The sequence below is a fragment of the Psittacula echo genome, assembly GCF_963264785.1.
Source record: "Psittacula echo genome assembly, chromosome: Z".
NCBI classification, from domain to species: Eukaryota; Metazoa; Chordata; class Aves; order Psittaciformes; family Psittacidae; genus Psittacula; species Psittacula echo.
In genome coordinates this window covers 81,471,658-81,930,281 of record NC_137742.1, presented here as the reverse complement: position 1 = coordinate 81,930,281, position 458,624 = coordinate 81,471,658, and the positions used below count along the sequence as shown (strand labels likewise).

General features: G+C 39.6%; 4 protein-coding genes across 4 annotated transcripts in view; 2 read left to right on the top strand and 2 right to left on the bottom strand.

Moving 5' to 3' along the window:
• Positions 1 to 44,653, top strand: part of SKIC3 (SKI3 subunit of superkiller complex) — a 51,210-nt gene extending 6,557 nt beyond the window's left edge. The window contains 35 exon segments of the mRNA XM_080638558.1: positions 2,531 to 2,629; positions 2,721 to 2,829; positions 4,609 to 4,749; positions 6,262 to 6,363; positions 8,754 to 8,887; positions 9,548 to 9,634; positions 9,724 to 9,827; positions 9,936 to 10,062; positions 10,622 to 10,801; positions 11,793 to 11,917; positions 12,365 to 12,618; positions 15,669 to 15,771; positions 16,617 to 16,793; positions 17,756 to 17,900; positions 18,069 to 18,147; positions 18,270 to 18,331; positions 18,453 to 18,509; positions 19,602 to 19,670; positions 20,662 to 20,736; positions 21,343 to 21,484; positions 23,317 to 23,410; positions 23,969 to 24,046; positions 25,351 to 25,475; positions 26,282 to 26,405; positions 28,675 to 28,893; positions 29,718 to 29,790; positions 30,522 to 30,575; positions 30,682 to 30,793; positions 31,697 to 31,825; positions 32,444 to 32,565; positions 34,322 to 34,480; positions 38,191 to 38,343; positions 40,054 to 40,184; positions 41,578 to 41,701; positions 43,163 to 44,653. Coding sequence (XP_080494684.1) covers positions 2,531 to 2,629; positions 2,721 to 2,829; positions 4,609 to 4,749; positions 6,262 to 6,363; positions 8,754 to 8,887; positions 9,548 to 9,634; positions 9,724 to 9,827; positions 9,936 to 10,062; positions 10,622 to 10,801; positions 11,793 to 11,917; positions 12,365 to 12,618; positions 15,669 to 15,771; positions 16,617 to 16,793; positions 17,756 to 17,900; positions 18,069 to 18,147; positions 18,270 to 18,331; positions 18,453 to 18,509; positions 19,602 to 19,670; positions 20,662 to 20,736; positions 21,343 to 21,484; positions 23,317 to 23,410; positions 23,969 to 24,046; positions 25,351 to 25,475; positions 26,282 to 26,405; positions 28,675 to 28,893; positions 29,718 to 29,790; positions 30,522 to 30,575; positions 30,682 to 30,793; positions 31,697 to 31,825; positions 32,444 to 32,565; positions 34,322 to 34,480; positions 38,191 to 38,343; positions 40,054 to 40,184; positions 41,578 to 41,701; positions 43,163 to 43,240 — 4,146 coding nt within the window. The 3' untranslated portion in view covers positions 43,241 to 44,653.
• Positions 44,654 to 47,265: 2,612 nt separating this feature from the next.
• On the bottom strand, positions 47,266 to 106,286 carry FAM81B (family with sequence similarity 81 member B; the record flags this gene model as incomplete). The annotated part of the gene is made up of 8 exons (XM_080638349.1): positions 47,266 to 47,820; positions 50,012 to 50,228; positions 52,144 to 52,297; positions 56,325 to 56,431; positions 58,049 to 58,178; positions 63,176 to 63,294; positions 66,845 to 67,088; positions 106,003 to 106,286. 8 exons carry the CDS (start codon positions 106,284 to 106,286, stop codon positions 47,708 to 47,710), a joined length of 1,368 nt encoding a protein of 455 aa, XP_080494475.1. The 3' UTR covers positions 47,266 to 47,707.
• A 317-nt stretch (positions 106,287 to 106,603) lies between these two features.
• Positions 106,604 to 385,496, top strand: MCTP1 (multiple C2 and transmembrane domain containing 1; the record flags this gene model as incomplete). The annotated part of the gene is given in 22 exon segments (XM_080636973.1): positions 106,604 to 107,188; positions 211,523 to 211,637; positions 221,929 to 222,071; positions 224,021 to 224,100; positions 224,640 to 224,748; positions 231,406 to 231,458; positions 246,510 to 246,533; positions 246,535 to 246,721; positions 248,422 to 248,552; positions 260,660 to 260,846; positions 265,855 to 265,948; positions 278,976 to 279,078; positions 281,252 to 281,354; positions 281,733 to 281,834; positions 282,182 to 282,256; positions 284,094 to 284,213; positions 332,054 to 332,173; positions 348,623 to 348,676; positions 375,725 to 375,834; positions 379,327 to 379,436; positions 383,141 to 383,238; positions 385,425 to 385,496. Coding segments are annotated over 22 exon segments (2,754 nt in total). The 5' UTR covers positions 106,604 to 106,624.
• A 15,364-nt stretch (positions 385,497 to 400,860) lies between these two features.
• On the bottom strand, positions 400,861 to 439,470 carry SLF1 (SMC5-SMC6 complex localization factor 1; the record flags this gene model as incomplete). Its single annotated transcript, XM_080638348.1, has 17 exons — positions 400,861 to 401,345; positions 405,426 to 405,608; positions 405,992 to 406,084; positions 408,052 to 408,179; positions 408,660 to 408,820; positions 410,776 to 410,921; positions 413,156 to 413,303; positions 418,409 to 418,574; positions 419,274 to 419,411; positions 420,836 to 421,002; positions 421,573 to 421,731; positions 427,846 to 427,899; positions 429,281 to 429,412; positions 434,785 to 434,947; positions 437,031 to 437,274; positions 439,122 to 439,197; positions 439,357 to 439,470. 17 exons carry the CDS (start codon positions 439,468 to 439,470, stop codon positions 400,861 to 400,863), a joined length of 2,757 nt encoding a protein of 918 aa, XP_080494474.1.
• Positions 439,471 to 458,624: the final 19,154 nt, after the last annotated feature.

The window sequence follows — 458,624 nt, the reverse complement described above, 5'->3', positions numbered from 1 at the left end:
TCAAAATCAGAGTAGGCAAATGAGAAATAAACCCAAAATATAAAAAGCCTTCTCCCCACCCCTCCTTTCTGCTTCAAGGCCTCAACTTCATTCACGAATTCCCTACCTCCTCTCCTCCAGCGGCAAAGGGGGATCATGAATTGTGGTCAGTTCATCACTCTCAGTCTCTGCCACTCCTTTCTCCTCAAGGGAGGACTCCTCACACTCTTCCCCTGCTCCACTGTGGGGTCCCTCCCACAGGAGACTTCCACCAACTTCTCCAACATGGGTCCTTCCCACAGGCTGCAGCTCTTCACAAACTGTTCCAGTGAGGGTCCCCTCCAGGGTGTAGCCCTTCAGGAACAGATGGCTCTGGTGTGGGTCCCCCACCAGGTCACAGGTCCTGTGACCAAACCTGCTCCACTGTGGGCTCCTTTCCCCATGGGGCCACAGGTCCTGCCAGGAGCCTGCTCCAGCATGGGCTTTCCATGGGGTCACAACCTTCTCCAGGCCTTTCCCTACTCTGGCATGGGGTCTTCCCTAGGCTGCAGATAGATATCTGATCCACCCCAGTCTGCACCACGGGCTGCAGGGGAATGAATCTCTGCTGTGGCGCCTGGAACACGCCCTCCCTCCTTCTTCTCTGACCTTTGGGTCTGCAGGGCTGCTGCTCTCACACGTTCTCACTCCTCTCTCTGGCTGCAGTTGCACACACAGTTGTTCCATCTTTGCAAATATGTTATCTCAGAGGTGCTACCTCTGAGGTGACTAAAGTCACTTACAAGCTTGGGCTTGGCCAGCAGTGGGTGTGTCTTGGTGCTGGCTGCATTGGGGCCATCAGACATGGGGGAAGCTTCTGGCAGCTTCTCACAGAAGCTACCCATGTATTCCCCCTCTCACCTTCCTGCTACCAAAACCTTGCCATGTAAACCCAATACAGGCATTCTTCAAAGGAAGAAACTGCCTCCTACTTTACTCATTGATGAAAGAGGTAGCACTGGTTTTCAATTTCTTCATACCCTGTGCTTATCCTAAATAGCAATGCTTTAGTTCAAATTTTCTTCTTTCCTGTAGATTTTAAGCTAGCTTAGGAGAATGTCAAAGCTAATTGAAGCAAACAGAATGATCATCATGACTTATACTGATCGTGTGTTCTCTATGGCCGAAGTTAATTTAGTTTTATCTGATTTAACTGTTCTTGCAAGATGAACCTTCTTCAATAGATAGGGTAGAATTCCTGTTGCAAATCTGGTTGGTAGCAGTGCTCCAGAAAGGTTAAAGAATTAAACAGAATTAATTTAAAACACCAGAGAATTGAATCTGGATCTCTTCTTTTTGAGAAGGAAAACACTTTGACTTACTAGCCGTTATATATATATTTGACTTAGATAGCTGTGATATGAGCAGTGCAGGCAGCACTGCTTTCTTTTTGGGGACAAGAAATTGAGAAAAAGTTGCATAAATATGAGGATTGGCATTCCTGTGCAAATCCGCAGTTCATTTTACTGCGGTTTTGAGTAAAGCACCAGAATCCGGAAGGATGTGGCGTTGAAGGCAGTGTCCTGTTCAATATTTCACTTATGACAAGCTGTAGTCAACTTTTTGTTTAGCATGCTTGTTTGGCAGCCTGCACTCTACAGTGCCCGTGTTCTTTAGTACATAGGAGTCAAGAAATAAAAGACTACTTTCTAAACTAGAGCAGGAGGAAGGGATAACAGCTAACCATAGAGGATAGTAACCTACGTTTTGTGGTACCAAATTCTTTCTTTTTCTAGTGGAAGGTGTCCTTGCCTGTGGCAGGGAGGTTGGAACTAGATGAGCTTTAAGGTCCCTTCCAACCCAAACCATTCTATGGTTCTGTGATTTATTTATTTTTATTTATTTAGGATTAGGTATGAAGAAGAACCTATGTTCTTGCAAATTTTGACTTCCTTGTACCCATCTTATGAAACAGTATAGTACTGCTTCGTCTTGTACTAGACAATGTGCTTTGAATCATATTTGAGTACTACTTCAGAATAAAGATGTGTGACTTTCTCTGCTCACAGTACTAGTGTAGACATAATGAGTAAGATACAGATAATAACATGTAACTGTCCACCTAACTATGGGAGGGCTGGAAGGCCTGTCCTTTGAGGAGTGGCTTAGAACTCTGGGTTAATCTCCTTTGGACAAAATGAGGCTGAGGTGCGACCTCATTGCTCTCTCAGCTTCCTGAGCAGGGGATGTGGAGAGAGAGGTGCTGATCTCTTCTCCCTGGGATCCAGGGACAGGGGATGTGGGAATGGTTCAAAGCTGCACCAGGGGAGGCTCAGACTGGACATGAGAGCATTTTATTTACCAAGAAGGTGTTCAGACGCTGGAACAGGCTTGTCAGTGTTTTAAGAGGCATTTGAACAGTGTCTTTAATAACATGTTGAATTTTGATCAGCTCTGAAATGGTTAGTAGTTCATCTAGATAGAATGTATGATTGTTGCAGGACCATTCCAGCCGAAATATTCTGGTCTATGAGTCACTGTTTGTTGCACTCATAGTTATTTCTTATTTCAGCTTGTGACTGCATTTGAACATGCTCTGAAGTCTTTTGACACCATTCCTGGTGAAGACCACCAAAACCTTTACAAGGACTTCATTCAGTGCTTGTCAAAAGTAAGGGTATCTGTCTTCATCAGTGAGCAGATATAATATTTTTACTTCTGATAATTCACAGAAATAACTATGAATTTTGTTCCTTTTCAAGTTTCCTCATGAAGCAACTAAGTTGGAAAAAGCCTGTAATGATATGATGGCTTTGTATCCTTCTGTGAGTTATCCTTTAGAAGTACTTTGCTTGCATTTTGTTCAGTCAGGTGAGTAGGATGGGTTTATACAGTTTTGGGACTTAAAATTATTTTATAGTTTTGTGACAATCTTTTTACAAGTTTTTACCCTAGTTTTATGTTATATTTCTGCCTGTCTAGTAACTGAAAGGTGTTTGTTTCTATGATTTGGTATTTCCTAGCTCTGTAACTAAGTGCTGACTGTAAACGGGAAAAAAATGTATGTGAATTAAGTCCAATTCTGCAATATACAGTCGCAAAGAAAGAATGCCTTACAAAACCCTAAAGCAGTCTGTCTGAATAAATGGTTAGCATCTTAAGCTTAGAAGAGGCAATGGAGAATGTTAACTAGTGCTCTAAGACTGAGGATGGGCTATACTTAGGTTATTCTTGACACAGAAAATCTCTTTTGGCAAAAAAGTCAAACCTGTGTGAAACTTACTTCAAAAGAATGCCTGCTGACTAGGGAATAAACAGACCTGTGTAAATATTTTGTTTTACGCAGAAAAGGAGAATCTCTGAGAAAACAAAACACAACATGTTCAATAGTGCAGGGATCTGAAAGTATACAGTTGTTATTTTCAGTAGGTCACTAAACAACAGTGTGATAGTATTGGGCAGTTTCTCAGCATTTTCAAAGATAACTGCTGAATTTTTGTCTTTCATTTTATTGTTTAAGGCATCAGAATTTGATTTTACTTCTTTTTAAAGCAAGGAAAGAAAACAGGGGACAAGCACCCTCTGGTTTATGTAAAGAGAAGTACAGCTTTCACCTTAGGTAGAAAAATGCCTTTTCTAGTTTTGAAGGGAGGCTTCATGGAATAATACAGCTATATAAAACAAGAGGGATTTTTTCACCTTGATGGGAAAGGATGGAAACAAATGAGGACTGGCCCCTCATTTCCATGTAGGTATGCTTTACGTTTCGGAGAAGCATGAAGAAACTGATTTCCGAAAAATGAAGGATCTGGTTGGCACAGTTGTTATATACCAATGTTCTGACAACGTCTCACCATCCCACAGCCATCTTGGGGTGGGGAGGATAATGCTTAGGTTTTAGTAAAACTATTTATATCTGTGTCATTCCTAGCGTGTCATAGTTCTCCGTGTCTCAAACTTGTGGGCTTGTAACTCAGATGCATTATTAGTCACCTTTACCAAATATAAATCAAAGGCAAGTGAATCCATACTTTTAAGAAGAAAATAGTTCAAACACTGTTGCTGCAAGTCACAACGGTTGCTTTAAGCAAGGACAGCCAAGTCTACAATCACAACTAAACACAAGCAGAAGAAGTTAGTAGCATCATTTAAAATTAAGCAAATGCATTAAGTGATGTGGTTTCACAGCAAGACTGTTCCAGCAAGCTTATCACAGTGAATTTATATGCCTGCTCTGGAAGGAAATTAATATATGTGTGGCCAATTTTGACATGGGTGTTTAGCTGGGCTTATGTGAAAAGATTATGAAGGAATTAGTTTTTATTAATGAAGGAAGTATACCTGTAGTAATTTAACATGAGTGCTCAGAAATTCAGGTTTCAGACTCAAGGTGTATTTTGTTTGGTGCTACTGGCTGTTTAAATTACTGCATATTTTTGGGGTTTGTTTTGAGGTGGAGGGTGATAAGTATGTAGTACCTTTGGAAAAAATTCATTTAATAAATTTGTTACTTTAAGCTCAAAGGATAAGGGTGTTATTGATGTAGATAAAATATGCTGTGGTTTGTTGTTTTGTTGGGTGTTTCTGGTTTGGTTTTTGTTTTTTTTTTAATCTAAAACTCTTATGAGATACTTCTTTTTGTGAAACCAGGTACTTTGTCAGAAGAGGCCCTGTGCTGTTTTTCTAGGCTTTTGGAGATGGACCCAAGTAGTGGTCCAGGCATTATTGGTTTTGGTGTAAAAAGCCTCCAAGAAAAGAAATACAAGGAGGCTGTTAAGAGTCTTACTGAAGGTAAATGTTTAATAAAGCAGTATAAGTACTCTGTAACTTGAACACCAGCTAGTTTTATGCTTGATATTTTGTGAATCCTATGCTTGCATAGTACTTTGCCAGTTCCAAGATCAGGTGGGTTTTAAAAGAATACTCATCGCTTTCTGTGGGCATTGAATATTTTTTAAATACAGCTTTAAGTCTAACATCTCTGAAGTCTGTCATTGCTGTTGTAGTCAGCTTTGTAGTCTTTTCATGTGGTCAACTGTAAACTTTGTTTCTAATCTGACTGTTATTGGGGAAATACCTAGATGAAGCAGAAAATGCAGAAATAACAATTAATGAAGGAATGTGGAATTTCTGAAGTAAAATATAATGCAGTTTCTCTAATCTAGTTACTGCATTTCTGTATCTGAACAAAGATGACTTCTCTTTAAAGTTAGATCATTTTAAGAAGTAGTCTCCATTCTCAACTATGGTCGCCATGGAGTATTCAAAGCAGTTTACTGAAAAAACTGGATAAGTAAACATTTGGGACCTAAGTAGTTATGAGTCAGTCAGGCTATGCTGTGATATCCTGCATCCTTTCACCTAGGTTTAGAATAAGATTGTTTCTGAACTTTGATTTCAGAATATTCTACAGTGTTCTACGGTAACTTGCCCACAGTGGAATTATATGTCTTACCTAAAATCTAAAGTAAAAATTTCAGCTGCTCAAGAGAGAAAAAGTCTTCCATGGAAAGCAAATTCTCCTGGCTTAAATTGCCTTTGGATGTTTTGACAAAAATATACATCCTAGTTTTGGCAAAAGATTCATCTCCCAAATAATTTTATTTCTTTATGTTTACTTTTACATCTAATACTCTGCTCGTGAAGGTGAGAATGCAAAGGGCAAGGCTCTTGGTATAATATTGTAAATGTATAAAATTTGTAGACAATGTCATTCCCAGTAGGCCAAGTATTTGCATTTTAGGCATTGAATCTTCAAGGCATTATTTAGTGGTAATATATATGTGTCTCAGAATATATATGTGTCTCAAATTCAGTTATGTTACTGAATTTTCAATTAAGGCAGGTTTATTAGAAAGTTTCAGTCAAGTACTCTTGTTAACATTTTTTTTGCTGTCTTGAAGTTCTGTATGCCTTTTCTGGTTTCTAGTAAAACCCATATAATATATACAGGCTGCTGATGTTAATGTCTAATCAAAGTGGAGGATTTTTTTTATTTTTTAAACAAAAGTTATCTTAAGCCAGTGTTGTATATTTCCTTGCTTTTTGCCCTTTTTCTAAATATGTAAGGTTGTATGCAAAATGAAGTCTAACAGAAGCTAACATGCTTCTTAGTCATTGCCTTACCGCATGAAAACCTGTATGTCTAATGCAGTTTAAAATAAGACTCAAAAATTAACTGTAAATCTTCTTATCTGATTGATAATATGCTTTTGATGGCATTATATGGTAGTATAGCATCTTGAGTGTTTTTGCAGCCTTAAACAATTTTTTTTAGTGTCTTGTTATAACTTCTTTTATTAGGTTTGCAGAAGACAAGCCAGTGTCCAGCAGCATGGCATTATTTGGCAGATGCACAGATGAAACTTCACAAACACAGAGATGCTGTCCTGTCCTGCAATCAAGGTAACTGCTCACTAGTTGAAAGAGTAACTGCATGAGTACACCACTTTATATAGTGCAGCCAAGTGTGGCCTTTGCGTGGTAGGTTTGAGTTGACGGCGTAGTCCTCTGCTTTGTGCAGTCCTATGGCTTGTGCTGGTGTCCCCTGCTTCTCTTGGTTTATGACAGCTGAAAAGCATCTTGTGCTGCTTAGTCTCAGGAAAAGAGACAACATTTGGCTGATTAGGACCAGAGAGCTGTCTGATAGTTAATATTTAAAAGGTTTGCATATTCTGATGTGCATCTTCAGCTGGTGGTTGACCAACTCCACCAAACTGCAGATAATTGCCTGAAACGCTTGAAAACTGAAGCACTGGAACAAATTGCCAGGAGAAGCTGTGACTGCCCCATCCCTGGGAGTGTTTAAGGCTGGGTTGGACAAGCCTTGGAGCAATCTGGTCTAGTGGAAGGTGTCCCTGCCTGTCATAGAGGCTTGGAACTAGATGAGCTTCAAGGTCCCTTCCGACACAAACCATTCTGTGATTCTATGAATCCACAAGGCTAGGTGTCACAAAAATTTAGGCTGGTAGTCTTTATATTTAGACCTGAAATACAAGATTTTAATAAACTAACGTAAAATGCAGAAATGTTGTAGAATTGCACCTTAAGAAACCTTGTGGAATGTGAATCTTCATCTGTGCTAGCTGGGAATGAGGGCAGTTATTATGATCTAGTGATGTGTATCATGTCTGCATAGAGCCATTATTTTATGGTTATAAATAAAGGGCAGCTAAAGTGGACTTTTTTTCTGACAGAGAGAAATGCAATTAAAAACTTCTCATGAAAGATTTGAAGAGGTAAAAGTATGCAGACCTGATTAAACAGCCATGGGAAACGATTAAAAGCAAGGAAAAGTACTTGCCAGCAAGGGAGATTCAAAAAGCCTATAAACTTGGGCAAAGGAAATGTGAAAACAGAACAAAGTAGGTAAACAGACATTTATTGCAGAAAGAATGAAAATGAAGTTACTGTTTTCCCGTCTGTGTTCATCATGGAAGAGCTCAGGGTGAATTCTACACTGTGATCCTTCTTTTCAGAGGATTAATCAAACAACTTGCTGTGATTTTTAATTATTTAGTATTAATAAAAGTTGCTATAAAACAAGAGAGGAAAAATTAGCATTAAGGAACTAATTGCTCCAAGCCCCATCCATCCTGGCCTTGAGCACTGCAAGGGATGAGGCAGCCACAGCTTCTCTGGACAATCTGTGCCAGGGCCTCACCACTCTCACAGGGAAGAACTTCTGCCTAAGATCTCCTCTTAATCTCCGCTCTGTCAGGCTAAAGCCATTCCCCCTTGTCCTGTCCCTAAAGGCTGTTGTCCAAAATCCCTCTCCAGGTTTCATGTAGCCCCTTTAGGCACCGGAAGCTGCTGTAAGATCTGTCCAGAGCCTTCTGTTCTCCAGACTGAACAAGCCCAGATCTCTCAGCCTATCTCCAGAGCAGAACTGCTCCAGCCCTCGCAACATTTCTGTGTCATCCTATGGACTCGCTCCGACAGCTCCACGTCCCTCTTGTGTTGTTGCCTGAGAGCTGGGCGCAGGACAGCGTGGAGAATGCTCACACTGCTGGGGATGCAGCCTAACATACAGTTGGCACAACAAGCCAACAAATAAAAAGAACAAACAATATTGTTTCTCAGTGCAAGGTGTAAGTTTATCTGTTGCACCTTACTAAAAGATGCTGTTGATGCAGATAGTTTCCTTGAGTCCAAAGAATGTGTGGAAAGTCTGAGAGAATTCTGGGGAGGCATTGGTTTATGTTTGGCCTTTCTTACTGGCTGTATCAAGTCAGACAAAAATTCATCGTATGTGAAAATAAATACAGTTAGATATAGTTAGAATGTTGGTGCCTCTGGACTATGCCAAAGCACAACACAGATGCCCTGGTTCTCTGACATGAGATCATTTTGTGAGTTTGGGAAGTAGTCAGTACTGTGTAGAAAGGTACAAAATTCCCTTTGCACAAAGGTTAAATCCCTTGTTTCAGTAATGATTTTTCTTCAGACACTGAAGTGAAAACCAACTTGTTTATCGAAAGGTGATTGTTTCTTCAGAACATAGATCAGAAAAGAGTAGCATTCCACTTATATGGCCAGCAGCTAGAAAGCAGTCTCCCCAAGTTTCTGAAAGGACCTTTCTAAAATTGATTTAACTTTTAAACTTAAATGGATAGAAATTTTGCAGAATGATTTCTTCATCATGGGGGAGAGCAGTCAAAAATTGCTTCCATTTGGTGGTGGTCTATTTGAGTGAAATACCGCAATTAACAAGATTTAAAAGAAACTGGGAACAGTGGTACTCTTCATAGTTTCTTTTTCTGTTTTTACTTGGTGAAACTTTTCTCTTGATACAGCTCTCAAGGCTCTTGGAACTTCTGAAGGCCATAATCTTTGGTGGAAGAACCTTGTACTCCAGTTGAAAGCAGAGGCTTTGATTAAAATAGCTGATGCCAGTGCTGCAGAAGAAGCCATTAAAGCAATTGAGCAGGTATTTTCGTTTATTAAAATGTATATACATTTTTTTTTAAAAGTGATCTCATCTTTCTGTGCTAAAAACTCAGGCTGTGTATTTCTCCTGTTGCCTCCTTTTTACATTCTGTGTGGTTTAGACAGCTCCTAGCAATTATGGTGTAATCCAAACACTCCTTCCTTCTCTGTTGTTTTAGTCTTCTCTACATCTCCTTTTTGCTCACAATTCTAATTCTAGAAGCTGTCATTTTTGACCTTGTCTGGTCTTGCTCAGTGCTGCTGGGTTCTTGCTAGTTGTATGGCTGTTGCTCACTGTAATCTGAATTATTTTTATAATCCTGCTCCCTACATCCTTCATTCACTTGTCCTTAGTCATGAACAAGAGCATATTAGTTTAAGATCAAATGGCTAAGCTTTAAGCAGACTTTGCTTCCCCTCCTTTTTGTATCACAGTTTCATTATTTGCTGTTTAGGCTTGGGTACCTTTGTCCTTGCTCTCTACAGTCTTCTCTCTGTTCTTCATAAAAATTATTGAAAGGCTTCTCAAGGGTATTCTGTCTGAATTTTTTTTTTTTTTTTTTGTGTATTTATCTTCATGCAGTCTGGCTGCGTTTGACACGTTTGATTTCTTAATCTGTGGAGAGAATAATTTGTTTGTGTCTACTACTTGTTTTTCTAGATTGTGGATGCAAACAGTGATCCAGTGGTTTTAGCTATCAGTGGTCAGGCTTACCTGAAGAAAGGTTTAATGAATCAAGCTTCAAAGGTTAGTGCTGTGTTGTCATTCCTATAAGCTAAGTGGAATTCTTGTTTTCATAGAGGAAATAACTAGGGAAGAATGACATTCTTTTGCAGATTTCTCAAGAGCTTCTGTTGTCCCACCCTGACCTGGCTGAGTCACATGCTCTAGAGGGTTTCATCCATTATTCCCAAAAGAACTATGAACAAGCAGAAAGAAGGTAGATTTTTTTTCTTTCTTCTAGTAGGGAAATGTCAGAGGAGGACAGAAAATACTGTTGTGCACTTTCGAGAACTTGTCTGATCTGTCTTCTGCTCCTTTTGTTTAGTTTTCTAAATGCTATTGAAAGAAAGGCTGAAACTGCAGAGTATCATCAGTACCTGGGGCTCACGTACTGGTTCATGAGTGATGACACAAGAAAAGACAAAGGAAAAGCACTCACTCAGTTCTTGAAGGTAAAGGCTACTTTAACTATTCATATAGGATTAGTGTTTTCCTGTATGAGAAATCAAATATGGAAAATACACTGATTAGATTGACAGACTTGAATATTTTTGTCCCTGCTCACAGCAGGGAGTTTGGAACTTGATCTTTAAGGTCCCTTCCAACCCAAACCTTTTAGTGATTCTATGATTCTGCTTGTTACAATTTACAAGCCTCCAGAGCCTGTAAACCAAGTTCATGTGTGCCAAAAGGCATTTGAGGAAGCTGTGCAATTCCCTGGAATTGCCCTGCTTTTGTTTTCCTCTATTTGCCTGTTTCTTGAGGTCTTTGATTTAACCAGAAGTAGTGGTGATTCTCTGAGTCTTCTTTTCTTGAGGGAAATGGAGGCCTCTAGAGAACCAGTGTAGATCCTTGAAGATATTTGAAATGGGAAGGGCAAAATTCAGATTGGAAAAAAAATAAGGCAGGAAAAATTATGAGAATGGTGTTAGAGTTCCAATGTCTATCCACAGAAGTAATTCTGCAGAACATAGTTTATGAACTGTACACTGTGTTCATATTTCCTTACAGGCTGCAAAACTGGACAGCTACTTGGGAATTGTCTTTCGTTATTTAGGTAACTACTACAGAGACATTGCTGGAGACAAAAGTAGAGCTCGTGGTTGCTATAAAAAGGCTTTTGAACTGGATGGAACCGATGAGGAATCTGGAACAGGAGCTGTAGACTTAAGTGTGGAACTTGGAGACATGGTATTGTACATTCAGGGCCCTGGATTACTGCTGTTTCATTTTTCTGTTAATTCTGCTCTGTGAGAAATTACTTCATGTTTCACTCGTATTTGAGAATAAGTTCTGAAAACAGATGTTCTGTAATTGCTTAGCAGCTGTCATAGTTGGACCTGCTTAATTTTTATGCTTCAATTCCAAATTAAATCTATCTGGGGGTAGGGGTAGGGGAGCCAAGCATAACATGGTAGTCATCACTTATGTGATTCAGATGAAGGATTTTTTCAGCAGGGAGCATGAGGACTTAAGTTTTCTTTTCATATTCAACTTGCACCACTTCTTCTCTCCATCTTCCACCTTGCTGCTTTCAGGAAAAGCGTATAAAGACATCAGAACAATTGAAAAATGCTTTTTTATGTAGCATTATGTAAAAAATTCTTAGCCTGTGATGTAGAGGAAGAAAACAACCCATATGTTTTGTGGATGACGTTTGAACATCTGGAAGGTATCTAAGCATCTGACTTGCTGCAAATACTTGTATCCTTCTCTAGTTTAAAAATAAATTAAAATAATAGTTTCTGCCAAACTGCAGGAAGCTTCCGTCTATTTGCAAAGACAAGTATGTAAGAAATAATCACATCTTTAGATATGATAATATTCTCCTGTAATCTGCCATTCGGCCTTTAAGAAGCTTCTGTAACAGTTCTTCATTGCAGTAATCAACAGGTTGGACAGCTTAATGGTTTGCTGGATTAAGAGTATTCTTGTTTAAGAAGAATGGGTTGCCCAGGGAGGTTGTGAATGCTCCATCCTTGACGGTGTTCAAAGCCAGGTTGGATGAGGCCTTAGGAGGCATAGTTTAGTGTCAGATATCCCTGCCCACGACAGGGGTGTTGGAACTAGATGATCATAAGGTCCTTTCCAACCCTAACTATTCTATGATTCTATGATTCTAAGAAGAACTTTGTTCTTTACTGCTACATATGTTTACTGGCATATTTTGGTGCTTTGTTAGGACACTGCTCTGTCAATCCTGAATGAGGTAACTGAAAGAGCAAGTCCTGGTACAGCAAAATGGGCTTGGCTTCATCGTGGACTTTACTACCTGAGAACTGATCAGCTGTCACAAGCAGTGGCTGAGTAAGAGAACTTGTGGTTGGTTGATTTAAGTAATTTTCTATAAACCCCAATAAAACAGGCTTTGATCTAGCAAAGTTGAAAGTTAAGTTAGCTGGCTATAGGTTGGATTGTACTAAACAATGGGAAATGGGTCTGAGCACGCTGTGTCTATCTTCAGTTTCAGAATTGGCACAGTGTAGTGTTTTCACCATGTCAATGTTCTGTACTAACAAGCCTGGTGACAGGCATAGACAAGCATGGTGTAGCACTGAATAATGAGCCAAGAATAAGTACAGTGTTTAAGTTCATATAATGTGCTCCAAAGATGAAAACACTACTGTGCTGTGTTTAAAAGTGTTATATAATTGTGTGTTTGTGTCCTGAGAGTATATAATGCAAGGAAATTATTTGTTTATATTAACTTGTATTACCTTTTATTTAAGCAAATTAATATCTTGTTATCTTCAGTTTGCAGGCAGCTGTCAGGGCTGATCCGAAGGATTCCAACTGCTGGGAGTCTCTAGGGGAGGCTTATTTGAACAGAGGTAGCTACTCAACAGCTCTAAAATCCTTCAGGAAAGCAAGTGAGCTGAACCCAGGGCTCGTGTACAGCGTTTACAAAGCTGCAGCAGTTGAGCAGATTCTAGGCAAATATGAAAATGCTATAGCGACCTATCAGCGAATTTTAAAGGATACAGAAGATTATGTGCCTGCACTGAAAGGTAAGATGTCTGAATTTGAAAGTGTTAACTTTTTCTCTGTCTGCACACTGTAGTGCTTTGTCTTGTGGAGAGGTTCTTGGTGTATTGAGGTTTTCCTGCATGGAAGGTTTAGAGTTGGGATTTTGGGTAGGTAGAGCATTGTGATCCCCCACATGAAAGCTAGTGTGTAGTAGCCTGCAAGTGTCTGGAGAGCTCTCAAATCATGATGGATGAGTGTGATTTTTATTTTTTACTTTTTTTTTAAGCAGGTATGAAAAGTTATTATTCCTGTGTAGATACCAGGCCAGATGGGTAGAAGAATTGAAGATAGATAGATGAAGCCAGCTAATGGTGCTGTAGTTGTACCTAAGCAGTCAGATGCTGGCTCAACAGGCCACGGAATCAGGCTGCTGTTTCAAAGAGGTGTGTTTGTACTAATTTTCTGCTGCTCCTGACCATGTGTTCCTCACTTTTTTTGTTAGGCCTGGTGATTCAGATACCTCTCAGCTTCTTCAAGTGATGGAACAATATCAGTAAAATATACCGAGAGGTCTGTCAAGTATTAGAGGTGGCATTAGATAGAGGTCTTTGGTATATAGCTGGGAGCAGAGAAAAATAGGGGAACTGTAACTCCATTCTGGTGTTAGAACTGTGATTCTTAAGATAGATGATACTGGGAATGTATAATGTTTTGGTAGCCTCTGAATAACTGTTTGGTTCACATTCTCCCTGCCCCTACTATTCAGTCATTCTCACTCCATACATCTGTCTGAAATAGATGCTGTTGCTTGGTACCAGTATGAATTTTTATGGTAGAGAGTATTCTTTCCTTGTGCATAAGGCCTTTTGATTTTGGGGTGAATGTAGGCTGGTTCTTGTAAGACTAAGTCAGAATTGTTGGGTTACTATTCCAGCAGTAAGCATGTTACTGCAAAAGGGTACAAGGTGTATCCTTCCTGTATAAATTTGTCACTTGGAGTTTGCCAGACTAAAGTGACATGGCAAAAGCTCCATGTTGGAGTTCAAGAGTATTGTGGATAGAGAGTTTGTCTAGTTGTTCGGTAAGAAGGATGCAGCAGCAATTTGCAGAAAATGCTTAGACGGGATGTAAGCACATGATATCAATGTTTCCCCCCTATATTTGCCTCTATACTTACCTTGTTTTCTTAGATCTTCTAAGTTTTCTGTCATAATCCCTCTCATCCTAATCTCTGATTTACTAGCTCCAGATCCTCCTGTGAGCCTTCAGTCTTTGCCTTCTTAGGGCTGTTTAATGTTTAGTCGGGTGTGCTATCTTATGTGCGCCTTCTCAAAATTCTCTGAAACATACATCAGTGTTCTTTTGTTTCTTTTCTGATCCATTTAGATGGATGTAGTTTTGGAATAGAGTTGTTGAAAGCAGTTTAGAAGGTGAAAAAATAACTATACTGATGTTACTTGAATACGTCTTCTTGATGTATTTTATTTTTGTGTTACTAAATGGTATGTTTATTCTGCCTGTTCTCCAGCATGTCTTTTAGTGTATAACTCCGGGGAATGAGATCAATTTGGGTTTTAGAATACATTGCTTCTTGACATCTCAGAAGCTCATGATCTTGGGGTGTTTTGTGTGGTCAAAACAAATACCTTGTGGGGGGGGAAGATAAGATCTTGCAAAACATGACTGCATGATGAATAGCTTGGGTTTAGGTAGAGGGTATGGTGGCATGAGGTAGGTAGCTTCAGAACTGTGAAGATAATACTGAGAATGAATGGTAGTTGTACCGTGACTTACTGCCAGAGAGAATCACTGCTGTGCCAGCAACAGTATAAATCAAGCAGTTAACTAGTTACCTTGTCGGTTCCAAAATGCTAGAAATAGTGTCATTAAATGAAGTTCCTTTTTAACAATAGTCTTTATTTGCATACCTGATGGCCTTGCTGGACACTGAGTGCCTGCCAAGCTACTCTTTCTTCCCCAGCAGGACAGGGCAGGGGAGAAAGTAAGATGGAAAAAACTAATGGGTCAAGATAAAGGCTGTTTCATAAAGCAAAAGCAAAGGCCGCACGCAGAAACAAAGGGAAATGAAAGGTTTATTCTACTCATCAGTAAGTGATGTCCACTTCCAGGGAAGCAGAGCTTCAGTGCACATAGTGGTTTCTACCTAAGACAAATACTGTAATAATGAGTGTGTCGTCCCCCCCGCCACTCCCGTCCTTTCCCCTTAGCTTTTTTTGCTGAGCAGACATCATATGGCCTGGAAATATCCCTTTGGGCAGTTGGGGTCAGTTGTCCTGGCTGTGTCCCCTTGCAAGATCTTGCCCACCCCTACTGGGGAGGGGGGTGGGGGGTGGGATGTTGGAGAGACAGCCTTGGTGCTGTGCAGCACTGCTCAGCAAGCAGCAAACAGCACTGGTGTGTTACCAGCACCTTGCTAGCTATCAGTACTCGCACAGCACTATGAGGGCTGCTGTGAGGAAAATTAATTACATCCCAGCTAGACTCCATACACCATATGAAGTAAATTCTTACATAAATAGGATTAAATAATGTTGGTTTCCAGTCTTCTTCTAAGAAGACTTTCCCTTTAGCCTACTGTAACATTGTTTCTTCTGTTTGTGTTTTGGAAATGTTATTTGACTCATGTCAAATGAAAGCTGGTGTATTTGTCCAAGACTTCTCAGTGCAGAGCAGATTTCTCAGGAGGGGTTTTCTTAATGTTTGAGGACAAACCTGAAGTTTAAATGCTGTGGGGTTTATGCCTTATTTGGTTTATTTTATAATAATAATTTTAATATATTTTTATATAATAGTATTTTTTATAATAACAGTTTAATAAACCAAATACTTTATTTGATTTATTTTGATATCCACGTTATTCTGCAGTTCACACTTGGCAGGATAGATTAAAAGCAAGGTCTGTTTTGTGGGCGCTTTGGGTCTTTTGAATTTGGCATGACCTATTCAGGCCATAAATCTTTATACCAAGCCAGAACACTGACCAGGCTTCCACGCTCCCGCCCCATCTCCTTTATCAAAGCAGATCATAAAAGCATCACTTTTCATAGAGGATATTTTCTTTTATTTTCAGGACTTGGTGAATGCTATCTGAGCTTGGCAAGATCAGCCCTTGATAACTTTTTTGATAGAAAGGCTATGGATTGCATAGAGCAGGCTCTTGAATTTTTTACAAGGTTAGTACTAAATACTAAGTCATTTAATGTCCACTGGGATAATGGGTTGACAGGCAGAAGAATAAGAGTTATATATCTTAGGATTTTCAATAAACTAAAACAAATAGACCAGGCTTCTAATCTAAAAGCACGAATGTGGTTATTGGAAATGGTTTGAATAATACATTCTGGACTTAGACTGCTTTAATGAATAGTAATTATAGAGTTGGGTTTGTTTTTTTTTCTGATTAAAAATACTTAGCAATTTGATTATAACAAGTGTGAAATGACACACGGTTCTCTCCAGCAGTCCTCTTCTATACATGATGCTGGGAAGAGGGAATGTCTACCAAAAATGATGGATAAGAGGAAATTGTTCCTACCCTCCCTCAATTTTTTGTTTTGTGTTTCATACAAAATGCTTTAGTGTCCTTAAATTAAAGTTTGGGATAGCTGCTGTTGTAGGACAAGGTCCGTCAGGTTTCTGCAGATGAGTCATGCCTTGTGACATAGTATGGCAGTGCTATGAAATACTAAAGTGGGTATAGTCAGCTTACATGTTGACAGATAACGGATAATTTGCAGAACTGACACTTAGTCCCAACAAACTTGGGATCTATTGGCATTTTGTAGGGGCTTATTTGGTTATTTGTGAGCTTTTAGACCCATAAGTTGAATAGGGAGAAATCAATAATTAAAAAAAAAAAAAAAAAAAAAAAACAAACAAAAAAAACAAACAGCTCGTTGATTAGACAAACATTAGAGTTTGTGCTGAAGTGGTAAACTTTCTTTCCGCAAAGTATATTGAGGTGTTTGAATTGTATATTGAGGTGTGTTGTGGGGGTTTTCTCTATCATTAATTACAGGGCAACAAAGCAACGTCCTGATGTATCTTGCCTCTGGAAACTGCTTGGAGATACCTGTACTAGCGTGCATGTTGTTTCACCAGCTAAAGTAAATGTTCAAGTTCTAGGATCCCTTCTGGGTAAAAACACAGCCACACAGAGGCTGAAGAAAAGTGAGCTGCTTGTACTAGGAGGAAGGTAATATTTTTAAATTATATCAGGCTTCTGTGCATCTTGAGATTCTATAGAGTCTCAAGTGTTCTAGACCATTTCTAGAAAATGAAAGACATGCTGATCTGTCAACACCTGCATTGAGCAAAGATTAATGAAGTGGTAAATAGAGTCTCATGCTTCTTCCAAATTACCTTACTCATTTCAGGGTATATTTCCATGATTGCCACAGTGACTCTCAACAATTCATCTAGCATCTGCTATTCTCCTTGTTTCTGTCTCCAGAGCATGGCTACATGCTGCCTCTCATTCAGTAAATTACACCTCTTCAAATCGATTGGTTGCGGTAGTTGCTAACTAGTTCTCCCAGGACTACTAAAGTCCAAGATAATACTTTAAGCTTTCTGTCTGTATTTCTTTCTTCTAAAAGTGTCTTTGATTTTTCTTCCCTACCTATGGGGTCTAGAATACATTGGAAGCGGGAATTCCTTGTTTCTGGCTCAGGATGGTAGAACATATTTTCTGTAGCCTCTTCTGTGACTCACCCTCTGAGCTTTGTGCAGATTGGATGTGTAAGGCAGGAAATGCAGCTGCTTTGTAAATGCAGCTGCTTTGTAAATCTCAGCCATGATACATGAAGTCAGATGCTTCCTAGGGGAAGTCTGATTAACTGTAAAAATGACTAGTGCTTGTTTTAAGTAAAAGCATACATACTGCAACTGACATAGTTTTCATTTAGTGCACGTATGTGGCTTCATAAGTGGTGGGCACTGCAGACTGCCTTTAGACCAGAAAAGATTCTCTGAAGATATCTGGCTGACAGAAAATGGGTTAGTTGGTTGTTGCTTTCCCTTCTTACCTGGTTTTGTTTGTATTTATGCATGGTTGTTGGTTTAGGTTTTTAAGCACTTCTTTGAATGTTTTCTCAGCTTTCTACTCTTCATGCAAAAAGGCTTGGAATAATGCTTCTGTGATTCATATTTCTGTAGGTGTTATGGCAGAGCTTTAAAACTGATGCCTTTGCCTAGCATATGGTGTGATCTTGGAATAAATTATTATCGACAAGCAGAGCACCTCACAGCGGTGGGATCTGACATGAATGAGATCAGTGAACTGCTAGAGAAGTCTTTACAGGTATTGCCTATTTTTCCCATTACATTCTTTAAAATTTAAATTGGTGTTGGTGCTTGTCTGCATAATCTTTCTATCCTCAATAAAACTTACATCTCTTAATAAGAAAGTGCATAAAGTCTTAATTTTTGCTTTTCTAGTGATGATAATCCACATTTGATTTTCTTCCAGTGTCTCAAAAAAGCTGTGAGGCTTGACAGCAACAATCATCTTTATTGGAATGCACTTGGTGTGGTTGCTTCCTGTAGCGGTAAGTGTTCAGTGAAACCCCTAGCTCCATAATATCCTAAATTAGAAGGCAACTTGACTTACGGTGTTTATGAAATCAGCTAGACCTAGCTCTACTTTTTTCTTTTTTTTTTACCTCCCCAGCTATTGGGAATTATGCTCTTGCTCAACATTCGTTCATCAAATCTGTTCAAGCTGAGAAAATCGTAAGTGTTGTAGGCAGATCCCATCTGTTTCAAGTGGGCATTTAAAACTTTTCCTCTGATGCAGTGTTATGTTTGAATATAGTAATAATACACTGGTTTTAACTTCATTTGTTCTGTCTAGAATGTTGTTGCCTGGACCAACTTGGGGGTTTTGTATCTGACAACTGGAAATATTGAGGTAACTCTCTTCCCTATCCTCATATATAGTTTCCCTTTCCCTTTTTTTTTTTTTCACTAACATTTAATGGAGATTTATGGAGGTGGGAGTGTGGGCAAACAGTGAAGAATGTCTGTCTCAGATGCAAAAAATGGACTTTCTTTGAAAGAAATTGGCACCTGTACCTCACTTGAGGCATGCAAATAAATTAGATGTTTGCTCTGGAAGGAAACTTCTGCTGAATTGATAACGTTGCTTTTCAAGCAACTGGATGGAATGAAAAGTGTTTGGAAGAACTGAGAAGTGGTTAGTCAAAGCAGTGCATGCCAGGTTTGACCAAGAACTTTTAGCTGTAAGTCACTTTAATTTTTTGAGTTTCCCACAGGTATTTACTTCATGCTCATTGGCAGATTTATGATTTATTGTAATTCTGTGTAGCCTTCAGAGTTTCTTTGGAGAAAAATTATAGAACATCTTAAGTGAAGTTCAGATTTGTCATGCAGCTAAAACTATATCCTAACCTATTTGCTGGTCAGAATTACCCAAGTTTTATGTAATTGAAAATGTGAAGGTCAGAATTCCTTTTAATAAAAATAACTTGATACTACAAGGTACTTACTGCTAAGACTACTAATGCTTGTGCCACATTGAGGAAGGAACTCTGAGTATATGCAGTCCGTAGAGCAAAGATAACTTGTAAGTGGTAACCAGTTCTACCATTTTGAAAATACGGTTTTTTAAGTCTTTGCATGAAGGAAAAGTAAATTTCCAAAACTGGATCTTCCAGGAGTCAGATTTTAAAATATTAATTGATCCAAGGGTTACTTGTAGCTGCTGAACTATTTTTCTGTTATCAGAAGGAAGAATATTTGAAAGGGAGGGGAAATTTTAATCTTGTAGAGATTTTTTTTTTTTTTTTTTTTAAGTGAGGCTAAAGTGGTTTCTCTGCGTAATGTTTTGCTCTGTAAAGCACAATATAAGTTTTTAATAGTGACCTAATTGTGTGCATGAAATCTTTTCCTATATTACTGTATGTCAATACCTCTGTATATTCAGAAGTGCTGCGTTACCGTGACAGATAGGTCAATAGCTCTCTTGTCTTTGGTTCTGCAGCAAGCTCATGAAGCCTTCAAGATAGCACAGTCTCTGGAGCCTTCTTACCTACTGTGTTGGGTTGGGCAGGTAAGGTGATAAATACTCATAAAACTGTGCACCAAGCCTTTTTTTGGTCAAGGAGAAGACTTTGACTCCATCCTAATAATTGGCACTTAATTGTGTTCTTGAAAATAACACATTTTTAAGTGAATGTGTTTAAATGTTTACATTAAGGGAGCCTCTGCCTCCTCTGAGGGTGGATAGGACCCTTTGTTTCCATAGTGGTAATACAATGGGAGCTACATTCATCAGGTACTTTATATAAGGTTTTTCTGGCTGGTGGTGTGAGTTCAGTGAGAAACTAGCTATTAAAAAGACAATCACTGTTTGCTGTTTGTGCTCTGAGCCTTTTTATTGAGCATTGCCACCAAAGCACAATCTTCATAACGTGCTAGTTATTTCAGCTTCAGCTGTACCACTAGCTCATTATCTGGCACCCATTATTGCTCTTGTCAGCCCTGCTTTCTAACACCACTGTTAGAAAGAGTAAGTCTGTAACGTACCTGGGACAAAAGCAGTTCGTGTTTCATGGGGAGTTACCTTCTCCTTACCAGTGAGGGTTGGGTATGCTCCTGGCCATCCATGACTAGTTAGAAGAAGTACTTGTGACTCATATTTTTATAATCACTGTAGGTGTGCTTTGTAATCCCATGCTGCTGACCTGCTAATGATATCTAATTGAAACTGGATTCTGGGGGAGAACCTAGCACCATCACATGTCAAAATTCAGCTCCTGTCCAATGTTATAAGTTGTGCTAAGAAACACAAAGTCTGTGTCCTGAAGAATGAAGTAGCAGCAGAAGACTTGAGTTTCAAGTGCTGATACATTGGAAACTGCTTGTGCAGTTTAATTGTATTTGGTTTATTCATAAAACCAGTGTTTCTTGGAGAGTGTAAGGGAAAGAAAGTGTCTTCATGTTAAATGCTTCAGATATGCATGATGTAATGTGTGCTGAGATTTTTGTCAATGTCATAAATTTTGAAGTACCTGACTACAGCAACTCTTGCTTCTCTGTAGGCTCTTATTGCAGAGACAGTAGACAGCTATGATACTATGGATCTTTTCAGGCACACAACTGAACTCAGTATGCATGTAAGTATAACAGTTGTATTGTACTGAAGTTTCTGTATATGTAATATCTCTACTGTGGTGATGTAATTTTTAAAAAATAGGCATGTCTCAAATGGTGAAACAGTTATGGTGTACCACGTGAGAGAGTCTGACTTCCATGTTGTTGTTCCTGGCTTGTGCTGCCACTGACTAGCAGGCATTTACTTTATTAAATGCTTTATTCCAAATGGCCTTGAGAAATCAGTTTCATGAGTCATGAAAAAAACATTCTTGTCATCCCACAGAATTGGACAGAGGTCAAAGGCATAAATTATAACTGTTCCAGGAGAAAGCAAGGATATTGCCAGTGCCCTTAGTTGTAAGAAAGTGAAGGACTTCACATTCTCTTTGTAGCTTTTTGTCTGTCATCCCTCCAGTGATGCATGCAGCAAGTGACATGTTAATTGAAGAATTCTCTTTGCCCAAAGGACAAGTTAACACTTTTGTTTTCTTCTCCTGCTTAACACTGATGCAGATTTTTAGGCAAGACTGTGTCTTGAAACACAGAATTATTACTATAATCTTTAATTATTTTGCTGTTGCTTGAGCAGGTTTAATGAATCCCGCTTGTTTTTTTTGTTTCTTGAGACTGAGGGAGCAAAAGGCTATGCCCACTGGGTATGTTCAACGCTGCAGGATAAAAGCAACAGAAACACTGAACTATATCTGTACAACATTGTTCAGATGAATGCTATTCCAGCAGCCCAGGTGGTCTTGAGCAAATATACAGGTAGGTAATTTAAATACCTTACTAACCTGTGAAGACTAACAGATACATTCAGAATGAACAGATGCACCTGTACTAGTTTTGGCAAAGAGTGATCTTGCTGTGTTAGGGAGAGGCTTTTGAGCTGTAAAGGAACCAAAACAGGGTAAATGGGCCACTGATTTTTATTACCACAAAAAATTGAAGTAGGTATGTGTTCTGTTTGCTGGCTCATTCCAGCAGATTTTGTTTCAAAGACCAGCCAAAATAAGAACCAGAGCCTTATCATGCTTGTCATCAAGTGTTTGCTGTCAGACTTCCTTCAGTTGTCTCTATATGCATGCTACCTCCTCTACCCCATGCCATGATGTTTGACAGAAGCCTGCTCCCAGAAGCTCTATAACTCCATAACCTCAAGCATATGATTCTGTTAACCTTCAGTAGGAGATGAACTGTATTTTTGCGCATGGTTCCAAGCCAGTGTGGCCTCACTGATTGGGTCAGATTGTATATATCTAGCTTGGAAGGTAGATAGAGCAAATGTGGGTTTTCTTAAATCTTCATCCATTACTGCACATAAATCCTTTGATGAATAATTTGTTGCTCATTTTTGAGAGCTACAAAATAAGGTGCAAGCATTTAAAACGTGATAATGAGATAACTTCCTTAATGAAATTGCTTCTTTGACAAGAACTTCACAATGACCTGGCAGTCTGCATATGCAGCCCAGAACCGCCCGTCTGTGTGCTGGGCTGCATTCCCAGAGCGTGAGCAGCAGGTCAAGGGAGGGGATCCTGTTCCTCTACTTCGCTCAACACACACACTTCGCTCTACTTCGCACAACACAAGAGGGATGTGGAGCTGTTGGAGCGAGTCCAGAGGAGGCCACGAAGATGCTGTGAGGGCTGGAGCATCTCTGCTCTGGAGACAGGCTGAGAGAGCTGGGCTTGTTCAGCCTGGAGAAGAGAAGGCTGTGGGCAGACCTTAAAGCAGCTTCCAGTGCCTAAGGGGGCTACAAGAAAGCTGGAGAGGGGTTTTGGACAAGGGGCTTTAGGAACAAGACAAAAGGGAATGGCTTTAACCTGACAAAGGGGAGACTGAGATGAGATCTCAGGAAGAAGTTCTTCTCTGTGGGTGGTGAGGCCCTGGCACAGGGTGCCCAGAGAAACTGTGGCTGCCCCATCCCTGACAGTGTTCAAGGCCAGGTTGGACACGCTTGGAGCAACCTGGTCTAGTGGAAGGTGTCCCTGCCTGTGGCAGAGAGTTAGAACTGACCTCTGTTTAAGGTCCCTTCCAACCCAACCATTCTGTGATTCTATAAAATGCGAGAATGCATTTTTTTTGTCCAATCCCTGTTCTTAAATGAACTGCGGGAGGGTCCTAGATGATCATTCTTAATCTGGGAGAAAAGGCTAAAAGTCTGAGATGAAATAACAGCTGTAAAATATGTACCTTAGCTACTAATAAATATTTAAAGTTGCAATATTAAAAATAAATTGTAAGATTCTACTAGTGTTTTACTATAGTCAATGCGAGCTGAATAGTTTCCTATTTCATTAAAAGAACCCAAAACACTGCACGTTTTAAAACTTAAAATCCATTGAATACATTAATGCTGTGTCTTAAAATTTTAAACATTTTTTAGTTAACCTGATGGCATGTTTTGAGTCTTCATATCTGTTCTGTGTTTGCCTGCAGCCTGTGAAAGTGATTCCAGTGAGCAACTGACAGAAGCACTTGCCAGAATGTTTCCTGTATATGTGTACATTCTAGCGTCGGTGTAGCAATGTTTTTGTAATAATTTTGTAATGATCTTTCTGATCATGTTCTCTTTACTGTCAATTCTAATTTTCTAGAAAGAAATCCAGACGATGCATCTTCTTTCACAATGCTTGGTTATTTGAATGAGCATCTGAATCTAAAAAGGCAGGCAACAGATGCCTATGAGAGGTAAATGACACACTCTTGGAAAGTTTACTTATACAAGATCCTTGATCTCTTTTTCCATGCACCATCTGAAAAACTTAAGGGTTTTTCTTTTCCTTTAGTAAACCTTACTTTCTCAATTCAAGAGTACGTTTCAACTAAGTGCATTGTGAGGGAAGGTGTGGGGATGTTCTTACATCAAATTTAGAAGTGCAGAATGGAGAAGTAAAGGCATTCCAGATCTTCCATGTCTTACCAGGACATTTAGCTAATTCACTGTATGGGATTTAAGTGAAATTTTGGAGGCTAGTAAGCTTAGTTTTAGTTTTGGTCTTTACTCATTCTAATTGATGGAGGTGATTGGGCTCTGGCTTTGCTTTTTTTTCTTCTCCCTTATTTTCAAATGGTAGGTGGACATGATGAAGGGATGTGTTTGGTGAATATATTTGCTGATGCAGTAAAATGGGCTCTGTTTGTGCTTAATTAGCATAGAAAAGCTTCTGAGTAAAACATTTGTCCATTGTGAGAACTGTTGTCAGTGTGTGTTATAGTCAGATGGTAATCAATTGTCATTAATTTCAGGGCAGCTTCATTGATGAAGAACTCTGCTGATACTGAGAAATATAATATAGCAATGCAAAACTATGGGAGGTGTCTGTGGTAAGTGTTGGCTTATTTTCGCAGCCTCTAACTTCAGCTTTGGATGTAGTGAATACAGTCATGCAGAACATGAGGGAGGCCAAAAAATGGTTGCTAAAAATAATCTACTAAACATCATTTAACTGTAGACATGTTTAACTGAAGTTTTTCATGTGCTCCAGAAACGGGTAGTCTATCAAAAAAAAAAAAAAAAAAAATCAGATTGCAAAGAATTGCTCAGTATCTTCATAGTTTATAACACGTCAGTGATTCCCTTATCCGTAACTTGCTACTGAAGTGCCTTAATATAGTCTGCGCAATGTAGCTGGTTTATGGTCTCCAGAATAAATTGGTTTTTTACAGAGTCCACAGTTGAGATATGTAATGGGTTTAGTTAGAATAAAATAGCTGCTTCAGGGTTTATTCAAAATTGCTTCTACCTGCCCTTTGAATGTGTATTGACTTGTACAACCTGAAGCATATGGGGTTGGGGTATTGTGTACATGAATGTGACCTGCTTATGACCTTCTATTCTGCAGTTCTACTCAGAATTCTCAGTTCTACACTCTGAATTTACCGTTCCCTTCTGGTTCTGAGGGAATGCAGGACACAAGTCTTAACTGATGAAGATTTTCAAACTTCTCTTTGATATAACTCAATCAGCTAATCAGATGTCAGCTGTCTGGGAAAACTTCATATATTCTGAAGTTTTTGTACATGACACTAGAATTCCTAGGCTGTGGTAATTCATTCTTTAACTTCAGGGAAGATTTTAGAAGCAACTTTTCTGTTTCTTGTTGTCTCACGTCCATGCTGTATGTGTGGTAATTCCTGTATGCAATTTAAGCAAGAGCAAGGCTCCAGTAACTAATAACTAGTTCTGATAAACACAATCCTGTATAATTTCTTCCATACATAGTGATCTTAGAACAAGAATGCTGTATGTCTGTCTGTATGTACACTTGACTATTTTGTGCATGCATACTTTGATTAGCCTTTTTCATGTTACTCCTTTTCTATTTTCTCCCACTCTGTTGTGTTAACCATTAAGTGACATCCTTACATACAACTGTTATGCAGATGGGGAGAACTTTTTGGTATAAGTTATTCTTCATGTAAAAGAGAGTTGGAGAGAGTAACTGCTATAACAGAAGGAGGAATATTGCACATTCGTGTCCTAATCTTGCTCTTTCCAGAGCAAGTTGTAAGTTGTCTACTTACAACTGTTGTACAAAAGAAGATACTTGTCTACAAGGACAGCTACTCTGAATTACAGCAGCTGTTGGCAATATCCTTCATACCAGTGTCTGTTTTTGTTTTTACAGTGCCCTTGGTGAGTGTGATAAGGCCATTGAGGTTTATACATCAATACCCTTAACAAAGTTTGATGGCATTGTGGGGATAGCATTAGCCTACTTCAAGAAAGGACTCATACAAGAAAGTATCAAAGGTAAGCATCTGCCTAATTCAAAGCATTATGGGACAAATCTCATGAGAGTAACCTAAATTTTTTATTTTGTCTGACCAACCTAGCTGTAGTTCAGTTTATTTCACTCTTTCAGTTCTAATGCGTAAGTACAGATTTCATAACTATTTTAATCAATAGGCTGTTCAGTAGGATGCTACAAATACTAAAACGTACAAAATGCATTTTTTCAAGTGTTTTAATTCAGAGGGAAGCTTCCCTTGTTCTGAAATGAAATGGGTTTTCTGGAAAAATCAGTTCTGGGTAGGAGATTAATGTGTTGTTCAGAGCACTTTAGTGATAAATATAAGTGCCATATGGTCGTGTTCTGTACTGCTAGGATGTGAGACTTCACAAAAATGTGTACTGAATTGTCACTACAGAATTGTAAGCACTCACTAAGGAACAGCCAGCTCAGTATTTTAAGTATCTCTTACTTTTTAGATGAAGTGTGCCCATCTGAGGTACTATTTTGTAAATAAACTGTCACAGACGAGTACTTATACTGTGTTCTTCCAGGCTTTTGCTGGATATCTTAATACTGCTTTTCAGTTTTGTTTCCACTTGCTAAATATGAAACAATTCCCAGGCTCTTAACAGCCCTGGCATTTCTAACATACAGTTATTTCCAAAGTCTTTGTCAACCTTTTTTTTTGTCTTTTGTGTATTATTTGAAGTGTGAAAATACAGTGAACCTGAAACCAAAGTGCCCTATGTTCTATTATCATGCCTTTGTAGAGGCTTTATAAAAATGTAATTTTTCTCCTACTTTAATTCTGAATTTTTACCAGCCTATGAAAAGGCCTTTTGTGTTGCTGAGTCTGAAGAAGATAAAGCAAATATCTTCACTGCCTTGGCAATAATACATTACAAACGGAACGAAGTGAATGCTGCAAAGACACTGGTGTTTCAATGGTAAGTGCAAGGAATAATAGTCCATGTATGATGTTTACGGTACTGCTGAATCCTCAGATTTACTTTTGGGGAGATCTCGTGTGAATTTTGTTTTGTTTTGTTTTTGTTTTGCCGAGTAGAAGTGGGTGTGGATGCCATGTTCTTTTAAGCTTATTCTTGTGATTTATCTGTTTTATGGCCTATCTCCCATATTCTTAAAGCAGTATGGAGTGAAAGAGTTGGTGTGCTGGGCAGTTTGGATGTCTAGTGTCCTTGAATGGTAGTCTTAATAGGTTTATCTTTTAAGATAATACGTAGTTGATGTAGTTGTCCTAAGCACTAGGCAGTATTTTTGTTCTTTAGCTGTAGGAAATTTAGATGACAAATGAAAATAATTTCAATTTAAATAGTCAGAAATCTCCAGAACAATTGTGTTCCAAGCATTGTAGGCAAGGACAAGCTTGTAGCTTCCCCATGAAAAGAAGCAGACATATATCAGTTGTGCCACTTAAGTTATGAATGTCCTTTTTTTTTTTTTTTTTTTTTTTTTTTCCCTCTAGCTATGGGGGCTAAAAGCTCATGTGTCATTGTTAGTCTTCAGGTTGCTATGGATTGAGAGCTAACATCTTAGGCTCTCAGTCAGGATCAGTTCTGTCAGAAGAGAACTCTGGTAGTAGCTGTACAGTCTCAGTCTTGCCAGCAGACTCCTGAAACAGTTAAGATTCATGATCTAGTACACTCTAAATCTTGAGTAACTGATGATTACTAGCTAGGAACCTGGTATTTCCTACATCCTGTTAATCAGTGCAGATTTCTATTTTTGTCATGAAAATCGACAGAGTTTTGTTGTGTGGGGTTTTTTTTTGTTTGGTGTTGTGGGGTTTTTTGTCTTTAAACACAAAGTATTTAAGGAAAATAACACTGCAGTGAATGTATCTAGATGTGAATTGGATGCACAGTGCTACACAGATATACAGTGGATCTTACTAAAAGGGTCCATTCTTGTCCAATAGACAGATGTCTTTTTTGACTGGAATTCAAGCTAGATGACTTAAAGGGCCTGAGTTAGGACCTCACACAAGAAGCTGTCTGTCTTCTTTTTCATGACTAGCTTGTCACAGAAATTTTTAGCAGTGAGTATGTCTTTATAGCTAATATGGTAAAATTCCAGTTCTTACTTGTCAAAGTAAGTACCTTTGCACCAGATAACAGTGCTGGCTATTTATGTTTAACAGCATTTACAAATTTTTCTTGCAGGGACTGAAAACAAAGTATCAAATCACAAGTTTACATTCTTGTCTCTTCTGAAGGCAGAAATAATAATCAGTAAGGCTTGATTAGAAGCCTGTAGTCACTGGATAAGTGAAAGTAAGCAGCACTTCAGTCTGTGATTATGTTTAGGGCATTACAGTGAAGTAACTCCATATTACTGTTGCCACACACTGTTTTGTTATTTGCCTCCATTCAGTTTGTATTGCCTTTACTGTAAGAACACCTTCACCTTGTACATCAGTTAAGGTCGTTGATTTGGTTGTTTGTGCTGAGCTGCTTGTTTTCACCAGATGTGAAGATCAGGGGATTAACTTAAGAATTCTCTACCTATACTACAAAAATTATCTGAAAAAAATAATTGACTGTATCTAGTAGGTCTCCAGTAAAGCCTGGAATACTACTTGTATGAGGTTAAATTGCCTCTCATAATGAAATGAATAAGACAGTGCAACTCATGGGGGTACTGAAACTAGTAGATGGTGAAAAGTGTGGTCAAACTACCTTATGTCGGAGTAAATCTTGATGTAAACAAAACATAATGTCTGAGAAGATCCCTGTTCTCAGAGTATTTCCATGCAGCAGGCTCTTTTCTGGCTTTTCCCTTCCTGAAATTCAAAGCTGTAAATAAGTACACTACAGTGCAGGTTAGATACTAGTTAGAAGTAGAAATGTCCTTAAGAAAAGAAAATCATTGTCAGTGTTACACAGATTCTCTTACTATTCATTTTGTGGCTGCTGCTGAAGGACACTTAAAGTGTCAGGGTCTTGCCAAGTAGTTGCATGTGATAAGCTTGAGTGCTGAAATGGCATGCAACCACTGCTGTTTTCCATATCCTGAGACCTCAAGGATACTGATCTAGCTTGATCCATGATCCAGCGGTGACAGGCTGTTAATTCTGTACACCATACACCAGACATAGCAGCAGGAGGACCCAAAAGTAACAAGTACACTAATGTTAACAGTAAGTTTAATGTATGCTCCAAAATAGTGTCTCTTTCCCTCTCTACAACTCAACAGCTTGTTAAAGGAACCTAGTATGGAAAGTCTGATGGCTTTATGCACACTAGGACTTGTAAAGGAGGATGTTACACTTGCAACAGCAGCCCTGAAAGAATTACTGAAACATGAAAAAGGAAAAGATAAGATCTATGAGAGGTGCCTTATTGCATCTGCTGTTTATGCATTGCAAGGCAGAAATGTGGGGGTCCAGAGAGAAATCTCCAAAGTAATACACAGGTATGTCTTTTGTCTTTCTTTGGATTCCCATGTAAATACATTGATTTGATTATATTGAACAGTAAGCAAAGCTTTGTTCCATTACAGGATTCTTCTAAAAAATAAAAAAGAATTAAAATTAAAAAAAATAATTGATTTTCAAACACAGTGTTCTCACTGAAAGTGAGAACATCAGCATCAGCTGCCAGAAGCTTGCTTTCTGATTTATGGGATCAAATGGCAAAAGTTTCATGGCTTTCTTTCACAGGTTTTCTGGTTTTATATTGGTGGCTCCTTCAGCAGCTAGATCAGTTCACTGTTCTGTGCAAGCATTTTTTTATCATATGTAGCAGAAACTTCAGCCTAGAATAGTCTCAAGGGCTTTTATATAATAGTAAACAGCCTCTGAAGCTGTTGATTCTGTTCGCTAAATATCTGTGTTTAGATGCGTTCTGGAAAGGGGTAACTTTATTCAGTGCCTCAAAGTAAGACACATCTCAGTCTCTCCAGGTGTTTTCAGAAACTCTTCTTTATGCAAATTTTTTCTCAAACTGCAATTAAAATTCATTGCTCTTCATGCTATGAAACAATACCTTCAGCCCTGAAGTTTTTTTCTTCCCATGAATGTTGATACGCATATTGTACATTTCATTCCTTTAACCAGAAACGTACTTCAGTGTTGTGTGTTTGCTTTAAATTACTATCCATGTCTATTTTCAGCCACAGCAGATTGTTTTCTTAATAGAACAAGATCCATTTGGGAATTATAGCAACTGCATACTGAGTTATGGAAGGCCAGGTTCGTAGCTAAACCGTGAAGTCTAATGTCATTGTTCTTTTCCCAGTAACCCTGATAATCCTGCCCTCTGGTCTCTTCTGTCCCGGCTGGTTCCACTGTATGTGCCACAAAAGGCAAAAGTAAGTGCATTGCTGTAATACATGTGTGTTGTTCACCTCCTGAGGAGTCTTGTGTTATTTCTTAACTGGAAAAACCTCACCCTTCAGTACATGGACATCCACTAGTTAATATGAAAACTTAAAGCTTTCATACACAAGCATATATGAAGCAACGGGCATGTGCATACTGCAGCCACATACTCAGTTATTTGCATCTTTCATGAGGTAGTGATTCTTTTTCTTCTTGAAATAAAAAGAACAGCTAGAAATAGTCCAAGAAGAAAAGGCTCTGCTGTGTATATTTTTTTTGTTCTGTTTTATGCAGTATGTATGTTTCTATATAAACATATATTAGGATTTACCTGTGTTCAATTTGGCTAATCTAGTCAATTTCACTTCTCATGCTAGCCAGTATTTCCTTGCCACTTTTGTGCTTATTATTAGTTATTGTCCAAATAAGTACTCTTTGTCTTAATTTGTGTCCATTATGTAAATAGAAATAGCACCTGAAAACAACTCCCTATCTGTATGGGGCTAAAATTATAAGCTTAACATATGATTAAACTCTAATCTTGAACGTCTTTCCCTAATTCTTTATGGAGTGAGATCATGCTGTAGACAAGGAAGAGATCTCATTAGGCAGACTTTGTGTTTCTGATTAACAGAGATAAAAAGATCTTGGCATTACGTTTTGTATAAAATCTCTCAATCAGTCATATAACCAAGTCAATTATTTTTTTCTAATCTTGCAGGGGGGAGCTGTGGCAGGAAATGTTGCACATGCACTTGATGTAAACCATGCAAAGGTTTGGCTTTCTTAAAATGCAGGCTTCATAATTCCATAAACAATCCTAAATTTAAGTCCATTTGATCGCTTACAGTGTTAAGTAACATTTGTGTTCTGTTTTATAGGAAGTCCTGGTGAACATAGCAGTTAATCAGCTGGCAGCAGGACATCACATGTTAGAAGATGAGAAGAACAATCCTCTGAAAAATATTCAGAAGGCAGTCCACCTCTATCCAGGTTACTCTTGTTCTCAAACACAGTAGTGATTTTTATTTTTCTAGCCATCAGAAACAAAATTATTATGCTAACAAAAAAATCTACTTTATTTGGGTTGTTCTGATATGGGTTATCCATGAATGATTTGGGGAGAACACTTAGAGTTGAAATTTTAAATGTCATTCTCAGTTCAGACATGGGGAATTAAACCAGACAAGAGAAAAATTGCACAGTTCTAAAGCTTTTTCTGAAGACAAGGGCAATTTCTTAATCCCTCAGCAGGAGAACAGATAATTATTATTTTGTATATCATACAAAAAGAAAAATGCATGTTCCCTCAGTCTGTATGCTGCACCAAGCAGAAGAGATTTATTCATTTATCTTGAGAATTTGGATTGGAAATGTTCTCTTGCAGCATGCTGGTTATGAACTAGAGGCAACTGTTCTATTGTGAAATGGTGATCTTCATTAAATGTATGAAGTGTGACTGTAGCGGGGTTTTCAAGTGCTAATTTGTCTTGACAGTGAAATGCCAGAATACTATTTCTTCTACTGTAATTTTGATCTGATGCATCAGTGTGGCTGTGAGTTAAAAGTTTCAGTCATCTTCCTACAGGCTACAAGACTGACTGCGATTGAAAGCCAGTATACTTCACATTTTACTTTGTTAGATCTTCAAGCTTTGTTTTGTTTTGCTGGCAAAATTCATTATCTTTGGGATGACAGTTTATCATCCTTAGCTGAGCTCTGTCCAGTTCAGGACAGAGACTGCTCTCCCAGTCATAGTTGCTCTTCCTGGGGGTAGGTCAGGGTAAAGCAGACACTGGTGTTAGCTGGCATAAATGGAAATGGTAAAGACCTTTCTAACTGAACTAACAGCATATTTAGAATGGGCCTGAGTTGCCTTTAACTATTCTTTTCTAGATAATCCTGCTGCCTGGGCAGTGCTCATGGCAGCCTGTCATGCTGAAAACACCGTTGTCTGTCTAAACAACACTCAGCCAAAGCGAACGGATCTAGAGATGACACTTGTATCTAGAGTTTCAGCCAAAAGTAAGCTATACAAGTTTTCTAGTTTAAAAAATTAAAATACAACTGAAATGTTCTAAGCTTGCAGTATCCTTCTGAATTTTGGAAGCTTGCAAGCTCAGTAATAGTTTCAGCTATAACTATTTCATTATATAAAAATGGTGAATCCTAAGGCGCAGCTAGGGTTAAATTTCCTAATTGAGGCTTGCTTTCCCCTCCAAAGCCTCAAATGCTGTTTTAAAATATTAGTACTGAACTGTGATGGCTAAATGGATGAATGGGTGTGTTATAGCACAGGAATGCTCCTTACAAGTAAAGGCTAAAGTACTCCTGAGTTCTGTAACTTTTCCAATAGAGGGATAACCTCAGCCTCAGTTGTGCTCAACATCTGTAGTGTTTTCAAAACCAGAATTGGAATTCCGTATTTGGTTGGTTGGTCTCAAACCATTAGCTCGAATGGTATATTCTTTTTTCCCTTCTCTTGCTTTAAATTTTACCATTTCTTAATGTTGCTACTAATAAAGGAAGCCACATCAGATTAACACTTCTAAAGTTCTCCCTTACCACATCTAGAGCATGGTACATGGTGTAGAACTACAGCATATACAGTAATCTGGTTAAGCATTTTATCTGATTTTGCAGCTGGAGAAAATAACCTTCCACATCATTATGTCCAGACTCTTGAAGACTGGTGTCTGTGTCAAGCTATTACCAGTCTGGAGGAGACCGGTAAACTCTCAGAAGCTGAAGCCCTTTGTACAAAGGTATGATGGTATGCAACTGACAGATTGTGGTGCAATTGTATAGAAATCATGATTTGTGTTCATTTTACAGAAAGGTAATATTTGGATTAGCAACTATCTGTTCCATCAGATCCACAAGATGCAATAGTTGTTGACATTTTCTCCCCTTCCCCAAGATACTTAATCTGTTTGCACTAAAACTGTGTTGTTAGTTGAAATAAGCAGTGTATGACATGGCAAAACTATGTCTGCCCTTGCCACCTTTATTCATTAAGCTAGTATTAAGCAAAACATTACAGAAACTCAAGAAGTCCACGTGGGAGACTTGCAGGGGACTTTAATGTCTTGTGCTCTGTTGTGTTGGTACTCCATTTCAAAGCCACAAGTGGATGCTACAAGTTTAATTATTGAAAAGAAGAATCTTGAGGCAACACAGGGAAGGGAATTGGACGCTTAGTAAGCCTCAAATGTGTATTTCATATGTTTATGAACCAGAAGATAAGCAGAAACACTACTGGACTCAGCAGCACACATCCCTGACTTTCATGATGAAAAATGACTAATCTCTTGCAAATGTGCTTTTTGCTTATGGCATTTCTATATAAACAATAAAGGAAGTTAAAACACCAGCCCTTCCCCCACCCCCAGCAGATCCAGTGAACATGCTGATTCTCTAAGGGGAAGTTATTTCCTGTCTGTTTGCTTGGTGAGGTGATGTTTTCCTCTTCTAGCCAGCATCTCTGCTCACCAGATACAAGTTGTTATCTGAGTATTGGGGAAGGTTATGGTAGGTTTGGTTAGTTAAATAGCTTGGGAAGAGGACAGTCAGTGCCTGCATATTTTTGTGAAGAAACAAGAGTAACATTCTCCGGTACCACAAACTCTCATAGACATTTTTGACCCCAAGGATTCTCAGAAAGCAGTATAACTGGGGATGATGAGTCAGGCACTGGAGTCGTTCCCTGTGAGATAGGCAGCATGATTCCACACTTGTTTATGGGGGAAGTACAAATAGCAGCTTCTGTTGTGTTTCTGAAAGTGTTTGCATGTTTACACGTTCTTCACAAGTAGGAGCTTGCTAAGGACTCACAGACAGCGTATTTTGTTTAAAAAAATAGGTGAAAACTACAAATGTTGTTTCTTAGATCTGCTTTGCATTAAAATTCTTGGAACTACTGTGATTTAAACAGGTAAAATGACATGAATTGTGACTTGCAAAAACTTCACATGCTTCACCTGAAAAGCAAAGATGGCTAGTTTTCTGTCTTTGTCTTTTTTGTGCATGTATTCTAAAAAATACTCGATAGGTTTCTGCTGTTATTGAACAGGAAATGTTTAGTAAAGTGCTTCTGTTCCAGTAAGAATAAAGCACCTTAGCTGGGAGAATTAAAATTGCTTGGAACATATTCAAGGTCATTTTAGCCACAGGACAGGGTTTTGCCTCCATTAGCCAAAAACTTGTCATGATTATGAAACCAAAGGAGAAGTAGAGGTCTTGCCATTTACATTTGTTTCAGAAACCTCTAAGGATAGGACATGTACAAAATTTAGGATGTACTTCAGATGTATTTTGAGGAGAGAATAATGTTATCTATTTTCATGTGTCAATTCCTGGAACACTCCTTTGTGTAGAGTAGGAGGAAAATACTGTGTTGCAAGTATCCTGAACATGCTTTCAATGCTCTATGCTGTACAGACCAAAATGGAAAAATCAAAATATCTTCTGCTATTTGGAAATGATAATTCTATATTATGTTGAGCCTTGTTTTGGTTTTAGGGTTTAAAAAGCTGCCCTGAGCACCCAGCTTTGTTTTTGCTTTTGAGACAAATTCAGTGTAAGCAGCTGTTGCAGTCTCACAAAGAACTTCCAGACAACATCCTGGAGGAGCTTCACAAGACAGTCATGACCAATTCAACTTCAATTGCAGCCTGGCAAGTAAGTGTGGATCCTCTCCCTGACTTTGGTGTGCTGCTGTCAGCACAGTATGCACGACAGATGGGTGAGAGTTTGTTTCACTGTTTGCTTTTATTTGTCCACCAACAGCCAGTGACAGAAAAAGAACAGTTCATATTCAGTTAATTCTAAAGGTGTGACATTCTTTAATAGCTGAAGTGCTAACAACCATTTTTAAGAAGCAGCAGACTGGGAGGCAAGAGAATTAAAAACTTGAGATAAACCCCTGGTACCTGTGTCTTTAGGGACCTGTGACTTGGTATGTGAGCAAAAACCCATGAAATATTTCATAACCCATAAGAATAGGTGGAAGTAAATGGTTTCCTAATATAGTAATATACAGTTCCTTATTCAGCTTCTGAAAACCTAAGTAAGTCGAAAAGACTTACTTAATAATTACTCCGTAATCTCCTGACATCAGGTGTTACCTGTGTTCGTTTGAGTAGGTTGAGTCTGCAGGGAAGAGAAATCACTCCCAATAACAGTGTTCCCTTGCTCCCTTCCATGGCACTACAAGTGATCATTTTTAGCTAATATGAAGGTGCTGTAACTAACTTCACAGATTTCACAGAACATCAGGAATTGGAAGGGACCTCAAAAGATCATCTAGTCCAATCCCCCTGCTGTAGCAGGAACACCTAGATGATGTTACACAGGAATGTGTCCAGGCGAGTTTTGAATGTCTCCAGAGAAGGAGACTCCACAACCTCCCTGGGCAGCCTGTTCCAGTGTTCCGTCACCCTCACTGAGAAGAAGTTTCTTCTCAAGTTTAAGTGGAACCTCCTGTGTTCCAGTTTGAGCCCACTACCCCTTGTCCTATCATTGGTTGTCTCCTAGAAGGGCCTGGCTCCATCCTCGTGACACTCCCCCTTTATATATTTATATACACTAATAAGGTCACCCCTCAGTCTCCTCTTTTCCAAACTAAAGAGACCCAGCTCCCTCAGCCTTTCCTCATAAGGGAGATGCTCCACTCCCTTAATCATCTTTGTCGCCCTGCGTTGGACTCTCTCCAACAGTTCCCTGTCCTTCTTGAACTGAGGGGCCCAGAACTGGACACAGTATTCCAGATGTGGTCTCACCAGGGCAGAGTAGAGAGGAAGGAGGACCTCTCTTGACCTACTGACCACCCCCCTTCTAATACACCCCAGGATGCCATTGGCCTTCTTGGCCACAAGGGCACAGTGTTGGCTCATGGTCATCCTGCGGTCCACTAGGACCCCCAGGTCCCTCTCCCCTACACTGCTCTCTAACAGGTCGTTCCCCAACCTATACTGGAACCTGGGGTTGTTCCTGCCCAGATGCAGGACTCTACACTTTCCCTTGTTATATTTCATGAAGTTATTCCCTGCCCAACTCTCCAGCCTGTCCAGGTCTCGCTGGATGGCAGCACAGTCTTCTGGCGTGTCAACCACTCCTCCCAGCTTAGTGTCATCAGCAAACTTGCTGATACTCAATTCCCTCATCCAGGTTATTGATGAATATATTGAATAATACTGGCCCCAGTACTGACCCCTGAGGCACTCCACTAGATACAGGCCTCCAACTAAACTCCGCCCCACTGACCACAACTCTGGCTTCTGTCCTTCAGCCAGTTCGCAGTCCACCTCACCACCCAACCATCCAGTCCACACATCCTCAGTTTAGCTGTGAGGATGCTGTGGGAGACTGTGTCAAATGCGTTACTGAAGTCAAGGTAGACCACATCCACTGCTCTGCCATAATCCAACCACCTTATGCTTTTCTGTGAGACAATCTGAGAAGTCTGTCTCACACATGCCAAGAGATCTTTCTGGTGATGCAGCATATTTATTTATTTATTTCCTAGCCGTTGCTCTTAGTTACAGTTACTATCCTCCTTACTAATGTTCAGCAGCACATTGCTTAGAAAAATCCTGTCTACTCTTTAAGAGTCGTTTATGTAGTTGACAGGATTTATGGTGCTCCCCCTGTCTGTTGAACAAATAAACACCTGTTTGTGATAAGGTTCACTAAAGTTGATTTCAGTCTTAAAGGATCAGGGCAAGACTGCTGTAGAGATCTCCATTTCACCCGTTACAAGGCTGCAGATCCCTTCTGGATCACAGGAGAATCATTTGTGGTGCTTTTTGGACACATTTTTCTTTGGTTTGTGAGACTTCATCTTTCTGAACTGCAGAAGTCATTCAGAGTGGATTTACAAAGTATGGGAGCATGCAAGACATGATTGTATGCTCTATTTTAGTATTATATCTTGAAAATGGAATTAGGGTTTATATAAATTGTTCAAGCATCTCTTACATAGCCAAGTGTCATCTTGTTTGCAAGCAAGGGGAATTAGCAAACAGTGGAAGGGGTTTTATTTTGGTGTTTGGGTTTTTTTAATACGGGCCACACGTAAGACGTCTCTGAGAAAGATCTTTTCAGTCTTCAGTTAAAGAAGATATTTCTTAGGATTGGATAGCATTCTGGAAAAGCCTGGGTGCTCCATCTGTTCCTAACAGATAAATCTGTGCTTTTATGTTTTCTGGCTGTAGACTTCTTAAGAGTTTGATAAATGTTTTTTTTTTTACTTAAAGTATCCATTGCAGTGCTTTATAGCTTTACTAAGTTGGAGGGGCCTTTAACTTTTCTTTTTGCTCAACATTTGGCTTTTGTCTAAATAGTTGTTTTGCAGGATTTAGGAGTGCAGCTGAACTACTGTTCTGATGTCTGTTATACTTTTTGTACTGTGGCTTACCAGGAAGACAAAGAAAACTGATTTGGCAGAGCTGCCATTGTGCCTTTCACGAGAGTTCTTTTCTCCTTCGCATTTTGAGTGTTAGAAAACTTCAGCTGCAAAGAACAGACACCAAAGAAAGCTTTTTTTACTGCACGAGTGGATGTATTGCTTTACAAAGCAGTCCTGAAGCTTTCTAATTGCACTGGTGCTAATTAATGCTTTCAAGTGTGTCTCTTCTTAATGGTAAATCACTTTTATACATCAGAAAGGGTTACGAATTTTGCCCATTCTAACAGCAGACAGTCTTTAGCTAGCAAAATTCTAAGCACCTTTGCTTAGAAACAAGGGAATTGTATTTCTAATAAGAAATTGTTTTGTTTAGTGATCCAGCAAATAATATTTCTAAACATGGCTTGCACATCTTGATGCTTATCATGTACACATCAGGGATTCATGAACTTATGATGACATCTGCTTCAAAAAAATGTGACATGGCTACAGATTTAAAGAGGGAGGAGTTAGAATCCTTTCCTTCTCTTCATGAGGAAATCGGGACATCCTGTGCTGGCAGAGCAGGCAGCGGGGACATGAACTCCACAAAGATCCTGCTGTCTGCTTCCTTTGCCCCTCCAAAGCTGGGTTGGAAGCTTGTAGTCCCAAGTCTACACCCATTATCTGAGCTCAGGCTCACATCATAATGTCTTTCACATTCCTGGCATTACTCATATGGGCTGGGAAAACCTACCATGTCCATGGATGGTCTAGGGAACTCCAAAATAATTTACTGTAGTGAGGTGTGCTGCCAGCTCTGCAGCAGACTACATTTCATTGCAGGGCAGTGCGCAGCGTGTTGTTGAAATGAGGGCTGGGTGTGTGGTGGTGTTTTAGCTAATAACATGCTGTTGTACTCTCATAAATTTAACTAAATGATATTACCTAATGGATGTATGTTTTCGTGCCTCCAGAACTGATTCTGTTGGATTATTTTCAGTGGCTGGCAAATGTGTATCAGTCTCAGCGAATGATGGTTGGAGCAGAGATGTGTTACAGAAAGAGTCTGCAGTTGGCATCACAGCAGGGCAGCTGGAGTGGGAAGTTGTCCAGTCTGCTCAGGCTAGCTATGCTCGCACTGGAAGTCTGCATGGTAGGATAATCAAAATTATGTAACTGCATGATTTAACAGGAGTTTATGGGATGTAGGGCTTCTGCCTTCTTTAAATGAAGCCCCTGTTCAATTGACTTTGCATTTTATGAATAACAGGTGGAGGATAAAATAAGACTGCAAGGGGCAGTGGACTGTTCTAGAATGTCTCTTGCAAAGAGATGTTGCTGTGAAACAATCACATAGAAACACTGTGTACGTAAAAAGCTAACTTGCTCAATAAGGCTTATTTCTGTAATAACAGATTCAGCTTGACCATCCAAACTGATGTTCCCATTCAAGTCTCTATCCTCTTGTTAAAACAAGTGCCTTAGGAAACATTTTCACTCTACTGTTGCCTGGAGACTTCAGTCAAGTTTCAAATACCTTCATGCTGTATGGTCATTTCTACATATAGTGCCTTGCCTTTAAGTATAAACACAATCTTAAGGGAAGTGTACCTTGTGGTATAAAGAAAATTATTCTGCTCCTTGCACCAAGGGGCCAGGTGAACATAAGTTCTTGACAAGTGTCTAGTCTCTTTAAGCATAGTCACTCTAGAGACTTGAAGTGCAGTATCGGACTTCATTATTGCCGTGATCGTGGCTAATCCTTTTCTGTGTATTTTAACAGATGATCACGCTAACAGCCATAATCAAAATCAGGGAAAGAAACCCCATATATCTGAGTGCTTATAAAATAATAGACAGTCAGTTTTTCCAAGGATAAAGCTACAAAGATGATGATCGTGGTGAGAAGAGATGATCCCCCTCAGTGTAGGCAAGTCTCTTTCTCACAAGCCATATGCTTCTAAAGGCAGAATTTGTCAAGTGACAGGATTTTTCCTCCTATGATTCTTCTGCCTGTGTTTTAGTGATCTGGTCCCTGTTTCCTATAGCTCCTATATGTCTCCAAAGGTAACAAAGTACCTTCTAACTTAATGCTGCTTCTTTAAGTGCTGGCCTGAATTCAGCCTGAGAATGTATAAGATAAGAATCTGATTATCTCATCTCTGTTTTTCACGTGAGCAGAGTAGCTGATGAGTGGATTTCTTTTCAGCCTCTCTAATCTGGACTGGCTTAATGAAATGTGCAAAAGCCTGGTGAAAACCTTGCTCAGATCCAAGAAAATTTTGCGGTTGATAATTGCTTGTCTCCCAGTTATCTGTCCAAATGAAAATTCAAGCACCCCTTCAAGTACAGCAACTTGCATGCTATCCAGACACAATAGGGGATAATAAGGTTTTTCTGGAGGCAAAAATACAGGGATTTGCTCAATAGTTGCTCTATTAGATAATTGCCATCTTGGAGTTGGTTTTCACTTCTGATAAAATACGGTGTCACTTCAGGGGAAAAATTCTATGTTCTAGACTAGTTTTGTACATAGGATGAAGATTTACAAGATGAAGGGCAAACAAGGGTTTGTGATTACAACAAGCATTACTAAAACATGCATGAAAAAAAAAGCCAAGCAAGTGGAATGTTGGCAAGGCTGGACCTAGAATATTTAACATGACTTTTTCAGGCTCCTCTAAACACTTGTTGTCTTTTTGTTGTAAAGAAATACCTTTCTAATCTGCCAAATACTTTATATAACTCTGAACAGCTTGAATTAAACCTGCTCTTGAGAGAGCTGCAAACAAGAATGGATTTAGACTGCACACCACAATAAAACCTTTTTTTTTTTTTTTTTTTTTTCTTTCTTTTATCACAGGCTAATGTCTCAAATGAGCACTGGCCATCCTTGGTTCAGGAGGCAACAACTGAAGCTTTGAAACTTACTTCTTGTCCCCTGGCAGCTCTCCTACAAGCACTGCTACAATATAATCGCAAAATGGGAGCAAGGTATGCATGATCTGTTACGTTTAAATGAAGCACACTGTCTACGCAAAGCACAGTTGTCTGTAAGACAACTTTTATTTTAATAGCATGTTACCTAAATAAATTAATCAGGAGGTCTATACATTCTCAAAGGTCTTGTTAAATAGCACAGTGGAAACAGATATCACTACCGTATCTACTGCTGAGATGAATTTTGATTCTAAATTGGCCTTATAGTCCAAAGCTTGTGTTCATTCCTGAACAACCAGGTGCTCATTGTGGCATTTTGAGGAAGCGGAGGAAGATTCAGGGGAGGGCTTGGAAGCCTTATACTTTTGAGGAAAACTGGTTTATTTTCTATGGGGGCTTTTGAGGAGGGTAACAGGCAGACCAATGTAATTGTGATAGTTGATGATAATGACAAAATTGGGCTGAAAACTTATCAATTAAAATAAGTCTTACTACAATTTCTGGTATTAAATGACGTGAACAGTAAGGTATATCACAAGCTCTAGTTGATCTGCCTAGGTGTTCCAAAATCTTGAAACAGAAATTAACCTAAAGTACAAATAACAAAAAAACAGGTGCAGCCTCTCAACAACCTGTGTTAAATCACAGTGTACTGGGAAATAACATCGGTTATAAAGGACAGAATTCTTAAAATGAAAGCCAAAAATGATGGAGCACCAGTGAATGGGTATGATAATCCCTAAATTTAATTGCTAGTTTTTAGCTCATTTCTAATGACACAGTAAATTTCAAACTGTCTTGGTTAGGTATAAGCTGGCAGTGTTGGAAGGTAGTGTCAGCCAAATAGAATTTTAGCCTGTGAGTAGTAGTCTATTCCAGTTTCTTTCTCTGCAATTTCACATTTTGCCTCTGTGTTTGCAGGAACTGCAGTACTTTTTGTGAGTGCCTGGATTAAATATGTTTGTGTATAATATGAAATTATATTTGGATTATTAAGACCTGTTGTAGTACCTGCTTCTCTCAGGTGCACTGTGTTCCAACAGACTTGTTTCATAGCTGTTGAACAGAATACCTGCAATACTTGCTCAGCAGATGACATACTGAAATCAGAGATTGTGCTGAGTTAACTGATAGCAAGATGTTTATTGTGTTATTGTAGCAGTCATAAAATCTGCTGTGTCAACCTAATTTGCATTACATGCTAGTTAAAGCACTAACTTGAGTGTAATTTATTAAGCATAACAATGGTTGCAGTGTTCCTTAACATTCTAAATGCAACTACATAGGAAGCAAAGGAACGTACAGCTCTGCTCTCTCACTTTTTCATATGATAGAAGGACCTTCCTTTATATTACTCCTGGTCACTGTTGCTTGCTCTGTGATACTGATACGTTGCATGTAACCTAGTCAGTGGTGATTTTAGTTTGTGTTTTGGTTTTGCTTCTAGGGAGACTCGTCAAATGTTGGAGAGAGTAGTTTATCAGCCTGGGAATCCAGAAACCATGGTGTCAGTGGCACGCTGGTATCTCCTGCAACATCTTTATGCCAAAGATGATCAAGAATTAATAGATGTAAGTCTGTTGCAGTCCATTTTATACAGAAATTCAGTCTATTTACACTGAATATTGTGCTCACAACTTAGAAGTGTGTAGAGGAAAGCAGGGAGGTGCTGGCTCACCTGCTCTGGAGACTGCAATGTTTGAGGATTCTGTCCTGACAAAATGTACTTTAATTTTCAAACTGCAACCAGCTTGTTTGAAAGTCTTCCAATCCTCCATGCAATACTAACAGAAAACAAACAGTAAAATCTCTAATCCAGACTGGCAAAAATTCTACTAGTGGCTCGTTGGTAGACCCAAGGACCTTTTTATCAGAATTTTACCAGAACATATTAATGAACTAAAAATAGTAATTCCCTCAAGCCTGGCTTAAAAAAAACTGAACAGTGGCGTGCTGTACTTTCTGTACTTAAGATTTTTATTATATCTGTAATGGTGCATTATTTTCAGCACATAGTTAATGGTTCATTAGTTTCTGTTGACAGTACTTCACAAATGCACACAAGTCTTTCATGTGATGTAGTGGTTCATTTGGGCTTGTAATTAGAATCACTTTGCTAATCACACTCTGCAGTCATCCTGCTAATATCCTCACTGCTGCCACTGGCACAGTGAGCTTTTTTGCTCAGATTAACAACAGTTCCCTGGTGAAACTATGAATCTGTAACAAAATATGTTTGGAAGGAGTAGGCTCAGAGTTCACAAAAATCAGTGCATACACACAGGAATTCATAAAAAAGCTAGAATTAATGAGTGCGGATGATCCTGGTATGATCTCATTGCATTTGCTTCTGCAAAATCATCTGTACTCCCTACCAATTAGTACAATGACAGTAATGGCTAGAGTAAAGATTTGCTTGATTCTACTTAGTGATTTTCCTTTTTAATATGTATAATGTAATTGGATTACAAGAGAAGTGCCAGAACCTTATGAACATTAGGCTGTCATAGGAGCTTTTTTTAAGGAGTAGAAAAGCAGCAAATAGGGGGAGTGTAAAAATAAACCAAGGAATGTTAAATCTAAATGAAGGAGGCAAAAAGGTATTTTGGCAGTTTTAAGTAGCTGCAGAGAATGCTCCTGTTTGGCAAATTGAGATTTATACAGACAAAATCAAGAGCAAGTGTATAGCAAGAGGCAAGTATATGTCAGCAGGGAGACAGGTGTCACCTAACTCTGCTCTTTTCATTGCCAGCAGGTAACTTGTCAAACTTGGTCTCAGCCTCAAGTAACAGATGATGGGGTTGTTGTGCGTTGCAAGTGACAACTGGTTTAGCAAGTCAGTACAAAGTAGGTGCCTGATGTTTTAAGCAAGCTGATGTGTCATGTTGAGTATTTTCTATCTGTGCTTATGGGTTGCTTAGTCTTTTAGGGAAAGGGCATAGCAGAAATTAAAGTGCATTTGAGATTGACAGTAGAATACTAACAGCAAAATATTAAATTCTTCATTTTTCGCTGTTTGTTTTTCTCTGCAGGTGCTTATAGAAAATGCCAAAGCCAACGGAGATGTTAGAGTTCTGGAACTAAATGAGAAATTGTCAGCAAGTGCCTAGTATGGACTACATCAAGTGAAAAGTCTTCCATTCATGCAACTTAATTGTCAGTCTTCCAAGACCTTATGTTGTTTGAGGTTTTTTATTTGTGTCAGTTTTGTTGGTTGTTTTTTATTTTTCCCATTGCACCAACTACAACTTTGTCTAGTTTCACTATTTCTTGAAAAAAGTAGGTTATTTTCCTGTTGACATGGGGTGTGCCATCAGAAAAGTATACTTTATTTGAAAGAAAAACCCTGAATTTTGCTTTCGTTTTCTTCCTCACTAGAACTTAAGCACTATTCACAGTAGAGAGTACTTGTGTGTATTTCCCCCCTTTGCGACACACAGAAGTACAGTATTAAATGCAAGTTTTTCTTGGAACAGAATTTTACTAGCCAGGTAGCAGCAAACTTTTCTTACAGATATTGTAAAACATTGAAAGATTTAAAATTTCTGTATTTCTCTGTTATACTTTGTTCTGCAGTTGAGACCCAAATCCACTTGGAACTTCATTATACTTTTTAAATATATATTTAGTTAATTTTTAGTAGTGTATGCTCTTGACTTCAGACTTCAGTAAACATTCCCATCAAGAAAAACTTTTGATCATCACGGACAGAGTCATATTTACAAACATATATAACAGGCTCTGTTTATTTCTTGGTGATTCTGCTGCTGACTGCTTAGTTGGATGAATCATGCCAGTGGTTCTTCAGACATTATGCCTTTACGTACATGAAATAAAAGAAATAAAGCAATGACTCTAATCAGTTAATGTTACATTAGGCTTTTTAAGCTGTTGATCATGACAGCTGTCCATACAATCCCTTATCATATAGACAAGGGGCGCTTCCAAGGTGAGCAGTGGGATTGCGTTGAACATACACTCATTTGGTCTTCGAACCAGTTGCATAGGGCTTAAAGAGATGAAGCTGCCAAGCTGGGGTGTGTGGAGTGTGCATCTCTGTGACCATCCATGCACAGGGATCACTGTAAAGCGGGTGAGAGACACAAGTGTGATACTGCCACTTTGAAGAGGAACTGACTGGGGTTTCTCCTCTGTGGAGGTGAGTAGAAACCTCTCTGAATGGCAAGAATCCCTCCTCATCTTCCACACTCTCAGTTCTCCCACCTGTCGTAGTGCAAAGTACCTTCCTTAAAAAGATTTTTTTCTTGTTAAATTTAGGTCAATTTTGGTTCGCTTGGTGGGCTGCTATCACGTCTTGAACTATCAGTAACTGCAGACACCAAAAGGGAATGTTGTAAACGCCAGACTCGTGACTCTAGACTAGCTGTAACTTTTTTTAGCTTGCTGCTATTAAAAGCCTGGTAAAGTTCTTACAGCCTGTAGTTCGTGTCCTTGGCATATGGTCTAGAAGTTTGTGCCTCCTACTGCAGTGGTGGGAGAACCACCATCACCAGCCTGATGACAGCGTGGTAAGCAGCTGCCTGCCCTTGTTAGTGTGATAGGCAGAAGTGCTTCTGCATGGGTATGAGCCCGTGCTTTGTTCAACACAAAGCCTTAAATACTTTCTAACAGCTAGGAGAACAAGTAACAACAGGCCGAGAAACCAGCTAAGTAACTATCTACTGTGAATATTCTGTATTAGTAAATAGAATACTGCAGTGTTTTTCTTCTTCAGAAGACCGTAAGGTTATTTTTATTGTGATCAGTGATGAACTTGAACAACATAGTCCAAAGTTCTATTATGTGCCCTGCAGGGAAAAAAAAACCCCACGTACCCCTACTCAGTGAAAAGCATTCAGAGAACATGAGTTTAAATTTCAAGCTTCTGTAAAATCCAAAAATATGAGGTAAAAATCTTGCTCTCCTCATTTTTTAACCATGCATAGCCTCTACAAAATCTGCACTTTGTAGAAGGTCTGCTGTAACACTGAGACAACATGCAGATTCATGCAGATTGAAGCAGCCCTGTATTTTATATGATTGTAGAGCTCAGATTTAGAATGCAAAGCACTGTACAAAGGCACGTAAGCATCACTAAATTGGGGAGCTGGGAGTTTTTTATGGATTTCACTGTCTGGGAAGTTTATCTTCAGCTGTTATGACTGCAAAAGGGGGAAAAAATACATTCCCCAGCTGTAATTTGTTTTATGTTGGCTTATGCCGAAGGCAGAATGGAATTAGATCTAACGAATTTCAACGTAGAATTTTTGCTAATTCAGACATGAAGGTGATGCTACTTACATTTACTTTTAGACAAACATTAGACAACGGTTTACTTCTGAGAAATTTATTTTAGGGTCATGCATGTTCATGTTATTTTCTGTATTTCCTAAGAATTGCTGGATTTCTACCCAATTTTTGAGCTTCTCAAAGTGGTGTCGTGACGTACAGTGAGTAATTGCATTAATTCAGGTAATCTTCCTCAGAGTTTAACAGAAACACGGATGTATATTTCTGTCTCCCCAATACTTTTGTTTGACACCTTTTATATTTTTTGAAAATACATAAATTCACAGATATAATATCCTTGAGAACTGTTTTCATGCTGCACAAGCGCACTGTTGCAAGGGAAAGCACATCCCTAATCCAGCAGCCTGGATGTCTAGAATTTAACTTTCCTTCCTTCCCAATTAATTTGCTTTCTTCTGGTTTAACTGAACAGCTGACAGTTAAATGACTTTTGAATTTAATGTTCTCAAGGGTGTGAGGGATTGAGTTTGGCTGCAGTGTGGAGTGATTGATAAATACTAAGATAATGCCTTCATGCTGTGAAATCAGTCAAACAATAGCAACATTCCAAATATATATATATTCGTGTGTGATCTGAATTCATAATTAGACACTCCAACCTTTCTGCTATAATCATGCAAGCAGTATTCTTACCTAAAGCAACATCTGGTTGTGCCAGACTGCCAGATAGATAGAAAATGTGCAGCAATACTCTGAAGGTTGTCCTCTCTTGCTTTTAGAAGGACATTCATCAATAACCTTGTATTTCACTTTTTTGCTGTTCCTCAGCATACAGAGAACAGGAGCACCCAGCGTAGTTGGTGGGGAGGCAAATACACCACACCACTAACTGCTGCTTCACTGGCAGCCAAGTAAATGGGCAAAAAATGGTGAAAGTGCCTAAAAGGAGCTAGAGAATGGCAGTCTGGGAGGCTGCACTCAAGCCCAAATGACTTGCCATGGTGGCACAATGGACTTCAAGTCCACAGTGAAGGCAGAGCCCCTGTAATGGACAGAACATACAGGGAGACTGAAATACAGACTTGGCATAGCTCAGAAACTGCTGCTTGTTGTTGAGATTTCGGTGGTGCTGGTTTCTTTTAGCTGGTGGGAAGTGTGGCAGGCCTGGCTGGCAGCAGGCGCGAGGCTGAGGTTAAAACAAGAGAGCTATGCAGTTCAGCTCCAAAGAACCTGGCCACCAGCAGAATGCAGGAAGGTCAGCTGTGAAACCTGGTGGCTGCACTTTTGTCTTCTACAAAACATGACCAAGTTCTTGCACTTCTTACTTGCTGCAGAAAGCTGAAACATACCGAAGTTTCTGCCTGCAGGAGCAGCATGAGTCATTGCTGAAGTGGTATTCCCTACTGACTGCATCAGTTCAGTTTCAGCTGTTGTGCTCTGCAGGTCTGGCTCCTCACAAGCCGCCTTCAGTCCATGGCTGGAGAAACCTGCTTTGCTGTAGAGCAAGAAGCACAGGAGACTTGAGATACCGATTATTGGAGGAAGATTATCTGAGTTCTCTTGGATTTTCTTTGGGCAGTGGATAGTATTGGGCTTCTGGAAACAAATGTACAGTAGAAATTCAGGTTTCTAGAGCAATTGCACTGTGACCACCTTTTTGGCCTCCCTGCTAAAGAGCTCCTGTTAGCTTCTGTTGGGAAATGACAGTGGTATGTTTCTTTTTCACTACTCCCAGAGCTTTCCTCCTTATTTCCAGGTGGTTTTTCTTGTTATTTGAAGCTAAACAAAACCCACGGTGTCAGTTACATTTCTGAGTATTCTACTACAAACCATCACTAGCTTTTATTCAACAGAGAAGATAAGAAATAAACCTTTTTAATAATACATATGTTAGTAATTAACGTGCGTTTTGTCACCTATACACGATTTATTGGCTACTTCTAATGATTCAGTAAACTACTATAGTAGGTCCAAATCATGCATCAGTAAATAGTCTGATACCAGTTTTGATAATGCTGTGTGGAGCTCGACAAATTTACTAGGCCTGATTTAAATATTTACAGCAATCTAAAACTGGTGCAGCTTAAGTCAGGACTGGGGTGACTACGCTGAGTACTCGTTTCCTTAAAGTCCTTAAAATAATATGAATATTTTTTGTATGAATTGTTTGTAAAATTTTAAGTTAATCCTTAAAATTTAACCTCTCTTCTACAGCAAAGTATTCCCGTGTACAATTGGCATGAAAATGACTGTTGAGGAGCTACATATGTAAGTATATATATCAGAGCTGTTATTATAGACTTGCTCATGGTGTTCAGTCTTCCAGGTCACTTCTGTTGTACCTTTTTCATGTCTTTATGAATTTTCTTTTTTTCTAGGTTCAGCTTTGCATTGTGTATTTGTCTGAGCAGCTCCAGAGACTCATGAATAGATTGAAATCCTGGTAGAAGAATAGGAACAATTAATTTAATAGTGGTTGCTTTCACCATATTTGAAGATTCTTTCCTTTGCAAAGGTTTCCTACCCTTGTTTAACACAGAGCACATTAAATCCACTCTATTTTATCATTTTATTGAATACCATGGACACGCATTAGCAGCTTGGGTTGCAAGTTCCTTGCTCGTGGAGTGGTATCTTCCAATACATTGGATAATGCCAAGCAGGATTATAAATAGCAGTAAACAGCATTTGACATCAGGTTTGTGGTGTGGAGGAAAGAAAACACTGTCTTTAAAACCAATGGTATTGTCAGCTTTTGAAGTGGGTTTTTTTTGTTTGTTTGTTTTTCCATTAAGCATTTGTTTTTTGTTTGGTCTAAGTGTTTTTTTTTAATTGGTATATAGAAAGAGAGAGGAGGTGGTGTGCACACACACTTCTTTTGCAAAACAGAGCTACACAGCACCTGATGCACCTTTTTTTGGACCAGTGCTCCATCAAATATTGTCAATAAAGCGTGTAAAAGCAGAATGTAAGCTGCTGTTACCTAGCTGATTCCAGACTGAAGTAACTTTCAAATTGCAGCATAGTAGTTACTTACATTTATTTAGTGTGTCACATAAGTGTCAACTTATTAGCCAGCAAGCAGCCTAACAGTGGATTAAAATTAATTCTCTTCCTCTTTTTTTTTTTTTTTTTTAACTTATGGTGCTTATTGTAACATGGTAGCTGATTACATGTTTTTCTATATGGTTCTTTAATATGGATTAATTTTGTCTCAGTAGCATTCAACCAAATTGCTTCATAGTACTTAGAATTTTATGAATTTCAAACCTGTCTCTGATCTCCAAGAAGCCAATCTGTGCACTAACAGCTTTTGAGAGAGCCTAGACACTGCCTCTGTGCCCTTCATGCTGCTCCACAACCCTTCAGTGGCCTCTTTTCCCCCTTTCTAGGGGTCAGCCCCTGCTACAGAAAACTGCCATAGGAAACAGCAGTCCTTGTACCTGAGTTTAAAACACAATCATGGCCAAAGTATGATATAAACAGATCTCTCCTATCCTTAATTTCTGCAGGTAGCAATTCAAAGTTAAGCACTCTTTACTTTCAGCACCAGAATCCTTTATTCATAATTTTCTTAGCCACAGCTTTCTTTGAGGCATTGTCTGGTGCTCACTCACATGGTCTTGTAGCCAGCCAAGCCTCCTCTTTCTGTCAAGCTGCACAAAGACCTTAGCTAATTTAGAGCTTGGTTTGCTACAGCTTTCGAGCAGGGCTTGTAGGCGGGTTGAAGATGATGGAGGAGTTGGAGCTAAAGTAAAGAGTCCTTGATCACAGCCATCTTGGGAGATGAGAACCAGATGCTTGAGTTTCAAATAGGAACATGTAAGAGGAGAAACTCTTGTGTAATGAATTTCAGCCATCTGTTCCCTGGAGAGAAGGCTGAGCGATTTTTTTTTTTTCTGGATAAGCTGATGTTTTGATGATCAGCTGCAAAAGGGGGGTATTACAGTAGGTTAGGTTTGAGTGACAGAGGATGGATTATAATGAGCAAAAGTCCTCCTTGAGAAGACCATGTGCTTAGTGCCAGGTGAAAACCTTTCTCATTGCTGTTGAACATTGATCATCTGACTGATAAAGTAGTTCATGATTTGTGAGATAGATTCCTGTGACTGTTCCCATGAGAGGCAGCTGCTGTGTTTTCAGCAATGCTATTTGACTACTTCCCTATCTGCTTGCACAAGGTATGGTTTCTCTCAGGCAGCTGTAACTCATCCAGAATTCTCTTTTTTCCAGCTACTGTTGGTTGAGAGTGGGGGGTACAGGATGGACACGATCCAAAGCCATCACACAGGATATCAGCAGCACGATCTGTGCAAAAGGGAATGACTTGCGTCTTCCAACAGAGGTTAGGGACCTTGCTAACGGAGGAAATAGTTGCTGTAAAAAATCTGGAAAACAGGTTGTGAAACAGCCTTTTAAATGGTCTTACCTTGAGACTCTTAGGAAGAAAAGCAACCTGTATGCAGATGTCATGCTGGCTGTTTGCAAAGACAAGTGGGCTAACCCACACACCTCTATGTTTGGGGTTTGGGAGAGACAAATACTAATTTTAATGTCTTTACTATAAACTGGTGCAGCAAGTTACTGTGGGAATTTATTTTAAAAATAAGTTGCGTGAAACCCATCCTCACCTGATCTGTATTCATTTTGGATTTCCTCAATCTCCTTCCAGATCTGTCTTTCAAATCTGGTGAGTCTTTCATGAAGGTTTTTTTCATCACTTATCATCTGGTTCAACTGCTTTTCATACTTCTGTGGTTTATCCATTTGTTCTAACTTTAGTGACAGAAATAGGAGCTTTTCTTCTACTCTTTTTTCTGCTCTTTCCTTTAAATACATAACACAGGTTTATAGTAAGACACTTTACCTGCACCCACATTAACCTGCCTCCCGCCAACAATGCATTTAGTCAGTCTTGCTTCCTAAACCCATGCATGACAGCACTGAGTAAATGTGGGAGAGGCCTGGTATTCTGTAGGATGTCTCTCTTCCCAGCAAACCAAATAAACCGAGAAATTTGGGCTGGGCCAGGACAAAGGTGCTTTCTAATTATTACTTTATTCTTTTATTCATTTAAATCGAGTGATTTGTTGTCACATTTTGCAACATGTTTTAGATTGCTTTCATGCGCCCATCTCTAGCTCAAGCTTTTTGAGCTAAGGAGTGCAACACAGTGGTGTAAACCCAGCTCAGCTGCTGGCATGAATAAGGAGGCTGAGCTCTGTAAAATGCAGTGGCTCTGCCTCCCAAGGAGGGTGTCTGCAAACCTGGCACAGCTGTCTGAACCTAAACACAATTCAGTGTGGCAGTGGAACACACTCTGAGTTTATAGACATTGCTGTGCTGGTGGCTGATGGAGTGAGTCAGCTCCAGGAATGACCAAGATGCTGCTGTGCACTCCCAGAACAACTCCATCACCATCACATACCCCATCAGGTCCACCAGCTACATGAGGATTGTATGTTGTCCAGCATATGTGCTGAGGTTTCTTTTGACTCCCAGGGGACTGAGCTGTGCCTCCACTGAGAGGACACCCAGAGGCCCACCATGCATGCTCCTGCGTACGTGTATGTGTACATAGAAAAACAAATGCATTCCTTTGTCAACCTATTTAAGAGTGGGATTGAAGTTTTTAACTCCTGTTAACACTGTATTTTTTTGGCACGGTAGTCTCCCTTAGGAAAGAATAACCACATATACTGGAGTGTTTTTGAAAACTAATCACAAAAACTACTAGTGGAGGAATTCCCATTCAAACTTTGAAATTTTGAGATAGAGGCTGGCAAGACAGAAATATTTTTATTATCTTCATGGCTGCACTAAATCCTGGTTGCTTTGAGTACAAGAGATCACCATCAGGTAGAATAAATGGAGATTAAAGTTCAGGAGCGTTGTAGTTCCAAGCGACTTCTGAATATGGTCTTTGGTCAGCAGCCTTCATCCTGGTGCTAGGACATGGTGATTATGCTTAGGTCACTTTTGAACTCTGAAGCTGCACACAGCAAAGAAGTAAAAGCTTTAAAAACTGAAGGAATTAATTAAAAGGCATTGGTCCTGTGCCAAGTGCTAACTGCTGCTGTGGAACCAAAGTGAGCTGCATTTTAAAGTACTGACCAGAAGATGGTGAGAGTTTGTCTGTATTTAAAAGCAGGCAGAACTTGCACAGATGATATGAGCTTGTCAATGAATGGAGCTGGGACGCATTCAGTGGTGGCACCAATGCTCACCTTGGGGCTAGAAAAAGCCGTTGTTGGGTACAGCAGGGTTGCACAGATGTAAAGTGGTGCCATGATCATAGAATCACAGAATGGTTTGGGTTGGAAGGGACCTTAAAGATTATCAGGGACACCTTCCACTAGACCAGGTTGCTCCAAACCCTGTTCATTCTGGCCTTGAGCACTGCCAAGGATGGGGCAGCCACAGTCAGGGAAGACTTTATGCCTGGGATGCCCATAGCACTGTGGGATCTCCATCCTTGGAAACAAAAATCTCCTGGGTGAGGCTCAAGCCCTGATTTTGATGTTGGCTCTGTTTGACTGAGGAGTTGAACCTTATGACTTCCAGATATCCCTTCCAAACCAAATTAATCCATGATTACATGATTTTCATAACTCACCATTTTGCTGGCTGTGTCCTGAGGAACCTAGTTTTGTGTTAGATCTCGTATTTTGCATGCTTGATTTGGTACCTGCTGGGATCAAGGTGATGGGAGTGGTGTTCCTCACTCCCACTCCTGGCAGGGCTGCAAACCACCCTATGCCACCCTCTTGGAAACTCTTACCAGTCTTTCCTTCACCAGGTCATGCAGCTGATGCCTCTGCTGGGCTTGATCTTCTTCAGACCGTGTCAACTGCACTTCTGTCCACTTCCGATGAGTCTGTATCTGATCCCTGAAGTCACTTAGAACACTTGCCAACCTAAAATGATGATTATTTAGTTAGTAAAAATATTAAGGCTTACTCAGCATTATGGAGGAGTCTTGACTCAATTGTTTAAATTACTCCATAACTCATCAGTAACTTCCTGGCAAGACCTAAGCTCAATTATTTTCTTGATCCTTACTATGAAGGCTGTACCTATGTGCCAAAATGTGATTTCTGTGACGTGTTCTACTTTAGGAAGATATCTGAGGGCTGAAAAATATTAATTCCCATTTGAATTAACTCTAAAGTGGATGAAGCTACGTTATTCTATTGAATGTCGACTGTGTTGCTGGGCATTGTGGAGAGCAGCAAAATCACTTGTGGTCTGAAAATGAAGCTCATAGGATAAAAAAACCTTCTAACTAAACCAGGGTCTGTAGGCAATTGAATTAACTTCGTGCAGCTGAATGCAACTATTCCAGCCTAACTGACCCCAACAGATAAGCATCCACTTCCTGCTGAAGGGCCAAGTTTCTGAGCAAGGCACGATTCCCATGAGATCCTGAAATAAGTTTACAATTAATCTGTTTTTCAGCAACAATACCAGTTACTGAACATTTATAATAAAACTGCCGAACTGCAGTCAAAGGTGACCAGATCCCAGACAGCTGCATGTCAGCAGAAGAGGTAACTCTTGGCTTTAAAGCTGATCTAAACATGTCAAGTTTTACGCAGAAGTTGCAGTCTGTTCTGGAAGTTAGATTTTATTTAAGCTCTACAAAAAGAATATATAAATCTGGTAGACTTTCAGAGGAGCAATATAAAAGGAGACAGGCACTTCCCAAAGGGCATGCTATTTTAATCAAATTTTATATTAACTGGAATAAAATCTCAACATTTAGTAAATAAGTATTTTGGATTTTATGTTAAATACACAATGCCACCACATCTTATTGTCTGGAAAGCCTCCTCTTTTTAAGCTTCCTGTTTCTGATGACAATTTCAGTAAGGTCTCATTAGCTTTTGAGGAACTCAGCATTTACTTCAGTCGTACAATTTCTTTCTTTTCTGACATTGTTCCGTTTTTCCTTTTTCTTATTTTGTTTTCATAACTTGTCCCTTTCACAGCATCTTGATCTCCATCATTCACTGCTCTCTGTATCCCTGTTTGTCCATCCCTTTTCCTAATTTTGATTCATTGCCCACTTTACCAGTTATTTTCCTGTTCACCCCAATCCCTTTTTCTTTTTGCTTGATGAGAACTTTGTTGTGCTTAAGTTTCTAGCATACTGTCCTGGGTTCAGCAGTAGCAGTCATTTTTTCTCCTTCTTAGTAGCTGATGCAGCACTGTGTTTTTGACTTTCGATCTGGGAACAGCGCTGATAACACCGATGTTTTTAGCTACTGCTCAAATGTTTAGTCTGAGCAAGGACTTTGTGAGTCTCATGCTCTGCCAGGGAGGAGGGGAAGCTGGGAGGAAGCAGAGACAGGACACCTGACCCAAACTAGCCGAAGAGGTATTCCATACCACAGCACGTCATGCCCAGGAGTTAACTGGGAGTTACGCAGAAGGGCTGGCTCACTGCTCGGTCAGGCTGGTTTTCGACGGGTGGTATTGTATTCTCTTCCCTTGTTATTTCCCTTATCATTATTATTGGTGGTAGTAGTAGTGGTTTGTGTTATACCTTAGTTACTGGGCTGTTCTTATCTCAACCCATGGGGGTTACATTCTTTCCTTTCTTCCTCCCCTCCCCCGCTCCTGGAGGAAGGAGAATGGAAAGAATGTAAGCTGTCAGGATTTGGAGGTTTTTCTTTTAAATAGTTTAATTTGTGCCCAAGAAGAATGATAATACAGCCAGGGTAATGTGTGCAAAGCTTTGTCAGCTCCTTGTGAGGCTTCTCAAGGAAGAACAGCCTCCATAAAGCTGCATCATTACATTTTTCCCAAGAAATAAGCTGAATATATACATTGAACATATATATATGAATATACTTGTGTTTTGAATATATATAGTATTTTTGCTGCACTTCTTCCCTTTCTGGGAGTGTTTCTGCAAGAGCTGGGAACACCTCACATGAGTTTCTTTTTTAAAATCTGGGAAGTTCAATGAGATCTCTGATTATTTTAGGAGGAGAAACTCAGAGGTACTTGAACCCATCTCGTTTCTTGGGGTATCTCTGCACAAGGAAGTTTTTGTGCTGTACCCAAGGAAGCAAGTTCACTGTAGCTTTCCACCTGGGTGGTTGGAGGTCCTTCTCTAGGAAGGCTGTGGCTTGTCTGTACTTGGTTATTTTAAGGTTGTTTTCAGTGACAGGGAGCCACAAACCCTCTCTTATGCTTTGAGAAAGAGGTCTTCATTTTCTGGCAACAATTGATTTTGTAACTGTTAGCCTTGTCCCAGACTGGATCTGTTTCTCCAGATCTGTGGTGAACAAACATTTGCAAATTGCAAATTGGCAAATCCCAATTTCATCTCTGTCTATGGCCATGGAATTGCTTTCACCTATGCTTCATCTTGGTGCTACCTACTTTGAGTAAAGCAGCACATGAGGTTTGTGTCATCATGTTTGCTGATGGCCATTTAAGCAGCAGGTGATGAATTTCAACTGGTAGCTGAGACCAGGCATTCCTGGGGTGGGTTTTTTTCCCTAGAACAGGAAACAATGTGGGCATCTTCCCCACATCATCTCTTAAGGTTGACAGATCAGTGACAGGATGAACCTGAATGGGGAAAACAAAGATGCAGGAGTGGTTATAACAGCTGCTGTAACCTGAATCATGGTCACCACCGTCTTGTTGATGACTGGGTTGCAGCATATGCCTTTCACATCCCTTTCGCTGGGACCAGGAATTCCTGTCAATATTTCACTTGGTCTTTTGAATTTTCCCACTCAGAATCTCAACGTGCAGGAGGACTTTGCCCAAGTTGGAATGTGCCTGTTACCCAATCTCCAGTGAGTGTTTGCAGCCAGCAAAAGGGTCTGTCCTGGAAGATGTAGATGGGGTTTTTCATGCTCTTATTTCAGCATCATGTTTGTTCACGGACATTTTGTAATTGCCAATGCTGCAAGTTGTTCAAAGTCCTCAAGACTCAGATTTACCTGTTCTGCTTTGTGCATCCTCTTTGGGGAGTGAAATCATCCCCAGAGATGATGTCAGAGAGGCAGGAGGTGGAGGAGGACCATGCCTGGCTGCCTTGGCTCTGCCAGGCTGAGAACATGCCACAGTTGGGTGGTTAAAGAAAGAAGAAAGTGCAGGGGAGGGGAGCGGACTGCGTGGCTGACTTGACGACAAGGTTTAAACCACAACTCCTATTTAATATAATTCAGATAAAATCTTAATTAAAATACATTTTTATTCAAATACTTCACCATTTTAAGGAGTGGAACTATTGCGTTTGAAATATCATTAATGCAGGATAATTATAATTAGATTTGAAATTGTTTATGCTGTCTCTGCTCTTCAGTGCTGGGCTGTTTTGCATTGTTCTGAACACGGATACCAGATACTTCTGTTCATTGCATACTTCCCTGGAGTTTCATCCTCTCTAAAACTCATCAAGATTACAATGTCACCCTAAAAATACTCTGGAATAGGAAAAATATGCTAGGTAAATAAGAAATAAATCACAAATCTAGGGGCACATGAGCCTATATAACTGCTTTAGCCTTGTGCCCACCTTTCTTCATTAGCAGCACCCCTGCCCTGGGCAGTTGTCTCAGAGTGTAAGTGCATAAAGAAAACATTCTGCACATTAGGCAAGTCACAAATTAGACCCAATTATAATGGTAAACAGTGTCTTTGTATTTGCTACCTTTCTTTTATGTGTAGAAAGTTATTTTCATACCTTTCTTCTTACAGGATGTCATTTAGTGCCTCATTTCAAAAATCAGCTTGCGAGACGATATACTTTCATTATGTATTTTCGCTATTTTATGGCATAGATCATTAATATTCTTTTAGTGTTTCTAGGTTTTGAGTGGGTATTAATTAAAGTGTTCGTTTTACTGCTTCATGGCAACCTGTTCATCATGCATATTCAGGGTGAATTATCATAGTGAAAAACCCTCTGTCACCTACTTGAAATCCAGAAGTTGCAATTTGTGATGTTGATCTCCCTGGACTGTCTTTAAATTTGAGCTTTGATCAGAGTTGGAAGTCTCTATCTTCCCTAATAGCTGCATTACCTAATGAGAATTCAACAGAAAGCCTTTATGAGCCAGACTATGAGCACTGACATTTAAACATGCATTATGACTGCAAGCATGAAAAAAACAGATAACATCAAGACACAGCTACATAAGCCCCAAACTTTTCCCACCATTTCATTCAGTACAAACTGAAGACTTGAGTTCAGAGTCACCAAGGCTGTATGACCTGCTGAAGTCAAAGTCTGTGGATGCAGGCTTTGCAATTACATGCACAGGTAAGTAATGCTGTTTTAATTCGGAGAGAGGCACCACTCAAACCTCCCCAGTGGTGGAAAAAACACAGGGTAAATCCTTGGAATTGTGTGTGTGTTGCAAATATGTGTCTGTCCAACACCTAACAAGACCCCAAGAAGAGTGAAGAAAAGAGAGGCTCACCCACAATAACACATGCTTCGATAATAAGATGGTACCTGGTGGGCCGTGTTCAAAGCATCTCCCTATTTCAGGGGAGGACATCTCCATTGTCCAGGCTGGGGCATGCATCCCCAGCTTTGTGCATCCCTGTGCTCTCTAGGCTGTGGGATGTCCCAGGTATCTGATTCTCTCCCACATGATTTTGTGTACTGCTTAATGCGATCCTGACACACACACCAGCTCCTTTCCATGGTTCCAGGTGAAGAAGAATATTTTTTCAAAGGTATTCAACGAGACAGATGTCCAAACAGTGTCTTATGACAGAATTCCAGGCAAGATATCTTTGTTTAAATTCTGTCATGAGTAATTTTTCCTTGGAGAGGAGGACCTTGGGTAGGCAAGGTACACGGTGACTGGCACTGTGCCTTGTGCAGCAGAAGATGCAGACAAAATACAGTAATGAGATTATATTCAATACCAAAGCACATGAGAAATTGAATGTTCCATATCTGCTCAATCCTGGCATACGATTGAGTACTCTGGGGAAACCCCCCCTGTAGTCCTGCATCCAGCTCTGGGGAAACAACACACGAGGGACATGGAGCTGTTGGAGCAAGTCCAGAGGAGACCACGGAGATGCTGCAAGGGCTGGAGCAGCTCTGCTCTGGAGACAGGCTGAGAGAGCTGGGCTGGTTCAGCCTGGAGAAGAGAAGGCTCCTTAAGGGGAGACCTTAGAGCAGCTTCCAGTGCCTAAAGGGGCTACAAGAAACCTGGAGAGGGGCTTTAGACAAGGGCCTGCAGGGACAGGACAAGGGGGAATGGCTTTAACCTGACAGAGGGGAGATTGAGATGAGCTCTTAGGCAGAAGTTCTTCCCTGTGAGGGTGGTGAGGCCCTGGCACGGGTTGCCCAGAGAAGCTGTGGCTGCACCATCCCTGGCAGTGTTCAAGGCCAGGTTGGACAGGGCTTGGAGCAACCTGATCTCGTGGAAGGTGTCCTTGCCCGTGGCAGCGGGTTGGAACTGGATGGTCTTTAAGGTCCCTCCCAACCCAAAATATTCAATCATTCTATGATTCCACAGTATCATGGAATTTTTTTTTTTTTTTAATTAAAAATCCTGAAATGTTGTTTAAATCCCATATCAGTCTTTAATATTGGTCAGTAATTACAGAAAGAAACTCTATCTATATGTGCATAGTCACCACTTACCAGGTGTTTAACTGTAGGCTTCTCTACTCACCTTCTTTTCAATATCAGCAACACAATTTTTGACGGTAGAATGAAGGCCATAGATCTCTTTATCAGTCTTCTGGGCCTCATGCCTGATAAAACTGATGTCTCCTGACAGCTTTGCGATGCTTGCCTCGCATCTGCAGTCAAACCAGAGACAAGAGCCTTTGCCAGGGGATGCTAGAAGGTGGCTGGCAGCAGACGCTAGTTCCTGTGCACTGCTGCTGGACCAAATTCAGCCCCCTAGGACACTCTGGCAAGTAGCTAAATAGACTCCCCCTTGCAACAGTTCTGATCCCCAATCTGCTTCCAGACATTACTGTGCATTAAAACACTGCTGGAAGTGATGGCAAGGAAGCAAGAGCCAGCCACAGGCAATGTCCCTCTGCAGCAGCCATTTGCTATCTGAACTACTCTTACTGGCTGTATAAACAGTTGCACTCACCAAATTACCTAATCACATTTAAAATGGACGGATGAACTGTCTGAGAGTGGCAGCATTAACTGAATAGCCTAGGGATTGAGTAATGTTCAACCAGCTAACCTTCCTGGTAGAGTGAATGACTCTTTCAGCCTGTCTTTCATGTGTATACACACACACACACACACATTGTGTACGCATAGTATATACATATATATACACACATATATTAAAAAATGTGTACTTTTAAAATATAAGCAATAAGATTTTCTTCAGTGTTTGTAAATATACATATGACATTATTAATATAATTAACACAGAATCACAGAACTGTTAGGGTTGGAAAGGATCTTAAGATAATCTATTTCCAATCCCCTTGCTGTGGGCAGAACAGAATTCCCCTCCTGCTACCCTCTTTCATGCTGTTATCACAGAAGTAACTGACTGTTCCAGTGTCAGCAGTACAAGAGCGTGGAAAAAAAATACCTTTAGGCCACAAAGTAGTGCACGACTTAATATAAATAACTGAATAGAAGCTGAGTGAAGAAAACAGCTAATTTTTAAAATGCCAGAGGAATTATCATCCAAAGCACCACAACGGAATAAAGCTGGTGCTGTTGACAGATAAAGGATGTAAAGAGAAATTTTGACAGTTTAAATAGAGAGCTTTTAGTCATCTCCTGACGATGCTTAGATATTGTGATACACCTACAGAGCATGTAGATCAAAGAAATAAAAACAAGTTACTGCAAATAATAAAGGCTTTGTAGAAAGGCCAGAACTGTGATCAAAAGAAACCATAGATTTGGAAAAGCAAGTACAATATAGCTGTCAAGGTGAACATGGATGTGGAGGGGGAGCAGGCTGTCGTCACAGCTTCTCTGACTACAGACATAGGAATTAACACCAGAGCTGGTGAGGAGAGGCGGCAGGGGATCACAGTCCTGGGGAATGAAAGGTGCCTCTGGGGTAGGAGTGTTGTGGAACACAGGTGCAAAAGAAACGAGGCTACTGAGGCTGAATTCAAGGTTAGTGAGTGGCCAGGGGACTGGGGCTCATCACTCCCTTAGGAAAATCCCACCCCAGGACAGCACTGAAAAGGCTTTGCAAGAAGTGCACAGTGAGAAAGAAGAAGATTAATGGATCTGTAGCAGTAAAAATACATAACCTCAGTTAGAAGAGAAAGAAACCTGAATATTCTATACCAAGAATACTTAAAAATAAAGGATTTGAAGACAGGACCCAAAGAATTCAAGAATTAGATTTGCAGCATGGGATGACCTGAGGGATCAGAGCCCTGCCTGGGGATCTTGCAGATGTAGCAAGCTTCACAAAGACTCTCAGAACCATTGATGTGCCTTAAGTCTTTGGGCCTGCTCAGATCTCATTTTCCCTACGTATAATTTGTATCATTGTTATGGCAAAGTAGTTAAATGCATTATTGCTGTTTGGCAGATTGAGTGTGGAAGAGAATAGGGATACTTAGGAGTTGCTTAAATCTTACTCTAATTTAATATTTCACTTAGGAGACATTCACAGCTTGCAGTGAGATCATGGTTTTCTAGTCATACAAAACAGAGCCTGGAGAGCGTGCAAGAAGCAGTGCAGATGAACTGGGAACGATACAGAAAACATGCTCCTAGATTTGCTTTTAAATTAAAAAGTATAAAGAAATACAAGCCTCTGATGGTTATATCAAACCATTTAACTAAATATGTGAATAACGGTATATGTTCAAAGAGCTTTATCCTCCAAAGTCATGGAAGGAACAGTACATACCGGACTGCTGCACTTGTCAATTAGCATTTATGAAGGATCTAGTAACTTCATAGGTACACCTCGGGGCTTTTTATTGTCTAAATCGATGTTGGACTTTTTCTCTGAACAACAAAAATTCTAATGAAAAGAATAAGTACGGAAGTACAACGTAAGCAACTGCGTACAGTGCAGTGTCCATTCATTTGTGCATTCATTTGTTCTTTTGTTGGTGAAGCTGAAGAGAGTGAATTAATATTTATCAGAAGAGTGGCTTTTTTTACAATTGATTACCTAATTCTTATAATACATATTCTCATGCCCAAATGAAGTCTTATTGAGAGCTAGAATACAAATAAAATATATAGTAAATCCAATGGGAATACCACTATAGCTGAGATGCTGAAGCATGGGTTTTTTTCAAAGATCACTGCTACTTGGCACTTACATGTTTTACATGGTGTAGAAATGAAAGTCCCAGCATTAATGGACAACCACATCAGTGGCTGGCAAGAGATCTAAATCTATTTTTCAGGGAAACATAGAATAAGAGAATAGACGCAATTTGAATTTCAAGAGCTAATCCACTTTAATCCTTTACACATGGCAGAATACAGGAGGATGAATCATTTGCTTTGAGAAAGAGCAGTGGCTTCATTTCATCCCAGATAGCCTTGGATTAAGGTTAGCCTACAAATCAAGAAGAAAGCTGTCATTGCAAGTTTGCATTTGGAAGTTTTCTATTAATGCAATAAATGTAAGTTATATGAACGTGTGCATTTGTCTCTGGCCACTCTGAGCTCTACTTGATATACATAGCAATTTTAAATCCTGAACCTCAAGTGCAAAGAAACGTGAAAAATCAAAATATTAATCATCACTGTAATGTCAGTCCCCTGTCAGCTCTGGCTCACTCTGCTGTGATGCTAGGAGCAGGTATGCCATGGAGGCTTGGCATTTCCAGAGGGCAACTTCAGCAGCAAGATAAACAAGAGAGTGCTGATGATTCATGACTTCCATAAAACTATACTACACTTCAGCTTAATGGGAACCATTTGCATAAAACTGCATTACAATATAGCTAGAGCTGCTGCTAAAACATCACTCTTTAATATCAGTAGTTTCTGGTGAAGCTAGAAAACCTGTCATTTTCCTTTCCCTCACCTTAAACTAAATGGGGTCTAAGGACTCAGTTTCCAGCATCATAAGGTGATTACTTTGATGTCCTCATTACAGTTTTTACGTGTAATATGTATTTTGGGCTCTTCCCTTCTTCCTGTGGGAAAGACCAACCAACACACTGCAAAAATGGGCAAGGAAAGAAGGGGAAGAAGGACCTCATAAAAGTGTTGCCATGGACCTCCAGGAGTCCTCAACCTCTTGTTTCTTCTATTTATTTCATTTTTATTTTTGCAAGTAGAAGTGGATGGTAATTTTTTTCCCCAGAATTATCCTGTTTCCCTGTTTTCCCCAAATGCTTTTGCTTTCCTCTACTGCAGGCACATGCTCAAGCATAGATGATGAGAGCAAGCCCCAGCTGACAAAAGGAAACATTCACTCCTAGGAAAAGACTGGGGAAAGAGGAGTGAGATGGAATGTTATGGCTTTTAAAAGCATATTGTCTAGAGTGTCTGCTGACCTGAATGTGAAAACAGAAGCAGAAGAATCTTGCAGAATCACCTGCTACTTTGTTCCAATGCTAATCAGCCGCAAGGTTAAAAAGCACCATCTTTCCTGCCAACTTTGAATGTGTTGGCTTCGTCTTCTTGTTTTGCACTCTCGGGTCTCTCCGCAGTAGTCTGGAGTCTTTCAGTATCCTGTGGTTTTTTTCTTTCTTTCTTTTTTGGTAGTTATACATGGAAATGAAGACATCTCTGGATTTATTGGGGTTTTTTCTATAAACTGTACATAGAGGTATACTTCCCTCAGCCAGAAATTTTCCTCATCCCACCACCACATTCCTGTCTCCCTTTTATACCATATCAAATTCTTAATTTCCGTAAGAGACTCTAGGCTCAGTGCAGTATTCTGGTATCAATATGTGTGCCATACATAGAGCTTAAACAACCTCCCTGTTTACTGGTTCTCTGCTTCTCTCATCTGAGACCACATTCCTGGCATTTCTGATGCCACACTATTGTTAGAGCTCACATTAAGTTCTTTATCTGATCTATCCCCCAGACTTTTCAGGGGGCACTGTGTTGTGAAACAGTTTCTTGTTGGGTTTATAAAGATTTTTTCCTCAGTCAGGCCACATTACCAACATTTCTGGTTAGTCTCTGTTATCATCTTGTCCTAACTTGACCAGTTTTGTGTTATCCACAAATGTCAGTTGCAGTGTTTTATATAACGAGCATATGACTGGCCTCTGGAGGAAAGAAACGATTAGAAATACGCCAGTTCAGGGAGGTTTCTTCCTTAACGGTTACTTTTCCTTATATATTAGTTCAGACAGTTCTTAATTCATGTGTTCTCTTGATATTATACAGCAGAATTTCAGTTTGTCTTTCTTTTGATCATAATATTATGTATTACAGAATGCCACATGGAAGTTCACCTATGATACATACGTGCAACTACTTGTACCAACAGAAACTTAAAATCCCACCAAAAGGAGAAATAAGGTTTGCTCAACAAGGCCTACTTTCCAAGATAGGAAGTTCTATTGAAACAACAGGAGAGTTTAAGTAGGAGGTAATAACCACTTCAGCTGAAGTCTAGCCAGATTGAAGAAGAAAAAAATCCCCAAAATGTTAATCATGTGATGAAGAATGAGACAGGAAAATATAGTTGGTTTTCCCTGGCTTGGTAATGTTTCTAATACAGAGAGCATGAAGGCACAGATCTTGCACTAAAATGAGGATATAAAATGAGCATGAAGTACATTTATGCCCACTCTGAATCTGCTCTGCACAAGTCGACTAGTGGAGACGAAAATCAGGGCCATGATGCATTCCTTACCTTGCCACTCTTCCACGCAGGTCCCCAAGACACTGGCTGTATTCATGGTCCAGAGTTTGAACTGCAAAATTAGTTTCTGCTGCAGCACCATCCCTTGTTCTGATTTGCCACTCCAAAACCTGTAAATTCAATTCCATTAATGCACTTTTGGCTTCCTGCCTTGGTTGTTTTGTTGCTTTTGTTTGGGTTTTTTGATTCTTTTTTCATTTAAAAATAAGGTTCAGAGCACCATTTATATCAGCAGGTCCTGCTGTTAAAGCACATTATGGATATACTCACCCAACTCTAAATAAGGATGTGAGTCAGTATACACAGCTGTTTAATGTTTGCTTTTACCCTTATTGTTCAGTATGGGGCCTAATACCTGATATATTGCACAGTATTAAAAGTCTGATCTAAAGATCAGACTCTTCTGAAGTAGCTCATCCTGATGATATCTGAATGTGTCACAAGCATTAATATTAGGAAGCCCTTATGCCCTGTAACCTTTTACAGGTATGTGGATCAGGAGAATGATCTCCTGATTTTATTTTTCAGGTTGAAAGTAAAGCCCTTGGGGTGATATTTCACTGTAATTCAGCACTACAGAGCACTTCACGTGGTCAAAGCACAGCTTTTACCCCTTTTCATGCAAATATTCTATTTACACAAAAAAGGAGCTGCTTTTATTGGCTTTTTATTTAAAATGCTCCCCACTGAGTGAATTAAAAAAAAAAAAAATAGAAAAGGAAAAATATCAGGGGAAATTTCAACTGTATATGCTTAAATTTTGGGATAGTAGTTGCAGTTGGATTTGCCCAGCTCATCCCACTGCTGGAGCTGCCAGAGGACACAGGATAGTCCTGCTGGGTGTCAGCAGGGTTGTGACTTATGTATCTGAACATGCCCCTGCAAACAGAGGCAGGGCTAATGTTTCCTGGCTGGCTGCAAGCAGGGCAGGTGTGGTGGCACATGGACATATCTGTAGCACTGAGTCCCACACAGCACCACCCTTCCATTGGAAGTCTCTTTGCTGGAGACAGCAAAGGGAGATACAATGGAACTGATCAAAATTAGGCACGGGTGACTGGACAGAGGTGTAATAACTCTGGAGTAAAATGTAACTCAAATTTGTCATTTATTCAGTCATTCCTGAATAATCCTGGCCCCCTCTCTTTCCCCCCACATACAGATACGGATAACTGAAATACTGAGTATTTCAGGCATTCTTGTTTGTGTTCTGCATCAGAAAATAATGTTCTCAAGAAGCTGAATGTACTGCAGTACCCTCATGTCTTTTTCTCAGTGCATTTGGTAGTGCAAGTCTGATGCTGCAAGTCCATAAAGACAGAGGCACAAAATAGACCATCACTTCCTCGCTGGCAAAATCAGCACGAGACACTCACTCATGAGGACGGAAAGCAGCAGGCCCCTGTCTATCTTGGGAGATCAATATTCTCTTTCTCCAGTGAGGTCCCCAGGCTCCTGTCAGCACTCCCACTCCCCAAGTTCACCACCCCCAGGCAAAAGACAGCCATGTGCACTGCTTGGCACTTGTAACTGATGGTCACTCCTGAGTCCATGTGCTCAGATGTTGTTATCTTGTCATAGAATCCCAGACTGGTTTGAGTTGGAAGGGACCTTAAAGACCATGCAGTCCCAACCCACTGCCACGGGCAGAGACACCTTCCACTAGACCAGGTTGCTCCAAGCCCCTGTGTCCAACCTGGCCTTGAACACTGCCAGGGATGGTGCAGCCACAGCTTCTCTGGGCAACCCGTGCCAGGGCCTCACCACCCTCACAGGGAAGAACTTCTGCCTAGTATCAAATCTAAATCTCCCCTCTGTCAGGTTAAAGCCATTCCCCTTGTCCTGTCCTGCAGGCCCTTGTCTAAAGCCCCTCTCCAGGTTTCTTGTAGCCCTTTTAGGCACTGGAAGCTGCTCTAAGGTCTCTCTTTAAGGAGCCTTCTGTTCTCCAGCTGAACCAGCCCAGCTCTCTCAGCCTGTCTCCAGAGCAGAGCTGCTCCAGCCCTCACAGCATCTCCACATGGCCTCCGCCTGACTTGCTCAAATAGTTTTATGTCCCTCTTGTGTTGTTGCTGGATGCAGCCCAGCACATGGGGATTTCTGGGCTCAAGCGCACGCTGAAACTGGGTCATGGGGAACTTCTCACTTACCAGCACCCCCAAGACCTTTTCCTCAGGATTGGTCTCAACCTATTCTCTGCCCATCCTGTACGGTTTTTATCAGAGGTGATGCCAAGCACGCCTCCCTCTGCCTCTGGGGTTTTAGTATTGATGCTTTTCTCTTGCAATTTTGCAGCCTCTCCTGGGATAGTGAAGGATGTCTTTGTCAAGGGTCACATCATTTCCCACCTGGCACTAATTGCATTGACACCCCTGATGCAGCAGCAGGCAGGATAATTTTCTGGCTCTAGCAGAGGGCTGTGTTTAACTCGGACTCAGCTTCATTCTGGGTGGCAATGGCATGCCAGCATCTTCCCCAAGACTGGCTTTTTTGAGGGCTATTTCTGCTTTGGGGAAGATCTGGAGTACAAGTGAGTCACGTTTCCTGGTGGATCGTTTCTTTTTTAAGTGCTTGAGAAATCGACATTGCTGAGCCACTCCCATTTCCTGTGCGCCAAGAGTAATTCTTCAAACCCTCACTAATTCTGTAGCAGCTTTGATTGACATGTATCACTGTGCTGTTTTCTGTGCTGCCAGTGCTCTACCCTGACTGAATCTCCACAACTGAAATCTACAAAGCAAGCACAACCTGAGATTAGGGCCCAGAGAAAAGTAATTTGCAACTCAGGGAAAAGATTAGGTTTAGATAGCATATTAGGTATTTTTCTAGAAAAACAGTCCTGTACATACTTGATCTGGATACAGTTAGAGGAACGGGATGGTCTAAAACAAGTAAGCAGTTTTATAGCATTGCTTATCTCCATAGTATCAAGATATTGAAAATAAAATCAGTATGAAATGTACATAGACCCTTGTTTAAATTCAGATTAACTTTAAGTGAGCCATGATTGCATACTTCTGAAGATAGATGTACAGAAGGTCAAATATTTCTCCAAGCACATGAAAAACAAAATGTATTGTGATTTTTAGAGGTATTTTTAAGACATTTAACACTACAAAGGACAAAACAAATATCTGGAGAAGTCTATTTCATGACATTTTTGTATTTTACACCTTTGCCCTGAAAAGGTATTGGTAAATTTCACATACAAATTTAATAAGCAACAGCAAATAATCAGAGGTCTTCAACCAGAAAAGGAGCATCCCATGCACTTCCAGCACAGATCCATCAGTCAGTTTAAATATGATGTTAACCTGAACATTCATTCAAATCTGCACTGATCTTTGTGACAAGTTTCAGCAATATTTGATTATGTTTGATGCAGAAGTTTACATAAAGTAGTAGAACATCTTCAACAGGAAAAACTAAGAAGTAAACTCAAACTTGATTATTGATGTTACACGTTTTTACTTTACTTCCCCTTCTCACCTCTGTTTTCAGAGGTAACTGCAAGTCACCCTATACAATAAAACTCAGAATTTAACTAAAACACAGCAGTCACGTTCAGTACTTTTCTGTTCATGAAGCCAATATTAGTGCTGAATGGACCACAAGCTAGAGCTGCACCACTAAAGCAGGGAAATGCTCCTCGGCATGTGTTACCTCCATGTCCTGGCTGAGCTTTTTAACAATGCTTGTAATGGTCTGGATGTGGTTTTCCAGCAGCTGTAGGGCGGCTGTCTCCCCGTGCTGATAACCTTTGCTTCCCTGGAGGTAAGTGATGATGTCATCTTTGATCTGGAAAGCCTGATGGAGGAGGAAAGCCATGGTCCGTTCCTGGGTGGATAACAGCTGCTCCAGCAGGTGAGACCTGTCTCTGGAACGAGGAGGAGGGGAAGCGTCTCTCCTGTGAACATCAAAAACCCCAGTGTCACACCACTCATGGCAAGCAAAACCAAGGGGTGGAACTGTTGGCTATCTCCTGTCCACAGTAAGACCAGTGAACAGCCCTACCTGTCCAGATTGTCTCTTGTACCAGGGGTTTTGATGCTTCTGTGTATTGCTTATGCATCCCTGCAACGCCACAAGCAAAAACAACCTGTGCATGCAGGGCTAACATTTGGGCATTGCCTCCGTTAATGGCTTTGGAGATGAAATGACATTTTTGCAGCTATTGGGCAAAACCCATACAGCTTAAGGACCAGAGCTTGTTTTCCAAGGCTTTGAGGTGCTTCCATACAATGTCATCACTGCAATCCTCATTTTAGGCTCTTTCTATGTCATTTAAAAGAAAAAAAAATATACAAGCACACCGAGTGACCACCTTCCAAAACACTCCAGTGGATAAGGTGATGCTCACACAGACCATCTCCAGGAACACATCACAGCTGAGAGCAGGCAGAAGGAGAGCTCATGCTAAGTACAGCTACACTTGTGTTTAGTTTCCCTTTGTATTATTCATACCTACTCTCTGAAAAGAAGTCTGAAATCCTGTTTTCTTACAGCTGCCCCCTCTTCACCTGCCTGCTGAAACCCAGGGGCTGATCCAGGAGCTCAAATACACTCGCTGAAACTGCGTATAAGTACAGAAGAGAGGTAGGACATTGCAAGGATCTGAAACTGGCAGGTACAGAATAAAGCTCAATTTAGATAGGCACAATCTGGAGTTTGAGGGAAGCTAGAGTAACCATTTACTTTTTTGTAAAAAGACTGAGATTCAGTTACTGCAGAACTTTGGTTTTGTATGTTATCCAGAAAACAAAGCTTGTTTTATGTTTTAGTTTAGTCTGAATGGCCTATTTTTATGCTTTCAATCCTATATGGTGTACTCTTTCACCAGGCAGTTCAGCTAAACCCTGTAGCTTAATGAGGAAGAAAAATATTCAGTCATTTGGGAAAGAAGTAATGCACATTTTCTCTTGATTTCTGCTTTTAGACTGCTGAAAATAAGAGTCCTGATGTAAAAATAATTTTTAAGCAAGAAAAGCAAAGAGAATCCAGCTACCCTACTCGATCAATACACAAAACATAAAGATGACTGAATGACTGAAGTGTGCCTAAGGACACTGCAACAAATTTACAGCCGTATGGGCTGCAATGATGTTCTGCAGCTGGCTTATGTCTGTGTGTACCAGTAGCTACATTACCTTTGTCTGTGCAATTAAGGTTTGAAAATAAACATAACCTTTGGCAGCCATGAACTACTGACAGCATTTGAACACACAACTTCGATTTTTTTTTGTGGTTAAAAACTTTAAGTATCAAAATGACCAGCTGAGGCTGTGTGAGCTCTCTTCTGCTTGTGACACCACAAGTCACTGGCTGAAAATGGCGTGTGTCCACAATCTTTTCTTTTTCCCCTTCAGGGTTGTTTTGCCCCTTCAGTTTCCAAAACCATCTTGCCTCTTGCAAACCAACTTAAAAAAACATTAAACAAAACAAAACAACAAAAACCAACAGAAAAAAAAAAAATATTAGAGGAAATGGTTGTATGAGAATGTAACTCCAGTGGAGTCCACTTTTGTACAGCTTATACTCTATAGTCAATCTCAAGGCATAGGCTCGAGTTACGCAATCTTGCTTGGCTTGCCCATGACCATGACTGCAGATCACAGTACATGTGGAATAGGACACCTTAACTCAAGGTGATCTTAAGTAAGTCAGAGATGAGTCTTCCCTCATTGTATTTTCTATACACGTAGCCAGCCACATGCACCATGGCTCTACTGGAGTGCAGCAGTGCTAAAGTGATGGCTTCTTTGAGTCTGAGCCCTGCTAAAGAGTTGCAAAGAAGTTAAATGTCTGATCTCTGAAGAGTTACTCCCCTTAGACTCTCTGCATTTTCACCTGCTTTGCAGCCAGTTTCCTCCTGTGTTGTCTCAGGGAATTCCCCTCAGACCTTTCACTGGTAGCCAAGCTGATCCAGTGATTCCTGTGACCAGAAGAAATGAGTGTTATTCTCCCATTCCTCTCTCCTGCTCTTACCTCTGCTCCTTTTCTCCACCCCTAGCCACCCAGTCCCATTCTTGTATCCACACAGCACATGGAGGAGAGCTAAAGAGGCAATGAATTAAAAAAAAACCACAACAAAACAAAAAACCCTGGAAACCAGCAGTTACTCATCAGGCTAATGAGAAGTTCTGTTGTTACGATGACTGTCTCAAGCCCCCTGTGAAGGGCTGGAGCCTCCAGGATGCCTGTCACTGGCCTGGAAGCTCCCAGCAGCCAGCCAGACTCTGAGCAAGCTGTCGTCAGCTTGGGGTGCACCTCTAAATGTGAACTTCTGGGAGCACAGCAGATGGCTACCTCATGTCAGCTCCCATATGCATCTTCCTCTTCATTATGACACTGGGACTCTTCACCCTCTACCCACTGTCACCTTGTGTCAGTTTGAAGGCTCATGCGTATAATCCATGTGATAAAACACACTCGATGATTGTCAGTCTGCACTGGAAGATTTCCCAAAGATTTAGATCCATCATTTACAGAATTAACCTCTGCTATCTTCCTGGCCTTCTGATTTAATGAAAATTTAAGGTTTTATTTTGTTTGGCTTTAGTAGAGCTAACATAAATTTAGAAAGTCCAAGCCACTTTAATTTATTAATGACCTCCTTCAAAATGCTAAGTATGTGCAGAGGCTAACTGCTCTAAGCACATCAATTACTACTATCAGTCATAATTAACTACTGAGTGGAGAAGCCAAGAAGGTTTTCAGATTCCAAGGACTTCACTCACTGCAAAGCACTTTACACCAGTTGCTTCTTCCATGCCAGGATGCTTTCTACAGGCAGAGACATCTCCTCTGGTCAACATAGATGAGATGCTCTATTCTCCAGCTGAAGTGCTAAATGATACACATTAATGGCCTTAAAGTATCCAGGTATTACCAGAAAAGAGAGAGACTGCTAGAAAATTAGGGAAGCTGATTGAATAAGAGCTCCATGAATACGCTGCTCCCACAAGACTGAGGTTTAAAGGGTCAGGAGGAGCTAGCTGTATCAGAAGACATACTGCAGACTCTTCCTATTTATCTCTTCACCCTTGCTTGTAACAGGTATGGAGGCAAACACCACTTGCGCTCCAGACGCTCTAACCAGCCGTCCCAGGGCCCTGAAGTCTCTCTCATTGCCCTTGCCCTCCTCGTAATAATTTCATCACTGCCAACCTGAAAAACAAGCAGTGGACAGTAGTCAGAGGGCTGCACCAGATCAGAGAGTTTCCTTTTAACATCTTTAATCTGAGCCCCAGGTAGGCAGCAGACTTCCTTGTGGGATGGATCTGGTCGATAAATGGGCCCTTCTGTTCCCCTCAGAAGGGAGTCACCCACCACAATTACTCTTCTTTTCTTCTTGGTTGAGGAAGTTCTAAGGCATGGGGGTGAGTGACAAGCCCTAGGTGACTCACTAGATAGATCTACCCCTCCATCTCCATTTACCTGGCCCTGTAGTTCCAAGACCTCATACCTGTTATTCAAGGGCAACTGGGAGGGAGGAAGGGATTGCGAGGGTTTTTGCTTACCTTTCCGAGGAGAGACCTCCCTCTGTACCTCCTTGTCCCTTAAGTTCACTCCTTATATCTGATGGTTGGAGGGAAGGGGCTCCATCACTTGTTCAACTATTTCCCTCTGCCCTTGCCTTAGGGTGTGGCTCTACCGATCTATTTCACTTTAGCATTCTCTGATGGCTCTCAACCTTTCTACCTCCTCCCTCAGTTCAACCACCTGCCTGAGCAGATCATTTATTCACTCACACCGCACACAAGCGGTGTCACTGGCTCCCTCCAATACAAGTGAAGAGATAAATAGGAAGAGTCTGCAGATTAATGTATGGCTACCTGACTGGTGCCAAAGGCAGGGTTTTGGGTTTTCCAATCATAGGCTGCTATATGAGACACCTGGTTTGCTGGTGGCAGGTGGGATACACCAGTCCCAGAGGGGGAAAGGTTTTTGGGGCAGGAGTTAGCAGGGCTCATTGACAGGGCTTTAAACTAGATATGAAGGGGGAAGGGGAGATAACTGGGCCTGTTGGGGACAAGCCCAAAATAAACATGCTAGGGCTTGAAGGATGGTGGACTAGGGAGAACTCTCAATCTATTGTTTCATTTGAGGGATAGTTGTTTAGACCCTGTCCCACTGGGGAAAAAGGGTACTAGGGCAAGAGCTAGCAGAGCTCACTCACAGATCTTTAGGTTAGATTCAAAGTGCGAGGGGGTTGTAGCTGGGTTTGAACTAGTGGGGCATTGTTCTAGTATTAATGAAGACCAGAAGGCCTCCCGCCTCCCAAGGGTGCCATTAGCGTGCTCTGCTCGCTCCCTGAAATGCCTGTACACCAATGCATGCAGCATGGGGAATAAACAGGAGGAGTTAGAAGTCTGTGTGCGGTCTAAGGGTTATGATCTGGTGGCAATTACAGAGACATGGTGGGACAGCTCACATGACTGGAATGTGGTAATGGACGGCTATGTCCTTTTTAGGAAAGATAGGTCAGCAAAGCGAGGTGGTGGCGTTGCCCTTTATGTGAGAGAGCGACTAGAATGTATTGAGTTCTGTCCAGGGGCAGATGAGGGGGCAAGTGGAAAGTCTGTGGGTACGAATTAAGGGACAGGCTGGTACGGGTGATACAGTTGTGGGGGTCTATTATAGACCTCCTGATCAGGACGAAGGAGTTGATGAGGCTTTCTACAGGCAACTGAAAGCAGCCTCGCAACTACACGCCTTGGTCCTCATGGCGGATTTTAACTACACTGATATTTGCTGGAAGACTCACACAGCCAATCATTCACAGTCTAGGAGGTTCCTCCAGTGCATTGATGATAACTTCTTAATGCAAATGGTGGACAAACCAACTAGGAGAGGAGTGCTGCTGGATCTAGTACTCACCAACAAGGAGGGTCTGGTTGAAGTGGTGATGGTCAATGGCAGCCTTGGCTGCAGTGACCATGAGATGGTGGAATTTAGGATCCTGTGTGGGAGGAATAGAATACCTAGAAAGGCCACAATTCTGGATTTCCGAAGGGCCAACTTTTAACAACAATTAATCTTGCAAGTCGGGTTAAGGACAATAGAAAGGGCTTCTTCAAATACATAGCGGATAAAACTAACATGAGAGGCAATATAGGCCCACTGCTGAACGAGGTGGGTGCCCTGGAGACAGAGGATATAAAGAAGGCAGAGGTGCTGAATGCCTTCTTTGCCTCTGTCTTTACTCCTGCAGACTCTCTGCGGGGGCCCCAGATTCCTATAGCCCCAGAAGGAGTCAGGATAAAGGAGGAGTTTGCTGGTAGATGAGGATTGGGTTAGGGATCAGTTAAGCAATCTGGACATCTACAAATTGATGGGTCTGGATGGAATACACCCATGGGTGCTGAGGGAGCTGGCGGAGGTCATTGCTAGGCCACTCTCCATCATCTTTGGTAAGTCGTAGGAAACAGGAGAAGTGCCTGAGGATTGGAGGATGGCAAATGTCACGCCAGTCTGTAAGAAGGGCAAGAAGGAGGACCCAGGTAATTATAGACCGGTCTAGCCTTACCTCCACCCCTGGAAAGGTGATGGAACAACTTATTCTTGACACCATCTCTAGACATATCAAGGATGAGGGGGTCATTAAGAGTAGCCAACATGGTTTTACCAAGGGGAAGTCATGTTTGACCAACCTTATAGCCTTCTATGAGGAAGTAACTAGGTGGATGGATGATGGTAGAGCGGTAGATGTGGTTTTTCTTGATTTCAGTAAGGCATTTGATACTGTCTCCCACAGCATCCTCATAGATAAGCTAAGGAAGTGTGGGCTTGATGATCAGATGGTGAGGTGGATCAAGAACTGGTTGAAAGGAAGAAGGCAGAGAGTTGTGGTCAATGGGGCAGAATCTAGCTGGAGGTCTGTGACTAGCGGAGTCCCTCAGGGGTCGGTGCTGGGACCAGTGCTGTTTAATATTTCCGTGGACGACCTGGATGAGGGAATTGAATGTACCCTCAGCAAGTTCGCTGATGCCACTAAACTGGGAGGAGTGGCTGACACACCAGAAGACTGTGTTGCCATTCAGCGAGACCTGGACAGGCTGGAGAGTTGGTCGGGGAGAAACTTGATGAAATTCAACAAGGACAAGTGCAGAGTCTTGCATCTGGGGAGGAACAACCCCGTGTACCAGTACAGGTTGGGGGTTGACCTGCTGGAAAGTAATGAAGGGGAAAGGGACCTGGGGGTCCTGGTGGATAGGAGGATGACCATGAGCCAGCAATGTGCCCTTGTGGCCAAGAAGGCCAATGGCATCCTAGGGTGCATTAGAAAGGGTGTGGTTAGCAGGTCAAGAAGGGTTCTCCTCCCCCTCTACTCTGCCTTGGTGAGGCCGCATCTGGAATATTGTGTCCAGTTCTGGGCCCCTCAGTTCAAGAAGGACAGGGAATTGCTTGAAAGAGTCCAGCGCAGAGCCACAAAGATGATTAAGGGAGTGGAACATCTCCCTTATGAGGAGAGGCTGAGGGAGCTGGGTCTCTTTAGCTTGGAGAAGAGGAGACTGAGGGGTGACCTCGTCAATGTTTACAAATATGTAAAGGGTGAGCGTTAGGATGATGGAGCTAGGTTTTTCTCAGTGATGTCCAATCACTGGACAAGGGGTAATGGGTGTAAACAGGAGCATAAGAGGTTCCATGTGAACATCAGGAAAAACTTCTTTACTGTGAGAGTGACAGAGCACTGGAATAGGTTGCCCAGGGGGGCTGTGGAGTCTCCTACATTGGAGATATTCAAGGCCTGGCTGGACAAGTTCCTGTGTGATGTACTCTAGGTTACCCTGCTCTTGCAGGGGGGTTGGACTAGATGATATTTTGAGGTCCCTTTCAACCCTTGGGATTCTGTAATTCTATGATTCTGTGAAATCCTGAGCTCAGATGCTCATGGAACGTGCAACAGAAAGCATGTCAAGCAATTGAAAGAAGAAAATGAAGTGGGGAAGCAGGATTAGTTGTGTAAGATCTACAGTCTGGGTCTCAAGGCTGAGGGTAGCAGAGATGAGCTGAATGGGAGGTGAGAAGAGAAGAGTTTCTCTGTTTCCCATGACCTTCCCATTCCTCCAGCTGGAATGCCTTCAGCTCTCCCACACTGTCTGTGAACTTCCCTTCCTTTCTCCCCAGTAACACGGTCTGCAGATTCACTCTACCAGTCCAGAGTCAGCATGCCTGGGGTAGCTCCAAGCTGTGTTTGCATTTCTGTGTGCAACAAGACCAACCAAATAAGATGAAATAAAATTAAATGACTGTCACTTTGCATTGAAGATCAGCGGTGACAATTCTCTGCAGCTCTACTGGACCTCTGGCCTCTGACCACTCTAAACTTGCTAGAAATCCAAAACTTTGAGCACTAAAGTTTCCATCCAATCTGTTTGAAATGCCAAAGGTATTAAAAAGCCATTAAAAGAAGAGCAATTTCACTTTCATAGAAAAGCAGATGAGCAGCAATGAAGGAAGACTGCAGATAGGGAAAAAAAATAGATTCAAATGGGGCAAATGCTGTATTTCCTGGATTTTTGGTGTTTTTTTTGTCATTTCTGAGGGTGCTTAGTCACAAAAAAGAGGGGTATTTGGCTCCTAGCAAATAACTTCATTGTTCCAACACTTAGACTATGAGCATTTCCTAATAGACTTTTCTTGACTATTCTCTGTAGATGCAAATCCATCTTCATTTCTCTGCTTATTCAGCAGAGACCAGGCAAGGAAATGACTTATGGAGAGTCTGGACTTTTCCTGGTTGAGCTGCTGACAGGGGCATAAGAGAAAATACATCTAAGACCTCAACACAGGATATTTTTTTTTTGTGCATTGTTCGAGGATACTGCTGCCATTCCCAGCATAGGGACTTTCTTACCAGCATGTCCCTCCCTCCCTGACCAGTTACCTCCACCACCCCTGCACAGTGCTAATGCCAGAAATGAGTCCTGAACTGCACAATGCTCACTGATGGAAGGACAGGGCTGAGAAAATAGGGATGTTCCTCAGAGCTGAAATACAGCTCCTGCCCAACCCAAGCTGTTGCATGACTGAGTTAATTCATACATTGCATAAATAATTTATTTCTGTTTGGCATTTGGAAATCCATATCCAAGGAAGAATTTCTGTAGCCACTGACAGGCAGTTTGCCAGTGACTCTATGTCCTCAAAATTCCTTCCTGCTGGGGGTAGAGCAGTTTGTATTTTTGGTGTAGGTCACTCTGCCCTTCCTGCAGTGTCACAGTCATCTCTTTCTTCCTCATTATAACTCAGCTGCAGAATTCTTCCACTCTTCCTGAGAGCCAGGGACCGTATCTGCTGTGCAGAAACTGTTAAAAAATTCCATGACCAGTTTTAAGAAGTGTCTAAAACACACAGCAAATATGGCCACATAGAATGGTTACAAGAGAGGTATGTATACACAGATCTGGATAAAGCCTTCCAAGTTCTCTTGGGGAGCAGCATGAGAGGAAAATCATAGAATCATAGAATGGTTTAGGTTGGAAAGGACCTTGAGATCATCTAGGTCCCACCCCTGTGCCATGGGAAGCGGGGCCTCACACTAGGCCATGTTGCCCAAGGCTCTGTCCAGCCCAGCCCTGAACACTGCCAGGGACGGAGCATTTACCACTTCTCTGGGCAACCTGTTCCAGTGCCTCACCACCCTCACAGTAAAGAACTTCTTCCTTATATCTAACATGAACTTCCCCTGTTTAAGTTTGAACCCATTACCCCTTGCCTTATTGCTACATTCGCTGATGAAGAGTCAGTCCCTGATGAGAAGCCAGGAGCTTCACATGTTCCACAGCTCTCCCCACAGCATGGGAAGCCAATCTTGGGCCAGAGGCACAGCTCACAAAAGTTATGGAGATCTTATTCCAGAAAAATACCTCCAGCCTTTTCCAGCAGTGAGCAGAGCAGAGCCTGAGGCAGGCTGGGCCAGGACATTCTTCCGAATGCAACAGCAGTGCAGGCAGCACAGGGACCAAAACCAGTTCTATGGCGTGAAGGAACCCCGGCGGCACAGGATGGCTGTTGCTGTGTGAACCACCACATGGAGCTCAGGGGGAGGCTAAGAACACATTACCAAACTGTAAAGGCTTGTAATACTTCACTGTAAACCACCCAGCTCTTACTAACAGTCTTCTTCCCTGTTGAAGAACAGATGCCACAGAAATTGGCTCACTGACACAAACACTCTTCTATCTGGAGCATCACATTTCATAACCATGGTGTGATAACAGAGGTTACCCTGGGAATGACTGTAGCTTGGGAATCATTGCAAAAGTAATTGTAAAAAGGTAGTGATTACTCTACAGAAACTACTTGCTACCTATCACTTCCCCATCACAACCTCGTACTCAGTGCAATGAAAGCTACACTCCTGATAGAAGTCACTGTGACAGTATGATGTCTGATCACTGGCTAGGAAATAGAAGAAGTAATAATTTTGTACCTTTGTACCACTGTGAATTTTGATTCACAATGAATACTGTAAGATGATGAGTTGAATTTATTGATGTTGTTCTCAAAGCAACCAGCTGAATAAAATGATCAGTTATGTGACCCATCTTGGTATGTAGATAAATGTAAATGCAAATAGTGAGGTATGTCCAAGAATACTGAATGTAAGGCTCTTCTTTTAAAATTATCACCCCTCGTATCTACAAGCAAGCCAAGAGAATTAAAAAAAAAAAAAAAAAAGTAGTTTATTTTTAATTTAATATATTTAATGTTTTATATAGATTTAAAAAATCCATGAATTATTAGCCTATTTTTATTTTATGTATTACAGAGCACTTACCTCATTTCTATTGCTAGTCAAATAAATCATTATGAAGGCTCTTGCATGAAAAGAAATGAGACTATCAAATAGGCACAGAGTAGCTGTTCAATAGACACTCCCATAAATCACCAACACATAACAAAGATGCATACAATTCCTCCTAAAATAAAAAATACAGCAAAGTAACATGAAATGCTGTACTGTACGTGCAGCACAATGCAGCTGAAATTTTGGTGCTGCATTTGCATGTTACTTGTGTCTTTTTATCTCACAGAACTGTACTGCTGACAGATGTGTTGGACAAGCAGAAGAGTAAAGGTTTGAGCTCCTCCCTCCCACTCCCATACCACAATACTCCTGGGGGCTTCTGGTCAGCCTGGAGTAAGGAGAGTGGAGATTTTAGGGTCATTCGTCCGGTTTTCTATGTTGTTTCTCAAGAAGCAGATGAGCAAGAATTTGATGAGTTTAACTCCAGGCATGTTCCTTGCTAAAACCAGTAATAAATGTTTTGCAGTGTACCCACAATAATGATTTGTCTGTGTTGCCTAATTGCTTCTGTCATAAATTAAATAATCCTGGTGCCTTTGTTAACAATCCCTCGATAACATCTGTTGAGCAGGAGGTTTCTAAGCAATGACAATGGTCTAAGGAGCTCACCAAACTGCTTCTGTGCTCAGATCTTTCTCCTGAATTTTTATTTAAATCAGTTTATTTTGTACTGAAACATGAGCTGTCTCTTCCCGTACTGAATAAAATCCAGAAAAGCTGGGATGCCTTGCAGAGCTGGGTTTAGTTGTTGAAACTAGTGAGTGCAACCAAGTATCATTGAGCAGATCGTTTAACAACAGGAGAAACTAGCATCAGCAAGAACTTTCTGGGAAAACAGCTCACACTGGGAGAGCTACCAGCAATCTCTGACATTAAACTGAAAGCTGTGCTCCAGCAGCAGCTTGGGTGGCCAAAGTCCTTCCCATGGCTTGCTTACTGCAACTTCCTTATGTTTTAAAACCCTGAGGGCTGCTGCAATCATCTATCTGAACTTGCCATAGAGCACATTTCGTTAAATCATCTTGCAGTGCCTGAAGACGGGAGACAACCTTCAGCGATTGATCTCAACCTATGTTTTGACTTGGTATCAAACCTCCAGGACTGCAGCTGAAACCTGACATATTACTGCCTGGCCATCACACCTAAAATTTTAATATTAATGATATAATTTCCCTCACATTTTTATCACCACAGCAAATTGGTGGCACATATGCCGATCATCTAAAAGTAGAGCTACCAAATGCATGCAGAACATTTTAAAATAGAAAGTCTTTTGAGAGAAATCAGCCCACAGTGTTGTGCAGAACGTGGATTCAGCTAGTACAAAATTATGTAATTGTAGGTATTTTTCCCTTTTTCCTTGAACAGTTTCAGTCCCTATTTACAAATGCAAAAGTAGAAGAATAATTAATACTTGGAAGCACCCTAACTAGGTGGCTTTGGTAGTCTGAGGCTGCATATTACTTCCTCAGCTTAAAGAGGATGCTGTCTGCAAATGTTTTAACTCATCTGGTCTAAGAAAACCAGTTGCAGGCCTTATTTGCTATGCCACTTAATCACGTCTGCAATGAATCACCCCATCACCTGCCTATGACAGTTTCAGCACTGCATAAAAAACACTTGCAAAAGGTCTGTCTTCAGTCCTCTCCCCTGGCACCTTCCAGGGCCTTCCTCTTTTCTTGGGGAGCATCCCTTGAGATGCTCTGGAGGTAGACTCTTCCTTATTCTGACTGTGGGTACTCTCAGCAGACACAGATGTGCTCAGAGGAGTCATCAGACCTTTGAAAGCCTTTCAAAATAAGCCTGGAAATAAGGATTACCTAAAAGGCTCACCAAAGGAGAGATTCTGTGGTTTTAAGCATTTAGAGTCTATGAACATTTAGGGTCACATGCACAGAGCACAGGGAGATGTTTGTGCCACAGACACGAAGTACTAGCTACTCTGCACCTCTGCCCACCACTGTCTGGAGCACAAAGATCATCTTTAGCCCCATATTGCAGAAGGCTTTCCCATCCCTTCCCCCTGCAGTCCTGTGCCCAGCTCTGGGGCAACAACACACGAGGGTTGTGGAGCTGTTGGAGCGAGTCCGGAGGAGGTCATGGAGGTGCTGCAAGGTCTGGAGCAGCTCTGCTCTGGAGACAGGCTGAGAGAGCTGGGCTGGTTCAGCGTGGAGAAGAGAAGGCTCCTTAACGAGAGACCTTAGAGCAGCTCCAGTGCCTATAGGAGCTACATGAAAACTGGAGAGGGGCTTTGGACAAGGGCCTGTAGGGACAGGACAAGGGGAATGGCTTTAACCTGGCAGAGGGAAGACTGAGAAAAGATCTTAGGCAGAAGTTCTTCCCTGTGAGGGTGGTGAGGCCGTGGTACAGGGTGCCCAGAGAAGCTGTGGCTGCCCCATCCCTGGCAGTGTTCAAGGCCAGGTTGGACGGGGCTTGGAGCAACCTGGTCTCGTGGAAGGTGGCAGGGGGCTGGAACTGGATGGTGTTTAAGGTCTCTTCCAACCCAAACCAGTCTGGGATTCTATAATTCAAGTGATGGGTCCAACAGTTTCAGGTGGGCTTTTAGACATTTTTGAGGGCAGGACATTGTGTCAACCTGAACTTTCTCTCCTATGCCTCCATGAACATCACCAGACCCAGCAGGCTGGGGAACTGGGAATGATTTCCTAACATTGCTAGTGAGAAATCTGTGTAAATAACCATAACACATTTCTCTGTCTGCACAGCATTACTTGCATTCCATCATCAATTATGAATGCATAAATTCAGTTTGATAATACACGTGGTTATGATTCTGTAAGAAAAGCAATTATAAAGGGTTTCTGGAATTCAAATGTCTGAGCTGGTGCTAGCTGTGTAATACGTGTTTAAGCAATCTCAGTATTGTATATAAGCTTCTTCATAAAAAAAAAAGTGTTGTGGTTTTTGTGGAGTTTTTTTTGTTTTTTGGTTGGTTGGTTGGTTGGTTAGGTTTTTTTTTTCCTAAGTATAGCGAATAACAAAAGCAGCAGACTGGGGCTTCTTGTACAATTGTACAAATACCGCCCTACTACCACAATAGCACCAAATTTTCCCCTTTGACAACAGCAATTGAAAGCCTCAAGAAAGTCATAGACCATGTGCCTTACTTGAAACTGATATTTTCCTCTCCCTTTGTCTTTTCAAACCTCAGCTAATCCTAATGCTGGCCACCCAAATTCTGTCTCTTTGCAGCCAGTTCACAGGTTTGCTGGGCAGACCCGAAAACAGAAAGCAAACCACTGACATGTGTGCTGCTAACCTGCCCAGAATCCTGTCCCCTTTGAGTGGGCTAAAGGCTTTAAAGAAAGATCCAAAAGATACACAAAACTTGCCTCCTTAGCATGATGCAGCAGAAACAGCTGGACAGAGAGGCCACCGGACGTCTGGTCAGTGCGGACTGTTGCTGCCAAGAGGTTTGTGTTTGCTCATGTCTCCAGGAAACCCTAGTGCCTGCTCCAAGAAGGAAGTGTGCTGAGGGTTAGTATCTGTGTTCCTCTTTCTTATCCCATCTAAACTGCTGAGATCGATTCACTGGGGAAGGGACTGAGGAGCTGCATCTCTCCCAGCCCATCAGAGGAGGAGCCATGTGGGGATAATGGGGATGAAAACCCTCCCTAGCGGTACCTCAGTGACTGCTTCAAGGCAGCAACTTGGCTGCATCTGGAGTTGCATGGGACCCGCTGCCTTCAGTTCTCTCTGAGTCCAGCTCCCCCTGACTCCAGCTCCCCCGCCTTCAGCTCCGTGTTCAACATCTGCCCAAGAAAATTTGGGCACAGCGAGTTGCCCTTCAAGTGCAATATATGATAAATTACAAGTGGTTCAGGCAGTGTGTTGGCACGTTTGCAGACAATTTCCCCAAGATCTGTGGCACCAGACCTTGCAGGAACTTCTTCTGAAGACTGTTGTCATTATTCTTCACTGGGTAGTTGTGGTGTCAAAACAGTGTTCAAGAGCCTGAGAGCTGATGTGCCAGAAGCGTTCAGCATCATTCTTCGTTTCCAGGTGGGCTGGAGAAATGTAAAGCCATAGCCAGCATAAATGAGATGGGTGTCCAAGAAATGGTAAATAGTGCTGTTTCACATGAGGTCTTGCATGTCACGCAGGTGGCGGTATTATGTTAAGGTGCATGTCATCATCATTATCTGGGGGCACAGAGGGGGATCAGACACCCATGGGTCACAGCATAAATGATCACAGAATCACGTGTGACAGCCCTATCCATATCAGTGATATCTTCCAATGTTTTGCTTTTGTTATGCTGCGTGGATGTGCTGGGCACAACACAGAACTGACTATGTCAAGACAATATGTGACAAAACACAAAATGACAGTCCCTTCCTTTTTGTTGATGCTTCTGCAAATAGAAAATGACTGTGATTTTCTACAAACATATGTCAAAAGCAAGAGCTGAATGCGTAAGAAAGCTAAAAGGCCCTTAAGGAAATATCACTGAACATAGGCGATATTTTATCTTGAGAAAATGGTCTCAAATTAGTTTAAATCCTTCTGTAGCACTGTAGAGATAAAATGTCATATACTGACAGCTGGATGGCTCCACTGGAGAAACCAAAACATTCCACAATGGAACATTTGGGCACCCTTCTCACCTCTGCTTTGGTGAAAACGACTTGCAAAACCATCCTGAGGTAATATTTGGAAGTTAACAGTTCTGAAGTCTGGAAAAGGCGCTGTCTCATAGCACCCATTCTGGGAAAGATGGTGTGAAAATCAGCCTCCTAGCTGAAATAAATCTGCCTTGAAGCAACCCCATGACACAACTGTGGGCAATATTACAGCACTTGTCTCTTAGAGGACAGACAGCATTTTGCCTTTATGTTGAACAAAGGGGAACCAAGTCCAAAATTCATCACAACTGACTGCTTCAAATTTATCTCTGTGCCCTATCTGACCCCCAAGTATCTCCTTTCCTCCCTGCAAAATATAACCTTCTAGGATGACTGGAAGAGGAACTCCATATACACTTTATCAGTTGCTGATGTAAAGGAACACCCTAGAAGCAAGGATATTGCCTGATTTATCAAACAAACTGAAGGTTAGCTATTATTTAGAAGTTCAGATCTGTTAAGTACCAAAGTTTGCGAATAGAAAATAAGATAACAAACTGGATTAATCACCAATATGAAAAAGATATGTCATGTTTTAAATAAGAAGTTAAAGTTTTCTAAGACTTATTTCAATGCTCTCTGTACACCTTTGCAGCTAACAGGAGGTTTGACCTGCTTCTCACACAGAAGCAAGACATAGGTATTTATATATGCTCCTTATATACAAATATTCCTTCATGCTCCTTCTATATATATGCGTTTCTTTCACAATAACAATGCCCTGTACAGGCGTTACAAGTAATAGTCAGTATTGGGATGATAAGGTTGAGACAATGAAGGCCCAGAGAGAAAGCATCTTAAAAATGAAGAGTCAGAGCAGAATACTTTCATAGGCAGTCAGATGTTCAAACTTCATTTCTTTCTTTGCCTCTTCGGAAAGGAGAAGTAGTGCTTTCTTTGTTGTTTTTGTTCCTGTTTACTATAGAAATAGAGTAAAACTGAGCTGTGTTCCCAGCGTCAAAAGAACTATATTTTGCTGGCAAACAAAACCCAATAAAAGGTGCAGAACAGAGAACCTGAAATCTAGCCAAAAGACAATATTTTGCTTGTTGAGGATAATCCATAGAGAAGACAGAGTAATGGAAAATTGTTTTAAAATGTGGCAATAGCTACTGTATTCTGAATTTTTATCAGCGAATGTCCTTGAGAAGTACTAGGTGAACCACACACATTTGAGCATTCTGGAATATGTCCTCAGCTTGTTGCTGTCTTAATGGAACCCTTTGGTTTTGGATAACATTTGCAACAAAAGAGAGGTAAGTGATGGTTGGGAAATCCTGACTGCTGAGTATAAGAAAAGCTTGAAATAAATAATTATATTAATAAATTATTTACAGAGCTGGTCTCTCCTTCATGCCAAAAAAGTTTTATTGCTTGAAGGGAGTGGTGGAAATTCTTTTCCCAAACAGGAAAATTAAGAAAAAATTGCTCAGATATTAAATGGAAAAGCCTTAAATTACATTGGAAAATTTACATTTTCCAACATAAAGGATTATCTCTTTCAAATTACTTCCAAGCAGCTGTAGCAAGAGATTAAAGGTATCAGTTTTGTTACTTATTAAAACACATTGTTACTGAAATACTGCCTCTTAAAAAAGAGGAAATATTTGGACTTGTACAGTACTGAATAAGTGGAATATTTTTTACAGCACCTCCCAAGAGGAGAAGGAATTTACTCTTAATGAATACTGCTATGGACTTATATTAAACTCATTTTTTCAGGAAGGTATTTCAATGTGTAGTGTCTGTCAGCACTGTCAATGTCTGTCAACAGCTGGATGTTGATATAAATATTATTGCAATAAGGTAAACCAGCCTATCCTAAAGCAGGTAGGATAGAAGACAATGGGGCAGAGTCACTGTTTTCTCATGTCAGTTACTGAAATCCATGGTTTTTACACTTCTGTTTGGTGGAGTGGCACCCAAGCTGCTTGCCTGGGTGGGCAGGTCCCAGTGCTTGCTTGCACTGACTTTTAAAAGACCTAATGAGACGTCCTCCTTTGTCCAGCAAGCGCCAGTACCTCCAGGGCCAGTGCAGTAAAGCCGGTTGTGTTCCAGTCCTCCACCGGTGCCCTCAAAACCTTCTATGGATCTTGCCCCAACCCTTTGTTGCATCTCGAGCCATTTCTGCTTATGCCTTTTTGGTCAGTGGGAAGGAGCAGAAGGGCATGTAGAAATATGCTGCTACTACTTTCATCAGTGTTACACAACACTGAAGCCTGTAGATGGGTTTGTAAAGGTCTGGCATTTGTCTGGGTTTGTGGTTTCCCCAGGGAGAACACAAACTCTCCCTGTGCAGATGAAGCCCTTAGTGATATGGTTTAGTGGTGGTCTTGGACAGTCCTGAGGTAATGGTTACACTTGATGATCTTAAAAGTCTTTTCCAACCTGGTTGATTCTATGGTTCTACAATTCTAAGTGACAGGCTCCTGGCATCTGACGCTGGCCAGAAAGACCCTGTATGGCATTTTCCCCAAGTGACAGTAAGATGAAGAGTGGTGTTCATGGTGCCTGTGACAAATTGTATTTTCAGACAGATGGGCTCCCACATATCTTGTACCTCAGAAAATTCTCCAGGAACCTGGCAGTGCTGCCAGATAACCCTGTGTTTCTGAACTCAGCCCCTGCATGGCAGGGTCTGGCATGCTATGTTTAGCATGGGGATGAACAGATGGGCTGTTCACTCAGCGCATGTGCAGGCTGGGCTCCCTTGGTGCGAAATAATGCATATCTCATCTAGACGGGGATTAAATGGAGACAAGGCGTATTCTTATGAAAGAGCTGCTTGGTTTTTCCTATGCTGGATTTTCATTGATGGTGTACTCCTAACAGGAAGGCAGGCTGCTCCAAAATCAGGGTGCTTGGAAATTTTCCATTTCCATTTCTATTTACAAGACTATCAGAAGGCTGGAGCAGCTCTGCTTTGGAGACAGGCTGAGAAAGCTGGGCTTGTTCAGTCTGGAGAACAGAAGGCTCCAGGGAGACCTTAGAGCAGCTTCCAGTGCCTAAGGGTGCCAACAAGAAACCTGGAGAGGGACTTTTGACAAGAGCCTGTAAGGACAGGACAAGGGGAAAAGGCTTTACCCAGACAGAGGGGAGATTGAGATGAGATCTTAGGCAGGAGTTCTTCCCTGTGTGGGTGGTGAGGCCCTGGCACAGGGTGCCCAGAGAAGCTGTGGCTGCCCCATCCCTGGCAGTGTTCAAGGCCAGGTTGGATGGGGCTTGGAGCAACCTGGTCTAGTGGAAGATGTCCTTGCCTGTGGCAGGGGGTTGGAACTAGAAAAGGGACTGTTTGTGGGAACCACAGGGTGGCTGGGCACCAGTGTGGGGACCATGGGCTCCTCCAGCCCTAGCTCCCCAGAGGCAGCAGCAGTCCACCCTCCCCACTGGCTTAGGATAGGCACGCTGGAGAAGCTCTCAGGAGGAGCGATCAGAGGGAATCACTCATATGATAATCACTAACATGCAACCTGTAATCACTTGAGAAATTGAGGCAGGAGCTAAAACAGTTACAGATACTACTTTTTTTTTAACTCAGATGGACTACTTGCATCTGAATAGCACCAGGTTTTGAACTGCTTCAGAGGAAGACACTGTATTTGGCTTCAGCTGGGATCACCCCATAAGTGCAGACCTGTTATGTGAACTTGGACTTCATGGTTGGGTTTTTTTTTTTTCACATTCTAAATGCAATTAAAATAATTGCTGTTTCTATTTCAATGTAAAATCTGGAAATTCTTGCCTCGGTAAGCAAAAATCATGACATTCTCTTATAATTGAACATGCTGTGCTAAAAATACATATGTAGCAGAAGTACAAAAATAGAGGGTGTCAGTGAAAGCAAAGATCATATCCCAGCAGATTGTATATATGTATACACATTCAAACAGTGTAAGTCACAAAATTTTGGGTGTTAAGCACTTGAAAATCCAGGTCACTTTATGTTAAAACATCTAGAAGAAAAAGGTAGCATAATAGTACCACTATTCCTATGCATCAGACTACCATGTCTAGTGCAATGTGCTGTTTTACTCTTTTTTATTAACTGAATGACCGGACAGCTATTCCAATTAGATTTTGTGGCTTCCGATCAGCAAGGTTATTAGCTCCACATAAGTAGGATATAGTTCATTTAACTTAGCTGGACATATGGTCATAGTATTTTTCAATGATGAGCAAAACAGAAGTATTCATTAAATTCAGTGGATCAAATCAAATACACTAGTACACGTAACAGCACAAAACCTTGCAATAATATAACTCATTTATCCCATGATTAAATTAAGAAGACTTACACTTCACATGAAATGTAGCAAAGCCCAAGTATAGCTATGTACAGGATATCATAAGCACTTCAGATTCTGCTAATGCTTCTTTTATTTGGTAGGAATAAGGTGAAGCTTGTAAAAAAAATAAGGAATTTGACTTTATAGCTCTTTTTATTGACTCTTCTGAAGGGGATGTTTTGCCTGAAGTTAGTTACATGTGCAAGGAAGACGGTTATATATTTACAGTAACACAAAGATATGCCTGCACAGCAGAGAACTTCCCTAGGACTCTGTTCCTTTGCAGACATCACAGGTACAGCCCACTTTGGTTTTTTAAGTATATTTTCTCCTCCTCTTAACTTTCCATTGCTGTGAAGGTCTTGTAAATTATCCATAAAAGTGAGAAACACAAGCAAGAGTTATTTCTCAATAAAATGAGAGGAGCTGTAAATTTTTAATTTTTTGCAGACAAAAGACATTGCTAAGTAATGAAGCTACTATCTACTTCTAATATTTTTATCCTAGTGATGATAGACATGATATTAAGTAATGAAGAAAACAATTTTAGGGATTAATCTAGAAAAAAAGAATATATACTTAAGGGCGTCTGTCTCCCTCTTTGAGCACTCACAGTCTTTTATTACCTTCTGATCAATAGCATGGAGCAGTAGATGTGCAGGGAAATAATTTCTGCAGTATGTGCTCTCGGAAGTAAAATCTCCTGTGACCATCATCCAAGAAAAAGAGATTGAGAAAAAGTTTTATTTTGTACAAAGGAAAATGAATGTGCTCCCAATGATTATTTAATATTTCAATTCAGCTCAGATTCTTCCTAAGTATGCTCTTTCATCAGCATAGACTGCTGTTTCTAGGTTTATTAGAGAAAATAAGACATTTTCCTAGCTTTCTTTATCTCTACCAAAAAAAAGAAAAAGAAAAAGAAAAAAAATTATGAAAGCTGCTTAATATTAAGAGCTCTGATGCCAATGAAATAACAAAAACTGTGGCTGCTGACATCAGTTAATCCTAAATGGAGAATAATTATTGCAGCTGTTACTGGGAGCATATACATTCAGCAGACAGGGCATGTTTGGTACAATGCTTTAAAAAACCTCATGATAGACTAATCCCATTTTATCTGCAAAAATGTTCTGTCATGTGTATATGAACTCTGCATGTCAGATGTAATAACAGTGTAATTTCACATTGGTGACATAGTAATGTTGTTAAACAGACTGTTTCAAATAGAAGAAGTATTTGAATATGCTGCTTTGTAGTTGCCTGTTTTGTGCGATTGATCCCATGGTATCTTTCTATTAGTGATTTATCAATCTCTGTATGAGTATGATATGTACACTGAACGTATCAACGCAAAACTTTAAAGTCTGGCTGGATAACTACGACATGTAACAGGAGCAGATGAGCAACTCTAAAATAGGCCACCCTTCCCATAATCTCCACTCTCGCTCAAAATCATTTGTTGTCCTAGTTGATGCTTAGGAGTGGAAAATGCGTTATGTAATGAAGGTCAGCATAGTGAGCATCTTTTTGAAAGTCTCGTTCAAAAAAACCCTGTGTATTGTTCACCATTCCAACCCTTGCTGGTCCTGATGGCAGGCAGCTATAAAAAACAGCAGGATGGGACCAGATGGGTCATCACCAGCCACCATGATTAATCAGCGGCTCTCTTTGAGACTTGGTCACTTGTGCATGGGGACATCTCTCCATTGAAGATGCTGTCTATGATGTGCTTTAACTCAAATACTATGCTGCTTACTTAGGCAGCTGATTGCTTTTATCCTTAATATTTATTGTAAGAATGGTGTCACACTTGTTCTAGAAATTGTGATGCCTGCAGTGGTTGAGGCAGGATCAGTTTTAGTGTGATCTCCTCTGTTGGTCAACTCTTAGCTTGTATTTCAGTATTACTTCTTCGAGAAATCCAGTGAAAGCAAGAGACAGCCTCAATAAACTCTAATGCAGAATGACTCCCTTGATAGCCATGGAGAAGAACAATTAATGCAGTTTAAAACTTGGAGTAATACAAGTAAGAAATTATCTTCACAGAGAGAGTGGGCATGTAGTTATGTTTCTCTGAAGCATCTTGAGACCCACAAAACATGTCAACGTGAACAAGCCCTTTTTGGTTAGTGGAGAAAGCAGGAGTTGGCTAAGAGAAATATACCTTGAAATGTAATTGAAAGAGGCAATTTGGTTTAGAGTCCATGGTAGAAATTAAACATATTTGGTTTGAATATTTTTCAATAAAAAATACAGAATATTTTGCTGCCAATTAAGTAAATCAAACTTGATGGAAACTGGCACAGAGTCCATGATGAAAAAAGGTGCAAAAAAAGATAATCATAGGGGAGCCTGGCAGCATTGCCTAGACACTGCCAACATGAAAAGAGTAAAAGCTGCCAGAAAAAAGGCGAGCTTGTCCATTGCCATCTGACTGGATCAAAGAGAAGAAGGAAGACCTCTCAAATCCTGTCCGTCTTCCAGAAAAATAAAATACCAGAGGTAGATATGGGTATCAAAAATACCAACCTTAGTCACAAGTCCGAAAGTACTGTCTAAGTATCTTGCTGAAGTTGAGACACTTCTGAGGGTATTGATTTCACATTTTTCCTCCATTTATAGTTCAGGATTTTTTGGCTGAACATAGTGATGCATAACAAGATTGATGCAATATTACCCAGAGGAATAAGAAGCTGCTATGAAAATCATATAAAGTTTTGCTGCATTTATAAATACTGCTTCAGAAGATCCTGTCTTTTTAATGATTTTTGTGACATTGATGAAACATGCTGTAGATATAAATTGATATTTTTGTTGTACCAAATAGTACACTGAAGTGTATATAGTACACATCTGTGGGAAAATCACTGTTGGGGGGGAAATTAGAGAAAACTGGGGTCTAACAGAAGTTGAAGTATTATAGAAACCTCTTTATGATAAGATACAGTTGCCACTTTCAGAACTGTTGGTATGAAGAGTATCTACTCCACCATGATTCCCTGGGCAACACAACCTTCTATCCTAGAGGAGCAATGGAGGGTAGAGCAAAGTGGAAACACCGCAGCCAGGCTCTGTTGTACTTCCTGCAGGACTGGGGGCTTGATGGTACCATGCAGCTGACAAGCTGCATAGCAGCTGTCAAATGGGAAATATAAGGGAAAATGTCTGTTGCTGAGCCAACAACTGTGGCAAAATCACTTTCCTTAGGTCAACCTTGGTCATTATAATCTCATTATAATACTGAGGCACACCTCCATCCCAGAGTTAACCGCCTCCAAGGAATGATCGCCACTCACTGAATATGCACTCTATATTTCTTATTGGCTACATCTTTAACTGAGAAGTGAGAGAATTTTACACCAATCAATAGTACAAGAATGTATGACTGGAGTCACTCAAGCACCACCTGAGAGTAAAGAAAAGTATAAAAGTGAATGAGAGAGGTGAGGAGATAGGGAAGACTCCATTGCAACTTCTGGGATCAGTCAATGGGTTGAACTTGTCTTCTCCCCCATGGGGACACCTGTTGGGTAAGAACTTCGTCTTATGCATTCTAAATAACTAACTCAAGCCAGCTGTTACTGTATATCACTTCAAGCTTGGTTTTGCAGACAGTCCCTATCACCAACAATCCATGAATCTTCATCTGTCAGTTTTATATCAATAAAATGTGTTATTCTGTAAACTGTCAGTGTTAGTCCTTCATGGGCACCAGCAGTAACCAGCAGTGGGTAACATAAAGTGGGCAGACCTGCTGAGGGGTCCCCCTGAGGCTGTTGGTGCATTTCCCTGAACAAGTCAGTCGAATCACCCTCTGACACAGCAGGAATGGTCAGCGAAGGGTCCCTATAATAGGATGCTGACAAACTGGTCAGGCACAAGGGTCTTGGCTTTCCTGCGGTGCTGATAGACGTATCAAACACTAGGAGTCAAGAAACTCTCCCCCCACCCCCCCTTCATGTGACAACAATGTAATGAAGATAATATTATTTAGCTGTTCTAATCACATGACATTTCTATTACCTTGCTTTGAGTGTGTAAATCTCTGCCAAGGCATTGGCTGATGAAGATCAGAAGGATGTAGATATTATGCAGTTTATTCAGACAGAAGTTTATTACTAATCCTCTCTGATGTTATGCTAAGCATTACTAAGTAAACAACTCACCAACACATTTCCCCTTAATATCTAGGATATTTAATTCATTGGTTTTTGTTGTCAAACAACTTTTTAGAGAAATTATCATTTCAGAAACCATTGATGGCTGATTCCTCTGGACATGTAAAGGCCAATGACCTGACATGCCTTTCCATCCGTTTCTTTCAGAAGGTCACACAGGGCATAAGCAAAGGCAGTCATTAGCCTCCTCTATCATTCAGGAAGAGCCAGCACATTCCCATTCATATCCCTAAGCAGTGCTATCTCAGCTCTTGTAACCTGAATTCCCAGGACAAGGTACAACAGAGAAGGCTATGTTATTTTTTCCTACCTGGCAATGACTTTCCATAGTTACAATGGTAGTAAAAACTGAGAACAACCTTAAAAAAAAAAAAAAAAAGGAACACTGATATATTCCAGACACAAAATGACTCATAAAACTCTTCTATTGTTTTAAAACCTCATTATCATTTGATCAATATTCTATATAGAAAATTTGTAAAGAATTGGATTTGTCTTTTTTATGCCTTCTTTATGCTGTCCCGAACCACTTAGTATTAGGCATTTATGCAAATACTGGCTATGGTTCTCTTTCTATACCTAACAAGACAGCGAGCAGCATCCTACACATTCACTAAGGAAAATAGGTCCTGAATTAAAAGTAATTTATCATATTATTAATTCAGATGAATGCTTGAAGATGTGTAAGAAGGTTTTGTTAGCTGCAACAAGAAAGGAGGCACAGAAAAAATCAGTAGATAGTCCTCCAGGATATTTGCTACTTTTGTTGTCCTCCAGGTTGGCTTAACCCTGAAGTGCAGGTTGACCTGAATTCTGCTCAGAAAAATGTCATTTTGACTTAGTCTAAGCAGGCATCATCCTACCAGCTGCCCACATCCAGGCAGAATCTCTGCATATGGCAGAGCATGTAGGTCTCTGCAGGGAAGTGACACTTGTGATCAATCTCCTGTGAATTCTAATTACAGGGGCTGTAAAACAGTGGTAATGATGGATGCGGGCAGTGGGCTTTCTCAGCATGTGACAGCCAGCTTTTATTAAATAAGCAAAACCTGCAGCCTTGCCCACACATTACTGCTGGTCTCAGCTCAGTGTCACAAGGCTGCTTCAGGTGGAAAGCTATGGGTTCCTATTGCAGAATTACTTCTGCAGCAGTGAATTTACTTATATAAGAAATAGTTTTCACTTACAGTATCATGAACTCACATTGTATTTCTGGTAAAATGTAATCCTTTTCCCAGTACACACAGCCATCAAGTTTTGGACAAAATAATTGGCAGTATTTTGTGATTACTCGTTGTTTTCCACCTGACTGTGAAAGACTTGAATTAATTAAGCCTCTCATTATCCCTGTGATGTAAGTGTTACATTGACCAAACCATGCATAGCCCTGGAAAGCCTACTGCATGTGTAAATACTCATATTGTAACAGGACAAAATACCTGTCAGCTTTCTGTACGTTAAAGAAAACAAATGAGAATGGATCTGCACACCAGCTTATTAAAGTGCTCATAGAAGAAGAAATGCTTTTATGGGCTCTATTCCACACTGTCATTTTACATTGAAAATCCATATCAATAACAAGAAACTAGGAAGGGCAAGTTAGAAAGATCTGCTGTGAACCCCAGAATAAAAGGAAAGAATATGGACTTTTCTATCCATCTAAGTTGCTTTTTTTGAGAAACTAATGGAGGTGATGTTCTGCAGAACAGTGTGTCAGCAGGGCACCATACACAAGCCTGCACAAGTTCTTTGGAAGCAGGAATACATTGGTTTCATGAAGGTGTGTGGAAATGCAGGTGAGATTCAGCTGGGGAGCCATTGCTGGGACTCCCTGAGCTGCGGGCGACCCCAACATATCTGCAGCACATTTGCAGGGACTTGGGACCCCAGCATCTCCCAGCCCAGCATGGTCCACCCTGCTGGGAAGCTGCCTCTGAACTGGGATTTCGACAAATATTCAGGGCTTCCAGGATTCCAGACGTGCAGCTGGGGCTTCTAAACCCTGGAAGCTGTGGGTTACTGGGAGCTTAATAGCTTGGGCTCCCTGGTGTAATGCATCTCCAGGTTTGAATAAAATTCTGCTGGATGAGTTTTCAGTATATGCCAGTGTATAGTCAAATGCCTCAAGGTCAAATGATCAGACAATCACATGATGGTGGAGCTCTGCACATCATTATGTGAACAGTGCACACCAACTGTGCTTCATGAGTACAAAGTCAACAAAACAGAAAATTGCAGTATCTGCCTCTGACCCTGACTTGCAGTTATTTGTACATGTGTTTTAAGTAATACTGAATATTTTTTTAATCAATTTGTTTCATCTGCTGTAGTCTCTATGTCAGGAATGCATTATTCATCAAATGATTTCCAGCAACATTCAATCATACATTAGAGCTTTTGATTCCTTTGAAAATGTTCATATTAATTTCATTAGGCAAATATTATTTTTTCTATGCATAATTAACTCTTTGACCAGCTGTTGTCATTGGTTCTTTGAGAAAAAGACATAAAAAACTCATTGTGACAGAGAAATCATTAAACCTAATTCCTGATTTCCCACCAATCACTGTTTTTTCATGGATACTTTCAAGACTGAGGAAAAAATAACCAAGGAAAAAAGCATATCTGTCACAAGTAAGAAATAAGTGAAGTACCTTTTGAAAAAAGTCTTTAAATATCTATGTACTGTAAATAAGCAGGGAAATGTGCAAGCATTGCTTAGATTAATTTTACTTTTTTACTTTTCATCATAAATACTCCCTAAAGTGTTCTGACTTTAAACTTCTTAAATCTCCCACTTAGAGCTAAAATGTGGCACTGAATCTGACAGAATTTCTGATCTCACTAGAAATGGAAAAGCAAAGTCAATTCTGAAAAAGCAAACAAGTCAAGAGAAGAGTGAATGAGAGAGATGCATTAATACCCAGAAAGGAATAAGCAGAAAAAGGGAGAGAGTAATCACAATGCTTTAAAGGATTAGTGGGAGAGAAGTAATGGAAAAATATGTGGGCAGTGAGAGCATTTACAGTATGGATAAGAACATATTATCACAAGAGAAGTTTGGGTATCAGAGGCTGAAGACAGCTCTCTCAGCTTCCATATTTTGGGATGCTGTTGGAAGAGCACATTGTGCTGTAAGAAAGTTATTGCTCAATAGAAACATGTACCCTTTAATGCTTGCTACGCCCCACATCTGCCCATGATGGCCTGAAGAAAGGAAAACACACACTTACCACACTGCTTTACAGGGACTGGCAGAAGGAACAGATCCTTTCAGGGGAGTTTATCATCCTGCAACTACTTGATCTATAAAAGCAGACACTGCAGCACCCTGTTAACTTTGAAAGACCAAATTCTTCTTGTGTAAACCATAAGGTGTGAAACATTTCAAGCAAAACAGTTATTTCTTCTTTCATTAAAAAGTCAATGAAAGAATGGAAGCCTCTTGTAGTGCAACCAGCTTCAGCTGGTCCTGGAAGAGAGGACCCATGCTAGTTTTCTAAATGCCAGCTATTTTGACTTTTTGTAGTCTTACAAAATTTTGCCGTAAGTAGCCTGTACAATTAGGGTTGGCCCTTCCCAGGGGAAGGTGTGGAAGTGATTCCTCATGCAACACAGCCATCAGATAACAGTTCTGCTCCTTAGTTCTCTAAAACTGGTCCTTGTTCAGCAAAAAGCACATCACAAAGTGGGGAAAATGCAAGCAAACCTTTCTGAGCTCTGGGTTTCCTCTGTGTATATGTAAATATACACGTATTTAGGTATATTTCCATGCATTTAGTGGAAAAAATCTGCTTTTATATGGATAACTGACAAATAATATGCTATTCGTCATCCAAGAGGCAGTTCTTTGCTTCAAAATAATTTTTTTTTTTTTCACTTGAGAATATTCCCACTGGAGATTGTATCAATTCAGACTACTACACCAAGCAGATCTTGCACAGATGCATTTTTTCTCTTTGTCTGATATACTTTAAACTCCTTGTTTCCTTTATTCTACATTTCCTAAATTTCTTCTTTTCCAGCTGAAGTTCTCTGATAATAAATTTCTAGGCAAAGACTATTTCATAAATTATTTGATCAAATAAGAAAGAGGTTCTGCAAAGTAGCAGACAAGGGCTGGGAATACTAACCCTGCTGCTGAATAAGTGGTAAATTTTCTTTTAACAGCTTTGCAAGCAAAATCACTTCTATGTTCTGTAGAAAATTAGTTCAATTGAATTATGAGGCTGCTCCCAGGTTAGAAGAACAACTCCTTTCCTTTTCTTTGACTATCTCCCACTTCTTCAGCATTGCCTCCCCAGGATCAGATGAAATACTCTGTCACAAAATCATAGGATAATAGAATAGTTAGGGTTGGAAAGGACCTTAAGATCATCTAGTTTCAACCCCCCTGCCATGGGCAGGGACACCTCACACTAAACCATGCCAACCAAGGCTCTGTCCAACCTGGCCTTCAACACCGCCAGGGATGGAGCATTCACAGCTTCTTTGGGCAACCCATTCCAGTGCCTCACCACCCTTACAGTAATGAACATCTTGCTTATATCCAATCTAAACCACCCCTGTTTAAGTTTTAACCCATTACCTATTGTCCTATCACTACAGTTCCTAATGAAGAGTCCATCCCCAGCATCCTTGTAGGCCCCCTTCAGATACTGGAAGGCTGCTATGAGGTCTCCACGCAGCCTTCTCTTCTCCAGGCCGAACAACCCCAACTTTCTCAGCCTGTCTTCATACAGGAGGTGCTCCAGTCCCCTGATCATCCTCGTGGCCCTCCTCTGGACTTGTTCCAACAGTTCCATGTCCTTTTTATGTTGAGGACACCAGAACTGCACACAATACTCCAAGTGAGGCATGAGAGCAGAGTAGAGGGGCAGGATCACCTCCCTCTACCTGCTGGTCACACTCTTTTTGATGCAGCCCAGGATACTCTTGGCTTTCTCTCCTGCAAGCACACACTGAAGCTGGGTTATGTTCAGCTTCTCCTCACCAAAGACCCTCAAGTCCTTCTCTGCAGGGCTGCTTTGAATCTCTTCTTTGTCCAGTTTGTAGCTGTGGCTGGGATTGCTTCGGCCCAGGAGTAGGACTTTGCACTTGGCTTGGTTAAACTTCATTAAGGCTGGCATCAGCCCACCTCAGAAGCGTGTCAAGGTCCCTCTGGATAGAGGGTCATTTACTTATGACCTTCTAGTGAACACCCTATAAATCTGAAATTAAAATTATTGCTCATTTGCTGTACTGCCTGGCTGCATTTCATGCAGCAGAAACCACAGCAACATGACAGTCCTCTTTGCAACATCTACTCTACTTTTGTTGAAAACAGATTATGACAAAACACAGTGAAAAATCAGATTTTATTTTTTTTTTTTTAATTTGCAGTGCATAAGCTATGCAGGGATATGCAGAGGTAAAGAGAGACATACAGAGATACCATATTGGTTCCCTAAGAAAGGATAAATTCAGAAATGCTAAAATTCTGAAGTAGATAATAGTTTCATATTGGTGTGTGCTGCTCTTTAAATACTTAAAATTGATAAGGAACGTGTCAGAGCTACATCTATTAGTTCCATAACCTTACAAAAACATCAAATCACTTTCCACAAAGTAACCATGAGTTACTGCAACTGCAACATGCCCTAGTGATACACTCACAATTCACTAGCCCAGCTGCATGATGTTTTGCAATTCTGCAGATGTAAATGGGCTAGAAACTCTCAGCAGCGCTTGAGTACTGCTTTCTGAGGCTTTCTGTCGTTCCCTGGTGTATAAAATTGTTCACACAGAAGTTAAAAGATTCTTCAGCTTCACTCTCAGGCAGTTTGATTCATACCTATTCACAGATGCAAAAATCTAGCTCTCCTAATTGCATATGTGACAAACCTAGAGTTATTACAACAACTGCTCAAACAAAAAGGCAGTTGCTTTGGTTTTGTCTTTTATTGGTGCCTTCTGGTACAAGACAGTAAGTTAGCCTCGTCTAACAATGAGCCATGTGAGAACAGTATGTGTATGAAGAAGGGTAAGCTGAAATTCTAATAACATACCAAGGAAAACAGGTGCTGAATATTCATAAGTACACATATTCTTGATTGTGCAAGACAAAATTCTGCGTTAAAAACCACATGTTAGGAAGTATTACCTTGCAGTTGTCTGCAGGTTATGAAACAAGCACACAGGAGAATGTGCATATCCAGAATTCAATGTGCAAAGTGAAATGCACATTTTGCACATCAGACCATTTGGATTTCACAAAGGTGTGATCTTGATCACTTCTGGGACACTTACATGAAACTGATCAGCTCCCTGAATGCTTCTGCTTGGTGAGAAAATCCCAAGAATCTTGCCTAATCTCAGTGAGTGAGCAATAAGAGCTTGAGAATCATAAATTCAATCTCTTGTATGAGTGGTATGAGATTGCTGCAGATTGAAAGGACTAGTGTTAGTTTCATGCTGCTGAAAAAAACTATTTCGCTCTTCATAAGGACACTCGTACTTTCCAATGATACCATGTAGAAAAGATACTAAATACAAAAATCATTTTAACGTTCAGAGGTGTTAAATACTTACAAAATGGATTTCAGATGAACTGTATATATAATCAATCTCTAGCTGATAAAAAAATAGCTAATGAGGTCAGTAATAGGCTACAAAGTCTCAGAGTCCCCATGAGAAGTGCTGCACAAATGGATGGAAGCTCAGAAAAAGGTTCTATTCCCATTGCCCACATCATAGCAGTTCTGTTGCTCAAAGTGGCTTCATTTTTCAGAGCTCCCGGACTTGCAATTTTTTGGGTTCAGTTCTCAGTGTAGCTTGCAGTTTGGGTGTTTATGCATGCAAATAATTGCATGTGTAGTTACCACGTGTGCAAATATGAGTTGGTAGACATCCAGACTGAGATTTCCAACGCTCAATTCAAAATAAAAAGAATAATAAAACATGTGTGTTCCATATACTTTGTTAGAAGTTTGCATGTGCAAGCGGGTAATTGGGTAACAAGTTACTACTGCTTGCATCTGTCATTTAAAAAGTCTAAATGCGAGAGAGTATCCAGAAAGTACGACATTGCACTGACAGTTCTGAAAATCTGTTGGTGAACATGAAATTTGCCATCTGTCTTTTGTGCTATGGATGCCTTTGCAAACCCTCAAAAATCAGTTTTGTTTGGGCTTGTGCAGGATCCTGTGCACCAGATGGTACTTGTATTGAGCTTGGCTCTCAAGTAGCAGGCCACAAGTTAATACGCATTCTATCAATATTGTAAAAATGTTTATAATTTAATGTGACTCTAGCTTACCTTTGAAGTTAGTTACTCCCTCTTGATATGCAGAAGTTCCTCTCTGTCTGTCATACAACTAGAATAAATGTGTTTATGAGCTTTGAAAGAGTTGACATCAGAAAACATATGGTAAAAGCAACTAAACAAACCAAAACCATAAATGTTGTATTGTATTTGTTGTGATCTTCATACTGAAGTTATTTATGACAAAATGAAAACAAAGTCAAAATTGTGCTAGACAACGTTGTGTTCAAAAGAAATACCTGATATTTTTAAGTATCTTTGTCCATTTGAAGTATCCTGAAAGTATAGTGAATTGTTCTCATGAGACCTCACTTGGAGTATTGTGTGCAGTTCTGGTGTCCTCAACATAAAAAGGACATGGAACTGTTGGAACAAGTCCAGAGGAGGCCATGAGAATGATCAGGGGACTGGAGCACCTCTCCTATGAAGATAGGCTGGGAAAGTTGGGGCTGTTCAGCCTGAAGAAGAGAAGGCTTTGTGGAGACCTCATAGCAGCCTTCCAGTATCTGAAGGGGGCCTACAAGGATGCTGGGGATGGACTATTCATCAGGGACTGTAGTGATAGGACAAGGGGTAACGGGTTAAAACTTTAACAGGAGAAGTTTAGATTGGATATAAGGAAGAAATTCTTTACTGAGAGGGTGGTGAGGCACTGGAATGGGTTGCCCAGGGAGGTTGTGAATGCTCCATCCTTGGCGGTGTTCAAGGCCAGGTTGGATGAGGCCTTGGTTGGCATGGTTTAGTGTGAGGTGTCCCTGCCCATGGTGGGGAGTTGGAACTAGATGATCTTAAGGTCCTTTCCAACCCTAACTATTCTATGATTCTATGGTTCTAAAGCCTTTGGTCTAAAATTAGAGGTAGTGATCATAGATATCACCTGAAGGAATAATCTAGCAATGTAGTTGGAAAAGAGAGTTGTTTCAGCAGGACCATAAAGTCTTTGCTTTCTAGGAGTCTATATAATCACTGGCAATCATTTCCATGTTATTGCTGTCTCTTGAAGTTTCTCTTTATCAGAAACTACACTGGCATTCCACATTGCCTATTTTACACTGGCTACAGATGCAGGCACTAGTAGTGTCGTGGTTTAAGCCAGTCAGCAAGTCAGCCACACAGTTTCTACTCCGCCCCACCACCCCCCACCCCTGGAGGGATGGGGAGGAGAATCGAAAGAATGTAACTCCCATGGGTTGAGATAAAAACAGTCCAGTAACTAAGGTATAACACAAATCACTACTGCTACCAATAATAATAATAATGATAAGAGAAATAACAAGGGAAGAGAATACGATACCGCCCGCCGGAAATGATCCCAACAGAGAAGAAGATGTGCCCTTCCGGGTAACTCCCAGTTACATCCCCAGGCATGACGTGCTGTGGTATGGAATACCCCTTTGGCTAGTTTGGGTTGGGTGTCCTGTCCCTGCTTCCTCCCGGCTTCTCCTCCTCCCTGGCAGAGCATGAGACTCACAAAGACCCTGGTCAGGGTAAACATTCTGACCAGCAACTGAAAACATTGGCTTTATCAGTCTTATTCCCAGGCCGAAAGTCAAACCCACAGTGCTGCACCAGCTACTAAGAAGGAGAAAAACTGACTGCTGCTGCTGAACCCAGGACAAGTAGTTAAATATTTAACTATTTGCACATGTGCATTCTGTCAAGATATTATGGATCTTTACTCAGTCAAAGCAGAAAAAAATTAAGACTGTATTCTTAAGGCTGTTCCTACTGTATTTACATCTACATCAGAAGTTTTAATTTGGTCTGCTGCTGTATGTTTATGTCACCATGGCCTATGGAAGTATTTATTTGGGAAAAGACAGCTAGTACAATACACAGATGTAAGTCATAAGTTCAAAACCAGAACAGCCAAACTGAATAATAATTGAGTTCATATAGATTGTTTCCTTTATTATTAATATTTCCAGCATACAAAGCAACCAAAGAATATACTAGTATGAGAAATTATAGTTAAACGAGCTTGACATTTTGGTGATTGAAATAACAGAAAAAGCAGCATGATTCAGATTATATATATCTGTATATACATATAAGATCCAAATGATTCTCCAGTCAGCTTTTTCCTTTCTCAATCCTGCTAATGCCAGTGCTAGGATGGAGGAGAAAATGGAGGTGACCATATGACTCCTCCACAGTCTCTCATTTCAACTGGAATTGAAATTGCTCATTGTACTGCAGGACCCCAGAATCTGGGGTTGCAGAACCTGAAGTTCTAAATCTGAGCAGTGTTAATGTGAAAAAAAGATCATAATGCTTATATCCTTTGGGATATTGAGAGCTTACAAAACAAAAAGGCTGTTGGAAGGGGATATGATTTTAAGTAGAGATCACTCAAAATAGGTAAAATTTTAAGAGAGAAAAAAAATCATTAGTTTCTACATTTGTTCAATGGTAGTTGAAATAGGTGAAGTGTACTGACTGTAAAGGTCAGTAAATGTTATGTGTATTTCAGTATTTCGAGTTCTCAGTTATGATGCATGTAGTCAATTTTCATGCAGGGTCAACAGGACACATCCGAAAGAACAAGCAGGAATGGAATAAAGGGCTCACCACTGGTGATGCTTCCACAAAGACACAAAAGCTGTCAAGGACTACTGCTAGATTCATTCTGAACTGAAACAAAGAAATACAAAATGAAGTATAATCTTTTGTAAATAAGTAAAATCAATTCTGCTTTGTGGTTAAGTAATGTTGAGCTTGGTAGCTTTGCAACAATAGCAATGGGTAAGAGCTTTAAGGTAGATGACAGTGAAGAAGTATCTTAGATAAACGTTTTATTATAATAACCTGCTAGAACTGAACTAGTGTTTGCTGGCATGACAACAGGACTTTCCAAACTGAGTTCAGCCAAAGGACAAAGTGAGGAAGAAGATGATGAGGAAGAAATGACCACCATAGGTCCCAAAGACTCACTATCACATTATTGTGCACATGTGGGAGGAATTTTCTAGAAGAATGATGTCACGTATAAGTGCCTTTATGAACATGCATGTAATGTAATGAATATGTATGTCTGATGACTATATAATCATGGTTTGTTTGGTGCTTGAGCAAGATATGCTCGGAGGAGCTATCCCCCGTGTCTCCCAGGGCGCAAATAAAGAACATCTGCTTGTCAACTTAAACTTTGTTGGTGAATCCTTAGAATTTTTCTGTGAATCATAACATCTAAGATGCCTAACATCAGATGAATCTACAGAGATGCATTTTTTGACCAAAGAACAAAAAAAACCGAACAGTGACAAAGAGTAAAACTGTTATAAGAAGATTTAAAGGGCACTGTGCTAAGTTGGCTAAGGAACCAGGCAAGATCTGAAGGATGAGATGCTTAGCAACATAAGATGCTATAATAAGATGAATATGGAGAGTATCTGTAGTTTTGTTTCTTTTTGTTTCTAATTCTAAAGTAAATAATGTTGTGGTTCTAAGAGAACACTCAATTAAGTGGCTAATGTGCATGCGAAGGAAGGAAATAAAGAAAACTGAACTTAATACCTGAAGAGATAGAGGAGTTATGGAGAAACAGGTCCAAACCTTAAAAAGAATAATTAAATTTCTCAGAAAGCTAGGCAAAGGCCTGAAAGCAATCCCCCTTAGAAAGAGCTTTCAGAGGGACTGAAAAGGGAAGAAATTATAGCTGATCTAGTAACCCTGACAGATACTGAAGGAAACACCAGAACCTGTTCTGAAGTAAATGCTAAGGAGCAGTGGAAGCATTTCAAGGCTTGCTCATTGATCCAATTATGAACTTGGATTTTTGTAATGATATAAACCTACTTGGGTCAATTAGCACAGACAACTTTGAATGTCAATATGACCATTAGTAGTGAATCACAAGCACTGATTGGGTTTTGCAATACAGGAATAAAAAGCAAGGCTGAAAATGAGATGAATCACAAAACAGAAACGAAAAAATAATGTATGTATTTTGTTGCGCAAAAATATTTGTCATGCCAGCAAATAAAGATTAGACTAGTAGAAGAGGCCTAAATAGTTAATACTACCAATTCATGAAGACCCTACAAGCATTTAAAGATGCAACCTTTTTTTACAGACATTTGTTCATGTTATAAAACCAGCCCACATACAATAAGCAGAAGGTAGTTTGAAATGTTGAATCAAACATAGGCTTGCTCATTAATGTATGTATTAACCAGGGAGATGAAGATGTCAGACAAGTTTAGAATAAAATTGAAGCTTTATAAAGTTTCTAAATTAATATTGCAGTTTAGCACTAACATTAGTGCAATTTAGTACTAACGCCAAAAAGGTGAACCAGACCCCATGTGAAGAGCTGTGCATTCAGTGGTGCAGATCTAAAGGGAAAAACATCTGCAAACATCTGAGGAAGTGCCATTTCTCGATGCTCAGCCTTCTCGTAGGTGAAGCATGTTGCTTCTCCATTGTTAGAATGTCTGGTTGGATTTCCCACCATTGAGTGTAGACTGGTGTATGGTTTAACTACATGGTTTGGAGATCTGGACATGGCTTATGATACAAAGATGCTGTGACTTTGTACTGATCTGTGACTCTGCTTTTCCTTCCCTTTAGTCCCAGGAGCTGCATTAGACCTTCCTCACTTGTTAAGGGAACTGTGTCAGATATCAACAGCACCAAGTGCATAAATAGCTAAGAAACTTCCGCAGAAGGCTAGCAATACAGTTAAAATTATGTACAAAGATGTACACAAAATTAAGTGAAATCAATCTCAAGTGAATTGACTCAAGTTCTTGTAACAGTGCACCCTATAATCTTCATGGTACTTTGCTAATACATAAAGGGGGTTATCTCACTTCAGGAAATAATTTTGAAGCCTGCAGTACCCTCAGTTAATGGCTTTGTCTTTATTGTCATTGCTACACCCAAAAAACCTCAACAGCTGGTTAAAAATATTTGAAATGGCACCAAGACAATAAAACATTTTGCTGAGAAAAGTTGTGATCTACTCTGTGAGATGATATGTTTTGTCAAATTAGAAAAGCCATATGTGGTAGGGGGCATAATTATCTGTATAAAACCCAAGAAGAAATGTACTCATTACTGTGTACTTGTGGGTGAAGACACGACTTGTAATACTGCTTATAGCTAACACTGCCTGAAGCTCCACATCATACGACACAGTTTTAACACTTCAAACATTTCAAAGCTCTTCTCTGTTCTGACTACAGTGCTCTATACTGAATTTGTGCCTTATGCTGAATCCTGATTAGAAAGTTTCAGGTAAAAATGCTTTGGCCATGAACAAGAGGAGTTAAAGAACATGTTGTTGTCTGCACAATACAAAAATTTTTACAACAAGCTGGGGAGAAGTTGCTTGAGATTATCACTTATGATGCTAAGACTTGAAATTCATCCATGGGTTGCCTAACATCCCATTGTTACTGTTTGGGAAAAAACAAGAGAAAACCGGTAAGTAAAATGCTGTACTTAAAACATGTGTTACAGACAAGAACTTTGCCATTTAAAACATCACTCACATGAGAAAGAGACTCAAATTAATAACCAGTCAGACTGGAGAGACACTGAGACAGAAGACTAAATGACAGCAGCAAACATGTGCAAATGGTGTTAAAATGTGGTTCCAGGCTGAGAAGACCAAAATTGTGTTCATCCTTTGAGCCATCTTCAAACAAATATTACCTTCATAGCTATCTGATATGTATTTCAAAATATTGACATTTTTGCTGTATTTTAGATTCTGAATGATGAGAGAAGTGAGGGTATTTCAAAAGGAAGTGTTAGCAAAGAAAATTAACTGTATTTCCAAATATAAATATATGTAGATAATGACCTAAATATCAAAAGCTGTAAAGTAGCTTCCCCTCTCACACCCCCAGGAAATAACCAAAACCAAAACAAAAGATTTTTACTCTGGGAGGAATTTTGGGCTTTGCATCAGTCTGCAAGACTGCTAAAAATATATATATGTTTTAAAAAACACAGCGCTTAGCATTGAGTGGTACATTTGTTTTATCAGTTTAAATTAAACTAATTAAAATAATCACATATATAAATAGATCAAATACAGTTTTGAGGAGATTAATAGTTGCTTTCCTCAGAAAGAGTTCTTCTTTTTTGACATGTATAATTAATACATTAGAAAAAGAAAAAAAGCATTCTCTGCTATGAATCTCCTTGGTTTCATGTCTGAAATACCGTATAACTCTTTTTCTTGGTTTTATATTCTGTTTTGTTTCAGGTTACAAAATGCTGAAGCAGTAAGGCATAAAGAGATCTTTTCAGATACCTTTCTTTTATTTCTAAGGCTAATAAAGGCTTATTTTTACATTTTGAAAAGTGTCATTCCCATCTGTATAGGTGTTACATCCATATTTTTGTTAAATGTTGAGATCTCTGTCTGAATGTTACTTGAAGTCTTGACATGATCTTTATGCCAGGTTCAGCTTCAACTTTAGTAAATGAATGCAGCTGAGAGAATTCAACATGCAGAATGACTCATCTGATTATAGAACTGTTTATGGTGAATTGATTTGAATTCTAGAATAATCCTGCTCTGTCTATTACAGTGCAGCCACATACAGCCTTCTGGTCCCAGACCCACTCTGCCTCCAGGACAATACGTTTCTACAATTGAACAGCCTGAGCTACTCTGACTTTTTATTTTCTAGACAAATTTACTTTCTGATTGGATAAAAAGGACACAAATTAGACAGATTTGGAAATTATATGTAATGATACCATTTTAATGTAAGGATTGCTTAGGCTGGCTTTTGTGGAAAAAGAATCAGGAAGCCTGACAGGATGTTGTTTGGGACCACACAAGGCAGGGGTTGTGAGAATACAGCACAAGGCAGACTGAGAACACCAGTCTGCTATACGGCAGCATGCATCTGCCCGTGATACCATGAGCTTCCATATAGCACTGCACTGCATTTATGAGATTGGTTGCTGTAGTGAATACATCTATACAAGTAACAAATTCCTGGTCTCTAGTTTTTGTTTGTTGATTTTCTAATAGTAAAGGGTGATCACTGCTGAAAATAACTGTCATTTAAGGATGAGAGTAGTCCAGTATTCTGTCAAATAAACAGTTCTTCTGAACACAATGCCGTATTCTTGTCCCTGCCCATGGCAGGAGGGTTGGAACTAGATGATCTTAAGGTCCTTTCCAACCCTAACTATTCTATGATTCTTCCTGTATCTATTGGTGGTGTGAAAAACAGCATTCACTTTTCCATAACTTTAATACAAATTACTCTTTCTCTGAAAAGCTGCTTATTTTAGACCTGTTTCAACTGCAATATGAAAATAAAAAACCAGAAGGCAAATACATATATTGAAATACTCTAGATGGCCTTTGCCAATCTCCCCAGTATAGGCAAAGGACCAAATTAATTTTTTGTTTTACTTTTTTATTCCTGCTGAGTACATCCATTATTCACCAGCAAGCAAATCTTTTAAAGACTTTCAATCTCAGCACATTTCTTTGATTTAAAGATGTCATGTCAGATATTGAGACACATAAGCTTCCTCTAGGCCTTGATAAATTTGATCTTTGCTATCTGATGCTTTCGGTTTTAGGTGGTTAGAAGCTGATCATTTGTATTCACTGCCAGAGATCCAAGTAGGTTGACTTATCTCTGACTTTCTAATTTTTTTTTTTTTATTTTTTTTTTTTTGACTATGTTTGTCTTTTTCTGGTCCTGAAATGACACTTACCTGACAGGACTTCTCAAAAATAATCTTCAGCGGCTCAGAGATTATTTTGGCTATTTTGTCAAGTATCGTAAATTGAATTCTAAAGGCTCTGATGATTTGAAAGCACCCATTTTATCTCAGTACTTTTAATTTGTATTCTTCCTATTCTGTTCAGTATGAGTTGCATTGTCAAATGCCTGGTTGCCAACTTTTTGGGGAAAGCCAAATCAGAATATAGGTGGTCAAATCCTCTAGGGTGTAAAGAAGTGACTTTTGCAACAAAACCCAAAATTACACCTGGTAAAGGTATGGCTCATGGCATGCAAAAAAGATACAGACTCACTTTTCACAAGGAGTCCTGTGGAAAAAGAGGAGATATAATGGGCACAAGTTACACCAGGGGAGATTCAGGCTGGACACAAGTGGAAAATTCTACACGATGAGAATGAGCAAACACTGACATAATCTGCCCAGGGACACGGAGGACTCCCCAGCAGTTGACATGGTCAAGATGTGGCTGGACAGGGTGCTGGGACATCTAGCCAAGACCATGCTTTGCCTAGAAAGGTTGGGCCAGAGGATCCTTGAGGTCCTTTCCAACCTGGGATTCTAGGATTTCTGTCACTTCGGTTTGTTTCATGAGTGTATAAACCTGTTCTGAACCCATCTTGCTGCCGTTATTTTTATTTAAAAAGAAATTTCAGCTCAAAGCATATGAAAATGCAGAGATGTGGGCACTAGGATAGTGTGCTACGATGAGAAAACAATGTGATTATTTGCAAATATAATGATTATTTACAATTATTACCATTCTCTTTCGGTTTTTCGAAGAAACAAAACCGTGTCGCATGAGCTGAGGTTCTTTCCCGGCCGCATTCCTGACAAACCCGCTGGGCCGGGCACTGATACCACAACCACCAAAGGGCAAGTTCCCTCGCAAGCACCCTGGGGCCCGTGGCCGCTGCTTCCCTGCCGTGTGCCCATGCTCGCCCTGTGCCTATCGAGCCGCCTACACAGGAGTCGCAGGGGCCGGTGCCTGCAGCCCCTTCGCTCAAAGTCCGGGTGACCCCCAGCTCCGCCGGAACTGCAGCATCGCCGTTTGCCTTATGCCTCCCGCAAGATGCGGCTGTCACAGACACAAAGAATAGGTAGACAGGGGGCCGGGCAGGCCCGCTCTGGCTATGTCCTCGCATCGCCACACTTATATACATATATATATGTATAGGCGGGCCGCCAGCAGCCCGCTCCGCGCCAGCCGTTAACTTTTCGACCGGGCTACTCGCCGTCCTCCCTGGGGGTGCTCACGGAGGCAAACTTCTCGCCCGGCGGGCTCGGGGAGGGACTTTCGTCCTCCCATTCCCAACTCCGGGCAGCCCCGGCTGCGCCGGGGCGGGAGGCGCGGCGGAGCCCCGCGCTCGTCCCCGGCGGCGGGCGCAGCTCCGGCCCGCCCCGCATCGGAGTAAAGGCGCCGGGCTTCGGCGGGCTCGGCTGCTGCTGTTGCTGCCGTCGCCGCCGCAGCAGGAGGAGGAGGATGGAGCCAGGCAAGGAGCCTAGGGCCGCAGTGGGACAGCCAGAGCCGGCGGTGTCGTTCCAGGCCCGGCTGTGGAAGAACCTGCAGCTGGGGGGCAAGAGCCGGAGCGGTGGAGGGCGGGCGGCAGCAGATCGCCGCACTGCGGAGCCCCCCGCCCCGCCGCCGGCCAGCGGCAAGGGGGACCTACCCCCCGGCGCTAAGTGGGGCGCCTTCAAGCGGCGGAGGCAAGCGCTGGATCGCGTCTTCTCGTCCTCCCAGCCCAACCTCTGCTGCTCAGCCGCCGAGCCGCTGGAGCCGGGCGCCGAGTCCGGCTCCGCCTTTCGCCGGCTGCGGGAGCACCTGCTACACCAGGGGAAGGGGCCTCCGCCCGGCCGCCGAGACGACCCCGCCACGGGGGATGAGGGACCCGCGGGCGGAAAAGAGGGCCGCCGGCCCGGGGCGCATCTGTCCCACCAGAAGAGCTCCTCGCTGCCGAGCACCGCCTGCCTGGAGCAGCTGCTGCAGGGCTCACCCGCCGCCGGCAGGAGGAAGGAGCAGCGGGCGGAGAACGGCGACGGCAGCGAGGTGAGTGCCTAACCGTCGCCGCGCCCCGCGGGGCTGTGCTGCAAGCGGCCCTTGGCGGGTGGGAGCAGAGAGCGGGGCGGAAAGGTGGTCCCGGGGAGGGGAGGCGGGAAGAGAGACGAGGCAGAGGACGGCTGCCGGGAATGGACAGGGAAATGAGGTGAGAGAACGGGGGGCGAGGCCGGAGGGCGGCCCGGGCTGACTCTGTCCGCCGCCCGCTGGTGCGACGCGCCCCTTCGGCTTAGGCAGAGCCGCTGCAGGCCGCTGGCGCCCTGTTACAGCTTCCCCGCCGCGGGACTGGTCCCGGGTGCCGGCCGGGTGGTGTTTGTCGTGACAGGCGGTGTGGTGCTGCCATGTCGTGGGCGCGCTGCGGGGCGCGGGGTGCTCGTCCCGCAGAGCTGCCTACGGTAAACCATGCGGAGAACTGGCGTCCCGAAGGCCGAAGCGGGGGTCGAGCGCGCAGCGCCGGTCTTCTCGGTTCACACCTGTCCCCAGAGCCACTCTGCGTCCCTGAGGCCTTGCACTGCTGATTTTTGTCTTTGACGCACCTAGAGTGGCTTTTGTTCAAATAACCTCCACTCTTTTCTTGCCTGGTTATCCAAATTTGAATAATTATTTCTTTTACTCTCTGCAGGACACCTAAACGACTTCCACTAGTTAATAGAAAACTACTTTCCAGAATGTACCAGGGACTGTCACACACAGCCATCGGTTCAGGCTGATGAAGTAGTTGTTCCTCCCTCATCTCTCGGGAAAGGTGGCGTACAGAGCCATAGCTCTTCCGATTGTCAGTTTTGCAATAAAGTGGTGAAGCTAGAATTGGTGGGGGCTGCTGAAACTTGCAATAAATTGCCTAAGAGAAAAAGAGCAAACATGTGAGTCATTCTGGAGTTCTTGTAATTCTAAGCAGCCATCCACATTTTGCAGGAAAAGTTGACTAAAACACATTATTATATATTGTCTTCTGTCATAATTAGGGAGAAATGAGCAATGAAGCTGTATGAGTATACTTGGCGACAAAACCTGTGGTCATGGTCTAGTGAAGAGCAGTTGTGTTTCTGCAGTGACTTGGAGCATCCCTTGAGGGATTGTCATGCCCCTGTGCAGAGTCCAGCTCTCACCTCTATAGACATGGGACCCAGGCCTAACTTTATGTCCAAGTCCGTCAGAAGCTGCCTTGGTTATCCCATGAATAAATCATGCTTGTAAATGTTTTAAGTGATTGCATCTTCAGGTAGGATTATTTTAGTAAGTGTTGAAGTAAAGAGTGGTCAGTTGCTTTCTCCCCCCAACCCCTGGCTCACGAAAATGTATTTTACATTTTAAGTATTACTGTTTGGGACTACAGGAGGTTCTTCTCTGTTACACTGCTACATCTAGCAATTAATAAATAAGAAAATATGGGTCTCTCTTCAGTGCCGTTCTGCTCTTGTGTTCAGCAGGGCATCAGCACGTTTATTTACAAAACATGTAAATTTTTATTTAATTGTGAGGGTATTACTCCTGATTTGGACAAGATACAGTCATAACATTTGGAAAGAATACTCCTGATCAAAACAAAGTGGTACCCAAGCTTTCTAACATGTCTTAAATTAGCAAGATTATGGCCAGTTCCTCCAAGAAATTTCTAGTATTTCTAGCACTTGAGCTGTGCCTCCATATAGTGAGTTTGGAATAATTTACTTTTTTCAAATCCAAATTTTACTCACAGCAGCACAGACTTTCAAAGTTGTCCTGAAAGTTGGTTTTGGGTTTGGTTTTTTTTGTTTTAATTTTATTTCTTATTGCCCTGCAGCCTTACCTGTCCAAAGATCAAAAAAAATTCTAGTAAGTAACAGAATCACAAAAATGAGGTTAAATTATCTGTAAGTAAAACATCACTAGAATTTCAGCTTGCTTTAAAATATATTTAAAACTTGATTGAAGGCAAACAAATGCTACTGCCTCTTTCAGATCAAGACTTAAACTGATCTTTTTAGCAAATATGTACACAAAAAGACCTACTAAATATTTTAAGGGAGATAGTGGGGAAAAATAAAATTCCAGGAGAAGTCAAATTTCTTGTGCTTTTACGCTGAAATAGTACAGTTGTCATCAGCGAAAAGGAGCACAGGTTAGTGCGGTGGATTGGAAGACTTACCGTGTAAGTTGCTGTACTCTGTGTGGATGTAATCTTGCAGTGTACTCTTCGGCATAGTTGAGAAATAGTTTGAAATAATTAAAGTATGATGAAGCGATACTGCATTGGACTTGGGCAGTCTAGCAGAGGCCAGGTTTTTTTAGGTGTGAATAAAGCATTTGTTGCAGTGAATAGGATTAGTGTCTTGGTTTGGGTAAAGGTGCATGTTTATGGGTGGAGTCTTACACAAAGAATAAGCATTATATTTCAGCAGTAAATGCTGATCTACTTCTCCCCCAAAGACTGGATACTTCTCACAGGTGTCCTTGAATAGGGCATCTCTTCAAGTACTATATATAATTAAAGTAATAAATACAGTGAGTACTCTATTTGGGGAGAGAAGGGCATCGTAAGTACTGTATTTGTTGTCAGGAAAAACAAGGTTCCTTTTAAAGAGTAGCCAAATATGGCTTATTAGGACAAGGAAATAAACACAAGCAGAGTTAAATATCATCCTTCTTCCTCTTCCAAAGGCTGTATATCAGGCTTTCTTGGCCAAACCTTTCCTAACCCCCGACGTGGCATGCAGCCACCTTCATGCAGCCAAGAGCTGCAGGATGTGTTCTGCACCCTGGTGGAAGGGAGTGAAGGGTGATGGAAGCCTCAGGGACTGTTTCATGGGCAGGAGGTGACAGCAGCCCTCCAGCAGTTTTGTGGCTCATGGGACTTCCAGCTCTGGACGTGCTTCACATGTTTTTTTCCCATTTGACCTAATAATTTGCATTTCCTCACCAGTGGGAGCTTGGGTTTACCCAGCAGTGCCCATGCCATCATGGCCTTTCTCCTGAATGTGAGATGCTGCTTTGCATGGAAAGCTTTATGCTACTTGCAGTGTATCATAATTGTGTAGTGAAGACCAGGAGGGTGGAAATACTGCTGTTTCTTAAGATTTGCAGTAATAAGGAACCTACAAGTATTTAATCATCTCAATCTGAGATCACTGGTGTGAGCGTATGTCATCTTGAATCGACAGTGGACATGAAGAGCATTCAGGGAGAGGGTTCCTGGCTGAAGAGGTGTCCAAGCTGCAGTCTGGTGGCTGCACTGAGAACATATGTGGGCATGTTTCCCAAAGGGTTTCCTTGCAAGATAACGATTTGTCTTTTTTAGCTATGTCCTGGTTGATCTGTTAAGCTCAAGAGTGGACAGGTTCTGAACTACTTCCCTCTCTGTCTGTTTCCAGGTTTGTGATTATGTGAATATACTGGAGTTGTGGGAGGGCTTACTGCAAGGAGGAGGAGTGGAGGAAGGCTAGGGCTGCCACTAAACCATTAGATGCATAGCTGTAGGAAATGAAGCTTCGTTAGTTTTGCTGCACTGGAGAAACATGTCCAGATCTAGTGTTTCTCCCATTTTCTCAATAGTGTGTAAATATTGCTCAATAAAGTTGGTGTAAGAGGGTGTGGCACATGAGAGGGGTTTGCTGAAAAAGGGGAGTTTAGTGAGCTGGGTGCTGTGGAGAGAGATTGGACTTCCAGGGAAAGGAGCATGGTGTTGTACTGAGATGTCTGGGAAGAAGAAAAGGAGTGATGAAATACAAGCAGAGATGGAGTAGTGATGGAATAAGAGCAGAGCTAGATCTGTGAGGAAGCCTGCAAAGAGGAGAGCCTTGACTTTGGTGTGGAGGGGGATGCAGAGCCTGTGGTAGCCTGATTGGCGTACTGTGCACGTTTTTTGTGCCTATACCAGAACAAATCTATATCTGGCATAGAGCCACTGGAGTCAGTGAAGTTGCACAGGGGAAAAATTTGGCTTGTTTGTTCTAACTGGTGTATTTCACAGGTCATGTTTCAGTAATTGATCCAGCCAGTGAAAGCAAAATAACAGAATAAAGACAAAAGAAAAGGCAGAAAATGTCAGTGAAAAGCTACACAGATGATGCCTCCCAAGGGAATCTTAATTGCTACTTCAGATTTCTAAGATGCAGCAGTGGGAAAGGTGAAGGTGATGAGGAAATGCGAACACTTCTGACTGTCAAGATTACATTTTCCTGAGATAATGCCAATACAAAACAAGGAGAATTAGAGAGAGCTAATTTGCACAGGTTTTTGGAGCATGATTTGAGGCCAGCAGCATTCTGAGAATAAATGGGCAAAATTTCAGAAAAGAGGAGGAAGCTTGATTTTGGGGATCTGGCCACTGACACATGGGGAGTAAGTACATGACTGAATGTTTAGGCTGGATCAGAAGAACCTAGAGCTTGTTTATAGAAATTACATAGAAATCGGAAGCAGGAGTAAAAGCTGTTACTAATGCTCATTTCTTCTTAAGAAAGCTGTTGCGGTCTTTCAAGGCTGTTTGCTTTTTCAGGAGTTTAATTAGACATCAGATTTTATCAAGGGATGTTCTGCACTGCCCTGTTTTGTTCTTATGTGACTATCTGATAAAAGACTTATGTTTCAGCAGCTTGAGAAGCATTAATCTGTTTCTTGTGTTCTGTCAGCTTCTGACCAGTCTGTCAACTTACAGTATGTTAGTACAGTGTATGTGTATAACAGACAGGAAAATCAAGAGAGGGCACAACAGAATTCTTGAATAATCTCTGCTTAATTAACTAAAGAATCTCACCAGAGTTTTCAGTCAGCTGCATCATTTTTCAGAATTGGCCAGTTCGCATTTATCCTTATGTGAAACACTTTGCTATTTTAAAATGAACTAGGAGCAGCTGTTAATGTAATGTTTATCCATGACCTCATTTAGGCTTTACTTTATCTCCTCCTCCCACCCCACTTTTATTATTTATATGTAAAGGTGTTCATAGTAAGATAATGGTATTGAGACTAATAGATTGTTGATGGATAGGAATTGCAGCAGTCCCTGCACTGAAGGAATAAAACCCTGCTATTTTCTCCTGGGTGACTGTTGTGGAGTGATGGTATTTCAGTGTAAGGATTTTAGCTGGATTTCAAGTGACTGTGACAAAACTCTGTTACTTCAGTGTACTTCACGTGTGTATCTCAACCTACTAAATTGTGTTAAACTTTTTAAATGTAAAAAGATGAACATCTAAATATGGTTACAGTATTGTTTTTTTCCAAGAAATTCTGAAAAATGTTCTTTCCCTCTCGTTGGAAGTGTTGAATGCAGAAAATTATTAGTTATACCAATAAGACATATTAGTTACTATATTGTTGCAATAAGAAGTACTTTTTAGCATCTAGAAAAAATATGATTAAAAGAGTTTTAAGACTGCCAGTATGTCATTCAGCACCCAACTCTGTAGGTAGTTCTAATTTAACTATTTTGTCTTGTAATGTGGTACTAACATACTAATAGACTCAAGTGTCATAATTTCTTTCCTCTTGGAATTCCAGGTCTTTGGCAAGGTGGCTGAGGACTCTGCTTTGATCTGAAGACTGAATTTGGCTTTTTCTCACTAATCTTAGTATCGATCCTAGATCTTAGATATTGTAAGTGTTATCTGACAGGGAATGTAAGCCCTGAAGTTTAAGTTTAAAAAAGAATTGTTTTTCTCTTCCCTTGTCAAGAATGCAGAATTTCCACAAGATTTTTCTGTGGTAGATTTAATTTATTGATACTTCAAGTTAGAATCATATAATCACAGAATGGTTTGGGCTGGAAGGGAGCTTAAAGGTCGTCCAGTTCAAACCCCTGCCACAGGCAGGAACAACTCCCACTAGACCAGGTTGCTCCAAGCCCCATCCAACCTGGCCTTGAACATTACCAGAGATGAGACAGCCACAACTTCTCCAGGCAACCTGTGCCAAGGCCTCACCAACCTCACAAGGAACAACTTCCTGAGGTATCATCTGCATCTCCCCTCTCAGTTTAAAGGAATGCCCTCTGCATCCTGCTACTGCTGAAAGATAGATCGTCTCCAGGCCCAGAAATGTAACAGAGCAAAAATCTGGGTTGAATTGCAGACATGGTGTTCTGAAAATGTGTCTTTTCACAGGTGAAATGCATGCCATGGATGTCAGACAATACTGAGCCCAGGTAATGGCACAGCAGAAACACATTTAGAGCTTTTGCTGTCAGTAGGAAGGGAGCTTCAACCACTGGGACAGATTTTGTTGAGCTGTCAAAATGTTAAAGTAACTGCAACACTTTCTCTGAACTGTCCCTTCATTTTGATGTTGGGAAATGTGAACCTCTGTGAGCAGAATTTATTCCTCCCTTCAGCCTGTATTCTCTGTCGTTCTTGGCGGTTCATTCTTTTAGATTTTTGTTGTTGTTGTTATTATTATTTTTTAGATCAAACCCTATTTTCCCCACTTCTGCATTAGCTCCTTCATACTAAGATCAAAAGTTGAAAAAGTTGAAAAAAAGTTGAAAAGTTGAAAAAAAAATCCAGAGGCAACAACTGCATACTTTTGAATGAAACACTGTATTTCAAGCTTTGCTCAAATACGTATAATTCTTCATCACTTTGTAATTTTCCTCAGGCTTCCCTCTGCCCATTCGAAAGTGGAGGAAGTACATTTCTTTCCAGAAAAAAAAAAACCAAACCCACAATTTTGTCAGTTGTTTAATTACCCTTTTGACCACTGGCATTGTTATGATGCTCTGTAAAACTGAGTATCAAGTCTGTGAGATGCTGCAGTGTTCAAACTTGCTCTCTTCATTCATTATTCCAGGGAAGTTCTACAGGTGTTGAGAAAATCACATTCAAGAATGAGTCATGAAATGTGACCAGGCAGATTAGATTAATTTTTTTTTTTCTGGGAAAATCTGAGTGCAATTTACATACAAAGTTGTCTTTAGAATGCCATTTGGTTTTGATATATCTGATCTGGCAGCATTCATATTACTGTATCTGCTGTGCTTGTGATTGGGTGATCATGCTAGGCAAAGATGAATAATCCTTTGGAGGCCTGCAAGCATTTGATGAACAGGATACAATTAACTTGCCTTACAGATTCTTTGTGCAGAATAACCAAATAAGCTGTTCAGTACCTTGCAGTTAATAAGTATCCTTACTGATTTCTCACCTTGTGCGAGTTCTGTTTCATATCTCTCATGTAAGTGATACATGCACCAGTGAGACGCTTGCTGCTTCTGATGTGTGTTATTAAATCAGGGGCTAGACTGCCCTGAAGCTATTGATAAATATTTTATGGAGTTTTTAGACAAATATGAGAATAATCTGTGTGGTGCCAGAGGGATGAGAACCCAGACACTTTTCTGTTGCCTGTGTTTGGTTAGGGTTGCTTAAGCTGCAGTCATTGTAATTATAAGAGAAGGGGAACTACAACTAATGCATTTGTTGGTTCCTGTGAGCCAAGTTCTCTTTCCAGGCCTTTTCTACCCAGTTCTGGAGCCTAAAAGAGAGCACGCAGGAGAGGTCGCTGACTGAACTGTAGTTTCAGTCTGTGCTGGCTCTCTGTATGCTGTCAGACTCAATGCGTGGGAAACAAGTTGAGACATTTTCCAGAAACTAATTCTTGTCCAGTTTGGACAGGACTCAATTTTCAGGGGTGGTGAACCTCCTGTGCTCTGTCCAGAAAATGGAGCTACCTCCAGGGAATCCTTAATTTTTTATCTCCAGAAGAAGAAAATTCTACCCATGCATTTAGGCATTGGCTTTGGAAAAAAAAAAAAAAAAAATAAAAATAAAATTTGCAAAGTCCAGCTGATTCTGACTGGCAAATGGCTCTAAATTCTTGGGGAGAGGGGACAATTTCTTTCCAGCAGGAAAAAGAAAATGCTGACTTCCTACTGTTGTATTTCATAGGTGAGAAATGATTATCAAATGAAACTTCATGCACTGCAGAGAGTCTGAAGTTCTAGGAGGCTTGATGAAGAGTAAAAAGAATTACTGAGGTCAGTTAATTGAAGTGAAGCTAGGAAGTAGGGTTGAAGTGAATTGAAGTAGGAAGTGAAGCTTCCCCCTTTCGTTTTAAGGACACCCTTACTATTACAGTTAAAGGTTTATTCCCTTCTTCGGCACAGACTTCTTATATCCTGTTGCAGTTTCAGTAACTCAATTTTTAAATTTTGAACATTGTTGACATTAGTTGGGTGTTTCAGTGTTTTGCATTACTGTAGTCAGTACAGTATTAATATGAATAGTGTTCTATGACACAAGAACTGGCTTTTGCAGTTTGTTTTTCTATTACATTCTAATAGAAAAACAGAAATGCCATGTGGGAGTCAGCTGGAGTCCAGGAAATGTGAAGGAATAAGTGTATATTCATAATGTAATGCTTGTGGGATGCGTAAAATTTCCTCTCTGAGTTACAAGAATTGGGAGTTTCAATATTTATCATATTTATGAGATTTATTTCTAAGTTTCAGCCTATAAATGTAGCTCAGTATACAAGATAACAGTTAATCTTCTCACACAAAACAAATTTATGTTACATTGTTTCCTGTGAGTTAGTGTGGAATAACAATGGAAACAGTCTAAACATCTTGATGTGTTGCGAGACCTGCATTTCTGAAATGACCTATAGGATGAAGGGATTTTCCTTTGCAAGTTGTATCTACACAGTGGTGTTTTTTTTTTTTTTTTTGTTTGTTTGTTTGTTTTCCCTGTTACAGCAGTAAGATGTTTTGATTGCCTGGCTTTCAAATTAGAAACATATGGTGCATGGCTGTGTGGTTCTGTGTGGGGAAGACACTGGCTGTGAGGCATTAGCTGTGTTTTAGTATACAGTGTGTTGCATCTGGGATTGCAGATATGTTAGGTGTGATGTAAGTGACTTAGGTTTGTTTTGGTGTGCTGGAAATTGATTCCTCAGCTTTAGAAAGTTTTATCAGTCATCTAATCTGGAATTTCTGAATTCCATGGATCTTTGTATTTCATGACTTGGAATATTGTGTGCAGTTCTGGTGTCCTCAACATAAAAAGGACATGGAACTGTTGGAACAAGTCCAGAGGAGGGCCACGAGGATGATCAGGGGATTGGAGCACCTCCGGTACGAAGATAGGCTGATAAAGTTGGGGCTGTTCAGCCTGGAGAAGAGAAGGCTGCGTGGAGACCTCATAGCAGCCTTCCAGTATCTGAAGGGGGCCTACAAGGATGCTGGGGATGGACTATTCATCAGGGACTGTAGCGACAGGACAAGGGGTAACGGGTTAAAACTTAAAGAGGGGAAGTTTAGATTGGATATAAGGAAGAAATTCTTTACTGAGAGGGTGGTGAGGCACTGGAATGGGTTGCCCAGGAAGGTTGTGAATGCTCCATCCTTGGCAGTGTTCAAGGCCAGGTTGGATGAGGCCTTGGGTGACATGGTTTAGTGTGGGGTGTCCCTGCCCATGGCAGGGGGGTTGGAACTAGATGATCTTAAGGTCCTTTCCAACCCTAACTATTCTATGATTCTATGAGTTCTAATACTCTGTTGTTCAGTCTGAGTGATTCTCTTTCATTGCCCTTCTTCTCCAACCTACATATCTTAAGTTTTGTTTGCATTGTGTGGGATTTATCTTAATTTGCTTTACTTTCTGAGTTTTATTACTTCAAGTGTGGGTTATCCGAATGAAAATATGATGAGTGTTTTAAATGTACACTGTATATTTAAGGTGATACTTGCTTAATATACATGATTCATACTTTTACCATTCCCCTCACTTGTAATTTTTCCCCAGTATAAGTAAAAAGTTACACTGACAGTGGAATGCTCAGCCTCTGCTGGTCCTAGACTGAAACATGGAAATTATGGACTCTCTGTTTCAGAGTGGTCCTGTCCTGTGATGCTGGTGTGCATTTGGAGATGTACTGCAGGTTATCTCCTGGTGTGCAGCTGCAGGCAGACTTGGTTTACATCAAGTTCGGTCTGTACGCTTTTTTCTCTTTTTCGTTCCTCACATGGTTGATCTAGGTGGAAAATAAACACAGACAAAATAGAGCAATATGATTTTAGCAGGCAATTAAAGAAAAGCTAATTAGCATTTTCATTATTTTGAATTTAAGTGACTTCTGCTTATTCGTTGTGGGTTAAAGAACTCCCTTTTACGCCTGATCTGATTACGTTAATTACTATTCTTAGTAATTACATGGAATTATTTTTTGTGTAAGGTTAGATCCTCAGCTGGTGTTAATGGGTCTAATTCTGAGATATACAAGGCAGAAGATCAGTTCATATCTGCTCAGGATTTGGTCTGGGTTTAATTAAGTCATGCTCTAAGGATACAGGTATCATGAGTAAGTATAAGGCATTTAGTTCTGCTAGTCAGGAATTTCTATCCAAGGATTTCCCTTGTAGCAGGCATTCAAACCCATTAAATGTGGCTCTGACTTCAGAGTTCTCAAGGGCTAGTGAGTCTGCTTTGTGGTCATCTCAGTCTGAGCAGCCTCTGCAAGGTTTCTGTCTGATTTTCAGGGCTAAAAAAGATTGCATCTGTGTCCTTGTTTTGATAGACCGTTAGGCACTGCCCAGCAGTGAGACTGAGATCCCTACAAGAAACTTGGAAAAGTTGTCTTTTTCATCATGTGATGATCTGCCTCCCAGCCCGTTGTGTCATAAGACATAAAACTAGTGTCCTGGTTTAGCAGTAGCAGTCATTTTTTCTACTGGTGCAGTGCTGTGTTTTGACTTTCGACCTGGGAATAATACTGATAAAGCCGATGTTTTCAGTTGTGGGTCAGAATGTTTACCCTGACCAAGGACTTTGTGAGTCTCATGCTCTGCCAGGGAGGAGGAGAAGCCAGGAGGAAGCAGGGACAGGACACCTGACCCAAACTAGCCAAAGAGGTATTCCATACCACAGCATGTCATGCCCAGGAGGTAGAACGGAGAGTGGCCCGGAAGGGCTGGATCATGGCAGGGTGGGGGTGAGGTACCGGTTGGTGAGCGGTTGTATTCTCTTGCTTGTTATTTCCTTTATCATTATTACTATTAGTGGCAGCAGTAGTGATTTGTGTTATACCTTAGTTATTAAACTGTTCTTATCTCAACCCGTGGGAGTTGCATTCTTTTGATTCTCCTCCCCGTCCCTTCAGGAGCGGAGGGAAGAAAGGTGGTGGGGGGGGGGGAAGTGGACTTCGTGGTTCTAATTTACGGCCTGGGCTTAAACCACAACAACTAGCTATTGAGGAGTTGGGAGACTTTGATTCAGTACCTTTCTATACAGAAACTATTGAAATCCTCATCTCTTGCATCCTGCTAAGCTTGAGTCTTTTCTAGATAGTCATTTTCATGGAATCACAGACCGGTTTGGGTTAGACGGGAGCTTAAAGCTCATCCAGTTCCAACCACCTGCCACAGGCGGTGACACCTTCCACTAGATCAGGTTGCTCCAAGCCCTTCCCAACCTGGCCTTGAACACAGCGAGGGATGTGTGTTTGTTATTAAGGATATGCAACTCTAAAGGAAAAATTAAAGAGGCAGTGGTTGTAGAAGATTCATAAGTAAACATGGATCTGTCACCTAGGAATTAAGACTGTTGATACTGATATTTGGTTTTTAATTGTTTCTGGGTTTTGGGGCAGGGTGGTTGTTTTGGGCATTTTTGGTTTTTTTTTTTTCTTCCATAAAAAAAGCTAAATATGAAATGAAGCAAGAATTGGCTTAGGAAAGGGATCTTGGTTCAATTTTCTGTGCAAGATGATACTGAAAATTTTTATAGCTTGCAGGAAAGAAAATGGAGATTGTGCTGAAGGAAAAGCTTGTTTACAGGAAACAGCTACCTTACCATTTCAGTACCAGTTTACAAGACAGGAGAAGTAATCTCTTGCTTTTGTATAGTAGGTTCTATATGTTAAAAAAATGAAAATACATTTTTGTTTCATTTATGACATCACTGAAGTGCTCTGTTAGGAATTGATGAGAACAGGTGACATCAGGCATATGCGTAGCCAGTTGATAGTCAGAGCTAGTACCTGCTTTATAAAAGGCTTTTTTTCTGTGTTGATGCTAGAGACTTGCCCACTTCATTTACTCAAGATATCTTCATTCAGAAGAAACCAACTTTCAGTGTTGTCATTGTTAGTTTTATAACAAAGTAATGAAAAGTGATGACTAATTTACCTATTTGCTGTGAAAATGTAGGCAATTCTTGATAACTGTTCCTACATATTTGATTAGGTTGTGATACTTGTGATGGTTAAATACTTTTTCCTGTGTGTGCACATTATCTAAAAGTAAACAGTTTAAGTAACAAACCTTGTACAATTTGCCCTGTACAATTTAATGATTTTTTCCCTCAGATGGAGCTTGTCCTGTCATGGATGAGTACTTTTCTTTTCCAAAGCATTTTGCTGAAGGAAGCTTCTTTTAGTTGTCATTTTAACGTGTTTCAGCTTGGTGTTTGTCAAGGGTGGATGTCTACAACATTATTTGTTTTTCCCCTCCACTTCTATGTGGAGAACTACCTACTGGGACAAAGCCTTTCTTTTTTTTTTTTTTTAGTATCTAGCTTCTCAAATTTTGATGTTTTTTTAGTTGTGTTTTATTGGAGAGAACATATTGCTGCCTTCTTGTTTGGACTGTCAGACTGCCTCAATTACCTGTGTCATGACTAACAAACAGCCTTATGGCAATTTTGATTGCTTGCACATAAAAGACAGTATTTGTTTGTATTTCTCTCTGTTTTAATATCATTTAGCAGTGAAAATAAGATGAAAAAAAGGAAAAAATAGCCCAGCATATCACACCCCCTCAGCAATATGTGACAAGCCAATTGCAGACTGGTAAACTGTGAAAGACTTCTGAACTGCCGTTGATTTATTTTTGCAGTCCATCTCCTCCTTCTCTTGGAGAAACTTGGAGTCACCTTTCTTTTTGTCTGTGGGTTTATGTATTACTCCTGCCCTTTCATGACCCTTGTATATCTTGATAAAGTGTCTCCTAGGTGATCAAGGCAGCCCAGCTACATTTTTTTGTGGTGTTTGGACTGCTTTGCACTGTTCTGAAAACGCTCAAGCTGCACTGAGCAGCTTGATACACCTCTTCTCTGGGATGCTACCAGTTGTAGAAGTGCACGTACTTCAGCTCACACAAACATGCTTCTTTTCCTGTAACTGTTTTTATCAGTGTGAGTGCAAGAAGCCCTCTCCTATGCCTCCATCCTTGCATGTGAATTGATCCCTCTGGTGCTGAGGTCCTGTTTCAGGTGGTCTGCTTGTCTGGAAAGCCAAAGCTGGAGCAGAGAATTGGTTCAAAGAAATCTCCATCTGCCTGCAGATTTCTCTAGTGTCAGTTCTGCCTTCTTGGCAGCCAGAATTTGGCCTGAAGTACCCCTTACACCGGTTGTTAGTATTTAATTTAATAGGACAAAAAGAACATTCTATTATTGGTAACTATTTTTATTGTTGGTAATAATGCAGTAGACATAGCCAAACTTAATTTTGGTCTTAAATTTTTCACAGGAGGAGCTGCAAGCATTTGTTGTGGAAAATATTGAAGAACAGTAAACAGTTCCGTACTGCAATTTTTTTTTTTTTTGAAGTACAGAACTTTATTTTGAGGAGGTGTTTCACCAGGAAAAATGATGGCACATAGCTTTGGAAATTTGGAATAAAGCTAAGGTTTTTGGATTTGATTTGGAATAGGTTTAAGTGAAAATTAGAATATGGAATAGTGATAAATAGGGATAGGCCAAAGCTACTGTATGTTGAGAAACAGAAGGTACATAAATTAAGACTTTAGTGTTTGTTTTTTTTTTTTTTAATCCAATGGCCTATGAGGATTTGCTCTGAATGCTGTACATTTCATCTCAATAAATTCAAAATCATTGCATTTTTAGGTCAAAGCTGAATTGAAGAGTTAGATTAATCTTCCTAATTTATTCGTTTGTGAATGTTCATTACAGAGCTTTAGGAAAAAGGCTGTGGCTTGTAAGGAAGAGATGAACTAAAAATATCAGAAACAGTTCTATCTCTTGTAGACAACTTACACTAGAGAGCAGCTATCTGGTTTTTTTCCCAATTTCATAGTCCTTTAAGTATCATAAATTTCATGTATTTATTATACCACCAGTTAAAATGTCCCTTTGTTCTTGAAAATTTCAAAATCTTGGGTTTTCAAGGAACTCTATTGTGACTTGCAAGAACTTTTTACCAACCAAATGTGCATGGGTTCTTTACCTAATTTTCAAGGTGTCACTGCTGTTGCTGAAGTGATGTGCTGTGGTGAATTATTTCTTCTCTCTTCCCCATTTTATTTATGACTTAAACAGTCTATTAAAAAACCCCAACAAACCAAAACCAACAACAAACAACCAAAACCAACAACCTTTATTTATTTATTTATAATTAAAATGTCATCTGATAGGATGATGCAGAATTAAGTGGGGCTAAAAGCGTGCTAGGTTGTGTGGAGTTGCTGAGGTGCTGAAGCTCTTATCTACCTAAATATGTTCCCTGTTTATATCTAGTGGATATCTACCCAAGTAAGCATAATAACATTAACTTTAAGTAATATATATACTTAAAGTATATATACTTTTGATTTGTTTTCTTGTTTGCATTCTATGTTGTTATGATATTAATTAAGGAATATGGTAATAATATATCAGAATGTAGAGTGTGGACTCATAGGCTTTGTGATTTTTTGCTATCAGATACTTAAGAGTATCAGGTGAATATTATTTTTAGTAAATACTAAGTATCATGCAGTTTTTACATATTCTTTTAAGATAACGTTACATGCAAAATGCAGTAGTAATGGATTGCAGCAGACAAAATAAAAAATATTTTAAAATAGTTTTAAATAGTTTTATTTCTCCAGAGAAAGTATTTTCAAAACACCTATCCCATTCAGCCTTGCAGACAGTGGCTCTTTTTCAGTACTGACTGTGAAGCCAATCACTTTCTACCTCAGACCAAGGATATGTGTATACTAAAAAGCCATAAATGTGTTACCTCAAAAGTAAGGTGTTTTAAAATGTATTATTCCAAATACATGCATGTGATATTCATTAAACTTCAGTTTGTTTGATGCTGAATTTAAAAAAACATACCGTATAACAATTCTGCAGTATTATATCACAGAATCACAGAATCCCGAGGGTTGGAAGGGACCTCGAAAAATCATCTAGTCCAACCGCCCTGCAAGAGCAAGGTAACCTAGAGCACATCACACAGGAACTTGTCCAACCGGGCCTTGAATATCTCCAACGTAGGAGACTCCACAACCCCCCTGGGCAACCTATTCCAGTGCTCTGTCACTCTCACAGTAAAGAAGTTTTTCCTGATGTTCACATGGAACCTCTTATGCTCCTGTTTACACCCATTACCCCTTGTCCAGTGATTGGACATCACTGAGAAAAACCTAGCTCCATCATCCTGACACTCATGTGGTGCCTTTCTCTGCAAAGGCAAGGGGAGCACAAACGTACACTGAGGAACTGCCACAGCTGGGCAGCAGGTAACTCTCTCAGTAGGGTAACACAGAAAGGCAGCATCAGTCTAATATGCTTGTAACTTTTTTAATTGTTAATGCTTCTATTCACCAAAATTATTAAGTAAAGCAACTGCATTTTCTCATTCTTCTCCATGCACTCAGCACAAATATATTTTTCCCTTTTTAATAAAAAGGTTTTGTTAGTTTTTAACATTACACATTAACCACTCTGGAGTCATCCAGGGAGCTTTCCTGAACTGACATTCTGGTCAAACTGGTTGCCTTCTTCACAGTTTGAGGCAACAAATTGCTAAACCTTAGCTTAGTGAACACCTGCTACGACTATGAGTTATCCCCATCCAGCGGGGTTCATTAGCATCACTTTCAACTGCCATTCCAGCCTAGTTAAGCAAGTCTCCTCTGTGCAGTTGCTGTTGAAAGTTTGTTGTGAACAGTTACAGATGTAAGAACTTGCTGTAAGGCTGTGCTCTACAACAACAAAAATTCACAGGAAAGGAAACAGTATTATTTCATAATTGTGCTTAAACATTATGTGTACTCTCTTTATTCCCAGTGACACTATGAAACCTGTTCAGACATGCAACCCTTTGTAAATAGAGTTGGTTTATTTAAGTTCTGTCCATATTTTAATGTTTCAGTAGGAGACCTGATTTTGAGAAGTGTTCAGTGACTTGTAGTACAAATGGAATTGATGAGGGCTCTGAGTTTCAAAAATCAAGCTGCATATTTAAGCTGAGAAATATAGGCATGTCCAACTTAGGCATTCATTTGAGAAACAAGAGATCTTCCGTGTAATTTGTACTCATTGTTAGGCAGTACTTCTGTTTAAAATGAGAAGTATTAGAAAATTCTGTAGCTGAGCCAAAATATGTTTTTTCCTGCCTTGGAATTTTAACTCTGAACATAAATTGGCAGCCGTTGGTGGTAGCAAGGGTTGCACAGATTTTTAATTAATTATTAAAAAAAAAATAAAGAAAAAGCAGCTTAATGTTTAGTGAGATGGCAAAACAGTAATGGTTAGAAAAATGAGGAACTGTATCTGTGGTTTGGTTCATAAACTTCAAATTACCTTTGGAGCAGCTGCTCCAATTAATCTGTTAAAACTGTGGCATAGAATAAAGAGCAAAACTTGTGGCAAGAGAGTGACATGCAGAATATAATGGTTTCTAGCATCACATCCACATTCTTTTGCTTCTGCAGCTGCCTGTTAAGGATGGCTTTCTCTGAAGTATCACTTAAAATATCCGTTATTGGAATCAGCACTCTTAGGAAAAAGGCATAGGTAATTTTGTGTAGGTTGGGTAGCTTTGCATCCCTTCAGATGCTGGGAACCCTGAGTTGTGTTAACACTGGATGGGCCTGCTGTGTGGTGGTGAGTGTTTTCAGCTTCCCTTTTCACCACATAGATACACGTCAGTGGAGCAGTGTATCACTGCTGCAGTTTTACTTTCGCTTTCTCTTCATATACACGTTTTTTTTAAGTATCCTTCAACAGCTGAGAGAATCAGGGTTGTTGTTTGGTAGTGCAGCAGTGAGGGGAGGGCTGGATCTCTATTTCCCCACTTGGTGCATCCTAAGCTGTTTCCTCTTGTTGCAACTTCCGTTTAAATTCAGTCTGGGGGAGGTCTACGGGTTCCCATCTGAGAATGGCCACCAGGATCCACCCAGGGCTTAGGGGAGAGAGGTACTAAAAAAATCCATCTGGCCTTTCCTCTTTTCTCCTCTACTCTTGTGTATCTTCTGTGCTTTACTTTTGACAAGGGCCTGTAGAGACAGGACAAGTGGGAATGGCTTTAACCTGACAAAGGGGAGATTGGAGTGAGATCTTAGGCAGGAGTTCTTTGTGGGAGTGGTGAGGCCCTGTCTCAGGTTGCCCAGAGAAGCAGTGGCTGCCCTATCCCTGGCAGTGCTCAAGGCCAGGTTGGACAGGACTTGGAGCAACCTGGTCTAGTGGAAGGTGTCCCTGCCTGCAGCAGGGGGTTGGAACTGGATGGTCTTTAAGGTTCCTTCCAACCCAAACAGTTATCTGATCCTATGATTCGTTTTCTCCCCACATTCCTAAAACCTCTGTGAAGAGGTTTTTGTGTGGCTGTTTCAAGGCTTGACATGCTTTTTAAGCATTTTCCTTTGTTTACCACACGGGAGCCACAGGAAATCCTTCCTGCCTGCTGGTCAGCAACACCTTGAAGCACTGACAGCCCTGACATGGGACATGTTCATCTAATATTGCATGAGAAGTTTTGAAAAAGTCCTTATGGGGAAGTAGGAAGGTCTGAATGTGGACGAGGAAAGGGCAGAGGAAGAAAGAGTCAAAGGGATTACTTCTGTGTTTCTCTCATCTAGACTTTAAGGTATATCCTCAGCCATTTCTCCTCTTCTCTGGAAGAAGAGGAGGATCTCTTCTCTTCTTCCTCAGCCTACCTAGAACAGAGCTTCTCAATATGTGTCCAGAAATTGATTGTTAGAAGAAATCTGTTGGTAGAGGAATTCTTGTAGGAGAGCAAGATAGATTTTTAACATGGCCATAGTAGCATCCTCTAAATAATTAAGAACGGGAACAAGAGGTTACTGAATTCTACTTACTGCACTTCAAAACATTTATGCTGTCATTATCTCATTTTTGAGGAATACACATCCTGATTTTAAAAAAAAAAATGCCTCTATTAATCCAGACTTCCGGCTGTGACTCTCGGTTACTTAAAGTCTTAAAAATTGAAGTGCTGCTGTTTTACGTTACTGTAATGTGATTGGGCTGTGGGGATCATTTGTGTCAGTTCGTGGTGAACTCCTGGCACATGATGAATGCCTGCATGCTAAAGGCCCAAAGCACCATCAGCTGTTAAGTCTGTAATACAGAAGATGTTCTGCACGGGAAAGAAAGCTGCATAGGCAACTGTGTATCCTGGCAGCCCCTACTTTCCTGAATGCTCTTCTTGTCCCAGAAATGTTTCAACTTGGATCTTAAGACAGCTTGGAGCAGCAGTATGGCTAGTCCAGTTAGCCCTGAGACAGAGTAGTGTACTGATCTGCCTGTCCTTTCGCAGATCCTGTGTCACATTCAGCTCATCAGTCAGGAGAATCTAGTCTTAAAATTTGCTGTATATTTGAAAGCTGTTCTTGTACGCCCCCGAAAATATAAATTCATTCTGTTTACATTGAGGTTACTAGCCTGTGGAGTAGCCGCTTTGAATGTGTGTGCAATATGGTTGTTAAAGGTGTAATGTGGAGCACACTTTGCTGGGTCAGTGAAAGAAAGAAACCTGGCTGAGAATTGCCAGGTTTCTTACTGTTACAAAAATGCAGTATTCCTCTTAAACGTTTGTTACATGTTTATCCCTGAGAAGACCAAGCAAGTTGCTGGAAAAAGTCAGGTATCAACACAAGTTACTTAGAAACACATGGAGCAAAAGTGCTGTCCTGATATGGAATAAATTTAGATTTAGAGTAACAACTGCAAGTACCATGAATGTTCTAAGAAGGAATTTGGGGAGGAGGGGTGAGAAGGTAATAGTGCATTGATCTTGAAGCACAATGTGGTGCTGCTGTCCTTCAGCCTTCAGGATGACCCATGCTTCTTCGAATTACAAGCTTAGAGACTCTCAGAGTGAAACTAATGTTTTGATTTGGATGCATTCTGAGGCTTCCTTTTGACTTTTGGGGAACATTAATTTCTTCTGAATCTTCAGACTCAAAAGCACAATGGTTATTAAAAAAATAATTAAAAAGTAATGAAAAAGACTTTTTTTTTTTTTTTTTTTTTTTTTTTTTTTTTTTTTTTTTAAGTTTTAATATTTCACTATCGTGTATTGATTCCAGGAACTCTGAAGAAAACCTCAGAATATCATGAGAACTGTGATAAAAACTGGGGCATCTTTGACACTGAACAAATATGTGGTGCATATGGTCCCATGTGGTACAATAGAGGAAATCCCAACGTAAACTCTGTGAGTAAATCCAAGTAGACAGACTGAGGTATTTTAATATGTTCTCCAAAGATAACTCATGAAAATCTTACGAGTCAGGTGACGCTAGGGTGCAAGTAGAAATACTTAGTGGAATGAAAACCAAATGCAGATGCAGTTTCCAGTGTGTTTTTGCAGCTTTTCATGCTAGAACTCTTTTTTCTAATCTGGTATAGCCTTTAAATTGGAGCTGTCTCAGCTGTGTCCTTGTTTATAAAAACAAGAATAACATCCTAAGGACGTTGATACAAAGTCCTAATGCAAATGCTGAGGTTTTCAGTGCCACCAGCTACCATAAGCTGCTCATAGATGAGTTCTAGCTTCCCAGCTGTCCGTATGGCTCCTTCTGCACCACATCTGGGAGCTGGAGGGAGGTAGAGTGGTTCAGGTGAAAGGAATTCCAGTTTTCTGAAGGTAGGGGAAAAGCTTTAAAACACACATGGGGTAGAGGATTTCCTTAGCTAAGCAGGAGAGGAGAGAGAGGGTTAGGGATCTCTGTTAGAAACCCTGTTTGTAGGAAATCTCAGAAGTATTTGTAAGTAGTTTCCAAATTTGCCTTCTGCACAGAGTCCTCACATGCTTAAGTACACAAGTACTTTATTTAGAGTCCAGTTAAAGTGCTGGCTGAAGTTCATGTAAGTCCAGTTAGAGTGCTGGCTTGAAGTTGATATAATCCTTCAAACTGGTGGTGTCAGTGTGTCCAAGGTCAAAGGCTAACACCACTTTTTCTCCCTTAGGTGATTTCTGAACACAAAGCTACAGATGCTGCAGATAACTGCTTAAATTCAATATATCTCTAGTCATTAACCAAACTAACATTGAAGACTGATTAAATTGTACAGTATTACTAGATTATTGCATGTGATCATGTTAAAAGCATCTCGAGAAAAGCCAGTTAGGTTCCGAATTGTTTTAATTATTGAGGGTGTTGGTTTATTGTTTTGTTTTGTTTGTTTGTTTTAGTTAGTTTGTTTGTTTTTTCTTAACCAGGTATTAGGTATTGGTTTGGTTTATCTTGGTTGATTTATCTTAAAGCAGGAAATGACTTTGTTAAGACGGGGATGAGAAGGAAACTAAACCAGATCTATTCAGGCTGAAGTGATTTATCAGAAGGTTTATGGGGAAAATGAAAAATGCTTAATAAAACTTTTAAATAATGCAACGATCACAGTGCATCCATCCATAACAATAATGTGAGCTGCAAGGAGCCATGAAACTGTAGAAGGATAAATTTATATATGCAAGCATGGTACTTAAAAATTATACTGCTCTTTATCACATGGCCTGTACTTTATCTGTGTGCTTGCTGGGTTCCCTGCATACTTGCAGAGCTGTGCAAATAATTCAAGTGAATATGTAGGTATATATACAGATCATGTGTGATGCTTCATGTCATTGCACACTCTGTGTATGTTGTACACATAACTCTGTAAATGGAAAACATGTACATAGTAGGTGCTGGTAAGCCAGAACAGTGGGCATCACGGGATAACAGAGTCCAATTTTCTGGTCTAAGCTTGTTTTCTGCTTTAGAATTACTTACTTTCAGTTTAAAAAAATCCTTCTACAGTGCAAATTCTACCCTTCATTAGACCTGGCTGGCTATCTGTTGCTTGAAGCCTCTTGGGATGTTAGCAGGAAAACTCATGAGTCAATTATTTCTTGGTGAGATGCAGTTAATTTATACAGAATGTATAACAGTGCCTTCTGTGCCTCTTATTTTGCTGGATAAAGTAGCAGCAAAAGAAAAGGAAACAATCTCCTTACTTACAGGAGCAAGGAGACTTATGATCTGCTAGGCGTTACTCATTTCTGGCTGTCACCTTGGCTTTCTGTTTCTGTGATTCCTTCTGCCATGTGCACATACAGCTGCATCTAAATCAGTTCCTAGCTTCTGGTTTGTATTCAGCCTAGACATGAGGCATTTTTCAAGAGTCCCTTGACTTTCATTTAACTACACTGAATGTTGCTATTGCATTTCCAGCTTCAGCTGCTCAGACTAGCAGCTGATACAAACTCCATTTCAGGATCCCCTTAACCTGGTTCTTCTTTCTCACTCCTAATCATTCATAGAATCATAGAATAGTTAAGGTTTGAAAGGACCTTAAGATCATCTAGTTCCAACCCCCCTGCCATGGGAAGGGACACCTCACACTGAACCATGCCACCCAAGGCCTCATCCAACCTGGCCTTGAACACCGCCAAGGATGGAGCATTCACAGCCTCCCTGGGCAACCCATTCCAGTGCCTCACCACCCTCTCAGTAAAGAATCTCTTCCTTATATCCAATCTAAACTTCCCCTCTTTAAGTTTGAACCCATTACCCCTTGTCCTATCACTACAGTCCCTGATGAATAGTCCCTCCCCAGCATCCTTGTAGGCCCCCTTCAGATACTGGAAGGCTGCTGTGAGGTCTCCACGCAGCCTTCTCTTCTCCAGGCTGAACAGCCCCAACTTTCTCAGCCTATTTTCATACAGTGAAAGTAACTAAATATTTTAGGTTTTAAAAACTACAATTCACTCCAAAGATTATGGTGCATGTTCAGGCTTTGAGAATGGGATCAAAGAAATCTTCTTTGTTGTGTTGATTGGTTGTGGAGCTGAAGATCAAGGCTGTCTGAAGGCTTGGAAGGGTGGGAAGTTTGTTGTTAGGGTTTTGGTTTTTGTTGTTGTTGTTTTTTGTTGCTTTTTTATTTTTTTTTTTTTTTTTTTTTTTAGGTTAGCTGCAGCTACCATTTTATTTTCGGATTCTAGGAGCCTTCATTTAGTTTCTGATAGGTTTATCTTCTTGCTGAATATAAGAAAAGTTCCAAAAAGATACAAGTGCATTGCTTAGGCACTGAAATCGAAGCAGTACAAATATAAAACCCCCACATAGCTCTACCTGCTTCTTCTGGTTTCTTTTTTGCTAGCTTTTGAAGATTTATCTTTTGATGCTGTGTAGTTATTCATCTAGTGTGTTCCAGGGTGGTCTGAGAAAAGGATATATAGTTTAATCTTCTACCAGTCTCCTGTACCTGTGATACAAGGACATTTTCCAGTTCTCTGTGCAGGCTCATTTTGAATCAGAGGTTGCAGGCAAGGAATATTATTAAAAAAAAAAAAAAAAAAAAAAAAGGAAAGAAAATAAACCTTACACTTTTAATCATACATTACAATTTAAAATTGCTGTAACTGTCTCTAGCACCAGATACTGAGTTGCCTTCATCTACTAAGTCAAAATGTTTGTGTTATTTTGTTCCTTTCAAGGCTAAGACAGTTTGCGTGTCTCCAGACATTAACAGATTTTTCACATGGTGGATAAAGGAAAATAATGCCATGTTTCTCGTTTTAGTTGATACCAGCTGGCCATGAGCAATGTTTTTTTTTGCCTGTATTGTAATCAAAACTAGCAAAGTAGATATCCTAATGAGCCAGGTCAGCTGGAGGAGCTGATGAGGTCATGCTGCTGCTTCTGAATTTGAGCTGTTTGTTCTGCAAAATATGACCGTGTTTTTCCCACGGATTTTGAGCAACATTATCTGATTTGTAAATTCTGAGGTGTTTTTGCTTCATGATTATTATCAAGGGGATATTTTTTCCAGTTACTTTGTAGGATGCATATTCATTTTTTTATTTACACCTTGCTTATGTTTGCAGAGTAACACAGATTGCAGTAGGACCAGCTGTAGTTAGTTGCTCTCTATAAATGCTGCTGCACTATTTCTGGTGTTAAAAAATAGTTGTGATGCTTTACAAGGTGACAGTTGACTCTGGCTTCTGTATACTGTGGAGAGCATGGAAGACATCTGCATTGTGTCCATGAGTATGACTTACTTGCCTAACTATTCTTATGTTGTGGGTGGTATAAATTTAAGGTATTGCTTCATCCTGTCCATCTAGGAAAAGGAGCAGTGAGACAAATTGTTTTGTCTTGCACTAACTCTTTTAACTATAGACACAATAAGGTAGTAATTGGTCAAAATTTGTTTTTCTGTTTAAAACCAAAGCCTGAATATTTGAGGCAACAAAGCACGAAATGGTGAGATTGGCTTCTATTGAAAATTACTGACACAGATACTTATAATGCAGCTTTTGCAGATAAAGCCAGAGGCTGTTGTGGCATGGGAAGATAAATAGAGATGTAATGTTTTCTGTACAGTGAGGCACAGGACAGAGACCTCCCAATGCTGTTATAAAGTGAAAGCATCCATTTACTGCAATATGTGCTTATGTTTGGGGAAAAAGAAGTCCAGCATTGAAAAGGACTAATGCATTTAATAGACTTGTTCATGACAATCTTTAACATAGCTATACTGTCTACTGTTGTGGAGCTATTGCAGTACCCAAAGTAGCTCAGGGTATGGACATGTCCTAGAGAAGCAGAAACTGGAAGATAGCTTAAGTCATGATCTCAGATCTTCTTCATTACTTTAATCAGAATCTCTAAGTAAGTTCTGTGTTTCTTTGGGTAAAACAAGAAATAAAAAGGTCAGGGTTTTTCTGTGCAAGTGGGTCGGTTGAGTAGTAAGGCAGTATGGATCCTTCTGAAGTAGTCAGGTCAGTGAGAAGGAGGGATGGGATTTGGAGAACTCCATGAGTGAGTAGACATGGGACTGTTGGTGAGGCCCCTGAGGACTTCCCTTCAGCGGCAAACAGATGGAAGAAACAGGGAGCGTGCTGCAGTCTGACAATGACAGATTTTTGATTTTCTGTTGAAGTAGAAAAATCAGCTTTCAAACTACCTTCACAGAATAGCATCTGACATTTTTAACTTTTGAAAAAGGCTTATTTGTTTGTTTCTGATACTATATTTGTAATGCCTCAATGTCGTTCTGTGCTTTCCAAATATGGTGTGTTTCTGGGTGGCAGCTGAGAATGGTGAAGCATAGGCTTTGCCCTTACCTTCTGAGTTCAGGCTACTTGCTTAAGAGGAAGGTTTTAAGCTAATGGAGCTCTTCGTGCTGTGCTATGGATTGGGACTCTGGGGAGAGGTGTACAGGTCTGCCAGAGCAGCCCTCCTGACCTAGACTCCCATATCCATTATCTATATGCTACTTTGCAGGTCTGCCCAGCAGAGAGGGGCTCAAATGTGGCGTGTAGGAAACATGATCAGAATTTATTGTACAAGCGAGCACAGTTAGTAAACGATAGAAGTGGTTTGTCACAGGTCAGCACATTCTTCTATTAAGGTATGTTTGATAGGTTAGCTGATGGCTGATCATCAAGCAGGATGTGTTGGCATTTGCTCTTGTAAGTTGGTGTACTTTTGTAATGCATTATGAATAAGCATTGCATTACAAATAACTCTTGAAATTAAAAAGCTTAACTTCAATGGCAGGCAGGCGTTAGTTATGTTAGCTTTGTTTACCTTTGTTTACAGAACGCTTGACTTCCTGCTGTTACTGTGTCAGACTTACTGAACTTGGGTTTGCTGTTTATGTGAGGCAAGGTATGTGCATTAAGTGCTCAAGTTCAGGTGTTATGTTAGGTTTCCCTTGGAGATAATTGTAAAGTGTAAGATAAAGATCAACAGACTTTATCAAGGCATTACTAAAAGCCAGGCAGCTTAATTAATGTTGTAAAGAAGTTGTCAGTGGAAGGATTATACGAAAATAATGTGAAAGAAGGAAAGAAGCCGCTGTACCAGCTTCTGTTGATTGAATTTTCACATAAAGCTTTTGAGGAACTGAGATTTTTAACAGTTGCAAACTTTATCTTATAACTGATATTTTAGTGGACCACATTTGAATGTTTAGTGAATTCCTTGAATAGCTATCCTAGATACAAATTTCTTTAAAAACTTTTTTTGTAAGTTCACTTTCACCTGCACTTTATTTGAGCAAGAAGTAGAAATTCACAGGATTTACTTCACCAGTGTATGAGAGTGGTAATGTGGCACTGCAGGGATTTTTGCTGTGTAGGATACCTGTGTAAAGAAAGGAGATTGCCTTTCCATGTACTTATTCAAAGTCTAGGTGCAAAAAGTAAATGAAGGAACTTACGGAAAAGTGAAAGAATGGTTGCTTTTTATGGAAGGGACAACAGAAAGAATCTCTCTTTTAATAGGAAGTATTGTCCTCTAGTAGCGGAAAATTTATAAAATTGAAGATCAGAAAACTGTTGTACTGTCCTATCTACTATGCATTATCAAATTTCTGGAAGAAACAGAAGAAATAAGGACTCACATACTGAAGAGAAATGCCAAAAAATAAGTTTGTGGTGTGCTAATCCCTTGTGAGCATAGAAGAAAAAGTATTTTAAAAAGCATACAGAGTGAGTTTGTTCTTCTTTTTTTTTCCCTCAAGCATTGCCTTACACATTAGGAATTAAAGTTTTTACCACTTAATCTTCCTTAATTATTTTGATTTGAAAACACAAGCAGTCACATTTATTCTTAGAGTATAAGTTGTTTGGATATTATGAAATAGAAAATAAGAGCTGCAATTAAAAAAATAAATAGCTTGGAACACAAGAAGCCAGATATGATAGACACAAGAAAGAAAGTGTGTGCATTAAATTTCCATGAGCTGTTTTAAAAAAGTAACATTTCTGAATTTGTCCGCTCGCAACTTCAGTTCATAAAATCCTGATACTGACAAAATATAAAACGTGTTAGAACAAGTGAGAGATATTTTGCACATTTTTGTGCAGATACACAAGGGCAAAGGATTCCAAATATGATTATGCTTTTGTTGTTAAAAAAAAAAAAAAAAAATTCAAAATCTTTTAGAAGTTTGATTTGCAAAATAATGTTTTCATACTACTAATTTACCACTAACACATGACCCTTCACTGGAAGGGTGAACTCAAAACACCTTTCAGGTGCTTTGCCTTTTGTTTGTTTGGTTTGGTTTTTTTAGGTCAACATGTAGACAAGAAACAGAAGGGAAAATATCCAAACTTTAAAATAATGAAAGGGGATTTTCTGTGAATTTTCCATTAAGGCTTTTAAAAGAAAACCCCCAAAAAACAAACAACAAAAGAAGGGGTTCAGATGGTACCCTGGCACTTAGACTTATATAAGGTATTTGAGATCCTGAGGACTTGGACATCAACCTGAGTAAAACAAACATTCTTCAATTTGGGAGTTCTTGTAGGATTCCCAGTACTTTTTAACAGCCTAAATTCCTGTTTGTGTCAGATCAGATCTGTGTGAGCTGAGTCCTTGCTTGTTAACATTTTTCACATACCAGTGTGGGTTAAGTACTGAAAAACATCTGTGATCCCTGTTTCTGGAGCCCCAGTATATATTATTTTTACAACGCCCCTGAACAGCTCATTCAGAAGAGATGACAGAAAATCGCAGTTCAACAGACTATTTGATGTCAAAGCATAACTAAAAGTCCTTTAGTGTAGTGTGTAGAGCTCAGCATCCTCTCTGTGAAAGATGTGACAGCCTGGAACTCGTCACCTGCTAGTGGCCATGTATGCACCTTTGCTGTTAAAGCACATGGCAAGGTGAATTATGTGTCAGAAAATCAGATTCATATTTGGCAGAGTTTATTATTGTCTGCACCTTTGCATTTGAGTGTACTGTTCTAGAAATAAAAAAATTTGCATCAACCTAGCACTGCAGTCATGATTTTGCTTTTTTGCCAGCTGGAAGAAGTAGAAATACACCTGGTGGCTATGTGTCTGCTTGTTTATGAAGAACTTTTTCAGGGACCTAGTTTCTGTGTCAGTAATTTTTTAAAAAACATTAACAAACTATTTTCCAGAAAATAGTACTTGCAGGACAGAGATGTGAGGATTTTTTCATTCATTGTGTGACTGGGCTGTGGTGCGTCCAAACTCCATCTCCTGTGTGGGCTCTTTTGCCAAGTTTAGCTTGTTTGAAGGTCACAGTTGCTGTTGAGCAGCCAGAGCGTAATGAGAAGTGATTGCTGCATGGAGCACGAATGACAGAGCTTGTACCTGCTTTGCTCTCAAGGCAAACACCAGTCAGGCAGTGCTGGAAGTATATTTGTAAATTTTAATTCCACAGGCTCAAGCCAATCTTAGTTTTTCTTGCCTACAAGATAAGCGAAAGTATTTACCACAGCTAGAGAGCTGAATGAAGAAGGAAGCAGCGTGCCAAAGAAGCAGCTCATGTACATGAATGTGTATGAATACATGTGGACTTCCAGAAGCGTTCATACAGGCACATATAAAGAAAGGAGGCTGGCTGAAAAGAGTAAGTGTTTTTTACAGGTAAACTGGAATAGTTGCATGGTCTTCTGATAAGAGCCTGTGTGAACTTTTCTATCAGAATATTCCTGTTCATAGGAACTGATTTAATAATTTAATAATCTGGTGTTAGGGATTTTTATCTTTTAAAAATCTTTTTCTCCTACACTTTTCCTGTTCTGCGATAAAGTTGTTTTGCTTGTGCAGATTCCAGTAGAGTTAACGCTCTTCTGTTAACGGTAAAGGGTTTCTGTGGGAAGGATGCTAATCTGTGTGGTGGGAAATCTGGATACTGCCACTCACTCCCTGAAATCGTTTCACTAAGTCCTGTCTTTCTGCTTCTGTTTCTATGATAATAGTATGCCTTACTCATCAATGTCATAGAGGTAAAGATGAGTTAATTATTAACCAGCTTCTCTATCAAGTATAGTAGCTTCAACAGTAAGGGTCTTGGCCTGGGTTAACCAGCACAAGATTGCTGCAGATTCTCTTGGCAGTTTATTCAGGCTGGGGCTAAATTTGGCTCCACAGTTATCTATCTAGCTTGTGTTAAATCTCAGCCAGCTGCAGCCACAGCAAGGTGCATCACTCTTAAAACTGGCAGCATTTTGGCCAAGAGTAGGAGATTTGATTCTGCTTTTGGAAAACTGTGTAGCTTATTCTAAAGAATGACAAAAAATACTGAACTTTGCATCATCCAAAATGAAGTTCAGCACAAATTTATTTCATTAGGTGGAATAGAGTCTCAGAATAATTGTCTGTACCTACATTAGGCAAATCTTCCACTGCAGAAGTTTAATTTATGACTTAGATGAGTCTAGTAAAATCTTTTAATTTGCACATGATTTCAAAGATATAAGGGAAGAGTTGCATGGATTTGTATTACTGCAGGCCCTTGTTTCTTCTCTCCACGAAGTACTTTTGATCCTGCTGATGTTTTACTCAAACCCAGTAAGTGTATTCTGAATCTCTGTTGTTATATGATAATGAATAATGAAATAAATGAAAATAGTGATTTTTACTGAATTACAGTAATTCTGTTGTTTTCTGAAAGCAAACATTTTTCTGCCTATGCTGCTTCAGAGAAACTTAAATTCCGATTTTTTTATAGTAAATTTAAAAGTTTATATTAAACATAATGTCTAGTTAGTAACCTTCAACAAATGCACGTTGTTTCTCAAAAAGTGTCTATGTTCTAATGTGTAGTTTGTATTTTCAGATTTATGTACAACAGTGACATTTCCGGCTTTATATATAACAGCTAGGACTTTTTTGTTTCTTTTAATAATAATGCAGTGGGGGAATGAAAGCCTTTAAATTAATTCTTCTACAAAAATTATTTATGAAAGCAATTCCCAAAAAAGAAGCCTAATACTCTATTCTGGGAAGGAGGATTTATATAATCTTATACAATATAAGAATATAAAAAAATATATATGCTCTATATAATGTTGTATGTTCTATAATGTTATATGCTCTATAAATGTATATATGTTTTGTATAAGTTCTATATAATGTGACATATCACACAGTCAGTTCTGAAAGAAGGTATATTCCAGATCCTGGTTGTTAATTTTTGGTTATATTGTTGTTCTTGTAGTGTGCAAAATGTATAGTCAAGATGTATTTCACCTTTCCAATATATTCTTTATCTGAGATGACAAATTGAGTATATGCTATATCGATTATTTCATCTGACCATATTTATGCTACCTTTTAAAATTTTGAGAATCCTGTAAAATAGTTGGGAACAAGTAAAGCATTCATTTATCTCAGTTCTCAGAATAAGGCAGAAAAGTCTGTTTATTAGAAGAGGGATGTTCTTTGCTTACAGTGATCCTACAATTTCCTTATCTCTCAGAGTTAAACCCTGGAGACTGTTTGCACAAGTTACAGGTTACTGATATTGCTGAATGAGGCACCTCTGTTTTCTGTCCCAGGTATTTTGGTGACTGGTGGCAATGTGGTGATTGCAATACCCTAACTTCTTGTTGGAAGGTGCTGCAGTTCCATTAGCTTTTGCTTGGGTGAGCTTATTAAGAAGTGCTCTTTATTGCGGTGAAGGAGGCGTTAATGCATTAATGCATTCAACCCATGGGTTGGTACTGGAGGTGTCTCTCCTGTGATATAATTCTTCGAGAGAGATCACTATGCAAAGGGAATGCAGGTTTTTTCTTTAACTGTTGAGTTGTCAGAGGGCAATAGAACGAAATTCTATTGTCTGTGAATGGAGTCCTTTCTCAGGCAATTTGAGTACTTTTGTACCTTATGAGCTTGGCAGCTAGGTAACTTCATGTGCTTTTAAGTTTAGATTTATTCCACTGAGACATTTCTGACCCTCCCACACGTCTTTCTTTTGGCAGTAATTTAACAAGTATGAATGTGCATTCATATGTTTACATGCAGGGGTATGCATCTTCACCTGTGTACACCAGTGCTACAACAGAATAAACTTGAGGTTTCACTGTGCTTCAGAAACATGGCGTTGGAAAGAACCTACTCTAAATCTTTGTCTCTTCCCAGTTATGATTGCATGTTTTTATTAGTTATTTTCTGTGCCACTGCCAGTGGCAAGTGGTTAGAAGTAGATGATTTTTAAGGTCCCTTTCAGCCCTAACCATTCTGTGATTCTATCAATAGTTGTAGTGATGGAGAGTTTTTTCAGCTACTGCTTTACTTTGCTGTCTTATAGGGCATAAAGCGTGTTCAAGGGAGATGGAGATCTGTTGAGCAGTGATATGCATGTGTAAACTCTGTCATGGTTTCAGTTGTATTTAACTGTATCTTATGTAATTATTCTGAAAGAAGCTGTAATGTGTTATGTAAGTTAAGGTGAAGTGCAACCTCCTGCCGCTGCGCTGGGGCAATCCCAGGCACAGATATAGGTTGGGTGAAGAGGTGAATCAAAGCAGCCCTGAGGAGGACTTGGGGGTGTTGTTTGATGAGAAGCTCAATATGACCTGGTCGTGTGCGCTTGAGCCCGGAAACCTCGTGCTGGCCTGCATCCCCAGCAGAGTAACCAGCAGGTTGAGGGAGGTGATCCTGCCCCTCTGATCTGCTCTTGTGAGACTTCACTTGGAGTATTGTGAGCAGTTTGGTGTCCTCAGCATAAGAAAGACATGGAGCTGTTGGAGCAAGTCCAGAGGAGGCCATGGGTACGATCAGGAGGCTTGGGCCCCTCCTATTTGAAGACAGGCTGAGAGAATTCGGGCTATTCAACCTGGAGAAGAGAAGGCCGCTTGGAGACCTCAAGAGCAGCCTTTCAGTATCTGAAGGGGCCTACAGGGATGTCGGAGAGGGGCTTTTCATCAGGAACTGTAGTTATAGGACAAGGGGGGTAACAGGTTTAAACTTAAACAGGGGAAGTTCAGGTTAGATCTTAGGAAGAAGTTCTTCCCTGTGAGGGCGATGAGGCCCTGACACATGTTGCCCAGAGAAGCTGTGGCTGCCCTATCCTTGGCAGTGTTCAAGGCCAGGCTGGACAGGGCTTAGAGCAATCTGGTCTAGTGAAAGGTGTTTCTGCCTGTGGCATTGGGGCTGGAACTGGGTGGTCTTAAGGTCTTTTCTTACTGAAACCATTCTGTGATTCTATGATTCTAAGTTATGCTCCTTCATCCTAATTACATGTTTAATTAAATTTACTAGATGTCTTCTAGAGAAAATAGTTCTTCAAGAATGATTACAAATAGCTGTTTTGCATTTCCTGTCACTTGAAGATTAACATTAGTAAAATGAAGTACTACCTACTTTTCAAAGGAGAAAAACTATTACAGCAGTATTTCTAGAAAATATTCTGAACATGCTTCTCAGGTAACCATAAAGGCATAAGCCAGCAGTCTATTCCTTGTGACTAAAGAAAAACACAATACTAACATTACTCACTAATCAGAAGTTCACTATAATAATTCACTTCAGAAGAGTATGCTGCTGATACTGGAATTTTAATCTGACCTGTCATCTGTTATTTCCATCCTCTGTTTCTAGCAAATGAATAAATGGGATTTTTTTGTTGGTGGTGGTGGTGGTGTTTTTTGTTGTTGGTTTTGTTTTGTTTTATTGGGTTTTTGTTGTTGCTGTTTTGTTTTAAAAATTATTTTTATGGTCGTTTTAGTGGCAATTTATAAGTGAATCACAATACTTGTAATGTGCACAGTTTCAGAATTGTCATTCTGTAGCATTACTGAAATAAGTGTCAGTAATTAATTCTTGCTGCTGTAAACATCTGTGTCTCAGTGCCAGCAGTGAGCAGACAACTGATACAGCTCTCAAAGTGCCCACTGCAATCTTAAGTGACTGCAAGACAGTGTGTGCCTTACAGGCAGTGCTAGCTAGCCAAATACCTTGTTTCCTCTACGAAGACTAGTTGTTTGATGCCCTGTGAAGTTAAAGGCAGAAGTATAGTCATGGGATTTGAAGTTCGACTGCTATAATTGCTGTCTGTTTCTTCTTTGTTCCTTATTTCTTTTTGAAAATTGAAATGGCTATGAGATTATCTGAAACAGGATAGAAACCTGTATGAAGTGATTCTGGAAGTATTAGGTCTGATCAGAGACTAGATAAATTCATATTTTTCTTGAAGATGTAGGAAAAGATCTTGTGAGCCCTTTAAAAGCACCTGAGGGATTAATATATGAAAATAACTTTGTCTTTAAAATTTATTTGCAGGGTTTTTTTGTTTACTTTATGCTTATTTATCATTTATTTGCATGGATTCTAAGAGGAAAAGCAGAATGCTTTCTTCCATTGTGTATTTTGTTGACAACTGCAATTAAGCAGCTTTTTGAAGCTCTAGTTGACATTTTAGATTTGTATAGATGCTGCGCTTTGCCTTACATTTGTACAGGAAATTAATCATAACCAGAATTACTAGGCAGTGAATGGGAACTTGTCTAAACACTTCCTGCATGTTCAACTGGTGCAGACTCTCTCTGGTGGTTTTGGTCAGCTGTTTTATTCTTTGAATTCCTTTTCTGCTTGGGTTATGTTCAGTGTTCTGCAGTGTTAGTGGTCTCACGTGGATGGCCCTGTGACTGGATATCATATTTTCTAAGCAAGATTTATAGTGGTAGCATCCAGTCACAGCTTCTTGTTGTTAGTTGAAAGGACATTCTCTCAATCTTGTATTCTCTTTCATATTCATTCATGACTGGTTATTTTCTTTGGGCCATAGGATTTTGCCATGCTGCCATATACCCTGGTACCAATTTTCCAGCATGTGGTCCTCCATTTATTCTGCGATTATCAGGGTTTATTGAATGTCTTAGAAGATAGTGTGGCTGAATTCAAGGTGAAATGTGATTAATCCCAGAAACAACTGCAGACTTTTACAAGATGTCCTGGAGGTGCATGTTCATTTAAGTTTGACCTCATCTTTGCTTGTAGGAGACTGAGATTTATCAGTATTTCATGCAGAGCACATGCTACCCCTTTGGGTATTTGTAGGCTGCTGAACTGGTCCTGCTCACCTTTGCCTCTGTAGAAGGAGCTATTAACTGAATCATTCAGTCAAAACTTCATTGTGAGGTCTTGATAAGTCTTTGTTCTAGTCACTGATGAATGATAAAATAGAAAGAAAACCCTTTGACAGGGCAATTGTCTATAAAGAACAGATTTGTCTTCAAATGTGCCAAAATGTGCTCAGCATGTTACGTGTATGTGGTGACCATAATTTTATATTGATGACCTGTAACATTGTCTGCTGTGAATACAAGAATTTATTCATATTAGAGAACATAACTAATGTAAGGTCTGTAAGGTATTACAATTCTAATTACAATTCTAATTACAATTAATTCTAATTACAATTCTAGTTTATTACAATTCTGTTTTTGTTCAGGAGCAGAAACTGGTCTTAATGACATATATGCAGGTGACTTCTAAACCACTTAAAAGTATCATAAAAATCTATATGCAAAATAATGTTGATGAAGGCAAAATTTCTTGATGAATGTTGATGAAGGCAAAAGAACTTGCAGTTCTCTCAGCTTGTATTATTCAGATAAGAATGAAAGAAACTTAGTGGCTTTGTGTAATAAATCTGGTGCAGTATATGGTTGCAGACTGAACAGAAGTCCGTAACTGATGATCCTGTTGGCATATATCTAGTGGTATTGTTGAAGTGTTATCAGGAAAGGGCTCCCTAATGCTTATGCCAGGAAAAATGCCTTTGAAATGTGTAATTTTAAAATGCAAGATGCAGTCTTCTCCTTGTACGTCTGAGATGTCAAGATGTGCGTGGTTATTTTTAACATGAGTTTTAATGATAATAATGCAACAAAAATTTTTAGGTGTAACTGTGCAGTCTTAGCACTGATGTCAATGTGGCATGTTTGACAGATCTGTACCTTACCTAAATGAGCAGATAGCATTTAATCCTGCAATTTATATACTCAAGTCAGAAGAGTTTTAAAGTGCAAGGACATTTTCTGCACTGTAAACAGAGTAGTTGTTTACAGCAATGGTAAGTCATTCTGTATTCATGTTTTTAACAGTTTGGATTATGAAATGCATTCCTATTCTGCTGACAGACAGGGTACGCAACAAAATGACCATACACTAGCTGTGTAACATGCACAGTTTATTAAATGAGCACATTAAAGTGAATAAGCACACTAAAGCAAACAAGCACATTTATCCAAATCGGGTATATATGTCCATATAGTAAGTGCAATAAAGCAAATCATATATATGTAAGTAAAGTACAGGGAAAATTTAGCAATGCATCAAATCATTATTGCATAGAGAGAACAGAGATAGAGAAGAAATGCATCGCCAGTTACCTACAAGTCATCATCCAGGCTCACACTTCAAGCTGGGAAGCCTCACTGCAGCCGAGTCTTAGGTAATTGGAAAAATTACTATACAGTGCATCCACCCATAGTTGAGGCTTTAGATTTGGCCACAAGAGGGTCCTGCTTTTATACCCTTAGAAAAACAAGCAGCTTTACGCCAGCTGTCATTGCTTACTTGTGTTGCCGTGCAGTTTCTCATCTCACTGGCCAAGTGTGAAGGTCATAGAGCAGCTGCACCTTCATATTTTCCTGCTTCTTTCAGACAATCATAATGAACATACACATATATACTCTACTGAATACACTTTGACAAAAACATACTATGTTATGTCTCTGTCATGAGACAGAATCAACTCTCAGCTACGTTCCCATCCAATTTCTTTGTTTTATTTGGTTTGGTTTAGTTCTCTTTTTTGTTTGTTTGTTTTCCTGTGTCTCAAGCTATGAGTTGCTGAGTCACTGAGCTCCCACAGGGACTGACACTACTGGGGTGTTACAGGTTTCTGCCTGCATTTGAAACCTCTCAGAGCTGGACTGTAAAGTGATGGATTCCCAGATACATAAATGGGTTTGTTAACAATTTGTGTTCATAAATTCCTGTTACAAAGGCATGCTGAACTGAAGGGAAAACATGCCCTCAGTCAGGACTTAATTACAAATGAGACTGGGGTTAAAGCATTATCTCTGCAAAACAAAGGAATGAGGGAAAGATAGTGTATGGAATTGGGCTGAGATTGCTGGGCTTGTTCAGCATATACAACAGAAGGCTCTGGGGAGACCTTAGAGCAGCTTCCAGTGCCTAAAGGGGCTACAAGAAAGCAGGAGAGGGGCTTTGGACAAGGGCCTGTAGGGACAGGACAAGGGGGAATGGCTTTAACCTGATAGAGGGCAGACTGAGATGAGATCTTAGGCAGAAGTTTTTCCCTGTGAGGGTGGTGAGGCCGTGGCACAGGGTGCCCAGAGAAGCTGTGGCTGCCCCATTCCTGGCAGTGTTCAAGGCCAGGTTGGAAAGGGCTCAGAGCAATCTCTTCTAGTGGAAGGTGTCCCTGCCTGTGGCAGGGAGTTGGAACTGGATTAGCTTTAAGGCCTTTCCAACCTAAACCATTCTGTGATTTTATGATTTGAAACTGTATCTGCAATGCTGAAGAGAAGCTAATGCACACACTTTGTAGAAAGTATAACTAATTGACATATAGTACACCTGAGATTATTAGAGGAAGTAAGGCAGAAATACCGAAATGCAGACCTGGGAAGTACCGTCTGGATGCAGTCATTCAAATATGGGTTATAACTCTGTCATCTGGGAAAAAAGGTACATTTCCTCTCTCCTGTTTCTACTCATGTCCTAGACCCATACTCTTTGGGTAACAGGACACTTTCTTCAATTTTCCAGATTAGATTTGTTCATGCTTATCAGCATTTTTATACCTTACTTAAATAGCTAGTCTTTGCTTGCATGAATTGTAAACAGACAACCGTGTATAGGGCTGGGTTTTAATTGTTTTTTGTTTCATTGTCTTTTTTTATTTAAGAACAACTTTTGCCCCCCTACCCCCCCCCCAAAAAAAAGAGATGAATATTTTAATATTCTATAACTTATTACAGGTTGTTTTTCTACTTCTTTCCTTTTATTGGCATAATGCTTAATAGCAACAGTTGCATATAGCTGGGCTCTGCACAAGCAGTAATACCGTGGTTCTCTCTGCATATGTAACAACATTTTTTGTTTGTTTTTTAATCTGTTAGTTTTACTGAAGTTTTCTAAGGTTTTGTTTAATGAATTAAAGCAAAAAACCTGGCAACCATACCTCAGGAGCCTTACCAGCAGCTCGTAGCTTGAGAAAGTCTGAGTGCCAGTCAGTATCGCCATGGTGTTTGGATGATGACTGGAGCCTGAAAGCACCACGAATGCCCAGTTCGCATATGGTGCTCCTTCAGGCACAGGGCATTGTGCAATTCAAAGTAACTCTAGCTGTTGTAACTCCAGCTGTTGATACCACTTTGCATTTTATTTCCCTATGCAATCCCATGGGTTGAAATGAACCAACAAAGTAGACCTGATAAGCATATTGAGTCTGGAGGAATAATCCTTTTAAATAGTAAACAGCTATTTGCTAAACAGTAAGCCTCAACTAGAGCAGAGCTACTCTCTACTATTATTACTTACTGTAACCATCACCCAAAAAACCATAATGGCCATTATTTAGGAAAAGCCATTATTTAAGTAAAGATCTTATTTGCTAAAATATTTACTTCAGGGATGGGTGATGCAGTGATTTTTAATGAATATCTTGCATCCCACATCTCTTAGGTCATACAATGAGTTTTAATGCATGTATTATACCTTATGCAGATTACTTGAGTTGAATTCATAGACTTGCGCTCTGCTTATGGGTAGTAGCTAGATAGAAGGATATGTAGTCAACAGTTGATTGGCCAGAAAAACATTCAAGTAAGATTAGGTACTTGTTGGAAGTGAAACAGTTAATAACAGGAGCATGTAAAAGCAAAATAAAGATATGCCAGAAAGCTCAATCTTCAGTCTTGAAAGATGTGGTCTGTTGTTTTTGACTTCTGGCGTCCCATCTTGGGGTGGCATTTTTGTAAGTGCTGGAATTTCTTCTGGCTTGCGGAAGTAATGTTTTGGCAGATGATTGGGAGTGCATTAGCAGCAATGAGTTTATAATGGATAATGTAATTTTTCTAAAGTTATGTCTTATAAGAGGCGCTCCCTTCTATGTGCCCTCACCCATGAATAGAAACTAAAGGACTTTGGGTTGTTCAGCTTTGCTCAGGAGCAGCTTCATTCAGCACCAGATCTATTTGTAGGGACTGTAGCAGAATCCTGTTTAAAATTGTTCCTGGGCTGGCCATTGTCGGATCTCTTCCAGTGTCTGCCATGTCTAAACTTTGATCTACTTTTTCATACAGTTGCTTGATACCCCAAATATTGGAGGATCTCACTGTCATGGCCATGATTTCTTCTGCGTGGGTGAGGCAGTGTGAACAGTTTTCCACTGATATGTTCCAGACAGGTTCTGCAATATCTTAACACAGAAAGCTGTCTGTCCTCCATTTTCTTTCTGCTTTGTAAGAGAGTAGTAATATACCACATTTCAACTCGCAGTGTGTGCCATCACAGTTTCATACAAACTTGAAAACTGTAATTGTCTAAAGTTTTTTGAAAGCACTCTGATTTCTTTCTAGGGAAGTGGCGGATTCCCCAACACGGGACACTTTCTAAGATTTGGCTGGACAGGGTGCTGGGACATCTAGTCTAGGTCATGGCTGTCTAGCAAGGTTGGACCAGAGGATCCTTGAGGCCCCTTCCAACCTGGGATTCTAGGATTCTATCATTCTGTGATTCTAATTCCAAACCTGATGTTATTTCTTTTGTGTCCTTCCTGATGAAATAGAAGCAAATCTTACAGCTTTTCTGTTGTTTGGTCCCTCATTAATACTGTGAATTAAATTATATTATGGCTTCTGAGCATCAGAGATGCACTTGTTATTTAAATGCCCAGTCACAGTTCTCTGTGTGGTCTGCATCTTGTTAATGGTAAGGATTTTTGCATTTACTGGGCAGTAGTTATTTATAATTAAGTTTATAACTCTGGAGCAAATGAGTTGAAAATAGCAAACTCAACCGGTTCTCTCTCCAGACCTACTGATTAAACAGATATAATAACTAATTTTTAATTGCTTTTAGTATGTTTGTCAAGCTCATGTTAAATCATCTTTAAAATGTGTATATATGTAATGCATTTTGAAATTGTCTATTCATAAACAATGCATCATTGTATATATATACATTCATGTATATATACATTCAAAATGAGTGATTCATAAAAAATTTAGTGGGAAGGTAATGCACTCCTGTACATGTAAAATTATATTTAAAAATTCACATTCTCTCAGGAATCAGGTTAACTGAATACTTTATAAGGACTCCCCAAACTCATATGGCAGATTCTTGTTCCTCTCCAGCTCCTCTCAGAGACAATGCAGACTGGAAGTCTAGCTTCTAAGAGCAAGTGAATTAATTTTTAATACATTACAGTTTTACATACATGAAAGTAGAGACTTGGAAGGGTTGTAAATGGATACCCTGAAATGCCTGAATTATATATTCAATGCTTGAGAAGGAAAAGAATCCTGAAGGAGATGGGACTGGGAACAGTTTTTCTCCCTCCTTATAAAAATGAGTATAAGTAATCTTGAATGGATTCAAAGTTCAGCTCTGTTGAGTACTGTCTGACACATCTCACTTACTGTATCTTGTTATTTTGCCTCTGGAATAATCAGTTGCCAGGTTTAATGTTTTGTTATTTTTATATCTTTCATATGAAAAGTTCTTAGGTATTCTGTGGATTATTGCATTCCTGGAAATGTTTTAAAAATTAGCAGATCTACTGTATGCTTCCTGCCCTTTTTTTACATCACAGATGTTATGTATGGCTTTCATCAACAGAAAGGTATGAATGTAACAGTAAACGCAGATGTTTTGGACAGTATGTTAAAGAACTTGTCTGGACTATGTATATTGTGATATAAGTGTGAGAATGTATCTGGCTGTCTTGCCTTTCTAGTCTTTTCTAGACATTACATTTTGGCTTGGTTAGGTGTCAGTATCACTTGTGCTTTAATGTTAGTGATTGCAATCTAATTAGCAACTTATGTTGCATCATCCCAAGCAGAGTCTACCTACCCAGAATAACAGTCCATGCTTATGCCTTTCCTAGTTCCTTGGGGCACCTTGAAGCTGAAGTTGAGTGTTAGTAACAGTGCTCTGATGTGCTGTGGGAAGGAGCATGTGTGTGATAAGATAAAGGTGAAGAATGACCTTAACCATGACAGAACATCAGTTACTGGAGTTCTTGAGTCATTGTGTTCAACCTTGAAAGCGCTTTATCAGAACACTTCAATTTGAGAATGCTGTAAAAGTAACGATTCCTTGCATCACTTCCCGGTAAATCATTGGGAATATAGTATGAATGTAGTTCTATTAGTATGGTGGTCAAAAAAGTGTGTAATTTCTATTAGAATATTGTGCATTAACATTCAAGTGTTCTCATTTTAAAAAGGTGAGGGTGATTAAAACAAGGAGCTATACTTATAACGTTACAAAAGAATTGTGTTGCTTTTCATGACTGTGATCTCACTGTTACAAATGCTTGTAGAGTGGAACGTAATGCTTGACAAAACACAAAAAACCATATAGGCTTGTATTTCTACAGGTCTTGTATCTCTAGACACAGTTGTGTTTTGTCTGTATGTCTTGCACATGTTCAATTCTATGTACCTTTTGACTGAAGTGACCCTGTTGCTAGCTCTGTACGTTTTGCACAGCTGACACAAGCAGCTTTAGATGTTGAGTCTGGTTTGGATCTCATAGTTGATGGGTCCAAATGCAAACACCTCTCAACAATCTCCTTTCACTCCCATGTCTCTTTTGCTCTTTGATGCATTTTCCTGGCTTGAATAAAAACTTTCCATGATAGCTTATCTGTATCTGTCCTTAAAATACGTGAATGAATGGTTGATTCTCATATTGCGTTGTGAAATTCATGGAATTGTACCACAGAATCCCAGACCGGTTTGGGTTGGAAGGGACCTTAAAGCCTGTCCAATTCCAATCACCTGCCGTAGGCAGGGACACTTTCCACTAGACCAGGTTGCTCCAAGCCCTGTCCGACCTGGGCTTGAACCCTGCCAGGGATGGGGCAGCCACAACTTTGGATAGTCATACGAATATTAGAGTGTGTAATTAAAACAACAACAACAAAAACAACAAAATCATCTGGCAGAGGCAGGCAGGAGTAAGTTCCTAAATCCGTTACTCCCACAAAGTATGATTTTTTTAAATTTAAGGTTTTTGTTCAGAATTTCCCAGTGCTATTTTAGGCTTGTTACCTGATGAGAAGTTTACAGAAAGCAAAGTTAATACACCATTTAACAGGTGCAGAGAGAAGGGGATACAAAGAAGTAACCTTTCTGAAGTGTAGATATCAACCTGACTGAAGGGGTTGTTTCATCACCCAGCACGAAAAAACTCTTTCAAAGGTGTTCTATTCAGCAACAAACTTGTGTTTTTCTGTTCAGCAACAAACTTGTGTTTTTCTGTTCAGCAACAAACTTGTGTTTCAAGAAATGGCACCTTTCCAAATGACGCTTGGGGGTAAGAATGTAATTAGCTGAGAAGTAGGAGAGCAGCACTTACTGACAGCAACAGCAGTCCTGGGAATATAAGAACCAGCAGCGCACATTATGGATTTTAAAAATATACATGAGCTTCTGAGGACCAATAAATAAGATGTTTCAGTGTTTAATATGTTAGTTTTAGAATTACTAGAAATTTGCAGCTATGAGATGGGTAATTCCTCAGTGTATCTGTGTGTATCCTCATCACCACAAGAGACAGTCAAGAATGTGTTCTTGAGCTCTGGTTTTATTTCATTATGCAAAATGTCGCACTAATTTCTGATGTTATTTAGTTAGAGTGTATGATTTTTACGCCAGGATGAATTATTAAAATGATAAATTATCTCAATTGTTTTAGTGTAAGGTGCTAAGTATTTGTGGGAGTATGTTCTTAAGTCACAATTATTGCAAAATAAATGTATTATTTTTGTTAAAGGTAACTTGATACTTTCAGCTGCCATTGTTCCCTCACATACAGTATTACTTTTTGTTATCTCAAAAGTTTTGTAAAGTTATAATAGAGCGAAGTGATCATTAATTTGCTATCCATATTAAATATTTCATATGGCTAGGTAGGACTGAGCTTTTTCTAGCAGTTCTGGTTCTTAAAGGAAGTAATTTCTCTTTCCATTTCTGTTGGTTGCTGTTTGCTGTAATTGATGAAATAAAATTCAGCATCTGAGATTTCTCATTCATGAGTTAAAAAAGAGAAAGCTATACTTGCATTGTCAGTTGCTGGTTACCAGTTACTTAGAAAGGCAAAGTTTTGTCAAATGAAGAAACTAATGAGGGAAAGAGAAACAAAAGTTATACAGGTGCCTCATTTGTTTCTACAAATTCAATTTGTGTGGGAGTGCTGATCTACTTGAAGATAGGAAGCTCTGCAGAGGGACTTGGACAGGCTGAATCTATGTGCTGTGGCAAATGAGATGAGGTTCAAGAAGGCAAAGAGGCAAAGTGCTGCGTCCTACACTTAGGCCACAGCAACTTGCAATGCTCCAGGCTTGGGGAAGAGTGGCTGGAAAGCTGCTCATGGAAAAGGAGCTGGGGGTGCTGATTGACAGAGCTGAACATGAGCTATCTTGTGCCCAGGCAGCCAAGAAGGCCAATGGCATCCTGGCCTGTGTCAGCACCCAGTGTGGCAGCAGAACCATGTCAGTGATGATCCCCCTGTACTGGGCACTGGTGAAGCCACAACTTGAATCCTGTGTTCGGTTCTGGGTTCGTCTCTACAAAAGGGACATTGAGGTGCTGGAGTAGGTCCAGAGAAGGACAGTGGAGCTAGTGAAGGGCCTGAAGCACAGGTGTGATGGGGAACGGCTGAGAGAACTGGGTAGGGGGGTTTAGTCTGGAGATGAGCAGCCCTGCAGAGAAGGACTTGGGGGTGTTGGTTGATGAGAAAATGAACATGAGCCAGCAGTGTGCGCTCACAGCCCAGAAAGCCAACCGTATCCTGGGCTGCATCAAGAGGAGCGTGACCAGCAGGTCGAAGGAGGTGATCCTGCCCCTCTACTCTGCTCTTGTGAGACCTCACTTGGAGTATTGGGTGCAGTTCTGGTGTCCTCAACATAAAAAGGACATGGAACTGTTGGAACAAGTCCAGAGGAGGGCCACGAGTATGATCAGGGGACTGGAGCACCTCCTGTATGAAGACAGGCTGAGAAAGTTGGGGCTGTTCAGCCTGAAGAGCAGAAGGCTGCGTGGAGACCTCATAGCAGCCTTCCAGTATCTGAAGGGGGGCTACAAGAATGCTGGGGATGGACTCTTCATTAGGGACTGTAGTGACAGGACAAGGGGTAACGGGTTCAAACTTAAACAGGAGAAGTTTAGATTGGATATAAGGAAGAAATTTTTTTCTTTACTGTGAGGGTGGTGAGACACTGGAATGGGTTGCCCAGGGAGGTTGTGAATTCTCCATCCCTGGTGGTGTTCAAGGCCAGGTTGGATGAGGCCTTGGGTGGCATGGTTTAGTGTGAGGTGTCCCTGCCCATGGCAGGGGGGTTGGAACTGGATGATCTTAAGGTCCTTTCTAACCCTAACTATTCTATGATTCTGTGACTCTGTGAGAAGGCTCAGGAGGCACCCTGTCACTCTCTACAACTACCTAGAAGGAGAATGGAGCCAGGAGGTGGGGTTGGTCTCTTCTTGAAGTAACAAGCTACAGGACAAGAAGAAAAGGCCTCAAGTTGCACCAGGAGAGGTGTAGATGTGATATTAGGAAAAGCTTCTTCACCAGAAGGGTTGTCAGCTACTGGAACAGGCTGGCCAGGGCAGTGGTGAAGTCGCCATTCCTGGAGGTATTTAAAAGATGTGTAGATGTGGCACTTTGGCGCATGGTTTACTGGTGGCCTTGGCAGTGGTGGGTTAACAGTTGAACTTAATGAACTGAAAGGTCTTCTCCAACTGAAGTGATTCTATGATTCTATATTTTGTCTGCTTAGTCCAAGCACATAAATCTGGTGTTTCTATTTAATTTGCTTATAAATCAATGGTTTGAAGTTCCTTTTGAAATGAGAATTACAAATTCAAATTCCATAAACATAGAAATCATTTAAGTCAGAATCTGGTTGCTCAGGTGAGTAACTTTACCTGAGAAGATGGTGGAGGGGGAAAGGCAGGCCCCTACTCCTCCAACTGCAGGGAGCCAAGCGCATCAACTTGTAGAGATTTCTGGAGCCTTAGGTTGCAGATCATGAGAGGTGCTTTTATGCACCACAGAATGAAGTGCTTAAATTTGTAGAAAGGGGTAAGCAATTGCTGTGCCTTACTAGCACCAACTAGGAGACAGAGTCCCACTTAGCCTTCATTTTATGTGAAATCTCAGTCAAAGGTTTCTCCTTATGTGTGGAAGTGAGATATTAAGTAATTTGCGTTGTGTGTTCCACAGACTGCTACTGAAAAATAGATATTGCTGTACTGATTCAAATTTTTTTTTTTTTTTTTTTTTATGATTACCTTCATGCAGATTTGCTTGCCTATTCATTCAAGTACTTCTTTACAATAGTCCTTTGTATCTTATCAGTGATTGTGGCTTCTATTTATGTTCACATCTTCGCTTGTGAGAGTGTTTTTGAGTGACAGAAAATACGTGCTGGAAGGTATGCAGTTAGTGAGTCTAGGGTCCTAAAATCAGTAGAAGCTGCTCACACGCAGTCTGTTTCCAGTTGGCCTTTGGGAATGAATAATTACAGCAAGAGAAATCTGTGAGCCTTTTTGAAGCACAGACTTGCTGTATTGTGAGCTGCGGGATGGAGGTGACTCTCCACCTGTTCTTTCTGTACACTGGAGGCTCCAATCCAGTCACTGTTCATGGCCCTGGTGTGCCTAAACCTGGCTGTAATCATTTTAGCTGCAGAGTGATTTTGCATGCTTCTTGCCTTACTGCATCTCTACCTCAAAACAACCCATATACTGGAGCAGGGCTGACTGTTGTGTGCACCACTTGAAGCACAGCAGTTTGCGTGAAGTATTGGAGACAGTTTAGATAGTACTGCTAGCCTCTGTGCACTGTTCCACAATTGAGAGGTAGGAAACATACTTTAGTTTAAATATCACTTGTAGTTCATTGTTTCAGAATCACAGGATCATTAGGGTTGGAAGGGACCTCTGGATCATCCAGTCCAACTCCCTGCCAAGGCAGGGCCACCCAGAGGAGGTTACACAGGAACATGTACAGGTGGGTTTTGAACGTCTCTGGAGAGGGAGACTCCACAACCCACCCTGGGCAGCCTGTTCCAGTGCTCTGCCACTCTCAATGTAGAGAAGTTCGTCCTCATGTTGAGGTGAAACTTCTTGTGTTTTAGTTTATGGCCATTGCTCTTCATCCTGTTGCTGGGCACCACAGAAAGAAGTCTGGCACCATCCTCCTGGCACCCACCTCTGAGAAATTTATCTGCATTAATGTGATTCCCCTCTCAATGTGCTCTTCTTTAGACAAAACAGGCCCATCACTGGCCATGGTACTCCAGATGTGGCCTCAGCAGGGTAGAGTAGAAGGGGATGATCACCTCCCTCTACGTGCTGTCACAGTCCTCCCTATGCACCCTGAGTACTCTTGTCCCTCCTGGCCACAAGGGCACACTTGCTGGCTCATGGTCATCTTATCCACCAACAGTCCCAGGTCCTTCTCAGCTGAACTGCTCTCTAGTAGGTGAGGCACCAACTTGTGCTGATACTTGGGGTTCTTCCTCCCCAGGTGCAGGACCCTGTACTTGTCCTTGTTGAACCTCATTAGGTTTCCACTCAGTTCTCCAGCTTATCAAGGTCCCAGTCAATGGCAGCACAGCTTCAGGTGCATCAGTCACTGCCCCCAGCTCCATGTCATCACAAAACTTGCTGAGGGTGTACTCCAGCCCTTCATCCAGGTCATTGATAAACAAGTTGAATAAGACTGGACCCAGTATTGATCCTTGGTGAACACCACTGACTACAGGCCTCCAACTGTATTCTACTCCACTGATTCTGATACTGGATTCTACTCTGTTAGATAATGAACTTCCAGAACAGCTAATATGTTATGCTGCAGAAGCTGTGTTTTAATTACCGTAATGTTGCTTTTAGTGTAATAGAAAGCATTTACAAGATTTTTAGTTTTATGCTACCGTTATTCACAGAATATTAGCACTAGTTTTGCTAATGATTTTACTGATGCCATAGGAATTAAGACATTTTTTAGATGAGCTAGAGTGTGTAAATGTATCAAAAGTTCTTATTTTCAGACACTGTAGTCTTTCATTTAGGGTAAACCCCATTGCTCAAAAGGAAATCAATATGGAGTGAATGTTACTGCTTTTCTGAATATTTGTGTAATAATGTAAGGGGAAGTATTCGGAGAAGATTTGAAGGTGTATTAACTGCAAGTTCTTCTGTAGGCATACAGGCACTTATATTGCAAGAAAACTTCCATTCGTTATGGAGGTGCATTCTGCTGCATCACTTGGAAGAGATTTTTACTTTTGCTAAATTATTGCTAACACCATGTAGGGAGGGCATCCAGTGTAATGCATCACTGATATGCATTTGTCCCCATACCGCTGATGTGTGTGTCTTCCTGATGGCAGGAGCAGTGGTTGCACGGTGCACGCGCTCAGCCACAAAAGCACTGCGTACGTGAGGAGCAACCTGTTTTTCTAGTGGACCAATGAGGCAGCAGTTTTGCCTGAGATTGGTTAAAGAGTTCGTTTAAGTAAAGTTAACAGGTTGTGATTAGACATACAGAACCAGATTCTGAGGAGTCCATTTTAAGGGAGGTCAAGAACTCGGTTAATATAAATATTAGGTGCAGCCAAGAATCCATTCTATATCTTGAAAACTGCAGGAGATGTTCCTGCAGTGCTTGGTTCTCTCACTCTATAGTCAGTGTAAGAACCTAATAACTACTGAATGAAAGTCTTGGTCTAGTCTAGGATGTAGGGGAAAAAGAAAGAATTATCACAATCTCCTTTTCAGGGGCTGGTTGACATTTTACTTAACACAGAAGTTACAGACTTTTCACATTCCATAAAAGAAACTTTTCGATGAGAAGTAATAAGGAGCTGAGGTTTGCTAAGAAAATAAAAGTTTGCTCAGAATATGAAAAATGCAACAATCTGTATTTCTCATGAAAGCGGGTTTCTTTTGCTGACTTTAGTAATTTAAAGTAACTTTTAAAAAATAATTTAATTTTTACTGTCTGAAATCTAGTAAATTTTGTACTACCAAGTTTTATTATTCATCTCACCTTCAGGAGAGATCAAATTGTTATCAAAAAACCTCAGCTGTAATTAAAAATCCCAACCCAACCAACCAAAAAGCAAAGTGAAAAGAGAGGGCAATGACCATATTGCTAAATAAAGCTTACATTATATGAGGTTTGCGTCAGCCTACTTGGTTGTTTTGTGGACATGCCTGTTGGGTTTTTTGTTGGGTTTTTTTTTCAATATTACCAGTCACTATAGCTGTTTCTGGTAGCAGTGTTTAGAGACAACGATATGGCGTGGGACAGTGTTGAATGCTTTGCACAAATCCAGATAGACAACATCAACTGCTTTGCTGCTCTCCATCAGTTCTGTAGCCCTGTCATAGAAGGCCACCAAATTGGTCAGACAGGATTTGGCCTATGTGAAGCCGTGTTGGCTGTCACCAGCCACCTCATTGTTTTTCATGTGCACTAGCATGGTTTCCAGGAGGATTTGCTCCATGATTTTGCCAGGTACAGAGGTGAGACTGATTGGTCTGTAGTTTCATGGGCCTTCTGTTTTCCCATTCTTGAAAATGGGGGTTATATTTCCATTTTTACAGTCATTGGGAACTTCACCTGACTGCCATGATTTTTCAAATATGAGGGACAGTGGCTTAGCAACTTCATTTGCCAGCTCCTTCAGGACCCGCGGATGGATTTCACAGTATCACAGTATCACAGTATGTTAGAGATTGGAAGGGACCTCAAAAGATCATCTAGTCCAATCCCCCTGCCGGAGCAGGAACACCTAGATAAGGTTACACAGGAATGTGTCCAGGCGGGTTTTGAATGTCTCCAGAGAAGGAGACTCCACAACCTCCCTGGGCAGCCTGTTCCAGTGTTCCGTCACCCTCACTGAGAAGAAGTTTCTTCTCAAGTTTAAGTGGAACCTCTTGTGTTCCAGTTTATACCCATTACCCCTTGTCTTATCATTGTTAGCCATTGAGAAGAGCCTGGCTCCATCCTCATGACACTCCCCCTTTATATATTTATATACACTAATAAGGTCACCCCGCAGTCTCCTCTTCTCCAAACTATAGAGACGCAGCTCCCTCAGCCTTTCCTCATAAGGTAGATGCTCCACTCCCTTAATCATCTTAGTTGCCCTGCGCTGGACTCTCTCCAGCAGGTCCCTGTCCTTCTTGAACTGAGGGGCCCAGAACTGGACACAATATTCCAGATGCGGTCTCACCAGGGCAGAGTAGAGGGGAAGGAGGACCTCTCTCGACCTACTGACCACCCCCCTTCTAATACACCCCAGGATGCCATTGGCCTTCTTGGCCACAAGGGCACAGTGTTGGCTCATGGTCATCCTGCCATCCACTAGGACCCCCACGTCCCTCTCCCCTACACTACTCTCTAACAGGTCGTTCCCCAACCTATATTGGAACCTGGGGTTGTTCCTGCCCAGATGCAGGACTCTACACTTTCCCTTGTTATATTTCATCAAGTTTCTCCCTGCCCAACTCTCCAGCCTGTCCAGGTCTCGCTGGATGGCAGCACAGCCTTCTGGCGTGTCAGCCACTCCTCCCAGCTTAGTGTCACCAGCAAACTTGCTGATAGTACACTCAATTCCCTCATCTAAATCATTGATGAATATATTAAATAATACTGGTCCCAATACTGACCCTTGAGGCACTCCACTAGATACAGGCTTCCAACCGGACTCCGCCCCATAGACTACAACTCTCTGGCTTCTGTCCTTCAGCCAGTTCGCAGTCCATCTCACTACCTGATCATCCAGGCCACACTTCCTCAATTTAGCTATGAGGATGCTGTGGGAGACTGTGTCAAATGCTTTGCTGAAGTCAAGGTAGACCACATCCACCGCTCTGCCATCATCCATCCACAATGTTATTTCCTCATAAAAGGCTATGAGGTTGGTCAAGCATGACTTCCCTTTGGTAAAGCCATGTTGACTGCCCCTCATAACCCTCTTATCCTTGACATGCCTAAAGATGGCATTTCATCAGGATTTCATCAGGTCCCATGGCGTTGTGCACATTCAGGTTCTTAGGATGATCTTGAACCTGATTCTCTCCTACAGTGAGCCTGAGGTCCTAATTTTCACAATCCCTGCATCTGCCTTCCAAGACTTGGGTGGTGTGGTCAGAGCACTTGGCAGTGAAGACTGAGACAAAGAAGTCATTAAGAACCTCAGCCTTCTCCAAATCCAGGGTAGCCAGTTCTTCCATTTCCTTCCAGAGAGGACCCACATTATCCTTAATCCATCTTTTGTTAGTGACATACCTATAGAAGCCCTTCCTGTTATCTTTCACATCCCTTGCCAGACTCAATTCTAACTGGGCCTCAGCTTTCCTGACCTGGTCCCTAGCTTCACAGACAATATGCCTGCATTCTTCCCAGGCTGCTTGTCCTCACTACCACCTTCTGTACGCTTCTTTATTCCTGCTAAGTTTTCTCAGCAGCTCCTTATCCATCCACGGAGGCCTTCTGGCTTTCTTGCTCCATTTTCTTCTTGTTGGGACACAACACTCCTGAGCTTGTAGCAGGTGATTCCTGAATATTAACCAGCACTCTTGGCCGCCCCTGCCCCCTGGGGCTTTGTCCCATGGAACCTTACTAAGCAGGTTCCTGAAGAGGCCAAATTCTGCTCTCTTGAAGTCCAGGGCAGTGAGCTTGCTGCACACTGTTCTCACTGTCCTGAGGACCTCGAACTCAACCATCCCATGATCGCTACAGCCAAGGTTGCCCTGGAGCGCTGCATTCCGAACCAGCCCTTCCTTGTTGGTGATCATGAGGTCAGGCATGCCACCTTTCCTTGTCAGCTCCTCTGTTACTTGCAGAAGGAAGTTGTTTTCCACACAATCAAGGAACCTCTTGGATTGCTTGTGCCCTGCCGTACAATCCCTCCAACAGATGTAGCAGTCGTTGAAGTCCCCATAACGACAAGAGCCTGTGAGCATGAGGCTGCTCCTATCTGTCTATAGAGAGCCTCAGTCACAGAGTCCTCCTGATCAGGCAGGCTGTAGCAGACCCCCCCAGTAATGTCTCCCATTGAGGTTCTCTCTTTGACCCTAAACCACAAGCCCTCAGTTGGCCCATCACCCATCCCCAGGCAGAGTTCCATATGCTCCAGCCTATCATTGACAAAAATAGCTACATGGCATATTATGCAACTTCCAGTTAGTTTTTATAATATTTAAAAATTAAAGCATATTAATTTCAGTGAAGCATTCAAAAATGAGTTATCCTATCTTTAGATAAAAGATCTGCTTTTTATTTTTTGCTTCTCGTGATACCATGCTGCACTTATTGAAGAAACATTGAGTACTTTGAAATGAGCTGGAGGTGCTGTGATTGATGCTTTTCTGTAAATCCTTTCCTTTATCTGTTGAAAAAATGAAGATGGGGAAGCACATAAGAAAAGGAGGATAGGAAGAGAGTGACGTACCAAGATTAAAGTAGCTAAATGTTGATATGGAAAATATATTACTTTTTTACTTTGTTGCAGAGTTTCTAGAAGGTGTTTTGCTTTTTTCCCATGTGTTGAACTTAGAGCTCCTGGATTTTGATTTTCACCGGTGCCAAAAGGTTCATTGTTCCAGAAAAAAATCCATCCATAAAACATGGATATATTAATGCCTCTCAGGTTTTCTGTGACAATAAAATAATGTGGTGAAAAAATAGGCACGGATTGTTTATTAGATAGTACTCATAAGGTCCTTAAAGCTCATCCAGTTCTGAACCCCCTGCCGTGGGCAGGGATACCTTCCCACTAGACCAGGCTGCTCCAAGCCCTGTCCAACCTGCCGTGAACTCTGCCAGGGAAGGGGCAGCCACAGCATCTCTGGTCAACCTCTGCCAAGGCCTCACCACACTCACAAGCAAGAATGTCTTCCTTCTAGTTAATCTAAATGTACCCTTTAAATAAATCAAATAATATAAATATATATCATTATATCTAATTATATTTTAATATCTAATAACATAAATTATAATGATAAATTTTAGATTCACGCATTTTGACAAATGCTCAATCTCACCCTCTGGAAGGCTGCCTCTGAACATCCATCCCTCAGTCACATCAGAAGTGCTTCTGGCTTCTCTGTACAGATACAGGAGAAAGAAGGCAGCCCTCCAGGGCTGAGAACACCCCCAAAATACATACAGTGCATGTACCTTCATCTCACTTTATGTTTTCATATATTATGATTATTTTTTTTGCCAAAATAAATGAATCTTTGCTCCCCTGCCCCTTTAAAATTTCTAGCAAAGTACTAGGCATTTTATTCGATCTCACAGTAACAAGCTTCTGGTTTTTATGTTGAATTCTTTCATTTCTTTTTGAAAACATTAAAAGCATTAATTCTGTATTAAAGTTTCAAAGGTTCCATATGCTTGCATGTACAACCCTGTAATCCCTCTGCAGCTATTTAAGCACCAAATTTGTCACTGACTACATACTCAAACCAGTTTACATCATTCACAACACTCTTGTTTATAGAATATGTTCAGTTACCACCCAAACCAGTTTAGGGCCCACATTTATGTTACACATTAGTTTTATTCACTTGAATATTCTCCTTGATCTTAGACATAGAAAATAGCAACAGACATTTCACACCCTTCCCCCCCCCACCTTTTTTTTTTTTTTAATTCTAGAGGACATTTTGTCTACAATTGGTAAATTTCCCATTAAACTTCTATGTTTAACATATACATATACACTGTGGTTTGATACTGCAGACATCACCTCAGACGAATGAATAATTTTACTTAAGTACTCTTTGTGGCACTAGAAGATGTAACATTGTGCTTTAAACCACCGTAAAACAGAAATGCTAGCAGAACTGCAACACAGCCCTCCTTCTTAGCAGTTTTGGAGACCATTGAAATCTTTTGGAAGATTAGAAAAAAAAACAACCCAGAACTACGAAAGACAAGTAACTAATGCACTGTCTGAAATGCTACAGATTTGACTAGATGATGGGTGTAACAACTGAATGTATTTATGCTACAAGTAGCGAGCTGTGAGATATTACATTTACAACCATACTTCGAATTTCTAATAGCTAAAGTATTAATTTAAACCATAATTTATTACTCACAATCAAAATCATGCGGAGGAAAGCAGAACACAGAAATACTAAAAAAAAACCCCAGTCTACTTCTGAGGAACCTGGAAGTTTAATATTACCGAACAGGAGAATACCGCAGGAAAGGCTTTGTCAATTAAAATAATTCAGAGTTATAAGTGGACATTTAGTATTTTGCCTAGAAAAACAGAAATAAAGGGTTGAATGAAGAGCATTCTGTAGGCAACCAACTTTGGAGAATATTGGGTCCTTTTAATAAAGTAGACTGCACAGCCCAAACCTACTGGAATCATACCATAAACAACTAACATAGATCCATGTGATGGTATGGAATATGATTATCTAAACCATACAGATTTGTACACTTGCCTTTATGAGTTTTCTGCACCTCTTCATTGGCTTGCAACATTCCCTACCCGTGGCAAAGCATCTTCTAGTAGCTTGGTGGTTTATGAGATAAAATGGAACACAACTGAAATGCAAACATTTTCCTCAAGTTTCAAACAACACAAGATCTTCTATTTTAAAAAAGTAAGCCTTTGAATTAGTAGTAAGAACTTTTATAATTCATGCCAATGCGGGTGCTAGTAAGAGAATGACATTTAATCGTCTATATTTGCAATAATACTTAATAGTTTAGCATAGCCAAGAACATTAAAAAGTTACTTATTGTATAATAGAAATATATGTTTTAAAAAATGCATCAGGAAAGTTAGCTGAAGGCATTATGTTAGACAATATAAGTAGCAGGTAAATGGGTGTAGGGATTGGTGCATGGACGGGAGGTTGTCAGGAGGGACAGGAACCAGCTGACCCTGGGGAGGTGCTTAGGCAGCAGATATAAGGAATTCTAACTGCGCAATAAATCGTTGATGACCCGCATTCCGTGAATGCTCTATGTCTCAGCCCTAGTTCGGAGGGAACTAGTGCTTCCGTCCCTCACCACACGAGTAGCGAGAAACTACAAGTGGTGACCCCGACGTGATAGCGATGGATGTGAGCCACGTGGTACAGGTACTGGAGGCCCTCGTGCAGCAAGCTGGGTTGCCGAAGGCGATAAACTCGGAGCCAGCGGGCCACTGCATCCAATGGTTGCGAGGCCGGGGGGCGGTGGAGGCCCCCGTGGATGTATTAGATACCTCCCGATGGGGATGGATCTGCCAAGAGCTTTTGGAAGCGGTCTTGGCTGGGGAAAAGAAAGCAGGAGACCTAGGGGAGACGTGGGGTGCCATCTAGAAAAGTTGTCTCCAGGACAGGAGCTGCTGGAGCGGCCGCGGGACACGGAGGCGCTGCGGGTGGAGGAGCCACGGGTGCAAGCGCGGGAGCTGTGGAGGAAGGTGCCCCGGGAGGCGCGGCCGGAGCCCCCGAGCCGCGCGGCCGAGCGGGCAGCGCCGGGGCTGCAGCGCGACTGCCAGAAACCGCGGTGGCGGCAGCAGCAAAAAACCGGGAAGCGGAGTCTTGTGAGCCCTGGCAACACTCCCCTTTGTGCGACAGGGCAGGGGACAGAGGAGTTCCCCACAACGAGCGACAACAACCCTCAAAGCCTACCCTGGGGGAATCCTCCCTACTAACGACATTGTCTTTATCCTTGGCTACCAGGCTGGAGTGTTCAGTTTGGTTTTGATTTTCTAGGAAAAAAAAAAAAAAAAAAAAGAAAAAAAAAAAAAAAGGTACCCTTATAGCCTTTTGAACACGGTGTGTGAGTGCCGTGGCGGGCTGTGGACTTGAAACCCCATATACAACTCATTTGATAGTCTCTTTGTTATCCACATGTACTAGAAGTTGGGAAATATATATCCATGTATATCTATGTTTCTATTAGCCCTTGGAGACTTTTTAAGGATATTGCTGACCACTTCTTCCAATGTAGGCTGGCCACCTGCATCGGAATGAGTGTGCATTTTGGTCAGTGTAAAAGCCCAAGGCTCGTGCAATGTGGGGGGGGCAGAGCCTCTGCGGGGACGCCTGCTGAAGTTGAGCCTGCTGCCTCACACTGTGATGGTGCTTCTTGGAGCTGATTTTTAATTGTCTTCACAGGGTCCTTACTCCACGTTCTGTATGAGGGACCGTATAGTGGGAATAATGATTGTCTAGGTTTTGTGTTTCAAATATTGTAATTGTATGGAGTGTGCTTGTGGGATCCCATGCATGCGTGTGTGTGTGTGTGTTGAGGGCTGACAGTGTTCTGTATATTTTTTGTTGTTGGGTTTGTGTAAAAGTTTTAATGGGTAGCAGATTAACATTTTGGACAAGAAAGGGTTAATGCAAACTGCCGTTGCTGGCAGGTATTTACTGCTGCTGATAAGCAGGCAGGCAGCTGTAGCTTCACATTTCTTTCCCATCAGAATGCCTTTGAATCACTTTAACGGGCCTCCTTCTCAGGAGCTGATAGCGTGGGAGAGGGGGTATGTTTGTGTTCTCCTACCTACAGGTCCATGGCAGCTGCCTGCAAAGTTTGCAAAGCCTTGCCATGAGCTGGACAGACAAGTGGAGGAACCCAGTGCCTCAGTTATAGGAGCTGACAGTGAATACCCCGAGCAGAATGAGATAGAGGAAGAAAAAAAATGAATGATTGCAGGACATCACTTGGGGGCAACTGAAAAGTAACAACTTGAATATGTGTGCTTGTAACGTAACTATTATTAGAGGCTGTGATTTGGTGTATAAAACCACCTGTATTTACTAGCCAGTTGCTAATGAGAAACTGTACCCTGTGTTGTGTGGATTTGTTACTTGTAAAAGGTGTTAGACTATGCAAATTTGCAGCAGCTGCTAGAAAATGCTAAGACAAAAGCTAGAAAGATTCTAATACGATGGTAGTGTTATAAAGCAGGTAATGGAACAAATTAAGAGGGTGGCAGAACTCCATTGGTAAGAAAATTCTTTGCCTAGTTTCTTGCTGCCATCAGCATTTTCAACATGCTGTTGTAACCTGTAATAGTTACTCTGGTGATGTAAATCTGTGTGTGCTTTGCCACAGTAGCAACTTGTTACTGGATGAAGCAGGTGAAACTCTGCATTGACAACGAGGTACAAGAACTGAGGTTGACCAAATGCCTGCTGCCACTGTCAAGGGCAAGACTGGGTTGGCCTCTGTCTTTGCCACCAAGAAGAACCTTTAGCTCTGCTGTTGGCTGCAACCCAGCAGGCGTGGAGCGGTGGGGACACATGCCATGCCAGACCTTGATGTGAGGGGATGGCCTCCCCTGTTATCAGAGAGCCATCCAGGAGAAAAAGGGCAGACCCAGCAGCCTGTGATTGACCTATGTTGAAGTAATATGGAAACATGCTAAGATCTTACACATAGTGTATGAGGATGGGCAAGCCTTTTGGCTGGACAATTTGTTAGGTGAATGGGGACTGACAGGTTGGCTGGTTGCTCTAGTAAAAGGTGGACTAATGGTGTTTATTGTCATTTTAACGATTTTGATTTTGTTGCTGTGTATTTTTAATGTATCCAACGAATGATTATGAGTGCTACAAAGCGTGTTTGGCTTGTATAGAAAGAAAAAGGCGGAGATGTGGATGACTTTCTGGCAAAGAACAGCCATGTACCCAGATCAGCAAGTGCCTACGTGGAGTCAGACATGAACCAAGGGTCAACAAAAGCTGAAGGAATCACAGCAAGATAAGAAGGAACTGACAAATGCTACTATGCTTGCACTAAGTGGGCTCTTGACTGATGTTGATAGTGTTCGTCATGCCACCTTACAAATAGGGCAGCAATCGACTTTTTATTATTGGCACAGGGGCATGGTTGTGCTGAATTTGAGGGAATGTGCTGCATGAATTTGTCAGATCATTTGGAATCAATTTATAAGAGTATGCAACAATTGAAAGAGGGGGTTAAATGGCTAACGAAAGATGATGGATGGAGTAACTATATTATGTGTGTTAGTTTTATTTGTATTAGTAGCAAGTTATATGTTGCGTTGTGTGATATCTATGGTTAAGAAAAATGTAACATCCGTCTGGTTTGCTCAAAAACAAAAAGAGGGAATTGTGGAGTGGCTGAGGGACGGTGGACGTTTCGTGACCAACCCAGAGGTCAGCCTTAGGAGATGGTGGTTATGAAGAATACAGCTGAACAATGGACATGTGAGCAATCCCAGCTGTTTGGTCTTAGCCAAACTGAATTAAGTTGCAAGGCCTGAATTCAAGTTACTCAGGCTGTGAGGCCTAGCCTTAGGTTACTAAAGGACAGTTACGTGCAGTAGAATAAGGAACTTGGCATTTGCTCAAGGCTAACAAGATGTGGGAGCGGGATGGTGAAACTGCAAGTTATGTGAGAAAGGTAGTGAATGGATAATTTTAGCTAGCTTGTTTTCTGCTTCAAAATGCATGGACTGCACTTCTGAGCCAATCACAATCTATATTGGTTACGTCTAGCCAATAGCAGTTCAATTTCTGGAAGCATATACTGTAGCTACTGTGCTACGACAGTGGTCTGCGGACCCCATTGGCCATTGAGGCTACGATGGAGTGTGCGCAAGTCCTTTTTCAGGCTTTGTCTGAGCGAGCTGCTGAAATTTGTCCAAAGCACTGTAATAGTCATTCGCACATCCCTGGACTCCTAACTGAAGGTAACAATAGGGCAGACCGTGTTGCACAAGGTCTGCCAGTCCCTGACTGTTGTGCTCCAGTTTTTATGCGCTATTTACATGTCACGGTTGATACCTGTAGCAGTGTCATCTTGGCTATGGCACAACGCAAGCAAGACACTAAGGCGGCCATTTTGCATTGGCGCGACGTCATGGCGATTTTGGGAGTCCCTAGCCAGATCACGACCCACAACGGCCCAGCATATTCAAGTCAACTGGTGGCTTTGGTTTTACAACAGTGGGGCATTGAGCATAAGACCGGTTGTCCTTATAACAGCACTGGCCAAGCTATCGTCGAACGCGCGCACCAGACTCTGGAAGCTCGCCTCGTGTGTCTTGAGGCGGGGGAGACCGTACCCGGAAGAGCTCCCGCAGTCCATGTGCGCCGACTTTTACTTTCTGCTCTGACTCGTTTAAATCAATTCTCGCATGGATCAAGTGAACAATCCCCGATGAGCTTGCACTTTGCTCCACCTCTAGACAAACCCCTGTATCCACAGGTACGGGTGAAAGATCTGGAAAAGGGCAAGATAGGTCCATTTGCCCTACGTGCTCATGGGCGAGGCTATGCCTGTGTGGAGGGGGAGACTGGGCTAAGCTGGGCACCGGCAAAACGGTTATTACTGTATTCGTAGCTGAGTCCGTAAGTTTGTATTTGAGCTATGTTTCACAGATGGTGATTGGCGCTCGTCTATATCTGGGAAAGAGTGATGGAAAGAGGTGTGAAATGACATCCCTGGCCCTTATATGTCCAGATGACTTCACTCACGGATCCAGTCACGACGTGCCTTACGAACTTTGTAGCCGGCCGTTGAATACGACATCACTCAGGCCGGAAACACCTGCGCCTAGGTCCCTTTAGGCTGACGCTCTGTGTTTATTAGTATTAGGATGTTTGTTTCCTTCTTGTTTGATTATGTAATACGCACTGTGTGTGAATACTTAGTGGCACAAACCTTTCTTACTTAGTTAATTAGAGTTATAAGTTGTTATTTGGAATAGCTGTTAAAACCCTGAGTTTTCTAGTCTTGAGGCGGGGGAGATGTAGGGATTGGTGCATGGACGGGAGGTTGCCAGGAGGGACAGGAACCAGCTGACCCTGGGGAGGTGCTTAGGCAGCAGATATAAGGAATTCTAACTGCGCAATAAATCGTTGATGACCCGCATTCCGTGAATGCTCTATGTCTCAGCCCTAGTCCAGAGGGAACTAGTGCTTCCGTCCCTCACCACACGAGTAGCGAGAAACTACAAATGGGTACTGCTACATAGTCCTGTTGAATTTATAGGTTACCTACGAACACTTTCATGATATCTTAAAGTTAGTCTCTCAAGGGCCAAAATAAATTGCTTGTTCAAGTTGATCCCTGGCAGTGTCCAAGGCCAAGTTGGACATGGCTTGGAGCAACCTAGTCTAGTGGAAGGTGACCCTGCCCGTGACAGGGGGTTGGAACTGAATGAGCTTTATGGTCCTTTCCAACCCAAACCAGTCTGGGATTCTGTGATGATTCTATGATTATGATTTGTTTTTTCCTAATAACATTGTTGTTCACATCAGCTATGAAGCAAATTGAATTTAGAGTAGAATAAAACACAAACAAGTAGAACAAGTGAGATGCACAAGTCAGATGTGCTTATCAGGAAGTACTGGAGAGAGCATCGCTATGTAGGATTTATTCATAGCTCCCTGGCAAATAATACTTAACAGTAATCCCTTTTCTAGAAGAGAGCATATATCCAGAATCGATAGTACTCTACTTTTAAAAGAATTAAATGGTTAAACAATGAGAAGGAGCAATGAGAAAGCATCTGTCTATAGTTGTTCCATAACCTGTTCCTCTCTTTTGCTCAGACATTGTGCTGATACATTGAGGCCAGCCACCCTTTCTCTTCCTCCCGGTTACAGCTCTTCCATCATTTTCCAGATTACACTAGGAGATGGAACAATGTTAATCCACATACTTATGAAAAAGCTATTTTTCTATTATGACTATGTTAGTTTTAAATACTATATAATTTAGGGAATGTTACATTTCTGTGCCACGTTAATGGCAGAAGTGATGCAGAGCAGCACTGCAAAGCAGCTGCTTCATGAATTTGTCCACTCTGCCCATGAAGACTAGACTTTTGTCTCATCTCTTTTGTGCCTTATAAATGATTAACAAAATTTGCAGGTATTTTCATGTCTATGAATTTTGTGAAAAACCTCAGAGTACAAGCATACTGCTGAGACAGATATTTTTGATTGATCTGGTAGTGAAGCATGTGTTGTGCTGCTTCACCAGGTCTACTGTGCCACTTCACCTGGTTTTTTTTTCCTCACTCCTGCCAGTTCAGGACCAGGGAAGAGCAAAGTGGGTTCATGTTTTCCATATCGAAGGATATACATGAAGTACATTGTTGAGTTGAGGATTCACAGTATCACAGTATCACAGTATGCTAGAGATTGGAAGGGACCTCAAAAGATCATCTAGTCCAATCCCCCTGCCGGAGCAGGAACACCTAGATGAGGTTACACAGGAATGTGTCCAGGCGGGTTTTGAATGTCTCCAGAGAAGGAGACTCCACAACCCCCCTGGGCAGCCTGTTCCAGTGTTCCGTCACCCTCACTGAGAAGAAGTTTCTTCTCAAGTTTAACTGGAACCTCTTGTGTTCCAGTTTATACCCATTACCCCTTGTCTTATCATTGTTAGCCATTGAGAAGACCCTGGCTCCATCCTCGTGACACTCCCCCTTTATATATTTATATACACTAATAAGGTCACCCCTCAGTCTCCTCTTCTCCAAACTATAGAGACGCAGCTCCCTCAGCCTTTCCTCATAAGGTAGATGCTCCACTCCCTTAATCATCTTAGTTGCCCTGCGCTGGACTCTCTCCAGCAGGTCCCTGTCCTTCTTGAACTGAGGGGCCCAGAACTGGACACAATATTCCAGATGCGGTCTCACCAGGGCAGAGTAGAGGGGAAGGAGGACCTCTCTCGACCTACTGACCACCCCCCTTCTAATACACCCCAGGATGCCATTGGCCTTCCTGGCCACAAGGGCACAGTGTTGGCTCATGGTCATCCTGCCGTCCACTAGGACCCCCAGGTCCCTCTCCCCTACACTACTCTCTAACAGGTCGTTTCCCAACCTATACTGGAACCTGGGGTTGTTCCTGCCCAGATGCAGGACTCTACACTTTCCCTTGTTATATTTCATCAAGTTTCTCCCTGCCCAACTCTCCAGCCTGTCCAGGTCCCGCTGGATGGCAGCACAGCCTTCTGGCGTGTCAGCCACTCCTCCCAGCTTAGTGTCACCAGCAAACTTGCTGATAGTACACTCAATTCCCTCATCTAAATCATTGATGAATATATTAAATAATACTGGTCCCAATACTGACCCTTGAGGCACTCCACTAGATACAGGCCTCCAACTAGACTCTGCCCCATAGACTACAACTCTCTGGCTTCTCTCCTTCGGCCAGTTCACAGTCCACCTCACTACCTGATCATCCAGGCCACACTTCCTCAGTTTAGCTATGAGGATGCTGTGGGAGACTGTGTCAAATGCTTTGCTGAAGTCAAGGTAGACCACAGCCACTGCTCTGCCATCATCCATCCACAATGTTATTTCCTCATAAAAGGCTATGAGGTTGGTCAAGCATGACTTCCCCTTCGTAAAGCCATGTTGACTGCCCCTCATAACCCTCTTATGCTTGACATGCCTTAAGATGGCATCAAGGATAAGGTGTTCCATCACTTTCCCAGGGATGGAGGTGGGGCTGACTGGTCTATAGTTACCCGGGTCCTCCTTCTTGCCCTTTTTGAAGACTGGAGTGACATTTGCTTTCCTCCAGTCCTCAGGCACCTCTCCCGTTTCCCAAGACTTGGTAAAGATGATGGAGAGTGGTCTAGCAATGGCTTCCGCCAGTTCCCTCAGCACCCGCGGGTGCATCCCATCTGGACCCATGGATTTATGGATGTCCAGATTGCTCAACTGGTCCCTAACCCATTCCTTGTCGACTAAGGCAAACTGCTCCATTGACCTGACTTCATCTGAGGTCTCAGGAGTACAGGGCTCTTCAGGACTGCCTCCGGCAGAGTAGACAGAGACAAAGAAGGCATTCAATAACTCTGCCATATCTGTATCTTCTGTCACCAGGGCCCCCATCCCATTCACCAGTGGGCCTACATTGCCTCTGGTGTTAGTTTTATCTGCCATGTATTTGAAAAAGCTCTTTCTGCTGTCCTTGACCCCTCTTGCGAGATTTAATTCTAAGGAGGCCTTAGCCATCCTAGCTGCCTTCCTACATCCTCTAGCAGCAGCCTTATATTCCTCCCGAGTGGCCAGCCCCTCCTTCCATGACCTGTAAACCCTCCTCTTCCACTTGAGCATACCCAGCAGTTCCTTATTTAGCCACGCAGGTCTCCTGGCCCTCTTCCTTGACTTCCTACGTGTTGGGATGCTCTGATCTTGAGCTTGGAATAAGCAATCCTTGAATGCCAACCAACTATCTTGGGCCCCTTTACCTTCAAGCAGCCTTGCCCATGGGATTTCCCCTAGCAATTGCTTGAAAAGGCCAAAGTTTGCCCTGCTAAAGTCCAGGGTTGCAATTCTACTTGCTATTGTACTGGTCCTACCACACAAGATCCTGAATTTCACCATCTCGTGGTCGCTGCAACCAAGGCAGCCCTCAACCTTTACTGCTTCGACCAGACCCTCCTTGTTAGTGAGGATGAGATCCAGCAGGGCTCCTCTCCTGGTTGGCTCATCCACCATTTGCATGAGGAAGTTATCATCCATACACTGGAGGAACCTCCTGGACTGTGGCTGGGTTGCTGAGTATTCTTTCCAGCAAACATCAGGGAAGTTAAAATCCCCCACGATGACCACGTCCTGTGACTGTGAGGCCGCTCTCAGCTGCCTGTAGAAGGCCTCGTCAACTTCCTCCCCCTGATCTGGTGGCCTGTAACAGGCACCCACAACAGTATCGCCCCTGCCAGCCTGCCCCTTAATTCTCACCCACAGACTCTCAACTCGCTCGTCCCCTGTTCCTGGACAGAGCTCAGTACATTGCAGCTGCTCTCGCACATAAAGAGCAACCCCACCACCCCGCCTGGCTGGCCTGTCTTTCCTGAAAAGGACATAGCCCTCCATGACTATATTCCAGTCATGTGAGCTGTCCCACCATGTCTCTGTAATTGCCACCAGATCATAATCTCCTGACTTAACACAGGCCTCTAACTCCTCCTGCTTATTTCCCATGCTGCGCGCATTGGTGTACAGGCATTTCAAGGAGGGAGCTGAGCTCACCGATTTCACCCTAGGATTATAGGAGACCTCCCAGTCTTCATCAATCCTAGAGTGCTGCCCCCCTGGGGCAAGCCCAGTTACAACCCCATCCCCCTTCGAATCTAGTTTAAAGCTCTCCAAATGAGCCCTGCTAATTCATGCCGCAGCATCCTTTTGCCTCTGTGAGATAAACCTTTCCCACGTGCCATCATCCGGACTGGAGCCTTATAAAACCAGCCGTTACCAAAGAATCCAAAGCCCTGCCTGAAGCACCAGTCTTGTAGCCAGTTGTTTACGGCCTGAATTTTCCCATTCAGTCCCACATCATCACTGGAAGATGGAAGAAGTAAGGAGAAGATCACTTGAGCCCCAGACTCTTTCACCATTCTTTCACCATTTCACCACCAAAGATTCCTGCCACACTACATTTTACTCCTTAGATCATCTTCCATAATGTTTTTCTAAACCACTCAATCACTCTTTCAGAGAATGTATTTTTTTTTTCTGTATCATGCGCATCATCTGCTTGATGGCATACTCTCTGAATCCAAGGCTGAAGCTATTTTCTAGGTCAGCCACCTTCACCTGTGAAATAAATGGGAAAAACACAGGACCTCCATATGGGGAGTTTAAGAATTTAGATAGTCCTGTGTTAGTTGTCTTCATGGTAGGTGTATTTCTGTGCATGTTTTGTACAGCAGTGTTCAAGGTTAAGTGTCTTGTGATAGAGCAAAGTTGACACTTATGAATAATGCCAGACAGAGCATCTGTGCTGAAACAGTGGCTTTTCTGAGCTTTTTCACTTGACATTAATGAAAGAAGTGGATCTAACACAATAAAGGATATTGTTTCGTTTCCTTTTTTTCTATTTTAATAACAAAGTTTATTAGACAATAGATTGTGTTGTATGGCTTCTGTTGACACCAGTCTACTAGATGCTTTTAAGGAAGAACATATTGAAGGCATCTATGGAAATACAGTAGAAAAGAAAGATTTAAAAACAAGAGCAGACTTGACTGAGGTCAGTGAATAAGAATGACTCCTTTTTATTTTCTCCTGTCCTTAATGGGTCAGTCTTGAAAATCTTAGTGAGGCTTTTAGTTTAATCAGAACCGGATGACACAAAGAGCATATTGTTAAGATGAGGGAATTGAAGGAGTTCATAAGGAAAGTTTATAAGGAAGCTGAGGTAAATGGCAATTGCGTACTTCTATTTAAAAGAAGGAGAACCAGCTGAGGAGGTAGCACTAAAGTTCTTATAGGTGAGATGCTGTTTTGTATAGTTACATGTGTCTGTTTTCTTGTGGGAAATTAAGCCAGCAAAATTCAGCAGGAAAACTTCTGGAACTCTTGGACAGCAGGGACGTGCAAAAAGGTCATGAGGAGTTTGTATAATGTGCCAGGAGATAATTGGTGAAAAGCTTGACTAGGAGAGGAGTAAAAGTGATTGTGGCCACTGCAAGGGTTAATGTATTTTATGTCCCTTTGAGACTTTGGTAAATAAGCCATCTGGGGGAGCTTAGCTTTTCTTAGGAGCAGCTCAAAACCCTCTTCTGTGGGCACTTCCTGAACTACCAGCTGAGGAATTGAGAAACTGATGTTTGCTCTGGGGAATGGAAACAGTTACAAATGTCCTCTAAATGAGCGCTTCTTGTTATGCTTTCTGCCTGTGTTTGAGAGAAGTTTTTATTCATTGTTTGTTTAGATTTCCTCGCCTGGTGATCCTCTGAAGGAAGCTTTAGTAGACCTTTCAGTTGGGTGAATGTTCCTGAATGTGCCTCCTGTATAGTGTGGTTCATCGCATTTTTTCTGTTTTGCATCACATTGGTGGAAGAATGAGTATGTTCAAACAGCAAATTACGGTTTTGAGTTACTAGGAGAAAGCTGATGATTAGAAGAGGGACTTTTCTAAACAAGTATGTTGTCCTAAGGCACGTGAGATTACTTATTTATAGAATACTGAGGATGCATATAATTAATTAGTGATGATTATTTCACAAATTGATAGCGTTGTGGTTCTCCCTCGTCCACAGTATTGCACTTGCTGGTTTTATATTCTCTTACTAGGTAGTGAATATGTATTAAGCTTGAATAAATATTCAACATAATAAGTTTTGGAGAGAGTGAGAGAATGAGGGGGAAATTAGGTTTCCTTACACATTGCTTTCTATTTGAAAGGTAACTTATACTTCCTGAAGACAGCCTTCTTAATTAAAAAAAAAAAAAAAAAAAAAAAGAGGAAGGTAAACCAACTATCAAACATACATAAGATGAAAGGTGTAGCTGAATCCATATAGGTAATGCAGGAACTTCCAATGTGATCTTTTCTGAACAGGCATGTAACATTCTACTCTCAAAAATTAGTTCAAGACAAAATAAAATATTGAAAATTTATCCTAAGAAGAACAGCACATGAAATCCATCTTCACGGGCTCCTCTCTTCTGGCTGGGGGAGGGTAAAATTTCCTGTCTATTTGAAACTGCAACTAATCTATTATCTCTGTGTATCTGGAGGTGTTCAGTTAAAAAATAAGTTCAGTTCTGGGCTGTCAGTTACATTTCCAAATGCATTCATGTATCTATCTTTGCAGCATTGCTTCCATTTTCTGCTCTCCTCTTTGCCTTCAAGGAACAACTTTTCTTTTGGCCACCTTTTTGCAGTTCGTTGTACCCTGGTGAGTCTTGAAGCAAGCATTTCATTCCCAAAGACTCTGTATACGTGTGCTGAAGTTTGAATTTGGATCCAAGCACTCCAGAATTGTCACCATCACCATTTAAATATTTATGAAAGAAAGAAACATTTTAAGTTTCATTTTTGTGTATAATCCTGAAGATAGCAATGCTGAAAAAAGATGCATTTAGTGAAGTTATAAGCCAGAAAATGAAAAATTGAGTGTCCTTTTATTGCTGTGCCGTTAGTATTCACCAACTTGAACTTCTTTCTATACAATTCAGTTTTTATTCAAACTTGTCCTGTTATTCTGAGTACAAACTGTGCCAGATTGTCAGTTTTATAAGTGAATCCCCAATGAATATAAAGCTGCACCTACTCTACCCTGTGAATCTGATGGATTAGCAGTAGAATTTACAAGGTAAATTTGTTTTTCAAGAAATGATACAGGTTTCTATACAGAAGAGACTTCATGTTTTCGTTACAAGTGTAATTCAGTTTGTGCTTTTGGAATAAGCGAGTATTAGAGATTTTTCTAACAATCTTGCTTTAAAGAGTGCTTTCTGCCTTTTATACTTAACTAATTCCCTTTTACAGTCTAACAGAATTCTTAATAGAAAAATAAAGCAGGAAAACACCTCTTCAGAAGCTTACTAAAAATTGTTTTAAGTCTCATAACATACTAATGTGATTTTATATGTTTAAGTGCTGATTTGGTAATTGCTGAAGTTGGCTGGAAGAGTATGGGCAATGAAGTGAGGAAAGAAAGAAGTGTTGTAGAAAATTACTCACTGTAATTTTCCATTAGTACTTCAAATAAAGGCTAAAATGAAATTGCCCGGTTTTGAAGTTTCTCTAGCTACCTTCACCTTTCCAAAGGCAGAGAGCTGTCTGTCCTGCAGTGTTGTCTCAATCAAAAGTTGCACCAGGGTGAAACTATTATTTTAAGAACCATACACTTCAAATGTTTCTTTCTTGTTTTAAATGGAGCTGTAGTCTCAGAACAGTTAAATTGAGCTGTGAAGTTAGTCTACATAAAAATACAAAAACAATATCACATACTGAAATTAGTGATGACATTATTTTAATTTTTGAATTATGAATATTCTGTGTGTTGGTTCATGTTCGTGACTGATTCAGACTCCCACAATGGTTTTTAATCTCACCAATTAATTTTTTGTAAAATGAACTCATTGTGCCTAATTCAAATTTTAGGGTCACTGTTACTTGTAGTTCCAAGATTAAGAGCTAGAGAATGTATGCTGCCATTGCAAACAGCAGTGCTTTTGGTTCAGAGATCTGATTTATTGGTTTTTTTGAGTTGTGCCTCCTATAATATCTTGAATTGAGGGCTATTGAATGTCATTCTCACAAGGAATTTATATTTTTAGTGGCAGCTAATTAAGAGACATGAAGAGCTGAGCCTTGATGCTTCAGTGAGTAATTACCTCCCCTTGATACTTACCTTATTTTAAATTTGACTTATGAAAAGAGTAATTTGTGGCTTTCAGCAGAAGTGTGGCTCTCCCTGGAGATGAGAGCTGCTCAGCCATGGGGAGCTGCGTGCCACTGCATTATCTGCTGCTAGTGGTGGCACTGTGGGCACCAGGGAACTTGCATGTGTTACTGGAATGGCTTTTGTGAGAGCATTGCTGATCTCCAGCTCTTTGTTGGGGCTTGGGTCCCCATTGCTGCCTTCCCCAGGGTGTCAAAGCCAATCTGGTTGGCGTTCTGCCACCCAAGAATTCATGCCTGCAGGGGATTCCTCCCCTGGCAGGGTGGAAGGGTTTCCAGTTGCTTTGCACTGCTAAAGCATTGCAGAACTAATAGGTCTGAGCCAGAAAACAAAGACAAAAGGATTTACTAGTGTGTGATGTGAAGACTTTACTGGAAAGTTACTGTGGGACTGTGACCTTGCTGTTCACTGTATGCAGCAAGAAGCAGAGATAAAGAAGCTGTTTCTGCTTTCCACAAAGTTCCTGTTTTGGCCACTTGTTGAAGCACTCTGCATCGTTTGTCCTGTTTGTAAAGTTTGGACAAATTCTGAGATAATTTACAGTTTAATATAATTTTAATAATAGTACGTTTAAAGGTGTTTCTGAAATTTAGTAAGTATACGCATGAAAGAAAGTAATTCAGAAGAAATTCATTACTGTATAGCTTTTGTGTAGCACTTCCATAGAATCATAAAACGATGTCCCCATCGTTCTGCCAGGGATGAGACAGCCACAGCTTCTCTGGGCAAACTTTGCCAGCACCTCACAACCCTCACAGAGAAGTTGAAAACTAGTGCACGTCAGAGAAAATTGTTAGATGGATTTTGATTTGGTGAGGGATGTTCAAATGTTGAAATTTTTCACTATTTGCTGTTCCTGACACCTCTCAATGTCCACCTTCTAATCACCCTTTTTCAGCTTGAAGCCATTACCTCTTGTAGTCATTCTCCCCTCTGTCAGGTTAAAGCCATTCCACCTTGTCCTGTCCCTACACGCCCTTGTCCAAAGCCCCTCTCCAGCTTTCTTGTAGCTCCTTTAGGCACTGGAGCTGCTCTAAGGTCTCCCCTTAAGGAGCCTTCTCTTCTCCAGGCTGAACAAGCCCAGCTCTCTCAGCCTGTCTCCAGAGCAGAGCTGCTCCAGCACTCTCAGCATCTCTGTGGCCTCCTCTGGCCTCGCTCCACCAGCTCCACATCCCTCTTGTGTTGTTGCCCCAGAGCTGGCTGCAGGGCTGCAAGAGGGGTCTCCCCAGAGTGCAGCAGAGGGGGAGAATCCCCTCCCTTGATCTGCTACTCACGCTCTGGGGATGCAGCTCAGCACTTGGGGGCATTCTAGGCTCAAGCTCACACTGAAGTTGGGTTGTGGGGAGCATCTCATCAACCAATACCTCCAAATCCTTCTCCTCAAGGCTCCTTCAAGTCCAGTCTCCTCCAGCCTGTGTTTGTGCTTGGGATTGCCCCAACTCAGGTTCAGGACCTTGCACTTGGCCTTGTTGAACTTCATGAGTTTTGCATGGATGGACCTCTCAAGCATGTCAAGGTCCCTCTGGATAATACTGCCATTTAGTAATTTGTGGTGTGCTTTTGCTTTACATTTAGTAGGAGGCCACGGGCACTAAAGCAGTGATTGAGGTTTTTGCTGTGACAAGGGAAAATTCTCCCCTTTTGCCTCTCAAAACCAAAACTTCCTGTGTAGAGGGTGATGGACTGTGTGAAGTAGCCGGTGCCTCTTGCCAGAGGTCTGCGTCAAAGTGTGTGCAGCTGGCCATTTTGGCAGCAGAGCTGAATAAGCAGTAGTTTGGAAGTTGTTACAGACTTAAATGTTGATGTTTGTATTTCAGTGAATGCATTTGCTTTGGCTTGGGTAGATTAATTTTCTCCATAGTACCTGGTATGGGGCTTTGTTTATTGGATTTGTGCTGGAGACGGTGTTGGTAACACAGAGATGGTTTAGCTGCTGCTGAGCAGTGCTCACACAGAATCAAGGCTTTTTCTGCTTCTCAGACCCTGTTGTATTCTTGATGTGTAGGCAGTTTTCCTTGTAGAAAACCACAGTAACTGAAATAATATGATATATTAGGCCATCTGTGTTACATGTTTTGACATTATTTGTTAAGCTTGCAATATACTTAAGCTGCAAATAATTTGAGCACTCATGGTGTCTTGGCCAATAGCTCAATGCTTAGTCTTTGCTGGAACACCTTAGATCAGGACCTTGACTCTGAAGTTGGTTCTCAAATAAGTGGAGGAAGTACAGCGTAGGTACAATGTGTGGGTGAAGCAATGCAGTGATTGTGAATTCTGATGATCTCTCCTCATGGTTTTTCATAGACACTTAAAATAGATGCATTAAATGCAGTGTGGGTAGAAAGAGAAGCATAGTAATGATTTTTTAATAGTTTCTTCACAAGAAGATTTTCTCCTGTTTAGAAAATTTGAAGAGTATTCTCTCTAGCAGGTACTGACAGGCATGTATGAGTTAGCATTTGCTATCTGGAACAAGAAACCTTCATAGTTTATTTCACTGAGATTTTAATTGTTATTTCATATATGTATATATGAAAGCAAATGGAGAATATTAATGGAATTTATGGAAAACTACTGGAAACAGAACCGTTTTTGTTCCTGGATCATTTTGAATGCAAGATCCTGCTTGGTTTTTTAAGCACACTGTTTACTCCTCTAAAATAATGGTCTGATTAAAAACAAGCTCAGATTAACTTACTTTTTATGATTTAAGATTATTTACAGACTTTTATATCATAGAGGAAAAAGATTATTTAAATCAATTATGAAAATTGGTGTCATATAATATATTTCTTCTTTTTTACTTGCTGGTTGGATTCTAGAATGACCTGAAAAAGAATACTCTTTCTTCAGTCTCATTTTTCCAAACTTAAAGAGGGTTTTTGTCAATAGATACAAAGCAGGCAAAGAGCATGAAAGAATGGAGGAGCTGCAGATTAGCAATATTGAGACTGCTACTGTTCATCTTCATTCAGTTCGCATGGGCAGGGGAGCGGGATGGTGAGCACTCGCCGTATGACCAGGGTCCGGTCTGGGAGCTCTGCTCTGGCTGCCCCGGCGGTGGCCAGCGTAGGCACCCAGACAGAGCTGATGAGAGGAGAGGCTGCAGTGCAATGCTCAGAGTGTAGAGAGTGCCTGCGCTGGTCTCCTGAGGGAATGGTGCCCAATGGGCAGGGCTGCACTCGGTGCTCCCTGGTGAAGGTTCTCCTGCAGCAGGGGCTGAGCTGCGGGACGCTGTCAATAGGCTGCAAGATGTCAGGAAACCTGAGAGGAAGCAGCACTGCTTGCTCCAGGCCCAAACTGTGCAGGGGCCTCAAGCGTCCCCTGCAGCTCATGGAGGAGAGAAGGAGGCCATTAACCCAGGAAGCTGGGAAACAGTAACAAAGAAAACCAACAAAAAAAGGAGGAAGAGGACAATTAAAAGCAAGGGGCTTCCTCCTAAAGCTGTTGTCCCCACCCAGAACCGCTTTGCTGTCCTGCAGGGGGATAAGGAGGAAACACACTTGTGCCAGAAACAACCAGCTGATGCACTGGTAAAGAAGATCTCTACTGGTGCTGCCAGGAAAAAGCAGTGGGTCATAGTGGTAGGGGACTCTACTTCAAAAGGGACAGAGGCACTCATCTGTTGGCCTGACCTAGTCTCGAGGGAGGTGTGTTGCCTACCTGGGGCACGGATCAGGGATGTTGCAGAGAGGCTGCTTGCTCTAGTGAGTCCCACGGACTATTACCCACTTCTAGTGATCCGTGTGGGTGCTAGTGATACAGATAGCAGTAGCCTGGAGAACATAAAGAAGGACTACAGAGCCCTGGGAGAGGTGGTTAGGGGCTCTGGAGCTCAGATTGTCTTTTCGTCAATTCTCCAGGATACAGTGGAGGACCTTAAAAAAGCTAGGAGGATTGGCCAGGTTCATAAATGGTTAAAAGGGTGGTGCCATAGTCAGGGGTTTGGGTGTCTTGAACACAGGACCCAAGTCTGTAGGCCAGGTCTCCTGGGGGCTGGTGGAGCTGCTCTGATAAAGAAGGGGAAGAGCAGTTTCAGTAGGAGGCTTGCCAGACTGGTCAAGGTTGCTTTAAACTAGACGTGTTCTGAGAGAGGGGCATCATTGCATCCCAATACACCCAGTCAGTTGCCAGCACCTATAATAAATGCTCAGAGCAATGTAGAGATATTCCAGCCACTCCAGCCAATGAGCCAGCTTCATTTGGAGCTCACCTCAGATGCCTCTATACAAACGCCTGTAGCATGGGGAACAAACAAGAGGAATTAGAGATGTGTGCACGTCTACGGGGGTATGATATAATAGGCATCACAGTATCATGGTAGGATGGCTCCTACAACTGGAGTGTTGGAATGGAAGGTTACAGGCTCTTTAGAAAAGACAGGCCTGGCAGGCGGGGAGGGGGAGTTGCTATTTATGTTAGGGATAGGCTGGAGAGTATGGAACTCTGTCTGGGGATGGGTGAGCAGTTGACAGAGAGTTTGTGGGTCAAGGTTAAAGGGAGAAAACCTATGGGGGACATTACTGTGGGGATCTGTTACAGACTGCCTGATCAAGAGGAATCTGTGGATGAAGCGCTCTATAGGCAGATAGGAACAGCCTCACGCTCACAGGCCCTTGTTCTCATGGGGGACTTCAACCACCCTGACATCTGTTGGAGCAATGGTACAGCCTGTCACAAGCAATCCAGGAGATTCCTCGATTGTGTGGAAGACAACTTCCTTCTGCAAGTAATAGAGGAGCCGACAAGGACAGGTGCCGTGCTTGACCTCGTGCTCACCAACAGGGAAGGGCTGGTTGGAAATGTGATGCTCCAGGGCAGCCTTGGATGCAGCGATCATGAGATGGTGGAATTTGAGATCCTCGGGACAGTGAGAAGAGCATGCAGCAAGCTCACTGCCCTGGACTTCAACAGAGCAGAGTTTGGCCTCTTCAGGAACCTGCTTAATAAGGTTCCATGAGATATAGCCCTAGAGGGCAGGGGGGCCCAAGACTGTTGGTTGTTATTCAAGGATCACCTGCTCCAAGCTCATGAGTGTTGCATCCCAACTGGAAGGAAGTGCAGCAGGAGGGCCAGGAGACCTCCTTGGATGGATAAGGAGCTGCTCAGCAAAATTCAAAGGAGAAAAGAGGCTTATAGAAGGTGGAAGCAAGGAGAGGCAGCCTGGGAAGAATACAGGGGTGCTGTCCGGGAAGCTAGGGACCAGGTGAGGAAGGCTAAGGCCCAGTTAGAATTGAACTTGGCTAGGGATGTAAAGGATAACAGGAAGGAATTCTATAGGTACATAGTGAATAAAAGACAAACTAGGGACAATGTAGGCCCCCTCTGGAAACTATCGGGAGAACTGGCTACCCTGGATTTGGAGAAGGCTGAGGTTCTTAATGACTTCTTTGCCTCGGTCTTCACTGGCAAAGGCTCTGACTGCACCACCCAAGTCTTGGAAGGCGAACGCAGGGACTGTGAGAATGAAGACCCTAGGCCAACTGTAGGAGAGGATCTGGTTCGAGACCATCTTAGAAACCTAAACGTACACAAGTCCATGGGACCTGACAAAATCCATTTGCGGGTCCTGAAGGAGCTGGCAAATGAAGTTGCTAAGCCACTGGCCATCATATGAAAATCATGGCAGCCAGGTGAAGTTCCCGACCACTGGAAAACGGGAAATATAACCCCCATTTTCAAGAAGGGGAAAATGGATGACCCGGGGAATTACAGACCAGTCAGTCTCACCTCTGTGCCTGGCAAAATCTTGGAGCAGATTCTCCTGGAAGGCATGCTAAGGCACATGAAAAACAAGGAGGTGGTTGGTGACAGCCAGCATGGCTTCACTGAGGGGAAATCTTGCCTGACCAGTCCGGTGGCCTTCTATGATGGGGCTACGGAACTAATGGACAAGGAGTAGAGCAGTTGATGTCATCTACCTGGATGTAGATGTGCAAAGCATTTGTCCAGCATGACATCCTTGTCTCTAAATTAGAGAGACAACAATTTGATGGGTGGACCACTCGGTGGATAAAGAACTGGCTGGATGGCCGCACGCGAAGAGTTGTGGTCAATGGCTCGATGTCCGGCTGGAGACCGGTAACAAGTGGTGTCCCTGAGGGATCGGTGTTGGGACCGGTCTTGTTCAACATCTTTGTCGGTGACATGGACAGTGGGATTGAGTGCGCCCTCAGCAAGTTTGCCGATGACACCAAGCTGTGTGGTTCGGTTGATACGCTGGAGGGAAGGGATGCCATCCAGAGGGACCTTGACACGCTTGTGAGGTGGGCTGATGCCAACCTGATGAAGTTTAACCACGCCAAGTGCAGGGTTCTACACCTGGGTCAGAGCAATCCCAGGCATGGCTACAGGTTGGGCAGAGAAGAGATTCAGAGCAGCCCTGCAGAGAAGGACTTGGGGGTGTTGGTCGATGAGAAAATGAACATGAGCCGGCTTCAGTGTGCGCTCACAGCCCAGAAAGCCAACCGTATCCTGGGCTGCATCAAAGGGAGTGTGACCAGCAGGTCGAAGGAGGTGATCCTGCCCCTCTACTCTGCTCTCGTGTGACCTCACTTGGAGTATTGTGTGCAGTTCTGGTGTCCTCAGCATAAAAGGGACATGGAACTGTAGGAAGAAGTCCAGAGGAGGGCCACAAGGATGATCAGGGGACTGGAGCACCTCCTGTATGAAATTAGGCTGAGAAAGTTGGGGCTGTTCAGCCTGGAGAAGAGAAGGCTGCGTGGAGACCTCATAGCAGCCTTCCAGTATCTGAAGGGGGCCTACAAGGATGCTGGGAATGGACTGTAGTGATGGGGATGGAGGGGCTGTAGTGACAGAACAAGGGGTAATGGGTTTAAACTTAAAGAGGGGAAGTTTAGATTGGATATAAGGAAGAAATTTTTTTCTTTACTGTGAGGGTGGTGAGGCACTGGAATGGGTTGCCCACGGAAGCTGTGAATGTTCCATCCCTGGCGGTGCTCAAGGCTAGGTTGGACGAAGCCTTGGGTGGCATGGTTTAGTGTGGGGTGTCCCTGCTCATGGCAGGGGGGTTGGAACTAGATGATCTTAAGGTGCCTTCCAACCCTAACTATTCTATGATTTTATTCTATGATTCTATGATTTTTACTTACAGCTAAAAAATTGACTGGAACACTGTCGGCCAAGATCTGAGATGCTTAACTGTGGTCTGAACTAAGCACAGTGAAGCTGAGTCTCCAAAAGCTTTCAGAGGCTTAAGAGGTGATATTACAGAGCTGAGAGTGTGAAAGAGATATAAGTGGTTTAACATGAATGACTTATGAGATAAAAGGGAATTAACATTGACAGGGAAAAGAAGTTAACAAAGCACAGAAATTCATTATGTTTGATTCTAGCACTTGGAGATAGAATTAGAATATATTGAACTTCCTGAAAAGAATCTTGTTTCAGGCAGCATTTAGTGGAAGAGATGAACATACCCCTTCAATAATAAAGCAGTTGATTTGTTGGTGTCCAAGGTCAAGCGATGTGTAGTACCACTTAATGATTAAGTACAGTGTCAGGTGAATTATGTGGATATGTATAGACACAGTTATGAATATATGCACATATGGATATATGTGTAAGTTAAATTCACATTTTGGTTTGTATCAGAAGAGATTTTTAAGACTGCTGTCATAAATTTTGTTGTGTAAGTTGATGGTTTTATTTGCACGGTCTTACTTGTTTTAATACAATGATCTTGTGAAATCTTTAGGTGCACTTATATACTTTTGGCATTTAGCTTTTTCTCTGAGAAAGCTGCACATGAAAAAAGGACCCCTAAATAACAACTTAGAAAGTTACTGGTTGTTGTGCAACCTTTTTTATGCTCCAGACTTCAAAATATGTATGACCATTGTTTGAATGAGGAAACATCCTGGTGATTTAAAAGTTATATGGCAATAGCATTTTAGTGATTCACTTTTACTTTAGGAATGAGATTTAGAGGCCTAGTAGAAGGCAGGCCTCCTCTGATACATCTGGTTTCTTTCTTCTTTTCACTTCAGATGTCTGTTTTCAGGAAATTACTCTGCATTTCCTAATACAAAGGGCTAGATTTTCCAAACTGTTTAACACATCTTGTCGTTTATGGTGTCATGAAAGATAATTGTAGAATAATGTATATTCTTGTCAGACTTCTGAGACTCTTGGATAGCACTCCAAAATAGTCATCTTAGTGATAGCTTGGTAATGACTTTTATTCCCCAAGAGGAAATCAGTGCCGTATAAGAAATTAAGATTTCACTAATGCATAATAACGGTGAGGGATCTTCACTTCTAATTGCTGAGATGCCTATTGCTTCTTAGCACTGTGTAGAACAAAACCAGTGAAGAGTGTTTCTAGGCTATGATCTCTCATTTCCTGAGATTTAGTCAGGTAGACCCTTCTCTCCATACACAGGCTTCAGCATCTGTTTATGTGTAACTTTTTTCAGAACTGGGTGTTTGCTTAAAGGGGGTGGCGAGTATCTGCAGTGGACTGAGATGATTGTATCCGCATAAACTCAACATTTGATGAGATGCATTAATCTCTATTCATGCGTTAGCTGCTTTCAACCATACAAAATGGAGCTGTTGAGTGATTCAGTGTGCTTTATTTCTCTACTGTGTGTACTCTTTCCATTTGTGAGGCAAACTGTTGAATCCATGTTAAGCTTCTGTTACTGTAAATCTAAGGGACAGTGATTAATTATCCAAATAATCTTTTTCTCTGCTTAGAAATCTCAGATTTTTAATCCAAGTGAAATAAGAATATACAGGTAGTACTGAGACAAGTGCTAAATTTAGGCCCAAAGTTTGTATTGTTCAGAATGTATGTAATGATAGAAAGACAGGAAAAATATATCAGCTTTGTTGAAAATGTGTCACAATACATGTAAATATGTATGTGCACATAAATTTGTTTGAAATGAGAAAACTTGAGAAAGTATTACTGTTAAAAGTGCATGGTACCAGTAATTTTACAAAGAAATGCTTGGTGGTTTTGTTTTTCTGTGCATGATGCTATTGTAGTATTTAAATTTGAAGATGAGTTCCAAATTCAATCCTTGGCTGATAGACTAAATAAAAATTTAGGTTAGTATCAGTGTTAAGTGAGTCTGCGTATTAGCAGCATGGTACAAGATAGAGATAAAATGTTTAACTTTAAAACCTTCCAGTACCTGCAGTACTCTGTTCAGTTCTGGGCCGCCAGCACAAGAGGGACATGGAGCTGTTGGAGCGAGTCCAGAGGAGGCCACAGAGATGCTGCGAGGGCTGGAGCAGCTCTGCTCTAGAGGCAGGCTGAGAGAGCTGGGCTTGTTCAGCCTGGAGAAGAGAAGGCTCCTTAAGGGGAGACCTTAGAGCAGCTCCAGTGCCTAAAGGAGCTACAAGAAAGCTGGAGAGGGGCTTTGGACAAGGGCCTGTAGGGACAGGACAAGACAGACGGCTTTAATCTGACAGAAGGAAGATGGATATGAGCTCTTAGGGAGAAGTTTTTCCCTGTGAGGGTGGTGAGGGCCTGTCAAAGGTTGCCCAAAGAAGCTATGGCAGCCCCATCCCTTGCAGTGTTCGAGGCCAGGTTGGACGGGGCTTGGAGCAACCTGGTCTAGTGGAAGGTGTCCTTGCCTGTGGCAGGGGGTTGGAACTAGATGAGCTTTAAGGTCCTTCCAACCCAAACCAGTCTGTGGTTCTGTGATTCTAGGAAAAGAAGAAATGTAGCATTTGGGAAACCAATATGTGTTTTGTCTATTACAGCTGTAATCAAGGCTGATGTTTAGTATAACACACTCCTGTGAATCTTGCAGATTTCGGCAGTACCTTTCTTGCCTTGTCTTTGCTGTACATATGTGGCATTATTACAGACTACTCAGATTGCTTCTGGGATGCTTGTTTGCCTTTAAGAACTGTTTAAGTCAGGGAGTGATGCAAACCAAGTGAGTGATATAGTCACTGGGAATTAATATGTCACTTAAACTGTGCCTATTACTTACATGAGTATTATATATGCTGTCTTTGCTGAGTCACATAGGATGTAAACGTCTTATCACTTCCATGAAAAGTATAGCAGTTCATAAACTTTTAGAACACATATTACAAGTTTTAATGTGTGGTACAAAGTTTCAGTTTGCTAGCATGAAATAGCACTCATTTCTAGATGTTCAGATTAGAAAGTAGGATAAAGTTTATAACCATTCTGCATTTATGCTGTAATTTTGAATACATGCATAGATATTTTACAAATATGCAAAATATGTGAACGTTTTTGCCAAACAGGCTTGTAATGGATGTTCTGGATTACATTAATTTTTTTTTTGTTCCTTTAACCCAGTATTATGCTATAAAATGTAAGACTGATGGATGATGGCCTGAAAGGGTAGAAGTAGAGCAGTAATTAGTGAAAGAGGGTAGAAGGTATGACAGAAGGAAATTAGAAGAGCTGAGGCTGAGGACTCAGGCACAAGGTAGGACATCTAAGTGTCTTTGAAAGCTTTCCTTGGTAAAGGTTGATTACTCTGAAAGTTACTCACCCCAGAAGAAGTAAGGAATGATGGATTTTCAGTGTAACAACTTATTTCCTTCAGATAGAGGACTTACTGAAAGAGAATATGTCATTGGTAAATGACAACAGATCTTTGCAGCATGCAGGGGTTTTTTTTTTTTATCTATATCACTTCATTTGCTAGAAGACATGTACTTGCTTGCAGAGCCAGGTTTTTGGGTGTTGGTTTGGTCTCTCTACTGTGTCTTGGCTATCACCAACTATCTGTTAGTTCTTGAACTGCCAGAAAATGAAGAATTGTGTTAGACATTTCATAAAGGAACAGTGCCCACCTTCTTATTTGTGTTCTGTGAAAACTTTGAAATTAAACACGGTGGCTTTGGCCTTATGGGTTTAAACCCAGGACACAGGCTTATGGATGTTCCATTCAGTCTCTGGTGAAGTGATTGATGGTGCCCTTTTGCTGTTTACTCCTTCTGGAAACTTACTAGATAGAGCTGTCAGTTCTGTGTTTCTGATGAGACCTTGGGAAAAGTTAAGACTTGGAGCAGTTCTCATTCCCTTGCCTTGGAGAGGGAGAAAGCAGTACCTCCAGCAAGATTGTAATCTGGCTTCCCTCTTCTTTCTGAGACAGTAAGTATGAGTCAGCACAGTTTGATTTTCATGGCATGGTTACCAAAAATACAGGCTAAAACTGGTTTTGCATTTGACTACAGCAAAAACACTGATTTGGTATAATAGTTTTAAAATTTAAAAGTGCAGAGTCATTGAGGCTTGACAAAGCAATGGGCAGGGAGAGTAAAGAGATGTCCTTTTTTTCCTTTTTTTTTTTTTTTTTTAATTCTTTTTTTCCACCCCCATCTTACTGATGTGTTGCAGCTCCTGATAAGGTTTGTCTGCAGAACTTCAGCCATGGTAGAGGCTGCTATGTGTCACTGAAATCAATATAATTCACTTGGTCTGTCCTGCTCTGTAACACGGAGAGGAAGCCCTAGAACAGAAAACTTCATGTTTCGTTCACAAGGCTGCTGTCGTGACTGCTGCTATAATTAGTTCCGTGCAGCTTATTGTTTTATTCTGTACTGTAAGAACTGGATAGTCCATTGCTATATTTGTGATTAATTCGTAACTGGTGGTGAAGATAGTGGCAAAACACCTCCTGTGAGGTCAGACACTTCTCAATTAGGTAATACTTTACTGGGAAAATTAATTGGTTACATAAGCAGATCAAAAGGTTTCCCAGTAAAGCATTGCCTAATTGAACAGTGTCTGACTTTACAGGAGTTCACATAAACATATCAAAAAAGACTGGGCCAAAGAGTGTTTGAAAACAGTTGTTTGCTCTTGTACTGTTACAAACAAATGCCCTGTCATAGAAGTTTGCCATCATAATGCTCATGGACAAGCTCTGAATTACTCAGGCTTGATTATTGTGGGGTCATTTTGGTCTCCCTTCCTACATGCTACAGGTTAAAATCATATATTTCCCTTTTCTCTTCTTTGGCATTTTCAGTGATTTCATCTTATGTTCTCAAATGTCTTTGAGACAGTCACAAAATATATTCAACATAAATACAAATCCTTTTCTTGGACAGATGCTAGACACAGAACTGTTTTATTCCGCAGAATATGACCCAATACATGAAGCTGGGCTTCTTTTATAAAGAGTTTGCGTCTTGTAGGCAGTGGCATTGTAGGAAGGGTTTTTCTTAGACAGGAAGCTATCCCTCAGTGTCAGCCGTAAGGTCTATGACAAACTGCCCTGTGAAGTGTAGAAAAGCAGAACTATCAGGTTGTTAGATTTTTTGGATTTAGTGCTCAACCTCTTAATCACTTCAATTTACCCTATTGAAAGGTTAGAACAAGTCATTAAGATTAACTATTGTCATTGTCATCAATCCATCAAGACATTGTCTTCTCTTTTCTGCCTATCACCACAACTTTGGAATAAGCTCAGCTTTCTCATCTACGAAAATATTATTATTATTTGGAATTTGGAATATAGACAAATGGTTATTTGGAATAGGGACAAAATATCTCCTCCTCAGTTGCTCTTTTCACTCTCAGTAATGGCCATATTGAGATTCTTATAGCTGTGTATGGTTTGGGGAGCATTTAGATAGCTGTTGAATCTGTTTTGTGAAGTGCTGCTTATATTGTCCGCAAGGTACATACATATTGGATTTTAATCCGTTGCTTGTGGTTGAAAGCTATAAAGCAGGTTGTAGACAACTCATTTTGTTTTTCTTAATTGATGGTCTTTGTAAGTGACTTTTCTTAGATAAGTTGTTCTCTGACATGAGGCTTACATGACAACATACTGAGAGATGTGACAGCTTGTGCATTGAGCAGGGAGTGTTCAAACTATGCCTTTCAGTAGTGATTTACTGTTGTGCAACCACACTTCTGTTGTGATTTTTTTTTTTTTTATCCCAAGCAAATTTGTACTGGAAGAATAATGTGCAGAGGTGGCAAATCCTTTGACTCTATTTTGTCAGGTTTTTTTAATGGAATACTTCACAATTACTGTCACTTTGGTTTTTACCTAAATATAATCAGTAGAAGGTCGAGACCTCTGATGTGCTTCTTTCTGTGTACCTCAGCAGTTACTGGCCACACTACGCCAGGTGATTTTTGCATGACTGGATGAGCTCTAGTTAAAACAACAATTTGAGTATGACCTGTCAGCATCCTGCCTGTGGTTGCCTTGCATTACTTCTCTGTCACCTTGTCTCCTGAAAATATTTCACATTTTCATATGAAAATACTCACATTTCACATAATATCAAATATCTGGAGAAGTACATTCATGTTTTGTGTTCGGATATTTGAACTATTTACAGAAGTGGCTTTTTGTGTGAATAAAAAGAGAACAGGGAAAATTAATTTGATTTTTAAAAGATAGAAAAATGCTAGGAAATCAAATGTCCCCCTTCTATGCCCTGAGGAATGGTAGTAGTTCTCTGGGTTTGGTCTAATTAACATTAGTGGAGCATTAATAACTGACTGTTACTGTGAGTTACAGTTTGTACAAAATATTGGTAGTTGCAGTATGTGTTTAAGATTTATTTACTGAAGAAATCTAGTAAAGCCAATCCTTTAGGAAACTAATTTCAATCTTTATTGAATTTTGTTTTTTAATGAAAGATACAGTGTGCATTAGTGGCTTTGGCTGAGGAGGTTGTACTTCTTTAAAATGCTTCTAGCACTCCATGGTTTCTTACACAATTCTAGTTCTATTTTCTTGGTTAAAAATTGCTATTCTTTGTCATCTTTCAACAGTGTCAGGTTTCGTGTGTGGGCAAGTGATTTCTGTGAGAATACCAAATGCAGTTATGAAATACCCAGTTCAGTCTCATTCTTGAATTACCTACTCTTGGTCACAACCGTGTTATTAATAATTCTCAGTCTTTTCCATTGTCCCAAGTTAAATGGACTTAATCTCATTTTGTACAGATCAGGCTTAAAGTCAAGGGAAGAAAACAGTGCAAGACAGGAAGTATGATCCTGTTACTCTTTGACAGTGGCATGCCTTCCAGAAGGCAATCCTGTCTTCCAGTTTCCTCTCCCAGTATGAAAATCTAAGCTGGAGGTGACAGCTAAAAACAGGGAGGAAGGGGTGGGTTGTAGGTAGCACTGAGAGCAGGTACCCTCCAGAATAGATAGCATATAAGAAGGATTTTAGAGGGCGCAAGGTTGCATTTTAGTCTGTGAAGTCTGAATGCAGCCAACATGCTGAAGGAAATTCTTACATGCAGTAGAAAACTTAAGTCTGATTTTGATCTAGTACTAACTGCTGATCTTATCTGTTTGGTCTGTTCTTAAGCAAAAATATTATTTGCAAGTGTTAATATAAGTTCACCATGTGGCCACTGTGCTGGCCTTTTGATATGTTCCAGGTCTTGCTTGATAAATTAATTGGCTAATTAGAGCATGAGGGCACATAGAAGCTGGGCTTGAGGCAGGAATGTTTTCTTCCTAAATAAAATCTAAGTTCTGTTGAAGAGAAGGTGCAAATATATGCACTTACAAGTTCAGAAGACTTTTTGTAAATCATTAGTAATGTGATAAGCTTTGAACTTATTTAAGAAAAAAGCCATCTGTATGTTTCTACATTTGTTTGTACAAAATGTGTGTCTTTCTGCTTATGAAGAACAAAAGAAAATGCAGTCATACAATACAGCCTGTCAAAATGATGCTTTTCCAAGTTGTCTGACTTCACTAGAGGAGATGAAGAGGGTTTGAGTGCTCTGTTCTCTTCCAGCAAAGTCTGCAGTGTTCCAGTGAATAAAATGTTCTGTGGCGTGCTGTGCAGTGACTGTGCTTTGAAAAATACTGAAGCAATTATTTGATGTAATGGTATCTCTAACAGTGCATCTTCAATATTTGTATTTACAAAGATGCTGTGAATCCAGCACAGGTTTGGGAAGAAACCTGGGGAGGTGTCAGAAATGCATTTTTATGTGAGTAGAAGAAGGAACTACTCTTCAGGTTTTCAGACTAGGAAATGGCTATTGTAGGAAATCAAAGCTTTGCTCAGTCTATCAACTGTTGAAGCCTCTTGGCTCCAGCCTCCCCCCAGAGCTCATGATAAATTCTGCTCTCTGATTGTTTGGAAGAAATTACTATGGAAATGAAAAAAAAAGCCATACAGACAATCACAGAGAAATTCTTCAAAAATTAAAAGTACGCAAGCTGCTAAAATGAGAAAGTGCTAATTCTCTTCTTTCAGAATGATTTAGCACAGAAAATATATTTTTATGCTGGATTAGGTTTATAGTTTTGCATTTACACTGCTAGCTTAGTTAACTCCAAGAGGAGTTAACTAAAACTTGAAAGGTTATGGAAAGAAGATTAAACATTCTGATGCTGCAGCTTTGTAACAACGATTAAACAGTATATACAGATATCAGAAGTCACTGATGCATTTAAAGGTTCCTGAGAATAATTAAACCAAATTCCAAAAGTGCCTGTCCTGATACCAGAAAGCACAGTCCTGAGTTGCTCATTAAGGCTCCCTGTGTGCCTATAGTGAGGCACCTGATGCTAACCTATTAGTTAGTACTAATATCTCATTATTAATATTTTCTTGACGAGAAACTTAACATCTGGCACCTCCTGCAGCTGAGTGTCAGAGATGTGCCCTTGGAATTCACAGAGCAGCACTGCTTCTGGAAGTAGGCATCTCTGCTCTCTCTTTGAAAAAAAAACAAAATACCACATCTAGAGGAAATGTCTCAGCTGCCTCCTTCCTTACTCCTACACAAAACAGTGCTGTTTGTTACGGCCTTCCTGGGTCAGAGTTGCAACAGAACTACAGGCAAAATTTCACTTTAATACAAACGTTGAAATCTGGTAGCAGATTGATTTGAAGGAAATACGTGTATAATTTTTTTATTACTTCTAGTGGGTCTTGTGTCCCTTTCTGTTTAGTGGCTGTGTCCCAGCTTTCATCCTCTTCATTGTGGATGTTATAAAAGGAAAGTCCTGAAGGTTACCTGGAACACTTTCATGGGGGTTATGTCTTTGATGTATTGAAGAAGACTGCTTTATAGGAAAAGGCAACTCTTTGTAAAGTCAAGGTGATGCAAAGAGGCATCTTAGGTGAATGAGATATTTGTGCTGTCTCAGGTGTTTAGTTAATCTGTTCTGGAAACATAGTTGTCTTAAGTTTTTAAGCAGTGTAATTGATGGACATGGTGTATTCTAAAAGGTTATTTTATTCAGCTCATACTTTTTTTTTTTCTTCTTTTTTTTTTCTTTTTTCTTGTATGTCTTTTTTTTGTAGCAGAACTGTCCCCTGTTGTGTCACTCTCTGAGTCTTCTTCCTTCTCTCTTAAGTTTCTGTTATAACCAGACATCTGTCATGACAAACTGACATTTGTTCAATGTCACCTGTATTCAGTTAACATCTGAACTGTACCATTAGGACAGAATATTTGTTAAAAATAGGTATTTTTAACCAGTACAAAAGAAAAAACTGTACAGACACAGAAACTGCCCATGGTGGCTATGGAAGTAGACTGTACATTTTCAGTGGCTGAAATAAGAACCAGTCTCAGTTCTTAAGAGTCTGCTAATACCAAGTTCATGTCATAACCAGTTACATTGCACCAGGGCTACAAATCCAAACTGAGATAGTTTATACAGCTTTTTCTTAAATTCTATTGGCATTTAGTAAGACGGTATCTCCCTTAATACTTAAATGCTAAATACTCTTAGGATGTAGAGTACCTAACTGTAAGTGGATAGTCTCTCATTTACAGGAATAACTACTTATTTCAAAATCCTTAATGTTTTTTTCCAAGTACGTAAGATGAAATACGTGGTACAAGATTCTTTTCCATGACATCTTTAGTGGGTACTTTGTTAACCAAGTATTTGGCTATTAGAAAGAATCAGCAGAACTGCAAATTTGTACATGTATGTTTTAAGCATTTCTCCATATCATGGTTCTCTACACAGACATGAACCCTATCTTCATGCATCATACCTCTGTGCCTGGCAAAATCTTGGAGCAGATTCTCCTAGAAGGCATGCTAAGGCACATGAAAAACAAGGAGGTGGTTGGTGACAGCCAGCATGGCTTCACTAAGGGGAAATCCTGCCTGACCAATTTGGTGGCCTTCTATGATGGGACTATGGAACTGATGGACAACAGGTAGAGCAGTTGAAGTCATCTACCTGCACTTGTGCAAAGCCTTCAACACTGTCCCACATGTCATCCTTGTCTCTAAATTGGAGAGACATCAATTTGATGGGTGGACCACTCGGTGGATAAAGAACTGGCTGGATGGCTGCACGCAAAGAGTTGTGGTCAATGGCTCGATGTCCGGCCGGAGACCGGTAACAAGTGGTGTCCCTGAGGGATCGGTGTTGGGACCGGTCTTGTTCAACATCTTTGTCGGTGACATGGACAGTGGGATTGAGTGCGCCCTCAGCAAGTTTGCCGATGACACCAAGCTGTGTGGTTCGGTTGATGCGCTGGAGGGAAGGGATGCCATCCAGAGGGACCTTGACACGCTTGTGAGGTGGGCTGATGCCAACCTGATGAAGTCTAACCATGCCAAGTGCAAGGTCCTACACCTGGGTCGGAGCAATCCCGGGCACAGCTACAGGTTGGGCAGAGAAGAGATTCAGAGCAGCCCTGCAGAGAAGGACTTGGGGGTGTTGGCTGATGAGAAAATGAACATGAGCCGGCTTCAGTGTGCGCTCACAGCCCAGAAAGCCAACCGTATCCTGGGCTGCATCAAAGGGAGTGTGACCAGCAGGTCGAAGGAGGTGATCCTGCCCCTCTCCTCTGCTCTCGTGTGACCTCACTTGGAGTATTGGGTGCAGTTCTGGTGTCCTCAGCATAAAAGGGACATGGAACTGTTGGAAGAAGGCCAGAGGAGGGCCACAAGGATGATCAGGGGACTGGAGCACCTCCTGTATGAAATTAGGCTGAGAAAGTTGGGGCTGTTCAGCCTGGAGAAGAGAAGGCTGCGTGGAGACCTCATAGCAGCCTTCCAGTATCTGAAGGGGGCCTACAAGGATGCTGGGAATGGACTGTAGTGATGGGGATGGAGGGGCTGTAGTGACAGAACAAGGGGTAATGGGTTTAAACTTAAAGAGGGGAAGTTTAGATTGGATATAAGGAAGAAATTTTTTTCTTTACTGTGAGGGTGGTGAGGCACTGGAATGGGTTGCCCAGGGAGGTTGTGAATGCTCCATCCCTGGCGGTGTTCAAGGCCAGGTTGGATGAGGCTTTGGGTGGCATGGTTTAGTGTGAGGTGTCCCTGCCCATGGCAGGGGGGTTGGAACTAGATGATCTTAAGGTCCTTTCCAACCCTAACTATTCTATGATTCTATGGTTCTATATACTGGAAGTTCCGCTTGGGTTAAAAATGCATTCCAAAATGCATTTCAGAATTGTGATTTTGAAAATGGTGAATCAATGCGATGCAAGATTCTGTTTATAGACCTAGAAGTTTGACTACAATGTTCATCTTTCATTTGGGGAAATGTAGTAACATCAACAAATTCTGAAGGAGCATTGGGGTTTATTCTTTACAAGGAGTTACTTTTCCGTAAGTATTTTAACAGCTTTTTATTGTGTGATCTCTGAGTAGTTTGTTACTCAGCTGAGCTGAGAGATGTATTTGACAGGTGATAGGAACACACTAGAAATTTAAAAAATGAAGTAGTCTGTAATATGGAAAAAGAATGGATTTAATCTGAATTCGTGCTGTTGTGTCTTGGCTGTTGTCTCCACTTAGTTTACTACGAACGACCTGACTTTTTCAGATCTTCAGGGTAAAATCCTGTGACTTGTGGTATCAAGTGAAAGCCTCTGGGTCTGACTGTCAAATCCCCTACAAATCACCTGTGTTAGGCAGCTCTTGAATGAGGGAAAGAAATCTGTAATTTCTATTCAATAGGTGAAATAAGTAATAAGATCTGTGGTAGCCTGTCAAATAAGATCTGTGGTAGCTTTGCCTGTCATGCTGCTATCTTTTTCTCCCCAAGAGTTCTCATGATTTGAAAGATGTTAAGGTTGGCAAAAGAAATACACAGAAGAGATTTACCCAAAGGAATTTACAAGAAATATATCCAGTGTATTGTGTTAGAAGTATTCTAAGCCAGAGGGCAGGAAAAAAAAAAAAAGGATGTGAATTCTGCCAGAAATGCTGCCAGATCTTTCAGCTGATAAGAACTGCCTTATTCCATTTGTGTGAAATGTAAAAAGAGCTATTAACCCTGTTTGCATGGAACTGAGAGTGTGTTTGTGGGAGAATATAAAAAATGTGAATATTGTCCTCAATTAGCTCCCACCACTTAAATGTCACTGTAGAGCTTCACAGATCATCAAAAGGTAGCGTAATAAAATAACATTTTAAAGGTCCCCAAGGCATTTATATGTTTGTTAGCATGGAGTTGCTCATCTGTCTCTGGATTTTGGAACCAGGTTGCATATACATCGTATTGCATTGTGTGTGGGCACCCCCAAGCAGGTTGCCTGGTTTATACAACAAAGCAGTAGTCTAACCAAAGTCACCTAAAGTTGTATTCAATTGTCTCACAGACATGAATGAAAACTGATTCTGTAATGAAGCTCTAAAAGGAGTTTTGATATATGTAATCCAAAAAGGCCTGGAGGAATATTCCCAGGAATTGATATAAATATTATAGCCATCTTCCATTACGCATGAGCCATGAAACTATAATTACTAATTGAGAATAAGTAAATATATTCTTAAAAAGAGATATAAGTAAGTAGAACTCCATTAGCTCTTATCATTCCAGGCCAGGCTGGATATGGTTCTGGGCAACCTGGTCTAGTTGAAGATGGCCCTGTTCATTGCAAGGAAATTGGACTAGATGACCTTTGAAGGTCCCTTCTAACCCAAACTATTATGTGATTCTATGATTGCCTTATTTGGACCTAACTTTTAAATGCTTCTGAATTTATTTTGCATTTGCATGATTCAGCAATGCTTTAAAGGAAGATGTGCGATTTTTTTTTTTTTTTTTTTTCAATGAAAAAGATGATGTTTCAGTTTGCTTTTGTTTCGGGTAACTTGGGACATCATGACTCTTTCTAGAGTGCATCTGTCTGTAATGTGTTTATGTTGGCATAATTTACGTATTTTCTAGTAGAAGCAAAACTTCATTTTGCTCTTCAGGAGGAACGTGCTGCTGCTTTACCTGCTTCTGTCTTCTGTAAACTTCATGACCTTGAAATTAACAGAAGCTGTGAAAAGAGTAGGTCTAGTGGGAAGGAGAGAAATTACATTTCTATCTGATTCCAAGAACAAATCTCCTGAGGAGACAGCTTTATGTATGGGCTATACTTACTTGCTTCCCTTTCTATAAGAAGTGGAAGCATACAATTGCTTTTAGTTTGACTTTCACATAGTATAGCAAAAGTCAAATGTCATTGCAAGATCTTCAGAAGTTAGTATACTAATCAGATAGGGGGAATTTTGAAATTTAGAATAATTGCTGAGGACTAAGACAAGGACATGCTGATTTCAACTTAAGTTATTTTTGACATGTAAGTGTTCCACCAGTATTTAAATGTCATAGACGCTATCCTTTTGCTAAACAAAAAAACCAAAATAATTTGACATGGAAGTTGGTGTTTCAAGTTGACAAAACTTTCTAATTTATGAATTTACTTATTAGTTCCCTGCAAAAGTTTGAAACACATACTAAAAATTAATAGTGAAGTCTAAACCAGTCTAAGTCAAATAGCAGATAAACCAAGAATAAAAATTATCACCTTTATTGAACAGCTAAGGTCAGCTTTTGCATTGAAGCTATTTATAACAGAATGTGATGGACTAACCTTACACTTGCAGCAGGTTTAATTTTATCAGATTATCAAATCCAGATTCTGCCCTTGTCCTTAAACTTACCTACCCTTTGATCATTTATACCTTTAGAGTTACCAAGCTGCTTCAGAAACATAAGTAAAACAAAGCAAATATGTAAGCCATTGTACATATTCACAACAGAGACTAATGTCTTCTATAGCACATGGTTTATGAACAAGTCTTTGAGTGGTGGAACCATGTGTATGTTAGCAGTACTGGTGGGCATTCTTGTGCACAGCAGCCTGTTCAGCTGAAATGAGAAATTTCAGAATACTTTATGGAGCAAAAAGATGCATTATTCTCTCTTTTTTATCAAAGCAGTCAGTTAAAAGATTAAATTTTCTAGATTATTTTATTTAAATAATCTAGTTGAATAAATTGTATTAAATAATCTAGTTTGTTACATTTTTTGTACATACTGTTCATATTATTGTGCACATCTATTTGCAAAACAATCTGTATAGAGCTTAGAGAATGTGAAAACAAATATTTGAGTAGCTAAAATAATAATTGACATTTCTTATTTTGTTTCTTAATATGGGTTTTCACTGGACCTCCTGTTGGGTTCATTTTGTTTGTTTGGGGGTTTCATTATTTGTTTGTCTGTTTGGTTGTTTTTTTTTTTAATTGAACTTTATTATATGGTTCTTTAAGTTAATCTAGTATTGGTAATTATTTAATTGGCAAATGTAGGAAGACTTTTAGCATAAAGTGTCTTGAAAAATGAGATTCTAATCAGCAGTTCCCCAAACAGTTGTTTTCTTTTTACATTGTCAGATAAAAAGTAAAGGTTTTCACAGAAGCACCAAGTGGCTGGGGTTGGCAGGGACCTCTTGAGATCATTTTGCCCAGCCTGCTCATAGTAGGGTCACCTAGCATGAACTGCCTGTAACTGTGTCCAGCTGGGTTTTGAGTGTCTCCAAGAATGGATACTTCTGGACAACCTCATCCAGTGTTTGACCAGCCTCACAGTAAAAACTTTTTTGCTCATGTTCAAATAGAGTTTTCTGTATTCCAGTTTGTGCACATTGCCCCTTGTCCTGACTCTGGGCTCTGCAGAGAAGAGCATGACTCCATCTTCCATACTCACCCTGTCTGATATTTATACCCTCAGCTAAGATTCCCCAAGCTTCTCTTCTCCAGTTCTTTCAGCCTCCCTTGTATGACCTTCCTTGTAATCCTTTTATCACAGAATCACAGACTGTTTTGTGTTGGAAGGACATCCAGCTCATCCAGTTCCAGCCCCCTGCCGCATGCAGAGACACCTTCCACTAGACCAGGTTGCTCCAAGCCCCGTCCAACCTGGCCTTGAACACTGCAAGGGATGGGGCAGCCACAGCTTCTCTGGGAAACCTGTGCCAGATCCTCACCACCCTCACAGGGAAAAGCTTCTGCCTAAGATCTCATCTCAATCTCCCCTCTGTCAGGTTAAAGCCATTCCCCTTGTCCTGTCCCTACAGGCCCTTGTCCAAAGCCCCTCTCCAGGTTTCCTGGAGCCCCTTTAGGCACTGGAAGCTGCTCTAAGGTCTCCCCTTAAGGAGCCTTCTGTTCTCCAGGCTGAACCAGCCCAGCTCTCTCAGCCTGCCTCCAGAGCAGAGCTGCTTCAGCTCTTGCTGCAGCTCCAGGGATGCAGCCCAGCACACGGGGGGTTCTGAGCTCAAGCTTGCACTGAAGTCTGTTTATGGGGAGCTTCTTGTCACCCAACACACCCAAGTCCTTCTCCTCAGGGCTGCTCCCAAACCAGTCTCTGCCCTGCCTGTGTTTGTGCTCAGGATTGCTCTGTTGCAGATGCAGGACCCCTCAAGACCTTCCTGATAATTGTTTAAACAGCAAAGTCATCTAACTGAAATACACACATAAATGCTGTAGAAAATGTTTGTACTGTGTGTGCTTATTGGCATGTGAGCTTCAGCAGAAAATGCACATTTTAAGCACTCTACAGTGTTACAAGTCCATTCTGTTTAATTCTCATAGCAGAGAGCTGTGAGACCTTTTGTGCCTTCCAAATAACTGATTTCTCACATATTGTAATAGGATTTCAAAAACCAAGTTTGCAAAACATTTGTTAGCGCAACACTATATAATCATGACCCTTCAGAAACTAAGAGGGCCACATTGCATTTTCAGAAAAACAACAGAAGTCCAAAAATAGACTTTCTGCGTGGGAGTTGCACACCGTTGCATGTATGTGTTTGTGGGATGCTCAGGATCATGCCTTTTTTCATTCAGGCATCCACGTGAGCGCTCTGGATGGTATTTCTCAGTCCGTCCCTCACTTCCTTTGCCCATTTGCTGGCATCCAAGAGAAGTTATCAGTGGCTTTGGAGGAAGCCCTCAGCATGAGGACCCAGGAGAGTGGCTGTTCAGACTGGCAGATGGTGGAGAGTTTGGGGGGCATCAGTCAAGAAGGGGATACCTTACCAACAGTGCACCTGATGGGAAATTCAGTGATCTCCATCTCCCTGTTCTGTCCACAAGTCTAAGGGGCTCATTGGGCTGAGTACTCATCAGCAGCATCCCTATTCCAGTGTTTTTTTGTGGTCTTGAGTAGCAAAGTGATTTCTTTCATCATTATGAAAAGCAATGGTTTCTTTACCATCTTTTAAGCCACTTCTGCAGACAGCTCTTCCCAGAGGGATTTTGGCCATATGTAAGTACCTGTCTTTCAGCATTTATTAGTTTGGAGCAAATCGGATTTACTGCTTTGAAGGCAGACAGCAGTGATAGATTTAAAAAATCTATCTGCTTTAAGAAACATATGCTTTAAAAAACATAAACACTTTCTTCTTTCCATAGTGTTTTGGCCTCCATTGCTTTCTTTTCCTGTATGGAAAACACATGAGGTCTTTGGAAATTGCCATAAACAAGAACAAAAACATACATGCGTATTGTTCTCTAGAACTGTGGTCAAGGATGCAAGGAATGTTACTATTCCTTTTGTGGACCCTCTCCCAGGCACATCTGAGTGCTCTGCTGTTCATCTGCAAAAGAAGGGAGAATTATTACGCTGCATCCAGTGGTCAAAAATGAGGCATAGAGGGATTAAATGATATGGGCAAGGGCAGATGCATGTATCTGAAGCCACAAAAGCTACACAAATCCTTATCTTAATAACAAAGCCACCGCTCCCTATTGTTTTTTTAAATAAAACTTCATTGAGTTAGTGAAAATGTATCTTGTAGCAGAAAAAGGGGATGCTTTAGTCCTTGTTAATCTGTTTTCTTAAGTTACTTCTGGGTGCTGGTAGAGAGGTCTGCGAAACGTAAGTTATCTTCACCTGTTGGCATGGGGATTTTGATGGCGTCATATATATGGTCATATTCATGTCATATATATGTCACATGTATGATCTTTCTTCATGCAATGGGAGTGGTAACTTTTTTATTTTTTTTACTGCACCCATTTCTGATGTTTTCTACTATTTCAGTGTGTTGCCTCACATCCAGGTCTGTCAGACCCTGTAGTCACGGTCTCCTTTCTTACGCAAGTGATTCTGATATATGCTCTGTTTTCTTTAGGAGTGACTTTTACATTTTATCTTCAAATGAATGCCAAAAGCATATTTAACTCCATCATTTTGAAGTGATAAACTGAACTAAAATTGAGAAAAAGGTGGAACATTCTAACCAAGTCTAGTGTGCGAGTCGGCCACTGTGTGATATAACTAACTCCACCAACTCTTCTGCTTTGTAGCAAGGTGCTGTTGAGGGAAAAATCTGGAATTCCTAATGGTGTTTCATTACAGCCATTAATGATATGTATTAAATCAGTTATTTCAATGTTTACAATACAACTTCCTGAGAAAAGTGGTTTTCATGCTTGGCAGCAGTCTGCTGTGTGTTTATTGATTATCGATAAAGATTATTATCAATAAACTTCAGAATCACACCACTGGATTTAAATCTAGACTTACATATTCCTCGGGAGATTGCAGCAACATGAGAAGGGTCCAAGCATCCAGGGCGTTCTTGTGGAATTGAGAGGCCTAGGAAGAGAAAACCCTCATTTCCAAATGCTTCTTGTTTCTTGCTGACTGTGGAATATTATGTGTACTGCAGAGAAAGTGAATTCCAGAAAACTGAAACCCCATAGATCAGAAGCAGTCAGATGCACAGGGGTATTAAAGGAACAGAAATAAAAAAGTAAAAGTCAAAGGGATATACAGATTTTGAGGAAAACCATTTTTTTTCCCATATTCAAAAATCAAGCTAAATTAAAGGGGTTTTTCAGTGAATAGAGATGGAAGAAATAAATTGTCATACTAAAGGTACGTAAGACTGGACAGGTTTATATGCCAAACAAATAACAATGTGTACACAGTTGTGGAATACTTTTTCATTTATAACTGAATGCATATTGAAACTTAGTTGGATTAAATCTCCATTTTTACCACTTCCTTATTATCTCAACTTCTATTTAATATCTTTCTGTAATAGCCAAGAAGCATGTTTTCTAAAATTTTGTGAAATGAATATCAGGTGGTATCGAATACTGCTTTTAAATGTCAAAATATTTTCATAATTAATATATTAGGATAGAAAGTATGTGTTCTTTTTGATTTTAATGAAATTCTTATATATGCATTTATTGCAACAAATACATAAGTTTAATGCTGCTTTGCTCAAGGTGCTATTTGAAAAAAGTCAGCGTAGGGATAATCTATAATTTAATGTGCAACAGGTAAACTTTAAAATTTCTTTCACACCAATATTTAATAAATAAACTTTAGAACTATTCAGCTTACAGCATCTTCTGCAGTGGTGGTGGGGGAAGGAAGCAGCTTTCAATGTTTAAAGAAGTGGAGATAGTTGAGTCATTTCCCCTGAATATGTGTTGAAACATATTCATGTATCAAGACTTCTCTTACTTTCATTCTGAGTAGCTGCAGTTCACAGCAGCAGTCAAATGATGCTTGCACAGAGCTCCTTCTACCAGCTGGAGGTGAACAGTACTGGGGAGCTGCCAGCTCAGGAGGCTAATCCAGATTTGCAGGTATCTTTGTGAAGCTAAAGTTGTTTAAACTCACTCAGGTAATACTGGTTTAGACAGGTGAAAGCTGGAGGAACTTCTCAATTTGGATCTGTTAAGGTAGGAAATCAGATTTTTTTAATAAGTCTAACGTGCTCTGGTATGGTATTATATGCATCCTGCTTTAAAATGTGGGTAATTTAGAACTCTGTTTAGAAAATAATTAAATACTTGGTTTTGATGGAAACTGCATGCCCTAAGTGGATAATAAAGAATGAGGAAAACTGTTTCTTCAGTTTAGAATATACAAAATCACACGGACAGAAGTATCGGGCACTGGCAGACTTATGTCTGCAGTAGCTGACAATACAGAAGATTTTCTGAAATCCCACTGTTGTAATTTTTTTTTTTTTTCTAAATTCTCCATATTAACAGAAGAATCTTAGTAATTTAGTTACTTACAGTTTTGGTGGTTTGAAAACTGCCACTCTTCATTTTAATTTGCTCTTGGATACCTGCCTTCTGCTGAGTAGTTTGTGGAATTCTGTGGATTTTATGACTGTAACACACTGTCATTCCTTAATAGCAATTAAACATATTAAAATATTTAGGCAGCACGTGGCCAAATAAATCTGCCCTTGTCTGAAAAATTTGAGTCTTATTTTTAAAATGTTTTTGCCATTTCTGTTTAACGAACCAGTGTTATTGGTCTTTTGACATGTGAGTATCACCAGCAGTAAGGAAGTTCCTCTTTGAAGCAGTTTAGTATTGTTTTACAGGTAGCGACACTATTGCTGTATTTGCTTTAAAATTAATTCAAAATAATTCAAATGCCATGTTTTGATAGTTATATTTAGTGGAGTTTAAAATATAACTTTGTCATATAACTTAAATACTCCTGAATAACCTAGATTACATAAAGTACATGTATATTTATATATATAATTGATTATAATTAATAATATGGAAAACTAAGCTAGGAATATTTTAGTATGGTCTTCTATTGTGAAGATATGGACAGTGTATTTTTCAATACAATGACTACAGATGACTTTTTTCTGAGGGAATGATGCATATTGCATGTATGTTGGCTTCAGGTATTTGTCTCGTTTTGAAATGGAGATAGCTAATTGTTCACATATCATTTTGATATGGATGTGACACCTGTCTTTAGCTCCCACTTGAGCTATGCTTCATGTGCCATGTTTGACACAACTTGCAGGGCAATTCTGCACTCTTCAGGCAAGAGAGAGGATTTTTGTGTGTGCCATTGCAAGTTTCTCTATAGATGACAGGAACACCTAACTGTTAGAAACTAGGGTAGTGCTGCATCTACTTGAGACTTAGTCTTTGGAAAAAATAGAAGAAGGAAAAGCAGACATGATGTTAATGGTTCACAGTTTGATTGTTTTAGGAATTTAAGGTTTGATTTGGATAGAAAAAAAAGTGTGTTATTTTGTATTTTCAGTGTGATTTCATCTCCTTGCAGACTGCTTTTATTTCCTTCTTTACTTAGTGCTTGTATCATGAGTGCAAGTGTGTACGTACCTGCAAAAATGTGCTGAGACAGCCATGTAACTCCCAATAATCGTATTAAAATGAAAATGGCTCATTCTTTTTGCATGTGTTGGAAGCTGAATAATTATGCACAGATGAAAGTCAGATCTAATTCATTCCATGAGTGTTTTCATTTATTCTGCTTAAAAAAGCAATTTTTTTTTCAAATATTATACTCCTGGGGTTTTTGAGAGTACAGATAAAGTATACTCTGAAGTGCACGAGGGAAGCAACTTCATCTTTATACAGTCATGCACAATATATCTTGCTGTATCTTTGAAAATAATGCATTTCTTTCACAGCAGAATACTGGAATGTGAGGGGAAGGGTTAAAGTTACAACGTATGTGAGCACTGCAGCATAAATGCCAGGATTGTTTTTGAAGTGTTCAGGTTTTATGCATATTTTGGTATCTTGGACGTACTCTCCTCTTAAGGGGTGAAGAGGGTTTTAGTTCTGAATGCCAATAACAGCACTGTCATCTCAGTCCAACCAGAGGTGGAAGGCAAAATGGCACTTTGAGGAAAGGTAGCTGAGGTCAGCCTATGCTTTATTTATTACGATATTTCAAAGTGATAGAGAATCACAGAATGGCCGAGGTTTGCAGGGACCTCTAGAGACATCCCAGTTGAACCTCTTGCCCAGAGCAGAGTCGTCTAAATGTGTGCTGTGTCTGTATCTCTCTCGTATCAGGTGGCCTTGGCAATGCTTGATGTGGCCTTGCCGGTGCTGAGTAGAATGGGAAGAAGTGTAGAGTGACCCCTAAAACTGAAAATAAGCTGTTGAAAAAGGAGAAGAGGTCATGAAAAACTCCTTAATTCACTTTTTTTCTAGGGCTTTATTTTACACTCTAAATGTATTTTAAAGTCTTACTCTGTAATTTATCGAGGCTCTTTATACTTCTGGTAACTAAAGACTGAGGCCAGTAATAAGCTTTACTGCTTAATGGGATAAGATAGCTTGTAAATAATTTTTTTCACAAGTAAGATGAATAATCTGGTAATAAAATTTGCTCTAGGAATATTTTGCGTACTATTTGTTATTTACTAATAAATGAAGAATGATATTCTCCTGTCTAATGTTAACTCCAGAACTAAGAATAGACCTTTCTCTTTTGTGACTCTAGGTTTTCCTTATGAGCAATTTTTGCTCAGTTTGCCTCTAAAATAAAAATGCATGAAGGGAACAGGGTGGGGAATGAAATTAGGGAGAAGGATACTGCAACAAATTTCAGCATATTTGGCATTTGACCAAATTGCCTTGAGTTTCAAAGTAATTCCTCTCCTGTTTAACAACCCTCCTTGAAGGAATTAACCCAGGAGGCTATGTATGCCACCAGGTTGCACATATTGCTAGGGCAAATGAAGTATATCAGTAATGGTGCAAAGACAGTATCTTTTCTGGAGCTCGCTTACATTTGAGACAGCTCTAATTATCTGGGAATATCCATGGAATTTCTAGCAAGCCATCTGCTTGTGGAAGAAAGTAAATTCTTCTGCTTACTCTACTGTGTTTGGGCACGTGCCAGTCCACTTGGATGATAAAACTTCCTGGTCAGCAGCAGTGAATGAGGCAAACCTGGAGGTACCACATCCAAGACTGATGCTTTAGGAGAATGACTCCTGGGATAAACTGGTTCCTTCTCCAGATGCTGCTTGAGCCAGAGCACTTTATTTCTCCAAGTCCCTGGCCTCACTTGTCCTTGAAAATTGGTAGGTAGCAGCCAGTTGATTTGCTTCTTTCTTTATTTTCTATTCTATCTTGTGGAACTGGCGTTGCATCTCCTGTCATGGGATTCAACGTGAGGCTAAGTGACAGAAATGTCAAATGTCCATTTCCTCTCTATATAGTGTATTGCCAGTGCACCTGTGCTGGAACAGCAGGTCCTCTGCCTGCAGCTCAGGCCTGGGATGAAAGACTTCAGCAGATGCTACTGGTCAAGAGCCCAGATTTATGGCAGGCTGTCCATTCAGTTTCTCCTGGACCCGTTACCAGATGTTGAGACAGCTGTAAGATGGAGTCCTGTAATGTCCGTAGGTTCTTCAAGGTAGGGTAAATTATTTCACAATATTTATGTGCTTCACAAAGATGTGGAAAGTGTAGGTGATGTGAGCAACCGGTGCTGAAAGGAAAGCCATGTTAAGCTATCACAAGTGCTGTCACTTCAGCAGAACTGGCCCATTGGTGCTAGGTTAAGGCTTTGTCACAAGACTTGAATTAGTAGGAATGTTCGTTCCAATGGTGCTGACTGTGCATGAATCTTCAGCTTAATTTTCTGGTATTGCCCACCCACATTTAGCTTCTCCAGTTGTAATGACGCTGGCTTTGTGGGCACACACAGATTATTTAGCTTCCAAAAAATATAGCAATTGCTGTGCTGTTTCTCATAGTTTACTCAAAGATGCTAAAACAAATCAATCTTTTGAGAGTTGTGCATGATGATTTTTATGGTAATGGCACTATTTCTATTAAGAAAGAGACGGAATTTTTTTTCATAGTATAAATTCATGAGAGAAGGTGATCAGTTGCCTCCTGAAAGATGACAGCTAGTTTTGTTATCTCCATTCTAAGCAGAGTTTCTTCAAATGAGAGTTCATAAATATGATAATGGTTCATATATGCCTTATTATTACTGGTGTAATTACTCTGGCTCTTGATTAATTATGCTGGTAGGGGTTTATTCTAGAATTGGATAGGTGACTGCAGGAAATGGGCCTGTGGTCATTACTTTGCATTTAATTCTTGTATCAAAGATTATGCAATAGATGCCTCTATTGAATTAACGAGCTCGCATGAACAATATAATACCTGTAAGGCTGTGGGGCATTTTTAGGGGAAAAAAAGTGCATAAACATATCAGAACTAATACCCATCACTTATATGTTTATATGCTTTTCCTGTCAACTCCAGAAATTGCATGGTTAGCACTTGACTGTCCTTCTCACTGCAAGTTGGGTTTTCTTTCTATCAGATTCTTTTTTGCCATCATTCGTTCCATTAGATATACTGGATTTTGGTTTAAACATTTCTGAACATACCAGTTTAACTGTTGTCAGTAGGAAGGTTTTCAGTGACCAGCTGCTATAAAGACTGGTAAAAATCATGCAAGAAATTGCCTTTAAAGCCACAAGAGCAGTTGACACTCTTGGTCTTGTTTAGAAGCTATGAAACCTTCACCTCTGGAGAATCTTGCTCTGTGCTTTTGAATGTAAACTTCAGCTGAATATAGGTTAAGATGAATTCAGATTCCACTTTTTGGAATAATTTTCTTCAAACCAAAATGATCTTAATGGTAACTGCTGCCTTCAAATGCCTTTGCCCTGTTCAGCTGTAGTCACTGGTGAGTAATTATGCTAATGATACTATATTGAAACCTCATGTGGCTGTCTTTGGTACTGTTACGAGTTTCCATGAAGGAAGGAAAGATACTTCTGGAAAGTATTTCTAGTACATTTGGTAGTACTAGTTTAACTGGAGAAGTTTTGTGCTGGGAACATGTCAAAATCAGTTCTTCCTGGTTTATATCTTGCTTCTGAAAAGCAAGTTATTTCTGGATTTCTGAATACCAGAAAATAAAGTTTTGTATTTTAGAATCATAGAATAGAATCATAGAATAGTTAGGGTTGGAAAGGACCTTAAGATCATCTAGTTCCAACCCCCCTGCCATGGCCAGGGACACCTCCCACTAAACCATGTCACCCAAGGCTCTGTCCAACCTGACCTTGAACACTGCCAGAAATGGCGCATTCACAACTTCCCTGGGCAACCAATTCCAGTGCCTCACCACCCTTATGCTTCAATAGAGATAACCCAGGTAAATATACACTAATAAATTTTTTTCTGTTAACACAACTTTCAGGCTTGCATAAATAAGGATCTAGTTTTTATAGGCTGTAAACGCAAGGCAATTTAGATCGTGTATTTAGACAATGTTTTCCTCTAATAGACGAGAATCTTCCTTTTATACTGGATGTTGCAACCATGTTGTGCTTGAATGTTTTCACGTTGTTTGCTTTCTGAAATGGTAGTTCACAATATCAATTTTTGCACAAATAAAAGCATAAGAAGAGCTCAGTGCTGTGGAGTGATACAGGGTTAGTAGTCCCTTTTGTTTGGTTGTATTCAGATATGTGTGCATCTGTTTAGATGTCTGCAGGGTTATGGCTACTTTTGTTGGTTGATTTGTGTAGTTTGCTGCTTATCAACCGGAAGCATGGGTTAGAAATCATAGAATCATAGAATAGTTTGTGTTGGAAGGGACCTTTACAGATTATCTAGTCCAACGCTTGCAATGAGCAGGGACATATTCAACTACATCAGGTTGCCCAGAACTACATCCAGCCTGGCCTTGAGTGTCTCCAAGGATGGTGCATCCAGCATCTCCCTAGGCAACCTGTTCCAGAAATGTGGGTGTCCTGGGTTCAGCAGCAGCAGTCAGTTTTTCTCCTTCTTAGTAGCTGGTGCAGCGCTGTGGTTTTGACTTTCGGCCTGGGAATAATACTGATAAAGCCGATGTTTTCAGTTGCTGGTCAGAATGTTTACCCTGACCAAGGACTTTGTGAGTCTCATGCTCTGCCAGGGAGAAGGAGAAGCCGGGAGGAAGCAGGGACAGGACACAGCTACAGCAAGCACAGCTACAGGTTGGGCAGAGAAGAGATTCAGAACAGTCCTGCAGAGAAGGACTTGGGGGTGTTGGTCGATTTAAAAATGAACATGAGCCAGCAGTGCGCGCTCGCAACCCAGAAAGCCAACCGTATCCTGGGCTGCATCAAAAGAACCGTGACCAGCAGGTCGAAGGAGGTGATCCTGACCCTCTCCTCTGCTCTCGTGTGACCTCACTTGGAGTATTGTGTGCAGTTCTGGTGTCCTCAACATAAAAAGGACATGGAACTGTTGGAACAAGTCCAGAGGAGGCCATGAGAATGATCAGGGGACTGGAGCATCTCCCGTATGGGGACAGGCTGAGAAAGTTGGGGCTGTTCAGCCTGGAGAAGAGAAGGCTACGTGGAGACCTCATAGCAGCCTTCCAGTATCTGAAGGGGGCCTACAAGGATGCTGGGGAGAGACTATTCATCAGCGGCTGTAGTGATAGGACAAGGGGTAATGGGTTCAAACTTAAAGAAGGGAAGTTTAGATTGGATATAAGGAAGAAATTCTTTACTGAGAGGGTGGTGAGGCACTGGAATGGGTTGCCCAGGGAGGTTGTGAATGCTCCATCCTTGGCAGTGTTCAAGGCCAGGTTGGATGAGGCCTTGGGTGTCATGGTTTAGTGTGGAGTGTCCCTGCCCATGGCAGGGGGGTTGGAACTAGATGATCTTGAGGTCCTTTCCAACCCTAACTATTCTATGATTCTATGACACCTGACCCAAACTAGCCAAAGAGATATTCCATACCACAGCACGTCATGCCCAGTATATAAACTGGGGGCAGTTACACGGAAGGCCCAGATCGCTGCTCAGGTTGTATTCTCTTCCCTTGTTATTTCTCTTATCTTTGTTATTATTGGTGGTAGCAGTAGTGGTTTTGTGTTACACCTTAGTTATTGGACTGTTCTTACCTCAACCTGTGGGAGTTACATTCTTTCGATTCTACTTCCCATCCCTTTGCAGGGGGCGGGGGAGTAGAAACTGCGGGGCTGACTTGCCGACTGGCTTAAACCACGACAGTGGGTATCTTTTGTAGAAAATAGGTTTGTTTTCTTTTTTTTTTTTAACTAGGTAGAACATTTCTTTATTCTGTGTTGCAAAGGATATTTTTGAAGGTAAGGAGTAAGATTATCCTAATCGTTGTGCACATTTTCAGTTTTAATTAGATATGTCAAATCAGAAGTGCTTTGATTTGTCTAGCATGCCTACTTGATTTATTCCTGATCTCCTCTGTGATGTTATTGAGAAGGAAGTTATACACAACCCATCCCTCCATTCATCATCATCAACCAGCTCCTCCTGAAAAGGCACCTGCGGTGGTTGGGGAAGTTTTTGTCTTCCTGCGGAGGACTGTGCAGCAACTGGTGAGGACACAGGGGTCTATCAACAGTAGGCTTCACCATGAAAGCTGTTGGAGAAGGACCTCCTCTAGACATGCTGTGTCTTGGGTTAATGAAGAAGTGTTGTCAGAAAAAAAGGTGCAAAAAAGGCTGTTCCAGAGCAAACCATGAAGCTGTGACAAATCACTTTGTTCAGAGAGTAAAATGTACGCGTGAAACATGATGAATTCTTGGCAAAAATGTGTTTAGCTAAAAGCAGAATCTATAATGGAGTGCTGGGCAACAATATGTAATTTCTAATAAAATGGACTCATATTTTGGTACTTACGATCTTCAACAAACTCTAGTTACAACTCAAGACTCACAAAACCAAATATAGTAGTTTTCAACTTATGTCTTCTAAAAAAAATGCTTATCAATAGTAGATTAAAAAGCTTTTAATTCATCAAAGCAGTGGAATACAAGGGTGAACAAAGTGGTAAAAAATATTTTGGCTTTCAAAAAACCAGTAACACCACCCATCAAAGAAGATGGAGGCAATGTACCTTAAAGGAGAAATAAGATGGAAAATGCAGCAAAGAATTAGCAGGCCTTACTTGTATATGAAAACAAAGACTTTCATCAGTCCTTGAAAAGCTTACAGTCTAAATTGCTGTGCTTACAATGTAGGCGAGCTATTCTATCTGTAAGAAACACTGATAATGCTGGAAGGATGTGGCATGATTACAGCAGTAGCTTTTCACTGATGAGAGCTTTTAGTTTGTGATACAAAAGATTAGGATAAGAACATGGGGGGAGGGTGAGAAGGCCAAGATGGGGTGTGGCAAAACTGGGAAGGAAGTTGTGGTTGCTTTTTTCAAGAATAAATTTATAATCATGGCGGAGAAGGGATTATTTGCTTCTATTTTCTGTTTGCTTTACTATCATAGTCTGTAAGTGGTGCTGCAGAAGTAAAATTTTATAGTAGATTTGAATGAGTAAGTGGCTGCAAACTGAGTGCTGTCGCCATCGTGTGATAAGGAGCACATATGTAAAATACAAATTAGTACATGTTCATAATTCATAATGAAGTACAATACTTCATTAGTACATGTTATCCTCTTCAAAAGCTTCACAACAACAGTTGTGGCTTTTCACGTTATTATAAATTATCATGTCTCGTCTATGGGAAATATCTGTTGTATGATGAGCTTTAACAAGTTAGCCAATCCCATCCAAAGCACATACGTGTTTAATCGAAAAGCATATTATTAGTTCATATAATGCTGATAATTTCTGCACATTCCCATAATATTTAAAATCCCAGAATGTTCTTTTATATTGCTGTTGAAATGGATTCACATTATATACCTGCTTTTTTATTCAGGGAATAAGAAAAATAGAATAGAATGAGACCAAGTGAGCTGTATAACTGTACTCAAAAGTTCCTCAATTCTTCCTGATTTACATGTTCAATCAGAACACTAGCATACAAAGTGTTGTGTAGGATATGATCAGCATAACTCTTAAGTTAGCTAAGCAAATACTTCCAGCAAAATTGAAACTTGTTTGTAACTTGACTGTATTGTTGTAACTTTGAAGCACAGTCAGTTCCCATTGGTTGCACTAACAAGGAATTGACAGCCACCTAGATGTTCAGATTTTCTGAATTTCTTGCAGGCAGGTGTTATCAAAGCATGAAGCTTTGACCAGTGTAAATGAACTGAAGAAATCAGTTTGAGCCAGGCAATAACTGGTGTGGAAAATTCTGCTTATGCAATATTGAAGACACACATGAAAAAATCTAGATTACTTCAAAAAAATTCAGTTACTTCAAAAATTTAGATTTTTTTTAATTTTTTTTTTTTTAAAACATGCTGTGAACTGTTGATGTTCTGCTGCTTCCTTCTTGCAGGACACTTTGATTTGATTTTGTCTGTTTTATGTGAGTACAAAAAGAATGCTGGTTATTTCACCATCCCATTTCTTTACAGTGACCCCAGCACACAGACAGTCGGTCTGGTCACATCTCTAGCTTTCCTTGTCACTCATTTTATATGACTTTTGTCACATTTCTGTTTTCCTTTATCTACCAAAGGAAGTGTGATGCTGATGCCTTTGTTTTTTGCTGAAAAAAAAAAAATATGCTTTTTTCTTATCTTAATCTGTATCTTCTGGCATAATATTGAAATGGAAATCAACAGAGCCATAACCTGTTGCTTAAATGATTCATATGAGAGTATTACTGCAATCTACTTCATAGATATTTTTAAGCACAGGAAAATGTTAGGTTTGTAGCATTTTTTTAGCTGTACCACAAAACATAGATTTCTTTTTTTCCTTTTTGGAACACAGAGTGTTACAGGTCTAGATTTTTTTCTTAAAATGCTGACTATATTTTGGCATCAAACAAACTGTATTAAATTTTAAGCTCTCTTCCCCTGAAGTGGTGTTAGTTGTCTGCAGCAGAGATTTCCTTAAATCTCTTAGATCCCTTGAATTGCTGGCACAAAGTCATGCTAGTGTGTGATATATAAGCTGTAGGAGGGCAGCAAAGCCATTGATTTTTTGGATTGGTTTAGCTGATTAATTGTTAGGAATATTAAGAGCTTTGAGGGAGAATGCCGGTATTCATGGTAGTGTAAAAGATAGATAGTTACTGGTCGTAATCTTCAGGGTCTCATTCTGGGAGAAGTTAATGAGTTAGACTGAAACTTTGTAATGTGTTTAGTAAGAAGATAGCACAAATGATGTTACTGATTCTCATCTTCCAGCTGTAAATTGCTAGCATGACTTAAACAGATTTAGCCCTGACTTTGGTAATGCCTAGCTACCAGGATCAGGTTCACTGTCTCTTTGTTTTGTACTATATTTTAGCAAACTGTGTAAAATGATATGATGAAGAAATAGCAGTGATTTTAGGCACTCTGTAAGCTTCAAAGTGCTGTCATTTTGTTTGCATGCTGAGGTGAAACTAGGTTCTGGCCCTTCATATGATGTAAGTGTTGGATGTACAAAAGCTGGGATAGCTTTTTCCTTTATTACTGGTGTGCAGCTACTCACTGTGGTGGGTTGACCCTGCCTGGATGCCTGGTGCCCACCAAAGCTGCGCTGTCTCTGCTCTCCTTAGCTGGACAGGGGAGAGAAGACAGAATGAAAGTCTTGGGCATTGAGATAAGAACAGGGAGAGATTATGCACCAATTACCATCATGGGCGAAACAGGCTTGACTTGGGAAAATTAGTTTTAATTTGTTACTGATTAATCAGAGTAGGATACTGAGAAATAAACACAAAATATAGAATCATGGAATCACAGACTGGTTTGGGTTAGAAGGGACCTTAAAGCTCATCCAGTACCAATCCCCTGCCATGGGCAGGGACACTTTCCACTAGAGCAGGTTGCTCCAAGCCCTTTCCAACCTGGACTTGAACACAGCTAGGGATGGGGCAGCCACAGCTTCTTTGGGCAACCTGTGCCAGGGCCTCACCACCCTCACAGGGAAGTTCAAAACTGGTGCACTTCAGAGAAAATGTTTAGATGAGCTTTAATTTGGTGTTGTTCTTGAAATCTCCTAATATTCACTTTCTAATTTTGTCATTGTGGCATGCCTGAAACTATCAAGACTCCTTGGAAAAGTCTTGCAGAAGGCACCCATCACCTTCTTTTAGATGACTAATGCCTCACTCACCACATATTTTATTTCCGTTTTCTTTTTTTAATGCACCGACTGCAGAAGGATGCAAGATTGACAATAGTGAATTTCCACCCCACCTCTGCAATGCTTAGTATCTAGTCCAGCCAGAAACAAGGAAGATGATGCATACTGGCTGGAGCCTCAGCCTTATCCTCAGCCCCAGCATTCATCAGGGTATTGTGAAAGAAGAAACTTGTGTTTCAAAGTAAATAATAAACACCAAAATTTCCTTTGCCTTTCTTACCCTTGCCTTTCTTACAAGAGCTTGCAGACACAAAAGAAACATGATGTCTCCCAAAATTTATAACCTCCTCCCTGATACTTCCTCATGGCATCCTCTCTCCCTTCCCTCCTGACGTACAACACAAGCTCCACATTAAAGTTCTTTGGTTTTACTGGTGGTTGTTGCTGCCCATTGGCAGGGAGGTTGGAACTAGATGAGCTTTAAGATCTCTTCCAACCCCAAACAGCCTATGATTCTATTAATTTTATTGCTGTAGAAGGGGGGAGCATGTCACTATATAGTTTGGCCAGCATAGTATGTGTTGCATAGTATGCGTTGCAGCAAAGATTAATGTGCTGAGGCTCAGAGTGGTAACTCTGGAATAATGAGAATCAACCAGATGTTAAAATGCCCTTATTTTGTGCTTCCTTCATATGTTAGATTTATTACTACCTTAAAAAGCAAAGAAGCATAGTAGGAAGAGAAACAAGAGTTTCTTCTTAAATTGATATAGCTGTTAGTACACACATGGTCTCTGAAATGTTTCTGTCATGCTTCTTTTCTTGTGGAGGACCCATAATCAGATAATAAAATATTAATAACACTGGTCATAAAAAATTTAACTTAATGTGTATAATACATTAATGTATTATATACATAATACAGGAGCATAATAGCTCCTGTATGCACTGTGAATGTATAATAGATATAGTTGTTCTAGTCTTAAATTTAAACGTGATGTTCCAAACATAATTAGTGGCTACTTACAGAGAAATGTGTTAAAAAATATTTTGCAAAAGTTTATACATACCAAGAAATGTGATTTCTCTCTTTTGTCATTTGGGATAGAAATGTGGTTACTATTTATGCAGGCCAAAGAGTTCCTTGCATTCTGGGACACAGTCATGCTTCCTTTAAAAAAAAAAATAAATTGTGATACAGTTTATATAAATAACTACTCTAAGAATCTTATCTTTGCCCTGGCACACAGGCAAATTAAAAATGAAGACCTACAGCTTCATTTAATATCTTTAATGATTCTCCCCACCCTCCCTGGTTTCCCCCATAACTGGAAAAATCCCTCATATCTTGCAAAGTACTACATTAGCTGACAAAATTCTTAACTCTTGTATCTTTATTCAATGCTGAGATTAAGACTGTTGAATAAATACAGAGTTTGAGGGTACTGGTAGTGACCAGTCCAGTTAGTACTGCAAGGTCCAGCTCTGTTTTATCTTACTTATCCTACTCTAGTGGGCCTGGAGAGTATGTGAATGTAATTAAAGTGGAGGTTGCCATAATAAATACAGGTATCAAAGAATTATTTTTCAACCACCTTTTTCAAATAATAAATTTAACCCTTGAAATGTCAACCAGTTTGTTTGTTGTTTTGGGATATTTTTTTTAAGAAAAAAGAATCCTGAGGAGTTGTGATACTGATGACAGGAGCAGGTTCCTTGGTGTAGTCTGAGGTGGGGGAATCATAGAATCATAGAATAGTTAGGGTTGGAAAGGACCTTGAGATCATCTAGTTCCAATCCCCCTGCCATGGGCAGGGACACCCCACACTAAAGTGGGGGAATGGGATACCATTCACCATCCTCAGTTCAACAGGATGGTGATACCAATGAAAAATACACCTTGCATGAAACTTTTAGTAACATTAGCTATTGCATTTTTATTTTTTCTCCTCCAGAGAACAAGTTTGGTTGGAACGAGTAATGCAGATTTTCCCTCAGGGGATCCCGGAATGTACCAGTTGGACGTTACCCTAAGAAGAGGACAGAATCTAGCAGCACGGGATCGTGGAGGTAAGTGTGCTGGTAAACGCTTCCTTAATGTTTGGGAAGTCACCTGTCCATTGGGCAAATTTATATGAGGGTATTAAAGTTACAATTAAGGTTGTAAGTATTTTCATTAAGCTCTGCTTAAAGCTATGTAATTTGAATTAAAATGGGCAAGAATGTTAGCTTATATGAAGGTGTTTCAGAAGGATTATAATAAGTTTTATCTGAGTCAAAAATACACTTAATGATTTTTAAGAACAACTAGGGATGTGCAGGTCTGGAAGAACTAGTTTTTAAATGCTCAGCTTCCTTATCACAGAGATAGTGAGGATAAGATGCTGAAAATATATATAGGAGCTTGGCATGCTTGTTACTCTGGGGTTCATGTAAAATTAAGTAGATAAGTGGACTAGCAGTCACAGTGTGTAAAAAACATTTACAGGATGTTTGTTTTAAAGGTATTTTAAGGGTATTTATTATTTTTATTTAAAGGTACATGCTCATTAGGTAGGCAGCACTTTTTGTGTGTATCTGAGTAAATATGCCTAAGATTGAAAAGAGACTACTGGAGTTTTAGTTTTATTTTCTGCAGAGAGAGGTTAGCTTTCGTTAAAATGGAAACTGGATTTCATTCTAATTGTCAGCAGCTACAGATCAGAGTTGCTCCATGTAAAATGTAGACTGGGGAAAATACTTCTAGTTTTCCTTTCTATGCTTTAGTCTTGCTGCCACTATTTTGCTCTCTGCAGCAGTGCAGTGGTTTCTCTTCCTGTTGCATATTATCTGCTCACCAAAAGGTAGCCAGATCTTATTCAGGGTCCTGGCTGCTTTGACTCATCCTTGATGGTGATGCGGAATAGCTTCCTTTTGCCATGTAGAAAAGCATGGAGGAAGGAGGAGAAAGGAGTAGTGGGAAACGGGGTTGCACATTTAGCCTAAAGTGCATCTAATGATTTAGCATCTAATGTGCTACAACAGCTTTGTTCATCCAAGCAAGTCCCTGTGTGCCCAAGTCCGCTGCGCAATGGGCTCAATCTGTTGGTTTGGTTCCTTCTGCTCTCTGCTTGACCCGGTGCAGTGCCCTGCGGGGTCCTTATAAGCCTGAGCTGCGTTGTCCAACAAAACAGCTTATATCAGGTCTACACGGAGCATTTTTCTTCTCATGTGGCTTTCTGTCGTGCCGGGCATTCTTACAGTCCTCACATGGTGGTGGTACCCGACTGTCCCCTTGAGAACTTGAGAGGGAAAAGCTTCTCGCATTTGCATAGGAAGCTGAAGGAAAGTCAGTTCATCATTTGCATCCTGCTGATCATAGAATCATAGAATGGTGTGGGTTGGAAAGGACCTTAAAGCTCATCCAGTTCCAATCCCCTGCCATGGGCAGGGACACCTTCCTCTAGACCAGATTGTTCCAAGCCCTTTCCAACCTGGCCTTGAACACTGCCAGGGATGAGGCAGCCTCAGCTTCTCTGGGTAACTTGTGCCAGGGCCTCACTACCCTCACAGGGAAGAACTTCTTCCTAAGACCTCATCTGAATCTCCCCTCTGTCAGCTTAAAGCCATTTCGCCTTGTCCTGTCCTTACAGGCCGTGCGGTGTTTAGGTAATCAAACAGGGCAAAATGATGGGCAGTCTAGTTATTTTTTATAGTTATGAAAATCAGTTTGACTGGGAATATTAACTTATCTTCCTGTCAGGGATAAGAAATGGGGTGTTTTTCAGTCAGAATACTGTATCTTGACTTCTAATGATGGTTGCCTTCTGTATTGGTTTGTAGCTGGCTTACTATAGTCATATTCTTGGTAGCTCTCACTATAATAAGAAATTAGAGTCTTGCCAAAAGGGAGGTTATTGGTTGTATTGTATATAGAATCATAGAATCACAGAATGGTTTGGGTTGGAAAGGACCTTAAGATCATCTAGTTCCAACCTCCTGCCACGGGCAGGGACACCTCACACTGAACCATGTCGCCCATGTCTCTGTCCAGCCTGGCCTTGAATACTTCCAGGGATGGAGCATTTATCACTTCTTTGGGCAACCTGTTCCAGTGCCTCACCACCCTCACAGGGAAGAACTTCTTCTTTATGTCTAACCTGAACTTTCCCTGTTGAAGTTTAAATCCTTTAGTTACCCCTTGTCCTATCACTACAGTCACTAATGAAGAGATGCTGTCCAGCATCCTTGTAGGCCCCTTCAGATACTGAAAGGCTGCTCTGAGGTCTCCACACAGCTTCTCTTCTCCAGGCTGGACAGCCTCAACTTTCTCAGACTGTCTTCATACGGGAGGTGCTCCAGTCTCCTGATCATCCTCATGGCCTCCTTTGGACTTGCTCCAACAGCTCCATGTCCTTCTTATGTTGAGGACACCAGAACTGCACATAGTACTGCAAGTGGGGTCTCACGAGAGCAGAGGGTCAGGATCACCTTCCTCGATGTGCTGGTCACTTTGCTGGGGATGCAGCCCAGCACATGAGGGGTTTCTGTGCTGCGAGTGCACACTGAAGCTGGGTCATGTTCAGTTTATTGCCCAACACCCCAAGTCCTCTGCACGGCTGCTCTGAATCACTTATCTGCTCAGAAATATTCCTTTTCTGATTGCTGTCTGTTGTTGATACTCTTAGCATACAGAGCTTGATGAAGAAATATTGCTGTGTAAGTTAAGCTATAAAGCAAAAAAAAAAGCAAAATGATGGAAAATGAACCTCCTGGCTAAGAGCAGTACAAGTCTGTCATTAGGAGTGGTGTGTCATTTTTGGTGAAGTCTGGTGGCTAAAAATTCAGAGCAGATTATCTTCTATCTAAAAAAGATTTCAGCACCGACTGTGTTCAGAATTTGACTTCAACACAGGAAAAACAAACCCTTGTATTTCTATATAATGGCCCTTACTGGACTGTACAGAAGGTCAGATTTATGCAAAGGACTTGCTGTGTTTTTCCTGAAATGATACAAACTTCTGGTATGCTTATATTTTTATTTATTTGTTGCCATGTCCCAAACAGGAAATTGAATCATGGGCACAATCAGCCAACCCAGTGATCTTGATCTAAACATGCAGACATGTGCAAAAGACAGATATTGGCTGATGAGGAAGTGTGAGGAGCTTCATTTCATCTGCAGAAGAGCCCCACTTTTCATAAGAGTAGGACAGTGTGAAGGCTTTGGTGTGAGTTACGTGGCATGAAGTTGAGAAGCAAGGAAGAGGTGGGTTTACATGAGGGCAATCCTTTGTAGATGAGAACAAATTCCTGTTGGAGGTCAAAATTTTCCTACTAGTCCAGTAGGAATGGCAGGAGATGCTTCCAGGGTGCAAGGTGGAGTTTCTCGTTGTGTTATTATTCCAGTCCCTTAGGGCTTTTCAAAGTGGGAATAACACCAATTGCCTACTGATTAACCCATACACTTCATCCAAAGCACACATGGTTTGGCTTTGTAACTTGCTCAAGTTCTTTCTTGTAAATTGTCATAGTCTAGAGATATAATTTGGAACTTTTTTCTCCCAAACTATAAAACTGTAGTTGTGATTCCGTTTTTATTAGTTCCAAAAAGGATAAAAATAATCAAAATTTGTTTGAAGACTCTAGAAATAACATTAGGGATGAGGATTTTTTTTTTTTTTTTCCTGTTCCTTTTAATCTTCGGGGTTTTATTTTTACTATCACTTACAGGTGGCTATTTCTGCTGTAAGAACAATAAAGAAAATAAAGCATGTTTCTTCTTTTTCTCTTCTGTGTATAAATGCACCAGGGTATTGGTTATTCAGTGCATATGTTTATGTAATAATGAATCTGAAATGATTTGCCTTTCTTTTAGTTTAATTTGTGTGATACTTATTCTTTAAGCATCATAAGAATGTGTTTATCATTCACTTTAATTTCAGAGGACAATGTATTGCGTAGGTACATGGATTTTTCCTTTGCTAGACATGTGGAAGAAATTGCTAACATTGCAGATTACAGAATGTGCTTGTTTACCACTGTTATTTGTAGGGACTAAGCTTTCATTCGTTTTTAATAGCTTTTGTTCTCAAAGATGATATGAATATTCATAAAAGGGAAAAAAGACTGTATGTTCCTGGATGCATCTCTGGACTGTTGTATGAATGTAGGTAATCACTGGTATCACAAGGTAAACTTCCCAAGTTGTAGACATCTTACTGAATCTTCGGATCGCCCTCTTCCTCTAGCTATGAAGTGATGGAGATAAAGCAAGAGGACCCTGACAGTGTTATATTAAGGTAGAAAAAGAAAGTTTAGAAGGCTGTCAAGTCACCTATAGAGCCTCTCACAGCTATTGACAAATGCAGATACCTGTGTCAACAGCTAAGTGATGTTGCTGAGCTGACCATTGCAGTGGGAATTTATGCCAAGAGTAAAAACCTTTTGGTGTTGTGAATGGACACCAATTTCACTCTTAAGAGAGAAGTAGCAGTTTATTTGTTTATGTAAAATAGCAATTTGATATGAGGAGAGGCTGAGAGAGCTGGGTCTCTTTAGCTTGGAGGAGACTGAGGGGTGACCTCATCAATGTTTACAAATATGTAAAGGGTGAGTGTCAGGATGATGGAGCTAGGTTTTTCTCAGTAATGTCCAGTGATAGGACAAAGGGTAATGGGTGTAAACTGGAGCATAAGAGGTTCCATGTGAACATCAGGGAAAACTTCTTTACTGTGAGAGTGACAGAGCACTGGAATAGGTTGCCCAGGGGGGCTGTGGAGTCTCCTACGTTGGAGATATTCAAGGCCTGGCTGGACAAGTTCCTGTGTGATGTACTCTAGGTTACCCTGCTCTTGCAGGGGGGTTGGACTAGATGATATTTTGAGGTCCCTTCCAACCTTTGGGATTCTGTGATTCTGTGATTCTGTGAAATGTGACAGTGGTGTAACAAGGTTCAATGGTGAGGTACACTTGAATATTTACTGCATTTACAAAACTGTCATAGACCCTCCTGTTGGGTCACAAGGTTCAGAAAGTACCCGCTTGTGTTCTAAATGTCTTCTCAGAGTAGAGTCTAGGTACAACTAGATCCACACTTAGTCCTAGACTTGATCCACGGTTTATATCTAAGGGTTATATGTGCATAGTCAATCCTTTCAATCACCTAGCTAAGACTTCAGAGTTTAGCATGCTGTTAATCACTTACTAGGGGTCTCTTGCAAGCAAGGAATCTCTCAGCTTCAAGGAGTAGCATTGAGAGGTGTCACTACTCAAGGGGAGACCCTGAACTGCAGCCTGCTGTCACTCAGGAGAGCACCATGGGCTCTGGGCTGTCTACCAGCTGTGGAGTGAGATAATTGGCTCATAGTCATGTTTGCATACGGACTGCAGAAACTTGGCTTGAGTTGAACCTTGACCAGCACTATGGTTGGGTTGTGCATGTTGGTCAGATTAGCTGTTGTTATCTGTCTCCCCTGAATCCACTTTGAGCTGTATATAGCCATCATGGCCAGACACATCCATTGCCACCACCACTGATGACTATCACTTCAGCAGAGTTATGGGAAATAAAGGCCAGGTTGGCAGGGGGAGCACACCACTACAGTTGGCCAGTGGTCTCTGCTACACTAGTATCCAAGATCTCTGTGAAGCTGTTTATTGTTAATGAAGGTAAATTGACAGAGCATTAGTAGCAGCAGCTTGGCTTGGGACTTCCAGACCATCATTCTGGAGAAACCTGTCTGTAAATTCAAATTAGAAGGCATCAAATACCTCTTACCTGATCACTAAAAGAGAATAGAAAGTCCAGCTTAAACAATTTCAGGAAGATTATCATTTAAGTCATGAGGTTTTAGGCACAAAACAAACAATGTTTCCTTTGATTAAGGGATGCAATTCTGTTTATATCAAAGTATATTAACTAGAATAATAAATTGAGCTACCAGGAAAATATTTCTATATCATGCTTAAGTCCTGTTTAAATGAACCTGACTTCACCCATGCCAAAAATGAAATATAAATGTTTTCTTGAAATTAGGCCGATCATTGCACATTTGCTTTTTGCTTATTCTGTCCTATGCCAGTATGTTTGGTTGGGTTTTTTTTCCTTTATTTTTATCTCACAAGCAAAATTAGTATTTGCTTAAATGAGTATTTAATAAACTAAGTAAAGATACTTCCAATGGGCTATGTTGGACTACAGTATGGCAGCCGTCTTTTTTGTGGCAGGAATTAGTCTTCAAAAGAAAGAAAAAGCTGTGATTGTTATAAACAATATTTCTTTACTAGGCACTGAATAATTAAAATTTGTATTCCCTGTTCAGTTTTGATTAGAAGAACCGTGTAGCCTACAACATCTGTGTGCTCACTGTGAATTTGTAATTGGCATGTTCATTCTTAGGATATTAGCTTTCCAGAAAAGCTTTGTGTAGTTTAAGCTAATTAGTGCATTGTTTTAAGTCAATTGGGTGGATAATTCTTTGCTAGGTGGACAGAAGGACAGAAAGTGTGATTATTTATGAAAAAGCCTTAGGGTTTAGTGGTGTAGTTGGGGTGTTTAGAGGGTTGATGAAGACCAATGAGAAGATAGGCTTGGCAGCTCTTCAACAAGAGCATTACTATTTCTATTTGTTAAATTACTATAAAATAATTCATGCTAAGTAATTCCTTGCTTTTCAGAATGGAAGACTATATAGAGCAGATATATTCTTCTATGTTCTTTATTATGAGATGTTTCATAATACAGTTTGAAAATGTAAAATATGTAAAATGCTAAGAACTGATACGTGTTATACTTGACATACTCTGCTAACGCAACTGAGAACTTTCCCCCCAGTTAATTAGTGTAAGATTCTAAAACTTGCCTTGAGAATTTCGGTGTCCAGTTACTGTATGCTCCTGGACTTGGGCGGTGTCTTTAGGTATCTTTTAGGATGATATATCCTAGGGAAACAGAGGCTTCCACCCTGTGCCAAGAATCCTTACGGCCTTTACACAAGTAATGGTGGTGCTTCAGCAAGAGAGCAGCCTCTCACAGAGGTTGTTTTTGAGAGAAGCTGTTAGGCTTGTGATGATGCAAGGTCCTGCACCTGGGTTGAGGCAATCCCAAGCACAAACACAGGCTGGGCAGAGACTGGATTGGGAGCAGCCCTGAGAAGGATTGGAGGTGTTGGGTGACGAGACCCCATGACCCAACTTCAGTGTGAGCTTGAGCCCCGAACCCCCCAGTGTGCTGGACTGCATCCCCAGAGCGTGAGCAGCAGGTGAAGGGAGGAGATTCTCCCCCTCTATTGCACTCTGGGAAGACTCTCCCTGCAGTCCTGCAGCCAGCTCTAGGGCAACAACACAAGAGGGAAGTGGAGCTGTTGGAGCAAGTCCAGAGGAGGCCACGGAGATGCTGCAAGGGCTGGAGCAGCTCTGCCCTGGAGAAAGGCTGAGAGAGCTGGGCTGGTTCAGCCTGGAGAACAGAAGGCTCTTTAAGGGGAGACCTTAGAGCAGCTTCAATGCCTATGGAAGCTACAAGGGGCTCCAGGAAACCTGGAGAGGGGCTTTGGACAGGGGCCTGTAGGGACAGGACAAGGGGAATGGCTTTAACCTGACAGAGGGGAGACTGAGATGAGCTCTTAGGCAGAAGTTCTTCCCTGTGTGGGTGGTGAGGCGCTGGCACAGGGTGCCCAGAGAAGCTGTGGCTGCCCCATCCCTTGCAGTGTTCAAGGCCAGGTTGGATGTGGCTTGGAGCAACCTGGTCTAGTGGAAGATGTCCCTGCCTGTGGCAGCGGGTTGGAACTGGGTGATCTTGCCCTTCTTTATACATATACTTTTAAAATTTGATGGTCTCTCTTCAAGGAATGTAAGAGGTCTGTGAAAGGAATGCAGCTTTTGACTCAGTGGGCCTAATGAATTCTGAGCTTTAAAATAGAGACATGTTGAAGCTAGCTTCTTAGTGGTTCTCAACATTTACAGCACAGAGATAAAAACCCTGAGGTTTTGCAATGTGGTAAGTAGAACCAGCAGTTGAGCCACCCTACTACTAAATTTACACCAGAAAAAAAAAGATATAATAGTAAATTATTTGCCATCTGGATGCAAAAGTATTCACGGGGCGTGTATTCACAGCATTATTTTACACTGATTTCAAATTTCACCAGGGTTTTTGAGATTTGTGAAGTCTGCACAATAAAAGATTATTCTTAACGTGCATCAAGGGAACCATGAGAGGCCATGAGAAAATCGCTGCTTGTAGGGAGTTATGGCTTGTATTAGTGTCATTGGTTTGTTAGTGTCCATGTTCAAAGTATTCTTCATATTTTATTGAATTAATTCAAATGTCTGGTCCTTGCCTTAAAAAGCGGTACTGGAATACCCATGAAGCAAATTAATTATGCCAGAATAAATATTTTTACACAGTTGAAATTCTGCCCCAGTCGTTTCCAGAGTGAATGACCGTAACCTTGTCACATGTGAGATCCTTGCTTTACACCACTACAGTTTTTTGAAAGGGATTTTAGGTAAAGAGTACTGGCATCTTGTGGCTCCATGAAATAGTGTAGAAGCTCTGCTCAGAGCATGTTCTATTTAGAAGACCATGTTGCGATTTCATCAAAAGCTAACGACTGCATTTCCCAGTGGATGTAAGCACACGCCGCTACAATAAGCTTGTCTTGTGAAAAACATTAAAAGCAAAAAAAAAAACCAAACAAAAAAAACCCCTGAAGTCTGTCTTACAGTTCTGCTACTGCTCTTGAAGATGGAGCTTTTCATGGTAGAATTGTTGTTTATTTTAAGATACTCTTGGATTGGTTAGACTCAAGTGGTGGTTTCATGAGGACTGTCTCAGGCACAACTACATGTCTTGCAGCTCTACTTGGGGCCCATCTAGCTGCAAAATGCTTGCCTTTCTCGGCTGGACCAGTTCCCAAATCCATTTGGTGGCCATTTCCTAAGCTGTTGGTGCCAGTGCAGCAGAGGGGCAGCAGCAAGCACCACGGTTGCTCCTTCCAGCAGCAGCAATGACTCCGGCTTCAATACTTGTTAAGGGCAGCCTTGTGCTGCTCACTGCTGGTCCCCATGGTGGGGCTGCTGGGCACAAGTAAAAGCAGCATTTGTCCAATTCAGCCCACATCCTTCCTGCAGGTTCACACTCTTTCCAAGCATCTGCTATAGTTAGTGCATCGGGAGTTGAGGTTAAATTGTGTGAAATAGAATCACAGCATGGTAAAAGCAACACAGCAAACCTCAGTGTGAAACCTTGTGGCAGGGGAAAGTGATTTTATTTTAAACCCAAACTGATTTTGGTAATTTGCTTTTACACTTTCACACCCGCATACTCGCATTCACAAGCACAGATGTGTTCTCTGGGTTGTGCATGATAGGGAGGGCAAGGATGCCAGCTGACAGGTCCTCTTTACCTCTCCGGGGCTTCTGCTAGTCACTTGACTATGTCCATGATGATTTTGGATGTGCTGTTTTGTACCTTCTTGGAGCTGCCTGTGATCTATCTCTCAGCCTTTTCACATCTCTGTGTGTGCCGTTGGGTTTTTGCTCACTGTCCTTTGCCCACATGGGTGCCTTGAGAAGAGGGCATGCATGTGCTCCTGTATGGCTGCTCTTCTCTATGCCCCCACCATGTGTCATCCCAAGAGCTCTCCTTCCACCAGTTGTTGCCTCTGACATTTCCACATCCATGTCCTCTCCATTCATGCCGTATTTGACATTTCTCTTTCAATTCCCTTCAGGGTTGTTTTTCTGGTCCTAATTGATTGTTATTCAGTGGCATCAGGGGGCTTGGACCTTGTGCTGTCATGTGGACAGGTGCTGCAGGAATCACATGAACTTTGTGGACTGACTTTATAGTTGATCTGCTCGTTGCGAGTGTGGTAGGAAGTGTGTTTTCGTGGAAAAGGAAAGCAGGGAAAGAGTAAAGTCAATGAAGAAGGTACATGAAGAAGGTACACTAGTGGTGCCAGTGGAGCCTGTGCCTTTTCAAAGGCAGAAGATAATTAGATTAATATTATTCAGAAATAATTTTAACTTTATAATCTAACTTTTGTGATTGCATTAAGATAAAAGCCTAGTCCTAATAAGGACATAATTCTGTTAACTAAAAACTACACTGCAACAGCCAGTATTCCATGTATGACTTTGAGTATGGATTGCAGACAACAAAGTGATGCAAATGCCCATTTGACATTAACACAGTGAATTACAGAGTAATGACATTGGAAAATAATAAATCGTGACAATAAAAAATTCTTTCCTCAACTGCTGTTTTCTGACTGACTGTTGGTAGAAATTGTATTTACTTCTGTTTAAGTTAATTTAATTTCGATTCCCTTAATGTATTAAAATGATATCATTAATAGTATATACATGTCTTTAACAGGAACCAGTGACCCATATGTCAAGTTCAAACTTGGAGGCAAAGAAGTATTTAGAAGTAAAACAGTACACAAGAACCTCAATCCTGTGTGGGATGAAAAAACATGCATTCTTATAGATAACCTAAGAGAACAGTTGTATATAAAGGTGAGACACTATCTTACTTATGTCTGTCAAATTATAACAGAAGAGTTATAGATAGGATTTAGATCTTATAATTTTTGTGTACTGAAAAATTTATTATGCAATAGTGGGTTACTGAAGACTTTAGAGGTGAAAATTACTTAAATTACATCTGTAAATAACAATGTCAAAATTTTCAAAAGTAAAAGGTAAATACAGGTATTTTTTTTTCTTTCAGGCCATATTTTTTTTCTTTTATACTTCTGTAGTGGCATCTTAGGAGAAGGACAGATAAAGCAAACTGTTTCGTGATGGTGGCATCCCTTTTATTACAGAAATATCATTGCATCTTTCTGATATGAAGCATAATCTGTCACATTAAAATAAATTCTTTGCTGAGATTAATTTGCTCAAATTGTCCTATGTTTTTATTTCTTTTTTTTTCTGTTTGTACTGAACACAGTGGGTTTGCTTATATGTTTCATAATGCTTTATGCTCTTTTCTATTTTCACGTTGTAACTCCTTTAATATAGGACAAGGGAAGATGATTTTTTCATAATAGAGGCATCACTTAATCCAAAAGAACAGATAGCTTGAGTTTAAATCAAAGAGAGGCCAGCAATACCGAGAGTAATAACAGCAGTGCCACTAACTAATCCATGTTTGAATGGACACCAGAAAAGCTGTAATCGTTTTATAGTCATAGAAACAAAAGGCACTTTTCTGGCCCAAATAATTCATGGTCATCTATATCCAAAAGTGATTCTTAATTGTGTAAATGAGTAGATAAATAATAAGTTAGAAAATTATATCAGAAAAGCTATAATCTTAGGCTTCTAATCAGGACATAGAATCATAGAATAGTTAGGGTTGGAAAGGACCTTAGGATCATCTAGTTCCAACCCCACTGCAATGGGCAGGGACACCACACACTGAACCATGTCACCCAAGACATGTCCAAAACCATGTCCAGCCTGGCCTTGAACACTGCCAGAAATGGAGCATTCACAACTTCCTTGGGAAACCTGTTCCAGTGTCTCACCCCCCTCACAGGGAAAAATTTCTTTCTTTTATCTAACCTTTTATCTAAACTTTCCCTGTTTAAGTTTAAATCCTTTAAGTTACCCCTTGTCTTATCACTACAGTCCCTAATGAAGAGTTGCTGTCCAGCATCTTTGTAGGCCCCCTTCAGATACTGGAAGGCTGCTCTGAGGTCTTAGAAAGTCAATTAGAAACCTAGAAAGTCAATTTTGATAAATGACATTTTCCCCTTTTTTGTTGTAATTTTGTGTCACTTTTCTTTGTTACCATCCACCTTTTTTGCTTATTTCCCTCCAAAAGCTGTCCCCAGTGTATTTGTTATGTGGGAAGGCACAGTGTATCTCAGATCATTGATACCATTCCACTACTGGCAACATAGTTCTCTCTGGGTGTCAGTAAATTTGTCCATATGCTTTCTCTTTTAGGTAGCCAGGTTTTTCCTTACAGAAATATATTAAGATTTCTTCTTAGATTTTAATATTCCTAAAACCTAGAAACTTACACAGCCTTCAAAATATACACTTTTATACCTAATACCAATGCAAGTGCAGTAAACCCCCACTTTTCACATTTTACTGCCCTCCTGCTTGTACTCTGCAAAACTGATAAAGGTATCAATGTATAGCATATCAGCGATTCTGCTTGACTTCAGTTGTGCTCTTCATCTTCCTTCTTTTAATGCCTAAGTTTATAAAAATGCTTCTGTTTTTATAAAATTGGTGTTTTTCACATATGCAGTCTGGTAGTAGTATAGCCCCATGTCTGTAAATGATGCATTTTGACTTCTATGTAAGCAGTTTCAAACTTGATTTTGTGCAGAAAGTTTCAGGTTACTTTCAGAGAGTCCTGGTTTAACAAGCGATACAAAATAGTAATATATAAAAAAAGATTTCTAATACTGGAAAATGCTTTTGTCTCCTGTGCATCTTAGGTCTTTGACTATGACTTTGGACTTCAAGATGACTTTATTGGTTCAGCGTTTTTGGATCTCACATCACTGGAATTAAACAGGTATAACACAAACAAGCCTACAGAGTAATTCTTCATGGTTGCCTCCTAATATTATATTTGTGGAATTGCAAATAGAACAGTGTGCTTGAAAATAATTATATAAACCTACATCATATAAAACCATCTGTGGAAAACCACTTATGTTTAGGGAATTACTGTAAAATGAAAGTTAATATATTAATTGATCAGGAACAATATTTTTTACAGTGTCTACAGAGACGCTAGCTTTATAACCACTTTAAGCTTGTATTTATGTTCCGTGAATTCACAGGATTACCACCTACTGCTGAACTTTTTTTTTTTCAATCTGTTAATGTCACAGTTCAGATTTAATTACTGCAGTACGTATAAGTCCTTAACACAGGGTAACAGTTGTTACTATTTATGAGTGGTCAGACTGCAATACTTAGAAATAGGGTAAATTTGTGACATTTTCAAGTGTTTCATATAAATATTGATGCCCTTAATTCCTATGATTCAGAAATTTCATTATCTGAAAGCTTGTAATCAAAAGAAATGCGTATATTTTTGTTTCCTAGGCAAACAGATGTTACCTTGAGTCTGAAGGATCCTCATTACCCTGACCATGATCTGGGAAGCATATTATTATCAGTTCTGTTGGCTCCTAGAGAAGAACAGCGGGAAGTGGTAATTTTAAATGTTTTAATATGTGTTACCTCTCTTGTTCTGTAACCACAGAACTTAAAGCACGATAATAAACCAGTTAAATGCAATAGTAAACCATTTAAATTCTGGGATTAAATTGATTTTTCCAATTCTTAAAATAACGTTGAAGAGTGTTTCTGGTTTAGATTGGATATAAGGAAGAAATTCTTTACTGAGAGGGTGGTGAGGCACTGGAATGGGTTGCCCAGGGAGGTTGTGAATGCTCCATCCTTGGCAGTGTTCAAGGCCAGGTTGGATGAGGCTTTGGGTGGCATGGTTTAGTGTGAGGTGTCCCTGCCCATGGCAGGGGGGTTGGAACTAGATGATCTTAAGGTCCTTTCCAACCCTAACTATTCTATGATTCTATGATACTTCATCTAATTTGAATCTTTCCTGAGATAGAGCTGCGGGATCCAGATTGAACGTAAATGTTCAGCAGTTTCAGTTAAAGTCAGTTGCAGGTGAATGGTGCTGATTAATATAGATAAATATCAGTAAACCACTGGTGAAGGATTTTGGACCTAGTGTTGCCACCTCTATATAAGAGCATTTGAATCCTATTCCACACTGTAAACAAAGAAACTTGAAAGAAACTTCTGCTTTTTGGCATCTAATGATGGAGTATTGTTTTATGTTTTTCAATTTCATTACTTGATTTCAATTATAAAATTATGTGGGTTTTTTAGGTTTATTGTAATTTCTTCATCAATCTTAGTTTTTGATCTGCTTAGCTATAAGTGAAAATTGTTTCCAGTTTTATAGATCCTGTTACTTCTGACAAATTCTGCCTCTAGTTGGATGTATTTTACTAATTTTTTTGTCAGTTGGCTTTTGACTTGAGCAGTACTGGTACAACTATGGCAGAAATACAAGAGATGACTTCTGTCTCAGAGCTTGTAAAATAATGTGGATTCCTTTGGCTTCAGGGAGGCCAAGAAAAAATACTAATATGATGAAATTTTCTGTGGATATGGTCCATTATATGGTTTTTGTAAGAGGATATATGTTTCTATATGCTGCAGTGTGACAAATCATCCTGTTGTATATCTGAGGAATATTGGCCGGTTCTAATATGCTTTGTTTGCTACTTTTCTCCTAACTGTTATTAAATAACCTAGTGAGTCAGTTATTGGAACTAGGTGTTTGGTATTTGGTGTAACAGAGATGTAGAGTTTTCAAAACTGGGTTTTCATCTCTTCACGACATTCGATTAGAACTTAACAAAAAGAGTAGAATGTGGAAGCAATGGCAGTTTAATTAGACAGTGCGTTTTTCTTTCTTTTAGCAACACATTTGCCCAGACAATTCAGAATACTATCTTGGCAAATTTGTACCACTAAAGTGTTTATCACCTAAATTGAAAATTGTATTTAATTTCAGGGTGGTTTGTTTGTTTATTTGGGTACAACCAGCATTTCTGAGTAAGCTGGTAATAACCCTGTTTTCCAAGTGGCTTTGGCACTGTCGTGCCATAATCCTAAATCAATACAGCATGGAAATACTGTATTTTTATGTGGAAATCAAATACGTGAACAGCATGTTAGTTTCCTTTCTTCATCATATAGCTAGAATAGCTATGATATCAAAAGCTATTATATTAAAAGCACTCAAGAAAGTCATAGGTGAAAAAGTGCAATTAAACCACTATAGTGAAACATGTCTTTCACATGTGTATTTACTTGGTGAATTTGCCACAGAACATCAGAAGTAATAGGAGCACCATAGACTTGCTGGGTAGCAACTTTTTTCATACCCAGCTGATTGGTTGTAATAGAAGGAAGAATTGGGTTTGTGCTATTATGCTTTTTTTTTTTTTAGCTCTCTTTAATGGTTGGATGCAATGATCTAATGGTTGGACTTAATGATCTTAAAGGTCTTTTCCAACCTAAATGATTCTGCGATTCTATTTAGTAAGCAAATACTCTTAGTTTAGGCCAGGTAACTAATTTTAATTCCCATTCAAACTGTTATTATGGGACTTCATTCTGGAAATGCCCAAAATTCAGAATAGGCTTCAGGTTCTTAATCTGAAGCTTTATATTTAGTATTAGAAGCCGGAGTCTCTAAGGTACAGATTTCAGAGCGGTTCTGACAAAGTTGAAATAAAATTAGAGAATTTGTGTCAGAGGGGAGATGACCTACAAAATCAATACTGAATTGCTGTATGTAAGTGTGTTAGGAGTTTAATAATTCAAGGCACTGTTATCTTTTATTCAGTTGCCACATGTACATATTATTTATTTATTAGATTTTATTTACTGTCTAGGAGTAGATATATTACAAAATGTGTTGCCCCAATTAAATTGTCATCCTTAGTCATTTTAAAAGGTCTTGTAATAATGAGGATAATTTTTATTGAATTTAATATGGCTGAGATCAATATTTTTTCAAATGTTATGTTAACGGTTTGAGGCTAGTTCTTGTCCGCTCTGGAAATGTGCAATGTACAAAGTACTGATTAAAGAAACTCCCAATCTGTGTAGCATGCTATTTGCATAATTGCTGCTTCCCTTCTACTTGGATATCTCTATGCAGGTAATAATTCAAACAGTATAGTTGAAATATATAGATAAAAACCTGTAAGCACCTCTAAATATGCTTTAATGACTGCTGCATAGAACGTGCAGAAAAGTTCACATCGTGCACTTTTTTTTCTTAAATCATTGCAAATTTATTTAAATCTTGTTGATTTGATATCTCTATGTAGCCTCCATTTAAAAAAATATATTTTATTCTGAATAAGTTTTAATTTGTTCAGGTGATAATTCTAAATTTTCTTGTAGATATTGTCACATATAAATGGTGTAAAATAGTTATATCTTCAAGCTGAAGAATTGAGAACTTAACCCCTACTGCTTAGATTTTAGGTACTTCGATTCCGTATATATTTTAAATGAGAGTGTTTATTAAGACCATTGGGAAAATGAAAACAGGAGTAACATTCTTGTGTAGCCATAGAAGGAGTGTTGTGTCTGATCCTGCATTTTGGGCAGCAAAGCGTTTTGTTGGAATATCAAGGTAACGCACAGGTGTATTATAGGAAGATGCATCCTGTCACACTACGTAACAAATACTGACACTGCTGGAGGATAAGATACTGCAGCTGGAAGTTTGAAGTTAAATAGTACAAAATATGGGGCCTTGTATATTGCCGTCTGTCTGTGAGAGACGTATTATTACAAATTATTTAAAACAAGCAGTCAGACAGAGGAATACTTTGTTTGATTTGGGTGAAACTATCTTTTGTGAAGCCATGAGGTGTGTGAAGAGATGAGAGAGAGATTAGGTATACATAAGAGCATTCTTTTCCTCATCTTTCTGAAAGAAATTTCTGTGTGTTGTCTGATGACATGTTCTTTAGAATTTGTAGCTAGAAGGTCAGTTTTGCTAGGATCAAACCTGATTACATCTTTGGATTCAGATATCAAGCAGGAATATTAACCATAATATGCATATGTTTGTGTAAATGGATGTGAAACTATATTATAGATTAGGAGAAGGGAAAGTTTTTCTTTGAGTCACGGAGGATTTACTTACTCTGGAGTGAAAAACAGTGCTCAAGTAGTTTACTATTTGTGTTTTTCCAATAGAAAAATGTTAGACATGGTTTCAGGTAAAGGAGATTCAGTGTACTAGTTCCATAAAGAAGAACACACTATTTGATTTTTGTGATATGTTTTATTGGAAGAAAATACAAAAATAGCCTGCAGTTATCACTGAATATTAATTTAAGAGTATGGACAGGTGGCCAAACTTTTTAGCAAATATTCTGTGCCATTATCTTTGCCTTTTGTGGCCTAATGCTTTTTGTAAAGGCATAAAAATGTGAACTTTTAAAGTAATAATCTTGTAATATCTCATACGAATAATATACATGAATTAAAGTCCTATTCTTTTGAATTTTGATGAATGAAGGCAATCTGATTTGTTCCTATTTTCAATCAGAACTTGTGAATCAAAATTGATGAATGTTCCTACAATTATTCTTAAAAATAAGAATGTCTTCACTATCCAGCCTAACACGATTAATTGCAGTAGCACTGGTTCCAGTAATTCATATGCATTTGCTCTGTGCTGTCAATAATTCTTGTCCTTTACATTAGTTATTAGCATTTTTAATTATTTTGCTCTGAGAGAAAAGATAGCTTAGATAACTAGTGTGAACTAAGAAGACATGAAATAAATAGGTATGGGGAAAAGTACGTGTTTAGAAAAACATTAAAACCTGTGAGGTCTACAAAAAAATGTATTAACTCTTCTTTTAAGAAATAATGTGTTTATGATGTACTTTCTGTATTTTTCATTAATTTCTCCTTTTGATGCCCAGTTTGAAAGAAGCCAAAGCTAGCAATGACGTAATTTTTTTTGCTTAGACCTGCTCCAATGAAGCTCGCTTTATATCTTTAATTCCAGCAGTATCCATTAATACTTCCATTTGGATGTGTGTAGTGCTGTGCATGCCGCTGTGCCATTTGTAGCTACGTGCATGCCAGTCACACCATGCATGTGAAGTCTGCAGGTGCTGTGTTGGCGTTGTTGTCACAGGTGCCACAGTACATGTCAGTTTCTTTCTCTGGCAAAGCTCAGCACGCAGATTTCATCACTGCAGCATGACCACATGCTCATCACTGTTGCATGTCTCCTGCGTCTTCTCTGTTGTTTCCAACCTTGGTCTTGCAGGCAACTCTTGGCTACAGGAAATAATAACTGTTGCCTTGGGGCTGGCAGAGGTTGGGGACTACCATGCCACCACTGCCAACGGCCTGAGAGTGTAGAAAGCAGGAAAAAGGAAACATGAGTGCTACTTGGATGTTGCTATTCAATGAAAATAAAGTTCACAGCATTTTTTTTTTCCTTAACTAATTTATCCCAAGTGATGCTTAGTATTTTTTTGCTTCAAATAAAGATATTAGAGGCATTAATATGCTGTCAATTTGCTTTCTGTCTCAAATCTTACAGTGTTTCTTTTTTCTGTTTTTGTTTTGTTTTGGTTTTTAATTTGCCAGAGGGATATTATCATCATATAAAAAAAAAAGAATAGAAGGAGATCGACTGAGGGCATGGAATATTTTCAGATTAAAAAGTTCTGTGTGGATTATCCATCCTAGTCTGCTGTATGATACGTACTTGTTTTACTGGCTTCTAAGGATGGTTATGATGGCTTCACCTTATCCTGCTGCAGCTGGTGATGATGCTGAGTCACTCAGCAAATCCGGTCATACATTTCATAGCTATGACTCAAACTGAAATCCTCAGAGTTGAAATAATATTTGATATGCAGTTAATTCATCCGTCAGGCCGTATTCTCCTCCTTGGTCAGAGCCTGGTCCAAAGCCTAGTTGAGTTTCTGCTCTGACTTACAGCTGTGAAGGATTCACAGGATCTAGAACTCAGAGGTTTTCTCTTACCGCCTGCTGTGGGCTTCAAGCTGCTTAAGTCTTACATGAATGGCTTTCTCCAGCCTTATAAAACATTTAGTATCTATGGATATTTTTCAAAGCCACAGTGCTACAATTATCATTAACTTATGTCAAAGTCTTTAGGCTTTAACTCTCTACAGCAACTTAAACTTTCCTCAACAGCTCTTTGATTTTCTTTTCCCCCGAAACTGTGCCAATTGGAAGAATTTCTGGATATTTCAAAACTAAGAAATACACTTATTTTCTCCCATTTTCAAATTTTACTGATGTAATACTTTCATTTCTTAGCAAGAAAAATGTCTGCATTTCAGGATTTGTTTCCATTATCTGAAAAAGAAGGTGGCTTTGCAGTAATTAATAAAAATAAAAATTACGTTTGTTTTTCATGGCAAACTTTCAATAGAAATAAGTGATTTTTGATGTGTCAACAACAGGCTGCTGAATATTATTTAATTTACTTGTGTTTTCACAGAACTGCTTTAACCAGCAGGTATGTTCACAGATAAATTGTCCACCTCCATCTTGACCAGTATTTCTCTTTTTTTTAAGAATGTGTGTCTGTGGACACTGCCTCCTGGCATGTCAGAACATTGTATCTAGCAGTCCCAAGTTTTCACAGAGTATCTGGGTAATGGTATAGGGCTACTGCATTTTGGGTTCTTTTGGAGTAAAAAGTATGAGGTTTTTTCTGTCCCATGTGCATAACTATCAAACCAAAGAGCTATTTTTACTGCTGTAAAACTAACTTGCAGTGGCAACCTGAAGGACTTTTTAATAGATACATGTTGTCCAAAGAGCCTTACTCAGGATTTCTCTTAGGTGGCTACACCTGTGAGCTAAAAAGTAGTGCTCAAAAATACTGAAGTACATTAATACTAAAAACCCCACCATTCAAGTATCAGTCAAAGCTGAAGTCACTGTCAGTAATGCACATTCATTTTTTTCATTTGCTAATCTAATTCTTTTTTTCTTTCTTCTTTTTTTTTTTTTTAATTTAAATGATTTCACCTAATGTGTTGTCTCCAGAAACAGTGCCGACTCTGAACTGTGCTGCTAGTTGCTCAGATTTATTTCGGTCTTGTGTAGTTGTTTCTGGAGTGTACATGTGGCTGCTTCAGTTGTAGTTGTGATTAAATGTGAATTGTCTCATAAGAGACGGTTGGCCTCCTTTTCTGTATTGCAGAGAAAAGGTAATTAAATTGCTCTATTTTGTTTTCAGACAATGCTAATGAGGAAGAGTTGGAAAAGATCAAGTAAGGTAACTTTTAGCATGTGGCTTTGTGTTTTTTAGAAGAACTATGCTGTTTCACCAAACATGCCATATAGGGCCTGAAACTTGTGGCACAGGGTTTATTCTCCTTCATATTGTGTTTTAATGACATTATTTTGTGTTTCATCAAACCAAAATTGTGAAACAGTTGAGCTTTTACTGTAATCATTAAACCTCTTAACTTTGTTACAGCATTTTAGCCTATTTTGAAGTCATCTAGTAACTTCATGTAAGTGGCAAACGTGTCCTGCTGCTTTGTCTAAAACCTTTAATTTCTCTTGTCTAATCAATTTTCTCAAAGCTTACTTCTTGATGCAGAAGGAATTCATGCCAAAGGGTAACATTTATTTCCCTATTACTTTCTCTTCCTACTGATCAGAGTTTTTGTGTGTGGAAGTTTTCAGTGATGCTTCTCAAAGACTTATTTCCCTGACTGACAGATGACAATCATAGCTGGGCTTTCCAAGAGTGGAAGGTTTAAAGAATCCATTTCAGCCTCCACTTTATACAGCTCTTTAGATGCCTCCTCAGGCAAATTCAGTATCTGGCTTTACTCCTATTAAGAGTCATGGAAGTGATGAAAAAGGAGCAGTGTATGCTCCTCGTCACTAGGGAAAGGCCAGGAGTTTGACTCCCAGTGGAATACAATCCATTCTTACCTTTTTCCAGTATTTGTATCCAAGAAGATTAAAAAAATGTGTATAGTTATAATGGTATTATATTAATACATAATAATAATGCTGAGATGCTGCTTTCAAGTTTTAAGCCTTCTTCTCACATAATTAAAAACAGAATTAAAAGTTTTCAGTCTTGAACTGGTGTGGCAGGTCTGGCATTTTTTGAGGTATTACCCTGTAAAAATTAAAAAGGTTAAGGGTTTCTCATGTTAAAACAGGAAAAATGAAATAGCTATGGTCGGTGATTTCACTTATTTTGCAAAGTGTTTTACTTCTCTAGCGTATTGATGCACATATTTAAATAGAAGGTTACTAAATAAGCAGTGTTGTGTTTAGTGCTCTGTGACAAATATTTTTACAGTATTTTTAACCTTTTTAAGAAAAAGAGAGCAGGGTTCATAATCCTTGGGTTATGAATGGGGTTTTCACACAGTCTGCTTCTGCAGTGCAGGGCAGTACTCAGCCTCTGTTTCCCTTTTGAAATCTGTGAAGAAAAGGTACTTGGTGAAGTGATGATGTGCAGTGTTTTGTTTCTCATATGGTTCATATAACTTTTCCTGAAATATCTGAGATGCTTGAAATTCTGAAGAGTTAATGAAGAGCTGTGAGGATGGTGGAGGACAGAGCTGTTTTGCATCACAAAAGTTAATGCATTTAACTCCTGATGTGCTGAATGTGCTGGTGGCAGTTTGTAAAACCAGTTTATTCAGAACTTTCCCATGCTTCAAATTACAAACTGAGAAAACTGTGAGCTTCAATAATCATGAATGGATGGCACAACATTCTTCAGAGCTGCTCAATTAAATTATTTATCCGTGTTCTCCTTTGTTACATTCATTTGATGACATTTCACTCACTAGTTGCCATTTTTGCAAAAGGAGGTATCAAAAGATCTGGCAAATAGCAAATGTATGAATTAAATATTTCATTCTTCTATATTTATCCCAGCTGAAGTAATAATTACAGATGTAATGCACGCACAACATCTTACATGCACTGCAAGTATCTTAAAGGTCTTTTGCAACCTAAATGTAGTATCTCAGTTAAAGCACAGGAGCTCATTTGCCTTGTGGGGCTGTTTCAGAGTCCCAAATCTTTGGTCTGCTCTCTAGAAAAGAAACTAAAAAAATATTTTCTTTACAAAGGATACCTTCAAAAAGCAAGAAACAGAAAAAGTTGCTGTTCTCTGTGGTGCAGGATGATCAATATTAAATAAAGCATCATTTGTGGATTAAAAAAAAAGTCTAGAAATATATCCTTGATGCTGTTAGATAATGGCAAAAGTGACCTGTTTGAGACTCATCTTCTTCAGGAAGAGTTTGTTTGCACTCGTGAGAGCTTAAAATAGGTATGATTATGAAATTTCCTAAACCTACTTTTTTAGCTCTCCATAGTCTTTACAATGGCACTTCTAATAATTTAATTAGATTTTACAGATTATGGCACTGTGTTTTAATTTTAAAGGTCTATATTCTTGAAGCTTCTTGTTCTGTAACAAGTGTAGACTGAAGTTAAGATGCAGCAGCACAGGTGACTGTGGCATTGTGTGTGTTCATGAACTGCGCTGCTTGCACATAGTTCCTTGGACGTGTAGTAAGATGCAAAAATAATGGTAACTGATCTTTTCTATTACAGTATTAAGGTGTGCATGTACTTGCAAACAATTACTTTGGCCAAAGTGAATCTCTACTTCATATATCACCCCTCCTATGCACTTTAAAATGGAGTTAAGATCTCATTAAATACCCAGGCCAATGCAGCTGTGTATTTTACCTGCTTTGAATGTAAACCAGTGTTTTCAAAAACACTAGTGCTGTTTACATTTGTTAGTGGCATTGCAAAAACGCAACACCACTTTTCCTTTTGTTGATAGGGTTTTTCTTCTGATGCTATTGTTTATTTTTTTGGGGGGAGGGAGGGAGGAGTCTTAGGTTTTTTGGGGGGTTTTTTGTTTCTTTTGTTTTTGGGGGCCTTGTAAGGACTGTTTGATTGGGGTTTGTTTTTGACTTTTTCCTTCATGTTTGCATTTTATCACACATACTCTCCATCCAAGTAAATGGGAGCCATATCACTCCCCATATTGTCTGGGACAGAGGGAATACTCACCTTTCACTGAATCTAGCAAATATTAAATTCAAACAATTTCGAAGTCAGAGCATTTATGTCCTCATTCTGTGAAAAGTCTTCCTGTCTTCAGCAACAGGAGACTCGCTGTGGACTATTGAAAAAAACACCAAACCAACAAAACAACCTAAGCTGTTTATATACAAACCCCCAAAACTTCATTTGGGAAGGTACAATTTGCATTCAGTTTCAAATTGATTGGTTTATTTCATCCACCACAAGCTTGGTGTTGCAGCGAAGCGAACTGATGGCTACTGGTTATGGCTTAGCGGACTGTTTGCTGCATGGTCTGGGAGAGACCACTATTTTTACCACTATGTCTGTACGATGATCCATTACACCTCAGGAAAAAGGGGAAGTGTGTTATTCAATGTTTTGTGCACTTTTGTATGACCCAGGTGTTTGCTGAATAACCTTAATGCACCCATGCCTCAGTTCCTGTGGTTTAGGGTCCATTTTGTTAGATATTATGAGGGTTAGCAGACAAGTACTACAGCAAAAAGACTGTAGGATCCAAATAGTCAGTCATTCATTTAAACTAAACAGGACTTTTTAACTTCATTTTTCTTTTTAAAAAGTTCTTGGAAAAATTTTGACCTGTGCAAAATGGCTTTTCTCTCTATGTATGGATCCGGCTTGTTCAGCCTCTGTGGTTTTCCACATACACCACCAGTTTCCCTTGGGTTGGATTTTCTTTTTTGTATTAGTTCCTATGCTGATGGTTCAGGCTTTCTTTGGTTCTTATTCTTTGGGTTGAGGGAAAATACCTTCCTGTTTCTCTCTTGCTTTCTAAATAGTCTGCATACCAGATGCAGTTTAGTAAACAGTTGCAGCAGTTTAGGTATAAAAGGGGCACAGAAGAGCCCAAGCTTCCAAGAGAGGTTATTTATTACTAATAGTCAACATCACCTTTCACAGTGAGATGAATAGTGCTAAGGGTCTGGTTCGAGACCATCTTAAAAACCTAAACGTACACAAGTCCGTGGGACCTGACAAAATCCACCCGTGGGTCCTGAAGGAGCTGGCAAATGAAGTTGCTAAGCCACTGGCCATCATATTTGAAAAATCATGGCAGTCAGGTGAAGTTCCCAATGACTGGAAAAAGGGAAATATAACCCCCATTTTCAAGAAGGGGAAAATGGATGACCTGGGGAATTACAGACCTGTCAGTCTCACCTCTGTGCCTGGCAAACTCTTGGAGCAGATTCTCCTGGAAGACATGCTAAGGCACATGAAGAACAAGGAGGTGGCTGGTGACAGCCAGCATGGCTTCACTAAGGGGAAATCCTGCCTGACCAGTTTGGTGGCCTTCTATGATGGGGCTACGAAACTGATGGACAGAGGTAGAGCAGTTGAAGTCATCTACCTGCACTTGTGCAAAGCCTTCAACACTGTCCCACATGTCATCCTTGTTTCTAAATTGGAGAGACATCAATTTGATGGGTGGACCACTCGGTGGATAAAGAACTGGCTGGATGGCTGCACGCAAAGAGTTGTGGTCAATGGTTCGATGTCCAGCTGGAGACCTGTAGCAAGTGGTGTTCCTGAGGGATCGGTGTTGGGACCGGTCTTGTTCAACATCTTTGTCGGTGACATGGACAGTGGGATTGAGGGCACCCTCAGCAAGTTTGCCGATGACACCAAGCTGTGTGGTTCAGTTGATACGCCGGAAGGAAGCAATGCCATCCAGAGGGGCCTTGACACGCTTGTGAGGTGGGCTGATGCCAACCTGATGAAATTTAACCATGCCAAGTACAAGGTTCTACCCCAGGTCGGAGCAATCCCAGGCATGGCTACAGGTTGGGCAGAGAAGAGATTCAGAGCAGCCCTGCAGAGAAGGACTTGGGGGTGTTGGTTGATGAGCAAATGTGCGCTCGCAGCACAGAAAGCCAACCGTATCCTGGGCTGCATCAAAAGAAGCGTGACCAGCAGGTTGAAGGAGGTGATTCTGCCCCGCTACTCTGCTCTCGTGAGACCTCACTTGGAGTATTGTGTGCAGTTCTGGTGTCCTCAACATAAAAAGGACATGGAACTGTTGGAACAAGTCCAGAGGAGGGCCACAAGGATGATCTGGAGCACCTCCCATATGAAGATAGGCTGAGGAAGTTGGGGCTGTTCAGCCTGGAGAAGAGAAGCTGCTTGGAGACCTCATAGCAGCCTTCCAGTATCTGAAGGGAGCTTACAAGGATGCTGGGGATGGACTCTTCATTAGGGACTGTAGTGGCAGGACAAGGGGTAAGGGTTTAAAACTTAAACAGGGGAAGTTTAGATTGGATATAAGGAAGATATTCTTTACTGTGAGGGTGGTGAGGCACTGGAATGGGTTGCCCAGGGAGGTTGTGAATGCTCCATCCCTGGCAGTGTTCAAGGCCAGGTTGGATGGGGCTTTGGGTGGCATGGTTTAGTGTGAGGTGTCCCTGCTCATGGCAGGGGGGTTGGAACTATATGATCTTAAGGTTCTTTCCAACCTTAACTATTCTATTTTATGATTCTTCAGCCTATCTAGTTGCTTATTGCAGCAGGGTTGGGCTAGATGACCTTTGAATGTCCCTTCCAACCCGAACTATTCTATGATTCTATGAATTGCTGAAGTGATTTCCATTACATGGTACTTGAGGTGCAAACTATCCTCTTGCACTTCAAAGTGATGAGAAATAAAAAATCACCATTTCCATCACGAGCCAGTGTGGGCTAATCAGGAAGAGTTGTTTTCATCTTTTTCTCTGGTTATGAAAACAAGAAAATAAATCAATTCTGACTTCTTATTTAGTAATTCTCGGCAGCACAGAGGCTTAATCAATAGCTGAGGAAATGATATGGGAACGGAACATATTAAAGTGTTGGCAGCATGCAACTGGGTTAGAAATGCACATATTGCTCTTTCTCCTTGTAATTATTGCAATGCTCAGTGTAATGCTGTCACAAATAATAGTAAAAAAAAAAAAGCCTAAATTTTTTTTTACTGTTTTTAAGCCTAGAGCTGGTAACAGAGGAAAAAAGAGACTGTTTAAAAGCCCTATTTTTCTCATGTAAAAATTATGTTCCCTTTAAGTACTTCTTCTTCATTCTTCTCTTAGCTTCTAATGGTGAAATTTCATTACTTTTCCCATGCCTTTATTGCCAACATTTTTAAAAGAGAAAAAACTCACTGCTTCTAGCACTTTTTAATGTGAAGTCCTGTTTAAAATCAAAAGCATAAATCCTAAATTTGGGCTCAGTGAAGCTGCAGTTATAATTCAGCACTGACAGATGTATTTTCCATCCCAAATCAAAATTTTCCCGTGATTATAGCTTGAAATTAGGAAGGTGAAAATCCTACATGGTTTTTAAAACAAACAAACAAACAAACATACAAACAAACCAAAACACAGCTGGTATTTTTTTTTAGAGTTGTCAGGCAATTTTACCTACATTTGACATTGTTTGCATTAACTTAAGCAGAAGCTTTCTTTGCATGCTCTCTCCCAAAGAACATTTCATTTTATATAGAGCAGGCAGACTCCTCTTTGAGCAACCTGAGAATACTAAATATTTTATGAAAAATAACCTATTCTCTCTGCTGTTGTACAATTTGCTGTATGATTGCAGGAGGTTAATTCAGAAAAAAGTAAAGAATAGTGGCTTCAGATGGTGCTATTTACTTACTGATAGGATAATGCATCCAAGAGCTTGCTTTGAAAGTTTTCTCTCCACTATGTCAAGTGGGAGGAGTGGAGGAAAAAAATGAGACAAAGATCTTTGGAAGGTAACAGGAATATCTCTGGAAGATGAGGCCAATGACAAGGCAGGTAGTGCTGCTAGACAGACCAACCCTCACTTGCCACAATTTTAAGTGTCTGGGATATTTAAAAATCTACCTGAATACCTGAATGCAGGGTAGGTATGAAAAAGAATGTAGGATTAACACCCTGAAAAGTTGTATTTCTACCCTAAAATGGGAACAATGGCAGCTAAACTCTGTTTGACAGGTGTTTAATCTGTCCTTAAAAATCTGCAGTGATGGATATTCTATAACTTCTGGCTGTGGCTGATTCCAGTGCTTAACTGTCATCTCCATTAAAGTCTGTTTTTTCTCTAGTGTCTGACAGTATTTTCCATGGTGCAAATTAAACTCACCTCTTCCCACAACAGAGATGGGTATGTTTTATCACAGTGATTTGGGCACAGTTTATATACTCATTTTAGATTGAGTGTTTAAAAAAATTATCCTTTGAAACATATATGTGTGTGTATACACATTTAATTCAGCTGAAAGTTTAGGATGCTCAAATAATGAGCATTCTGCATGTAAGCGAAAACGAAACAATGGTGTTTGGAATTAAATTTTACTGAAAGCAGAAAATGGGTCAGGATGAATAGCAAGAAGGTGGGAGAAGTTAAGTCTGGTGCTTTGAGCCCAGCCAGTGTGAAGCCTTGATGCTGTGTAAGTGCTGATCAGTAGCCAAAACATTGCTGTGTTATCCACACTGATTTATCCACAAATGCAAAGCACAGCACCCATCCCAGCCAGACTCAGAGCAAGGCAAGGTGGAGTGATGTGATCAGACTGGTTTGCTGACAACCATGTCTCATGCTTAGTCACTGGTCCTTGTAGAGTGTGGAGGAAGCCTCTTTTCAAGGAAAGGGGTTGCATGAGCAATTACAGACATTTATATGTGTCTCCTCACTTCTGCTGTAACAAGGGACTTGACACACTGTGGATTTACTGGCCATTCCCAGAGAAAAGAAATGTGACAAATAAATGTTTTGTTTTCATCTGAGAACCTTCATATGCTTCGTTGTGTTTGTAGGATAACAAAGTACACTGTCAAAGATGAAAGCACCAAGGTCTGATACCTGCTGAAAAGTTCTGGTTGTTTCTATAGGGCACATAGTGGGCTATTCAACTAAGCAAAATTCCGAGTGGGAAGCCCTTGGAAATTAAGTTTGGTTTGACTAGTTGTCAATGTGTCTTCCCTTCCTGATCATTTAATTTACAAGACAGGAGTATGAAAGTGATCAGGATCTGTCTCAACATTTAAGTTCGGTCTTCCAAACTGAAGATGAGAAGATGTCAGTGTAATTTTTACCAGATAAACAAGTTGTCCTCTCTGACTGTGAACTTAGACAGTAACCCTGGCAACAGGGTAGCTCCTGTGTTTTCTAGACAGCATACAGATGAGTTAGTGAACCTACAGATACTCATAGAGAAGATGGGTAACCAAAAGCTATAATACTGGCTGACCATTCTGTTTGTATTCCTTTTTTTATAGCAAGTTTTGATGAATTTGCTGTGTTCCCACATAGGGGTCTGATTCTCTCTGAACAGTGTATCTTGATGTTTATTGTGAGAATTTTTGTCAGCTTAGCTAGAGGGTGAGTGTTGTGCTATCCTATGTGAATATTTCATTTGGACAAATCCTACAATCCAAGAGAACGAATTAATACACTCCCTGCATCTTTTCACAAACTGTATACAAAGAAATAAGATTAGCTCATGCTTTCCTATGTACCTATAAGTATTTAAACAGCACTATTTCAATTAAGACAGTACCTTTTAGCCAAAGCATACTGGGAGACCTCTGTCAGAAATGTTGTTTATATCATTGAAAATTATTTTCATCAAAATAAGGGACTACTCTGCCCTTTTCACATCTCTGGGAGAATTACCATTAAATCAGGTCCAGACATGATCACACCTCATGTTAAACCTGCTACATTAATGATACATTAAGAAAACTTAAGGAAAATCTTTTGAGTGCCTTGAATTGAAAGACAATCAGAGGAATGACTGGTTTGGCATCTTTACCCAAACTTAGTAGGTTAAAATATATTTAATAATTACCTGCTGTGTCCTATTAAGTCATAGTATTTCAGTAAAATCTGGAGCAAAAGATGTCACCTCTTCTGAGAAAATACTGGCTTTTGTAAGCCATGAGGTTCTAAATGGCAGTTCATCAGCTGCAAGCAGTGCTTGATGGAAAGCTACTAAATAATGGAATAGAAGTAAAAAAATGTCAGAATAGATTCACCTGTCTGTTAGACATCTGGTTATAAATACTGTTCAAATATTTGGTGAGGCTTATATTTGCATTATTTGTATGTGAGCGATAACAGCTGATACAGTTAACAACCGAAACAGTGGAGTAAGCATTTCACTGTGGGGTTTTCTGAGTACCTGCTGCAAATGAGGAATGGCTTTAACCTGACAAAGGGGAGATTCAAATGAGATCATGGGAAGTTCTTCCCTGTGAAGGTGGTGAGGCCCTGGCACAGGTTGCCTAGAGAAGCTGTGGCTGCCCCATCCCTGGCAGTGTTCAAGGCCAGGTTGGACAGGGCTCGGAAGAACCTGGTCTAGCAGAAGGTGTCCCTCCCCACAGCAGGGGATAGGAACTGGATGAGCTTTGAGGTCCCTTCCAAGCCAAACCAATCAGTGATTCTATGATTCTATGAATTCTGAAAGCACAGTGAGTTTTCATCAAGTCTTGGTGACAATGGTCATCCTGGGCAGTGGCAGGGTCATCAGGACGCCCTTCTACTTTCACTTATTGCAACCACAGTTTCAAAGAGGAGTTGTTAGGAGAAAGGCAAGGGAGAATGATACTGACACAACCTTTCTGACAGCTCCTGCTGCACACCATTGTCTTGTGCATGTATTTCCACCCTTTTCTAGAAAATGGAAGTCATAGTGCGTGCTTAAGAGAGTCACAACCTTCATCATATTACACCTGAGCTGGCTTCAGCAGGTGTCCTTAAGCAGAATACACAAGCAAACAACAGAAATAAGTGAAATGCTCCAGAAGTATCACCTCTTATTACAAATTCTGTAGTACACCAATATTGCTACTAAACACAGTATCAAGTTATTAGAGCAAACATCCTAAACCAGATTCAACATGGCAGTCACATTCAAACACAGAGTATAGGGTGTATTTCTCAACTACAGAAATATAGACTAGCTTCACCTAGAATTAAAATATCCTGAAATGTAAATTATAGTTGATAGAAAGTAAAGGTAAATGTTCTTTCATATTGCATTAATTATCAGTAGTAGTTAATTTGCAAAACTTGCTTAGTCATAACAAGTGAACATTAAAAAGGAATCATTGTGATCCCATTGAGGGCTTTTTTGTAGCTCAGTGTCTACAGGTTGATGAATTCTGCAAGGTGTCATATTTCATGTAATTTCTGATACAGGAAAAGCATTGTGAATACATATGACTGTCCATTGATTTATTTGCATTATATGGACAAGCTAACAGCTGCATCTATTGGCATTCTCAATCTTTATTTTAAACATTTGTCCAAGGCATGCAAGCATCTCAGAAACTGGGTCTATTATTCAACTGTTCTAGAACAATAAATTTTGCATTCAAGCATGCAGAGGAGGAGTGTGTCCTAGTGGTGTGTGTAAAAAGGAGGAGATTTTGTAAAAGCAAGGCCTGTTCACATGGGCATAACCACTGAGAGAGGTGGTGCTTTGCAGGGCTTGAAGTCTGATCAGTGAAGAGGTGAGAAGTCCTGGGTTCAGCAGTAGCAGTCATTTTTCTCCTTTTTAGTAGCTGGTGCAGTGCTGTGTTTTTGACTTTCAGCCTGGGAACAGCGTTGATAACACCAATGTTTTTAGTTGTTGCTCAGTAATGTTTACTTTGACCAAGGACTTCCTGAGTCTCATGCTCTGCCAGGGAGGAGGGGAAGCCGGGAGGAAGCAGAGACAGGACACCTGACCCAAACTAGCCAAAGAGATATTCCATACCACAGCACGTCATGCTCAGTATATAAACTGGGGACAGTTATCCGAAAGGCCCAGATCGCTGCTCAGGTCGTATTCTCTTCCCTTGTTATTTCCCTTATCTTTGTTATTATTGGTGGTAGCAGCAGTGATTTGTGTTATACCTTAGTTACTGGACTGTTCTTACCTCAACCCGTGGGAGTTACATTCTTTCGATTCTCCTCCCCATCCCTGCGGGAGCAGGGGGACAAAGAAGGGGGGGAAGTGAGCGAGTGGCTGCGTGGTTCTGGGTTGCCGGCTGGGCTTAAACCACGACAGTTCTTTGTGGCACCCAAAGTCGGGCTCAAAGGGTTTAGATAAGGTTGAGGTCAGGCTGTGGGTTTCTCCAACTCATTAAGAGTGGGAGTTCCAAAGGTCAGTTAGATACAAATATAAATATGTGTGAGATTTTCTAAAGTACTTACTAAAGGCTCTCTTCTTTTGAAAAGAGCAACAGTTAAGTTGTGGCAATTAATACAGTCATCAAGAACATGGTCTTGATGAACCTGGGAACAATGTGCAGATTCTGGCTAAGCCTAGTTGGTTTCTACCCAGCAATGTTACCCAGCAATATGTGGCTGAATATAGAACATTAAGCCATGTTGTAAGATCGTCTTTCAGCTCTGACATTGTATTTGGCTCACTATATTAATCATGTCTAATAGAGGATACAGTTGTGTGTCAGAAGACTTTCTGCTGTTGTCATCCCTATCCCTCCCACTACCCCACATTTAGACAGAATGAGTGAAACACAAATAAAAGCTAATTTTATCATGTAAGAAGATGTTGATTTTGAATGTCGTTTATAGTAGAAGCATTAAAACAGTGTATGGATAAGAAAAGTTTTTCTTTCACAGGCAGGTTTGAATATCCTTTGACATGAAAGACTGCTTTTCAGAAGTATAATTTTAATTTACTTGTGAGAAAAGAGAAAGAGGAAGCTTCACAGTATGGAGGCTGCAACTCCCTTCCAGCCCTCTTTGTTTTTTTTTGTTTAGAACCTGTCAGGTGCTAATGTCCATGCCTGCATATAAATGCACAAGAATGGGAGTAATAATCCCGCATTAAGGACAGTTGTAGCCTGAGATCTTGACCTTACTTCTTTCCAAATTGTGGCATTTGTATAGACAGTATGGCCAGTTTCAGATGGAAATACTATGAAATATATTACTTCCCACCTATTCCCAGAGAAATGAAAAGCTGTATAGTGTCTTTGGGTTTTTATTTTGTGGCAGAAGAGTGAAGCCAAGATGCAGTACGCATGTCCTGCTTTCTGAGGGAAAAAGTTATCCAAGAATTAGTCGTTAGAAATGCTCCTTTATAGGAGAAATTTGGAAAGATCTGTGGTCATTTATTCATTTTACCTTCATGTATTCCCTTCTGACTCTCTAACTGATCACTGTGGGCTGGATTACAGAAGGTTGCTCAGATACCTAAAAAAGTACCTATAAGTGACACCTCTCTCACACTGTGGAATTAAGTTCATGAGGGAAGAACTCTAAAATGTGAAATCAGTCTTATTCTCCCATTTTTTAAATCTCTTTGCTTTTTTTCAAATTTGACTTGAAATCTAAACATTCATATTTATTTATTTTACTTCTTACAGAAAACTATATGAAATTAGAGATGATGTCAGTATCTGTAATTTCTGAGGATAAGGATGACTTCAACTGTAAGGAAAGCATGTTTCAGATGTGCTCAATCTCACTTAAAAACAACAAAAATGCCAGCTGGAAACTTTTCTTGCGAGAGGAGGCCACGTGTTCCATGTCTTTTATGTCCAGACAATCTCAATAGCTTTAGCTTCAGCCAGCTATACCTTTCAGTATGTTTCCCTGTTGCTATTCCATGGATCTGGGTGTTACCAATAAAGATGTGGAGAAAAGAGCATTGCTGTGGTCCAAATTCCTAACCTTGGGGAAGAAACCAGACCAAGCCACTTTACCTTTAGCATCCAGCTGCTGTTCTTCCAGCAGATTAAGATGTAGGCTCTTCACTTCACAGTCGGTCAATGTGCCACTGGGCTCTGTGAGGTGCACTGTGTGTCATTGATCTGGCTCTGACCCAGAAGGATTTTCTTCAGCAACACTTGAACCACTGCACTCAGGGTTTCTGCCTGACTCTTGTAAACTCTGGTCTGACTCAGCTGTCATATTACACTTTACGCATGGTTGTTCAGTTCTTGCCTTGCCACCTCGTTGGTGAAACTCCCTACTGGTCATAAAAAATCAGCACGTTTTATATGGTGGCAGCTGCTCTAATGCAGCAAATTATTTTAAGAGCCATTGAAAAAACAGAATATAGATCAAGTATCCGGTCTAGATGTTTCACTGTCTCCTTTGTGATTTGTGAAGTAGAGCACTAAGCAGTTGTGCTTTAGCTTTGCTTTACAAGAATTGTAAATGCAAACTCATACTCATTTCCATGATAGTATCCTGGAAATCATTTGGATCCCCACTCAACTGTAAAGAAAAACCAAACCAACAACTGTGCATTTTTCGCAAGAATCAGTCTCAACTAACCATTGCTTCTATCCACATGTGAAATGCCCGAAAGTACCTTGTCTCCTTTCTATATCATAAAATCCTAAAACGGTTTGGGTTGGAAGGGACCTTAAAGCTCATCCAGCTCTAACCCCCTGCCATGACACTTTCCACTAGACCAGGTTGCCTAAAGCCCCATCCAATCTGGCCTTAAACACTTCTGTATCATCATCTTATTTTCAGGGCAGAGTCAATTTTGGTCATTCATTTTTCTGTTATTCAGTGTTTCTTTTACTCAAACCTTCTGAAAAACTGGAACCAGAAAAACAAAAATAATCCACTGCTTCTTCACAAGTCTCTGGCAATGTCAACTGTGTATCCCTAATGACGGGGTATTCGTGCTGAGAAAAAAAAAAAAAAAAAGAGAAGTTTAATAAAGTTACTGTGTTGTAAATTAAATCTCTTCTGGCAGCTGAGTTTCTCAGTTGTGCCCTAATTTTTGTAGAGTTTATGCTTTCTGGTGTCCTGCTGCTTCTTCATGTCACAGGTTATGCTAAAGGTTATTCTGCAGTTCCTTGTTTGCCTTTGGAGAAACAGTAAGTTTGTGAGAAGTTTCTCTGCAGTGAAATCCTTCACTTCAGGAAGAGAAATTTTTAATAAATATAGTGAAGTATTTCAGGAGTAAACACATTGCGTGGAATGAATAGCCATTGAAAAGCACAAATACATGCTGACATAATACCTGGAATACTGCTAAAAACATGTTATTCAGATTTGCTCCAACCCCAATGGCCACAGTCCTTGTCTATAACACATCCCTCTGGAATCCGGTGCCTGCTAATTACAATTCAGTGATTTTACTCCGGTGTACTTCCTGTGATCTTCCCTAACATAAAATGCCGTGGGCTTGTGTATAGACATAACTATCCACCTGTGTTTAGCCTCAAACCAAATTTACACTGAAAACCTCTATCAGAGATACTGGAGGTATCCAAGCGATGAAATCAGCTGTACAATCCTTCATGTGGGGGGGGTTGCTGAGCCCATAAAGCCTTTGTTGCTCAAAGTACATTGCATAATAAAGAAAACGTATATATTTGTTGTATTTACAACTGAGTATACATGCAGGCTTGCCTTTTTTGATTCCTAGAAAGTATCATTTATGGGTTTAAGTATTGTTTCACTCCCTAGTGTTCTGATTATAGGTAAGGTAACCTTGAACAAATAAGATTTCAGGATACAAGGAGAGCCTTTAGCAGCCTTGCTCCTCAGGTGTACCTGAGATGCGTTTGCCTGCAAAGGGGGTTCCCCAGTTCTGGTACCTTGTTACCTTGGTAGCTCAGTGCTGGGTGGAGCTGATCTTAAGTTACTCAAATTTGTAATCTCAACTTCTGCCACAGTGGGGTTCACTGATGAATGCTTTGGGTCATTCCCTTTGAACCCCCAACCAAAGTCAACAATTCCAACTAACAGCTCCTCAACGTCTTGTTTTGAAGCTCTTGGGCCAACATGCTGCTATTTAATTCAGTTTTTCTTGTTCTTTTGTGGTAAAAATACCACAGCGTTTTAGAGGATGAGATAGTTGTCATGTGCACAGCAGTTTATTACTTTTCCTTCATCTGTGCTTCTCTTGATGGGTTTATACTATTTTTAATGGAAGTTTCATATTCTCGCTATTTTTTATGTTTATTTCAGTGTTTGTTCAAGTTCATTCAATCGTATGATACTAATAAAGGAGACTTTAAAACATTTATTTTTAATGTTGTTAGTTGTTTCAGCACAGGAAGAAGAGAAGCAGGAAAAACCACTATTTTCCCCAAACATTTCCTTAAGTAGCTTTTGTTCTGTTTCCTTCTGCAAAAGCAGCAATGACATTACCTGTGTATTTGTCACTGTTTTGTTTCTTTCAAAGTATTTATTTTTAATATAGTTTACATATGTACTGTCAAATAACTTCAAAATGGCTTAAGATTGTTGTTTTACATTCATAGTTACATGAAATTGCACACTAAAATGCAGAGAAAAATTTGGGGATGTTTTTAACTAAATCTCTGATTTTATTTCAGACACAGAGCTTACGTCTCTCAGACCTGCACAGAAAATCTCAGCTTTGGAGAGGGATAGTTAGTGTTACCTTAATAGAAGGTCGTGAACTAAAGGCAATGGATGCAAATGGACGAAGTGATCCTTACGTGAAGTTCCGGTTGGGGCATCAGAAGTACAAGAGCAAGGTAATTTTAGTTGTGACAAAAATTATGCCTTGGCTGTGTTTGACATGTTTTGTTTCTGTTTGCAGGGTTTTTTTGGCTGGCATGACTATTTAAATAGTAATGGAGAGTTACTTTTGTATTAATTAGCTGTCAGAACAGCTGGAGTTTTGTTTAGATGATTCTTTTTACTTTGCTATTTAAAAAAAAAAAAAAATAATAGTAGATGGGGAAAAATATAGTGCTGAAAAATGCAAGGTGGTGGGAAGGCACACCTGCTTTTCCATGCAGACTGTGTTGGTTTTATTTGCTGGTACAGGTCTTATCCTCAAACCACATCATGCTTATATTCTCACTTTCCTCATTGTGTTATTACAGCAAGTTTCATTAAAGTTTTGTGTATGTAGGAGTTTAACAAGCAGATAGGATTGCTCTGTGAGAAGACGATTGTGAAGCCTTGCTTGGCTTTATTGCCATTATTTTTTAATCCCCTGACCCCTATTGGTTTGAAAATGGCTGTTTATGAAAAATGCTGGGACTGCTGATGATGTAGTTGACCTTTCTCTCTCAATGGCCATGGCAGCCCATGTGGTTTTCACAGCCAGATGAAGGAAAATGCGAGGAAAAGGCCAGGAACATCTAGGTGCCATGTTTGCAGACCTCTGAGCCTGCCTTGTGGCCTCTTAATCTGAAATTAGAAGAAATCAAATTTCATGATTTTGTGACTTAAACATTTTCCTAGCATTTCTGCATTCAAATCCTCTCTGATTTTTCCATTTGTTTTTCAAACCAGCAGGACTGGTAGGTGTAGAAAGTAGTGATTGCTTTGTATGGAAGGTACTAGACAGTTCCATTCTTGCTCAGAACAGATGTGACTGCTGTGAATACTGCTTTTGCATTTTGGTAGAAAAATCTGCAAGCTTTCTGTTCTGCAGAGCATGGTCAGAATTACACAGACTGAAATCCATTGAAGGCACTTTTGTTAGAAGTAACTGCACTGAAAATGATAGGGAAAGCTACTTTCATCTGAAAGTAGATGAAATTGTATAAATATGAAAATATAAAAATAAAATAATATAAATAATATAAATAATATAAATAATATAATATAAAAATAAAATAAAATATAAAGATGAAAATTGTATAAATACTTTCATCTGAAAGTAGCTTTCTCTTTCTTTTTACTGCAAAGGAAAGGCAGTAAAATATAGTTTTGGGGAAAAAAAAAAAAAACAACCAAACAACAGAGAGTATTATTCCATAAAAAATAAACCATGAGATCATCTTTCTCACAGCTTACTGCAGCTGGGGAAGGAGGACAAAATCATTTCTTTTTAAATACGTAGAGTCACTATCTAGTTGTCATTGCCAGCACTTTGTTTTCCTTTAGGCTCAGACACACAACTTTACAGCTAACGGTCACTTAAGATTGGGCATAATTATTCTACAGAAAAATGGACCCATTGCCAGGGTAAATCCTTTGTTTGGAAGGCTCTTTGAAGGTGGCAGGTTTCAGGATTTTGGAGGTTGCTGTTGTGTCAGACAGGCATGAGAGAACTGGTCAGTGGACTTCTCTAATTACTATTTTTTATTTCTCACTGCTAAAGATAGTCACACTGCAGGTAGAAAAAACTCTCTGAACAGCCTCTAAACATCGAATTCACAATTTTAGAAAGTGCATGCCTGCACAATGCAATATGACTTTCATTTTGCTCTTCTTTCAGATTGTGCCAAAAACTTTGAATCCTCAGTGGAGAGAGCAGTTTGACTTCCATCTCTATGAAGAACGAGGTGGAATTATTGATATTACCGTGTGGGACAAGGATGCTGGCAAAAAGGATGATTTTATTGGCAGGTTTGTGCAGTTACAACCTTCTTGTTCCCTGGAGATGAGAGCAGATGATAAAAATGATCCTTGCTGTTGAAACTATTTCTTATGGCCATTTGTTCTTGGGTTTTGCTGGTTTTTTTTTTTCCAAGGTGGGGGAGGATTTTTTTCAGAGTATCAGTACCTTTTGCTGCGTTGATGTAATTCTTTACTTTGACGGTGTAAAATACTTTTTATTGACCAGTAGGTGGCAGCTTTTACCAATTGATAGGTTTCCCAAAGTAAAAATCCCACGGTTGGAGTAATACTCAAGATGCAGGAGATTCCATACGGCAACAGCCTGCTTGGAGGAGAAATAACTCTCCTGGCTTGTAATAGGCACATAAGACCAGAATTATGTACTTACTTTTTTAATCTGTTAAGTAAATGTAATGAGAGTCTTGAAAGGCTACACACAGCTTTTGGAGCAGAGAAATAAGATCATTCACCTGATCTGGGAAAAGCAAATGTTTGGGATCTGTCTTAGAGTTCAAGAAATTGTATAAATTTCCCTGGTCACACTTTATTGTACTGTGTAGGAAGAAGATACTAATGGGTTTTTTTAACAATGGTGTTAACTGTTATCTAATAGGGGGAAAAACTGTCTTGTGTTCATGTCAACCACAAAGTAGGTGCTGTTTGAAAAGCTCAGATATTTGTTTACATCACACTTTAAATGATAACCATACAATAATTATAATAGTAATAATTATTAATCCTGTATATTTTGATTGTGTGTTAGAATATTGGTTGCATTGATGCTGTTAACTAGTAGAATTACTTTTTTTTACTAGTTATAATTAGGAATGGAAATCCAAAAGACCAAGCATGTACTTTTCATTGTCAGCGTGGTTATGTTTCTACTGACTTTTTCCTTCCTCTTGTTCTGTTTAGGGTAATGGCATTCTTTGTCAAATGATATCAGTTGGATAATATTCTGTGTTTATTTGCCATCAAAAATTGTGGGAACTCAGGACACATACGGAGTCTGTGGCAAGCAAACAGCTTTAATATCAACAAAACCACTTCTCAAAAGTCTACACAGCAGGATTTTATTTTATATGATGAAACCCTATGGAAGGGATGATATGTTTATATTTGAAGTTCATGTTGCATTTGTTCCCTGTCTTGATTTCAGTTGGTGCATATGGTAACAATAACTGTTTTTCTGAAGTAACAAAATAATTTAGTCCTCTGTCAACATGTGATATACCTTGGGAAATTATTCCTATTTTCTGCTTAGCTTTAACCTTCCTTTCCAAATGATGTTGAGATTCAGAGTTTTCAACTGTGATTTTTCAGAAGACTGTTATCAAAGCAGTACTTACGTTGTTACTGTTACCAGATGTAAGAATGTAAGAGCATTGCATAAAATAAAAGACACCATTTTTTCTCAAAAACACTTGAAATCTAGATAACAATGTGATAGAGAAATTAGAAAAGGAAAATTTGTAACTTGAAACATGTGATCTGCTTGGGTAGTTTTTCAGATACCTAAAAAAGTTGAATGTCTTTAATTATGCATCTGCCTCTTTTTAGTAACTTACATGCTATTTTGCAAGTAACAAGTGAATTCTACGTTTTATTTTGGCTAAAAATACTTGATAGCATGAGAAGTCTCTCATAAAAGAATTCTTGAAGCCTTCATCATTTTTCAATGGGAGAACCTTGTTTTGTTTTATATAATTTTCCAATAGATGTAGTACTTATATTAAAAAAGGTGCTCATTAGGCAAAGCTAATCTGTAGTACTTCTGCAGCATATAACTAATTTTAACAAAATCAATGGTATTTTTCCCTGAAATCTTGCTGCTCCTGATTTTTGTGGCCTGTATGCTGACAGTGTATGTATAACTCCTCCTCAGTTTGTCCTTTCAGACACTCTCCCATTTCACCTTCTGTTGGAACCTTATCTCTGGATAATGCAACCTGCAAGCAAATTCCTCTCCATGAAGATTTCCATGAAAATCTGTCATTTGTCAAGCTCAATCTGAATACTAAAATAGGTCTTCATGTTCCCCCTTTCTGACACTCTTTTCCAGTCACTGTGGATAAAAATCACTGACACCTGACAGCTCCACTTTACATTGACCTCTCTTTTCCCCAGTTTCTCCTTTCGAGGCTGCCTCTAAAAGTTGGAAGTATTTTGGTAGAGACACTAAAGGCTTGCTAGTGTGTGTATGTTATGCAAAATGCATATTAATTTTGTAAATCATGACCAAGTCTTGCTCCACCATTAAGGCTCTGTGACTCTCAAGGCGTGTGAAGTATATCTAATATTTTGGTTCAGGTTCCAGGGAAAGTAATAATGAGGCTGTGGGAGGGAAACAACCAACTTGCTTGTGGTATTCTTGCATTGCTTAGTAATGAAGAGGAATCCCTTTCATCTGACATTGATCTGCCCCCTTTCTTTAACAATGTGCAAGTAGCAGCTGTTATAGGGAAATAATTTTATTAAATGCAAATGAAAATAATTATTGCTTGAAGATGTCCTGCATGGCCAAAGTATGGTTAGGAAGAAGACACATTGATTGAAGAGATCCTATTTATTGAGGGACACAGCAGACCAAATTGAGAAAACAAAAGAAAAGGTTGTTTAAGCAGTATTTCTCACCTCTCATCCATGGTATTGGGGTTTTGCATCCTCCATGTTCATCTGCTACAGAACATGTGTGAAGGCTAGCAGAAAAACAGGCATTACCAAGCAGCTTTGCCAGGGAATCTCTTTGAAGACAGCCATCCCTAAGACTGGTTCAGTGGTTCCAAATGGAGCTGGAGGTAGGAGATCAGGGTTGCCAGGTGAGAGGTTGAAAGGACAAACTCCGGGTTCCTCCTGGAAAATAGCATGGGAAATCCCCTTGAGCTGAAATGCTCTTACTATGATAAGCTCTGTAACTTGCAGATTTTATTCCAAAGCATAATGTCATAACTTCTGGCACGATACTCTGTCTCTGCCGGACTTCAGTGAAATAAAAGAAGTGGGAAGTCAGGAATGTAGATGCCTGTGGCCCCTGCTCATGCTCATTAGGCTGGAACATGTTCAGGGGCAGGTGAAGCTGGGAATGTGATGAGATAGCAGTGGCATGTGTGCTCAGACTGCGAGGGCTTAGACTATCTGTAATCTGTAGTTGAGAACAGGAAGACATAAGAAAGATGTTTGAGAAGGCTGAAGACATGAAAGGGAAATCCTGGCTCTGGGGTGGCATGGCAGGAGAAAGGTGGAAGTAGAAGGGGTGGCTTGTAAGAGAGAGGAAGGTGTTTAGAGAGTGTGAATTACAGCACAGCATCCTGATTCAGAGAAGAAGAAAGACATGTCTTTCACAGAACTATCATAAAGCTCTCTCTTCGTCTTGGTGCCCAGGCAAGTTCAGTATGGGAGTTCCTGAAAGGAGACACTGATGGCTTTCCATTCTTTGAGCACTATGTTTTCATAGAATTCATTTGAGTTTGTGTGCATTCTCCATGAAAATTTAAAGGATGTAGTACCCTGTGAACTTTCATCTTGGAATACTCTGAAAAAAATGAAATAGTAGAACCGTTTCAATGTTTCTTTTGGATTTCAAAAGCCTGGAAAAATATCTCAGATGAAAGCTTCAAGAAAGATCTATTTCTGAACAGATGTTGATTTGTATGGTGAATCACAGGGCTTAACCAGGACTGAGCTTCATCATGCAGGAGATTAAATTCTGGCATTCTTCTGAATATCTTATTTTTTAAAAAAACCCCACAACTCTTTCATCACCATGAGAGTTTAGTATTGGGTTGTTGGGTTTTTTTGGTTGGTTGATTGGGTTTTGTTTTAGGCTTGTTTGGGTTTTTTTGTTTCAAAAAAAACCCCCATTTTTGACTGTGAGGGTGATGATGCCCTGGCAGAGGTTGCCCAGAGAAGCTGTGGCTGCCCCATCCCTTCCAGTGTTCATGGCAGGGGCTTGGAGGAAGCTGGTCTAGTGGAAGGTGTCCCTGCCTGTGGCAGGGGCTTGGACCTGGATGATCTTAAGGTCCCTTCCAATCCAAAACAGCCTGATTCTATATGATTCTGTGATTCCAAGTCCAAAGACATGAGCTCTAGAAGTTTGGGGTTTTTTTGGAAAGCACCAGCAGCTAAAGCCATAGGGGCAGCATTCTTGAGTTCAAATAAGCATATGGACTTGAGAGAGCATTATTAGTCATTGTTTCATCTGATAAATAGAAATACATAAGTCTGTGTGTATATTGTTCAGTTTGAGTACATTTAACATTCACATTTTTTTGCTATAAGAGAACAATTTCTCATCCATATTGACTCAATATACTCCTGTTATTATCAGCATATATTGCAGTAGGTTTATGTAGCTAATACTAAGATCAAAATGAAGGTGGAATGGTTTTAGTCTTCATGTAATTATTTAACTTTCTTATCATTTCTGGTTTTGAGGGTGATCCTGGCTGTCACCTTTACAATAATCAGCTAATAAATCCTCATGATTGTTACAACTTTATGCATAGCAGTAATCTGAACAAATTGGCTGCTGACAGGTGGAATAAATTGCCAAGAATGAGTGCTGTCAGAGAATAAGTTGTTTCTGTGAACATACAGGATAAGTAAATCCCATGTCATACAGTTTTTTTCAGCTGAATTTATTTGCAGTCCAGTACAGCAGGATTTATAGCATTATTTATTGTTATGAAAAATGTGCATTTATTGTTAAAATGACACTGGATTTCACTCATATTTTTGCCAGGAAATTACTGTTCACATCATCTAGATCTATTTTCATTGGTATTTGTAGATGGTAGTATGTTTTTTTCCCATCTGGTGCAAATTAAGAACAAAAGACCTTGTGTATTTGTTAGGGCTATTTATTAATTTTATCTGTAGCACCCTGAAATCTCCCTGAATATTGCCATGAAGATTCAGATTTATTTTTGTGTGCAAGTGTGCATGGGTACACACCATAATTATGAAATACAAAGGTAAAATATTAAAAACTAAGTATTGAAAATTTCAACACCTAACCTGCTATACCTTAACTGCTTATTTTTTTCACAGTAATGAAGCTACAGAGATTTTTGGGGATGCGTACAATATAATAATGTGTAATAGTTTGTTGATTAAACATGATGACTAAAGTTAAATTACTGCAGATCTGTTTCTCTATCTAAAATGAAGATTTTGCCCAAAGCATTAAAATCTTAAAGTGCTGCAGGCAGGCTGGCCCTTGACAAATCCTGAGGGGTGCTGAGCATCTCCATTTTTGACTTGTCAAAGGGAGCTGGATGTAAATACTGCATCTCAAAATTCAGCCTTTAGGTATTCCACACCTTATTTATTACTATCCCTCAAAATTTTAAGTTCTGTTAGTGCAGGGGCACTGCTGGTCTGGTAGAAAGCCAAAAAAGATTCAGTTTTGGCTCACGTATCTTCAGAAACTTTCTCTTGTCAGGTATTTCACTATTTACAATTCTTACTGATAGTTGTTATGTCCACACACTATTGCAAAATTGATAGTATTCTCCAAAGTATTCTGAAATGCAGAATGCTGCACACAAGCTGGATTATATTTATGGATTATGTTTATGGATCCTTCTTTTGACCCCCTGCCTCCCACCAAATGACAGAAAAATGGCAAAATAAGTGCAAGGGAGAAGGAAAAGTGGAGTAACTGCCCAAACATGAGGAGCATGACAATAAGCGTAAAAAGTGGTTAGGGGTTTAAAATAGGCATTTGTGAGGGTTTGTGGAAGGTTGGAGCTGTGGGAAAGCTCTTGCAAAACTGCTTGGACCAACTAGTGAGAGGAGAACCATGTAGGAAGACATGATATTTATCAAAGCAAAGCAAGGTCAGTTTTGCTGCAAAGAAATTGCACTTGTGACACACTAGCAGCACTTGTCTGTTGAGTGTATGGCTGTGCTACAAGTACAACAAAGGAAATACCACCACACAAAAGGTCTGCAACTGCTTTTTTTCTCCCTCTGCTGTCTCCAAAGTAAATCCGTGGTTTCTCTGTGAAGAGCTGTGCTTAGGAAGATGTTAATTGGTCATTTCAAAATCCTCCAGCAGGATTTTGTGGCACAGGCTTTCTTTCATCAAGCAATAAATGCGTGACTGTATTCAGGAATTGCTCATTGACCAGTGACATTGTCCTGTGTTTCATCTAGCTCTCATATTTCTATTTTCAAGACTGACTTAGCCCAAACTGCAGAGCTCTTTCCTGCTTTCCGTGTGTTGCTGCATGAAAGCACCGCTTCCCAGGTCCTTCTGAGTTCTCCCAGCTTTCCAAGGATCCTCTCCAGCTTCCTTGGAATCCTCTCCATTTTCCCAATGACCTTCTCAAGCTTCATGTGGACCCCTTTCAACTTCCTGGGAATCTTCTCCAATCTCCTGGTATCCTTTCCATCTTCTCAGGGATCCTTTCCAGCTTCCCAATCTCGCCACCACTCTCCCCCCGAGTCAGTGTCCTACTTAGCCAAGTTACAGTCTCCATCTCTGGGAGATCTCCTGTTTTCCAGTCTGTCTCCTCTATCGACCGCCAATCACAAGAATCATGTAGGATCTGTCTTTTTATTTTTTTGTCATTATCTTTACACTTAAAAATTCCGAGCTTTGGTTCTTCCAAGAACTTCACATTACTGCGGTCCTGTCTCCCCGAGCTCTGTTGTTTGCTGTCAGTGCTTTCTGTTGGAGAATTTCCCCTCTCTGTTTGTTTCTTGGTTTTACTGGAACATTGTACTCTGCTCATAAAGGATATGGAGTCTCACAGATTGTAGCAGCTTATGCCTCGTTGCTTCTGATGTGTGATCAGCTCAGTTCTAATTGCAGGATCACGCAGTTTCCTCTCCCTGGCATCCTTTGGAACAGCGTAGACCTGGATCACAGTGGAGTTAAAAGGCTGTCTTCCTGAACAAGTCCTGATGATAATTAAGTTGCCTGGGTTGTAGCCAAGTGGTGCTTTTCTGTCCCTATCACTTAGGATTGTACCAATTCCTCTTTTATGCTTTATTTTGTCATGTGAGAAAATGATCTTGCTGTCTGCTGTCTCTCCCTTGCCTGGCCACCTGGCTTTTAAGAGGCCTTCTGTGTCATGTTGCTACCTTTGTAATTCATTCATTAGCAAGGACATTTCACCAGGGTGCCAACGCAGTCTTACATTCCAGATTCTGTTAGAACTAGAGAGGGGAGGTGATTTTTACCTCTTAGACATGCTGATAATAAAATACTACATTTAGTTCTGGCTTCCACACTTTCAAAAGGATGCAGGGGAATTTCACTGGATCAGAAAAGTTACAAAAACTCATTTGAGGGCTGTAGGAAATGTGTTCCAGGGAAATGTATAGGAAGCTGAAGGTGTTTAGCATATCAAAAAGAAGATCAAGAAGAGATATGATTTTGGTATATAAGTACCTCCACTAGAAGAAAACACTGAGCACTAAAGGCTTTTTCAACAGAGTAAACAAAGGCATTAGAAGAACCAAAGGCCAGATTCATTTCAAATTAAAAATAAATCAGAAATGCATTTCTAACAGTTTGGATGATTAGCACACTGAACACAGTTTCAGAGAAGTGGTGAATTCCCCTTGAATCCTCAAATTTCCTTCCATGGGAGCTGTACCTTGTTTCCACAGCGACTTTCCTGCGATACTTTGGTATCTTGAGGCACTCGTGTTTTTATTCCCTCCTGATCTCCCAAGAGCCAAAAATCCAGATCCACCCGGTACTTGATAATGCTCATATGCAGAGCTGGTTTGAAATGTGCCTCCATAGCTCTCCTGGAATAGTCAGCCAGCCAGAGCCCCTGCCTACCACTTCCAGTGCTGACACAGGTCAGGCACTGCAGGGACCATACAGTGAGGGGCAGTGGAGAAATGCAAAATATTCAAAGTGCACTAAAAAAATTAAATTCCCTGAAATGCCATGTATAGCCATGCTTGAAAATGTGTCTGTGAAGGTAATGGCTATTTTTAATGGCTTGGGGATGTTAGTTGATGAGAAACTGAACATGACAGGCAGTGTGTGCATGAGCCCAGAACTGCCCTGTGTGCTGGACTGCATCCCCAGAGCATGAGCAGCAGGTCGAGGAGGGGGATTCTGTCCCTCTACTGTGCCCTGGGAAGACCCCTTCTGCAGTCCTGTGTCCAGCTCTAGGGCAACAACACAAGAGGGATGTGGAGCTGCTGAAGCGAGGCCAGAGGAAGCCACAGAACTGCTGCGAGGGCTGGAGCAGCTCTGCTCTGGAGACAGGCTAAGAAAGCTAGGCTGGTTCAGCCTGGAGAAGAGAAGGCTCCTTAAGGGGAGACCTTAGAGCAGCTTCCAGTGCCTAAAGGGGCTCCAGGAAACCTGGAGAGGGGCTTTGGACAAGGGCCTGCAGGGACAGGACAAGGGGGAATGGCTTTAACCTGACAGAGGCAAGATTGAGATGAGATCTTAGGCAGAAGTTCTTCCCTGTGAGGGTGGTGAGGCCCTGACACAGATTGCCCAGGGACACTGTGGCTGCCTCATCCCTGGCAGTGTTCAAGGCCAGGTTGGACGGGGCTTGGAGCAACCTGGTCTAGTGGAAGGTGTCCCTGCCCATGGCAGGAGGTTTGAACCAGATGGTCTTTAAAGTCTTTATGACCTTTTAGTCTTCCAACCCAAACCATTATATGATTCTATGAATTCTTCAGGCTGACTTCTGCAAAGCTGGAGAACTTTTTCTTTCAGCAGCACCATGTAACTAGGAATTCTATGAGAAACAGAATTGTCCATAATCACTATTATCTCCTGCCTTGTGACAGCTGCCAGTTTTATGCAACTTATGGTCTCCTCAAATGGCTGTAATTTTTCATGTTCCTCAATTTGAGAATGCAAGACAAAATTTTCTGCCACAACAGTATCATTCTGCATCACATTCTGATAACATTCTGATAACATTCTAATTCACCTTCATTCTCAAAGCATCTTTGTTCTCCATGGGAACAGTTGTTTGTGACAAATGTCTTTTAACAGAACATCTTAACTGATGTGAAAGTCAAAATTGCTAAAGCTTCAAAGCTTGGAATACTTGTATATACTCTCAGTAATATGTAAAGGGGCATTGTCACCTTGAACTTTCCAAAAGCTATTTATCTTTAGAATTTTTTTGTTAACTTCAGGGCTTGTAAGGAAGCTAATCCAAATAGAAGTTTGTGAGTTTCCTACTGATGTCTGTAAAGGTTATTCTAGCACAGGGTTCTAGGTATTCTAAAGGTATTCTAGGAGAGCGTTTAGGCAGTGCCTCAGCAAAACCAGGTTTCTTAGAAGCTGCATGTCCTACAAGGCAGAGGAGAGGACATGGCATAGAACAAGAAATGTGCTTTCGCCCAGCGGTGCACACACAGAAATGTGCTCAACCTGCATTTCCACAAAAAACATCAGCAACACTCCTGAACGGAATCACAGACTGGTTTGGGTTGGAAGCAACCTTAAAGCCCATCCCGTTCCAACCCCCTGCTGCAGGCCGGGACACCTTCCACTAGAGCAGGTTGCTCCAAGCCCCATCCAACCTGGCCTTGAACACTGCCAGGGATGAGGCAGCCACAGTGTCCCTGGGCAACCTGTGCCAGGGCCTCACCACCCTCACAGGGAAGAACTTCTGCCTAAGATCTCATTTCAATCTTGCCTCTGTCAGGTTAAAGCCATTCCCCTTGTCCTGTCCGTACAGGCCTTTGTCCATAGCCCCTTTCCAGCATTCTTGTTGGCCCAATTTAGTTACTGTTTTCATCAAGTTATCTATGGGCCCTCAGAGGATATTTTTCCTGTTAAAATGGTTAAGGCACGTGGTGGAAGAAGCTTCCAGATAACTTCCTACCTGTTGTATGATTTTAGGAAATACCAAGCTGGTGATCATGGAGATCTATCAAGCAGAGAGTGGTGACGTTTCTTAGGTCTTCGTTCTAGATGTTAGGATATTAGGAACATTTTATAGATGTAGTAAAGGTGCACAGGTAAAACCAATTGTTTCTTTTGACCTAAATAAAAAATAGCAAGGACTATTAGTTTTGCAAATGTCCTGTAACTTCAGGAATAGGAGAGCTTGGAACTCTGATCTAAACCATGTAATTTTAACAGTCATCACAGTTTTCTCATGCATGAAGGTTTTCTGTTCTGGTGGGGTAGCTTTTGTGCCTGGTTTTGGGTCAGAAGTGGATTATTTCTACATTACTTGTATCATAGTGACTTTCTTTAAGACAGTTTAGTCTGATTCTTTCAATGATTATTGTTTAAAGATGTAATGTTGTTGCAGAGACGTATTTTTGAGTGCTATCTGTTTTGATATTAACTATCAAAGAATATTTAAACCAGGCACATCTCCAGCTTTGGATGCATGATTCCAATATTTTTTATCTTAAGGAGGGCTTTACACACCTTACTGCAGCCTAAATAATAATTTGGTAGTCTTTGTACATGTGCGACACTTGTATTGACCGCCAGCCTGCACTAACAACAGCTTTAGTCTTTCCTTACAGTTAACGTAATCTCTCACTCCTTATCATTGAAAGGATTCAATATAAAAGGTAAATAATCAGCTCAGAATTCTACGTCAGTTGGAGGTTTTTTTCCATTGTAAAATAATTGAACCTTGTTACTCTATGAGCTTTGCTGTAGCTCAATTTTGACAGCTGCACTACAGAGAGTACATTTAAAAAAAAAAAAATTAAAAAAAAAATTTCCTGTAGCAAATTTAATCTCCCTGTGATAGCACAGGATCCGTTTTATGAGGCCGCATTTATTCTCATAATTGGCTATTTCCTGTCCTTAAATGCCTATTTATTCATGTCTGCCACTTTTTTCTCAGTTTATTGGCACTGAGGTCACACATTATCTTTCTCTTCAAAATCAATTGACATTTTATGAAAAGAGTTTGCTAGGTGTTTAGTTTAGTGAGAGTGGCATACAGAACATGTGGTTGTCACATTAAATAGTTGCTTTTGAAAGCAGAGTATTCAGTGACTTAACTGTATATAGAATATATTCATTTACTTTATTTCAATACTATTATTGTTTTTATTTAGAGTAATGAATTGGCAAAATATTACTGGGCGATGCTATCAGAAGTATTCAAATAGTGCTTTTTCACAGAAATTCCAGAGGAGTGCACAGTGGCGTTACATTTGACATAGGTGTTGAATTTCCCAGCATGCTCAGAGTTTCAATTTAGGAAAGTTGAAATTAGCGAATTATACAAATTAAAATATTAAAACTTATAAGCTTTGCACAGACTAATGACTCACCCTAAGGTATTCTTATTCTAATTAAAAGCTTGTGGACAGCTCTTTGTTAGCAGTGATACTCTTTTCCCTTCAATGCTCTACCTTTTATTTTTAAAGGTGTTCCAAAGCTATTTCTGCTGGCTGCCACATACAAAGCCATTCTTCATTAGCTCAGTGTACAGTACAACCAGGGTTTATTCAGAAGGGGATCAAGCAGCTTTCAGCCAGTCTGTGCAGTTATAAGTGGTCCCTGCTCATTACAATGAGGGTCATCTTATTATATAGGGGGTTGTGGCATGAGGTTTTATCTTAGATGCCTGCATGGAGCTTTGACTGCACATGCACAGCTTACTGCAGAACAGCTGAGCCTTTTGGGTGGTGCTCCAGTCCTGGTTTTCTATGCTCAATCATGCCAACTCCATCACAATTAAGTCCGCGCAGATTTTCAGTTTATTTATTAACTTATTTATTTATTTATTTTGGGGATTTTTACTGTTGTTAGATGAATGGCATAAAAAATATTCACATCAAAACTTCCATTTTGTGTTTATACAAGAGGTGTAATTAAAAAACAATTTGCATCCAAAACTGGATTTTTAAAATCCTCTTTGGTGGCATTCAAGTAAGACACATTAATTAACCTTGTTTCTAGTGTCTACATTCTTTTTAATATTTAATGTTCATAGGGATAACAGGTCGTAGGTTAAAAAAAAAAAAGAAAAAAAAGGTCAAGCAAACGGCATAGATTGAAGCTGAAGGGGAATCCTTCCACAAGCTGGGAAGGAATGGGATTTCTGCTTATTTTTTCTGTCCGGCTGAAGGCAAGTAAGGCAATGTGCTCTGTTTGATGTGAAGAAAACTGCATGCTGATGGAGAATGTTTGTTCATAGGTGCCAGGTTGACTTGTCGACCCTGAGTAAAGAACAAACCCACAAACTGGAGATGCCGCTGGAGGAGGGAGAGGGATACCTGGTGCTGCTGGTCACTCTCACAGCCTCAGCTGCAGTCACTATCTCTGACCTCTCCGCCAACTCCCTGGAGGACCAGAAGGAGCGAGAGGAGATACTGAAGAGATATGTATGAAGTGCTTCTTTTTTGCCCTTTGCTTGCAAAGTGTTTGCTTGTATAAGTAATAACTATTGGGGGAGGAAAAACATACATATATCTCTTATATTCTTATCACACTCAGTCAGTGACAATCATATAAGCTAGTTACTAGTGTTATCACAGCTAGTACAGTTAACATCAAGAAGAATACAAATACTCTTTATACAATAGGGCTTTTTAACATAGTGATTCAGCTATTTGATGGGGTTAAAGAAGTTAGTTTTACTGCCTTGCAGATAATTTTACCAAGTACAAAATAACTAAGGGGTCAGTCAGTGACTGTATACTTTCTAGAGTATTTACTCCAAATGGGTTGACGTGCCAGCAGTTTTCAGCTTTTTTTAAACATCTACAAAAAGGCAAGAAAACTTTTTTTTTTTTTACCTGCACATTAGAGGCTGGACTAATATTTTGTGTCATCAAAATAATTGTTTTAAGCAATATTTCTATTTAAAAATATTCCAAACCAAAATATTTTTATTTTCCACATTACTCAGAATCTGTGTAGTTTTATCAAAGCAACAGAGGGGGGAGCTCTTACTCCAGTGTTCGCTAATACCTAAATAAAAGTAACTACACATGGAGAAATAATAAAAAAAAAAAAAAAAAAAAAAAAGCATAGCTATTTCCACTTAAAATTACAAGGCTTTTATTGTACAATGCTGCCAGGTGTTTAGAAAGGCTTCTGTAGACACTCAGGCGTTAAACCAAGCTCTGGTTAACAAAGAGCCACTTAATTTTTTTTTTTTTTATTTTTATTTTAAAATATTCCTATTCCATGACTGACATCCTTTCAATAACTGAATTTAATAAAGATGTACCTTATCAGGCTGTGCAGATAACATGAAGTGCTAGTACTAATGCTGTACAATATTCTTCAAACAGATTAGCAGGATGTGCGCTTCAGCAAATTTATTCTGGCTATCTCCACTGAATCAGCTGTCTGCTAATGCTTGTACAACTCAGACACCAATAGCGTTATCATAAACACAGTTTAATAGAGGTGACTTAGTGAGGCTAAACATAGTATTCCTAAACCAACTGAGAGCTAATGTATTGTGCACCATCTTTGAAAAATAATTACAATTAAGAGAGTGCACCTTTTGGAATTCACATAGACAGTCTGTGGTTGTCAAAATAGACCTTAATAAATAAATAAATTTCTGGTGGATATGTTTTTGCAGTGACATACTTCCTGCCACCAAGTGCAACAGTACCATATTTCTGTGAATTGTTGTGTGTGGTGATATGGCACCCAAGTGATACTGATAGTTTTGATAATTTCAGTAGCAGTATAGAAACATGTGGCAACTGTGTATTATTAATTGTTTTTCCTAAAATTCTCAATTTTTTTCGTTCCCAGTGTAAAGCAAAATCATGTGGTATAAGACCAATCTATTTATTTCTGTTTCTTACATATTCAATAGATATGTATATTTTCTTGGGTTTACATTACTGTAAGCATTTAAAAACATTTATATTTTTTAGAAGATGTTCATATTGGAGAAGCATGAATTTCTCATTATGTGTTTTGGAAAATTATAGTATCGATGTACCTTTGTGACAAATTTTACTGTTTTTATTAAAATGACTGGTGGGTAGCAGAAGAAAGAAATTATAACTATTAATGAAATTCAAGTAGTTTATTTTTATTGATGTTTGAGTTATCTTTGGTATTCATCTTTCTCCTTCAGAACCAATACAAAGGAAGAGTATGCAATGAGCAAGATGTACTTTTCCCTATTGAGTAGCTGTATTTTGGGGTTTCTTTTTTGTCCTCTTAAAAAAAAATCTAGGTACGATTTGAGAAATGTATTTTGCACCCTTTCTGCAGCCAAAACCAGTTAATGAGCTGACCTTGCCATCAGATCAAATAGCCTTGGAAAATGACTCTATTACTGTCATTTAACCATTTGTAGCTGAACATCAGAGCCTTACAAATTAAACAGGCATTACTGTTTGAACCATTATTTTACCACAATTGTCTGAAAAGATTAATTCCTTTTGGGGTGAGGAGGGGGGCGCATTAATGGGTACAGACCAAGAGAGATTGTATGACCTTTTCAGAACGGGTGTGCTGAACCCATGGTCCCCCTTGTCACAGTTTAAAAACCAGAGGAGCTAGTTTAGAGAAGAAGTTGTTAGCATTCCATTTTTATTATGACATTTCACAGTCATCCGATTTAATGTCCCTTGACCAGATTGTCCACCGTGAGACGATGGGCTTGAAATGTTATTTAGAGCATTGATAAAAGGTGAGCAGTTCTAAGATGACAGCGAGTCATAAGGCTGGTGGTGTGACATTAATTTTCTCCATAACAGAGATGGAATAAGACGTCATGGTGACAAGCTGTCAATCAGCACTGGCCCCTCAGTGTATCTTGATGCCATAGGATGGGGTATTGCTTCTCCCATAATAGAGCTGAACTGAGATGCTCTCCCTGACAGCTGCTGCAGCCATACAGAAAATATATTATACAGCCTTTCATTAAAGAACTAAAGAGGACTCATCTCCAGAGCATTTCAATCTTTTCCCATCTATTGAGGGCTGAAAAGATTCACAGCAAATCACGGATTCCTCTGCTATGGAAATTTCAGGCTTCAGGAGCCATGCAGGTTTCCAGGCCTTCAACAATAGTCATAAATAAGAAGACAGAATATCATCTGATAAATCATTACTTAAGGTTATGTATTTAAAGTAACATATTAAAGTAATTTGCTTCTTCTGCAGTCTCTGCCACAGCATTGTACACATTTCCATCAGTCTCCGCAAGTCACGATGTGCAGTAAATGTATCTAAGACAGATGACTTGCTGGAACTGAAAGTTCAAAAATAATTATTCTGCGGGATGCTGACAAAGGTAGCAAAGTGAAATACAGTGTGGGTGCCTTTTGGCAGAATAAGCTGACCAGGATGAAATTTGGAGAAAAGGGGACTGTTCGGCACTGCAGGAAGGGGGGGAAGTCATTTGGCTTGCTTGCTCTGTGTTTGGCTTTTGCTTTGTTTTCTTTCTGCAGCTTGGTGTTTGTTTTGTTCATTGGGAAACTTGGGTGAAATGAAGAAGCGTTTTTGTAAATCCTTTCACCTTCATCATGGTATTAGAGCAGAATTATACCTGTTGTAGTCCCAGTTCTGATAGGAAGCATCCGAACCTTAATCATTACTATAATAAATGAGGGATGGTGCCAACATGCTTTTGAATTTTAACAGTGCTATCTGTAACACTGTCTCTGCCACCTTCAAGTGTGTAAGCACACAAGCAGAGGATTGAGTGCTGATTAAATTTGACTGACAGTATTTTTAAGCTGTATTTCTGGTGATTAATGTATTAAAAATTATAAAAATATTATTAATCATTAGCTCATGATAACATGCATGCATGTGTTCATATGTATGTAGCATGTGGAGTATTACTTAACTGGGTTCCACTGTTCTGTATACCAAGGTCAAACCTTCACTGTAAAGAGTAGATGGTCAGTTGGTGCTTGTGAAATTAGTATGAGGTGATTTGTTAGAATTGTCTTACTAATAAAGGAATGCATATTATGGCCATTTTAATATATAGGTTATCTATGCATAAACATACTGTACCTTTTGCAAGATGACATTTAATATTTCATTTAAACAGTGCCCTTGGTTTTCAGATCAGTTGTTTATTCTGCTTTTCCATAACAGTCGAGTTTGCCTTCATAATAAATTAAAGAACTGTTGACTTGGTGTTTTACCTGATGTTAGTGTTTTCTAGAAATCTGGACATTATCATAAGCAGAGGAAAAGGTTTCACCTGCACTACATTAAAATTTTAGAAAAGTCCACAGGCATTAAATGCGTTAGTCCAGATTTTAAAATACTTCAACATAAAGCTACATGCTAGCATTTATAAACAACACTTGCAAAAGCAACCAAAAATTAGACCACATAAAAGTACATGATTTGAAATTAACCTGAAAATCTAATTTTAGTCTTCTCTTTTGGAGTTCCTTCCCTAGGTTATCTAAAACTAAATGATAATAACAGGTTGGTTATTAATTAATTGCTGATTTAAAGTTGCACTCAATATTCTATCATTTGAAATTCTGCAACTATTAAAATATATTTAAAGCTAGATCATGGGGATTTTAACATTTCACACCTAACCAGTGCAATGCTCCCAGACTGTTACTTCTAGTTATTTGAAAAAAGAGCAGCAACAGAGCACATTTTCCAAACAGCTTTCTGAACTATGTTAGATGAATAAATGCAAGTGTTAGCCTACTCTTTAATTTTCAATTCCTCTTTTTAATATCTGCATATATTGCTAAAATGTATGTTAAAAGAAAAGTAAAAATTTATGGTAAGTGCTTTCTGCCATGGAATTAGAACCAGCTTTTAAGTCTTCTTTTTTTTATATATATAAATATATTTTTTGCACATGATTATTATGAAATTTAAGTTGTTAAGTTCTCTTTTGATTGTTTTTGCTCTTGTTATTTGCAAGCTAGGTGCAAGCTTGCATATAATAGTGAACTACAATAAGAAAAAAAATACTGACCCTAAGTCATTGTTCAAAATTTTGTTGGAGCCCTCAAAGTGAAAAACAGAAAAATTAGAAAAATAGAAAAAATAGAAAATGTGAACATATATCTTATAAAAGTATTCAGGAAGAGGAACTGTTTCATTGTATTAATTTCATTAATACACTGATGCAGTTTAAAATTTTGATGGACAGTTGGTCATTAGGATTAAGGCAGTAGAATTGGTGATGTATTTAATAATTCATATTCTCATTTTTCCTTTTCATTTCTTGATTGGGAAGCTAAAGTTACAAAACACTGAAAGAAACACTGACAACTGTACATTCTTCAGAAAATAGTGTTTAAAAGTGTGAGCATGTTAGACAAAATTACACTAACATCTGAGCTGGGGAGGAGACTATAATATTGTTTTGGTTTGTCTTTTTTGCAACCCAGAATTCTTTTTCTTTTTATTATTTTTTAGAGTCCAATGATGATGTTCCATAACATGAAGGATGTGGGATTTCTTCAGGTGAAGGTCATCAGGGCAGAAGCATTGATGGCAGCTGATGTCACAGGCAAGAATTCATTTTAGTTTCTGTGATAATAAATATCGTAGTAAGACTGGACCTTCTTAGAAGTGAAACATATTATGCTTAAAGCAGAAGTTTATCTAAAGATTATTGTCTTCACAGAGCTCAGCCTCACCTTCTGCTCATTAAGAAGAAAGCCTGCAAACAAGCAAAATTTTTGTAAGCAAGGCAGCAAGTCGTTCTAATGCTAGCAGAGCACTACATAGGTTACTTCTCAGGAGGGTGAAATATACATTTTTCTCCATCATAGGTCCTCAAAAAAAATACATAGAAAAGACTTCTTTTTCTAGTAGACAAAAAAATACAAAACTATCCAAATTAAAGATGAATTCCAGAGGACTAGGCAAATGAAAGGTTCTAGATTTAGATGCAACTTCAAATTTGTTGCCAAAAGAACAGCTTGATATCTGCCAAATATTTAGCAAAGCTGGTGTTGATTTCAGACATTTCAGTCATTTCAGAGATTTCAAATAAATGCAAAATAATTGCAGTTTCCTGTAACTACTGCTTGTCTGTTTAAGAAATAAAATAAGAAAGTCTTTTTTTATTTTCTGTTTTTGTAACATAAGCTGGACGGATAATTCAACCTTCTACTTTTCAAAATAAGAAAAAAGTTTTTCAGCCATAATGGCTAAATTTCACCAGAAATATCCAGGTTGTCTCCTGTAATCACCTTCACACTGCACAAGTTGAATGGAGCAAAATGAGCTGCTTCTGTGTCAGAAAACAGTCATCTCTGCTTTAAAAAAAAAAAAAAAAAGATTAAAAAAAAAATGATACTAATCTAGCTGGTTTAACTGCAAACTGGACATTGTTCTGTTACAGAGGCAGAACATACTCACTTTTAATAGTTTTTTGTGAATTAGCATGAGCACCAGTATTTTTTTTTTTTTCCTCAGCCAAGTTAGGAGCAAAGACTTTATTGCTATAACTGATTATCCAGTTTGTGGCACGCAAAATAACAGATTCTATTTTCGGGGAGGTTAGAGAAATGCTTCTAAAGATTCCTCTCTTTGCTTTGACCTTGTAATCTAATGTGGTCTGAACAGAGAGAGAGATTAAGTTATTCAGGGGCAAATGGAATAATTCAGTCCCTGACCTCGTTCAGTCTTCAACTTTTACAGATCAACATGTCATTTGTGCTGGTTGAAGAAATTTTTTGGAAATACATTTGATTCAATTAGAGATGTACAGAGCTGCCAAAAATTTTCAGACATTTCATTTACAATGGCGGTCACGAAGACAGGGAAGAACAGTGGATACCTTCCCGTGTCCTGCATATTCTGTTCATTGGCAAGAAAACAAAGTTTGCATGACAGATACGTTTTGTAAGATGGCTGTGCATTCCAGACACTGCAGAAACAATGTATTTTGACAAAAATACCTCATATTTTGAAAAGAGGCTTTATTAATTGCTGCAGTAATGTACATTTACTTTTAGTAACTTATGAGTACATACAGATCATTGATTTCAGATTAAACTTTGAATAGTAATTTTTAGAAGTGAAGTAGTCATTTGGTGATTCAAATTTGATTTGCAAAAATAGTTTGAAACTGGACCCTCCACCTTGGTTCAATGGGGCAATGTTATGTCAGTGTAGAAAGCGCTGTCATCAGTGGTGTAATTTACGCGACTAAGGATTGCTTCCTAAGGACTAGTTTGCTGTTCTTACTATGTTGTTTTTTCAGAGTTAATCTTTTGCTCTCCACTGAGTCTGAAAAGTAGCTGAAACACCTGTATAGTACCTGTGTGGTTTGCTTTGCTTCCTGTCTGCTGAATGCATCTGATTTCACTTCGAGGAATTTTTTCATGTGAAGCAATAAATCAAAATTTATTAGTTTGGGCTGAGTGGATTTTAAAAATCTTTAATATTCCATCATTAAGCATAAGCATAGACAGAAAAAGATTTCTGTAATCTTTTAAGTAATCATCAATCTTGCTACCGTTGCAAGGATTTCTTTTTCCTTTCAAATTGTGAAATTTTCCTTTTGTTACAATACATTCATTGAGCAGCATTGTAATACTGTATTAACTCTGCATGAATAAAGAGCAATTGAGACTCCCGTTGAATAAATGAGTAAAAAGCACATACTACTTTTAATGAAACCCTCAATTCTTCTGCTTTTCTTAGAAAGCCCATAGCCTTGTCCAACTGAATGCTACTACAGTAGGTCACTTCACCTAAGCCCCTAATAAGATATTGACAGTCAAGGGCAGTTTTTTCTCCAGTCTCAATAGCCCAGTGTTGGACAGTGCATTTCAAATTGTTCAGGTTAGTGTAGATACTTTTTTAAAAGAGAGAGATTAAGGGTGGTGGCTCATGCCTCAGTTTACAAACAGCCCTCTCCCCCCATCCAAACAGATTGAACAAGGTGGCAGGGTGGGCTAGAATTAGGGCGGAGTTGTGACAGGGGGCAAGTGGCACCACCTGTTTGAAAATGAAGCGTTGCTCAAATGTGCCAGAACTGAGTTTTAAATATACTACAGAAAAGAACAAAGTGAGATCTCTCCTCACTCAGCTTCCTTGCAGGGAAGTCTAAGAAAGGGAGGAGCACCAGAGGATTGGGAGATTCCCCGCCAGTGCTTGAAAGCTGACCTCGATTGTAGGGAGAGCTGGAAAATAGGGTGTCTTCCAGGACTGAGGCCTTTGAGAGAATTGCCAGGTCTATGAGGATGTTTCTTCTGCAAAAGCAGCATCTTTCCATGGTCAAAACACAATTCTAGGGCTTCCACTAATGCAAAATTATGTTTTGTTGGAAATTGTGGTCACGGCAAATATCCCTATCTGGAAAATATGGGGGTTATTTTTTTTTTTTCCTTAACAATAATCTATCAAATGGAGAGACATGGAGTTTACTTTTTTTTTTCTTCTTGAGAGGGAAAGGTTCTTTGACTCTTCCATTGTGTTTTAGCTGTTCACTGTAAGGCTGTTTTCTCCCTAAAATCTCAGCTAAAAAGTTTTATATCCCTCTTTCCCCACAGGAGTCTTTGCTCATTTGTGGTTACTCTGGAACACATACAGACCTTATTGAGGGTTCAGCTGCTTGCGGGGCCCTGGCATGGCAACATGTGTGTTTACAGAGGTGTCCTTTACACCAAGAAATATGTGATGATGCAGTAAGAATTAAAACATACTCAGCTTACCATGACAGCCTCTGAAACCATATGCAGTTCACCTAACCTGCATGAGTTTTGGAAAACAATAGACCTTTCATCAGATCTTAGGCAGAAGTTCTTCCCTGTGAGGGTGGTGAGGCCCTGGCACAGGGTGCCCAGAGAAGCTGTGGCCACCACATCCCTGGCAGTGTTCAAGGCCAGGTTGGATGGGGCTTGGAGCAACCTGGTCTTGTGGAAGGTGTCCCTGCCTGTGGCAAGGGGTTGGAACTGGATGAGCTTCAAACCAATCCATGGTTCTAGGATTCTGTGATCCTATGACATGGTGCAGTTGGGGTAATAGGTAGGCATATTGTGTTTGCAGCAAAGTGAGGTGTAGATGTGTTGCAGTGGGGGACTGCAGGCTTTGCAGGCAGCATTTGCGTCTCCTTTACTGGGGAGATGTGCTCTTCCTTTTCCTTGAATCATGAAATACAATTGAAAACCTCTGCCTTATTATTGGCAAGAAACAAGCAGGTTGGGAAAAGACGTGCTCTGATCACTTTCATCTGATCAGTTTGATCATGGTTTGATCAGTTTCAGCAGAAGCCCTATTATTTTAAGGAATAACAGTTAGCAACTCAGATTCATTAGCAGAGCAAAATCCAAGCTCTGTGTGACGGCCTGACTAGAAAACAGTTTGTTTTGCTGTCTTTGGGCTTTAATTAAGACATGTTCAATTCTCGCCCCCTGGCTCCCTGCTCCCCCTGCCCCCACCCTGCTTGGTGTGTCACAGACCGGCTATCAGACGCTTTCAGATGGTCCAGCCCATGACTTTGACCTTCTGCGTGGTCTGGCGTTCCCTGGGGAACCGTTCAGCTCATGAGGTCTGATTTCACACTTCCAGGATGCCTTGGCTCTCTTAACAATGACAGGGAGACAAAGCCCTTTAGAGCGGGCCGCATGGGGACTTGTTTAAATTGGAAACTAGAGAGGAGTCAAGGAACAAGGTTACAGGCTACAGAATAGTGCTTTTAATAAAGAGCTCACAGCTCTGGTTCAGCTCAAAGAGAGCTACCTCTGTACAATTAATTGAGACATTTATCTGGAGCATCTTAGGCCTCTACTTTCTCACAGAATTATGTGATAAATATCAGCTAAGAGGCAAATGAGATGTGCATGAAATGAATTTTTAACACTTTGATTGCTGTGTCTCCAGTCTTCATTAGAAGTAAATTTACTTGTATTTTTGACCTTATTATTAATCAATTGTCTGAGAGGCTTTTTTTTTTTTGGTTACCATGATTTCAGAACCTGATATATCAGAAAGATTTTACTGAAGAGTGATACTTGGTGATATTTCAGTTTACAGTGAAAAGCTTTTCAGGCGTCTCCTCCTCTGAAGAACAGAAACTAAGCATAAAAAATGAAGAATATTTTTTTTCCTTCTTTTTCAGTTTTATATATGAAAATCTGACCCTCTTCTAAGAAAATTCCATGTTAAAATTTTGATTAAACTACTTGAAATGAGGATGAAGATACCAAGGTGGCTAAATGCGCAGAATGTAAATGAGTTTTCTAAAATCTGTTTTACTAAAATGTCCTCATACCACATGTGCAAAAATAGCCTTTGAAATTGTTCTTCAAATGCTAGGAAATGTCAGAGTAATGTACACAAATGTTAAATTCACTAAGGTATGGAAGCCCATGCATGTAAAATTGAAGGAATAAATTCAGAGGCCCTTTGGAAATATGGTTCCAGAAGTAATTTGCTCTGTCAATTAGTGCAACTAGATTTCAATATACACTTGAATTATCTTCATGAAGTACTGAAATCTACTAGATGGGCAGTGTTCTCTGATAGATAAAATCTTACCTGCTGCTATTTCATAGGTCGTCTCAAGACATCAGTCCAATATCGTGTACTGTAAAGTGACTTGTTTTTTAAGAAAGTAGCAGGCTTAGGATACTAGTGGCAAAATTAGGACTTAAAAGAGATTCTTGGTTAATCACAGCATTTAGAATTAAATATGCAGTGAAATGATGACTCGTGGTTGTTAACATTTTTCATTTTTTTTCTCTAAATATTTTGTGGGAATGAGTTTGACACAACTGTGATGCTAACTGAACGACACATGGTGAGATATCTTACACACTCATGATATGGGTCCATTGCAACATGTTTGCAGCAGCCCCATTAAAGAGGAATTATCATTTCTATTTTAAAGATGGGAAAAAACAGGGAAGGTTAACTGGCTCAGCTAAGGCCAACAGAGTGAGTCCTTGTCAAAGCTGGTATTTGGCTGGGGTCCTGTACTTAATCCATTAGATAAGGCAGCTTCTCATGCTATTAGCCATTCCTCCTCCTGGCCAAAGGTCAGAGTGACTGCTCTGTTCCAAGCAGCTGGCTGGCAGGGAGCTTGGAACAACATTAGTGACATTAGCCTCTGCATGAGTGGCACTGCCCCCCAGAGTCATGAACTGACTGTCTTGTCTTCGCCCAAAATAAAGGCCCTTTTTTGGCTGTGGAGACTCAGATCCATAATGGACAGGCATCACCAGCGGTAGGGGAGAACCATGAGAGCCTATGAAATATTCAAACAATATTTCAGCTTTCATAACCACATTAAACTTGGTTGAACTTTATGAAGTCATGGTTTGTGAAGTTGACTTCTAAGAAATGGAGTTGACATCTCTTATTAAATTTTTAATCTATCAAAACCAATTTCAGTAATCTTTGGAATTCTAGTTCAGTTTTGATAATGTAATTTTAACAGTGCAAAAATTCATCTAATAGTGCAGAATAAATTTCAGTGACTTGTTTAAAATCATTTTGTGGTCTAGCTAGTGCTGGAGTTGACTTTCTATCAGTTTACGTAACTTTAAGGGCTGGTCAGTGGCAGGTAAATGCTAGATGCCTATCTATATTTAGTGTGCAACGTATTTCCTTTAGTTGAAAAAACTCTTAAAGAAACAAAACCAGCAAATTATTTGTGTCTTTGGACGTGTAATGACACAATGCATGTTTTCTATAGCCATGGTAGAAGTATCTCCATAGGGCTTACAGGGAGCTAACCCCGTGCTCTCTGCCATTTCTTGCAAGTTAATCTTTTGAAGTACAATAAGTTTTCCAGGGGACAGGTAGGTCTGCCATATGCTTCTTGGCTTGCATCTACTCTGAAAAGCAATTGCATCAATGGTAGTTTCTTTTAAGACTCCATGGCAGCACTGATTAAGAAAGAACGAGTTGTTCTGCAGTGACTGATGGTCTTTCTGATTTTTTTATTTTCTTTCCTGGGCTGGATTTTCAAAGACTGGAAACAGAAAAGCATGACTGTATGCAGGTGGGTTTTCTCTCTCTAAAACAGGGAATCATCAAACTGCATAAAATACAATGCTCCCATATGTTTGTTTACTAAACTCTCCTCTTTTTTTACGATATTAATCAAATAATACACAATGACACACAGTTTTCAGGAGAAAAATGTTTAATAGAATTTTATAATAGAAGGACACCACAGTTTAAATGGTACTAAACATTGCAAGCAAGAAATGTAACTTTAAGCTTTGATAGCTTTTCATCAAGGAAAACTCAGCTTTGTGTGCAAGTGGAGCTAGAAAAGGAGTCCAAAAGTGCAATTATGTTGAAGTCCCTGTTTGGAAGAATTGCTCTGCCCCAAAATGAATTTTTGCTGGGAAAATAGTCTGCCAAGAACCAAAATTTTTATTGGACAATTTCCCCCCCAGGGACCACTGGAGGACATATCTCTTTAACTTGCCCAGAGATATGAATTATATTGTATTGCAGTTTGACAGCTCTAATATTGACAAAAGATACTTTCATCTGAATTGTTCACATGCCACTCAATCTCTTGTGAAAAAGCAGTACTTTTGGACTTGAATTTGAGGTGACACCCAATGTTTTGTGCTTTAGCTCCCTGTTGGACTGGACAGATTACAGCTCACCTCCAGCCTGGAAGTGGGCTGCAGTGGCCTCTGTCTGATAACTGGTCCACCCACCCTCAAACATAGTTCACAAGGGCACACGAGCCACGTAGCCTCTTTGATACCTGCTGCTGAGTTCCAGCATAGTGAGCCAGCTCACTTACAAATGCGGAAGTCCTGTGGCCTTCAAACTGATGGAAACAGCCTTTCTTAAATGTTTTCAAAAGAAAAGCATGGCCAAAACATTAGACAATGTGATGCTGTAGCTACTTGAGAGGAAAATTCGAAATCCGAAATTGTGTGATGGTTAAGATTTTGCTGTTTTGATTTTCTAAATATTTTGAGAAGCAACTAAAAATTGTCACTATTCAGGTCTCTCTTCTATGATGAAAAAGTGTATTTTATATACCTGTAGAAGAAAAAAGTTCCTCCAGTGGCCAACCTTCTGAGATCCAGATAATGAATCTGAGCTCTGAACTGGCTTTGATTCTTTTGTGACAGAATTTCTGGCTGTGGGGGACTTTGAGTTTTGAAGCAAATAACAAATAAGACCTCTCTAGTTCCTGGTTAGCCTCACTTGCATCTCAACCGCTGTTGTTCAGCTGGTTTCACTTGATGGGTTTACAGTTCATCCAGAGGCATGCAGTAGTTAAGAGAAATAAGATGAAAAGTAAAAAAAGTATCATGTTAATTAATGTATGTATAGTGTGCAGTGTGAGGGACACAGTGCTGACGGAAGTGAAACTTTTTACTTAGATCTAAGTAAAGCAATCTCAGTTTGTGCTCTGGTTTTACCAACTGTCTAAAGATTAAATGCAGTACAGCATAGCATAAACCAGGGTATCTGTCAAACTAGCTGCAGCGTGTGGTGTGATGAAAAAAACAGGAAGCTTCTAAGGATAAGTAGTTCCTTGATCTTTTTCAGTAGTAGCTGAAATTACCACTTAATTTTTTTCTGTGGTAGTTTACATTACAAAGTAGAATTCCTCTAGGGTACATTCTTAAATAATCCAGCTCTGTAGCGGGTAAAGGGTTAAAAAAAAGTGTGAGGGAGGCCAGTCCAAAGAGAAGCTGCCCTCCATTCCATATTATTTTGTATACTATGTAAATTAGTCCTTTATTTCTGTCATTTCAGGAGCTCTTAGTCCTGTATAAGTAGAGTCCAAAAAGCATGAGACATTACAGCAACAGAACAGATTAATGAGATTTGTTTTAGTTCTTACTGAGGTTTACTGCAGGTCTGATTTCAGAAAATTGGAAGGTGAAGTTCACTGGGTTTTATTAACTGCTTGTATCACGAATTCCTTGAAACAGTGCTGGGCATAATAATGATTAATCCTAGAGAGGTCATGGGATTACTCAAAATTGTAAGTGCTCTTTTCAGTGCTGCTTTTAATGTGTGAGGTAGAGCAGGTGGTGGTAGTCTCTCCTTGCACAGCACTGAGCACATTTAGGGCCATATTCAGAAAAAAATTGTGAATGTCCTTCTAATCAATAGCGTTGAGTACCTCTGAAGTCACTGGAACAGTAGTTGCTGGAGAGCTAGGAAGGGCATGAAGCAGGGAGCTAGGCAGAAGACCCTCATTAGGCACAGCGATACAGGTAGAATTTGTTGACATAGGACAGGTGACATATGGTGATATGTGACAATTGTGATTTAGTCTGTAGTGAAAGGCATACTTGTGATGATGACATAATTTAGAATTATGTGATTGAGTTTAGGCAGCACAAGTCTAATCACAGGAGTTTTAACATACTTTTAGACTTGCTAGATGTGCTAAACAACACATAGTTTTCTGAATGCATGTGGTTCTTTTATATAAAAATAAGGAAAACTATTTATCTATTGATAATTTTTGAAACTGCTAGTTGCATTAACAAGACAAAAGTTATCTGTCTTGGTTAGAATATGTGTTGTACTTAAAGTCCTGATTTTGAATAGTACCGTGATGAGTATATGTTGTAAGTTCCCAGATTCTCCTTGGTCCTGCTAGAGACCAAAGAGACCTAAGGATGATGTCTTTTAATGTTTTAGTGCTCTCTTAAGTCTTTCATTGGGAATGATCCCATAATTTTGAAAACTCCTGCAATGCGGCAAGTTTCCATGGCTGTCAGTGAGAGTTAAGATTGCAGTTATCCTTTATAATAATGAGAACTTTAAAGATGACAGATGGATATGAGTTTCACCAAGTACTTGTACATTTCTCTGGCTTTGTCTTTCTGGATCATGTTCACTTATTTGGGTTGGTTTCCAAATAACGTTTGCGCATACCATATGTCAGTGAAGTGTGTTGCTTTTCAGATACCCAGCTTGGTTGTGATGAGTGTTTTAGCATACTGAAGAAGTGCCCATAGGCGATGGTGAAGGGCTTTGCAGATGAAAATTTCATAGCTTCCTTGTATGGCAAAAACAGTATTCTGTTTCAGAGATGCTCACAACCGGAAAACTTCTACTTGTCAACCATGATATTTGGGCGTTCCCTCTTTCACTTTCACAGTATTTCTTTCTGTCAAATTTGCTCTCAAACTGTTTTCAAGTTACAGGGGGGAGGTGACATTGAATGTTGCATGTGAGAGGGGGATTTTTTTTTCATTTCTGAAAATCATTTGTCTTTGTTTTGATTGGGGACCTCTGTGATTAATATCCATATAAATCTAAAAGGAGAATAATTGAAAAAGTGCATGTCAATGAATGCGGAAAATAAATGAATGTAGTAAATACTTTCTGTTTATTTAGAATCATAGAATAGTTAGGGTTGGAAAGGACCTTAAGATCATTCAGTTTCAACCCCCCACCAAGGGCAGGGGCATCTCACACTAAACCATGTCAGCGAAGGCTTCGTCCAACCTCGCCTTGAGCACCGCCAGGGATGGAGCATTCACAACTTCCCTGGGCAACCCATTCCAGTGCCTCACCACCCTAACAGCAAAGAATTTCTTCCTTATATCCGATCTAAACTTCCCCTCTTTAAGTTTGAACCCGTTACTCCTGTTCTATCACTACAGCCGCTGATGAATAGTCCATCCCCAGCATCCCTATCGCCCTCCTTCAGATACTGGAAGGCTGCTGTGAGGTCTCCAAGCAGCTTCTCTTCTCCAGGCTGAACAGCCCCAACTTTCTCAGCCTGTCTCCATACAGGAGGTGCTCCAGTCCCCTGATCATCCTCGTGGCCCTCCTCTGGACTTGTTCCAACAGTTCCATGTCCTTTTTATGTTGAGGACTGCCGAACTGCACACAATACTCCAAGTGAGGTCTCACAAGAGCAGAGTAGAAGGGCAGGATCACCTCCTTCGACCCGCTGGTCACTCTCCTTTTGATGCAGCCCAGGATACGGTTGGCTCTCTGGGCTGCAAGCACACACTGCAGCCTTCTCATGTTCATTTTCTCATCGATCAACACTCCCAAGTCGTTCTCTGCAGGGCTGCTCTGAATCTCTTCTTTGCCCAACCTGTAGCTGTGCCTGGGATTGCTCTGACCCAGGTGTAGAACCTTGCACTTGTCATGGTTAAACTAACTAATTTGTAGGTGTCCTTAAGACATTGCAGTTCATTTTCCTGTGTCTGCATACAATTAATAGGCAGATATAACATTGTAACATCATAAGCAAATATGATTGATGATACTTTAAAAAAGGACATAAAGTAGTATTACCTAGCTTGCCTGCTCTATCACTTCTGCCCAGTTATTTTAACTGAGTCTTTCTTTTTCAAATACTGAAACCTAAAGAACTTAAATAAATACAATTTTTTAAAGTTTCCTGCTACCTTTTAGGCCTATGAAGTAGGAGAACATTGAGATGTGTGATGCATCCATCTCTGCTGAGTAATAATTGATCACTTTTCAAGTTTAATGGGAAAGATTCAGCAGTTTATTGGTTTCTAGAGAAGGTAAACATCAACTCTAACCATAATATTCAATATTTTTAAAACAATTATTCTTTATCGTTAAAGTAAATAATATACAAATTAACCTCTGATGTAGTCTGAATCAACATTGCAGTTTGGGAGATGTGACCCCTGGACGGCTTTGTCTAAATATTGATTTCATTGTCATTTGTATAAGGTACGAAGCGAATTACATGCGTTCCTAATATCATTAATGTAGTCCCATTGAGCTATTCAATTTATGGCTTCTTACAATGCATGACAAAATATTACAGAGTTGTTGAAGGCAACAAATTGCACAACAAATTTTGAAATGCAATTGGTTAGTGTGCCAGATTTGATTGTGGAAGATCAGTGTCAACACTCAATAACTTTCAAACACTTTCCTGTCCAACGAAAGTCCAGAGACAAGAACGAGCCACTCTGGAGTATCTAACTCAGTTGTTAATTTCCATCTGACCAAGTTCCCATGGGTTCTGGGAGCAGCAATTTATCCTACAGCTTTCAACTTACGTGTTTGTAGCCTTACATGAAAATAATCATACACTTGTTTTCTGTGCAAAGGGAAAAGGTTGCTCTCTTCAATTACTGGAGAAAATCAAAATAGATAAGGGGGATAGCCCCTCTCTGTCTTGAGCAGCATTTACAGTGGTTGTCACTACTGTCATAATTTGAAATATGAGTTAAATAATTTACTCCACACTGTGATTTCTTCTCTTTATTGCCTCTCTATTGTAACGGTCATCTCACTCATGATTCTGTAACTGCTACTTCCCTCATAGCTGTTTCTCAGATCTTCTTCACAACACCTTCTTCCCCTTCCAGAAGACTTCAGGGTTGCCCTGAAACTCTGGAGATATTTATTTTCCCTTCTTTTGCTTCCTCCCTCTGCAGAGAGCTCCTTTTTTACACCAGCTATCTGTTTTCAAATATGAGATTCAGGCATCTACTTTCCTTCTTCTCCAAACCTTGGCCTCATGGATATCTAGGAAAAAGCTTAGCATAAGTTTCATGGCTTCCTCCAAAACTCTCAGTGGGGATGACTTTTCTTGCTCTTTGCTTGGTATCAGCACTACTCACCTGCAGTCATTGGCTATAAGCTGCTTATTTCACATTTGGGGCACACACAGACACATGCATGCTATCCCGTTCTTTTTTTTTATTACATTGAAAAAAATAAAAATCAATTTCCATATCCAATCTAGGATACCGCTTCCATTACCTATATATTATATTTTCAAAGCAGCATCTTCATACTTTCTCCTGTGGTGGCTTTCGTGCTGAGGGACCTTCTTGTAAATATATGCAAAGCTACCTTGTCGTGCTTTTAATGTATACAAAAATCTCAACCACTTTTGAGCTTCTACTGTGCTGAGACTACAACCTATCATTCCAGCTGGTATTGTCTCATTGTTTAATTGTACTTGCCCACTTTCTCTGGTGTTTGGCTTTTATCTGAGACTGTCTTTAAGGCTTTTTGATTTTGGTTAAAGGATTTGTTCAAATGGAACATGTAGGGCATAGTAATCATTGTATAAGTATTGTAGGTGCTATGTTATTACAAATAATGTGGAATAATACATTTCTACGTATCAAAATGCTCTAATTACGTTTTCATGACAGACAATGTAGAATTGGCACCATTAAAGTAAAGTTCTCTTAGCTGTCTCAGAAGGGTGCTTAGCACCTTTTAGGTACATACTGGGTTTTCATCAGAAAGTCTGTATGGGGATAATTTTCTGGTGGGTTTTTTTTTTTTTAGGACAAAAAGGATGTTCTTTCAGTGAGGAATGTTAATAGAATACAGAGGTGAACAGCCTGTTATAGTCATCTTGAGCATAATGCAGACCATGGCTTTTCCCTGAATTAATTCCTGTAAAAATTACAGTGCAGCTTAGGAAAAAAACTTAAAATGAAAAAATGAAATAAAATAAAAAAGACAACCAAACAAACAAACAAAACAAAATGAAACAAAACAAAAACCCTCAACAACAAAATCAACAAAACACCCCATAGCTTATGTTTTCTAAACCTTGCTCGTGGTGTTTTTCTTAGTTGATATATTTTGTTCCAAACTTTCTCTTACAGGTAAAAGTGACCCATTTTGTGTAGTTGAATTGAACAATGATAGACTGCTGACACATACCATCTACAAGAACCTCAATCCAGAATGGAACAAAATCTTCACATTGTAGGTGTTTGGATTTTGTGAGTGCTTTGTGGGGGGATGAGGTGTTTTCAATTGAATATATGTTTGAGTCAAAAACAACTACTGCTGATTCTAAAGAAAGCAAGCAGTGACATACTGGTATTTCCAAACTAACCAGCTGAATAATTTTTTTGAGGATTAAGAACATGAACAAAAATAAAGAAGAGCTACTATTTTAAAGGTAAAAAAAGCAAGGTCTGTTTCTTGGAAACCAGGTGTGAGTAATGCTGAGCACTCCAGATTCCTGTCAGGTTTGGTGAAGTTTTCAAGGCCAAATACATCACACTGAGTTTGGCCCTGAAGTTTTGGGTGGGAAAAAAGGTACTGTGATTATGACCTTCATTAAAATGTGGTGTTAACTTTAATAAACATTAGGTAACTTCATAAAGAAATATTTATAAATATGTTCATACTTTCCTGAATTATGACCAGAAACTTTCCTTTTTTTTTTTTATTTTTTTTTATTTTTTTAATTTACCAACTGCATTTCTCACAATACCATGTAGCATCAAACCAGCACAATGCAGCTATCGGGTAAAATGCAGTCTTAAGCATTTAGTTTACTGGGACATGATATGGTTGTTTGGGGGTTTCTTGTTTTTTTTTTTTTGTTTGGTTGGTTTGTTGGATTGGGGTTTTTTTTAATCCTGTTTTTTGAAGCAAAAGGCTCTGGCAAAATAGAAAAAAGTCTTCCACAAACAAATGTTCCTTGTATCTGTCTTGCTGAGTTGCCTTTTTTCCCTGCCTCCTTTTCTCTCTCTGGCTGCAATGTGACACCAGTGAGTAGAAAACTGGTCAGTTGTAGGTTTCTCTGCTACTGAAATCAGCTCAGAATCCACTGCAAAGCCAGTATAAGCTTTGTGTAGTTACTTCACTTTATCATAAATGAAAAGGCTGTATTTTGCCCGTGATCTGAAACCTTGTTCTGATTTTAATTTTCTATCTCTCTTTTTTTTTTTAAATTTTACTATATTTATCATTCTTATTTTTGGCATCTGTAGCTTTTTTTGCCCTGCAGTGAGTTCTCAGTAATGAACTGGGAACAAAAGAAAAAAATCTCACAACAGTTGTACTTTTCATTAGCTTATTAACGTTGTCCTCACTTACATATCCACAAAACCACATTAAACTCTTCATTAATTTATTTTTAATTACCTACTAATAGAGCAAATAACTAATAAACCTCTTCTGCACAGACAGTATTCTCTGCATAAGAAATTGGCTGGGTTTGTAGGGACAAGAGACTAATCAAGTAGGAAAACTCAAAAGGCCTTCAAGAAGAGTTTTTACCTCTCTTCTGTGTATATTTGCATTGATAATTTCATTTATCCTCAGATTTGTTAATTAATTTTGGGCTAGCAATCCAGTTGCATCTGGAGGTGTAGATCTTACTGAAGTTAAACTGCTTTGCTTGAATTTGTAATTCCTGGATCAGCCATTTGATCAAAGAAGAGTTCTTTCACACAATTCTATGTTGTTTTTTTTCTCTGAATAATGAATGTGAATTTTTCACTTGAGAGTTTACAATGTACAATGACAATTTTTGTGCATGGTGGTGGAGTGTTTAATAACTTGCAGGGAAAAAGAGCAGTAGTAGCTGAAAAACGCATTTCATATTGCTTGCTCCCAATTTGTTGTAATGATCATTGTATATCTACAATTAAGCAAGGATTTCAGAATTAAAGAGCTTGTTGTCAGGGCTAAGGTATGCTCGTGTGGCTCGTGGTTATTTCTGTTGACATACCCATGGATTTCACAGTATTTGCAGTGAGAACTGCTGCAAGGATAGCAGTGTTAAAGGTTTTTAAAGGCTCTTGGTACTGCTGCTCACTGCTGTAAATCCCCACTGCTGCGCAGCGCTGGGCTGGCTGTCCTTGCAGCTCACACAGCAAAAACCCCAGGTAGGGGATTTAAAGCAACATCCTTCAGAAAACTTCAGCCCAGAAAGCCTCACAGAGAGCAAGCACAACCACTGCAGCCCTCAGAAAGCATTTTGATTATATGGAGGGATGCTTCATGTACTTAAGTTCTGTTCTCTGCCACGGCTTGGAAAAATAGATGGGTACATGTCTTTTGCTAACCTTTCACGCTTTTGTCCTTGGTACTCGCTCGTGTAGATGACTTCACTCTTCTGTGTCTGCTTCTCCCTTTGTAGCAATATTAAAGACATCCACTCCGTGCTTGAAGTGACAGTTTACGATGAAGACCGCGATCGCAGTGCTGACTTTCTAGGCAAAGTTGCTATACCATTGCTGTCTGTAAGTTCCATTCACCTGACATACCACTCCGAATTTTTCCTGCTGAAGTGAGGGGGGAGGAATTAAAAAAAAAAAAAAAAAAGAAAAAAAAAAGAAAAAAGAAAGAAAAAAATGCAGCTTCATGTCTGTCATTTCTCAACCAAGGTCTGTAATAAGAACACTAAAATTTTAACATACTCAATTCACGGCCATGTTGAATCCCATGATAGTTAATTTTTCCTGACAGACTCGGTGCTGGTAATGAACAGGTACTTGTCAGACTTGCCACAGTTGTTTTGGGTTCTCTGTCAGTTTCAGCAGCTGAGGGTCAGGGGTCGCCGGGGGGGTGTATTCAGCAGAGACCGCGAGACAGACGGCTGTCATGTCCTTTTCCTGCAGATTCAAAATGGTGAACAGAAAGCCTACGTCTTGAAAAACAAGCAGCTGACAGGGCCAACAAAGGGGGTCATCTATCTTGAAATAGATGTGATTTTTAATGCTGTAAGTCTTAACTTTGGCTTTTTTGTACTGCTAAAGAGTTCAGTTTCATGAAAGCTTTTGTTCCTGATTTGTAGAGAATTTCTGTCATTCCTCATTTTCTCTAAACCTTGATGTATACTACAGAATACTCTTCCGCCACTGCCTGGCACACCCACTCTTTTTGTTGCTGCTGCTGCTGATGTTGCTGTGAGCTTATGGAGCGGCAGCCCATGCCTCTGTGCACTTACATGTCGCTTACAGGCTTGGCAGCCATGACTTTGAAACTTGGTGGGTTTTGCAAATTGAAGCATGTGTTACTAATAAGGAGCGGGTGAGCTTGAAAAACTGACACACATTTTAATGTGTAGGTGAAAGCCAGCATACGAACCTTAATGCCCAAAGAAGTGAAGTACATTGAAGAGGAAAACAGACTGTCTAAACAGGTAAAGAGCAAGAAAACACTAATCCTTTCTGAAAGCCTTAATATCAAGTGTGCACATCCAAATATCTGGTATCATACTGCTGAGGGTAAAGAATAACATTTTCATTACCTGTTTACAAAAGAATATGATAGGCTGGAAAAGGCAGAAACAAAATACATGGGTTTATTGTGTCTCCTCTATAAATTAAAGCTTAATTTCCATGAAATACCTGAATAAGAACACAGTTGAAACCATCAGGTTCCACACATATCAGATTATAGCACAGGTGCATGTAAACTAAGTCTTGCATAAATTTTTGCTGTTAACCTTGACCCAAAAGATCTTCATTTGTTGCAGGGTAGAGAGCCTTTCAGCATTCTTTTAGCCAATTTTTAAATAAGTTAGTTGAGTAAGGCTTGAATCAATGGTGAAAGCAGACTAAAAGTCTTTATTACTTTGAAGAGTCCTGTGGGTAGGAAATCACAGAATGGGCAGAAATCACGTCTGCACCTTTTTTTCTTTTTTTTTTCCCTGTGTATTTTTGCTACACACAGTTCTAATGTTTTGGTAACATATATTTAACACATCTTTTTCTCTACTTGAACTACTTTTGAATAAGGTTTATATGTTCCACAAATGATGCATTTTATATGAAGAGAACTGAGCTTTTCATTGGGCTTTGGGAGTGAGATTCTTGTTGTTTGCAGTGAAAAAGGCAAAGGTCTCAGAACTGTTTTTTATTTTGCTGAAACCTAGTAGACTTGAGCGCAATTTAAATTATCTGCTGGATTATTTTACGTGATTTATGTATTTTATTTATATTTATTATGCATTTCATTAAAGAAGATTTCAAGAGGAAAAATATTTCTTTCATTAGTGTTGTGAGTAATGCAGTTACTAAAGCTGCATTTTGTACTGTTTGTTCCGGCAAAGAAGCAGCAAGACCTCTTATTCAAGACTCATTCTTCTCCCCATTTTCATAACAGAAAATGGCATTGTGATTTTTGCAGATGGCAGGAAGAATAAGCTTTAGATACCTACTTCCAGTTGATTGGGATTTTTTGATTAACTTGAATGGGATACCCCACCACAATACCACTTCGGGTGAGGGTGAAAAAAAAAAAAAAAAAGAATCTTTATGTATAACTGATGTGGTTGTATTTTAAAGCATCCACATTTTCCAAGGGTGAGCATGTCTTACATAACTAGCATTTTCTGTGCTATTCACTACACAAATCATTCCCTGGTTTGTTCACTTTTTTTTTTTTTTTGTCAAGTGTAATGCAATTTTAGATGATTTAAGTGTATCTTCCTGAATTAAAACCTGCCATTGTTATGTCTCATCTTTATAGACTGAATGTATGTGAGTGAAGTTACTTTGATAGATACTTACAACCATGTGGCCAAAATTTTCATCACAGCAGACAAATTTGATAAAAATGAAGGAAAAATGAATGTAAAAGGTGCATGTGATCTTAATTAGATTAGAGCAGTAAGTCTACTCAGTTTCAAGTTAGTGTCCTGCAGCATCTTTTTATTCAAAAAGGCTAACATTTGCTGGAGTACCTGAGAATGGAGAAAGTCTTGCCTGCATAGTAAAATCTTAATATCAAAATAATTTATGAAGTTTTTAAAACTAAACAACAACTTGTCAGAATTTAATTCAACAAATATCAATTGACACAACTAACAAATTCTCCCTCTTACAAGACTCTCAGATTTTAAACTATCCTTCTCAGTTTGTGAGCTAGTGTTTTTTCTCATTCTTCACCCAAACTAAGAATGACAATATTATGTGTCAGCCTCTTTTGAAGCTTTTGGGTTTTGAAACATTTTCATTCCTTCATCTTTTCAATAGCTACTTTTAAGAAACTTTATCCGGATGAAGCGTTGCGTCATCGTGCTCATTAATGCCGCCTACTACATTAGCAGTTGCTTTGACTGGGATTCTCCCTCAAGAAGTCTCACTGCTTTTTTGGTATGATCTTCTTTACATTATTGTTAATGACCCTGGTGTATTTGTGTTCTAGACTGAGAAATAATACAGTGTTGACATGGTGGGGTGTTATTTATTTATTTGTTTTAAACTTTGCATGATGAAGATACCTCAAGTCATGTTTATTCACTTTTTTTTAAAATTTTTAAGTTTAAAATGTCACACAAACAAGATAGAAAGTTGGATTTTTTAAGATTTATAATTGTACTAATAGCAGATTGATAGAACTCAAAATACAGTCCATGAACTATGGATGACATTCTTGAGCTTCTCACACATTGCCTCCATTAAATTTTGTGTGGCCCCGTTGTATGTCACATATTTACTCTTAAGATTTGTTTTGTATATTTCATGGATTCTTTTACATATCAAGAATGTAAACTTAGTGTTATTTTACCCTCTGCATATCAATATATGTTATGCTTTTAACTTTTCTAGAAGTACAAAACTCTGGACCCAAACAGTCACTTCCTGTCTAAGATTAAGTGATCTTGGTTAAAAAATAACAGCAAACAAAAACCAAACAACAAAACAAAAATACCACCCCAAAATAGAACAAAACCAACTTTAAAATCATTAATGCAAACAAATTAGTATCTTGTAGTCATCAAGCTCTGATCATAGTAGTTTTCAGTGAATTCATTTTTAGTGATTTAAATGAAACTATTTCTCCATAACCATTAGCTTCACTAATATTAACCTTTATTTTTCTGTTAAATTTAAAAAATTCCAAGCCTCATTGCAGGTTAAAGTCTGTTTCCCAAATGAATATATTTTAACTTTCATAAATCATATGAACTACGAACAAGACCAAAGTCCCTGTTTTTTTATTTGGTTTTGCGTTTGTTTGTTTGTTTGTTTGTTTTTCTGTTTGTTTTTGCCAACAGTAAACATGTATGCATGGGCACAGTTTCTGGAATATCTAAATTTATTAAGTTGGCTTAATACTGACATTATGAGCCTCTTCACCATGAATATGAACATGGGTTTGGTGTTGCTTTGGATAATATAAAGGGAATCTGGTGACAGTGCTCCTAGGTTGGGTGCCTGAAGCTCAGATACCTCAAATCTGGAGAAAGCAAACCAGGCAGTGGAACTGGCTGTGCTGGAGCAGTAAAATGGCATACTTTGGTGTGTCACTAAATTTAGCTGATTTACAGGAAGTTTCTTTTAGGAGGACTCCGTTTGTACTGCAGGACTTGTTAAACTCCACTGTAGCCTGTCATCACCATAGAATGGTTTGGGCTGGAAGGAACTTTAAAGATCTTCTAGCTCCAACCCCCTGCTATGGTCAGGAACACCTTCCACTAGACCAGGTTGCTCAAAGCACCATCCAACCTGTGAAAGGATGGCAGCACACTGCCAGTCCTTGGTTGCAGTGTTCATCAGGAGTAGAAGAGATATGTCTGCTGTTGAAGCACTCAGGGGTTTTATACTTTTACTGATGTCTGTAGTAACTATAATACGTGCAAAATCCAAACAACTTGCTACTGTTTACTTTAGAAAAATTATAATTTCAGTTTAAAGTGATCAAAATTTCATAGGAAAATGCAGGTCTCTACTTAAAATTTAAATGTTCGTGTTGCTATTACTGTTCCTGTTAGTGAGTATGAATGTGTCTAAGTCGGATTTTAATATGGATATGGAAAACCCACTTCTTCTTTGTAGAAGAAAGAGAAGTAGAAAGACATCTTAGTCTTTGAGGCTAGTGAAATTCTTTCTTTCTCATGGTGCAGTCCTGTGGCCATAGAAAAAGTTGTGTTGCTGTCAAGTTATAATTGTTTCCAATCATAACAGAAATTTGGTGTCCTAATCACAGAATCACAGAATCATACAGAATATCAGGAATTGGAAGGGACCTCAAAAGATCATCTAGTCCAATCCCCCTGCCGGAGCAGGAACACCTAGATGAGGTTACACAGGAAGGTGTCCAGGCGAGTTTTGATTGTCTCCAGAGAAGGAGACTCCACAACCTCCCTGGGCAGCCTGTTCCAGTGTTCTGTTACCCTCACTGAGAAGAAGTTTCTTCTCAAATTTAAGTGGAACCTCTTGTATTCCAGTTTGAGCCCACTACCCCTTGTCTTACCATTGGTTGTCACCGAGAAGAGCCTGGCTCCATCGTCGTGACACTCCCCCTTTATATATTTATATACACTAATAAGGTCACCCCGCAGTCTCCTCTTCTCCAAACTATAGAGACCCAGCTCCCTCAGCCTTTCCTCATAAGGGAGATGCTCCACTCCCTTAATCATCTTAGTTGCCCTGCGCTGGACTCTCTCCAGCAGGTCCCTGTCCTTCTTGAACTGAGGGGCCCAGAACTGAACACAATATTCCAGATGCGGTCTCACCAGGGTAGAGTAGAGGGGAATAATAAGTAGTTGGAAATATGTAAACCACAAATTTGAGCAGGGAGAGCTGTAGTTAGCATATTGCGGTAGAAACTAGTTCCTGGTTTTATTTTTATATATATATTTATAATTTATAAATATATATATATTAAAAGCCTGCTCTTCTTATTTTCCTTTTAGGATTTGTTTTGCTATGTGGTGGTTGTGGTAGTTATGGATATATTACATCTACATCAGTGCTGAGACTTAACAGATGTGTTCCTGCTCTGCATCTAAAGTGCATCCTGTGCTTTTCAACCTCGTGTTATTCTCCCCAAAGATCAAAACATCCCTCTGTGGGGCAAAAATGGATAAGATTTTGCTAGGCAAGTCAAATCTGTGTGAACTTCTATCATGACCATAAGCTTTGGAATTTAGATAGTTTCTGAAGATTCAAAGCTACCGTAGGCCCTTAAAAAATCTTGAGAGTGGTCCACTTGCATGTGTGATGCTGAATTATGCTTGCATTAAGATTACACTTCAATTTAATAGAATCTGTTAAAAAAACCTGTACCTATACGTATCATTTTTATCTCTTCACTACTATACAAATTGTATCTCCTCTTGAAGTCATTTCCCAGAGGTTAGAGAATATCACAGTGAAATAACAGTGCCAGGAAGCAGATGAGAAATAGGCTGGTTTGGAGCATTCCAACTCTGTATTCAGACTAATAAATAATGTACGAGAAGTAAACTTTTAAACTAACCATTTTTTCTTTCCTGTTGGATTTGAAGATATACCTTGATCGATAACATTCCGATACAGATTTACAGCCATTTCACATAAGTTACATGTGTGAGGGTTGATTTTTCAGATCTCCCATTGTCCCAAGTTCCTGTCATTACAATTACAGGTACCCTTGTCTCATATCTCTCCCCAGGTCTTTGCTTTCTGATGGGGCTACTGATACAGTAGACCACAGGGGAGGAAATTCTGGCAGACTAGTTGAGCTTTTAGAAATATAGTTGTAAATAATAAGAGAGATCTGGAAAGGTGGACTTTTCTTCGAAACCCACATAAAGCCTCCATTAATATGGTGACTCTATAACATGCTGCAGTTATCTGCTTTATGCTCTTCGCACGCTGAGGTGTTCACTGCAGCTCTTTTTAATGTCATTCTCCTTGGAGAGTCACAGTGGTGGTCGTCAAGACTATATGTGTTCATTGAAGGGGCTTGCTGGTTATTTATACTCCAGAGCTCAGCTGTCTCAAACCATTATGTTATTTGGGACAACGGTTCTTTCTCGAATGTCTTCAAATGCACCAGCTCAATGACTAGTTTTTCACATGATGTACCTAGAAGTACAGAAACCTAGAAGTTACATTTTTAGTGCTCCAGATAATGCACTTCCTCAACTAAACAATGTTTTACCTGTTTCTGTTGAACTCCATAATTTTATCTTCATCACTGGGGATTTTGTCTGAATGACTTAAGGTTTTGACTCCACTTTTTTTTTCTGTGCTGCAGTAATTCAGAGCAAAACAATAATTCCTACCCAGAAATATTTTTTGTATTCTTATGCCAATCTAACTGTGACATATTATTTGTTATTTTTTGGATATTCAAAGATATTTGTAAATAGCTCATGAAACATAGAGTGCTCTGGCTAGAATATGGCTTTGGATTTGAACCATCAGAAGGTTATATATTTTCCACAGTTTATTCATATTTATTTCCTGTTAAATAAGTCTATAGCAACAATGTTAAATTAGTGTTTGAGTTCCAGAACAGCTTTATTATATTACTTATAGCCCTGTTATGTCTAGTGGCTGATAAGAATATGTTACATGCCTGTGTTAGTGCTTCTCAAGAAACTAAATGCAATGGAAAACAATGGTATAAGTAGAGAGAGCCTTCACTGTAAATTTGTATGATTGATTTTCTGTATTTAAACAGACCTTTGGATAATTTAGCAGTTGATTTTTATATATTTTTAATTCAGTAATTAATATGATATGTGTCAGGCTGAAGAACTTTATTAGAGTATGGAAAAGGGGATGTTTTTTCTTTAATCTACCGTGGGCTCTCAAATGTCTGCTAAATTGGGCCTAATTTCCATCAGCTTCTTGACCAGACATTTGTGTTCTTGCAGATGTCAGTGGGTGCAATGTAGGGGGAAAAAAAGTATGCACACTATTTTTCCAATACTGTCATTTCTCACTGTAATGAGCACAAAAATAATTGGACAACTGAGCTATCAGTAAAAGGACACACTTCAACTTGAGTCAATGAATTATTTTACGGGACAAACTTTAATCTTTAAATGTGATTGTAGATAATTTGTGCTACCATCTGTCCATTTGGAATTCTTTTAGCCTTTTCAGTCGTTATACAGTAAGTGCTGCTGTGTTTAACATTAACATTTGGTATTTTACACATTTAATTTCTGTACTGCTGCATGGTCCTTGGGGAGCTTTGCTGTAGTGCTACATGAAAGAGACAAAGTATTGATCAGTTAACATTTCAGCTACATTTATGTATGTCGCAAAATTAATGAAAATGCCAGACAAAAATGTCAGAGTGCACAAAAAGGTAGAATTTAAATTTGGTAGTTTAATGAAAAGTTTAATATGTGCATTATCAAAAATGTCCCCTTGCCTTTAAAGTACAATTCATAACTGATTAACTAAAGGGAACCACATATTTTACTTACAGGAACATTGAACATGAAATATGAGGGAATATATAATTTTCAAAGTATTTGGTATCCCAAAATGGTCTCACTAAAGCACTTTAATTACCTGCTTGAACATTTAACTGTTACTTATAAAATAAACTTGTTTCCTTTCTCATTTGGAAGCAGAGTACCCTGCCCTGATCACATGCATGCTTTTCAATGCATCCTCAAATTAGATCTTCTTATGAACATATTCTCCTGTTCCTCTTCATATTCCTTAGAATCTTTCTATATGTGTGTATGCACACAGAAAATACTCGCCTTTCTCAGACTGAAATATTGAGAAAATGACTTGCCCTGCATCCAGGTCATTTGTCAGGTCTAACTTAACTTGGCTTTATCTTCTAATATTACAGAATTGTGCATGAAAATGACATAATAGTGTACCTAGCAAGCGTCAGTTCTCTTGCACATACACCATTTCGTTGTGGTGGTGTGATGCTAATTAATTGAAACTGAGAAGGAAACAGGAGAAAAGCAGAGCTGGGCTGTAGCAGGAAATAAGACAGTAATTTGGTCAACTTACTTAGCTTTTCCCTAGTAAAAAAGGAAGGTGATCACTAATGTGCATTTCAGAAGCAACTTTCACTCAAAGCTGAAGGGCAGATTATGTTTTGGGAGTGTGGGTGCCATCAGGAGTGGGAATGCGCTTGTGTTACCTACTAGATATTTACCTTTATTTTCCACACTGTAGGAGAATCAGAATTTTGCGGATATATTTGAGAGTGCATATATTTTGCCACTGTTGATACCATTATTGAGGACACAAAGCAAACACCTTCAAATTGCTTTTTACTGAACCTGGTGTTAAGTGGACCATCAGGTTGTCTTTGCCACCTCTTGTCTAGAATTTGAAATTGGAAGAAATGCTGGTGAGGTAGTTGCAAAAAACGCAATGCATTCTGAAAAAGCCTTTCCAAAAATTCCTGTTGCTGTCAAAACTGCCTGTTCTCCAAGGGGAGATTTTTAGAGGTAAAGTGACATGGCAGTGGCAAGGCCAGATACAAGATTCATTTCTGATGAGGGCTGCACACATGTGTAAGAGTCTTTGAGCTTTTATCATCTGTATCTTCACCAGCAAGAAGGAAAATGAAGTAGACCAGACTGCTGTGCTTTTGCTTGTTTGGTTGTTTTTTTTCCTGCAGAAGTAAAGCAGACAAAAAGAAAAGTGATCCAAATCCTGTTTCCTCTTTCCTGATTTCTATAGATCAGAAGAACTAATGTGAGACTGCTGCAAAAATACAGTGGGATTTGAGCTCTCTGAAGCACTTAGCTATACTGTGGGCCAGGTTTTAGAAAGTGGGATAGGGAAGAAAAAAAAAGAGTGGATCCTGGTATATCTGACCATTGAAATCCTGAAATCCATTAACCAGTCATAACTAAAGAACATACCAGCAGCAGCAGTGATTAAAAAAACCCTCTGTACTTATCTTTAAAACTGAGGAATGATGCTAGTTTAGAATGATGCTTGGTGTCATCAATCTATGTTTGTGTTTGAAACATTGTGTGTTTGTAAATGTGGTACAGAGAAAGACTGGGTAATATTTCTATATGTAAATTTTCTCATTATTTTACTTTCGTTTTTTTTTTTTAAATCACCTTCATTTCACTTCCTTCATGGAGTGAATGTAATACTTGCTAAACCAGTTTAATGGTGTGATTCATTGCCTAAGTGCAGACTTGGTGCTGTTTTCAGTAACCTCGAGCATCCTGTGCACTACCCAGCTGCTGTTTCAGGGGGCATGTGTCTGTCTTAGGTTCTGTGTCACTTCAACCATCACCATCCAGGTAACTTGGGTACCCACCCTATGGTGTCTAAAGCAACACCAGCTCAGGCTTCAGGCACTTTAATTGCTCCCTTGGGTATTTATTTTACCTTTATATTTATTTTAGGTACTTACCTATATTCCATTCTAAATTATTCATGATCATAAAGTGTTCCATCTCAGAACTAGCTGTGCAGTGTGGGGAAACACCTTCCTTGTTTTATGATTTCTCAAACAGGAAATACACAGCAGACTAGAGCATCAGTATCCCAAGTCTTGGACTTTTCATTTCACTACTAGGCCATTCTTCCCATCTATTTTCCTCTTCTCCCTTCTTAGAAAACTGAAACTTTGCACTGAAAGTTTTTGATTATCAGAGCTTAGATTTCCTTTTAAGGCAGTGAAGTGACTTGAAGTCCAGGCAGCCAGTTCACATGAGTTGCAGTCGTGCTTTGAAGTACGTTTTCCGTAATGCAAATCGTGCAAGGCAATTCCCAGCTGCCTGGTGTCACTGGAAATGTTGCAGGGTGGTTGCATTGAACCCAGCATGGTTACATATCCAGAAAGGGGTTGTACTTCATCAAGTATTCTTGCTTGACTTTCCTCTTGAGTGCACAAAACTCTTCAGGATATAAAACATTCAAGATAGCACTGATATTAAATTTGGATAATTATTTAGTAATGCTGTTCTAAGGAGGAAGTAGTTGTGTATCCTTTCATCCTTGTGTTCCCTGGGTTGCTCTTTAACAGTCATTGAAGGAAATCTTGGCCATTTAGACTTTAATTACTTAAATAATACACATGGGTGGATTATAGAGTACCTTACTTTTTCATCTTTTAGTTGTGAGTGACATGAAAATGAACACATTATAAAATCATGTTAAAAAGAGTGTTTTGCTTCCTTTTTATTTCAGCAGTGGTAGGTATTATAATGGTTTCCTTTGAAGTGAAAGAAGTATGGGGGACACAGATTTTACTGGGCTGTTCAATAGGTAATGCAATGTTTTGCAAAAGAGGTGTCTAGTAAAGAAAGCAGCAATAAGATATGTTGCATGCTAGTGAGGAAAAGCCCAAGTAAGGAAAATCAAGCACAGAAGCAGAAAGGACATCCTGTTCAGAAATTAACATACTGGTTTCTTTCTAATGTTCTTAAGAAATCTTCAGTGTGCTCATCCCTATAGAGTAGTCACTTCTTTAATAGGTGTGTAGATGGTAAGTGATACTATAATCATCTGTGCCTGGGTGGAAGAAGCAGTTTCCAATATGCTGAATTTTACTGGCATGAAAACACTTACAGTAATTTTGTAATATTTCAAATATTTGTCCTAAAAATATTTGTCCTGCTGATATTGTTTGACATGCAATTTTATAATTTCAGTTTTGATTGGAGAATCTGAAATCCAGAGCATTGATATAAGAAAAAGGCTTAGAGCATACTTAGTTTCCACTGGTGCCACACATGCTGTATGACTGACAGCAACTGATTTTATAGGTGTTGTAAGTAAAGCCTTCTAAGTAAAGAAAAACACCCTTACGAAGCTGTTTCCAAAGTTATATGAAAAATTTTGTCCCTTTTCTGTAAAAAGGGACTATCTGCCACACACAGCTTTATCTTGCATTTTTGGCCAAAAAGAGGTGCTTCATGCTTCCAATTCCAAAATTGTCTGGCTTGGACCAGAGAATGTTTGAAAGCTTGATTACTGCTTGGGAATCACTGGCAGGTAGGAATGCTGCTTGTGATGGTGTCCAAAACCACCAGAACTGGCAGGGAGAATGAATGATCAGTCTGTTCCCTGTCTGGACAGCAGGAAATTGAAGTGGAAATCAACTGTGTCATTCTGCTGCCTCTTTCTTGTGGCCCCTCTGCCTTCTTCCTCAGCTTGAGGTGCACTTCTGGTGCAAGAAGCTTTTTTTTTCTCCTGAGCTCTACTCAAATTCATGTAGGAAAGTCCTAGGAAGGAAATGGGCATTTACAGCTTGTCATGGTTTAAGCCACTGGGCAAGTCAGCCATGCAGTTTCTACTCCCCCCCACCCCCGGAGGGATGGAGAGGAGAATCGAAAGAATGTAACTCCCACGAGTTGAGATGAAAACAGTCCAGTAACTAAGGTATAACACAAATCACTACTGCTACCACCAATAATAATAATGATAAGAGAAATAACAAGGGAAGACAACACGATACCATCTGCCAAAAACGAGTCCAACTGAGCAGCCCGTGCCCTTCCAGGTAACTTCCAGTTATATCCCTGGGCATGACGTGCTGTGGTATGGAATGCCTCTTTGGCTAGCTTGGGTCAGGTGTCCTGTCCCTGCTTCCTTCCGGCTTCCCCCCTCCCTGGCAGAGCATAAGACTCACAAAGTCCTTGGTCAGAGTAAACATTCGGACCAGCAACTGAAAACATCAATTTTATCAGTACTATTCCCAGGCTGAAAGTCAAAAACACAGCACTGCACCAACTACTAAGAAGGAGAAAAAGTGACTGCTGCTGCTGAACCCAGGACACAGCTAAACTAGGAAAACTGCTTATTGACACAGTTGGGGAAACTTGCTTGTGGCAGAGTATGAAAAATTTACTTTGAGCAAACCATTATCTAGGGAGAATGTTTACTTAAATTTCTTAATTAAAGGCCAAAATAATGGCTTCAAAGTTGTGAAGAAATCCTCACATAGCCTTAGCCATGTAAAAGTTGGGTGTTTGCAGTGGCCTGTCTTGCACATTAACTTTTTATGCAGGTGACAGCAATATAAAGAGGAACAAAAACTACCTTGAAGATCCTTTTAGTTAAGTATTTATGCAGGAAACAATGTTGTTTAGGTAGTCTTCTAATACATGAAACACTCAGAGTGTGGATAGAATGTTAAATTTGTACCAAGTGTCACTCTTTAGTAATTCAGCTTCCGCAGGAGAGGAGAATTTCAGTTGACCTTGAAATAAAAAGCCTGTGAATCTCCTAGCCATTTGTTTGGTAAAAACAGCATCTCTTTTTTTTTTTTTTTTTTTTTTTTTTTAATATATTATTTACTTTAATCATTTAATTTTCAAAAGAAAAATAATAGTTGTTTATATCACAGAATCTATTACTTTCAGTAAACAAGGAGACTTATTTTAAAAAGCATAATTTATTTTGGTTTCACTGGCGGATTTTATTTATTCCAGAAAAAGTATTAACAATTATCCAGGAGAGTTACGAATGTTGTGACCAGAATTGTTACTGAAGAAGAAAAATAAATCAGTAACTGTAAGCCAAATGGCTGTAGCTGTTACTGAATGGACTTAGAGTTGCATGGCAGATCTTTGGAATTTGTACATTTCCACGAATAACATCCACACAGTTCCTATAGCTCTGAAGTTACAAGAAACCAACTGCTTTCCAGAGATACAAGTATCCTAAGAAGAACCCACTGATTTGCAAAAGCAAAAAATTGGCGTAATTTAGTCTTGTTTATTTGAGATTGACCGCTGCTCTCGCAACTATTTGTTAGCTCTGCGACATTATCTGTTAAAACTGGTACTATGCAATTGGAACTTCTTGGGCAATTAGCATGCAGCACCAGCTGAATAGGAGACATGATTTTCTCTCCACAGTCATGTAGAAGCTGTGATTAGACGTGCCTGTATTCCAGTTCTAATTCACTGGCCTCTGTAAGCAGACGCTGCTCATTAATGTACAAGAGACAGACACCTCCTAACCTGATTAAAAAAATAAAAAAGTAGCAAAGAAATGCTTACAAATGGACAAAATTAATTCTGTTTTGATATACTGAGTACATATTTTGCATTTTTGCTACAGGAAGTGTCACTGTATATTTGAGTAAACTTACTATTGAAAAAAAATCAAGCCAGTATTAATGTATATCTCTGCACTCAGTATGTCTCCTGTAAATCATAATTTGAGGGGTAAACATATTAACCTGAAGGTAAATCTCTACTTTAGTATTAGCTCTGGCAGGACTAATGCATGAAGTTTTACTATTTCCTTGTATTGCTCTGCAATTTTTAAGTATATGAGTACGTACTGTCTGTTTAGCTTCAAATGCTCCTTTCTGGACTACTCTCATCTTAATGAAGTCAGCCTGTATGATATGTCTGTTCTCAATCTATATGGGAGAGAAAAAATATCTCAGGTGCACATATTCAAAACTCTATTTTCCAATGGCACATTCTTCAATTTCCAGGAAAAGTGTATTAATAGTAACTAAAATAATCTAATTCCTTTGAAGATGAATAGTTGATATTTTAAGGGATAGTGTTAATGATTATTTAAGCATGTTTTCCTTAATAAAGAAAGAGGTTTTGTTTTTTCTCCTCATTATAAAATATCCCATTTTCCCTTAAAGAACCTCCAGTACCAGCAGATACTGTATCTCTTTAATGTGACTGAAAACTTTGAAAGTAGGTATTTTCAATATTTGCTGCCATCTTAATAATTAGTGTTTTAAAGCACCACTGTTAGCAGAGGGATTGTGAGTTAATAAAAATGTCGTTGTATTAGTATATAAAACACAATATAATTTTCCCAAGATAATGATTAACAGCATAAGGCACTTAGTGCTTATTCCCTAAATATGCTTGATTTTCATCTTTTAGGAATGGTACCACAAGTAAACATAGAGACATTTTTGAGTAATTTATTTTAAAGAAGAGGTAACTGATGAAACCTCTTGTTTGAGCTTTTTTCTGTATTATGTTGCTATCTTTGTAGCATTACAGATTTGCATCAATCTAAATAGTGTTTTTAATGCTAGATATTAAGCTTCCCTGGTGCAACACTGGTGAAACTCATTGAAAAGGTATTTATTCATTTATCATTAAAAAGTTATTTATTCATCACAGTCTATTAGCTAAAGCATTTGGAAAGTGACTTTGGAGTGCTGGTAGGTCATTATATCATCATTGCTATCTTTGTAGCATTACAGATTTGCATCAATCTAAATAGTGTTTTTAATGCTAGATATTAAGCTTCCCTGGTGCAACACTGGTGAAACTCATTGAAAAGGTATTTATTCATTTATCATTAAAAAGTTATTTATTCATCACAGTCTATTAGCTAAAGCATTTGGAAAGTGACTTTGGAGTGCTGGTAGGTCATTATTGTGTCGGTATTCCTTCTACAGACAAGAATCACTTTGTGTGTGGGTTGTGTGGTTTTTTTAACTTTCAAAGGTATTTTTGGTTTGTTGCAAGGCTGCTTCAATTGTTTCAAGGCTGCTTTGTTTCATTAGCTACCTCGATTCAATTAGTATGACCAAGACCCATCTCTATAACTCTTGATGCACTCAAGCGTGTGTCCTGGCATAGCAGCCGCAGTGGCCTCCACTAACCCAGTTCATAGGTGCACTAGACCACTGGCATGACCGACCACAGCAGGGTGGCCCTGCCGGGTCAGATATCCCCCTGCTGCCACCTGAGCACCTGCAAACCAGAAAGAACGGCTCCATTGTGGCGGGGAGAAATGTTTGTTTCTGGGGGAAAATTACTCCAGTTCTAGTTCTGAATGAAAGACAGGGCTGTTATTACTCAAGGGATGTTAGGCCTCGCTGCTTTTTTGAGAAAACAACTTTGCTGTAACTTTATCTGTAATTTAGTACCACATGGGTGCAAATAGAGTCTGCATTGTTTGGAAGAGGGGGCAGAAGTAAGGGCTTGTTAAACCCATAAAAGGCTTGGGTAACCATTACATTTCTGAAAGCAGCCTTATCAGAGTCACAGGTTAAAAATATAATAAATCATTGTGGCCTTGCCATTAACCGTCTGCTTTGAATTTGCTTTAAAAGTAGTATTGAAGAAGTAAGCTTTCTGTCTATGTGGAGAATATGGAGGAAAAAAGTATCTGGAAAGTGAATGTAGATATTTTGCCTTGACCAACAGCTGACCCAATAGGTAAAGTAGGTCATGGTAAAGGCTATTCAGATCTTTTTCTGCAAAGTTAATTTTTTTTTTTCTTTCTCCCAGTAAATGTAGCACAGCTTTGCTGTTCTCAAGTTCCACTTCCTTGAGGAATATGATGTCAAAATGCTTAAATAAAATTTCCATCTTCTTGATTTATTCTTGATGGTCAGCATTTGATACTGAAATTATATTAATTGTTTAAAGCCTTTGTCTTGCTTGCATAGGAAAACAGCCTTTGCAAATTGTCCTATTGAAGCTGGTCAAAAATCAGTCAAGTATTTTATTCCATCAAAGTTTATTTTTACAACTGTGTGCTTGTTCGCTGCCTTACATCCTGATTAGGTAGTAAAAATGCAAACTCCTTCTTAGTCTTTCTCTTTTTTCCTTTTTTTTTCAATAGAAGAAATTGCAATCCAGTTGTAAGAGTTTGATCTTGCTGATTAGCAAAGTTAAAGTTAAGAACTTGATGTGATTTCTAATCATCTGGCAGCTGTCATTAGTGAGTGACAATGTATTTAATCTCCCCGACACACAACCCTGCCCCTGCATTCTCCCCAGAACAGAGGCAGCCACCTCCGGGCACACTCGCAGCCAAAGCTGGGAGCCAGGAGTGCATATCTGACCCCGGATCTGAATCTGGGAATCTCTGGTTGGTATGCTTCATTGCCTCTGGATCACCACACTCACCCCTCTGCTCCTTTAGTTACAATGTCTAATGCGCCTAATTTAAATTAAATTATTTTAATTAAATCATTCAACTGTTTCTCACAGTGTGAGATAGTTAAGAGCTGTAGCTGGCGGTGTTTTAAATCAGGTGCCTTCACTTGATCGGACCAAACATGACTGTGGATTCTGACGCAGGCAGAGCAAAATGTGTCTGTGAAAAGGCAGTCACAGATTAAACTAGAGCTGAGAGTCGTAGCAGTTATTTTGATAAACATGGGTAGCATTCCTGCTGCTATGTTTCTCTCAATGTCATGCCACAAACGCTTTGCAGGGAAGGCAAAAAGCTGAGCAGAGAGTTTGTGATTTCTGGATGGAAATAAAACACATCTCAGTTTATCTCCTGATTTGAGCAGTCCTGTCATTTGCCAGTCAGTGTAATGAATCCTCTGCTGCATTGCTGGCCAGGGCTTTTCGTAGGTAACCTCTCGACAGCTGATGACAGTGCACTGTGGTGCTCCAGGGTTGGTATTTATTCTGTTTTCTGCAGGCATCCACTCTTTCTCACAGTTTTTATATTAAAACCACGAATATTCCACTCCTCCAACTTACAGAGAGCAAAGTAAACCAAAACCCCTGAAGAATTCTAATGCAGAAGGAGTGCTTTAAAACAGTCTGTCTGTGCTCTAAAATGTGCTTATAGACTAATTAAATTCCATCATCTGCCTGGCAATGACAAATACGGCACTTCTTTGAGACTGCTTCAAGGTCTGCATGGTAGAACCAGCACTCCCTTGTATCTCTGAAGTACAGGACCATCTACTTGCTCTGTGATGAATCTAGTCTGCTGACTTTTTGGTTTTTAGGGCTGGTAGTCAAATATAAATCAGTTAAAAAATGACAGAGTATTTCTGGGGGCATTTTCAGTGCTCACCTTTATGATAGTTGTATTTTTTTAAGTTAATGCAGTTTAAAAATCATTTTAAGTTTTGTAACACGAAGGAAAGGAATGAGATATTGGATTCACAAACAAAAACTTTATTGTTTTATGACAAGTAATCCATCTTTTTACATTAGTGTAGCATTCTACCCCAGATTATTTTTCATAATTGATAATTTGTGAGTCATATATTTGTTATCTATTCTTTTATGGGTTTCTAAATAGTGAATGATGTCAAAGGTCATCAAACTTTCATAAAGGAAATGTTTTTTATTTTGTTTTTTTAAGTTATGATCGGTGTTCTGAACAACTTTGAGAATATTTCAAGGAAAAGTTTAAAGGAAAAAAAGTGATAGCATTTTTCCTAATAGGAACATACTGTTACAGCAGTTGAAAGCTGGAAATGCATGTGTTACATATGCATGCAGCAAAATCAAAACCAATATTTGAATGTGATTAATTTATTTTGATGTTTTTTCCTTATCAGAAATATTTTTGCAGTAATCAGCCACCCATGGTTTTTCTTCTATCGTAAAACTAGGTGGGTGTTGCAAACATGTGCTGTCTCCACTTTTTGGAAGAATTTAATACTGGTTATGGATTGAAAAATCTAATATAGGGGAAGAAAACTATTTTTGCACCTAACATGTTATAAGACACCAAAATGAGATTATATGTGATGCATTTGTTTGTCAAAGTAAAGTAATTAATAAAAAGATATGGGCATATGATTTAGAATTTAGTTAGCCTAATGCAAAATCTAGTAGGAACTTTTCCCTTTACTAATGTTTCTCTAGCAACCTATGAACATTGCTCACAGAGCTTTCTTATGCAATTAAAAATTGGGAGAACTATTAAATAAGTTTAATCAGGGAAAAGCAACTTAAAATAATTTAGACAACTATATAGGAGGCATAAAGTAAATTAAGCTTAATTAAATATTAATTTCAGAGCAAAGCTGTTATGATTGTGCTGTTACTTGTGTGGTTCTCTTCAACATTCATTTAAATGCTTCTGAACAGTTTAATTATAGTGAGACATTTCTATTAAAAATTATTCAGGTTTATCATCTTAATTAAAACAGTATAGAACTAATTTAATTGTGATGTAATTATATTATTATATGTAGAATGTCATTAAAATGATGTAAACATTTTTCCTCAATTTCTAAAAATAAGAAAAAGAATAGCTGCTAGTTCTTGCTAAAACTGTTCTTGAGATTTCATCTGAAAATCATCAATAATTGAATATTTTGAAAAATAATTTGAATCTCAAATCAATGTCAGTAGGTTCAATACTTTTTTCCTTAGGAGCTATTTCAGTTGCATAAGATTAAAGCAAAAGTTATGTATCATTGCTGAATACTTTTAATTTAATTTATAGTATACATCAATACTGTTGTTTTTTTCTCTGAGATTTAGGGGTTTTTTAATCAAAATTTATGTTGGGTTTGAGGTTTGGTTTTTTTACTTTCTAATAGTGTTTCTAGCCAAGATGGAATTAGTAATGTATTGTAACTATTTCAGAAAAGTTCTTTAATCTAGTTGCTCTGTTCAGCTGAGACTGTAAAATAAAGCATTTTTTTCAGCTCATCAGATTATTAATCTTCAATGTCATAATTATTTGATACAAGTAAAAATTATATCTTGACATTTTTTAGTAAAAATTATATCTTGACATTTTGTCCCTAAGAAGTATTTAGGATTTGCACAAATAGACACAGAAAACACACATTTTAAAATTCCCCTTTCACAGCACTGCAGTGATTTTAAATATATCTAATTGTAGTTTTGACAGTCTGATGTCCTTTCATCAGTACAGATATAAAAATACAGCCTTTAAATGCAGAAGTGATGAGTGCAGTATCTGGAGGGAAAAATATTTTTAAGTTATTACTCTGATATCTGATATAAATATGTTTAATAATATTACTATTTTTTCCCTCATTTTATGCTACTTGTGAAACTGTTCCCCCTCAAAAAAAAAAAAAAAAAAAAAAACACAAAAAACCCCAAAAAACCCCACCAAAAACCAAAACAAAATCCCCCCACCAACCAAACAAGCAAACAAACAAAAACAAACCACAAAAAACCCACAAAACAAACAAAACAACCCACAAAACAAACAAACAAGGAAAAACTAAGAGAGAAAGGATGTCAGATCTTTTTTTGAAAGCCAGAATGCACTGCTTTTGCATTGTGTGGCTTGCCTGAATCTTAGTAGAATATCAATGCAAAGAAGACGCTGCTGCTGCTGCTGTTATCATTATCTGCTGGTTGTATACTGCATTGATGTCTGCAGGGCAGCAGGCACACTGTAGGGACCCTTGTTCTGAAAAGTTAACAAACTGAGCCTGTGCTGTTAAATTCACATGATTCAATTTAAATCAGTAGGGCTGTCCCCAGGAGTAAGTTTACACATATGCATAAGTATTTGCTATATCTGACCTGTGTGAGGAAGAAATGAATGTAGAAAAAGCACAGGGAAGAAAAACACTTAGATTAGAGAACCTTCCCAAGCATCCAATATTGGACATGTTGTTGTATTTCAGCTATTGTTAAGTAATTCTCAGCACAGATGCACTGTGTCGAATGAAGCATTGATTACACAAGAGAGATAGAATAGGAATATATGTAATATGATACTGATACTTCCTGTCTGGCAACTTAATATATTTACAAGACCAAGCAGCGTTTGTCATCGTTGAATGTGATTTTTCAGTAGTTATGGTCAAAATTTTTTGGCAACGACAGTATGTCTGAAATATGTGTGTCAGAGGAGGTTATTTAATGATTGTTGCTAAAAAAGAAAGTTAGTCTATTTTTCGTGATACCAGAAATTATTCAAGTAGAGAGAAAGAAAATAAAAAAGAAATAGAAGTACCATCGTAAGATTTAAGATTAAATTGGGTTAACTGAAGATCTTTGGGATTATGAATTTAAAACAAACAAAAAAAAAATCGGTAAAACATAGGTTCTGTAGCCTGAAATTGAGAAGGGTTTAGTTTAGTGATAACGCTAGTTCTGTTCTATTTCCTCATAAAAGTAGGGTCTTTTCTTCCCTATCTTACCTGGCTGTCATTCTCCACGCAGGCCTGTAGGTAGCACCCTTGCATCACACAAAAATCGCTGCCTTTTCTGAGACACAATTACTGTGTAGGTCGGGAAGCCTTTACTTGCACAGACCTCTAAATGTAGCTAGTACTATTTGCATAATTTCCAGACTTTGATGACAATCTGTGATCTTAAAACAGTAGCCTAAAGATTATGCATTAAGTTGTTTGGCCTTGTGACTCACTCCTCTCTTAAGACTTACCCTTTTTTTTATTGTGGGATGGGTGGAGGAAGGCACAACAGATCAGTCTCATGAGGAAATGTGGAGGTACAATGTTCTCTCATAATTATTTGTTTTAACATACTGTCGTTCAGGTATGAATACACGAGAAGAGTTAACCATTTCTGTCTCACATTTTCTTCTCTGTTCTGCAAAATACATGACACTTGCGGTCTCTTGTAGCTGCTGGTTAAGGTAAACTCTACAGTTGTGAACAAACTCTTTTCATCCTTCCCTCCATGAGCTTGATCCGTACTTATCTGAGTCACCAACTGTCCCCTGAGTTGCTGCCTACTGACTTGGTGGTGACCAAGTTTCACCAAAACCACTGGATCAGCATCAGGCCACCCAGAGAGCATCAACCCTGCTGTCAGTACTGGGGATGTAACCCATTGCCAGTGCTGCTATTACTTGCTTTTTCAACTAGTAAAATATGCAACAGCAAAAAATGCAATATAGGCATTATTTTTAAATCCAGTACTGTTCAGATAGAAAATTGTTCTGCAAATTATCTTTAGAGTTTAACTTCCAAAGATAATTTGCAGAATTATCCCCTCCACCCCCTACCCCCTGGTAAATGCTTCCATTTCCAGAAACCATCAACATTTAGTTTCTTAAAATGACAGTTTATTTTCCTTCGGAGCTGCTCTTTGGTCACTTAAATGCAGAATCTCTCCAGGTTTATTATTTTTTTCCTAAGAGGTCATAACAAAGGTCTGGTTATCACCCTTACCCATGATCTCAGTATACTGAATAAAACTTTGTATTTTACTAAGATTGCATTTAATTTTACTGAGAGGCAGTAAGCAGGATTTAACAACAACAAAAATCATACAAAACCATTGTCACTGAGCAAGTTAATTTTGTCTGTGTGCTGGACTGGGATATTTGAGAAGGGAACACTGATCGTCTGAGGGAGCCTCCCGTGAACAAACTGGTTTTTAATTGTATTGTCTGAATACTGGGTTGTGTATTAGAAGCAGCAAAGTATGATGCAGGTGGGAGGGAACTAACCTTTGACTCACTGTAGCAGCAGAAAAAGATGAGGACTATCAGCATGGGAGTTTCCAGCCTTTCCCTTTCTTGCTAGAATAGAAGGCATTTTTGTCATGGAGCAGAGAGGCACAGGTTGAGTTTCCACACACACCGAGACACTCTTTGTCTGGTTTTTGTGTTTTCTTTTTTCTCTTGGGTTATTTTGGGGATTGATTTTTTTTTTTTTTTTTTTTTTTTTTAGTAAAATGAAAACCTCCTCAGCCTTGCAATTGTTACAGGAACCCAAGCATTAAATAACAACTGAGAAAAGAGTATTTTTTACTGTTTGTTTTGCCTGGGAGAGGTTTCCACATGGTTAACAAAGAAAGCTGACTTATTTTTGAAGGACCTGCTTCAATTTGTCCTGTCAGTGGCCAGGTTAGAAAAGCATCTGCTGTTCATAGCCACTATCATAACTTGGTAGACAAGGGATTCATTTTCCAACACAAGGGTCCTTGAGGGAAACATGATGCCCAGGAGACAAACTTTCATCAAAGCAAAGAATATACTTGTATAGAAAGGAGAAGGGGAAAAAAAAAAAAAATGTAAGGGAAGGAGGCTTTTCTATCTATACATTTGAAAAAAACCCCAAACTTGTTTCAATAACATTTTATTTTTTAAATCTCCTGTTACATCCTTACAGCAGTGCACATATTCATGTCAAGGTATTTTATATGCAGGTCGTACACAGGTTTGTGTAGACATACATACAATTTGTGAAGCATGATGAAACAAAACATGTACAGGCATGGCTGGTAGGGTTTTCTTCTGTATATTGCATTCTCTGTATTTCTGTTGTTAGTGTGTGGAAAAAATAATGCTACACAAAACATGACAGGGAACCATTTAGCTGCTTGCCTGGGGGATATAAGTTATCTTTTTTAACTTTTCATAGTTAGGTAGCAGTAGGTAGAAATCTGCTGGGGTCTGTGGCGGAAATATTACAGAGAAATACATTTATATGGTTCTATGGTAGACTCCTCTGAACTTAAAAGAAAGTCTCAAGTGAGGATATAAAACAGTACCTCATGATAAACTTATCCTAAAGCTGCTACAGAGCAATTTTGGTTTTTTCCTACCTGTTTTCTCTTTCTGCCTTGGTTTTTTTTTTTTGTTTTTTTTTTTGTTTTTTTTTTTTTTTTGTGGGGGGGGGGGTTGGTGGTTTTTTGTTGGGTTTTTTTTGAGTGAACTTATTATTTTTCATTAATTACTCAGCATATAAATACTACGTATACCTCATTGTGCATGGGGTATTACAGTGATGTGAAACTTGCATTTCAGGGATAATCGTGAACAATGTCATAAGAAAAAGAGTCACTTTTAATGTTTGAAGTATTTTAAAGTTTACCTGGTAATCTATTTTAAGATGTTCTGTCCTGTGATGACATTCAAGCAATTAGATCAAAATCTTTTTAGTAAAGGGCAGACTCGGTCCATGTGAATGTGTTTACCTGAAATACTCCTCTCTTGGGGAAGAATATCTTCTATTATCAGGCAGGTCCACTGAGCAAAGAACCAGCAATTTGTCACTGTCAAGACACAAGATCAAATTTTCAAAGGAAAAAACTGGAATGCAATCACAAGCTTTCATGAAGCAGACATGGAGTATTGTGGCCTTACTTTTAATGCATTTTTCGTTTTGAAATCTGACATGGATAAACATTATCAAAGTACTGCTTTAGGCGATTACTGATACTACTTTGTTGTAAGATGTGGAAAAACCCATGGACGGATTCTGTTCTCATTAGGCTACTTTTACATCAAGATTTTTAACAGTATTGGATTCTTCATATGATTGCACCTTTTTTATCAAGTTTCAAGTATTTTGTTGCTTAGGCCAGTTTGCTGGGGTAGGCTGCCAGTGACATCATTCTCTCAGGAGAGGAAGGATGACGTTTTTTAACAATGGCACTTTCATTCAGTCCAAGTCAGTACAGACGGAAGCCAGAGGTCACTGCTTTCTGGATTCCTGACACCAGAATGGCTGCGGCTGTGTCTGTGTCACCACATCCATTTCTGTCATTTTCACAGTATTGTCCTGGCCAGGAAAGGGGTTTTCTTCTGCTCGCATTGGGATGCCATTGCCTGAAGTTGTAGTGTAGCAAAATAAAGGTCCAAGAGAAGAGAATGTAAGAGGCTTACAGCCAGTTCTTTGTGATCTGAAATCTTTTATCTTAGCATGATAGTATTTTAGAGTGGGACGTAAGCGCTGCTCTGGTTTTGGCTTTCTGCACACTGAAATAGCTGAATCCTTTCAGGTTACTTATGCCTTCTTAAAAGTAAAGTCACCAGATTTTTTTTCACCCACTTGTATTGAGAAGTCTGTTAACTGAAAGTCCCTACTACAAAATATTCAGCTATTTAAAAAACAACAAACAGGGTTGTTTGGAAAACTCACAATTCTTAAAAGTTACTACAAGCTGATCCGTGAACAACCTTTCTTACATTTCTATCCAATTTCTCCTTGATCCATGGTGTTTGTGCAGAAGTTAGCAAGAAGGTAGCACCAAGGAATGCCAAGGTGCAATCCCACCAAAGTAGTCTTAAAGATATATTCTTTTTTTTTTCTGAATGAATTCTTCATGATTGAATCAACAAACCTAGTGTTATAGTTATATATATTTTTTTTAGTATAAAATCAGATGCAGTGTAATACCTATCTGTTTTCTACCTGAATTTTAAGTAGCAATAATTGTCACCTCAGCAGCCAGTGTTGGTAAAAGACACACTCTGTATTAACACAGGTTTACCTCTAAAGTGAAAAAAATAATCTTGATTGTAAATTGGAGCAGCGTGTATTAATATTGATGTTGTCAAAAGCAGCATTAGATCAAGAAGGGGACTGTACTTTTTGAATATTTATTATAAAATAAGTAGTAACGGCTTTGCATTTTGTTATTTGATAGGAAGCTAAACCATCAAGTGAATCGGAGCCTATTTATTTCACAGCTACTTTAATTTCACCTTTTTCCCCTTCTGTGAATGCTTAAAGCCCCCTTTTCTTTCCAAGTCTATAAAGACCAAGACCTAAATCAATCCTAAGTGACAACCAGTTCTCAAAGTGTTGTGAGTGGCTGTGTGTTAATTGGCTGAAATAGATTATCCCCTGGTGTGTGGCATAGTGTCTGTGGTAACTTTTAGTGTGCATAGTTTGCAGTGGATTTCATGTTTATTTTCATGTACTGCGGCAAATTCTCAGTATGTCTTCAAATTATCTCCTTGGGGGTGTTTTTTTCCTGAGCTAATCCTGACAGACTCTCTGTGCCAGTATGCCCATCATCAAGAACAGGAGAACACTACACATGCAGGAACCTCTGTGCTTGGGCTGTATGCAAATTTAATGCCCATCTCATTTCTGTTTCTCTTACATGGATGACAGACATTTTAACAATAACTTTCACATTTCCCCATGGAAATTCCATTGTATTACTATATGTATATGAGTGCATACATGCATTTAATTTGTGTACGTGTTTGAGATATCAGGAACATCTATACTTGTAAATATGTTTTATGCCCTATTTGTATATAGATAAAATGTATGTAAAAAAGTTTGTGTCAAGAATGCAGTCATCAAACAGGTCTTTATCAGAGATGTAGCTAGATTCTGGGGAGACTTATCAAATACTGAAAAATAGATGGGGTAGAAAATGTGATAAACAAGAAATTGACACTGAAAATAATTCTACAGCATTTGGGACTTTCATGCCTTCATATAGTAGTGAGAAGTAAGAGCATAGGAAATAAGCTTTTGTTTTCTGATGTTTGAAGCAGGTACAGTCAGAGCAAACGATATTCCAGCAATTGCAAATAGAGCTTTCTCCAGATATGTCACAATCTTCGTGACTGAAATGAATTCTCCCTGGTGATACAAGTTTGGAAAATGCTGGGATTAGCTGAAGAGCTTCAAACTTTTTCTCCACCCTGCTCTTTAAAGGCAGTAACCGCAATGTGGGCTCTTTGACACCAGCATTTTTATATAAGTGCTGAAATACAAAGTGATTTGACTGGCAGGGATGTAACACAGAATACTCATGGTCACTTTCCCCTTTCTCTGTGTGCGCTTCTGTGTGCACATCCATGCCGCCTCCTGACAGGAATTACAAGAGGAAGGGGTCACAACTTTGCCCCAACTGGAGATGAGACGTGTACCTGTTCCTCAATATCTATGAAACCAAAAATCGGTTATGCTGGTTTCTATGTTTAAATTTAGGTAGCACAAAAGTCACTCTTCAGAAGAACTTTGAAACAGAGATTCCAGAAATATGGAGAAAGGTTTTAAGGAGTTTTAAAGTCTGTGAATTAATGCAGACTTATTACAATCTGTAATAAAATACTATAATAATAATAATATTTACAGGCTGTAAATATTATTTTTTCTTTTGATAAGAATTTTTTTCCTCTGGAATTCTTGGTCTACCTGTATGCCAAAATTGTGTTTCAATAAAACTTTTCTTCTTATTAGTCATCATTCATGTTGCATTTTGGCTTAAAAAAGCCATCATTATTGGCATACTATTTTTTACTTCAGTGTACTGTTAGAAAACTTCTGCTTTTTTTTTTTTGCTATTCGAGGTTGGAATCACAATTTCATGCTGGTGGTGTGCAGAAGAAAAGCAACAAAAACCTGCTAAAATATTCAAAGATTACCATCACCGCTCAAGAAGAAGTTCTATTAAACTGATAGGAATATATTCAAGTATAAAAATAAACTGTAGAAGTAATTCAACCAATTGTCTTTCTTTTTATTCTTAGAAATAGAGTTATTATTTATATAGAGAGATATAGCTAAACCTATGTGTAGATATCGTTGCAAAAAATATATATACGTAAACCTGATTTTCTCCACTTTTTGACACTGCCTGCTCTTATTAAGTCATATTAAGGAAAATTAAAGAAAATACCTCATAATTGAGGTTCATTCAGTGTAAGACATTATACCTCATCAATTTTAATATTATTTCACAAATTAATGAATACTGTGTAGTAGTACTAAATAGTATGTAATAAAGTGACAGGGATGAAAGAAGTGATATAATTATTTGGTGGGGTTTTGACACTGCTTTTAGTTTTGTAACTGCAGAGGTTGATTAGTTTTAAAACATAAGGAGTACATACACCTTTCTGAAACATCTGTTGCTTCAGCATGTTTTTTTTTATTTACTGGTGTTACTTCTCTTTTTTACTTCATTATTATGCCCTCTTTCATTTCAGGCTATATTTATTCTGTTGCTTTCTTTATCTTTTATTGTGCAATATAATAACTTACTACACCACTAGTTCTCAGGCTGTGATTTGTAGTTGCTTTCCAGAGCAAGTGCTTCCCAGTTATATATCTATATTATGTAGCAAGTATTTAAAAGTTTGATGATGAGGATGTGTGGTAGTCTTGAAGAAAAAGTGATAACTTAAAATGGCCTATCATTTCAAAAGCTTGAGAAGTAGTGCTTTAGGCAGTACAGACTCACAGAGGTATAGCTGCGTCTTGAATGATTTGAAGGTAAGGTGAATAACTCACTCACGGCATGCTGTCTCATCTTTACATAGCCTGCCTCACAGTCAGAACACATCTTTGTCCCTCTAACACAGAAGTACAAGAAGTTATCCACGTTTCTTGAGAAGGGAAGGAAACCTTGGAGAACATGGCGGTGACTCCTGTGGCACATCTCGTTTTCTTATAGTTGCTACAGATGAAGGATTTTGCACCCTGCTATTACAGGCCATAGTGGGATTGTGTCTTTGGAGGTCAGCTACCACATTATTTAATTTTTCCCTGCCTGTGTAGTGGTCAGTAGACATCAAGCTGGTTTGTCTCTTGGAAGTTGAACTGCTCTTTAACATACATGGAGAACATTCAGAGAAATTTCAGGTAGAAAAGCAAGCATAAGCAAGCCTGGAAGGATATGAAAAATGCTGTGATGTTTTCACAGATTTGTGTTTTATTAAAAAAAAAAAAAAAAAAAAAAAAAAAGAAGCAAGCTTTCTACATTATTCCTATACCTTTCTGACAACTCTTTAGTGTTAAATTATTCATATTCTCTCAAAATAGAAAACTTCATTGCAGTGATCCTTGATATAACATATTGGATTATATATATAAATATTTAAGGAATGATGTTAAAAGTATTCTTGACAATACAGAAACAAATTTTTAAGAAACTCAAGTATTTTCCAGATGATTTTACTTATGCACTGCAGGATGGAAGGGCATCCAGACAGATTTTCACTGAGGCTTGTTGCCTGTAGCATGACAAAGAGCCTGTGATGTTCAGAGAAGATGGTAAAACTGACTGTTACTAAATTTGGAATTTTCCCTGTGTTTCCCATTAACTGTAGATTAAAAAAAAAAAAAAAACAACATGACTTTTTAATACTGTCTTAGGCACTCTGAGATCAGGTAAGAAAAAAGGATACTCTAATATAAAGCAAAAAGAGTAAGAGCAAAATAAAATTTTCCAGCCGTGTCTGTAAAATCAGAGTTGTTTTCCTTTCAATAAGAGTAAATGTTATGTATCATTTTCACCTGGGCAGAACAAGTGCAGAGTAGTAGACAGCTTTTCTACTTTATCTCATTTCTTAACTGTGCAATGGTATAAATGATCAAATGAGGTACTGAGCAATGAAACCTCATCCCAACAGTGATACTACTAAATTATGTATGTGACCCAAAAGACCTGTGTAACAAGTGTAAAAATGGAATAAAAAAAATGTGTGGAGGAAAGATTACTGTGCTATGTAAATACATAGTTGTGTGTGCATACATTTCAAATTATGCTTGCACATAATGTATATTTATCTCTTTATCTGGAGCTAGTTCATTTCTGTTTCAAGTTGGTATGTGTTGATTTTGGAGCTATGGCTTCCAGCTGTGGTGATTTCCACTTCACCAGTATTGCAAAAAAGCCATGGAATCACACACAAGTATGTCTTTACTAATTAAATTCTGCTAAGGGTTTTCAAAGAAACAAGAAGTTTCATGCTTCTAAGATGTGAAGAGAGAATGCTGAAAGGGACTCGTAGTTTGTTCTATTTTGGACAAACAGTGCAGCTGTGAAACTCTTAATGAGGAAGACAGCTTTTATGATTATTCCATACAGACTTTTGCCAATAACTCAGATCCTGATCTGGTTATACACTCAAATTCCTTCTTTCTGCCTGGTATTTATAGTATTTATTGTTGGTGACAGCCAACATGGCTTCATTAAGGGGAAATCCTGTTTAACCAATTTGGTGTCAGGAACTGGGATCTAGAAAACCTCTTATGTTTTCTCTGAGGCATGCAGTACAAGAAGGGTATGGAGCTGCACGGACGCGTTCAGAGGAGTCCACAGAGATGCTGCAAGGACTGGAGCAGCTCTGCTCTGGAGACAGACTGAAAGAGCTGGGCTTGTTAATTCTGGAGAAGGGAAGGCTTTGGGAGACCTTGGCACAGCTGCCAGTGCCTAAAGGGGCTACAGGAAAACCGTAGAGGGGCTTTGGAAAAGGGCCTGTAGGGACAAGACAAGTGGGAATGGCTTTAACCTGACAGAGAGGAGGTTTAGATTAGACATTAGGCAGAAGTTCTTCCCTGTGACGGTGGTGGGACACTGGCACAGGTTGCCCAGAGAAGCTGTGGCTGCCCCATCCTTGGCAGTGGCCAAGGCCATGCTGGACGGGGCTTGGAGCAAGCTGATCTAGTGGAAGGTGTCCCTGCCTGTGCAGGGGGTTAGAACTGCATGAGCTTAAAGGTCCCTCCTAGTCCAAAAGGTTCTATGATTCTATGACTCTATGCCATATCAAGGCAAGGAAAAGGAATAGGGATCCTGATCCGAAACTAGGTATTTTGGGGGGGGGAAGGAGAAAGGGAATAGTAATGCGTCACATTACAGAAAGGGTGGGAAAGAGCATGAGATAGACTTCTGCTGAGCATTGTGACAAACTGAGAAGAAACAAGAACAGAATACAGAGGAGTGCAATTAGTAAGGCGAGACCCATCAGTGGAAGGTGAGCCAGTTCCTTTTCCTGTGAGAGCTGGGTAAAGCCAGAAGAGGGAGAAAATAAGGGAAGAGCGTCAATTGGAGCTGGTCAAAGGTTGAATGAGGAGTGGCAGAGGGTGGAGCAGTCTATACCTGCTGGAATACACTTTCCTATAGAATAGGTAGTTGAATTCCCGAGTCCTGCAAATACCTTTGATGAGCATCAGCAAAACATTTAGCCTGCTTTCAGATGCTGTATAAGTGGCCCTGCACAGCGTTACCTGAAGTGGTAAACTCTGACCTGCAGCTCTGAAGAGCCCAGGCCTGCTCACAAACCGTCATTGTACTTTAGTGTGACAGGTCAACTCCACAGTACCTGATAGGATTTTTAATATCCCAGTTGAAACTACCACTGCCTTCCTCCCTCTAATGTCGGCAGAAGCTTAGGTGGAAGTCAGATACAAGGGAGTTAGGGAAGAAGAAGCGACATCAGAAGGAGAGTCTGCTTAAACCTCAAGTCTGCTCCCTGTATATTAATAAAATACAAGGTCAGTATTTATACCATGCACACTTCAGCTGCTTTGACTATGAAAGTCACAAGGTCAAGTCTTCATCTTGGGTTTTCAAGGTGTCATCATTATTTTGGCTTTCTAGGAGTGCAAAAGGAAGTGGGGAAGTGAGGTTTTTCAGAAGAGTGCAAATCAACTAAGCATTAGTGATTTCATTTGGAAAACAAAATGTACTCTTTTTGCCCTAAGGACAACTTCTTGTTTCAGAGACCCTTTATTATTAATATATGCATTAGAACTTCTATAAAATTGCAAAAAAATCTCTTAGAATGGGAAGTGGTGGGCAACTTAATAATTAGAGCTTCTGTAATACTGCATTCAGCTGGTTTAGCCTGACAGAAAGATTCTGGGACTTGAATAAGCTGTTAACGCATAGAATCTGTGTGTTAATAATTCCGGGTCTTGAGTTCTGCTCACTTAAATTTGTGAAATGTCTAATGCCAGGGTTTGGTGCTTTCAAGGGGAATACTTCTTTCCCTGGTATGTGTAGCACCTTTAAACATACATGCACACAAAATCTGTCCTTGTTTTAACACCAGTGCTCTCATTGTGATGCTATTTTGCAGAAAAAGTTGAGAATGTAGCAATGGCTATTAAGAATGATGATGCACTGTTCTGTAGATAGCAATAAAATCTGAACTTCCCTATTCACCTTTTAAGGATGTGCTTTAATATGAGCATCTATAAAATGTACTGTTCTTCACTGGTTAGTAAATGTTATTGATGGTGCTGCTGGCTCAATAAATGGTTTTTTACAGCTGTGGAACATTTCTATGTTGAAGTGCAGCTCAACATGTTGGATTGACAGACGTCTAAATAAATGAAGTGTAATGTTGCTGAAACAATGAACTACTGAAAGGTGAGGTAGATTCTATGGTACATCATATATTTGGAGTGCACAACTGCACTTTCTGCAAGCTACTAAGCGTGGAGAGAGATGATTGTAAAAAGAGAGACAGTTTGGGTTGCAGCATTTACTGGCTGGAAAAAGTAACTATAAGAACAATAGGGAAGTTGCCAAGGCACACCTGTTTGCTCTAAATATGATTTAATGTAGTTTTGGAAATAGAAGTATAATTAGATTTGTTACAGAGAAACAATTGGAAGGGCATGTTTGGTTTTTAATAGCATGAAAATATACTTTTCCCTGCAGAAGCATTACCTCAACAAAAGCAGCAGGAAACAGTTTTCCACTTAGGATCATAAAAAAGAGAATCTTGTCTTGTTGAATTTGTTTGTCTGACAAATTACATTACAGGTTATAGATTAAAAAATTTATTTCTCAATGTATCTGGCAATAGTGAAGCTTAAAATTTGGGTTTAAAATGTCAAAAAAAATTGTAGGTGGTTTAATTACATGATATGCTTTTTCTTCATTTTAGATGGATTGTGCCCTATCTAGCTTACTGGTATCCACAGAGCTTGCAGTGACTGCTATGAACATCTGAACATTGTCCACCTTTAATTCTCTTTCAGCCTTCATATGTCTTCAGTTTTTCCCGCACCTTGTATGAATGGTTACTTAAATCTAGCCAGAATGTTTTGGGTTGTTTTTTTTTTTTTTTTTTCCCCTGTAGTTTGTTAAGAAAAAGAATTCAATTTTTGACATTCTTCAGGCAGCACCTCCAGTTCCTCCAAGATGCTGGTTTTGTGCTTGCCCTTGTTAAGCAGGGCAGTTATGTGGGTATTGAGAGAAACTTTTCACAAGACCAGAACTGCATTTGCCACTGTTAGGTGTGACTAGCATATTTCTTAAACAGGTACCTGACTCCATTTCTTGCACAGCTCTCAGCCATTCAGGGTTTTACTGTTATAGGAAATGGTGTATGAATTTGATCCACTCCTCAGATGCACCTGAATGGAACTTTGCAGACTAGAGAAGGTCTGCAAAGTTCCTAAAAGGAGCAAAGAAGTAAACTCAGCCAAAATTCTAAGTATCTTTGAGGTTGTTTTTTTAACTATTTTTATTTATTCATTCATGGCTGTTCTACCAAATTGTAAAGGTATTGTTAAGAATTATTTTTGCACTCCTTTCTGCTGTGTTTTACAATGGAAAGAATCAGACTGAAAATGTGCAGGATACCTTACATTTCACTGGCACAGGCTGCCCAGAGAAGCTGTGGCTGCCCTGTCCTTGACAGTGGCCAAGGCCAGGTTGGACGGGGCTTGGAGCAACCTGGTCTAGTGGAAGGTGTCCCTGCCTGTGGCAGGGGGTTGGAAATGGATGAGCTTTAAGGTCCTTTCCAACCAAACCAACCTGTGACTCCATGATACTGTCACATTTACCTCATTGAAATATATTGAGCTTGTACTGTTTATGCTGATAGCAGATTCTGTTGTTTTATTTATAGTGCAATTTTTACCTAGAAGGATGTGAACATGCACTAGCTTCCTGAGGATCTACTGTACCCAACTAGAGAAAACTGCCAGTGAATAATTAACTTAGTCTTATTTTGTATTTTGTTTAAAGAAAATACTGCAAAATATAACGATAGCTATCCTACCAGGAAACTGAAAACACTTGCTTGTCTTTGTGGCATTAGCCCAGGGACAGTCTTACAACTAAAGAATTCAGGTTGTTCAGACACCTGGAGCTGCCTTGCTCTCTCATCTAAACCAATATTTTCTGCTGACTTCTTGTTACTACAACCTACAACATTAATCTGCACAAGGACATTTAGAGGCTTGGTAAATACTGAATAAAAATATATACCTAGCATGCTAACATATAGATATCTCTGGCATCTGAATAAATGTAAAGAGATCATTCCAGGTGGAAGAGGAACATACTACAGGATGTCCACAGGGAAAGAGTAAAACACTGTAAAGAAACAAGAAGTCAGTAATATCTGGATTAATATTAAAGTTGCAAATAGAAACAGGCACACATTGCTAGTGATGCTACGTATAACTCTGCAAGGTTTCAGAACTGAAGTTGGGGGGGGTGGAATTCTTACAATCTATGAAGCAGAAAATTAGAAAATTACGAGACAGACTGCGAGGTGAAATTACGAAGAATGGTAAGGTAGCTGAAATGTATTACTCCTTAAAATTTATTTACAAAGTATATTAAAAGGTAGGAAGGTATTTTCTTATGTTGTATGAACAACTGCAGGCTAGGTCATATGTGTTTAAGGAAAGATGGTCAGTGAAAACCTAGGCTTTAGTTTATTTGTTGTTTTACAGTTATACCCAACCAATAGTCCAGAAATCACCGAACAGCAAAATTAAGCAGGTCATCAATCATAAGCATGTAAATCAGCCTGGAGAGCTCACTAAGGTTGACTGATGTCTTGAAAAGTTAAAAGAAGACAACATTAGATCAAGTTAGTTGATATCAAGTAATGGTGGCAAGTGGCACCTTCTATAATTGCTTCTAATATGTACAAAAGATTTTAAAGAAACCATTAGGGACATTTGAATGTCTACATGTGTTAGTACTGTAATGAATGGATGTTCTCATTATTTTGAAAAGCATTGGCCCTGCCACTTGGTGATTCGCCTGTCATCCTATTCTTTGATGTCTCTATCTCTTCTTTCTCCCTCAAAGGTCCCCAAAACATACCATATTTATAAACACAGATTGAAAAAACCCAAACAAACAACAAAAAAAAAAAGGCAAACCCAGAAGCAGCATAAAGGTTTCTTGATTTAACTTGATTTCAGCTCTGAATAAAGGGACAGATTCAGCAAGGGGGTTCTGTGTGTGAGCAGTTGACATCTCCAGGACATCACAGAAACCAATGTGTTGATGCAGTTATCTCCAAATATTGTGGAAATGAAATTAAAGCATTTAGCCCTAAATAAAAAATTAAGCCAGAGTACCTTCACTATGATAAGGTCAGTACAGGTCTGGTCTGTGAAATAAGCCTTCAGAACAGCTTGTGGGAGTGTTTCTGCTCTTTTATGGAAGCCACTGTTTCTGTTTGCTCCAGACACGTGTGTGGTTATCAAACCAAAAATCAGTATCTTTGTTCTTTATCACTGTAAATCACAGACTGCCCACGTACTTTTAAACACATGATTTTAGTCTTCATTCATACAATTTAAATTTTATTGCTATCCCTTTCACTTCTGACACTTGGCAAAGTGTAGGCTTTCCTATAATCAGTGTAGGTTTTTCTACAGCCAAAGGACTTAATTTTTTCCTGGCTAGACTTTCTAATTTCTTAATGGTCCATTTATTTTGATGGTGGCTGTTTGTGAATGAATAGTGAGGAGGAGTCATTTAGTTTTTCTGTAGTACAATAGGGGTGAGCAAAGTAAACATTTGGAGATTTAAGTAGTTCAGTCAGCTTTTTTATGTAATTGACTTATTTTTCTTTGCAAAAAGTAAATATTCAAGTCTTTTATCTTCCACTAGTTGGGTAATGGTAACTATTTCTACCCTATTGAACTTTTTATCGTGTTTTCTTGAAATGCTTAATGATTTTTATTCATCTCCAAAAATGGATGGAGAATAAGGGAGCAAATTAAGTGTCCTGGGTTCAGCAGCAGCAGTCACTTTTTCTCCTTCTTAGTAGCTGGTGCAGCGCTGTGGTTTTGACTTTCGGCCTGGGAATAATACTGATAAAGTCAATGTTTTCAGTTACTGGTCAGAATGTTTACCTGACCAAGGACTTTGTGAATCTCATGCTCTGCCAGGGAGGAGGAGAAGCCGGGAGGAAGCAGGGACAGGACACCCAACCCAAACTAGCCAAAGAGGTATTCCATATCACAGCATGTCATGCCCAGGATGTAACTGGGAGCTACCCGGAAGGGCGCGTCCTCTTTTCTGTCGGGCTCTTTTCCGGCGGGCGGTATCGTATTCTCTTCCCTTGTTATTTCTCCTATCATTATTATTATTATTGGTAGCAGTAGTGATTTGTGTTATACCTTAGTTACTGGACTGTTCTTATTTCAACCTGTGGGAGTTACATTCTTTCGATTCTCCTCCCCATCCCTCCAGGGGTGGGGGGGTGGGGGTGAGGGAGTAGAAACTGTGTGGCTGACTTGCTGACTGGCTTAAACCACGACAGTTATTTTTGGCGCCCAACGTGGGGCGCAAAGCGTTGAGATAACGACAGATCTGACCGGAGTGTGTCTAATCGTATTTGTGATAAGCATTCAGTGTTTTGGATTAATAGTCACTCGTCACAATGCTGATTTATTGGCTCTCAAAGTTGTTGGTTTTGATCTCACAGTTTCAATATGTCATAGCTTACTTAGAGCCGGTATTTGCAGTGTTAGTGTTTTTCAAGTGTGGGGCTTGGGCTAAGGTTATTGTCTCATTGTACTTTATGGTAATGACTTGTAATACAATAGAATCATTGATCATGAAACTGGCCTGGCTTATGATCCCAGTGTGGTCACCACCTTTATACTTTGGGAAGTATATAATAGGGCAACTAAGATGATTAAGGGAGTGGAGCATCTCCCTTATGAGGAAAGGCTGAGGGAGCTGGGTCTCTATAGTTTGGAGAAGAGGAGACTGAGGGGTGACCTTATTAGTATATATAAATATATAAAGGGGGAGTGTCACGAGGATGGAGCCAGGCTCTTCTCAGTGGCAAACAATGATAGGACAAGGGGTAATGGGTACAAACTGGAACACAAGAGGTTCCACTTAAACTTGAGAAGAAACTTCTTCTCAGTGAGGGTGACGGAACACTGGAACAGGCTGCCCAGGGGGGTTGTGGAGTCTCCTTCTCTGGAGACATTCAAAACCCGCCTGGACACATTCCTGTGTAACCTTATCTAGGTGTTCCTGCTCCGGCAGGGGGATTGGACTAGATGATCTTTTGAGGTCCCTTCCAATCTCTAACATACTGTGATACTGTGATACTGTAATAGAAGTGCTTAGCAATTACACATCTTTTTTCTCCTTCTTGGGTGGTCAACCTGTGAAGGAGACATTCTTTTACCCTCCCAGCGCCCCCCCCCCAAGACCATTTACAGCATTGTTTGAGAGTTTTGAAGTTTTTGAATGGCCTTTTAATACTGTTGAGACCTGTTTGCTGATTGTAATGGGGATCACCATGTGGGCACGCATGCAGAGTGTGTTTTGTCCACAACCATTATGTCTGATCTCAAGAGTTAAGCAGAGTCAGGTTTGGGTCTTGTCTGGGGTTAAACGACAATATAGGGGGATCGAGAGATTTTCCCCGAGGCTGGACAGCCATGAGTGGCAGGGTGTGTGGGATAGTATGGGCAAGTATCCAGGTCAGTGGGCCCCTCCAGTGCTTTGGAATTTCACCACCGAACAAGTGCAAAATCCAGAAGAATTAGTAAAACACTTAAATGAGGTGTGTTGTCATCCTGGTCATACCAGAGAGGGACAAATCATGTCAACGTGCTGGGGCTTGGCCTATGCTTACCGGGCCTTATTCAACACTATCCAGCACCTTCAAAAGGAAAAAAATGTCCCTGGATCTGAGGGCAAAGCAGCAGACAGCGCAGCTACTCCAGCTCCGAGCACAGCAGCTACGCCACCCCCAGCGACAAGTACAGCAGCTACTCAAACTTCAGCTGCAACAGACAGGAAGCTACCCCAGTGACAAGTACAGCAGCTACACCAGCCTCAGCGACAAGTACAGCCGCTACTCAAACTTCGACTGCAACAGACAGCGAAGCTACCCCAGCTCCAAGAACAGCAGCTACACCACCCCCAGCGACAAGTACAGTTGCTACTCAAACCACAATGATGACTGCAGCTAAACCAGAGGACCAATTCATACCAATATCGATTGCCCCTGTATGCAAGAGAAAAAGCAAAAAAGAGGCAAGAAGGGTGAAGCAAGATGAAGAAACAATGTATTCACCACAAGGTCCAGCATTTGATCAGGAGTCATCATCACATGACGAAGAAGAAGAAGAAGAAGAAGAAGGAGAAGAAGAAGAAGAAGAAGAAGGAGAAGAAGAAGAAGAAGAAGAAGAAGAAGGAGAAGAAGAAGAAGAAGAAGAAGGAGAAGAAGAAGAAGAAGAAGAAGAAGAAGAAGAAGAAGAAGAAGAAGAAGAAGAAGAAGAAGAAGAAGAAGAAGAAGAAGAAGAAGAAGAAGAAGAAGAAGAAGAAGAAGAAGAAGAAGAAGAAGAAGAAGAAGAAGAAGAAGAAGAAGAAGAAGAGGAAGAAGAAGAAGAAGAGGAAGAAGAAGAAGAAGAAGAAGAAGAAGAAGAAGAAGAAGAAGAAGAAGAAGAAGAAGAAGAAGAAGAAGAAGAAGAAGAAGAAGAAGAAGAAGAAGAAGAAGAAGAAGAAGAAGAAGAAGAAGAAGAAGAGGAAGAAGAAGAAGAAGAAGAGGTGAATTCTCTACCTTGGACCTCAACCAAGCTACGGAATATGTGAAAAAATTTTACCCGTCAACGAGGGGAGCACATCATCACTTGGTTGCTCCGATGCTGGGACAATGGGGCTGATGGTCACGAGCTAGAAGGTACAGAAGCCAAGCAGCTGGGATCGCTTGCTAGAGAAGGGGGAATTGACAAAGCAATTGCAAGAGGGAAAAAGTCCCTCAGTCTTTGGAGGCGGCTCTTGGCAGCTGTGAAAGAACAGTTTCCATACAAGGACGATGTTATGAGTCGTTCGGCCAAGTGGACTACTTTAGGCAAAGGCATCCAGTCTCTGAGGGAATCAGCCATTGTAGAGATGATCTATCACATCAAACTGAACAACGGAGATATACCCATAGACCCAGATGAAGTCGAATGTACACGACCCATGTGGTGAAAACTTACACAGAAGGCACCGTCATCATATTCCCATTCATTGGCAACAGTAACCTGGAATGACATAGTACCACTAACAGTGGATGAAATGATTCATAAACTCCGAGAGTTCGAAGACTATCTCTCCCCTTCCATCATCTCAGCCGTGGAAAAACTGTCCCAGGATGTCAAACAATTGAGGGACGATCTATCTGATTTATCCAGCTCCTCACATGTACCAACACACGTCTCAGCTATTAACAAAAGGCGTCCTATTGTTTGAGAGAGAAGATATAGAAGGTACACGCCGCGGGACACACTATGGTCTTACCTGTGGGATCACGGAGAAGACATGACGAAGTGGGATGGAAAACCTACTTCAGATCTGGAGGAACGGGTGCATGAATTGAAAATAGGAACAAGGGTCAAGGCTGATCATCCCATGAGAGCTGCAGCTTCATTCTCTGATGAGCAGGTTCCCAGGTGGAGCAGAAGAGCTGATTTTACTCCAGCTCCTGTGCTAATGAAGAAACACGACTTAGGTGTCCAATGTTGTGATGACTATTAGAGGGGCCCTGCCTCCAGCCAGGTGGAGGTAGGGGACAATTGGATTTACTGGACTGTGTGGATCAGATGGCCTGGCACATCAGTTCCACAGAAGTATAAGGCTCTAGTAGATACCGGTGCACAGTGTACCCTGATGCCATCAAGCTGTCAAGGGGTGGAACCCATCTATATTTCTGGAGTGACAGGAAGATCCCAAGAGTTGACTGTACTGGAGGCTGAGATCATCCTGACTGGGAGGAAATGGCAGAAGCACCCCATTGTGACTGGTCCAGAGGCTCCATGCATCCTTGGCATAGACTACCTCAGGAGAGGGTACTTCAAAGACCCAAAAGGGTACCGATGGGCTTTTGGTATTGCTGCTTTGGAGACTGAGGAAATTGAGCAGCTGTCCGCCTTGCCTGGTCTCTCAGAGGATGCTTCTGTTGTGGGGTTGCTGAAGGTCGAAGAAAAATTGCCAATAGCTACCACAACAGTGTACCAGTGGCAATATCGCACCAACTGAGACTCCCTGATTCCCATCCATAAGCTGATCCGTAGTCTGGAGAGTCAGGGAGTGATCAGCAGGACCCGCTCACCCTTTAATAGTCCCATATGGCCAGTGCGAAAGTCTAACAGAGAGTGGAGACTAACAGTAGACTATCGTGGCCTGAATGAAGTCACACCACCATTGAGTGCTGCCGTACCGGACATACTAGAACTTCAGTATGAACTGGAGTCAAAGTCAGCCAAGTGGTATGCCACGACTGATATTGCCAATGCATTCTTCTCAATTCCTTTGGCAGCAGAGTGCAAGCCACAGTTTGCTTTTACTTGTAGGGGTGTCCAGTTCACTTGGAACTGACTGCCTCAGGGGTGGAAACACAGCCCTACCATCTGCCATGGACTGATCCAGAATGCACTGGAACAGGGGCAAGCTCCAGAACACCTGCAATACATTGATGACATTATCGTGTGCGGCGATACAGCAGAAGTCTTCAAGAAAGGGAGGAAAATAATCTAAATCCTTCTGAAAGCTGGTTTTGCCATAAAACAGAGTAAGATCAAGGGACCTGCACAGGAGATTCAATTTTTGGGAATAAAATGGCAAGATGGATGTTGCCAGATCCTCACAGATGTGATCAACCAGATAACAGCAATGTGTCCACCAACTAATAAGAAAGAAACACAAGCTTTCTTGGGTGCTGTGGGGTTCTGGAGAATGCGCATCCCAAATTACAGTTCGATTGTAAGCCCTCTCTATCATGTGACCCGGAAGAAGAATGATTTTAAATGGGGCCCTGAGCAACAACAAGCCTTTGAGCAAATTAAACGTGAGATAGTTCATGCAGTAGCCCTTGGACCAGTCCAAACTGGGCCAGATGTAAAAAATGTACTGTACACTGCAGCTGGGGAGAATGGTCCTACCTGGAGCCTCTGGCAGAAAGCTCCAGGGGAGACTCAAGGCCGACCCCTTGGTTTTTGGAGTTGGGGATACAAAGGATCTGAGGCCAGCTATACCCCACCTGAGGAAGAGATACTGGCAGCCTATGAAGGGGCTCAAGCTGCTTCAGAGGTGATTGGCACTGAAGCACAGCTCCTTCTGGCACCCTGGTTGCCCGTGCTGGGCTGGATGTTCAAAAGCAGAGTCTCCTCTACACATCATGCAACCGATGCTACATGGAGTAAATGGGCTGCACTAATTACACAACGAGCTCGAATAGGAAATCCCAGTCGTCCAGGCATTCTAGAAGTCATCATGGACTGGCCAGAGGGCAAAGATTTTGGAATGTCACCAGAGGAGGAGGTGATGCATGCTGAAGAGGCCCCACCATATAATAAACTGTCAGAAAGTGAAAAGCAGTATGCCTTGTCTACTGATGGGTCCTGCCGTATTGTGGGAAAGCATCGGAGATGGAAGGCAGCCGTATGGAGTCCTTGATGACAAGTTGCAGAAACTGCTGACAGAGAGGGTGAATCGAGTCAGTTTGCTGAGGTGAAAGCCATCCAGCTGGCCCTGGATATTGCTGAACCAGAAAAGTGGCCAGTACTTTATCTCCATACTGACTCATGGATGGTGGCAAATGCCCTGTGGGGGTGGCTGCAGCAATGGAAGCAGAGCAACTGGCAACGCAGAGGTAAACCCATCTGGGCTGCTGCACTGTGGCAAGATATCGCTGCCCGGGTGCAGAATCTGGTGATGAAGGTACGCCATGTAGACGCCCATGTACCCAAGAGTCGGGCCACTGAGGAACACCAGAACAACCAACAAGTGATAAAGCTGCTAAGATTGAAGTGGCTCGGATGGACTTAGATTGGCAACATAAAGGTGAATTATTTTTGGCCCGGTGGGCCCATGACACTTCAGGTCATCAGGGCAGAGATGCAACATATAGATGGGCCTGTGATCGAGGGGTGGACTTAACAATGGACAGTATTGCCCAGGTTATTCATGAGTGTGAAACATGTGCTGCAATTAAACAAGCCAAGCGGTTAAAGCCTCTTTGGTATGGAGGATGATGGCTGAAATCTAAATACGGGGAGGCCTGGCAGATTGATTATATCACACTCCCACCAACCCGCCAAGGCAAGCGCCATGTGCTTACCATGGTGGAAATGTTAGAGGAGGGTGAAATTTTCTGTAACCATTCTAGCAGTGATTATATTTGAAAAGTTTGTAAATCAATAGAAAGCCTTTGTACATATGTTAAAATTTTTTAACTTTGCTGTTCTGTATTTTAGATACTGTTCCAGTAGGTGATTGTGTTTAGAAATCGTGAATCAGTAGAGAAGCTTCATACACTGAATGCTGCAATTGTGTTGGTTTGTATCTTAGCTACTTTATAACTAAACACTACAATGGTGACTTTAGGAATAGAAACAAATATAACCTTGTATAATAAAAGGAGTGTAGAAAAGAATGTACTGTGAAACTCCAACTTAGCAGAACCAAAGATTAAGTAAGCCAGAACTACATACCAAAGGCAACTAAGTGAAAATGAGAGAATGCTGTGTCCACATAATGGTTGGGATTTGTCCAAAGAACAGAAAGGTGAAAAGGACAAAGTGAGGAAGACTCCTTACTTCATCAGGACGACCACCAGACGACCACCAGAGGGGGCTGCGCAAGCGCTGAAGAGGCTGATGTCGTAAAGGACTGATAAAGCAATCCCTGATACCTATTGCGAAACTTCTAACGTATAAATTGCGAACGCAATGTAACAGGGTTAGAACCAGATTTGGGTGCGTACCCCTGGTTCTCGGCGCCTTAATAAAGCACCTCATATAACCATTCCGATGGTTATGTGTTTGTCCTGACGCTAACAGAAGCAACCACCGGATGGCTGGAAACATACGCTGTGCCCCATGCCACTGCCCAGAACACTGTCCTGGGCCTTGAGAAACAGATTTTGTGGCAACATTGCACCCCAGAGACAACTGAGTCAGACAGTGGGACTCATTTCCGGAATTACCTTATAGACACTTGGGCCAAAGAGCATGGCATTGAGTGGGTTTATCACATCCCCTACCATGCACCAGCCTCTGGGAAAATTGAATGGTACAATGGGCTGTTAAAAACTACACTGAGAGCAATGGGTGGGGGAACTTTCAAGCATTGGGATACACAATTACCAAAGGCCACCTGGTTGGTCAACACCAGAGGATCTGCCAACAGATTTGGCCCAGCCCAGTCAGAACTTTTACATATTGTAGAGAGGGACAAAGTTCCTGTGATGCACGTGAAGAATTTGCTGGGGAAGACAGTCTGGGTTATTCCTGCTTCAGGTAAAGGCAAACCCACTCGTGGGATTGCTTTTGCTCAGGGACCTGGATATACTTGGTGGGTAATGTGGGAAGATGGAGAAGTCTGATGTATACCTCAAGGGGATTTGATTTTAGGGGAAACAGCCAATGAACTCAATTGTATGCTGTTGCCTGCTATGTAATACTTTTATCGCCCATCAACTAGAAGTCTGCAGGGCACCAGCAGCTGGCCCTGACTTCCCTCCGACCATCATCCCAACAGAGAATGAGCTTTGATAGAACCGGACGAGTTCTACAGTAAAGGAACGATCAGCATCAGCAGGCAACGATCCAACACTGCACACAGCCTCTCCTGCCCTGAAAGGCTGTTACAAGAGATGGAGCCCAACATCATGAACTGGATGGACTCAGCAGCTTTATAGGGATTGGTCCATGCACTAAGATAACAGTGCACTGAGATGAGAATGAGGGTATATGGAAAATGTGGGATCTGAGCATGATGTGAATGGTATGGAATAAGGGGTGGATACTGTCCTGGGTTCAGCAGCAGCAGTCACTTTTTCTCCTCTAGTAGCTGGCGCAGCGCTGTGGTTTTGACTTTCGGCCTGGGAATAAGACTGATAAAACCAATGTTTTCAGTTGCTGGTCAGAATGTTTACCTGACCAAGGACTTTGTGAGTCTCATGCTCTGCCAGGGAGGAGGAGAAGCCGGGAGGAAGCAGAGACAGGACACCCAACCCAAACTAGCCAAAGAGATATTCCATACCACAGCACATCATGCCTGGGGATGTAACTGGGAGCTACCCGGAAGGGCGCGTCCTCTTTTCTGTCGGGCTCTTTTCCGGCGGGCGGTATCGTATTCTCTTTCCTTGTTATTTCCCTTATCATTATTATTATTGGTGGTAGCAGTAGTGATTTGTGTTATACCTTAGTTACTGGACTGTTTTTATCTCAACCCGTGGGAGTTACATTTTTTCGATTCTCCTCCCCATCCCTCCAGGGGTGGGGGGGTGGGGGTGAGGCAGTAGAAACTGCATGGCTGACTTGCCGACTGGCTTAAACCACGACATTAAGAAAAAGTTGATCTGATGCAGTTTTGGGATGTAAAGAAGATAAAGCATTTGGAACAACTTCCAACAAATATCCTGAGTGTATCTGTTGTTTAGACTGCAGTGGACATACGGTGAAGCCATATCTGTTGTTTAGACTACAGTGGACATACAGTGAAGCCATTCTCAGTAAGCTAAACAAGATGATAGCAAACATTTTTTCTCTATGCTCAGCTAAATAGCTTTTGATAGACACTTTAATTTTACAATCTTCAGGAGTTTGGAAGGAACAGGAGGCAGGTTCAAAGCCCATCAGCCCCTGCTCAGTATATCAAGCTGTAAGAAAGGAAGGGGGCAATCCATTACACATAAATAGCTATAGTTATCTAGCATGATCTATATTGTCATATTACACTTCTCATAAAGTCAACACTTTAAAGTTTTCTTCTAAAGTGACACATAGATTTACACTTTCAACAGTCGCACCCTCATAGCACTGCCATTGTAACACAGGAGAAATCTGTCAGATAACTTTTTTTTTTTTGTAAAAGGAATGTAAACATAGATTTGTGACATAGATCTGAGTGTAAAAACAAAAAAAGTAAATAATGACTTGAAATGTACTTTGTAGAAATATTGGTCATAATATGACACTTCCAACAGAAATGGCATGTGTGGTTCTGTAACTGTTAGCAAATCTTTAAGGAATTTTAAAATTGGGAAGGATGGGATTAATTTCCAGGATGGGAAGAGGTATGTGCAATAGGGAGAGGGCCAAAGTACCTCTTCTTAAAAACCTAGAGTAAAATTTGACAATTTGAATTACAAAATGGCTTGAATCATGCAGCTGGTGACTAGCTTTTTCAGCAGAACTGTGCTAAAAAGAATAGGTCAACCTAAGAGTTATATATTAACCCAAAGCAAAATCAATCTGGGGACAGGCATTGAAAACACTTTTTAACTTGGAAAATAATTAATGTGTAGAGCAGTCTTCTAGGTAATGTCACTGAAAAAAGGATATGGGTCATTCAGTAAACAGTTGGGTATTGTTCAGAAAATGCGGTATTAAAATGTGACAGAGGTTTGATGAATCTAATAGCCCTCTTCTCCACCATGTCTTTGATCTAATGTATTCTCATTGGGCATTTGCCACTTGATGCCAGGTGTTATTGCTCATAGGGAAAATACTATCAATTTCTCTTAGTTGTCTGCGTTTTAGCAGTCTGAGAGAACAAATCTGTATAGAAGTGCCCTGAGAATGGCAGGAGGCTGTGAATATGGGAATGGCCTCCATGAACCATAATTTTGCCCTTATAATTTTCACCTGGATACCAACTACACAGCTGTAATAATGCAGTTCAGAAACTCTTAAGTGAAGGGAGAAAAATGACTGAAGAAATTCCACAATGACTAGATATTTAGAGGGATGGCAAAAGGAGAATCTCTAACCTTTGCTATGTGAAACCATTTACAGCAATAGGACTTTTATTTCCATAATTCATGTGCTGTTTGAAACAGTGCTGCATTCATGAAGCTCAAGTTCTTGGAATTGTCGGCATTTCCAAAGCAAAGTAATTTTGCTTCTGGAAGATTCTGTGAAACATCATTTAAAAGTGTAAGCAAAAGAAAAGTATACAAAAATTAAATGTACATTTTTAAGCTTTTAACTAGAATGTTTTAATGGTGCTGACAATTTTGTAAAGACCCTGTTATGTTACAGTATGGTGTAATTGGACAATAGAATCATTGTGAAGGTTGTTCAGGTGAAAGAACTATCCAGCTGCAGCAATGTTTCAAAAAAATCTGGGTGGGATGAAGTGCATCAAGTGAATCACACTTAATTGTCAGACTCCTTTAATAACTAATGGTACACCATGCATAGATGAAAGAAGTGAGATGAAATAGATCTGTGGGTTTGTTGTACAGATTAATAATTTGAAAAAACATGACCAGAGGTGTCCTACCTAGTAAGAAGTGGATTTCCATTTTTTTAACATTCTTCTAGATGTGGGATCCAGGTGCTTTAACAAGAGCTACCTTAGGTCTTTCAAATATGCCAAAAGTTTCATCAAGACTGGCTTTAAAATAATACTTTAGCCAGTTTAGTAAGATCTTACTAGTATTTGTCATGGATGTATCCCCATTTTCTTTTTCCACATGAAATAAACAGAAAGAATGAGAGAAAAAAATCTAAATTGTGGAGAACTGGATTATTCTAATTTCAATAAAGAGAGAATAAGAAGGAAATCCTGTAAGGTTGTGTCCGAGTTAAAGTAGTTCTTAAAAGATCAAAATACTAATTATTTAGCATTTCTCAGGCTATGAGGACCTCAGGCATTTGAAAAAGAGAACCAACATTAATCCAAGGTTGCACTGGAAATCTGTCAAAATAACGCAGGTGGGAAGGACATGAATATTTTCCTGTATTTTTTCTTTTACATATTCCATGCTTTTGCTGTTTTCAAGTTGACTTTTGCCTGTTTAAAGAAACAGACTAATGGAGAATGTGTTGTATCCTCAATCTTTCAGACGCCATCTATGTCCTTGCACTCAGGTAATTGGAAGTGAAATTGCAAGACTGCTGAAAAAATCTGCTGGAGGATGCTTTAGAATATGTTCAAAAGGCACATTTTTTCCAGACTCACCTACATAAAGGCACTGTGTTTGAAATGGATTTCCATAACTGTTTACATTAGTACTAGCATGTTTGAGATCTGATACAGCTTCCTTTTTAATTTTTTAATACAAGTGCCGTACAAGATGAGAGGAGTTGTGATTGCCAGAGGTAACTGACTACTTTTGTAATGGAAGAAGCTACTGATTCTCCCAGGTACAGCAAAAAGTATTTTCAAGTGCTTTGTTGTATAAACACAAGGCAGAATTTTACCAGAGCCCTTAAAACTGACAGTACTGTGGCAGAGTCTATACCATGCAGATATGGGGGTTATCTTTCGCTCTTTTTAGTCTTCTGAGAATATGTCTAAGAGGCAAAGCCTCAAGAAATACAATTGTCCTTTTAAGCTTATAGGGTAAATGGACGATCTTATCATTACAGCATAGTGTTTGGAGCTGCCAAAACCCTGCGCAGCCAACTTCTGCATTTCCAGGGTAGTCAGGAGTTGAGTAATGCATATAATGCAAGGATATGAGTAATATGTAAATGCAGCTGTAAGGTGTTTTTTTGAAAATGATCAGAGAAAGCCACAATTTGACAAGGAGGCTGCTGCATGAGTGGCATACCCTGTGTATCCTGACACTGGTGGGAGTGCCCATAGCCCATCACACTGCCCAGCGCATTACAGCTCATGCCTATGGTAGCTGACAGTGCCAATCTCGAGAGCTCCCATGCCAGCCTAGGGCTGGCCAGGCTCACCCATGGGAACTTCCCCTTCCCTGTTGCTACCAGGAGAAGCTGGGAAGCAGAAAAGCTGGCATGCCATCAAACTCCCTTTTCTCTTTTGCCTGAAGGCAATCCGTATATCAAGGTTGCTGTGAGGCTGCAGATTCTGGAAAGCTCCCTGCATCTCAGATGGCAGCATCTTATGCCTGGTCCTGTGTCACCAAACCCAGGCAATTCTGCGCAGTGAGGAGTTTCTAGATTTTGGTGGAAGATTCTCAAGCAAGAGCCACATCTCTGGCAGTGTTCAAAGACAAGTTGAAAGAGGCTCAGAGCAACCTGGTCTAGTGGAAGGTATCCCTGCCTATGGCAGTGTGGTTGAAACTGGATGGCTTTTAAGGTCCCTTCCAACCCAAACAATTCTGTGATTCTATGAAGCAGCAGTACTTGCAGCCCAGCCTTGTTATGTGCACTGCTCTCTCCTGCACCTGAGGATGTGGGTTAGTCTGTTCTGTGTGGAGTGATCCTCTTCTTAAGTGTTCTGCTCCGTTTGCAGTCAAAACAGAAGGAAAAGAAAAAAATAACATGAGCTGGTAAATGAAGGGGTTAACACTGTGAAGACTGTGGGTGCAAGCAGGGTTCTGTTAAAAATGAAACGAAATTGGGTGGAGGTAGATAAAAAGAAATCTGAAATAATGGTTCTATAGAATATGGCCTTTCCACATAGGCAGAAATCTTTCTTTTCACTTCTGTCTGAAGAGAGAGTCAAATAGAGAATCTCGTCTCTTAATTAGAAAGAAAAATACTCATCAAACACATCTCATCACTGGAAAGCTAATGATCCACAGCTGCTAGTCTGAAAGGGCAGGCTTTTTTTCTGAACAGTAGGAAGTGTTAATCATTTTGGATGAGATTTCTTTTTAAAATATACTGTAGTTTGCGAAAGAATAGGATATTCAGTGTTCTAACTTAAATTATTTTTTGAAGTGTTGTACACCAAGGATAGTGTCATGTGTCTCCCTGAATGATCATTTAATGCATGTGTCTCTCACTAAGAGTATCATAGAATCACAGAATGGTTTGGGTTGGAAAGGATCTTAAGACATCTAGTTCTAACCTCCTGCCATGGGCAGGGACATCTCTCATTACACCATGTTGCCTAAGGCCCTGTCCAGCCTGGCCTTGAACACTGCCAGGGATGGGTCATGTGATGTTTTAAATGGCCAGTTCATGCCTGTGACTCTGAAAATCTTGATCTCATGGGGAAGAAGGAAAAAAGTCCTTCCTTATATTCTTCTGTGTAGGGAATGGCAGCTATATTAAACTGTAACCTTTGAGACTCCTACTCCTCACTTACAATAGTTGGCTTGTTTCAGTAGCAATGAGGCTCCTTTTTTAAAATATCTAGAGCCATTGTTTTCTTGGAAGAGATCTTACCACATACAGTACATGTTTCAATAGATGCCTTACACGCATAGGCAAGTCCATAAACTGACCTTTTAAACTTGCTCCATAGCTATTCTGGATTTTTAGCCCCCATACTTGTTTAATTGTTGAATACGTAGGATTTCCTCCCTTCCTGTGTAAAGAGAAGGTTTCTGCGTAGCACTACACTTCTTCTCTCTCTTCCCTCCAGCTACTGGGTTCTTTAAGTCTTAGTCCTGTTCTGCACCATATTTTGGGTTTGCTTATGTTTACTTGTTTTTTTACAAGTTTTGTATAATTGTAATACTAATACTAAAATACTAATACTGGGAATCTGCTTGCTTTCTCCCATGTGCATTTCATGAGTGCATTTCTCTTCTGGGGAAGATAGGCCATTTGCTTGCAGTGTCATCGCTGCGCTGGTCTCACACAGCACACATCTCATTTGTGTTGCAAATACAGAGTCCTTGTTTTCCTAGTGACTGGCTGAGACAAGTGCCTGAAAGGAGGAACTGGTTGAGATTCAGCCAGACTAGATAGAAATGTAAGTGGCAGGTCAGTGAAATTATCTACAGGAGGTGGTGAATGTAATAGCCACATTTTTGAAAGGTATTTCCATACAAGTCATAAAGAGGTAATAATATAATATTTTACTGGCCCACAGAGCACAGTACTATAGGGAATTAATACTTTTAAGGATCGTCTGGCACTGATAAACTTGAAGTGAGAGGTGTTTGGATGAGAATTCACTGATTTTCTGGAGTACAAAGTACTTGATGGCCATGTTCCTCAGTGTCTGTTGAGGTCCGTATCTCTTGAGGGGTTGTTGGTTTCTACTGTATCTACACATTGTGTGGATATTACTTGATTTTCTTTCCATCTTTCTAGCCAAAGTTCACATGGGACCATAAGAAAGACTCTATGCATTGCCATTTCTTAACAGGTAATCTCCAGTACTTGGTTTTCTGATACCTGGGTCCTGTTTGCCAAATTCCAGAGCTCCCTTCAGCGTGCATCCATTGACTTGAATAATTTCTGAGGTGAAAGGGTGCAAGGACTATTTTCTTTTCTTTTGAGACACAAATTCTGTTGCAAGTTGCCTTTATCAAATTTACTGCATCAAATCTCTATAATCTTGCTCTCAGAAGAGTGGTTAGCAAGTTCATGGAAGAACTCTTGAATTCCTTGAGCTGATATTTGCTTCTTATTCATTACCATTTCTGACAGATTTCCTTTTAAACTAAACAACCTAAAAAAGGCAGTTTCCTTTCAAATCAAAAGCTGTTAGAAGTGCTGGTATCCTCTTACATATGTCACACACACACTGCTTTTTTATTTCTTTCAGTATTTATTATGTTTGACTTACAGTCTCACAGGACTTCCATATATATAACGCTCAGTGGTAGAAGGTAGGGCATGAGGTACGTTAGCTCATCTTGAGAAAGGAGATTACTCAAAATGCAGATTTTTTTTCTTTTACATGGAAGCTGGTATTTGGTAAGAGTATTTTATTTTAACTCTAAGCAAAAATCCAGCAGAAGATTGTTTAAATGCCCATTTTAGTCTTAGATTTATCTTGGTGGCTGATTTGGGAAAATGAGCCCCTTTTAGTTCACCTAGTATTACCTAACTACGTTACATTTTAGTTTACATAGCTATTGGCATTGCTTTAGTTCTGTGGCACAGCACCTTCTGTCATTTTAGTAGGTATTAAAAATACAAATATCCAAAACAGTAATTATTTGGATGGTAAAGGCTTATTAAGATTTCTGGGTGTATATCCAGCTGTGGTACAGAGCGTGATTTGCTATAGTGCTTTCACATTCAGTTTTTGTTGTATTACGAGAAAACACGCCAAAGTTATGGCTAGAGCTGGCTAAAATAGGGGTGTTTTGTTCACAGGCAAAACCAGATGTAAAAATGGTTCCCATCTCAGTTCAGATATTTTTAATTCTTTCCTGCAAAACAGTAATTTTGTACCAGCACCAGAACATTCAAGCTTCCAAAAAGTCATGTCTGTACCACCTGATGGGTCTGACGGAGATCAAGTCCAGCATATGAAGCTGATCAGATTTCCATGGCAGAGATCTGAGGTGTACAGATGGTTTCTCCTGGGGTGCTATCCTTGTGTGGCCCCAGCACTGGAGAGTATCCCCGGTTACCAAGGCACATGCTTCTGCCATCTTCCAGCCATGCAGCACTCTAGGGTGCTGAAGAAACACTTCAACGAATCAGTTTTCAAAGGGGTGGACTTAGGTGGCTTCTCAGCTTTCCTTTTAATCCCATTTTCAGGGAGTCTGTGGTCAGTACTGTTTTACTTGTTTTCATTTTTACCTTTTAGTGTGATTTTTTTTTTTGCAAGGTTTTTTTTCCGATTTAATTGTGTTGTTTACTTCTTCTGCTTGCTTGTGTGACATTACTAGTAAATGATCAAGTTCTTTCTTCTAAATAGATTATTAATTTTTATTCGTGGAAATAACTAAGTTTTCTTTCCTAAGTTGTAGCTTTATTATTATGCTATTTGCATTATTTTACTTACATAAGCATTATTTTACAACAGAACAATTAATACAATTAATATTCCTCTTAGACTCCATCAATTTTACTTTTGCATGAATTAAAGTATGAGCAGAAAGTGTAGCAGTTGTTTCATGTGGGTAAGTGGCTGTTCAGCAAAGTGGTTAACAACTTTCCTGCCTAAGGAGAGGTGGGTTTCCTTAGAATTGTCTTAACTTATTAGTCTTAACTGTGCACAGTAGTTTAATGTAATGCTGATTTGAATCACTTTTTCTGCTCTGTCTTCTAGATTTTTCTTTTTGTGGTCTGGAACTTTGAGCTCTACATGATACCACTGGCTTTGTTGTTGCTTCTGGCATGGAACTACTTCTTGATCATATCAGGGAAAGATAATAGGCAACATGATATGGTAAGTCTTCTCTACTTCAAGAGCATACATGTCCTTTCCTTTTTTAACCAGACAAAATTCTGTAATTGAATTAACTATGACATCTTTTTGAAAATGTCTCAGTTCACAATGCTTGATAAACAATTTTCCCACCTGCAATTTAATTTAAATTTTCTCCTGCTGTTCTGTAAATATGCTTGGTTTTGTTGAAAATATTGTGTAAAAATACAGTAGAACATGTACTATCCTTAGAATCTGGTTTGTGTGGAAGCAGAGATGAGAGGCATGACCACCTTTTCTGTGTTCAGGAGAAAGCACATTCTTTGAAAATGTTTTTGTGTGCTTAAGTCCTTATGTTGCATTTTTTTGTGTCGCATATTGAAGTTAAAGGTTGAAATTTTTCCAATTTGTTAACAGTTTCAGAATATATCACATTTTATTGTATTTCACAGTTTATCATTAATATGTTAGCATTTATTGAGCTTAACATAGGACTTTTCTTATTATTTTCTTCTCATCTAATGCTGTCACTTAAATGCATATAGTTGGGATATAAAGTAACAAACATCTACTAATAACTGCCATTTATTATTAATAAAAGCATGGTTGAGTACTACATATCGGAAGCTGAATTTGTTTCTATGCTGTGCAAATTTTCTAGTGTCCAGGCAGCTTAAGGATTTTGCATGTATACTATTGCTGAGACTGATGAATTTGATACTTACATCAGTATTCATATCCCAAAAGCAGTGTACTTTATAGGACATTATGATGTGGATGGATAACTGGATGGGGGGGAAAAAACCAAAATGCGTTAAATAATTGGTGTCAGAGGATAGTGATTAATGAAGGTTGGTTACAAGTGGAGTACTGCAGTGTACAAGGACCTTTCATGTTTAACATCTCTGTCAATGACCTGTAGGAGGTGGCAAAGTGCACTCCCATCCAGTTTTTGGGTGACGCCAATTAATACCATGGATCTGCCAGTCAAAGAGACATAGGTAGGCTGGAGAAATGCGACAGCAGGAACGTGATGAAATTAAAGAAGATGAAATATGAAGTCTTGCTCATAGGGAGGAATAACGCCCTGCAGTGATGCAGGTAGGGGATTGAATGTCTGGGAAGCAATTGCCTGAATTGGGCCTGGTCGTCTTGGAAGACAGCAATAAATATGAGCCAGCAGTGTGCCCCAGCAGGAAAGAGGGCCTCCCACATCCTGGACTGCATTAATAGGAGCACAAACAGTGGATTGAGGGAAGTGATTATGACCTCTGCTCAGCACTTGGTAGGCTAAATCTAGAAAAGTGTCCAGTTTGGGCCACCCCAGTTCAGGAAAGCTTTTGATTAACTTGAGTGACTTCAGTGGAGAGCTACCAAGATGGTAAGGGGGCTTGAGCACTTGGTCTGTAAGGAGAAGCTGAGGGAAACTGGCTTGAAAGATCCTGGAGAAGAGAAGGCTTCAGATGACCTAAAAGGGCAGACAAGAAAGCTGGAGAGGGACTTTTTACAAGGACATGTAGGGACAGGACAAGGGGGAATGGCTTTAACCTGACAGGATGGAGACTGAGATTAGATTTTAGAAAGGAGTTCTTCCCTGTGAGGGTGGTGAGACACTAGCACATGTTGCCCAGAGAAGCTGTGGCTGCGCCATCCCTGGCAGTGTTCAAGGCCAGGTTGGATGGGGCTTGGAGCAACCTGGTCTAATGTGAGTTGTCCCAGTCCATGGCAGGGGTTGGAACTGGATGAGCTTTAAGGTCCCTTCCAACCCAAACCATTCTTATTCTGAGATATCTTAGACCTGAGCAGCAGCTCTCCACTATCTATATGGAGGTTATCAAGAAAATGGAGCTAGACTCTTCACAGTGACGTGTGGTTGAAGAGAAAACAGGCATAATTTAAAACAAAAGTTCTGACTTGAGAACATTTTCTGTAATTATCAAGCCATGGAAGAGGTTGTGTAGGAAAGTTCTACAGTTGCTGGTAGAAGTTTTCAGAATCGGAGTGGATAAAGCTCTGAGCAACCTGATCTGACCTCATGGCTGACTCTTCTTTGAGTAGGAAGTTGGAGGTCCCTTCAAGTCTCAGTGAAACCCATGGCATGCTAATAAAAACCTGAACGTACACAAGTTTAGTGTGGGGTGTCCCTGCCCATGGCAGGGGGGTTGGAACTAGATGATCTTAAGGTCCTTTCCAACCCTAACTATTCTATGATTCTATGATTCCAAGAACCATGGGACCTGATGAAATCCATCCGCGGGTCCTGAAGGAGCTGGCGAATGAAGTTGCTAAGCCACTGGCCATCATATTTGAAAAATCATGGCAGCCAGGTGAAGTTCACCACAACTGGAAAAAGGGAAATATAACCCCCATTTTCAAGAAGGGGAAAATGGATGACCCGGGGAATTACAGACCAGTCAGTCTCACCTCTGTGCCTGGCAAAATCTTGGGGCAGATTCTCCTGGAAGGCATGCTAAGGCACGTGAAAAACAACAAGGTGCTTGGTGACAGCCAGCATGGCTTCACTGAGGGGAAATCTTGCCTGACCAGTCTGGTGGCCTTCTATGATGGGGCTACGGAACTGATGGACAGGGGCAGAGCAGTTGATGGCATCTACCTGGACTTGTGCAAAGCATTCAACACTGTCCCACACGGCATCCTTCTCTCTAAATTGGAGAGACATCAATTTGATGGATGGACCACTTGGTGGATAAGGAACTGGCTGGATGGCAGCACGCAAAGAGTTCTGATCAATGACTCAATGTCCGGCTGGAGCCCAGTAACGAGTGGTGTCCCTGAGGGATCGGTGTTGGGATCGGTCTTGTTCAACATCTTTGTCGGTGACACGGACGGTGGGACTGAGTGCGCCCTCAGCAAGTTTGCCAATGACACCAAGCTGTGTGGTTCGGTTGATACGCTGGAGGGAAGAAATGGCATCCAGAGGGACTTCAACACGCTTGTGAGGTGGGCTGATGCCAACCTGATGAAGTTTAACCATGCCAAGTGCAAGGTCCTACACCTGGGTCGGAGCAATCCCGGGCACAGCTACAGGTTGGGCAGAGAAGAGATTCAGAGCAGCCCTGCAGAGAAGGACTTGGGGTTGTTGTGTGATAAGAAACTGAACATGAGAAGGCTGCAGTGTGTGCTTGCAGCCCAGAAAGTCAACCATATCCTGGGCTGCATCAAAAGAAGCATGACCAGCGGGTCGAAGGAGATGATCCCGCCCCTCTCCTCTGCTCTCGTGAGACCTCACTTGGAGTATTGTGTGCAGTTTGTCAGTCCTCAACATAAAAAGGGCACGGAACTGTTGGAACAAGTCCAGAGGAGGGCCACGAGGATGGTCAGGGGACTGGAGCACTTCCCGTATGGAGACAGGCTAAGAAAGTTGGGGCTGTTCAGCCTGGAGAAGAGAAGGCTGCATGGAGACCTCATAGCAGCCTTATAGTATCTGAAGGGGGCCTATAAACATGTTGGGGAGGTACTCTACGTCATGGACTGTAGTGATAGAACAAGGAGTAATGGGTTCAAACTTGAAGAGGGGAAGTTTAGATTGGATATAAGTAAGAAATTCTTTACTGTTAGGGTGGTGAAGCACTGGAATTTGTTGTGAATGCTCCATCCCTGGCAGTGTTCAAGGCCAGGTTGGACGAAGCCTTGGGTGGCATGGTTTAGTGTGAGATGCCCCTGCCCATGGTGGGGGGTTGGAACTGGATGATCTTAAGGTCTTTCCAACCCTAACTATTCTATGATTCTATGATTCTAATATCTAGCAACTGCAATTATTAGTGACCAGGGAACTGATATAGCCCTGATCCTGGCACTAGTATTGCTGTCTGTATCACTAAGACTGTTATGCTTCCAAGGGTCATCTAAAAATAAGGGTTGATGATATAGTCCCTAATCCTGAAGTTTGTTACATTTATATCAAAAGACCAAGATCAAGATTTAAGAGATGTTTAAATCACAACCCTAGGTCTCTTGCTGCATGAAATGCTTAAAGCTTCTCAACCTGAAGATTTTATGGGTAACTAAAATCCCTCATGAAAAGAAAGGTTTCACTAGCTTCAATACACTTCATTTGTCTCTCAAATAACGCCTGCCTGTTAAGATTAATTGGGTCATGTAACTTTACTAACAAAATAGCAAAGCTATTGATGGGTTCTGTTAAGGACACCAAGTGCTAGTCTAAACGTTCCTCTTGGTGAGATTCCTTCAGACCAAGATGCACAGCTCATGTCATCCAATCCTATTCGTTCAAAAAATCTGATATCTGTGCCATTAATTACTATTTTTTGTTTGAGTTTATCAGACTTAAGTGGGACCTAACTTTTGATTATTTGAGCTTGGTTATCATCAAGGTGAGCATCTATCTTCTATGAAGTGATGCCTTTTCTAATTAACTCACAAAATCTTCAGTAATATCTCCAGTCCTTAGCTCATGTCATTAACACAGTATCATCGGATTAGGAGTCATTTAAATATTTCTATTTTCTTATGCAGAGTGTAAATATTGACTAAATTATTTAAGCAGTGTTTCTTGGTGGCTAAAGAATGCTTCATGATTCACATGATCTGGCTTCTGTTTCCAAGCTTCCAGAGATTCCTTGTGTGACTCAATGAAATCATCGACTACTTATCTTAGGAATTTGTTCAGAAGTTACTTTGAAATCCTCAAGCTAATGATAAGACAAAAAGATAAATCTATTTGTTTGTTAACTTTTCTCAATTAATGCTAGACAGGTGTAGTTAGAAATCATATGCGCTTCAAATTTGTTTAATGTTTATGGAAAATAGTTACATTTGGGACCTCCAAAAGTGGCTCAGCAGAGTTAGTTTCCATTGTAATATCCCTACAAGAAAACAATTATCAATTGTCTCATCAATTCAGGCATTAGGGACTGCACTCTTCTGTGGGTCAATGAAATAGTGATCATCATGTTTCTGTCCAGATACATCGGATGGAACTTGTTTGACTATCTCTATAGACAAGGTATCATTTGCTGTCTTGAGCATCAGTTTCTTTGAAGTAGTTTGGAATTTACTTTCCTATGAAATGGTACACCTGCCAAATCGTATGGCTGACTCGATCATGACATGAGCCTGCGCTGCTCGTTTGAGTGACAGTATACTTTTGCCATTTACTCTGACTCCTAATAAGTAACATGTGCAAGTCCTTTCTTGAATTATAAGAGCAATAAAGTTGGTGCACGAGGGAGCCCAAGTGTATTTACTAAGATGAGATAAGTCTATTGGGAAGCCAGACTCAAAGGTGAAACAGCATATTAGGTGTTACTGCTTTCATGGATTCAGCTGGACTCTTTGTAGGATTGATCATCACTGTGGTTTTAATTGAGCACCGGCACAGACTTCAAAGAGAAGCATTGGATTCCTTGTCTTTTATACATTTAGATTAAGATTAGTTGTGTTTCTGAAAGATGTGCTTTCATGAAATACGAACTCTTGCATTAAATGCTGGTGTAAGCAGATGCAGATAGATGTAGATTTAGCGGACAGTTCTGTTCTGTTAGAATTCAGAACTGATCTAAATGAATGAACTCCTGGCATTGAGTCATATGGCAGGTATAAAAATCAGAGAGTAAATGTTTCCTTCCTGTATTAAGCAAGGAAAAAAATCACTAAAATGGCATTCTTAATGCCTTCCGCTGAATTTTGCAGTAGTATTTTTTGCCTGAAGCTTATTCTCCAAGGATCCTTGCACTTCCTTAAAACGCAATTCCTAAATATCAGACCTCACAAAATAATTTATTTTTAGCACCATTACCATTCTGCTCTTAAAGTATCACCACCTAAACACAAAAGACTAGAACTGAGTGGATCTTACTACTCTTATCCTTTTTTCCCTGCCAGCCCTGTGTCTATGGCAGGTAGGGGGTATCAGAGCATGGCACAGTGAGAGATCGCAAACTAACAGAAAGTATGCTGGGGCTTAAAGATTCTTGTCTTTTCATTCTTCTTAAGAAACTACCTAATATTTTGATGTTTTCAAATGTGTTGGACAAAAATCCCCCCCTTTACAGCTTGGAGAGAACAGCAGCACTGCTGATGGGATGACTTCTCAGTGGTGCCCAGTGACAGGACAGGATCAACGGGAACAAATGAAAATACACAAAATTCCATCTAAATATAAGAAAGCACTTTTACTGTGAGGTGGTCCAGGGCCACATTCCCCAGGGAGGTTGTGGAGCCTCCATCCACGGAGATATTCAAGACCTCACTGGACATGGTGCTAAGCAACCTGCTGGGAGATGACCTGGATTGAGCAGGGTGTTTGAACTTGATGGTCTCTGGTGGCGTAGGGGAGTCAAACTCAAGGTGTCCCTCCTGACAGCCTCTGCCACTTTGTGATTTTCTGACTGAAGATACTAATCTTTCTCTCCTTTTGGTCTATTATTAGTTAGGTGTTTGGTTTTTTTTCCCAAGCAAGTTAAATTTTATGAGAAGAACAATGCACAAACCTGGAGTTACTTTCTGCCATATATACCCTTATGGAGAAGAGGTTTAATCAGTTCATATTCTGCATTTACAGTTAATACTTAGAGCTTTTAAGGAAGTATTAAATAGCCAATTTCCTCTTTAAGTTTCAAGTTGCACATGTCATAGTGTAGAAAATGATGGTGAGCAGCTGGGAGTTAATGTGCCATCCAAAATTCTTACAAATGTGTATAATAGAGTATATACACATATTATTGATCTTGTAAGAGTGGTATACATGATACATTCTTTAATTTCACTGGAGATTTTTTTTCGAAATAGGCTTTGATGATTTGTGTTTCTGGAGTATATGTTTCTATAAAAAGTTGGGCTGGACAAGCTCAGGATGAAAGTTTGAGAATAGGAGAAAAATACTGTTGAAGACAACCTTTCATTCTGTGATTTTAACCAGTTTGTGTGAGTACTTTCTATGTAGTCATCCAATATGATATGTATACTTAGATTTTTTATTTATCTTTGTTTTTTTCTGGAAATTGCCACATGAAGAAAAACGAAAGGGGGAATGGGAAGAAGGATGCTTATGAATCACGACCCTAGATTCTTTCTCTCCTTGAGAAAGAGTGGTAGGCATGATGATCTTAGCTGGTTGTGCAAAACGAGCTCAGCTGCAGCTAGAAGATGTTTTTTGATTACAGCTGGATCACTGTCTTTGAGAGCAAGGCAACAGTGTCTTTCAGAGCTTTTGGTGAATTTTTTGGAGGCAAGAGACTGTCGCTTTGCTGTGAATTCAATACAGAAGCCAACCCCACCAGGAAAGTGCCTAACTTCACCCACCTGGCTTACTGCAAATTGAAAACTGGCTTACCAAGCAAATAAACAAGGTTGTAACTTGATTTTTCTGTTTCTTCACGTTATGGTCTTAAAATGGGGAAGCATGAGCCTTCAGGTTCTTAGTTTGAAAGGTCTTTGAAGGGTTTCATCTGCAGATGAATAGAGGACAAGCCCCAAGTGCTTCAGATCCTTTCCCTTTGTAGTACTGAGGGGGTTTGTGCTTGATGTCCAGAAATCCTCTTCTGCCAAGGAGTTGGCAAAGATTGAGGACTGAATTCTTGCTGTGAATTTATGGCAAAAAATAAGTATAATTGTCCTTGTATTCTAGCTAGACAGTGTCTGGAATATCCCATTTGCACAAGATGGTAGAAAATGGTGTTGGGACTTAGGTTGTCCATTACATCTGTATGTTCCTGAGAAGTTTTGCCTGGGATATGACAGCAACAACAGCAGCCGCAGAATCCCAAAAGCATGAGGGCTCATGGGGCACTACAGCATTAGGCATAGTTACATGTGTGTAAAACTAGTTTGCTTTTTGGCACCTCTGAAAGTAAGGAAAATATGGTTGGTTTTGTAGAACAATTTTCAGCATCACACAGAAAGGATTTTACCTTATATTTGCTAACCAGAACTGAACTTTTGTTCTCCTCTGCACCTCAAAATAGAAAGTGACTCTCTCTCTGTTTCTGCTGCAGGCAGATGGGAATCAGCACATCTCTCTGAACAGTGCAGCAAAGTCCATGGTCTTTCTTTAAAACGCGCAGCCTGCCTTGCTTTTGCCAAATTAATCTGTCACAGACTTGCTCACCATTCATTATCATCAAAATAAGTTAGGAAGGCTTTTGCAAAGAGGTGATCATTTGCTCATGCGTTCTGTGTGGGTGCTGTCAAGAGCACAAAGACCACTGGCAACATGTGCCTGGGTATTAAGTAATCTGCTGAGAACCACTGCTGTCTCCCTGCAGCAGTTTGTTCTTTCTATATGATCCTAGAGTCAGAGAGGAAAAATACCTTGAAGTACCCCATTATCAGACAGGGCTTTTTATTTTAATAAATCAGAAAAGAAACATGAAAATGTCAGCTTAATCAAGCATTTAAATTTTATTAATTAAGTTTAATTTTTATGAGTGCAAATAATCGCTGAAGCTGGACAAATTTGCTCTAGATTGCATCAGAAACATAATTTTAATATTTAATGGCCTGCTGAATTTAAATGGAGAATTATCTTTATGAAACATGCTTTTGATAATTTGCCATTAAATGAGAAATGAACAAATCAACATTAATCTTACATAAAGGTTATTTAACTAAATATTGGTACTATAAATATTTTAAATGCATTATGCACTAATTTAACAGTCACACAGTGCACTATGTAAAGACGTAAGTTGGGCAGAAACTGTTTCTTTCCTGCAGCATAATAGAATGTGATACTACAGGTGGTTATCTTGGCTCCAGTTAAAAGAGACTGTGCTGCAGTTACAATCCCCATGTCAAGGGTTTACACACTGTATCAAAGTATGGAGTAACCCTTTGTTAAAACTTTATGTGGCTGTTCTCCTTCCAGTAACAGTTACGAAATCCAAATGCAATACAGAATTGGAATATTTTGGCTGGGTTTGGTCACGTGAAGACAAAACATCAAAACCTTGGGTATCTCCAGCATTTAAAAAATCTGGACTTTTTTTTTTTTCCTATCATAAATCACTTGGCTTTTTAATTTAAATTTTGCCACATTTTTTCAAATACAGTCTTCCAATATTTCAGGCATCTAAAGTAAAATTGAAGTTCACAGCTCATAGAGATATTTTTTTCTATGAGAATGTTTTAATGATTTTTATTTCTTTAATAAATATTTACATGGCAAAAAATCTCACTTGAGAGATATTAGTATAAATAATCACAATACAATATAACTCAACAACAGTTTAGTTTCCAATAAAAATTCCCATAGTCACATGAGATTTTATTTATCTTTGGTTTAATATTCTTTTACTTTAGCACATTTTAATTCAGCCTGGACTTTCGGCATTTTGGAATTGTACTGCAGTTTTATTGTATTTACCAAAATGTGTCAATACCTGGAAAGTACCTGGAAAAATATTAACTGAAATAATAATAGTGTGTATTACATACATTGTCACCAAAAATACATAATGCAGCTTTTTTTCTGTCAAAAAGTCTGTCAGCTCCAAATTTGAATCTCGTAGACTGTGTCACACCTAGAAGCTTAAAATTACTTGGATAAATTCTGTTCTATAAGAAAACTGTGTCTGGTCCCATTAGAATCTGAAAACTTTTTGAAGAGAAGTAGTAATAGGAGTGAAAATCATTATTGAGCTATTTTGTTGTTAATATGATTTGTCATGAGTTGTTAATAATTTGTCATTTTATTAAAAAGTTTATTGTGAGGTCTTGCCCAAGAATTCCTGCTCACAACATTTAGTGAAGGTGTTACTTTTAATAGTCCTGCATATTAATCTTGCCATTGGAATTTGGCCAAGCAAGGAATGTTTTATTTTTTTGTTCTGCTGAACTAAAAATGAAGCATTCTGAGATCTGACACTTCAGTGTACAGTACATGTTGAAGCCTTTAGATGGAGACATACTTCAAATAAACATCTAATATTCAGTTCACAGTGCATTATGTAAATAGAAGAAAGAGCTAAAATAAATGTGAAAGAAACATTTAAAGAATCATAGAGAAAAAGGCTTATCACTTGTGCCATTTTTACTTAAAAAATGACTCAGTCTAAACTACATTGGCAGCTGAATTTTGAGGGCATATAAAGGTGACAACAGGAAAAAGGTTACAAGTTCTTGTATAATAAACTGTATTTACTGCCCATGCATGTTGCTGAGAAATTTATTATATTGTAAATAAAGATTCTGTGGTTGACATTACAGAACTACTTGTAATCAGTAGCATGCATCAAAAGCCATCTGATAGCCATATTAAAGTCTCATTTCCTATTAAGAATCAGACTCAATAATAATATGAGCACTTCCCAGAATAAGCTAACAAAATTCATTCTGTAAGAAGAAATAATTGCATTTGAATGTCTGCAAAAATCAGGAAGTATTTTAGCAGTAAAGTACTAATGCCTTTCTTTTTAGTTTGCTGTCTTCTGTATTGCAATATATTTAACCTTACTGGCAAGCTTATCACACTAATTATTATTACATCTAATGGCTCAGTTATCTTGATGATTACTGCAGATGAAATACCCCAAGGTCAAAACATTAATAGTATAAATCAAGATCAGCTGTATTCCAGATACACTACACTCTTAAATCAGAATCTGTTAATTTAATTTTATTTTCCTTATAAATGTGGTATAAAAAAGGTGGGCATTTTAATTAAGTTGTATCTCCTGTAAAGTTTCTCCTCAACAATTTCATGAAAGAAGCAGACATCACGTTATGAAAATGAGCACAAAGCTGCTGCTGCAGCAGGCTTATTGATGACACACACCTTTGCTTCAAATTGAAGTATCTGGAGATAACCTGTTAGAGCCCAGGTGGTTTTATGCATCCTGCTTAATCTGTATACATTGCACAATTTTATACTCTATCTACACATAAAGAATTTAGCAGCATGCAAGCACAAGGACCCGTTTATGTTTGGACAGTATGAATTATCATGAAATCCAAACCACAGTTCTGACCACATTCACTGCACATCTAGAATGTGATTAATTTGGAACCAATTCTCATCTCTCATTTATTTTTTCTTATGAATGTTAATACCTATATATGAAAATACAAATATCTGCAAATATCTTAACACCATAACATGTGATATAGCATAAAAAGTTTTTTTTTTTGTTATTCATTTGAAACCACCTATTTGTGTTCGAAGGACTACATCAAGTAAGATACAAGCAAATGTAGAGAAGTGCTAAGCAGTGGGACATCACATTAAAAAAAATAGTAAGGTAACTCACCAGGGTTATCAGCAGTGGTAGTGCTTCTCCTTTTCTTTTTTCTTTATCTTGCATATTGGTGCCAAACATATATCTGGTATTGTTAAAACATAGGGATATCAGACTATCTTCTGTAAAGGTGTTTCTGTTGGATCAGCCAAAGAACGTTGAAGACAATTCATGGAGTGACTTGTGGTTTGCACATTCTGTGTGAGAAATGGCAGGCTGGTACTAAAAGAGAAGGACTTTTCATTTAAAGTGGTATTAAGTTCAATGTGTCATTTTTCTGTGAAGTCTTTAGATTCTGGAGTGTCCTGGGTTCAGCAGTAGCAGTCATTTTTTCTCCTTCTTAGTAGCTGGTGCAATGCTGTGTTTTTGACTTTCAGTGTGGGAACAGCGCTGATAACACCAATGTTTTTAGTTGTTGCTCAGCAATGTTTACTCTGACCAAGGACTTTCTGAGTCTCATGCTCTGCCAGGAAGGAGGGGAAGCCAGGAGGAAGCAGAGACAGGACACCTGACCCAAACCAGCCAAAGAGGTATTCCATACCACAGCAGGCCATGCCCAGTATGTAAACTTGGGGCAGTTACCTGGAATGGTTAGATCACTGCTGGGGTCGGGGGGTTATCGGTCAGCGGATGTGAGGTTGTATTCTCTTCCCTTGTTATTTCCCTTATCATTATTATTACTGGTGTAGCAGCAGTGGTTTGTGTTATACCTTAGTTACTGGACTGTTCTTATCTCAACCTGTGGGAGTTACATTCTTTTCATTCTCCTCCCCATCCCTTCAGGGAGAGTGGGGAAGAAGGGGGGGAGTAAGCGGGAGGCTGCGTGGCTGGGCTTAAACCACGACAAGGAGATATTTCAAAGTTCGCTGCAATTGTGGGGGTTTGATTCAATGTGCTTATACATAACTAGGATGCCACCATAATTTGCAGATAATGAGGTTAGAAGTAATAATTAATTATTTTCTCAGAGATTGTATGCTGTTTTATTAGTCAGTAGATCATCTTGATAATAAATTCAAGTTGTACTTGATTTTCATCTTCCTCAGAAGACTCAGACTTCCTTAAAAACTACAAAACCAGGTTTTCTTTGACGTGCAAATGTGGTGGTTGTGCTTCCTTCTGCTGACCTGGTATAACGTAGCTGCACACCATTGCAGCAGAGCAGACGCTCCTTCGGTCTCCTGTGGATTATGAATCACAGATTATTTACAGTCTGAGTTCCTCCAAGAGGGTGGGAACAGATCGGGAGCAATGGCAGTATATAGGAATTAGACTGCATACTCCTCCTAATTAATAAGCTTTTAAGAGGGCTATTTTGCACAGGAAGGATCTTAACTTTGCAACATTTAAACATCATCTGCTCACTCTTTGGCAGTGAAGTAGCTGACATGCTGTATCTGAGGCCATCTACGTGTGTTTTTTTAAATGTCATCTGTATTCATATTGCATTCAAGGGACAGTACCAAGAAACAGGTTCTTTCAAGACCTCCTACCAATATGCAGCATATAAGTCTGTGACAAGTGACATTACAGAAGGTCATGTCACTTTTAACTGCTTGCATTAGATCCTTCTGATTTCCCCAGTGCCCTTCCTTTGTTTGATTAATACTACTTGATTTCAAGCAATGTATCGGAAGGCATAATTTAGAGTGAGTATTCTAGGGACAGTCTAAGATTTTTACCACAGAACTTTTAATAAAATAACGCTAATGTCTCATTTTATCTTCCTATGCTTTTTCCTGTCCTCTTTCTCTGTCCTCTCCCTCCATCCCCATCTCTTCCGTCCCTCCATCACACCTCCCTCAAGTACAATGCTTGACATAGAGATCTGAATAACTACTGTGTTCCTTCAAACCAAGCAGCACATGTGCACTTTATTTGAATAGCAACAAGGCAGAATCAAAAGAGAAAAAACTCCATTATATTTTTTTTCCTACAATATTCTTACTACAATATTACACAGAAATGTGTTGCTCAGTCCCACTGTACCTCTCTTGAACAGCCTTGCTTTGTTCTGCAAAAAGAGATCGTACTTCAGTAAATGGCTTTTGTAAGGCTTTGGCATACCAATTCCTCATATATCATCTGATTATGAAGGATCTACTTTCTGTGTTTTAATTTGTGTCGAAGTTCTGGCAACACTTGTTATAGTGAACTAATAAATTGTATTATTGTGTCCATATTATCTGAATGTTCAGGGTTTGTATTTTTATTTTGAACTCCTTTTGAATTTCAAGACAAGTGAAAGCATGGGCTATGTTTCACATACTATAAAGAATCATTTATGCATCTTGGGCATAGAATCACCTTTACTGCATTTTATTTTGCTGCAGTATTTGAATTCTGTTTTCCTTTCCAGACAATTCAGTGCTCCAAATCTCAATGTAATTGATGATATGACTAACCTAGAACAAGAGCACAGAGTGGTAGTGCCTTTTGAATAAAACAAAATTGAATGGAAGAGCTGGAAGTCTGAGCTTAGTCCTGGGCTTCAAGCAATTTCAAAGGACTTTTTGTGTCCTTTGAATGAGTTAACATTTTGCAACTCTATAGAAGCTTGTAAAGTAGTTTGAGATCATTAGATGGGGAAGAAAAAAAAATTAAAAATTGAGTTTAAAGTATTATTATCTGGATAATTTAGAATGGGTATTGTGACACAAGTGATTTCAGCAAGGTTCCATCATCTGCAACAATTTTAGAGGTTCCTAATTCAGCTAATTGTCTCCATGCTAACTTTAGCGCTAATGTGAGATAGGCGTTCTGCTGTTCAATCCTGTCAAGACAAGGAATTTCTGGATGTACATAAAGAGATCTTTAAGTCTCCGGGGAATCTTAATGTTGAAAAGTATGAGACCTAGTGTGTTTAGTCAGCTCCAGGCATAGGCAGTATCCGAGTCAACAGATTCAGGTTTATAGCTTGGGCTTCAGTCACATAATGATGTAATTACAGACTTTTCTGCATGTGGCAAAACTGATTTAAGAAGTTTTATATCTTGCTTAAGCCCTTAACAGCTTGTTTTTATCCTCTCTTTTCAGTTCACTATTTCCTTGGCAGAGCTAATGCTAATGTTTTTGGAGCTGGTTGGTAAACTGGGTCACTGAAACCATCCACCTTAAAAGTTTTAGGGTAGGTAGGTCCTGCACATGGCTCGGGGCAATCCCAAGCACAGCTACAGGCTGGGCAGAGACTGAATTGAGAGCAGCCCTGAGGAGAAGGACTTTGGTTGTTGAGAAGCTCCCTGTGACCTGGTAGTGTGCTCTTCTAGCCCAGAAAGGCAACCCTGAAAGTGTTTAAGGCCAGGTTATACAGGGCATGGAGCAAGCCAGTCTAGTGGAAGGTGTCCTTGAGGTGGCAGGGGGTTGGAGGTAGATGGTCTTTAAAGTCCCTTCCAATGTAACCGTTCTATGATTCTGTGATATAACTGCCTAGCTTACATCAGGTCAGAGGCTGCGAAAGATTCCGTCGTCATGCTGCTCCTGATAAAATTGTTCTCTGGGCAGGAAAGTATTGAAGAGCAATTGTTCCTTAATTGTTTAGCTCATGCTTCTACCTTGGGGTTTTGGACATGCTAACTCTTCACCGTTTCTTTGTGTTTCTAGTTCTTTTGGTTATAAGCTTCAGGAGAGAGCAGGTAGCAGACAGAATTGCAGGCTACTTCCCCCCCAAAATCCCAGGTTTGTTGTCAGAGGGGTTTCAGGACTGAGTTCAATCAAGGATGAGCAGGTGGAACTGAAAATATTTTGAACTCTGCAGTTGACTTGCATGTATGCGGAATGCTCTTCTAGATGTGCATGTTGAGTACACCTACATGTTGCTTACATCTTACATGGGCCCATGTAATATGATTAACTGGAAGCTTCATGATGGTTGAGTTACCTCAGAGAAAGGCATCTGATAAATACCCATTTCACTTTTAGATTCTTTTGCCTGAATTTGGCTCTTGGATAGTGTTAAAGTCCATTTAGGTTTTGAACATGGAGTTGGACTTAATGAAAATATCCTTGCAGCAGTGTTTCTGGGGATAATCATGAAGTTTTAATGTGTTTTCTTAAATGACAAGTACCCTATAACTGTTTGTAGCTTCACTATATAACAAAGTAAACAATTTCATTTTAGCTGGTTTAAAGTCTGCAAAATAGGCATAAGTATTAATGTTTCATACCAACAAGTTTTTCCTTCTCTTGTCTTTTTTATGTGTATTTTACAGTACATAATACAAACTTTTTGCATCCATAATATGAGACTGGGCTGGGTAGATCTTTGCAGACCTTCATTATGGCTGTTCTTATATCCTACTAAGTCCTTAAATAATGATAAATAAGTATAAATAATGATCTAAAGTGTCACATTATTTTCTGGTTATAAGGCGGTACAACTTCATTTCAATTCCACGAATACAAAATTTTTCCTATAGGGTGGGCTGAAGACTTGATCACAGTGTTACAAGAGAGGGATTTTTTAATTTTTTTTTGTTTGAATCTGTCTCTGACCTCAGAAAATCCCTTAATCTCTCTGTAAACTAGGTTTAACAGTGGTTCATTTGATACTTATGGTGTGATTAATAATTATTAATATTTGTAGAATGAATTGCATGTATGTGTGTATTTGATAGTGTTACACTGAATATGCTTTAAATGAAAAAATACCTAGAGGCAGACATAGCAACTGCAGCTAGCAAGGAATGTGCATAAAGTCAGATGCACAGATTGTATAAAATCACTAGCAAGAAACAATGCTAATGCTAATAGAGCTTATGGTATATATCATTGTTGTAGATCATAAGGACATAAGCCAGTATAAATTTATTCCCAGTTGTGTACTCTTCAAAAATCTCTTGGTGAATGCTGTAAATTCTATTTTAAATGTTGCACTTTTCTGTAGGTAACAGTAAATAAAAGCAAGCAAGCATCTGTGTGTGCTGCATGCCCACCAGTGGAGCTAACAAAAGATTCCTTTAGTTAAAACAATCATATATTGAATTTTGAATTACCTTTTAAATACTTAAATTGTCAGGAAAGCATTTTGTGCAGGAAGGGTTTTCAGTATATAATTCCCAAAGGTAGGTCAATTAAAGCTGCAACACTTTCCTGAATTTGAATCTCTAGATCAACTGTTTTTTTCCTAGTTGTACATTTTCCTTCTGTGCATTTATTTCAAACGTTAATGAAGTTTTCATCTACAAAAGGTTCAGAATTGACAGAACAAAACTCTTCCTTTTTAAATCATGACAACTACTACTGTTTCTGTCTGCAGGTAGTGGAGGACATGCTAGAGGACGAGGAAGAAGAGGATGACAGAGATGACAAGGTAATTATCTTTCCTAGCACCTGGGTAACTGGGGAGGGGAAAATTTAGACGTGACACTGTTTTTACAGACAGTTAAAAAAAGAGTTGAAGTGTTTTAGTCCAGAAAATCGGATAGAGCTGTTTATCATCCTAACAATGTTACAGTGCAGTGCAGGAAAGGACAGAGGACTATAAATCCTGCTTTTCTGGGTTTTTTTTTTTTCTTGGTCCAAAGCTGGACCATTTTTTCTGCCAGGAGCAAAAATAATTCAGCCTGTCTGGAACTTGATAGCTCTTGTGAAGATAACTGCAGTGACAACTGTTTTTGAAGGACAAAAATTTGTCCTGAGTATTACAAATAAGGCTGCACTTTAGGGGAAAAATGGTGTAGCAATAGCAACTCCATGCTGGTTAAAGGTGGGATATTGACATGTATAATTTTCAAGGAATTACCTGCTGGAAGAATGGCTGAAATCTCTTATACGCTGTTTGACATTTAAATAATCACAGTGCTTGTAGACATCCACTTGATCTGAAGTTGGCATTGTGGCCCAGCAAGCCAGAATTCTGATGCAGATCATTCAGCTATTTGAGCAAACGTGGTTTTGTTTGGAGGCGGCTGGTTGAGTTGAGGATTGCAACCACAGTAAATAACAGCTCATTTCCACATCTTATTGAGCCAAGCTATGGGACTGCTTGGATTGCTTGTCCCCCAGGGAGAGGGAAAAGCCAGAGAAAGGAAATTAGAATGACCTTGCACCACTGAAGCAATGGCTGATGCTGGCAGGACAGCTTTCTGGTGAGAGGAGTACGGTGAAGACAGCCCCATTGTTGCTGGCATTTTCATACCAGGAAGGTGATATTTGTGGAAGAAAAGAAAAGGGAAAAAAATCATAATTTTATGAGAACTCTGAATTAAAATACAGATGATTTTGACCTTCACAGATGTTACCACACTTCTGTTGTAGTACAGCAATGATTTTTTTCTTTTTTTTTCAAGAGGAGAAAAGAAGTGTATCTTAATTTATGCCCTTGACCTTTGTTTCTAGTTGAGATGTACAGTTATATACCACCATAAGAACTCATATGCTGGCAGCAGCATTTGAAATGTCAGAAAATTCACTGTGATTAGTTAATCCTCTGAATGATTATTTTTCTGTTAGCTAACACCTAAGGTCTGAGAGATGATAAAAAAGGAGTATTTTCCTCATTGCATTGCCAGCTCAAATATTTTACAATTGGCAGAAAGTTATTATGTGATATTCTTCTATACATCACTTAAATTGTTAGCTACATCATTTAAGAATCGACAAACACTGTAGTAAGAAAAGCTTCTTTTACAAAACATATGTGATGGTTTTTAACACTAAATGTTACACTTCTGGCACATTTTAACACTAAATGTATACACTTCTGGCAAAAAAATATATGATTTATTGCAAAGGTGAGTTATGTAGCTGTGGAGAGCTTGTATTTTAACTCAACATGCTGGCTTTTCTGATAAATACTGATCTGCCGTCCATTTGAGGCCATTTTCTTCTGTTTCTCCCTCCTTTATTATTCGAGCTGGTGCAAAAGTATCATCCCAGTAACGTGTATTCCTGGATATTTTAATCACTGTGATTAGCTCACAAAGAGTAGTGTTTGACTGCTTGCAGTTTAAGCCAGCCTATGTACTTACTGCATAGTGTTTTCTGGAAAATGCTAAACAAACTCTTTTTAAAGGGAAGATGAAGGAGGGAGTGAGCCCTCTTTTCCTCCCCAATTCCCAGGTGATTAGCAGATGGCTGGTAAAACATGCCAAATTAGAAATATCAGTGTAGGTTTCAATGTTGTGATCTAATATTCAGCTTTCTCAAATTGACAAAAAAGTTAAAAAAACATTTTTCTAGATCTAGTTACCAAGGTTGAATAAAAGTGAGTACTGACATTACTGTGTGCATTCAGTGAGCCCTTTTATTGAATATTTAAGAGCTGTCTTTCTATACAGAAGGTGTTTAGGTTGATTTTTATAAATTCGAAGCTGTCTTCATCATTGCAAACATTTTGAGTTCTCATGATTGAATATGCTCTTTGAATGGAAAAAGAAAATCACAGTTTTTAAAGTAAGCATGTATGGACTACCATGTACATTCAATACTCTGCACAGTGGGCTTTACTTTGCACTGGGTGATACTGTAAAACATCAACACATCATTAGGACTGAACTGTTGGATGTTATAAGATGGTAGGGTGTTTTTTCTTTTCTGATGTATGAGACATACTGTGAACTACTGCTGTCCTTACATCTTTTTGTCAAAGTGGAAGGGTGCAGTTTCTTGTTATTTTATTTCATATATGTGTTTTCTTAAAGCCATGTCCAAAATGGAGTTTTGTGAGAAAACATATGTGTGTTTTGTAACACCACCTGGTAGTGGCCTCTGGCTTTTCCTATTCCTTTTTTTTCACATGGTATAATAGAAAACTCAGGTAAATGGGCCTTCTTATGCAATAAAAATAAAAATATTAACAAATGTGCCAAAGCCTCACTTTAATTGAAACTGAAGCATATGTTGCAAGTATGTAAAATATGTCCCAGATGTCTGACCATGGCCAGTGTCTTTGCTTTCCCTGATAATCACAAGGCAGCTATTAGTCCTGTAACCTTTGGACTTAACAGTGAATGGGCTATTACATGGTGCAGAACTGGAGCACCTGTTTTCCACTCAGTAAAGACCCCTTGCAGGCTTTACCTAAGCTTATCCATATGTTTTCACTTAGCAGATTGTTAGGCAATTATGAAAAGTGTCTTTCTTTAGAGCCAGCTTAGATATTAGTCGCTTGCAGCGAAAGGGCAACTTTTTGGCTACTTGATGAGGTCCACATGGGCATGCACTGATGTGGGATGTGTGATTATGGGATGTGTGATGGAGGGACGTTACTTGACAACCCAAAGTTGCAGAGTTACAGGAGTAATAAACTGGGAATGATGAATGCTCAAGTGTATGCAATTAGTTAAAATAATGCATTTTATGGATATTAGTGGTGTGTAATACTGAGAGGAGTTTGACAAGGTGGATCTGCGCTTACCACATTATTTAGTATCATTTCAATGTTAGGGATTTTAGTGACTTCTTTTTCACCTTCTGCTGTATGTTAAGGTAGATAGGACTGTCAATTTAAGATAGCAGGAAGTTGTTTTGGGGTTTTTTTTAAGTTTTTTACTGGAGAATATTAACTTTCATGTTCAGTTACAATATGACTAATAAATTAAGATGGCAGGTGCACTTCTTATATCAGTTACAAAGTGGTGCTTAGAAGCAGAACACTTTTTTTTCCTAATTTTATTTCTTTGTCCTATTATGTATTTAGGAACTGAAAAAAATGTTGTCGTGTATTTGGCTCAGGCATTTGTCCATAATTTAATACTTTTTTTTCCAAGAAATGACACTAGATTCTGCATTCCATATGTTCTGTACTGCTTGCAAAACCTATCCCAACCACAGATTTACAGTTTAAACTGATTTCACTCCTGTCTCTTTTTTTTGTTGTTCTTGGTTTTTGGCTCCCTTCCAAACACTGGCTTACACACTATCTTAGCAAATAATGGTCACTTAAATTACATGAAGTCAAGTTATCAACAAGATATCGAACGGATTTTCACATAGTTATGTTATAATAATGTAGTGGTCAATATGCATAATCTATGTATACAGGATTTTGGTTTGTCTTTCAAAAAGTGCTTTACTCATTTAACAAGCTCCAGATAAGATTTCAGATGATCGCTAAGAATCTCAATTCAGCATTTTCTGGGAAGCCCTCAGCATGCTACAGAATTGGGTCAGTGAGCAATGCTACTATTGCAGATTTAAGTGGAAGAAGATGCATGGTACGAGCACTATTTTATTTTACCTTTTTATTAACAGTAATAATATTTTATTAATACAAAATATTCAAATAATTTGCACCTTGACTACTCTCTCTCTAGGCTTTTGTTCTTTGGAAAATTCTTTGCAGTTCTGAGTCAATGTTACTACCTTTCAAGATAACTAGAAGCTTTTATAATGAGCAATAGTTGAGTCAAATTGAATTACATTTTAGAGCTGTTAAACATCCCTGCTGAGAAGTACCAACTTTGTTTTCAGACAAAGATATGTTCCTAGCCTGTCTTAGAAGCATGCCCTGCATTTTACCAAGATGATGATGAGGAAGAAAGATAACTCCAACGTAGGTTATATTTTTATATCCTGTAACAGAAAAGATTGTAGTCTATTGTAGTGGCAGTTATTTCCTATAAAATAAATGGTGGGAAAACAATAAAGAAATAGAGAGTGAAGTGAGGAGAAAACTCTAGAACAAATAAATCCTTAGGTTCGCCTTTAGCTTGATTCTACCATTAAATTCTACATGAATGTAGCACATAAATACCAACCGTAAATTAAAACTTAGTAGCTTTCAGTGTAAACTGTAACTTCGTATGAAACTGCTGTCCCTTAAAAGCTTAGCTAGGCTATGTGTACTTATCAAACAAGTCTACAACAGGGCAATCTACAGTACATAGCTGCAGAGGTCAAACTTGTTCATGCAGTTTGGGTTCAGCTCAGTTTAGTTATTCATATAGAGGTGGTGATAGAAGGCATGTGATTTTTATCAAAATCATGCTTAATAGGAAGGAATGATGGTGTAGACTGCTTCAACCCCTACACTGGGTATCAGCCGTGGCTATTTTTGATCATTGGATCACCCCAAAGTCACTTTTGTCTGGATGTACCTTGGATCATGTGGAGCCTTTGCACCAGAACTTCCACAAAAAGCAGTTTTCACCCTGCCTCATTCTGGGGCATGGGATATGCTTTGTGTTCAAAGTGTACACCTTCGAAGACAGGTGACTTGAACAGCCTTCTGAACAGCTTAGTTTTAATGAGATCAGACTTCTTCATCCTGGTGCAGTCCTGAAATACTGTCAAAATTAGTGGAGTAAAATGAGTATTACTGACATCAGAATCTGAGATTTATATATGAAGTTTGGCACTCAAGGAGGTGTATGTGTGAGATGATCCCTGGGGGACTTTGGGTCTAAAAACTGTTGAATGAACTACACTCATCCATGTACATGGGTTTTTTTCACCTGTGACTAATATAGTGTGGGTAATGTTCCTCATTTATTAAGTAATCCAAGTATAATTCAATGAATTATTAAATCAAATGAAGAATATATCTTAATTATGTTAGCTGCTTCAGAATATGACATGATTTTGTCCTACAGTTTTCCTCTACCCTGAATATTATTTCTTAATATAACTAAGCAGATTGAAATACTTTGAGACCAAGCAAAGGTTTGTTTTCAACTAGCTCCTCAAAAAGTAACTTTATAAAACGGGATATAGTAAAAACATCTGTATGGTCTTCTCTATGGCTCAGGGGAGATGAATTATGAGTGTTGAGGAAACAACCAAAAGCTTTTACTGCTGGTTCTCTTTGAAACCTTCCTACATGTTAAGGTTGGTTTACTCCTGAGCTCCAAAAGGCCTCCAACTCTTATGTGGCTTTAAAAAGTGGTGAGAATAGATCATTCTTCATTATCTAACAGAATTTTTTAACCTGGTTTCACAATGAATTATATTCTGTTTAAGCTGCTGCCATGAGCAACTTGCCATTTGCGAGTGCTCAAGATGAGTTTTATGGGCTTGGAGCAACCTGGTCCAGTAGAAGTTGTCCCTGACCATGGCAGGGGATTGGAACTGGATAAGCTTTAAGGTCCCTTCCAACCCAAACATTCTAGAATTCTATTACTGTAAGCAATCCATGTAGTTACTGATACCTAAGGATTTGCTAACGACCTGAATATTTCTCCAGGTTTCTCCATAGCTCCCCATTTTAGCCTTCTAAAGAATAGCACCAAACACCTGTTTTAGAGAGATACCGTTTAAACTTGTTCTTCAGCAACACGTACAGCCCATAATACATTATTCTTCATCTGAGTCCCACAGAAAACAGAGAGTAATGGGTAAGACAGAACTTTGGAAGCCTGGTAGAAGAAAAGTGATGTTTGAGATGTACTAGCGTGAGGACGAATACTGCATGGGCCCAGTCTGTGGTGGCAGATATGTGGCTGCCACAGTGTCTGTGAATGAGAATGAAGAGATGATGCTGTGAGAGAAGACAGTGTCCATCAATGCAGCTCTCTGCAAAATGAGTGGCGTATCATGTTCTGGGTTTTCAGCTGAGGTTTTATGCTGAGGGTCACAGCACAGCGCAACTCAAAAATCTACTTTTTCAGCTAGGTGTATGCCTTTGACTTTGCTGAAATGTGAGAAAATTTTTAAGCTGAACTGCACAAATTTGCCATGACATTTTATCAGGCATTGCTGTGATTTATGGTGGAAAATACAGGAATATGAGAAAACAAACTGCAAGTTCTTGCAAACAATATGCATATATTTCATTTGCAGTTTGAAGTATCTGTGTGTCAGTAGAAGATTTCATATTCTTTAGTTAGTATTGATATATGGATCAGTGATGAAGTTTCTGGACAGATCATTCAGGCAAAATGTGATCCCAGCAAAATGAAAGAGGCATCCCCATGCTCAGGGATTTTAATGCAAAGCTTCCCCTAGAGGAGTGTGGTATGGAATTACAATTGGTGCTGTGCGGTAGCATCCACAAGGACACACCGTGGTGTGGTAGACAGCAGAGTCCACCACTGCTCGGGTTTTATCTGATGGTAGATGAAGAGGTACATTTGACATAAATAAAACCTGTGGGCAAACAGTGCGTACAACGAGCTTCATTCTCTCTCCTTTTCATTTTGTAGATATGAGTTTTATGCATTTGCTGATAACTCCTAGAAAAGCTCCAAAGGTGTGATATTTACCAGAGTGGTTTGACCTCTAAATGAATTGTTGCAATTGTCTGCTTCAGAAAGCTTTCAATACACTTCCATTCAGAACAGGCAACTGGTTCCACCTATCCCAGCAGGAGGACATACAGCTCATAACTAGCAGGTATCTGTAGATGCCTAGAGACTTTTCACCAGGAGTTTTGTTTGTAGGCATCTTCCACTTCACTGTCCTGGAGTATACCTGCCTTTTTTGGGGAAAAAACATGTATTAGTATATTAATAGATAGGACAACATCATCTCGGCCAAAAAAAAGCTTTATCTAGTCCTCAATCCTGCACTATTACTTCCACTTTCTGTTGGAATAGGGGTTAAAGTTGTTTGTTCCTTTATTTTTGTAGCTTCCTGGGTTTGGTGTCTGTGGACATCAGTGTGCACCACGTACGAAATGTGCTTATTTTTCAGTACTCCAGCCTTAGAGACGATTCCTTAATCACAGGAACTTTTGTTAAAACACTTCTATATATTTTAAAGTGTAAGTGCAGGGAAAAACACCTTGGGTTTTGGTGTAGGACAAGTATATATTTTTGTTGATATCTAACGGAGACTTGAAAATAACCGGTGAGATGTGTGGCTGCGTGAGAAGGATGAGGCTTTTCTAATTACTGTGGAACTCTTATCTCTGCTTGCACAGTTTATGTGGGTTGGTGGTAGGTCTGGCCAGTGGAAAAGGCAGCAGTTTGCCAGCCGTTGATAGAAACTTGCGAAAGACAAGCAGTTGATTTGTGAATTCCTACCTCTGTCATCGCAGAGCACCCTTTCAGTGGGACTGGGACATCAGCTGCTGCTGCCTGGCATGGACTCATAAGAGGTCAAGTGTTGGAGTCAAGTGCTAGCAAAGGAAATGGGTTTTCAGTGTATTTACTGAAAGTGTATTTATCTCGCTACTTTGGATATAGTCTTTGGTGTACGATCAAAAAACAGAATTTATGGCATGTGGAAAAGAAGTAAACAGCTGTTTCAGCATTCTGGCTTAGTACTAAATGTGACTTAAGGACTTGGGTGGCATCTATGTTATCTGCATGATCAGCAAATGAATGTTTGGCTGGTTTGGGAGCCAGTGAGGTAATACGGTAGGTTAACATACAGCTGTAGCAGTCCGATAATGCAGTGTTTTTGTTGATTGTCTGAGTAACTATGACGGGTATTATGTTTGCTTGTCACACTGCTTAGTGCCTGGGGTAGTTAAGCAAGTTACTGTTCCACTGAGTTGACCCCAAACTCCCAAAATCTTTCAAGCAAACTCCTCAGATTTCATACACTGGCTATTCCTTTCCTTTTCTAATGGGCTATACTAAAGAAAATGTGTCACTTTTTGCACCATGTAATACTAAATCAGATCAGAATTCATGCACAATTATGTCAGTGGAAATCTGATATTACAGACCTGCTTATCTTGAGATAGCACATGGAAAAATAAACTTGCACAACTGACAACTGACTTGATTCTACTGGTAAGTTATTTGTATGTGGTTGAGCCAGGGAATATATATAGGTTATTTTCATACATCTCAAAAAACTTATAACACAAATGGCTAATATATATTAAGGAATTGTTTCTTTCTCCTTTCTCTTTCTCTTAAATCGTTTCTTTTTTTATCATTTCTTGGCCTGCTCAAGTACTAAAGTAATGAAATCCAGAATGGGAAAAATAGATTTTATGTTAGCCAACTGTTTTTTGTTCTGAAGGCTAACAAGTTCAGAAAAACAAAATGGACACCATTCATTTATGTAATGTCACAGATATCTAATGGCATCTAGGTAACACAGAGCTCTGAGAGAAAATCGTTCTATTGAAAAAGCATTGCTTTCTGTTTTTCTTTAACAGTGTGAATAAGTCAGAACATCGTTGCTAATCTGAAGCTTTCTTGCAGTCAGAAATAATAATTTAAGATTTGTTGCTCAGCAGATGTGCTTTTTAGTGTTTTACACAAAAGAATGGTGCAATTCCTCCTACCTTCAGCATATACATCTGTGGTTTTGCCCTTTAACTTATGGCATTAGCTATAATTTAAAATGAAGTATGGAAAAGCTCTTCATCTTTAATTTAAATTCACCTGTAATTTAAACTTTAAATGCCAATATGAAAAGAGTATATAGAAATCCTTTGGAATACCATCTCTGCTCCTGAGCAGGAGGCTAATTAGTGGTTGGAATGGGGGTTTTTGGTTTGGTTTGTTGTGTGTGTTTGTTGGTATGGTTTGGGGGGGGAGTTTGGTTTGGGTTTTTTTTGGGGGGGGGTTTTTTTGGTTTTTTTTTTGGAAGTAATTTGAAAGTTTGAAGGAATTTGAAATTTGTGCATAAGTTTGTGTGCACCAAAGCATCTTCCTGTCTATTCTGTGAAGACCCAGGGCTGCTTTCCTTCGCATTCTCAAAGCACAAATGCTGCCTGAATATTTTAGATCAATACATAGCATAAAGCAAAGATCCAGAAAGAGTTTACTCAGCTATTTTTTATTTACACACCCCTATATTTTGATAGAGGAATGGTTTGTATAGCTTTCATTGTGGCTTCTGGACAGTCTCTTAAAAATTAAGATGTTATAGTATGTTCTGGGAATGCTTGAAGCTGCATTATGAGAAATTACAGTATATAAGGTTTTTCAAACAGTGTTAGGTTGTATATTCCTTTTCACCCACCTTCTTCAGAATACATTTATTCAGAATAAACTGTTTTCTAACACTATGATATTAAAAAAAAAAAACAAAACCAGCAAAAGCAAACAAGAAAAGATCATGCTGATTTTTGAAGTCTTAACACATAAATACAAAAATGTCATTTCCTGAAAGTGCTGAAGATTTTTTTTTTTCCTGTGAAGTGTTGTCTGTTTGAAAATGGACTGAAAGTGTTGAGATAACAGCTGTGGGTAGTAATTTTCTTGGTTTGCTTTTGCAAATCAGTGCCCACAGACTACCAGAGGAACTGCAATGGCCCACTGAAAGTTGCTTTCAAGTGAGACAAGTGAGACTACTTTTCAAAATAATCTAATTTTGGTAAGCAAAACTTACCAAGCAAACACAGGCCACTTTAAGGTGTGAAATGCTGGTTTGGGGGTTGTATTGTTTCAGGAGACTGGTCTCACCCCTGTGCACAGGGAGGCACAATGATCCTCAAACTGGCCACCTTGGAAAGGAAAACACAACAGTTTGGATCAGGACCATGTTTTCTTCTGATGCCAGTTAGACATCACCTAGCAGAGATAGAGCAGCACTTCATGCTGTTGAAGCGCCCCCAAAAAAATTTCTTGAGAAACATCTTTCCTAGTAATTCAGGTATTTGGCATTGTGCCTATTGATTTAGTAAAAGAACAGCACAACCGCCTCCTGGGAGCCTGCTGAAAGAGTAATATAGGGAAAGTTCAACATGTTTTGTATCTGCAAATTATTGTTTTGATAAGAAGTTCAGGTGTCACCACAGACATAATCTATTGAGTCTGAAGAAATACTATTTCCTTTTAAAAGCAGGTTAGTATTAAAATACAAGGGAAAGTAGAACATTATGCAAGATTTGATGGAGTGTGTAAAACAAAGTGAGATTCTTTCTCCAGATGACCAAATCAGAGTGGTTATAAAGCATAGAAAGTAATTACTGAACCCTGGAGAGTTTTTTGAATCTCTCTTAAAAACCTATTGGGTTTTTAAGTAATTTTTTTCTGCAATATACTGTTTATTTTTTATTGTCAGAACAGTAGAAGAAACTTCACTTGCTGTTGCTTGTTTTCTTTTCTGTAGCTTGTGGATCAAGTTATTGATTACCCACTAATCCCCAGATACTTTAATTATTGCTCTGCAATTCACATTTTGGTGACAACTAGGACAATGGAATATCTATTTTCTTCAAAGTTTGCTCGGGAAAAGAAACAGTTTAAGTATTGTCCTTCCAAGTCATTCACAAGTATTACTTGAGGGACCTCAAGCATGCAGGAATGTTTTACAGAATTTTCTTCTTTATTCTCATTTTAATACTGTGATTATGTGATTACTGTTTTAATGTGTGATTTCAGATTGTTAAGATTCAGCAGTTTATCCATGTGTCCAGAGCTAGAAGACAGAAAGAAAGGTCTTTTCGCCTTCCTTTAAACATTTCTTCTCCTATGCCAAAACCCTGGGGGAGCAAGTCTGTGAATGGTGTTATTTGCTACAAGTATTAATAGTTCTAGGAAATTACTGTTTCATAATGAGCAGCACACTGGAGTAACTCTGAGCAAATATGGGAAGAGTGAGTCAGGGGAAAAGGTACAGGGGAGGCAGAGAGGAGGAAAGAAAGAGTCTGTATGATGTATTTCACTGGGATAGGTGGAGACAATGGATGAAGAACTTGCAAGGACATTGTCTGCAGAGCTCTGTAGTTGTGGGGCATTTCGAATGTATAAATATAATTTGCATTAATTATGTCTCTTAAGGTGATAAGCACACAGCAACTTGGAATTTGTGGCCAAGTTAATACAGATCAGTACACAAGGGGTTTTGGTTTTTTTTTCTCCACAAAATGCATTGAAGTTCACAAACCCTAAGTGATCTGTGTTCACAATTCGTTTGGGAAGAAAGGATGGCTGGAAACATCCAGTCCCTGTAGTTTCACAACAGATTGATTGAAGATCCAAGGTTAAAATAAAAATGTATTAAAAATAGGTAAGAAGAATTTGACCAAACTGGACTACAAAGTCAATTAAGACTTGGTCCCAAAAATCAATATCAGGACTTGGGCATCTAGGATGGGTTCAGTACCACCTGTCAGCTTCCCAGGAAGCTGAAGAGTTGGAGGAATTTGTTTTCACAATCTAAATGTGAAAAACAGTCATAAAATACAATATTACCTTTTAAAAGAAACTTGCATAAATAAATAAAATAAGAGAGTCTACAGTCAGTGCTATCTTCATGTTCTTACTTATTTTTATTTTTTTAATAATTCCATTTACAAGTGTGAGATCTGTAATGACTTCCAGAGAGTCTAAAAGGACATATTTCCTCAAAGATGCAACTAAACAGCAGAAATGCTTCTACAATTATGCTCTAGTGGTATCCTGCTTTGCTTTCTCCATCATTTATCTACAAAACGGTTTGTCAAGGACTGGGAGCACTGCAACACTGTCTCAGTATTCAACACTCGTGGTGGTGGTCTTTCCTTTCAGAGATGTCAATACCATCAAGACACTCTACGATTCTTCTGGGCACTATCAATATCTTTATGCACAGTTGTATCCTAGCAGAGCATGTAAGGACAGAAAGCAGAAGCATAGCCTGAGCCCTGGCACACATTTATAAACTATGATATATTAGACAGGTTACCTGCTGTTAGGACTTTGCTAAGTTCATGCTTAGAAAACCTTTATTTTCTTCCTTCTTCCTCCTTTTTTCCATGTACAATTCTTCCTACTCTTATGCTCTAGGAGAAAATTGGAACTGTGATTAGATATGCTAAATTACCTCCACCATAAACTATGTATAATTTGCAGCATGTAGTTATTGATGTTATTTTACAGGTTTATGTCTTATTTAAACCACATTAATGGTGGCTAGGTTTTAAAAATGTTTATTGAAAGTAACTTTTGTAGTAACAGCAAGGAATATCGAATGGGAGTTGATGACATTAAAGCATATTGCTTCTTAATAATATTTCAGGTGAATAACTTGGATACTTCTTTTAGTAATATATATCTTTTCTAATTATGATACGTACAATTTACTCCATAATATTGGGCAAGTTGGAGAGGGGAAAGCTTAGTGCAACTCTGTCACTGGAATCAACTAGGGGATTTGTACCACATAAATGAACTATAAAAGAGTTGGAAACAAAAATAACTACATGGAAGGGTGTAATAAATAATAGCCTCTTTGACACTGAGCAGATCTCAACCCTCTGATGCTGGGACTGCATTTAATGACACAGCGCTGTATACAGTGGTGCCCTCATATTTGGAAAAGATCTTTTGGGCACTCACAAAATACACACAAAAGACAGAACATGGTAACAGCTGAGGAGGGCAAATAAAGCCTGTGCATAAAATATTAAAAATAACAATGATTACCAGCTGTGAAGAGGTGACTTTCTATACTACTTTTCTGAGAAGTGGTTCCCATTTTACTTTGGTTTAACTAGTTGATTTGTTACCTTGCATGCTCAGAAGTAATTGATAAATTACTGAAAGAGGGTAGACTCAGGTTAGGTAAAAGGAAAAAGTTCTTCCCTGTGAGGATAGTGAGGCTGTGGAACAGGTTGCCCAGAGAAGCTGTGGCTGCCCCATTCCTGACAGTGTTCAAGGCCAGGTTGGACGGGGCTTGGAGCAACCTGGTCTAGTGGAAGGTGTCCCTGCCTGTAGCAGGGAGTTGGAACTGCCTGTGGCAGGGGGTTGAGCTTTAAGGTCTCTTCCAACCCGAACCAGTCTGTGATTCTATGATAAATTAGTATTTAATGCTTTTCTACTTTTTTCATTCACCTTCTCTGATGCAGCCAATTGTTTTTCTGCTCCCTGCTTCAAGGTAAACTTGTCCTCTGGGGGTGTTGACTGGGAACCCCCTGGTTCTGCTTCAACAGGTCTCCCCTCCCCTTCCTAGGCCGAGCAACAAAAAAAGTCTTAACAGTGATGGTCATTAATTGTTAATAGTATTATTGCTTGCTAATGTCAATACTGCAACTAATAAAGAGCTTGAGCCATCTCCCTGCAGTAGAGAGCAATCTCAAACACAACGCTGAAAAGAGAGTGCCCATTCAGGCTGTGCCATCCTCATTTGCCACAGAATCTTTCTTACTTTCCTTTTACATTATCAATTGGGATATCTCTCAGTTCCTTCCAGGTACTGGAGGGAAATGCTTTGCATGCTACACACTTCAACTCTCCCCCATTTTGAGTGAGCCTTGCTAGTACTGTATTAATGTTTTCCATTCCGTATGTTAATATTTTCAACCACATGGGAATCAAAAGCACTGAAGTCAATACAAAAGAGAATGAGATTTTGGGGATGAGATTTTGCAGCTGAGGCATTGCAGTAGGATGCCATGTGGGAGCTCTGTGTTCAGGAGTGCCGTCTTCTCCAGAGCTCAGTGGCCATGTGTGAGTGAAGCTCAGTACCTCAGGAGGAGGAAGAAATTCCCACAAAGTTTTGAGGCACTGACTTGGTAGCTGATTTCTGAACTCTTCTATCGTAAAAATAAAAAGTAAGCAAACTCAAAGAAAAATGCTGTTGTGTAATGTAAAGCAGAGGTTCTCAGGTGATTTTCAGTTTGAAGTTGGGTTCAAGGTATTCAGATTTCCTCTCCTCCCCAAGAACCCTGGAGATCTTCTTACATGTTTGTTTTTGTACATGCTACTGTACAACCATGTAATAAAATGAATCTGTTCCAAAGCATGGATTGGCAGAGTTCAATAGAAGGAAACATTAAAATAGCTGTTAGGACATAAGTATTGATGTAAGTGACCAGTGTTACAACCATAGGCGTGCCATGTGTTCTCTTAGCCCCTATGTCCATAACCAGAGAAAACACAGTAAAATTAACTATTTATTCATTTGGGAAGAAAATGGTTAGCCAAAAGTAGAATTTGCAAGGTTTTTTTCTTCTAGAAGGAATCAGTGCTGTAGATGGAAAACGCATGGCAATGTTTGTTCATAAACTTTCTTTGAAGTTTGTTTTCACTATATGGCTCGGCTGAAAAAAACAGGAGACTTTTTTTCTGTGTGTGCATATCTGTGCAACCCTTTTTAGCAAGCAGTGGACTGTAATCCTCAGTACTTTTTCCCTAGGCTACAGTATCAGCAGTTGGTTTCTTGTTCTCCGACTACTGCTCTGACACATTTTAACAAAGATGCAAGTATCTCAAATAACAAACAGGAAAGGTTTCATCTCATGTGTGCATTGTGTATGCTTAATTTTCATAGTAACTTCTGTTCTCTGCTGTCACTCAAACTCCTGCTTGAGTTCCACAAGAGATTTTGTGTTATAACTTTGTCTGAAATGACGGACAGTTCTTCTACCCACTATTTCTATAATTTCATGGGAAAATGGTGGTGTATGTGCTTAATTCTGCTATTAGTTTTATTATGCTCTTCATATTAATGCTGTTTTGGCAGCGAGTTCCACCAGTGAGTTTTGCATTGTGTGGAAAAAATTTTGCTTTTATCAGTTTTACCTCTGCTGCCTTTCAAATTCATGGAACATTTCTCTCTAATGCCTTATGAGAGTAATTAAGAGTCCCAATCTACTTTCTCTAAACCATTCATTATTTTGAATATCTTGATTATGTTAATTCATCTTCTGTGTAAATTAAAATGTCTTAGTCCTTTCTGTTGCTCATTATCTAATTTTTCCTCTTACAATGTTAATTATTTCAATAGCTCGTGTCTGCATTTTTTCTGGATCTGCTTTTTATTTTTATTTTTTATCATGAATTTTGTCTCATCAGGTTATATGATGGTGCTAGGTAAAGTTAAACCACTAGTGATAGTAATTAACCTAACTTTGTTTCATTCCTCAGAAATTTGACATCACCTCCTTAAGTAATTCACCTATAAGATTGGTATCTCAACCTTCCATCTTATTGATTTAGATTAATAAATATATTAAACATCGGGTCTAATACCAATTTTATGATAGTTTACTATCAATCTTTTGAAATATATCTGCTGTTTTACCTCTTTCTCCTTGCTTAGTTATTTTAGCATCTTTTTTTTTTTTTTTTCCTTAGCAACAGTCTAAAAGATTTTCTTTTTAGCATAATGTAAATTATCATTTGCTTTCCCTAAATAAATTTGTCAGAAAATCATTTCAAAAGGTTTGTATAAGGTATTAGGAACTGTGGGTGTCTGCACTTGACCATTCTGTTTCTGCACAGGCATATGTCCATACCGTGCCTTGCATGAGCAATCCTCCCACAGGTTTAATAGCGGAGAAGTGTAGTATGGTCTGGGTATTTCTAAATATCACACAAATCTGTCCCTTTACAAAAAAAGCAGGTTTAATCTAATACAGTTGCTTATTGCAGTCTCTTTTATAACTGTTGTGCAAAAAGGTCTAAATACCTCAAGTGTGTGTGCTTAATCTCAAACTGCCTCTCTAGAACAGCGCAGCTCTTCTAGAGGAAGGGCACCTGCTGTCTTCCATGTTTCCTTTGGAAAAAGGTTAAATACAATGTATCCTTCCAGCCAGCTGTTTCTGTGATGATAAAAATTCCACAGCCTTCTCCCTGTTTACTTAGCATCACTGTGCCCTAGATATGACAATGTGTGCAGATCCAGGAGAAATAATGAAATCTATGAAAAGCAGGCACGCAGGAGAAAAAAAAGACATTTAACAATGGCAGCTTTATTCCCTGCTGTTGTTGGACTGCAAATGGGTACTGAGTTTGCAACCAAGGCTGAAAAGCATTTAAACTTTATTTGATAGACAATAAATAATACAAAGACTGTTTGCATAAAGTTGAAGAAGAGAACTGTCATTGAATTCTTGCACTGTGGCTGGTGGCTGATGCTTTTCTGAGTGCCACTAAAGCAAGTTGTGAATCTGGGAGAGGGGGAGGGGGAAAACCTTTTTAACTGTTTTATCTCATCTCAGTCTCCCCTCTGTCAGGTAAAAGCCATTCCCCTTGTCCTGTCCCTACAGGCCCTTGTCCAAAGCCCCTCTCCAGCTTTCTTGTAGCCCCTTTTTGGGCACTGGAAACTGCTGTAAGTTCTTCCAGAGCCTTCTCTTCCCCAGATTGAACAAGCCCAGCTCTGTCAGCTTGTCTCCAAGCAGATATGCTCCAGCCCTTGCAGCATTTCTGTGGCCTCCTCTGGACTCACTCCAATAGCTCCACTTCCCTCTTGTGCTGGGAGCCTCTGCCCCTTTTTCAAGCTAAATGCTGTTGGATACCCCTTCTCCTCATTCTAGATTTAGTCTTGTTTATTCATTTGCTTAATGCCTGATATCAATTGAATTGTTAAACTGCAATGATTAGTTAGTTTGCTGTTGGGCTTGTTATTCCCTGCAGGTTTTTCAGCCCTCTTCTTCCTGCGTTTACGTATCACGGATCTTGGTATTTTAAAGTTTTTGAATAGGTGGTGCATAAGTTAGGAGATGGTGAGAAAAAAGGTGGTGAAATGCATGTCACATGGTGACATGTTAAAATAGTGGTTTGTTTTTTTTTCTTTTTTTTTAAGAAAGCAGGTAAATGCCTTGGAATGCCTATTTTTCATCTACTGTAAGTTAGGTGTCCCAGCTGTTTTTTTAATTCTTTGGTTGCAGGATTTAGTAAAAATCATAGAATTCAATAGAATAGTTAGGGTTGGAAAGGACCTTAAGATCATCTAGTTCCAACCCCCCTGCCATGGGCAGGGACACCTCACACTAAACCATGTCACCCAAGGCTCTGTCCAACTTGGTCTTAAACACCACCAGGGCTGGAGCATTCACAACTTCCCTGGGCAACCCATTCCAGTGCCTCACCACCCTTACAGTAAAGAACTTCTTCCTTATATCCAATCTTCCTCCTTATATCCAATCTAAACTTCCTTTGTTTAAGTTTTAACCCATTACTCCTTGTCCTGTCACTACAGTCCCTAACGAAGAAATAGTATCATCTGTGATCCAGTATATGTCCTATGTCATGAGTGTTCAAGTTAATACTGCCTGAAGAATGACAGATTTCCTGCCTTTTATTTTTTTTTCCATCTGCCATTTCATAATTACAGCAATCATCTGGATTTTGTACTTGATTTTAACAATGCATTCTTTTCCTTTTTCCTTCTACAGCATCTCCATTCATAATCAGTTCAACTTAGCAAGTTTCATTATTCATTTCTTAAAAGTTTTGTTTCACCAGGTGACTGAAGCCAAGGTCTACTAGCTTCTTCTAGAATGTATTTTATTGTAATGCAACAGATATCACAATCAAAATTTTGCTTTAGCTACATTTTTTTTTCTAAAAAAACCCCTAGTCATCTGTGTATATATTTGCCTTTGAGCTACCTTTTTCTTTTCAGCATTGCAGATTGTGTATACTATCAGAATGTGTGCACCTCTTAAAATGTTATCTGTTAGAATGTCATTTACTGTGGTCCAGCATATATATGTGCTTTGTTTTCCTTCTAAGACATTAGTTTGCTGAGGTGGATTTGAAATGAATGTAGAACAGACTACTGTAGTCTGTTAGACATTAAACCAGCATTGTTTCTAATTACCCTTCACTGTGATTTTGTATATTCATGGACTCACCCTATCTTCACTAGATGGCTCAGCTTTAGATCTTGTTAAAAATTTCAGTACTTCCTAATAAATAAAGAGGGGTGGGGTTTTTTTCCCCCTATTTCAGTAAAATAAGCACACAGTTGAGTCTTTTCAGGCTTTTATCTGGATTTTCTCCAAAAGGACACTAGAATTCTTGGTGCATTCTTCACTCCCGCCTACTGTTCCCCCAGAATATTTGCAGGGTTATTTTCTAGGTGCTACTTTTTTCTTCCTTTTTATATTGTTTTGCCTCAAATACCAAACTATTTTTCTACACTAGATAATTTTCCAAAAGCACAGCTTGAACATTCATGCAGGGGAATTATATAAAAAAAGGAGTGTTTTTTAAAAGCTTCCTTTCTTTCTTCAATTTATTTATATCTGATAGATTTCTTGAATAATTGTAACTGCTGTTTGAAACATGTATTTATGTATGCATTGTCTTTGGAATATCACTTTGGTTTTCCTGTTGTAGACAAGGTAGGCTTTCTTCTGAGCTGAAGTAGCAGAGCTAGTGATAGGAAGAGCACACTCCGTCCCCTGAGGGGAACACTTCTAGAGAACAGGTCATGTTAACTCTGCAATAAAAGTCTGAGCCTGGAGTACTGAATCATCTTTTAGATCATAATTCGACTCCTTCCAATGGCTCTTCTCTTGACAGTTCATATAGTGGTGGTGACAATTCTGAGGTTTCTGAAGTGACAGTTCTGTACTCCAGCATTAGAGATGCAGGTCTTTTGGCAGCAGAAGCAGTTACAGATGCTGTTGCTTAGGCTTGCCAGGTCTGGTTGTAGTGTAAAATCGTTATCTCTGTTTGTTTAGGTGAATGACTTACTTATATAAGAATTATAAGATTATAATATCCTGTCAACACAGGGCTGGGAAACTTCCAGAGACAGTAGAGTAAATCTAAATGCAGACTTTGGTGCATAGATAATATCCTAGCCCAGTATGGAGGTGATCTTGAATATTCAGTTTCTGCCCAAAAGCATTTTTATCATTACTGTAATTTTTACAAAGAGAAAATTAAAATTATGTTCTACATACATTAATACATCAAATTTAAGTTTTACACCTGCTACATTCAAGCCAATACATTTCAGAACTGCAACAGAAATTTTAAACAACTCTTAACTCCAGCAGAACTCCATAATCTTCCTTTTATATCCATCAGTGTCAGCTGTATGGATTTTTTGAAAGATAAATTTTAAGGCTACTTTAAACTTTCAGAACAGAGCACTACATTATTTTGATGAGGCTTTTGTTGGTAACAACTGGACAACAAATATGTGTGGGTATGATTTAGATAAGCATCTCAAAAATTCAGGTGTTTCATTAGCAGCAGTCTTTCATCATTCCCTTTCTGGTTTCTTTGGTCTCTCACCCCCACCTGAATACATAACTTTATAGTAGCTGGTATGACTTGTTCTCACCCCACAATCCTTCCAAGCTCTTGCATAGCTGGGCTGTTCTTATTTAAAATAACTCTTTCTCATAGAACTAGCAGGATCATTCTTTATGTTAGTATTATTAGAGCTTTGAGATTTAACTTTTTGATTTGTCATCCCTCACATATGTATCACAGAACTTAAAGAGCTGAATTAGTGAATGCATTCATTTCAGTTTTGCATTCAGCATAGATCGAGGGTAAACACTGTTAAGAACTACTGGAATTTACAAATCCAACTGGAAAATCATGGGCAAAGTTTGCTCATTAGTAGAACTTCAGGACTGTATTCTAAATTAGGTATTGCAAAAAACTGCTGGACAATATACAAAGATTTCTTTCATAGCCTCGTTTGATGACATTATGTGGCTTGATTAAAGAGGAATATTACTGCGATCACTGTCGAGCGCCATTTTAGTTCTGTCTCACATAAAAAAAGAAACTCTCTCTTCCCTTGTTTAAATATAGCAGAGCAGGGTGAAGGGGAGAGGGGGAAAGAGGCAGCTGAGATAAAAATTTCAGGTTTTTCAAAGACAAACATAAAGTAGATGCATCTGATGGATTCTCATTACCCCTACACTTACTCCCACAGTGCCTTAATTCTTTAAGTTTCCTTCCCAAATAATGTCAAGAAAATCAGGGCATTATTTAGCATTGTTGACTTTTGCCCATGAATGTGTCACCATGAATGAACAAGCTTTCACCTTTTTCAAGTGATATATTTGTTCAGAGTATTTCTGAAATGAACACTTCATAAAGGTTTAGCATTAGCCGAGAAGTTATCACACAAGGAAAATTTAAGTTTTTGTTTCCCCCCACTAGATGGCCCTCCAATGAAATGGCGTGCAATGCCATTAACTGCCTCTATTACATTCATACTTCTGTGTTTCTACTGGAGTGTTATCTTTACAGTACTAAAATGTGCAGTGAAGGAGACATCAAGAAGGAACACGTTTAAACTGTGGAATGCAGCAGGGAGAAAGAAAAAGTAAAAGGCATTGGCAAAAAAAAAATCTCCATTTAATAAGCATTTATGTAAGAATTGACATTAAAGTGTTTCTTCGCTTTTATATAAGCTTGCAATATCTTCTTTTTTCATAGAATTATTACTGTAGCTCTTGACCTTTTTTTTTTCTGATTTTATATTTATGTTCTAGCACTGCAGCAGTTCATTACTCATGAAAAAGTCTAATTCATTACATAGGTGGTAGTGCCAAAAAGTCACAGAAGGTTCAAAATGATTTTTATCAACTCTTAGTGAATGTTTGAAGAAGAACAGATTGTTGTAATATTCATGCTCACAGGCATGGTGTCTTCATAAACAGTGAATCTTCAGTGTTTCATTCTCATGTTTACATGGTTTCTATTGTGCCTACTTTCTGCTTGTTTAAATATGGAATGCTTACTAGACAATAACATTTTAGCACTTCTTTCTTTAAAAATCATGACCACAAACATAATTTCTCTTTGTAAAAACCAACTTTTTTTAATAATTATGTGTCTTTCTCCATATTTTAAAATCTCCAGCCTAACTTCCATTCAGGCATAAGCAATTATTTTCAGACCTATTCTGCATGCACACATAAAGACTTATGTTAGCAGGTAGACTTTAGAGATGACATAATTGAGCATTTATCAGTAAACAACTGATAGTGTCTTAAAAATGTGGTGACAGAAGGCGGGGTGCCAGGTAATACAGAATCAGAGAGCGGTTTAGGTTGGAACGGACCTTAAAGCTCATTCAGTTCCAAACCCCTGCCACAGACAGGGACACCTTCCACTAGACCAGGTTGCTCCAAGCCCTGTCCAACCCGGCCGTGAACACTGCCAGGAATGGGGCAGCCACAGCTTCTCTGGGCAACATGGGTAAAAGTGAAGCCCACAGTTTCAAAGCTCAGTTCTGGTTATGTATGTAACCCTCGCATTCGTTGTCCAGTGTTAATTGCTGCCAGCGTTGTACGGAAGCCTCCTCCCAGTGTTCCATTTCAGGATGGTATGAGTACCAGTCAGGCATTCTCTTTTGCTGGGGGGAGGATATAAGCTGGTAACTCTCTGCCTGGCATGCTGTCAGTAACTATTTAAAATAACTGAAAGAGTTACAAGTTGGCTTACTGAAAAAGTGGAAACTTCTAAATCAGTAAGGTCCCATGGAAAGGTTTCAGTGTCTCCAAGAGTCTTCCTGTAATTTTTCAATTAAAAGGTGGCAAGACTAGATGGTTATGGTACTCCACAAGTGGCCACCTTCGAGATGGAGTGTGATCAAAACATGATCTTCTCAGTTCCTTATCAATGGAATGAAGGAGGTCACCTGATGCATTTTTCCAGATCCTATAACCCATTCAGCTTTTCTTCATGATCACACTTCTACAATTAGTTTTAAAATAGCAATATCATTCTGACCTCTCTCCATAAAATAATGACTTACCTGAGTATCCATCACCAAATTTAAAGCCTTTTGATAGGGGTTCAGAAGACTTGGAGGACATCAAATGTATCCAGAGCTGGAATAGTGTTGGCTTGTTATCTTCTTCTTAGTGACCTTCCCAGGAAGCAGAGGTTATAGTCTGGGAGGTAATAGCTGGGGCCACTGATCCCCAGTGACAGGGTTTTGAGCAGTGACCAGACCGTAGGACGTTATTCAACAGTTAGTATCTACATGCCCTTCCTGGGAGGTACTAATGAATCCTGACAGTAAAGGGCTAAGGCATTTCCTACTAACACTTGTGAGTCTACTTCATGAGCCTCCATAGGGAGGTCTACCAGGATGTTGCAGACCTGCGTGTGGCTGAGATTCATTCTGGGGGATGACACGGGTGCCTATGGATGCACTCTGCTTTGGTGGCCAATTATTAGTTGAAGTAATCTGCAGTGTTTCCTCATAGAAGCAGCATTCTTCTATTCAAGTAATAATAATCTACAACTTCATTACTAAAGGAGTTCCTCACAGATAGTTGTGGGGCTATACTTGTGTGGCCATAGGTAGTCTAGCATGACACAAGCAAACTACAGTCTTTGTCAAGAGTGTATGTGTCTTCTGATGGCCAAGTGACAGGACCACAGCATGTACAGCATATCAGGTGAACACTTCTGCTCTCAGTGGTGGCTTCATATCCTCTTTGTACCTATCATATCTTAGTCTGACCTTGTCTCAGTCCCTTTTGATTGTGCAGAGATGCTCCATCATACCAGCTTGGTCAATGAAGGATATTTCCAGAAGATCCTTCTGGATCCTTTGTTTTTCATAGACAGCATCTCCTAAAAATTTCAAAATGTCCTTCTATTCTTGAAACTCTCCTGTTACTTTGTTTTTATGATCTGTGCCTTTCTCTCCAACTTAGCAGTTATTAGTAGGATGGTTACCCACCATAAAATGTTCACAGAGTTTTATTCCCTGTACTAAAAATGTCTCCTTTCACTTAAAGCTCTTTTTCTTGCTCGTGCAATTCCATTAACTTTGTCAAAGTTCACTTTTGAGTCTGGCTGTCGTGATTGAAGCTGAACCCAGGACACTGGATTATATATTTCTCCTGTCTTTTGAAATGTTTGTTTTGTAAATGCACCTTAACTTGGAGAAAAGAGAGGTTTTGGGGTTAGAGGTATAATCCTTTCCTAAATCACCCTATTTTACCATGGGTTTGAAACCATAGTCCACTGAATAGAGACTCACACAACATGGGTTGTATTCAGGGTTTCATGTGAATTAGCTCCACAGTCTAGAGCAAGTCATTTGCTTTGTCTTGCTTTGTTTTCACCAAATGTAAAATACGATTATAGCTGAAAATCACTTAAGTATTATTATTGGAGTTATTATTATATATAAGAGTTAAGTAGTATTATTGGCCAAGCAGTATATCAATCTCTAATCTACCATTTCCTACGAAGGAGGAGAGGATGTGGTCTCAGATTTTGTTTTTGGTTCATTTGCTTTTGTAAATTCGAGTCAGTCTATCAGCATCAATTTGAATTTGCTTTCACAGTTTATGCTTAAAGCCATCCCTTAGCAAACATCTTGCTTTTCAGATACCTTAAGCCTACTGCAAACAAACAAATCATGGAAATAAAATAGTAATAATGCTGTTGTTAGCTTTGTATAATAAATTTTATCCACTATTTCAGTGGCAATTATTTCCAGAAACTTGGCATTCTAGCCATACAAATGATGAAATTTATTCCAGTTACAGCCCATCTTTCTTTAGAAGGGAAATACCAGTAGTGTTTGAAAAATGGATTATTAAGAAATTTGATTTGCTCAAAGTGGCACATATGTTCTATTTGCTAACACAGCATCTTTCTGGGAGGAAGTAAGTACAGCTTTTCCCTAGCCCAGATTACTTTTTCCACAAAACTTTGGATCAGGAAAAAAAAAAAACCAGCTGATATTTGTGGGGCATGTGGAATTAGTTTAAGCAAAGCCAAGCCCTGATCCTTCTGACCACCTCCTCTTTCTTCTGTTTTGTCTATTCCTGCCTCAGAGTATGTCAACAAATTTTCTTTAAGTTCAGAAGGTGCAGGGGAGAGGGGGTGGATATAGTGATTCTTTCTCTGTCTCTTTCTGTCTTTGAGGTTTTTGTAGGGTTCTTTTGGGGACTGATTTAAAACAGATATATTTAAAAAAAAGTATTAGTTTGTCTTGTAAAATATTTGTAAAGAAAAACAGTATCAGGATGTCTGAATGTAATCCTAGTTGAGTTCTGGAGATGTCACAAAGGCAACTGGTTTCGTCACAGTGACATAGCTGTTTTCTCACACAAGTTAATTACAAATCAAGATAACTTTACTGAAAGTAAAAGCTAAGTGAAAGTGAAGGGGCAAAGTGTATAGTATTTGAAAATCAGAAAACTACCTGTGGTTCCTGTATGGTTTATTGTTCACTTCTGCCATATGAGAAAACAGTTTATTTTCATGTTTCCTCAGTACTGGAACTATGCGTTTTACATGAAGGAATAGAACAAGTATCTCTTTCAAATGAAACATGCTGGATATATGCTGCACCTCTTTAGAAGCTGTTGACGTCGTTAAAGCCCAGGCCGTAAATTAGAACCACGCAGTTTCAACGCCCCCCCACCCCCCAGAGGGATGGGGAGGAGAATCGAAAGAATGTAACTCCCACGGGTTGAAATAAGAACAGTCCAGTAACTAAGGTATAACACAAATCACTGCTGCTGCCACCAATAATAATAATGATAAAGGAAATAACAAGGGAAGAGAATACGATACCGCCCGCCGGAAAAGAGCCCGACAGACAAGAGGACATGCCCTTCCGGGTAGCTCCCAGTTACATCCTGGGCATGACGTGCTGTGGTATGGAATACCTCTTTCGCTAGTTTGGGTTGGGTGTCCTGTCCCTGCTTCCTCCCGGCTTCTCCTCCTCCCTGGCAGAGCATGAGACTCACAAAGTCCTTGGTCAGGGTAAACATTCTGACCAGTAACTGAAAACATCGGCTTTATCAGTCTTATTCCCAGGCCGAAAGTCAAAACTACAGCGCTGCACCAGCTACTAAGAAGGAGAAAAAGTGACTGCTGCTGCTGAACCCAGGATAGCTGTATACCTGAGGACAATAATAGTGTCATTCCAAGGCTTCAAGCATGTAACAAATATTAAGGAAATAACTTCACTAATTATTCAGTGTTGCTGTGCAGCACTGGATGGAGTTTATATCTGGTGTTTTGGTTATGGTCATCCTCAAAAACACCAAAAATATTTCTAATGATATGAATAATTAATCTTAACGTAGAATATAAGCTCTTTCATGTCGCCTGAGAAACCGGTGTTTTTTTCTGAGTCTGAAGTGTTTGGGGTCTTAAATTGTAATCAGTCATTGGAAGTAGTTCTGCCATCTCTCTCTGTTTCATGATTGTATATTTTAGTCTATGTTCTGTAGCTAAACACTTCCAACATTTTCACAAGAAATCTTGACAACATAGTTACAGAACCAGTGTTGCTGAAGTAACTTTAGATGATTAAACACTAAATGATGTTTTTCTCAGCAGATCTGGTTTATTAAGATGGCAAAAATGGCAACTTTATAAGTGAACCAATATACTGTCTGCTAATTAAGCATCAGGAGAAGAAAACAAAAATGAAATGCAACGTATGCTAATTTCTTGGGTGCTGGACATTGGGGTCAGTTACAGAGACTGTTGTATTGTGTGGCTTATGATGCCAAAATGTTGAACGACTTCTTTTTTATCAAATATTTTGTGAATCTTGAAATATTTATTTTTCCATTTCTTATTTTGAGAAAACACTAATCATATTCAAACTAGATGCAGTAATATAGCACCAATCCATTGGAAATGTTGAACATAAATTCTTGACATGCGTAGAATCTGATAAAAAAATGGAGAGAAATTGTCTTTTTTTTTTTTTTCCATGGTGATGCTTCATTTTCATCCCATGTAGCGCAATGGTTTTTTGAGAGTGCTGTTGGCTCTGTGTGGATTTGATGCTGCAGCCTTTATAAGCCTAGAAATAGAATAGCTTTCTGAGGAAAAATGAACAGGTCATCGGAGCAGAACAAAGCCCATTTGAGGAACGGTCCGTGGAGTACATTGATGTACCCAGGCAGTAGATTGCTGAGTTCTTCCAAGATGGAAAGTCTGCTTGAGTTGGCGGAAAGAAGGACAAAGACCCCAGAGAACGTCTTAATGAGTGTGGTTCCTGCTTTTGAGGGACAAATGGTCATTCTGTTTATGAAAAAACTCTGAGAAATTCTGAAATTATGGTTAGACTTTTACGTTAACATACATTGATTGCTTTGTAAATTAAAGGCCAATAGTGTATAGAATACCTGAGTAAGTAAGGAGGTAATTAAATTACTTCCTACTATGATACCTCCCCTGCATTTTTCATTTTCTCCATGGGTGAGATGTTATATGCTTTTGCAGCATGGGCTGAGGTAACCATATTGTAAAGGCAGTTGCAGTTTCATCTCCGATGTATTTCCTGCACAGTGGCACTTGAATATTAGAAATAAAAAATGAGAGAAAGAGAAAGCAAGTGTGCTCAACAGCCAAGCAGAAAGGTAGAAGAGATCATGATGGAGGCATGGGTACATCTGACAACTTAAACACAGAACGGAGCCAAAGAGGGTCATCCCTGTAAGAGCTGGGGTGTTTCTGGTTGCTCACTCAGCACCTCCCACAAGGAATGTTCATCTTCCTGGTGCCTACAGCAGCACAAGGACCAGCATTTTGACAAACTGCTCCCATTCCACCTTCTGTCTCTTGCCACTTGAAAGGGTGCACAACATAGGGGATTGGCACCTTCAACATGTTCATAAGCCAGACACCTGGCTTATTGAAATATGTATTTAGAAACTAATGTAGTGACAAAAAAAATTGTGTGGTGCTCAGCATATACTCTATCATACTTACTGTAAATACACACAAATACACAAGAAAACAATTTCTGATAACCAGGTTTTACAAATTACTTCTAGATGAATATGTAACACATGCACTTTTGAAACTTAACTGATGGATACGTGGTCCTTCCCCTACAGTCAGAATTTTTTTTATTCAACTTCTTTTATTCTTTTCTTTAGGACAGTGAAAAAAAAGGATTTATGAATAGACTTTATGCCATCCAAGAGGTGTGTATCAGTGTCCAGAATATCCTTGATGAAGTGGCTTCCTTTGGAGAAAGAATCAAGAAGTAAGTGCTGACACAGGTGCCGTATTGCTCTCCAAAATTATTCATGTTGTTTTCCAGCTGAAGTACCAAGTGTACCTTTCATACACTTTAGTACCTTTAGACCTTTACTTCTTTTTATTTTGTGGGGAACTCCAATTTTTGATGATACATTGTTAAAACTCATCTATATTTCCTATGCTTTGTGGATGCCCTCAATTAATGAAAATCCTGTCATATTAATTTTGTAATTTAGAAATACAGAAATTGAGGGGAAGAAAATTATAAAGAAGGCTTTGAAGTAAAACAGAAACCTGCTGTGAGTCCTAACAGTAGTTATTTAAAAGTAATAATAAATAATGCAGCTTTGATAAAGGAAATAAGCAGAGCTGAATAGGGGTTTCAGATTTTAAGGATGTACGTATGTTCAGTTGCTGGAAGTATTGGCAACCTTTTCTTCTACAGTATTTGTAATTTGTAACACTTCATACCTGATATATAAGAATTGCCAATAAATTTAGGCCTTAAGCAGGATTGGTTCTGAGATTTACCACAGGAAGTTTGGTGTAGTTTTGTCATGGTCAGTGAACAGCAGTGTAACATTTATTACTGGACATCAGAAGGGATCCAGAAAGATGTCTTCTAGCCATCATCTGTGATGCTGGCTTTCTGGGGCTCAAAAGCCAAGAGCGTCTCATCCTCAGTGGGTGAGATATCAGGAGCAGCATGTTCACAACCACCTTTCCACTGCAGGTAGAGGGGGCAGGTAGAGAGATGAGCAGGGAGCTTGCTAAGTTAGAAAACCTCCAAAGAGGCTTTGCTGTAAAGCTTCCACTGGTGCAGGCAGCACATCTTACAGGAGAGTTAAAGCCATGCGCTGCCTTCTTCTGGGTGAGATCTAGCAGTGTGAGGCACCTGTCTCGCCCACTGCTGGTGCCATCTGCAGCACACTGGTGTCTCACACCTCTGAGACCATAGCCTGTGGAAGGGGTATGGCCCCAAAATAAGTTCCAACTTCTGGAAGTGAGTTTTAGAAAAGAGATGGATGAAGGTCAGCCTATAGGAAACATGAAGATTATCTGTCTTGCTGTTCTGCCTAATTTTTTTCCCTCCAAATCTATCAACAATGGCAAGCATATCAGGATTTAAGGGAGGTTACCGTTTTTGTGTTTAAGAGCAAAGTCCCTAACAGGAAAGCCTGGGAAGCATTCCCATGAGGACACTTCCAGACAGCGCGGTTCACAGCAGCACAGGCAGGTGCAAGCACATTATATTGCATGACTTTTCCAGGCAAGCAAACTGAGCCTGTGTCTGAAATAAGTCTTTTATCAAAAGGCTGTTCATGGAAGTTGTCTTGATAATTAAGTTTTTCTAATTGTGCATTTTGGAAGTAGGTCCTCTTCTATTATATACCAGACGAGAGCAACAGAATTTTCTAAACTGAGATCAAATCTTCCTATAAATCTTTGTAATTTGTTCCTAAAACTATAATGGGAAACCTGTACTGAGTGCTGTGCTAACACAGCACATAAGGAGGTTTGCTAAGTGAGGAGCCAGTATTCCCACACATGGCATGTCTGTGATGCATTGCACAAAGCCGAGTCACAGGAACATGAGCAGACCCTCAACCTTCTGTTCATCCCAAATGCATGCAGAAGAGGGGAAAAGAGCAGGTGTCCCCTGAGGAGAAAGGGAGTGATCCTACACCAAGTGACACTAACATAATGTTCACTCTGGAGACATGTCAAAATTGCCGGGGAGAAAAGAAGACAAATAAACACAGGAAGCCAGAGCTCATTATGAAAAATATGGCTAGCAATTCAGATAATTGCAATTATTCAGCCAGAGAAGCCAAAATAATGTAATCACACTGATTGGGGATATGGCTAGTGATAATACTTTAAAGAGTATCATCAGACTACTTAGAGCCAAAGCCACATTTTCCTTCTGGGTAAATGTCATGCAACACTTTTGACATGGTGGTGCCTTCATGGAACAAGCCCATTGAGCCAAGCTCACTTTAACCAGTGTTCCTGTGGGACATATATATAAATTGGCCATCTGGCCTCCCTCTCCTTCTGCACACAGAGGTTGGAGAGCCACAGTGTGACTCTTTCAAGATTACTCAGCTTTCAGTTCCTCTCTGTCACACCTCAGACTCTGCAAAGTGAGGTGATCACAGCGTAGAGATTGGGACCTTTGATAATCTGGGGCTTTCTTGGAAAGGCAGTGTCCTGAAACTCTGATGGGATCCCAGAAGTTCTTTTCCTTCATCCATAAAGAAACAATATTTTTTTCATTTTATCTAGAAGATAAAGTTTTTCTTTGCAGCGTACTTTATCTTATTCCACTCTCTTCTTTTTTCCTTCTTCTGTCACTTTTCTCCATTTTTTTTTTCCACTCAAAGTTGTTTTATTTCGTTCATTCAGTGCTTTTGCATTATGTCTATCTTCAGGACAGGCATAACCTCTCTTTCTTGGGTGCATGGATGAATTTCAAGCTTTGCATACCCACACACTTGCCTTTACCTGAACGTACCTCCAGGACAGAAAGGGACCTGGCCAGGAAGTGCATGTAAATGTCAGGCAGAGGGGAAGATCCCTGCTCAGACTTTAACTGGTTTCACTTTCCTTACAATAAAGCAGAGTAAAGATAAGGCAGTGTGCACTTGAGCCCAGAAACCCATCATGTGCGGGGCTGCATCCCTATAGAGTGAGCAGCAGGTCAAGGGAGGGGATTCTGTCCCTCTACTCTGCTCTGGGGAGACCCTCCCCCCCTTCTGCAGTCCTGCATCCAGCTCTGGGGCAACAACACAAGAGAGATGTGGAGCTGTTGGAGTGAGTCCAGAGAAGGCCACGGGAATGCTGAGAGTGCTGGAGCAGCTCTGCTCTGGAGACAGGCTGAGAGAGCTGGGCTGGTTCAGCCTGGAGAACAGAAGGCTCCTTCAGGGGAGACCTTAGAGCAGCTTCCAGTGCCTAAAGGGGCTACAAGAAAGCTGGAGAGGGGCTTTGGACAAGGGCCTGTAGGGACAGGACAAGGTGGAATGGCTTTAACCTGACAGAGGGGAAACTGAGATGAGCTCTTAGGCAGAAGTTCTTCCCTGTGAGGATGGTGAGGCCCTGGCACAGGTTGCCCAGAGAAGCTGTGGCTGCCCCATCCCTGGCAGTGTTCAAGGCCAGGCTGGACGGGGCTTGGAGCAACCTGGTCTAGTGGAATATGTCCCTGCCTGTGGCAGGGGGTTGGAACTGGATGAGCCTTAAAGTCCCTTCCTGAGGATGGGCTTGAGATGTGCACACTCCACAGGGAGTGTGTGAAGCTAAGAGCTCTTTTAGTTTCCACTGGTAGTGAGTCCAAGCCCAGTCTCAGCTGATTTACAGCATCCATGTATCCATTTGTAATTTCAGTTTGTTCTTGCTGATGGAACTGGTGTTTCTCCCCCTGTCCTGCCCATTATTTGTACTTTAATTGGCTATGTTGGGTGACCACATTTCTGACTTCAGTTAATTTTCCTTTTAGTACGTTCAACTGGACTGTCCCATTCTTGAGCTGGCTGGCAATTGTTGCCCTCTCCGTGTTCACCATCATGCTGTATTTCATTCCACTAAGATACATTGTCCTTGTCTGGGGTAAGTAAAGTCTCTTTTAACTGTCTGTGCCACTTAGAAAAAACTGGTTTTGAAGGGATGACTTACATTGTCAGTACTTTTCTGTATTTATGGTTTTGAAGCTGCCCCATGATGGAAACAGACAGGTTAGTTAAAAATCACAACTGCGTAAAGATTTAGGCCTACCTGCAAAATGCATTTTTCTTGGCTGGCATTCTAGACTTCATCATATTACAAACATGTAGCCATGAGGATTCTTCATATATCAAAGTGTAGCTTTGTCTAGATACTACTCACATTTATTTTCACCACTTATACACAGACAGAGGCATTTCAATCTATATGATGCATTTAGGACAATATGCCTTTCTTACTGCAGTACTCTGTCTTCTAAAAGTGTATGTAAACACAGCAACAAGAAACCTGTGTAAAGGGTCACCTTTAGTCAGACAGAAAGGTATATGTGGTATTCGGTGTTGATAATGAACAGAAACTGGGGGTTGGGGTTGGGTGGGCAGCAGGGTGAAATCATGTTTGATCCAAGCTCTCACTATTTGTCCTTATGTTTATTCTTTACACTGATTTTAAACAGCTACCATTACCACATCTGTTGTAAACCATGCCTCAAGTTTTCATTTGTATATTTTGTATATACATTTGTATATTGTATATACATCTTACACCACCAGCAGCTGTACCCTTATTCCATAGTGCAGACTTGTGAAGAGCACTGTATAGTTAAATCTGGGGCTAGTTTTCTTTCTGAAGAAAAGGATAGCTATCATGCCTTTGTGAAAAATTTCTGAATTTAAGAGACAACATAAAATCATTGAACTAACAGCAAAGAATGTAAATTTTGTACATCAGTCAGTATTATTAGTATTCTGACAGAGTCTTCACAAATAATTGTAGCGGAATATACAAAATGGAGAAGAACCAATAAGGAGGGTTTGAGCAAAAGTATTTCTATGCAACTAAAAGAAGCAAGTGTGTGGGCTTACTGTCTTTGCCTGTCTTGGAATTTCACTTATTCCTCACATACCCTGTATTACATGGGTGCTACCTAGCACACACACACACTATGGTACGCCTCCTGTTACTGAAGTTTGAAGTACTTGGTCTATTATCCCTTTTGCTGGTGTTTTTTGGGCAGATCTGGCATCTTGTACACTTGCTTTAATATATCCCCTTGATCTCATGCAAGAACCTGAGATTGTAATACCCACAAAACTGCAGTTAGCATTCTTTTATTAAAAACTCCTGACATGGACCTCTGTGATACCCCCAGAAGGGTCACAGTCCCCCACAAAAATTGTCTGTTTCAGGCAAGGAAGAGCCTCAACTCCCAAACTGGAGTCCATGCTTCCCAGACCATGGGTAGATAGCATAAGCACAAATTACTGTAAATGCACCATATTCTCTTCCCCTCCCCATCCCTTCTCTTCCTGTCCACAGGTTATCTATTCTATCTAGATACAACTTCAAGCACCTTTTTTCATAAAGTTTTCAGGTTCACATTTTCCTCCTGCATTTCAGTTTAGGTAGCTTCTTACTCAGCAAGCTTATGGGGATCCCTTCTATATTTTTTCTATATTTCTTTTGCATCATGCCAGGAGACCAGACATGTACTGCATAGCTGCAATGCCAGCAGCCCAGACCTCCCTGGGGTGAACCATGTTCACACAGAGCCATGTCATGCTGTGTGTAGCTTTAAGCAGCTGTCCCTTCAAAAAATACATATTTTAAAAACATGCCTGTTTTCTCCATTATTGTATATTTCAAGGCTCCCCTATGCATACACATTTCTTCGTACTTCCTGCACTTGGAAGAAAATTACCTTTGTTATTTGACTTTTGTTCACAGGAAAGTTTGAGCTGGTCTGTAGCAGCATCACCCATTTCATTGTTTGGGAAGTCAGGGAGTTTTAAATGAAAATTCCTCCATGTTATGGCTGGTCTTTCTTATAGCTGTCTTTCTTCTGTACATCCATAGGGACTGCCTCTTTCAGCCTGCCCTGGTGGGAAATTCTGGTTCTTTCCCTCCTGGCTATGCTTCTTGCTATGGAGACTACTGATCCTTCAACACGCCTCTGCACTGTAATCTTGTTCACTGTAGTGGTGGTAAAACCACTGGGTTTACCTCCTGATAAAACCTCCTGGTAAAAGCTACAGCTGTTTATCTGGAAAAGACTCTAAAAAAAATTATTTTCATCAGAAAATTTCCACACTTCGGAAAAGACCTAACCTTCTTGTTGTATTTTACTTCTCTGGTAGCGTCCCATCTCATCTGGTCGATGCTTTTCTTTTCTGAGCCTTGATCATAATTTATTCATGCGTTTACTTTCACAGCATGACTAATACTGTATCAGGTGGGACAAGGTGAAACCACATCACCCATAGGTGGTCCAGTGGCCACGCGCAATGAACAGTGGGGCAGATCTTGAATATCTCAGTCACTCGCTGATGCAAAGGACCCTCTTAAACAAGGTTTTCTAATCTCAGATATTCCTTCTCAACACTCTCTGTTCAGTCACAAGATAAAAGGATGGCAGCATCTCCTATCTATACCACAGAACTGAGAATTCATGAAGTGGGAGGCTGTGGGTGTTATCAAGACTGCAGCTTGTATCCTCCATTCCAAAGCTTTATGTCCTTGCTAAAGCTTTCCAAAAGGCCTTGGCACCAAAGACTTTGTGGAAGGTAAACTGTCTTATCTTATCTCTGATACAGCCTGGATAAATTACACAGGATGGCACATTTTTAATGCTGCCCTGGCTTTCTCGACTCACACAAGAGTCTGTGCAGTTTGTACCATTCCTGCCCATGCTTCAAACATGTGTGCGCACAGCCCATGAACAATGTTCTCACATGAAAAGTGTATGAACCTGACCCAGCATGTAATGATAAGAAAAGTAGTTTAATTTAAAAGCCTGCTTTCTGCTTAGTTTGGGGAGGATTTTCTTGGTGCTTCTGAGCAGTAATTTTCAATAGGCATTGTAAAACCATGATGTCTGAGGAAGATACCGCATCCCTTCTCTGCAATGTCATCAGCTCATCTGTATCTGTCATTCCCACGCAGAGGTTTGTGTAAACTCATCCTAAAGCCTTCTCCTGATGCAGACTTTGCTGCTTCCTGTGTGCTTCACCATCCTTAGCATTAGGAAGATTTACTTGTGTCTGACCTGAGTCTTCTGCCCTGCAGATAAGCTGTCAAGCTCGTTACTGCTCATCCTCTGCTACAGAAATGGAGTATGCTTTATTCTATTTTATTTATTTTATTTTATTTATTTTTTTATTATTTTTATTATTTATAATTATTTATAATTATTTATAATTATATTTTATTATTTATAATTATTTATAATTAATATATATAATATATATAATAAATAATTTATTATTTATTTTTTTTTAATTTATTTATTTTATTTTATTATATTTATTTATTTATTTTATTTATTATTTATTAAAAAAAAAAAAAAAAAAAAAGTATTTGAGGAATTTGAAAATGTGCCTAGAACTTTCGCATTTTGAATCAGAGGGAACCACAGCAGCAGATTACGACTTTTAGAGCTTGAGTTTACAGTTCATTCATTCATTAATTCAGTGCTAATGTCAAACTTACTTTAAAATGGATCCTAAAATCTTTTTGAGAACTTTGTCAAGAAATATGTTGGTTTGGGTTTTTTTAATGGTGATAGTAACATTTGAACTTTCACTTTGTAGGTATCAACAAATTTACAAAGAAGCTTCGAAGTCCATATGCAATTGATAACAATGAGCTACTCGACTTTCTGTCCAGAGTTCCTTCAGATGTGCAAGTGGTGTGTATACTTTTAGAGTGTCCTTATGGCCGTTAATTTCATATATGGCATCATGATTTTCTGGGGTTTTTTAAACACATTTTAAAGCAGTTATTTTGATTCAGTATCTTATTCTCTAGCACAGTATTGTATTCTTTAGCAGAGAAATTGCATACTCAAGCTGGGGAGAGTCTATGGACATTAAGGAGGTTGATAGACCTTTTTGCCAATGAGAAAGTTGCCACTACCTTAGTTGTGCCTTTGGAGCAATGAGTAAAAAGGCAAGTAAATTGGTCACAGTAACAGGTGCTAGTTTGTATAAAGCAGCATCCAGCCTCACGTGAAAACAGCTGGGATAAGGCTGAACATTAGCCAACTTGTGCCCAGACAGCCAAGAAGGCCAAGAACATCCTGGCCTGTATGAGCACCAGTGTGGCCAGCAGGGCCAGGGCAGTGATCATCCCCCTGTGCTGGGCACTGGTGAGGCCACACCTTGAAGCCTGTGTTCAGTTCTGGTCCCTCACTAGAGACATTGAGGTGCTGGAGCAGGTCCAGAGAAGGGCAACAGAGCTGGTGAAGGGCAATGGAGCACAAGTCTGATGAGGAATGGCTGAGGGAACTGAGGGGTTTAGTTTGTAGAAGAGGAGTTACCTTATCGCTTTCTTCAACTACGTGAAAGGAGGATGTAGCCAGGAGGTGGCTGATCTCATCTCCCAAGGAACAAGTGACAGGACCAGAGGAGACACCTCAGGCTGCACCAGAGGAGGTTTAGACTGAAGATTAGGAAAAAATTTCTTCTCCAAAAGGGTAGTGAGGCATTGGAACAGTCTGCCCACAGCAGAGGTAGAGTCACAATGCCTGGGGATATTTAAAAGACATGTAGATGTGGCACTTGGGGGCATGGTTTAGTGGTGGCCTTGGCAGTACTGAGTTAACAGTTGGATTTGATGATCTTAAAGGTCCTTTTCAACCTAGCTGATTCTATGATAGTATGATTCTAAGGTTTTGTGTAGGAAACATATAGTAGCCTTTCAATACCTTATGAGAGGTAACAAGAAAGCTGGAGAGGAGCTTTTGACAAGGGCCTGTATTGACAGGACAGTCCCTGGCAGTGTTCAAGGCCAGGTTGGACAGGGTTTGGGGCAACCTGGTCTAGTGCAAGGTGTCTCTGCCCATGTCAGGGGTTTGGAACTGGGTGAGCTTTAAGGTCCCTTCCAACCCAAACCATTCTGTGATTCTGTATTACCTGACACCTCACCTTCAGTCACCACATTTTTAAGACACTGTCATTTGTTTACAAATGCTCAATATGTCAGCTCTAAAGTCTGCCTGCTGACAGGAGTCTTTATATATGCATGGAGAATAGGTCTGAAAGTAATTGCTTGTGCCCAAATGGAAATTAGGCTGGGGATTTTAAAATATGGAGAAAACCACACCATTATTAAAAAGTCGGGTTTAAAAAATAAAACAGGAAGGTCAAATGGCAAAAGCAGCTACACCAACACAGAGTCAGTGCTGGGTGGCTTTGTCTTGCGGCAGTGCTGTAAGAGCATTTCAGCCTTCACTTTCCTGGGGTGAAAGTTTTTGATGTGGTCACAGTTCAGCCGTGCACATAAACTCCTTTAAAAATAAGCTGGTTGTGGATTATAAGCTTTTGTATGCAGTACACAATCTCTTGAGGAGGTGCAACCATTAAGATAATGTCAGGCACATAAATCACCTCCGGAATCACAAGGATTATATACTTTCCACATTTCTAAGTAGCGGTTTCAGTTCAGGTATATAAATAGGTATTTCAGTTCTGGTATATAAATAGGAGGTATGGGTGCACATACACCTCCGAATCTCATCCTCTCTGTGGCTGGCCTTTGAAAATAAGCAAGTTTTTAAGAAACGTTACAAAGGCTATTCATCCAATTCATTAAAGAGAATACTGTTTATTCTCTATTAAAGTGCATGGAAAAAACAAAAGATGTAGCCTTCTTAAACTTTACTTCAGCACACAGTGTTACTTCCTGGCAGGATTTTCCTAGTGCTGTCTTTTCTTCTTACTCCAGATCTATCATTCTGTTGATGTGGAATCACAGCTACAGATCCCATTTAGTTTGCAGGTGGATAGTTTTCTTTTTCTTTCAAAAAATAAAGATCTTTCTTTTTCTAGCAAGTGCCACCTGACTAGTTTCTTTCTGAACGTTGTGTTTAAACAGGTGCAATACCATGAATTGAAACAGGATCCCAGTCACAGCCCGAGCAAGAGGAAGAAAACCAACCCTGGCTAGCCAACTCAACGTGTTGAAGGGACAAGCATCTGCTGGGGGAAGATATAAGAAAAAGCCTACAGCCTAAGCAGTGTTCCCTTTCTCTCTTGAGCTTTTTATTTATTTTTCCTTTTTACCTAATGGGGAGATTTTGTAAGTATTGTAAAAAGGCATTTCTCATTGAAGATACATTTCACATTGTAAAGACATTTGTTGAAGGTTTGAAGTAGGGTTTCTGCTTTCGAAAGCCTTATTAGACACAGCATAACACATTGAAGGAATCAGTCTAAAATGGTAAATATGCACAGCTACTTGGTGGTCAAAGGTACCTGAAATACTCAAATCATGCTGACTAAATCTGCAAAAGGTGTACATTTAAATCTGACTCAAAAAAATCAGTCAGACTGTATTTGTGAACATTAATATTTTTATCCAGTAAGCCACCATTATGATTTTCTATGTTTTATATGTTTCAACAGAGATACAATGTAGTGAAGCCTACGGCACTTAAGTTTTAGCAGATTTTTTTTGAACTCCAGACCCTATGTTAACTCCTGGTGCAATGTTTTGCTGTGCAGGAGGGCTGCTTATAAGGTAATGAGAAACACCAAGTGCAAATCTCTTTCTGGAGCTCCCAAAAGTAGTTCCTGATGTTTTTATCATTCCATTGCAAGATCTAAAAATCTCTGTCTCTCTCAAAGTACTGCCAAGTTTGTAACTGATTGTCAATCTGATTTTTCTATATGTACCGGTAATCTTCATTTGTACTACATAGTCTTGTGAATAAAGTTCATAATTCTGCTGTAATGGAAGTACTATCAAACTAACTCCATAGTGCTTTGGTGTCATGCTATGAACACCTTCTGTGCACATAATTATTTTAATATAGAATCTTGCAGAAAATGTTTTTGCTTTCAAATCACAAGATCATATCAACATGCTTTATGATATAGCACATTACCTGTTACCAATGTGAAATATTGTGTAGAAAAAATTCAGTTGTGGTAAAACTGATATACTGGTTTTATTTCCTTAGTTAATAATGTACTCAATTCATCTGATACAGTTGTGCCCTACTGCATGGAAACTGCATTATTTTATAAATTACGTGGAACATAGATGGGAAAGTTTACATTTCAAATGTCTTAGTGGCCACTACATAACGAGTACTTGGGGATATATTCTGGTAGCTGCATGTAGATTTCCACACTCAGCTCCCCATGTAGTGAGCAGAGACTTCATTCCTAAGGGACTACCTGTGCACAGCTCTTAGCCATAGCTCCCAGTGACATGAAAGGGGATTTTTGTCCAGGGGAGAATGGCAGGACTGCATCCTCGAGGGAAGCTGTTCCTATGGTCCTGTTTGAGTTACCTCTTGCTGGTTACAATTGCTGATAAAGTTATATTGCACTACTCTAACAATACTTTTTGAAAAGACTATTTAGAAACACTTGCAAGAAAATGTGTATATATTTGTGTAAAGAATTGTATGTTAGCTGCATTGCCAATGAAAGGTCATCCTGGATTTGTTTATTTTACAGATATGATGATAGCTGGTTTCTGATGTGACGGTTATTTTGATCCTTCTGATTCTATCTTTGAGAAAATGCCAATCAAATAACTGTTCTGCAGGAAGTCTTGGACCTAAATATGCTCTTGTTGCACCATGACTTTAAAAGAATTTATTTGTGAAGCTTGTGTAACCTTTTTTAATTGTATGCTGCCTGAAGAGCAGCATGCAATTAATAAAGTCAGAATCACTGATGAGCCTGTTTTGTTTAAAAAAAAAGCCAGACTTTTGTCTTGACAATGTGCAAATGTTTGTTGCCAGTTGTCAGTTTTGCAGTTATTTGATACACTGTAAGCTTTGTACCTTCTTAATGTTGCCCATCGGTCTGTGTGCGATTTCCTGTTGTGTTTCTTTTTCTGTACTCAATTTCAAATGTCTACTTTGGTGATAATGTCTGAGTTAGTTACACACATCTACTGCATTAAACACATTTTATGCATCTCTCTACTAGCTATTAGGAAGCTTCTTTCTTTGAAGTCCTATGCTATTGTTTTCCGTAAGTCGTGCAAAGGACAAGCAAATGAAAACATTGTATATTTGTGTCTGGTATTTCAGTACTATAAGCCCCAAAACTTAGAAGTGGATGGGTCAAGGGGAGAAAAAGACTTGTTTGTGGAAAGCTGGTGAACTACTTTTAGTGCCTTAGTCACTCAAAATTGGTATCACTGAAAATACAATGCAGGACTAAGAATGCGTTTCGGTTAAATGCGACTCTCCTGCTACAACAGGACATTTTAAAATCACATTTTAAAATAATTTTTCAGTGAATCCACTTTCACTATTTGCAGTTTGTCTTTTCTGCTTTGTGTGGGAGGCCTCTGGAGAGAATCAGTCCTGCCTTATGCTCTGAATAGTTCAAGATTGCATTCCAGTTCCAGATTTGTTCTGAAATCAGTTTCTAACCTGCTAGATTTACTGAGTCTTATTACTAAGCAACTTCTCTGTTCATGAACAATCAGAAAAGAATAATGCACCTCATGATCATGAAACTTTATCTGCTCTCAGAAAATAACATTTAACAACTTCATTTGAGTCCAGTGAAAATTAGTAACTTAATTGGGGTCCACACTTAAAATAGGTGTCAGACTTCTCAGGATCTACTGAGGGATAGTTATTTCTGTCATCAGCACTAGATCACATACCTGCCACACAGAATGTAATAAAACCTCTGCAACTCTATGCCCATCAGCCAGGGATCCCTGCTTTCTGGGAGGGGGGCAGCTTCTACCTGTGCCTGCTCTCCCTCAGCTGCCAGAGCCTTATTTGACAGTTAGGCACAAACTTCTTTCTGAGTGTGCTTCTCCTTTGAGGGCAAACGTCTTCCTCCCAGCTGGGCTAATTTCCAGATGCTGTGCAGCAGCTTCTATAGAAGACAGCTCGTCTCCTCACTCCCCCACCAAAACTGGTACTGCAAATTTTCAATAAATCCCTCCTCCTCCAGAATGTTTCTGAAATCTCACAAAAATTAAAAACCAAGACGTTTTACAGCAAGCACAATTTCAATTATAGCTATTTTTCAGTGTGGAACACCAGATTTCCATTACTTTCTTCCTAATTAAGGTGTACCATAAAAAGAAGTGTAACTTCTGACTCTCAAGGTGGAAACTACTCCAGATAAAGTGCAAACTTCAGACGTCAACCTAGAAAAATGTGAAGGCTTTAACAAAGTATACTGTTCTCTACTCTGTCACTTAGGGAAGTGGGTGAAATCCAACTGGTTGAAAGCCTCATGGAGTTGGTGAATCGGTTACAGGGAAGCAAAAGGAATGAGGGCGAGGGGCAGCCTAGAGAAGGGCTTGTAGACAGAAACATTCACAAGGGCTCACCTCTAGGCAGTGATCTCCGCCTGCACTTGGTGGATAGAGAAAAGATCTTTCACAGCAAAACCTGTGTAGGTGTTCTAAATCACCTTGGCCTTTGTTGTGAATAATACATCCCTTCCATCAAAAGCAGCCTTTTTCTCTCAGGAAAAAGAGTACTGCAGCTGCTGCCAGCCATGGAAGATGTGAGCAAGTGTAGGTCAGGTGCTCAGATCAGGAGGCTGGATGCTGCAAAAGGGTTCTTTCATGCCATACTTAACCAAGAGAAGGCATGTTTCTCATACACTAAGGATTTTAGATATTAATTAAAAAAAAAAATCCATAAGCTATCATATGGTAAAATATGAAATAAATCTTAGCTATGCGTTGCACAGAACGCTGTATTTCTGGATGATGTCTTCTTTATGCTAAAGTCAGATTTAGCCTACTTCAGAGAGGACGAATTCCGCATCAATGAATCTTGAGGGTCAAACCTGAATTTCTTGAAGTTTGAAATCGAATTCTTTTAACAAATGGACAAAAAAAAAGTATAATCATGTTTTCCTCCTCATCAGCCTTAGTACTGAATTAAATTTAAATGTCAAAACCTTTTTTATGGTTCAGATATATGCACAATATAGAAGCCTGAAACCGTTAGTTATGAGTCACCGGTAATAAGTATTTTCCCATTATAATATAATCAAAAGAAGCTCAAAACTTCTTTTCTCACTCAACTTTTAGTTAAATTACAGCAAGTGATTAAAGTAAAGCCTACAATGTTGATCACTGATACATATTTTGATTAAAGAGCTCTGATGAATAATTTCTGGAGAATTCTAGTTAGTATTCCCTGACATGAAGACATATTCCTAGAAGTTTACATTTTGCATAGTTGTACATGTTCTTTTGTTTTTAGGCAAGTCACTAAAAAACCCAAAGCCTTTTAGATCTACAACTGATGAAGAAAGATCCCCAGTCAAAAGCAGTATAGAAAAATCAGTCTGAATGACTATGCAAAACCGTGGTCAAACCTGTAGGGAGCACTAAGCATTGGGCAGTTGCATGGAAGAAAACAAGAGCTGCAACTTCAGATCTTCCCATCATTTCTTAGTGCATACCATTGTAATTGCCACAAGAACCACACCTTTGAAAGGCAAATGCATATACCATCCAATTGTCTTGTTGTATCATGCCATTCCTAGATATTACTGGAAGAAAGGAGGAAAATGGTTCAACTAATCTGTAACACTGCTAGTTTAGCAGAGCAGAAGCTCCTTGGTTGACATTGACCTATTTTATGATCTGCACTCCCACGGGCTGCTCTGAGCATTTACCACCATCTCACTGAAAGGTAACTTAAAAAGGGCTTTTTGCTCAATGGAATGCTGGGAAAGCTCTTTTCCAGTGGTGTTTTTACCACGTTACAGGACTGGCCTCAATAATTCATGGTGTGACACACTGACCATTTCTTTCATTTGCAAAAATTTGCATCTCAGAAAACAGCCTTCTTGGTGCACATCTATCCTTGAGTTATGACATGCAGGAAGATTTTTCACTGCCTCCTGAACAAATACGGTAACAAAAGTGCAAAATCTTTTCCTTCCCTGCAGGGATGCTTGATAAGCAGTTGCACTCATACTGGGAGGAGCTGTTGCTCATAGGCACAAAATAATGGCTTGATCAGAAGAAATGGCCTGGGGACTAAAGCAGTTTATTGCCTCAGCTACAATTCTGTTCCTCAGGCTGAGGCTCATTGAACACATCTATTGAGGAAGGGGGAGGAGAAATAGGAAGGTATTGGGTTGCTTAAATAAAAGATTTACTCATAAATTAAACTACCAGTTCTTGCAGGGTTATTTATTTATTTGACTGGGTTTTAGTTAAATAAGAAAAGTCCTTCTGCACTACATTTCTAGAGGTCAATGTCTTACTTAGAAGAAAGTTCAGTCAGCACAGCTTGCTGAAGCAACATACAGTTTTGGGAAGACTGGGTGGCATCTTGGTAAAGAGCTGGGGGAGAATTTCAATGGATTATGAGACTGAAACTAGCCTGCTTGTATTTTCTCTTAACAATATAAACAGTTCCTTTCAAAACTATAGTTACATCTACAGGCTTCTTTCCAGGTACAGCCCCATTTCCTATATCTCTTCACAACATCAGAGATTGCTCTTCCTTTTTTTCCACCTTGCCACGCCGTCTCTAGTGATCAAACTGAAGGATACAGCACCATATCTCTTGTTCATTTCCTAGTCACCACTGATACATGCAATTAAGCCGTACTGTGAAATCTCACTGTTTGCCATGTCATGCTCTCCCACTTCTCCCTCATTGTTTTTTGTTGGCTTCTTTCCCTTATCCACAATTTCAGTTTGGTTTATTTCTCTTCTTTTGAATCTAAGTCCTTGGCAATATGGTCACAAAGCTTCAGCTGCTTGCTTTGCATTAGCACTTCAGGTTTTCCTTATATATCTCCTGCCTCTGAAGTCCAATGTTTGTTTGGTTTCTTGTCACTGCATTAAACAGAGTCATTCCTGTATTTCATCAGTGTTGCTCCTCTTGAGCCTGCAGTGACTCCCATCTAGACCACCCTCCTTTTGATACTCTACACCCAGAATTTGTTGACTCCCTGCTCCCTGGTTGTGACATATTTTGAAATCATCCCCCATGAAAGTCAGTGCAGAAAAGAAGAATACAGGAAACGAAAATCCAGGTTTAAAGGAAGAAAATGTGTCCTGGAAGATGTGTAACTAACTGTTCCTGAAATATACATGCATCTTGCTGTCAGCTACTTGCTTCTGAAGTATCTGAGCTTAACGTTCTGCTCCACGCCAGTTAAAGGATTTGGATCTCTGTGTCACTTGCATCAAATCATAATGAGCATTTATTTTCAAAACAAAAAAAAAAAAATAACATAAAACTATGCCAAAGCAGAAAATCTGTACTTTAAGCATAATCTCCTTTAAATATATGGGGGGGAGGGTGTATGTTTAAAACTGGCAATTGCATCAACTATGTATTTTTTGGGGTGAAGGAAGATTGCTCTAATGAATTCTCCATCACTGTTCTATTTGCTGTTCTTTGTTAAATCCTAAGATTCATAATTAAATACAGGACTATGATTTTTGCAGTTTGGCTTCCTTCTCTTCAGGGTAACACAGAAGCTGCACTTGGACCAGACATTTTCAGAACTAAAGGCACTATTTTAAAAAGGAATGATTTTTTGAAGTTGTTGACACACTTGGTTTTGAAGCTGTCAAATGTCAGGAAGTTTAAAGCCAGGGTTTCTGTTTATCTTTTGATTTAAGTTGTGATAAAGCAAAAGGAGAGGTGCAGAGAGGATCCATTGTCACACAGTGCCCCTGCTTTCAGAGGTAGGAAATTGGCCTTGCATAGTATTGAAGACATAGAGAGTGGTGCACTTGATGTGTGCTGTCCCAAAGCTGCAGATGCTGCATGGCTGACAGTAAACAACACGAGACGACCGGGGTTATAACAATGGAGGCATAAGATGCACTGTTACCTTTCTGTTAAGAGCTCTATACAGCATCTGTTCCATCTCAAAAAGGTGCATAAGTTCATTCTTTTGTGAGTGTGAATTTAAATGACCAATTTACAACAGGAAAATGGTCATGGTGCAAGGGAAGGAGAAACACTCAGTCTTAATATTTAGTTTCTTGGGCTTTCTCCATCTCAACTCTCTTTCTTCTTTCAATACACAGTTAAATACATGTGACATACACCACTGCAGCTATTTCAGAAGTTCTGAACTTTTAGAAACACAAGTTACTATATTGATACTTCATCTGCACATCCTTAAAGAGTGCACATCCAGTGCTGGCGCTGAAAAGTAGTTGGTTCTTTTACATTACTCATGCATGCAACAAGGAAAGGCCACATGCATCTCAAATTCTCCCATCAAGTAACACTCAATGATGAGAAACACATGCAAATTCTGATGTTATTTTGAAAAAGGCGGAATAAAAATAATTTTTTGCTCCCTGTATTCCTGGGACTAGTACTATTTAGTGTCTTCATCAATGACATCGACGGATTGAGTGCACCCTCAGAAAGTCTTCAGATTACACCAGGCTGTGTGATCCAGTTGACATGCCGGTAGGATGGGGGACCTTGACATGCTTGAGAGGTGGGTCAGTGCAAACCTCATGGAGCTCAATAAGGCCAAATGCAAGCTCCTGAACCTGGGTTGGGGCAATCCCAAGCACAGCTATAGGCTGGGGGAGACTGGATTGGGAGCAGCCATGAGGAGAAGGACTTGGAGGTGTTGGTTGATGAGAAGCTCACCACGACTCAGCTTCAGTGTGAGCTTGAGCCCAGAACCTCCCCCTTATGCTGGGCTGCATCCCCAGAGCATGAGCAGCAGGTCAAAAGAGGGGATTCTGTCCCTCTGCTGTGCTCTGGGGAGATACCCCCTGCAGTCCTGCGTCCAGGTCTGAGGCAACAACACAAGAGGGACATGGAGCTGTTGGAGCGAGTCCAGAGAAGGCCACGGGAATGCTGTGAGGGCTGGAGCAGCTCTGCTCTGGAGACAGGCTGAGAGTGCTGGGCTGGTTCAGCCTGGAGAACAGAAGGCTCCTTCAGGGGAGACCTTAGAGCAGCTGCCAGTGCCTAAAGGGGCTACAAGAAAGCTGGAGAGGGACTTTGGACAAGGGCCTGTAGGGACAGGACAAGGGGGAATGGCTTTAACCTGACAGAGGGGAGACTGAGATGAGCTCTTAGGCAGAAGTTCTTCCCTGTGAGGGTGGTGAGGCCCTGGCACAGGTTGCTCAGAGAAGCTGTGGCTGCCCCATCCCTGGCAGTGTTCAAGGCCAGGTTGGGCAGGTCTTGGAGCAACCTGCTCCAGTGGAAGATGTCCCTGCCTGTGGCAGGGGGTTGGAACTGGATGGGCTTTAAGATCCCTTCAAATCCAAACTATTTTGTGGTTGTATGACTGCTCTTGGCACAGCTGGCCAAGAAAAAACACAAACCAAACCAAAACAAAAACCTGGTGAAAATTTATGCAATTTTAATGTAAATATTGGAGAAACAAGGATCTGCAGGATTAAAAGCCAAGTATCATCTCCCCTCGAGATGATGCTCTGGCCTATAGAGGTTTCTGGAGGAGGGTACATTTTTGAAAGAAAAGCACAATCCTCATTCTGCTTTGTAGACACCTCTCTTCCCCTGTGTCACTACACAGAAGCCTAGAGGACACCCAAAAGTGTTTCTTGGATCTGTCATTTCCCAGGTATTCGATGTGTAATTCATCTGTTATTTACAGGTCTTCATTTCAGGATGCTGCACATTTCAGGGTAAGAAAAATGAAATTTGTGATTAAATTTATAAACAGTGAATATTTGAAAAGATGTCCTGTTGCCCATTTGTAGTCTGTCATGCAAAAAAGTTTTCCTTTTTTCCCCTTGGCCAGCTTGCGACAGCCTCCTCCAGCAGCCCAGCAGGGTTAATTTACTGATGCTTGGCAGTCACTGTGGGGAAATGAGATAGTGCCATCTCAGAATTCTGTGTCTCAAACCTGGTGTTTCTGTAGCACAATGTGCATTTGAAAGGATTTTTCTGGATTTGTAGAAAAAAACCCAAACCCCAATTTGTACCTTAGTTTTATAATGGTGATGAAGTCCCTATAAATAGAGTTGTCCTAGAGCCTTTGATAACTGTACCTATCATCTAATCTTATAATTTCCCTCCTTGCTTTTTTGTGTGGAGTTTACAAAGGTGCTTTGTTACTAAACAAAATCCTGAAATCAGAAGGGGTTGTCAGAGAAGATATGTTATCGCCAATCCACATGGCATCCATATGGAGTTCAGTCTTCAGTAGTTCAAGAGCCATTATAGATAGCACATCCTCAACGCAGAGGTGTGCTTTGAACAGCTGAAAGCGGTGACTGGTTGACCACCTCAAACTGCCAAATCATGTCTGTTCTCAGAGCAAAATTTCGGGAGGCTTGCACATAGTATAACAGTATTAAAGAAAATTGGAGCTGGAGCACTAGTGAGAAGTAGAAAATGTCAAGTTTCAAGACTAGATGGGTAAGAAAGGCAAATAACAAACCAACAAGCTGAATTAGTGACACTGCAATTCTAAGATTTTTTTAACAGATCTCTCTAGATTAGTTTAATTTTTTAGTTTTTTTCTTTGCTTAGCTTTGCTTTCCCTTAATTTTTCTAAAGTGCCACTGGTTATAGATGAGATATCTATAGATTTGTATAGAGATAGCCACATATCTTGGCAAGATACAAGCTACTTTCAAATAAAAGAGCTAGGTGATTTAGGTGCGCTGGGAGTTAAACAAAAATGAGACCTTTACATGACTCTTCTGAAAAACTGTGACATTTAGCAAACGTATACCAGCTCATTTAGGTAAGACAAGAATTAGATTAATTAGACTTCAGCTGTGTGTAAGTGACAAGGCACAATAGGTAAACTTCCCTGTGTCAGCACACAATCTGTACAAACTGACTGTTCACTCTTCCACTGTTTTATTTCCACTTCTCCCACATTCAAGATTAATGACAAATTTCCAGCATCAATAAGATAGCTCTCCTGAGAGATTAACGAAACTTGACTTGAAAGAACCCTGTAAATGGATCTCAGTTTCTTAACTGGACTTGAAGGCAGTATTTTTGAACTGTTCTTTCCTTCCTTCGACCTCCAGCCAGCAGTCTCTTTGAGTGTGAGTGGTAACAGTAACTCCTGGTTGTTAATACCCAACAAAATAGCCTAATTTTTCCTTTTTTTTTGGTGTATATTATCATCAGCTTTTGGCAGATGGAAGTATTGTTTCTTAATATTCCTAATTATTTTTTGAGCAGTTTAATCATGGTCTGCAAACACCTGGCATGGATGCCTGTGTAGATAGTGTTACTGGAGCTCTGCAGCTTTAGTGTTTTACCTTTTTTGCATAGCTCTCCCCACCTGCCTGCAGGACAGTCTGCAGAACAGTCCTCAGCTCATCTGTTTTTAAAAGAAAGCATTTTGTATTTATTCAGATGCCTAAAATAGGCTACTATAATATGACCTATTGATATTCTGACTTAAACCAACTTCTTAGACAAACCAGAATCCATATTTTTTATACACAGAGGTTAGAAGTTTGGTTGATAGATCAGGTACATTTTCACTATCTTCATCAGAATTTGAGAGCTGGAACAAATACTTTTCAAACTGTAATTTTCAGCGTTGTTTTCTTGAAGAAGAAGGATTTCATACCCTGGTAAACATGATGATAAATTTATGAACTTGTAAGGATATTTATATACTATAGTTTGATGATGGTAATTATTTAATGGTCATTTTACAAACTAAAGGAGTTATCTGACATATTTTAAACAGTGTGCACTTGGGAATAATCACTAAGCATGAAATGTTTCTCATGGTGTTCCTCTGACTTCGACTGGCATGTTTCATCAACAAACTAAACATTCAGTCATTTGTATTTACATTTGCAGGTGGAAAGAAGGGTCTTGATGTAGCCAGTGCAAGTTAAATACGAGACTGCTATGAAGGCTATACTTATCTGACAATAATTATTGGATTCCCCTGAATTTACTAAGCACTGTTGACCACATGGGAGCATGGCACGGTGCTAAGGAAAAAGGCACAGTTTGGCCCTTGAATTTATAGAGAAAGGGACAGTCTGCCATAGAATCATGGGATCATAAAACCGTTTAGGTTGGAAAAGACCTTTAATATCATCAAGTCCAACCATTAACCCAGCACTGCCAAGGCCACCACTAAACCATGTCCCAGAGTGCCACATCTACACATCTTGTTAAATACCTTCAGGGATGGTGACTCCACCACTGCTCTGGGCAGCCTGTTCCAGTGCTTGATAAGCCTTTTGTTGAAGTTTTCCCTAATATCCAATCTTGTTCTTTCCTTTTTTTGCTTGGGAGAAGAGATCAATCCTCCTCACTACAAGCTGCTTTCAAGTAGTTGTAGAGAGTGATAAACTCTCCTGTAAGGCTCGTTTTCTCCAGACTAAACACCCCCAGATCCCTCAGCTGTTCCTCATCACACTTGTGCTCCAGGCCCTCCATCAGCCCTGTTGCCCCTCTCTGGACCTGCTCCAATGTCTTTCTTGTAGAGAAGGACCCAAAACTGATTCTAGGTGAGGCCTCAGCAATGCCCAGTGCACAGGGACAAAGCAGGGGTCTGATACTCCCTGCCTAGGGCATTTGTGATATTGCCATTTTGGCCCTTTTGCAATGCAGCATCTTAGCATTAGTTGGAATAGTAGATGGCGCAGGAAATAGCTTCAGGACTGTTCAGGTAGTTTAAAGGGAGCTCAGACTTTGAGGCTTGAACCTCCTCTCTAACAAATTTTAAAAGTTTATTGAAGCCACCATAATATTTAAATTTTTTATGCTAAACTTTGCTCCTAAACAAAAATAAAACATACCAACATCAAAATTCCTGAGCCCAAACTGTTAGTATACTGGCAGTAGTGATTTACTTGCCAACGATTATGACCATTTTGAAATCAAGAGACACTCTGTAAAACATCTTATGAACACCACCAAGACTTCTGCATGCTAGATGTGCTTCACATCTAGCCATGGCAGTCCTGTGAAACAAAGAATATGGGTCAGAAAAAAATCTAACACTGAAATTTGGCTTGATGCAACCTTTTTACCAACTTTCAAAGCTTGACGGATATGTTGGCATACCATTATAATTCCTGACTGCACATCCCAGTGTGCTTTGTCTTCTGTTTTGCTGCTAACAACTATCATGCTGCTGGCTGCTGTTACTCGACTGTCTGGGCAGCACTGGGTCCATGTGCAGAAGGGAGATTCTCTAGCTGTATGTTGAAGGTGGAAAACAATGAAGAACTTCTCAGAGTCCTGGAAAAACAGGCCTGATTGAGGATGAGGATATACCTTCCTGCTTGTGAAGCATGTTGGCATGTGAAACATCAGCATAGACAGGAAAAGTGGAGGGGGGCTAGCTGTTTTTTGACTAAGCCAGGAAGTGGGAAATACCCTACATACCAAGAGAGATTTTAAAAAGAAGACAGATTAATCATTTAAAGATTAAGCACTTTATTGCAATCATGATATAACAGGAAAGTTTCGCTATTCTAAAAGAGAACAGGTACTCTCTAATAAATCAGATGAAGCACATAATTTTACGTTAAATATAACTGAAAAATACTTGAAACTTTTTAAGGATATGGAGTTTGCAAACTTGAGTACACATAAAACTGAGTATGTATAAAACTGAACAGGAAAATTTTCAGTATATGATCCTTAAACTGAGAGAACATTAAGGAGAACAAAATGGTGTCACCATGTAATTAAAGACTGACTATGCCCACAGACAATATCTAAGTCCGGGCTACATGGGGAATTTTAATTCAGACATTTGCTAACTTTTGAATGTTTCATTTTGCAATGTTAATAATGTTCATTTAGCATATGCTATCTATTTTACAGCATCTTGGAGAGAGGTACTTGAAATTAGTTTAAATAGGTAAGTAGGACTTATAAATGATTAAGACGTCATTTATATAGGAAAAAAAACATATAATAGCAAAATATTGTGAGGATATCTTGGATATATAAGCAGAATCACTTTTTATCAGGCCAAAATTGGCCAGGTTGGATGAGGCCTTGGGTGACATGATTTAGTGTGTGGTGTCCCTGCCCATGGCAGGGGGGTTGGAACTAGATGATCTTAAGGTCCTTTCCAACCCTAACTATTCTATGATTCTATGATTTTCTATGAAAATAATGTTTTTCCAGCTTTCATTTTATTCAGTAATGTATTCACTAATATATTAGGAATAGATACGAATATTTTGAAGCATTTGCTTTCCCAGATCCACCAGAATTTTTTTCTGTGGTTCTCTAAGTCCCAATTATTTCAAATTTCTGATTACTGTTCAAATTCATGACTAAAGAAAATGTTAATATTGCCAACTTAAATGCATATTTTGCATTCTTTAGAATGTATTTACATAGTATTTCTTTCATTGCATCCTGCAACAGGGAATACTGATGTTTATTAGTTCATCCCATATACAATAAAGATCTTTTCACTGTTGCTTTCTTACTGAGAAAAATAGAAAGTGCACAAACCAAAACAAACTCAATATTCACTGTCCCTTTATTCTATTACAGCAGGCTGTTCTGCATGCATGTATAAAAATAACAATCAGTCATTAATAACCACTCCACACAATGAAGGTCTGCTTCTCAGACCAGCTCAGTCTGGAAATCTTCAGTGGATTGCTTTGAGATCATGTGTCTCAGCTGCAGAAAGGCTAAATGGAAGTTTTAATGTGCCCCAAGCCAGCTACATCAACATAACTTATTCCCTCTGGTCAACCAACATCAGCTTCAGAAGCAGCTATTATTTACACCTTTTCTTTAAGGGTTCTTTTTTAAATACTATAAATGGCTATTACAGAAGAATTGTGTCACTAACTAGTACCTTCCTTGTTAAGATTTTAAACTACTCCTAATTTATTACTGAATCTTTTGCAAAAATATCAGGTATTCTCATTCTAAAGCAGCACTCCCTTCACTCCCCCTGGAAGGAATAAACTTCCCTAACCAGTGTCTCTTTCCAGACCCTAGTCTGAGATGAATTTGGCACTGGATCTCTACAAGACACAAGGCAGGAAAAGCAGTTGTTGCTATGTAAACATGCAATAAGACATCTCCAAAATATGTAACTGTTCCCCATCCTCAGCCCCATGCAACACAATTATGTAGTTCAGCTGGCTTATGAGCCTCAACGTCTTTGAGGAACAGCGCAGGATTTTCTCTTTCTTTTAGTTAATAGAATATGTAGCACACAATTCTAAATTAGGTTAGAAATTAGTTTAGAGGATTTATCATGTGTAGTTTGCATGTTTACAGAATGAAGAACAAAAGTCTCATACTAAATGGGGTGTAATTTTTAAGGAGATCTATATTTAGTGTCAGAATCTGATGCCCAGTATACACTTACACAGTCTTGTCTAATCATTAGTAAATCTCCCTGCTAACATAACTAGATTTGTGCCACTGCTACCACTGGCATCCTTAGCTGAGGGAATCCCAGGAGTGTTACGAGATCATTTTACATACTGCCAGTGTAATGGATTTATCAAACGACTGCAAGCCAACACAAGTTACAGCACAGCCAAAGATACTGTATGTTATGCTGAGGGTAGATTTGGCCCTTCGCCACGCCAGTGTACTGGGAAGCAGCAGGATGACTCGGTCATTTTAAAGCTCTAGAGTCCCCACTGGAATAGTGCAAATCACTGACTATCTGCACCAGTCTCCTCAACTCAGCCACTGCAGAAATTAATGTGATCACAAGCGCTGCATGCTGACAAGGGAGAAGATTTTCCACACACCTTTGTGTAACCATTCCTATGAAATTCACAAAGACATGTGAAATGCTAGTACCTCCATTCTGTAAATACAGATATACTACCTTCGGATTTGAATTTTACATGGTATTTTTAATTTTTACAAGCAAGGATAAATAAGACAAAAATGGATAGAAGGAATTCGCTTTTAAACATGTTTTAGTTTAATGACAGATATTTGTAATATCAGTTTTATTAAAGGATATTAAAATATGTAGACACAAGCCTTTTTAAAGGAAAAACTGCTTGGTTTTGCAACAGTACCTCTGGAAACCAAAGTAAACTATAGCATGACATGGGTAACAAAGATTTCCAGGACTGAAAATGCAAAGTTTAACTTCGTACAAATGTTATAGCACAGGTGGTCCACATGCATCCAGATCTGCTAGAAAACTAGAAGGCATCAGTATTCAAAAAAATTTGCCCCAAAAGTGCATTGACTCAATGCATCTGACTTCCAGGTTCTGCTAGAGGAAAGTATTAACAACATGGGAGATACTACCATGTAGGGCTCGTGTAGGCTGTGAAGTCTGTACTGCTTCAGTTGCCAGAAAAAAATTTAGGTCAGCACCAAGGGTGAAAACTCAAGATTCAACCAACGCAGTTTGTTTGGAAGCTAACTTAAAAAAATCTAAGCAAAGAGCTTGAATGCCTCTACCATAGTTTCCAGTGTAGCTAATAAAGCCTTCATCTGTTCCCCAGGGAAGAAATCCATATTTGCAGATATTTCCTGAAGAAACTGTGGAAGCTTCTGAAAAGTTTCTAGCTCTCTAAAATATGTATCTACTAGCCAATCTGCAGAAAATGTATTTTTCATCTCACAGTTATCACGAGCCATTACTGGAAGTACATTTGAACAACCTGCATCTCTGAGAGTCAAAGTAAAGGGTGAAGACAGATTATAAACTGAACAAAAATTTAGCAGCATCTTATTAAATAAAATCATCAACAGTTCTCTCTGCTGACTGTAAAAATCTTGATCTGCGCGTTCATAGAAGCTTTCAATGCTCTCTTCTGGATGAACAACATTCAAAAGTTCTTGCTTTACTAGGATGGACTCAACATAATCCAGTGGTAATTTTCCAGTGCAATCCCTCTGCTGTAGAAGGACTGGTCCTGCAGGAAAAATATAAACATTAATAATAACAGTATTAAAATTTGGCAGCCAAACAAGATTCCCCCTCAACCCTCCTCCCCAAAAGCTAGAAGTCAGTTTAAATTCCTTTTTGTTATGTTATGTTGATGTAACTGATAAGTCACACATTTACAATAAAATCTAGAACATGCAAAGAGATCATTTGTAACAATTTCTTTTCAGTATTGTCTTAATTTACAAAGAGTATGTAAAAACTTAATGTTATTACTGCTGTAAAATTCTATCAAGCCTTTTATAGACCAGGTTATTTGCAGACACTGACTCCATGGTGTTCCTACTATGATGGTCTTTATTCTACTGGTCCAGATGCTGTGGACAACCTTGTCTTAGAATATGCAACAAGGCAAACTATTGAGGTAGGAATCTTGGTCTCTCCCAACAAGTGCATTTCAAAATTTGATCTTAACAGAATTATGAAATGCAAAAAGTAATCACTCAAATAATTTTAAAGCAAGTAAATGGGACATGTTTTACTTGTTCAGATTTTACTACATTCTTCTGGCATTTCCTGTTTATTAGTACAATGAAGCTATTAATATTTAAACAGTTTACAGATGACTTCATAAGCTTAAGAAAGGCTGAACCAGCAAGAAAAAATGAAGGCAGTTAATATGCTACAGGCGGTGGTTTTCAAAGATGAATATATCAGGAATCCTCTTACATGTGGGTTACTGTGCTAAAGGAACGATGTCATTTTAACTTAAATACAGTTTTAGAAATATGTTTTAATAACAAGAGGTAATTCACTGCATTATATTACTGTAATTAATGCACTGCATTACTTTGCCTCGATCTTCACTGGCAAAGGCTCTGACTGCACCACCCAAGTCTTGGAAGGCGGACGCAGGGACTGCAAGAATGAAGACCCTAGGCCCACTGTAGGAGAGGATCTGGTTCGAGATCATCTTAAGAACCTAAACGTACACAAGTCCATGGGACCTGATGAAATCCATCTGCGGGTCCTGAAAGAGCTGACAAATGAAGTTGCTAAGCCACTATCCATCATATTTGAAAAATCATGGCAGTCAGGTGAAGTTCCCAGTGACTGGAAAAAGGGAAATATAACCCCCATTTTCAAGAAGGGGAAAATGGATGACCCGGGGAATTAAGACCAGTCAGTCTCACCTCTGTGCTTGGCAAAATCTTTGAACAGATTCTCCTGGAAGGCATGCTAAGGCACATGAAAAACAAGGAGGTGCTTGGTAACAGCTAGCATGGCTTCACTGAGGGGAAATCCTACCTGACCAGTCTGGTGGCCTTCTATGATGGGGCTACAGAACTGATGGACAGGGGCAGAGCAGTTGACATCATCTGCCTGGACTTGTGCAAAGTGTTTGACACTGCCCCACACAACATCCTTCTCTCTAAATTGGAGAGACATCAATTTGATGGGTGGACCACTCGGTGGATAAAGAACTGGCTGGATGGCCGCACGCAAAGAGTTGTGGTCAATGGCTCAATGTCCGGCTGGAGACCGGTAACGAGTGGTGTCCCTGAGGGATCGGTGTTGGGACCGGTCTTGTTCAACATCTTTGTCGGTGACATGAACAGTGGGATTGAGTGTGACCTCAGCAAGTTTGCCGATGACACCAAGCTGTGTGGTTCGGTTGATACACTGGAGGGAAGGAATGCCATCCAGAGAGACCTCGACACACTTGTGAGGTGGGCTGATGCCAACCTGATGAAGTTTAACCATGCCAAGTGCAAGGTCCTACACCTGGGTCGGAGCAATCCCAGGCACAGCTACAGGTTGGGCAGAGAAGAGATTCAGAGCAGCCCTGCGGAGAAGGACTCGGGGGTGGTGGTCCATGAGAAAATTAACATGAGCCTGCTTCAGTGTGCGCTCGCAGCCCAGAAAGCCAACTGTATCCTGGGCTGCATCAAGAGGAGCGAGACCAGCAGGTCGAAGGATGTGATCCTGCCCCTCTCCTCTGCTCTCGTGAGACCTCACTTGGAGTATTGTGTGCAGTTCTGGTATCCTCAACATAAAAAAGACATGGAACTGTAGGAACAAGTCCAGAGGAGGGCCACAAGGATGATCAGGGAACTGAAGCATCTCTCGTATGAAGACAGGCTGAGAAAGTTGGGGCTGTTCAGCCTGGAGAAGAGAGGGCTGCGTGGAGACCTCATAGCAGCCTTCCAGTATCTGAAGGGGGCCTACAAGGATGCTGGGGAGGGACTATTCATCAGGGACTGTAGTGACAAGACAAGGCGTAACGGGTTAAAGCTTAAACAGGGGAAGTTTAGATTGGATATAAGGAAGAAATTCTTTACTGTTAGGGTGGTGAGGCACTGGAATGGGTTGCCCAGGGAGGTTGTGAATGCTCCATCCTTGGCGGTGTTCAAGGCCAGGCTGGATGTGGCCTTGGTTGGCATGGTTTAGTGTGAGGTGTCCCTGCCCATGGCAGGGGGGTTGGAACTAGATGATCTTAAGGTCTTTTCCAACCTTAACTATTCTATGATTCTAGTCCATATCCATGCTAGAGGTTGTAAGTTTGATGTGATGAAACCTGTATCATCTTACGCCGTCATGGATTATCCAGTGCAATTAATTTTTGCAAGCTGAAGGTTTCTAGAGAGAGAGGTGTGTTCTAAATTATTGACCTGAGTAAATTCACACTCAATGAGTAACACGCCTTCTATCACAGTCTTGTCAGTTATTTGACAGGCCAAAATCCAGAGTGTGACAAAGGCAAAGATAAGGGTACATGCAACCTCACAGTTGCCAGAAAATGTTGATGAATGCAAGTGCAAGTAGAGCTCTTCCCCTAGGACAACAGGATCATCCACTACCTATTCTTCACAATAGCCTAGAAAAAATGCACATCTGTCAGTGCAATGCCATTTCCAATTGAGGAGCTGAGCTTACTATAATATTGGCTATTGCATCACTTAGACCGATTGAACTGAGCCTAGGTATTGGCTTGGCATGTCAGATACATGGTTCAGTAGATATATAGAACACCTGGGAGCCACACATCTGAGGCTCAGCAAACACAGAGGTAGAACTGCAGGGAAATGTATTGATTATGAGCTGGTGCTTGCACAACAGGCACAGAAATAGCCTTTAGGGGGCAGGAGAAGACTGTAAATACAGAGGGTCTCATGCCAAGAATGAAACAAAATTCTGTTTCTCTACCTTAATTAAGTAATAGGTCATCTAAATACAGTGTATTCTTCTGCTTCATGGGTATACATAGAATGATTTTTATCGAAAAAATCTGGACCTGGTGTATAATGCACAGAGATTAAACTGACAAAGTAGGTTAATGGTAAGGCTATCACAACCATTTGCTTTAGTAAATGAATTAAAAGACAGAAGAATTGCTATCCAAGAACATTCTCTGTAGTTGTTTTTTAAACAACATGGTAAGTTAATTATATTGATACTGTATATTTCAAGACAAGATACAAGTTCCATGTCACTGAACAGAAAATAGTGCTCAAAACATTTATCGTGACTGCCTAAGGGGCAATGTATCTTTTTTTACAAACTAAGACACCCCTCTCACTATTATCCCTAAACAGCAGTTACGATTACAATATAGATTCCTTTCTTAAACTAATTGCCAAGCTAATTGTGTTCTTCAAAGACCATCACATTAATTTTCATAAATGCTGAACAAATTTATGTTGAAATACATGATTATATAGAGATATACTGATCTATTTTTGCATTGTGGTAAAAATAGATCAAAACAAAAGAAAACTCTTAGCTTTGCTGGGTAATCTTTATCTTCATTAATGAGTTCGGAGAATATAGTTACAATGCATATGGTGTAAAATGCAGAAGAAAAACATTACCATATTGTAAAAAATGCGAAAATCCTGGTTAATTTCATATTCAGCAGATCAAGATATGTGTGAAAACAGTATTATTTTTATTGTGACCAAAACAGCTTGGCTTAAAAATGTTTAAAAATAAATATTTCATAATAACATTGTATTTTAAGCAACTATTAAGAAAAACACCACAAACTTCATATGGAATCAGAACAGTGGATAATTTACTTAAATCAGTTTAGCATAAATGCACTCACCCCCATACTGAAGTAGCAGCTTGCCAATTTCTACATGTCCATTTGACAGTGCATCATGCAAAGGAGTCACCCCATCCACTTGACTGAGCAGGTCTACCTCTGGACAACGCTGCAAAATTTCACGGACACACACTGTGCTGCCATGGTTACAGGCTTCATGCAAAGGCGTCCAGCCAGCATAGTCTGAATTATAAATCAAGGGAAGTTTTAAAATGGCAGAAGTAGTACTAAAATGTTAATAATGCAATTCATTAGACAGCAAAGCACTTTGCTTTTTATTATTCATCACAGTGGCAGCTAGTGATTTCAAACCAAGAAATTAGATTGGAAAATACCTGAGAAATATTGAATAGGTATTTAAAAAAATCAACAGAAAATGTGATATTAAAACACACTTCAGCAATAAATTAACCTTTCCTTAATGTTTGCAACAAAGTCTTCATTTTGTGGTATTTAAAGAAATAAAGACAGTTTTAATGGTATAAATATAAACCTTATTACAAAACAGATATCGATACAGTTCTTTACTTAATTTCTTAGTTCCGTAGAGAAAATGAATAACTTACCTTTAACATTAACGTCTCTTCCAGGCAAAGACAGAAGCCGAATCAATCTCTCCACTTTGTTATTTATGCAAGCTATATGCAGGGCTGTCTCTCCTACCATAAAAAATTAATAGATTTCACTAGACTAGGCAATATAGCAAATAAAGAAAATAATCAAAGTGCCTGGAACTAGGAGACCTGGCTATATGCCAGAAAATTCAATAATGAGTAAGATTTTCCTTTATCCTGTTTAACCATCTTTCAAGAAAATTCAAAAAAACCCACAGAGCTTCTGTTCCACCAGAGATCCAGCAATGAAATTGTATTGCAAACGGTTTAACACAGGAATTATCTCCCCCCAGTTCAAGGTTTAAAGCTTCAATCACACTATAAAAGCACCAAGTGATCACAGAACACCAAAAATACTGGGTTTTGAAGCAATAAAACTTTAGAGTGCAGTTGCCCTCCCTTAAATTTATTCATGAGGTTCTGTTAAAATGTATGGTTCTTTTTACACAGCATTTAGAGCTTAATTCAAATGAATGTTTCTGGCTAAGCACGAGCGCCTCTACACACTCAAGTATAATTCAGAACTTCAAATCTGTTAACAGATGGTTTGCTGTTTCTCAATAGGCTGTCTAACTTGGCTACAGTAGCAAGGGAAGGGGGAAAGAGAGAGAAATAAATGAAGAGGTCTTAATAATAATAAAAGCGAGAAAATCCTCTTGAAAATAAAAAAAAATCCCAAGCCTTAATACCATGTAAAGCTGCAGTAGGTGTGAAAAATTGAACAGCAAGCAACTGAGAACTGCTACTTATATGTAAAGACACCATTAGTTTCTACATCATAAAAACTTCAGACCCATTCTAAAACCTGTTTTACTTTCACTAAATGATTATGTTTGAACAAGAGCCAGAGGAAAATCTTGACACCAGGTGAAAAATGATGTAACAAACATCTTGGAAATGAAAAATATCTCAGGCTAAATCTCTCAGCGTTTGTGATAAGATTTAGATGGTGTATTTTATTATATTAATACCTTCACTACATAAATCTGTCAGCTCCATACTCATTCTTGCAACAGAAGATACTACTTACAACATTGGCAGGGAAAGAATAGATAAAAAGTAGTTTGGATTTTTTTCTGCCCTAGTCCTCTAGCTCACTTTTCTTTGTAGAAGTCAGTATGTAATAATTCACATCAATTTTACTTGCAAAAGCAATAAAGAGAAATGGAACAACTTCTAAAAATGCATGGCCAGGCTCTGTTACTGAAGCTCTCTTAAATCCCAAAAGAGGGTTAAGGTTTTTTTGTCCTCCAGTGTCGTAATACAATTATGGGTTTAATTTTTTTAACAATCCCAGCTTGCTTTTGCTAAGTTTTCTTAAGCCTTCTCTTGGGTGTCATATTAATATAATTGTGTTTTAAGTGATATATGTAAATTTCTGATGATGAAGATGACAAAAAGTAGTTCCAGCAAGTAATTCTGTTCAGGTAAAGGCTCATGTAAAGTATGATTTATTAGATTCGTTTACTAAGCTGAAATCAAATCACTGCACTGCTGTTTTATTCCTTAGGTACTTGGGTTCCAGTATAGCTAAGACAAAAGCCAAATGCCTTTCATAGTCTGGGCTGAATGCCTGGGAGAAAACAGTCCATATGCTTAACACAGCTATGTAACATAGCATGCTCCTCAGTCTTTGTTCACAAAATGTCTAGGACTGAAAGAGATGAAGACTGAATTATACTTTCAAATCAGAAGACGTTGATCCTACCAAGCACAGGTTGAGGTGGATTAGCAAAGTAAGGCCGGCAAGACTGGAATGAACTTGCACAAGCTGTACACTGTATTTCATATCTAAGAGGGGGAGGAGACTGATGAAGGCAGCTTTATTCCACCATATATACAATTCCTCCTTTTAACTACACGTCAGAAAAAAAGAATATGAACCATAAGAAAGTAATTTTTGGGTATAAGCCATAATTTTAGTCAGCACTTACCAGGATAAGATTTTTAAACCTGAAACGTGATTCTAACCGTATAAAGTTCTTAACATAAACTAGATATATATAGAATACCTCTAATATTTCTTCTGTTAAAATGTACCTCTTCAGCCAAACGGCAGTGATTCTCTTTGGTATATGCAGCCTCACCTTCTGCTTCTGTTCCAACCATCTGTGTCAATGGAGGGGGCTTCTTTAAGTCACTGAAGACACAGCAAAGCGAACATATCTAAAATCACTATTTCATATTTTCAGATAATGTATGTGTACTTAATGCTTTAAAATACACCATACTTAGATCCTCTATGAATTTCAGAGTAATTTCTGAAACTTAATTACATACTTTTTCATTTAATTATAACTGTATTTAAAACTGTAATAAAATTAAATTACCCACAATTAAACTTTCTTTAAAGTTAATTCTATGAATGGTTCAACTTCTCTATGCACCCTTTAATACTGGGAAAATATAACTACATCAGACTGCATACAGACTGAGACGGATAATAGGGAGAAAGGGGGAACCCCAGCCCAGAGGTGTTACAGGTTTATAATGAAGCTTTCTGACAGTTGCAGTAATTTGTAGACAACAAAACAGGTCATATAAAGTTCAGGAAATGTGTCAGGTCAGATGCTGTCCCCCAAAGCAGAATAAAACTGGTGATGTTATAGGTATTACTTACGGTAGATCAGGCAGCACTTTGACTTCGTTCTTATTGCCATTTAGCATCTGTAATGCCCTTTGAGACTCAGGGCATGGCAACTGCCCTATTTTCTTTGTTTTATGTATCTCTCTTGCTTCATGCATTCCTACCTCTTGCAAAACGGGCAAATAGGAACTGACCTGTTGCAAAAGTAACATTTTCAATTATTTTGCATACACTAAATTAAAATGCAGTCAATTTTCTTTTGTCACCCATGATGCATCCATCCACATCCATCCACACCATCCACAGCTTGCAGTACCTACATTTTTAAAAATACGATCCTAAGTGATGGCTATATAGATTGTTTAAAGCTGTCTTCTGCAATCTTCGTGTTCTTGCAATTCACTCTTTATGCTGGCCTTAGAGGTGGGTGGGTTGTGTCTGAGCAAGAAAGCAGGAAATTCTAGACTTCTGACATAGATCTTTGGTTGCTGAGAAAATTTTGATCACTTTAGCTGGATGTAAGACTGAAGTAAAGCTAATTGGTTCTCATGTACTTAATGAAAATACTTACAAGCTTCCTGCTCACAACCCAGGGAGCAAAACCCAGGGGGTAATTTGGTAAAAAAATACTTACTCCCCTCCTTCATCTCTTCTAAGATGAGGGCCTGGATTAAGCCCTTAAGCCTTGCGAGTGCAATAAGCTAGCTCTTTCTTAGGTGCTGTCCCATTAGTAGCATAGCTTTGGACATTGTAGATATGGCTTCTTTCTTGTTACAGAGCTTCCAACCCACCTACACCACTCATTTTAAAAAGCCTTGTGAGTTTCTGCAGTTTTGCAAAAGCAAAGGAAAAAGTCGACTGAGGAGACTCATTCAATGATTGCACAATAGTAATACATGAAGAAAGATATTAAAGAAGGCTTTGTGTATCTAGCAGATCACTGTAGATTCTGCAGGCAACTTGCAATGGGTGAAGGACACCTTAATTGCACCTTCACTTTACATTTACCATCAGAGAGTAGCAGGTCACCATTTAAAGCCATAGAAGAGCCTAGCTGATAAGATGCTGTACGAGAAGAGCTGGCAAAATTGGACAATAGTATTTATTATAAGGAACGAGAAAGAAGGCACAGTAATGCCAAGGAAGCCATAAAAAGCACATGAACTTGTTTCAAGCACTACAAAAATTTACATTTAAGTAGCTGCAGAGAGTGATCAGTAGTCATGGCAATACTAAAAATAGCAATTGCTGCAGCATATGTGCTGGCAACATATGTTAAATATTAGACATAGAGTTGGTTTATTTTTAAAATTCTGACAGTCCTTTGCTCAAGCTCTGTTTAAACATGACATATTAATAAACAATGTTCTCTATTCACAATAGCTCATGTAAAATTCAGGAAAACTTATGTATGGCAAATATATAAAAGTGTAAATTCCTTTTTCTTTGACTCCACCTGGAGAATTTTAGGACATACAGAAACAGTTCTGGATTCCATGTTCTGTTTATTCATTAGTATTAAGATTATTGAAATGAAGCTCCCTGATTAGCCTGCATCCTGCCAGTAGTCATGGTTTTGAGAATTTCTTTCAGTTTTCACCATATATTTCTTCATCAGCTATCAGAAATTGTGATTTGAAGGCAGGAAAAGGTTTGCAAGTAGGAGAAAGTTCTTAAGAGGAAAAAATCACAAGAAAACACTATCATTCAAATTCATAAAATCTTGTATGTAACAAATGCTTAGACCCAACAAATAATAGACCATCATCTCTGCAAAAAAAAATGAAGGAAAATATAACCGAGGAAAATCACACACATTTTCCTTAATTACAAATGTAACACTGCAATAAAGTGTTTACATCAGAGATTATTTTAAAAAGCTTTCATCGTGACCTTTAATGTTAACTGAATGTAAATAGATGACTTGGGTGTTACAAATTCTTTGGTAAGAAAAATCTTATCATTGTTTTTAAATTCAGGTCTCCATCAAAGAGAAATTTAAATGCAGTGCAGTCTACCTACAGGTGGAAGACAACACATGCCATGAGCAAGACCTTAAACCACAAAAGAAAGATATTTTGCAAGACTTCCACAAATCCAATTACTTGTAAAATACTTGAGTGTGATGTTAGATAGATGAGTTACTTACTATTTTCTGAAGAGAAAGAGGTTCCATAGAAATAGTTATATTCCTCTGTAAACACAGTTTTTTAAAAACTGCTTCTGCAACAAACATTTGAAGCCAGAGGGATGGTATGGAACAAATGAACATTTCTAATTCATGCACTGAAAAATCTGGATAAAAACATAGGGAATAGGGGGGAAGAGAAAGCCTTAAAATAAGAATATACAAACCTGTACATATAGAGTTATCTAGAAGATAGCTCTCCCAGACTTTTTTTTGTTCCTGCTATTGCAGATTCAGAAGCTAGTCTCTATGAAAAATACTAAAAATGCTCATATTAAAAAAGATTATATCCATCATTTGATAATAAGACCAGCTTCTAAGAGAATGGTCAACACATTTTAAAAGGCAAAGCACCACTTTTACGTGAAACTTTTAAAAAAACTTCACTCTAAATACAATCTTAGACAAGTTACATCTTGGTTTTGAAAATGATTTATTTGGAAAGTTACGCAAGCAATCACCTTTAAAATCTGTAAGTGACACAATACAAACGCAATTCAGACAAAATGCGTAACACATGAACAAAGAACAAGTAATGCAGGGTGATCTATAAACTCTACATTAAAAATGACTAAGCAAATTTTAACTCCATTCAGATCTGCCAAATAGTTCATACTGTTTAAAAAACAACCAACCAACCAAAAACCAGGCAATGGCTGAAGAATATATATCTACTTCAATATATATGGCATATATCTGGGCTACCTTTCCTTGTTTTTGGAAAAGGAGACAGAATGACTGATTTTTCTTATAGGGGTAAGAATTTGTATTTTGATTCCAGCAAATTAATTTTTTTCAAAATAGCAACTGAAACAGGTGGAAAGCAAGGGCTGTCATGAGGAAGAAAGTCTTTACTGTATTAAGGGACTACTCTATCCTGCTAAATAGTAGTCATACATTTACTGTTAGACATTAATTGTAGGCTCAATCAAAAGAGAAACAAAAGTTTTGAGAGTACAGACCTTTTCTCCTCCAAAAGCAACAGAATGTAGGAGAACTCTGCAACAGTTTAAAAGACTTTAAGCACTGTGAACTGAACCAAGCAGCAGTGATCAGCAGTAGGTCAAATAACCTTCACTCTTTATAACCAGACTGTGAATGTTGTTCTTGTGAATCCTCTCAATAAAGGAGAGCATAGAAAGTATAATTTTCCATTTGTGTACTGGAAAGTAAGAAAGTCTTACAGAAATACATATCCAAGATTCTTCCTATTACATGACAGTTAGAAAATCTGTTGGAAAGATGGCACAGTAGCAGGTACTAAAAGCCCCATTGATTTCAATACTATAAAGTTCCAACTGATTTGGCCTTCTATGATCTAAAGGAGGCTATAAAGAAGGCTATAAAGGAGCCCTGATGATTTGCTTTCTGTAAGACTGGAGTAGAGCTATTTGTCTAGAGACTAAGATTTTAGTTTTATTTTTTTCAGGATAGTTCTTCTCAAGTGTCCAAGGAGAAGAAGACACTTTAAATGAAGCCTATGTACACCTACTTCTAGACAAAATGATGACTTAAACCAGGACGTCCATATTTCATAACTGGGGGGAAGTTTTGGTTGGAATTAAGTTTGAAAATTAAATTAAAGCATTCAGTAGTTTTCTTAAGATTATTTTTTTCTCGTCTTTTGAGTTCCTCATTCTATAGTTGCTAAAAGGACAGATATCTCGACAAACATGTCATGTTAAAAGATATTTGAGTTGTTACATTTCTTCTTATCTAGTATATTTAACGAGGAGGAACAATACTGATTCATTTGGTTAGTTGGAATTTTCCTCCCCTTCCCCCCAGATAAAGTCCGTTAAGGATGTGGAATGAAACACTGAAATGTGTCTGCGTGGGTCAAAAAGCTCAGCATAGCTTCTGGACTCATGGTTGAAGTGTCTTTAGTAAAAAAAAATCAAGTTTGTGGAGTGAAACATTTCATCTGAGAACCTGCCTTAGCTAAGCTATCTCCAATTGCCTCTCTGAAGTTATGGTTTATTATCATATGCTTTCAGCTCTTCCTAAACTTACAGGAGAGATCCAAAGATTTTCCAAAGATTTTTTTTTTTTTACTTCTTTTATTCTTTATACTGTGTGGTCGTGCTTTCACATTAACACCTACTGAGATTTATTTAGAAGGATTTTAATATGAAAGCCTGTTCCATTTGATCTTGGGACAGAGAGATAGACATACACAACAAAACACAATAAAACAGTTTCCTGCATACATACACATCATACCATAAGAGTGCACATATGCAACAGAAGGTAAAATAAAACTTGGAAGTAAACTGAGGATTTTACTGAGGACATTAGTATGTCTGATTAAAAGACTTTGAGGGGCCTTTCAAATACTCACCATCACATGCAATGGCGAGGTACTGTGCCAAATCATCAGATATTTGATGGAACACATTTCTGTCCATAAGCAAACTTGAGATGATCCAATATTCCACTACAGTTCCAAGAATTGCATTTAATAGACCACCTACTTCACGTATGAAAGCCTACATAAAAAAAAAAGATAGAAAAAGGTTATCTATAGACCTGTAGCGTATAACAAATTGACATAGATAATATACCAGTAATAACACTAGAGAACTTTAGATAAAGACCACTCTGATGCCACATCACTTTTTTACTGTTTTTCCTTTTTCTGCTCCAAGGTTAACTGTTGCAGACAGGTCAACAACATTAATATGCTATTGATGCCATATCAGTTAAGACTTGGCACTGAATAAATATGTTATCTGAAAACATGCTGTCTAAACCAATATGCACAATGGGATTAAAGTTTGCCAGTTGGTGGGATCAGGAAACTTTCTTCTGCTACCAAAAATTCCAAAGAGACTAGCAGCTGCAAATTTAGAAACAGCATACATATGAGAATTAGCCTTACCTTTTTCTCCCCTGAACCTGCACAAAATGGTCATGATACAAAAGCCAAAGTGTATTTTTTGCAGGAGGCATCAAGACAATACATCATAATGTGAGACAGATGAATATATTTGTTCACCCACATGAGTAAAATGTGGGTAAAAGGTGTGGGGAGCAAAAGCTGACCTTGAGGCAGCAAATTCAAATACTGACTGTTAATACTGCAGATATTAATGTTTTGCAGTCACATATATAGCTGCATAATAAATGTGGCTGGTACACTAGTTGCAACTACATTTGCTCAGCTAAGTATCTCTGCACACTGACAAACTATGTACTGCCAACTGGTGTAGGCTTGGTTGCCATTTTGGTAAAACAAAGGTAATACAAAACAAGAGCTTCTTAGTATCTTGAAATGGTTCAATGCCACATAGGAGGAAGTCCTCCAATTTACTGAAATCATCATCTGTTCTGAAAATATTTTCACATTCAACCCCAAATCAATACAAACATAGTAATGAAAACACATGCAAAATTAAAAACGAAAAAGAAGCAAGCATTTCCATTAAACATAGGAATTGTTACCATGTATGACAGTGCCAAGGCCTTGTCTTTGTTCTACTCTGCCCTCACAGCAAGAAGCTGGGAGGCGGCACAGCCAGGACAGCTGACCCAAAATGACCATGAGATATCCCATGCCATAGAGTGTTATGTGCAGCAATAAAAGCGGGGGAAAGTGTATGAAAGGGGGGACATTTGGGGTTATGGTGACAGCCTTGCCAAGTAACCACTACACATAATGAAGCCCTGATTTCCAGGAAGCGGCTGGACATCTGCCTGCTGATGGGAAGCACTGAATTAATTCCTTGTTTTGCTTTGCTTGTGCACGCAGCTTTGCTTCACTTACTAAACTGCCTTCATCTCAACCCATGATTTTTCTAGTTTCTCCCCTTCCAATTCTCTCCATCATCCGACTACAGGGCTGGTGAATGAGAGGCTGAGTGGGCACTTACCTGCCAGCTAGAGTCAACCCACTACAACATGCACAGGAGATAAAGTAAGATCCAGGTAAACCTTTTTCCAAAATTCTCTTCCTTGTTCTTATTGTTGAGAATCAAAGCTATCTAACTAAGAAAAGCACTGAAGTGGGAAGAGGCTGTTGACTGTGTTAGCATTCAAAGATCACATCAGTACAACTGATGCCTGCCAGCTTATCAAATACAATTCCTACATTGCTGTTCCATTTAATGCTTTGCCAAGTACAGCACGGCAGTGACAGAAGTTTCACAGTGTGTTTTAGTACACATAAAAGTTTTTACAGGAAAGCTTTTAAGTCATAGGAAAATTCATCTTAACTTTTTTTGAGTTACAGAGTTATTTTAGTTATTCTTAACAGTTCTTTTTCATATGGTGTAAATGCAGTACTTTGAAAGTGCCTAAAACATACTTCAAAGAAAACTAATGGAAGTGACAGCTAGACCAAAAAGACATTTAGATCTATAAATTTACACCACACAAACTTATACCAGGTAATGTTACTTGAAACAGGGAAGAAGACAAATAGAAATGTGCAGGATGATACAATTAAAAAATGGAATTAATGTATTTTTCACTTGTCAGGCTATGCAAGACAGCTGTTTTTGGAAAAAACCCCCCACCAGTAGTATCAGGAATGAAAAACATTTCTGTGGCATTATGAAAAGCCATGCAATCGCTCAATGCTACTCAAAGTGTTGTACGCAATATACAGGTTGCTTCATAAATTCTTACACTGAATTAACAGCTTTGATTCAAGGAACCTTGACCCAGGAGTTTCTGTATCAAACCTATTTAAATAATGTAATAAATTTAAAATATTATTTATATTAGAAGTACATTTGATATTAATCTGAAGATCTCAAGTTGTGAAAAAACTTGTATGTTATTTGGCAGTGCATTTTTAACTCCGAGTATACTATATCAGTACTTTCAGATATTTGTAAGATAAACTAACATCTATCAAACACTAGGAAGCAAATGCAATTATATATGTAACTTAAGACTTTACAGCCCTTCATTCTTTCTTTTTCTTTTTTTCTGATGTAGGTTATAATAGATCTCAAAAGTAACATACCTTCAGAGTAAGTAAGCCAAGGAAGCCAGTAACTCAGAATTTCAGCACGGATTTTCACAGTTAGAATATTACAAGTGCTTCTGGATTGCTCTTTCTACACCCACATACACACACATGTATATTTATAGAACATAACTTTGCAACAAACAGCAATGGAAGTGAGGAAACATATACAGTATTTTCCCTCTAGTGATGATTTGCTGCAATCTTAGAATCAATCTGATTCTAAAAAGCTAAAGAAGAAAAAAATAATTTCCCACTTTTACCATGTAGGAAAGAATGTGTTAGATATATCCCAATAAAAATCAAATTATTTACCTGTTTTTATTTACAGATATTTTCATTGGAGAACTGCACGGAAGTTGAGTATATTAAAACTGGCTTGCTTGTTTCTTCCCACCAGCTAACACGCTCGTAAAACTGGGAAACACGGTCACCACTTTACACTGTGCTATAAAACACTTAATTTCTGTGCCCATGCAGATAATAAGACTATTCCGAGCCATTACTTCCATTTATCCTTCTGAATGGCCTTACATGATTCTCACCAATGTATTGCCTCTTAAGCAAAGAGCGTTTAAAAACCAAAACTGATAACAATGACTCACATCCTTAAACTCAAGACAGGAAGGGAAATTTCACACCCAATATGCTATATTTAATGAAATGGAAATACTCTGGTTTTACTTATGCATCTCTAAAATAATAAAAAAATAAAAAAATAGGGAGAGAAAAAAAAAATCATAGGTGGGGAGGATTTTCTCCTTTGGCTTTCTGAATGACCTTTTCAACTATGTCATGGAATTTTAAATGAGTCTCTGAATACATGGAAAAATCAGCATATCAAATTTTAGTATAACAAAACTGAGAGTGCAGAAAATGATAATTACTATTTTTGAATGTAAAAATATAGTATTTTGTTTCAGAGTTAATTCTTGCCCAAAAATGCAAACAGAAAGAAAGTGAAATATGAAATTAAAGAATAAAGCTGTAAGAAAGAACATACAACACTACAGATATATGAGTCAACAAGGTGCTTTTTAGGGCTAGAATTCATATCTCCAGGGATATTATACAAATTCTTATATACACGTACAATACAAACTAAATTGAAGGCAACTTAATTGCTGTTCTGTGACCTGCTGACCAGCAGGACATTGACCTGAAAGATACTGAGTGTTCTGTATACCACCTCTTTCTTTTCAAAAGCCAGAGGCCTTGTAAGTACAATTCTTACATACTACAAAGTACAATAATTATATACATGTATATAAAGAAAATAGAATCTAAACAAGAGGTAGGTCTCTATGTTTTATGTTCTGTTTTATTCTTTATTTTTCATATAAGTATTACACTCTATCTGACACAAGTGATTATTCTGCTTATGCAAAGAATGGTTTATGAAAAAGGTATGGCTTAAAGTGCTGGAACTTATCAAAGGAAGGCATAGTAGAAAAAAGAAAATGGTGCCTATACTTGAACTGCAGATTCAACACCAGGAAACATATGAAAGCAGTCTCATTTTCCAAAGAAACAGAATGGCCACTGACACCAGCTGAATGCAAGCCTGCTTGGTGCTCAGTACCTTTGAAAAGGTAGGTTGTTTAAATATAAATACAGGTATAGAAGCCCAATTTTAGGCACTTTTTTAATATCTTGACCAAGGATAAAAGGCAGCACTGTTTCAGAACGTCTTGCTTTGATAGCCCTCAAAAAAGGTAGGAGGTCTGGCTAGGTAAGATGAGTGAAGCTCTCATTATGTTTAATCTTTCTTCTTTCTTAACATAATGAAGAACTACTAGGTATTGTATTAAAAGTGCTTTTTTCTCTGGAACACTTCATTTTCTATTGTTGTTCTGTTATTGTGCTGAAAAAATGAATGAAGTATCTATTTATTCTATGCTTTCACAATAATTTAAAAGAGAACGCAGAGACAGCAGTAAGTTTGTATTTTATGTGAGACTCTAGAAGTCAAAGATGTTTTACAAGGCCTCTAGCTTCTGAAAAGAAAGAGATGGTACAGAGGACACTCGGTATCTTTCAGGTTAATGTCCTGCTGGCCAGCAGGTCACAGAACAGCAATTAAGTTGCCTTCAATTCCGTTTTTCTGAAAAGACCTAGGGAAGATACCAAATGAAACTAAGGGACTTCGAAAGAAAACTGGGGCATTTATTAAAATAAAATAATGCATATCTGTAGAAAATAAAAAAAAAAACAACCAAAACCATTAGTTTTGTCAGCTATCACCTTCCAACATTTCCTGAATACAATCACTGTAAAATAAGATAATCACCTTTTCCGTTACACCTTATTGTTTGACAGGATGTGTTAAGTTGGTGTCCCTAATGACCACAGTAATACCTGCTGGTAAGGGCATGTGAACATCTAAATGCAGCCAACAAACTACTCATGATTCGTTTCTTCTCTACAGATCAATATGAGAATCTTACGGATCAATTCATTTCCTTTAGTGGAGCAAAAACCAGCATGCTTCACAACAAAAGGCAGTTATAACAAGCAGCTGTGATACTTACATATAATTCCTCACAAAGGAACGAACAAAGAAATGCCTTTAAAAAAATGTCAGTCTTCATTATTTTAAAGCATAAAATTCATACTCACATCATTTTTTCTTTTCAATTCTCTATGGGAAAGTATGACCCAATCTGCTAAAATATTTACGTTTTTGGTAAAAAGCACTGAGGTTTCACTTCCCAGCCAAAAGGTCTTTAGAAGAACTGTCTGTGGCCTGACTTGCTGATGCTGTGAATTGGTCCCTTCAACCAAACTGCATAAAAAGAAAGTGAAAAAACTTAAATCTTTATGCTGTTTTGATTACTGTAGTTACCAGACAGAAACGCTGTCTTCTGTCAAAACACACACAGGTTTGGCAATTTTTAAATGTGGAAAGATCAGACACAATTTCTGATGAATAGTAAGTAAGATAATGATGACTATTACAGTCAGACTGAAGGAATTCTAATATTGTGCTAATATTACATAAAGTAAAGGCTGCTTTTACTGTATAAAGGCAGAGCAAAACCAAGACTATTTTCATACTTGATAAACTAAGGAAAGGTAATTGTTTCACCAGCAAAAGATAAAGGTTAATTGAATAAGAAAGGAAAAAATCAGTATGTTCAAAATACTGCTTGTCTACCTTAAAGAATGAATACCAAAGCATTGCAAAGCTAAAAATACAACCTTATGAGCAAAATGAAATGCTAACTGAAACTTGTAATATAGTGAAATAACAGGCTGGTAAAAGTTATGTCATGACCTTAAGTCATGATTATGAAAAAACCTATACAAATTACAGTAAGCATATTAAGATTTTAAAAATACAAAAGGAAATGCTAAACTGCCATCTCTGTAGAACATTATCTTATTAGAAATATCCAAAAATCAGGATGCAACCTGCTGTAGATACAGAAATGCATATGAAATTGTGAAAAATAGTAAGAACGTATTATCCTATAAAACCTACCTTTTTGTCAGATACTCTACTTCAGATTTTACTAATTCAAAGAAAAACTTCAATAATCTTTTGTGAGCTATCCTCTGTTCATCTCCACCCCCTGAAACTGGGACTGCATGACAAATGGCTTTGCAATAAAGGCAAGACCTGAAAAATAAACACCAAAAATCCATTTGTATGACAGGAATCATAGTCTGATCTACCTGCTAAAATTGACTTTTGACAATTCTGACACGGAAATATCTTGCTCCATAGCAACATTCATCATTTCTGGTTTTAAAGCATTATTAAAAAAACCCCAACAACATAAAGAAGAAAAGTTTGTGACTGGGACTTTTTGTTGTAGCTTAAGATTTTTTTATTATAGTCTAAACTAAATAATTTTACCATATTTAATTATTCTGTCTCTACTTGAGGTACTACACAATTACTGAACTTAACAACTTCTTTAAAATCTTTTAATTACAAGGTAGTCTGGTAATATTTTATGGACACTGTAACATTGTACAAAGCTTAGCTAAGGTAACAGTTCACACATACTGTTTGACAGGACTAGTTTCACAGTTTGTGACCAAGTCTAATGATCAACATGATGGAGATAATTTTGAAGTCAAGTGTGAACACTTTTTTTTTGGCTACTGGAACACATTTTTTGGAGTACTGGAACCACCAGGTAAACAACTACTGGGTATTTATATTCTGTAAGTAAGTACCAAAAGATAAAACACTTTATCTAAGAGATAAATTCTCTTGTATTCCATGTGATACGTTCCTAATAAAAACTATTAAGGGTCCAATCACAGGGATTCAAAGCCCTTCAAGACCACAGACATGCTTACAATCACACACATTCATATATCTGTAATCATGGTTGCATCAAAATATTTACTTTTTACTTAATATTTTATGACAGTACTAAGAAGAGGTACTGTTTCCCTTCCAAATGTACAGAAGAATTTATTTCTATTGATGTACATTACAAAAAGTGAGTTCTCAAGCTAAAGGATAGACCATCTACCCAAAAAGCTTCTATGTACTGACTGAGACTTGTATTTGTCAGTGTATAGGATATAATCAGACTTCCTGAACAAGATGGTAAAGTTTATGATTAAAATAAAAATAAAACATGAAGCTTCATATTTGGTAAGATAACACAGGAATTTGCTTTGTAATTGCAGCTGTATATGTGTGTGTATACCTATATGTATGCATACATACATACCAGAACAGCAGTAATACATGGATTACTGTAATCTGTGGAAAGCTTAAAATAAAATAAGTCATTTTTTTAAAAGGAAGGCGGATGAGAAAATGTACTTATCTTTTTCCAAAAAAACCCCCAAACAAACAAAAAAACCACCAAACCACAAAAACTTCTTCCTGTGAGCTAACACTTACTGAACCATAAAGTGAAGGGTCCAGACCTCAGTTACAATTCTAGACCTTCACATTCTGTTAACTTTTCCTGGTGAAAATGTGACTTTAATACAATAGAATTTCAAGTCTCCTCCCCCATCACAGAGTCTGGAGCAAGATAGCAACTACTGCATCCAGCACCTCATTAATCTTACCTTACAAGCACCTCAATCAAGGACCATGTGCCTTTCTTACAGACAGGACACTGAAGAAGTTCCAAATAATACTTTAACATAGATGCGGATTTCCAAGGGGGATCATGTTGGAGAACAAGGTACAAAACGTGATAAAACTTAGCATAAAATAATGCATCAGTATTTCCCTGTAATAAAATGTGAAAATATTATTGGCTCCATACTGGCCAAGGACCCCCCAATCACTAAGAGTTTATATATTTTCTTTATTTCTTACAATCCCAGGTGACCAAATTTAATCATGGAAGTAATACGCAATTTAATGCATAACTACAGCAGCAAAATTCTGAGTTTACAAAAAAAAGGAAGGGAAGAAAGAGAGCTTGCTCTAGAGTGATATTCCAGCTGAGCATATCACTGCTTAGAACAAACCTTCTTCTCAATTATGCTCTCTATATGCGGTCTACTAGGTTAAAAAAAAGTCACAGAAGTGCTGTTTCTAAAAGCAACAAAAACCATTATGGGCCAATTTTTCCACGATTTTAGAGCATTACATTCATACAGTTTGTCAATAAATAATAATTTAAAAGAAATCCTTAAGTATTAAATTCTTTCCTTTTTAACACACATTGATGAACACAAAGTGAAGGGTAAATACATCACTAAAAAACTCACTAAATACTATATCAGAAGCTAAGATCGTAATACTTCAATTTCTTGCTTTAAAATTTATAACATTTTTAGTCGTCATCTCTCACCAGTAGGACACATTCTAGAAGAGAATTAATAAGTTGCACAGGAGGTGTAAAGTACTTCTGATTAGCAGCAAGTTCTGTGATTACATCAGGAAATAAATACTCTTCAACTAATCCTTCAAGTATACACCATGTGCCTCTGGACGGGTCAGTATTTTTAACCTAGGAATGAGATAACTTTGTAAGTAAAAGAACAACTTAATAAAAACAAACAAAACCAAAACCAACAACAAACAAAAACACCTTTCAAGAAGGAGCAGGAAAATATGGTAAACAGGGAGAAGATTATAAATCAAAACAGAAATACCACTTATTCCCTGATCCAACAAGTTGTCATCTAGAAAAGTTGCTCTTACTGAACTGGGATTTCATTGAAAAGACAGTAGGTTCCAGAATGTGCTTCTCTTCTTAGAAGACCTGGATACATCTACCTTTTTTAAAACCAAAATAGAATTCACACCCAATAACTTGTCTATAATTTATTCTGGAAAGGTACGCAAAGGAGCGTTAATATTTCTAAAAGTTCAGAGTACCTCCCACAGCATATGGCTGGAGCACTAAGATAATTAGTACCAATGAACAGCTTCTGAACAGCACTGAAGTTAGAGAAAAATGTAAAATCATGAAATACATCATTTACGAGTACACATTATAAAACCATAAGCCATGTAACTGTTTTATCTCCCTAGTTCTTCTATTCGCATTTAGCATGTCAGTAAGCAGTTAAAGCTACAGCTAGCACAGATATTAATCCCAGTGGATTTTCAAAGCTCTGAAGACCATCTTAATGGCATAGGCCTTCCTTCTTATTCTCCACCGCTTCTGGCAGCGAAACACTTAACTCTGCAAGCTTTCAGAGGACCCAGAAGGATCTAATGGCTTTCATGAAATGCTATATCTGCCCTGCAATTTCCCTGTTATTGTTTGTACTCTCAGCTTTCCAAACCTTTATTTCCACAGATTAATGATAGGAAAGAGGAGCTATTGAATATCTCAGCTACATTGTTATTTACCTCTTTCCTCCAGCAAGGTATTGCTATTTCTAGTCCAGATTCAAGCTGAAGCCAAGATGTACTAACCAGTCACAACCACATTGCTAACAGAAGCACAGTTTCCCTCTGCCTGATAAATTTCTGTTTTGAAATCCAGCTATTTTGTTTGACCACACTCCCTGAGGCTCTGGTAAATTCCAAGAAACTCGGCTAGGAAATCACAACTCAGAGAAGCAGTCAGGAAGACCACTGACTGGACTGCTGGGAGTTAAACAGTTACATAAATTTATTGTTGCTTTTGATCCTGATAACTTGTAGACTTTATGATTCCTGCCAAAAAACCTGGCTCCTAATGTACATTAGATAAAGGTACTTAACACATCCCAAGTAATTGCTTTAAAATTAGTTTAAAATTTAAATTAACACAGATTTTGAGTCAAATTGCGGTTTTCAGGTCTGTGGAGTACACTGCTATTGGCAAGACTGTTTTCAAAAATGTTTCACTAATAAAAACATTAGGAGCTCAGGTCAAACCTGAAAAATCTTCTGAAGGAAATGATAATCTTAGTCAAAGCATAGCTAAAGTCTCAGCAAATGAGCTCCACCTTAGCACAAGATTCTCTGCAAATGTTTAATTTCACAGTTTCCTAATGTATGCCATTGTTACATTAACAATAAATAAAGCTGCTCATCTAGACAATTTTCTTTTAATCAAGTCTTTGTGCATCTGGCATTTGCAACTCACATTTATTTCAATTTTCTTGTTCATATATGCACTATGAAAATCTTCACATTATTTCTCTTTGGCAATAATGGTTGCATTCATACTTTTGTAATGGTAATGATATGCAAACAGTACATATAAAGAGCAATCATAAACTGTTTAATAGCAGTCAAAGAACAACTTCTCTGTTGCCTGGATCTAAGATATCTAAAGATGACTCAGTATACTGTGCACATACGAGCACATTACTACTGGCCCTCATCTGGTGATCATACCAGCAGCCGTCTTTTTATGTTGTAATTGAAACTTGTATCTCTTGGAAATTCTAGTACTAGAACAAATAGCAGCATCGATGCATTATTTGGAAAGTACACTGAGACAAAGCTATTTTGGGAGAGTGTGAGGCCTTTTGCATTACATTCAAGTTAAGCAGGAAGTGGAGAACCGGTTTTCAGTTTATTTGTAAGGGAGGAAGGAAGGAGGATAGAAAACTGAGGTCATGAACTTTATTCAGTAGCAGAGACACCTACTGTAGGGCCTTAATATTCAATAAACTGTACGAAGCTGCACTGGCTCACATTCTGGTTGATGAGGAACTAGCAGTTTCTTGTGAAACACTCCTAGCACAACTATCAAAACTTTAGCAGAAACAAATCAAAAACAAAGATCCACAAACAAGTTAAGTTGTGGTTTATATAGCATAAAGTGGAAGAGAAGCTGACAAAAGAGAAATATTTTAGAGAAGATAATAGATAACAGAACACTCATCTGAGTTAAGCCTTCCTAGCAAATGCAAACCAAGATGACTGAACATAGTATGCAGTTCTCGTCTGCTAATTTGGTTTGCACATTTTATTTTGCCTCACTAGTATTAATGGAAATGTTTCTTGGAGCTGTTTTTAAAAACCACTAATATACTGCTTATAAAAGACCCATGTAAGATGCAAAGACTAGCAACGGATATTCCACAAAGCAATAAAAGCCAGTGGCAGGTCATGCGTAAGAAAAGTCTTAAATTAGTCTTAAAATTTCCAGACAAAAAAAAATACATTATTATTAAAAGTACAGAAGAACAATTTCAACTTACATGTGTTAAGAAAGCTAAAGGGGTCTTTCCCCCATAAATTCAATAAGCTAAACACTAACCTTAAATTTCAATACAAATCTGTTCAGTTACAAATCTGTCCAGGAACAGAAATGCACACAGCATTCTGCCCATTAATGGCAGTGCGGGATGACAAAGGCATTTTAGTGCTCATTTTTTAAAAATACTTTTTTCTTCCCTTTCTTACAATGTTAATAGAAAGAAATCAGATAAAAAGAGATTTATGTGAAACCTGAGAGCTGATTTTGTCAAACTAGGACCTCACAATACATCACATAACTATTTATGTAGAACAGCTCGTGAAGTTACCAAATCTTCATTTACCAAGAAATACAGGAAACTCATAGATAACTTCAAATGTTTCCTATTTTAACTTTTAAATAACACAAGTTATCACATAAAGTACAGTACCTCATTGCTACCATGTATAATGCTTTTTAAGTACTAAGAGGTAATGTAGCAACATTATTTAAAGTTTTATGATTAGCATTATAGATAGAAAAGGAAAATTTTGAAAAATATTTACCTCAATATAACAAAGACTTAATAAAACCTGCTGCTGACCTGTATCCCTGATTTATGGCATTTAGTTGGCTTAATTGGAAGAAAAATGAGAAATTAACTTAATAGCACCAAAAAAAAAAAAAAAAGAATTAAGTCAAAGTATCTGTGAAAACAGGACTGTAAAACATAATGTATTCTACTTGCAATCTCTGCTTCAGTAGACTTTGAAACCTGCACGATGATGCAGATCCTCAGGACACTGAGAAGAGCGTGCAGCAAGCTCACTGCCCTGGACTTCAGGAGAGCAGACTTTGGCCTCTTCAGGAGCCTGCTTAGTAAGGTTCCATGGGATACAGCCCTAGAGGGCAGGAGGGCCCAAGACTGTTGGTTGTTATTCAAGGGTCACCTGCTACAAGCTCAGGAGTGTTGCATCCCAACTAGAAGGAAGGGCAGCAGGAGGGCCAGGAGATCTCCTTGGATGGAGAAGGAGCTGCTCAGCAAAATTCAAAGGAAAAAAGAGGCTTATAAAAGGTGGAAGCAGGGACAGCAGGCCTGGAAAGAATACAGGGATGTTGTCTGGGAAGCTAGGGACCAGGTTAGGAAAGGTAAGGCCCAGTTAGAATTGAACTTGGTTGAGGACGTTAAGGATAGCAGGAAGGGATTCTATAGGTACGTAGTGAATAAAAGACAGACTGGGGACAACATAGGCCCCCTTTGGAAGATATTGGGAGAACTGGATACCCTGGATTTGGAGAAAGCTGAGGTTCTCCATGACTTCTTTGCCCCGGTCTTCACTGGCAAAGGCTCTGACTGCACCACCCAAGTCTTGGAAGGCAGACGCAGAGACTGTAAGAATGAAGACCCTAGGCCCACTGTAGGAGAGGATCTGGTTCGAGATCATCTTAAGAACCTAAACATACACAAGTCCATGGGACCTGATGAAATCCATCTGCAGATCCTGAAAGAGCTGACAAATGAAGTTGCTAAGCCACTGGCCATCATATTTGAAAAATCATGGCAGTCAGGTGAAGTTCCCGATAACTAGAAAAGGGGAAATATAACCCCCATTTTCAAGAAGAGGAAAATGGATGACCCAAGGAATTACAGACCAGTCTCACCTCTCTGCTTGGCAAAATCTTGGGGCAGATTCTCAAGGAAGGCATGCTAAGGCACATGAAAAACAACAAGGTGCTTGGTAACAGCCAGCATGGCTTCACTGAGGGGAAATCCTGCCTAACTAATTTGGTGGCCTTCTATGATGGGACTACGGAACTGATGGACAGGGGTAGAGCAGTTGATGGCATCTACCTGGACTTGTGCAAAGTGTTTGACACTGTCCCACACGACATCCTTCTCTCTAAATTGAAGAGACATCAATTTGATGGGTGGACCACTCAGTGGATAAATAACTGGCTGGATGGCTGCACGCAAAGAGTTGTGGTCAATGACTCAATGTCCGGCTGGAGCCCAATAACGAGTGGTGTCCCTGAGGGATCGGTGTTGGGACCGGTCTTGTTCAACATCTTTGTCGGTGACATGGACAGTGGGATTGAGTGCACGCTCAGCGAGTTTGCCGATGACACCAAGCTGTGTGGTTCGGTTGATGCGCTGGAGGGAAGGGATGCCATCCAGAGGGACTTCGACATGCTTGTGAGGTGGGCTGATGCCAACTTGATGAAGTTTAACCATGCCAAGTGCAAGGTCTTACACCTGGGTTGGAGCAATCCCAGGCACAGCTACAGGTTGGGCAGAGAAGAGATTCAGAGCAGCCCTGCGGAGAAGGACTTGGGGGTGTTGGTCAATGAAAAAATGAACATGAGTCAGCAGTGTGCGCTCACAGCCCAGAAAGCCAACTGTATCCTGGGCTGCATCAAAAGGAGTGTGACCAGCAGGTCGAAGGATGTGATCCTGCCCCTCTCCTCTGCTCTCGTGAGACCTCACTTGGAGTATTGTGTGCAGTTCTGGTGTCCTCAACATAAAAAAGACATGGAACTGTTGGAACAAGTCCAGAGGAGGGCCACGAGGATGATCTGGAGCACCTCCCATATGAAGATAGGCTGAGAAAGTTGGGGCTGTTCAGCCTGGAGAAGAGAAGGCTGCGTGGAGACCTCATAGCAGCCTTCCAGTATCTGAAGGGGGCTAGAGGGGTGCTGGGGATGGACTATTCATCAGGGACTGTAGTGACAAGACAAGGCGTAATGGGTTAAAGCTTAAACAGGGGAAGTTTAGATTGGATATAAGGAAGAAATTCTTTACTGTTAGGGTGGTGAGGCACTGGAATGGGTTGCCCAGGGAGGTTGTGAATGCTCCATCCTTGGCGGTGTTCAAGGCCAGGCTGGATGTGGCCTTGGTTGGCATGGTTTAGTGTGAGGTGTCCCTGCCCATGGCAGGGGGATTGTAACTAGATGATCTTAAGGTCCTTTCCAATCCTAACTTCTATGATTCTATGTTTAAGGCTCATGATGTAAAAGCTACTAGTTTTTCTTCTGCCGTGAAACAACCTTCAGTTAAAGTCTGTCCCTACTAGGAAAACCAGTCGGCCACTGCAAAATGTGTATACTTTCTCTTTATTGCTACTGCATAAATATTGTGCTTGAACAATTTAAGATGCTCTAAATCATATTAGGGCATTTTGCTTCTTCTAAAATTAACAGGTAAGGTTCTCTTAAGTAACAGGGTTAAAGAGTTTCTTTGCAAGGGGACAGTACAGAAAGTGTTGTAAGAACAAACAACATTAAACATAGGATCAACTAGATTGTAAAAGACCTTTAAAATCATCATGTCCATCATTCCAATTATGCTTTTTAACTTTTTAATAATTTTATTAGAGTTTTGGACAACAAATATTTTAAAATGTTTCTCTGATAGCCGGCTTCTCACTGAAAGTGCATTTGCCTAATTCAATAATAAATCCAATATATGCAACATGACATCTCTGTGACTATACTTACCTCTGCACCACATTTGTTCAGCTGGTCTTTTTCAGCAAACTTGTGCTTAACAGCCTGAAAAACAGGATAAAGTCAACTTACCAATAAACATATTCAATAAACACTGTACAAAGTTCCCAAAATGACAACTTTTGTTAAACACAGTACAAGCAAAATATTCAACATAGCAATCTATTTCTATTTTAATATCTGGATGGTGAAGTTATGAAATAGTGAATTAGTGACCTAAAAGGAAAATAATATGGGCATTCTTTCTACCTATTTTTCCTGATATTCTCTGTTTCTTGTTTCTGGGGTTGTTTGGTAAGGACAGTTTTACCAGATTTGGTCCACTTAACCACCTTAAAAAATATTAAGTGTTTTCAGTTTTTCTGTGGCAAAATGCAAACTTTGGATCTCTCAAGTTGCCTACATATGGCAGTAGGTGTAAAAACATGTTACTATTGTTGCCGCATGTAGTTAACAGCCTAGTGGTACAATCTTACATGTTATCAAAGTCTTTTAAGAGAGAGATTGCCTTCAGGATTATGTTTACTCCATCTGCAAATGGAAACTACGTAACAGTTTGAGGGAAAGATAATCTGATAATAAGTGCACTTGTGTGTAGTATACATGAATAGTCAACAACACGTTTTAAAGGCCTGGAGGGCATAGTCATGATAAAATGCCTCTGAATGTATCATTTGAAGGCGTATAGATTTAAGCAGCACAAGTCTTCTATTTGTTAAACTTGTGTTTAAACATTGTGTACATTGAGGAGTTAAAAATTCTGATTCTTTTGCTACTAAGAACTTCATATACATAGAGAACCTGATTTTGCCATCACAAAATCATACAGTGCTTCATATAAGCAAGCTCTTAAAAAATACACCTCCATCCTTATAACTGTAACTTACAGAAATAATATAACCTAACTCAAATTATTGTGTCTCTTTAGATTAGAAATAGTGGGTTTACTTGCTAATGCAGCACGTTTCTCAGAATTATATATCTGACATTAAGACAAAGAAGCGCATTTAGTTATTTTGCTTTATAAAAACCATTCACATTAATCACCAAAATACTTGCTCTAGAATATGGTTAGCTTTACATATGTGTTAGTACAATTTGGCTAAAGAACAGGAAAGTCCTAGAAAACCTGTAACATAAAGACATTTGGTTGAACAATATTAGTTACTTATCTCACATATTACACTATGATTTCAAGCAGTCCACGATGTCTTTCACATATCCATACCTATCAACTACCAATACTAAATTATAATTCAACTAATGGCAGATGTAGTAAATACGGGATTATAAAACACCGAAGGTTAAAAGGCATTATTACTATTTCAAAAATTGCAAAATATCTATTTTAATCTGCACTATAATGAAAGATAAATTTAATAGTATACATTGTACACTAAGAAAGCATTAACTGCTTGTTACTTACTGCAGCAAAATACATATGTTTTATAACAGCATTTTTCATTTCAGCAAGCTGCATGTTTGACATGATTTTGTTTCCTTCTTGTGCAACCGGGAAATGGTCCATTCTAGTATCTTTGGTATTTTGTATTTCATTCTGTGCAGAACAAAAAAATATTTTTAGTTTCAAAGCTAATGCTCTAAACTCTCTCTTATGTGCTAAGTCTTTCTACATATTCTATTATAACCCCTTGTTTATGCATGCTGATGTAATTGTTCAATGTTCTACATTATGTGCCAGATAAACAGCTGGTGGTTTGGAAACAAACCACTGATGCTGTAAGAAGTCATAGTAGAGTAATGACCAACGTCAGCTTCCCCAGTATTATTTTTCCTAACTGACTTTAACTCTGACCCAATCGTGTGGCTGAAACAAGAGCTGTGTTTCCATAATGGATTCTTTCACGGAACTTCACAAAAAAAATAAAAATGAAGCCTTCACATTTTGAAGTAGTTGAAAATGCAGTAGAGATTTTTTAAGACATTGTTTCATCAATTTGACTATGACCATGCCTTCATTTGATAAAGGCCACTACAATAAAATCTTTTCCATTCTTGCTTATAAGCCTGAGGTAAGCTAGTAATTTAAAATTTTAAAGTTCTTTTGGGTTTTCTTTTTCATGTGTTTGTTTATTTGTTTGTTGGGGGGAGGAGGTTAGTTTGGGATTTTTTTGGTAATTTATTCTAAGTCCACCTATTGTTCCCAGCTATCTCATCAGCACTGGAATGAGGATGCATTTCTGAAACTGGTTTCCAGCTCATTCTGAAAAGACTCTCAGCAAAGCCCCTGTGTAATTTTTGTAGTAAAAAACAAACATAAAAATATTTTAAAGTTATTTAGGATATGAGGACAATACATTTCACCAAGAGTTTCAACGTATGCTTGCCATTAAACACACAAAGACTAAGAATAAAACACCATTTTTGTTTTTCAGGCAAACACACATGTAACTACAAAATCAGACTCCTCCAGCAGTGTGATGAGTTAAGAATACAAGCCAGATATAAGGGAAGTGCTCCCCTTGGCCACAGTACTGATGAGAGCAGGTGTGGAAGGCTTGGAGTAGCTTGCTTTCTTACTCAAACACCTACATCTGATGGGTGGATGAAGTATGAGAAATACGGGAAATAACAGTAGGCAAAAAACCACAGTAGTGCATGCAGTAGCAAGATACAAGTATAAATCTGTTTATAGCTTGCAAGTTTTCAAGATAAAATTTCAGGCATGTTTCAGCCTGATTTTCCCTTAAATATGATTCACACCAATATATATATCTCAATATATAATTCAAATGAAAAGTATTTGGCATGGGCCTTACTGTATTTCTAAAGAAATACTGAGTTTGTTGCAAATTACAGGAGAGTTAAGTATATTCGGTGACTTGAAAAGATTAATAGCTTTTGATGAGCCGGAGACAAATGAACTCTTATGCATTAATCTTTACCTCTTGTGGCATTTTCTTCACATTATTTCCAACATGCTTAGAAAAACACTCAATTTACAGTACCATCTTGTCAAAATTTTATGAATTCAAGCATGCATACAACAAAGCATTTAAAGCCTCATGTTTGAGAACAGCTCCCTAAAATCATGTATGTTTTAATATCTTGAACCAATCTTTGACACCTTATAGGATCAGATCATTAATGGCAATCTCACAGAGCATTTTAACACTACAGAGTTACGAGATTGAGATTATAAGAACAGATACAGAAATATAAAGGTGAAACAAAGACTTAGTTCAAGAAGAAAAAAGATCAAAGCAAAAGCAGCCTGAACATCAGTGCAGTTACACTGAAAAAAAGAATATAATACTGTTCTGCTAAATTCAGCATCTGGGCATGTATGTGAGGATTTAAGGGAGGAAGAGTTGTATTTATATTTGCTAGAAGTAGCAGTCAAATAGCACAACTACAAATTTACAAAGTTGGAACAGTCTAATGAATTATGTGCCAAGTACTTCTGGAAGGGAGAGAAAAAGATCATGTTCGTAACATTCTTTGATAAAGCATAATACATTTGGACAAGTGCTGCGATTTGATTGCCTATGTTTTATTCTTTTCCTTTTAAAAGACTGTGAGTCTTGGCAGTTTTCTGAGTTCTTTAGATGCATTTAAATAGAAAGCAATGCTCTCTTGGCCTCTGAGGTGAGTTACTTTAACGAAATCTAAGAAAAAAAGATACCTGCAATGGACTGGTTAAGATGGAAGCCTGGGAGGAATTCAGGGTGCATAGCAAGAAACGCTTTATTCTCAGAGATCAATAAAAGGTGAGGCAGACATAAAAACTTGACACTCATTCCTCTATTAAATGTAAATGTCAATCTGAGCTGAAAGGTGCAATAGAGAACAGTTTCCCTGAAAAAGTTTCCTTGAGAGACTAAGCACTAGACTCAGATTCCATGTTGATGTGTATTTTATTCACGGTGTAAACAGTAAGACCTTTCAGCTCTTTTCTACCCTTTTAGACAGCTTTGCTGCTAATTAAAGAGCAAAGTATATCATTTGAGCTGAAGAATCCAAAGGATTTTCAATTAAGTAGGTTTCTCCCATTAGCAAACACTTTTAGCTCCTACTTGCTTGCAAAGGTATTTTCAATTAGCAGTTGACTAAAATCATCCCACAGTCTAAGGGACTATCAGACAAAAAGAATCTTCCGAGGCCTTGGTATTTTGACCTGGAACTACTGAAAGAAGTTCCAAATAGTGCACCTAGTGAGCAAACAACTACGAATCATGAGGCACCACTCTCAGAAGAAATAGCAATAAAAAATTCTAGTTCTAATGAATTCCACACATACAGGAAAATTCACTCAACAGTGCCATGTTCCTTCAAGGTTTAAGATAGAAAAATGAAAGGGAAATAAGCTGCTTTTCTTGTTCTGCCATCTTTTGCATCACTGTAAATTTAACCTCTGTAGCTTGTAGTTCAGTGGTAAACCTAACACTCTGAACCAGTTGATATTGCACTGGGTTCCTCATCCAGCTCAGCTATTCCAACAAAAAAACTTCATCTCTCTGGAATGACGACTTTAAGTGTGGCTTCTCTCAAATAAGGTCCATCCAGGACCTCATGTCTTAGAATAGTTAGGGTTGGAAAGGACCTTAAGATCATCTAGTTACAATCCCCCTGCCATGGGCAGGGACACCTCACACTAAACCATGCCAACCAAGGCCACATCCAGCCTGGCCTTGAACACCGCCAAGGATGGAGCATTCACAACCTCCCTGGGCAACCCATTCCAGTGCCTCACCACCCTAACAGTAAAGAATTTCTTCCTTATATCCAATCTAAACTTCCCCTGTTTAAGCTTTAACCCATTACGCCTTGTCTTGTCACTACAGTCCCTGATGAATAGTCCATCCCCAGCACCCCTCTAGCCCCCTTCAGATACTGGAAGGCTGCTATGAGGTCTCCACGCAGCCTTCTCTTCTCCAGGCTGAACAGCCCCAACTTTCTCAGCCTATCTTCATATGGGAGGTGCTCCAGATCATCCTCGTGGCCCCCCTCTGGACTTGTTCCAACAGTTCCATGTCTTTTTTATGTTGAGGACACCAGAACTGCACACAATACTCCAAGTGAGGTCTCACGAGAGCAGAGGAGAGGGGCAGGATCACATCCTTCGACCTGCTGGTCACACTCCTTTTGATGCAGCCCAGGATACAGTTGGCTTTCTGGGCTGTGAGCGCACACTGCTGACTCATGTTCATTTTCTCATTGACCAACACCCCCAAGTCCTTCTCCGCAGGGCTGCTCTGAATCTCTTCTCTGCCCAACCTGTAGCTGTGCCTGGGATTGCTCCGACCCAGGTGTAGGACCTTGCACTTGGCATGGTTAAACTTCATCAAGTTGGCATCAGCCCACCTCACAAGCATGTCAAAGTCCCTCTGGATGGCATTCCTTCCCTCCAGCGCATCAACCGAACCACACAGCTTGGTGTCATCGGCAAACTCGCTGAGCGTGCACTCAATCCCACTGTCCATGTCACCGACAAAGATGTTGAACAAGACCGGTCCCAACACTGATCCCTCAGGGACACCACTCGTTATTGGGCTCCAGCCGGACATTGAGTCATTGACCACAACTCTTTGCGTGCAGCCATCCAGCCAGTTATTTATCCACTGAGTGGTCCACCCATCAAATTGATGTCTCTTCAATTTAGAGAGAAGGATGTCGTGTGGGACAGTGTCAAACACTTTGCACAAGTCCAGGTAGATGCCATCAACTGCTCTACCCCTGTCCATCAGTTCCGTAGTCCCATCATAGAAGGCCACCAAATTAGTTAGGCAGGATTTCCCCTCAGTGAAGCCATGCTGGCTGTCACCAAGCACCTTGTTGTTTTTCATGTGCCTTAGCATGCCTTCCTTGAGAATCTGTTCAAAGATTTTGCCAAGCACAGAGGTGAGACTGACTGGTCTTAATTCCCCGGGTCATCTACTTTTCCATTCTTGAAAATGGGGGTTTTATTTCCCTTTTTCCAGTCGTTGGGGACTTCTCCTGACTGCCATGATTTTTCAAATATGATGGATAGTGGCTTAGCAACTTCATTTGCCAGCTCTTTCAGGACCCGCGGATGGATTTCATCAGGTCCCACGGACTTGTGTACGTTCAGGTTTTTAAGATGGTCTCGAACCAGATCCTCTCGTACAGTGGGCCTGGGGTCTTCATTCTCACAGTCCCTGCGTCTGCCTTCCAAGTCTTGGGTGGTGCGGTCAGAGCCTTTTTCAGTGAAGACCGAGGCAAAGAAATCATTAAGAACCTCAGCCTTCTCCAAATCCAGAGTAGGCAGTTCTCCTGATAGCTTCCAGAGAGTGCCTACGTTGTCCCTAGTCTGTCTTTTATTCGTCTTAGTGGATCTGATGACGTACTGTCTCATTTTATTTAGGTAGAGTGACTTGGAGAATCCTCTATCAACCAAGAAATACAGAGCTTGCATTCTCAAGATTTTTAACTTCTGACTAATGAAAGAACTTCTGTCATGAATAGCAACAAGTTTTCCGACATGAAAGGAGACAAGTTGAATCTAGTGAACAAAGCAGGAGCTAAGGAAGACATGAAGAGGAGAAAGTAAAAAAATGATGGAGACTCCACAGCCTCTTCAAGTAACCTCTTCCAATGCTCCATCACCCTCACAGTAAAAACCCAAGTGTTTCCCAACCTTCAGACAGAACCTCCTATGCTTCAGTTTGTGCCCACTGCCTCTTGTCTTGTCACAGGGCATTACTGATGATAGCCTGGCTGCCTTCCCTCACGCTCCCTTCAGGTATTCATATACATTCATCAGCCTTCCCTCACCTTGGGCAAACAGTCCTACAATCAGAATGTTTTGTTACCTTTAATTAAATCACAAAACAGTCAGGCTGACCATTGTTATTGCCATTAATCTATCATTAATAAGTAAACATTACAAATTGCTAACAGTGACAATAAAAAAATCTAATTTTAGGTTATATTTTTTAATTTACTTACCTCAAAAATGTAATGTCCTAGATATTGCACAGGGTAGTAATGAGCTTCAGAGAGACAATTTTTGCTTTGCATAGGAAAAGTCCTATTACTGATGAAAATATGAGTTATATTGTCCTCTGCTTTTTGCGATGAACATATTGCTGCCTTTCCAGCTTGAAGAACTCTAAATAAACATATTTGGGAAGATGTTTACTGCATTACATTAATAACGCCTAAAGCTACATTCACAAACTAGACGCATGCAAGTGGAAGTGAAAAAGGGTTCTAGATGTGTGGCACTGCCCAGCCTTCAGTAGGGCACTTAATAGCCTTCAGGAAAGGAAAGAACCTTTTCTTCCTTCTCTTCACAATTTAACACTATCAATTAAAATCAATGTACCCCTCCTACATAGCTCACAGAAAGCTTTACGTGTGCATTTTTTCAAAGATCAAATTTGGTAACAGCAGCTATGGTTTATTGCATTATGTTCCTCACAATGATGATAGTCTTTCTAACTGTAACATGATATTTACATAATGCAAATATAGTACTTCTGCTCCATTTTGGAGTCATTTAACAGCATTTGGTGATGTCCTGTATCACACATAGAAAATGGGTTTGCCTTTGAGACACCATTACATGTAAGTTTCTCCAGAGTTGTACTGCTGCAACTGTTCCTATAATTTAGAAAAGATGACAGGAGAAAAAAAAAAAAAAAAAAAAAGAAGAAATAAGGTCTCATGACATGCTGGATATATACAATCCAGGTATGTAAAATTATGCTGGTCTTGCACACTTACCCATCCAACAGCTAGCGACTAAAGGCAGGAAGGGCATAGAAGGAGAGAAAAAGGCAGAGTTTTATTAAATACTAGAGAAAAAACAGTCTTTCCCCAAAGCCATAATGACTTTTTTGACTGAAAACAGAACTTGCTGGAGAGAAAAAAAAATAACTACCTTTCAATGGCTTCTGACCAAGTAAAAGGATGTTGATGTATAAAGTCAGGAAAAAGAATTACTTCCACAAAACTGCCTGTTCATCTGTCTTGCTGATCTAGCTCCTATTAAAGGTTCTCTCCATTGTGAACAGAGCTGTGCAAGACAGCATTTCAACAGTGTTATCATGAATATCTGCATAAGCAGTTTTTATGGAAAAAGAAACAGCATCTTTCACAAGTATAGCAGGACAAGTACATCCTTCTGCTAGACAGCACATTGTAAAATCTTCTGCTCAGCCAAGAAAATAGCGCACTTAGAATGTCTTCAATTGACAAAATCAGAAGACAGTATCTTCAGATACACCTCACTTTGTCTTCATGAACTAGACAGATGGCACTCTGTGATGCAGCATGCAGACCCATACCATGATCAACTGGACAAACTGCACTACCCCTCTTGCCCCTGTATCTGTGGCATTCCTAGACCTGAGTATTTGTAACTGGGATTTCTAAGGAGAAGAATAGCACAGTATCTACTCCTGCAATGAATGTAAAGCTCTAAGACAGTGTACCAGAAGCAAACACTACTTATTATGCTTTGTTTGCAGTTCAATGTAGCATTCAAACCATGGAATCCTAATGTGTCGGTAAGAGGGGGGGTAGGGGTGGGCAGGGGGAAGGCAGTCCCAGAATTCTTGCACTTCAGTTGTTTTCCTTTTCTCTGCTTTTCCTTTATACTTTTGCCCTTTCCCTTTTGAACCATCTCTACTTACATCTAATTACATAATATCATAAACACCCATTATAGTACAAACTTGGTCTTCAGACCTACAAGAAGGTGTTACGAAGATCTGACACAGCAACCTCTCAAGTCAGACACAGTGTGGCCCAGAACTGCAACACACAGTTCACAGCTGGCTCAGGTCACCCACCCAAGTGAAATTACTTATCCTGTTCTAGCTACTATTTGAATGTAACATCCATAAAAAATAAGCAATTACTTATAAAAAACATAAGCCTATTTATCCTGCCTCATGAATGAAGTTTCTGTAAGCAGTTTCCTTAAGACGCAAACGTACGTGAACACGTTATTTTTGACACAATACTGAAAGAAAGCAAGAAAAGCAGAGATGTTAAAGATTTAAAGTCATTTTATTATAAAAAGCATGGAAATATATTACTGTATGTGTAGTGAAAACAATTCAGAGTTTAAAGAGCTGGAGGTTGTTATGGACCAAATTAACTGGGATGGAACAATAGAAATGTGCTCAACTATACAGTAAGTGTTCCATCATTCATCATTTAAGCCCTAAGACATATCCTCTTACCTTCTAATAGACGCCATTTGTTTATAACCTTTCTTAACGGGGAGGACAACTTTCCATCTGTGGAAGGCCCCTGGAGCACCAGAGCGTGTCAGTTCTTCGCGCCATCTTTTAGGTGCAGATTGCATTTGAGGTGAATAATGGGTGTCTTCTTCAATTTCATATCCCCATTCGTACATTGTTTCATCAAGCCATCTGCCACTTCCAGCACTATTAATTATGTACTCCTTAGTTAGTATCCATTTTCCTAAGAAGCAAATGAACAGTCAACCACAAAAGATTTTTTGCGCAGACAAATGACAATCAATTGAAGATCTAATATAAAATTAACTTCAATCTTTCTTGTGCAAGTAAAAGCTGGAATTATGAGTACCATTTCTAAAACTTCTTCCTGCTACAAGAGTTCTCTTCTTTACACTTCAGAATTACAATGCCACTGAAACTGTTTGTTTTGTTTTCTTTTAAGGATGATGCACCTTTTTACGCTTCCTAGATAAAATACTTGTTCATCTCCTCAAAAAACTGCAAATGGAATTTTTCAGCTTCCCAGCCTTTAAGATTTTCACAGAACCTTGCTTAACCCTTTATTTTTAATACTATTTAACACTTTTACAAATGTACTAGAATGTAATAAAATGAGAAAATACTTGATCACCAATGATTAAAAAGAGGAACAAAGGTTTTAGCATGTAAGCTGCTTCTTTTATACTTGTACTGCAAGTGCAGTGAATACCAACATGAGGGGAATACAGTTTTAGACTTTTGTCTTTCCCCTTTCTTCTTTTCACAACCTTTTCTTTCATCCTTTGGCTCCACCTCCTCCACCTCTCCTCCTTCATCTTCCACATGCACGCTTTTGATATTGTACATAATGATCTACTCCTTTTTTTCTGTCTCTCTTTTCTTCCAGGTTCAGGTCAAGAGCTGTGGTTAGTACCCTGCTCCTGTACTGAAACACTATCTACAGAAGATACTGTAAAACAAATTGACTGAATTGTGTGAACCTAATTGGTTTCATGGAACAGCAGGTTTGACTGGCAAAATGTCTCAGTGCAGGAGCACAGATGGTACTTCTACATAACCTAGCATAGGTACCAGTAGACTTGTGACTAGAAAAGATATGCTGTGAGCTACCTGTATGTTAAAACCACTTGCAGTCAAAGCTTCCACCTCAAAACTGCTGCCAGTTAGGACCTCCATGAGGACAGGCATCCTGGTTAGTACTTCTGTTCGCATCTAGGGAGTTCTAAATGGGTTTAAATATGATCTTGTACACTTACTTGAAGAAAAATCTTCATCTTGGGAATGAAGACACTCCCTCTGCCATAAAGGTGAAGAGCAATGATTATGGCACCTCTTCCAGGAGTACTAGATGGTACTGGGGAAGATTTGTAAGTATAGAAACATGACAGTTTTGCATTGCCATGTGGCCACTGCACGTATTGCCTTCACTCAGTTAAAGAAAATATCTCCAGATGCTTTCAGTTCCCAAAAATAAGAAATTCTCACTCTACAAGCATTTTAGTTACTTACATAATGGACTTCAGCATCAGGACTTAGGTAAAAAGAAAAAAAAAAAGGCAAGAGTAAATATCAGAAGCTTGTGTCAGAATGGAAAAAAACCTGGAATTTTCTCTTGCTTCACGAACAGGAATGTACAGACAGTGACCTTTGCCAGCGAATGCTGCACGTGCATTTGTTGTCAAAAACCCACGCTGGCTAGAGCTGGCCATACTCTCCCTGCCCCCTTCTCAAGCAATCTGTTTTTAAGTGCTTATATCATTTGCCTATGACTTCATGATCTAAGTAATAAATATATTAGTATGCTAATACAAAAATAAACATCTGGGAACAAATGATGATCAAATAAGGAAGATGGCAGGAATACCATTTAAGAAAATATCCAAACCAAAAATAAGTAAATCAGAACTCGAACATAATGCTATGTTAAAAACCAAGGTTAATGTAACAAGCACATGGGTTTGTAAGGCTGTTCATTCCTGAAATAAAAGCAAGTAACGAGACACCTTTTAGGGGTCCTTTCCAGTCCTACATTATGGTGCTAAGAAATTTTAAGGTAAACCTTTTACTCACCAGAAGAACAGGCAGCTAAGAACTTTTCACTCTTGCACAGCTTTTTTGCTATAAGGTGTGTACAATTCCTGTATTTCTAACAAAACAAAAATAAATAAACACACTTGCATCACTGGAAACAGTTCCAACTTCCTTGGTTATTTATACACAATTCTAAACTCCCGCGTGGTCCTTTCTTTTAAGGCTCGTATTTTTATTTTCTGTGCTAACCAGCAGGTACTTTAGTGAACAATACCTTAGTATCTATGAACACACAGTCCAGTTTGAACAGCCATTTCAGCAGCTCTTTTTTCTCCTGTTTTTTAAATCCAGTGAATTGAATTATTCGCTTCTGCCCGGCGCTTGCCATCTGTTAAAAGTAAACACACGGGAAGAAAACATTAACACAAAAGATACAAATCACGAAACGTTGCTAAGATCAAAAGGGGAAACCCGCCGCCAGGCTCGAACACCATTGGGCGGCGGTTCCCCGCAGCTGAAGCCGCCACCCCGTCCCAACGGCAGTAGGGGGCCGCACCCCTGGGCAGCCGGAGGCTGCGCCCGTAAAGCCTCTGCCCGCTGAGCCCCGGCGGCTCCAGGGGCCACCCCGCCTGCCATCAGATAAAGCGACCCCCCCTTTCTCCTCCTTCGCCTGCCATGTGGAAAAGCTTCGCCCCCTCCACCCGCCCGCTCTCCCGCCATGAGGGAAAGTCACCCACACTCCCCAGCGGAATTCCGCCGAGAAGTGCCCAGCGACGCGGCGAGACCAAGCGGAAGCCGCAGGAAGAGAACGGCGGCACACCGCCGTGGGGGGAGCCGCTGGCCTCACGTACAACCGCTACAGCAGCAGAGGCGGCGGATCTCCCCTCACTCCTCACGCTACTCCCCTCCGAGCCAGGCGCTGCATCCCGCACTCGTTCCCCAGCGCGTTCCCGCCTTCCTCCCTGCCCCACCCCCGGATGTGGCGGCGCGGCCGTTCCGGGACGTTGTGACTGACGCTCCGCTGTTGACGGGGCTGATAGCGCGGAGCCGCGGGGGGAGCCCAGCCGGGTAAGTGGCCCTGGCGGGACTGCCCTTCCCCTCTTGCAGTGCGGCTGGGGTCGGGGATCGCTGCGCATGTCCGAGGCTGCCGTTAGGCTGGTAGATGCCCCCGCTGAGGGTCCCGAATTCGCGCCTCGGCCCGGGTCAGGGAAGGGCATCTTTCCATCCCTCAGGCCGTGGACGCTGGGTCGCGGGGCTGAGCTAGGCGAATGGCGAAGGAAGATGGGCGAGAAACGCCGGCGCCGACTCAGATCCTATGAAAAATCACCACTTCTGTTGCTCAGCAGACTTAAGAGTGGAAGGCGGTGTGGTAGGGTTGTGCGCTGCAACATGGAAGAGAGAACTCGCTGAGTAGAGGAAGCTGACTCAGGAGCCAGATGGAGTTCCACGTAGATGCAGGTTGAAGCATCTCCCCTCTGGAACAGGCTGGCTGGAAAAGTCAGGAAAGGGACCAGGGATTTCTGATCCCCAGTACCTTTTATGTCTGTATCTCAGCGAAACTTTCACAGTGCCTTGAACTACATAGAGGCTGATCCTCAGGGAAGGTGATCAGGTACTGCCACAGCCAGGCATATTTTGGAAGGCATTCCTGCCCCCTGTGGTCAAGCTGATGCGAACTCTTCGTTGTGAAAGTCAGGGTTTGATTTTTTTTTTCTTTTTTTTTTTTTCTTTTTTTTTTTTTTTTTTACATTAAAGAGCACCCCGAAAAGGTCAAGATAACAGTCAGCTTGTACCTCAAGCATTCAATTTAGAAGTTAGAAATTTAGCAATGCCAGTATTATGAATGTTTGTGAAACTTTGTTTTGGTCCCTTATGTATTTTGACTTGATTTCCTTGTCATGTAATGTGCCAAATGGATAGCACATTAACAAGGATCATCTGGTCCAGCTTTTTAAGAATACTGTTGCCACTTCATAATAAAATTATCTTTGTAGAACACTTTAACTCCTTTTTTAAAACAGTTGGAGTGTCAAAGTTACACATCCTGATTCAGGCAAAGAAAGGACTGAATTGCCTGCTTAGAGAGCTGAATGCTGCTGTCTCCGCTTTCATAAAACTCATATGTGGGAGTGAACAAGGCACTTTGTACTCATTGAGGTACCAGCTTCGTATTTAAGACCTGTAAACTGAGACATGTATGGCAAATCTTTCACAAGTGCTTGGTGTGTGTCACTGCAGCTTAGATGTGTAGTTTTCAGCTCACCAGTGCTGCAAAACATAGCTATTCCTGTGGAAAGAAAACCAAAACCACCTAGCTTCTGACATCTGAAATTTGGCAGCACATTGAAACTTGATTTTGAATCTGAGTTTCCCAGATATCAGAATGGATAAAAAGTTCTGCTGGGTCTCGGATGGGTCTAGTGTTGCTGTTTATAAAGTATTCTGGTAACCATAATGCTTACTGAAGTTCTTGCCATCTTCTGTTTCCTCAACACGCTGTTTTTGTATACAAGCATGATAATGTAACCATCAACTACCTCTGACATATGTTTTTGATATGTGGCACTGAAAAATCTCTGAACATCTACTTGAATATGCAGAATACGATGGCTGTGTTTATTGCTTGCATTTATCTATTGGCAATGAAAATAAGTTGCGTTTTCTAGTTTGCACTGTTCCACATCTTTACCTTCCCTTCTGAGTTGTCTGCACTGTAAAGGTATTAATTTTAATTCTTGTAAACTTTCACTTTCATGTAAACAGTTTAATTCTTATTAACTGCTACTAGCTACTAACCATTACTTAACTGGTAACTAATAGCAGTCTTAAGGGCTCTTAACAGGCTGGAGAAGTCTTCAGCATACAGTACAATAAATTTCAGCACACAGTACTGTAAGCTAGCTTCTAGTGAAGAAGTTGCATACTTCTATAATGACTGTCACCTTTGAGAATTAAATATTTTCTAGGTTTTGTGTTTGGTGGTTTTTTGTTTTCTTTTTCTTGTTGCTGACACATGAAATAATGTGGAATCAAAGTAACTCAAACATTAGACCTCAAACATTTCACGTTTATATTCACTTTAAAATACATGGAAGTGTATACTTCAAGTGTAAATTTAAGAAATTAAGAACATGTTACCTTCATTTTAATGATATCTGATGTTTGGATTTCACTTTCTCTCCCTCTATTTTTTTCATAAAAAGCTTGAAGTATTTTTGTCTTTTCTATCCTTGTGGTCTCTTTATAGTAGCTAGATACCTCTTAATGCATTGTGTTTTTTCTTAGTTACAAGGTAACTTAGGACTTACAGGTCTAGGGAGCAGTCTTTTTAACTGGTGTATTTTTCAATACCTCTAGGTTTCTTTGTTCTTTTAATGTGATTGTCAAATACAGTAATATAAACTATGTTTAAGCTATTTGTTTCTGAGGTTTAGATGGATATCTACTTCTCCACTTCTTCTTCTACAGTACCTGTGATGTCTTTTGTAAAAATTCAGAAGTGATTATCAGTGCTACATGAATGGTATTTGACTTACAAAATTTCTAGTTGCATTTTAAGGACTACCAAGAATGGCTGTACAGCTTCCATGTCCTCAGTTCATTAAGAAGCCAAGATCAGGAGATAAGTATTCCTTTTACTCTTTCACAAAAAGAGGTTTTTTACTGTGTTTCAGGTGCTTATGTCAGACTTCTGAAACTGCTTCTTTCTTAATTTTATTTCCTGGAGAGACAAAAAAAAAATAATTTGCTGTACCTGCCTGGAATACTTAATTGAGCTAATTCCCCCACTGACCTTCTAGTATTCTCTCTTGTGTAGAAGATCCCTTCTGATGTGATCAGCAAATTTTCCTTTGTCAAAGTCCTTTCCGCCCCCCCTCCTTTTTCCCCCGAATCCACATAAGCTCATTCAGGTTGTATTGTTTGATTATTAGTTTTTGAATTTTTGGGGGTGTGTTTGAAAATGCATTTTCTTTGTCTTTTGTGTAGTATCCTTTCCTAAGTAGCTGCCATCAGAATGGTGAATGTGTGTAATGGTAGAAAAACTATAAATATTTCTTACATTTCTCAGAATATTCCAGAATTGTTTCTTCTCTTCAGTAACCCATTTGTTCCCCCAGTTTTATTTATTATTAAGCATCTGCCAACAGCATGGCTGATGCCCCACAATGCACATAAACCTGAACCCTGGCTCACAGACATTAGAAAATTGAGTTAGACATGATGTAACCAGTGGGGTAATGTGGTGCATGTACACTTTTTGCCTTCTCTGCTGTTTGCTGTACTTCAGGTCAGTACAGAGGGTAGGCAAAAGGTGCAGATGATTGTGGATGAATGGAGAAGAGAAAAAGACTAAAAAGAAGTTAGGAGAAATATGGCATAAATTATAATAGAGAAGATAGTGAAGGTACAACAACAGCAAGCTGGTATCAAAATGCCACATAGCATGTAGCAGTTCTATCAGTGTATTTTATCAAAACGTAACTTGAAGATCTGTTGTGATTTAAGCCCAGGCCGTAAATTAGAACCACACAGTTTCTACTCCCCCACCCCAGAGGGATGGAGAGGAGAATCGAAAGAATGTAACTCCCACGGGTTGAGATAAAAACAGTCCAGTAACTAAGGTATAACACAACTCACTACTGCTACCACCAATAATAATAATGATAAAGGAAATAACAAGGGAAGAGAATACAACCGCTCACTGACCGGTACCTCGCCCCCACCCCGTAGTGATCTAGCCCTTCCGGCAGCTCTCAGTTCTACATCCTGGGCATGACGTGCTGTGGTATGGAGTACCTCTTTGGCTAGTTTGGATCAGGTGTCCTGTCCCTGCTTCCTCTCAGCTTCTCCTCCTCCCTGGCAGAGCATGAGACTCACAAAGTCCTTGGTCAGGGTAAACATTCTGACCAGTAACTGAAAACATTGTCTTTGTCAGTATTATCCCCAGACCGAAAGTCAAAACACAGCACTGAAACAGCTACTAAGAAGGAGAAAAGGTGACTGCTGCTGCTGAACCCAGGACAAGCTTATATAAAATTGTGACATACGGGTATCAGATATAGATATGCTGGTTTAGGTGAGGTTCACAATGTATTATAGTGGTTCCTTGTAACTGTTCAGTTGTTCTTTAAGTTGAGGTGAAACCCCTGTTATCAGCAGATCTTGTAGATAACTCTTATATTCTTACAACTTCATTTGATATCCATCCAAAAGAATTCCAGGTCAGCACCTAGCGGCAACTTACCCTAGGATATTGGTGTCTCTTTAAAATCTCATGGAGATTCTAGTAGAAGCATTATGTATCAAAACGATTAGCTTTTATTGGTTTGTGTTTTTTATTTTAGCAACTATCACTGTCTACTAGACTCAAAAAGCAGACAGCATTCAGTACAGAGTAAATAAAAAATTAACTATCAGAGTAATAGCAAAAAATACTAAAATTAAAAAATTAAAATTTAAAAAATTAAAATTAAAAATAGTGTAGTATTAATGTAGTAACCTATTGCCATAAGAAGGTGGGTTTCTCTTCAGATAGGCTTTGAGGTCTTTTTCAATGCAAAATAAGCTCAATAGCCATCATTTTTGCTTTTCTCACTAAGTCTTGTGAAGTCATTTGGATGAACAAGAAATTTTGTGTAATGGCTCTTTGTTTTCCATCACATTTGTGGACTTTGGAGGTAAGAAATGGAGTTTTGTTGCTGTGAACATGATGGTGTGATTCTACTTGGCTTTGGCATACCCAGGTATAAAACAGACAATTCATTTCCCTGTCCCGAGATAGTACTCTGTGCTACGAGGGAAATGTTCCCTTGAGTAAGAAGATGGCAGTGGTCTTCTGTGATCTGTAGTCCCAGGAGCTTTCAGAGAATTGGTGTGGTTCTCCAAATACCTTTCTGAAAATAATCTGAGGATTGTAGAAGTGTCTAGACCTTTTGCAGAAGGGATACTTTGACAGTCCCTTATGCACAGAAGAATGAAAGACTTCATTTGAAGCAATTCCATAGGTAAGGTCTCTCTTTCCTTCGACTTTCCCAGTGAAGCAATGACATTAGTGCAGAAAGTTGTTGCTGTTAGCGGTTTCTCCCATCTGGAGTGCCAGTATTGACAGAAGGGCTGTGTGGTTAGTAACATTACTGCTCATAAAGATTATCAGTAAGGGCTGAGATGAGAGCAGGACTGAAATCCTTGACTGGGAACAGAGTATATTTTCAGGAAATGCTGGGGACCACCTCTGGGAAAGCAAAGATCCTTTGGGAAGGCATTATGGGCCCTGCTGCATAAGCATAAGTGGCCAGCCCCATTTTTCTCATTTTCCTGCCTCCCTACTCCCCCAGTGGCATCCTCAAAAATTTATTAGGCAGACCAGAGTAGTACTACTGTACACTTGTCCATCTGCAGCTAACTAAACCCATCTTTTGGTGGTGGAAGGCTTAAAAAAGTATGCCTGTTCCACTCATGGTGTTTAAGGACACTACAGCAGGACAGGCGACAAAATGAAAAAGAGCAGGATGAGGATTAATGGGGAGACTAATCAGGAGAGTTGCATATGTAGCATATTGAAAACATACATGATGTAAACCTGAGGTAAATGATAGATGCTGACTGAAATATGGTAAATTAGTATGTCAGTTTTATAGTTTAAACATTTATAGTTGCTTACAGAAACTGATTTGCTGCGGTCCATGGAGGCATGAAATAGGCCTCAATTTTCAGAGGTGTTTCCATATTTAAGTTACTCATATGCCAATTTTTTCTATGCAAAACATCTACCAGTTAAATTTTCAGGATCAGTGTTATTTTAGAATGAGCTTGTCTCTGCAAGAAACAGCATAGAATTAATCTGAGACACTGCATTAGTTAAAAATGTGTAAGTGTACATGTGTCTCTATACAAATATACAAGGTAGTATTATGTGCTATACAGGAGCTTTCCTTGAACAAGGCAAAATTCTTTGCTAATCCAGCTAGTTCATTACAAAATATTTGCATTGACATACTGAAGAATGAGTATGCATACTACTTCTGGGTTGGTTTGTTTTTTTTTAATGGATAGATTTAGATCACTTTATAAGGAATTAAAAGGAAAATTATGTTACAGAAAGAATCCTTGATAAAGAATCTTTTGATTTTCCCTCTCCCCCTTTAGTTCCTATACTATTATTGGTCTTTACCTGAAAGTCTGAGCAATATAGTTAGCAATTCTTCCTTTTATAACTAAATATGTCAGATAGCTGTCAGCTCTGTGATGTGCCTGATCTTCTCTCTTGTGGAGTTCAATTCAATATCAAATCTAAGTCATCTGATAGCAATGCAAAATGCTGCCATAATGTTAGTGTGCTGTACTTTGTAATCTCCTCTTCATTCCTAAATTTTATGTTTGATGGAGGTGAAACTCTTAGGCATTGTTGCTTAGTTTATTTCTTATTAGTTAATATAGGTGAAATAATCAGTGTGGTGCATGCTTCTGCTTATAATTTCAGTTTTAGCAAATACTATACTTACCTAACTTGTCCAAACATGTTGAAAGTATTGAATTTTAAGGCAAAAACATTCACAGTCTCAAAAGGGAACACTGACAAGTTCAGTCAAAAGGGAAAAGAAGAATAATTTATAAAAGGAACTGTAGATAATGATGCCATCCAGTTGTTTTAAAGTGCTTCTACCTCACCTTTAATGAATTAGATTTGTCAACAGCGTATGTTTTATGCACTACTTCTAATGAAGTGGCATACCAGCACTGCAGCATACTTTGAGGTTTATTCAATCAAAGCTTTTTGCTGTCGTAAAGTAGACCTTTTTAAATAATAGATACTAAAAACTACATTTAAATAACATTAAGGTTGTGACACAAACACCAAATGACAAACTTCAGGCAATTCAAACTCAGGGCTGACAACTTGTCATTAACTTGCATTGTTGCTTTTCAAAAAAGAAGCCAAATTGCCTGATTTAAGGATTTAGTGTCAGACTAACTTTAAATTTCTTGGCTTTTGTGGGCTGAAGTTACAACCTTACTGTCATTTTCAATATAGTTTGTTGTTAGCTGTTTTTTTTTGCGTAGCGTCTGTTTTCAGAAAAATAATAAATACTGTGGAAAAAGTATAGGCTTTGTTGGCATTGTTCATAATTTAAAACACAGGTATGAAAGTGTTGGTCAAAGGACAGGGGCTGTCTATCCCATTGTTAAACTTACATGCAGTTCTTTCAATCTTCCGTTGTTCTTGCCTTTGCTGATTCTTTTACAGAACTTCTGAGTTACAGAGATTTTAATCCTGGAGTACTTCAGCTACAACCGTGGCAGGTGCTAAGAGTTCCCAACTCTTTACCATGTAAAGAACCACTTTCTTTTTAATACTTAAGTACTGAATCAGATGAGAATTTTAATACATGTAGAAAACCTTGTAAAAAGGCATTTAAATTACTTAAAATATTGTGAAACAAAAGCAGTTGAACAGGATACTTGCTGTTACTTCTTACATTTTCGCATTTTGTTGCTGTTGAACATAATTGACATTTCTGTTCAGGTAAGTAAACACAGTCCTTTCCTCTGTAGGGGTCATTTCTCAAGGTGTGTAAGTCTAATGCAGGCAATTTATCATTTTCATCATAGTTTTGTCAATTTAATAAAGCATAACCTGCCACTGCTGCTAAGTGGACAGGCCTGCACCAGCCACTCACTGCAGTCACCTGCCCTTATCCAGCCATGATTGCCTTGTAAATGAGGATGGATGGGCTTGCATGGGGTAGGTGACTGATACGGAAGGTTGGTAGAGTATTTTTGCCATGTGTGATGGTTTAACCCCAGCTGGCAAGTAGCAACCCTTCAGACACGTGCTCACTCCCCCTATGGTGGGATAAGGGAAGAAAATGAGGTGAGTAAAAGGTGAGAAAACTTAATGGGTTCAGATTAAGACAGTTTAATAGGTAAAGCAAAAGCTGTGCACACAAGCAAAGCAAACTAAGGAATCCATTCATCACTTCCCATGGTCAGGCAGGTGCTCTGCCATCTCCAGGACAGCAGGGCTCCACCATGTATGTGTACCAGTGTCTTGGTAAGACAAATGCTGTCACTCAGAAATGTCTCCACCTTCCTTCTTTCCCCCCCAGCTTTAGATGCTAACCATGATGCCATGTGGTATGGAATATCCCTTGGATCAGGTGGGGTCAGCAGTCCTGGCTGTGTCCTCTCCCAGCTCCTTGTGCGTCCCCAGCCTGCTCACTGGTGGGACATGGTGAGGATCAGAAAATGCCTTGGCTCTGTAAGCTGAGCACTGCTCAGCAATAATGAAAACATCCCTGTGTTACCAATACAGGGTATAGAGCTATGATTCGGATTTGTGCTGGAAATGCAAAGGAGCTGGAAAAGTTGCTATGAAGAAAATGAACTCCATCCCAGCCAAAACCAGGTCACCAAGCTAGTCTTTAGCTACCCTACTTGATTAATTATGTTAGTGTCAACACCCACAGCTGGATGCAACAGTCAATCTTTAGTTCTTTTAATACAGGCATCGAATAACAGACTCACAGACTGGTTTGGGTGGGAAGGGACCTTGTAGCTCATCCAGTTCCAACCTCCAGCCATGGGCAGGGACACCTTCCACTAGACCAGGTTGCTCCAAGCCCCATCCAACCTGGCCTTGAACACTGCCAGGGATGGGACAGTCACAGCTTCTCTGGGCTACCTTTGTCAGGCCCTTACTACTCTCACAGGGAAGAACATCTTCCTCAGATCTTATCTAAATCATACGTCTTCCACTTTAAGACCTTTGCCCCGTCCTGTCACTAGAGGCCCTAGTAAAAAGTCTCTTTTTCTTATAAATCTTCTTTATATGTGGGATGTTAATCTCAAACTTCTACCTCTTCTTTTTCATAAGCTGTTTGTTTTCAAGTGGGTGACCACAAAGGAGATTATTCTCAGTGAAAATACTTAGCTATGTGGACCTTGCCTAAGCATTTCTTATAGGTGCCATATGCTATTTTGGGAGACTCTGTGGCTTTCTAATTTCCCATCCCGTGCATGCCTACTCTCCTTGGATTTCTACCTTTGCAACAGTGAAATGGAGTGTTACGTAGCACCATGGTTTGTGTAAGTCTCAACAGAAATGGAGGCTTCTAAAGCTGAAACTTAAAAACATTCTGAACTTGGACTACTATTTACCAGTTGGAATTAAGAATAATACTGTCCTAGAGTATAAGCAATTTTATATAATACTTAAGCAATTAGGATTTTTAACTGTGAAAGTGTTAGTTCATCAAATACTACCTATTGGTACTTGTAATACTTTCTTTTTACGTAGGACCACTGATGAACTATTAACTGAGTATTACGTGTGGGCCCTTAAAACTGAAAACAAAAAGATTTCAGTTACAGAAAGAAAACACTGACTGCAGGTATGTATTTATGTAAATTGTGCATTGGTATGTTCTGAAATTGACTTGCTATAAAATATAAAATGTTTAAAAAGTTCTAACTGGGTGGTTAGATAACCTGTGAAGTTTATAAGAACTGCTACTAATCGAGAATTTATATAAATTCTTACTGATTGAAGAAAATGTAGAAATGCTGCATTTAAGAGGGTTTTTTTAAGCTCTAAATAAGCTTTGTTCAGCTTAACCATTTTGTAAATTCTTATCTCTCTGCAGCAGCAGCTACAAAAATTACTAGCTGTTTTAACTATTTAGAAATCGATAGGTATGAACTTTGGATTAGTATAATTTCATAAGTTTCAATAAGTTATCTTTTTGTAGTAAGGACTTACACAGTTACTGTGGAAGCTGAGACCATTGTTTTTTAAATATGTATTGTACTTTGCAGCATTTGCTTAAGTGCAACAGTCCCTAACATTTATTATATTTGGAGCAGAATATATTTGGAGCTCTGTTCTATAATATACAGAAAAACCTAGTAAACTCTGTTTGGTTAGAAACGTCAGAAAATGTGCCTCTCAAATTGTCTGAATCTCTTTACCTCAGTATAATCAATCAATTTCTCTCTACTCTTTTTATTGCATTGCCATTAGTGCATAATAGTACAAAAATCTAACTTGAATAAAAACTTGCGATCATTCCAGAAATAAGTGGTTTAGGGAGCTATATCAACCAGTAGTACAGATGAAGAAGTGGATTACTTGAAGTAGGAATAGTAGACTGTAAAATGTTTTAAAATCTTAATATGCCTTTTGACTGGGAGCATGTGAGTTATGTAAGGTAATGCAAGTCTAGGAGCTGGTGAGGAATACAGCACACTTTGCTATTTTCCTGTAATAAACTTGTCCCTCATGCACACTGTGATAGAAGAAAACAATGGAAAAAGCATTCCAGTCTGTCTTGATATTAAAACTCAAGTTATTTGTTCAACATCATTCCATGATACACACCGGCAAAGCAATAGACTTTTGATTCTCTCACTTGTAACAACCTTAGAAGTTTCTGAATAATGTTCAGCTCCAAAGGTTAGCATTGGGCAGGATGTTGCAATGCCACTTATTACCAGCTTATGTAGGAAAAACATGTAATTTCATTAAATGCTCCCTCCCTTTTCTGACCCTGAACTCTTCTCTCCAGTATTCAGAATACATACAATTAACTATATTTCTCATTGGATGTTTTGTTTGTGCTTGTAACATCCTGCACATTTTGGCTAGGGATGTTAAGGATAACAGGAAGGGATTCTATAGGTATGTAGTGAATAAAAGACAGACTAGGGACAACGTAGGCCCCCTCTGGAAGTTATCAGGAGAACTGGCTACCCTGGATTTGGAGAAGGCTGAGGTTCTCAATGACTTCTTTGCCTCGGTCTTCACTGGCAAAGGCTCTGACCACACCACCCAAGTCTTGGAAGGCGGACGCAGGGACTGTGAGAATGAAGACCCTAGGCCCACTGTAGGAGAGGATCTGGTTCAAGACCATCTTAAAAACCTGAACGTACACAAGTCCGTGGGACCTGATGAAATCCATCTGCGGATCCTGAAAGAGCTGACAAATGAAGTTGCTAAGCCACTGGCCATCATATTTGAAAAATCATGGCAGTCAGGTGAAGTTCCCGATGACTGGAAAAAGGGAAATATAACCCCCATTTTCAAGAAGGGGAAAAATGGATGACCCGGGGAATTAAGACCAGTCAGTCTCACCTCTGTGCTTGGCAAAATCTTGGAGCAGATTCTCAAGGAAGGCATGCTAAGGCACATGAAAAACAAGGAGGTGGTTGGTAACAGCTAGCATGGCTTCACTGAGGGGAAATCCTGCCTGACCAGTCTGGTGGCCTTCTATGATGGGGCTACAGAACTGATGGACAGGGGCAGAGCAGTTGATGGCATCTACCTGGACTTGTGCAAAGTGTTTGACACTGTCCCACACAACATCCTTCTCTCTAAATTGGAGAGACATCAATTTGATGGGTGGACCACTCGATGGATAAATAACTGGCTGGATGGCCGCACGCAAAGAGTTGTGGTCAATGGCTCAATGTCTGGCTGGAGACCAGTAATGAGTGGTGTCACTGAGGGATCAGTGTTGGGACCGGTCTTGTTCAACATCTTTGTAGGTGACATGGACAGTGGGATTGAGTGTGCCCTCAGCAAGTTTGCCAATGACACCAAGCTGTGTGGTTCGGTTGATGCGCTGGAGGGAAGGAATGCCATCCAGAGGGACTTCGACATGCTTGTGAGGTGGGCTGATGCCAACCTGATGAAGTTTAACCATGCCAAGTGCAAGGTCTTACACCTGGGTCGGAGCAATCCCAGGCACGGCTACAGGTTGGGCAGAGAAGAGATTCAGAGCAGCCCTGCAGAGAAGGACTCGGGGGTGGTGGTCGATGAGAAAATGAACATGAGTCAGCAGTGTGCGCTCACAGCCCAGAAAGCGAACCGTATCCTGGGCTGCATCAAGAGGAGCGTGACCAGCAGGTCGAAGGAGGTTGATCCTTCCCCTCTCCTCTGCTCTCGTGAGACCTCACTTGGAGTATTGTGTGCAGTTCTGGTGTCCTCAACATAAAAAAGACATGGAACTGCAGGAACAAGTCCAGAGGAGGGCGACGAGGATGATCAGGCGAATGGAGCGCCTCCCATTTGAAGACAGGCTGAGAAAGTTGGGGCTGTTCAGCCTGGAGAAGAGAAGGCTGTGTGGAGACCTCATAGCAGCCTTCCAGTATCTGAAGGGGGGCTACAAGGATGGTGGGGAGGGGCTATTCATCAGGGACTGTAGTGACAAGACAAGGCGTAACGGGTTAAAGCTTAAACAGGGGAAGTTTAGATTGGATATAAGGAAGAAATTCTTTACTGTTAGGGTGGTGAGGAATTGGAATGGGTTGCCCAAGGAAGTTGTGAATGCTCCATCCTTGGCAGTGTTCAAGGCCAGGTTGGACGGAGAGTTGTGTAACATGATTTAGTGTGAGGTGTCCTCGCCCATGGCACGGGGGTTGTAAGTATGTGACCTTAAGGTCCTTTCCAGTCCTAACTGTTCTATGATTCTATGCACACTCTTCCCTGGTGGTGTACCACTGAGAGGAATCTTAGGTTGGGACCATATGCTGTGGGCTGGGTCACAACAAGTATAATCTATTTTACAGGCTAATAGAATAGAGTTGAAACCACAGACCCTTATTTTTTATACAAAAATAGGTTGGCCAAAAATAGATTTTATCACAACTAATGCTTCTGAAGGATATTCTGCTAGAATTGTCATTATACTCAGTTTTAGACAGTTAATTAAGAAATATATGGATTGAGCCTCAGGTATTCGATTATAATACAAGTTTCCAGCTTGAATGATATATGACTTATTAATTTTTAACTTTAGAAAAGTTGTAAAATGCTATAAAATTTAACATAAGGAAAAAGGAATGTGCTAAAATGTTAACATGGCCCTGGAAAAAAGTTTTACTCCTTTTTTTTTAGTATGATGTCTCCTTCTCTGTCTGTCTAGAAACTTGAAATGTACTGTTACTTCCAGATAAAAAACAACAAACAGATCTTCAATTTTCAGTCCAGTTTTGTTCTGAAGCAAAGGATTGATTTCATGTGATAGACAAGTAGTGCACTTTTTATTCCTGTATTTCCACTTCTTGGCTGGTTGCACAACTCATTTGAGCCTTGTAAGTATGTAAGAAATTACGCAGCTCATGGTGTTCACTTGTAAGATATTTATGAACACTTGCCCTTTTAATCATGAAAACAAAGGCTAAGTGCTTTCTGCACCAGAGATCTTAATATAAATTTTACAGTAGTTGTTTAAGATGATAGGGAGGAGGAACCCCTTTCTGCATCACGAATCAGCTGATTGTCTTTCCTTTTTACACAGTAGTTTGTGACCTTTCTGGTTCCAAAGAAAGACATCTTTTCCCCTCTGTGAATACATTTTTTTATGATTCTGTCTCCCTCCTTTGTAACACTATTGCTTCAATATTTTGAAATAATTTTCTTGACACAGGATCTTTCCAGAAAAGATGGTAGAAAGGTGTTAGAGTTCTCCACAAGTATCCTTGAATCATACCCATGTCGCATTTCCATGGCATATACAGCCTAAGAGGATAGAGATAGATGAACTTCACCATGAAGTATGAGATGTTTCCTTCGTTAGCTGACAGCTACAGCACTTAGTTGCCCTATGATAAGGACCTTCAGGCAGTAGTGTGAGTATCATTTAAGAGATCCTTGAGATGAAGGAAGTTGATTTCACTGTAACTATTCCTTTATTTTCCTTTCTTTCTTCTTCAACAGCAATGGAAAGGTATTGTGGATAAACATTCTTTAAAAGTGCCACTTGGTTATGCATTTCTATTTTTGGGGGGGGTTTTGTTTGGGTTTTTTTTTGGGGGGGGTGTTGTTTTTTTTTTTTGGCAAACACATGATAATGTAAGTGATGAGTGAGATAAAACTGGATCAAAATAGAGAATGCTGTGGGAAGATCAAGGCTACCTCTTCATAAGTAGTTGAAAAAATACATTATATATGGCTTGTGGATTAGTAAGAAGCTCCTGTCTTAAAAATAAACAAACAAGAGAAGAGTAATCGTGGAGCACCAGCACCAGTTGCCAGCCCAAACTGTTGAAAGAACACTAAAATGCTGCTGTGTTAGTAGAGACCGTAATTCTCTTGTTGTGGAGCTCTAAACACAATCTAAACACTGCATTTCATAGTGAAATTATGGATTTCCCAAAGGTAGGGCTTAATTGTTTCGGTGTATTTAGACTAGTTGCCAAAGGATCTTTTAGAACAGCTTTGATGAGTCTTAAATTAGGCCTGTGCATGGGACAGGCAATCTGAGATGTTTAAACAAATACTTTGCATGAGGCTTCTGATGGGAACCATCTTGGTTATTTTGTTGGTTTTTTTTCATAGCTAGTAACACTTTAAAACCTAATTGTGAGTTTAAATAAGTCAAAATAGTAAGAAGACTTTCAGATGATTGGAGAGACTGGTGTATCTCTGTGAAGAAAATGTTTTTTATAAAAATGTATTGTGCTTTGATTAATCCACATAAACTTCAAATAGAATGCTAATTATACAATACTGTGCCTCATCAGAGAAATCAATTACTTTTAAATTGATATATGTGAAGCAGCAAGTTATGTTGTCAAGCTTGCTTTGAAGACAAGCCAACAGAGAGGAAAATGATTACAGATCACATCCTTCTGTGGAAGCTTGAACATATTTCCTGTTGTCAAATGCTAACCTTTCTTAGACTGCAGCTGATGTAGTTGAATATAAAGTTATCCCCCTTGAAATTCTGATTTATATTGCATCTTAGCTGCAAGCCTTTGGTCAATCTCAGAAATGTAAAATGATCTTGAAACACATCCTATGAGATCTACTAAATTGAAATTATTTGTATAATCTTTTTCTTACTTCAGTTAGTTTATGACATGCAGTTGTCACCTTTTGCGAGTAATTTTTTTCTTCGACTTGAAAGCGCTGGCTTCTTTAAACACAATTACAGTTGTTGGTTTGCTAATCCTGTGAGTCAGTCTGCACTAAACAAGAAGCTTATCTCAAACCCTTGGCAGCTTCAGTGAAAATTAAAAAGCACGCTTTACTGTAGAGATTGTCAAAAGTGGAAATAATATTTGTCCAGTAGGACAGCTTGCTTTTGTAGTCTCTAAATGAAAGTTGAGATTCTGTCTCTTCCTTGAAAGCTTCTGTGTCAAAAAGGTAATTTGGACTGTTTGTGGTTTGACAGGGATTATTAAAATCAGATGAAATGAAGGGAAGGAAGTGTGAGAAAGCAAAATTGACAGTGACACTCTCTATTATTTGCAGCTTGGATCATGATGACTATGTTGATATGATAGATTCTAAATGTTAGGTTTACTGTTGGGATATGTTAAGCAGAAAATACAGTAAAATGCAGTTACAGATAATTTTTCTGACTTAACAGAAAACCATCCAGCATTTATTTTCATTGGGATGTTTGAAAGGGGGAGTGTAGCAGAAAATGAAAGACATGAGGGGCAAATGAAAGGAAAAAGGGAGTGAATCAGAATGTATTGAATTTTCTCCTTTGTGGTTTGATTTAAATGACAACTCCTTTTTACCTTTTTTTTTTTTTTTTTGAGTTCATGCAGCTTGCTAGTGCACTTCAGAGGGAGTAAAACTCAGTGTTAAGAATTCATGGAACAGGTCATAAAATTTAGTTTTCTAATTGAATTTTGGTAGGAATTTTCTAACATTAATAGTTTTGCAGGAAGTGAGCTTAAGTCTTAAAGATTGCTGATCCACATCAAATTTTATGACTTGCATCTTACATCTTATTTTTATATAGTGATCTTTTCTGCTGCTTTGAGATAAATTATTTAAAAACTTAAATTATTGCAATATTCATATAGCTGAATTTTTGATTGCTGGAGATACACTAGCCTCAAACTGTATGTATCTTTATCTTTTGGTGTCTAGTGAATATAGAATGTATCATTTATCTGAAGTCTTTTGGTTTTATCTCTTGGTCAATAAGTAAACTTTCAGGTTTTGAGTATGCAAGTTAGTGCAGTAGTAAGATAGCAGTCTAGTTTGAAGGTTGTTCTCATTTCCATGTGGTTTCCTTTTCTGTTTTCCAGTACAGAAACTTTGCAAAAAAAAATCTATTTGGGGGGCAATTTTCAGTGTAGAGTTTTAGGATATTTTTGAAAATTAGAAAACTGAAAGGAAAATAGGCGACACATGAAAGCCTTTGCTGCTACTTAGCATAGCCATAGCTTCATACCTTTCAAACATGTCGTGCAACGTTCTAACAGTTGAGCCCGGCCGGTATAGCAAGTCCTGTCTCTCATCTGCGCCTATCTTTGCAGCAGAGTGAAGCATATTAGCATCCAGAGTGATTCATCTCCCAGAGCAAAAAGGATAAAGGGGTAGAATGACTGAGGAAAAAGAGGCTACCTAAAATTGTTCACAGTCTTGCAAAATAAGGACTGTCAGAGAAAAGTGTGATGTTAAAATTGAAGACACTGGTAAAAGAGCATAAAAATGCCTAATGTGAGAAGAGTGTGCAGACCTCAATGTAGGTGGGAGGGGAGAATGTGAAGCACAGACAAGCACCATGAAATAGACCCTGAGATGAAGGAAGAATTAAAATGTGTGCAGAGGACAATCTTAGAGGGACATAAAAGACACAGCAATGAGCTGCTCCTGTGCAAGAAAGGAAGGGCTTAGTGCTGTAGTTACAGAAGCATGTACTGGTACTTTTAGAAAGTTAGATTAACATTACAGTTTTCTGTTGTCCTGGCTTTGGCTGGGATAGAGTTAATTTTCTATTTAGTACCTGGTGCAGTGCTATGTTCTGGATCTAGAGTGAGAACAATGCTGGTAACACACTGATGTTTTAGTTGTTGCTCAGTAGTGTTTACCCTAGATCAAGAACTTTCCAGTCTCATGCTCTGCCAGTGAGGAGGGTCACAAGAAGACAGGAGGGAGCAGAGGCAGAGCACCTGACCCAAACTAGCCAAAGGGGTATTCCATACCACAGCATGTTGTGCCCAGTAGATAAACTGATGGGACTTACCCGGAAGGCCCAGATCGGTGCTTGTGTCAGGCTGGGTATCATACTGATGGTGAGCAATTGTATTGGGCATCGCTGCTGTTTCTTGTTTGTTTTGGGAATTGTTTGATCAGGGAGAATCCAATTTGCTTTCAACATAATTGATCTTATTTTCTAGTATCAGGACTTGTTCTGGTTTTGCCAGTCATCTTTTCTGTTTGTTCTGCAGGATTCTTCTGGTTCCAAGGGATGTATTTTCTGCTTAATTTATATACTGTTCCCTAATCTTGCACATTTTCCTCTTTGTTCTTCTGAGGCCCTTGTTTGCAACCATACCATAAGTTTCTGTTTGCTCCTCTCACAGGATCATAGGATGGTTTGGGATGGAAAGGACCTTAAAATCATCCAGTTCTAACCCTTCCACCATGGATAGAGACACCTAACACTAGACCATGTCGCTTAAGGCTCTGTCCAACCCGGCCTTGAACACTACCAGGGATGGAGCATTTACCACTTCTTTCGGCAACCTGTTCCCGTGCCTCACCATCCTTACAGTAAAGAACTTCCTTATATCTAACCTGAACTTCCCCTGTTTACATTTAAACCCATTACCCCTTATTGTATCACTGCTGTCCCTGATGAAGAGTCCTTCTCTGCATCCAAATTTTGGAGTTTAGCTGAGTTACAAAACGCTTACACATTTCCATGGGTTATGCTGATAGTAGTGCTACAGGGTGCTTATGCACCGTCAGCTGTCGTGATGTTTAGTGACCGTGTGTCTCTCTTCAGTGCATGAAATATTAAATTATGTCAAAATAGTGGAGGTAGGTTTGTGACTGGAAGCATGGATTCAACAGTTGGCTGCAGCTGCAAGATGACATTCTGATGTTAATACTAGATGGAGCGAAACAGAGTACGCTTGAGCCATAGCAGTATATCACCTGACAAAAAGCAGTAATGAATAAGTTAGCTGCCATTTCATGGTGAAGCATTTATTGGTTCTTAGAGGTACAGATACTGTGTTAGCTCTTTCAGCTACTGATAGAATGTAATTCATTGTAAACAGCACTGTGTTACACATGTGTGTTTTGTACCTTGTTGTTAACTCTTAATTGTGGTATAAAAGTGTAAAAGTGAAAACCAGTCACTTTCAAGGAAATGGGAAGGATTTTACTTTTTTCCTGCCTAATAAATTAATTTCATCTGAGGACAAACAGTGTCAAATGTCAGCTACATATATTCATATTTACTTCTGAGAAAAAACAAATAATGACTTATGGACACATTCCTGTGTAACCTCATCTAGGTGTTCCTGCTCCGGCAGGGGGATTGGACTAGATGATCTTTTGAGGTCCCTTCCAATCTCTAGCATACTGTGATACTGTGACACTATGTTATTTGGTGGTGATAGTCTTTGGTCTTGTTAAAGTACTTCCAAGTGCAGAAAAAAAAAATATTAACATGAATTCATGGAATCATAGAATAGTTAGGGTTAGAAAGGACCTAATCATCTAGTTCCAACCCCTCTGCCATGAACAGGGACACTACACACTAAACCATGTCACCCATGGAGTAC